At 46.0% G+C, this 576716-nt stretch overlaps 2 protein-coding genes across 16 annotated transcripts in view; one reads left to right on the forward strand and one right to left on the reverse strand.

The window, feature by feature from the left end:
• Nucleotides 1-59587: 59587 nt before the first annotated feature.
• On the reverse strand, nucleotides 59588-437913 carry LOC139281436 (chemokine-like protein TAFA-2). Of its 6 annotated transcripts, none has more exons than XR_011596873.1 (7): nucleotides 437837-437913; nucleotides 328571-328662; nucleotides 207720-207802; nucleotides 82243-82395; nucleotides 79727-79851; nucleotides 79465-79606; nucleotides 62641-62711 (listed from the first exon to the last, which is right to left on the reverse strand). XR_011596873.1 is itself a non-coding variant. In XM_070901600.1 (5 exons), the coding sequence occupies exons 2-5, from the start codon at nucleotides 207799-207801 to the stop codon at nucleotides 60986-60988; spliced, it is 372 nt and encodes a 123-aa protein (XP_070757701.1). In that variant the 5' UTR covers nucleotide 207802; nucleotides 301625-301728; the 3' UTR covers nucleotides 59588-60985. The 6 variants fall into 6 exon arrangements, 1 of the variants encoding a protein (XP_070757701.1); XR_011596874.1 differs by lacking the exon at nucleotides 437837-437913 and adding an exon at nucleotides 363738-363803; XR_011596875.1 differs by lacking the exon at nucleotides 437837-437913 and adding an exon at nucleotides 344559-344607.
• A 27805-nt stretch (nucleotides 437914-465718) lies between these two features.
• Nucleotides 465719-576716, forward strand: part of LOC139280663 (ubiquitin carboxyl-terminal hydrolase 15-like) — a 146391-nt gene continuing 35393 nt past the window's right edge. For 2 of the 10 annotated variants that reach the window (XM_070900258.1, XM_070900259.1), the window contains exons 1-14: nucleotides 465719-465851; nucleotides 493574-493701; nucleotides 498520-498650; nucleotides 513530-513656; nucleotides 516109-516254; nucleotides 522011-522072; nucleotides 548286-548430; nucleotides 558574-558747; nucleotides 564285-564443; nucleotides 565519-565743; nucleotides 568239-568322; nucleotides 568392-568510; nucleotides 574346-574537; nucleotides 576215-576330. In XM_070900258.1, coding sequence (XP_070756359.1) covers nucleotides 465763-465851; nucleotides 493574-493701; nucleotides 498520-498650; nucleotides 513530-513656; nucleotides 516109-516254; nucleotides 522011-522072; nucleotides 548286-548430; nucleotides 558574-558747; nucleotides 564285-564443; nucleotides 565519-565743; nucleotides 568239-568322; nucleotides 568392-568510; nucleotides 574346-574537; nucleotides 576215-576330 — 1897 coding nt within the window. In that variant the 5' untranslated portion in view covers nucleotides 465719-465762. Of the gene's footprint in view, nucleotides 465852-492587; nucleotides 492737-493573; nucleotides 493702-495656; nucleotides 495707-498519; nucleotides 498651-504216; nucleotides 504265-513529; nucleotides 513657-516108; nucleotides 516255-517543; nucleotides 517606-522010; nucleotides 522073-548285; nucleotides 548431-558573; nucleotides 558748-564284; nucleotides 564444-565518; nucleotides 565744-566419; nucleotides 566652-568238; nucleotides 568323-568391; nucleotides 568511-574345; nucleotides 574538-576214; nucleotides 576331-576716 lie in introns of those variants that run through there. The other 8 variants (XM_070900260.1, XM_070900261.1, XM_070900262.1 and 5 more) reach the window with 7 other exon arrangements.

Here is a 576716-nt window from a genome sequence, read left to right on the forward strand (position 1 = left end):
CCGACCAGGAGTGAGCACTGATTACCGACCAGGAGTGAGCACTGATTATCGACCAGGAGTGTGCGCTGATTACCAACCAGGAGTGTGCACTGATTCCCGACCAGGAGTGAGCACTGATTACCGACCAGGAGTGTGCACTGATTACCGACCAGGAGAGCGCACTGATTACCGACCAGGAGTGAGCACTGATTACCGACCAGGAGTGCGCACTGATTACTGACCAGGAGTGCGCACTGATTACCGACCAGGAGAGCGCACTGATTACCGACCAGGAGTGAGCACTGATTACCGACCAGGAGTGCGCACTGATTACCGACCAGGAGTGCGCACTGATTACCGACCAGGAGTGAGCACTGATTACCGACCAGGATTGAGCACTGATTACCGACCAGGAGTGTGCACTGATTACCGACCAGGAGTGAGCACTGATTACTGACCAGGAATGCGCACTGATTACCGACCAGGAGATCGTACTGATTACCGACCAGGAGTGAGCACTGATTACCGACCAGGAGTGAGCACTGATTACCGACCAGGAGTGTGCATTGATTACCGACCAGGAGTGAGCACTGATTACCGACCAGGATTGAGCACTGATTACCGACCAGGAGTGCGCACTGATTACCGACCAGGAGTGCGATACTGATTACCGACCAGGAGTGAGCACTGATTACTGACCAGGAATGCGCACTGATTACCGACCAGGAGAGCGTACTGATTACCGACCAGGAGTGAGCACTGATTACCGACCAGGAGTGAGCACTGTTCACCAACCAGGAGAGCGCACTGATTACCGACCAAGAGTGTGCACTGATTACCGTCCAGGAGTGAGCACTGATTACCGACCAGTAGTGAGCACTGATTACCGACCAGGAGTGAGCACTGATTACCGACCAGGAGTGAGCACTGATTACCGACCAGGAGAGCGCACTGATTACCGACCAGGAGTGTGCACTGATTACCGACCAGGAGTGTGCACTGATTCCCGACCAGGAGTGAGCACTGATTACCGACCAGGAGTGAGCACTGATTACCGACCAGGAGTGCGCACTGATTACCGACCAGGAGTGTGCACTGATTACCGACCAGGAGTGAGCACTGATTATCGACCAGGAGTGTGCACTGATAACCGACCAGGAGTGAGCACTGATTACCGACCAGGAGTGAGCACTGATTACCGACCAGGAGAGCGCACTGATTACCGACCAGGAGTGAGCACTGATTACCGACCAGGAGTGAGCACTGATTACCGACCAGGAGTGAGCACTGATTGCCGACCAGGTGTGTGCACTGATTGCCGACCAGGAGTGTGCACTGATTACCGACCAGGGGTGAGCACTGATTACCGACCAGGAGTGAGCACTGATTACCGGCCAGGACTGTGCACTGATTACCGACCAGGAGTGTGCACTGATTACCGACCAGGAGTGAGCACTGATTACCGACCAGGAGTGAGCACTGATTACCGACCAGGAGTGTGCACTGATTACCGACCAGGAGTGAGCACTGATTACCGACCAGGAGAGCGCACTGATTACCGACCAGGAGAGAGCACTGATTACCGACCAGGAGTGAGCACTGATTACCGACCAGGAGTGAGCACTGATCACCGACCAGGAGTGAGCACTGATCACCGACCAGGAGAGCGCAAGGATTACCGACCAGGAGTGTGCACTGATTCCCGACCAGGAGTGAGCACTGATTACCGACCAGGAGTGAGCACTGATTACCGACCAGGAGTGCGCACTGATTACCGACCAGGAGTGTGCACAGATTACCGACCAGGAGTGAGCACTGATTACCGACCAGGAGTGTGCACTGATTACCGACCAGGAGTGTGCACTGATTACCGACCAGGAGTGAGCACTGATTACCGACCAGGAGTGTGCACTGCTCACCGACCAGGAGTGAGCACTGATCACCGACCAGGAGAGCGCACTGATTACCGACCAGGAGTGAGCACTGATTACCGACCAGGAGTGAGCACTGATTACCGACCAGGAGTGTGCACTGATCACCGACCAGTAGTGAGCACTGATCACCGACCAGGAGAGCGCACTGATTACCGACCAGGAGTGTGCACTGATTACCGACCAGTAGTGAGCACTGATTACCGACCAGGAGTGAGCACTGATTACCGACCAGGAGTGCGCACTGATTACCGACCAGGAGAGCGCACTGATTACCGACCAGGAGTGAGCACTGATTACTGACCAGGAATGCGCACTGATTACCGACCAGGAGAGCGTACTGATTACCGACCAGGAGTGAGCACTGATTACCAACCAGGAATGAGCACTGATTACCGACCAGGAGTGTGCACAGATTACCGACCAGGAGTGAGCACTGATTACGGACCAGGAGTGAGCACTGATTACCGACCAGGAGTGAGCACTGATTACCGACCAGGAGTGAGCACTGATTACCGACCAGGAGTGTGCACTGATTCCCGACCAGGAGTGAGCACTGATGACCGACCAGGAGTGCGCACTGATTACCGACCAGGAGTGTGCACTGATGACCGACCAGGAGTGAGCACTGATTACCGACCAGGAGTGTGCACTGATGACCGACCAGGAGTGAGCACTGATTACCGACCAGGAGTGTGCACTGATTACCGACTAGGAATAAGCACTGATTACCGACCAGGAGTGCGCACTGATTACCGACCAGGCGTGAGCACTGATTACCGACCAGGAGTGAGCACTGATTACCGACCAGGAGTGCGCACTGATTACTGACCAGGAGTGCGCACTGATTTCCGACCAGGAGTGAGCACTGATTACCGACCAGGAGTGTGCACTGATTACCGACCAGGAGTGAGCACTGATTACCGACCAGGAGTGAGCACTGATTACCGACCAGGAGTGCGATACTGATTACAGACCAGGAGTGAGCACTGATTACTGACCAGGAATGCGCACTGATTACCGACCAGGAGATCGTACTGATTACCGACCAGGAGTGAGCACTGATTGCCGACCAGGAGTGAGCACTGATTACCGACCAGGAGTGTGCACTGATTCCCGACCAGGAGTGAGCACTGATTACTACCCAGGAGTGAGCACTGATTACTACCCAGGAGTGAGCACTGATTACCGACCAGGAGTGCGCACTGATTACCGACCAGGAGAGCGCACTGATTACCGACCAGGAGTGTGCACTGATTACCGACCAGGAGTGAGCACTGATTACCGACCAGGAGTGTGCACTGATTACCGACCAGGAGTGAGCACTGATTACCGACCAGGATTGAGCACTGATTACCGACCAGGAGTGCGCACTGATTACCGACCAGGAGTGCGATACTGATTACCGACCAGGAGTGAGCACTGATTACTGACCAGGAATGCGCACTGATTACCGACCAGGAGAGCGTACTGATTACCGACCAGGAGTGAGCACTGATTACCGACCAGGAGTGAGCACTGATTACCGACCAGGAGTGAGCACTGATTATCGACCAGGAGTGTGCGCTGATTACCAACCAGGAGTGTGCACTGATTCCCGACCAGGAGTGAGCACTGATTACCGACCAGGAGTGTGCACTGATTACCGACCAGGAGTGAGCACTGATTACCGACCAGGAGTGTGCACTGATTACCGACCAGGAGTGTGCACTGATTGCCGACCAGGAGTGAGCACTGATTGCCGACCAGGAGTGTGCACTGATTACCGACCAGGAGTGTGCACTGATTACCGACCAGGAGTGTGCACTGATTACCGACCAGGAGTGAGCACTGATTACCGACCAGGAGTGTGCACTGATTACCGACCAGGAGTGAGCACTGATTACCGACCAGGAGTGAGCACTGATCACCGACCAGGAGTGAGCACTGATCACCGACCAGGAGTGAGGACTGATTACTGACCAGGAGTGTGCACTGATGACCGACCAGGAGTGTGCACTGATGACCGACCAGGAGTGTGCACTGATGACCGACCAGGAGTGAGCACTGATTACCGACCAGGAGTGTGCACTGATGACCGACCAGGAGTGAGCACTGATTACCGACCAGGAGTGTGCACTGATTACCGACCAGGAATGAGTACTGATTACCGACCAGGAGTGCGCACTGAATACCGACCAGGAGTGCGCACTGATTACCGACCAGGAGTGTGCACTGATTACCGACCAGGAGTGCGCACTGATTACTGACCAGGAGTGCGCACTGATTACCGACCAGGAGAGCGCACTGATTACCGACCAGGAGTGAGCACTGATTACCGACCAGGAGTGAGCACTGATTACCGACCAGGAGTGAGCACTGATTACCGACCAGGAGTGAGCACTGATTACCGACCAGGAGTGAGCACTGATTACCGACCAGGAGTGTGCACTGATTACCGACCAGGAGTGAGCACTGATTACTGACCAGGAATGCGCACTGATTACCGACCAGGAGATCGTACTGATTACCGACCAGGAGTGAGCACTGATTACCGACCAGGAGTGAGCACTGATTACCGACCAGGAGTGTGCATTGATTACCGACCAGGAGTGAGCACTGATTACCGACCAGGATTGAGCACTGATTACCGACCAGGAGTGCGCACTGATTACCGACCAGGAGTGCGATACTGATTACCGACCAGGAGTGAGCACTGATTACTGACCAGGAATGCGCACTGATTACCGACCAGGAGAGCGTACTGATTACCGACCAGGAGTGAGCACTGATTACCGACCAGGAGTGAGCACTGTTCACCAACCAGGAGAGCGCACTGATTACCGACCAAGAGTGTGCACTGATTACCGTCCAGGAGTGAGCACTGATTACCGACCAGTAGTGAGCACTGATTACCGACCAGGAGTGAGCACTGATTACCGACCAGGAGTGAGCACTGATTACCGACCAGGAGTGTGCACTGATCACCGACCAGTAGTGAGCACTGATCACCGACCAGGAGAGCGCACTGATTACCGACCAGGAGTGTGCACTGATTACCGACCAGTAGTGAGCACTGATTACCGACCAGGAGTGAGCACTGATTACCGACCAGGAGTGCGCACTGATTACCGACCAGGAGAGCGCACTGATTACCGACCAGGAGTGAGCACTGATTACTGACCAGGAATGCGCACTGATTACCGACCAGGAGAGCGTACTGATTACCGACCAGGAGTGAGCACTGATTACCAACCAGGAATGAGCACTGATTACCGACCAGGAGTGTGCACAGATTACCGACCAGGAGTGAGCACTGATTACGGACCAGGAGTGAGCACTGATTACCGACCAGGAGTGAGCACTGATTACCGACCAGGAGTGAGCACTGATTACCGACCAGGAGTGTGCACTGATTCCCGACCAGGAGTGAGCACTGATGACCGACCAGGAGTGCGCACTGATTACCGACCAGGAGTGTGCACTGATGACCGACCAGGAGTGAGCACTGATTACCGACCAGGAGTGTGCACTGATGACCGACCAGGAGTGAGCACTGATTACCGACCAGGAGTGTGCACTGATTACCGACTAGGAATAAGCACTGATTACCGACCAGGAGTGCGCACTGATTACCGACCAGGCGTGAGCACTGATTACCGACCAGGAGTGAGCACTGATTACCGACCAGGAGTGCGCACTGATTACTGACCAGGAGTGCGCACTGATTTCCGACCAGGAGTGAGCACTGATTACCGACCAGGAGTGTGCACTGATTACCGACCAGGAGTGAGCACTGATTACCGACCAGGAGTGAGCACTGATTACCGACCAGGAGTGCGATACTGATTACAGACCAGGAGTGAGCACTGATTACTGACCAGGAATGCGCACTGATTACCGACCAGGAGATCGTACTGATTACCGACCAGGAGTGAGCACTGATTGCCGACCAGGAGTGAGCACTGATTACCGACCAGGAGTGTGCACTGATTCCCGACCAGGAGTGAGCACTGATTACTACCCAGGAGTGAGCACTGATTACTACCCAGGAGTGAGCACTGATTACCGACCAGGAGTGCGCACTGATTACCGACCAGGAGTGTGCACTGATGACCGACCAGGAGTGAGCACTGATTACCGACCAGGAGTGTGCACTGATGACCGACCAGGAGTGAGCACTGATTACCGACCAGGAGTGTGCACTGATTACCGACTAGGAATAAGCACTGATTACCGACCAGGAGTGCGCACTGATTACCGACCAGGCGTGAGCACTGATTACCGACCAGGAGTGAGCACTGATTACCGACCAGGAGTGCACACTGATTACTGACCAGGAGTGCGCACTGATTTCCGACCAGGAGTGAGCACTGATTACCGACCAGGAGTGTGCACTGATTACCGACCAGGAGTGAGCACTGATTACCGACCAGGAGTGAGCACTGATTACCGACCAGGAGTGCGATACTGATTACAGACCAGGAGTGAGCACTGATTACTGACCAGGAATGCGCACTGATTACCGACCAGGAGATCGTACTGATTACCGACCAGGAGTGAGCACTGATTGCCGACCAGGAGTGAGCACTGATTACCGACCAGGAGTGTGCACTGATTCCCGACCAGGAGTGAGCACTGATTACTACCCAGGAGTGAGCACTGATTACTACCCAGGAGTGAGCACTGATTACCGACCAGGAGTGCGCACTGATTACCGACCAGGAGAGCGCACTGATTACCGACCAGGAGTGTGCACTGATTACCGACCAGGAGTGAGCACTGATTACCGACCAGGAGTGTGCACTGATTACCGACCAGGAGTGAGCACTGATTACCGACCAGGATTGAGCACTGATTACCGACCAGGAGTGCGCACTGATTACCGACCAGGAGTGCGATACTGATTACCGACCAGGAGTGAGCACTGATTACTGACCAGGAATGCGCACTGATTACCGACCAGGAGAGCGTACTGATTACCGACCAGGAGTGAGCACTGATTACCGACCAGGAGTGAGCACTGATTACCGACCAGGAGTGTGCACTGATTATTGACCAGGAGTGTGCGCTGATTACCAACCAGGAGTGTGCACTGATTCCCGACCAGGAGTGAGCACTGATTACCGACCAGGAGTGTGCACTGATTACCGACCAGGAGTGAGCACTGATTACCGACCAGGAGTGTGCACTGATTACCGACCAGGAGTGAGCACTGATTACCGACCAGGAGTGTGCACTGATTGCCGACCAGGAGTGAGCACTGATTGCCGACCAGGAGTGTGCACTGATTACCGACCAGGAGTGTGCACTGATTACCGACCAGGAGTGTGCACTGATTACCGACCAGGAGTGAGCACTGATTACCGACCAGGAGTGTGCACTGATTACCGACCAGGAGTGAGCACTGATTACCGACCAGGAGTGAGCACTGATCACCGACCAGGAGTGAGCACTGATCACCGACCAGGAGTGAGCACTGATTACTGACCAGGAGTGTGCACTGATGACCGACCAGGAGTGTGCACTGATGACCGACCAGGAGTGTGCACTGATGACCGACCAGGAGTGAGCACTGATTACCGACCAGGAGTGTGCACTGATGACCGATCAGGAGTGAGCACTGATTACCGACCAGGAGTGTGCACTGATTACCGACCAGGAATGAGTACTGATTACCGACCAGGAGTGCGCACTGATTACCGACCAGGAGTGCGCACTGATTACCGACCAGGAGTGTGCACTGATTACCGACCAGGAGTGCGCACTGATTACTGACCAGGAGTGCGCACTGATTACCGACCAGGAGAGCGCACTGATTACCGACCAGGAGTGAGCACTGATTACCGACCAGGAGTGAGCACTGATTACCGACGAGGAGTGAGCACTGATTACCGACCAGGAGTGAGCACTGATTACCGACCAGGAGTGAGCACTGATTACCGACCAGGAGTGTGCACTGATTACCGACCAGGAGTGAGCACTGATTACTGACCAGGAATGCGCACTGATTACCGACCAGGAGATCGTACTGATTACCGACCAGGAGTGAGCACTGATTACCGACCAGGAGTGAGCACTGATTACCGACCAGGAGTGTGCATTGATTACCGACCAGGAGTGAGCACTGATTACCGACCAGGATTGAGCACTGATTACCGACCAGGAGTGCGCACTGATTACCGACCAGGAGTGCGATACTGATTACCGACCAGGAGTGAGCACTGATTACTGACCAGGAATGCGCACTGATTACCGACCAGGAGAGCGTACTGATTACCGACCAGGAGTGAGCACTGATTACCGACCAGGAGTGAGCACTGTTCACCAACCAGGAGAGCGCACTGATTACCGACCAAGAGTGTGCACTGATTACCGTCCAGGAGTGAGCACTGATTACCGACCAGTAGTGAGCACTGATTACCGACCAGGAGTGAGCACTGATTACCGACCAGGAGTGAGCACTGATTACCGACCAGGAGAGCGCACTGATTACCGACCAGGAGTGTGCACTGATTACCGACCAGGAGTGTGCACTGATTCCCGACCAGGAGTGAGCACTGATTACTGACCAGGAGTGAGCACTGATTACCGACCAGGAGTGCGCACTGATTACCGACCAGGAGAGCGCACTGATTACCGACCAGGAGTGAGCACTGATTACTGACCAGGAATGCGCACTGATTACCGACCAGGAGAGCGTACTGATTACCGACCAGGAGTGTGCACTGATTACCGACCAGGAGTGAGCACTGATTACCGACCAGGAGTGTGCACTGATGACCGACCAGGAGTGAGCACTGATCACCGACCAGGAGAGCGCACTGATTACCGACCAGGAGTGAGCACTGATTACCGACCAGGAGTGAGCACTGATTACCGACCAGGAGTGTGCACTGATCACCGACCAGTAGTGAGCACTGATCACCGACCAGGAGTGAGCACTGATTACCGACCAGGAGTGCGCACTGATTACCGACCAGGAGAGCGCACTGATTACCGACCAGGAGTGTGCACTGATTACCGACCAGGAGTGTGCACTGATTACCGACCAGGAGTGAGCACTGATTACCGACCAGGAGTGTGCACTGATTACCGACCAGGAGTGAGCACTGATTACCGACCAGGAGTGTGCACTGATGACCGACCAGGAGTGTGCACTGATGACTGACCAGGAGTGAGCACTGATTACCGACCAGGAGTGTGCACTGATGACCGACCAGGAGTGAGCACTGATTACCGACCAGGAGTGAGCACTGATTACCGACCAGGAGTGTGCACTGCTCACCGACCAGGAGTGAGCACTGATCACCGACCAGGAGAGCGCACTGATTACCGACCAGGAGTGAGCACTGATTACCGACCAGGAGTGAGCACTGATTACCGACCAGGAGTGTGCACTGATCACCGACCAGTAGTGAGCACTGATCACCGACCAGGAGAGCGCACTGATTACCGACCAGGAGTGTGCACTGATTACCGACCAGTAGTGAGCACTGATTACCGACCAGGAGTGAGCACTGATTACCGACCAGGAGTGCGCACTGATTACCGACCAGGAGAGCACACTGATTACCGACCAGGAGTGAGCACTGATTACTGACCAGGAATGCGCACTGATTACCGACCAGGAGAGCGTACTGATTACCGACCAGGAGTGAGCACTGATTACCAACCAGGAATGAGCACTGATTACCGACCAGGAGTGTGCACAGATTACCGACCAGGAGTGAGCACTGATTACTGACCAGGAGTGAGCACTGATTACCGACCAGGAGTGAGCACTGATTACCGACCAGGAGTGAGCACTGATTACCGACCAGGAGTGTGCACTGATTCCCGACCAGGAGTGAGCACTGATGACCGACCAGGAGTGCGCACTGATTACCGACCAGGAGTGTGCACTGATGACCGACCAGGAGTGAGCACTGATTACCGACCAGGAGTGTGCACTGATGACCGACCAGGAGTGAGCACTGATTACCGACCAGGAGTGTGCACTGATTACCGACTAGGAATAAGCACTGATTACCGACCAGGAGTGCGCACTGATTACCGACCAGGCGTGAGCACTGATTACCGACCAGGAGTGAGCACTGATTACCGACCAGGAGTGCGCACTGATTACTGACCAGGAGTGCGCACTGATTTCCGACCAGGAGTGAGCACTGATTACCGACCAGGAGTGTGCACTGATTACCGACCAGGAGTGAGCACTGATTACCGACCAGGAGTGAGCACTGATTACCGACCAGGAGTGCGATACTGATTACAGACCAGGAGTGAGCACTGATTACTGACCAGGAATGCGCACTGATTACCGACCAGGAGATCGTACTGATTACCGACCAGGAGTGAGCACTGATTGCCGACCAGGAGTGAGCACTGATTACCGACCAGGAGTGTGCACTGATTCCCGACCAGGAGTGAGCACTGATTACTACCCAGGAGTGAGCACTGATTACTACCCAGCAGTGAGCACTGATTACCGACCAGGAGTGCGCACTGATTACCGACCAGGAGAGCGCACTGATTACCGACCAGGAGTGTGCACTGATTACCGACCAGGAGTGAGCACTGATTACCGACCAGGAGTGTGCACTGATTACCGACCAGGAGTGAGCACTGATTACCGACCAGGATTGAGCACTGATTACCGACCAGGAGTGCGCACTGATTACCGACCAGGAGTGCGATACTGATTACCGACCAGGAGTGAGCACTGATTACTGACCAGGAATGCGCACTGATTACCGACCAGGAGAGCGTACTGATTACCGACCAGGAGTGAGCACTGATTACCGACCAGGAGTGAGCACTGATTACCGACCAGGAGTGAGCACTGATTATCGACCAGGAGTGTGCGCTGATTACCAACCAGGAGTGTGCACTGATTCCCGACCAGGAGTGAGCACTGATTACCGACCAGGAGTGTGCACTGATTACCGACCAGGAGTGAGCACTGATTACCGACCAGGAGTGTGCACTGATTACCGACCAGGAGTGAGCACTGATTACCGACCAGGAGTGTGCACTGATTGCCGACCAGGAGTGAGCACTGATTGCCGACCAGGAGTGTGCACTGATTACCGACCAGGAGTGTGCACTGATTACCGACCAGGAGTGTGCACTGATTACCGACCAGGAGTGAGCACTGATTACCGACCAGGAGTGTGCACTGATTACCGACCAGGAGTGAGCACTGATCACCGACCAGGAGTGAGCACTGATCACCGACCAGGAGTGAGCACTGATTACTGACCAGGAGTGTGCACTGATGACCGACCAGGAGTGTGCACTGATGACCGACCAGGAGTGTGCACTGATGACCGACCAGGAGTGAGCACTGATTACCGACCAGGAGTGTGCACTGATGACCGACCAGGAGTGAGCACTGATTACCGACCAGGAGTGTGCACTGATTACCGACCAGGAATGAGTACTGATTACCGACCAGGAGTGCGCACTGATTACCGACCAGGAGTGCGCACTGATTACCGACCAGGCGTGAGCACTGATTACCGACCAGGAGTGTGCACTGATTACCGACCAGGAGTGCGCACTGATTACCGACCAGGAGTGCGCACTGATTACCGACCAGGAGAGCGCACTGATTACCGACCAGGAGTGAGCACTGATTACCGACCAGGAGTGAGCACTGATTACCGACCAGGAGTGAGCACTGATTACCGACCAGGAGTGAGCACTGATTACCGACCAGGATTGAGCACTGATTACCGACCAGGAGTGTGCACTGATTACCGACCAGGAGTGAGCACTGATTACTGACCAGGAATGCGCACTGATTACCGACCAGGAGATCGTACTGATTACCGACCAGGAGTGAGCACTGATTACCGACCAGGAGTGAGCACTGATTACCGACCAGGAGTGTGCATTGATTACCGACCAGGAGTGAGCACTGATTACCGACCAGGATTGAGCACTGATTACCGACCAGGAGTGCGCACTGATTACCGACCAGGAGTGCGATACTGATTACCGACCAGGAGTGAGCACTGATTACTGACCAGGAATGCGCACTGATTACCGACCAGGAGAGCGTACTGATTACCGACCAGGAGTGAGCACTGATTACCGACCAGGAGTGAGCACTGTTCACCAACCAGGAGAGCGCACTGATTACCGACCAAGAGTGTGCACTGATTACCGTCCAGGAGTGAGCACTGATTACCGACCAGTAGTGAGCACTGATTACCGACCAGGAGTGAGCACTGATTACCGACCAGGAGTGAGCACTGATTACCGACCAGGAGAGCGCACTGATTACCGACCAGGAGTGTGCACTGATTACCGACCAGGAGTGTGCACTGATTACCGACCAGGAGTGAGCACTGATTACTGACCAGGAGTGAGCACTGATTACCGACCAGGAGTGCGCACTGATTACCGACCAGGAGAGCGCACTGATTACCGACCAGGAGTGAGCACTGATTACTGACCAGGAATGCGCACTGATTACCGACCAGGAGAGCGTACTGATTACCGACCAGGAGTGAGCACTGATTACCAACCAGGAATGAGCACTGATTACCGAGCAGGAGTGTGCACAGATTACCGACCAGGAGTGAGCACTGATTACTGACCAGGAGTGAGCACTGATTACCGACCAGGAGTGAGCACTGATTACCGACCAGGAGTGAGCACTGATTACCGACCAGGATTGAGCACTGATTACTGACCAGGAGTGAGCACTGATTACCGACCAGGAGTGAGCACTGATTACCGACCAGGAGTGAGCACTGATTACCGACCAGGAGTGTGCACTGATTCCCGACCAGGAGTGAGCACTGATGACCGACCAGGAGTGCGCACTGATTACCGACCAGGAGTGTGCACTGATGACCGACCAGGAGTGAGCACTGATTACCGACCAGGAGTGTGCACTGATGACCGACCAGGAGTGAGCACTGATTACCGACCAGGAGTGTGCACTGATTACCGACTAGGAATAAGCACTGATTACCGACCAGGAGTGCGCACTGATTACCGACCAGGCGTGAGCACTGATTACCGACCAGGAGTGAGCACTGATTACCGACCAGGAGTGCGCACTGATTACTGACCAGGAGTGCGCACTGATTTCCGACCAGGAGTGAGCACTGATTACCGACCAGGAGTGTGCACTGATTACCGACCAGGAGTGAGCACTGATTACCGACCAGGAGTGAGCACTGATTACCGACCAGGAGTGCGATACTGATTACAGACCAGGAGTGAGCACTGATTACTGACCAGGAATGCGCACTGATTACCGACCAGGAGATCGTACTGATTACCGACCAGGAGTGAGCACTGATTGCCGACCAGGAGTGAGCACTGATTACCGACCAGGAGTGTGCACTGATTCCCGACCAGGAGTGAGCACTGATTACTACCCAGGAGTGAGCACTGATTACTACCCAGCAGTGAGCACTGATTACCGACCAGGAGTGCGCACTGATTACCGACCAGGAGAGCGCACTGATTACCGACCAGGAGTGTGCACTGATTACCGACCAGGAGTGAGCACTGATTACCGACCAGGAGTGTGCACTGATTACCGACCAGGAGTGAGCACTGATTACCGACCAGGATTGAGCACTGATTACCGACCAGGAGTGCGCACTGATTACCGACCAGGAGTGCGATACTGATTACCGACCAGGAGTGAGCACTGATTACTGACCAGGAATGCGCACTGATTACCGACCAGGAGAGCGTACTGATTACCGACCAGGAGTGAGCACTGATTACCGACCAGGAGTGAGCACTGATTACCGACCAGGAGTGAGCACTGATTATCGACCAGGAGTGTGCGCTGATTACCAACCAGGAGTGTGCACTGATTCCCGACCAGGAGTGAGCACTGATTACCGACCAGGAGTGTGCACTGATTACCGACCAGGAGTGAGCACTGATTACCGACCAGGAGTGTGCACTGATTACCGACCAGGAGTGAGCACTGATTACCGACCAGGAGTGTGCACTGATTGCCGACCAGGAGTGAGCACTGATTGCCGACCAGGAGTGTGCACTGATTACCGACCAGGAGTGTGCACTGATTACCGACCAGGAGTGTGCACTGATTACCGACCAGGAGTGAGCACTGATTACCGACCAGGAGTGTGCACTGATTACCGACCAGGAGTGAGCACTGATCACCGACCAGGAGTGAGCACTGATCACCGACCAGGAGTGAGCACTGATTACTGACCAGGAGTGTGCACTGATGACCGACCAGGAGTGTGCACTGATGACCGACCAGGAGTGTGCACTGATGACCGACCAGGAGTGAGCACTGATTACCGACCAGGAGTGTGCACTGATGACCGACCAGGAGTGAGCACTGATTACCGACCAGGAGTGTGCACTGATAACCGACCAGGAATGAGTACTGATTACCGACCAGGAGTGCGCACTGATTACCGACCAGGAGTGCGCACTGATTACCGACCAGGCGTGAGCACTGATTACCGACCAGGAGTGCGCACTGATTACCGACCAGGAGTGCGCACTGATTACCGACCAGGAGTGCGCACTGATTACCGACCAGGAGAGCGCACTGATTACCGACCAGGAGTGAGCACTGATTACCGACCAGGAGTGAGCACTGATTACCGACCAGGAGTGAGCACTGATTACCGACCAGGATTGAGCACTGATTACCGACCAGGAGTGTGCACTGATTACCGACCAGGAGTGAGCACTGATTACTGACCAGGAATGCGCACTGATTACCGACCAGGAGATCGTACTGATTACCGACCAGGAGTGAGCACTGATTACCGACCAGGAGTGAGCACTGATTACCGACCAGGAGTGTGCATTGATTACCGACCAGGAGTGAGCACTGATTACCGACCAGGATTGAGCACTGATTACCGACCAGGAGTGCGCACTGATTACCGACCAGGAGTGCGATACTGATTACCGACCAGGAGTGAGCACTGATTACTGACCAGGAATGCGCACTGATTACCGACCAGGAGAGCGTACTGATTACCGACCAGGAGTGAGCACTGATTACCGACCAGGAGTGAGCACTGTTCACCAACCAGGAGAGCGCACTGATTACCGACCAAGAGTGTGCACTGATTACCGTCCAGGAGTGAGCACTGATTACCGACCAGTAGTGAGCACTGATTACCGACCAGGAGTGAGCACTGATTACCGACCAGGAGTGAGCACTGATTACCGACCAGGAGAGCGCACTGATTACCGACCAGGAGTGTGCACTGATTACCGACCAGGAGTGTGCACTGATTCCCGACCAGGAGTGAGCACTGATTACTGACCAGGAGTGAGCACTGATTACCGACCAGGAGTGCGCACTGATTACCGACCAGGAGAGCGCACTGATTACCGACCAGGAGTGAGCACTGATTACTGACCAGGAATGCGCACTGATTACCGACCAGGAGAGCGTACTGATTACCGACCAGGAGTGAGCACTGATTACCAACCAGGAATGAGCACTGATTACCGAGCAGGAGTGTGCACAGATTACCGACCAGGAGTGAGCACTGATTACTGACCAGGAGTGAGCACTGATTACCGACCAGGAGTGAGCACTGATTACCGACCAGGAGTGAGCACTGATTACCGACCAGGAGTGTGCACTGATTCCCGACCAGGAGTGAGCACTGATTACCGACCAGGAGTGCGCACTGATTACCGACCAGGAGAGCGCACTGATTACCGACCAGGAGTGTGCACTGATTACCGACCAGGAGTGTGCACTGATTACCGACCAGGAGTGAGCACTGATTACCGACCAGGAGTGAGCACTGATTACCGACCAGGAGTGTGCACTGATTACCGACCAGGAGTGAGCACTGATTACCGACCAGGAGTGAGCACTGATTACCGACCAGGAGTGTGCACTGATGACCGACCAGGAGTGTGCACTGATGACTGACCAGGAGTGAGCACTGATTACCGACCAGGAGTGTGCACTGATGACCGACCAGGAGTGAGCACTGATTACCGACCAGGAGTGAGCACTGATTACCGACCAGGAGTGTGCACTGATTACCGATCAGGAGTGAGCACTGATTACCGACCAGGAGAGCGCACTGATTACCGACCAGGAGTGTGCACTGATTACCGACCAGGAGTGTGCACTGATTACTGACCAGGAGTGAGCACTGATTACCGACCAGGAGTGCGCACTGATTACCGACCAGGAGAGCGCACTGATTACCGACCAGGAGTGAGCACTGATTACTGACCAGGAATGCGCACTGATTACCGACCAGGAGAGCGTACTGATTACCGACCAGGAGTGAGCACTGATTACCAACCAGGAATGAGCACTGATTACCGACCAGGAGTGTGCACAGATTACCGACCAGGAGTGAGCACTGATTACTGACCAGGAGTGAGCACTGATTACCGACCAGGAGTGAGCACTGATTACCGACCAGGAGTGAGCACTGATTACCGACCAGGAGTGTGCACTGATTCCCGACCAGGAGTGAGCACTGATGACCGACCAGGAGTGCGCACTGATTACCGACCAGGAGTGTGCACTGATGACCGACCAGGAGTGAGCACTGATTACCGACCAGGAGTGTGCACTGATGACCGACCAGGAGTGAGCACTGATTACCGACCAGGAGTGTGCTCTGATTACCGACTAGGAATAAGCACTGATTACCGACCAGGAGTGCGCACTGATTACCGACCAGGCGTGAGCACTGATTACCGACCAGGAGTGAGCACTGATTACCGACCAGGAGTGCGCACTGATTACTGACCAGGAGTGCGCACTGATTTCCGACCAGGAGTGAGCACTGATTACCGACCAGGAGTGAGCACTGATTACCGACCAGGAGTGCGCACTGATTTCCGACCAGGAGTGAGCACTGATTACCGACCAGGAGTGTGCACTGATTACCGACCAGGAGTGGGCACTGATTACCGACCAGGAGTGAGCACTGATTACCGACCAGGAGTGCGATACTGATTACAGACCAGGAGTGAGCACTGATTACTGACCAGGAATGCGCACTGATTACCGACCAGGAGATCGTACTGATTACCGACCAGGAGTGAGCACTGATTGCCGACCAGGAGTGAGCACTGATTACCGACCAGGAGTGTGCACTGATTCCCGACCAGGAGTGAGCACTGATTACTACCCAGGAGTGAGCACTGATTACTACCCAGGAGTGAGCACTGATTACCGACCAGGAGTGCGCACTGATTACCGACCAGGAGAGCGCACTGATTACCGACCAGGAGTGTGCACTGATTACCGACCAGGAGTGAGCACTGATTACCGACCAGGAGTGAGCACTGAATACCGACCAGGAGTGAGCACTGATTACCGACCAGGAGTGTGCACTGATTACCGACCAGGAGTGAGCACTGATTACCGACCAGGATTGAGCACTGATTACCGACCAGGAGTGCGCACTGATTACCGACCAGGAGTGCGATACTGATTACCGACCAGGAGTGAGCACTGATTACCGACCAGGAGAGCGTACTGATTACCGACCAGGAGTGTGCACTGATTACCGACCAGGAGTGAGCACTGATTACCGACCAGGAGTGTGCACTGATTACCGACCAGGAGTGAGCACTGATTACCAACCAGGAGTGAGCACTGATTACCGACCAGGAGTGTGCACTGATTACCGACCAGGAGTGAGCACTGATTGCCGACCAGGAGTGAGCACTGATTACCGACCAGGAGTGTGCACTGATTACCGACCAGCAGTGTGCACTGATTACCGACCAGGAGTGAGCACTGATTACCGACCAGGAGTGTGCACTGATTACCGACCAGGAGTGAGCACTGATTACCGACCAGGAGTGAGCACTGATCACCGACCAGGAGTGAGCACTGATCACCGACCAGGAGTGAGCACTGATTACCGACCAGGAGTGAGCACTGATTACCGACCAGGAGTGAGCACTGATTACCGACCAGGAGTGCGATACTGATTACAGACCAGGAGTGAGCACTGATTACTGACCAGGAATGCGCACTGATTACCGACCAGGAGTGTGCACTGATGACTGACCAGGATTGAGCACTGATTACCGACCAGGAGTGTGCACTGATTACCGACCAGGAGTGAGCACTGATTACTGACCAGGAATGCGCACTGATTACCGACCAGGAGATCGTACTGATTACCGACCAGGAGTGAGCACTGATTACCGACCAGGAGAGCGCACTGATTACCGACCAGGAGTGTGCACTGATTACCGACCAGGAGTGTGCACTGATTACTGACCAGGAGTGAGCACTGATTACCGACCAGGAGTGCGCACTGATTACCGACCAGGAGAGCGCACTGATTACCGACCAGGAGTGAGCACTGATTACTGACCAGGAATGCGCACTGATTACCGACCAGGAGAGCGTACTGATTACCGACCAGGAGTGAGCACTGATTACCAACCAGGAATGAGCACTGATTACCGACCAGGAGTGTGCACAGATTACCGACCAGGAGTGAGCACTGATTACTGACCAGGAGTGAGCACTGATTACCGACCGGGAGTGAGCACTGATTACCGACCAGGAGTGAGCACTGATTACCGACCAGGAGTGTGCACTGATTCCCGACCAGGAGTGAGCACTGATGACCGACCAGGAGTGCGCACTGATTACCGACCAGGAGTGTGCACTGATGACCGACCAGGAGTGAGCACTGATTACCGACCAGGAGTGTGCACTGATGACCGACCAGGAGTGAGCACTGATTACCGACCAGGAGTGTGCTCTGATTACCGACTAGGAATAAGCACTGATTACCGACCAGGAGTGCGCACTGATTACCGACCAGGCGTGAGCACTGATTACCGACCAGGAGTGAGCACTGATTACCGACCAGGAGTGCGCACTGATTACTGACCAGGAGTGCGCACTGATTTCCGACCAGGAGTGAGCACTGATTACCGACCAGGAGTGAGCACTGATTACCGACCAGGAGTGCGCACTGATTTCCGACCAGGAGTGAGCACTGATTACCGACCAGGAGTGTGCACTGATTACCGTCCAGGAGTGGGCACTGATTACCGACCAGGAGTGAGCACTGATTACCGACCAGGAGTGCGATACTGATTACAGACCAGGAGTGAGCACTGATTACTGACCAGGAATGCGCACTGATTACCGACCAGGAGATCGTACTGATTACCGACCAGGAGTGAGCACTGATTGCCGACCAGGAGTGAGCACTGATTACCGACCAGGAGTGTGCACTGATTCCCGACCAGGAGTGAGCACTGATTACTACCCAGGAGTGAGCACTGATTACTACCCAGGAGTGAGCACTGATTACCGACCAGGAGTGCGCACTGATTACCGACCAGGAGAGCGCACTGATTACCGACCAGGAGTGTGCACTGATTACCGACCAGGAGTGAGCACTGATTACCGACCAGGAGTGAGCACTGAATACCGACCAGGAGTGAGCACTGATTACCGACCAGGAGTGTGCACTGATTACCGACCAGGAGTGAGCACTGATTACCGACCAGGATTGAGCACTGATTACCGACCAGGAGTGCGCACTGATTACCGACCAGGAGTGCGATACTGATTACCGACCAGGAGTGAGCACTGATTACCGACCAGGAGAGCGTACTGATTACCGACCAGGAGTGTGCACTGATTACCGACCAGGAGTGAGCACTGATTACCGACCAGGAGTGTGCACTGATTACCGACCAGGAGTGAGCACTGATTACCAACCAGGAGTGAGCACTGATTACCGACCAGGAGTGTGCACTGATTACCGACCAGGAGTGAGCACTGATTGCCGACCAGGAGTGAGCACTGATTACCGACCAGGAGTGTGCACTGATTACCGACCAGCAGTGTGCACTGATTACCGACCAGGAGTGAGCACTGATTACCGACCAGGAGTGTGCACTGATTACCGACCAGGAGTGAGCACTGATTACCGACCAGGAGTGAGCACTGATCACCGACCAGGAGTGAGCACTGATCACCGACCAGGAGTGAGCACTGATTACCGACCAGGAGTGAGCACTGATTACCGACCAGGAGTGAGCACTGATTACCGACCAGGAGTGCGATACTGATTACAGACCAGGAGTGAGCACTGATTACTGACCAGGAATGCGCACTGATTACCGACCAGGAGATCGTACTGATTACCGACCAGGAGTGAGCACTGATTGCCGACCAGGAGTGAGCACTGATTACCGACCAGGAGTGTGCACTGATTCCCGACCAGGAGTGAGCACTGATTACTACCCAGGAGTGAGCACTGATTACTACCCAGGAGTGCGCACTGATTACCGACCAGGAGAGCGCACTGATTACCGACCAGGAGTGTGCACTGATTACCGACCAGGAGTGAGCACTGATTACCGACCAGGAGTGAGCACTGATTACCGACCAGGAGTGTGCACTGATTACCGACCAGGAGTGTGCACTAATTACCGACCAGGAGTGTGCACTGATTACCGACCAGGAGTGCGCACTGATTACCGACCAGGAGTGAGCACTGATTACCGACCAGGAGTGTGCACTGATGACCGACCAGGAGTGTGCACTGATGACTGACCAGGAGTGAGCACTGATTACCGACCAGGAGTGTGCACTGATGACCGACCAGGAGTGAGCACTGATTACCGACCAGGAGTGAGCACTGATTACCGACCAGGAGTGTGCACTGATTACCGATCAGGAGTGAGCACTGATTACCGACCAGGAGAGCGCACTGATTACCGACCAGGAGTGTGCACTGATTACCGACCAGGAGTGTGCACTGATTACTGACCAGGAGTGAGCACTGATTACCGACCAGGAGTGCGCACTGATTACCGACCAGGAGAGCGCACTGATTACCGACCAGGAGTGAGCACTGATTACTGACCAGGAATGCGCACTGATTACCGACCAGGAGAGCGTACTGATTACCGACCAGGAGTGAGCACTGATTACCAACCAGGAATGAGCACTGATTACCGACCAGGAGTGTGCACAGATTACCGACCAGGAGTGAGCACTGATTACTGACCAGGAGTGAGCACTGATTACCGACCAGGAGTGAGCACTGATTACCGACCAGGAGTGAGCACTGATTACCGACCAGGAGTGTGCACTGATTCCCGACCAGGAGTGAGCACTGATGACCGACCAGGAGTGCGCACTGATTACCGACCAGGAGTGTGCACTGATGACCGACCAGGAGTGAGCACTGATTACCGACCAGGAGTGTGCACTGATGACCGACCAGGAGTGAGCACTGATTACCGACCAGGAGTGTGCTCTGATTACCGACTAGGAATAAGCACTGATTACCGACCAGGAGTGCGCACTGATTACCGACCAGGCGTGAGCACTGATTACCGACCAGGAGTGAGCACTGATTACCGACCAGGAGTGCGCACTGATTACTGACCAGGAGTGCGCACTGATTTCCGACCAGGAGTGAGCACTGATTACCGACCAGGAGTGAGCACTGATTACCGACCAGGAGTGCGCACTGATTTCCGACCAGGAGTGAGCACTGATTACCGACCAGGAGTGTGCACTGATTACCGACCAGGAGTGGGCACTGATTACCGACCAGGAGTGAGCACTGATTACCGACCAGGAGTGCGATACTGATTACAGACCAGGAGTGAGCACTGATTACTGACCAGGAATGCGCACTGATTACCGACCAGGAGATCGTACTGATTACCGACCAGGAGTGAGCACTGATTGCCGACCAGGAGTGAGCACTGATTACCGACCAGGAGTGTGCACTGATTCCCGACCAGGAGTGAGCACTGATTACTACCCAGGAGTGAGCACTGATTACTACCCAGGAGTGAGCACTGATTACCGACCAGGAGTGCGCACTGATTACCGACCAGGAGAGCGCACTGATTACCGACCAGGAGTGTGCACTGATTACCGACCAGGAGTGAGCACTGATTACCGACCAGGAGTGAGCACTGAATACCGACCAGGAGTGAGCACTGATTACCGACCAGGAGTGTGCACTGATTACCGACCAGGAGTGAGCACTGATTACCGACCAGGATTGAGCACTGATTACCGACCAGGAGTGCGCACTGATTACCGACCAGGAGTGCGATACTGATTACCGACCAGGAGTGAGCACTGATTACCGACCAGGAGAGCGTACTGATTACCGACCAGGAGTGTGCACTGATTACCGACCAGGAGTGAGCACTGATTACCGACCAGGAGTGTGCACTGATTACCGACCAGGAGTGAGCACTGATTACCAACCAGGAGTGAGCACTGATTACCGACCAGGAGTGTGCACTGATTACCGACCAGGAGTGAGCACTGATTGCCGACCAGGAGTGAGCACTGATTACCGACCAGGAGTGTGCACTGATTACCGACCAGCAGTGTGCACTGATTACCGACCAGGAGTGAGCACTGATTACCGACCAGGAGTGTGCACTGATTACCGACCAGGAGTGAGCACTGATTACCGACCAGGAGTGAGCACTGATCACCGACCAGGAGTGAGCACTGATCACCGACCAGGAGTGAGCACTGATTACCGACCAGGAGTGAGCACTGATTACCGACCAGGAGTGAGCACTGATTACCGACCAGGAGTGCGATACTGATTACAGACCAGGAGTGAGCACTGATTACTGACCAGGAATGCGCACTGATTACCGACCAGGAGATCGTACTGATTACCGACCAGGAGTGAGCACTGATTGCCGACCAGGAGTGAGCACTGATTACCGACCAGGAGTGTGCACTGATTCCCGACCAGGAGTGAGCACTGATTACTACCCAGGAGTGAGCACTGATTACTACCCAGGAGTGCGCACTGATTACCGACCAGGAGAGCGCACTGATTACCGACCAGGAGTGTGCACTGATTACCGACCAGGAGTGAGCACTGATTACCGACCAGGAGTGAGCACTGATTACCGACCAGGAGTGTGCACTGATTACCGACCAGGAGTGAGCACTGATTACCGACCAGGATTGAGCACTGATTACCGACCAGGAGTGCGCACTGATTACCGACCAGGAGTGCGATACTGATTACCGACCAGGAGTGAGCACTGATTACTGACCAGGAATGCGCACTGATTACCGACCAGGAGAGCGTACTGATTACCGACCAGGAGTGCGCACTGATTACCGACCAGGAGTGAGCACTGATTACCGACCAGGAGTGTGCACTGATTACCGACCAGGAGTGAGCACTGATTACCAACCAGGAGTGAGCATTGATTACCGACCAGGAGTGTGCACTGATTACCGACCAGGAGTGAGCACTGATTGCCGACCAGGAGTGAGCACTGATTATCGACCAGGAGTGTGCACTGATTACCGACCAGGAGTGTGCACTGATTACCGACCAGGAGTGTGCACTGATTACCGACCAGGAGTGAGCACTGATTACCGACCAGGAGTGTGCACTGATTACCGACCAGGAGTGAGCACTGATCACCGACCAGGAGTGAGCACTGATCACCGACCAGGAGTGAGCACTGATCACCGACCAGGAGTGAGCACTGATCACCGACCAGGAGAGCGCACTGATTACCGACCAGGAGAGCGCACTGATTACCGACCAGGAGTGTGCACTGATTCCCGACCAGGAGTGTGCACTGATTCCCGACCAGGAGTGAGCACTGATTACTGACCAGGAGTGTGCACTGATGACCGACCAGGAGTGTGCACTGATGACCGACCAGGAGTGTGCACTGATGACCGACCAGGAGTGAGCACTGATTACCGACCAGGAGTGTGCACTGATGACCGACCAGGAGTGAGCACTGATTACCGACCAGGAGTGTGCACTGATTACCGACCAGGAATGAGCACTGATTACCGACCAGGAGTGCGCACTGATTACCGACCAGGAGTAAGCACTGATTACCGACCAGGAGTGTGCACTGATTACCGACCAGGAATGAGCACTGATTACCGACCAGGAGTGCGCACTGATTACCGACCAGGAGTGAGCACTGATTACCGACCAGGAGTGCGCACTGATTACCGACCAGGCGTGAGCACTGATTACCGACCAGGAGTGCGCACTGATTACCGACCAGGAGTGCGCACTGATTACTGACCAGGAGTGCGCACTGATTACCGACCAGGAGAGCGCACTGATTACCGACCAGGAGTGAGCACTGATTACCGACCAGGAGTGCGCACTGATTACCGACCAGGAGTGCGCACTGATTACCGACCAGGAGTGAGCACTGATTACCGACCAGGAGTGAGCACTGATTACCGACCAGGATTGAGCACTGATTACCGACCAGGAGTGTGCACTGATTACCGACCAGGAGTGAGCACTGATTACTGACCAGGAATGCGCACTGATTACCGACCAGGAGATCGTACTGATTACCGACCAGGAGTGAGCACTGATTACCGACCAGGAGTGAGCACTGATTACCGACCAGGAGTGTGCATTGATTACCGACCAGGAGTGAGCACTGATTACCGACCAGGATTGAGCACTGATTACCGACCAGGAGTGCGCACTGATTACCGACCAGGAGTGCGATACTGATTACCGACCAGGAGTGAGCACTGATTACTGACCAGGAATGCGCACTGATTACCGACCAGGAGAGCGTACTGATTACCGACCAGGAGTGAGCACTGATTACCGACCAGGAGTGAGCACTGTTGACCAACCAGGAGAGCGCACTGATTACCGACCAAGAGTGTGCACTGATTACCGTCCAGGAGTGAGCACTGATTACCGACCAGTAGTGAGCACTGATTACCGACCAGGAGTGAGCACTGATTACCGACCAGGAGTGAGCACTGATTACCGACCAGGAGAGCGCACTGATTACCGACCAGGAGTGTGCACTGATTCCCGACCAGGAGTGAGCACTGATTACCGACCAGGAGTGAGCACTGATTACCGACCAGGAGTGCGCACTGATTACCGACCAGGAGTGTGCACTGATTACCGACCAGGAGTGAGCACTGATTATCGACCAGGAGTGTGCACTGATAACCGACCAGGAGTGAGCACTGATTACCGACCAGGAGTGAGCACTGATTACCGACCAGGAGAGCGCACTGATTACCGACCAGGAGTGAGCACTGATTACCGACCAGGAGTGAGCACTGATTACCGACCAGGAGTGAGCACTGATTGCCGACCAGGTGTGTGCACTGATTGCCGACCAGGAGTGTGCACTGATTACCGACCAGGGGTGAGCACTGATTACCGACCAGGAGTGAGCACTGATTACCGGCCAGGACTGTGCACTGATTACCGACCAGGAGTGTGCACTGATTACCGACCAGGAGTGAGCACTGATTACCGACCAGGAGTGAGCACTGATTACCGACCAGGAGTGTGCACTGATTACCGACCAGGAGTGAGCACTGATTACCGACCAGGAGAGCGCACTGATTACCGACCAGGAGAGTGCACTGATTACCGACCAGGAGTGAGCACTGATTACCGACCAGGAGTGAGCACTGATCACCGACCAGGAGAGCGCACTGATTACCGACCAGGAGTGTGCACTGATTCCCGACCAGGAGTGAGCACTGATTACCGACCAGGAGTGAGCACTGATTACCGACCAGGAGTGCGCACTGATTACCGACCAGGAGTGTGCACAGATTACCGACCAGGAGTGAGCACTGATTACCGACCAGGAGTGTGCACTGATTACCGACCAGGAGTGTGCACTGATTACCGACCAGGAGTGAGCACTGATTACCGACCAGGAGTGTGCACTGCTCACCGACCAGGAGTGAGCACTGATCACCGACCAGGAGAGCGCACTGATTACCGACCAGGAGTGAGCACTGATTACCGACCAGGAGTGAGCACTGATTACCGACCAGGAGTGTGCACTGATCACCGACCAGCAGTGAGCACTGATCACCGACCAGGAGAGCGCACTGATTACCGACCAGGAGTGTGCACTGATTACCGACCAGTAGTGAGCACTGATTACCGACCAGGAGTTTGCACTGATTACCGACCAGGAGTGTGCACTGATTAACACCCAGGAGTGAGCACTGATTACCGACCAGGAGTGTGCACTGATTACCGACCAGGAGTGAGCACTGATTACCGACCAGGAGTGAGCACTGATTGCCGACCAGGAGAGCGCACTGATTACCGACCAGGAGTGTGCACTGATTACCGACCAGGAGTGTGCGCTGATTACCGACCAGGAATGTGCACTGATTACCGACCAGGAGTGTGCACTGATTACCGACCAGGAGTGTGCACTGATTACCGACCAGGAGTGAGCACTGATTAACGACCAGGAGTGTGCACAGATTACCGACCAGGAGTGAGCACTGATTACCGACCAGGAGTGTGCACTGATTACCGACCAGGAGTGTGCACTGATTACCGACCAGGAGTGAGCACTGATTACCGACCAGGAGTGTGCACTGCTCACCGACCAGGAGTGAGCACTGATCACCGACCAGGAGAGCGCACTGATTACCGACCAGGAGTGAGCACTGATTACCGACCAGGAGTGAGCACTGATTACCGACCAGGAGTGTGCACTGATCACCGACCAGTAGTGAGCACTGATCACCGACCAGGAGAGCGCACTGATTACCGACCAGGAGTGTGCACTGATTACCGACCAGTAGTGAGCACTGATTACCGACCAGGAGTTTGCACTGATTACCGACCAGGAGTGTGCACTGATTACCAACCAGGAGTGAGCACTGATTACCGACCAGGAGTGTGCACTGATTACCGACCAGGAGTGAGCACTGATTACCGACCAGGAGTGAGCACTGATTGCCGACCAGGAGAGCGCACTGATTACCGACCAGGAGTGTGCACTGATTACCGACCAGGAGTGTGCGCTGATTACCGACCAGGAATGTGCACTGATTACCGACCAGGAGTGTGCACTGATTACCGACCAGGAGTGTGCACTGATTACCGACCAGGAGTGAGCACTGATTAACGACCAGGAGAGTGCACTGATTACCGACCAGGAGTGAGCACTGATTACCGACCAGGAGTGCGCACTGATTACCGACCAGGAGTGTGCACTGATTACCGACCAGGAATGAGCACTGATTACCGACCATGAGTGTGCACTGATTACCGACCAGGAGTGTGCACTGATTACCGACCAGGAGAGCGCACTGATTACCGACAAGCAGAGTGCACTGATTATCGACCAGGAGTGAGCACTGATTACCGACCAGGAGTGTGCACTGATTACCAACCAGGAGTGAGGAGTGTTCACTGATTACCGACCAGTAGTGAGCACTGATTACCGACCAGGAGTGAGCACTGATTGCCGACCAGGAGTGTGCACTGATTACCGACCAGGAGTGAGCACTGATTACCGACCAGGAGTGAGCACTGATTACCGACCAGGAGTGTGCACTGATTACCGACCTGGAGTGTGCACTGATTACCGACCAGGAGTGTGCACTGATTCCCGACCATAGGTGTGCATGATTACCGACCAGTAGTGCGCATGATTACCGACCAGGAGTGTGCACTGATTACCGACCAGGAGTGTGCACTGATTACCGACCAGGAGTGAGCACTGATTACCGACCAGGAGTAAGCACTGATTACCGACCAGGAGTGTGCACTGATTACCGACCAGGAGTGAGCACTGATTACCGACCAGGAGTGTGCACTGATTACCGACCAGGAGTGTGCACTGATTACCGACCAGGAGTATGCACTGATTACCGACCAGGAGTGAGCACTGATTACCGACCAGTAGTGTGCACGGATTCCCGACCAGGAGTGTGCACTGATTACCGACCAGGAGTGTGCACTGATTACCGACCAGGAGTGAGCACTGATGACCGACCAGGAGAGCGCACTGATTACCGACCAGGAGTGAGCACTGATTACCGACCAGGAGTGTGCACTGATTACCGACCAGGAGTGAGCACTGATTACCGACCAGGAGTGAGCACTGATTACCGACCAGGAGTGTGCACTGATTACCCGCACTGATTACCGACCAGGAGTGTGCGCTGATTACCGACCATGAGTGTGCACTGATTGCCGACCAGGAGTGTGCACTGATTACCGACCAGGAGTGTGCACTGATTACCGACCAGGAGTGAGCACTGATTACCGACCAGGAGTGTGCACTGATTACCGACCAGGAGTGAGCACTGATTACCGACCATGAGTGTGCACTGATTACCGACCAGGAGTGTGCACTGATTACCGACCGGTAGAGCGCACTGATTACCGACAAGCAGAGTGCACTGATTATCGACCAGGAGTGTGCACTGATTACCGACCAGGAGTTTGCACTGATTACCGACCAGGAGTGAGGAGTGTGCACTGATTACCGACCAGGAGTGTGCACTGATTACCGACCAGGAGTGCGCACTGATTACCGACCAGGAGTGAGCACTGTTTACCGACCAGGAGTGCGCACTGATTACCGACCAGGTGTGTGCACTGATTACCGACCAGGAGTGAGCACTGATTACCGACCAGGAGTGAGCACTGATTACCGACCAGGAGTGTGCACTAATTACCGACCAGGAGTGTGCACTGATTACCGACCAGGAGTGAGCACTGATTACCGACCAGGAGTGTGCACTAATTACCGACCAGGAGTGTGCACTGATTACCGACCAGGAGTGAGCACTGATTACCGACCAGGAGTAAGCACTGATTAACGACCAGGAGTGTGTACTGATTACCGACCAGAGTGGGCACTGATTACCGACCAGGAGTGTGCACTGATTACCGACCAGGAGTGAGCGCTGATTACCGACCAGGAGTGAGCACTGATTACCGACCAGGAGTGAGCACTGATTACCGACCAGGAGTGAGCACTGATTACCGACCGGGAGTGTGCACTGATTACCGACCAGGAGTGCGCACTGATCACCGACCAGGAGTGCGCACTGATCACCGACCAGGCGTGAGCACTGATTACCGACCAGGAGTGAGCACTGATTACCGACCAGGAGTGAGCACTGATTACCGACCAGGAGTGCGCACTGCTTACCGACCAGGAGAGCGCACTGATTACCGACCAGGAGTGAGCACTGATTACCGACCAGCAGTGTGCACTGATTACCGACCAGGAGTGAGCTCTGATTACCGACCAGGAGTGAGCACTGATTACTGACCAGGAATGCGCACTGATTACCGAACAGGAGTGAGCACTGATTACCGACCAGGAGTGAGCACTGATTACCGACCAGGAGTGTGCACTGATTACCGACCAGGAGTGAGCACTGATTACCGACCAGGAGTGAGCAATGATTACTGACCAGGAGTGTGCACTGATTACCGACCAGGAGTGTGCACTGATTACCGACCAGGAGTGAGCACTGATTACCGACCAGGAGAGCGCACTGATTAGCGACCAAGAGTTTGCACTGATTACCGACCAGGAGTGAGCACTGATTACCGACCAGGAGTGTGCACTGTTTACTGACCAGGAGTGAGCACTGATTACCGACCAGGAGTGAGCACTGATTACCGACCAGGAGTGAGCACTGATTACCGACCAGGAGAGCGCACTGATTACCGACCAGGAGAGCGCACTGATTACTGCACAGGAGTGAGCATTGATTACCGACCAGGAGAGCGCACTGATTACCGACCAGGAGTGTGCACTGATTACCGACCAGGAGTGAGCACTGATTACCGACCAGGAGTGAGCACTGATTACCGACCAGGAGTGAGCACTGATTACCGACCAGGATTGAGCACTGATTTCCGACCAGGAGAGCGCACTGATTACTGCACAGGAGTGAGCATTGATTACCGACCAGGAGTGAGCACTGATTACCGACCAGGAGTGTGCACTGATTACCGACCAGGAGTGTGCACTGATTACCGACCAGGAGTGTGCACTGATTACCGACCAGGAGTGAGCACTGATTACCGACCAGGAGTGTGCACTGATTACCGACCAGGAGTGAGCACTGATTACCGACCAGGAGTGAGCACTGATCACCGACCAGGAGTGAGCACTGATCACCGACCAGGAGAGCGCACTGATTACCGACCAGGAGTGAGCACTGATTACCGACCAGGAGTGAGCACTGATTACCGACCAGGAGTGCGATACTGATTACCGACCAGGAGTGAGCACTGATTACTGACCAGGAATGCGCACTGATTACCGACCAGGAGTGCGCACTGATTACCGACCAGGAGAGCGCACTGATTACCGACCAGGAGTGTGCACTGATTACCGACCAGGAGTGAGCACTGATTACCGACCAGGAGTGAGCACTGATTACCGACCAGGAGTGTGCACTGATTACCGACCAGGAGTGAGCACTGATTAACGACCAGGAGTGAGCACTGATTACCGACCAGGAGAGCGCACTGATTACCGACCAGGAGAGAGCACTGATTACCGACCAGGAGTGAGCACTGATTACCGACCAGGAGTGAGCACTGATCACCGACCAGGAGTGAGCACTGATCACCGACCAGGAGAGCGCACTGATTACCGACCAGGAGTGTGCACTGATTCCCGACCAGGAGTGAGCACTGATTACCGACCAGGAGTGAGCACTGATTACCGACCAGGAGTGCGCACTGATTACCGACCAGGAGTGTGCACAGATTACCGACCAGGAGTGAGCACTGATTACCGACCAGGAGTGTGCACTTATTACCGACCAGGAGTGTGCACTGATTACCGACCAGGAGTGAGCACTGATTACCGACCAGGAGTGTGCACTGCTCACCGACCAGGAGTGAGCACTGATCATCGACCAGGAGAGCGCACTGATTACCGACCAGGAGTGAGCACTGATTACCGACCAGGAGTGAGCACTGATTACCGACCAGGAGTGTGCACTGATCACCGACCAGTAGTGAGCACTGATCACCGACCAGGAGAGCGCACTGATTACCGACCAGGAGTGTGCACTGATTACCGACCAGTAGTGAGCACTGATTACCGACCAGGAGTTTGCACTGATTACCGACCAGGAGTGTGCACTGATTACCAACCAGGAGTGAGCACTGATTACCGACCAGGAGTGTGCACTGATTACCGACCAGGAGTGAGCACTGATTACCGACCAGGAGTGAGCACTGATTGCCGACCAGGAGAGCGCACTGATTACCGACCAGGAGTGTGCACTGATTACCGACCAGGAGTGTGCGCTGATTACCGACCAGGAATGTGCACTGATTACCGACCAGGAGTGTGCACTGATTACCGACCAGGAGTGTGCACTGATTACCGACCAGGAGTGAGCACTGATTAACGACCAGGAGTGTGCACAGATTACCGACCAGGAGTGAGCACTGATTACCGACCAGGAGTGTGCACTGATTACCGACCAGGAGTGTGCACTGATTACCGACCAGGAGTGAGCACTGATTACCGACCAGGAGTGTGCACTGCTCACCGACCAGGAGTGAGCACTGATCACCGACCAGGAGAGCGCACTGATTACCGACCAGGAGTGAGCACTGATTACCGACCAGGAGTGAGCACTGATTACCGACCAGGAGTGTGCACTGATCACCGACCAGTAGTGAGCACTGATCACCGACCAGGAGAGCGCACTGATTACCGACCAGGAGTGTGCACTGATTACCGACCAGTAGTGAGCACTGATTACCGACCAGGAGTTTGCACTGATTACCGACCAGGAGTGTGCACTGATTACCAACCAGGAGTGAGCACTGATTACCGACCAGGAGTGTGCACTGATTACCGACCAGGAGTGAGCACTGATTACCGACCAGGAGTGAGCACTGATTGCCGACCAGGAGAGCGCACTGATTACCGACCAGGAGTGTGCACTGATTACCGACCAGGAGTGTGCGCTGATTACCGACCAGGAATGTGCACTGATTACCGACCAGGAGTGTGCACTGATTACCGACCAGGAGTGTGCACTGATTACCGACCAGGAGTGAGCACTGATTAACGACCAGGAGAGTGCACTGATTACCGACCAGGAGTGAGCACTGATTACCGACCAGGAGTGCGCACTGATTACCGACCAGGAGTGTGCACTGATTACCGACCAGGAATGAGCACTGATTACCGACCATGAGTGTGCACTGATTACCGACCAGGAGTGTGCACTGATTACCGACCAGGAGAGCGCACTGATTACCGACAAGCAGAGTGCACTGATTATCGACCAGGAGTGAGCACTGATTACCGACCAGGAGTGTGCACTGATTACCGACCAGGAGTGAGGAGTGTTCACTGATTACCGACCAGTAGTGAGCACTGATTACCGACCAGGAGTGAGCACTGATTACCGACCAGGAGTGTGCACTGATTACCGACCAGGAGTGAGCACTGATTACCGACCAGGAGTGAGCACTGATTACCGACCAGGAGTGTGCACTGATTACCGACCTGGAGTGTGCACTGATTACCGACCAGGAGTGTGCACTGATTCCCGACCATCGGTGTGCATGATTACCGACCAGTAGTGCGCATGATTACCGACCAGGAGTGTGCACTGATTACCGACCAGGAGTGAGCACTGATTACCGACCAGGAGTAAGCACTGATTACCGACCAGGAGTGTGCACTGATTACCGACCAGGAGTGAGCACTGATTACCGACCAGGAGTGTGCACTGATTACCGACCAGGAGTGTGCACTGATTACCGACCAGGAGTATGCACTGATTGCCGACCAGGAGTGAGCACTGATTACCGACCAGGAGTGAGCACTGATTACCGACCAGGAGTGTGCACTGATTCCCGACCAGGAGTGTGCACTGATTACCGACCAGGAGTGTGCACTGATTACCGACCAGGAGTGAGCACTGATTACCGACCAGGAGTGTGCGCTGATTACCGACCATGAGTGTGCACTGATTGCCGATCAGGAGTGTGCACTGATTACCGACCAGGAGTGTGCACTGATTACCGACCAGGAGTGAGCACTGATTACCGACCAGGAGTGTGCACTGATTACCGACCAGGAGTGAGCACTGATTACCGACCATGAGTGTGCACTGATTACCGACCAGGAGTGTGCACTGATTACCGACCGGTAGAGCGCACTGATTACCGACAAGCAGAGTGCACTGATTATCGACCAGGAGTGTGCACTGATTACCGACCAGGAGTTTGCACTGATTACCGACCAGGAGTGAGGAGTGTGCACTGATTACCGACCAGGAGTGTGCACTGATTACCGACCAGGAGTGCGCACTGATTACCGACCAGGAGTGAGCACTGTTTACCGACCAGGAGTGCGCACTGATTACCGACCAGGTGTGTGCACTGATTACCGACCAGGAGTGAGCACTGATTACCGACCAGGAGTGAGCACTGATTACCGACCAGGAGTGTGCACTGATTACCGACCAGGAGTGTGCACTAATTACCGACCAGGAGTGTGCACTGATTACCGACCAGGAGTGCGCACTGATTACCGACCAGGAGTGAGCACTGATTACCGACCAGGAGTGTGCACTGATTACCGACCAGGAGTGTGCACTAATTACCGACCAGGAGTGTGCACTGATTACCGACCAGGAGTGAGCACTGATTACCGACCAGGAGTAAGCACTGATTAACGACCAGGAGTGTGCACTGATTACCGACCAGAGTGGGCACTGATTACCGACCAGGAGTGTGCGCTGATTACCGACCATGAGTGTGCACTGATTGCCGATCAGGAGTGTGCACTGATTACCGACCAGGAGTGTGCACTGATTACCGACCAGGAGTGAGCACTGATTACCGACCAGGAGTGTGCACTGATTACCGACCAGGAGTGAGCACTGATTACCGACCATGAGTGTGCACTGATTACCGACCAGGAGTGTGCACTGATTACCGACCGGTAGAGCGCACTGATTACCGACAAGCAGAGTGCACTGATTATCGACCAGGAGTGTGCACTGATTACCGACCAGGAGTTTGCACTGATTACCGACCAGGAGTGAGGAGTGTGCACTGATTACCGACCAGGAGTGTGCACTGATTACCGACCAGGAGTGCGCACTGATTACCGACCAGGAGTGAGCACTGTTTACCGACCAGGAGTGCGCACTGATTACCGACCAGGTGTGTGCACTGATTACCGACCAGGAGTGAGCACTGATTACCGACCAGGAGTGAGCACTGATTACCGACCAGGAGTGTGCACTGATTACCGACCAGGAGTGTGCACTAATTACCGACCAGGAGTGTGCACTGATTACCGACCAGGAGTGCGCACTGATTACCGACCAGGAGTGAGCACTGATTACCGACCAGGAGTGTGCACTGATTACCGACCAGGAGTGTGCACTAATTACCGACCAGGAGTGTGCACTGATTACCGACCAGGAGTGAGCACTGATTACCGACCAGGAGTAAGCACTGATTAACGACCAGGAGTGTGCACTGATTACCGACCAGAGTGGGCACTGATTACCGACCAGGAGTGTGCACTGATTACCGACCAGGAGTGAGCGCTGATTACCGACCAGGAGTGAGCACTGATTACCGACCAGGAGTGAGCACTGATTACCGACCAGGAGTGAGCACTGATTACCGACCGGGAGTGTGCACTGATAACCGACCAGGAGTGCGCACTGATCACCGACCAGGAGTGCGCACTGATCACCGACCAGGCGTGAGCACTGATTACCGACCAGGAGTGAGCACTGATTACCGACCAGGAGTGAGCACTGATTACCGACCAGGAGTGCGCACTGCTTACCGACCAGGAGAGCGCACTGATTACCGACCAGGAGTGAGCACTGATTACCGACCAGCAGTGTGCAATGATTACCGACCAGGAGTGAGCTCTGATTACCGACCAGGAGTGAGCACTGATTACTGACCAGGAATGCGCACTGATTACCGACCAGGAGTGAGCACTGATTACCGACCAGGAGTGAGCACTGATTACCGACCAGGAGTGAGCACTGATTACCGACCAGGAGTGTGCACTGATTACCGACCAGGAGTGAGCACTGATTACCGACCAGGAGTGAGCAATGATTACTGACCAGGAGTGTGCACTGATTACCGACCAGGAGTGTGCACTGATTACCGACCAGGAGTGAGCACTGATTACCGACCAGGAGTGAGCACTGATTACCGACCAGGAGAGCGCACTGATTAGCGACCAAGAGTTTGCACTGATTACCGACCAGGAGTGAGCACTGATTACCGACCAGGAGTGTGCACTGTTTACTGACCAGGAGTGAGCACTGATTACCGACCAGGAGTGAGCACTGATTACCGACCAGGAGTGAGCACTGATTACCGACCAGGAGAGCGCACTGATTACCGACCAGGAGAGCGCACTGATTACTGCACAGGAGTGAGCATTGATTACCGACCAGGAGAGCGCACTGATTACCGACCAGGAGTGTGCACTGATTACCGACCAGGAGTGAGCACTGATTACCGACCAGGAGTGAGCACTGATTACCGACCAGGAGTGAGCACTGATTACCGACCAGGATTGAGCACTGATTTCCGACCAGGAGAGCGCACTGATTACTGCACAGGAGTGAGCATTGATTACCGACCAGGAGAGCGCACTGATTACCGACCAGGAGTGAGCACTGATTACCGACCAGGAGTGTGCACTGATTACCGACCAGGAGTGTGCACTGATTACCGACCAGGAGTGTGCACTGATTACCGACCAGGAGTGAGCACTGATTACCGACCAGGAGTGTGCACTGATTACCGACCAGGAGTGAGCACTGATTACCGACCAGGAGTGAGCACTGATCACCGACCAGGAGTGAGCACTGATCACCGACCAGGAGAGCGCACTGATTACCGACCAGGAGTGAGCACTGATTACCGACCAGGAGTGCGATACTGATTACAGACCAGGAGTGAGCACTGATTACTGACCAGGAATGCGCACTGATTACCGACCAGGAGATCGTACTGATTACCGACCAGGAGTGAGCACTGATTGCCGACCAGGAGTGAGCACTGATTACCGACCAGGAGTGTGCACTGATTCCCGACCAGGAGTGAGCACTGATTACTACCCAGGAGTGAGCACTGATTACCGACCAGGAGTGCGCACTGATTACCGACCAGGAGAGCGCACTGATTACCGACCAGGAGTGTGCACTGATTACCGACCAGGAGTGAGCACTGATTACCGACCAGGAGTGAGCACTGATTACCGACCAGGAGTGAGCACTGATTACCGACCAGGATTGAGCACTGATTACCGACCAGGTGTGCGCACTGATTACCGACCAGGAGTGCGATACTGATTACCGACCAGGAGTGAGCACTGATTACTGACCAGGAATGCGCACTGATTACCGACCAGGAGAGCGTACTGATTACCGACCAGGAGTGTGCACTGATTACCGACCAGGAGTGAGCACTGATTACCGACCAGTAGTGTGCACTGATTACCGACCAGGAGTGAGCACTGATTACCAACCAGGAGTGAGCACTGATTACCGACCAGGAGTGTGCACTGATTACCGACCAGGAGTGAGCACTGATTGCCGACCAGGAGTGAGCACTGATTATCGACCAGGAGTGTGCACTGATTACCGACCAGGAGTGTGCACTGATTACCGACCAGGAGTGTGCACTGATTACCGACCAGGAGTGAGCACTGATTACCGACCAGGAGTGTGCACTGATTACCGACCAGGAGTGAGCACTGATTACCGACCAGGAGTGAGCACTGATCACCGACCAGGAGTGAGCACTGATCACCGACCAGGAGTGAGCACTGATCACCGACCAGGAGAGCGCACTGATTACCGACCAGGAGAGCGCACTGATTACCGACCAGGAGTGTGCACTGATTCCCGATCAGGAGTGTGCACTGATTCCCGACCAGGAGTGAGCACTGATTACTGACCAGGAGTGAGCACTGATTAGCGACCAGGAGTGTGCACTGATTCCCGACCAGGAGTGTGCACTGATTCCCGACCAGGAGTGAGCACTGATTACTGACCAGGAGTGAGCACTGATTACCGACCAGGAGTGAGCACTGATGACCGACCAGGAGAGCGCACTGATTACCGACCAGGAGTGTGCACTGATGACCGACCAGGAGTGTGCACTGATGACCGACCAGGAGTGTGCACTGATGACCGACCAGGAGTGAGCACTGATTACCGACCAGGATTGTGCACTGATGACCGACCAGGAGTGAGCACTGATTACCGACCAGGAGTGTGCACTGATTACCGACCAGGAATGAGCACTGATTACCGACCAGGAGTGCGCACTGATTACCGACCAGGAGTGCGCACTGATTACCGACCAGGCGTGAGCACTGATTACCGACCAGGAGTGTGCACTGATTACCGACCAGGAGTGCGCACTGATTACTGACCAGGAGTGCGCACTGATTACCGACCAGGAGAGCGCACTGATTACCGACCAGGAGGGAGCACTGATTACCGACCAGGAGTGCGCACTGATTACCGACCAGGAGTGCGCACTGATTACCGACCAGGAGTGAGCACTGATTACCGACCAGGAGTGAGCACTGATTACCGACCAGGATTGAGCACTGATTACCGACCAGGAGTGTGCACTGATTACCGACCAGGAGTGAGCACTGATTACTGACCAGGAATGCGCACTGATTACCGACCAGGAGATCGTACTGATTACCGACCAGGAGTGAGCACTGATTACCGACCAGGAGTGAGCACTGATTACCGACCAGGAGTGTGCATTGATTACCGACCAGGAGTGAGCACTGATTACCGACCAGGATTGAGCACTGATTACCGACCAGGAGTACGCACTGATTACCGACCAGGAGTGCGATACTGATTACCGACCAGGAGTGAGCACTGATTACTGACCAGGAATGCGCACTGATTACCGACCAGGAGAGCGTACTGATTACCGACCAGGAGTGAGCACTGATTACCGACCAGGAGTGAGCACTGTTCACCAACCAGGAGAGCGCACTGATTACCGACCAAGAGTGTGCACTGATTACCGTCCAGGAGTGAGCACTGATTACCGACCAGGAGTGAGCACTGATTACCGACCAGGAGTGAGCACTGATTACCGACCAGGAGAGCGCACTGATTACCGACCAGGAGTGTGCACTGATTACCGACCAGGAGTGTGCACTGATTCCCGACCAGGAGTGAGCACTGATTACCGACCAGGAGTGAGCACTGATTACCGACCAGGAGTGCGCACTGATTACCGACCAGGAGTGTGCACTGATTACCGACCAGGAGTGAGCACTGATTATCGACCAGGAGTGTGCACTGATAACCGACCAGGAGTGAGCACTGATTACCGACCAGGAATGAGCACTGATTACCGACCAGGAGAGCGCACTGATTACCGACCAGGAGTGAGCACTGATTACCGACCAGGAGTGAGCACTGATTACCGACCAGGAGTGAGCACTGATTGCCGACCAGGAGTGTGCACTGATTACCGACCAGGGGTGAGCACTGATTACCGACCAGGAGTGAGCACTGATTACCGGCCAGGACTGTGCACTGATTACCGACCAGGAGTGTGCACTGATTACCGACCAGGAGTGAGCACTGATTACCGACCAGGAGTGAGCACTGATTACCGAACAGGAGTGTGCACTGATTACCGACCAGGAGTGAGCACTGATTACCGACCAGGAGAGCGCACTGATTACCGACCAGGAGAGAGCACTGATTACCGACCAGGAGTGAGCACTGATTACCGACCAGGAGTGAGCACTGATCACCGACCAGGAGTGAGCACTGATCGCCGAGCAGGAGAGCGCACTGATTACCGACCAGGAGTGTGCACTGATTACCGACCAGGAGTGTGCACTGATTCCCGACCAGGAGTGAGCACTGATTACCGACCAGGAGTGAGCACTGATTACCGACCAGGAGTGCGCACTGATTACCGACCAGGAGTGTGCACAGATTACCGACCAGGAGTGAGCACTGATTACCGACCAGGAGTGTGCACTTATTACCGACCAGGAGTGTGCACTGATTACCGACCAGGAGTGAGCACTGATTACCGACCAGGAGTGTGCACTGCTCACCGACCAGGAGTGAGCACTGATCACCGACCAGGAGAGCGCACTGATTACCGACCAGGAGTGAGCACTGATTACCGACCAGGAGTGTGCACTGATCACCGACCAGTAGTGAGCACTGATCACCGACCAGGAGAGCGCACTGATTACCGACCAGGAGTGTGCACTGATTACCGACCAGTAGTGAGCACTGATTACCGACCAGGAGTTTGCACTGATTACCGACCAGGAGTGTGCACTGATTACCAACCAGGAGTGAGCACTGATTACCGACCAGGAGTGTGCACTGATTACCGACCAGGAGTGAGCACTGATTACCGACCAGGAGTGAGCACTGATTGCCGACCAGGAGAGCGCACTGATTACCGACCAGGAGTGTGCACTGATTACCGACCAGGAGTGTGCGCTGATTACCGACCAGGAATGTGCACTGATTACCGACCAGGAGTGTGCACTGATTACCGACCAGGAGTGTGCACTGATTACCGACCAGGAGTGAGCACTGATTAACGACCAGGAGAGTGCACTGATTACCGACCAGGAGTGAGCACTGATTACCGACCAGGAGTGAGGAGTGTGCACTGATTACCGACCAGGAGTGTGCACTGATTACCGACCAGGAGTGTGCACTGATTACCGACCAGGAGTGCGCACTGATTACCGACCAGGAGTGAGCACTGTTTGCCGACCAGGAGTGCGCACTGATTACCGACCAGGTGTGTGCACTGATTACCGACCAGGAGTGTGCACTGATTACCGACCAGGAGTGAGCACTGATTACCGACCAGGAGTGAGCACTGATTACCGACCAGGAGTGTGCACTGATTACCGACCAGGAGTGAGCACTGATTACCGACCAGGAGTGAGCACTGATTACCGACTAGGAGTGTGCACTGATTACCGACCTGGAGTGTGCACTGATTACCGACCAGGAGTGTGCACTGATTACCGACCATAGGTGTGCATGATTACCGACCAGGAGTGCGCATGATTACCGACCAGGAGTGAGCACTGATTACCGACCAGGAGTGTGCACTGATTACCGACCAGGAGTGTGCACTGATTACCGACCTGGAGTGTGCACTGATTACCGACCAGGAGTGTGCACTGATTACCGACCAGGAGTGAGCACTGATTACCGACCATAGGTGTGCATGATTACCGACCAGGAGTGCGCATGATTACCGACCAGGAGTGAGCACTGATTACCGACCAGGAGTGTGCACTGATTACCGACCAGGAGTGTGCACTGATTACCGACCAGGAGTGAGCACTGATTACCGACCAGGAGTGTGCACTGATTACCGACCAGGAGTGGGCACTGATTACCGACCAGGAGTGTGCACTGATTACCGACCAGGAGTGAGCACTGATTACCGACCAGGAGTGAGCACTGATTACCGACCAGTAGTGAGCACTGATTACCGAACAGGAGAGTGCACTGATTACCGACCAGGAGTGAGCACTGATTACCGACCAGGAGTGAGCACTGATTACCGACCAGGAGTGTGCACTGATCACCGACCAGGAGTGAGCACTGATCACCGACCAGGAGAGCGCACTGATTACCGACCAGGAGTGTGCACTGATTACCGACCAGGAGTGAGCACTGATTACCGACCAGGAGTGAGCACTGATTGCCGACCAGGAGAGCGCACTGATTACCGACCAGGAGTGTGCACTGATTACCGACCAGGAGTGTGCACTGATTCCCGACCAGGAGTGTGCACTGATTATCGACCAGGAGTGTGCACTGATTACCGACCAGGAGTGAGCACTGATTCCCGACCAGGAGTGTGCGCTGATTACCGACCATGAGTGTGCACTGATTACCGACCAGGAGTGTGCACTGATTACCGACCAGGAGTGTGCACTGATTACCGACCAGGAGTGAGCACTGATTAACGACCAGGAGAGTGCACTGATTACCGACCAGGAGTGAGCACTGATTACCGACCAGGAGTGCGCACTGATTACTGACCAGGAGTGTGCACTGATTACCGACCAGGAGAGCGCACTGATTACCGACAAGCAGAGTGCACTGATTATCGACCAGGAGTGAGCACTGATTACCGACCAGGAGTGTGCACTGATTACCGACCAGGAGTGAGGAGTGTTCACTGATTACCGACCAGTAGTGAGCACTGATTACCGACCAGGAGTGAGCACTGATTACCGACCAGGAGTGTGCACTGATTACCGACCAGGAGTGAGCACTGATTACCGACCAGGAGTGAGCACTGATTACCGACCAGGAGTGTGCACTGATTACCGACCTGGAGTGTGCACTGATTACCGACCAGGTGTGTGCACTGATTCCCGACCATAGGTGTGCATGATTACCGACCAGTAGTGCGCATGATTACCGACCAGGAGTGTGCACTGATTACCGACCAGGAGTGAGCACTGATTACCGACCAGGAGTGTGCACTGATTACCGACCAGGAGTGAGCACTGATTACCGACCAGGAGTAAGCACTGATTACCGACCAGGAGTGTGCACTGATTACCGACCAGGAGTGAGCACTGATTACCGACCAGGAGTGTGCACTGATTACCGACCAGGAGTGTGCACTGATTACCGACCAGGAGTGAGCACTGATTACCGACCAGGAGTGAGCACTGATTACCGACCAGGAGTGTGCACTGATTCCCGACCAGGAGTGTGCACTGATTACCGAACAGGAGTGTGCACTGATTACCGACCAGGAGTGAGCACTGATTACCGACCAGGAGTGTGCGCTGATTACCGACCATGAGTGTGCACTGATTGCCGACCAGGAGTGTGCACTGATTACCGACCAGGAGTGTGCACTAATTACCGACCAGGAGTGTGCACTGATTACCGACCAGGAGTGAGCACTGATTACCGACCAGGAGTATGCACTGATTACCGACCAGGAGTGTGCACTGATTACCGACCAGGAGTATGCACTGATTACCGACCAGGAGTGAGCACTGATTACCGACCAGGAGTGAGCACTGATTACCGACCAGGAGTGTGCACTGATTCCCGACCAGGAGTGTGCACTGATTACCGACCAGGAGTGTGCACTGATTACCGACCAGGAGTGAGCACTGATTACCGACCAGGAGTGTGCGCTGATTACCGACCATGAGTGTGCACTGATTGCCGACCAGGAGTGTGCACTGATTACCGACCAGGAGTGTGCACTGATTACCGACCAGGAGTGAGCACTGATTACCGACCAGGAGTGTGCACTGATTACCGACCAGGAGTGAGCACTGATTACCGACCATGAGTGTGCACTGATTACCGACCAGGAGTGTGCACTGATTACCGACCGGTAGAGCGCACTGATTACCGACAAGCAGAGTGCACTGATTATCGACCAGGAGTGTGCACTGATTACCGACCAGGAGTTTGCACTGATTACCGACCAGGAGTGAGGAGTGTGCACTGATTACCGACCAGGAGTGTGCACTGATTACCGACCAGGAGTGCGCACTGATTACCGACCAGGAGTGAGCACTGTTTACCGACCAGGAGTGCGCACTGATTACCGACCAGGTGTGTGCCCTGATTACCGACCAGGAGTGTGCACTGATTACCGACCAGGAGTGAGCACTGATTACCGACCAGGAGTGTGCACTAATTACCGACCAGGAGTGTGCACTGATTACCGACCAGGAGTGAGCACTGATTACCGACCAGGAGTGTGCACTAATTACCGACCAGGAGTGTGCACTGATTACCGACCAGGAGTGAGCACTGATTACCGACCAGGAGTAAGCACTGATTAACGACCAGGAGTGTGCACTGATTACCGACCAGAGTGGGCACTGATTACCGACCAGGAGTGTGCACTGATTACCGACCAGGAGTGAGCGCTGATTACCGACCAGGAGTGAGCACTGATTACCGACCAGGAGTGAGCACTGATTACCGACCGGGAGTGTGCACTGATTACCGACCAGGAGTGCGCACTGATCACCGACCAGGAGTGCGCACTGATCACCGACCAGGCGTGAGCACTGATTACCGACCAGGAGTGAGCACTGATTACCGACCAGGAGTGAGCACTGATTACCGACCAGGAGTGCGCACTGCTTACCGACCAGGAGAGCGCACTGATTACCGACCAGGAGTGAGCACTGATTACCGACCAGCAGTGTGCACTGATTACCGACCAGGAGTGAGCTCTGATTACCGACCAGGAGTGAGCACTGATTACTGACCAGGAATGCGCACTGATTACCGACCAGGAGTGAGCACTGATTACCGACCAGGAGTGAGCACTGATTACCGACCAGGAGTGTGCACTGATTACCGACCAGGAGTGTGCACTGATTACCGACCAGGAGTGAGCAATGATTACTGACCAGGAGTGTGCACTGATTACCGACCAGGAGTGTGCACTGATTACCGACCAGGAGTGAGCACTGATTACCGACCAGGAGAGCGCACTGATTAGCGACCAAGAGTTTGCACTGATTACCGACCAGGAGTGAGCACTGATTACCGACCAGGAGTGTGCACTGTTTACTGACCAGGAGTGAGCACTGATTACCGACCAGGAGTGAGCACTGATTACCGACCAGGAGTGAGCACTGATTACCGACCAGGAGAGCGCACTGATTACCGACCAGGAGAGCGCACTGATTACCGACCAGGAGAGCGCACTGATTACTGCACAGGAGTGAGCATTGATTACCGACCAGGAGAGCGCACTGATTACCGACCAGGAGTGTGCACTGATTACCGACCAGGAGTGAGCACTGATTACCGACCAGGAGTGAGCACTGATTACCGACCAGGAGTGAGCACTGATTACCGACCAGGATTGAGCACTGATTTCCGACCAGGAGAGCGCACTAATTACTGCACAGGAGTGAGCATTGATTACCGACCAGGAGAGCGCACTGATTACCGACCAGGAGTGAGCACTGATTACCGACCAGGAGTGAGCACTGATTACCGACCAGGATTGAGCACTGATTTCCGACCAGGAGTGCGATACTGATTACCGACCAGGAGTGAGCACTGATTACTGACCAGGAGTGAGCACTGATTACCGACCAGGAATGCGCACTGATTACCGACCAGGAGAGCGTACTGATTACCGACCAGGAGTGAGCACTGATTACCGACCAGGAGTGAGCACTGATTACCGACCAGGAGTGTGCACAGATTACCGACCAGGAGTGTGCACTGATTACCGACCAGGAGTGTGCACTGATTACCGACCAGGAGTGAGCACTGATTACCGACCAGGAGTGAGCACTGATTACCGACCAGGAGTGTGCACTGATCACCGACCATAAGTGAGCACTGTTCACCGACCAGGAGAGCGCACTGATTACCGACCAAGAGTGTGCACTGATTACCGACCAGGAGTGAGCACTGATTACCGACCAGGAGTGAGCACTGATTACCGACCAGGAGTGTGCACTGATTCCCGACCAGGAGTGAGCACAGATTACCGACCAGGAGTGTGCACTGATTACCGACCAGGAGTGAGCACTGATTACCGACCAGGAGTGTGCACTGATTACCGACCAGGAGTGAGCACTGATTACCGACCAGGAGTGAGCACTGATTACCGACCAGGAGTGTGCACTGATCACCGACCAGGAGTGTGCACTGATTACCGACCAGGAGTGAGCACTGATTACCGACCAGGAGTGTGCACTGATTACCGACCAGAAGTGTGCACTGATTACCAACCAGGAGTGCGCACTGATTACCGACCAGGAGAGCGCACTGATTACCGACCAGGAGTGAGCACTGATTACCGACCAGGAGTGAGCACTGATTTCTGACCAGGAGTGTGCCCTGATTACCGACCAGGAGTGCGCACTGATTACCGACCAGGAGTGCGCTGATTACCAATCAGGAGTGCGCACTAATTGCCGACTAGGAGTGCGCACTGATTACCGACCAGGAGTGTGCACTGATTACCGACCTGGAGTGTGCACTGATTACCGACCAGGTGTGTGCACTGATTCCCGACCATAGGTGTGCATGATTACCGACCAGTAGTGCGCATGATTACCGACCAGGAGTGTGCACTGATTACCGACCAGGAGTGAGCACTGATTACCGACCAGGAGTGTGCACTGATTACCGACCAGGAGTGAGCACTGATTACCGACCAGGAGTAAGCACTGATTACCGACCAGGAGTGTGCACTGATTACCGACCAGGAGTGTGCACTGATTACCGACCAGGAGTGGGCACTGATTACCGACCAGGAGTGTGCACTGATTACCGACCAGGAGTGAGCACTGATTACCGACCAGGAGTGAGCACTGATTACCGACCAGTAGTGAGCACTGATTACCGAACAGGAGAGTGCACTGATTACCGACCAGGAGTGAGCACTGATTACCGACCAGGAGTGAGCACTGATTACCGACCAGGAGTGTGCACTGATCACCGACCAGGAGTGAGCACTGATCACCGACCAGGAGAGCGCACTGATTACCGACCAGGAGTGTGCACTGATTACCGACCAGGAGTGAGCACTGATTACCGACCAGGAGTGAGCACTGATTGCCGACCAGGAGAGCGCACTGATTACCGACCAGGAGTGTGCACTGATTACCGACCAGGAGTGTGCACTGATTCCCGACCAGGAGTGTGCACTGATTATCGACCAGGAGTGTGCACTGATTACCGACCAGGAGTGAGCACTGATTCCCGACCAGGAGTGTGCGCTGATTACCGACCATGAGTGTGCACTGATTACCGACCAGGAGTGTGCACTGATTACCGACCAACAGTGTGCACTGATTACCGACCAGGAGTGAGCACTGATTAACGACCAGGAGAGTGCACTGATTACCGACCAGGAGTGAGCACTGATTACCGACCAGGAGTGCGCACTGATTACCGACCAGGAGTGTGCACTGATTACCGACCATGAGTGTGCACTGATTACCGACCAGGAGTGTACACTGATTACCGACCAGGAGAGCGCACTGATTACCGACAAGCAGAGTGCACTGATTATCGACCAGGAGTGAGCACTGATTACCGACCAGGAGTGTGCACTGATTACCGACCAGGAGTGAGGAGTGTTCACTGATTACCGACCAGTAGTGAGCACTGATTACCGACCAGGAGTGAGCACTGATTACCGACCAGGAGTGTGCACTGATTACCGACCAGGAGTGAGCACTGATTACCGACCAGGAGTGAGCACTGATTACCGACCAGGAGTGTGCACTGATTACCGACCTGGAGTGTGCACTGATTACCGACCAGGTGTGTGCACTGATTCCCGACCATAGGTGTGCATGATTACCGACCAGTAGTGCGCATGATTACCGACCAGGAGTGTGCACTGATTACCGACCAGGAGTGAGCACTGATTACCGACCAGGAGTGTGCACTGATTACCGACCAGGAGTGAGCACTGATTACCGACCAGGAGTAAGCACTGATTACCGACCAGGAGTGTGCACTGATTACCGACCAGGAGTGAGCACTGATTACCGACCAGGAGTGTGCACTGATTACCGACCAGGAGTGTGCACTGATTACCGACCAGGAGTGAGCACTGATTACCGACCAGGAGTGAGCACTGATTACCGACCAGGAGTGTGCACTGATTCCCGACCAGGAGTGTGCACTGATTACCGAACAGGAGTGTGCACTGATTACCGACCAGGAGTGAGCACTGATTACCGACCAGGAGTGTGCGCTGATTACCGACCATGAGTGTGCACTGATTGCCGACCAGGAGTGTGCACTGATTACCGACCAGGAGTGTGCACTAATTACCGACCAGGAGTGTGCACTGATTACCGACCAGGAGTGAGCACTGATTACCGACCAGGAGTGTGCACTGATTACCGACCAGGAGTGTGCACTGATTACCGACCAGGAGTATGCACTGATTACCGACCAGGAGTGAGCACTGATTACCGACCAGGAGTGAGCACTGATTACCGACCAGGAGTGTGCACTGATTCCCGACCAGGAGTGTGCACTGATTACCGACCAGGAGTGTGCACTGATTACCGACCAGGAGTGAGCACTGATTACCGACCAGGAGTGTGCGCTGATTACCGACCATGAGTGTGCACTGATTGCCGACCAGGAGTGTGCACTGATTACCGACCAGGAGTGTGCACTGATTACCGACCAGGAGTGAGCACTGATTACCGACCAGGAGTGTGCACTGATTACCGACCAGGAGTGAGCACTGATTACCGACCATGAGTGTGCACTGATTACCGACCAGGAGTGTGCACTGATTACCGACCGGTAGAGCGCACTGATTACCGACAAGCAGAGTGCACTGATTATCGACCAGGAGTGTGCACTGATTACCGACCAGGAGTTTGCACTGATTACCGACCAGGAGTGAGGAGTGTGCACTGATTACCGACCAGGAGTGTGCACTGATTACCGACCAGGAGTGCGCACTGATTACCGACCAGGAGTGAGCACTGATTACCGACCAGGAGTGCGCACTGATTACCGACCAGGTGTGTGCCCTGATTACCGACCAGGAGTGTGCACTGATTACCGACCAGGAGTGAGCACTGATTACCGACCAGGAGTGTGCACTAATTACCGACCAGGAGTGTGCACTGATTACCGACCAGGAGTGAGCACTGATTACCGACCAGGAGTGTGCACTAATTACCGACCAGGAGTGTGCACTGATTACCGACCAGGAGTGAGCACTGATTACCGACCAGGAGTAAGCACTGATTAACGACCAGGAGTGTGCACTGATTACCGACCAGAGTGGGCACTGATTACCGACCAGGAGTGTGCACTGATTACCGACCAGGAGTGAGCGCTGATTACCGACCAGGAGTGAGCACTGATTACCGACCAGGAGTGAGCACTGATTACCGACCGGGAGTGTGCACTGATTACCGACCAGGAGTGCGCACTGATCACCGACCAGGAGTGCGCACTGATCACCGACCAGGCGTGAGCACTGATTACCGACCAGGAGTGAGCACTGATTACCGACCAGGAGTGAGCACTGATTACCGACCAGGAGTGCGCACTGCTTACCGACCAGGAGAGCGCACTGATTACCGACCAGGAGTGAGCACTGATTACCGACCAGCAGTGTGCACTGATTACCGACCAGGAGTGAGCTCTGATTACCGACCAGGAGTGAGCACTGATTACTGACCAGGAATGCGCACTGATTACCGACCAGGAGTGAGCACTGATTACCGACCAGGAGTGAGCACTGATTACCGACCAGGAGTGTGCACTGATTACCGACCAGGAGTGTGCACTGATTACCGACCAGGAGTGAGCAATGATTACTGACCAGGAGTGTGCACTGATTACCGACCAGGAGTGTGCACTGATTACCGACCAGGAGTGAGCACTGATTACCGACCAGGAGAGCGCACTGATTAGCGACCAAGAGTTTGCACTGATTACCGACCAGGAGTGAGCACTGATTACCGACCAGGAGTGTGCACTGTTTACTGACCAGGAGTGAGCACTGATTACCGACCAGGAGTGAGCACTGATTACCGACCAGGAGTGAGCACTGATTACCGACCAGGAGAGCGCACTGATTACCGACCAGGAGAGCGCACTGATTACCGACCAGGAGAGCGCACTGATTACTGCACAGGAGTGAGCATTGATTACCGACCAGGAGAGCGCACTGATTACCGACCAGGAGTGTGCACTGATTACCGACCAGGAGTGAGCACTGATTACCGACCAGGAGTGAGCACTGATTACCGACCAGGAGTGAGCACTGATTACCGACCAGGATTGAGCACTGATTTCCGACCAGGAGAGCGCACTAATTACTGCACAGGAGTGAGCATTGATTACCGACCAGGAGAGCGCACTGATTACCGACCAGGAGTGAGCACTGATTACCGACCAGGAGTGAGCACTGATTACCGACCAGGATTGAGCACTGATTTCCGACCAGGAGTGCGATACTGATTACCGACCAGGAGTGAGCACTGATTACTGACCAGGAGTGAGCACTGATTACCGACCAGGAATGCGCACTGATTACCGACCAGGAGAGCGTACTGATTACCGACCAGGAGTGAGCACTGATTACCGACCAGGAGTGAGCACTGATTACCGACCAGGAGTGTGCACAGATTACCGACCAGGAGTGTGCACTGATTACCGACCAGGAGTGTGCACTGATTACCGACCAGGAGTGAGCACTGATTACCGACCAGGAGTGAGCACTGATTACCGACCAGGAGTGTGCACTGATCACCGACCATAAGTGAGCACTGTTCACCGACCAGGAGAGCGCACTGATTACCGACCAAGAGTGTGCACTGATTACCGACCAGGAGTGAGCACTGATTACCGACCAGGAGTGAGCACTGATTACCGACCAGGAGTGTGCACTGATTCCCGACCAGGAGTGAGCACAGATTACCGACCAGGAGTGTGCACTGATTACCGACCAGGAGTGAGCACTGATTACCGACCAGGAGTGTGCACTGATTACCGACCAGGAGTGAGCACTGATTACCGACCAGGAGTGAGCACTGATTACCGACCAGGAGTGTGCACTGATCACCGACCAGGAGTGTGCACTGATTACCGACCAGGAGTGAGCACTGATTACCGACCAGGAGTGTGCACTGATTACCGACCAGAAGTGTGCACTGATTACCAACCAGGAGTGCGCACTGATTACCGACCAGGAGAGCGCACTGATTACCGACCAGGAGTGAGCACTGATTACCGACCAGGAGTGAGCACTGATTACTGACCAGGAGTGTGCCCTGATTACCGACCAGGAGTGCGCACTGATTACCGACCAGGAGTGCGCTGATTACCAATCAGGAGTGCGCACTGATTACCGACCAGGAGTGAGCACTGATTACCGACCAGGAGTGTGCACTGATCACCGACCAGGAGTGAGCACTGATTACCGACCAGGAGTGTGCCCTGATTACCGACCAGGAGTGCGCACTGATTACTGACCAGGAGTGCACTGATTACCAATCAGGAGTGCGCACTAATTGCCGACTAGGAGTGCGCACTGATTACCGACCAGGAGTGTGCACTCATTACCTACCAGGAGTGCACCACCTGCCATATTGGTGTAGGCAAAAAATAGGCGTCATGGCCTGTGCCTGAAACAGGCATTAGGTCCTTGGCATATGCAAATAAGGGGCGAAATGCCTTAAAGGGACCTCTGCAGGTGCTTCTGTCATCAAAAAGGTCAGTTTGTAGAAAGTACTTACTTGAACGTGAAGCTGGGAGGTGTAGGAGCGATCCTCCCGACACTATAGTAAAACCGTGGGCCGCTGCCGACCACTGCTTGCACCCCCTCCACTTGCCCTCCCTTCCCCTTTAAGCACTTACCTGAGCATTGGGTGCATTTCGAGCCTACCTGTTCAGGCACAGGGATTGTTCCCTGCAAGCAATTCGAGCTGACCTGCTGACGAATTTCTAGGCCTAGAATCACACGGTAACAGACCGAGTTATGATATTTTTTTAGAACTGGTTTATCTACACTCTACATTGTTATTGACATTTGTGTAATGTATGCATCTGTGAGTATGCTCACAGGATTGTAGAGCTGTTGACAACAAAATAGTTGTAGAGCTGTTGATGCCTCCTCCGGGAAATCTCCGTGCCTTTCAGTTCTTGCATGCTCTCCACATTGCCATCCTCGTCTACCATCCGGGCATGCCATTGCTCACCATCTTGCCATCCGGAGGAGGCGGGGGTCCCCAATTGAGTGCTCGCTACGTGAGAGTCCTCCCCTTATTTATTGGGGACTTGACCTGGAGGGTGTTGCACGGAGCAGTCCCGTGCAATAAGTTTTTAAGTCGGTTCATGGGCTCCTGTAATTTCTGCGGTCTAGAGGAGTCCGTGTTCCATGTTTATATTGAATGTGCGAGGTTGCAGCCCCTCTTCCAATATTTGAAGGGGCTGCTCCTCAAATTCTGGTTGCACTTCAGTCCCACACTCCTGATCTTTGGGCACCCTGTGCGGAGGAGAGCGGGCAGGTCGGAAGGCCTCCTCGTAGACTGCTCCTAGGCATGGCCAAGGGGGCCATCAGCCAGTCCAAGCAGCGGGCGGTCGAGGGGGGTCATAGAAACATAGAAACATAGAAAATAGGTGCAGGAGTAGGCCATTCGGCCCTTCGAGCCTGCACCGCCATTCAATGAGTTCATGGCTGAACATGCAACCTCAGTACCCCATTCTTGCTTTCTCGCCATACCCCTTGATCCCCCTAGTAGTAAGGACTATATCTAACTCCTTTTTGAATATATTTAGTGAATTGGCCTCAACAACTTTCTGTGGTAGAGAATTCCACAGGTTCACCACTCTCTGGGTGAAGAAGTTTCTCCTCATCTCGGTCCTAAATGGCTTACCCCTTATCCTTAGACTGTGACCCCTGGTTCTGGACTTCCCCAACATTGGGAACATTCTTCCTGCATCTAACCTATCTAAACCCGTCAGAATTTTAAACGTTTCTATTTTAAACGTTCAGCCCGACTGCCTGCCTCTCTTCCGCGGTTACATCCGAGCCAGGGTGTCCCAGGAGATGGAGCACGCGGTGTCCACCGGTACACTCGCGGCCTTCTGCGAGAGGTGGGCGCCGGAGGGACTGGAGTGCATCATCACCCCTGACAACCAAATTTTAATTTGAATCACATGGCCAAAGTTTAATTTGTTTAAGTTTGTCGGTTTTAGTGTCACCCCCAGCCCCCCCCCCCCCCCACCCCCGTTTAGCCAAGGAGCACTTGTATAATTTGTGTTTTGGTGCCCTCAAGGGAAAAAAAAATACAGGGGGTCACTTGAAAAGTTCTTTGGAGTGTGCCCCCCCCTTCCCCCTTTAATCAGGAGGCACTTGATTATTAGTTTACAACAAAATAGTTGTAGAGCTGTTGAGTTGGGAGTGGCTTAGCCAGTCAGGTGATGTTGACAAGACTCAATAAAACTCCAGCCAGTTGGGTTTGAGGGATCCACGATGAGGCAGGTGGTTGTGAGTCTGGTGGATGAACTGATAATGTGTAATGTGATTGTTAAACCTTTGCTAATAAACCAACTAGTTCTTAATGGCAATGTGTTGCTATGAATTATTAAGCAAAGAACCCATGAAGCAAATACATTACAATTTGTACTTCTAAGTTTCAGATATGTTTTTCTATCAAAGTCATTCATTATGAGGAGACCCACTAATATGTTTTAGAGTAGAGATACACTTTCTCATTGTGATCAGTGCTGTCAGCCATCCAACCTGATTATGATGTTAAAGATACCAGATACCGACTTAGCAATACAGGGTTTACAGACTGTCGAAAGCTTAATGGAATGTGACCAGAAGGAGCGATGTAGTGTCAGTGCGAGCATGGTCATTTTTTTCACATTCAATAGAACTGGCCAGTGACTCTGCAGTCTGTTAGCTTTGATTAGAGCTTCTTAATCTGTTCAAATAATACCTCATCCACGAACTGTTAACTTTGCAATAAATTCCTGCTCTATGCCTTTTTAATATTGAAACAATTGCATTATTCTTCAAGCAACTTAACTCAACCCTCCCTATCTCATCACAATCTGCTTGGATGTGACTGTTAGAGTAACTATCTTTGAATTATGGAAGATCTTTGGCACACAGCTGTGCTCGCACCTCGGTGCATTCAGTCAGGTTCAAAATAAAAGTATAAAAACTCCTGATTGGTAATTTGGAGACATATTTATCCATCACGCATGTATCATGTCGGCACATGTCAAGCTGTGATGCAGGATTGCACAATTACAGTGCATTGTCCAGGGATCTGTATGGATATGAACTGTATTATGTCAAAATCTCGACAAGTCATATCATCGATCTTTTTTCGCCTCAAGTGGGCTGTTTTATTGAATAGATACTTGTATAATTTTTCAATTCTGAATAATGTATGAGAGTGAAAATGTGAGTGTAGGTGTGAGCATGGGTGTGCGTGTGTACGCATGAGTGTGTGTGTGCGTCCATCTGTGGGTGTGAGCGGGTGTATGACTGTGTGCGGGTGCGCGCGAGTGTGCGTGTGAGTGTGTGTGTGCGGTGTGCGCGGGTGTGCACATTGTGCATATGAGTGTGTTTGCATGTGCAGGTGTGTGTGTGAGCATATGTCTGAGAGTGTGTGTGTGCATGTGCAGGTTTGTGTGTGTGCATGTGCAGGTGTGTGTGCATGCATGTGCAGGTGTGTGTGAGCACATGTGCAGGTGTGTGTGAGCATACGACTGAGAGTGTGTGCGCGCGTGCATTTGTGGGTGTAAACGTACGTGTGAGCTCACGGGTGTGCACATGAGCATACGTATGAGTGCATGCTTGTGTGCATGCGTCTTGGGGTGTGTGCATGAGTACATGTTAGCGTGTGTGTCCGTGACCATGAGCGTGTGTTCACATGCGAGTGAGCTCACGTGCGTGTGTGAGTGTTGCTGTGTTATCAGAGCTTTGGGTGTATGGACACTCCATCGGCTCTGCTTATTTGTTTTGCAGTTTTAATCTGCTTTTATATTGGTGTCAATGGCATCCTTGTCCCAATGAACCACAGGTCTTGCGAAGCCGGCAGCAACTCCAGTATAAGCTTTGGTAAAGAGAAGGACAAGTTAACGTTTTGGGCAGAGGCCTTTCGGCAGAGTTGTAAATTAAAAAATAAACACATTATTTGATGGGAGCTGAACAAAATGAAAGGTGGAGAGGGGAGGAAGTGAGGTAATGAGTGAATGCCCAAACAAGGTTTTATTGAAAAGATTGAAAGAGATGAGAAGTTTTATAAAGATAACAAGGATTAAAGGGGCCCGAAACAGCTTGAGAAAAGATGAAAAACTTGAAATGAAAATCAGGCAACAGGCCCTCCACCATCCAAAAAAGGAAAAGACATCCGGTGGGAAGTGAGGGCTCAGTTATGACCCTTCTATATTTTAGTAGACGGAAAATAGTCAAAATGGCTGCTGTTGCCCTTGGAAACATACACCAGCATGAGTCACCGCCTTCAGGAGGGGACGGGGGGAATTAATCTAGAAAACGTATTTGTTTTTTACACAGCACAGCAGTTGTGGACTAAACATGAGCAGGAAACATTAAAAGAAAGATTTGTTTAGTGCTGTTTGTGGGACTTTGCGGTGCGCCAATTGGCTGCTGCGCCGAATGCAGAATCAAGCCCACAGCTTTTGCCCGTGCAAAGCTGCTCGGTCTTTCCTTTTTACTGAGAATAGTTGAAGGCCCATCGGGCAGGGCATTGGCAGTACTGACCAGAGTCAGAGAGAGGCCGAGGTAAATGGGAAAGTAGTGACTGGATGATGCCGAGTCTGGGATTGGGGAACACTAAAAATATACGGCGCTGATAACAGACAGGTGCGTGTCTCTGGTGTAACCTGTCTGCACCAGTATTCGTCTTTGCAGACTGACCCGCTGTAATCCAACATTACAACAGTGACTACACTTTTTAAAAAGTACTTAATTGGCTGTAAAGCGCTATGGGGCCATTGAGAGGTTGTGAAATGCGCGACATAAATGCAAGTTCTTTCCTTATGTTAGTGATATAAATTGTAATTTAAGTTACACGTACTTATAAAATGATATTGGGAATTATGCCAAAAGTGATCTTAAATATATTGTGTATTTCAACCAGGGAACATTCAATTTTTTTTCCCCAGACAAATTAAATTCAAAATGCCTGAATGACAACACACTCACAAATTGGGTTAAATGTGGCTGACTTTTATATTTGACCAAATTAATGATTGATATTTGCTCATATGCGCAAGAAATACGATCCTATGGGATTCTAATTATACAATATAGGATCAAATTCCTTCAATATTTCATCAGCTACAAACGAATGAGTGAGAGAAAATCTTTAACTGGCTCTTGCCACCTGAGCAGGTTCCAAATATTTAATTCCTTTCAACTTCTCCCTATCATCTTCGAGTTTGTAATTCATATCTATTCCGTTAGTCAGACTGGTAAATTAAGTCTTGATTGCCTCCCCTACAGTGCTGAATATATATTTATTGGGATGTGGGTAACACGTTCCCCAGATGTCGTACATAAAAACATATAAAAAGTACCAGAGAATGACTTCAGGGTAGTTATCTAATCTTCAAGGTTGAGATGACATTAATGCACCATTTATATTTTGCAGTCCATGCTGAACACCACTTGGAAGAAGCAATGAGGGACACAGAATGTACTCTGGGTGGGGACTTCAATGTCCATCACCAAGAGTGGCTCAGTAGCACCACTACTGACCGAGCTGGCCAAGTCCTAAAGGACATAACTGCCAGACTGGGCCTGAGGCAGGTGGTGAGAGAACCAACACGAGAGAAAAACTAACTTGACCTCGTGCTCACCAATCTACATGTTGCAGATGCATCAGCCCATGACAGCATTGGTAACAGTACCCACCGCACAGTCATTATGGAGATGAAAAGTCCTGTCTTCACACTGAGGGAACCCTCCAAGTATTGTGTGGCACTACCACCATGCTAAATGGAATAGATTCAGAACACATCCATAAAGTGCTGTGGGCCATCAGCAGCAGTAAAATTGTATTCCACCACAACCTGTAACCTCATGGCCCAGCATATCCCTCACTCTACCATTAGCATCAAGCCAGGGGACCAACTCTGTTTCAATAAGGAGTGTAGAAGAGCATGCCAGGAGCAGCACCAGGAGTACCTAAGAATGAGGTGCCAACCTGGGGAAACTGCAGCACAGGACTACATGCATGCTAAACAGCGGAAGCAGCATGCTACAGACAGGGCTAAGCGATCCCACAATCAACGGATCAGATCAAAGCTCTGCAGTCCTGCTACGTCCAGTCGTGAATGGTGGTGGACAATTAAACAACTAACGAGAGGAGGAGGCTCCGTGAATGCCCCACCTCAATGATGGTGGAGCCCAGCACATGAGTGCAAGAGACAAGGCTGAAGCATTTGCAACCATCTTCAGCCAGAAGTGCAGAGTGGATGATCCATATCGGCCTCCTCCTGATGTCCCCACCTGCACAGAAGCCAATCTTCAGCCAATTAAATTCACTCCATGTGATACCAAGAAATGTCTTAGCTCACTGGATACAGCAAAGGTTATGGGCCCTGACAACATCCCGGCTGTTATACTGAAGACTTGTGCTGCAGAACTAGCTGCACCTCTAGCCAAGCTGTTCCAGTACAGCTACAACACTGGCATCTACCCGACAATGTGGAAAACTGCCCAGTTTTGTCCTGTTCACAAAAAGCAGGACAAATCCAATCTGGCCAATTACCGCCTATCAGTCTACACTCAATCATCAGCAAAGTGATGGGAGCTGTCGTCGACAGTGCTATCAAGCGGCACTTACTCACCAATAACCTGCTCACCGATGGCCAGTTTATGTTCTGCCTGAATCACTCGGCACCAGACTTGGTCCAAAGCACAAAGATGGTTGTGGTGGTTGGAGGTCAATCATCGCAGCCCCAGGACATCACTGCAGGAGTTCCTCAGGGCAGTGTCCTAGGCACATCCATTTTCAGCTGCTTTATCAATGACCTTCCCTCCATCATAAGGTCAGAAGTGGCGATGTTCACTGATGACTGCACAGTGTTCAGTGCCATTCACAACTCCTCAGAAAATGAATCAGTCCTTGCCCGCATGTAGCAAGACCTGGACAATATAGAGGCTTGGGTTGATAAGGAGCAAGTAACATTTGTGTCACACAAGTGCCAGGCAATGACTATCTCCAACAAGCGAGAGTCTAACCACCGCCCCTTGACATTCAATGGCATTACCATCGCCGAATCACCCACCAACAACATCCTAGGGGTCACCATTGACCAGAAATTTAATTGGACCAGCCACATAAATACTGTGGCAACAAGAGCAGGTCAGAGGCTGGGTATTCTGCAACGTTCGTTTTTTGGGGATGTCTTATGTTCAGTGTCAGCGTGGCTCAGAGATTTGAGCACAAAAATAGGCTGACACTCCAGTGCAGTAGTGAGGGAGTGCCGCATTGTTAGAGGTGCCGTCTTTTGGATGAGACCTTAAATCGAGGCCCCACCTGCTCTCTCAGGTGGATGTAAAAGATCCCATTCGAAGAAGAGCAGGGGAGTATCCTGGCCATTATTGATCTCTCAATCAAAATCCCGAAAACAGATTATCAGGTCATTATCACAGTGCTGTTTGTGGGAGCACGCTGTGCACAAATTGGCTGATGTGTTTCCTATGTTACAACAGTGACTACATTGGCTGTAAAGCACTTTGGGACAACTCAAGGTCGTGAAAGGTGTTCTATAAATGCAAGTATTTCTTTTCTTTTTAACGAAATAAGGAATGCCAGTGTGGGGAAATGGGGCAGATTTTCAACTGGCCACCGGGCATAAAACTGGCTTTGCATTACCGCTCAGCGAGCGTTTTTTATAACAGGTGGTCAACCTGAATCGCGAGTATTATGCCATGTGGCAAGTTGGACATCCACCCCGGGGTTTTTTTACAAGGATGATACTAGAATGGAGAGGTTACAACTATCGGGAAAGACTGTACAATCTGGAACTTGCTTCTCTAGAAAAGAGAAGGTTGAGAGGGGTAACTGATAGAGGTCTTCAAAATTTTGAAGAGGTTCAATCGCGTAGATGGAGTGAAGATGTTTCCACTTGTGGGGGAGTCCAAAACTAGTGGCCATAAATATAAGGTAGTCTCTAATAAATGCAGTAAGAAATTCAGGTGAAACTTCTATGCCCAGAGAGTGGTGAGAATATGGAACTCACAACCACAAGGAGTGGATGAGGCAAATAGCATAGATGCATTTAAGGGAAAGATAGATAGGCACATGAGGGGGAAAGGAATGGAAGGCTTTGCTGATGCAGTTAGATGAAGTAGAGTGGGAGGAAGCTCGTGTGGACCATAGACTGGCTGGGCCCAATGGCCTGTTTCTGTGCAGTAAATTCAATGTTATTTTTCACTGATCTTTATCACCAGTGTCATCATCAGAACATACAAAAACATCAGACAGAAGAGACCAATTGGTCATCAAACACTTCCAGTTCACACAAAGCAAAGCCAAATAAAAAAAGAATTAAACTTGCATTAATGTGGCGCCTTTCACATCATCAGGATGTCCCAAAGTGCTTCACAGCCAATTAAATACTTTTGAAGTGTAGTCACTGTTGTAATGTAAACAACCATAGCAGTTAATTTGCACACAGTAAGATCCCGCACACAGCAGTGAGATAGATGACCAGTAGTATCTATTTTAGGTGGTGTTGGTTGAGGGAGATCTCCTTTGCTCTTTTTCCAATAGTGTCAGGGAATCTTCCATATGCACCTGAGCAGGCAGAGTTTCAGTTTAATATCTCATCGTATGCTCACAGGTTTGTAGAGCTGTTGCATTGCAAGTGGCTTCGGCCGTTACATGATGTTCACAAGACTGAATAAAACCCCAGCCAGTTGGGTCTAGATCATCCATGATGAGGTAAGCAGTTGTGAGCCTAGTGTACAAACTGGTAATGTGCAGTTTGATTGTTAAACCTTTGTTAATAAACCAACTAGTTCTGAATAGCAATGTGTTGCTATGAATTCTTAAGCAAAGAATCCCTGAAGCAAATAAATACATTACAATCTGATAAACATTGCAGCACTCCTTCAGTACCACACTGAAGTGTGAGATGAGGTTATGTGCTGATGAGGCTTGAACTCTTCTGACTCAGAGATAAAATGTCCTATCACTGAGCCAAGGCTGACACTTTGATATGTTTTTGCAATATGCCGAGATCCTGAGAGCATTTCTTACCACCTTATTCCATTCCTCACACCAGCCATTATTGTAAGCCCTCCAGTTTAGTGCCAATCCATACCAAATAGTTGTTTGCTTTGTACTATGGCCCGGAGGAATTTCAATTACCATCGGAGAGAGGTCACTGTCATCCCAATAGTATGAAGTGGATTAAAATGGTGGATCTCTGGAACAGGCTGCCGTCTCGTGCAGTGAACGCCGATTTGCTGAATTCCCTCAAGCGAGAGCTCGACCTGTTTCTGGCTGGGGCGGAAATCATCTCTTGCAAAAGATAGGGAGTGCATGGAATTCAGGGTGACCTGGACTATTTTTGATCGCCTATATGTTTCGGAGAGGAATTTGCCAGATTATTTTCCCCCAATTTGGCCTGGGTTTTTAATCTGGTTTCTCACCTCTCCCAGGAGATCACATGGTTTCGGGTGGAGTGGGGAAGTGTATACATTGAGGTATACAAGGCATCGCAATTGTGTATATTGTGTAGGACATGCTGGATGGTCTTTACCTGCCCATCATTGTCCATATGTAAAACGCAGGTCCAAGTAAAAGAAAGATTTGCATTTATATAGCGCCTTTTACGACCAACGGACATCTCAAAGCGCCTTACAGCCAATGAAGTACTTTTTGAAGTGTAGTCACCGTTTTAATGTGGGAAACGCAGCAGCCAACTTGCGCACAGTAAGCTCCCACAAACAGCAATGTGATAATGACCAGGCAATCTTTTTTTTGTTATGTTGATCGAGGGATAAATATTGGCCAGGACACCGGGGATAACTCCCCTGCTCTTCTTCGAAATAGTCCATGGGATCTTTTACATCCACCTGAGAGGGCAGACGGGGCCTCGGTTTAACATCTTATCCGAAGGAGTAAACCTTCTGCACCACATAATCCTTTTATTAAGTCATTTGAACCCACAATTCGATAACTATCTGGTGATGACTCTTGCACATCCCGATGTAAATATACAACACTAATAAACACCAGCCTATCTACAAGGGGACTATTTAATGTAGAGAAGAGGTCTATAATTTCAAAAGGATGTTAATCTGCATGGTTACAAGTCTCTAGTCAGAGAAAGCTAGAGCGGACAATTAAAAACAACTCAAATGCAAGTGTAATTTAAAAAAAAAATAACAATTTTGGTGCCACATCTTTTTTTGAGAGGTAAATTGTTACGCATGATCAAAATTATCTACATCTTTGCTACTTGAATTTTATTTACCGTTTACATTAAAAACAAAGATTTACACAAGTCCAGAAACAAAACAAAAAAAAGGTTTCAGAAACTGTGCTACATTTTACAGTGTCACTGAGTTAAACATCTGCTCCACATCTTCTCCCGTTTGGGTACTGAATCCCTTGTTGCTTCGCGGAGCTCACAGAAATCTTTATCGTTAAATAATATCTGTAAGGGTTTTGTCACATCAAATCATAAACGCCAAATATTCCAAATAAAGATGAGGCTACAGTGATGAACGTAACTGCTAAGTAACTTGCATACAAGCAGAACTGATGTTACAATAAGCATGTTGTGGGTTATTAATATTATTTCGATAATGTAAAAAGGTTCTAACACTTTCAGACTTGTTTCCCCATAGAACAATTTAAACCAAATAAAAAGATGCTATTTTAGGTATTGTGATAGTGTGCACATTTCAGTGCACGGAAGTTATTCAAATAGTTTGGAACTGTACTTGTTCAATTGCCAAAGAACGCTGGCAGTACAGTTGCATCAGAGGTTCCTGCAATGCCTGTTTCGTGTGATTTATGTCTACAGATAAGCGTTTACTGTCAATAGCTGTTTATACACATTTACCATAATGTATTCATTTCTATAACAAAAGAAAAGTTCAAACTGTGAAAACCTAAAGCCTCTCCACGTTTTGAAATTTCGAATGTCGATGTGAACGCCTCGACCTGCAGCTAGCCAGAGGGTCGGGGCTGCGAGAGAGATCGCTGTAAGTGCCAAGAGCGCACAGTCTGGTAGTCAGGAACTTTAGGACATCTGCATTTCGCCTCGCCGGTCCGTGAAAGCCCCTCTCTTGCTCTTATACAAAAATATGAACCATCTGTTCAGATGCGCCGAAGACTGTGGCGGACACAGCAACGTCACCGAGAGAGAGACGGTTGGCGTTCCTCTTGTCGTGAGTAACATTTTGGGGCTCAGCCGCAAAGCTCAATGGGTACGGGTCAGTGAGTCCTCCTCCTATATACATCCTTATTAACAAAATGGCAGACTGGGAAAAATCCATGTATTGTCAAGATTCCAGAACCCGAGCGCCTTCTTAAACTCTTTGATTTTTGTTCTCACAGCGTTGCGCGCTCTGCGTTTCGTCTTGCCGGAGCTCAAGTGAAAGTGTCCCGGATTGGAGCAGCCATTTTGTCCGGGGTCCTGAAGCAGGCGATGGATGAAGGAAAGGACCCAACGTTCGAGCTAAGGTATCTGCGAAAAGCAGACTGTCCTTTCCCGTCAGCTATCGTGTCACCTGTGAAGAACAAACATAAACAGAAAGTCAGAGTCCTCTTGAGGAACCATTCAATCAAAAACCTGTAGAACCCCGAGACAGTTTTACAGCTAAAATCGAAAAAAAAAGTATATATTTGAAAAGGGAAGGTAGCTGTATCGGTAAGTTCTATCAGTAAACACACACTATCGGCAAATGAACTTGGGTTCGATTTTATTCACTAATTATAGTTGCAAAGCTCGTCTGTTGGGCCCTGTTTTTAACCATTTTTGTAGTGTGTTTTTTATTCATTCCGCGATGTGGGCATCGCTGGCAAGGCCGGCATTTACTGCCCATCCCTAATTGCCCTCAAGAAGGTGGTGGTGAGCCACCTTCTTGAACTGCTGCAGTCCGTGTGGTGAAGATACTCCCACAGTGCTGTTAGGGAGGGAGTTCCAGGATTTTGTCCCAGTGACGATGAAGGAACGGCGATAGACTTCCAAATCAGGATGGTGTTTAACTTAGAGGGGAACTTGCAGGTCATGGTGTTCCCATACGCCTACTGCCCTTGTCCTTCTACGTGGTAGAGGTCGCAGGTTTAGGAGATGCTGCCAAAGAAGCCTTGGCGAGTTGCTGCAGTGCATCTTGAAGATGGTACACACTGCAGCCACGTGCGCCGGTGTTGGAGGGAGTGAATGCTTAAGGTAGTGTATACAGGAGCAAGCCGACTCCTTAATAATGGTGGCTATGTATTTAGTCTCCATGGAGACTGATTGTGGGGCGGCTGTGTTGTTTTCAGTCTCCAGTGCATAATTCTGACAGACTGGGGGAGAAAGGCCAGCTGGCCATTATCAGGATGTAAAGGGACCTACAGTAAAGAGTGGATGCGTGCACGGAGGTAACATTAGCTGCATCTCATTGATAGCTCTTAGTTTAGTCTCTTTAGATGGGGATGTCCAAACTGTGGTCATAGATCAGATGATAACCCTGTGGGCCACAATAGAGTCTTGGGGACAGCATATAAAGTTCAATTATATATCCCTATCAATTAGCTGCTGATAATATATGTTGCATTTTTATCCAATTTTGGAATGGTCACCAATTAGGCTAAAGTGGAAAGAGCAATACTTTTCCAAAACTGCAGGCCCAATACATTCAAACAGGAAAAACCAGTGAATAAGAAATATAATAAGCAGAAATAGGACGCTGTTGCCTAAACTTGAAGGGCCGGGGGGGGTGGGGGGGGGGCGGACCTTCTTTATCATAGTAATTTTTTTTTTACAAGTGGGCACTTCACAGGGCATTAAACGACAACCGCTTAATGTGCGACTGGAGTCATGTGTAGGCCGGACCAGGTCAGAGTGGTTGCATCCCCTTCTGCGAAAGGACATTAGCGAACCAGTTGTGTTTTTTGTTCAGCAATTTGTCAGCCTCCATGATCATTTTTATTCTGGTATCAGGCCACAAAACGACTAGCTTTATCGAATTCAATTTCAGAACTCGCCACGGTGGGTTTTAAGCCCATGGCCTGTGGGTTGGCAGTCCATCATTAGTAACAGCTGGAGCATGGTGCTCCTTCAGTACAGCAAACATTCTTCCAATATTTTGTCCCTGGCTTCAACGCTTGCAAATTATTTTACCTGTACATGAAGGAAGTATTAAAGTGAATATTTTCCACTTACTGAGGACAGCCATTTACTGCTTTGGAGAGATCGACAGCTGACTTTATCACCAGATGAGGATGTCACACTGCTGGCTAAAATACATAGGGAAACTATAAATGTCAGCACAGGACAGCTTCTTGCTTTTAATTAGGAGATTGTATTTCTTTTTAAACAACTTTTTTTAACTACTGATTAAAAAATTTGCGTTAATACTTATTCTGCATTCTGGTGACAAACAACAAAACCCAATAATGAGTCTGCTACCCCATTTATATCAGGGTTTTTACCCACCGATGGCAGCAGTGACCCCTCCCCCACACCAGTGGTTGGGGTCACCAACTCTGGTTGGACGTATTCCTGGAGGTGTCATCACATGACCTCCTACCTCCAACCACCCCGCCCGCCCCACTCTGTCACCATTGGTCGTCCATCCACAAGACCCACCGCCTTCCCACGGTCAATTGGAAAGCAAACAGGCTCTTCATTACCCGACTGGGTGATTCTTTACTGTCAGTCAAAACAGCCCTTTTTTGTCTTCCACGTCCAAAAGTTGTATAACTAGATTTTAAAAAAGTGTTCAAAGAAAAAAAAACACAATTCTCTTTGAATTGCCCCTGCGACATTTCCCCCCAGGTTGCTCGTAGCAGGTGTCCTGGAGACTCTGGGGCATTCCTGGAAGGGTTGGTAACCCTACTGGCGGCAAGTACCTCCCGCGTACAATCTGTGCTACTCGTGGCTCCGCGGGCGAGGCACACACCACGCGGTCTCGGTGTAGCTCAGGCCTGGTCTCCAACTGCAGGGCCGCCTCAGATTCCAACGTCAACGTGGCTACTTGGAGCCAAGAGAGGCGAGATGCCAGGCCGCCTACACACTGGACCAGCCCAAATCCCACCTCGGTTTTGCCTGCACAGATGCTCACCAGCCATCCCACAAACAGCAACACGCTGCTGTTGAAACCACCCTGCAGTATAATCAGAACATGCCCAGTATGTGTGATGAAGGGTCCCGTCCCGACACATTAACTCATCTTTCCTCTTTTCAAATACTGGCGGACTGACGCAATGATCTGTCTTTGATTTCAGGATTCCAATATTCACAATCTTTATTTTGTTTTCCCCCTTTTTAATCTAACAAAACCAGGTTACTTTCAAACGCAGCAGGACTGGGAGCCGGCTTTAGAAGACTGCTTCAGGAAGCCATTCTCCACAGTAAACTCGCCGCACGATCTCCACGTGATTTCAGCCGACTGCATGCAGTGTGACATCATGATCTGGTGACAGAAGGCTGCTAATGATCTCTCCACGCCAATCACTGGCTGCTTTCAGTAAGTGGATGTGCGTTACTGGCAGTGTGTGGTGTGTGCACCCAGTAGTGGGGTACAGTGGCATAGTGGTTATGCTACTGGACTAGTAATCCCGAGACCTGGACTAATAATCCACAGACAGAAGATCAGATCCCACCACGGCAGCTGGGGAATTTAAATTCAGTTAATTAAATAAATCTGGAATTTAAAGAAAGACTTGCATTTATATAGCGCCTTTCATGGCCACTGGACGTCTCAAAGTGCTTTACAGCCAATGAGGTACTTTTGGAGTGTAGCCACTGTTGTAATATGGGAAACGCGGTGGCCAATTTGCGCACAGCAAGCTCCCACAAACAGCGATATGAAAATGACGAGATAATCTGTTTTTTGTTATGTTGATTGAGGGATAAATATTGGCCAGGACACCGGGGAGAACTCCCTTGCTCTTCTTTGAAATAATGTCATGGGATCTTTTACGTCCACCTGAGAGGACAAATGGGGCCTCATCCGAAAGAAAAAAACTAGTATCATTAAATCATGAAACTACTGGATTGTCGTAAAAACGCACCTGGTTCACTAATGTCCTTTAGGGAAGGAAATCTGCCGTCCTTATCCGGTCTGGCCAGACTCCAGACTCACTGAGCATTCATCTGCTCATAAAGCCAACAGCAGTTTCTAGGATTCTGAGCAATATATCATAGGCATCAACAGTGGACTGGAGCCTCGGTTAAACTTAAAGGGGCCGAAATTGCCCCTTTTAATAAGAGCCGTGGCTGCCTGGAAGTGGCGGCCACAGGTTGGTAAGCACTCACCGCTCGCTTGGCGCGGTGGGGCCGCCATTTTGAAAATTGCCCTCGTGGATTTTCCCGGCGGAGAACGTCTTCGCTCTGGCCATGTTGCCGCCCCATCGACCCGGTGTGGGAAATTGCCCCGCGGGAACTTGCCCCACCAGAGCGGATCGGCTGCCGGTCGGTGCCACTGACAGCTTTTCCGGGTGGGACCCTTCTTGTGGCTGGGCGGCGCACCCAGTGTTGGCCACTGAAGTGGCTACAGAGTTCGCAGTGGCGCCTCCCCTTTAACTGAAGGGGAGGGATGTTGTGATGCATCAGCGCTGATGACTCGGAGTGACAGCCGCTTTGACCCGCCCCCCCCCACTTCCGCCCCTCCGACCCCCCCCCCACCCCCCCGCTGATGACACCAACATCGTTCCAACCTGAAACAAGAAGCAAAGTGCTGAAAATCGCCAGATTGTCCACCCCATACATCGGGCCGGACGGAACACTTTAAAATCGGTAGGTGAGCTCTATTTTGAGCGGTGGGCAATTTCGGCCCCAAAACCTGGTGCCAGAAACGAAAGAGCAAAGGGGGCGAAATGTGCCTTGGGAGGTGGCACAACACCGACGGTAACGGATCACACAGCCCGATTACCATTCCCACTGATCTCAAAGGGCAAAAGAGACTCGGGTCGGGTGTGAAACGGGCTGCCGAGTCGCTATCGACTGCTCTATGATGCCAGCTAAGATCAATTTCAGCCCTAAAATCTCTTGTCTCTGAGTCAAAGCAGCTTTGATGCCATAAATGAAATCTGGGACAGTTTGTGCTGAGGCTTTAGGCTCACTGAGAACTGCACCAGCAGTTTAAGTTGCAATGATTTGAAAAACTAATATTTGTTCCTTTGCTCAGCAATTTGTAGCAGACTCTGAAAACTGTCTAACGTTATTATGTTGCCATATAGCTGTTAAAGATATCCAAAAAGTAATCTTTGATATTGATTATTATACCAATAATTAACAATTACGGTATAGGTCTGTAAATATTTGATACGATAAGGGGTTCTTTGCTGATAATATAAAGTGGCTACACACAGCCAATCACAACCCAAGAACTAAATCACATGACTGAAAGAAGTCATGGCTGGTACAAGTATGTCCACCTTTCAGGATAGAATAGAAATGTTGTCACTGATTGATGGGAAGAGAATGACACCACAAAGAGCAAATAAGCTCTTCAAAAGGTAACAATTCTAAAATATAAGTAAAAGGCTTGTGTTAAGAGCAATGGTCTGTTTTTTCTTCACGAAGTGCCATCATCGGCCAATAGATGTCACAGCTATTGTTCTGCCAATAGAGGCAGTTCGTGTGGTGACACACGGCCATGGAGCAGAAAGTCAGCCGATTGGGTTCCTTCCCCGAATCCCAAGACTATCAAGTTCCTGGTTTCACCTGAAGCCAACAGAGCACAGTGGCCAAAGGGGAAAATGGGATAAGGACCTTTAGTACAGTGAAAAAGGACAATGAGTAGCAATTCAAACCAGTTGCTCCCAGACACTTGTCGGGATCTCGATCGACTGAATCACAGGCAGCATAGATCTGGGAGCAGCGCTCAAACCCACACTCTTGGTTTGAAAGTGATATTCGGTGCAAGCTACCTAGAAAAAAATAAATCAAGCTGGGGATTGCATGGTCTCGTAGAATTTGAATCAAAGAATCATATTACATGTTGTTTTTCACATCTGAGGTCCAGGTTCATATCCAGCTTAGAATGATGCAGTTCAAAGTGCCGTCTCTCTTCGAACTGTCATACTGGTGCAATTAGAGGAGGCCGTGTAGATTGAGCTCAATTCTGTGTGTGTTCCATTCCACAGCATGTAAATCCCATTACCCCACCATTGAGCTACCTAAAAATGCATTAAGGTAAGAAATAGAAGTCCCTCTCTAGGAGGGTGCTACAAAAAGCATGTTTAGGCTCAACCCAGTCGTACTGGGTCATGGTTCCATAGCCTAAAGCTGGCTAAATTTGGCATCAATTACACCAACAAGGTGTTTCACAGGAGCATTATCAAGGCACATAAGGCGATATTAGGACAGATGGGATAGGTTTTAAGGAGCATCTTAAAGGAAGAGAGAGAGGTGGAGAGGTGGAGAGGTCTAGGGAGGAAATTCCAGAACTTAGGGTCGAGGCAGCTGAAGACACAGTAACCAATAGTGGAGTGATTAAAATCAGGGATACACAAGAGACCAGAATTGGAGGAGCAATGAAATCTAATAATTGTTCCTTTGCTCAGCAATTTGTAGCAGATTCTGAAAACTGCCGAATGTTATTACGTTGCAGTATAGCTGTTAAAGATATCCAAAGATAATCTTGAAGGCTTGTCGGGGGAAGTTACAGAGATACGGAGGGGCCATGGAGGGATTTAGTAACAAGGATGAGGATCTTAAAATTGAGGCATCGCTAGGCCAGGAGTCAATATAGGCCAGCAAGCACAGGGGTGATGGGTGAACAGGACTTGGTGTGAGTTAGGACATGGGCTGCAGAATTTTGGTGGTGCACTATAATTGTTGGTCTCACTCAAGAGGGCCAACTAAGATGGATGGCACAGCGAAAGAAATGCTGCATTAGTGTGACTGGATTTCTGTTCTGAGGTTGGAGTTAAGGCCGAGTTAAAGTTTTGTTAGGAGGTAGGGTGGTGGGTGTGCATTATGCAGAACCATGTTACACTTGGCCTGCAAATGCTTCATTCCTTCACTTGGGGGGTGGGAATGTTTTGAGCCCGGCACTGACGTCCATCACCTTGATAAACCCAAATAAATCTAAAAAGTTGATTTTTGTTTTGTTAAAGGTGAGAAATTAAAATAGGAGTTAAAACCTTATAAGTGCACTAGCAGCGCCTGTTGTAAGAAAAGGGTGCTGCCCAATTGGACTGTACGCGCACCAACCCATGGAGCACATATGGCATTGATATCTTGCACTCAGGCCATTTATTCCATTCAACTCGTGCATTATTACCTAATCAGCTTCCGAAACTTACTCTGTTGGGCACAAGGCTGAATGAGGATTATGTAGCAGATAAAACGTTAGTTATTATGCCTGCATTTAGCGGCTATAAAGGATCATTCCAAGTTTGTATAACAGCCTGATGAGCTGCCATCTGGGAACAAGACTTGTGGAAAGCTGAATTAAATCCATTTGAATGACTAAGCCCTCCTATAAATGGGAAGGGAGGCATCCCAACAGCAGAGCATGGTGTTATTAGTTTTATAGTAAATAGAATTCTGGAGGATAGAATTAAACACTTCGCCCGATTAGGAGATTTTTTTTTATTTGCAAAGCTATAATGAAAGATTAAAAGAACCGCAAAACACAAACGCAGTTTTATCTTAGTCAAAGGGGCTTGATGGCCTACAACCAACACACTAGCTTGTCTTCAGTTACATGACCATTGATGTCATTTATCTGAACTGTCATATAGATTATTGATTTTACATGGTGTTTTGAAAGGCAGACAGCGCAGAGAACAAAGTGCAAGTGAGGTTATAGCCCGACTTCTGGTCAATAATTTATTTGCACTACACTGTTAGAAGACAGGTTTTTATCTTTTTGACAAGAAAATAAATATGGTGAATCTTCTTGGCAGCTGACATCCCCACGGGCAGGGTTATCAAGCAGCTTCGTCAGAGAATCTGACCGGGAGCTGCTTAGGGTGCAACACCTGGTCTTCGGTGCCCTCTGCGTTAGAGAGGAAAAATAACTGACCTAAGGGTTTCTGTAGCTGATCACTATCTAAACATCTGTGCTAACCCTCCCCCTCCCCCCACTCCAACATCCCCGATCTAATAGCTGCTGATGTTCTACATAGGCGTACATAGGATATATGACACAGAAACAGGCCATTCGGCCCAACCAGTCCATGCCGGCGTTTATGCTCCACTCGAGCCTCCTCCCGTCTTTCCTCATCTAAATCTATTCCCTTCTCCCTCATATGCTTGTCTAGCCTCCCCTTAAATGCATCTATACTTTAACCACTTTAACCGCTTTAACCACTCACTGTGGCAGCGAGTTCCACATTCTCACCATTCTTTGGGTAAAGAAGCTTCTTCTGAATTCCCTATTGGATTTCTTGGTTATCTTATATTGATAGTCTCTAGTTATACTCTTCCCCACAAGTGGAAACATTCTCTCTGTATCCGTTCTATCAAAACCATCCATAATTTTAAAGACCTCTGTTACGTCACCCCACAGCCTTCTTTTTTCAAGAGAGAAGAGACTCAGCCAGTTCATCCTTTACTGATATGTATACCCTCGCATTTCTGGTATCATCCTTGTAAATCTTCTCTGCACCCTCTCCAGTGCCTCAATAGCCTTTTTATAATAGAACTTGAAACGTTTCAAGGACACCCTCAAAGCCTCGTTGATAAAATGGAACATCTCCACCGACACCTGGGAGTCCCTGGCCAAAGACCGCCCTAAGTGGAGGCATAGCATCCAGGAGGGCGCTGAGCACCTCGAGTCTCGTCGCCGAGTGCATGCAGAAAACAAGCGCAGGCAGCGGAAGGAGCGAGCGGCAAACCAGTCCCACCCACCCCTTCCCTCAACGACTATCTGTCCCACCTGTGACAGAGTCTGTAATTCCCATATTGGACTGTTCAGTCACTTAAGAACTCATTTTTAGAGTGGAAGCAAGTCTTCCTTGATTTCGAGGGACTGCCTATGATGATGATAATAGAACTGTGTGCACTACTCTAAGTGTGGTCTAACCAAGGTTCAATACAGGTTTAGCATAACTTCACTACTTTTCAATTCTCTGCCTCTAGAAATAAATCCTAGTGCTTGGTTTGCTTTTTTATGGCCTTGCTAATCTATGTCGCAACTTTTAGTGATTTATGTATTTGTACTCCGAGATCCCTTTGTTCCTCTACCCCACCTAGACTTGCACCCTCCAAGTTATAAGTGGCCTCCCTATTCTTTCTACCAAAATGTAATACCTCATATTTATCTGTGTTGAACTTCCTTTGCCAATTAATTGCCCATTCTGCAAGTTTATTAATATCCTCCTGTAATTTTTTGCAGTTATCCTCAATATTGACTGTCATCCCCAATTTGGTGTCTTCCACAAATTTAGAAATTGTGTTTTTGATTGCAAAGACTAAATCGTTAATAAAAATGATGAACAACAGTGGTCCCAGCACTGATCCTTGTGCAACTTCCACTACCCACCTTCTGCCACTGTGAATAGCTACCTTTTACCCCTCCTCTCTACTTTCTGTCTTGAAGCCAGCTAGCTATCCATTCTGCTACTTGTCCCCTGACTCCGCATTCTCTGACCATATTCATCAATCGATTATGGGGCACCTTATCGAAGGGCTTTTGAAAATATAGATAAATTACACCTATTGCATTACCATTGTCAACTCTCTCTGTTACCTCTTCAAAAAATTCAATGAGGTTGGTCAAGCAAGAATTTCCCTTTTGAAATCCATGCTGACGATTCACGTTTTATATCCCACATGAACAATGGCCAATTGGAAAATAATTGGAAGATTGCAGACAACAGTGGAGCCATACCCCAGCAACAATGAGCTTGCAGAATAAAGGAGAAAATGTCAGGAAAAGTGAAGAGAAGCAAAAAGTTTGCACAAAAATGGAAAAGCAAGTCATTAGAAAGCCAACACAGTGAAGATCGATTTGGAATGCCAATTCTTCAGTTCTGCAATTTGCGTAGATGTGTCTCTGAGTGTATTAGACTCTCTTTTATATCACTGGCATTATTCAAGTGTACATATTTCCATGCCGTATATTAATTCATTTTCTGATTCTTATACATGCACGTAAAGTCTGTGCATGGGCAAGAAGAGTTCAAAAAAGAACTCAACGGTCGGTGACAAAGGCTTGAGTGCCAAAATATTGATTAACATATTTCAAAATGCCACATAGCTTCATCACTTCACGCATGTGTGTAAGGTGTACATTTTTTGTACAATGATGAGACAGTGTACAGGACAAGATGACTTGTATAGTGGTCAGTGGTTGCCTGTATCCAGCTCCCTGTAGTGTACAAGATACCAGTTAGGTGAGGCAGTGCAGAATGGGGCATGAGCCAGTGCTAAATAGAATGTAGGGAAACCAAGCTTAAGGCTGCTGAACCCAAAAACTGTTCTTTACCATTCCCCGCCCTGCCATTTTTAATTTACTTTCTAAGAAAGTGTCTTTGTCACACCTCTCAGAATTCTCAAAGTACTTCACAGACAATGAATTACTTTGAAGTGCAGTCACTGTAATATAGGGGATGGTGGCCACCATTTTGTCAGATTTGGTGAAGAGTTCCCAGAGCATACTGGGGGTGGGGAGAGGGGTGAGTGCATGATCCAGCGTTCCCAGCTGTAGCAGCGTGCACAGGGGATGCATTTCGCAGCCTGTGATTTGTGAGTGCCACTCCGAGCGAGGAATACCAGATTGTGGAATCACCCATTTAACATTCCCATCTGCTCTTCGCTTCTGCACCAGATGTCCTTTGTTAAATTCCCTGTCAGCGGCGTTCCAATTTTATTTTGCCCCAGCATGAAAATAGCAGAACACCACATTCAGAACAGGTGTAAACAGGGGCTCAAGCCAGTAATGGAAAAGGAGCCTTGCATTCATCAAGCACTTCCCATGCCGAGTTACTTTTAGAGTTCTAGTCAGCAACAAGAACAACTTGCAGTTATAGGTAGTAAAATGTCCCAAAGTGCTTCACAGGAGCATTATCAAAAATAAATTGACACCGAGCCACGTAAGGAGATAACAGGACAGGTGACCAAAAACCTGCTCAAAGAGGTAGATTTTAAGGAGCGTCTTAAAGGAGGAGAATGAGGTAGAGAGGCTTAGGGAGGGAATTCCAGAGCTTAAGGCAGAGGCAGCTGAAGGCATGACCGCTAGTGGTGGAGCGATTTAAAATCTGTTTTCATGAGGGCAAAATATCCTTAGCACCAACCCAGGGGATAATTCAGGCCTTTGTGTGTTTACCAACACAGGGTGAGTATTCCTGCATCAAATGGCTAGTATGATCTCTAATAACGACCGCGGTGTCCTTATGATTACATCATTAAACTCAAGAGTCGTTTGTTCGAAAATGTAAAAGCTAATATTCATACTTCAACAATGCATGTAAAACATAATGGCCGGGAAATCCCTCGATGCTGCTCTTGCTCTGCCAGTGCTCCTTTGCCAGGAGTGCAGTGGAAACACTATCGCAGTCTGTTCCTCTGTTCTGTCTAGAAACGTATGCAGGCTGCTTACGATGAGGCCTATTTGTACATTCTGATTTAGTATGATCATCATATTTCATCAATGTTGTTACATAAAAGCTGCTGATTGCGATAGCCTGATCAACCATGTGTGCCCACTCTTCCGTATGATCAACTGAAGAACATTTACTTTTATAATGTTACCCTGACTAATTTATCTCGGCTTTTAAAGCGCGCGCAAGACTTCAACAATAATGGATATGCAGGAGTACAGTGGGCTGTAATTATGTGTCCTGTCCTCCAATCATGCTGCCTCTCCTCAGTTATAGTTGTGTGAATGACCAGGTATTTATTATTGCTATTCAATTATATTTCAACGAGGAGGAAGAAATTCAATGGGAACTGCGGAATAACAAGTGCATTTCACAGTTCTCTGCTGATTATTGTTTGGTATACCATGAATCTATAATACTGTTTTAGTGAAAGGTAAAAGGATAGAGGAAATGTGAATTTACCTCTTCAAAAAGGCTGTGGATGCTGGGACAATTGAAGCTATCAGGACTGAGATCGATAGATTTTTGTTGAGAAAGGCTATCGTGGGATATAAAGAAAGACTTGAAAGACTTGCATTTATATAGTACCTTTCACGACCACCAGATGTCTCAAAGTGCTTTACAGCCAATGAAGTACTTTTGGAGCATAGTCACTGTTGTAATGTGGGAAACGCGGCAACCAATTTGAACACAGCAAATTCTCACAAACAGCAATGTGATAATGACCAGATAATCTGCTTTTGTTCTGTTGATTGAGGGATAAATATTGGCCAGAACACCGGGGATAACTCCCCTGCTCTGCTTCGACATAGTGCCATGGGATCTTTTACCCTGAGAGAGCAGACAGGACCTCGGTTTAACATCTTAGCCGAAAGACGGATATGAAGCTAAGGCGGGTAAATAGAGTTGAGGTGCAGATCAGCCATGATCTAATTGAATGGTGGAGCAGGCCTGAGGGGCTGAATGGCCTGGGCCTGTTCCTATGATGAGTTCAGTTATTTTTGTTTTGCTTCAATGAGGACTACTATGGGTATTTATCCAATTCCCTTTTGAAGACTACTATTGAGTCTGCATCCACTGCCCTATCCCAACCACTCGTTGCATAAAAAATGCTTTGATGCTCCTCACGAGCTTATCTGAGGTGCCCTTCCTCATCCTGCAGAAAATCTGAGGGAAAGAAACACAACCCAAATTTTGGAATTAGTCAGGCATATAGAGGAATTTTGTGTATGGAAGAGAACTAAGTTTTGTTTCAGGGGCATTAATTTCTGGCCTGCCACCTAGCACAGTGAATGCAGAGTCAGCTGAAGGGGTTTAGATAGGGAGTAAATAAAGTGAAACTGTTTCCAGTGGCTGAAGGTTCGATAGCTAGGGGGCACAGATTCAAGGTGATTGGCAAAAGAACCAGAGGCGACATGAGGAAAAACATTTTTTTATGCAACGAGTGGTTAGGATTTGGAATGCACTGCCTGATAGGGCGGTGATTGCAGATTCAGTGGTAGTCTTCAAAAGGGAGTTGGATAAATACTTGAAGGAAAACAAAATGGCAGGGATATGGGGAAATAGTGGGGCAGTGGGACTAATGGGATTGCTTTTCGGAAGAGCAGGCACAGACTCGATAGGCCAAATGGCCTCCTTCTGTGCTGTACTTTTCTATGATTTTAACCTTGTGCCAAGGCAGACGGAGGTCAAAATGGTCTGAGCAGGTCATGTGCTAAATGGCTACACCTAATAGATGGACTGTTTAGTGAGTGATTACCATCTTGAAATGAATGAAATTAGTGAGCCCATTTCAGCTGAAAGTGGAATATATTGCCGTGTAGATATTTTTAAAATTTGGGCATCATTCAATGTAGGAAATGTAAATTTGTGATTACCAATTTGTGGAACTAAAATGGTATTGATGAGTTCTAACTATGTTCAGTGGATTAAATTTGTCAATTTAAAAAAGTATTTTATATTTATTACATGTTTATATTGAGCCACAGTACCTAAAACCTCACTTTGGCTCACTATTGAAGAGCAGCAATTCATGTTATTTAATGTTGAGATGTCCAAATGATTTTCATTCTTATTAAGAGAATTTTGAGAATGGGTGTCAAAGAGCCACAGTCGGAGGTAAAGAGCAGTGGTCCGATGGCAATATGCAAATGACGTAATGTGATATTCTGAAAATGTTTTGGATAATAAGGTCGCCTCACATGACATACAAATGTTTATCTATAATTTATTTTCCATTCAAGGTCTTGTGCACTGTTGCAAATCACTCGATAGGATGGAGGCAACAGTGTAAAATGACACATGACTCCAGTTTAATGCTATAATTTTGTTTTGGTATAATTATGTTTAGTTGAAAAGTGTTTTCAATTAGTTCTAGTTCTTACTCAGTAAAGACTCTGGGCCTGAAATTTCAGGAGGCATGAAATACCGCTGGAAGACAATCAGAGCGGTGGAACTTCTGGCTGCTAGCCATGTCCCAAATCCCAAGGATGAGTCACTTGCACAAAGGAGATCATTTCCAGGACTTCTAGTGTATCTGCTCCCTGTGATGGGGAGGTGCTGCTCCCGTCAAAGACCGCGGGACATTTTTGATTCAAAAATAGAATAGATTCCGCAATTGCCACTTTGTTAACGGCAATCAATCTTAGGATGTAGGCATTGTGGGCGCCACTTCTGCAGTGTCTCCTCTTCTGATGCCAACATTGGGTCAGAAAAGCGTAAAAGACCCAACTGAACCAGGTCAGGCCCTAAATTCCAGCACCACCCCCCCCTCCCCCCCACCCATTGCCATGGTACATTCCTGCAGCGCCCTCCCAGACCGAGGCATTTCAGCCACTCCATGTATAAAGCGCTGGGGGAAGAAGTCCAGCAGGTAGAAATGATGATGGCCAACTTTCTGATGGAAACCCCTTACAGCAGCTCAGAGAGGATATTAGCCCGAGCCTGTTGGTTGTTTTGTACAGGGACAGCAGAGACCAGAATTTCTACCCTGTAACATCTGCAATTTGGTCTTTAGTGGCTGGGTGTAAGGCACCACCGGGATGCATGTTGCAGAGAGGTGAAAGTGGCTGGGGACGATTTTATGCCTGTAAAGGACACCGCTCCCTACCCATCCCCCTCCCGCCCCGCTTCCCCGATTTCACATCCGTTACGGGCTCTGTTACAGGCATGTGATCCTTCCTCACCCGACTTCCCTCTTTGCCTTTTGCCCAGGCAATCCTCCGCCCCCGCACCCATCCCTTCCCCCGCACCCTCCTCTTCCCCTACTCCACTGCCCCCCCCCTGTTCTAAAGTCGAAAGCCTACCTCTTTTGTGGTTTCAGATGTGGCTCAGGGCAGTTGAAGATTAATTTGGTAAATGATGATGGCAGGTGACTATTTAGGAAAAAAAGTGACACATGGATCATAATAATCTTGAAAATATTTTTTAGGTTTTTGTTTTTTTTACTCTATATTTAAAGACAAAGCTCACTAGTACAGATAGTTGTCCTGCCATGTGTTTTGTGAATAAGGGATTATTCAGTGAGTCCTTCATTTGTCGAAGATATCACTGAGGATACCTGCTGACTGGTGAGAGTGCAGTCATTCCTGAGGTGGTGACTGTTGCTTACAGTGCATGTGGAAGCAGGGTCATTTGTCAAGAACCATGAAATTTAGTCTGTTTGACGGTTCCAATGCTGAGGTAAAGCATTTAGCCAAGCGAGAATAGCAGACAGTACACAAAAAGAAACTACTTCAGCTGCTCTATTTGGTCACTGATATTGTCTGTGGGAGACGGACACAGAGGTGATTGCATTGCTCATGCTTCTGTGAAAATTACACAAAGGGTATTGGAAGGTCTGGTCCAAAGATCACATCCACAGGTTAAACAGCCACTGTCGCGAGCAATTTATGGTTTAAAAGCCAGGCATGCCGAGTGAAAGCAGAAAGCTACTCCCGACAATGAAAGTGATTGTAATGTATTTGCGTCATGAGTTCTTTGCTTAGGAATTCATAGCAACACATTGCTATTAAGAACTGGTTGGTTTACTAACAAAGGTTTAACAATCGCACTACATATTACCAGTTCATCCACTAGGCTCACAACTGCATGCATCATTGTGGATGACCTAGACCCAACTGATTGGAGTTTTATTGAGTCTTGTGAACATCATGTGACTGGCTAAGCCATGCACAATACAACAGCTCTACAACTATTTTAATTGTAACATTAAACCAAGTGTCCCCTTTTGTAAGGACACCAAAACCCACAAACTTTCCAATTAAATATTAACAGGAACCTTGTCAAATCAAATTAAAATTCTGTCCCCTGCTGTAATGATGCACTCCAGTCCCTCCGGTGTCCACCTCTCATGGAAGGCCACGAGCGTACCGGTAGACACCGCGTGCTCCATCTCCAGGGACACCCTGGCGCGAAAGTAGTCATGGAAGAGAGACAGGCAGTCAGGCTGAACGACCCCCTCGACCGACCACTGCCTGGACCGGTTAATGGCCACCTTGGCCAGGCCCAGGAGCAGTCCCACAAAGAGGCCCTCCGACCTGCCCGCTCCGCTCCGCTCCGCATCGAGTGACAACAGCTCTACAAACCTGTGGGTATACTCACAGATGCATACATTACAGTGATAGCAACCATTGCATTGAAATCTGCACAGGCTCAACTTGCCTGAACCAGATTCATTGGGCGCATTTACATTACAGAGTAAATTCACCTATCCCACGCTCCCAGCACAGGACAGGGTTGGGACTACAGCACTGATTCTCTGACCAGTGAGCAGGTCCCCCCCACTCCCCCCCACCCCCACTGGAAGTGAGCGATTGGTGTATTTACTTTCATGGGTTACACCAAAGAGGTTTTTGCTTCACACTGACGCCAAGGTTGCAGTATTAATACAGAATTGGGGACTGACCTGACCTAACTTGACTGCAGAGAAGTAAAGACTGCTTGGAGGAATCAGCGCACATAAGTTTAGTTTGACACCACGTAGAATTTAGGGGGGATTGTCCTAAGAGGAGAGATTGAGTAGACAAGGCCTATTCTAGAGTTTATCGAGAGTTTAGAAGAATGAGCGGTGATCTCATTGAAATGTATAAAATTCTGAAGGTGCTTGACAGGGTAGATGCTGGAAGGATTTTTTCCTTGGCTGGAGAGTCTAGAACTAGGGGTCACAGTCTCAGAATAAGGGGTCGGCCATATAGGACTGAGATGAGGAGTGATATTTCTTCACTCATAGGGTTGTGAATCTTTGAAATTCTCTACCCCAGATGGCTGTGGATGCTCAGTCGTTGAGTATATTTGAGTATATTCAAGACTTAGTTTGATAGATTTTTGGAAAGTAAGGGAATCAAGGGATATGGGGATAGTGCAGGAAGGTGGAGTTGAAGTAAAAGATCAGCCATGATTTTATTGAATGGCAGAGCAGGCTCAAAGGGCCGAATGGCCTACTCCTGCTCCTATTTATTATGTTCTTAACTCCAGTGTGTAAACAAGTAGGGTCTCTTGGACTATATATTTTTTTAATTTTTGTGTTCTCTAAAGGATGTTAGTGCTGTGGAATGGAACTCTTCCCATCTCAGGTGCTCAATGTCAGGTATAGCACAGCCCAATGTAGAGTGAAATACCTTCCACTCTATCCAAACAACAGACATGAGCCCCAATTTCAGAGCAGCACCTTAACTATATTGTACCAGTGTGACATTTTTTCCACACAAGCTATCTTGTGGCCTATCTTGAGCAGGGTGGATAAGGGGCAACCAGTGGATGTCGTGTATTTGGATTTCCAGAAGGCATTCAATAAGGTGCCACATAAAAGGTTACTGCACAAGATAACAGTTCACGGGGTTGGGGGTAAAATATTAGCATGGATAGAGGACTGGCTAACTAACAGAAAACAGAGAGTAGGGATAAATGGGTCATTTTCCGGTTGACAAACGGTAACTAGTGGGTGCCGCAGGGATCGGTGCTGGGGCCTCAACTATTTACAATCTAAAGTAATGATTTGGATGAAGGGACCAAGCGTAATGTAGTCAAGTTTGCTAATGATACAAAGATTGTGGGAGAGCAAATTGTGAGGAGGATACAAGAAATCTGCAAAGGGATATAGACAGGCTAAGTGAGTGGCCACAAATTTGGCAGATGGAGTATAATGTGGGAAAATGTGAGGTTATCCACTTTGGCAGAAAAAATAGATAAGCAAATTATAATTTAAATGGAGAAAAATTGCAAAGTGCTGCAGTACAGAGGGACCTGGTGGTCCTTGTGCATGAAACACAAAAAGTTAGTATGCAGGTACAGCAAGAAATCAGGAAGGCAAATGGAATGTTGGCCTTTATTGCAAGGGGGATGGAGCATAAAAGCAGAGAAGTCCTGCTACAACTGTACAGGGTATTGGTGAGGCTATACCTGGTGTGCTGTGTACAGTTTTGATCTCCGTAATTAAGGAAGGATATACTTGCATTGGAGGCTGTTCAGAGAAGGTTCAGTAGGTTGATTCCAGAGATGAGAGGGTTGACTTATGAAGATAGGTTGAATAGGTTGGGCCTATACTCATTGGAGTTCAGAAGAATGAGAGGTGATCTTTAGAAACATATAAGATAATGAGGGGGCTCGACAAGGTGGATGCAGAGAAGATATTTTCACTCATAGGGGAAACTAAAACGTGGGGGCATAGTCTCAGAATAAGGGGCTGCCCATTTAAAACTGAGATGAGAAGGGATTTCTTCTCTGAGGGTTGTAAATCTGTGGCATTCTCTGCCCCAGAGAGCTGTGGAGGCTGGGTAATTGAATATATTTAAGGTGGAAATAGACAGATTTTTGAGCGATATAGGAATAAAGGGTTATGGAGAACGGTCAGAGAAGTGGAGCTGAGTCCGTGATCAGATCAGTCATGATCTTATTAAATGGTGGAACAGGCTCGAGGGGCCAAATGGCCTACTCCTGCTCCTATTTCTTATGTTCTTATGTTCTATCGAAGTGAGAAAGCCAAATTAAGGCATCTTTTTGATGTTGACCCATGTCCACCAAAAAGATGAAAGAAGTTATCTTTCTACATATTTGTATAACGTCTTTCACATGCTTGGCACATTCCAAAGTGCTTCACAATCAATGAGTTACTTTTGAAGGGTAATCACTGTTGCTGTGTTCGTAATGGGAGCAGCCAATTTGCGCACAGCAAAGTCCCACAAACAGCAATGAGATAACCGGCTCGTTAATCTGTTTTGGTGTTGTTGCTTGAGGGCGGAACGCTGGTCCCAATACCAGGAGAGCACCCCATTCATCTTCAAAAAATAAAAATAAATAAGCAGCAATCGATCTTTACATCCTCTCGGAACTGGATTCAAATTGCACAAGCTCGTCTCACATGGGTCCAATGGACGGAGGATACGTTTGTCGATCCATGCGGGCTGGCTTTGAATTCAGGTCACAGAGGTGAAAGGCCAACGGAAAACCCCAAGGCACCACCTAATTCAGCTCAGACACTTTGTAAACCTACCTGGAGTTCATTTAAATGTTCAGATAGTTGCCGGAACTGCCACCTGCGGAGGTCAATCCATGGCAGGAGAATTGGAGTTCCAGCGAGGTGGTTTGAATGGACTATTACCTGGCTGGAACCCCTACCAATCTCCGACCAGCAGCTGCAGTATAAATGCAGTTCAAGTTAAAGTCAATTGTATTGTGAAGCACGCAATCCAAAAATGTCACCTTCTGAAATTCAAATATTCTCTGGTTGGAAAGGTTGCAGATGGTTGACTTACCTTGGTTGTCTTTACTTTATTTCTGGAGGTACAGCTCCAACCAGTACGATCCGGCAGCACTTTACATTCTTCTCCTTCAAGACATGGCTGCATTTGACACCACCATTTCTGTAAAACTATTGAGGCTGATTCAACAGAAAACAGGTAAACAGTTTATTAACTTAATTTCCCTTAGAAAGGCAAACAAAAATCAATGTCATATTATTACCCTGATACAGTGGAGCCCATTTATATTTCCCTTCCAGTTTTCTCCCCTCTTCTCGTACAGTTTTTGTCTCCGTACCGAAGGAAGGATATACTTGCCTTAGAGAGAGTGCAACGAAGGTTCACAAGACTGATTCCTGGGCTGAGAGGGTTGTCCTATGAGGAGAGATTGAGTAGAAAGGGCCTATACTCGATGGAGTTCAGAAAAATGAGAAGTGATCTCATTGAAACATAAAATTCTTAGAGGGCTTGACAGGGTAGATGCTGAGAGGCTGTTTGCCCTGGCTGGAGAGTCCAGAACTAGGGGGCATAGCTTCAGAATAAGGGGTCAGCCATTTAGGAGAGAGATGAGGAGAAATTTCTTCACTCAGAGGGTTGTGAATCTTTGAAATTCTCTACTTCAGAGGGCTGTGGATGCTCAGTCGTTGAGTCTATTTAAGACTGAGATCGATAGATTTTTGGGCACCAAGGGAATCAAAGGATATTGCAAAATGGTGAAAAGTGGAGTTGATTTAGAAGATCAGCCATAATCTTATTGGATGGCGCAGCAGGCTTGAGGGGCCATATAGAGGCTTGAGGGGCCGTATAGCCCACTTCTGCTCCTATTTCTTATGTACTTGAGGTATCATTGCTTGCATAGGCTAGGCTTGTATTCCCTTGAGTATAGACGACTAATTAAGGTGTTTAAGATGATTAACGGAGTTGATAGGGTAGATAGAGATAAACTATTTCCTCTGGCAGGGGGAGTCCAGAACAAGGCGGCATAATATTAAAATTAGAGCTAGGCCATTCAGGGATGATATCAGGAAGCACTTCTTCACACAAAGGGTAGTGGAAATCTGGAACTCTCTTCCAGGGATCAATTGAAAATTTAAAAACTGAGATTGATAGATTTTTGTTAGATAAGGGTATTCATGGATACGGAACCAAGGTAGGTAAAGTGTAGTTGGGATACAGATCAGCCATGATCTAATTGAATGGCAGAACAGGCTAGAGGAACTGAATGGCTTCCTCCTGCTCCTATACACCTATTGTTCCACAACGACTGGCAGCTCTCCAGTACCTCCCCAATGTGGACATTCTTTGCAGGGATTCCATCAGGAGCCGCACTCTGAGAGCACGGGTTGAAGATGGGTCAGCAACACTCGAGCCCCAATTCTCCAACCTGTGCTTCCCATCGGGAATGCAGAATCATAGGGTCGTTAAACGTGAATCCAGATTCTGAGTGTTGGCTGGCTATTTTACTGTGGGGAAGCTTCGCAACTCCTCATCGGAGAAATACGCACACTTTTCCAACAGGGTTCACTGAAGAGCTAATTTTCCCCCTTAGCCCATGGGGCAATGAGGTTAACTGTATAGCCCATGCCCTCCCCAACTGAGATTAGCTGGCTAGGCTTCTTTTTCCTTTTGATCACACCATTCTACTTCTTTGATACCACCAATGTGTCTACTTAGTGGACTTCAAAGAGCTCAAAAAGTGCATCGTCGGTACAAGAAAGAGGTGGATGTCACTTGTTTTCTTTTGAGGGACATCACAATGACCTCAGGATTGGCAGACCCACATTGAGCAGCAGACAGAAAATGCGCAGTTGTTTTAAAGGAGCCGTTGTTACCTTCCCCATTTTTTTCAAAAAACAACCCTTTCAAAACAAAAAGCTCTGCTAACAATCAATGGAAGTGATAATCGGGCGGTTTTGATGACAGGTGGCCAACCCGCAACGCCACGTTTACACTTGGGCAGCCCGTTGGAAAATCAGGAGCCAAATTGGACAGTATGTTGAGCTGGAGCAGTGAGCAGCCAATTTAAGTACCCGGCCAGAGATTGGCTATGGCATTGGCTTTTGGCACCACAATAAGTTGTGCAAATAAAACCTAGACCGCAGCCTGTGTCCCAGTGGTAGCTGCTGCCCACCAGGTCAATATGCTGCCCTTCCAGTGCATATCGTTCCTGCCTATGTTAGGAACCCAGAACCACCACAAGATTAATGATGAGTGAAGAGTCCCTTGAAATATTATTCAGCGAACATTCTATCTGAAAATTGCAATTGGATTCATTTCAATTTTTTTGTTGCATTGCAGAACTAATTACCTTGGCAAGTGCTATTGGTTGCAATCCAACTAATTGTGCAGGAATACAATGTTAAAAATGAGATAGAATACAGTTTGACGTTCAATCTGATAATTATCTGAGAGGACCCTAGAAACTAAAAAAGACATACTGTCAAACTTGAGAGGGTTTGGGATTGACTGTTTTTCTACTCTCGCATTCAAGAACTCACAAGTGCTTGATGTTAAAAAAAAGGCAAACCTACCATCAACACAAGAAGGAGCCGCACGTGTTGTTCCTGCTACTTGTCCTGGAAAACAGGAGCACTTCACCGTCTGGGATCGTTCTTCAATTTTGTTCTTATTGCAACATCTGTGCAGAGCAACTACCTCGCAGGTGCCAGTCTTAACATGGTGAGCTGTGCAACAATAAACAAGCAGGTCAGTGGAAAGTCACTACATACTCTGAAATGTCTGCCATAGCGTTGGGGTGAACTCCAGCTCATAGCATTGACAGTGCAGCTTGTCTAAGGGAGCAATGTCTTCCCTTCGGGCTTCATCGCCTCAGTCTGGTCAAGGCCCCCAATAAAATGGTCTCAGATAGAATAACACTATCCAATACTGGTTCACAGAATAAAGTAATGAAACTGCCCCTCCCCCACCCCCTCCCCTCTCTTCCCCCCATCTGAGCCATCCCTTCTCCCCAACCAATCAATTTCTTGGGGGGAGCACACTCGTCTCTCAGTCAGCAGGTTGTGGGTTCAAGTCCCACACCAGGAACATGAGCACATAAATCTAGGCTGACAGTACCAGCACAGTGCTGAGGGAGTGCTACAGTGTCGGAGGTGCTGTCTCTTGGATGAGACGTTAAACCGAGGCCCCGTCTGCTCTCTCAGGTGGACGTAAAAGATCCCATAGCACTATTTTGAAGAAGAGCAGAGGAGTTATTCCCGGTGACCTGGTCAATATTTATCCCTCAATCAACATAACAAAAACAGATTATCTGGTCATTATCTGTGGGAGCTTGCTGTGCGCAAGTTGCCTGCCACGTTTCCTACATTACAACAGTGACTACACTCCAAAAGTACTTCATTGGTTGTAAAGCACTCTGAGACGTCCGGTGGTCATGCAAGGTTCTATATAAGTGATAGTCTTTCTTCTTTCTTTCCTTCCTGCATCCCACTTCGCAATCTGACTAAAAAGTCCACCAATGCATAAAGGCAACATTTGATGTGACACTGAGCCACACAAGCCAAGTAAGTTCATTCCTTGGTCTGTGCTGAGTCGATTCATAAAATGATACAGCACAGAAGGAGGCCATATGGCCCATCGTGCTGGCTCTTTGGTAGAGCTATCCAATTAGTCCCACTCTCCTGCTCTATCCCCATAGCCCTGTAATTATTTTTCCCTTCAAGTATTTATCCAATTCTCTTTTGAATGTTACTATTGAATCTGCTTCCACCATCCTTTCAGGCAGCACCTTCCAGATCACAACAACTCGCTGTGTAAAAAAAAATTTTTCCTCATGTCGCCTCTGGTTCTTTTGCCAATCCCCTTAAATCTGTGTCCACTAGTTACTGACCCTTCTGAAAACAGTTTCTCCTTATTAACTCTATCAAATCCATTCATGATTTTGAACACCTCTATCAAATCCCCTCTTTATCTGCTCTGCTTTAAAGTCTTCTCCAGTCTCTCCACATAACTGAAGTCCCTCATCCCTGAAACCATTCCAGTAAATCTCTTCTGCGCCCTCTCTAAGGCCTTGACATCCTTCCTAAAGTGTGGTGCCCAGAATTGGCCACAATACCCCAGCTGAGGTCTAACCAACATTTTATAAAGGTTCAGCATAACTTCCTTGCTTTTGTACGCTATTCCTCCATTAACAAAGCCAAAGATCCCATATGATTTTTTAACAGCCTTCTCAACTTGGCCATTTCACTTTCAAAGATTTGTGTACATACATCCCCAGGACTTTCTGTTCCTGCACGCCCTTTAAAATTGTCCCATTTAGTTCATATTGCCTCTCCTCATTCTTCTTACCAAAATGTATAATTTCACACTTCTCTGTATTAAATTTCATCTTCCATGAGTCTGCCATTTCACCGGTCTGACTATGGTCCTGAACTCTGTTACTATCTTCCTCATTGTTTTCAATATTTCCGATTTTTGAATCATCTTAAACAAAGTGCTGATGGGAACACAACATTATTCGTAGGTCAATGAGGAAAGGTCACCCTAAGGAACTGATTCTGGGTCACAAGCTGCACATCTAATCCAATGGAGTCTCTTCTAAAACCAGTCAGCACAGCCCATATAGATCAATTTCTCACTGGTTACAATCACTGTGCCTCTGTTATTTAGTTACATCCAGTTATGCTAATAGAGAGAGGGGCAGATTTCTGCTGTTTGTTATTTAAGGCAAAATCGTAAAAAGGTGGATAAACAATGATTTATTGTTGGAAATATTGAACAATGTTTATCAGGGATCATTAAAGATTGGAGATGCTGGGTCTGTTTCCTTTGGAACAGAGGAGGCTGAGGGGAGACCTGATTGAGGTGTATAAATTATGAGGGCCCTGGATAGAGTGGATAGAAAGGACCTGTTTCCCTTGGCAGAGGGGTCAACAACCAGGGGGCATAGATTTAAAGTAATTGGGGGGAGGTTTAGAGGAGATATGAGGGGAAATTTCTTCACCCAGAGGGGGTGGGGGTCTAGAACTCACTGCCTGAAAGGGTGGTAGAGGCAGGAACCCTCACCACATTTAAAAAATACTTGGATGTGCACTTAAAGTGTCGTAACCTACAGAGCTAGGGACCTAGAGCTGGAAAGTGGGATTAGGCTGGATAGCACTTGGTCGGCCGGCACGGATACGATGGGCTGAAATGGCTTCCTTCCGTGCTGTAAATTTCTAGGATTCAATGATAACATGTATACTGAACAGGAAAAAACCCTGATAGCTAAGCTCATTTTCCAAATACTTGTCATTTTGTGTAGGTTAATCTGTGGGCATCACGTTTCAGTTTCTTTATTTTATTTTAACATTGTTTATCAAAATAATTCTCCCCAGAATCATGTTGTCAGTAATCTCTTTTTACTCTATAGTGAAATCTGTGATCTCTGTAATCAGACTTGAATTGTCTGTATGTACAATCAGTCTTTAACCAGGGAATGTTTGCCAAATGCATAGGAAAAAGAACGATTATTAATATAGCTCCTTTCACGACCACCGGGTGTCTCAAAGCACTTTACAGCCAATGAAGTACTTTTGGAGTATAGTCACCGTTGTAATGTGGAAACGCGGCAGCCAACTTGCGCACAGTAAACTCCCACAAACAGCAATGTAATAATGACCAGATAAACTGTTTTTGTTATGCTGACTGAGGGATAAATACAGGCCAGGACACGGGGGATAACTCCTCTGCTCTTCTTCAAAATAATGCCTTGGTGGGATCTTTAGCGTCCACCTGAGAGGGCAGAAGGGGGTCTTGATTTAAAGTCTCATCCAAAAGAGAGCACCTCTGACAGTGCAGCACTCCCTCAGCACTGCGCTGAAGTGTCAGCCTAGATTTTTGTGCTCAAGTCTCAGAGTGGAACTTGAACCCACAACCATTCAACTCAGAGGCAAGTGTGCTACCCACTGAGCCATAGCTGACGCAGGAAACAAATGGAGACAACTGGTTTGGTATTTATGTCAAAAACTCACTCAAGAAGATGAACGTCATTTACAGGGAGATTAAATTGTGAAACAAAACATTCTTAACCTTTTAATATCACAAATATGCAATAGTTCCGTAATAGGATTCATGAAATAAATTTGAGCAAAACCAAAACCATGCCAAGAAGAAACTCAATCCAACAGAATCCACAACATTTTAATAAGGTCATATTTTAATTTTGACCAATGTTCGCCCAATTCATATCTTTTACTTCAACCCCAGTCAGTTACAATTGGTATTCAAGAACACCGTTTTTAATGAACAAAAAACAGCAAATGTAAACTCATTCTGACATATTTATGTTTTAAGTAAAATATACTTCTACCTCGGAATTTTTATGAACTTGACTTCTGAAATTTGCAATGGATTCTGGGATTTATAGCGCGACTATAAATTTTAATTATGGAGGCATCTGATCTGACTACGGGGATAAATTCTCGGACCAGTACAGTTATGGTAAGAATGTTTACAGCACTCATTCTACATTCCTCTGTGGGTTATTTTTAAGCAGGCATTAACCACTTTGAAATATACAGAGGAATGCAAACCGAATGTGTTAAGCATTTGTACGTGAGCTTTGCTTATCGGGAAATGAATCCCCTATAATTCTCAGTAGGCCCTCGAACCAGCCCAAGAGAAACATGACCAGGCCTAATAATTTCCTGTTTCTATGGTAACAGGCAGCTGCTATTAGCTCAAAGCTAGAAGAGCAGTGTGTAAGGCTTTCATAATAGGTTAAAACAGCAAATTGCAGCAATTTAAGTTTTAGGAGGATAAAATTCTCCTGTGTTTTCTATTTGTACCAAAATTGTACATGTAAGGAGAAATAACCAGTTTATGATTGCACAAGTAGTAACGAGGTGAAATCTTTTCTCTAAATTGGCTCCAAAAGAGACCTTATAGTACCTAATGCCTATGAGAGGCTTCATTACCTTAGTATGCTCTATTTACCCAATAATTTTTGTACTACACACGTCTAGCATACTATTTCAGGAGCATTTTTTAGAAAAGCATAGCTAAAAATATAAATGCCGTATTATATATATGTATATAGTTGGAAGGCTGTTTGTAATGGAGTATTTAAAATGAACACTCGACACCAGGTCTGTGTTCAAAGATTCAAGCAGTCTTTATTCGCACCGGTGGGTAGGTGACCTGCTATGGGTCTAGCCAGGTCACTGTCCAACGATACGTAGTTTCAAACAACCTTTTATACACTTAAACTTACATGCTCAACCTCATGCACGATCCTTTGGTACAATTTGATTAGTTTAAAGCCTGCGTGCACAGTGATTGGTCAATTTCCTTCTGCGTCACATAATCACTCGCCTCTGTTTTCTGCCTAGCCCATGTGACATTAAGGTAGCGCCTTCATAAGCGAAGAAACAAGTGCATGACTGGTGTGGCCACAATCTGTTGTCGTTAGCCTGACCTTTGCTCAGGCCAAGTGGTATCCTGTTAACAGTTCTCTTCTGTCCCATTGTTCTGCTTTCCTACCCTCATAGGTCCCTTGTGGTTCCATTTCTAGGTCATGCAGCTTACCTCGGTTAGTTATTGCAAAGTCAACATGTTATTCAACTGCCTTTTAAGCAATCTAAAAGCTGACCACTGCAAACAGCCCGTTAGTTCATTTGAGCCCTGCGACCCCTTCTTAACGCTATAATTATAGCAGAGCTCGAAATCCCCACTTCACTGCTCTACAATCTCAGGATTCATGCAATGTTAATAAACTAGTCTTATGATGTCATATGTACCCCTCAATTCCAAAAGAAGAACTTCCATTTATATAGCGCCTTTCACGACCACCAGACATCTCAAAGTGCTTTACAGCCACTGAGGTACTTTTGGAGTGTAGTCACTGTTGTAATGTGGGAAACGCAGCAGCCAATTTGCGCACAGCAAGCTCCCACAAACAGCAATGTGATAATGACTCGATAATCTGTTTTTGTTATGTTTGATTGAGGGATAAATATTGGCCAGGGCACCGGGGATAACTGCCCTGCTCTTATTCGCTTATGTCCACCTGAAAGAGCAGACAGGGCCTGGTAATGTAGGAAACACCAGCACCATAAAGCATCCCTACAATGCCCAAGCCATTCCTTTTACACTCACCATTGCGGGAGGGGTACCGTTATGTCTCACCATTCACTGCAATTCACTAAGCCACTTCCAAAGGTGCACACAGATCTGTCCAAGAACGGAAGGTGTTGAAAAGAAAGATTTCAATGTTTGGCACCACAGCAACAGAAATTTACATGAACATTGGCGAAAACACCCAAGTGCCTACCCTTGTGTGTTGTTAGTTGGTATGCTTGGACAAGGATGAGGGTGAGTGTGAGGGATGGCTAGTGAGATGGAGATGTGATGAAGTAGGTAGAAAGAGAGGGATGGGTGGAGGTGCAAAGTAAGTTGGTGTGAGTAATGATGTGTAGGAGTAGGGTAGGGAGGCAGAGTGATGGGGGTGTGATGAGTGAAGTTGAGGTTGAGTGTGGCTCTGCAGTAATGTTTCATAATGAATCAAATGTTTGTATCACTGCAGCCAGCTTGAGCTCTCCTGTGCAATGTGCAACCAGGCTGCATTGGTCTCTTCCGCCCATTGGAAGGGAAGAGAACCTCCCTCCATAAGCATATGAAGGGAGTCATGGGAGAGCCTGAGTACAGCGGTGCACCTCTGTGTAGTGTTTGTCAGTGTTTGCAGCAGCTCAATGCTGCAGAACACTGACAGCACAACTGTCAAAATGAATGTAGATGTGGTCCCTTTAAGGAAACTGGCTAATGACATGTCAGCAAATGTCGTCATCAGACCCGCTTCTTTCAATTGGCCGGGAGCCTCACAGGGTGGGCTTAACAAGCCCCATAAGTGGAAAATCCTTCTCACAGAGCGGGCTGGAGCCAGGAGCGGGGTTGCAACTCGCCACTGACCCTGGCCGCAAGTCACGGCCTTGTGGTGGGGACTGAGTGCTTTTTGAAGGTTGGGTGTGAAACATATTATTGGATAGGGCAGGATTTACTCTGTAGCTTTTCCCTGGGCTTGCTTTGTCCTGACATTGGGCTTAAAATTGGCCCAAGAGATGCGCCAACTTTCTGTGTTGAAAACTGCTCCGAAAAAATCGCTCACCACTTTGGACGCTGTCCGGCCTCTCTTCGGTCGTCGCGCAGCATGGCCAGTGGAGTGGGGGGGCGGAGCCAGCGTCCTGTACTGAAAACAGTGCCGGGACGTCTGCACATGCGTATTGGAGTTGAGTCGCGATATCTGCGCATGCGCAGTAGCGCAGAACTTTGGCAAACGGCCATCTTTAAAGGGATACGAAGCTCTTGTCTTTTGCCCTTGCTGCAGCCTGTTGCAGCCTGTCCGGTTGGTGAGCTTGCTTCATGCAGCCTGTGTGTTCTCCGATGGCACTTCAATCGCTCCTGCACCTATCCCTGGCCGAGTGTTCTCCCGGTGCGTTGTCATCCCGCACCTATCCCCAGCCGAGTGGCCTCCCGCACCAGCCGGTCACTGACTTCCCGGGCTGAGTTTTGAGATGAAGGTAGGACTTAGTTTTATTTTTTATTTCTTCTTGAATGTTTTTATGTCTTCTTGAATGCTTATTACTTGTTGTGCTTTGTTTAGTGCTTTGTAAGTCTTGGTGCAAGGTCCTCTCCGCTTCCCTTCCCACCTCTCTCTCAGGCCGACTGGTCTCCGATGTACCTACCTGCGCTGATTTCTTAACTTTCCGCAAGGGTTTTCACAAGCGGCTACAAGTGGCCACATACGCTGGCCTGAGTTAGTTTGGAGTAACTATTAGCTGTCCAAAGTGGCCTAAATGGTAAAAATGGGCATAGGTGGCTAGTAATGCCCCCTTTTGAAAAAAAAACTAAACTAAAAAAATCCTAATTAACTCACTTACACTGCCGCAAATTGAATGTGTAAAATGGGGATTTTTAAGATACTCCATAAAAATCAAGTTGCTCCAAAAAAAACGGAGCAACTCCTGGTCAATTTTGAGCCCATTGTGTGTAGCAAAAGGGTGGCGGGGTGGGTGGGGGAGGGGGGGATCTTTCCATTCCTCACCACTGACATCACAATGTTGAAGCAGCTCCTGTCCTCTTATAAAAACCTTCCTCACACAATGATGATAATCAAAGCATGGGAAAATTTATATACATGTGCTATTCTAAATATATTTTCTCCCCTGACCTCCCCCTCCCCTTTTTAAAGCATTTTGTGACTTTTCCTATATTAAAGAATTCTACAAAATTCTTACAGGGCTTGACAGGGTAGATGCAGGGAGGATGTTTCCCTTGGCTGGGGACTCTCGAACAAGGGGTTACAGTCTCAGAATAAGGGGTGGGCCATTTAGGACTGAGATGATAAGAAACTTCTTCATTCAGAGAGTTGTGAATCTTTAGAATTCTCTACCCTAGAAGGCTGTGGAGGCTCTGTCGTTGAGTATAAACAACAAAGATCGATAGATTTTTGGATATTAAGGGAATGAAAGTTTGTGGGGATAGTGCAGACAAGTGGAGTTAAGGTAGAAGATCAGCCATGATCTCACTGAATGGCGGAGCAGGCTCGAGGGGCCGAATGGCCGACTCCTGCTCCTATTTCTTATGGTCTTATATAAAGATGCTATAAAGATGTAAATAGTTGTTGTAATATTTGATGTATTGATGTTTGAGTGCTTAATATACCAGTATGAAATGTTGAAGAAAAAACAACTAGACTTATGACGGTGAAAACAAACTCACATATAGCGACCTACTAATTCCATCCTTCAGACTGACTGGCATGTTCAATCTGGATCTAACCAGTTGCCTAATTGATACAGCACTTCCTGGTGTTGAAGTAACATCTTCAAACTCTCAAACTGATCTATCGTTACGTTACATGATAATTACGAAGACCGGCAACATTAGCAAGGAGGAAGTAATGCCACTTTTATTTCCCAAGACGAACATTTAAAGCACTTGAGTTCTGTAGAGGGCCATTTTAGTACCAGTTATGACGTGCTTGGATCATATACAGTAGACACCTCAAATCGCTGGAGAAATACCACCAACGGTGTCTCCGCAAGATCCTGCAAATCCCCTGGGAGGACAAACGCACCAAAGTTGGTGTTCTCAATCAGGCCAACATCCCCAGCATCGAAGCAGTGACCACACTCGACCAGCTCTGTTGGGCAGGCTACACTGTTCACATGCCCGATACAAGACACCCAAAGCAAGCGCTCTACTCGGAACTCCTACACGGCAAGCGAGCCCCAGGTGGGCAGAGGAAACGTTTCAAGGACACGCTCAAAGTCTCCCTGATAAAGTGCAACATCCCCACCGAACACCTGGGAATCCCTGGTCAAAGACTGCCCTAAGTTGGAAGTAGAACATCTGGGAGGGCACTGAGCACCTTGAGTCTCGTTGCCGAGAGCATGCAGAAAACAAGCGCAGGCAGCAGAAGGAGCGTGCGGCAAACCAGGCTCCCCACCCACCCTTTCCTTCAACGACTGTCTGTCCCACCTGTGACAGAGACTGTAATTCCCGTATTGGACTGTTCAGTCACCTGAGAACTCACTTTTGGAATGGAAGCAAGTCTTCCTCGATTTTGAAGGACTGCCTATGATGATGGTATTGGTTGCATGCAGCAGCAAAATTCCAGCTTTTCACAAAACAGTAAAACACTCTTTGCCTTGATAATACCGAGGAGAGAATATATGTATATTTTTACTCCTGCAGTAGCACTCAGCTTTTGATTACATCAGGTCAAATAATTTGTTTCAACACATAGATTGTCACTGTTGGGGAACTGAACCATTTTCCAATTTTTGTGCACTATGCACTCGCAGGTCATATTTCTTTCTTTCTTAAGCAGTGCTCCAATATAAATGTCATGACACTAGTGCCTGTGGTGGCATGGTTTCTGCCTGAGATACTGCAACTGGTTGTCATAGCCTGAAATGTTGTTCAGGCTACAGAGGGACTAGGCTCTTGGCCTACATTGATACTAGGGCTAAAAGGGTGAAATTATGAGGACAGGTTGCATAGACTAGGCTTGTATTCCTTTGAGAAAGCAGTTAAAAAATTTACAGGATCCTGGACTTCGTGAATAGAGGTATAGAGTATAAAAGCGTGGAAATGATAATGAAACTGTATAAAACACTAGTTCGGCCTCAACTGGAGTATTGTGTCCAATTCTGGGCACCGCACTTTAGGAAGGATGTGAAGGCCTTAGAGAGAATGCAGAAAAGATTTACGACAATGATTCCAGGGATGAGGAACTTAGGTTACGGTGATAGACTGGAGAAGCTGGGGTTGTTCTCCTTAGAGCAGAGAAGGTTGAGAGGAGATTTGATAGAGGTGTTCAAAATCATGCGGGGTCTGGACAGAATAGATAGAGAGAAACTGCTCCCATTGGTGGAAGGGTCGAGAACCAGAGGACACAGATTTAAGGTGATTGGCAAAAGAAACAAAGGCGACATGATGGAAAACTTTTTTATGCAGCGAGTGATGAGGAACTGGAATGCACGGCCTGAAAGGGTGGTGGAGATAGACTTAATCACTGCTTTCAAAAGGGAATTGGATAAGTACCTGAAGGAACAATTGCAGGTCTATGGTGAAAGGGCGGGAGAGTGGGACTAGCTGAAGTGCTCTTGCAGAGAGCCGGCACGGGCTCAACAGGCCAAATGGCCTCCTTCCGTGCTATAACCATCTATGATTCCATGAATATAGAGATTAATGGGTGATCTAATTGAAGTGTTTAAGATGATTAGAGGATTTGATAGGGTCGATAGCGAGAAACGATTTCCTCTGCTGGGGGAGTCCAAAACAGTGGGGAATAACCTTAACACTAGAGCTGGGCTGTTCTGGGGTGATGTGGGGAAACACTTAATCGCACAAAGGATAATGGAAATCTGAAATTCTCTCACTCAAAGAGCTGTTGAGGCTAGGCCAATTGAAAATTTCAAAATTGAGATTGATATCTTTTTGTTAGGCAAAGGTAATAGGAGTTATGGAACCAAGGCAGGTAAATGGAGTTGATACAGATCAGCCATGATCTAATTGAATGGCGGAACAGGCCTGAGGGGTTGAATGTAGACCTACTCCTGTTCCTATGTGCCTAACCATGTCCAACGCCGCCTTCAGTGTGCCAGTGCAGTCTTCAGCCACCTGAGGAAAAGAGTGTTCGAAGACCAGGATCTCAAACGCGGCACCAAGCTCATGGTCTACAGAGCAGTATTGATACCCGCCCTCCTATATGCTTCAGAGACATGGATTATGTACAGTAGGCACTCAAAGCACTGGAGAAGTACCACCAACGCTGCTTCTGCAAAATCCTGCAAATTCATTGGTAGGATAGGCGCACCAACGTCAGCGTTCTCTCTCAGGCCAACATTCCCAGCATCGAAGCATTGACCACGCTCGACATTGTCCACATGCCTAGACTCCAAGCTCCATCATGATAGGTGAGCCCCAGGAAGGCAGCGAAAACACTTTAAGGACACCCTCAAAGCCTCCTTGACAAAATGTAACATCCCCATTGACTCTTGGGAATCCCTGGCCCAAGACCGCTCAAAGTGGAGGAGAAGCATCTGAGAAGGCGTCGAACACTTCGAGTCTCTTCGCCGGGAGCATACGGAAGCCAAGCACAAACAGCGGAAGGAGCGTACGACAAATCAAGCACCCCACCCACCCGTCCCTCCAGCCACCATCTGCCCCACCTGTGACAGAGACTGTAGGTCCCACATTGGTCTCATCAGTCAGCTTAGAACTCATTTTAATGTGGAAGCAAGTCATCCTCGACTCCGAGGGACTGCCTAAGAAGAAGAGAAAAGGAACCATACAGGCCAGCAATGTGGTTGTTACATCAGAGAATATCCAGAGCCACAAACATAAAAATCACTTGGAAGCCACTACTCATGTGGAATGTTGGACATTCACACTTGCTTCAAAAAGAAAAGGAAAGACTTGCATTTATATATCACCTTTCATAACCTCTGGACATCCCAAAGCAGTTTACAACCAATGAAGCACTTTTGAAGTGCAGTCATTGTTATAATTTAGGAAACACAACAGTCAAATTTGCGCACAGCCAGCTCCCACAAAAGAACAATGCAATAATGACCAGATAATCTGTTTTTTAGTGATGTTGATTGAGGGTAAATATTGGGCAGGACACCAGGAATAACTTCCCCACTCCTCTTCGAGATAATTACCATGGGATCTTTTATGTCCACATGAGAGAGCAGACAGGGCCTCGGTTTAACGTCTCATAGGAACATAGGAACAGGAGTAGGCCATTCAGCCCCTCAAGCCTGCTCCACCATTCAATGAGATCACGGCTGATCTGCAACCTAACACCACATACCTGCCTTTGGCCCATATCCCTTAACACCTTTGGTTAACAGAAAGTTATCAATCTCCGATTTTAAATTAACAATTGATCTAACACCAATTGCCGTTTGCGGAAGAGAGTTTCAAACTTCTACCACCCTTTGTGTGTAGAAGTGTTTCTGAACTTCACTTCTGAAAGATCTGGCTCTAATTTTTAGACTGTGCCCCCTAGTCCTAGAATCCCCAACCAGCGGAAATAGTTTCTCTCTATCTACCCTATCTGTTCCCCTTAATATCTTGAAAACTTCGATCAGATCATCCCTTAACCTTCTAATTTCCAGGGAACATAACCCTAATTTGTGTAATCTTTCCTTTTAACTTAACTCTTGGAGTCTGGGTACCATTCTGGTAAACCTACACTACACTCCCTCCAAGGCCAATATACCCTTCCTCTTCTGAATGATGGCACCTCCGACAGTGCAGCACTCGCTCAGTACTGCACTGAGAGTGTCAGCCTAGAGTTTATTCTCAATTCTCTGGAGTGGACAGGAACCTAGACCCTTCTGACTCAGAGGCACAAGTGCTACCCACTGAGACACTGGCTGACCCAAGAGTGTGAATTCCACCCGGCAACATTAATGGGGCAAATGAAAGAGCCAGTAGGCTGCAGACATTGTGGCCCCCTCAATATACATAACCGTCAGCGGACCACATGCATTAAAAATTCTGCCAGATGCTTAAAATTCAGCACGGTTTGCTGCATAAATATTCCCTGCTTACTGACAAAGATATGTCTTTCGTAACTCCAGGTCTGTTTCTGTGTGGAAATGTTTTACGAAGTTCCCACCTTTAAATAACGTGGGCGGAGATATGGTGCAGAAAGATCGGCCACTGTTTGGAATTTCTTTATTTATTGACTTTTTTTATAAAGCAAATTGTCATGTGATCAATCACTTGTCAAGGATATGGAATAATACAGAGCATAATATTGAATTTAACAATCAAACATAAGTCAACTCAAATCTTGTTTACTCTGGGAGGAGTATAACACTATAAAGTTGTGCCAACACACTACTCTAGAGTAAATAATGCAGACTTGTTAATGTCATTCTGAATTGTTCTCTGTAATGCTGCTTCCTTACTCCGAACAATACAAGAGGCATTGGTGCTGTGTGATTTATGCGTATTAAACAGGACTGCCTCACTTTTGCCAAGGGGGTTATACATGCCACTGGTATGTGCAACTCATGAAGTGCCTGAACAAGAGGCACTGGAGAGGGTGCAGAGAAGATTTACAAGGATGATACCAGAAATGCGAGAGTATACAAATCAGGAAATGATGGACAGGCTGGGTCTCTTTTCTCTTGAAAAAAGGCTGAATATAAGAGCATAAGAAATAGGAACAGGAGTAGGCCATACGGCCCCTCGAGCCTGCTCCGCCATTCAATAAGATCATGGCTGATCTGATCATGGACTCAGCTCCATTTCCCTGCCCGCTCCCCATAACGCCCTTTCCTCTTATTGTTTAAGAAACTGTCTATTTCTGTCAAATTTATTCAATGTCCCAGCTTTCACAGCTCTCTGAGGCAGCGAATTACACAGATTTACAACCCTCTGAGAGAAGAAATTTCTCCTCATCTCTGTTTTAAATGGGCGGCCCCTTATTCTAAAATCATGCCCCCTAGTTCTAATCCCCCCCCATCAATGGAAACACCACTCTGCATCCACCTTGTCACGCCGCCTCATAATCTTATACGTTTCGATAAGATCACCTCTCATTCTTCTGAATTCCAATGAGTAGAGGCCCAACCTACTCAACCTTTCCTCATAAGTCAACCCCCTCATCTCCAGAATCAACCTAGTGAACCTTCTCTGAACTGCCTCCAAAGCAATATATCTGTTCGTAAATATGGAAACCAAAACTGCACGCAGTATTCCAGGTGTGGCCTCACCAATACCTCGTATAGCTGTAGCAAGACTTCCCTGATTTTATGCTCCATCCCATTTGCAATAAAGGCCAAGATTCCATTGGCCTTCCTGATCACTTGCTATACCTGCATACTATCCTTTTGTGTCTCATGCACAAGTATCCCCAGGTCCTGCTGTACTGCGATACTTTGCAATCTTTCTCCATTTAAATAATAACTTGCTCTTTGATGTTTTTTCTGCCAAGCGCATGACCTCACACTTTCCACCATAATACTCCATCTGCCAAATTTTTGCCCATTCATTTAGCCTGTCTCTGTCCTTTTACAGATTTTTTGTGTCCTCCTCACACATTGCTTTTCCTCCCATCTTTGTATCGTCAGCAAACTTCGCTACATTACACTCAGTCCCTTCTTCCAAGTCGTTAATATAGATTGTAAATAGTTGGGGTCCCAGCACTGATTCCTGCGGCACCCCACTAGTTGCCAACCAGAGAATGAACCATTTATCCTGACTCACTGTTCTCCGTTAGTTAGCCAATCCTCTATCCATGCTAATATATTACCCCCAACCCCATGAACTTTTATCTTGTGCAGTAACCTTTTATGTGGCACCTTGTCAAATACCTTCTGGAAGTCCAAATACACCACATCCACTGGTTCCCCTTTATCCATCCTGTTCGTTACATCCTCAAAGAACACCAGCAAATTTGTCAAACATGACTTGCCCTTCATAAATCCATAAAACCAAATTTCACTATTTCAAATGTGCTACTGCTTCTTTAATAATGGACTCCAACATTTTTCCAATCCTAGATGTTAGGCTAACTGGTCTATAGTTTCCTGCTTTCTGCCTCATTTTTTTAAATAGGGTCGTACATTTGCAGTTTTCCAATCTGCTGGGACCTCCCCAGAATCCAGGGAATTTTGGTAAATTACAACCAATGCATCCACAATCCCTGCTGTTACTTCTCTTAAGACCCTAGGATGCAAGCCATCAGGTCCAGGGGATTTATTTGCCTTTAGTCCCATTATCTTACTGAGTACCACCTCCTTAGTGATTGTGATTGTGTTAAGTTCCTCCCCTCCCAAAGCCCCTTGACTATCCACGGTTGGAATATTATTAGTGTCCTCTACCGCAAAGACTGATACAAAATATTTGTTCAGAGGTTCTGCCATCTCCATGTTCCCCATTACTAATTCCACCTGAGGGGTGACCTAATAGAGGTCTTTAAAATTATGGAAGGTTATCATAGAATGGATACAGAGAGAATGTTTCCATTTGTGGGAAAGAGTATAAATAGAGGCCATCAATATAAGATAGTCACCAAGAAATCCAGTAGGGAATTCAGAAGAAAATACTTTACCCAGAGAGCGGTGAGAATGTGGAACTCGCTGCCACAGGGAGTGGTTGAAGCGAATAGTATAGAAACATTTAAGGGGAGGCTAGACAAGCATATGAGGGAGAAGGGAATAGAGGGTTGTGTGGATAGATTTAGATAAGGAAAGACGGGAGGAGGCTTGAGTGGAGCATAAACGGCGGCATGGACTGGCTAGGTTGAATGGCCTGTTTCTGTGCCGTATAATCCTATGTAATCTTATGTAATCCTCTGGGCTGAGCGGCCCCCGGCCTGCGAGCACCATCGGAGCAGGCCGGGGAGCGGAAGGAGCAGCATGGCGGCGTACCACTCGAGGGAGCAGCATGTGCTGGAGCAGGAGAGCAACGGCAGTGAAGAGGGATGTCACTATGATCCAGGTCGGTGATTGGAGCGTGGGCAGGTCCTGCAGGAGCGGCGAGGTCGGGGCGAAGGAGTGGCGAGAGATCGCAGAGGGATGTGATCAGGGCCCAGGAGAGGCGCGAGTTCGGGGCCCAGGAGAGGCGAGGGCCCAGGGGCAGCATGGGCCAGACCACACTGCGATATGTGTGCACACTAGGTCCGTGCAGCAGAGCTTGTCTCCAGTCGTCTTGGTTAATCCTTGCTACTGGACCAAGACCTAGCTCTGTCAAACCCATGTGGTGGCTGGTGTGCAACAGTCACCACACATTAAAAAAATCCACGCACAGGCATTTTCCACTCTTCAAGATTTAGTTCGGGATTTGGAATTTTAGGTCCTTCATTGAAACACCTGTGAACTTTTTGACGTGGAAGCAAGTCATCCTCGATTCGAGGGACTGCCTATGATGATGATGTAATCCTATGTAATCCTATGTAACAAGGGTACTTGCCATGTCTGTGAATGTGGAGTGGCCCTCCCGGGTTTCAAAGGAAACCGGAAAAGGCAGTGCGCATGTGGCCTCCTTCACCCAAATGCACACACCAGTGAGTCAACTGGCCCAAGTTGGGCTTGCATCAGTTAAGTACGTTGACTTTGTGACAACTTGGCAGGCATCAGTTCTTAGGCATTGGGTCCGTTCCAGCATTTAGACTGCAGCAAACACAGTGCAGGCAGATGGCCAGCACAACAGTTTTTAGAGGCAATGACTCGAGGTGGCACAGGGACACCAAATTCAAAAGGAAGCACTTCACTGACGTTTAATGCTATCAATTTAAAGTATGATTGATGCCCGTACTTGTGTAAGTCTGGCCTTGAACTGGTGGAAGACAACACCTCAAAACTTCCAGCTGAGCTGGAGAGATCGGCACAGTTTCAAGCTGGTGTTGCGAAACTGCACAAGTGCCCAATCAATCACAAAGAAAACGGCCATCAGAGTGTACAGAGGTCACCGATAACCGACCTCATCATTTCCGGGGCTGCCCAACCAGCCCAGTTCAACACTGATATACAAAATAATGGCAGCTCAGTTGTGTCACCTGTCAAAACGTTAAACAGACTGAGCGGCATGGAATGAGGTCGTGTTCTTTAAGATTGACACATATAGATATATAAAGATGCAAGTGCAACAGCGCTGTGCATTCGTCAAACCACTGCTGAGAACTACCCTGCTGCTTGTGGTACAAGGGGGGGCAGCTCTCGACTTTGCAAGAGGACGCCTGCACTTTCATGTTCAGCTGAGCTTGGAGGAGCGCGCTGTAAATGGGGCAGTGCTTCAGCGCACTCCACTAGCTGCTTATTGTATTGTCAGTCAGGGAAGTGGCAGGGAAAAAGGGGAGATGCAAGGGTGTTGCTGGTGAGAAGATGGCAGCAGTGTTTTGGGGCTCGAGGAATTGGGAGGAAGCCAGGAGGGGTGCCTTGGGAGGCAAGAGAGGAAAGGCCAGGAATATACTTAAGGGGGACACAAACAGATATTTGAACAATAAGGGAGCGAGGAGTTATGGAGAACGGGCAGGAAAGTGGAGCTGAGCCCAAGATCAGATCAGTCATGATTTTATTGAATGGTGGAGCAGGCTCGAGGGGCCAAATGGCTTACTCCTGCTCCTATTTCTTATGTTCTTATGAGCGGTTCTGTGGTGTGGGGAGGAAGGGGAGTGCCAACGGGAACTCAGGGGATGGGGCAGGGGCGTGACCCCTTGAATTAAGAAAATAATTCTTGTATCTTCAACACTTGTATCTGTTCTTTATGCTTTCCTGTACTTATATTTTTTCCTCGTCTAATACAAATGCAAGAGAAGGAACAAAGAAACAAGAGTAGGCCATTCAGCCCCTCGAGACTGTTCCGCCATTCAATTAGATCGTGGTTGATCTGCCCTTTAACTCCATTTACCTGCCTTTTCTCCACGTCCCTTGATACAAAAATCTAATAATCCTGAAAATTTCAATGACCCAGCAACCACAGCAACAGGGAGTTCCTAATCTCTGCTATCCTGATTTCATTCTTAACTGGGTGAGTGATAATTTCATTCCTAACTGGGTGAGCGATAATTTCAAGATTATTTGCTTTGGTTTCTCCAGCACAAGAAATCATGTCTCTGTATCTATCCAATCGAATCTCTTCATCAACACCTTGATTAGATCATCCATCAAACTCCTCAACTCAAGGGGGTACAAAGGAAGTTTATGCAAACCTGTCCTCATCATTTAACCCCATATGCCCTGGTATCATTCCAGTGAAACTGTGCTGCACCCGCTCCAAGGGCTAATATATATTTCCCGAGGTTCTGTGCCCAAAACTGAATGCAAAACTGCAAGATGGGGTCTGACCAGGGCCCTGTACAACTGAAGCATCACTTCCTCGCCTTTGTATTCGAAGCCCCTTGAGATCAAGGCCAACATGCCATTCGCCTTTTTGATTGCTTTCCGTGCCTGTAGACTAGCTGTTTGTGATTTGTGTACATGGACACCTAAATCCCTATGCTCCTCCACAGCTCCTAGTCTCTCACAATGAAGAAAATATTCCGATTTGTCTTTCTCAACTCCAAAGTGGATGACCTCCGATTTTCCCACATTTTACTCCATCTGTCCACTCACATAATCTGTCTATATCCCCCTGGAACCTCTCGGACACATGTACACAACTAACTATGCACTCCGAATTTAGTGATATCTGCAAACTTATACAGCTCTCTGTTTCCTCATCCAAGCCATTAATGTATACAGTGAAAAGCCGAGGCCCCCATACAGATCACTGGAGAACACTCCTTGTCACATCCTGCCAATCAGAGAACACTCCCTTTATCCCCACTCTCTGTCTCCTATCTCCCAACCAATTACCAAGCCATGTTACAGGGTTACCTCCAATTTTGTGCTTTCAATTTTGATAAGGATCCCTTGGTGCAAGATCTTATCCTCAAAAAATCAACTTGATTAGCCAGTCATGACCTACCTTTCACATGTTCAAGCTCTCCTTGATCAGCTCATGGTTGTCCAAGTGCTCAGTCACTGTGTCCCTAATGGCAGATTGCAACATCGCCCCCACAACTAATGCTAAAATGCCAGGCACACTACAGCTTGAATTACAACTTCTCGGAACTAACGTGTGTTCACATGTGATAGACTTATAATTAGTGCCATTCTTGAGTTATCGGGGCCGAAATTCAGCCTCCCGAAAAGGCCTCTTACCGCCAGAATGCAGCGGCCAAGTGGTGGAATCGAGTGACCACCTTGGTGCATTTTCCAGCGGTTCTCCTTCCACCCCGCTGCTGCTGACCCCTCCTAAGTGTGTCATCAAAGAGCGCACTGCCAATCTCCCGCACCGCCATCAAAATTCAGCTCCAAGAATCTTTGGGCCACCAAGCGGTGCTCCCGACAGCTTTTTCTGCCGGTGCACTGTGCGACATGGCGGTGCAGCAACCATTCAAAGGGGAGGGCGCACTGCCGCGGCCGCCATTTTATTTTTTTTGTCGGCCGACTGCCAGGTTGGCCCAACATTATGCCCCAGGTTCTGCCGGGCCGCCAACAGGCAGCCTGGCATCTCCTCTTGGCTGCCAGGCCACTTGCCCAGCCGAAACCCTCCTTGGTGGCCCAGTGGACCTAACTAAAGAATCACAGAGCTCGCAATGGCTCTCCCCTTTAAGTGAAGGGGAGAGACGTGGTGACGCACATGTGTCATGACGTCATCAGCGCCAGGCTGATGACTGACAGCGGCGGAGACTCGGTCCCGCCTCCTCTTCCGCCTTTCTAGAGTGCTCACCGCTGCACTACCGCCCCCATTATGACCGACTTCCAGTCCGCTCGAAAAAAAGACAAAGAGCTGAATTTCACGCAAGAGGCCACCTCATCCAACGCGGCGGACAAAACACATTAACAGCGGTAGGTGCGACCCGTTTAGAGCGGACCTGAATTTCGGCCCCATCGTTTTTTTAGGGATTGGGCCAGTTTTGTTTTTATAAAGATGTAGCCACCTTTTGCTCATTTTCTACATTGACATGTATGCAATTCAATTATGGCCTGTTAGTTTCCAGGTATCACCCACTCCCTGATCCAGCAATGCAGGCAAGATCATATCCATTTCAGGTTCAGACCAGATTTTGCTGAACTTGCTAAATTCAGATTAGCTTGGAGTGCTGGCCCATCACTGTTTTTTTATTTGTTCCTGGGATGTGGGCATCGCAGGCAAGGCCAGCATTTGTTGCCCATCCTAATTGCCCTCGAGAAGGTGGTGGTGAGCCATCTTCTGGAGCTGCGGCAATCCGTGTGGTGAAGGTTCTCCCACAGTGCTGACTTTGCCATTGTGGTTTGGTACAACTGAGTGGCTTGCTGGGCCATTTCATTGCTATGGGACTGGAGTCATATATAGGCCAGACTGGGTAAGGACAGCAGATTTCAAGGACATTAGTGAACCAGATGAGTTTTTGCAACAATCATGGTCACTTTTTAAATTCCAAATTTATTTAATAAACTGAATTTAAATTCCCCAGCTGCCGTGGTGGGATTTGATTTCATGTCTTTGGATTATTAGTCCAGGCCTCTGGATTATTAGTCCAGTAACATAACCATTATGCTACAATCCCCCTGTTGCTGCTTATAGGCTGAATTTGAATCTAATATTGCGTCAAGAATCTAATTAACAATTACCCCTATTATGAATGTGCAGTCGGCAATTCGGGTCTGTGCTCATGCTAGTCATGTGGTGGCTGAAATGTTTGTGATTTTCCAGATTTCGTGTTGCATCTCTTCTGCGCACATGCTGAACTTTCCACATATGTGGCAGAGCCTAGTTAGAGTCGAGTAGCACTATCTTCTGAGCAGGTGACTATTAACAAGTACAAAGCTGCTTTTGCTCAATGCTACCAATGATTCCATCTGCTGAAAATTGCAGCAGCACTTAGGCTTCTCAATGTACGTGTCAATTATAGAATCAATCATAGAATGGTTACAGCACGGAAGAAGGTCATGACTCTCAGCTAGTCCCATCCCCCCACCCTTTCCCCATAGCCCTGCAATTTATTTTCTTTCAGATACTTATCCAACTCCCCTTTGAAAGCAGTGATTGAGTCTGCCTCCACCATCCTTTCGGGCAATGCGTTCCAGATCCTAACCACTCGCTGTGTAAAAATGTTTTTCCTCATGTCGTCTTTGGTTCTTTTGCCAATCGCCTTAAATCTGTGTCCTCTGGTTCTCGACCCTTCGATCAATGGGAACAATTTCTCTCTCTCTACTCTGTCTAGACCCCTCATGATTTTGAACATCTCTATCAAATCTCCTCTCAATCTTCTCTGCTCCAAGGAGAGCAATCCCAACCTCTCCAGTCTATCAACGTATCTGATGTCCCTCATTCCAGGAATCAATCTCGTAAATCTTTTCTGCACCTTTTCTAAGGCCTTCATATCCTTCTTAAGGTGTGGTGCCTGGAATTGGGCACAGTACTCCAGTTGGAGCCGAACCAGTGTTTTATACAAGTTCATCATAAGTTACACACTTTTGTACTCTACACCTCTATTTATGAAGCCCAGGATCCCGTAAGCCTTTTTAACTACCTTCTCAACCTGCCCTGCTACATTCAACGATTTGTGCTGAATACTGACATTATGGGAGTCGGGTTTCATGTGGGAAATGGTTGTATGGATGATCAAATGTATGCCCAGGCTATTTTTTTTTAATTAGTTCCTGGGATGTGACTGTCGCTGGCAAGGCCAGCATTTATTGACATCCCTAATTGCCCTTGAGAAGGTGGTGGTGAGCCACCTTCTTGAACCGCTGTAGAAGGCCGCTCACCACCACCTTCTCAAGGGCATTTAGGGATGGGCAATAAATTCTGACCTTGCCAGCAATGCTCACATCCCAGGAACTAATAAAAACAAAAGGTGTCAGAGCAATGTTTCAAATCGCACTTGCGTGATATTAGTGCGGCTTTCTCTCGTTTAGAATGTCAAGCTCAAATTTGAAGAGTTTTCACCTGTTATCAATGCGGTGTCAGACAAATATTTCCCCATTGATTCTGGGGCTCGAGTGGTTTCTGGGTTGGTTGGTTATATGTGACATGCGTGAGAGCATCATTGCTAAAAAGCAATGGTGCGGGGTGAAATCATGGGTGGGAACACAAAACAGGCAAAATCGCTCTTGCCGCCCATTATACGACTCGCCGATATTCAAGTCAATGGATGAAAATCGGGTGGGCGTATAATGACCGACCGATACCAAACCACCTGTTTTGCACCCCCGACCCCATGTCAAATTTCACCCCCAGCTCGTCAATGATTATAGTAGTTCAAATGATAAAGACAATGTAAAAAATGATTCGCTCCTCATATTATGTAAACAATGGGCCGAAAATTCCGGCCTCTCCAGGTGCGTACAGAGTGCGCATGGACTCGGCGAGGCCTTGCAAAATCTGGTTTTCGGGGCGCGATGCGGACGCGCCAAACACTGGCTTTTCCAATCTGTCAAGATTTCTCATGGGAGAGATTGGGCTATTTGCCCAACTCATGCCCAGTGAGTCCTTCAAACTTTTACGTCTAGTAAAGCACACGCATAGCTTACTTTTTACCAGCGTAAGAGTTTTAAAACATATAAAAGTTAAATTTAAACACTCATTTTTATATTAAAAACCCTGTCCATTAAGGTAAGTTTATTTTTAGCACTATTAAAACACATTTTTAAAAAAATCCCCCAAATATTTTTTTTCTCTAAACATTTAATTATATTTAATTTCAATTAATTTTAAATATGTGAGCTGTTTTATTTATTTATTATGCTGTGTTTCGGTATTTTAGGGGTTTTTCTCACTGACAGTAATGGGAGTCCGTACAAACAGAGCTCCCATTTTTATCAATGAGAATACTGAACAGTGATTGGTGACCCAGGCCCACGTGACCCCAGCATGTATGTACGTGCCTGAAAGACATCTCTCCATGCGCTGCGCAGCGAATCTAGGCTCCATCTGGAATCTTACATTCCTCCGGGACCTCCGGGTACTTTCGTAGATTTTTTTCGGGTCGGAAGCGTTCTACCGCAATTTTCCCCCCAACATAGTTTTTTTAGGGTCCTGTAGTAGCTGGTAATGGCACTGACCTTACTGAATGGCACCTATCACCACTTTGTACTAAACCGAACAATCTCCATCTCACAGCAGCTAGTTTGTGGAGCATTTCGAGTTCATGCGGATATTGGAGTTAAGTCTGTAACTCCCACGTTCCTTTAGATCTGTCCTGTTTTTCTGTATAATTCGTTCTTGAAACTAAATAACAGATATTTCTAGAACTTTTCAATCAAAGATCCGTGCAATTACCATAGTTACCACATTTATATTTGGTTCCTACCCCTAGGTCTCTCCTCCGCGATGCACAATTACAGCTCAAAAGTGTCAAATGTCACAACATTTCCCAGATTGCCATAAAAAATGAATCAAGCGTTCATGTCCCCTATAATGTATTTGCTTCATGGGCTCTTTGCTTAAGAATTCATAGCGACACATTGTTATTAAGAACTAGTTGGTTTATTAACAAAGGTTTAACAATCACACTACATATTACCAGTTCATCTACTAGGCTCACAGCAGCATGCCTCATCGTGGATGACCTAGACCCAACTGACTGGGGTTTTACTGAGTCTTGTGAATATCACGTGACTGGCTAAGCCACTCACAATGCAACAGCTGTATAACTATTTTTGTAAATCGATAAAGGGGCACTAAAACCGACAAATTAAACAAATTAAACTTTTTCAAATATAGTCAAATTAAAATTTGCTTGTCGGGTGTGATGATGCACTCCAGTCCCTCCGTGGCTCACCTCTCGTGGAAGGCCACGAGCGTACCGGTGGACACCGTGTGCTCCAGCTCCAGTGACACCCTAGCTCGAACGTAACCGCGGGGAAGAGAGGCAGGCAGTCGGGCTGAGCGACCCCCTTGACTGTTGCAACAGCTCTACAAACCTGTGAGCATACTCACAGGTGCGTACATTACCTTCAAAAATTTCCAAAAACTATCACATTCCCCTTTAATATAACTGATGGAATATTGGGGATTGTTGCAGCTAAAGATGTGACAAGTTCACATCCCAATGCCCTCCCATTGTATCTACTTTTCGTAGGTCATCTCTGAAACCTTTTTGATTGTCCATACGACCATTTCCCACTTGAAACCCTACTCCCAGAATGTCAATATTCAGCTCTTGCAAAAAAATGAACTGAATCGTGGAATGTGATCCCAAGACATTAATAAAGACACTTAAATTCGATGCAATAGAAAGGAATTTAACTGATTCATTCATCATGAAGCAATGGCCTTGGTCATTCAGTTGTATGGTATTTTGCAAGTTGTCATTTTTTTTGACGCTCTTTGTCAGCTTTTACAAGGTTTATAGGGTGCATCTGTGTGCAAACTAATAGCTGAAGGATGACCATTCATTGGTGCCGTTTAATAGTCTGACAGTAACAGCTACACCAGAACAACTTGATATATTACAACAGACTGTTAGTATAGCGAAGGAACTATATTAAGAAACATTCTTTGATTTTCTGTATGTTTTTAGTACATAACAGGCCTGTCAGAGAGAACCAATTAGTACCAATTTATTCTGAATCATGAGCTGAATTATAGGAACATAGGAACAGGAGCAGGCCATTCAGCCCCTCGAGCCTGTTCTGTCATTCAACGAGATCATGGCTGATCTGCATCTTATCTCCACCACCTTCCTTGCCTCCATATCCTTTTATACTCCCGTCCATCAAACACAGATTTCTTTATTATTTGAGCTAGCAGCTATTGTTTTTTGTGTCCTTTGCGTAAAGAAGTGTTTCTTAACTTTGCTCCTGAATGGCTTGGCTCTAATGTTAAAGTGTCCACGACTTCCCCACCAGTGGAAAGAGTTTCTCTTTATTGACCTATCAATTCCCTTCAAAATCCAAATCCAATCAAGAACAACAACTTGTATTTATATAGTCCATTTCCATTTATGGATGCATCTATTTGTACTGCCAAAATGGCCACCTTGTCTCTGATTGGCTCTCCAATATCACTGGACGTATTGTGATTGATCCCCTTGGAGGATAAGCCACACACTGAAGTTTCTCTGGAGTGTGTAATTGGAACCGCCCAGCCCAAGTTCTGACTGACTTCACAAATTGTAACTCGATCCATTTTGACTTCAGAAGCCACAGAGGATAGATGGGGCATTGTGTGCGGATTGTTAACAGGTTTATTGGGTATGAAGTGAATAGTGACTGTGTCGTGAATTCGGGATTGGAAAAAACTAACTCCCCTCCGATTACCAACCCCGACCCTCCCCCCCTCCGTGTCTCTCTATTCAACCCCCACATATGTCTCTCTACCCACCCTCTGCCCCAGCTCTCTCTCCCCCCGCCCTCCCCCAAGGCTTTCTCTCCCCCACCCCACCCCCCCAGGCTCTCTCCCCTCCCCCCCCCCCCCACCCAAGGCTCTCTCTCTCTCTCCTCACCACCCCCTCCATCCCCCAGGCTCTCTCTCTCTCCCTCCACCCCCCAAGGCTCACTCTCTCTCTCCTCACCCTCTCCCCACCACCGCCCCAGACTCTCTCTCTCCCCCCGCCAAGAATCTTTCTCTCTCCTCACCCCCACCACCCCCTCCCCTTCACGGCTCTCCCCGCCCCACATGCTCTCTCTCTCTCTCTCTCTCCCTTTCCCGCCCCCCGAGGCTCTTTCTCTCCTCCCCCACAGGCTCTCTCTCTCTCTCTCCGTGCCCACCCCCCCCCCCCCCTCACCCCAGGCTCTCTATCCCTCTCCTCCCCCCCTCCCCCCGGCTCTTCCTCTCTTCCCCCCCTTCCCAAGCTTTCTCTCTCCCACCCCCCCTCCTCCAGGCTCTCTCTTGCCTCCCCCCCCCCCAGGCTCTCTCTCTCTCCCCCCCTCACCCCCTCCCCAGGTTCTCTCTCTCTCACCCCCTGCTGCCCGCCGCCGTGGCTCAGCGGGAGGCTCGGGGCCCGATCGAAGGCTGTGGCTCAGCTCTCTCTTTCTCTCTCTCCCCACCCTGCCGCTTCTCTCTCCATCGCTTCAATAACATGGTCAGATGGATGCAGTCTCGCGGAGGATCAGCAGTTACAACACGGGATTGTGGCGGGATCAATAACGTGGTCAGATTCATTTCAGGCCTCACTTCTGGTTCCAGTTTCGGGCGGGAGGCATCAGGGACAAAATCTCGAGGGGACACAGGTGCAGAAAAACTGAAAAAGGGCAGTACAATAGTCAGTTCCATTTGTATAGTGCCTTTAGCGCAGTAAAATGCCCCAAGGAGTATTGTAAGACAAAAAATTTGACACAGAACCACCTAAGAAAAAATGAGACTTGGTCAAAGAGGTAGGTTTTAATGAATGTCTTAAAGGAGGAAAGACATGTAGAGAGGCGGCGAGATTTAGAGCTTGGGGCCTAGGCAATGATTGAGCAATTATAATCAGGGATGCTCAAGAGGGTAGAATTAGAGGAGCGCTGATATTTCAGGGGAGTTGTGGGGCTGGAGGAGATTACAGAGATAGGGATAAATCACCCCTTAACCTTCAATATTCCAGAGAATACAAGCCTAGTTCATGTAATCGCAGCTCATAATACAACTCTTGGAGCCCTGGTAACATTTTGGTGAATCTGCGCAGCATTCCTTGCAAGGCCAATATACCCAAACACCTATTGCTACAGCTTGAGAGAGACAGAGAGAGTGTGTGTTTTTATTTCGGAACTAGTTTTTGGGTGAAATTGATGCTGATTTTTACAATGTGATCATCTATCTGTTGGCAAACTTAATCCATATCAAATATTTTTAAAAGTGATCAAATATATTAGATCATTTTTGTATCCTAGATTTTATGAATGAAGAGTTCAATCTTTGAACAAAATTTAAGTTTTGGGTGAAAGACAAATCACAAAATCAGTGAGGTATTTTGGGCCTGACCTGCAACTTGAGGCACTTTACAAGTGTTTTTGCACTTGGTAGATTCTTCCATCACACTAGCTTTCTGTAAATTATAGTATGTGCAATAGAGTTGTTTTCCATAACTTCTTATAAAGTGTTACAAGACAAAAAGTTGAGGCTGGCTAAAGTTGCCTTGGGAACCTCTTAATTTTATGCACACTTTTTTTTAGAAGTTTGTATAAACATGCATCATTGACATTTATCTCTGATGTTTAAATTTACTGTTATCTGTGACTAATTTATAGGTTCACGTGAATTTTTTTATTTCACTTTTTAAAGCTTGGAGCCATAGTGACTGATAGAGTTTCAAGATCAAATGGGTACGGTCATCCTTTGTGTAATTCTGGATTAAGTGATTTATTTTTCATCCTGTCTATCAAACATTTTCTTAAATTTGAATAATCAAGTTGTTGATGTTTAAAAGCGTTGTCAGCAGTCGTGAGTCTTGTTACTGTAGATGTCTTTTTATAAGGTGCAAATAATTGAACATTATACAACCCATGTACCATAACCAACTCAGAAGGGAGCTATAATGAGATAGGTATTTTTAAAAAATTAACTAAATTCTATAAATTAGATTCCACCAAAGTGTAAAAGAAATCTTGTCCTTTAACTAAAGATAATTAAAATTCTTGTTTGGTAATTAAACTGTTTGATTTTTAGATTTTTAAGCCCACTCCTGTAACTTTCCTGGTAATGCATTTAACACAACTACTGTTGCCACCATTGTTTGTTTTGACTGACTGCTGGACCAGCATGTAATAACTTGCATATGTTTGTTCCTCTACCCCATTTAATGTTTGCCGCCATAGACTGGGTGTTAACACAAAATATTTACCTATATTGATGATTGCAGAATGTATCCAGGATAATATGATGGATGTACACTACTTTGGAGCTCATTATTTGTTCATTCTGAGCTGGCTCACTTTTTTAAAAATATATATATTTTTGTATTTCTACATTACCCCATGGATACATTGATTCAAAATTGACCCATTTAAATGTGTTTGCGAAATGTAATCTGGAATTATAAATCAATGGTTCTTGCATTCTAAAATGTGTATAATATTCTGCCGGTCTCAAAGTACAATTTTATTCATTCCCCCACCCCACTCCACCAAATAATTTTCTCTCTTCCTCTCCAGTAGGCACAGTCTTTGGTTGGACTATGATTCCATCAATGCACTTTGGTACTTCATCCAAATGCCTCATGGTATTGTTAGAACCCAGAGAGGGTTAACTAGTTATAAAATCATTACAGCCAAGCCTGATCCTGGTTCATCAGATGTTCATACGCAAGCATGCCTTCCAGTAAGGGTCAATGGATATGATGAAGAGCAGAAACCCTAGCTGATTTCCTCTCTCCCACCCCTAGCCACTAATTGCCTAGCCGAGAGAGGTTGAAGTCAATTGTAGTGTCGCTATAAGAACTACTATTCATCACAGACTAGAGGAAATCGGTGCAATTCCGGCCTGCAAGACCATCAACAGGGCCGGGACCATTGGAGGGAGCAGTATGCGGCGGCCTGGCCTGGAAATCGGCACGGTCCCAGCCTGTAAAACCATCAGCAGGCCGGGGCCATTGGAGGGAGCAGCATGCGGCCAAATGCCACTGCAGGGAGCAGCGCGTGTTGCTGCAAGAGAGCAACGGCTGCAAAGCCAGGTCGCTGATTGCAGAGCGGGCAGGCGCAGCAGGAGGGGCGAAGGAACGGCAAGAGTTTGTAGAGGGAAGTGACCGAGGCCCAGGAGAGGCGTGAGTTTGGGGCCCAGAAGAGGCGAGGGCCCAGGGGCAGCACGGGCCAGGCCACACTACGATATGTGTCGTCTTGGGTAATCCTTGCCACTGGACCAAGACCTATCTCTGTCAAGCCTGTGTGATGGCTGATGTGCAACGGCCACCACACGTTAAAAAAAAAATCCACGCACAGGCATCTTCCACCATTCAAGACGTAGTTCGGGATCTGGAGTATTCGGTCTTTCATTGAAACACCTGTGAACTCATCCCTTTTTGGCGTGGAAGCAAGTCATCCTCACTTCGAGGGACTGCATATGATGATGATGATGATGATGATGAATATATCCTTTCTAAGTTGTGGTGCCAGAACTGCACACAGTACTCCAGATGTGGTAACCAGGGCTTTGTATAGCTGTAGCTAAACCTCCTCCCCTTCATATTCTTGCCCTCTAGTTATAAAGGCTAACATTCCATGAATCGTTTTGTTTATTTAATTGTGTTGTGGGATAGTTTCCTTACAGATACAGATGGAGAAGGCTTTTATCCCATTATTCTGGTTTGAATTTCAAACAAGGTCCTGAGGTATTATAAAGTATTATGAAGTATTTACAGCACAGAAGCAGGCCATTTGGCCCAACTGGTCAGTGCCAGTGCTTGTGCACCACTCGAGCCTCCTCCCACCTCCCTTCACCTCACCCCATCAACATATTCTTCAATCCCTTTCTCCCTCATGTGTTTATCTAGCTTCCCCTTGAATGCAACTATGCTACTCACCTCAACTACTCCCTGTGGTAATGAGTTCCACATTCTAACCACTCTCTCTGGATACTGAATTCGCTATTGGATTGATTCGTAGTTATGGCCCCTAGTTCTGGTCTCGCCTGCAAGTGGAAATATCGTATCTATGGTTACCCTATTGAACTCTTTCATAATCTTGAAGACCTCCATCGGATTACCCCTCAGTCTTTTCATTTCTAGAGAAAAGAGCCCCAGCCTGTTCAACCTTTCCTGATAGGTCAAGGAGCAGTACTCTAAGCCTCTGCAGCACACAGACTTTGCAGTGGAAGATTGCTGGTGTTTCTATTCTGCAATATTGTCCTGTTATGAGACCCAACTTAGTCATTTGTAACAATCATGGTATAATTCCACCATGATCTGGGAAGCACTGCCTGAAAGGGTAGTGGAAGCAGCTTCAACAGTAACTTCCAAAGGGGGGGTTAGGTATATACTTGAAACAGAACTTTTTTCAGGGCTATGGGGAAGGAGCAGGGGAGTAGGACTAACTGGATAGCTCTTTCAAAGAGCCGGCACGATGGGCCGAATGGCCTCCTTCTGCGCTGTAAATTCTGTGAAATCTAAGCTTGGGAAAGGGGTTGAGAATTGATTAAACGCAAAAGAATTTTTTTGGATTCACACTTAATCAGTGCATCCCTCTACATATGAAAGAAGCAAAGCCACTCTTTAAATGGCATTAGCAATTTTTATTGAAAGTAACTGTTTAGATTCTATACCATTCAGACCCAAGCAAGTACTACTAAAGTTCATGTACATAAGAACAGAAGAAATAGGAACAGGAGTAGGCCCTATGACCCCTCGAGCCTACTCCACCATTCAATAAGATTATGGCTGATCATAGAAACATAGAAACATAGAAATTTACAGCGCAGAAGGAGGCCATTTCGGCCCATCATGTCCGCGCCAGCCGACAAAGAGCCGTATGGCCCTTGGTCAACAGCCCAAAAGGTTACATATAAACCTATGAACAATGACGGAAAGACAAAGAGCACCCAGCCCAACCAGTCCACCTCACACCACTGCGACACCCCTTATACTGAAAACATCTACACTCCACCCCAACTGGAGCCATGTGATCTCCTGGGAGAGGCAAAAACCAGATAAAAACCCAGGCCATTTTAGGGAGAAAAAATCTGGGAAAATTCCTCTCCGACCCACCCAGGCGATTGACACTAGTCCAGGAGATCACCCTGGCCATATTCTATTCCCTGCAGTACTTACCATTATATCTGTGTCGTCCAACAAAAGGTCATCCAGTCTAATCCCAGTTACCAGCTCTAGGTCCGTAACCCTGCAGGTTACTGCACTTTAAGTGCCCATCCAACCATCTCTTAAAAGTGGTGAGGTTTCTGCATCCACCACTCATCCAGGCAGCAAGTTCCAGATCCCCACAACCCTCTGCGTAAAGAAGCCCCCCCTCAAATCCCCTCTAAACCTTCCACCAACCACCTTAAAACTATGCCCCCTCGTAATGGACCCCTCCACCAATGGAAATAGTCCCTTACTATCCAATATGTCCTCAATATTTTGTATACCTCGATGAGGTCTCCTCTCAACCTCCTCAGTTCCAATGAGAACAAACCCAGCCTATCCAATCTGTCCTCATAACTAAGATTCTCCATTCCAGGCAGCATCCTAGTAAATCTCCTTTGCACCCTCTCTAGTGCAATCATGTCCTTCCTATAATACGGCGACCAGAACTGCACGCAGTACTCCTGCTGTGGCCTAACCAAAGTATTAAACAATTTAAGCATAACCTCCCTGCTCTTATATTTTATGCCTCGGCCAATAAATGCAAGCATTCCGTATGCCTTCTTAACCACCTTATCCACCTGACCTGCTACTTTCAGGGATCTGTGGACAAGCACTCCAAGGTCCCTTTGTTCATCTACACTATTAAGTGGCCTACCGCTTAATGTGTATACCTTTTCCTTATTAGTCCTCCCAAAGTGCATCACCTCTGAATTAAATTCCATTTGCTACTGCTCTGCCCACCTGACCAGTAGATTGATATCTTCCTGCAGCCCACAACGTTCCTCTTCATTTTCAACCACACAGCCAATTTGTCGTCTGCATCCATCTTAATCATACTCCCTATATACAAATCTAAATCTTTGATATATACCACAAAAAGCAAGGGATCCAGTACTGAGCCCTGTGGAACCCCACTGGAAACATCCTTCCAATCACAAAAACATCCATCAATCATTACCCTTTGCTTCCTACCTACAAGCCAATTTTGGATCCAACTTACCACTTTGCCCTATATCCCATGGGCTTTGACCTTCATGACCAGCCTACCATGTGGGACCTTATCAAAAGCCTTGCTAAAGTCCATATATACTACATCATACACACTACCCTCATTGACCCTCTTAGTTACCTCCTCAAAAAATTCAATCAGGTTAGTCTAACACGATCTTCCCTTAACAAATCTGTGCTGACTATCCCTAATTAATCCTTGCCTTTCCAAATGCAGATTTATCCTGTCTTTCAGGATTTTTTTCCAATAATTTTCCCAACACTGAGGTTAGACTGACAGGCCTGTAATTACTCGGCCTATCCCTTTCTCCCTTCTTAAACAAGGGTACTACATTAGCAGACCTCCAATCCTCCGGCATCATGCCCAGACCCAAAGAGGACTGGAAAATGATGGTCAAGGGCTCTGCTATTTCCTCCTTTACTTCACTCAACAGCCTGGGATGCATTTCATCCGGGCCTGGGGACATCTACTTTCAAAGCTGCTAAACCCTTTAATACTTCCTCTCTCACTATATTTATTTCATCCAGAATATCACACTCCTCCTCGATAGCAATATCTGCATTACACCTTTCCTTTGTGAAAACAGATGCAAAGTATTTGTTAAGAATCCTACCAACATCTCCCGCCTCCACACAAAGATTACCCTCATGGTCTCTAATAGGCCCTACCCTTTTTTTATTTACCTTCTTACTCTTAATATATTTATGGAACATCTTCGGGTTTTCCTTAATTTTACTGGCCAAGAATTTCTCGTGCTCTCTCTTAGCATTCCTAATATCCTTTTTAATTTTACCTCTTAACTTTCTATATTCCTCTAAAGATTCTAAAGTATTTAGCCTTTGATATATGACATAAGCGTCCCTTTTTTTCTTAATCCTCCCCTGTAAGTCTCGAGACATCCAGGGGGCTCTCGAATTATTTTTGCCAGTCTTTTTCTTTAAGGGCACATGTTTGGCCTGAGGCTTCCGGATCTCCTCCTTGAATGCCTCCCACTGTTCCAACACTGATTTACCACAAGTAGCTGTTTCCAGTCCACTATGGCCAAATCACTCCTTAACTTAGCAAAATTAGCTTTTCCCCCAATTCGAAACTTTTATTCTAGGCCTATACTTGTCCTTATCCATAACCAACTTGAATCTGACTGAATTACGGTCACTGGCACCCAGGTGCTATCTCACGAATACCTCTTCAACCTGCCCAGCTTCATTCCCCGAAACTAAATCCAAAATCGCCCCTTCTTATGTTGGGTTTACTACATACTGACTAAAAAAGTTCTCTTGAATGTATTTCAAGAATTCCGCAATACCTCAATACCTTTCACACTATATTTGTCCCAATCAATATTTGGATAGTTAAAATCCCCGACTATTACTACCCGATGGTTTTTGGACTTCACAGCAATTTGCCTCCATATTTACTCCTCTATCTCCCTCCCACTATTTGGGGGTCTATAATACATGCCCAGCTGTGTGATTGCCCCTTTTTTATTTTTCAATTCAACCCTCATGGCCTCATTTGATGATCCCTCTAACATATCATCCCTCCTCACCGCTGTAATAGTTTCTTTAATCAGGACCACAACCGCCCCCGCCCCCCCACTCCCGCTTTTTACCCCCCTCTCTATCTTGTCTAAAAATCCTGTAGCCAGGAATATTGATCTGCCAAACCTGCCCCTCTTTCAGCCATTTTTCTGTAATGGCTATAATGCCATACTCCGAAGTATCTACCTGTGCTCTTAGCTGATCCGCCTTATTCGCTATACTCCTTGCATTAAAATATATACCATTCAGCACAGGAAGACCTTGCTTACTACTTACTAAACCCTGTTTCCTCTGTCTTACAGATTCGCTTTCTAGATCCTTGCTATCCAATTTCTGCTTTACTTCCTTCCCTTTTTGATTCGTTCTCAGGTTCCCATCCCACTGCCAAGCTAGTTTAACTCTCCCCAAGAGCACTAGCAAAATTTCCTGCGACGATATTGGTCCCGGCGCTGTTGAAGTGCAATCTGTCCGGTTTGTAGAGGTCCCATCTACCCCAGAAGCGATCCCAATTCCTTAAGAATTTAAAGGCCTCTCTCCTACACCAACTTTCCAGCCATGTGTTCATCCTCTCTATCCTTCTATTCTTATACTCATTGGCACGTGACACTGGTAGTAACCTGGAGATTACTACCTTTGAGATCCTACCCTTTAATTTTCTTCCTAGCTCCCTGAATTCTTCCTGTAGGACCTCATCCCTCATTTTACCTATGTCATTGGTCCCGATATGGACCACGACCTCTAGCTGTTTACCTTCCCCCCCTCCCCGCTGTCCACTCGCCCGCAGGATGCCCTGCGTCCGCTCTGTGACATCCTTGACCCTGGCACCAGGGAGGCACAAAACCATAAAACCATTTGGGAGTCATGTCTACGGCCACAGAAACGCCTGTCTGTTCCGCAAACTATAGACTCCCCTATCACTAGGGGTCTTTTGTTCTTCGTCCCTCCCCCTGTGCAGCTGAGCCACCCGTGGTGCCTTGGAATTGGCTCTGGCTGCACTCCTCAGACGCACCATCGTCCTTACCGATACTTAGAAGTGAATATAGGTTTGAAAGCGAGATGGACTCACGGGGAGGACTCCTGCGCTACCTGCTTAGCACACTTACTACGTCTAATGGTCACCCACTTCTCCTCTACCTACACGCCTTCAACCTGCGGGTGACCACCTCCTGAAACGTGCTATCCACATAGCTCTCAGCCTCTCGGATGCATCGTATTAACTCCACCTGCTGCTCCAGCTCCAAAACGCGGAGCTCGAGTAGTTGAAGCTGGAGACACCTCCGGCACACATGGTTGTCAAGGCTGTGCGAAGCATCCAGGACTTCCCATATGCCGCAGGATGTGCACTGCACGGGACTGAGCTGCACTGCCATCCCTCTAGTTAGCCTTATCTAGTTTAAAATCTACTTAAAAAGAAATAGAGAAAAGAGAGCTACTCACCAACTCACCTCACCAACCCCTGTGGCCACCCGAACTCACCGACCTCTGTGGCCTCTCGACCTCTCGGCCTCTGAACTCCCGACCTATTTAAAAAGAAATAGAGAAAAGAGGGCTACTTACCAACTCACCTCATCGACCTCCGAGGCCTCCGAACTCCCAGCCTCCGAACTCCCGACTCGCCAACCTCTGGGCCTACCGACTCGCCAACCTCTGGGCCTACCTACTCGCCAACCTCAGGGCCAACCGACTCGCAGACCTCACAGGGCCTACCTACTCGCCGACCTCAGGGCCTACCGACTCGCAGACCTCACAGGGCCTACTGACTCGCAGACCTCACAGGGCCTACCTACTCGCCGACCTCACAAGGCCAACCTACTCGCCGACCTCACAAGGCCTACCTACTCGCAGACCTCACAGGGCCTACTGACTCGCCGACCTCACAGGGCCTACCTACTCGCCGACCTCAGGGCCTACCGACTCGCAGACCTCACAGGGCCTACTGACTCGCAGACCTCACAGAGCCTACCTACTCGTCGACCTCAGGGCCTACCTACTCGCCAACCTCAGGGCCTACCGACTCGCCGACCTCACAGGGCCTACCTACTTGCCAACCTCAGGGCCTACCGACTTGCCGACCTCACAGGGCCTACCTACTTGCCAACCTCAGGGCCTACCGACTTGCCGACCTCACAGGGCCTACCTACTTGCCAACCTCAGGGCCTACCGACTTGCCGACCTCACAGGGCCTACCTACTTGCCAACCTCGGGGCCTACCGACTTGCCGACCTCAGGGCCTACCGACTCGCAGACCTCACAGGGCCTACCTACTCGCCGACCTCAGGGCCTACCGACTCGCAGACCTCACAGGGCCTACCTACTCACCGACCTCAGGGCCTACCGACTCGCAGACCTCACAGGGCCTACTGACTCGCAGACCTCACAGGGCCTACTGACTCGCCGACCTCACAGGGCCTACCTACTCGCCGACCTCACAGGGCCTACATACTCGCTGACATCACAGGGCCTACTGACTCGCAGACCTCACAGGGCCTACTGACTCGCAGACCTCACAGGGCCTACTGACTCGCCGACCTCAGGGCCTACCTACTCGTCGACCTCAGGGCCTACTGACTCGCAGACCTCACAGGGCCCACCTACTCGCCAACCTCAGGGCCTACCGACTCGCCGACCTCACAGGGCCTACCTACTTGCCAACCTCAGGGCCTACCGACTTGCCGACCTCAGGGCCTACCGACTCGCAGACCTCACAGGGCCTACCTACTCGCCGACCTCAGGGCCTACCGACTCGCAGACCTCACAGGGCCTATTGACTCGCAGACCTCACAGGGCCTACCGACTCACAGACCTCACAGGGCCTACCGACTCGCAGACCTCACAGGGCCTACCTACTCGCTGACCTCACAGGGCCTACCTACTCGCCGACCTCAGGGCCTACCGACTCGCAGACCTCACAGGGCCTACTGACTCGCAGACCTCACAGGGCCTACCTACTCGCCAACCTCACAAGGCCTACCTACTCGCCGACCTCACAAGGCCTACCTACTCGCAGACCTCACAGGGCCTACTGACTCGCCGACCTCACAGGGCCTACCGACTCGCAGACCTCACAGAGCCTACCTACTCGTCGACCTCAGGGCCTACCTACTCGCCAACCTCAGGGCCTACCGACTTGCCGACCTCACAGGGCCTACCTACTTGCCAACCTCAGGGCCTACCGACTTGCCGACCTCACAGGGCCTACCTACTTGCCAACCTCAGGGCCTACCGACTTGCCGACCTCGGGGCCTACCGACTCGCAGACCTCACAGGGCCTACCTACTCGCCGACCTCAGGGCCTACCGACTCACAGACCTCACAGGGCCTACTGACTCGCCGACCTCACAGGGCCTACCTACTCGCCGACCTCACAGGGCCTACATACTCGCTGACCTCACAGGGCCTACCTACTCGCCGACCTCAGGGCCTACCGACTCGCAGACCTCACAGGGCCTACTGACTCGCCGACCTCACAGGGCCTACCTACTCGCTGACCTCAGGGCCTACTGACTCGCAGACCTCACAGGGCCTACTGACTCGCAGACCTCACAGGGCCTACCTACTCGCCAACCTCAGGGCCTACCGACTCGCCAACCTCACAGGGCCTACCTACTTGCCAACCTCAGGGCCTACCGACTCGCCGACCTCACAGGGCCTACCTACTTGCCAACCTCAGGGCCTACCGACTTGCCGACCTCAGGGCCTACCGACTCGCAGACCTCACAGGGCCTACCTACTCGCCGACCTCAGGGCCTACCGACTCGCAGACCTCACAGGGCCTACCTACTCGCCGACCTCACAGGGCCTACCTACTCGCAGACCTCACAGGGCCTACTGACTCGCAGACCTCACAGGGCCTACCTACTCACCGACCTCACAGGGCCTACCTACTCGCAGACCTCACAGGGCCTACTGACTCGCAGACCTCACAGGGCCTACTGACTCGCCGACCTCACAGGGCCTACCTACTCGCAGACCTCACAGGGCCTACTGACTCGCAGACCTCACAGGGCCTACATACTCACCGACCTCAGGGCCTACCTACTCGCCGACCTCACAGGGCCTACTGACTCGCAGACCTCACAGGGCCTCCATACTCGCCGACCTCACAGGGCCTACCTACTCGCCGACCTCACAGGGCCTACATACTCGCTGACCTCACAGGGCCTACTGACTCGCAGACCTCACAGGGCCTACATACTCGCCGACCTCAGGGCCTACCGACTCGCCAACCTCAGGGCCTACCGACTCGCCAACCTCAGGGCCTACCAACTTGCCAACCTCAGGGCCTACCAACTTGCCAACCTCAGGGCCTACCGACTCGCCAACCTCAGGGCCTACCGACTTGCCGACCTCAGGACCTACTGACTCGCCGACCTCTGTGGCCTCCCGAAGTCACCGACCTCTGTGGCCTCCTGAATCACCGACCTCTGCGGCCTACCAAACACACTGACCCCCCCTGTAACTCGGACTCCCCCGGAACTCGGACTCTCCCGAACTCGGACTCCCCCGGAACTCCCGACCTCTCGGAACTCACGAACTCACGACCTCAACTCCATTTTCCTGCCTGATCTCCATATCTCTTGATACCCCTAGACTCCAAAAATCTATCTGTCTCAGCCTTGAATATATTCAGAAACTCAGCATCCACAGCCCTCTGGGGCAGAGAATTCCAAAGATTCACATTGCTCTGAGTTAAGAAATTCCTCCTCATCTCTGTGTTAAATGGCCTACCCTTTATCCTGAGACTGTGCCCCTCAGTTCTAGGCACTCCAGCCAGGGGAAACAACCTCCCAGCATCTACGCTGTCAGAATCTTGTACGTTTCTTGTATGTAGGCACTTCCTCAGTGCAAGAAACTTCAATTAGAAGTTGACTCAGTTGGTAGTATCCTCGTCTCTGAGTAAGGTAGCTGAAGAAGCAGAGGGAGTTCTCCTGGTTTCCTGGGCAATAATTCTTCTTCAACCAAAAAAACAGACCAGGTCATTTATATCATTAATGTTTATGAGATCTTGCTGTGCACAAATCGTTGGCTGCTGTGCCTTTCTACATGGCAACGGTCACTGGCTTTAATTTTTAAAAAATTGGTTTTATACGAAACGTTTTGGGACATTCTGAAAGCCTGATATAAAAGAATAAATAAATGACATAAATCATTGAGTAGATCATGTGGCAGAAGTAAAAAATAAGTCTGCTTTGCTTGCTTGTTAAGTTAATGAAACTCTAAAACAATAAATGAAGACAGTCAATTCGACCTTATTCATTATTGTCTAATTGTGCTGCTTTGTAACAGACTGGGTAATTGTGTTACAACTAGCACACTTTTGGGAAGGCAAGGGGAGCATGCTTGACATACACTCTGCAGTGACAAATTTAAAGCCCAGTAAAAACGAGGTCAGGTCAAAAAACACGATCTCAAGTGTGGTGAATTTTCAGAGTCCTTGGCTTGACTGATGCCCTGGTATTTTTAAACTGACAACCTTGCCTCAGCAGCCTTAGGGTCCAGAGTCGTCTGTACCTTGTGAAAGCCAAAAAAGGCAATCAGCGCCCCTCCTGGTTGTCATAGCAACTGCATCATCAGCTCTCTGTGAAAGGAGCAGCTCCCATGTAACTGGGGAACTGGGCCTTAAATGACCTCTGCCACAACAGAAAACAATTTGTATGGGCGGTAATATCCGTGGGCCTTTCTTTATTTTTAACTTGTGCTTCGCAGATTGGGTTTCAGAAAGAAAGCATTCAAATTTTAAAAATGCCAGAACTACAAAACCAATAAATTGCACTGCACTTCTTTTGGGGCCATGTTGAAGCTCTCATAAAACCAGCATAAAAGAACAAGAAATTGTTTTTAATTACGTGCTGATATCCACTAATAGGCCCAGGCCAAGAGATTTGCAGCGGTTGCATTTCCACAGCGGTGATTATAACCTTGATAATATTACAAAGCTGACATTGAAAAGTATTTGTGAGTGAGCCTTAATTGCCTAACTCCTCCACACTTATAATTGACTAATGGAACAGACACACTACCTGGTGCAGTGAGATGATGGAGCTAAAGCTTTAGAAAGGGAATTGAAGAAATTCAACAGGTGATGGAAAGTAAAGGTCTATCACAGCCAAGTTGCATTATTCGTCAGACCATGGGAACAGGAGGAGGCCATTCAGTGATATCATGGCAGATCTATAGCTCAATTGTTCTTGCCCGTCTTTTCTCCACATCCCTTGAAACCCTTACATAACAATATATCGATCCCAGTCTTGAAACTCTCAATTGACCCAGCATTCACAGCCTTTTGGGGAGAAGAATACCAGATTTCCACTATCCTTTGTGTATGTGATGTATTTGCTTCCTGGGTTCTTTGCTTAAGAATTCATAGCAACACATTGTTATTAAGAACTAGTTGGTTTATTAACAAAGGTTTAACAATCACACTACACATTACCAGCTCATCCACTAGGCTTGCAACTGCATACCTCGTCATGGATGACCAGGTACCCAACTGACTGGAGTTTTATTGAGTCTTGTGAACATCACGTGACTGGCTAAGCCACTCACAATGCAACAGCTCTACAAAATCAAAGCATTCTCACAGGTGCATAAATTACAATAGAAAATAGGTGGATCCTGATTTCACTTCTTGTTCTGGATTCCCCACCAGAGGAAATAGTTTCTCTGTCTTTTCCATTTACAGTGTCAGCTGTGGCTCAATGGGTAGCACACTCAACTCTGAGTCAGAAGCCCCACTCCAGGGACTTGAGCACAAAACAATCTAGGCTGACACTCCAGTGCACTGTCGGAGTTGCTGCCTTTCGGATGAGTCATTAAACTGAAGCCCCGTCTGCTTTCTCAAGTAGACATAAAAGATCCCAAGACACTATTTTGAAGAAGAGCAGGGGAGTTACCCCCTGGTGTACTGGCCAATATTCATCCCTCAATCAACATAACAAATAAACAGATTATCTGGTCATTATCACATTGCTGTTTGTGGGAGCTTACTTGTGCGCAAGTTGGTTGCCGCGTTTCCTATATTACAACAGTGACTACGCTCCAAAAAGTACTTCATTGGCTGTAAAGCGCTTTGAGACGTCCGGTGGTCGTGAAAGGCGCTATAAAATTCAAGTCTTTCTTTCTTCTTTCTTTCTATTTACCCTATCGAAACCCTTCATCATTTTAAACACCTCGATTAGATCAGCCCTCAGCCTTCTAAATTCAAGGGATTACAAACTAAGTTTATAATTTAACCCATTAAGCCCTGGTATCATTCTGGTGAATTTGCACTGTACCCGCTCCAAGGCCAATGTTTCTTTACTGAATGCAATACTCCAGATAGGATCTGACCAAGCCTTTATACAACGCAAGCTTTACTTCCTCCTCTTTGTATTCTAAGACCCTTGAGATAATGGCCAACAGTCCATTAGCCTTTTTGATTACTCTTTTTACCTGTGCACTAGCTTTGGATACCCAAAGGACTCTGCTCCTCACAGCTCCGAGTCTCTCACCCTCAAGAAAATATTCCGATTTGTCTTTCGGGAATCCAAAGTGGATGCTTCCACACTTACCGACATCCAATGCCTTGTGCCATAGTTTGGCCCGCTCACTTAGTCACCCTGTGACAGCAAGACGGTTGCAACTCTTGGGTGTGTGATCACAAACTGTACCACATTTTTCTGTAGGAGCAACCACCTGCAATTTCAAAACGTGCCCAGCATGCTAAAAGTAAGATTTTCTATCAAATTGAATAATCTGCCTGTGAACAGTTAGATTTCAAGTAAATAATCGGATCTCAAAATGCTATCTAAGTGTTTGTGCGTCTGTGTATCTGGGTGCAAAATTCCCACTTCCAGTGTCGTTGAAGCATGAATACTGATGAGTATCATCGACTTCAGTTGGCACTGGTACTTACATATGAATGTGGCTCCAGGGTATTTATTTGTATGCTAAAGATTCTCCCTGATTCAAAAGAACATTGTTCACCATCTTTGACCTTGTTTGCTGCAATACTCCTCAATGTATAAGCTTAGTGCAGTTTAATGATCTGCAGTATTTTCTATTCAACAATGCTGAAACAAAAACACTTGAAAAAGTGCAATCGTATATGAATTTATGTATGTGTCTGTGTTGAGGAAGAACATTGGATTACTTTCAGACTTCAGGTTCAGATACAGCAAGGGATGGGCTGAAATTGAGACCAGATAAATACAAAATCTGAGGCCTCACGCCTAAGTGTGCAAGTCAAAGTTATAGATGTTATGAATAATGTAGATGAAATGCTTTATCAGCAGTTTCTATCACAGTAGTTTCACCTACAAGACTATTCCAACGCACACCTGGCTGGCCTATCGCATCCTATCCGATGTGAACATGAGGTCATCCAAAACTCGCACCAAGTCCCGCTCACCCATCCACCCCTGTGCTCGCTGACCTACATTGGCATCCAGTTAAGCAATGCCTCGATTTTAAAATTCTCATCTTGTTTTCAAATCCTTCCATTGCCTCCCCCCTCCCTATCCCTGTAATCTCTAGCCCCACAACCCCCCCCGAGATGACTGCGTTCCTCCAGTTCTGCCCTCTTGAGTATCCCTGATTATAATCGCTCAACCATTGCCTTCTGTTGTCTAGGCCAAAAGTTCTGGAATTCTCTGCCTAAACCTCTCCGCCTCTCCTCCTTCAAGACACTCCTTAAAACCTACCTCTATTGACCAAGCTTTTGGTCACCTGCCCTAATTTCACCTTATGTGGCTCGGTGACAATTTCTTTTGGCTTGTAATACTCCTGTGAAGCACCTTGGGACGTTTTACTACATTAAAGGCACTATATAAATACAAGTTGTTGTTGTTGTAGTACAGGAAAACAAACTAGACAAAGGATCGGGTACGCACACTGTGTTCGTGGCAGCACCCTAAGATTTTAGGACCTTAAACTGTATCTGAAGGAAGAAGATATTGTTTGGAATTCCAGTCCTCAGCTTCTATTTTTAGATCTTAAAAAACCTATTGGGTTATTTCCTATAATCTCTTTTCTCTGCATGACGAAAGAAATAGACACTGAACTTACAGATCATTTATATGGATCTTTAGAATGTGACTGCTCTCAGATAGAAAATTCTATTTTTGCCCAAATTGGATATAAATGGTGTGTGCGCGCCAAAAAGTAAGGAAAGGCCTTTTCGCCTGCATTCCATGTACACTGTGCACATTCAACATCACGTTAAATGGGACTTATCTTTTTTTTTAACCATTCTTTTTGCCAGTTTCCAGTAGAGAGCAAAATCTGACGGGTGTAAAAGCAGTGTTGCACCGATCCTGCCAGTTTCACGATGGGCGGGTTAAGATAAAATTGTCCCCAATATGTCAGAAGGAAATAGAAAATACTCTTGGGTTGTTGGGTGGGGGGGAGGGGGGGAAGAGAAATTGGCCTCCTTTGCGCCTCGCATTTGCACCTGCGGTGAAATCATCGATGCCCGCGGACTTCCATCGTGGGCTAGCGCTGCCGCTAAAACTTAACGCCTCGATCTCTTGTGCTCCATAGATCAGCCCAGATGTAAAATTCACTTCTTCCCCCTGCAGCATCGCCAGGCGTCAACAGCGGCAACTGCAAGAGGTGTTCTCACCTCGGCTGCCCACTTGGGGAGTACTATTTAAAGGCAGTGGTGGTCAGCTAGGCCGAAATGTAATTCTGTCTGCAGTGTGGTGGGTTTTGCTTTTTTTGGACCCCGCCATTGCTGAGCCCTGCACTCCCTCAGCGTGCTTGGGGCTGCTATGCGCACAGTGCAGCTGCTGTCGCCCAACATCCACAGCGTTAGGCTTCAATCAATGCAGCATTGGCCCTTCCCTTTAAGGAAGGGAAGGAGCCTGAATAACCGACAGTGCTGCACTGAACATTGTGCAGCGCTCTGCCGCTCCCACCCTCTCACTCCCTTTAGCGCTCTAAGGGAAGTGGTAGCGTTTGATTTAGTGCTCCACTTCCCTCATGGAGCACGAAACCGGAAGTTCCCGTCAGAATCAATTGTTTGCCTGGTGATACTTTTGTGCTCCCGCAAGAGTTATCGCCCCAAACGGGGTGCTATGCAATTTCTAGCCCATGGTGTTCGTTCTGGATTTGGCCAGAAAATAGTGCTGTAGTTCTTAGTAGAAAGTTGGGGGATGGGGTGGGGGGGGGGGTGCGGGGGGTGAAGCTAATAATGCAGTGAGAACTGTTTGTAAAAAGGATCACATAATATTGGCAGCATTTGGGAAAGATTTGGGAAAATTATACAAGAGAGGTACAAAAGTTTTTGAGATGTTCTAAAAGAGGCAGAGGGAGTGTAACAGGGAGAGGGAGAGAGACAAACAGAGCAAGAAGAGCAATAACAGAGAAAGTTGGAGAATAAGAGAGAGAAAGAAACACAGAATAAGTAGGGAGAGTGTAATGGGAAGAAAAACTGGGCAAGGGAAAGAGTAGGGTCAGGGTATGATTTCCTCAAGACTAGGATTGAGATAGGATCAAATGGTGGTAAAATCAACGAATGAAGTAACTCATGTGAATCTAATTGGAAATCTCTGTCCAAGGCTCATGTGTAAAGAATGAGCACTTGGCTAAGGTACCACAGAGTGGTTTGAGCCCATGAAACACACTGTACATCAGCACCTCTGGGAGAGGGAAAAATTGGAAGGTAAAAAGAATAACATAAGACACGTCCTTTAAGGTGGGTTGGATCTTAACTGTAAAATAACTTTTCCGTAAGCACAAATACACTTCAATGCCTACAACGTACAAAGTGTAAAGATATTGGTCGAGACAGAGTGGATAGAAAAGACCTATTTTCCTCAGTAGAGAAGTCAATAACCAGGAGGCATAGATGTAAAGTAATTGGTAGAAGGATTAGAGGGGAGTTGGGAGGAACCTTTTTCAGCCAGAGGGTGGTGGGGGTCTGGATCTCACTGCCTGAAAGGATGGTAGATGCAGAAACCCACATCGCATTTAAAAAGTACTTGGATATGAATTCAAAGTGTCGAAACCTACAGGGCTATGGACCAAGAGTTGGAAAGTGGGATCAGGCTGCATAGCTCTTTTTCAGCCAGCACGGACACGATGGCCAAATGGCTTCCTTTTGTTCTGTAAGTTTCTATGATTCTCTGATTTCCTCAAACCTTATTGTCATATACCATTGCCGATGCACCTCTACAGTCCTGAATTGGTTAAGACTTTAAGGAGAGCGCAGCTCCGTTTTAAATTTTTTCATTGTTCTCGCGGGAATCAAATATATTCCATCAACTCACTGAATCCAGTTCTTCCAATGATGTTGGCCTTGCAACAAAACCCCTGAAATTCAGTTTCATTCCTTACCCCATGTGAAAAGTTTTGACAGACTCATTCTGAAAGAATCATCACCGCACTGTCTGCCAAATTCTAATTTATCTTCCTCAACCAACGATATATCTGTCACTAAACTGCAGCCTTCCTTCATATTTCAGCTTCCTGTCACTCTCTGAAACAGGGCTATCATAAATTTTGAAAATTCATTTGTCTAGCTATATTGTACAAGTTGATGTTTGCACTCAGAATCCCAGGCTCTCCAGAGAGGTCAATGTTACACTTCAGGGACGGTCATCCCTTGCACCAGTGACCTCAGTCTCCACCGCACGGCACAGACCAATTCCAAAGGGATTGCAGGAAAGAATTGAATTACAGTACAGGGATATAAAACATTGATTTTTTTTCTAAGTTTGATTTGTTATGTACATCGTATTTTGACTTTCAGCACGAATTGTATTTTATTTGTTATAAACGCCAGTATCACCGAACCTTTGAAAAGGGCTGGATTTTCGGTCTTCTGCCTGCCCCTGTTAGCGCCTCGGAGGGGCGGCAATGGCGGCGGTAAGCACTTCCGGGCGGGTGGCCAGCTTCCAGCGCCCCGCCGGGACATTCGGTGCCCGGTTTGTGGAGACGCGGAGCATTACCGCCCGGAAGTTTTTTGGATCGCGCCCGACCCTTAGCGCCCCTCAGCGTGCCGTGCTGGGACCGCCTGGGGAAGTGGGCAGTCCGAGCTGTAGCGGCCACAGTGAGCGAAGTAATGCTGACCTGAGGTAAGTGTGATTGGTTTTTTTGTTGCGATTTATGTTGTGGTGCCACGAGTTATTTATTGGGAATGTTTTTGGAGATTTTTTTTCAGGTTCTCTTTTGCCCCCCCCCCACTCCCCCCCACCCCCGACGCCTCTCTTATGGCGCTCCGAGGCCGGCTGTTTAGCTCGGGATTTTCACTTGCGCAGCTGGCCTAGCGCCCTGAAAGAGGTGTGCAACGCCTCCCTTAGCGCTCCGCTCCAAACTCAGGGCCCAGCTGATGAATTTTACGGCGGCAGGCGCAAGCCATTTGCCGGCGCAGAATTTACCAATCCGCCTGGATTAACGCCGCAACAGAAGCACAACCGAATTTCCAGCCCTTTGTGTTTTAAACCTGAGACAGCAGCTAAAGGTTATTTTGAAAAAAAGGATGTCAAAGCAGAAAGGGGCAACTTTTTAAAAATGTACTGGTTCACTGGATGTGAGCGTTGCCAGCAAGGCCAGCATTTATTGCCCATCCCTCGTTGCCCTTGAGAAGAACCATTGTTCTTTTGGCAGCGGTTTGTTACAACTGAACGGCTCGCTAGGCCATTTCAGAGGGCAGTGAAGAGTCAACCACTTTGCTGTGGATCTAGAGTCACATAAAGGCCAGACTGGGTAAGGACGGCAGATTTCCTTCCCTAACGGGCATTAGTGAACCAGATGGGTTTTACAATCCGGTGGTTTCAAGGTCACCATTACTGATACTAGCTTTTTTATCCCAGATTTATTTAATGAACTGAATTTAAATCCCTCCAGCTGCCGTGGTGGGATTTGAACTCGTGTCTCTGGATCATTAGTCCAGGCCTCTGGATTACTCGTCCATAAGAACATAAGAATTAGGAACAGGAGTAGGCCATCTAGCCCCTCGAGCCTGCTCCGCCACTCAACAAGATCATGGCTGATCTGGCCGTGGACTCAGCTCCACTTACCCGCCCACTCCCCGTAACCCTTAATTCCCTTATTGGTTAAAAATCTATCTACCTGTGATTTGAATACATTCAATGAGCTAGCCTCAACTGCTTCCTTGGGCAGAGAATTCCACAGATTCACAACCCTCTGGGAGAAGAAATTCCTTCTCAACTCAGTTTTAAATTGGCTCCCCCGTATTTTCAGGCTGTGTCCCCTAGTTCTAACCTCTCTGCCTCTATCTTGTCTATCCCTTTCATTATTTTAAATGTTTCTGTAAGATCACCCCTCATCCTTCTGAACTCCAATGAGTAAAGACCCAGTCTACTCAATCTATCATCATAAGGTAATCCCCTCATCTCCGGAATCAGCCTAGTGAATCGTCTCTGTACCCCCTCCAAAGCCAGTATATCCTTCCTTAAGTAAGGTGACCAAAACTGCACACAGTACTCCAGGTGCGGCTTCACCAATACCCTGTACAGTTGCAGCAGGACCTCCCTGCTTTTGTACTCCATCCCTCTCGCAATGAAGGCCAACATTCCATTCGCCTTCCTGATTACCTGCTGCACCTGCAAACTAACTTTTTGGGATTCATGCACAAGGACCCCCCAGGTCCCTCTGCACCGCAGCATCTTGTAATTTCTCCCCATTCAAATAATATTCCCTTTTACATAATCACTATGCTACTGTTCCCGATGTAGATGCATTGGTCTTACTTCAAAATTATGTAAAGTAATGGAATTGGTTATCGGGAGTAATTATGAGAATTGAAACTTTTAAAAAATCTGGGGATATGGACATCGTTAGTAAGGCCGGCATTTATTGCCATTTATTGGTGCAGGTGCCCCTGCAATGCTGTTAGGGAAGGAGTTCCAGGATTTTGACCCAGCGATGATGAAGGACCGTCGATATACGTCCAAGTCAGGATGGTGTGTGACTTGGAGGGGGACTTGGAGGTGATGGTGCTCCCATGCACCCGTTTCCCTTGTCTTACTGGATGGTGGAGGTCACGGGTTTGGGTTGTGCTGTAGAAGAATCCTTATTATCTGTACAGTAAGGATAAGCTATACAGTAAAAACCTAGTTAGCCGCATTCAACATTGACTGAGAATGGATCCTGCCCAACGAACCGCGCTGATTTTTTGAGGAAATGGCAGATCAGGTGGACTGTGGAATGACCTATGACGCAGTGTACTCATGATAATTCAAAATCATTTTTTGCACGAAAGAAAATGGAATTATCCAGTATGAATTAAGCAATGTAAATAATTGCAAAGTAGGAATTTAGTGCTTAAAAATGGAATTATCAGATGATTTAAAATAAGAAACTTTAAATTAAAAGTAGATTATACCTCGACTTCCAAAAGGCAATTAACAAAGTTCCACAAGAAAGGCTGCTAGTTACGCTGAAAGCTGTGGGCATTCGGAATAAACCTTGGGAACGAATATGAAATTGGCTCAAGGGTAAAAGACAACACATACTTATTAAAGGAGTTATGTCGGGTGGGGAGAAGAATTGATTGGGGTTCCCCCAGTGATCATCATTGGGAGCAGTACTGGTTCTAACTGGCATCAATTACACGGATTCAGAAATTCCATACAAATTGGTCAGACTTGCAGATGATAACAAAGGCAGTTTGAGCAGTGGATTTACACAAGGCAGCACAAAAATTATAAAATGACCTGATCTGCCATTTCCTCAAAAAATCAGCGCGGTTCGTTGGGCAGGATCCATTCTCAGTCAATGTTGAATGCGGCTAACTAGGTTTTTACTGTATAGCTTATCCTTACTGTACAGATAATAAGGATTCTTCTACAGCACAACCCAAAAATTATAAAGTGGGCATTGCACTGGCAAATGAAAGGCAAGGGCCCAGAAACTGTGATCGGAGGCTTCCCGTGGGCGGATGCCTCCGAACTGAAACATTTCTACAAACTTACCTGGTGGACCGGGAGGTTCGGAGACTTGTGGTCCCGGGCCTCTACCCGAAGGCCTGCATAGGGGCCCACGTGTCCCAGGGACATTGGCACTTTGCAAGCGGTCCTGGGGTCACGAGCGCCGGCCCAGCCAATCCAAGTAGGGGCATTCCCATTTACACTTTTGGTAAGTTCCGAATATACGGAATCACTATAAGTATGAATGGGAATACCCCCAAAAACACACAAACACTCCAAATAAAAAAAATTTTTAATCACATATTTAAAATTAATCAAAATGGAATTTAATTAATAATTTAAAACAAAAATTTTATTTTTATGAAAAATAAATGTACATATTTAAAGGGTTTAAAAATAAATTATTTAACAGGATTTTAAATGATTAAATTATTGAAAAAAATTTATTTTTCCATCCTTTCAAAGTCTGATGCTGATAAAAGCAGCCTTACGCCTGCTTTTATCAATCATAACAATTTCACGGGAATTCACTGGGCAGGAGTTGGGCAAATAGCCCAAACTCTCTGCCCGCCGAGGCCCTTTACCTTCAGATGCGTATGATCTGTCAGGTGAATTCTTGACAGATCGCAAGTTCTGGGTTTAGGCGCACGCGCTTCACATGCATACCTAAATCCAGGACTGGTGGGGCCCCTACAGGCACATGCGTACGTCGTACACACCCGTAGGGCCTGCGAATTCAGGGCCACTGTGGGGAAGTGTATGGTACTCTACGTAGAAAGGAAAAAATGGGCAAAGCATATAGTCCATGAATCGTCTTAAAATTGCTGTGGTTGCAGTTGAAAGAGATCTAGGAGTCGAAGTAAAATTCACACTTGATGGGCCAAAAATTGCGGTCGGAGGCTTCCCCCGACTGAAACATTTTTTACGAAAGTATCTGGTGTCCCGGAGGAACGAACACTTACACTTTGAGACCTAGATGCGCAGCCCAGTGCAGAAGCCCACACATCCCAGGAACGTAAGTGCCTGGGCCACCAATCACTATGTAATATTCTCATTGATAGTAATGGGAGCTCCGAGCTCCGAGCTCCCATTACTATCAATGAGAATACCCCTAACAACAAAAAAAATGCACACATAAATAAAAAGGACACTTCACTTTTTTTAAAGTGATAAAAATTAAATTCAATTCAATGTTTTACAAAACAATTAATTTTTTGGAATTAAAAAAAATGTTTGAATAGCGTTAAATATAAACTTACCTTCATGGACAGGTTTTAATATAAAAATAAGTAATGAAATTTATTTTATCTCTCAAAAGAAATGTTGTCAGATCGCAAGTGCTGTGTTTAAGCACATATGCTTCATGCGCCTAAATCCGGAACTTGCAGGGCTCTTCAGGCGCTTGTGCACAAAGTCGTGAGTTCAACTCTCACTACAGGATTTAGGGCTCAATTTTCCCCAATGCCATTTGTTTGCATATTGGCTTCAGGGGGGTGGAGCCTAATGTCTGCGCCAAAAAAAGGATGCCCCCTTCTGCGCATGCGCAAAAAAAAATGACATTTTTTACGTGATTGCTATGGGCTCTGCCCTTCTGACTGCTGCTGAAACATGGCTGATATAGCGCTGTCGCATAGGATGAACGCATCATTGGTGCTCCCAGGATATCTTGCATCAACTGCCATGATGCGATGCATGTCATCACAGACGAGCTGAACATTCATGGAGTGGAAGCCTTTTCTGTTCCAGTACATCTCGGAATTCTCCAAAAGCGTTCACAAGGCGATGTGGATACAATCAAGGCAGCCCTGTACCTTTGGGAAGCCAGCAATCGTGGAGAAGCCCACAGCCCTGTCATGCATTGCCTGGGGAACTTTATCTAGTCATTCCTCCGGGCATATAGTGCAGCAGTCACCTGTTAAATGCAGACATGCGTTGCATGTTGAGAAATGGCACACACATCCCCAGTTGTGGCCTGGAATGATCCAGATGCATTAAATGAAAGTGCAGCTGTAACCTTCACTTCAACTGACAAAGCAGTCCTCCTGATGCTTTGAGGGTGAAGGGTTGCTTTTATTAACACAGATCGTGGAAGAAGTCTAATGCAATTGCTTAATTTTTGATGTTTTTCAAAGTACCACCCCACCACCGAACATTTCCTCACCGGGTTCGAGGGTCGGAGCGTCAGCCGACAGAATCGCTCCCTCGCCCAGATACGGTCTCGGCTTCCACCCCCCCGCTGCCCCCCATCCCCCCAGGGCTTTTTTGAAGCTGCCGTATAGCTTAAGGGTTCTCATGCCTTATATAAGTGGCTGGCAGTTCAGTTCGGATTCCACCCCACCCCACCAGCCCCTGACTTGTTTTGAAGCTGAGCCTTGAGCCCGTGTCCAGGTGAGGGAGCGATTTTGCCAGCCGACGTTCCGACCCTCGAGCCCAGTGAGGAGATATTCGGTGGTGGCGTGGTACTTTGATGTTGGCCTCATCGAGAACACTGACATTGGTGCATCTGTCCTCCCAGTGGATTTGCAGGATCTTGTGGAGGCAGCGCTGGTGGTACTTCTCCAGCGCTTTGAAGTATCTACTGTATATGTTCCACGTCTTTGAGCCATATAGGAGGGTGGATATCATTACAGCCCTGTAGACCATAAGTTTGGTGCCAGATTTGAGGTCCTGGTCTTCAAACATTCTCTTCCTCAGGTGACTGAAGGCTGCGCTGGCACACTGGAGGCGGTGTTGGACCTCGTCGTCGATGTCTGCCCTTGCTGATAATAGGTTCCTGAGGTATGGAAAATGGTTCACATTGTCCAAGGCCGTGCCGTGGATTTTGATGACCGGGGGGAAGTGCTGTGTGGCAGGGTTAGGTTGGTGGAGGACCTTTGTCTTACGAATGAACATAAGAACATAAGAACATAAGAATTAGGAACAGGAGTAGGCCATCTAGCCCCTCGAGCCTGCCCCGCCATTCAATAAGATCATGGCTGATCTGGTCGTGGACTCAGCTCCACTTACCCGCCCTCTCCCCGTAACCCTTAATTCCCTTATTGGTTAAAAATCTATCTATCTTTGACTTGAAAACATTCAATGAGCTAGCCTCAACTGCTTCCTTGGGCAGAGAATTCCACAGATTCAAACCCTCTGGGAGAAGAAATTTTTTCTCAACTCGGTTTTAAATTGGCTCCTCCGTATTTTGAGGCTGTGCCCCCTAGTTCTAGTCTCCCCCATCAATGGAAACAACCTCTCTGCCTTTATCTTGTCTATCCCTTTCATGATTTTAAATGTTTCTATAAGATCACCCCTCATCCTTCTGAACTCCAAGGAGTAAAGACCCAGTCTACTCAATCTATCATCATAAGGTAACCCCCTCATTTCTGGAATCAGCCTAGTGAATCGTCTCTGTACCCCTTCCAAAGCTAGTATATCCTTCCTTAAGTAAGGTGACCAAAACTGCACGCAGTACTCCAGGTGCGGCCTTACCAATACCTTATACAGTTGCAGCAAGACCTCCCTGCTTTTGTACTCCATCCCTTTCGCAATGAAGGCCAATATTCCATTTGCCTTCCTGATTACCTGCTGCACCTGCAAACTAACCTTTTGGGATTCATGCACAAGGACCCCCAGGTCCCTTTGCACCACAGCATGTTGTAATTTCTCCCCATTCAAATAATATTCCCTTTTACTGTTTTTTTTCCCAAGGTGGATGACCTCACACTTTCCGACATTGTATTCCATCTGCCAAACCTTAGCCCATTCGCTTAACCTATCCAAATCTCCTTGCAGTCTCTCTGAGTCCTCTGCACAACCCGCTTTCCCACTAATCTTAGTGTCATCTGCAAATGTTGTTGCACTACACTCTGTCCCCTCTTCTAGGTCATCTATGTATATTGTAAACAGTTGTGGTCCCAGCACTGATCCCTGTGGCACACCACTAACCACTGATTTCCAACCGGAAAAGGACCCATTTATCCCGACTCTCTGCTTTCTGTTCACCAGCCAATTCTCTATCCATGCTAATACGTTTCCTCTGACTCCGCGTACCTTTATCTTCTGTAGTAACCTTTTGTGTGGCACCTTATCGAATGCCTTTTGGAAATCTAAATACACCACATCCATCGGTACACCTCTATCCACCATGCTCGTTATATCCTCAAAGAATTCCAGTAAGTTAGTTAAACATGATTTCCCTTTCATGAATCCATGCTGCGTCTGCTTGATTGCACTATTCCTATCCAGATGTCCCGCTATTTCTTCCTTAATGATAGTTTCAAGCATTTTCCCCACTACAGATGTTAAACTAACCGGCCTATAGTTACCTGCCTTTTGCCTGCCCCCTTTTTTAAACAGAGGCGTTACATTAGCTGCTCTCCAATCCGCTGGTACCTCCCCAGAGTCCAGAGAAGTTTGGTAGATTATAACGAGTGCATCTGCTATAACTTCAGCCATCTCTTTTAATACCCTGGGATGTATTTCATCAGGACCAGGGGACTTGTCTACCTTCAGTCCCATTAGCCTGTCCAGCACTACCTCCCTAGTGATAGTGATTGTCTCAAGGTCCTCCCTTCCCACATTCCTGTGGCCTGCAAATTTTGGCATTGTTTTTGTGTCTTCCACTGTGAAGACGGAAGCAAAATAATTGTTTAAGGTCTCAGCCATTTCCACATTTCCCATTATTAAATCTCCCTTCTCATCTTCTAAGGGACCAACATTTACTTTAGTCACTCTCTTCCGTTTTATATATCAGTAAAAGCTTTTACTATCTGTTTTTATGTTTTGCGCCAGTTTACTTTCGTAATCTATCTTTCCTTTCTTTATTGCTTTCTTAGTCATTCTTTGCTGTCGTTTAAAATTTTCCCAATCTTCTAGTTTCCCACTAACCTTGGCCACCTTATACGCATTGGTTTTTAATTTGATACTCTCCTTTATTTCCTTGGTTATCCGCGGCTGGTTATCACTTCTCTTGCCGCCCTTCTTTTTCACTGGAATATATTTTTTTTGCGCACTATGAAAGAGTGAAGGTGTTGATGATGGCTTGGAGTTCGGCCTCTGAATGTGCGCAGACGCAAGCGTCGTTCGATGACAGAGGATGGGACGACCTTGGATCTAGCCTGGAGGCGACGAATGTTGAACAGGTTCCCATTGGCTCTGTAGTTTAGTTCCACTCCACAGGGATGCTTGTTGAGGATGAGATGGAGCATTGCAGAAAGGAAGATCGAGAAGAGCTTCGACGCGATGAAGCAGCCCTGGTTGACACCGGTCCAGACGTGAATTGGGTCTGTGGTGAATCTGTTGGTCACTTAAGTGGGGCTTTCGAGCTCTGCTATAATTAAAGGGTTAAGAATGGATCTCGGAACAAAAACGAGCTGAAATCGGCTTTTGTAGTGGTCAACTTTCTAAAGGTGTTTAAAGGGAAATAACATGTCGGAATGATTAATTGTTACAAGCTGTGTAACCTTAGGACAATTACAAATAGCCAAACTGTTGAACCACAGGAGGCCCAGAGGGGCAGTTAAATGGGGCAAGGGGTCAAAAGTGACATGTTGGAGAAACTCCATTTGGTATGAGACATAGGCGAATGATTGTGTGACACCAAAGGAAATTAGTTAAGCAGCAATTGTGCACGCGGGCTTTGGGCCAATTAAACGGCATAGGGGGTCCGTGCACGAGACTGACATGCATCATTAAGTGTATAAAAGGTTGCTTGGAACTTTGTATCATTGGAGAGGCCTGACAACCAGCAGGCAGGCTCCCCACTGGCGCAAAATAAAGACTATTTGAATCTTCGAACCTAGGTGTTGAGTGTTTATTTTGAATACTCCTCTACAGTCAGAATCACGGCTTGCATGTTGTCGTGGAGCAGACGGAGGCAGCCAACATCCCCAGCATTGAAGCACTGACCACACCCGACCAGCTCCGTTGGGCGAACCACATCGTCCGCAGGCCTGACACGAGACTCCCAAAGCAAGGGCTCTACTCACAACTCCCACACGGCACAAGCCCCAGGTGGGCAGAGGAAATGTTTCAAGGACACCCTCAAAGTCACCTTGATAAAGTGCAACATCCCCACTGACACCTGGGAATTCCTGGCCCAAGATCGCCCTAAGTGGAGGAAGGGCATCCGAGAGGGCGTTGAGCAAAAATTAAAGAATTGCTTTAGACTTCCATTCTCTCCCCTTTGACTTTGAAAAAAATTAAGCTTCATGATGCATATTGTTTGCCTTCTTGACTCCCTCCAAAACTTCACCTAAAAACAATGGCATTTTTCTGCGCGGTTTTTTTAATGTGCGCTGCTTTTTCTTAAGTGCCCAGAAAGTTTTTTGGGAGTGGCCACATACGCCGTCGAAGGAAAAATGTAAATTGGCCAAACTTGCTTAAATGTGAAAAACTGGCGCAGACATCAGGTTACGCCCCCTATGACGCAAACAAATGGTAACCTAAAAAAGTCGTAACTAGCTGAGTTACGCTGGCGCAGAAACTTTGGGGAAATTTGGAGATTTTTATTTATTCCAAATAAAACGGCGCACATCAAAAAAGCGGCACAGATTATTGGGGAAAATTTAACCCTTAAGCACATAATCTCAGCTGACATTCCAGTGCAGTACTGAGGGAATTCTGCACTGTCTGAGGTGTCATCTTTCAGATAGGATGTTAAACTGCCCTCTCGGCTGGATGTAACAGATTCAATCGCACCATTTGTAGAAGAGCAGGAAACTCCTCGCAGTATCCTGGTCAATATCTATCTCTCAACCAGTTTCCCACCAAAACAGTTTAATTGGACATTTATCTCATTGTAGTTTGTGTGGGAGTTTGCTGTGCGCAAATTGGTTGCTGCGTTTTCCTACATTACAACAGCGACTGCACTACAAAAGTACTTCATTGGCTGTAGAGCGCTTTGGGACATCTTGAGGTTGTGAAGGGTGCTTTAAAAATCCAATGTCTTTGGAGGAGGGGGTCCAGATAGACAGGGATCTGTTTGCATTTGGCCATATCAGAATGTCATCTGAACAGTTATGTACCCACAACTGTTTCCATTCGGATAAATATTTCATTCCTCAACTTACTGCGTTGTGCACAGTGAAGTACAACCTCAACGACACCTTTAACATGGAAATACATTCCAATGCACTTCGCAGGGGGTGAGAAAAAACCTGAAGGACGCATATGAAAGTGAAGTTCGCGTATTAGTAACATCACAAGGCAACTAAAAGTACATCTATTTCAGTATTAAGCTGCCTGAAGCAAAGACTAATATGTCACAGTCATCATCACTGTAAAATTGTGGTATAGGCTAAAATGCATTACCACATGCTTTAAAACCAGCTTCTACAGTCCAATCATGTGAGAAGTTTTTCAATTATTATAGATAATCAAGCGGTACATACAGCTTACATGCAAGCAATGTAAGCAATTTAAACTTTATATTGTGTACATATTATATGACAACTTTGGAGGTCCTTTTGGTCTTTATACTCCTGTGAAGCACCTTGGGACGTTTCACTATGTTAAAGGCACTATATAAATACAAGTTGTTGCTGTTATATATATCAACACCAGAGACTATTCAAGTGAGCAGAGGTCAGAAAAAGTAACATTCTCAGGGCTAGAAATTCAGTTCTCGGGGATAACTTAATTTTTTCACCGAAATTACCGTTATCGCAACGCTATCACTATGAGGCTGTAAATGTAAGGTTTAATTTATGCAGCGATAAAAATCGGGCTTGCACGAGGATTCGCGGTGCAAACTGCGATCCTCGCCAACTTTAGTCTGAGGCCGCTACCGCTACGAGTTGGGCCTAGGGAGGGCGGAAAAACACCTGAAAATAAATTAGAAAAAAGAAAAAAAAACTCACAAAACATTTACAAGACACTTATCTAGCGAATCGCTGCAAAAGAATTTAAAAATAAAAACTTTAACGCACCTTTTTTGCAGGTCTTCATACTTACCGCTGCTCCAAGGGCTGCAGCGCAGCTTTTTCCCTGGCGGTCCTTTTCGCGCTAAATACGGGTGCGCTCAGAGCCAAATTTTTGGTGAAAGCAATATTTCGAGTCTTGCACGAGTCTGTCCAACGGTATTTGAAAAGCGGCGATGCAAAACGTCTCCGAATTTTCCACCAACTTGGTTTTCGCCAAAAAAGGTGAAATAGAACCAAAATCCCGGTCACAAAATCGTCGCATTTCCAGCCCCAACTGTCTTTCATGTCAGGTGAGTGCTTTTAGTTTAAAAGGTACTATTGGCTGAGCATTGCAACATGCTTGCTGGCCAACTTCACACAAGGGTTTCCCGTATCTATACGGTCGCTTGCACGAGGAATTTAAGTCACAGTAGAAAAAGGGGTAGATTACAGTAAATCTTTCATTATATAGTTTAAAAATACCTCATGTAAGAACATTGTGATCGATATCCTGATCACAACAATTTGCATTTATATGCCACCTTTAACTTGGTAAAACATCCCAAGGTGCTTCACAGGAGGGTTATCAGCCAGAATTTGACACCGAGCCACAGAAGGAGATAGTAGGGCAGGTGACCAAAGCTTGATGAAAGAGGTTGGTTTTAAGGAGCTTCTTAAAGGGGAGAGAGGTGGAGAGGCAGAGAGTTGGAGGGAGAGAATTCCAGAGCGATAGGGCTCTGGCAGCTGCAGGCACGGCCGCCGATGGTGGAGTGATTAAAATCGGGGATGCACAAGAGCCAAGAATTGGAGGAACGCAGAGGTCCAGGAGGGTTGTTGGGCTGGGGGAGGGTTACAGAGATAGGGAGGGGCGAGGCCATGGAGGGCTTTGAAAACAAGGATGAGAATTTTAAAATTGAGGCGTTGCCAGACCCAGAACCAATTATAGGTCAGTGAGCATAAACGTGGTGGGTGAACGGGACTTGGTGTGAGATGGATATGGGCAGCAGAGTTTTGGACGAGCTCAAGTTTACGGAGGGTGTGAGGTGAGAGGCCAGCCAGGAGAGCATTGGAATAGTCAAGTATAGAGGTAACAAAGGCACGAGTGAGGGTTTTAGTAGCAGATGAGCTGAGGCAATGGCAGAGTTGGGCGATGTTATGGAAGTAGGCAGAGGATACTGGGTTGGAAACTCAGCTCAGGATCAAATAGGACACCAAGGTTGAAAACGGTCTACTTCAGCCTCAGACAGTGGCCAGGGAGAGGGATGGAATCGGTGACCAGGGAACGGAGTTTGTGGCGGGGACTGAAGACAGTGTCTTCGATATTCCAATACAAGAATATTTGTCAAGGCAAATCCTTAACCCTTCTCTTCAACGAACTATCTGGGGCTTACTAACCAGTCTATGGCTCTGGGTTAGCAATGCCAAACTCTCTTATATGAGCTAGTTTGCGTTACATTATCATTCACACTACCAACCTCCCATCAGGAGCCGCACAAGCTCCTGAATGAATGAATTAGCCTTTCCTTACCAATTATCAAAGTGGTATGCAAATGATTAGTAGATAGGATTAATTGGCAAAATAAATCACAGGGGCTACAAAGGTATCTCAGTTATGTCACAGCAATTCAACTGTAAGTGCTTGCTGATTGTAAATTTACTGTTGAGATCAGTGTCTGAGATTGATATAAATTGGCAAGATTAATTTAGGATTAGGCTCTTTAGATAGCTGACAAGTTAACAACATTAATAGGTGATCCATTAAATAGATTAAAGTCTATGGGGTAGAAATTGGTTTGCGATGCGCTTGTTGTTAGGGTTGACAGCCCGCACCCAACCACGTGTGTTCAGCCAAATTCGTCAAGCCTGTTTTTTAGGCGTCCCAAGCGGCCACCTAAAATAGGCGTTAGGCCCCTTGCATAAAAGAAAGACTTGCGATGATATAGCGCCTCTCATGACCACCGAACGTCACAAGGCATTTTACAGCCAATGAAGTACTTTTGGAGCGTAGTCACGGTTGTAATGTGGGAATATGTTAATTGGGGCCTAATATCTGTGGAAAATTTGTTTCTGATGAACGGAGCAGATGGTGGGCCTGCTGCTCTCAGAATTCTTCAGCTGTCTCTGCGGCGAGCAACGATAGGTAAGTATTTTTTAATTTAAAAGAAAACATCTTGTGGAGCCAGGAGGAGCAGGAATTCTGCCCCTCCACAAGGGCCTCATCTTTGGGCTGTTGCCAACGAGCCAAGCGGCCCGACTTTTGACATCTTCAATGAGCTAGCTGCCGCGCCTTCCCTGCCTCCACAGGCAGCACACACTTAAAACTTTAATGAGGCCTGAGGCCCACTTTCAGGCCAGGCCCCGGTCTCCAGATTGGGGAGTGCACTGACTGTGCAGTGCCGAGATGCGGGGCCAGAATACGGGCCAAGACAAATTTCAACCCCTATGTGCTTATAGTTAGCAATGTTTCCAGAACTTGTGTGACCTTGTCCTTGTGAGCTGTGTAATGTATGCACCTGTGAGTATGCTCACAGGTTTGTAGCGCTGTTGAGTAGACCTCGTGGTGCAATGGTAGTGAGTCTGACTCCAGATCAGAAGATTGTGTGTTTAAATCATGTTGGGATTATTGTTATTCGCGGCCTTCTGCGAGAGGTGGGCGCCGGAGGGACTGGAGTGTATTGTCACCCCCGGCAACCAAATTTTAATTTGATTTTACATGTTTTAAAGTTGAATTTGTTTTAATTGCGGGGTTTTAGTGTCCTCCTCCCCTTTTATAGGGGGCACTTGTAAAATATGTAATTTTAATGCCCCAAAAAATAAAAAAAAAACACAAAAACAAACCCCAAAAAAACAAAAAAAAATGAAAAAAGAGGGCAGTTAAAAGTGACTGGAGTGTCCCCCAGATCGGGGGGGGCACTTGATCTAATGTTTATTTTGTTCCCCCCCCCAAAAGAGTTGTAGCACTGTTGACAAGAGATGGGCGCCGGAGGGACTGGAGTGCATCATCACCACCGGCAACCAAATTTTAATTTGATTTAAGTTTTGTTAAAGTTTAAATTGGTAATTTGTGGGTTCTAGTGCCCTTGCCAAAAGGGGGTACTTGATTTTAGGTTCTCACCAAAATAGTGTAGAGTGTTGAATTGGGAGTGGCTTAGCCAGTCACATGATGTTCCCAAGACTCAATAAAACCCCAGCCAGTTCTGTTCAGGGGATCCACGATGAGGCAGGTGGTTGTCAGCCTGGTGGATGAGCTGGTAACGTGTAGTGTGATTGTTAAACCTGTGCTAATAAACCAACTAGTTCTTAATTGCAATGTGTTGTTATGAATTCTTAAGCAAAGAACCCGTGAAGCAAATACATGACAAGCTGGTGTGCATGAATTTGCTGCCTCACCTTCATCTGGGATCGTGCTAATGGGTGCTAGCTTCCTGAGACATCAGTGAGATGAGCTCCTATCTGCAAAGGTGCTATCCATTCTTTCTAGATCCTGTGCTCTGGGGTAAATTCACCTTTTATGCTGGTAGCTGTAACTGGACTAGCTAGCTTAAATCTGCTCTTCCTTGATGTCAGGGAAAATTGCACATCTCAGTGACACTTGTATATCTGGCTGATATAGCCATACAATCTTAACTTCTGTATTCGTTCTCTCTCTGTTACAGATGCCCTTTCTAATTTTACGGAGACTCCCTTCTAAATATACCAGACAAAGGGCTGCTACATATTCTGCTACAAGAACTGCACAAACAACCAGCACTCAGCAATGGCTCAGAATCTGCGGTCAACATTGTAGCTCCGGAGTACGCAGCGAGCCTGCGAAAATAACACGCACCTTCTTGATGGGGGCGCTCCTGCGTAAACCTGCGCTCTGACTCTGTGAGGTGGCGGGCAGTGTAATGGCCCACGGATCCCAGGGGCGTGGCCTGCGGGGAAGCGTACCTGGGATCATGTGGGCCTGGTCCTCCAATCAGGAAACAGATTGGCTTTCATTCATTTAAATTACGACATTACTTCATTACTACAGCCTTTAAAATACATTTACAGATTGAGCTTTTATCGTGGGAATCCAATTCATTGCTCATAATTCCCCTATTCTAAACGAATGCTCTGTGCTGTGCAGAAAGTTATGAAATGTAAATGCTATTTTTTTTAAACCTGCCGCTTTAACGTACACTGTACTAGGATTGCCTTGAAGTAAAGCTTTTAATGTTCCTGGATGCCATTTTATTTTTTTTTCATTTTTTTAAAATTTCGGGTATCCCCTTACACTGTGGAAACAGGCCTGTCTCCACCAGCCATAACATTTTCGTAAGAATGACTTGCATTTATATAGCGCCTTTCACGACCACTGGATCCCTCAAAGCGCTTTACAGCCAATGAAGTACTTTTAGAGTACAATCACTGTTGTAATATAGGAAACGCGGCAGCCAATTTGCGCACAGCAAGTTCCCACAAACAGCAATGTGATAATGACCAGATAATCTGTTTTGTTATGTTGACTGAGGGTGTTATGTATGTAACTATGTAATACTTGCCACCAGAGGGCACGACTTTTTGAATCCTAATGGTCACATGCACACACGTGCGGGGCCAGTATAAAAGGTTGGCTGCCATGTTGTTTAGGCACTTGGAATTGTAATAAAAACTAAGGTCACACTAAGTTTAGCTCACAGTACTCAGCCTCGTGGAGTTCTTGTATACTTAACAGAGGGATAAATATTGGTCACGACACCGGGGATAACTCCGCTGCTCTTCTTCGAAATACTGCCATGGGATCCTTTATGCCCACCTGAGAGAGCAGACGGGGACCTCGGTTTAACGTCTCATCCGAAAGACGGCACCTCCGACAGTGCAGCACTCCACTGGAGTGTCAGCCTAGATTTTGTACGTGCTCAAGTTCCTGGAATGGGACTTAAACCCACAATCTTCTGACTCAGAGGCGAGTGTGCTACCCACTGAGCCACAGCTGGCATTGCTGGGCAGTTGGTGGGCATTTAGCCCAACTCTGCGCCAGCACTTAGGTGTCCGTGGGCAATGCGGATGGCCTGTCACATCACACGTTGACAGACCACAAGTTCGGGATTTAGCACACCCAGAAAAATTTGCATCTTCTAACACAATAATCATAATCACAAGAAGCAGTATGGCTGCAATAATAAAGACTGGATATGTACTTGAAAGGAAACGTGCAGAATTATGGGGGAAAGAACAGGTGAGCGGGATTAATTGGACAGCTCTTTCAGAGAGCCAGCACAGGCACGACGGGTCGAATGGCCTCCTTCTATGCTCTGATGATTTCTAACGGACAACAAATCTTCCCTTGGTGACCTTTATTGAGGGAGACAGATTAGCCATGGCTTCTTAGCAACTTGTGGCTTTGTTTCACTCTGTCTTGGTCCTGAAGTGTCACATATTACAAAGAAATATGTTCCTTTCAGTTGAAAATTAGAGCCAAGTCATGTCGGTATAATTTTGTGGCAATGAGCAAATTAGCTCCTGTCAAAGATCTTGTATTTTTCCACTTGACAATAAAGGTGCTCCCATTAGCACTGAGGAAATGGTTTGTTATAGTTAGGGGATTTGTGATGAGAGATGCTTGTGCAAATGAGATTCCATAGGAAGCAGCCATGAAATATTTTTTAACTGGTGATTGAACGACAAGGTCATCTGTCGCTCAATTTTCAGTTTTTCACCCCTTCCCATCAATCCTCCCTCCCCCCCTCACTCGATGCTGGTGGCTTGAGCTAGGGTTCAGTCCCACAGGTCCCAATAGGCCCTTAGGTACCTCATCCCAGTGATTCTGCTTCAGATTTCCTCTCTTCATTCATAGAGATATCATAAACGTAAGTCTGAAGAATGCATTTGTGATTTCGCCACAATTAGCAAACCAAGGTAATTGTCTCCCGATCAATGTCAGCAGGCTATTCAACTATGGGTACCATCGCACTTGAGCCCCAAGTGTTTCCCGTCATCCACACATCCACAAAATCCTGCAAAGCATAGGTGCACCAACGTCAGCGTTCTCTCTCAGGCCAACATCCCCAGCATCGAGGCATTGACCACGCTCGACCAGCTCTGATGCCCGATAGTAGACTCCCGAAATAAGCGCTCTACTCCAAGCTACGTCACGGCAGGCGAGCCCCGGGAGGGCAGAGAAAATGCTTCAAGGACACCCTTGAAAACTGTATTATCCCCACCGCCACTTGGGAATCTCTGGCCCCAAGACCTCTCAAAGTGGAGGAGAAACATTCGAGAAGGCACCGAACACTTTGAGTCTCTTCGTCGGGAGCACGTGGAAGCCAAGTACAAACAGCGGAAGGAGTGTACGACAACCCAAGCACCCACCCACCCGTCCCTCGAACCACTGTCTTCCCCACCTGTGACAGAGACTGTAGGTCCCACATTGGACTCATCAGTCACCTTAGCACTCATTTTTGGTGTGGAAGCAAGTCATCCTCCACTCCGGGGAACTGCCTAAGAAGAGAAGAGATTTCCCAGCATAGATCACCGTACAGTCAACAAGCCAATGTTCCCCCTAATTCTTTTTCGGGTGTGCTGGTCCTTTAAGGCGCTCGCGCGGCCCATTCACAGATTTGCGCATGTGTGAAATTTAACATTGAAAAAGCCAGTCCCGGGCTACACGGGATCAGCAGAGAGCGGCACAACTGTGTGAGTACGCAACTTAGAGGGAATGTTGGCAGGAATCCCAGCTACCTCCCTCCCTCTTCAGCCCAGCAACAAGAACACTTTTCTATAATAATATTCTGACAAACCGCCCCGTTAACACCAACATTGCGGCCAGCTCCATTTTAAATGGGGCTTACCGATGGGTCTCTAAACCACCCACCTGATTCAGGCGAGAGGCCCCTTTTAATACGGAAATAGCAGTCCCATGGTGTAAATAGGACCCCGATTGCCACTTCAGATTAGAACTCGATCGGAGCTTGCGCAGTGCAGGCTGTGACCAACTCGATGGGCTAATGCTACGTCTTCAATTACTTTTGTGGGCCACAGAGGAGTGGGAGTGCATCTCCGGAGCCCACAAAAATAACACAGGCTTCTGGCACCCCGGGACCCCCACTCTCCGGGATCGCGACCCACATCCACCGCAACTTATCTTGCTGCCGGCAGTTCTGGCCCAATTTTCAGGCTTCAGTCTGGTGAGCTGTGTCGGGAGGCCTGTTTAGCACCCCAGGTGAATTCAAATGTGGCCAGAGCTTCAAAAAGACGGGGGATGGGGGAGCAATTCAAAATCGACCCCATTATGCAGGCAATCACAAATAGAAGACGACATGTTAGTGTTTGATGGGTCAGCGAATCAGAGCTCCAGTACGCTAACTGTGATATATTCACAGAACACAGCACACACAGCTTCTAACATGGCTGGCAGCTCTCTCAGAAGCCTCCGGAATCTGCCTGGTTCTATTTATTATTAACTCTGCAGTTGCAGTACACAATACGTCCACATCCACAGTGTGGAGCTACACACATTACAAGCTTACAGACATTACACTTCTCCCTCCTTAATGAAGAAGTTATTATAACAAACATCGGACATAACTTTCATTTTTCTACATAACACAGGATATAGACTTGTTTTTTTTTCCATATTTACAAATTTAACTTTACCACTTGTTTTCTGTTTCAAAGAAACATAGACACATAGAAACATAGAAAATAGGTGCAGGAGTAGGCCATTCGGCCCTTCTAGCCTGCACTGCCATTCAATGAGTTCATGGTTGAACATGCACTTCAGTACCCCATTCCTGCTTTCTCGCCATAACCCTTGATCCCCCTAGTAGTAAGGACTTCATCTAACTCCTTTTTGAATATATTTAGTGAATTGGCCTCAACAACTTTCTGTGGTAGAGAATTCCACAGGTTCACCACTCTCTGGGTGAAGAAGTTTCTCCTCATCTCGGTCCTAAATGGCTTACCCCTTATCCTTAGACTGTGACCCCTGGTTCTGGACTTCCCCAACATTGGGAACATTCTTCCTGCATCTAACCTGTCTAAACCCGTCAGAATTTTAAATGTTTCTATGAGGTCCCCTCTCATTCTTCTGAACTCCAGTGAATACAAGCCCAGTTGATCCAGTCTTTCTTGATAGGTCAGTCCCGCCATCCCGGGAATCAGTCTGGTGAACCTTCGCTGCACTCCCTCAATAGCAAGAATGTCCTTCCTCAAGTTAGGAGACCAAAACTGTACACAATACTCCAGGTGTGGCCTCATCAAGGCCCTGTACAACTGTAGCAACACCTCCCTACCCCTGTACTCAAATCCCCTGGCTATGAAGGCCAACATGCCATTTGCTTTCTTAACCGCCTGCTGTACCTGCATGCCAACCTTCAATGACTGATGTACCATGACACCCAGGTCTCGTTGCACCTTCCCTTTTCCTAATCTGTCACCATTCAGATAATAGTCTGTCTCTCTGTTTTTACCACCAAAGTGGATAACCTCACATTTATCCACATTATACTTCATCTGCCATGCATTTGAAGAGGATACCTTCGCTCTCGAACAAAACCTTCCAAACATGGCGTCGAATCTAAACTCATTCGAGGCTCATCCTAGGAACCTTTTTCTCCACAGAATTTCCTTGATTTTCATTTGAACTCACTCTAACTTCAGGCTCTTTGTTTTCCTGACTCGGACTCAGACTTTCATTCTGATTCTCTCCTGGATTTGTTTCCAGTAAATTGGATTTAGGATTTGCTACTGGTGTATCAAAACTATCTGATGAGTCAGAAATAATTGAATCATTGCCACCTTCAACTACTTCCATGTCTGCAGGTAAAATATGATCAATATGAACAAACCTAATCTGTCCATTATCAAACATCTTTACCAAATATGTGCGAGGGCCACATATCTTCACCACTCTTCCTGGTAACCACTTTAACCATTTATGGTGATGGTTCTTCACTCTCACCTTCTGATTTAATTTCACACTTCTCTCTTTTATTCTACCTCTATCATGATTCTCTTTCTGTCTTAATTGTGTCTCTTCTACGGACTGTGCCAAATTGGCTTTAACAACGAGAATCTGGTTCGTGGCTGTCATTTGAGAAACAACTCTGCTGGTGTTTTACCAATAGTTGTATGAGGAGTATTTCGATATGTAATCAAAAAATTAGCCAATTTGTGATCCAATGACAACTGTCATTTCCTTGGATTTGGATCTAACATTTGTTTTATGAGGGCACGTTTTACAATTTGTACAATCTGCTGCACCATTCGAAGCAGGATGGTATGGTGGAACCTTGGTATGTTTCACACCATTTTTGCTCGTGAATTGTGCAAATTCTTCTGAATGAAATTGCAGATTTACAAAGGTTTCGTACAATGCCGGACCCGCCTCCGATAAGAAGATCGCTTTCTTACGTTCCAACGCAGCCCGGTTCTGGACTGCATTGTCTGGAACTTCGATTATGTTATTTGCAGTGAAATACATTTCTAGCCGATCCACATACGCTTTAAAACATTCCCGGTCGTGTCTATATTCCCCCAAATGTCCGATTACACCTGCCATTTTAATCTCTAGCTGTTCACACCGTGTGCTATATTTTACCTCGGATTTTGTAGCTGTTTTCCAAAGACAGAAACTTCCAAATCTCTCTGTCAGCTGGCTGAATCCTTCCCAACAAAATGTAAGCTTTAAATCATCTGAAAAATCCCCATCTCATTGCCAAATGTGATATATTCACAGAGCATAGCACACACAGCTCCTAACATGGCAGGAAGCTCTCTCGGAAGCCTCCGGAATCGGCCTGGTCCTGTTTATTAATAACTCTGCAGTTGCAGTACATAATACGTCCACATCCACAGTGTGGAGCTACAAACATTACAAGCTTACAGACATTACACTAACCAAATTCCTGTGGCTATAAGAAAGATAAACTTGCATTTATATAGCGCCTTTCACGACCACCGGACGTCTCAAACTGCTTTACAGCCAATGAAATACTTTTGGAAGTGTAATCACTGTTGTAATATGCGAAACATGGCAGCCAATTTGCACACAGCCAGTTTCCACAAACAGCAATGCAATAATAACCCGATGATCTATTTCTGTTTGCGGGATAAATATTGGCCAGGACACCGAGGATAACTCCCCTACTCTTCTTCGAAATAGTGCCATAGGATCTTTTACGTCCACCTGAGAGAGCAGAGGAGCCTCGGTTTAACATCTCAGTCGAAAGACGGGTACATTTCTAACTCCTAACTGAAGTAGGGTTAAATACCACTATCCAGGCATTCAATGACCTTACCCCGCTCCTGGGTTCAGACACACCTCAGATGAATGAAATCTTTTACGTCCACCAGAGAGGGCAGATGGGGCCTCGGTTTAGCATCTCATCCGAAAGACAGCACCTCCAACTGTGCAGCATTCCTCAGCACTGCACTGCAGTGTCAGCCTAGATTTTTGTGCTCAAGTCTCTGGAGAGGGACTTGAACCCACAACCTTCTGACCCAGAGGCGAGAATGCTACCCTCTGATCCACAGCTGACACTAAAACATGAAGTTGTTCCCACCTTGTTCGAGAACCTGTGTCAACAATATTAAAGACTCTGTATCCTCTTGTAAAACAAGTGACTTGAAAGACAAAAGCTACACAGGCCAGTCAAGAGTATTCAACGTGATGGTAGCTTATATTTATAACAGTTTCACAGATACAATAAAATTCTGATTCTATCACCACCGTCACATTCAATTGACCTGATGTGGTTTCCATCTTGCAAGATTCCATTATGTGTCAATCCAGCTCCTTTAAATCAACTTTTCTCCACCACCTGGGCTAATTTCTTCTTTAAAAAAATAAGAGTTTGACATGCTATCTAATAATGGGAGATATTTCACTTCCTATGCTGAAAACATACATAGAATCATAGACACATAGAATGGTTACAGCACAGAAGAAGGCCATTCGGCCCCTCGATCCATGCCAACTCTATATTCATTCCAAGATGTGGGCATCACTGTGAAGGCCAGCATTTATTGCCCATCCCTAATTACCTTTGAGAAGGTGGTGGTGAGCCGTCTTCTTGAATCACTGCAGTCCCGTGTGGTGAAGCTACTCCCACAGTGCTGTTAGGGAGGGAGTTCCAGGATTTAGACCCAGCGATGATGAAGGAACGGCCGATATATTTCCAAGTCAGGATGGTGTGTAATTTGGAGGGGAACGTGAAGGTGGTGGTGCTCCCATGCGTCTGCTGCCCTTGTCCTTCGAGGTGGTAGAGGTCGCGGGTTTGGGAGGTACTGCCAAAGAAGCCTTGGCGAGTTGCAGCAGTACATCTTGTAGATGGTACACACTGCAGCCACGGTGCGCCGGTGGTGAAGGGAGTGAATGTTGAAGGTGGTGGATGGGGTGCCAATCAAGCGGGCTGCTTTATCCTGGATGGTGTTGAGCTTCTTGAGTGTTGTTGGAGATGTACTCAGCCAGGCAAGTGGAGAGCATTCCATCACACTCCTGACTTGTGCCTTGTAGATGGTGGAAAGGCTTTGGGGAGTCTGGAGGTGAGTCAGTCGCCGCAGAATACCCAGCCTCTGAGCTGCTCTTGTTGCCACGGTATTCATGTGGCATGTGTACATATGTTGTGCAAAACCTTCAAGGAGATAGTATAGACTAGAAGGGTATCATTGACAAAAAAAATCACAGAGTAACTGCTAAAATGATGCTACATATGTTGTAGGTTTAATTATGCTGCACTTGTCCATGTTGTCGCACTTGTGATTATTCATGCCAGGGTTCTCAATTTGTGATTCTCAAACAGAGGACATTGTGACAGGGCTAGGCGTTACAGGACGTAGGGGAGTTCGAGACAACAATGTGGATTGATAAGTTTATTAATGCTGCCAGCCTGTTCAGAATCCAAGTGGGAGAGTCTCGGGCAGCATTGTTGGAAGCTGCTTTCTCGCTTGTCTTCTCCATAACCCTTCCCCACTGAGCTGCCTCAGAATCACTGTCCCCACAGAGCCCACCGACATCAGGGCAAAGTATGTTTTTATTAACGTACTACAATATATTTAAATTGTCCTTAAAAAGTAGAGCATGCTCAAATCACAATAATGCATTCACGGTCATACACTAGGTTATTATTGAGGACAGGTAGCGTGATTGATGGGCTCGATCTGCAATCTCATCCATCAATCAAACTTGCTGTCTTCGGTTACGCTGCAATGTTCCTCCACATATCTGTGATTCTCTAATGTAATAAATAGCCGGGATATGGTTAGAACTGCCACACCATCTCAGGGTTATTAAACAGCCAGCGAGGGTTTATTAACATCAAGTGAATTCCCCTGCTGCAGTTTTCAAATACATGTCCAGATACAGTTTAAAATTATGTATCTTATTCCCTCTCTTCTCCTGAGTGTACTGACTACAGGCCTCAATGGCCCTTGATTATCACACCCAAGAGAACATTCTTCTTGCTTGAGCCTGGACACTTGAGTGCCATCAGGCTATTTAACCATGGAGGGACATCTCATCCAAGTCTAATACAGTCATCACTTGAAGTGCGCAGACAGGTATTTTCTAGGAGGGGGGGGGTCACTCAATAGTAATCAGGAGTGGGCACACTGTCTAATATCTTCCCTCCTTAGCCTTAAGGCACTGAGCCCTCAACCATAGTGCAGCTCATGAAAAAGGAAAGACTTGCATTTATATAAACCCTTTCACGACCACCAGACTTCTCAAAGTGCTTTACAGCCAATGAAGTACTTTTGGAGTGTAGTCACTGTTGTAATGTGGGAAACGCAGCAGCCAACTTGAACACAGCAAGCTCCCACAAACAGCAATGTGATAATCACCCAGATAATCTGTTTTTGTGATGTTGATTGAGGGATAAATATTGGCCAGCACACTGGGGATAACTCCCCTGCTCTTCTTCAAAATAGTGCCGTGGGATCTTTTACGTCCACCTGAGACGGGGCCTCGGTTTAATATTTCATCTGAAAGACAGCACCTTTGGCACTACAGCACTCCCTCAGCACTGCACTGGAGTATCAGCCTAGATTTTGTGCTCAAGTCTTGGGAGTGGGACTTGAACCCACAACCTTCTGACTCAGAGGCGAGAGTGCTATCCACTGAGTCACGGCTGACATGAATCAAACCTGTGACCATCCTGGTCTCTATGGCTCATTACCAGACTATGAAATGCACTTCGGGAAGCCACTTAAAGATCTTGTATCTTCTTCCACTTAGTTAGGTTTTCCTGCAGTACGCATACATCCTCCATCCGGGGAAGGTAATCCAGACCCAGGCCTCCAGATATACCACTCTGGAGCACTGAGTTGGCCCAGAGAGACTTGTCCTCTGCTGTTTACCCTCTCTCTGTAGGAATGCATCTCCCTTCTGTATCTGCTCTGCTCACACAGTAGTGATTTTGAATCGATGTAATCAATCAAGAACATAATCTTGCATCTTTATTTTCAAATCTCTCCATGGCCTCGCCCCTCCCTATCTCTGCATCTCCTCCAGCCCCACAACCCCCCCGAGATGTCTGCGCTCCTCTAATTCTACCCTCTTGAGCATTCCTGATTATAATCGCTCAACCATTGGTGGCTGTGCCTTCTGTTGCCTGGGCCCCAAGCTCTGGAACTCCCTGCCTAAACCTCTCCGCCTCTCTACCTCTCTTTTCTCCTTCAAGACATTCCTTAAAACCTATCTCTTTGAACAAGCTTTTGGTCACCTGCCCTAATTTCTACTTATGCGGCTCGGTGTCAAATTGTTTGGCGCATAATACTCCTGTGAAGCACCTTGGGACGTTTCAGTAAGTTAAGGGCGCTATATAAATACAAGTTGCTGTTGTTGTTGTTCTACCATGCAGCCACCATTTAAAAAAAAAATATATGCAATTTAATTATTCTTTCAAATATAATAAACGATCAGTGGCCTATTATTTCCTTCCCTTGAGACTGTTAAATCATGTGACAGGAAGAAGGGTGTTACAAGCATTGCAATGGAAGCAGTCACAATATATCATGTGACAGGAAGGAAAATAATGCTATTTTTCTCGCAATCCCTAGCCTGACCACATGACATGATTGACTTATTAATATGTTTGAACAGTTAACGTGCGGAGATCATTCCCATTTTACTTTGAATTATTTCAGCATTGTGCACTTTCTTATAATGGTTTATAAAATCAATATTTGTATCCAGTCAGGCGTTTGTGTTTCTCACTCATTATTTGAGATCATAGAATCATAGAATGGTTACGGCACAGAAAGAGGCCATTGGGCCTGTCGAGCCTGTGCCGGCTCTCTGCATGAGTACTTCAGCTAGTCCCACTCCCCGCCCTTTCCCCGTAGCCGTGCAAATTTTTATCCTTCGGGTACTTAGCCAGTTCTCTTTTGAAAGCCACGAATGAATCTGCCTCCAGCTCCCTTTCAGGCAGTGCATTCCAGATCCTAACCATTCACTGCTTCCCTCATGTCGCCTTCGGTGCTTCTGCCAATCACCTTAAATCTGTGTCCTCTGGTTCTCGACCCTTCCGCCAATGGGAACAGTTTCTCTCTATCTACTTTGCCTCGACTCCTCATGATTTTGAACACCTCGATCAAATCTCCTCTCAACCTTCTCTGCTCTAAGGAGAACAACCCCAGCTTCTCCAGTCTATCCACGTAACTGAAATCCCTCATCCCTGGAATCATTCTCGTATAAATCTTTCCTGCACCTTCACATCCTTCCTAAAGTGTGTATATTTAGGGTGTGTCCTGGGCGTGTACTCAATAACCTGTCCTCTACTCTAACAGCTGTAACGTTGTGTCTTTCCTTTAGGTCCAATTATGTATTCACTTTTTAAAAGCTGTTATCAATCTTTCCCTTGTCCTTACCCAGATGTTGTTTGCTTTCCTGTCTCCTCCATTGTTCTGTGTTCCAGCTGTGAACATTACATTTCCATCTGGTTTTTGGCAGTGGTTTACAGCTGTCACAGTTGGGAGAATATTCCCCCTTCATTAAAACAGAGTTGGCCAGGTAATTGAGATTGGGCATCTTACAGGGTTACGGACAAATGGCGGGAATGTGGGACTAAGCACAACTGTTCTTTCAAAGAGACAACACAGGCACAGCGGGCCAAATGGCCTCCTGTGCTGTAAGTTTCTATGGGGACGAAATTGAGTACCATGGGGGCAGTAACAACTGTGAGGCGCGACTTCCTGTGCCAGGCACTGAAGTCCCGCCCCGGCAGCTAAATTGGGCTTACCGCCTCCGAAAGGAAGTGGAGTGCACAGTTTCACGCTCCACTTCCTCTCAGGATCGGGACCCTTCTGGAATTTTCCAGCGCTATGCGGAGAGTCGCGTAGTGTTGGCGGGAACGCAGGGACCTACATTAAAGGGGCAGGCACGCTGCGGACTCTGCATTAGGGAGAAGGGGTCATCGCTACACCACGAGGGAGTGTGAACAGCAGAAGGCCGCAACCAGTGAGTCGTCCATTATTAACATTTCGCACGCCGTACCTCCCCTTTAATTTTCACCCCGCGAGCGGCCAAAGCCCAGTACATGTCACGTGAAGCTGTCGCGGGCGGGGCGCTACCAAATATTTCCTCCGGGGCAAAAACAGGTCACTGCGCATGGTGGTGACGTTGCCATCGCCGGCACAGCGGCCCGGGGCACTACCGGTTAGCGACGTTGTTAAACTCCCACCGAATTTCACGGGAGTCAGTAGCGGTGCCACATAAGAATATAAGAAATAGGAGCAGGAGTCGGCCATACAGCCCCTCAAACCTGCTACGCCATTTAATACGATCATGGACTCAGGTCCACTTCCCCGCCCGCTCCCCTTAACCCCTTGTTCCCTTATCGGTTAAGAAACTGTCTATCTCCGTCTTAAATTTATTCAATGGCCCAACTTCCGTAGCTCACTGAGGCAGCGAATTCCACAGATTTACAACCCTCTGAGAGAAGAAATTCCTCCTCATCTCAGTTTTAAGTGGGCGGCCCCTTATTCTCAGATTATGTCCCCTAATTCTAGTCTCCTCTATCAGTGGAAACATCCTCTCTGCATCCACCTTGACAAGCCCCCTCAAAATAGTATACGTTTCGATAAGATAACCTCTCGCTCTTCTGACATCCGGGTGAAATGTCGTTTGTGCCCCGTTAGCATCCCCGGGGACACTAATGGGAGGCGCAAACGACTTGACTTACTCCCCCAGTTGATCTATAATTCACCTAATTTTCCTTTCAGTTCCCTCACTTTTCTTCTACTTTATGTGCCGTTTGGTTCAGTTATATCCTAACCTAATCTTGACTGTTACAAAGGGAGGTTTGCATAGAGCCATAAGCATCACAGCATTTATATTGGTACCATGCCACCCCTTTCTGTTTCTGACTGATGAAAACTGAATTGACCTCCTCACCTGCAACCACCATTCCGAGTCATGATATCGCTGGGGCAGCTTTTGATTATCCCATTAAAGTTTTCCACAAAATATCTGTTCCCAGACTGTCTCCAAAGTTCAAGCATAAAACAAGGTTAAAATGGGAGGGTTGGAGATATTTATAACTGTGTGGATATTTCCGTTCATGTCACTTGGGATCAGTTTACAGTTCAACAGGATATCTTTTCCCTATAAGCAAGAATTTATGCTTTATCATTATCTTCGTAACCTAAATGAATCCTTCAAGAAGTTCAAAACGTTTACCTAGGTGGCTAAGTGTGACATATTTCATCGCTCTTTGGACTTGATATAAAGACACATTGCAATTCTTAGGCGACTTAGGTACAAGAACTGATTAAGTTTTCTTGTCTACATTTCACGGGTACATTTTTTTTTGCATTTTAAAAACTCTTTCCTTATTTAATATTAGATGGTGCTCTCCATTGAGATTGAGTTTATTTCCAACAAAGTAATTGTACCGAGTGGACCTTTGCTGCAACGCCATCATTTTCATTCAAGGCATCAATGCACCCCAATAGTAGTTTCAACAGCATGCAAAGCCATAACGTGTACACTCATGTACAGACAATGTCCTTGCCAAACTACACTCCTAGTTAAAGACTATGGGGCCGAAATTGCCCCCCTCTTCAAGATCCATTACCACCTCTGGAGCGGAGAGCCCTTATCGCCTGGGGGCAGACAGATGGGCCGACCCATTCTAAATTGCCCCAGGTTGGGAGCGGGGGAACGGGTTTCCACGTCGCCCATGCTGCTGCCCGTTGGACATGCGCCGCACCCCACTGTCCCCCTTTTTGATCCCCGCGGGAAATTTCTCTGCAGGAGCGGCAACACCGCCAGTCGGTGCCACTGACAGCTTTCCCCTGCGGGAGGCTGCATGTGCCTGGGCAGCACGTCAGCCCTTAAAGGGGAGGGCGCACGCCTGGCGCCTCCATTTTATTTTAATTGTCGGCCGACTCCGAAGTCGGCCTGACAATGGTGGCCACGGGTTTGGCCGGGCCGCCAACAGGCAGCCCGGCACCTCTTCTTGGGTACCAGTGGCCACCAGCCCGGCTGAAGCCCTCTCTTGTAGGCCAGTGGGCCCAACTAAACTTATTGCAGCGTTCACAGCAGCCCTCCCCTTTAACTGAAGGGGACGGACGTAGTGACACGTCATCGCGATGTGCAGCCATCATCAGCGAGGCGCTGACAACTCGGAGCGACGGCCGCTCCAATCCAAGGGCACTTCTGCCCCGCTGATGACAGCAACACTACGCCGACCGAAAAAAAATAACCAAACATTAATTGGGGCGGAGAAAAAACGACAAAACTGGTGAGTGCACCACTTTTGGGGGGGGTCGGTGGGCAACTTGAGCCCCTATACATCCATAGGATGCAGGTAATGTTACCTTAAAGTAGTCTTAACAGCTCATCAGAGAGTTTGTGGCCTGTTTGGTTCTTGGGAAATGGTGCCACCATGTTGGTCATTGGAGAAATTTAGCACTGCAGCAGGTGATTCACACCCTGTAGTGGGGACTTCTGCATTGTGGCTTTTGGGGGTTTTTTACTGCTAGTTTTAACATAAGAACATAAGAATATAAGAAATAGGAACAGGAGTAGGCCGTATGGCCCCTCGAGCCTGCCCCGTCATTCAATAAGGTCATGGCTGATCTGATCATGGACTCATTTCCACTTCCCCACCTGCTCCCCATAACCCCTTATTCCCTTATCGCTTAAGAAATTGTCTATTTCTGTCTTAAATTTATTCAATGTCCCAGCTTCCACAGCTCTCTGAGGCAGCAAATTCCACAGATTTACAACCCTCTGAGAGAAGAAATTTCACCGCACCTCTGTTTTAAATGGGCGGCCCTTTATTCTAAGATCATGTCCTCTAGTTCTAGTCTCCCCCATCAGTGGAAACATCCTCTCTGCATCCACCTTGTCAAGCCTCCTTATAATCTTATACGTTTCAATAAGATCACCTCATTCTCCTGAATTCCAATGAGTAGAGGCCCAACTTACTCAACCTTTCCTCATAAGTCAACCCCCTCATCCCTGGTATCAATCTAGTGAACCTTCTCTGAACTGCTTGCAAAGCAAGTATATCCTTTCGTAAATATGGAAACCAAAACTGTATTCCAGGTGTGGCCTCACCAATGCCTTATATAACTGTAGCACGACTTCCCTGCTTTTATACTCCATCCCCTTTGCAATAAAGGCCAAGATACCATTGGCCTTCCTGATCACTTGCTGTACCTGCACACTATCCTTTTGCATTTCATGCACAAGTACCCCCAGGTCCCAATGTACTGCGACACTTTGCAATCTTTCTCCATTTAAATAATAACTTGCTCTTTGGTTTTTTCTGCCAAAGTGCATGACCTCACACTTTCCAACTTATACTCCATCTGCCAATTTTTTGCCCACTCACTTAGCCTGTCTTTGTCCTTTTGCAGATTTTTTGTGTCCTCCTCACACATTGCTTTTCCTCCCATCTTTGTATCGTCAGCAAACTTGGCTACGTTACATTCAATCCCTTCTTCCAAGTCGTTAATCTAGATTGTAAATAGTTTAATTTGAGTGTAGGGGAGCGGGGCACGAGGGGGAATTACATAAGAACATAAGAAATAGGAGCAGGGGTAGGCCATTTGGCCCCTCAAATTTGCTCTGCCATTCAATAAGATCATGGCTGATCTGATCAGCTCCACTTCCCTGCCCGCTCCCCATAACCTTTTACTCCCTTATCGCTCAAAAATTTGTCTATCTCCGCCTTAAATATATTCAATGACCCAGCCACCACAGTTCTCTGGGGCAGAGAATTCCATAGACTTACACTCCTCTGAGAGAAGAAATTTCTCCTCATCTCAGTTTTAAATGGGAGGCCCCTTATTCTAAGACTATGTCCCCTAGTTTTAGTTTCCCCTATGAGTGGAAATATCCTCTCTGCATCCACCTTGTCGAGCCCCCTCATTATCTTATAAGTTTCAATAAGATCACCTCTCATTCTTCTAAACTCCAATGAGTATAAGCCTAACCTACTCAACCTATCTTCATAAATCAATCCCTTCATCTCCGGAATCAGCCGAGTGAACCTTCTCTGAACAGCCTCCAATGCAAGTATATCCTTCCTTAAATGCGGAGACCAAAACTGCAGTACTCCAGGTGTGGCCTCACCAATACCCTGTACAGCTGTAGCAGGACTTGTCTGCTTTTATACTCTATCCTGCTTGCAATAAAGACCAACATCCCATTTGCCCTGATTACTTGCTGTACCTGTATACTAACTTGTTGTGTTTCATGCACAAGGATCCCCAGGGTCCCTCTGTACTGCAGCACTTTGCAATTTTTCTCCATTTAAATTATAATTTGCTTTTCTATTATTTCTGCCAAAGTGGATAACCTCGCATTTTCCCACATTATACTCCATCTGCCAAATTGATGCCCACTCACTTAGAATTGAATAAACTTAGCATCAAATCACATATTTGCTCTCATCCTCCTGGCCTATTGTGAATGAGGCAAAACAACCATCTCAAGAACATGAGTCACAATATGTTAAGCTAACATTTTACAACACAATAGCATGGCTTACAGTTTGGGTCACCCCCTCTCCCCCACCACCTCAAAAGGGTTACAGAGGCATTAAAAAGGGTAGAGACCAGGATGTCAATAGACCTTAAGGGGTCCAAGTTATGAAGAAAGGCTCAATAGATCAAGCTTATTTTTGCTGAAGAAAAGACTGAGGGGAGACACAGATCAAAATAATAAAAAGAATGATGCAGAAGTAAGCAAGCTGTTTAAACCTTTAAATGTATGTAGGCCTAGAGGGTACAAGTACACCATTCACAAGCCTTGAACAAGGTTAGGGCTTAGAACAATAGTTTTTGTCCCCATAGGATAATGCAATTTTACAAGAGACTTGTAGAAAAAATAATTACGTACAAGTCAATTGACTCTTTTACAAAGGAGCTGGATTAATTTGTGTTAAGAATGCGGATTGAGAATTATCGAGATATTAATAGCAACCCTTGACTTTTTTTTTATAGGGGGATGTTGAAGAAGATCAATGGGACACAAAGTCCATGATCCAATCAACATACAGCAACGCTGAATGGGGTGGGCTAAGTAACCTTTTCTCAATTGTGACATTCTGATGTCCTCAGGGCTGACTCAATAGGTTTGGGTGGGGGGGGGGGGTCCCACAGGAGACACATTCTACCCCCATCCTCTTTCTACCCCAGTGGGAGCATGCTTCCCACGTGAGACTGGTGCATATGTCTCTTGGAAAATTTAGAAAGTTACACATGTAATGGTGCAATTCTATATATTCTATTTATTCATTTTTGTTCCAGAGCATAACACATAAGGCAGGGATTCCCAATTATATGGGGACAAGGTCCACCTATCACCCTCATCTATCTTAGGGTGGGGCCGATTAGGGACCAAAAAGGAGATCTTCTTGTGGAGGCAGAGGTACTAAATGGGTGCTTTGTGCCTGTCTTTACTAGATACGAGAATGCCCCAATGTAGCAGTAAAGGAGGAGGTGGTAGTGATATTGGATAGGATAAAAATAGATAAAGAGGAGGTACTTCAAAGGTTGGCAGTACTCAAAGTACTAAAGTTACCCAGACCAAGTGGAATGCAGCCTAGGTTACTGAGGGAAGTAAGTGTGGCAATTGCAGAGGCTCTGGCCACAATCTTCCAATCCTCCTTGGGGGTGGTGCCAGAGGACTGGAGGGTTGCAAATGTTACACCCCTGTTTAAAAAAACAGAGGGGGATAAACCCGACAACTACAGGCTAGTCAGTCTAATGTCGATGGTGGGGAAAGTTTTTGGGACAATAATTTGGGACAAAATTCATTGGCATTTGGGAAAGTATGGGCTAATAAATGATAGCACGCATTTGTTAAAGGCAAATCATGTTTAAATAACTTGATTGAGTAATTTGATGAAATAATGGAAAGCGTTGATGAGGGTGGGGCGGTTGATGTGTACATGATACTATCTGTAATGTCTTGGATAAAGAGTCAGACTAGATACTGCAAGCTCAAAGTAAGTGTGACCATAGTCCTTTATTACAGATCTCAGAGTACCTCTCCAGGCCTCCTTATATAAAGGTGCTTCCAAGGGATGGTTGGATCCCTTGGTACTCCAGGGGATAAGGTGGTTAGACATGGTAATTACAGGTTTACATACATAACACTATCAAAGGGGGTTTGACAAAGTACCACATAGTAGGTTTGTTAGCAAAATTAAAGCCATGGGATTAATGGAGCAATGGCACCGTGGATATGAAATTGACGAGAGAATAGAAAACAGAGAGTGTTAATGAATGGTTGTTTTTCAGACTATAGAGAAGTATATACTGGTGTTCCACAGGGATCAGTATAGGATCTCTGTTCTTTGATATATATTATTAACCTGGACTTGGGAATACAGGGGATAATTTCAAAGTTTGCAGATGACACGAAACGTGGAAATGTAGTAAACAATGAGGAGGATAGCAATAGACTTCGAGAGGACATTGTCAGACAAATGGCAGGTGAAACTTAATGCAGAGAAGTGTGAAGTGATACATTTTAGTAGGAAGAGTGAGAAGAGTCAATGTAAACTAAATGGTACAATTTTAAAGGGGGTGCAGGAACAGAGAGACTTGGGAGTGTATGTACGCAAATCTTTGAGAATGGCAGGACGAGTTAAGAAGGCTGTTAAAAAGACATAGCGGGGCCAAAATTCAGCCTCCCAAAAAGACCTCTTATCGCTGGAAAGCAGCGGCCACGCAGCGGAGTCGAATGGCCGACGCTCGCGAAATTCTCCTCGGTGCCTTTTCCGGCGGACACCACATCCGCCCCACTACTGCCAACCCCTCCTAAGTGCATCATCAAAGTGCACACCGCCGATCTCCCGCACCGTAACCTAAATTCAGGGAAAAAATCTTCGGGACGCCAAGCGTGTCCCCAACAGCTTTTTCTGTCGGTGCACTGTGTTCGCTGTGTGTGTGACATGGCTGCGCAGCAGTCGTTCAAGGGGAGGGTAGCACTGCCGCGGCCGCCATTTTATTGTTTTTTTGGCCGACTGCCAGGTCAGCCCAACATTATGCCCCCGGGTCCGGCCGGGCCGCCAACAGGCAACCGGGCATCTCCTCTTGGGTGCCAGGCCACTGGCCCGACTGAAACCCTCCCTGGTGGCCCAGTGGACCTAACTAAAAGAGTCACAGAGCACACAGCGGCCCTCCCCTTTAAGTGAAGGGGAGACACGAGGTGGCGCACACGCGTCATGACGTCACCAGCACGGCGCTGATGACACACAGCGGGGGAGACTCCGTCACGCCTCCACTTCCACCCCTCTAGTGTGCTCACCGCCACATTTCCGCCCCCATTATGACCAACTTCCGGTCCGCGCGAAAAAAAATGACAAAGAGCTGAATTTCGCGCAAGAGGCCACCTCATCCACCGCGGCTCTGAAAACACATCAACAGCGGTAGGTGCGACCTGTTTTGTGTGGCAATAAATTTCTACCGCCCCCCCCCCCCCCCCGTGGAGTCCTTAGCGAGGCCTAGAGTACAAAAGCAAGGAAGTTATGCTAAACACTTATAAAACACTGGTTAGGCCCCAGTTGGAGTACTGTGTTCAATTCTGAACACCATGCTTTAGGAAGGATGGCCAGGCCTTGGAGAGGGTACAGAGGAGATTTATTAGAATGGCACCAGTGCTGAGGGGTTGCAGTTATGTGGAGAGACTGGAGAAGCTGGGGTTGTTCCCTTTAGAGCAGAGCAGGTTAAGAGGAGATTTGATAGCGGTGTTAAAATCATCACCTGTCTTGATAGAGTAAATAAGGAGAAACAGTTTCCTGTGGCAGAAGGGTCAATAATCAGTGGACACAGATGTAAGGGGATTGGCAAAAGAACCAGAGGCACATGAGTAAACATTTTTCTACACAGTGAGTTGTTGTGATCTGGAATGCACTGCCCCACAAGGCGGTGGAAGCAGATTCAATAATTAATTGCAAAAGGAATCTGTATAAATACTTGAAGGTAAATAATTTACAGGGTTGTTGAGAAAGTGCAGAGGAGTGGGACTAATAGGATTGCTCTACCAAAGAGCCAGTACAGATGTAAAGGGTCAAATGGCCCCCTTCTGTGCTGTAAGATTATATGATTCTATGAACCTGAGGTCTGAATCGGCAGTTACCTCAATCACAACTGTTATAGGGCCAAGAGAAGGATCCCTGTTTTTTTCTCCCAGTATCTCTGGTGTGGTGTGTGCGCGCGTGTACGCACCCGTGTGCCCACGTGTGTGTACGTGCCCGTGTGCCCGCATGTGTAAGCACCAGTGTGCCTGCGTGTGTGCGTGTGTGTGTGCATACCCATGTGTGCATGCCCATGTGTGTGCATACCTGTATGTGTGCGTACCTGTGTGCCCGTGTGCATGCCCATGTGTGTGCTTATGTGTGTGCACATGTGTGTGCACGCGTGTGCCTGTGTGTGTGTGTGTGCATGCGAGTGTATGCTCGTGTGTACTGCTGTCCTTCCTTAGTGCTGAAATCCTCATTTTTACTCATTTTAATAGGGTATGAATTGATCTTTCCTCTGGCAAAGGCTGGGAATCATAGTGCTCCTTCTATGTCCCTGTTGCTCTCTCCCAGTGTCTCCCTTGTGTGTGTCTCTATCCCAGTGTCTGTTACTATTTCACTTCTCCCAGTGCATACTCTGTAACTCCTCAGCTGTTGCTGTTTCCTCCAGTGATCTCCCCAACAGCCCATCCTTGAACAGCTAATCAATTTACTGCTTAAGATGCTTTTCAAACCTTGGAGCACTTCAACAGCTGGCCAGTGTACATGTAGGAATTTATTAAGCAGGCAAAGATAAATCAAAACTCTGTAAGACATATGTAGCTCCAGATCAGGGCTCCCCTTATGATTATAGGTTTTAAAGATGTCTTCACCTGGCCCTGTATGTCTTGGCGCAAGTAACCAGTTGAAATAGTGACAACGCAGTTTTAAGACTGAGCAAAACATTCCAGAGTAATATTGTTGTTGTCAAAAGAAATGTCTGAGTCATTGCTGAGTGCTAGTTCTTTGTGTAGTTCTTGTAATAGAAAGAAAGGAAGAATTGCATTTATATAGCGCCTTTTACGACCACCAGACAGCCCAAAGTGCTTTACAGCCAATGAAGTGGAGTGGAGGAAATGCAGCAGCCAAATGTGCACAACAATCTCCCACAAACAGTAATGTGATAATGACCAGATAATCTGTTTTTCTTATGTTGATTGAGGGATAAATATTGGCCAGGACACCAGGGAGTACTCCCCTGCTCTTCTTCGAAATAGTGCCATGGGATCTTTTACGTCCACCTGAGAGGGCAGGCGGGGCCTCGGTTTAACGTTTCATGCAAAAGACAAAACCTCCAACAGCGCAGCACTCCCTCGGCACTGCACTGGAGTGTCAGCCTAGATTTCTGTCATGAATAAAGGGAATAGGTCAGTATTTTGTAACTCATAGATATTACAAACATGGTATTACATAATATTTACAGCACAGAAACAGGCTATTCGGTCTTTGCCGTTCTTTAAGCTCCACATGAGCCTCCTCACACCCTATTTCATCTCACACCATCAGCATATCCTTCTATTCCTTTCTCCCTTATGTCTTTATCTAGTTTCCCCTTAAAGGCATCTATGCTATTCACCTCAACTATTCCCTGTGGTAGCGAGTTCCACATTCTCACCACTTTCTGGGTAAAGAAGTTTCTCCTCAATTCTTTCTTATATTTATGTCTTATGTCTTATATTTATGACCCCTAGTTTTGGACTCGCCACAAGTGGAAACATCTTCTCTATGTCGACCCTGCCGAACTCCGTCAGCATTTTAAAGACCTCTATGAGGTCACCTCTCTGCCTGCTCTATTCTTTAATTCATTACACCATATTTCTATTAAAATCATATAGCTGAGGCCCCAGGACTGATCCTTGTGACACCCCACTCGTTACACTCTGCCAACCTGAAAAAGACCCGTTTAGCCCTACTCTCTGTTTTCTGTCCATTAACCAATCCTCTATCCATGCTAATACATTACCTCCAATCCCATGAGACTTAATCTTGTATAATCACGTTTTATGTGGCACCTTATTGAATGCTTTTGGAAATCCAAATATACTACAATATATTACGATTTATATGGAATGGAAAAGACAAAAGCTAATGGAATGGTTGTGCCTGCCACAGACGTTTCCTATATTCCTATGTTCCTAAACCACGTAGTGGAATACATCTGACTACAGATACTGGGAATATTCAATTAGTTCAGTGGGAGCTCAGAAATGCACACCAAACACGGGGGTGAGGAGGAAGCCGGTCATTTTTCTTCAGCGGCAGTGTAAAACAGGCAACAGGGAGTCGGCCGCCACTTACTCACCCGATTGGAGTCAATGGGAAAGAAAATCAGGTGGGTTGGATAAACAGACTGCCGATTCATTGTCACCCAACGAGCGCTACTTCCGAAGGCCAATTACTCCCTCACAATATATTTTTAGTAAGACTAGTATGACGATGAATCGTCTTTACCCAAATCAAAGAGCGTTTAAGAAATTTATGGTGTACAAAATGACAGGGACGATCTACTATAAGATCAGAAAATAATGGAAACACTCAGCAGGTCAGGCAGCATCTGTGGAGAGAGAAACAGAGTTAATGTTTCAGGTTGATGTGCTTTCATCACCAGTTTTTATAACAGGTAATCGACCTGAAACGTTAACTCTGTTTCTCTCTATTCGCTTCAATCACTCCCTATGGCAGCGAGTTCCACATTCTCATCACTCTTTGGGTGAAGAGGTTTCTTTTGAATTCTCTATTGGATTTCTTGGTGACTATCTTATATTGAAGGCCGCTACTTATGCTCTTCCCCACAAGTGGAAACATTCTCACTGTATCCACTCTATCAAAACCTTTCATAATTTTAAAGACCTCGATTAGGTCACCACTCAGCCTTCTTTGTGATTTGACAGATTATCTACTCTTTGCTTCTTTTAACAGGTGTTGAAAAATTCAAAATTAGCGTGTAATTGTATCTCACTTTATAAATCTCAAAATTGAAATCTTAAAAGTTACACAAATTAAGAAAGTAAGAAGGGATTTACTATCAATCATCCGGTTAAATTGAAGTCATTAAACCATTAATAAAATTGTCGATGAAAAACAGCATGGTCCTATTAATCACTAAAATGGACTATTACAAAGTACAAAATGGGAAAAAATTAAAGGTAATAGAAACAGCGACCATGAAATTACAATTTCCTCTTCATTTATCCCTTTCATTTCCCCCGGTGTAATCATCATGAAATCATTTTTTGGTCAGTGCAGAATCTTTAAAAATAGAAAAAGCAAATGTGAAAGAAGTAGCCCAGAGTGGGGAGGTTTAAAGGAAGCAGCGTGCTGGCTGTGGAATCTCTTGCTATTACCTACATATTGTCTCTCGATAAACCTGCAGTAATGGCATCATAGCCTTTTCAGGGTGGATGCCATCACACAGCAGTGAAATCAAGCATGCCGATGATTGATATCTGCACTGAAAGCTGTCGCTGGCATAAAAACGGACCCCGTGTAGAATGTAAACACTGATACAATTGCAGATAAGCGACTGATTCTTCAGGCTGCAGACTAATCCCAGGGATCAGGTGAAGGTAACACACCCAACGATACCTTCTTCTGATGTTACAGTAACATTTCTCAGTTAGAAGGCTAGCTTGTAACACAGCGCTGTTTGTTTAATTTTCGGGCAATTATACGCAAATTATTTCTTTGCCATGATAAAACAGCACAATTATTAATCCTGAAGGGAATGTAACTGGCCATCAATAAATTGGCAAGCTTCTGACAGCGACAGCCTGCACAAGGATATTGACCCCAAAACTGCTCATGATATGAACCGTATTAAAAATTGAAATACCCGTGAGTAATTTTTGACAACTAGTTACAAGTAATCTGGCAGTGTGGCTCTTTCCTGTGCTATACACTTGTTTCTCACAATTCCTCACACAAGGAAGGAGAGGTGTAATGTATTTGCTACATGGGTTCTTTGCTTAAGAATTCATAGCAACAAAAAAGAAAGATTTATATAGCGCCTTTCATGACCACCGGATGTCTCAAAGCACTTTGCAGTCAATTTTTGGAGTGTAGTCACTGTTGTAATGTGGGAAATGTGACAGCCAATTTGCGCAGAGCAAGCTCCCACAAACAGCAATGTGATAATGACCAGATAATCAGTTTTTTTGTTATGTTGATTGAGGGTAAGTATTGGCCAGGACACCAGGGCTAACTCGCCTGCTCTTCTTCGAAATAGTGCCATGGGATCTTTTACATCCATTTAAGAGAGCACACAGGACCTCGGTTTAACGTCTCATCCGAAAGACGGCACCTCCAACAGTGCAGCGATCCCTCAGCACTGAACTGGAGTGTCAGCTTGGATTTTCTGTGCCGCAAGTTCCTGGAGTGGGACTTCAACCCACAACCTTCTGACTCAGAGGCAAGAGTGCTACCCACTGAGCCACAGCTGACGCTTTGTTATTGAAAACTAGTTGGTTTATTAACAAAGTTTTAACAATCACACGACACATTAGCAGTTCATTCACTAGGCTCACAACTGCATACTTCATCGTGCATGACCTAGACCCAACTGACTGGGGTTTTATTGAGTCTTGTGAACATCACGTGACTGGCTAAGCCACTCTCAGTGCAACAACTCCACAAACCTGTGAGCATACTCACAGGTGCATACATTACAAGAGGGTAAAGAATTGCTGTACAATAACTTGCGTTTATATAGTGCCTTTAGCACAGGTGTACTTCCCAAGGTGCTTCACAGATGCATGAGAAAAATGGACGCCAGATCAAAGAAAGACAATAGGAAGGGTGACCAGAAGCCTGGTCAGAGAGGTGGCGTTTCAGGAAGGTCTTAAAGGAGGAGAGGGAGGGGGCAAGGTGGGAGCATAAGGGAGGGTAATCCAGAGAGTGGGACCAGGGCAGCTGAAGTAATGACCACCAACATGGGGAAAAGGAGACGGGGAATACACAAGCAGTCAGAATTAGACAGATGCAGAGTTCGAGGAGGGGTTGGAGGAGTGACAGACAAAAGGGAACTTTGTTGGGAGACTGGAAGCCACTTGTGACAGAGACTGTAGGTCCCGCATTGGACTCGTCAATCGCCTGAGAACTCGTTTTTAGTGTGGAAGGGACTGCCTCAGAAGAAGATTCCATGATTCTAACTCTACAAAGGAAGTTTTTTTTCTTGTAAAACCTAATTGAATACTCACTACCAGTCTAGTGATCGATGATGTTGCAGGACATACTGGTCGGAACTACAACACATTAGAAACGGTTCCAGGTAAAATTAAGAAAGTCCTATTTCGTCACTACCATGTACCAACTGAATCATTGTGATGTATTATTCTTTCTGATAAGAGAAATAATTCCCTGTGGTATAAGGTTGGTTCATGGGACAGCATAATGATTCCATATGGTGTAATGATTTCATACGGTCTAAGTGTGGTGGATGTGAAAATAAAATTATAGAACTCAGAAGGAGGTCATTCAGCCCATTCTACTTGTGTGATGCTACACAGGAGCTATCTATTCGATGGGCTAGAACCTCCACTTTTGTAGTTATTTCCGGCGTGGGCGGTAAAAAAGGGTTTTCAGATCGCCGGCTTCTCGCCCATTCTCAAACCACCTCGTCTCCACTTTTGAAAATGGGTGTTACCGCGAGCGATATAAAATGGGCGGTAGCATTAACTTCTTTTGACCTTCTGCCGTAAAGTCTGGCCGTCCTTAGCGACGGCATGGCAACGCTCGATTCCCACGATTTTGGAGGTCAAGGGTCACCATGACATGTGCAGAAGAGGAGACAGAGAGAGAGGGAGCTCAGAGGGACTGAAGGCGTGGCTGGGTGTGGTGTGGCTGCTTTGGGAGGAAGGAGGGAGACTTTAGAGCTTCACAGCAAATAGGCAAACAAAAAGTAGATGTTACCAGCCACATATTTGACCGAATTTGGCCTATAATGGAGAGAGGAAGAGGCATCACAGCACGCTGTGGAGACTGATGCTGGAGAGAGCAGCGAGGTGGGAAAGGAGCACATTGGAGGCCGCAAAAGAGCAGGAGGTTCTCGGGTGAGGTAAGTGCCTCTCTCCTGCATGAGGTCGAGTTACGCTGGGGTGACTTGACACAGGGAGGGCATGGGAAGCCCACCCCAGAGGCCTACCAGAGGATACAGACCGAGATAGCAAAGGTGGTCTCGTTGGCGACCAACGAAGTGCATGAGGGCAATCAATGCCGCAAACGATGGAACGACCTTGTGGGATCTGCAAGATTAAGTATTACATTGATTTACATGTACTTATGTATTTATATAATTTGATTTGTAACAGTCATGAGTGACTATCAGCAGATGTGAGGTCTTTCACTTTTACCGGGAATGTTTCACTCAAAGCCTGCAGTTACGGTGTACGTCTTTCGGTAAAGAATGATAATAATCATAATAATCATGATCACATCTGTCGATTATTGTTGTATCAGTCTCTGTGACAGTACCTAGCAATGATATCACGCAATGATCTCATGCCATGTCGTCCTGTCACCTTTTACAGAAGAAGCTATCAACGATGAGGTCCGTGCAGAGGCGAACGGGTAGGGGGGGCCACCAATCCCCAGCGACCTCACAGAGATGGAGGAGCAAGTGCTCGCACTCATGGGGAAGCACCCCTGGACAGCCACGGATGCATCTGCAAACCCTGAAGTGATGCCACGTGAGTAAAGCTTACACCATTGCGTCATGTAAAGTCTATAGATGCCACACCCACTCATATCCGAACAATCATATATGATAGATGATTTCTAAAAGTGTCATAGAAATAATGCTGGCCTAATGAAAATCATTGCAATGCACAATGTGTTGATGGTCATGAAATGTGATGTCTGTGATGATTTTGAGAGCGGTGGTGTTTTTTGTCGTGCATATGCTGTGTGTAGCGCTGGACTCACCTTGTCACCCTAGCACCCCCTTCTCCTCTAATTACCTCATTTGTGTTTTGCAGCTCAGCCAGCAGCGCGGCCCCAGGCAAGACCACCGAGGCCAGAAGGTGGGGGCGCGGGGCACGAGTTGGCGGACAATTCTACTAAATCTGATGCTGAGGAGCTCCGATTCTTGCCCATCAATCTGCTGGGTCTGTTCTCGATGGATGAGAGCGCGGACTTCGAAGAACCTGCATCGCCATGCTCCAGATGGCCATTCCACCCCAAGGCCATCTAGTGGTCCTCCAGTCATTCCCGCCTCCACTCTGGAGGTACCGGCCCCAAGCACCTCTCCACAGGGCACCCCATTTGTCCACAGGATGGCACCGACCCCGCGGAAGCCTCGTGGATGCGGCAGATCTGTTCCACGAGCGCGACTTGACAGCGGAGAGATGGTACAGTTGTTCAGGAGAACTGTAGACATTGGTGACCAGCTCATCGAAGCATTGGATGGCATATCCTGACAGCTGGCCACCATGACCGAGTACATTCCACGCATAGTGGAGTCCCTGGATGCGATAGCCAGGAACACTGCTGCCACAGGCCTCCCAATGGTCCCCGAGCACGTCACTCCACCCCTAGGTTCCGCACCACCACTGCGAACGACAGATGAGAGCAAGGACCAAGATTCTGCTTCTGCATCAGAGAATGTTGCCCCCTCGGCACACCCCCACTCCCATACCCGTGCAACGACTGCATCTGCTTTCATCCCCCCTCAATGAGGCACCACCTGAGGAGCTCCTCGGCCAGGCGCCATGGATCGAGGTGGGGAAGGGGTAGAGGTGGGGAGAAGAAGGGGAGGGGGGAAGGAAAGTGAGGTGCATGTGCGCAGGTGATGACTGTGTTATATCTCCATCTGGGTGTATGCAATTTGTTGCAGTGTATGGGGGCTGGGGACCACGCTCCTGCTTTGCCTTTGTATTCTGTGTTGCTGGACATGTTGAACATGTGATTTATGTCAATGGTGGAAAAAGTGGGGTGTGGGCGGGGGTTGGGTGTTATTGGCTGTGATACTTATGATTTCAGACCAATGTTGGTAATAAGTGTTTGCTATTGAACATAACCTTGTTGCGCATTGTCTCAGATAGCTGGGCCGTTACACACTGGTGATTCCTTACCGTGAAAGGGTTAAATACAACTTAACATCAATCAACTTAAACTTTAACTGACACCAAGGTGATGGGCACCATTGATGTCTGAGCTGCACACACAGCAGTGTTTCAGTGTTGCCACTCACAGCAGCGCTCTTTATGGAAATCTTTCAGATATCAACTCCTCACATAAGAGTGGGATTTAACAAATGCCAGCCACATCGCTGGCCTTCGTTCTGATTAGTTCCACCTTTTTTTGGGCAGTTTTTTGAGCGAGCTATATTTTGGGCGATGTGTGCGAGATGGTGAAATTGACAATGGGCGATCTCCATGGCCGCTAGTTTGGGTAAATATGCTCTTTACAACAAAAAACAGTGGGCAGACGTTCATATTGAATCTCGGCGTTAATTCCATGCAGAAAGAAACGCTGGGTGATATTATGGCCGTTGATTTTGCCCATTCTGCTGATTCCACCCAATATCATTTCCCGGCGTTAAGCACATGGGGAAAATAATGCTCGGCGATAAGTTTCCTAAAAATGCTCGTCAGTTTCCATTTTATGCCAAAATGGGCGATATATGGGCATTATACGTCATTTCAGCAGTTAAGTAGGCGTTAAGCATGCAAATAAAGTGGAGGTTCTAGCCCCAGATCCCTGATCTTTCCCAGTATCCATTTAATTCTTCTTTTTCAAATATTGATCCAATTACTTTCTAAGTGACATTACAATGTCTGTCCCTGTTGTAGTAGCCCACTGTGCGGAAATATTTCTTCGAACTTCCCCATTTGCTCTTCACGTGATTTTAAGGTAATTGACAAACGGACCAGAAGGGAGATAAGGAGAATAATTTTTTGCGCAGCGAGTTGTCATACTCTGGAACGCACTGGCTGAAAGGATGGTGGAAACAGATTCAGTAGTAACTTCCAAAAAGGAAATTGGACAAATACTTGAAGGGGAGGACATTTTCAGGACAATGAGGAAAGGGCAGGGGAGTGAGACTAATTGGACAGCTCATTTCAAAGAGTCAGCACAGGCTCTATGGGCTGAATGTGCTGTTTCATTCTATGACTCCATGATGATCATACATCTCTGCTCCCTTGCTACTCGAGGAGGATGATAAATGTATGGCTGATGTTGGAAAATTCAGCTTCTCCCCCCCTTTGGACTATGCAAGGTGAAGTTTCTGACTTGCAGTATATTCGGATTAGCACAGGAATAGACACCCATTAAAAAAATAGTGGCTGTAAGTAGCTTCTTTGGTAAAGTCAGTCTTAGAATAAAACTCCTCCGCCGTTGGTAATTTTATCGGTAAAGTCACAATGAGTGTAAAATGGGAACTATTGGTGCAGGCTTTTTAGCCAAAGCTATCGACAAAAGATCTATCATCCCGTCAGTTTTGAAGAGCATAGAATTTCACCCCATTGGTTTTTAAGTGCACAAGTACAAATCTAATTCATCCGTTCCGGACCACACATATTAAAACAGCAATATTGCATTATGTTTCACATTTAATGGGTAGTAAATGATCATTCTCTTAATTGCCTCTAAATACCAGCACTTTCATTTTTAAAGCTAGTAGATGATGATTGAAGAGCAGGAATAACTAGCTTGGTCTTTTATGAATGAGATCTGTGGCATCCATTCTCTTTTGAGGAGTCTCATGCATTAAAAACGTGACACCTATGCAATCTCATAATGGTGCATCTACCATCATCAGAAAATAAGCTTAATTTAAACCTTAGTCATGGAAATAACATTCGGTAAGCCAAAAGTAAAATCACTTCTGAGTAGTAATAATCACTACTGGCAAACAGCTATCACAACTAGACTTTTGACAGCATCACCACAAATGAAAGAAATATATTTTTTTATTCCAAAGAAGGGTGTTCATATATTAATGATGACACTGAGCAATATTTAGAGTTGAACTGGTTTTATCGAACATGGTATTACTGCGACACTACCCTCTTGTGATATATCCGGAGAGCCTCTTCAAAGGATATAAACAAATGGTTGTTAAGAATAGATGACTTGTTATCGCAGCACCAAGAGCAAAGAAGATTAAGAGGAGATTTAATAGAGGCGTTCAATATCATGAAGGGTTTTGACAGAGTAAATTAGGAGAAACTGTTTCCAGAAGGGTCTGTAACAATTGGAAACAGATTTAAGGTAATTGCTAAAAGAACCAGAGGCGAGATGAGGAGAGGTTTTTTTTATACACAGCTAGTTGTTATGATCCGAAATGTTCTGCCTGAAAAGTGGTGGAAGCAGATTCAAAAAGACTTGCATTGATATAGGTCTTTCATGACCTCAGGACGTCGTAAAGTGCTTTACAGCCAATGAAGTACTTTTGGAGTGTAGTCACTGTTGTAATGTGGGAAACGCGGGAGCCAATTTGCGCTCAGCAAACTCCCACAAACAGCAATGCGATAATCACCAGATAATCTTTTTTTTTTTGTGATGTTCAATAGTAACTTTCAAAAGAGAATTGGATAACTACTTGAAGGGGAGACAATTGCAGGTCTAGGGAGAAAGAGCAGGGGGGGAGTGGGACTAATTGGATAGCTCTTTCAAAGAGCCGGCAGCGACACAATGGGCCAAATGGCTGTGTCTTGTGCTATAAAATTCTATGGATTTGCACCACTTTGCTCCATGCCTTCATCAATGATTTGCTGGACATAACAAAAAATGTTCTTTTTGCTGATGGGCCACAAGAAGCAGACAGAAACAGACCTGCACAGTGGATGGACAAATGGTCTGTTATCTTTAGTGTTGAGAACACCAAGTCAGTAACTCTGTCAAGGAAGCTTGACTGGGAACATTGGTCACCCAAATTTCCTTCATAAGGACCCCAGGTTCTTTTCAGTTTCACCCCAGCAAACAAGGGATGAAGATAGCTAAAGAGGTGGTAGAGGAGATGGGAATTCTCAATGGAGCTTGGCATAATTGTCTTATTGAGCAAAACCCAAGTAAGATACAATACCAAAAGCTTTACTTAACACCTTCCATACCTACGCAACTCTCTTCCAGATACTCTAATAGCCTAGAGCGCAAAATTTGAACTTTGGCATAAAAGGATCAAAGCTGATCACTTGCTGAACCAAGGTTGCCAGGCCATATATTTGGGTATGATAAAACCATAGCTTGCCCATTGAAGCCTAGTTCAAATGATCTCTGTCTGTCAATGCTTTTGTCAGTTAAAGAAAGAAAGAGCAATTAAATAGCACTTTTCAGAATTGAGAATTCCCAAAGCGATTTACACCCAATGAAGTACTTTTGAAGTGTAGTCACTGTTGTAATGTCAGAAACACGGCAGTCAATTTGCGCACAGCAAATCCAACAAACAGCAATGTGATAATGACCAGATAATCTGTTTTAGCGATGTTAGGTTGAGAGATAAATATTGGCCAGGACACCAGGTAGAACCCCCCCTGCTCTTCTTCGAATAGTGTCATGCAATCTTTTACATACACCTGAGGGGTCTCGGTTTAACATCTCATCTGAAAGACGACACCTGGACAATGCAGCACTCCCTCAGTACTGCACTGGAGTGCCAGCCCAGATTTTGTACTCCACTATCTGGGGTGGGACTTGAACTCACAACCTACTGACTCAGAGGTGAGAGTGCTACTGACAGAGCCACATGTGACACTCAGTAGCATTCGCCCTTGTAAATTAGGAGTTTGTCAATTTAAGGATAAATGTAAGCTAGGCTGACATTTCAGTTCAGTATTAAGGAAGTAATGTATTAGCGGAGGTGCCGTTCCTGCAGGTGCGATGTTAAACCAGCTCCTGCCTGGCTGTTCAGATGGATGTTAAGATCCTAAAGCTCTAATCAAAGAAAACCAGGGAGTCCTCCTGGTCTCCTGCTCAACAATACACCCTTGACCAACACCAACACTGTTGATGAACTGGTCATTCATCTAATTACTGTTTGTGAAATTTTCTTGAGTGCAAAACAGCCACTGCATTTGCCTACCTAACAGGCAAGCAATTAAAAGTAAATAATTTGAGGTGTTTGAGAGATGTGACAGGGCACTATGCAAATGCACATCTTCTTCAATCTCTCTTTCTTTCCATTAGCAGAGCTGTCAACAACCAGGGCGCATCGATTTAAAGTAATTGGTGGGAGGTTTGGAGGGGATTTGAGGGGCAATTTCTTCACCCAGAAAGTGGTGGGGGTCTGGAACTCACTGCCTGAAAAGGTGGTAGAGGCAGAAACACTCACCCCATTTAAAAAGTACTTGGATGTGCACTTGAAGTGCCGTAACCTACAGGGCTACGGACCAAGAGCTGGAAAGTAGCTGGATAGCTCTATGTCGGCTGGCGCAGACATGATGGGCTGAAATGGCCTCCTTCCGTGCTGTAAATTTCTATGATTCTATTCTTTCCCTTGTCATTTCTGTGAGTTATTTGTCTCCATTACAGCTATTCCAAGCTGCACCTGTTGTTATATTAACAATTACAATACAAATCAAATAGCATTAATGCTTGACGACAAAGATTCAACATGAATGTGCAGCAAAGGCTACAGCTGAAATACCGGAGGCTATTTTACCTGGTTTATTATGCATTACCATCAGTAACACAGCAAGCTGTTCAAGATGGGATTGGTGAACAGAAGCTCAATGACCATGGGGAGCAGGTAAAGTACACACCTAGAAGTGACATTTAATTAACAAAATCACGTCACTCGGTGCTTGAACACACAGCTTTAATAAGAGAGCCATTCGTTGTCAGAATTTTAAGAGTGCAGCTGGCTTGCTGTAGTAGGTGTTTCATATTTTTATCCTTCAAGTGAAAAATATAGTTAAACCTTTTAACATTTTGCATAAATGTTTCAACATATTTTTGAACAGCTCCCTTGAGATGGCAAATTTTATGCAATATCAGGATTTATATTCACAACCGATAGCCTCCAGAAATTAGCAATAGTTTCCTGACTCTCTATTCTCGGAAGTGTTTGCAATTAAGGTCTCTTCTTCTTCTTTGTAGGCAGTCGCTCAGAGTTTCCACACTAAAATGAGTTCTAAGGTGATTGATGAGACCAATACAGGATCTACCGTCTCTGTCACAGGTGGGGCAGATGGTGGTTGGAGGGACGGGTGGGTAGGGTGCTTGGGTTGTTGTACGCTCCTTCCGCTGTTTGTACTTGGCTTCCGTATGCTCCCAGCGAAGAGACTCGAATTATTCGTCGCCATCTTGGATGCTTCACCTCCACTTTGAGCGGTCTTGGGTCAGGGATTCCCAAGAGTCAGTGGGGGGATGTTACATTTTTTCAAGGAGGCTTTGAGGGTGTCCTTGAAGCGTTTTCTCTGCCCTGGGACACGCTTGCCATGACGTAGCTCGGAGTAGAGTGCTTGTTTCTGGAGTCTAGTATCAGGCATGCGAACAATATGGCCCGTCCATCAGAGCTGATTGAGAGTGGTCAATGCCTCGATGCTGGGGATGTTGCCCTGAGAGAGAACGCTGAGGTTAGTGCACCTATCCTGCCAATGAATTTCCAGGATTTTGCAGAGGCAGCCTTGCTGGTACTTCTCCAATGCTTTGAGGTGCCTACTGTACATAATCCATGTCTCTGAAGCATATAGGAGGGCAGGTATCATTACTGCTCTGTAGACCATGAGCTTGGTGCCAAGTTTGAGATCCTGGTCTTCGAACACTCTTTAAGGCAATTAAGGTAACTCCACACTAACAGACCAAACAATGTAGCATTCATTGAAACATAAACCTCCTACCAGTCAAACCTCTGAAGATTTTTAATTTTGTGCCATGAAAATGGCCAACTAATGATACCATACCTTGTAGGGTTACCAGAAACTTAACAAGGTCCCAACAGGAGAGAGATACAGAAGTAGATACCAATGCATGAAATTGTACATTTTTTATTGCTCAAATTAAACTGAAAGCACGACGTTATTTTTCAGTGCTTTCATGGTATCATGGTATAAATGGTATAAGCCCCTAAAACTGGTACAATTTTTAACATAAGAATTAGGTTCAGGCATAGGCCATTCAGCCCCTCGAGCCTGCTCTGCCATTCAATAAAGATCATGGTTGATCTTCTGCGGTCAACTCCACTTTCCTGCACTATCCCCATAACCCTTGATTTCCTTAATATTCAAAAATCTGTCGAACTCTGTATTGAATATACTCAACGACTGAGCATCCACAACCCTCTGGGGTAGAGAATGCCAAAGATTCACCACCCTCTGAGTGAAGAAATTTCTCCTCATCTCAGTCCTAAATGCCCTTATTCTGAAACTGTGACCCCTGGTTCTAGACTCCCCAGCCAGGGGAAATATCCTCCCTGCATCTACCGTGTCAAGCCCTGTAAGAATTTTGTATGTTTCAATGAGATCAACTCTCATTCTTCTAAACTTTAGAGAATATAGGCCGAGTCTACTCAATCTCTCCTCATAGGACAATCCCCCGCATCCCAGGAGTCAGTCTGGTGAACATTCATTACACTCCCTCCATGGCAAGTAGATCCTTCCTTAGGTAAGGAGACCAAAACTGTACACAATACTCCAGGGCCCAATATAATTGCGGTGAGACACCTTGGGGCCGAAATTGCCCCTCTCCTTCAGACCTGTTACCACTGCAACTTGATGGCCACGCTGCGGAGTGGAGTGGCCGCCGACTCTTGGTGAATTGGCCGCTAATAGCCTAATTGCCCTCCCGAGGTTTCCCGGCGATGCCCCGATCCCTCCCTTACCGCTCCTCTGCTGCTGATCAGTGTTAAGCACGTCATCACTGTGCGCACCGCTGATCGACCCCCCGAAGGCGACATTCGCCTTGGAAAATCTTCGACCCGCCCGGCAGTAACAAAACAAGCGTTTTCCAGGTGGTCCAATGCCTTCTGCAACGACGGTGTGGCTTCCCTTAAAGGGGAGGGCACACTGTCGCTGCCACCATGTTTTTGTTTGTTGGCCGACTGCCATGTCAGCCCCACAATTATGCCCCCAGGTTCGACCAGGCTGCCTTGGTGCCATGATGAGGTCATTGTGGCGGTGATTCCGCTCCGTCCCCAAACCTCCGCCCCTCAGTTGCCGTTACCGCCGCGTCTTTGCCCCTCAGGTGTAGTCACCGTCCCGATTTACACCGACTTCCAGGTCAAAACAAACAAAAAAAAACGTAAACAATACATGAAAATTACGGTTTTCGCTGCATTATCGATTAAGGCCGAACCTTCGGCCTTTGGGGTCTGTGCCATCGCAAAGCGAGGCGTTGCACAATTATTTGCGGCGCAAAACGCAATCCTCGCCCACTTTAGTGTGGGCCGGGAGTGCTGCAAGAGAGGCCTTGGTGGGCGGGGGGGGGGAATTCAAAAAAACATTAAAACAACATTACCAAGACCCTTAGCTAACAAATCGCTGCAAAAAAATTTAAAAATTAAAACTTTCACACCTTTTTTTGCAGGTTTTCCAACTTACCGCTGTTGGCAGGACTGCATGGACAGGCTTTACCTGTCGGTGTTCGGGGCATGGCGTACGGGTCGGGAGAGAGCCAAAACATGGACGGTAACACAATCCACGTCGTTACACATCCAGCGCACCTTTCCCCGGTGGTACTTCCCATCACCACTGCAAACAAGGAACCGAAGATCCCACCCGGACTTTGCAACCAGATTTTCGCTGCGGAGGGTCAAAATGCGGCGAAAACCCAGTCGCAAAGCACCCAAAAACCCAGTCCTACCATAGAGCGGAATTTCATGCGGTAAAAACCATCGAAATGGGGTGGGAGCACCTCGTTTCGGGCAGGTGGCCATCTCTTTCCACTTTGATCTTATACTCAAATCCTCTTGTAATAAAAGCCAACATACAATTTGCTTTCTTAATTGCTTGCTGTACCTGCATGTTAACTTTCAGTGATTTGTGTACAAGGAATAACAATAATATATAAGCATTCACACAATGCACACAGAACTTGGTTGTGTGATAGGTAGACAATAAATTGTACCACAGCAATCCTCAATGACCGTGTATATATGGGCGGGAGGAATTTATATCAAAGGCACTGGTCTAAAGCATGACTGTTTGAAACTTGTATCGGAAATGAAGAGATGGTGAAGAGAAATGGTTTTATGATTTATTCTTCCCAACTCCTTGTGATTCATCAATTATTTCATCTTTTCTTTACTGCCTTATTTTTCCTTTGGTACTTCCTCCTTTTTTGTTTTTTTCCCTAATTTGCACTTATTTTTTTGGGAGGGTGCTTTTTTTTGCATTTTCAGTGTAAAATGGCTGCCGCGTTCGTTTACATAACATGCACAGCACTCGGAGAAATGTACTAAGGTGCTACATAAACACAGAGGCAAGTATATCTGTCCTTCATTCCTTCCTTTCTTACTCAGCAACTACTAAAGTGAATTCCAGGAGAAATTGCTCTCCTTATGGTCATTTAGGACTGAGATGAAGAGAAATTTCTTCACTGGATTGTGAATCTTTGAAATTATCTACCCAAAAGGGCTGTGGATGCTCTGTCATTGAATATAGCTAGATTCGTGGCCACTAAGGAAATCAAGCGATATGGGGTTGGGCAGGAAAATAGAGTTGAGGTAGAAGATCAGCCATGATCTTATTAAATGGCGGAGTGGGCTCGAGGGGCCAAATGGCCTACTCCTGCTCCTATTTCTTATGTTTTTATAGTTGTCTCTAGCGGTGCCTGTTCTTATATCACTCATTATTATGCAACATAAATCAAACTGCAGAAGTTTGGGGGAAAGTGGAGACATCAGGGTGATTTAATTGACATTTTCAAGACTGTGTAGGGAATTCACAAAATTGATCAAGGAAAATTGTTCACAAAGGCGGAGGATTCAAGTTAAAAAAGAAATTAGAAAGTTAACGGTAAGAAGGGAAGTCAGCCAGAACCTTTCCATGCAGAGGGCAATGGAATTGTGGAATAAGCTACCGAGCAAGAGCAGCGAAGCATAAAAGATATTACGAAAGAATGAAGAAATTGCACTGAGGTGTTCCCTCAGGAGTTTCCAAAGCACTTCACAACCAGTATTTCTAAAGATGGAAGCAATATGGTGAGAAGACCAGTGAGTGGATTGACTTATAAAACGCAAATAGACTTGTTGGGCCGAATGACTTACCTTCCTAAAATTCTCTCTTGTTCTTAGTTCCTTTATTGTCTTTTCCTTAAGTTTTTTCCCCCCAATTCTTTCTTACATGTCTTTCTTTCGATTCCTTTCTCTTTCCCTTTCCCTCCCTATCTCTGTAATCTTTTTCAGCCTCACAACCCCACAAGATGTCTGCGCTCCTCAAATTCTGCCCTCTTGAACATCCCATATTATAACTGCTCAACCATCGGTGGCCGTGCCTTCAGCTGTTTGGGCCCTAAGCTCTGAAACTCCCTCCCTAAACCTCTCCTCCTCTCTACCTCTCTTTCCTCTTTTAAGATGCTCCTTAAAACCTATCTCTTTGACCAAGCTTTTGATCATCTGCCTTAATTTCTTCTTTTGGGGCTTTGTGTCAAATGTAACTGTTTTATCTTGTTACACTCCTGTGAAGCGGCTTGGGACGTTTTATTACGTTAAAGGCGCTATATAAATATGCTTTCATTGTTGAATATACTGGCCTATGTTTTCATACTCAGAATCAGAATCATATACGTCATGTAATGAACATGAACAAACATAACTATCGGCCCATTTGGATCAGTTTGCCCCAGGCCCATCAGGCCCTTAATCCGGCCCTGCTGACAATGCAGCACTCCCTCAGTACTGAACAGAAGTAGCAACCTTGATTATGCGCTTAAATCCTGGACTGGGGCTTGAACCAACAACCTTCTGACTCAGAGACAAGAATGCTACAGCAGAGCTCAGATGACACTTGTAAGGCAATGATGGAAAGGTCAAGCAATGATGATGTAGTCTGAAGTATTTGAGATAATAACCATTTTCAATGTATTATTGTGTTCCCGGCATAGAATAGATTTATTTATTCTCAATGCTCGAACTTGTCAAAAGAAATACAAAGTTAATAAAAAAAGGTTACCAAAATCAGGTTGGGGAAAGGAACGTAATATTGAATCTGTCATTTTGGTAGATTTACGATAAGAATGTTATTGTTTCACACATGCAGTGCTTTGACATGTAGAGCGATTATATTTTTGGTCTTTATTTACATGTCTCCATCGTAGTTCATTTTATGGAACTTGCCTTCCATCAAAATGACTAATGTATAAATAAGATAGGTTTGTACCGGGGAGGGGAGGGGGGGGTAACACACAAAACTTAAGTTGTAGCTTAGGTGATAAATTATCGCATTTAACTAAATGCCAACAAGGAAACAGAGCCACCAAAGATGTTCATCAATCAGACGTTTCTGGAAAATTGGCACAGAGTCATGATTGTACGCTGAAAAAGCGCTACAAGCTGTCAAACACTGGCCCAGTCCACTGGCATATCAGTAACAAAAATCCCAGGCTAGCAAAGTCTGAAAATCAATCTATCAATGGATCTGGCACAACACCTAATTAAGATATAATGTGGGGGGTGGGGGAATGGGAAGGAGAAACTTTCTTGTGCCAGGAAAATGAAATTTTCCATTAAGTAATAGGAGGCATGGATTTGAATAGAATCCATAATGAATATTTGTTTTTTTTACAGGTACAAATGTGTTCCTAAATATAAAGAGACATGTTTCCAGCTGGTACATTTGTTGTGAAGGTACATTTTACTCTGTAAAATGATGTCATTTCTAAAGTGCCGAAGATTCCGGCCTCGCTGGGTGCTTACAGAGTGCGCACGGACCCAGTGAGGCCTCGCAAAAGGCGGTTTTCGGTTCACGATGCGCCAACAACCGACTTTTCCGATCTGTCAAGGTAGATCCTCCACATCGTCACGAGAAGGACATCCGTGCGGGAGAGATTGGGCTATTTGCCCAACTCATGCCCAGCGAATGTCCTTCAAACCATTACGCCTGGTAAAAGCAGGCGCGTAGCTTACTTTTACCAGTGTAAGAGTTTTATAACATATAAAAATTAAATTTAATCATACATTTTTATGTTAATTTTTATGTTAATTAAAAAACCTGTCCATTAAGGTAAGTTTATTTCAAATCCGATTAAAACACATTTAAAAAAATTCCCCAAAATATTTTTTTTTCTAAAACATTTAATTAACTTTAATTTCAATTAATTTTAAATATTTGAGGTGCTTTTTTATTTATTATGCTGTGTTTCTTATTTTAGGAGTGTTTTCTTATGGATAGTAATGGGAACTCATACAAACGGAGCTCCCATTTTTATCAATGAGAATACAAGACAGTGATTGGTGGACAAGGCCCACGTGACGCCAGCATTTTCATACGTATGTAGAATGACGGCCTCCGACCAGAATCGTAGACTCCTCCGTGACCACCAGGTACTTTTGCAAAAATTTTCCGGGTCGGAGACTTTTGTCCGAAGGAAGCCTCCGACTGAAATTTTCCCCCAAAATCTTCATTAATCCAACTTTCTCTAAAAATTGAATAAATTAGAAAATGGATGGCAATGTGCTTAAGATATTCCCCTTTGTGGTTACTGTAAACTTCGGAGGGGTTTAAAATCCAGTGAATATGTTAGTTCAAACCCACTGGATAACTCGCGGGTGTAAAAACACGCAGCATTCTCTATTAAAGAGGATCTTCACTTGTTAATGTTGGGTTAACAACTTTGTTAAAAGTTACACATGCAGAAATTTTAACCAGTGTACTAACAATAGCGCTCTGCGGAATTCCGAACCCTGGGTATATTTACGCCGTGTGCACAATTTATGAAAGCCAGGAAAATATAAGTTTAGAAAAATTAATTTTTTACAACTTTACACTCAGAGCAAAATACAACTCCAGGTTATTATTTTCTTTCTTTTGTTTCCATAACGAGCACAATACACTCGATGTGAAGGCGACTTGTTCCCAGTTCTCCAGCAATACTGCACTCGGACAGGGGCGAGTTTAATCCTCCTCGCCCAGCAGGAACCTGGTGGGTGGCCAGTTAAAATCGCCCCGGTTCTTACCTGTCTGAAAATCAGCCTGTTCGCAACATCTGCAATTTTAACCTGCCCTCCTGAGCAGGCAGCAAGGACATTATTCGGGATCACGTTGAGATCGCTGATTTTTAACGTTCAAAATTCTTACAGGACTTGACAGGGCTCACAGTCCCAGAATAAGGTGTCGGCCATTTAGGACTGAAATGAGAAGAAATCTCTTCACTCAGAGGGTGGTGAATCTTTTGAATTGTCGACCCCAGAAGGCCGTGAAGGCTCAGTCTTTGAGTATATTCAAGACAGAGATCATTAGATTTTTGGATATTAAGGGAATCAATGGGGATAGTGCAGGAAAGTGGAGTTGAGGTAGAAGATCAGCCATGATGGTATTGAATGGTGAAGCAGGCTCGAGGGGTCGAATGGCCTACTCCTGCTCCTAATTCTTATGGCCTTATGTTCTTATGACATGCGTCCAGAGCCAACAGGGTCTTTCTTTACACAGGCATGTTGCGGCCCGATGACATCACTGAGACCCGAGTGTAATTTTAACTTGGGCCTGAGCGGGGACTCCATCTGGAGTTAAAATCAGGGCCTCGTGTCCAACAGGAGGTACACGGGATTAGTGTCAAGTAACTCTCCCTCAAAATTTAACTTCAATACTTGTGGAGAAGGTCGTAATCTCTGCGGTCTATGCTACGATGGCTGAGATCAGAAACTCCTCATCTGGGGGGCAATTGTAGGCACAAGCCCACATTCCACCACTCCATGATATTGAGGATTGCCCTTGGCCTCCAATACAGTGTGTAGCAGCAGTACCTCTTAAATTAATGTCCTTTTTAAACACTTGCCATGTGTGCCAAAATATAGAATGATACTTCTACAAGCTATAACTCCCGGCATTCAATGAAATCGTTCACACACACTCAGAATCAGTAAACGTTCCTCAACCTGGACAGGTTGTTGAGTCAAAACTAAAGCATCTGCACAATCACCACAAAGTTCGTAGTGAAAGTGTCACGAGCTAATATTTGCTGAGAGAGGGACCATAGCCAAAATTTTCCTTCCCTTGGCGGGTCCGATGTGGCTGGGGTCGGTGGCGGGTTGTGGGCCCACTGCTAGCTCCATCCCGTTCTGGAAAGTGAATTTCCTTTGATAAGGCTTGTTAAGCCCGCCCAGCACATATCCCCGTCCAATTAGAGGAAGCGGGTCTGGTGACATAATTCATGACGCATCATCAGCCGGTTTCTTTAAACGGACCATGGCCAACTTTCTTTTGATATTTTGCTGTCAGTGTTCTACTGCATTGAGGTGCTGCAAACACTGCCAATCACTGCTCAGACGTGCAGGGCTGCAACCAGATTCTCCCATGACTCCCTCTGGATGGAGTCAGAGCATGCAGGGTCCTCTTCTCTTGCGATGGGCAGAAGAGACCTCCCCAGGAAATCAACAATGCCTGGTTGCACAGGAGGACACAAGAGGGATGTCGTCAGGAGGACTTGGTTGCAGTGGCGCAAACCTTTCCATGATAGATCATGAAATGTTAGTACAAAGCCACACTCAACCTCATCCTGCTGTGCCTCTCAGCACATGCCCATCCCTCTGCCTTCCCTACCCTACTCCTGCACATCCTTACTCACACCAACTGACCTTGCACCAACACCCATCCCTCTCTATCTACATTATCACATCCCCATCTCATTAGCCACCCCTCAAACTCACCCTCATCCTAATGCAATGATACCAACTAACACACAAGGGTAGCCACTTTTGTGTTTTATCCAATGTTCATGTAAAGTTTCTGTTAATGTGGTGTCAAACAATCAAACCTTTATTTTTAAGACTTTCCGTTCTTGGATAGATTTGTGAGCACCTTTGGAAGTGGCATTAGTGAGTTGTAGTGAATGATAATACATAATGGTACCCCCCACAATGGTGATGAGTGTGAAAGGAATGACTTGGGCATTGTCGGGATGCTTTATGGTGTTGGTGTGGGGTGGTGCTAACCTGGTGCATCGTGTGGCAGCCAGGATGTGCAAAGCCAAGTGAAGTAAATCTGGCCATGGTGAGGCCATCGCTGGTGTCCCTGCCAGCAATGTGGGCGGGTGCTGATGCCCTGTGTCCTGTGCAGGATCAGGTGATTGTGGAGAAAGTTGTTGTTGGTGCTGCTGATGTGCCTGGTGATGCTGGTGTTGGGGCTGATCATGATCAGATTCTGAGGACCAAGATGAGACAGTAAAAAGGGCACCCATGTTGATAGAATAGATGGCAGGTGATTAAGATGACCGAATCATAATGTCAAAGGTGAGAGAGTTCTTCCAGATAGGTGAAAGTGGATGGAGAGTGGAAAGTAGAAAATCTGCAGAGTCTGTGCTGGAAATGGACTGAGAAACAGCTTGTGGCTGAGGAAAGTGATGATCTGTCAGGTGGGAGCTTTTACTGTACATGTGAAGCTGTCAAGTAATCAGCTGGAGCAATAGCCATTCAACTCCCACCTCAGGTTCACAGATGTGATCCCCGAGCGGCGCAGACCCCATGGGCAAGCAATTAAAGTTAAAAGCTAAGGTTAAAACCATTATTAAGGATCTGTGAACAATTGATTTAATTGGGTCACCCACCTCTGCGGGCCATTGGAAAAGGCGCGTTGCAGCGGCTTGACAGCGGGGTCCTGACACGCTGTAAAAAAAAAACAACTTCCCACCCGACCCACCACCAATCCCGCCCGCTGACCCCTAGAAAATTCCAAGCCCAGATCTCCATTCTTAACTTCTCTTGGATACTCTAAGCAAGCTCAAAACACGTATAAGGATAGTTTAACACCGCGTTAATTTTCTTCCTAGGAATGGGAGACGAATGTTACTTGGCGCATGGGTGCATTTCAAGAAACATAGGGAGTGCACATAGGACTTGAAAAAGTGCCAACAAAGAAGTTGCCTTTACATTGCACCTTGTCATTATCTCCCAGGAACACCCAAAGCACTTTCAGGCAAGATCCCATATACATCTAAGAGAGGAATGACCAGTTTATTTTCTTTGGGGGTGGTGCTTGAGGAATTATGCTGGCCAGAACATCAGGAGACCTCCCTGTTTCTCTTCAAATAGTACCATGGAATCTAACATTCAGCTGAACAAGCAGAAGGGGCCTCTGCTTAATACCCCATCCTGAAGCACGCCACCTCCAGCAACGCAGCACTCCTTCACTAACACACGAAAATATCGGATTAGATTCGGGGCTCATGTCCTGGAGGGGGCTTGGGGTCACAGAGGTTGACTCAGAGTATGCTATCAATTGAAGCACGCTGTCAATGAAACTAGTCATTCTGACAACGGAGGACACAGCTTCAGTCGACAAAAGACTCCAAAATTCTTTTAAGAATTGAAACCAAATTTTAACAATTAACCTGCCTGTGTCAAATAAGTCGTTCTATTTAACAACGGGCTTAGGGAAGAGCAAGCAATTGACTACCTCCTAACATTGGTGTTAATAAAGTTTTACAGTACTTTGGTGATAATAATCCAATTGTAATCAGAAGCATTCAATGAATGAGGCCAATTGAAGAAATCCTTTGATATGAGCACTTTCACTTTGTAAGGACATAAAAGATGGATCATAACCTTTTAAGCACCATGTAGTGCTGACTTGGTTACCGTTGCTTTCTTTATTCTTGCCTTGCCAGGATTTGCTATTTAAATGTCACTCTAGTTAGTTTATATGCAGTATGACTATTTAACAGCGATCTCCAAGGCTACGTAATATTTCTGATCCACACCAACTGGAAGAGACAGAAGTTTCAGCCGAACCACAAAAAGAATGAAGCTTCAAAATATATTCTATCAATTAAGCGAGTGCCCTTGAAACCCATGCTGTTGCACAGTGTCAGTCAGTGGCAGTTTCAAAGAGAATATTTCAGGGAGGAAGGTTTATCATTGGTGATGATGACTGACACACAAAGAAAGTGTGGTGTGCCAGCTCCTCATATGTCGGGAGAGAAGAGGGGGTGGTGGTGCGGGTGGGGGGGGTGCAGGGGCGAGGGTTGTGCCCCCGTGTGTATCTTTGCACCACACAATGGCACCTCGAGGCGATGGAATATTCTGTGGTTGCCACGGAAGCACGGTGCCAGTTACAAGCGCACTGCAAAATCTCATTGAAACATACAAAAAATTCTTACAGGGTTTTGACAGGGTAGATGCAGGGAAGATGTTTCCCCCGGCTAGGGAGCCTAGAAACATGCGGTCACAGTCTCAAAATAAGGGGCCGGCCAATTAGGACTGAGATGAGGAGTAATTTCTTCACACAGAGGCTAGTGAATCTTTGCAATTCTCTACCCCAGAAGTCTGTGGATGTTCAGTCATTGAGTATATTCAAGACAGAGATCGATATATTTTTGGACTCTGGGGGAATCAAGAGATATGGGGATAGTGCAAGAAAGTGGAGTTGAGGTTGAAGATCAGCCATGATCTTATTGAATGGCGGAGCAGGCTCGAAGGGCCGAATGGCCTATCCTGCTCCTAATCCTTATGTTCTGGTGTTCTTAAAATTACATCGGCAACAGCTGCTAATTGTCACGTATTTGCTGATGTTGAGAAACATGAGTCCTTGCTGTAGGTTAGCAGTCTGCTTACAGAAGTAATTAATACTTCTGTTTTTTTCTCCTGTTGTTCATTTTAAGAACCTTCACGCACAGACATATGGTTATTAACTTGAAATGTTGCTTCTCAGCCGCAAATGGAACCAGACGAGCTGTCCCTGTCCATACCTGTTACTGACCTCTCTGGATAAAAAGGCCTCCTGTGGTGCAACTAATTGGAACACTTAGTCAATCTTCAATTGCTGAGGTTTCCAGATGTGTTTAAAAGATAACTGGAAATGCTGGGCACAGCCGTGCAAATTTTAAGAGCCTCTGAACACCCGAGAAAGCTTGAAAAATGGTTTATTTGTGTTAGAATGAATAATGAATAAATATTTGCACAGTGAGGTACGAAAAAAATAGCTTTGGATTTGAAACAGATCATGCATCAATATTTGCCCCCAAATTGTTTTCTGAAGCTATGTAACAGCTTTGTATTCTGATGTACTTCACTGTATTTACAGTGTTATATATGAATGTGCGTCTTGTAATATATGAATGTGCGTTTTGTTATATGTGTCAGCCGTGGTTCAGTGGGTAGCACACTCTCCTCTGAGTCAGCAGGTTGTGGGTTCAAGTCTCACTCCAGGGACTTGAGCACAAACATCCAGGCCGACAGTCCCAGTGCAGTGCTGAGGGAGCGCTGCACTGTTGGAGCTGATGTCTTTCAGATGAGACATTAAACCAAACCCCCTTCTGCTCTCTCAGGTGGACGTAAAAGATCCCATGGCGCTACTTTGAAGAAGAGCAGGGGAGTTATCCCCGGTATCCTGGACAATATTTATCTCTCAATCAACACAAAAAAAAGATGATCTGGTCGTTATCACATCGCTGTTTGTGGGAGCTTGCTGTGCGCAAATTGACTGCCGCCTTTCCTTCATTACAACAGCAACTATACTCCAAAAAGTACTTCATTGGCTGTAAAGCACTTTGAGACATCCGGTGGTTGTGAAAGGTGTCATATAAATGCAAGACTTTCTTCTTTCTTTCTATATATGAATGCGTGTCTTGTTGTATGTGTGTTGCATTCATACAAATTGCAATTTTCTTATATTATGAATTATCTTCTTCCAGTTCCAAAACAGGTGAAAGGCAAATTGGAGACAAATATTGCACGTATTTTCAGACCTGTGCATGTGCAGGCCCCAAAACAAATAAACGAGCGCATAATTGAAGAGCAAGGAAAATCCTGTGCCTGAAAAGAAGCTCCACAAAAACCAGGCCTGTAGCTGGTCGGATGAGAGCTGAATCTATCCCAATTAATCAGTGATCTCGACTCTGGCCTGCAATCTCCAAGCCCCAAACCCCAAAGTTAACCATACACGGGACATGTGTAACGCTGCATAGCGCTTATTATTATACCAAAGGTCGCTTCTAAAAACCCAGGGCCATTGGTTCTATCAAAATGCAGAGCTCTTCCCAAAATAACCTTAAATTGGAGAAGAAGAAAAAAGTTAGGTGAATTCTCAGTAATGGTGCGTGTCCTAACTCGCATCAAGTCCCGCTCACCCATCACCCCTTGTGCTCGCTGACCTACATTGGCTCCCGGTTAAGCAATGATTTGATTTCAAAATTCTCATCCTTGTTTTCAGATCCCTCCATGGGCTCGCCCCTCCCTATCTCTGTAATCTCCTCCAGCCCCACAACCCCCCGAGATGTCTGCGCTCCTCTAATTCTGCCCTCTTGAGCATCCCTGATTATAATCGCTCAACCATCGGCGGCCGTGCCTTCTGCTGCCATGACCCCAAGCTCGGGAATTCCCTGCCTAAACCTCTCCGCCTCTCTACCTCTCTTTCCTCCTTCAAGACGCTCCTTAAAACCTACCTCTTTGACCAAGCCTGCCCTAATTTCTCTTTATGTGGCTTGGTGTCAAATCTTTTGTCTTGTAATACTCCTGTGAAGCGCCTTGGGACATTTCACGACGTTAAAGGCGCTATATAAATACAAGTTGTTGTTGTGTTACTGAATACCTTCCCATTAGTGCTATCTACTTTTAGCACCGTTAGTCAATCGTGTTAGCCTGACTTGGGCCACAGGCTGTAGTCTTGGCAGCACCTTGTGACACCAATGATATTTGTCAATGAGGATTACAGAAACCTATTGTGCGCTGGGCACCAAGTCTCTAGATGCCTTACTGCTCAGTAATTGCTAACTGCAGCTGCAAATGTCCCAGTGTGAGCATCTCCGTGCTGTAAGGACAGGGACTGAACGAAAGACTGCTGTTCATGCTGACACCAGTACCGGCACAAGAGTTGATCAATGGGTTGAAATTCTTCTTTTAATGAAAAGTGGGAGATTGCCTCCATTCCCCCCCCCCCGCCCTTGTAATTAATGATCCGCCGCTGAGATTGTGGCAATAAGCAGTTTTAAAAACGTGCAGTTTCCAAGAATGCAGTTTCATTAGTGCCTCATTATTTATGAAGGTGATGGGAATGCTCTGATTTTTCAATTGAAGAGGAATCTCATCTCGAAGCCTCAGCATTACGTTTAAACTATATATACATATAAAACCGGTTATTGCTGAGTAGGTCATTTAGGCTGTAATGAAGTCTTGTGTGCCCATGGTATCTGAGCCTCATCAATAGGTGATTGCCTGGTTCTCACTCCCAATTTCCTCATTTGCTGTATAACATTTGGCATATATTGCAGAACTGAAAATGGTCCGACTGCCACCTATTTAGTTACACAGCGTAATGTCATAACTATCTGTAATGCCATGGGTTCTTTGCTTAAGAATTCAGAGCAACAAATTGCCATTAAGAACTAGTTGGTTTATTAACAAAGGTTTAACAACGACACTACATATTACCAGTTCATCCACTAAGCTCGCAACTGCATACCTCATCGTGGATGACCTGGACTCAATTGACTGGGATTTTATTGAGACTTGTGAACGCCATGTGACTGGCTAAGCCACTCACAATGCAACAGCTCTACAACTCTTTTGGTTGCAACAGCTCTACAACTCTTTTGGTTGCAACAGCTCTACAACTCTTTTTGTAGAAAACAATAAATAAACGTTAAATCAAATGCCCCCTTATTAAAGGGGGGGGGGACTACAAACAGTTTTCAAGTGCCTTTTTTTGTGTGTTTTTTTGTGGGGGATTTTTGTATTTTTTTTCTCTTTTTTTTTTGGCACTGAAATCACAAATATATATACAAGTGCCCCCTATAAAAGGGGAGGGGGACAACAGCTCTACAAACCTGTGAGCATACTCACAGGTGCACACATTACACTATCAGAAAAGACTGAAGAGGGTGATACTCTTTGCTCTAGAAAAGTGAATGCTGAGGGGCGACCTGATAGAAACATAGAAACATAGAAAATAGGTGCAGGAGTAGGCCGTTCGGCCCTTCTAGCCTGCACCGCCATTCAATGAGTTCATGGCTGAACATGCAACTTCAGTACCCCATTCCTGCTTTCTCACCATACCCCTTGATCCCCCTAGTAGTAAGGACTTCATCTAACTCCTTTTTGAATATATTTAGTGAATTGGCCTCAACTACTTTCTGTGGTAGAGAATTCCACAGGTTCACCACTCTCTGGGTGAAGAAATTCCTCCTCATCTCAGTCCTAAATGGCTTCCCCCTTATCCTTAGACTGTGACCCCTGGTTCTGGACTTCCCCAACATTGGGAACATTCTTCCTGCATCTAACCTGTCTAACCCCGTCAGAATTTTAAACGTTTCTATGAGGTCCCCTCTCATTCTTCTGAACTCCAGTGAATACAAGCCCAGTTGATCCAGTCTTTCTTGATAGGTCAGTCCCGCCATCCCGGGAATCAGTCTGGTGAACCTTCGCTGCACTCCCTCAATAGCAAGAATGTCCTTCCTCAGGTTAGGAGACCAAAACTGTACACAATACTCCAGGTGTGGCCTCACCAAGGCCCTGTACAATTGTAGCAACACCTCCCTGCCCTTGTACTCAAATCCCCTCGCTATGAAGGCCAACATGCCATTTGCTTTCTTAACCGCCTGCTGTACCTGCATGCCAACCTTCAATGACTGATGTACCATGACACCCAGGTCTCTTTGCACCTGCCCTTTTCCTAATCTGTCACCATTCAGATAATAGTCTGTCTCTCTGTTTTTACCACCAAAGTGGATAACCTCACATTTATCCACATTATACTTCATCTGCCATGCATTTGCCCACTCACCTAACCTATCCAAGTCGCTCTGCAGCCTCGTAGAATCCTCCTTGCAGCTCACACTGCCACCCAACTTAGTGTCATCCGCAAATTTGGAGATACTACATTTAATCCCCTCGTCTAAATCATTAATGTACAGTGTAAACAGCTGGGGCCCCAGCACAGAACCTTGCGGTACCCCACTAGTCACTGCCTGCCATTCTGAAAAGTCCCCATTTACTCCTACTCTTTGCTTCCTGTCTGACAACCAGTTCTCAATCCATGTCAGCACACTACCCCCAATCCCATGTGCTTTAACTTTGCACATTAATCTCTTGTGTGGGACCTTGTCGAAAGCCTTCTGAAAGTCCAAATATACCACATCAACTGGTTCTCCCTTGTCCACTCTACTGGAAACATCCTCAAAAAATTCCAGAAGATTTGTCAAGCATGATTTCCCTTTCACAAATCCATGCTGACTTGGACCTATCATATTACCTCTTTCCAAATGCACTGCGATGACATCCTTAATAATTGATTCCATCATTTTACCCACTACCGATGTCAGGCTGACCGGTCTGTAATTCCCTGTTTTCTCTCTCCCTCCTTTTTTAAAAAGTGGGGTTACATTGGCTACCCTCCACTCCATAGGAACTGATCCAGAGTCAATGGAACGTTGGAAAATGACTGTCAATGCATCCACTATTTCCAAGGCCACCTCCTTAAGTACTCTGGGATGCAGTCCATCAGGCCCTGGGGATTTATCGGCCTTCAATCCCATCAATTTCCCCAACACAATTTCCCGACTAATAAGGATTTCCCTCAGTTCCTCCTCCTTACTAGACCCTCCGACCCCTTTTATATCCGGGGATTTTATATAGAGGATTCGAAAGAGTAGACATAGAGAAGATGTTTCCACTTGTGGGGGAGACCAAAGCTAGTGGCCATAAATATAACACAGTCTCTAATAAATACAACAAGAAATTCAGGAGAAACCTCTTTACCCAGAAAGAGTGGTTAGAAGTTGGAACTTGCTACCACAGGGAGTAGTTGAGACAAATAGCATAGATGCTTTTAAGGGGAAGCTAGATAAGTACATGAGGGAGAAAGGAATAGAAGGATGTACAGATAGTGTGAGATGAAGTAGGGTGGAAGGAGGCTCGTGTGGAGCGTAAACATCGGCATAGACCTGTTGGCCAAATGGCTTCTATATTAGAAATTCTATGTAAATCTATGTCATGAATGATAATTCCACAGGTATAAATATGATACTCATCACATTAATAGATCCCTACAACTAAGGAGCATTAGAGGGACATTTTTTTGTCAGATATTTCAGAACTGTTTCATTTCTTGTGCATTACGGCTTTAAATGGTGGTCAAGTACTATTGCATTAGTCAGCAACTGGCGGTGAGATTTTGCTACTCAATGCAGGATTAAAATTCCGTGCATGACGGTGCAGGTGGAGGGCACGGATATTGATCTGAGTTTGGGTAAAATGAGCAATGCCCACTCCGCAACAGATTTATTTAATCTCTTTATTTTCAGTCAGAGCTGAGTGACCCATGTATGTCGTTTCATCGCTGATCAAGTTCTTATCAACTTGCAAATAGCCACGACAATGCGTTTCGGTTTGTGACTCTTGGCCCACAGATTTTCTGATCCCATGTCCAGCACGCTATGAGCTTCAGAAAAGAAAGACTTGCCAGCCACAACCTCAGGACGTCCCAAGGTGCTTTGCAGCCAATGAAGTACTTTCAAAGTGTCGTCACTGTTGTAACGTAGGAAACGCGGCAAGCAATTTGTGCACAGCAAGCTCCCACAAATAGCAATGAGATAAAGACCAGATAATCTGTTTTTTTCAGTAATGTTAGGTGAGGGACAAATATTGACCAGGACACCAGAAAGATATCCCCTGCTCTTCTTTGAATAGCGCCCTGGGATCTTTTAGACCAAGAACACAGAACAAGCCTCGGTTTAACGTCTCATTCAAAAGACGGCACCTCCAACTGCACTGGAGTGCTAGCCTAGAATTTGTGCTCAAGTCTTTGGAGTAGGGCTTGAACACACAACTCTCTGACTCAAGACGTATGGAATCAAGGGGAATCGAGATCAGGGGCTGTCAGAAGCAGGCCTGATCGAGCCCGCGCAATGTTTGGTCCATCCCAATGTCACATCGGTAACATGTGGCACTCTTCCACAAGCCGAACTGGTGCGTGAGTCGCGCATGGATGCTCAGTAAAGGCACAGCTACTACAGCGCTGGGCGTCTCTCAGTGCTTCATGCTACGGGGGGAGCTGGGGCTGGGGTTAACCAGGCGGCAGGAGGGATCTGCCAGGGTTGGGCCCTGTCTGTCACGGTGGTCTTTTGGCACTGGACCGTACGCTGGGCTGGCAGGGGGGGGAGGGGAGAAGCACAGCCCTCCCCCGGCACCGGCACCCCTCAGCTCCCCTCCATGACTAATGATATGTTTTTATTTGCTCCATTTACTATACTGGTGGTGATGATGAATCTAAGAATTCAATGACTGAATGTAATCTCCTCCAGCCCCACAACCCCCCGAGATGTCTGCGCTCCTTTAATTCTGTCCTCTTGAGCATCCCCAATTATAATCGCTCCACCATTGGTGGCCGTGCCTTCTGTTGCCTAGGCCCCAAGCTCTGGAACTTCCTGCCTAAACCTCTCTGCCTCGCTACCTCTCTTTCCTCCTTCAAGACGTTTTTTAAAACCTACCTCTTTGACCAAGCATTTGGTCGCCTGCCCTAATTTCTCCTTATGTGGCTTGGTGTAAAAAATGTTGTCTCATAATACTCCTGTGAAGTGCCTTGGGGCGTTTTACTACTTTAAAGGTGCTATATAAATACCAGTTGTTGTTGTTGAATTTGACAGTCCTTATCCAGACACTGGTCTTATATGTTCCTCAGAAAACATTAAGCAGTCAAACCGCACAGTGGACACTGTAGCCTAAATTCTCTAAACATGCACTGACAGTGGACGAGTTCCCTTTCTCCAGCACCATGTCATCGGAAAGTTAACTCGCCGACCAATATTTATTCACTAGATGTGAACATGTACTCCTGATTTTTCATTTGCTGGTTTATCCACCTGTGTGAAAACTTGATACCTTCTTCCTAATTCTATCACCTTGGATTTGGGGGACGAGTCCTGGATTAAATTTTTCTCTGGCCCTAAGTAACCGCGACGATGTTTATAAAATATTTCTCAGCTCAATGTCAATAAAGCTAGCAACAGCACCCCCTGTGGGTGATCCCATCAAACAGCACCATCACATAAACCCAATCGGAATTTCCCTTTAGTTGACGTGTCTGTCACAAGTGTTGTCCGTGTGCGTCGCCAACACCTTCAACACCTTTCTCTTTTTTGAATCAACAAATAAGGTAACATGCTTTGCAGAAACTTCAATAAAGATAACAGATACATTGACGCCTTTATGTGTCGATTAACATCCATTGTTACACATGCAAGGCTCTCTTGAAGAATAAGTTTAAACACGTATCATTATCATACCTCAGCTTAGGAACATAGACACAGGATCAGGCCATTCAGCCCCTCGAGCCTGTTCCACCAGTCATTGAGATCAAGGCTGATCTGTATCCTAACTCCATCTACTCACCTTGGCTCCATTTCCCTTACTACCCTTGACTAGAAAAAAATAATCTATCGATCTCAGATTTAAAATTATTAATTGAACTTTTACTTTTTGTGGGAGAGAGTGCCACACTTCTACCATCCTTTGTGTGAGGAAGTATTTTCTAACTTCTCTCCTGAATGGTCCGGTTCTGATTTTAAGTTTATGTCGCCCTCGTCCTAGATTCTCCCACCAGTAGAAAAAGTTCCTATCTATCTACCCTAACAATTCCTTCCAAAATCCTAAGAATCTCAATCAATCACCCCTTGACCTTTTATATTCCTCACTGCCTGAAAGGGTGGTAGAGGCAGAAACCCTCACCACATTTAAAAAGTACTCGGATAGGCACTTGAAGTTTCGTAACCTATAGGGCTACAGATTAAGAGCTGGAAAGTGGGATTAGGCTGGATAGCTCTTTGTTGGCCAGCAAGGAAACGATGGACCAAAATAGCCTCCTTTCATGCTGTAAATTTATAAGATTCTATGTGGAATCTATCCTCATACTCTAACCCTTGGAGCACTGGTGTCAGTCTGGTGAACCCAGGCCAAATTCTCTTTCTGCCTTGTTTATCAGAAAAATATGAAAGTTACGGAAAAAAAATATTTATAATGTCGCTTTGAAAAGGCTTTATCACAGTATTTACAAATTTTCAGGAGGCTTCTGGAACAAATACCTTAAAAATGGTGCTGCAGAGTTGCTGTACTTCCCATTAAGGAATGCTTGCGTTGCTATTCAGTGACTTTTCCAAATGCAGTTTTTGTATTTTTAGCTGAGTTTTGAAATTAAAACTTGCGACAAAATAATAGATTTATTCCACCGCTTACAATTGGAAATGCAATGACAGTGTAATGTATGTACAACAGGTGACACTACCGTCGGAAGTCTTAGGGTCATAGGTACAGTCGTGCTGGGCCCGGTATATATCCTGAACTTCACCTTTGTATCTTCACTTCTGGAAACCATTAAAGACTGACCAGGTTACACCTGGTAACTGGCTCACAGTACGGAGTTCATTGTATCATTTCATACACCACAACTGGCGACGAGACAAATACAAACCCACGCAAAAGTATGGCGAGCACAGCACAATTGAGTACTGTTGGAATTCTCGAGAGATTCAATGAGGGAGAGGATTGGGGAAATTTCACAGATCATCTTGACTAGTATTTCATGACAAACGACCTAAGCAAAGACAAGGATGCAGAGAAGTGCAGGGCAGTTCTTCTCATCATCTGTGCTCCCACGATCTATGCACTCATCAAGAATCTTCTCTCACTCACTCTTCCTACAGAAAAGGATTACAAAGAACTGTGTGCTCTAGTTCGGGAACACATTAAACCCTCGGAAGGAATCCTCATATCCAGATATCGCTTCGATACGCACATTCGTCCAGAAGGCCAGGATGTAGCGGTATTTGTCGCCGACCTGAGACGTCTTGCAGGGCCTTGCAAATTTGGACCTGCTTTGGAAGACGTGCTGCGTGACTTTTTCGTGATCGGGGTCAACCATGAGGCGATCTTAAGTAAGCTTCTGGCTGCGGAGATGCCGGACCTCAGCAAGGTCATCACCATCGCCCAGGCTTGCATGTCCATGCAGAAAAGCACGAAGCAGATATTGCGACAAAACAGGAACTCCACGGCAAGTACTGTGTATAAAATTGTATCAACGGCCGGCAGAGCTGCACATGGCAGGGCCCATTCGACTGTGTCTGCAAGACCGGGAGCCGCTCAAAGTTCGCCATCGAGGGCCTACTCGACTGCGTATGTGAGAACGGAAGCCGCTCATAGCCCGCCATCGGGCGCAAATCCGAGCTCAACGTGTTGGCGTTGCAGGGGCAATCACCGACCCTATCAGTGCCACTTCAGGCAGTATGTATGCAGAGGGTGTGCGAAGACAGGGCATCCTCAGCGGACGTGTCCACAGCAGAGCAAGCGAGCTGCGACACACCAGTTGGATGATGATCAATTCAGCGTGGATCTGGCGATGCAGCCCAAGGCATTTAATAGCTCCGAGGAGGAAGTGTAAAGCGTACATACGTTCCTAACAAAGAGCCAACCGATAATGATGGAGGTAAAATTAAACGGCGTGCCAGTATCCATGGAATTAGACACGGGTGTGAGTCAATCGATAATGAGCCAGAGGATTTTCGAAAAGCTGTGGGAGGCCAAGGCAGAGAGACCCAAGCTGAGTCCGATAAATGCGAAATTGCGTACCTACACCAAAGAGCTCATACCAGTGATCGGTAGTGCAGCAGTAAGAGTGTGGTACGAGGGAGCGGTTCATGATCTACCGTTATGGATTATTCCAGTCAACAGCCCATCATTATTTGGCAGGAGTTGGCTCGAGAAAATAAAATGGAAATGGTACGTGTTATGTAATGATGTGTGTATCGTCCTGGTACCTTAAATGTAATGTAATCACTATGCCACACCACAGAGGGCGCTGTGGTGGGAAACCTGGAAGTACCCAGAACAGGCACTATATAAGGCTGACCACCACACCTGAGAGGCACTCTGGAACTGAACAATAAAGGACGAAGCTCACAGCAGTTAGATTTACACCAGACCGTGTGGAGTCAGTGATTTGTGTGCTACATACACCACATTGGCAACGAGGAAGCGGACAAACTCCACGCAACCATGGCTACTCTGTGCTCGCTAAAGGATTTTACCGTGGGCAATGATTGGGAGGCCTTCACGGAAAGGCTCAAGTTCTACTTCACAGCGGAGGACACGGACGCAATGAGAGATAAGCGTAAGGCGATATTGCTCTCCAGTTGTGGAGGTGAAGTTTACTGTCTCGTCAGGGATTTGCTGACACCCAGGAGTGCCAGGGACAAGTCATACGAGGAGCTGACTGAACTCATTCATGACCAGTTGAAACCGAAGGAGAGCATCCTCACGGCCAGATACAAATTTTACCATCACTGCAGACCTGAGGGCCAGGATATCACCAAATATGCTTCGGACCTCAGGAGACTCACGGCACCGTGTGATTTTGGGACACCACAGTACGATATCAAAGCTTTGTCATCAACGGATGATGATTTGTGTGCTCAAGTGCTGAGCAAATTTCCCTCACTGTTTGAACCGGGAATTAGCAGCTTCAAGTGAGCCAAGGTGCAGATTCACCTAGGCCCAGATGCAAGGCCCATCCATCACAAAACCAGGGCAGTCCCGCACTTGTTGAGAGAAAAGGTCAAGCTCGAATTGGACAGGCTGCAACGCGAGGGGGTCATCTCACCGGTTGAATTTAATGTATGGGCCAGGCCCATTGTTCTGGTGTTAAAGAGCGACGGCATGGTCAGGATTTGTGGAGACTACAAGGTCATGATCAACCGAGTTTCAAAACAAGATCAGTACCCGCTACTGAAAGCTGATGACCTGTTTGCAATGCTAGCCGTCGGAAAATCGTTCACAAAATTGGATCTAACATCGGCCTACATGACACAGAAACTTACGTGCATCAGCACGCAAAAAGGACTGCTTATTTACATCAGGTGCCTTTTGGCATTCGTTCGGCGGCAGCCATATTTCAAAGAAATATGGAGAGCCTATTAAAATCTATCCCCAGGATCTTGGTATTCCAAGACGACATCCTAGTCACAGGTCGTGACACCGCCGAGCACCTGCACAATCTGGAAGAGGTTCTGCGTCATCTGGACAAAGTGGGACTCAGACAGAAACGTTCGAAGTGCGTTTTCATGGCACCAGAGGTCGAATTCCTTGGACGAAAGAATTCTGCAGATGGAATCAGGCATACAGACGCGAAAACAGAGGCCATCAAAAATGTTTCCAGGCCCCAGAATGTGACAGAGCTGTGTTCGTTCCTGGATCTTCTCAACTACTTCGGTAACTTCTTACCCAAATTGAGCACAGTATTACAGCCTTTGCACAAGCTGCTCAGGAAAGGAGAAGACTGGGTGTGAGTTGAACTTCAAGACAGAACCTTTGAGAAGGCTAGAAATCTGTTGTGTTCCCACAAGCTACTGGTACTGTATGACCCATGCAAGCGTCTAGTTTTGACCTGTGATGCGTCGTCCTATGGGGTTGGCTGCGTACTCCAGCAAGCCAATGAGTCAGGCAAACTACAACCAGTTGCATACACATCTCAAAGCCTGTCCAAGGCGGATAGAGCCTATGGCATGGTAGAGAAAGAGGCTTTAGCATGTGTTAATGGGGGAAATAAAAATGCACCAATACCTGTTTGGGCTTCGCTTCGAGCTGGAAACCGATAATAAGCCGCTTATATCGTTGTTCTCGGAACATAAAGGTATCAATACCAATGCGTCATCCCGCATCCAGAGGTGGGCGCTGACATTATCTGCCTATGATTATGTCATTCGCCATAGATCAGGCACCGACAACTGCGCTGATACATTGAGCTGGTTACCGTTGCCCACACTGGAGGTGGAAACGCCAATGCCCGCAGAGCTACTCATGGTCATGGATGCCTTTGAGAGTGAAGGGCCGCCTGCCACTGCTCAACAAGTTCAGACCTGGACCAGCCAGGATCCGACCCTATCGGTTGTAAAACGTTCTGTTCTTAACGGGGACTGGTCGACCATCCCCAAACCGTACAGCCGTCGCAAAGGTGAGCTTTCCATCCAATCCGACTGTTTACTGTGGGGTAATCGTGTTGTAATGCCCAAGGAAAGACAGGGCGAGATTTGTACGGGAGTTACATAGTATGCATCACGGTATGGTCATGATGAAGGCCAATGCCAGGTCCCATGTTTGGTGGCTTGGCATTGACTCGGACTTAGAGTCATGCGTGCATCAGTGCGACACTTGCATGCAGTTAAGCAATGCCCAAAGCAACCTCTGCTCAGTTTGTGGTCATGGCCATCCAAACCGTGGTCTAGAATCCACATCGACTTTGCGGGCCCCTGCCTGGGTAAAATGTTTTTTGTGGTGGTGGATGCATACTCCAAATGAATAGAATGTGTGATCATGTCATCCAGCACTTCCACTGCCACCATTGAGAACCTGAGAGCCATGTTTGCTACACATGGTCTGCCAGACATCGTTGTCAGCGACAACGGACCGTGTTTCACGAGCCTGGAGTTTCAAGAGTTCATGAAATGCAACGGCATAAAACACATGAGGTCAGCCCCGTTCAAACCCGCATCCAATGCTCAAGCAGAGCGGGCAGTTCAAACCATCAAACAGAGCCTGAAAGGCGTAACTCACGGTTCCTTGCAGACACGCCTGTCACGCATACTGCTCAGTTACAGGACAAAGCCACACATGCTCACCGGGGTCCCACCTGCAGAACTATTGATGAAGAGAGGCCTCAAAACCAGGCTCTCTCTAGTCCATCCTGACCTTACCGATCATGTCGAAACCTGACGTCAACACCAGCAGTGGTATCACAACCGCGCCGCAGTGTCACGCGACATATCTGTAAATGACCCAGTGTATGTACTTAACCATGGTCAAGGGCCCAAGTGGCTCCCGGGCAATGTTACGGATAAGGAGGGTAACCAGGTGTATATGGTTAAGCTCAAGAATGGGCAGATGTGCAGGAAACACATTGATCAAATCAAGCTAAGACACACTGATGAATCGGAACAATTGTAAGAAGACACCGCGAGCTTAGACGACCAACCAACTCATGTCCACCCATCAGAAGAACCCACTGTGGTCAACACACAGCCCCAAGTTGTGAGAGACTCGGAAAGCACTGGGATTGTACTGAGACGATCAACCAGGGAGTGAAGGGCTCTGGACTGTCTGAACTTGTAATATGGACTTGTGCCAAGAACTGGGGGAGGAATGATGTAATGTATGTACATAAGGTCTGCCCACCAACAGGGGGCACTACCATCGGAGGTCTTAGGGTCATAGGTATCCTCTTGCTGGGCCCGGAATATAACCTGAACTTCACCTTTGTATCTTCACTTCTGGAAGCCATTAAAGACTGACCAGGTTACACCTGGTAACTGGCTCACAGTAAGGAGTTCATTGTATCATTTCATACACCACAGACAGTGTCTGGAACAATTGACGCTATCATTAGGCCTTCTATGGTTGATAAACCTAGCAAAGTGACCTTTCTAGATTAGGATAAGAACATAAGAAATAGGAGCAGGGGTAGGCCATTTTGCCCCTTGAGCCTGCTCCGCCATTCAATAAGGAGACCTATCATTTATCACTTAACCCTCAGAAAAAATCTCTCAGCAAATCTATAGCCACACACATACCGTATATACTCGCGTATCATGCGACTTTTGAAGACCTAAATTGTAACCTAAATTTGGGGGGGTCGCATGATACGCGAGATACAAAATTTGCGGGTGTGAAGTGCTGGCCAAGATTAGGCTGTTAGGCTGTTAAGCAGACCGTATCCACGCTGAATCTCGGCAGGTATCTCCTGGGCTGGATTGCAGCCTCTATTGTCGCTTGTACTGTATCTTCGGTGTGGTCTAGAGATCGCCACCCACAACTCCCTCTGAAGTTTGCTGCATTATTAGAGGCTCCATCTATCTCAGCCCATGCTCCTTTTACCCGCAAACACAGTAGAGGCTGTGGCTGAACGCCGCTAGTCAAGCCAGCTGGAACGATTGCTGTATCGGTGTTCGATTCGCGAACAGCTTTCACAGCAGAATCCACTCGATGTTTCATGTTAAGGTCTGTATTCGATCTCAAAAAAGTGACTCGCATGATACATGAGATATACGGTAAAATCATGTGTTGGGGACGAAAATTTAGGGGTCGCATGATACGCGAGATCGCAGGATACGCGAGTATATACGGGTATATATATATAAATAATTAAAAACAGAAAATGCTGTAAATACTTAGCTCTCCACAGATGCTGCTGAGTATTTGCAGCATTTTCTGTTTTTATTTCAGATTCCAGCATCCGCAGTATTTTGCCAATGTATTTAAAAATAAGGGCTAGAATTTCCGGTGCTTCACCGCTTGGTTTCTCGGCGGTACTGGCCATTTTGGGCGAGAACCGGGTCGCCGAAAAATTCCCCAGCTGAGTTCCGCCGACGGTTTCGAAGTACCGCTGGGGAGCGGACTGCCGGCGTGCACCGCCCATAGATCGCCATGGCGAGATTTTTGGCTCAGCAGTGACCCGTAGATAAGTTGAAAAAAAACGCCCACGAGAATCAGCGGAGCTGGGCGGTAGGTGAGTAGCCCCGTAAGAAAGTAATTGGTTTTTTACTAATTATTTTAAAATTCTCTTGAGGTGATTTAAGTGAAAAGGGTCCTGAGAATGCTTTTATGGTTTTCTATTTTATGTTTTTTGAAAAAATATTTTGGTGTTTTTCTCCTCCTCGGCCCAACCCGCAGCCTCGGTGTAAATTTTCAGTAATTTAAGTAATTATCGCCCATTTTTATTAAGAACAGCCCAATCGGCCCAAGATTCAATTTTTTCGCCGAGAATCGGGGTGCAACACCAATTTTTTTCGCTGGCCGGATTTTTTTCTTTTTTGGGGGGGGGGATTTTTCGCTGGCGATAATTTTGGGAATCTTAGCGGTGTTTTGGGCGGCAATCGGGCGCTGGCGGCTTGTTTGGAAATTCTAGCCCAATGTGTCTGTATGATATAAACACTTGGAAGGCCGATATGACCAAAGTTAATTCCTTGGTCATGGACTTTCACTGGTTAGTTTTGTGACATTTACTTTATTTCCTCCCACCACACACCACTTGTTGTTTCTCTGTGGTTTATGACTTCTCGCGGGAAGCCATCAGCGTCAGTCATTGGTTAATGTTCCATGAGATGTGCTTGATCAATCCAGGAAGGTATCTCTCCCAAACAAGTTTCTTTTCTTCTGTCAAAACAAACCAGAAGATGTGACAACTTCGTCCCCTCAGGAAAACCCAAAGATATGGGGGAGATACGGGGGCGCCTCCCATTAGCGTCCCCGGGGCGCAAAGGACTTTTAGCCTGGGCGTGGCACCGCTACCGACTCTCACAAAATTCCGCAGGGGTTTACCGGCGGCAACAACCGGTAGCGCCCCGGGCCGCTGCGCCGGCAGTGACGACATCATCACCGTGCGCAGCGACCCGTTTTCGTCCCTGGGCGAAAAATCGGTCGTGCCCCGCAAGGCTGCCACGATGGCTTCGCGGAGAGTATACTGGGCTTTAGACCGTTCGCGGGCCGAAAATTAAAGGGGAGGTGCGGTGCACGCAATGTTAAAAGTGGCTGACTTCTGATGTTCATATCGCGGGGTCCGCGCCGCGATGGTGCAGCCCGCCACTCCGCTTGGATGCCGGGCTGCTGCCACGGCACCACGCTCCCTCGTGGTGTAGCGGTGACCCCTTCGCCCTAAGGCTTAGTCCTCAGCCTTTAATGGAAGGGAAGGGCCCTGCGTTCCCGCCAGCGCTACGCGCCTCGCCGCGTGGCGCCGGAACGTTCCCGAAGGTTAGCGCCCCGGTCCCGCTCCCAAGAGGAAGTGGAGCGTGCGACATTGCGCTCCTCTTCATCTCGGGGGGGGGGCGGGCGGTAAGCCCAATTTAGCTGCCGGGGCGGAACTTCTGCGGACTTGCCGCCTCACAGCTGTTACCGCCCCCAAATGTTGTCACCCTACTCCTCCCAGTTTCAGTTCAATTGCAACACATATTCCATAACCAAGAGTATAGGACGATGACCATAATCCTTGTCAATGCAACACTTAATCCAAACACAAGAAGCTAATCAGCAGTGGCCTGAGCTGACTTTTCCACCAGTTCTTCCCAATTCCTTGTGGGGAACCAGTTTATAGCAATAAAGAAATAGAACAAAACTCTTAAGAATGTCAAACGTGAAGTCCAGAAGACCATTACTTTTCCGAGACTAAACTATTAGATGCATCTATAAACTTTCTTTTTAGTATCTAATACTAACAGCTGTTATTTTTGCTCTGATCTCATTCAGAAACTTTCTTAAACAGCCAGTCAAGTCCCATATACCATAGTGAAGTAGCATACCCAACTGAGTAAATTAAATTTAAGTTGGTCAGCACGAATTGACATAGCCTGTTCAAGACGCCCAATAAAGGAAATTACGCAGTCACCTATCTTCAGTTCTTTTCCCTGATTGTACTGTTCAATGTGATCTGGTCCACTGCATCAGAAAGCTGAGTATCGAGGAGGTCATTTGTAACCTGTGGGCCCAAAGCCTATTTTGTTAATTTACTTGACTGTTTTTTCACATTTGTCTGATCACTAAATGTATCAATATTCAACTTCAAGCTTGTCGGGTCTCTTTAGCTTCTTCCCTTCAAAGATACTTTGCCTTCAGGACATTCTGTCAACACTTCTAGGTAACGGTGTGAGAATAGAGATTACAATGTTTCAGGGAGATTATCTAGATTAAGGTGATCAACAACATCTCATCTCACAAAAACACGAAGCAGAGGTCAAACTAAAGAGAAAATGCTGGAAACACTGAGCAGGCCAGGCAGCATCTGTGGAGAGAGAAAAACAGAGTTAACGTTTCAGGTCGATGACCCTTCGTCAGAACTGGAAGAAGTTAGAGATGTAACAGATTTTTAAGCAAGTATAGGGATAGGGGAGGGGGGGAGGGGAGGAAAGAATAAAAGGGAAGGTCTGTGATAGGGTGGAAGGCTGAAGAGATTAAGAAACAACAGGGATGATGGTGCAAGGCAAAAGGAGATGGTAATGGGGCAAGTTAAGAAACAAAAGACGAGTCTAGATAGGGTGTAAATGGAGAGAATTATCAACAGCTGCTGTGGGGGGTGGGGAAATAGGATCAGAGGTTATGGTTTGAAATTGTTGAACTCGATGTTGAATCCAGAAGGCTGTAAAGTGCCTAAACGAAAGATGAGGTGCTGTTCCTCGAGTTTACGTTGAGCGTCACTGGAACAGTATAAGAGGCCGAGGACGGAGAGGTCAGAGTGGGAGTGGAGCGGAGATTTAAAGTGCCAGACGACCGGAAGTTCCAACCAGCTCAATGCAAACTCGAGGAACAGCACCAACAGATCATAACCTCTGACCCTAGTTTTTATTCCCCCCAGCAGCTGTTGATGATTCTGCCATCTCCATTTACACCCTATCTAGACTCATCTTTTGTTTCTTTACTTGACCTGTTGCCATCTCCTTTTGCCTTGGACCATCATCCCTTTTGTCTCTTAATCTCTCCTGCCTTCCACCCTATCACAGACCTTCCCTTTTGGTCTTTCCTCCCCTCCCCACTTTCCCTGCCCCGACACTTGTTCAAAAACCTGTTACATCTCTAACTTGTTCCAGTTCTGACGAAAGGGTCATCGACCTGATGCGTTAACTGTTTCTCTCTCCGCTGCTGACCTGTGGAGTATTTCCAGAATGTTTTGTTTTTATTACGGATTCCCAGCATCCGCAGTATTTTGCTTTTGTCAAACTAAAGAGAAACGGTAAGATCCCGAGTGTTCAGCTCTCTCTAACGCCATTCATTCACGGGCAAGCAAGTTGACCATCAGGAGGATTCAGCAATGCGATCCTTTTCCTTGATCAACAGACCCTTTCAAAATGTTCAACACCGCTCGTGGTAAATAAACAGGCTGAAGGTTCCTCAAGCAAAGCTCTCACTGGGTTCCAGCATCCAAAATGGCTCATTTAGAGATTGGAGGGCCAGTCTGCCCTAGGCCTTGTGCACGATTAAACACTGTTCCTCCAAACAAAATGTCCTTTTCGGTGAAAAGTGTGAAAGTGTGTGATCACTCAACACTGCTGTTATGCTGATCCACACAAAGGCAGCTGGGGAATTTGAATTCAGTTAATTAAATAAATCTGGAATAAAAAGCTAGTATCAATAATGGTAACCATGTAACTACCGGATTGTCGTAAAAACCCACCTGGTTCACTGAAGCCCTTTAGGGAAGGGAATCTGTTGCCCTTAACCAGTCTGGCCTATATGTGACTCCAGACCCCACAGCAATCTGGTTGACTCTTAATTGCCCTCTGAAATGGCCCAGCAAGCAAGTTGTCAGTGTCTCACCACCACCTTCTCCAGGGCAATTTTGGACGGGCAATAAATGCTGGCCTTGCCAGCGATACCCACATCCCAGGAACGAATAAAGGGTATTTGGTTAACACCAATGCAAGCAGTTGTTACTGCTATTCGGAAATGATCTGTGGTGCTGCCAGAGAATGAATGTACTGAAAGCCTCAAACACAAAAGATGATGGAATATGGCAACTACTCCATTTAAACATTTTTATTGACCTGTGAACCTCACAGTAAATGGAAATCGGGGGAAACCGCCTAATTACCACTGGTTCTGTAACAGGAGAAAGTCCCTAAAATGCAATAGCGGGGGGTGGAATTTTAACCTCCCACCTGACGGAATCCAGTTGTGGGGGAAGTTAAAATGGAATGGTTTAAATTGCAACCAGCAAGGACACTCACCTAAAGCCTGTGGGGGGCCTTCTTTAACGAAAGCGGATTGGGATCCGATGGCGATATCAGGGCTCGACTGCAAAATTAACCTGAGGCCTGAGTGGGGAAGCTGGACCAATAGCCAGACAAAGTCCAGGTGCATTTATTTTTTATGAAAAGGTTCCCTTGTGGGCCAGGAGGAGCCCCCAAGGAAAGCCTGGGCCTTCCCTACCACAGCCTTCTCCCTCACCCACGACCGAAATCATAAGAACATAAGAATTAGGAGTAGGAGTAGGCTCTGTGGCCCCTCGAGCCTGCTCCGCCATTCAATAAGATCATGGCTGATCTTTGACCTCAACTCCACTTTCCTGCCCGATCTCCATATCCCTTGATTCCCAAAGAGTCCAAAAACCTATCTGTCTCCGCCTTGAATATATTCAATGACTCAGCCCTCCAGGGCAGAGAATTCCAAAGATTCACAACCCTCTGAGTGAAGAAATGCCTCTTCCTCTCAGTGGTTGTAGGTTTGAGTCCCACTCTAGGGACTTGAGCACATATATCTAAGCTGACATTCCAGTGCTGCAGTGTCGGAGGTGCCGACTTTCAAATGAGACGTTAAACCGAGGCCCCGTCTGCTCTCTCAGGTGGACCTAAAAGATCCTATGACACTATTTCGAAGAAGAGCAGTCGAATTATCCCTGGTATCCTGGCCAATAGTTATCCCTCAATCAATATAACAAAAAAACAGATCACCTGGTCATGATCACATTGCTGTTTGTGGGAGCTTGCTGTGTGCAAATTGGCTGCCGCGTTTTCCACATTACAACAGTGACTACATTCCAAAAAAGTATTTCATTAGCTGTAATGTGCTTTAAGACATCCAGTGGACGTGAAAGATGCTGTATAAATGCAAGTCTTTCTTTCTCTCTTTAAAAGGCCGACCCCTTATCCTGAGACTGTGACCCCAATCACTGCAAGGCCCCTCCAATCCACTTCGCTGGCTGCCAGGAACTGTTCCCTCAGGTCCCAACACGGCGTGCTCCTGCCGCCCGAATTCTACGTCATGGAAGTGGGGCCCAGCAGCCAAAATAAGAAAACCTCTTTCGGGCCTCAAGTGTGGCAGGCATGCTGGTTTTGCCATTTGCCCTGGCCCCACCCCTCCTTCCAGTGACACTGAAGCAGCAGGTTAGAATGAAGGAGATTTGATCTCAAGCGCAAAGCTCAAAGGAACACTTTAGGCAGACATTTAAGATCGGGCTAATTGAGCAACTGGACGCAGAGAACATTTGGTGCGAAACCAGAGTGACATAGCTAAAGGGCATGTTTGTAAACTACATTTGAGGAATAATTTCTCCAAGCTTAGAGTCTGTGGAATACACTGCCACTTGGGACTCCCGACTAGATTCCGACGATAGCGAACTACAAAGAAGGATCACACTTGTTCTTTGAATCGAGTTCTATTTCAATCACTAATGATGATATTTATTCCCTTTGCAGCCTTGTCTGGATCTTCAGCGCAATCTTTGAAAACAGATTTTCCGACTGTGCTTCTGGTCAAGTGAATAGTAGCAATTTTTTAAAAATTTGATCAATCCAAAAATGTGAATAACAAACTGGCCAGAGTTGAAGACTTGGGGCTGGGATTTGCAGTTTCGGTGCTCACCAGCACCGCAACGTTCTCGCCCATTAAAGAAAGAAAGCCTTGCATTTATATAGCGCCTTTTGCCACTGGATGTTCCAAAGTGTTTTACAGCCAATGAAGTACTTTGTTGAAGTGCAGGCACTGTTGTAATGTGGGAAACACAGCAAGCTCCCACAAACAGCAATGTGAGAATGACCAGATAATCTGTCTTTTTAGTGACGTTGATTGAGGGATAAATATTGGCCAGGACATCAGGGATAACTGATCTTCTTCGAAATAGTGCCATAGGATCTTTTACATCCACCTGAGAGAGCAGATGGAAGCCTCGGTTTAACAGCTCATCAGAAAGACGGCAACTCCGACAGTGCTGCACTCCCTCTGCACTGCACTGGAGTGTCAGCCTAGATTTATGTGCTCAAGTTCCTGGAGTGGTATTTGAATCCACAACCTTCTGACTCAGAGGCAAGAGTGCTACTCACTGAGCCACAGCTCAGAGTGAAGGGGTGAAAGTTCTTGGTCTGTGGAGCACGTAGCAGAAAACTCCAGCCTGGGTGGGGTTTTTTTGCTTATCTAACGACATTCCTGAAAGTGGCATTTTGCCTGGTGCTTCAGATCAAACCTCCTTCATTCTAACCTGCATTTCCTCTTGTCTCTTTCTATTGGGAAAATGGGACAATGGATGAGCTTTTATCGCTAAAATTAATCAAAGTGTTTCTGTAGTTTAGCAGCCATAACTGCCGTTTAAAATATCAACTTGCAATATAAGTGGCAGAGTTTGAGTCAATATTTATCGTTTGCTTACTCGCTCCAGATTCCCAACACCTCGGCTGGAGATGATGGAGGGAAACAAACTAATTAGTTTGATTGAGATAGATTCACTTTGGTCAACGCAATCAAGATTTTATTGGGCTTCAGTGGCGATCGTTAAATTTCTAAGAAACTTCTACCTTATTAAAATAAATTGAGCCTTTTATTTTGCTTACAGCTGGGCGAGTTATCTGTTTGTGTACTTGACATTTTTATGAATACAGTCCCGCATATAATTAGACCGTTGAGTACAATGTGCCAGAATAACACCATGAAAACATAGCAAGTTGGCAGTGTGAAAGATTCCATACCTTTATGATGGTTCGCAGTTGATACCAATTTTCCCCAAAGGGTTATCACACATATGATAAGTAGCAGTGTCCCTTTAACCATCCTTTAGAAAAGAAGAGAAAGAGCGAGATCAGTGTCTACAGTTCATTGTACCTTTTAGGACATAATATAACAATGAATCAATTAGTAATAAATTAAAAGTTATTCAGTGGTGGGCAATAATGAAATGAAGTGCTTCATGTGTGTTCAGCTTATAATTCACCAACAGTTCACAATTTTAGTTTGATAATAATGCAATAAACTGTCAGTCGTCAGCTTGTGAAGTAAAGTATTGCTAAAGTAACTATCGCTCTATTCATTTGCAACTGTCAGACAGACACAATTGAGGAAAATGCGGCATTTTTCATTAAACACATCTTGTTTGCGGCTGAGGAATAAGTTGGCATCCTTCAGCGAAGAAACTTAGCGCATGCAGTGCCAAGTGATTTCAATCTTCCCTAAAAACATAACACCTACAGTGACAGAGGAACTCATTAATCAGCCCTTTGTTATCTGAAATGAAACTCCAGTCAGTTATTCTACTCAGATTAATTATGTACAAAAAAAAATGATCCTGTAGCCAGATCTCCCATGTTGAAGCAGCTTACAAATGAAAATGTCTCATATTCCTAAGCCAATATCACTATAAAGACATAAATTAAAATATGAGCCCTCTTTAATGTCTGGAGCTTCAGACACTTGAAGTCGTTGAATGCTTAATTTCCTTCGTGCTTTGCATCACTTTGAATGAAAATTGAATTATGAGGTACAGTCAACAACCTTCTTTTGTACCCCACAGCTTTTGGATATATTAGAGAAACTTGAGTATATAATCCAGGCTGACACTTTGCTGCAGTGCTGAGGGAGCGCTGCACTGTCGGAGGTGCCGTCTTTCGGATTGAAACGTTAAACCAAGGCCCCCGTTTGCTCTCTCAGGTGGTTGTAAAAGATCCCATGGCGCTATTCAAAGAAGAGCTGGGGAGTTCTCCCCTGTGTCCTGGCCAAAATTTATCCCTCAATCAACATCACTAAAAAAACAGATTACTTGGTCATTTATCTCATTTCTGCTTGTGGGACCTTGTTGTTCGTAAATTGGCTGCAGTGTTTCTTACAACAGTGACTACACTTCAAAAGTACTCCATTGGCTGTGAAGCACTTTGGAACATTGTGAGGTTGTGAAAGGTGATGCACAAATGCAAATTTTCTCTCTCTGTCTACCTTATGTTAGACTGGTATTGCAAAATAACCCTTAGCAAAAAGGGTTCCCATTTTCCCTGTGTTGTAGACCCAAGAGAGCATCACTTCATCTATCCGACGTGAAGCAGATATAGCCCAATGACATCAGCTGGGAGGACATGCCCCAAAGCATGCAGAAACCAAAAGTACCTGCTGTGTGGTTGGTCCAGGCCATTGTTTCTTAGCAGAGATGTTGCCAAGTTCATCAGGAATAGCAGAGGAGTAATAAAATTGGAGGTGATTTTCACCTTCAGTGTCAAGATGGTAATCTGGCGGAGCGTATCGTCCGCCCATTGTAAACCATTTGCCCACAGTGAAATCAATGGTGTGAAGATTGGACAGGTTCTGTAACTGGTGGTTCATCTGCTCTGCCTCATCCCAGTCAGCGAAAGTGAAAATCGCCCTCAGTGTCTCTGAAATAAAACACATCCACGGAATTGCAGCCTTTGTGCACGGTAATCAGGTCCATGAAGACCAGGCAACTTGCTCCTATTTCTGCTCATGTTTCCTTTTTGCCGGTTTGACCCATAGAATCATGGAATCATAGAGATTTACATCACGGAAGGAGGCCATTTCGGCCCATCGTGTCTGCGTTGGCTGACAAAGAGATATCCAGCCTAATCCCACTTTCCAGCTCTAGATCCATAGCCCTGTAGGTTACGGCACTTCAAGTCCACATCCAAGTACTTTTTAAATGTAGTGAGCGTTTCTGCCTCTACCAATCTTTCAGACAGTGAGTTCCAGACCCCCACCACCCTCTGGGTGAAAACATTTCCCCTCAAAGCCCCTCTAATCCGTCTACCAAGTACTTTAAATCTATGCCACCTGATTGTAGACTCCTCTGCTAAGGATCCTTCCTATCCACTCTATCTAGGCCCCTCATAATTTTATGTACCTCAATTAGGTCTCCCCTCAGCCTCCTCTGTTCCAAAGAAAACAACCCCAGCCTATCCAATCTTTCCTGTTTGAACTCGGTAGGCCTTGAGGATTGGATGGGACCTTCTTAGTGCTATTGTCCCATTTGATGGGCAGATCCTAAATCAGAACGCTTGATGGTATTTGCAACTCCAAATAGATGGAAATTATTGGGTGCATGTATGTAACCTTTGTACGTGGGCCCATGAGACGCAACAGTGCATATTACTTGGCCCTTGAAAAGGTTTGGGCACAACTCAACGACATCAATCTGTGCTCCAAGTTTGACTGTTTAAAGTTGTGCAACATAGGAGTTTGCAATTAAATGATAATTTGTCCACTTGCATTTCAGCGCCAAATAAGAAGATCCCTGCAAGTTTTCAATATAAAAGTAACATAATAGCACTGCGGCATTTGTGCTCATGTGTGATACAACGCACTAATGCACTGAAAATATTGACTTTATGCACTGGGGAAAAGGCAGCCCAATTAGCAAAACACAGTTGATGCAATTGGCTTTTTATAAATATCCTCCCACTTTTGGTGCAATTTCCGATTATAAGGAACCAAACACTCAGACCCTTTGGGGGTCAGGAAGTGTTGTCGCTTCTCAGAGAAACACAAACAGAATCTACCAAAAACCTATTGTGTTCCTAACGCAGATGAGACTGCACACAGGGAGGTTAAAGTAACAGTGACCTCAGTATTTATTAAGACACTCCAGAGTGAGGAACAGGCCTTAGGGGCCGGCTTATATACAGTGCTCTCAAGGGATGCTGGGATCCCTTGGGACTTCAGGGGATGCACTCCCTGGTGGCGGAACATGGGGCTGCATGCTTTACAGATACACAACATCACTCCCCCGCAAAGTCAAAGTGAAAACTATTTACAAGGTGAGGAGGTCGGGAGCCTTTCTTTTCCTGGTGGACCGCCTCGGTACAAATGTCTGTTCTGGTGTGTTGGCTGTGCCCTCGCTGGGCTGGCGTGTTGTTGGCCCTGCAGGGCTGCTGGGTGAGCCTGGCCTTGCTGGGCTGTTGGGCGTGATGGGTTCGATTTCCTGGTCCAGCGTGGTGTTGTTGATCCTTTGGGTGTGTGTTGTGGGCTTGAAAAAGGTGGTGTCTGTTGTGGGTTGTTCAGGGCAGTCTGTGAACCGCAACCTCGTTTGGTCCAGGTGCTTTCTGAAAATTTGTCCATTGTCTAGTTTGACTACAAACACCCTACTCCCTTCTTTAGCTACCACCGTGCCCGCGATCTACTTGGGACCATGTTCATAGTTTAGCACATACACAGGATCATTCAGATCAATTTCCCGTGACACAGTGGCGCGACCATCGTTTACATTTTGTTGCTGCCGCCTGCTCTCTACCTGATCATACAGGTTGGGGTGACCCAGCGAGAGTCTGGTTTTAATTGTCTTTTTCATGAGTAGCTCAGCCGGGGGCACCCCTGTGACCGAGTGGGGTCTCGTGCGGTAGCTGAGTAGTACTCGAGACAGGCGGGTTTGGAGTGAGACTTCTGTGACTTGTTTAAGGCTATGTTTGATTGTTTGTACTGCCCACTCTGCCTGCCCATTGGAGGCTGGTTTAAATGGGGCCGCAGTGACATGTTTGATCCCATTGCGGGTCATGAGTTCTTTAAATTTGGCACTGGTGAAACATGGCCCCTTGTCACTGACCAGTGTGTCAGGCAGGCCATGGGTGGCAAACATGGCCCTCAGGCTTTCAATGGTGGCGGTGGCAGTGCTTCCCGACATTATTTCACATTCAATCTATTTTGAAAAAGCATCCACCACTACCAGGAACATTTTACCGAGAAATGGGCGCACATAGTCGACATGGATCCTTGACCATGGTCTGGAGGGCCAGGACCACAAGCTTAATGGTGCCTCTCTGGGCACGTTGCTCAACTGAGCACACACGCTGCATTGCCGTACACAGGACTCTAAGTCAGAGTCGATACCGGGCCACCGGATCTGGCTATCGCTTTCATCATTACTATACCCGGGTGGAGAGCCGAGATGAACGTCTCCCTGCCCTTTTTGGGTAGCACTACGCGGTTACCCCACAACAGGCAGTCTGCCTGAATGGACAGCTCGTCCTTTCGCCGCTGGAATGGCTTGATTAGCTCTTGCATTTCAACAGGGATGCTGGCCCAGCTCCCATGCAGTACTCAGTTTTTTACTAGGGACAGCAGAGGATCGTGGCTGGTCCAAGTCCAAATCTGGCGGGCCGTGACAGGTGATTTATCATTTTCAAATGCTTCCATGACCATCAACAAGTCTGCGGGCTGCGCCACCATCAACAAGTTTGCAGGCTGCGCCATTTCCACTCCCGTGGTGGGCAGTGGTAGCCGACTGAGAGCATCCGCACAGTTCTCGGTGCCTTGCCTCTGACAGATGGTATAGTTATACGCTGATAGCGCAAGTGCCCACCTTTGTATGCGGGCTGAGGCATTAGTATTTATCCCCTTGTTTTCAGCGAACAGGGATATGAGGGGCTTGTGATCGGTTTCCAGCTCAAATTTGAGGCCAAACAGGTACTGATGCATTTTCTTTACCCCGAACACACACGCTAATGCCTCTTTTTCAATCATGCTGTAGGCTCTCTCGGCCTTAGACAAGCTCCTGGAAGCATAGGCGACAGGTTGCAACTTCCCCGCAATGTTAGCTTGTTGTAATACACACCCGACTCCGTACGACGACGTATCACATGCTAGCACAAGTCTTTTACACGGGTTATACAATACAAGCAGCTTGTTGGAACATAAAATGTTTCTGGCTTTCTCAAAAGCAATTACTTGTTTTTTTTCCCCATACCCAGTTCTCACCTATATGCAATAACACATGTAGGGGCTCTAAGAGGGTGATTAACCCTGGTAGGAAGTTACCAAAATAGTTGAGGAGTCCCAGGAATGACCGCAGCTCTGTGACATTCTGTGGCCTGGGCGCATTCCTGATAGCGTCTGTCTTGGCGTCTGTGGGCCGAATGCCGTCAGCCGCGATCTTTCTTCCCAAAAACTCCACTTCTGTTGCCATGAAGACGCATTTCGACCTCTTCAGCCGCAGCCCTACGCAATCCAGTCGCTGGAGGACCTCCTGCAGGTTTTGTAGGTGCTCGACGGTGTCCCGAACCGTGACCAATATGTCGTCCTGAAAAGCCACCGTGCATGGTACCAACTTGAGTAGGCTCTCCATGTTCCTCTGGAAGATCGCTGCAGCCGACTGAATTCCAAACGGGCATCTGTTATAGATGAACAGTCCCTTGTGCGTGTTGATGCAGGTGAGGCCCTTCGAAGACTCCTCCAGCTCCTGCGTCATGTAGGCCGAAGTCAGGTCGAGCTTGGTGAACGTCTTGCCTCCTGCCAGCGTCACAAATAGGTCGTCTGCTTTAGGTAGCAGGTATTGGTACTGTAGCGAGAAACAATTAATAGTTACTTTATAATCGCCGCAAATCCTGACCGTGCCATCTCTTTTGAGTACTGAAACAATCGGGCTGGCCCACTCGCTGAATTCCACTGGGGAGATGATGCCCTCGCGTTGTAGCCTGTCCAGCTCAATTTCCACTCTCTCCCTCATCATGTGAGGTACCGCTCGCGCCTTGTGGTGAATGGGTCATGTCTCTGGGACCAAGTGGATCCGCACCTTCGCCCCGGAAAAGTTTCCAATGCCTGGCTCAAAAAGGGAAGGAAATTTGTTGAGAACCTGCGTACATGAGGCCTCATCGACATGTGATAGCGCTCGGATGTCATCCCAGTTCCAGTGGATTTTGCCCAGCCAGCTCCTTCCAAGCAGTGTGGGGCCATCGTCCAGGACAATCCAGAGTGGCAGTTCATGCACCGTGCCCTCGTAGGTGACCTTGATCAGGGCACTGCCCAGGACAGTGATAAGCTCTTTAGTGTACGTTCTCAGTTTCATGTGGATGGGGCTCAGGGCTGGTCTGAGTGCCTTGTTGCATCACAGTCTCTCAAACATCTTTTTACTCATGGTGCCAGTGTCCAGTTCCTTGGTTACGGGTAAGCCATTCAATTTTACATTTAGCATTATAGGTGGACATTTCATCGAAAATGTATGCACCCCGTGTACTTCAGCATCTGCCTTCTCTCTCTGAGGCTCGAAATTGCTTTGATCCACCATGGACCGATCTTCCTCTGACACGTGGTGGTTAGCAGGTTTTGCAGAGCTTGCAGCTCTGTGCCCCATTGTTCCACAGCTCTTGCAAACATACCCTTTGAAGCGGAATGAATAGGCTGAATGGAAGCCCCCACAATTCCAACAAGGTGTGAACTGCTTGCATTCATCCTTTGTTGCAGACTCTGAGTTATCTGGGTCGCCTGAGGCCTGCTGGCAGTTACAGACTCGTGGTTTCTGACCTGTACATTTCTGCTCGCAAACACAGTTCCAGTTAATTTATGAACATTGCTAGCACTTGTGTGCTGAGAGATTTGTTTGGTGTTATCACTGGTGGACATAAACGCCTGTGCTATCACAATGGCCTTACTGAGGGTCGGTGTCTCTACAGTCAAAAGTTTTCGTAGGATGGTCTCGTGGCCAATGCCCAGTACAAAAAAGTCTCTGAGCATTTGCTCCAGGTAGCCATCAAACTCGCATTGTCTGCAAGTCGCCTTAGATCGGCGACGTAGCTCACCACTTCCTGACCTTCAGATCGCTGGCACGTGTAGAACCGATACCTCGCCATCAGCACGCTCTCCCTCAGGTTAAGATGCTCCCGAACCAGTGTACACAGCTCCTCATACGACATATCTGTGGGTTTCACCGGAGCCAGAAGATTCTTCATGAGGCTGTAGGTCGGTGCCCCGCAGACCGTAAGGAGGATCACTCTCCTTTTTGCAGCGCTTCCTTCTCCATCCAGCTCGTTGGCTACAACGTACTGGTCTAACCGTTCGACATAGGCTTCCCAGTCCTCACCCTCCGAGAACTTCTCCAGGATGCCCACAGTTTGCTGCATCTTTGCGTTGGATTTGTATACTCGTCACCAGTTATTGTGTTCCTAATACAGATGAGACTGCACACAGGGAGGTTAAAGTAACAGTGACCTCAGTCTTTATTAAGACACCCCAGAGTGAGTAACAGGCCTTAGGGGCCGGCTTATATACAGTGCTCCCGAGGGATGCTGGGACTTCAGGGGATGCACTCCCTGGTGGCGGAGCATGGGAGTGCATGTTTTACAGATACACAACAAAACCATAGGCCTGTCATGGGAAAAAAATCCAGCACACATCATTAAACACACCAGTAGCCAGGGGGAGAGCACTGCAAGTAGTGAAGGCAAGATATTGTTACTGCTATATCTGAAAGACTGAACAGGCTGGGTCTCTTTTCTCTCGAAAAGGGACGGCTGAGGGGTGAGCTAATAAAGCTCTTTGAAAGTATGAAGGGTTTGCAGTACATCCGTGGCTTAGTTGGTAGCACACTCGCCTCTGAGTCAGAAGGTTGTAGGTTCAAGCACAAAAACTCTAGGCTGACATTCCAGTGCAGTGCTGAGGAAGTGCGGCACTGTCAGAGGTGCCGTCTTTCAGATGAGATGTTAAACTGAGGCCCCCTCTGTTCTCTCAGGTGGACGTAAACTATCCCATTGCACTATTTGGAAGAAGAGCAGGGGAGTTCTCGCTGGTGCCCTGTCTAATATTTATCCCTCAATCAGCATCACTGAAACAGATTATCTGATCATTATCACATTGCTGTTTGTGGGACCTTGCTGTATGCAGATTCGCTTTCGTGTTTTCCAAATTACAACGGTGACTACACTTCAAAAAGTACTTCATCGGGTGTAAAGCACTTTGGAATGTCTGGTGGTCATGAAATATAAAAGCAAGTCTTCCTTTCTTTAATAGGTTAGATGTAGAGAATATGTTTCCACATGGTGAGTCCAAAACTATAAATATAAGACAGTCACCAATAAATCCAATAAGGAATTCAGGAGAAACTGCTTTACCCAGAGAGTGGTGAGAATGTGGAGCTTGCTACCACGTGTAGGCGTTGAGGTGAATAGCATAAATGCGTTTAAGGAGAAGTTAGATAAGCGCATAAGAGAGAAAATAGAGGTGTATGTATGCATCTGGGAGCATGCTCACAGGTTTGTTGAGCTGTCGCATTGTGAGTGGCTTAGCCAGTCACGTGATGTTCACAAGACTCAATAAAACCCCAGTCAGTTGAGTCGAGGTCATCCACGATGAGGCTTGTGAGCCTAGTGGATGAACTGGTAATGTGTAGTGTGATTGTTAAACCTTTGTTAATAAACCAACTAGCTCTTAAACGAAGTGTTACTATGAATGTTTAAGCTGAGAACCCATGAAGCAAATCCATTACAGGAGGCCCAGCTGGAGCACAAACACTGGCATAGACCAGTAAAGCCGAATGACCTGTTCCTGTACTACAAATTCGATGTAATTCTTCCTGTAATTCTATGTCTTTGTCAATATTGATTCTTCGCACCAAAATACAAATTGAGAATTATGTGCCATCGGACGAATGTTTAAAATAATTTCAAAACTCTTCTGTAGCGTGTTTGTTCAGCTGCTAATATTGTCGTCCCGTTCACACCAGAGTGAAATGGCTAGACAAGTGTCGGGTTAAAAGGGACCCCGCAGTCCTTCCATGCTCCCTGGTGAAACGTATGGATGGCAATGAATTGAATGTCAAGCCTTGCCCAGCTGTGACCACTGCTACATTGCCACCAATGTCACCTTACTGCTGACAAACATCCAAGATTCAGTCTGTGCGATCCTAGAATAAACGACAAAAGCTTCTAAGTACCATTGTTAGCAGTTGTCTCAGTCCCCTAAAGTGATGCTGCCCGTCCCAAGCGGCTGCGTAGTGATGCAATAGAAAAATCATGCATTATTATTGCAACGTATGCACCTGTGAGTATGCCCACAGGTTTGTAAGGCTGTTCAGTTGGGAGTGGCTTAACCAGTCACGTGATATTCACAAGACTCAATAAAACCCCAGCCAGTTGGGTTCAGGGAATCCACGATGAGGCAGGTGGTTGTGAGTATGGGGGATGAACTGGTGGTAATATGTTGTGTGATTGTTAAACCTTTGCTAATAAACTAACTAGTTCTTAATAGCAATGTGTTGCTATGAACTCTTAAGCAAAGAACCCATGAAGCAAATACATTACAATTATTAATGGACAGAAAGAACTATCTTCCTTGTGTGTCAGCTGTGGCTCAGTGGGTAGCACACTCATCTCTGATTCCAAAGGTCGTAGGTTCAAGTCCCACTCCGGGGACTTGAGTACATAAAAAAAAATCTAGGCTGACACACAAGGGAAGCACTGCACTGCTGGAGGTGCCATCTTTCGGATGAGATGTTAAACCGAGGCCCTACCTACTCTCTCAGGTGGAGTAAAAGATCCTAAGGCACTATTTCGAAGAAGAGCAGTGAAGTTAAGCCCAGTGTCCTGGCCCAATATTTAACAGAAGAAGCTGGTGGAATTCTTCTGGAACAACAGGAAGCACTGGGTCTCTGCTGCAGTTCTGAGGATGGTCAGTCGTTGGTGTGCATCAGCACCCAGGCTGCGACTTTCTGTTTTCAGACCCTGCAGAGATACTTCTACGTCGAGCCCCCTCCTAGATGGTGTGCACTGGCAACGTATTTCTTCCACCAGCAATACTGCCTCAATTATGACACGCAGCTCCTGTTTGTGAGCCTGGGGCGGGGGGCGTCAGCACTGCTATGCAGGGGCTGCCTGTCTTTTACCAGGAACTCATCAGGGTCTGGACAGAGTCACCACCAAACGCAGTTCTCCCCCGTCTGGAGTGGCAGCTGTCCTTCGGGAGCCGCTGCTCAGGAATCCGTACCTCCACAACTGCAATTTTAGGTGGCAGTCGGACGAGAGGGCTGTGGCTGGTAAGGTGACCAGGGTCAGGGACCTGCTCGATGGTGGAGGAGCGGGCTGGATGGTGCCAGACGTGCTGGCACGGCGCCTATCCTGGGCCGACGTCCGGCGCGCGGCCAATGCCATCGAGTCGCTAAAAACAGCTCTGGGCCCTGACTTCGTTAAGTGTGTCGAGGAGGCCCAAGCACATGGGGAGATCCTGTCCAAACTGACCCCCGTCCGGACAGAATTCCTCATTGGCGCCAAGCCCCGAAACCTCCCTCGGGAGCCGGCGTCTCACAATTTGAGCCTCCGTGCCTTTCAGCTCTGCGTGGAGGGGATTCCTGTACGGGCCGCTCTTGCACACTCTCCACCTTGCCATCCTCGTCTGCCGTCCGGACACACCATGGCGCACCATCCTGCTGTCTGGAGGAGGCAGGGGTCCCCAATGGAGTGCTCACTACGTGGGAGCCCTCCCCTTATTTATTGGGGACTTGGCCTGGAGGGTGTTGCACAGAGCAGTCCCGTGCAATAAGTTTTGAAGTTGGTTCACGGGCTCCCAGGCCGCCTGTAATTTCTGCGGTCTAGAAGAGTCTGTGTTCCATGTTTTTATTTATTGTGCGAGGTTGCAGCCCCTATTCCAATATCTGAAGCAGCTGCTCCTCAGATTCTGGTTGCACTTCAGTCCCACACTCCTGATCTTTGGGCTCCCTGTGCGGAGGGGAGCAGGTAGGTCCGAGGGCCTCCTCGTAGGACTGCTCCTGGGCACGGCCAAGGGTGCCATCAGCCGGTCCAGGCAGCGGGCGGTCGAGGGGGTCGTTCAGCCCGGCTGCCTGCCTCTCTTCCGCGCGTAGATCCGAGCCAGGGTGGCCCTAGAGATGGAGTATGTGGTGTCCACCGGTACGCTTGCGGCCTTCCGCGAGAGGTGGGCGCTGGAGGGACTGGAGTGCATCATCACCCCCGGCAACCAAATTTTAATTTGAACCATGTCCAAAGTTTAATTTGTTTATGTTTGTCAGTTTTAGTGCCCCCCCCCCCCCTGCCCCCACTTTTAGCCGGGGGCACTTGTAAAATTTGTGTTTTTAGTGCCCTCAAAAAAAAACAAGGGGGCACTTGCTTGTAAGTTGTTGGAGTGTGCTCCCCCCCCCCCTTAACCAGGGGGCACTTGTATTAAAGTTTGCAACAAAATAGTTGCAGAGCTGTTCAGTTGGGAGTGGCTTAACCAGTCACGTGATATTCACAAGACTCAATAAAACCCCAGCCAGTTGGGTTCAGGGAATCCACGATGAGGTAGGTGGTTGTGAGCCTGGGGGGATGAACAGGTAATGTGCAGTGTGATTGTTAAACCTCTGCTAATAAACCAACTAGTTCTTGATAGCAATGTGTTGCTATGAATTCTTAAGCAAAGAATCCATGAAGCAAATACATTACAATTATTAATGGACAGAAATAACTATCTTCCTTGTGTGTCAGCTGTGGCTCAGTAACTCATCTCAGAGTCAGAAGGTTGTGGGTTCAAAGCCCCAGTCCAGAGACTTGAGCAGAAAAATCTCGGCTGACACTCCGATGAGGGAGTGCTGCACTGTCGGAGGTGCCATTTTTGGGATGAGACATTAAACCGCAGCCCCGTCTGCTCTCTCAGGTGGATGTAAAAGATCCCATGGCACTATTTCAAAGAAGAGCTGGGGGGTGTCCTGACCAATATTTATCCCTTAATCAGTATCTAAAAAAACAGATTATCTGGTTACTATCACATTTGTGGGAGTTTGCTGTGTGTAAATTGGCTGCCGCATTTCCTACATTACAACAGTGACTACACTTCATTGGCTGTAAAGCGCTTTGGGACGTCCGGTGGTCGTAAAAGATACCATAGAAATGCAATCCTTCTTTCTTTCTTTCTGGCTTGCTTTGAAATAGTATTTGTGCCATGCATTCTGGTGCTGCAGTATTTAGAGGAGAGCTAATGAGAACAAAATCTTGCCTTAAGAGTTTTATTTCTTCTGCACCTCGTTATTTAATTTATATATATATGAATTTATCATTGCTGTGACATGGAGTAAATTACGCAGAAATGTATGAATATATTGCCAAAACAATGGAATGGGCTCCTCAGCAATTGTAGATCCCTTATGTTGCTGTTCTAACATTCCTCCATCTCAGTTTTAAGATTTCAGTGATGCTTTACTCAAATAGTTGTCCAGTTTTTAAAATCATGGTAGTGCACTGTTCTTTTAATCAACAACACCTTGCATTTATATAGCAACTTTAACGTAGCAAAACGTCCCAAGGCGCTTTGCAGGTGCGTAATCAGACAGAACTTGACACCAAGCCAATGAAGGAGACATTGGGACAGATGACCAAACGCTCAGTCAAAGAGGTAGATTTTGAGGAGTGCCTTAAAGGAGGAGAGAGAGGTAGAGAGGAGGAGAGGTTTAGGGAGGGAGTTCCAGAGCTTAGGGCCGAGGCATCTGAAGGCACGGCCACAAATGGTGGGGTAGAGATAATAGATTTTCGTCTTCAGTGCCTGAGTGGTAATCTGGGGGAGTTGATCGCCCGCCCATCGTAGAACCCGCCCGATTCTCATTACATTCAAATGAATGAGATGAAAATCGGGCGGGTTCTATAACGGGCAAGTGATCCGCTCTGACAGATCATCGCCCATGCAGTGAAGACCAAAAGTTACCCCAATCTATCATAAAGTGATGTGGTCACAGATTACAACTACCCTACGCATTGCAAAACTATTTCTGACAATTGTTTTGCCTCTTTCCCTGCCATCACCCGCCGCCCCACCCCCCGACCCATCAAGCACCCCCACCCCAACCCAAATTATTTTCCTTTCTGATAGTGGTGCCTCAAGTTGGAGCATAGTGTCTTGAGCCAAGTATCCATTTTTGTATACAAGGCGAGACACTGAGGATCGGCAGCCCAATTCTTTTCCCACCTAACATCCCCATGTACACAACAATACAACAGAAACTGCCATTTAATGGGGCTGAATTGGAGGCCGCTATGGGCGGATATGAGCTGCACTCATGCCCGTGGTGGCCTCACAGGTTCCGGATTTAGGCAGGCACTGCACATGCGCCACAACTCGGAACTTGCGATCTATCAAGAATCCTCTTGATGGATCGTACGAGACTGAAGTAAATGGGCACACGCTGCGGAGAGTAGGGCTGTTTGCTCAACTTCTGCCCATGAAATTCTTATGCCTGATAAAAGCAAGGCCAGCTTTTATTAGTGGAGGACTTTTAAAGGACAGAAAAATAGATTTTTTTTCAATAATTTAAGCATTTAAAAACCGTGAAATTAGGTCAGTTTATTTTTAAACCCTTTAAATTATGTAAACTTATGTTTCAAAAAAATTAAATTTTTGTTTTAAATAATTAATTAAATTCCACTTTTGCTCAATTTTAAATATGTGAATTTTTTTTGTCCTTTATTTTAAGTGTTCGGGTATTTTGGGGGTAGTCCCATTCATACTTATAGTGATTCCTTACATACGGAACTCACCAAAAGTATGAATGGGGATCGCCCTACTTGGATTGGTTGGGCCAGCCCATGTGATCCCAGGGACGCCTGTGAATGGTCTATGCTCCTGAGATACAGGACCGCAAGTCTCCGAACCTCCCGGATCACCAGGTAAGTTCGCAGATTTTTTTGAGGTCGGAGGCATCCTCCCCGTGGGAAGCCTCCGCCCACAATTTCTGCACCAATAATTATGGGAAGCCTGGTTGATATTTCCTCTCCCTAGGCTGATGGCCACTAAGGCCTCGATTTTAACCCCCCTCGCCCAGCGAGAATGGTGTGTCGGACAGGCTTAAGATTAGGCCTCATCCACTTACCAGCCTGAGGTCACTCCATTTCTGCCAGCTGCCATTTTATCTTTGCCGTCGTGAAAGTCGGCCGTGGCTCCCACTACAGGGGGGGCCTGCTTTAAATTCAACGGTCATAGCCCGATGACATCATCAGTGCCGCGATGGATCATAATGATGGGTCAATGGTGTGGAGGATGGTGGGGGGGAGGGCCTGTCCGGTCAACAATCCGACAGCGGGAGTGCCCACTGGCCAGTAGAGGCCAAGGTAGGCCAGGAGGAGCAAGAATTCCCCCAACGCCCCCCCCTTGTCCCCACCAAATCCCCACCCACCCTTTCCTTCCCCCAGGCCGTGCAAGGAGTCCTTGAGCCTCCCCAGCCCCCGCCATTGTTTCTTCTCCTCTGCATGCTGGCGTAATATCAAGGACTGTTCCTTTGGGCCCCGCAGCATCCTAAGCCTCCTGAGCCATTTGCCCGCTCTCGCCGTTCCGGCTCTGACATCAACCCTGCCGGTTTGGGGAGCGAGACTGTCCTGCATTATTTAAATGAGGCCCGGGAGTTAAAATGGCCCTGACCTCACGCTGAGATCAACGAGGGGGCGGGGGTGTGTGCCCCACACACCTTGCCCTCCCAAATGCGCCCCCTGGGTAAAACATTGAGGTCTGAGACTCTCTTGGTGACCTGGCTTAAATCAGCTACCTCAGTACAGAGTGGGGGTTGGGGGTGGGTGGGGGAAGGCTGGACCCCCTGATCTAGATAGTTCTGCACCATACCACACTGTGAGGGAGAAATTCAACTCAAACAGGGAGCGCCAAATGGCTGGTATGGCATCTACGCCTCTCCCCTCACCCGCACCCCTTCACCCTCAATATCCTGCTCCATTGAAGTAATGGAATGGTATATCAGACGCATGGTAGATGTGATACCGCCCATTTTGTGCAGCTCGCTCAAGTCGAATTTCACCCCCTGTGCAATTAACCAATAAACCATGTTTTTATTTTATAGCGCATGTGTTATTGTGCTTACAGGAGCTTGCCTCGCTGAATCAGCTCAATTATAGTCTGAGCAAACAAATTAGTGTACTAATGGATCAGTTGCCACGACTGCAAGATCATTAATAATCCTATATAATTATTTAGTCAAAAGTGTCTAGACTTGATAACCAGTTACTATTAATTTACTTCACTTGTTCCTCACCTGAAGACAGAATACGAGAGGTGGTTCTGCAATCTGTCACTACTTGCCCGGAGTGCGTCCCGGGTGATGTTCTGAGCAGCACGCTGCCAGCCCCAGATTGCAGAAATACCTCTGCGGCCCAATTTGCACAACTGTCAAGGAAAGTCCTCCAATGCATCAGTCCAGCCCTGCTGATGTGGGCTGCTGTGATATCTCCCAGCACTAGTCTGCAGAGAAAGTGTTCAAAGTTTATGCGCAAAGTTATTTCCGATGTCTGCAGAAACAAATGCGCAGCGGCTAAGAGGTGTACTGCTGATACACTGGACTTGAAATGGTAATGATATCCTGATACTAAAGTCTATGGGGCCAAGTTTCGGCCTGAGTTGCTCCTGTTTTTTTGGAGCAACTGGTTTAGAATGGAGTGTCTTAGAAATTTGAATTCTCGGCATTTAGTTTGTTCCAGTTCTGGTCAGTTAGAACAGTTTCACTTTGGAACAGAATTTTTTTTTTCAAAAGAGTGGGTGTCCGGCCACTTACGCCTGTTTTCAAAGTTTAGGTAGTGAAAACTTACTCCAAACTAACTTAGAATGGAGTAAGTGAAGATTTTTGTCCGTTCGAAAATACCTTGTCTACACTTTAGAAAATCAGGCATAGGTTACAAATCAGGCGTAGGGAATGGGGGGTGTGTGTTTAAAGGGAAGTTTACAAACATTAAACACTTCAGTTTTACAAATAAAGAGCCATCATCAATAATAAATGATAAATACATCAATAAATCAACCAATAAATCAATCAAAAAAAATTTATAAAAAATAAAAAAAAATTTTAAAATCAATAAATAAAACTTTCTACTTACCGACTGCAGCACCGGGAGTCCTCCAACAGCGTGTTGGGACGCCCCCCCCACCCCCACAGTGTGTCTCTGTCAGTGTCTCTATCTCTGTCTGTCTGTGTGAGTGTCTCTCACTCTCTGTGTGTCAGTGTCTGTGACAGTGAGGGGAGGGGGAGATGGGGAGGGTAGAAGTGGGTGGGGGAGAAGGGGAGGAAGGTAGAGGGAGGGGTGTGGGGTGGGGAGGAGGAGGAGGAGAGGAGGAGGAAGGGAGTGAGAGTGAGGAGGGAGGAGGAAGAGAGAGGAGAGAGGGAGGCTGAACGGCCGGGCCCAAGACTTCGGGCTGGATTTACAGGTGGGTGGCATCGGGTCTCGGGGGTGGGGGGTTGCGGAGGGGTGGTGGAGTCGCAGAGGTCCGGGGGGGGGGGGGGGGCAAAGAGTCGCGGAGGTCCGGGCAGGAGAGATAGTCGGGGAGGTCCGGTCGGGGCGGGGGGAGGGTCAGGTCGGGTCCGAGGAGCCTTATCGACGCAGCCCCAGTGAGGCCATTCGGCCAGGGCTAGGGGCTGCGTGCTTCGGGCCCCTCCCACAGTTTTGGGCGCCTGGAGCTACTGCACATGTGCACCCACGCAGAGGTCCTGGCACTGTTTTCAGTGCAGGGACCTGGCTCCGCCCCCAGCTCCAGGGGACCTGCAGGGAGCCGGAGAATAGGTGAGGTTTTTTTTTTAGGCGCACAAAACGGGCGTCCAGGTCCGGGCCGAAACTTGGGCCCATTGTGTGGTTTGATGTGCTTTCAACTATATTAGGTTTATATCTGCTTACATAACACAATTTGGCACAATCAAGCAGTCATGCCTTTGTTAAGTTATATAGCACCTTTCATTACCTCTGGATGTCCCAAAGCACTTTACAGCCAACGAAGCACTTTTTTGGAATCTATTCACTGTTGTAATGTAGGAAACGCAACAGCCAATTTGCACACAAGCAAGCTCCCACAAACAGCAATGAGATGATGACCAGATAATCTGTTTCTTTTGCAATGTTGGCTGAAGGATGAATATTGGCCAGGACTCCCCTGCTCCTCTTTCGAAATCGTGCCATGGGATCTTTTACATTCACCTGAGAGAGCAGATGGGGCTTTGGTTTAACATCTCATCCTAAAGACAACACCTCAGCACTGCACTGGCAGCTTAGATTTCTGTACTCAAGCCCCTGGAGTGGGACTTGAAACCACAACCTTCAGACTCTCAGGCGAGTGTGCTACCCACTGAGCCACAGCTGACACTAACTGTGTCCCAGCAATCTGTGTCACAGCAATCTGTTAGCTACAGGCCATAGATTGCGTATAGTAGAGATTGCCCAGTCGATAGCAAGGATGTGAAACTATAGTCATGAAGAGAGACTTCAAATCCTGAAATTAATTCCACTGGAGCAGAGAGGAGATTTAATCAAGGATTCAAAAAAAAATTATGCAGGAATTTGAAGGGGTAAACAAGGAAAGACTGTTTCCTCTAATTGGAAAGTCAGTGACAAGGGGTCATCAAACCAAAATTGTCACTGAGAGAGCAAGAAGCGAGATTAGGAGAAACTTCCGAAGGCAGAGATTTGTCAGAGCACAGAATGCTTGGCTACTGCGAGTAGCTGAGGCAGAGACCATTACATCTGTTACGGGGAAAGTGGAATAATATTTGCAGTACAGCAAGATACAAGGCTATGAGCAGAAGGCCGCAGGATTCGATATGACTTGCTCCAGCACAGAGCTGGCACGGGCAAAATGGGTCGAATGGCCACCTGTGCAGTAAAATTCTATAGAATTCAGCAACCGGCAATCAAACATAGGTGTTGACTATCCTCAGAACAGTAGCTTTCGTTGTTAGCAAGCCAATAACAACAACAACCTACAATTTCTATAGCGAAATACAACCGCTACACCACAAAGACATGCCGATCTAGGCCGACATGAACAACCTACCACCAACCCGTCTCAAATCTAGGTGGCCATTTTGGACCGTCGCCGAAGCCCTTCAGCGATCTCCCCTCGGCCTTGATGACCGACTGCGAAATGCTTGGAAGAACTACGACATACGTAATGGATTCCTTATAGAGGACCCCACAGTACTACCTGAGGGATCAAACCTTCCTCACAAACAGTGGACAACCATCAACCGCCTCAGAACCGGTCATGGTAGATGCTGCCACCTTCTCCATAGGTGGAAGATTAAAGCAGCCCCATCATGTGACTGTGGAGCTCCTAATCAGACCCTGGAGCACATCATCGAGCACTGCCCTCGGAGGAAATTCCCAGGCAGCCTACAAGATATCCAAGTTGTTACACCGGAAGCTTTGGCCTGGATATCTGACTTAGATATTGACATTTGATTTGCTTTGCTGCTACCATACAGAAGAAAAAGAAGAGAAGATAGGGCCATTAATGTACAAAACATGCAAAGCCACCTTACAGAGCTGTGGTAAAATAAATGGAACAAGGGTGAGAGTTTAGATGGGGCGATTGAAGGCTTGGGTAAAAAGGTGGGTTTTGAGAAGGTTTTTGAAGGTAGAGAGTGAAGCATAGAGAAGGGCAACTTCATCCAGGTGCTAACAGTATATATATATCTTTATGGGCTAAATGCACACTGTGCATTATGCTGTATGATGCTGGTGCAGCAAATTACATGCAAGTCAACCATTTTCTTTCAAATTTGACTATGTTTTAATGAGCTGGTGATGTTAGTGAGGACACAAAGGTCCTTTTTTCAAATATCTCCCTATTGTCGACAGCAATTCATCTTGCAAGGATTCTTGTCCACTTATTCGGCCATTTGATTGATGAAGTGATACGGGAAAATGTTCTGCAGGTTAGATGGCTATTCCCAGTACAAGGAAAGTCTGAAGGCGGAAAGCTGCCATGTCAGTAATGTAATCGCTAGGCAACAACAAGGCCCAATAATGATGACCTGAGTGAACTAAATTCAGTTTCTGGTACGCAGCCAGGCAAAAACAGCCTTAATCATGAGGGGCCACTCAGCTTAACTACGCAGAGAGTACAGGCGCTTGACAACCTTTAAAAACTGAGCTAAATATGTACCACAGGCGCTGGGCTGAAAACCTGAAATAATAAAAAGTCACATCACCTGACTGTTCATGTTAAATGGTTATCCTAATAGCCCTATTTTTTTTTTTTGCTCAACTAAAGATTTCCTTCCTTCTCTCTCCTTTGAATCATCTGACAACCTTTATAGGCCAACACTTCAATGGGGTACCGAGGGAATGCTACATTGCCAGAGTCTGACATTAAATTGAGGTAATCTCTTCGCGCTTCTTGGAGTCCTGAGTACATTGAAGAACCCTGATGTCCTGGCCAATATTTATCCCTCGATCAATATCACTACAAAACAGATTATCTGGTTATTATCACGTTGCTGTTTGTGAGAGCTTGCTGTGCACAAATTGGCTGCCATGTTTCCCACATTACAACAGTGACTGCAGATGCACTGCAGCAACTCGCCAAGGCTTCTTCTGTAGCACCTCCCAAATTTGCGACCTCTACCACCTAGAAGGACAAGGGCAGCAGGCACATGGGAATGCCACCATCTCCAAGTTACACACCATCCTGAGCTGGAAATATATCGCCGTTCCTTCATCGTCGCTGGGTCAAAATGCTGGAACTCCCTCCCTAACAGCACTGTGGGAGTACCTTCACCTCATGGACTGCAGCGGTTCAAGGTGGTGGCTCACCACCACATTCTCAAGGGGCAATTAGGGATGAGCCATAAATGCCAGCCTCACCAGCAATGCCCACATCCTAGAACAAACAAAAACCCAACAGTGACTACACTTCAAAAAGTACTTCATTGGCTGTAAAGCACTTTGGGGCATCCAGTGGTCGTAAAAGACACTATATAAATGCAAGTCTTTCTTCTTTCTTTCATTTGAAGGAGAGCAAGGAGTTTTCCCAATGCCCTGACCAAAATTATTTTCCAGGATGGTTGCTACTTGTGAGACGTCCAATCCAGTCACCCTTCTCCAAGTCGTCGCCCTCCTGCACCAGCTCGCACTGCTCCCTGAAGTGGCCTGCCTCCACACTGCTCCCAGGCCGCCGCACCTCCGCTCCTTTTATGGCCTCGACCTGCCATTCCAGGTCCTTCATTGAAACACCTGTGAACTCATCTCTTTTTGGTGAGGAAGCAGTTCATCCTTGATACTAGGGACCGCCTAAGAAGACGACTTGTGAGACCTCTGTACAAAGTGGCTGCCGCATGAGGTGCACAAAAAGCACTGAACTTTCACTTTATGCAAAGCAGTTTGTAACATATCTGAGATCCATGATAAAGCACTATCTAAATGCGAGTTCACTTGTTTTTTCTTACAATGGCATCGCGATAGCATTACAAAGCAGTGATTTGGTATAATTACTTTTAAATATCACCAGTATAATTTTCATTTTATTTAAAGTATGATATGCATTTCACATGATCGATCTGGGATGAACTCCAAAATGGCAGATGGCTTAGGGTAAGTAATGGACTATCATTTTTATTTCCAGTTGTCCACAAACTAGTTCTTCACCTTCACAGATTTTTGAATGATAAGGGAGTCAAGGGTTATGGGGAGCGAGCAGGGAAGTGGAGTTGAGACCAAGATCAGATCTGCCATGATCTCATTGAATGGTGGAGCAGGCTCGAGGGGCCAATTGGCCTAGTGATGCTCCTATTTCCTATGTTCTTACTCCTACGGTACATTCAACTGACGGAACATTTCCCTTCATTAAACTAAATTGCAACCTTGTTATTTACTTCCTTAGAATTCCTATTATAAATTCAATCTTGCAGGTTACCAATTGAATTCTAAAGTACGTATAGTGAGAAAATATTCTATTGACTCTTGAGCCACACTACTTTCCTGCTGACGTTGTAAAACTGGTTTAACAGCCTCCAGTGTTCACACTTCTGGCCCCGATTTTAACTCCAGGCGGATTCCCCGCTCAGGCCTGAGTTAAAATTACAGTCGGCTCTCAATTATGTCATCGACCCACAACATGCACAAGTAAAGAAGGACCCTGTTGGCTCCAGGTGCCTGTCCTTGTTGCCTGTTCAAGAGAGCAGGTTAAAATGGCAGATGCTGAGATCATGGCAGCTTCCGGCCAGGTAAGAGCCGGGATCGATTTTAACTGTTCACCCGCCTCGTTTCTGGTGAGCGAGTAGAGTTAAAATCGCCCTATTAAATTTTTGACAAATATTTGCATACACAGTGTTGGGATCCCCAATTGCATCGCTGAACTTCTTTATTGTTGTGATCGGGAATGCGCTGCTTGAAAGAGTGGTGGAAGCTAGTAGCTTTCAAAAGGGAATTGGATTATATATGTGAAAAGGAAAATTTTGCAGGGCTTTGGGGAAAGAGCAGGGACTAATTGGATCGCTCTGTCAAAGAGCCGGCACAATGGGTCGAATAGCTTCCTGCATGGCTGTATGAGTTTAGAATTCTATGATTGCTACTTACATCTGAAAATGTTGTTTAAAACTTTCTATGCATAGAGGCAGTTCTCTCTTCCTCCACAGTTCCTGTTGGTGTCCTGAGTAATCCAGTCTGAGATCAATGGGTTGTAGGTTGTCCCAAAGGGTAGTGTATTTTTTGCATAAATTTGCTGGATAATATCTCGCTGTGAACCGTGCAGTGTTTGTTTATCATTCCTTAAAACAGCCCCAGAATTGCACGGTTTCTTAGACAATGTTTAATGTCGAGAGGCAAAATACACAAGAAGGTGCTGAGAATGGGTAAGTGCAGCAAACGGTGCAGTAATGAGTCATAAGAGGCCAGGAGGAACCTCGGCTCAGTCCTGACTCCGCGCTGAGTTAACTGAACTTGGATGAGGCACTGGTAAGAATCTTATAATTATCCTCAATGCACCCAAGCTGGAAGGAGAGGAAAAGAACAGTCAGGGCTCCTGCTTCTGATCATTATCCAATTATTCTTGCTGCGATGTCTGCATGAGGGGACAGAGGGGGGCAAGAACAACATTGGGCTTAGCTGTAAAACCCTCCATGGTTGATAAGCAAACCAATAGTTTTATTGTATTGACTTGCACACAAGGGTTATTTTAAGTCCCTCCACCTGACGGAAACTAGGCGGATCAGGGTTAAAATCAAGTGTCGCTTTTTGCCGCTGAGACTGCCAATGTACAACCATGAGTTCTGCGTGCAGTTCTGGTCACCACATTACAGGTAGGATGTGATTGTATTAGAGAGGGTCCAGAGGAGAATTATGTGGATGTTACCAGAACTGGATAGACTGGGGTTATTTTCCTTGGAACAAAGGAGGCGAAGGGGAGATTTAATTGAGGTGTATAAAATTATGTAGGGGCCTAAATAGAGTGCATAGGGAGGACCTATTTCCCTTAGCAGAGGGGTCAATAACGAGGGGGCATAGATTTAAAGTAGTTGGTGGAAGGGTTAGAGGGGAGATGAGGAAACATTGCTTCACCCAATGGGTGGTGGGGGTCTGGAACTCACTGTCTGAAAGGGTGGTAGAGGCAGAAACTATTTAAAAAGTACTTGGATGTGCACTTAAAGAGCCGTAATCTACAGGACCTAATGTTTGAAGATGGGATTAGACCGGGTAGTTCTTTTTCAACCGGCACGGACACGATGGGCCAAATGGCCTCCTTCTTATGATTCTATGATTTTAAGAACTGGACAACTATTTGAGTCAGGTGAGTGCCTCATTAACATGTGCTAACTGGAGTCCTATCGCCCAGAGGCGATTTTGCTGAGCGGATTGACTGCCATGGACCAATAAAAGTAGGCGAGCACCCAGCAGAGGCCTTAACAGGTCCTTTTGCAGGGCTCAGAGGAGCAGGAATGCCCACCCGGGTGCCACAAGGAAAGTCGGCACCTCTGCCAACTCAGGCTCCTCCCCCTTCCTGCCTCGTGGATGGCTGACCCCCCCTCCCCTCCGCCCAAGTTACCCGAGTGCTGGTGGGGCAGCCCAATCGACCCCTGCCAGCAGCCGGTCAGCTGACCCTTTGCGCCCGTTTTGATAGGACAACTGGCCGGCAGGATGTTAATGAGGGTGGACATCCCCCGGGCGGTTTGCTCAAAAGCTCCACCCAGGAATTAAAACCCATACCATGAAGAACGGCCACTTGGACATGGTACAAGAAAGGTTCTTGGGCACCTGAGCAACAGTCTCCGACATGAGCCACTGTGTTCAGGACAGAGGAAGAGTATTTATTTGTTGGGTTTTTTTTGATAGAAAGATTTGCATTTATATAACGACTTTCACGACCACCAGACATTTCAAAGCAGTTTACAGCCAATGAAGTACTTTTGGAGTGTAGGTACTGTTGTAATATGGGAAAGGCGATAGCCAACTTGCACACAGCAAGCTTCCACAAACAGCAATGTGATAATGAACAAATAAATTGTTTTTGTTATGTTGATTGAGGGATAAATATTGGCCAGGATATCAGGGATAACTCCCTTGCTCTTCATCGAAATAGTGCCCTGGGATCTTTTACATCCAGCTGAGAGGGCAGACAGGACCCCAGTTTAAAGTCTTATCCAAAGGAGAGCACACCTCTGACAGTGCAGCACTCCATCAGCACTGCACTGGTGTATCAGCCTAGATTTGTATACTGAAGTTCCTGGAGTGGGATTTGAACCCACAACCTTCTGACTCAGAGGCAAGTGTGCTGCCCACTGAGCCACAGCTTGACACATATTAGGGGCAATTATTGCTGGTTCACTCACATGGCTAGGCACCACTTCTGGTCTAATCGTCCGATTTAATCAAAAGCACTTAACTGAAAACAGAATGAAAGCCGTTTAACTCCATCTGCATATATGATCAGGACAAACGTCATCTGGAGTGAATTTGAAGGCAGAATCATACCTCAGGCTTTGAGCTGACACTGATAAACTACTGAAGCTTTATCATCTGAATCCTTGATGTGCCTGTATGTACACAAATAACTTGGCACTCTGTTGCTAAAACAGCTCAAATACTACAGTAGCTGTCTGTTATTCGATGCCATGCGACGTTTGATGGAAGAGCACAGTCAGCTTGATTACCCTTTAATGTGTATCACAGGCAACGCACTTTGTGCTCACGCTCAGCAGCAACCGTGTGTCCACGTATTGAAGGGTGAACTTCTGATGTGTTCAATTAAGACTCATGTTGAGAGGTGAGTGGGAATGGATGGGCCACATCACTTTCCCTGTGTCCCCGTGGGGAAGTAACTGGCTTCTGCTGTCAGCTTTTCCAGATTGAAAGAACAGCCAAGTTCAGCAACCCACCTGTGGGAAATCACATGCTCCAAGCCACCTCCCATTATTCCACGGGAAAACCAATTGAAGTCATCCTTCAGTCATTTTGTAACTTTTTCACTCCACATTTTATAATTCTTAGTTCTCACCCTCTTTCTGCATTTCTCCCTTTTCCCTGCAATTTCACTCTTCAACCTCAATGTGTTTCCCTTGCAGCGATTCCCACTGCTCGGGAAAGGTTTCTGCGCATCCTGGTTCGACCACTTAAACATTGTGTTTTGTAATAATTGAGCCTGTTATCTTTTGAATGGGGTCCACATCAGAGACTCTTGCTTTCAAGATTGAACCCATAGGTTTACCTGAGCTGTGCTGTGTGAGCTTTATCACACAAACTGTTTCAGTGTGAGCAATACACAATTGTGATAAAAGTCAAAAGCAAACTATTTTGATGAGCTAATCAGTGCGTATTTTATGCATTCAAAAGTAGATGTCAGTGAATTTGAGCTTAACTCCTGTGGTTCAAGGGCATCATTAGATCCCCTTCACATGGCCATTAGAATGTGCATAGAATTACCTAGAAGCTACAGCACAAAAATAGGTCGTTCTATGCCGATATTTACTGGCCTCCTCCCACTCGAATTACCACTTCCCACACTGCCCCCATATCTTTTAAATGCCTTCCCTTAAATGCATGAATGCATCAACTGTTGCATGTGGCAGTGAGTTCCACATTCTCACCACCCTCTGTGTAAAGAAAGTCCTCCTAAATTCTTTATTTGATATCTTATATTTATGTCCCCATGTTCCAGACTCACCCACAAGTGGAAATAGTTTTTTCTGCATCCACCCTATCAAAACCCTTCATAATTTTAAAGACCTCTATCAGGCCCGCTCTTAGTCTTCTCTTTTCCAGGAAAAAGAGCCCCAGCTGGCTCAATCTTTCCGAATAATTGCATCCTCTCAATTCTGGTAACATTCTTGTAAATCGTTTCTGCACTTTCTCCAGTGCACCAACATGCCTTTTGTAATGTGGAGACCAGAACTGCATATAGTACTCCAAGTGTGGGCTAACCAAGGTTCTACATAAATGTAACCCACCCAATATCCAAATTTGCCGATGACACAAAGATGGATGGACTTGTAGACAGTGTAGATGGAAGCATAAAATTAGAAAGGGATATTGGCAGATTAAGTGAATGGGCACAACTGTGGCAAATGGATTTCAATGTAAACAAAGGTGAGGTCATCCACTTTGGACCTAATAAAATAGAACAGGATACTTTCTAAATGGCAAAAGGCTAAAAATACTGGCGGTCCAAAGAGACTTAGGGGGTGGGGGAGGGGTTCCAGCTACAGAAATCATTAAAATGTCATGAACAGGTACAGAAAATATTCAAAAAGGCTAATGGAATGCTGGCCTTTATATCTAGCGGACTAGAATACAAGGGGGTAGAAGTTATGCTGCAACTCTACAAAACCCTGTTTAGACCAACCTGGAGTACTGTGAGCAATTCTGGGCACCATACCTTGGGAAGGATATATTGGCCTTGGAGGGTTTACCAGAATGATACCTGGATTTCAAGGGTTAAGTTACGAGGAGAGATTACACAAATTAGAGTTGTATTCCCTAAAATTTAGAAGGTTAAGGGTGATCTGATTGAATTTATCAAGATATTAAGGGGAACAGATAGGGTAGATAGAGAGAAACTATTTCTGCTGGTTGAGGAGTCTAGGACTAGGGAGCATAATCTAAAAATTAGAGCCAGACCTTTCAGGAATGAAATTAGGAAATACTTCTGCACTCTCTTCCGCAAATGGCAATTGACGCTAGATCAATCGTTAATTTTAAGTGTGAGATTGATAGCTTTCTGTTAACCAAAGGTATTCAGGGATATGGGGCATGCAGTTTGGTGGCAGATCAGCCTTGATCTCATTGAATGGTGGAACAGGCTCAAGGGGCTGAATGGCCAACTCCTGTTCCTATGTTGCTATGTATAATGTCTGTAAGCTAGTAATGTTTGTAGCTCCACACTGTGGATGCGGACGTGTTATGTACTGCAAATACAGAGTTAATCATTAAACAGAACCAGTCAATTCTGGAGACTTCCGAGAGAGCAGCCTGCCATGTTAGGAAGCTGTGTGTGCTGTGCTCTGTGAATATATCACATTTGGCGACGAGGATGGGATTTTTCAGATGATTTAAAGCTTAATTTTTGTTGGTGAAGGATTCAGCCAGCCGATTGAGAAACTTTGGAAGTTTCTGTCTTTGGAAAAAGGCTACAAAATCTGAGGCAAAATACAACACACGGTGTGAACAGCTAGAGATTAAAATGACAGGTCTAATCGGACATTTGGTGGAATATAGACACGACCGGGAACGTTTTAAAGCATGTGTGGATCGGCTAGAAATGTATTTCATTGCAAATAACATAATTGAAGTTCCAGACAATGCAGTCCAGAAACGGGCTGTGTTGGAACGTAAGAAAGCGATCTTCGTATTAGAGGCAAGACTGGCATTATATGACACCCTTATAAATCTGCTTGTGCCTGACGAGCCAAAGGACACAACGCTTAAAGAGATTTTAATGAAGCTGCAGCAGCACTATAACCCCAAACCGTTAGAGATTGCTGAAAGCTATCGTTTCGGGATTCGGAATCAAAAGCCTGATGAAAGTATCAGTGATTACATCATAGCTTTAAAAAAGCTATCGATGCACTGTAATTTTGGAAACTTTCAAAACCGAGCATTACGGGATCGTTTTGTTTGTGGGGTGAAAAATGATGCGATCAGAAGGAAGTTATTGATGACGGATGACTTGACTTTTGAGATTGCTTGTCAGCCAGCGAGGTCGATGAGCATGGCCGAACAATATTCCCGAGAATGAAATAATGATTACGGTCATCAGTCAACCGAGGTAAATCACCTGCAGGTTCAAAGTAAAAGACGGGCATGGCCGAACGTTTCAGAAATTGGAAATTCTACCAGAGCATCGAAGTCGTGCTATAGGTGCTTGGGACAACACATTGCTCAAAGTTGTCCATACGTGAAGGCAGAGTGTTTCTTCTGCAGAAAGATTGGGCATCTTGCGAAGGCATGCCGTCTGAAGGGTAAATCAGCGTTCAAAGCTATGAATCCAGCGTTCAAAGCTATGAGTAGAAATCCAAAGAGACCACATAGCATGGAACAACAACAGCAGGACGAGGAGATGTTAGAGTTACACGTCATCAGTAGCATGAGGTTAACAGACAGCGATTCGGAAAGCATCAAAATCCACATAGATGTTGCGGGATTCAAGATACCAATGGAAATTGACACGGGTGCATCCGTGAGTGCAGTACCAGAGTCACTGTACCGTGACAAATTGCGAGATTTTCAACTGGAGAAATCCAAGATAGAGCTGCGAGGCTACTCGGGAGAGAAAATTCCTGTGGTAGGTCGTATCACCGAACCAGTGAAGTATAAAGATCAATTTCAGAACTTGCCTCTAATAGTAGTGAAAGGAGACAAGTCTGCCTTACTAGGAAGAAATTGGTTGAGCTCACTGAAGCTGGATTGGAGAAAGATTTTCTGTGTGGAAGCGAGATTTTCATCAACGGATGAGGTTATCAAGAAATATCCGAAAGTGTTCTGTGAAATGGGCAGTCCGATCCAAGGCTTCAAGGCGAGTGTCAGGGTACAGAAGGACGCTAGATTGGTTTACTACAAGCCACGTTCCGTACCATATGCACTCAATGAGAAAGTTGAGCAAGAACTCAAAAGACTAGAGACTGAGAACATTATTTGTAAGATAGATTGATGTAATTGGGCTACACCCATTGTTGTTGTGCCTAAGTCCGATGGTAAGGTAAGATTGTGTGGTGATTATAAAGTAACCGTAAACCAGGTTCTAGAGGGTAATGTCCCCAATACATTGCCAAATATAGAAGATTTGTTCACAACACTGACAGGTGGTCAGATCTTCTCAAAACTGGATCTTACGAATGCCGACTTACAGCTTGAACTAGATGAGGAGTCCAAGTCATGCTTGACTATAAATACTCATCTAGGCCCATATCAATTTAATAGGCTACCGTTTGGAGTGTCTTCCGCACCTGCCATATTCCAAGGGGTGATGAACCAGATTTTGCAAGGTATTGAAGGGGTAGTATGTTATTTGGATGACATACTAATTTCAGCACCAAATAGGCAAATTCATCATAACATTTTGAATGAAGTCCTCAAACGACTAGAGAAGCACAGAGTACGAGTGTCTGCTCATAAATGTGACTTATTTAAAAACTCAGTGGAGTACTCAGGGTACAGAGTAGACAAAGATGGTTTACATCCAACTATCGAAAAATTGAATGCAATTAGAAATACACCCACTCCCAGGAATGTCACTGAACTTCATTCATTCTTGGGTCTTTTGAACTATTATGGGAAGTTCCTACCAAATTTGGCAACAGTATTACATCCACTGAATTAACTTTTGAAAAAAACAGGTCATTTGGAAGTGGTCAAAAGAATGCGATACAGCATTCAGAAGTGTAAAAGCAAATTGGTAGAGAGCACCATGTTAGTTCACTATGACAAATCTAAGGAGATTAAGCTAGCATGTGATGCCTCTCCGTATGGAGTTGGGGCAGTAATCTCTCATGTATTAAGTAGTGGGGAGGAGAGACCAATTACTTTTGCTTCACGCACTCTCAGTGCCGGTGAGAGTAATTATGCGCAAATTGAAAGGGAAGCTTTGGCATTAATTTTTGGGGTCAAGAAGTTTCACAAATACTTGTATGGTCGTAAGTTTACCATCGTTACGGACCATAAGCCCCGAACAGCAATCCTCCATCCAAAGCCCCCAGTTCCAACATTAGCTGCAGCCCGAATGCAGAGATGGGCTTTGATTTTGTCAGCATATACATATCATATTGAATACAGACGATCAGCTGATCACAGTAATGCTGATGCAATGTCTAGATTGCCTTCCCCATCACAAGTTACACCCGATAGGGAAGAAGTGTTTTATTTTTCATACAGTCACAGCTGAAGAGATTGGTAGAGCAACCAAACGTGAACCAGTGATGTCAAAGATGTATGAGTATATTGCAAATGGATGGCCAAACCATGTAACAGACAAAGATACACATCCATTCTTCATTCGTAGGAATGAATTACCAGTCGATAAAGATTGTATCATGTGGGGTGCAAGAGTGGTTATACCAAATAAATTCAGGTCCGAATTATTAGGAGACCTCCATGACCAGCACCTGGGAATGTGCTTGACCAAGAGTTTTGCACGCAGTTATTTATGGTGGCCAGGTCTTGATAAATATATCGAGTACATCGTGAGTCAGTGTACAACATGTCAATCGGTAAGCAAGCAACCACAACCAGTACCATTACAGCCATAGAAATGGCCTCCCAGGGTGTGGCAAAGGCTACATATTGATTTTGCTGAGTTAGAAGGACAACAATTGTTCATTGTGATTGATAGCCATTCAAAGTGGGTTGAGGTGTTTCCAATGTGGAAAATAACAAGTAAAACATTGGACATTTTACGAAAATTATTTTCTGCATTTGGCCTCCCTGAAGAAGTTGTTTTGGATAATGGACCACAATTTCGTTCAGAAGAATTTGCACAATTCATGAGCAAAAATGGTGTGAAACATACCAAGATTCCACCATATCATCCTGCTTCGAATGGTGCAGCAGAGCACACTCTGCAAATGATAAAACTTGCCCTCATAAAACAAATGTTCGATCCAAATCCAAGGAAACGACAGTTGTCATTAGATCACAAATTGGCTAATTTTTTGATTACATATCGAAATAGTCCTCAAACAACTACTGGTAGATCACCAGCAGAGTTGTTTCTCAAACGACAGCCACGAACCAGATTCTTGTTGTGAAAGCCAAATTTGGCACAGTCCGTAGAAGAGACACAATTAAGACAGAGAGAGAATCATGATAGAGGTAGAGTTAAAGAGAGAAGAGTGAAATTAAACCAGAAACATTAAACATATAAGATTCTGACTGGACTGGACAGGTTAGATGCGGGAAGAATGTTTCCGATGCTGGGGAAGTCCAGAACCAGGGGACACAGTCTTAGGATAAGGGGCACGCCCTTTAGGACTGAGATAAGGAGAAACTTCTTCACTCAGAGAGTCGTTAACCCATGGAATTCCCTGCCGCAGAGAGTTGTTGATGCCAGTTCATTGGATATATTGAAGAGGGAGTTAGATATGGCCCTTGCGGCTAAAGGGATCAAGGGGTATGGAGAGAAAGCAGGAAAGGGATACTGAAGGAATATAAGAACATAAGAACATAAGAATTAGGAACAGGAGTAGGCCATCTAGCCCCTCGAGCCTGCTCTACCATTCAACAAGATCATGGCTGATCTGGCCGTGGACTCAGCTCCACTCACCCGCCTGCTCCCCATAATCATTAATTTCCCTTATTGGTTAAAAATCTATCTATCTGTGATTTGAATACATTCAATGAGCTAGCCTCAACTGCTTCCTTGGGCAGAGAATTCCACAGATTTACAACCCTCTGGTAGAAGAAATTCCTTCTCAACTCAGTTTTAAATTGGCTCCCCCGTATTTTGAAGCTGTGCCCCCTAGTTCTAGTCTCCCCGATCAGTGGAAACAACCTCTCTGCCTCTATCTTGTCTATCCCTTTCATCATTTTAAATGTTTCTATAAGTTCACCCCTCATCCTTCTGAACTCCAACGAGTAAAGACCCAGTCTACTCAATCTATCATCATAAGGTAACCCCCTCATCTCTGGAATCAGCCTAGTGAATCGTCTCTGTACCCCCTCCAAAGCTAGTATATCCTTCCTTAAGTAAGGTGATCAAAACTGCACGCAGTACTCCAGGTGCGGCCTCACCAATACCCTGTACAGTTGCAGCAGGACCTCCCTGCTTTTGTACTCCATCCCTCTCGCAATGAAGGCCAACATTCCATTCGCCTTCCTGATTACCTGCTGCACCTGCAAACTAACCTTTTGAGATTCATGCACAAGGAGCGCGGCGCCTAAATTCTGCCAACGTCCGCCACGCGGCCGATGCCATCGAGTCGCTAAAAACAGCTCTGGGCCCTGACTCCGTTAGGTGCATCGAGGAGGCTCAAGCACGTGGGGAGATCCCGTCCGAACTGACCCCCGTCCGGACGGAATTCCTCATCGGCGCCAAACCCCGGAACCTCCCTCGGGGGCCGGCGCCTCACAACTTGAGCCGCCTCGGGGAAATCCCCTCCGTGCCTTTCAGTTCCGCGCGGAGGGGTTTCTTGTACGGGCTGCTCCTGCACACTCTCAACTTTGCCATCCTCGCCTGCCGTCCGGACACGCCATGGCGTACCATCTTGCCGTCCGGAGGAGGCGGGGGTCCCCGATGGAGGGCACTCTACGCAGGGGTCCTCCCACTATTCATCGGGGACTTGGCCTGGAGGGTGGTGCACGGAGCAGTGGCGTGCAACAAATTTTTAAGCCGGTTTACGGACTCCCAGGCCGCCTGCAATTTCTGCGGTCTGGAGAAGTCCGTGTTCCATGTTTTTATTGAGTGCACGAGGTTGCAGCCCCTGTTCCATTACTTGAAGAGGCTGCTCCTGAAATTCTGGCTGCACTTCAGTCCCACTCTCCTGATCTTCGGGCACCCTGTGCGGAGGGGAGCGGGTAGGTCCGAGGGCCTCCTCGTAGGACTGCTCCTGGGCACGGCCAAGGGTGCCATCAGCCGGTCCAGGCAGCGGGCGGTCGAGGGGGTCGTTCAACCTGACTGCCTGCCTCTCTTCCGCTCTTACATCCGGTCCAGGGTGTCCTTGGAGATGGAGCACGCGGTGTCCACCGGTACACTCGCGGCCTTCCACGAGAGGTGGGCACCGGAGGGACTGGAGTGCATCATCACGCCCGGCAACCAAATTTTAATTTGATTTTACGTTTTAAAGTTTAATTTGTTTTAATTGCCGGTGTTTTTAGTGTCCCCTTCCCTTTTATAGGGGGCACTGGGGAAAAAAGGTGATTTTAGTGCCCAAAAAAAAACCCCAAAAAAAAGAAAAACACAAAAAAAAAGAAGAAAAAAAGGGCCTTGTAAATGTCTGGTGTGTCATCCAGGTCGGGTGGCACGGTTTAATGTTTTATGTTTTATAGGTAGACTCTAAAAGAGTTTCATGCACAAGGACTCCCAGGTCCCTCTGCACCACAGCATGTTGTAATTTCTCCCCATTCAAATAATATTCCCTTTTACTGTTTTTTTTTCCAAGGTGGATGACCTCACATTTTCCGACATTGTATTCCATCTCCAAACCTTAGCCCATTCGCTTAACCTATCTAAATCTCTTTGCAGTCTCTCTGTGTCCTCTACACAACCCGCTTTCCCACTAATCTTTGTGTCATCTGCAAATTTTGTTACACTACACTCTGTCCCCTCTTCCAGGTCATCTATGTATATTGTAAACAGTTGTGGTCCCAGCACCGATCCCTGTGGCACACCACTAACCACTGATTTCCAACCCAAAAAGGACCCATTTATCCCGACTCTCTGCTTTCTGTTAGCCAGCCAATTCTCGATCCATGCTAATACATTTCCTCTGACTCCACGTACGTTTATCTTCTGCAGTAACCTTTTGTGTGGCACCTTATCGAATGCCTTTTGGAAATCTAAATACACTACATCCATCGGTACACCTCAATCCACCATGCTCGTTATATCCTCAAAGAATTTCAGTAAATTAGTTACACATGATTTCCCCTTCATGAATCCATGTTGCGTCTGCTTGATTGCACTATTCCTATCTAGATGTCCCGCTATTTCTTCCTTAATGATAGCTTCAAGCATTTTCCCCACTACAGATGTTAAACTAACCGGCCTATAGTTACCTGCCTTTTATCTGCACCCTATTTTAAACAGAGGCGTTACATTAGCTGCTTTCCAATCCGCTGGTACCTCCCCAGAGTCCAGAGAATTTTGGTAGATTATAACGAATGCATCTGCTGTAACTTCCGCCATCTCTTTTAATACCCTGGGATGCATTTCATCAGTACCAGGGGACTTGTCTACCTTGAGTCCTGTTAGCCTGTCCAGCACTACCTCCCTCGTGATAGTGATTGTCTCAAGGTCCTCCCTTCCCACATTCCCGTGACCAGCAATTTTTGGCATGGTTTTTGTGTTTTCCACTGTGAAGACCGAAGCAAAATAATTGTTTAAGGTCTCAGCCATTTCCACATTTCCCATTATTAAATCCCCCTTCTCATCTTCTAAGGGAACAACATTTACTTTAGTCACTCTTTTCCGTTTTATATATCGGTAAAAGCTTTTACTATCTGTTTTTATGTTTTGCGAAAGTTTACTTTCGTAATCTATCTTTCCTTTCTTTATTGCTTTCTTAGTCATTCTTTGCTGTCGTTTAAAATTTTCCCAATCTTCTAGTTTCCCACTAACCTTGGCCACCTTATACGCATTGGTTTTTAATTTGATACTCTCCTTTATTTCCTTGGTTATCCACGGCTGCTTATCCCTTCTCTTGCCGCCCTTCTTTTTCACTGGAATATATTTTTGTTGAGCACGATGAAAGAGCTCCTTAAAAGTCCTCCACTGTTCCTCAATTGTGCCACTGTTTAGTCTATGTTCCCAGTCTACTTTAGCCAACTCTGCCCTCATCCCACTGTAGTCCCCTTTGTTTAAGCATAGTACGCTCGTTTGAGACACTACTTCCTCACCCTCAATCTGTATTACAAATTCAACCATACTGTGATCACTCATTCCGAGAGGATCTTTTATTAGGAGATTGTTTATTATTCCTGTCTCATTACACAGGACCAGATCTAAGATAGCATCTCCCTTGTAGGTTTTGTAACATACTGTTCTAAGAAACAATCCCATATGCATTCTATGAATTCCTCCTCAAGGCTACCCCATGCGATTTGATTTGACCGATCGATATGTAGGTTAAAATCCCCAATGATTACTGCCGTTCCTTTTTCACATGCCTCCATTATTCCCTTAATTATTGTCCGCCCCACTGTGAAGTTATTATTTGGGGGCCTATAAACTAGGCCCACCAGTGACTTGTTCCCCTTTTTATCTCTAATCTCCACCCACAATGATTCAACATTTTGTTCATTAGAGCCAATATCGTCTCTCACAACTGCCCTGATATCATCCTTTATTAACAGCCATGATCTTATTGAATGGTAGTGCAGGCTCGAAGGGCAGGATGGCCTACTCCTGCACCTATTTTCTATGTTTCTATGTTTCTAAGGTGAGAGTGAAGAACCATCACTATAAATGGTTAAAGTGGTTACCAGGATGAGTGGTGAAGATATGTGGTCCTCGCACATATTTAGTCAAGATGTTTGATAATGGACAGGTTAGGTTTGTTCATATTGATCATATTTTACCTACAGACATGGAAGGAGTTGAAGGTGGGAATGATTCAATTATTTCTGACTCATCAGATAGTTTTGATACACCAGTAGCAAATCCTAAATCCAATGTACTGGAAACAAATCCAGGAGAGAATCAGAATGAAAGTCTGAGTCAGAGTCAGGAAAACAAAGAGCCTGAAGTTAGAGTGATTGCAAATGAAAATCAAGGAAATTCCATGGAGGAAAACGTTCCTCAGGATGAGCCTCGAATGAGTGTGAAATCGACACCAGGTTTGGAAGGTTCTGTTCGAGAGCAAAGGTATCCTCTTTGAAACAGAAAATAAGTGGTAAAGTTAAATTTGTAAATATGGAAAAAAAATAAGTCTATATCCTGTGTTATGTATAAACATGAAAGTTATGTATGATGTTTGTCATGATGGATTCTTCATTAAGGAGGGAGAAATGTAATGTCTGTAAGCTTGTAATGTTTGCAGCCCCACACTGTGGATGTGGATGTATTGTGTACTGCAGTTACAGAGTTAATCATTAAACAGAACCAGGCAATTTTGGAAACTTACATAAGAACATAAGAACATCAGAATTAGGAACAGGAGTAGGCCATCTAGCCCCTCGAGCCTGCTCCGCCACTCAACAAGATCATGGCTGATCTGGCCGTGGACTCAGCTCCACTTACACGCTCGCTCCCCATAACCCTTAATTCCCTTATTGGTTAAAAATCTATCTATCTGTGATTTCCGAGAGAGCTGCCTGCCATGTTAGGAAGCTGTGTGTGCTGTGCTCTGTGAATGTATCACACTATGCTCCAAACATTACGTCCCTGCTTTTGTATTCTACTCCTCTAGAAATGAACTCCAGGGGCTAGAAATTTGATTTTTGGTGATGGCAGTATTTTTTGGGAAATACCGCTAATCACTCCGCTATTTTTTTAAAGGCCTCATTTTCGTTAGAAAATGCGGCCAGCGGTAAAAATCGGCATTGCACAAGGATTCGCGGTGGAAGCCGCGGTCCTCACCAATTTTAGTCCAAAGCCGATTACCGCTGTTTGGAGGGGGGGGGGGAACACAAAAATAAATTGCAAAAAATAAAAAATTCAAAATTACAAAACATTTGCAAGACACGTAACTATTGAATCGCTGAAAAATAATTTAAAAAATAAAAACTTTAACTTACCTTTTTTGCAGGTCTTCATACCTACCGCTGTTCTTGGGGCTATTGCACAGGCTTCTCTTGGAGGTTTTTTTCACCCAGAATATGTATGCGCCAAAAGTCAAAACTACGGTGAAAGCGCTATTTCCAGCCTTGCACAACGGCGGTCCGTTTTTCAGCTGTATTTAAAAACCGCAAGACTTCGGCGAAATTAGCGGATCACCGTTTTTCACCAAAAACGGCGAAATATCGCCGAAAAACAGGCATAAGGTTGGTGAATTTCTAGCCTCAGTACTTTGTTGGACTCTTTCTGCCCTTTTCAACTTGCATTGCGATTTTTAGCCATGTATCTGTATTCCCAGGTCTCTCTTCTCCTCTACCCCCATTTAGTTTCTTACCTTTCAAGGAATAAGTGACCTCCATATTCTTCCTACGAAAATGAACCGCCTCACACTTCGATATATTGAATTTTACTCTGCAAGCCTGTTTATGTCTTCCTGGATTTTATTAGCTACATCCCCAAATTTGGTATCATCTGCAAATTTCGAAACCAATTCCTGTTATTCCCAAATGACTGTTTTAGATCGCAGATCATTACGACTGCAGCATTGTCACAATACAGGTATATCAAGAGTTTTGTACATCTTTTTAAATTAATTTTACAGCGTCCTGTAACCGCTATTTTTAACCATAGCCATCTCGTAGGCTGCGCAAAATGCATTCTGTTTCTCTGTAGGACTGTGGATCATATTACCACGCAGGCAATAACATATAAAGATCATAGCGTCCTTTAAAATAAAAAGTTATAACATTGTAAGAAATTTGTTCACGGAGCATTATTTCATAACTTCCTGAAGAAAACAAAATGAAGAAGAATCTTATTATTTCAGCTACTGTTTGTTTGAAAAAAAGTTATCTTTCTTTAATATAAACTTTATTGTATTTTCTTATGCTGTGCGTGTGCCTGATTATATGAAGCTTTCTTTATTATTATTCACCTACATCTTTTGGAGCCAATTTCATCTGCCTGAACAGCTTAAGCAGCTCAATTCTAATCAACCAATATTATACAGTATGTTCTTTATTGTGCTTGTAATGAGATTGTTTGGAACAATGCCTTCTGTCTGCTTAACAAAGTCTAAGGGTGAGAAATTGGCCTGGTTTGCGCCACCCGTTAGCACTTACGGGTGGCGCGGTATCAAGGCGCTAAGGTGTTACCGACCGGGCACGGCAAAATCACCAATGCCCGCGTACTTGACTGGCGGTTTTGCGCTGGCGCTAACACTTACCGCCTCACTCTCTTGTGCCCCGTAGATCATGATGTAATCTGGGGCACAGCGCCCCATTACCGCCCCAGATGGGAAATTCTCTCCCACTCCCTGGAGCATTACCAGGCATCAACAACGGCAGCTGCAGGAGGCATTGTCACCTCGGCTGGCTGCTTGGGGAGCGATATTTAAAGGCAGTGGTGGTCAGGTAAGGTAAACTTCATTACTGACCCCAGTATCGTGCCTGCTGATTGATTTTGGCCGATGCTTTCTGCGCGATTCCTCAGCCCTCCACCCTCTCAGAGTGCTTGGGGCTGTTATGCACATAGTGCAGGTCTCTTGGCCCCCACAGAGACATCATGAAGATTGATTCAAACCAACATTGGCCCTTCCCTATCAGCAAGGAAAGGAGCCGCTAAAGACGGCAGTGCTGCACGGAACATTGTTCAGCGTTCTGCTGCGATCATCCCTCTCTCTAAGGGAAGTGGCAGCACTTGATTTAGCGCTCCACTTCTGTCTTGGAGCGCTAAAGCTGAATAAGCTGAAGTTCCTAGGATCAAAACAGGATTAGCGTCCGGCGATACATTTGTGCTCCCTGAAAAGTTATCGCCCCAAACGGGGCGCTACGCAATTTCTAGCCCTAGGTATGTATTTATAGAGTTCTAAAAATAAAACTAGGGACTTGCTTTATTTTGTACAAAAATTCATTTATTAAAGAAATACATATCCTCCTTCTGTGCCGTAAACGTCTGATTCTATCAGATGTTGATTTTCAAAATGTGAGGAAAAGGTTGGATGAAGGACAATGTGCAGGAGGAGGCTTTTCATTTCCAATAATCATTTTCAGTCAGTTGCTCTCTACCCTAAATGTGTAGCATCTTATCTCTTCTCTGTGTAACAAACAAAATTAGATTGGTGTGGCAACAATACCAGCACTGAGACTGGCTATCACAGCATTGGAGACCTCAAGGCACTTAGGGTGGATTTACATTACAGCTTTGCCTTAGCTTCACACTGAAGCTGCAGTTATAGGTTCAATGCAAGTTAAACTCAGAGCCAGGACCAGACCAGGCTCTGGTACAAAATGGAATGGCAATCCCTGAGAGAGTTAGCTTGAGCCTTTTGAATCTGGGTTTCCACCACGCAAGTTCGACTTGGGTGCAAAATCACTTTGTGCCAATGTGACACTTGGTTGTGTAAATGCACTTCTACTCACAGTGTTCGCTGTAGAATATTGCAGCCTCCAATGGCCTCTGCATGAGATGCTGGGGTAGAAATTAGACCGGGTGGAAAATGAAGGCACAAAGGGAGCAGCTCTGCAGGGTTATGTCCCGAGCCCCAAATTCAACTCGAATACGTCTGACCTTCGATTGGGTCGGGCGATTTTTCAAGGCATCTCTGGCAGTAGGCTTGCCAACCCTAGATTGGATGGAGGGTTCACCACATGACCTCCTGCCTCCTGCCTCCACCCTCTCCCCCCCCCCCCCCCAATGCATGCAGCCCAGCCAGACGGTCATTTTGTTTTCACTCTCCAATATTTTAACAATGAATAAATGAAAGTGTTCAAAGAAAATGCAAAAAAAAACCACACAATTTCTTCTCTTTTAACGCCACCTATGATTTCTCTCCCGGATGTATCTTTAATCCCTGGAGACTCCAGAACAATCCAAGCAGCCAACTAAAACAAGCATTAGGCCTCTTGCATATGTTAATGAGGGCCCTGATGCCTAATTTAGGACCCCCTTCCCAAAAATGGGCTGCCCTGGGCAGAGCTGATGCAGGGCCTGCTCTATTCACGTTTTCCTGGCATGGATGAGGCTCAACATGTGTGCCAGCTGTGGTTCAGTGGGTGGCATTCTCGCCTTTGAGTCATAAGGTTGTGGGTTCAAGTTCCACTCCAGGGACTTGAGCGCATAAATCTAGGCTGACACTCCCAGTGCAGTGCTGAGGGGGTGCTGCTCTGTCGGAGGTGCCATCTTTCAGATAAATGGCAGCCCCGTCTGCCCTCACAGGTGGATGTAAAAGATCCCATGGCACTATTTCGAGGAAGAGCAGGGGCGTTATCTCCGGTGCCCTGGCCAATATTTATCCCTCAATCAACATAACAAAAAAATCCAGATTATCTGGGCGTTATCACACTGCTGTTTGTGCAAACTGGCTGCTGCCTTTCCCACATTACAACAGTGACTGATACTAGACTTACAAAACAAGCTCTACTTGGAGCTCCGACACAGCAAGCAAGTCCCAGGTGGGCAGAGGAAACTCTTCAAGGAAAGCCTCCTTGAAAAAGTGCAACATCCCCACCGACACCTGGGAATCCCTGGCCCAAGACTGCTCAAAGTGGAGGAGAAGCATCCGGGAAGGCGCCGAACACCTCGAGTCTCTTCACCGGGAGCACACGGAAGCCAAGCGCCAACAGCGGGAGGAGCGTATGACAAATCAAGCACCCCTCCAACCATCGTCTGCCCCACCTGTGACAGAGTCTGTAGGTCCCGCATTGGACTCATCAGTCACCTGAGAACTCATATTAGTGTGGAAGCAAGTTATCCTCGACTCTGAAGAACTGCTTAAGAAGAAGAAGAAGAAGACGACAACAGTGACTACACTCCAAAAGTACTTCATTGGCTGTAAAGCACTTTGAGATGTCCGGTGCTCATGAAAGATGCTATGTAACAAGCGGTTTATTAAAAATAAGCTTTCCCACATGGAGCCAGGAGAAGCAAGAGCGGTGCTGAGGAGCCCAACCTTTCAAGGCATCAAGGGATATGAGGATAGGGCAGCAGAGCGGAGTTGATGTGAAAGATCAGCCATGATCTTATTGAATATAGCAGCATAGGAACAGGAGTAGACCACAGCCCCTTGAGTCTGTTCTGCCATTCAATGAGATCATGGCTGATCTGTGGCCTAACTCCATATATCCACTTTTGGCCCATATCTCTTAGTACCTTTGATGGCTGATCCCTGTGGTACCCCACTAGTCACTGCCCGCCACCCCGAAAAAGACCCGTTTATTCCTACTCTCTGTTTCATGTCAGTGAACCAATTTTCAATCCATGCCAATACATTACCCCCAATCCTATGTGCTTTAATTTTGCACACAAACCTCTTTTGTGGGACTTTATCAAAGGCCTTCTGAAAATCCAAATACACGACATTCACGAGAGTTTAGAAGAATGAGAGGGGATCTCATTGAAACGTATAAAATTCTGACTAGGTTGGATAGGCTGGATGCGGGGAGGATGTTTCCCTGGCTGGGAAGTCTAGAAATAAGGGGTCACAGTCTTAGGACTGAGATGAGGAGAAATTTTTTCACTCAGAGGGCAGTGAACCTGTGGAATTTTCTACCACAGAAGGCTGTGGAGACCAAGGCACTGAATATACTTAAGAGGGAGGTAGGTAGATTTCTAGAAACAAAGGGCATCAAAGGGTATGGGGGAAAAGCGGAAATATGGTGTTGACATAGAGGATCAGCCATGATCATATTGAATGGCGGTGCAGACTCGAAGAGCCGAATGGCCTACTGCTGCTTCTATTTTCTATGTTTCTATAAACACAAATCTATCAATCTCAGATTTAAAATTAGCAATTGAGCCAGCATCAATTGAGGTTTGCGGAAGAGAATTTCAAATTTCTACCACCCTCTGTGTGTAGAAGTGGTTGCTAACTTCACTCCTGAAAGGTCTGGCTCTAATTTTTAGACTATGATCCCTAGTCCTAGAATCTCCAACCAGCAGAAATAGTTTCTCTCTATCTACCCTATCAGTTCTCCATTAATACCTTGAATGGCGGAGCTGGCTCGAGGGGGCATATGGCCTACTCCTGCTCCTATTCCTTATGCTCTTATGTTCTTATACCGGCTGTGAATGCTCCCTCCCCGCTCTCCTCCACCCACCCCCCTAGACTTACCTGGGGCTGCTGCTGACATAGCAGGCGACCCAACTTGAATGGATGGAAATGGAAGAGCTGCTTCTGAAGGTGCAACAGCTCATCCCAATTATTACCACGAGGAACGAACCTCAATTTCAGACGAACCTTGGGCCTCCTGGTTTGGGCGTCAGCAGGAAGCACACAGTCAGTTAAGCGCCCAAAAAAGGGGCACAACAAATTGCTACCTTGCTACCATTTCTTTAATGTAATGGGCCAAAAATTGTAGTCGGGCAGATGCCTCCAAATGAAATTTTTTTTACGAAAGTATTTGGTGGTCCCTGAGGAACGAACACTTGCACTCCGAGGCCAAGCTGCACTGCCCAGCGCAGAGGCCCACGCATCCCAGGAGTGTAAGCGCATCCTGGGATCATGGGGGCCTGGGCCACCAATCACAATGTAGTATTCTCATTCACAGTAATGAGAGCTCCGAGCTCCGAGCTCCCATTACTAGCAATGAGAATACCTAAAAACTAAAAAAAAACGCACACATAAATAAAAAGAATACTTCACTTTTTTTTAAAGTAATATAAATTAAATTAAATTCAATGTTTTATTTTTTTTTAATGTTTCATTGTGTAAAACATAAATTTACTTCATGGGCAGGGTTTTTAATATAAAAATAAGTAATAAAATGTATTTTTTCTATCTTTTAAAACTCTTATGTTGGTAAAAGCAGGCCTTACATCTGCTTTAACCAGGCGTAAGGGTTTGGAGGCATTCGCTGGGCAGGAGTTGCGCAAATAGCTCAAATCTCCGCCCGCCAAGAAATTTTGACAGATCATAAGTGCTGTGCTTAAGCACATGCGCATCGCCGCCTAAACTCGGAACATGCGGGGCCTCTTCGGGCGTGTGCTCACGTACGCACCCAGAGAGGCTGTACTTTATGGACCATTCAAATTTAGGATGTGGGCGTCACTGCCAAGGGCAGCATTTATTTCCATCCTTAACTGCCCTTGAGAAGGTAATGGTTAGTCTTCTTCTAGAACCATTGCACTCAGTGTTAGCTCCCACAATGCTCTTAGGCAGGGATTCCAGGAATTTGCCCAACGATGACGAAGGAACAGCGATATATTTCCAAATCGGGATGGTGAGTGACTTGGTGGGGAACTTGGAGGTGATGGTGCTCCCACGAACCTACTGCCTCTCTTCTTCGAGATGATGGAGGTCACGGGTTTGGGAGATGCTGCCAAAGAAAACTTGGCAACTTCCTGCAGTGTATCCTGTAGATGGTACACACTGCAGCCACAGTGCGCCGGTGGTGGGGGTGTGCATGTTCGGCTCGTGGATGAGATATCAATCAAGCGGGCTGCTTTGTCCTAGGTGGTGTCGAGCTTCTTGAGTGTTGTTGGAGCCGCACTCATCCAGGCAAGTGGAGAGCATTCCATAACACTCCTGACTTGTGCCTTGTAGGTGGTGGGGAGGCTTTGGGGAGTCAGGAGGTAAGACACTCGCCGCAGAATACCCAGCCTCTGAGCTGCTCTAGTATCCACGACGTTATGTGATTGGTCCAGTTGAGTTTCTGGTAAATGGTGGCCCCCCTTCCCACTCCAGGATGTTGATGGTGGGGGACTCGGCGATAGTAATGCCACTGAATGGCAAAGGGAGGTGCTTTGGCTCCCTCGTGTTGGAGATATTGGCTATTTAGCTATTTGCCCAACTTCTGCCCAGCAAATGCCCGTGAAATTCTTACGCCTGGTAAAAGCAGATATAAGGCCTTCTTTTACCAGCGTAAGAGTTTTAAAGAACTTGATTTTTAAAAGCTTTTATACAACTTAAACATTTAAAAAAAACTGTACAATAAGTTATTTTTAGCCCCTTTAAAACATTTAAATTTATTTTCAAAAAATTTTATTTTTGTTTTCAATATTTAATTAAAACATTTTAATTAATTTTAAATATGTAAAGGTTTCTTTTTAATTTATGTGATGTGTAGATGTATTTTTGGGGGTATTCCCATTCATGCTAATAGGGATTCCATGCACGCTCCCGAGATACGTGGGCCTCTACCCACAGAGAGTGGAGAGCACCAGTTCACACTGTCACATGTCAGAGAGTGGAGAGCACCAGTTCACACTGTCACATGTCAGAGAGTGGAGAGCACCAGTTCCCACTGTCACATGTCAGAAAGTGGAGAGCACCAGTTCACACTGTCACAGGACAGAGATGGAGAGCACCAGTTCACACTGTCACATGTCAGAGAGTGGAGAGCACCAGTTCCCACTGTCACATGTCAGAAAGTGGAGAGCACCAGTTCACACTGTCACAGGACAGAGAGTGGAGAGCACCAGTTCACACTGTCACATGTCAGAGAGTGGAGAGCACCAGTTCCCACTGTCACATGTCAGAAAGTGGAGAGCACCAGTTCACACTGTCACATGTCAGAGAGTGGAGAGCACCAGTTCCCACTGTCACAGGACAGAGAATGGAGAGCACCAGTTCACACTGTCACAGGACAGAGAGTGGAGAGCACCAGTTCACACTGTCACAGGACGGGAGAGTGGAGAGCACCAGTTCACACTGTCACAGGACAGAGAGTGGAGAGCACCAGTTCACACTGTCACAGGACAGAGAGTGGAGAGCACCAGTTCACACTGTCACATGTCAGAGAGTGGAGAGCACCAGTTCACACTGTCACAGGACAGAGAGTGGAGAGCACCAGTTCACACTGTCACAGGACAGAGAGTGGAGAGCACCAGTTCATACTGTCACAGGACAGAGAGTGGAGAGCACCAGTTCACACTGTCACAGGAGCATCCAGTCATGCCCCGGTAATTGCCCCCAAAGGAAGTGGAGTGTGGGAAATTGCACTCCGCTTCCATTGAGGGGGGCTAAGGCCAATTCTGCGGCGGGAGCAGGACTTCCATGCTGGGGGCTAAAATTCCCTGCCCCAGAAGGTTACCGCCCCCAAGATGGGAGCCTGTGCGGGGAGGCAGAGGGACGATGAGGGGAGAGGGGGCGGGGGATGGAGGGGAGAGTGGTGGAGGTGGGGGGCGGAGAAACCCAGGGCGGGGTATGGGAGGGGCCACATTGCAGCGGAGGTCTGGGGGGGTGAAGTGTGTTGGAGGGGCGGGCCTGGGGGCTCTGTGCCTCGGTGAGGGGAGTGTTCAGAGTGGGGTGGACGGGTTGACTGCGCAGATGGCGGTTGGTGGATGTGGTGTGGTTGGCGTCGCGGGGGCGTGGCTCCGGGGTGGCCGGGGCTGGGGGCTCGACATCCGGGGGTGTTCGGCATTTGGGAAGGATTCTGACGGGATGGGGCGGACTGGGTGCGGGGGGAGTGTTCCCGGTGTTGGGTGGGTCCAGAGCCGGGGTGGTGGCATGCTTTTGGGATAGGGGGTGGGCTGTTTGGGGCTGGGATTGGGAGAGAGCTCTTCACTCAGGGAGTTGTTGGCCTGTGGGTTCCCTGCCACAGAGAGTTGTTGATGCCAGTTCGTTGGATGTGTTCGAGAGGGAGTTGGATGTGGGTCCTTGCGGCTGGGGGGGGGGGGGTCGGGGGGGTGTGGAGGGGGCGTGGGGGGGAGGTGATGGGGTGGGTGATCAGCCATGATCTTGTTGAATGGCGGTGCAGGCTCGAAGGGCCAAATGGCCTACTCCTGCACCTATTTTCCATGTTTCTATGTTTCTATGTACCAAGGACCACAAGGCTCCATACCTCTCGGACCACCGGGTATGCGGGCACTTTATTTGTGGACCGGATGCATTTCCCCGCAGGATGCCTCTAACCGTAAATTTAGGGTCAACTATTTCACATTTTGTTATGTATTGATGCTTGGGATCACCAGACACCAGGGAGCGTCATTGTCAGAGGTCATTGGGCACAGTCACTGGTATATAAGCACGGGTACAATGTCCCACAGGTACTTTGGGCGCGAATAAAGTTGGATCAGGTTTACACCTGAGACCGTTTACAGTAACAAGACTCTTGAGTCATTACACATTTCGACTGTGACTGAGAAAGGTGGGCATGGGATATCGTCCAAGAACTCGGCTCTGAAGGTGCTACTGCGAGATACACAGGAGCAACCTGTGAGGGCCTCCCATGGGGGATTTGCTTCTTGTCTGTTTGGTGTTACTCTACAGCCATGTGGCTAAGATCAACAACTCTTTATGTGGGGGTGGGGGGGGGAGGGGCCCGGGGGTGGGGTGGGGGGGGCAGGTTCCAACCATGAGCTTGAAATCCTCTACCCAAGAGAGCTCCATTGTTGAGTATATTCAAGACAGAGAGCGATAGATTTTTGGATACTAAGGGAATGGGGGAATATTATGTTACAGTTCTGGTCACCACATTACAGGAAAGATGTGATTGCACTGGAAATGGTGCGGAGGAGATTTACAAGAATGTTGCTTGGATTGGAGAATTTTGGCTATGAGGAAAGGTTGGAGATGCTGGGTCTGTTTTCTTTAAAACAGAGGAAACTGCGAGGAGACCTGATTGAGGTGTATAAAATTATGAGGGGCCTGGATAGAGTGGAAGAACCTGTTTCCCTTGGCAGAGGGGTCAACAACCAGGGGGCATAGAGGTAATTAGGGGGAGGTTTAGAGGAGCTATGAGGGGACATTTCTTCACCCACAGGGTGGTGGGGGTCTGGAACTCACTGCCTGAAAGGGTGGTAGAGGCAGAAACCCTCACCACATTTAAAAAATACTTAATGTGCACCTGAAATGCCATAACCTACAAGGCTAGGGACCAAGAGCTGGAAAGTGGGGTTAGGCTGGATAGCTCTTGGTCGGCCGGCGCGGACACGATGGGCCGAAATGGCCTCCTTCCGTGCTGTAAATTTCTAGGATTCTATGATACTCTGATATGGGGATAGGGTGGGAAGGTGGAGTTGAGGTAAAAGATCAGCCATGATCTTATTAAATGGCAGAGCAAGCTCGAAGGGCCGAATGGCCTACTACTGCTTCCATTTATGTTCTTATGAGCCCACATTCTGCCATTCCCTGCTGGAGCAAACTGGCACCAACATGGCTCCTGGCTCACTTTACTGCCTTTGTTAAAAAGTTTGTTTTTAGAAACATAGAAACATAGAAAATAGGTGCAGGAGCAGGCCATTCAGCCCTTCTAGCCTGCACCGCCATTCAATGAGTTCATGGCTGAACATGAAACTTCAGTACCCCATTCCTGCTTTCTCGCCATACCCCTTGATCCCCCGAGTAGTAAGGACTTCATCTAACTCCCTTTTGAATATATTTAGTGAATTGGCCTCAACTACTTACTGTGGTAGAGAATTCCACAGGTTCACCACTCTCTGGGTGAAGAAGTTTCTCCTCATCTCGGTCCTAAATGGCTTACCCCTTATCCTTAGACTGTGACCCCTGGTTCTGGACTTCCCCAACATTGGGAACATTCTTCCTGCATCTAACCTGTCTAAACCCGTCAGAATTTTAAACGTTTCTATGAGGTCCCCTCTCATTCTTCTGAACTCCAGAGAATACAAGCCCAGTTGATCCAGTCTTTCTTGATAGGTCAGTCCCACCATCCCGGGAATCAGTCTGGTGAATCTTCGCTGCACTCCCTCAATAGCAAGAATGTCCTTCCTCAAATTAGGAGATCAAAACTGTACACAATACTCCAGGTGTGGCCTCACCAAGGCCCTGTACAACTGTAGCAACACCTCCCTGCCCCTGTACTCAAATCCCCTCGCTATCAAGGCCAACATGCCATTTGCTTTCTTAACCGCCTGCTGTACCTGCATGCCAACCTTCAATGACTGATGTACCATGACACCCAGGTCTCGTTGCACCTTCCCTTTTCCTAATCTGTCACCATTCAGATAATAGTCTGTCTCTCTGTTTTTACCACCAAAGTGGATAACCTCACATTTATCCACATTATACTTCATCTGCCATTCATTTGCCCACTCACCTAACCTATCCAAGTCACTCTGCAGCCTAATAGCATCCTCCTCGCAGCTCACACTGCCACCCAACTTAGTGTCATCCGCAAATTTGGAGATACTACATTTAATCCCCTCGTCTAAATCATTAATGTACAATGTAAACAGCTGGGGCCCCAGCAAAGAACCTTGCGGTACCCCACTAGTCACTGCCTGCCATTCTGAAAAGTACCCATTTACTCCTACTCTTTGCTTCCTGTCTGACAACCAATTCTCAATCCACGTCAGCACACTGCCCCCAATCCCATGTGCTTTAACTTTGCACATTAATCTCTTGTGTGGGACCTTGTCGAAAGCCTTCTGAAAGTCTAAATATACCACATCAACTGGTTCTCCTTTGTCCACTTTACTGGAAACATCCTCAAAAAATTCCAGAAGATTTGTCAAGCATGATTTCCCTTTCACAAATCCATGCTGACTTGGACCTATCATGTCACCATTTTCCAAATGCGCTGCTATGACATCCTTAATAATTGATTCCATCATTTTACCCACTACTGAGGTCAGGCTGACCGGTCTATAATTCCCTGTTTTCTCTCTCCCTCCTTTTTTAAAAAGTGGGGTTACATTGGCTACCCTCCACTCGATAGGAACTGATCCAGAGTCAATGGAATGTCGGAAAATGTTGGAAAATGACTGTCAATGCATCCGTTATTTTTGCTTAACTCTTCTGCGTGGCAAATAAGGCAAATATTACATTTATAAGTGATGCACTGCCCTGCCTGTGGTCTTGGCTTTTCACCTGAAGAATTAATTTTTTGTCTCTTAACAAACACCCACACAATACAATGTGCAGCCCATTTGCCTATTAAGAAGCGGGCTGCCTTCTGGCAGTTAGCCTGCAGTTGCGAACTTGACTCTATCCTGTCAGGGCTGAGTCCTCCATTGCTCAGCATTTCAAAATCCAGCCCAAAACATCATTATGTGTTTTCTTCATAAATTTTGAATGTCAGCTGTAAAATCATGCTAATATATTATATATGGCTAGAGCTGGGCATAAAATGTGTCAGTTCAAAAATATGGGAAATATTCATGGTTCATGTAACTCTTAGCTGTAGGACATGAAATAATTGCACTTTTGCACTTTCACCATAGCGCAAGTTAACTTATGCAGAATGCACATGACCTGCAGATATAAAGAGTTATGCAATTAAATATTTATTATATTTGTTACATGGACTGGAAACTGCAAGCATTTTGCTTCATTTCCATACTTGTTGCAGCATCAAGATTTGGTGATTTACAAAAGTTCTCGCTATTTTCTCCAATTTTCAAAAAACGGAACAAAAACCTTAGGTCAAATGTTGAAGCTCCATTAGCCTCAGCAATTGTACTAAACTCAATACTCTGTTGTAGCGTTAATCCAGGCGGAGCAGTATATTTTGCACCGGGAAGCGGTTTGCGTCTCCAGCCATATAATTCACCAGCTGGGCTCTGAGTGTGGAGCGCAGCGCTTGGGGAGGTGTTCCACACTTCTCTTAGGGCGCTAGGCCGGTTGATCAAGCTAAACAGCCGGCCTCGGAGCGCCCGAAGAGTGGCTTCCCCGGGAAAAAAAATCTGGGAAAAACCCACCATACATTACTCACGCCACCGCAATATAAATCGCAAAAACAAAAACCACAGGTCCTCAGGCCGACATTACTTACCTCACTGTGGCCGCTACAGCTCAGAACACCAGCTTCCACACGGTACGCTACGGATCGGGCACCGACCAAATATCGAGCCGGTGTCACAACCAGGGGCGTTGCACACCGGCTCGCCTCTTCCAGGCAGTAATGCTCCCCGCCCCCTCGAAAGCGACACCAAATGTCCCAGTGGAGCACTGGGAGCTGGGCACCCACCCGGAAGTGCTTACCGCCGCCATTGCCGCCCTTCCGAGGCGTTAACAGGGGCTGGCAGAAGACCGAAAATCCAGCCCATTGTGTCTTCATGAAAGTCAATCTTTATTTCTACCACCAGGCTGACTGGAACTCACTTGTGGCTTTTTCTCTCATGAATTACTTCGTCAGTGTCAACCAGTTTGCCCAACTCATGGAACTAAAAGTGTGAGGTATATAATAGATTCGGTCATTGGTCAGACCAACCTTGGGTCTAATTGGTGCTTAGCACTCCATTTGGAAATGATAGTAAGCATAAGTAAGGTGTCAGCCGTGGCTCAGAGGGTAGCACTCTCGCCTCCGAGTCAGAAGGTTGCGGATTCGAGTCGCACTCCAAAACTTGAGCACATAATCTAGGCCAATCCTTCAGTGCAGTGCTGAGGGAGTGCAGCTCTGTCGGAGTTGCCGTCTTTCGGATGAGATGTTAAACCGAGGCCCTATTTTGCATCTCAAAACCGAAAATCCATGTGGTGCTGTATAACCCCAAAGTCTCCCAAAGCTCCCCACGTGATCAATTGGATTGCATAGGATATACGGCGCAGAAACAGGCCATTCGGCCCAACCAGTCCATGCCGGTGTTTATGCTCCACTCGAGCCTCCTTCTGTCTTTCCACATCTAAATCTATCAGTATAACCCTCTATTCCCTTCCCCCTCATATGCTTGTCCAGCCTCCCCTTAAATGCATCTATATTATTTACTTCAACCACTCCCTGTGGCAGCAAGTTCCACATTCTCACCATTCTTTGGGTAAAGAAGTTTCTTCTGAATTCCCTATTAGATTTCTTGGTGACTATCTTATATTGATGGCCTCTAGTTACGCTCTTCCTCACAAGTGGAAACATTCTCTCTGTATCCACTCTATCAAAACCTTTCATAATTTTAAAGACCTCTATTAGGTCACCCCTCAGCCTTCTTTTTTCAAGAGAAAAGAGACCCAGCCTGTTCATCCTTTCCTGATACAACTGGTGAGGAGTATACCATAGTCTGCATCCCATCGGGTACAGAATGAGAGTAAAGAACTAACAGAGAGGGAACAGGATACCTGTCCCAGAACTGATGAATCATCAAGATGGCTGGAAAGTCCAAAAGGGTGATTAAAAAAAACATTTTCAGCTAAGAGCGTCTAGCGTATTTCACTCGAGGTCAGTATTTACAAAAGAACATAAGAACATTAGAAATAGGAACAGGTGTAGGCCATACAGCCCCTCAAGCCTGCTCCACCATTCAATAAGATCATGGCTGATCCAATCATGGACTCAGCTCCACTCCCCCACCCGGTCCTCATAACCCCTTATCCCCTTATCGTTTAAGAAACTGTCTATTTCTGTCTTAAATTTATTCAATGTCCCAGCTTCCACAGCTCTCTGAGGCAGTGAATTCCACAGATTTACAACCCTCTGAGAGAAGAAATGTCTCCTCATCTCAGTTTTAAATGGGCGGCCCCTTATTCTAAGATTATGCCCTCTAGTTCTAGTCTCCCCCACCAGTGGAAACATCCTCTCTGCATCCACCTTATCAAGCCCCCTCATAGTCTCATACATTTCAATAAGATCACCTCTCACTCTTCTGAATTACAATGAGTAGAGGCCCAACCTACTTAACCTTTCCTCATAAGTCAACCCCCTCATCCCCGGAATCAACCTAGTGAACCTTCTCTGAATTGCCTCCAAAGCAAGTAGACAAGTCCCCTGGTCCTGATGAAATGCATCCCAGGGTATTAAAAGAGATGGCGGAAGTTATAGCAGATGCATTCGTTATAATCTGCCAAAATTCTCTGGACTCTGGGGAGGTGCCATCGGATTGGAAAGCAGCTAATGTAACGCCTCTGTTTAAAAAGGGGGGAAGACAAAAGGCAGGTAACTATAGGCCGGTTAGTTTAACATCTGTAGTGGGGAAAATGCTTGAAGCTATCATTAAGGAAGAAATAGCGGGACATCTAGATAGGAATAATGCAATCAAGCAGACACAACATGGATTCATGAAGGGGAAATCATGTGTAACTAATTTACTGAAATTCTTTGAGGATATAACGAGCATGGTGGATAGAGGTGTACCGATGGATGTGGTGTATTTAGATTTCCAAAAGGCATTCGATAAGGTGCCACACAAAAGGTTACTGCAGAAGATAAAGGTACGCAGAGTCAGAGGAAATGTATTAGCATGGATAGAGAATTGGCTGGCTAACAGAAAGCAGAGAGTTGGGATAAATGGGTCCTTTTCAGGTTGGAAATCGGTGGTTAGTGGTGTGCCACAGGGATTGGTGCTGGGACCACAACTGTTTACAATATACATAGATGACCTGGAAGAGGGGACAGAGTGTAGTGTAACAAAATTTGCAGATGACACAAAGATTAGTGGGAAAGCGGGTTGTGTAGAGGACACAGAGAGACTGCAAAGAGATTTAGATAGGTTAAGCGAATGGGCTAAGGTTTGGAGATGGAATACAATGTCGGAAAATGTGAGGTCATCCACCTTGGAAAAAAAAAACAGCAAAAGGGAATATTATTTGAATGGGGAGAAATTACAACATGCTACGGTGCAGAGGGACCTGGGAGTCCTTATGCATGAATCCCAAAAGGTTAGTTTGCAGGTGCAGCAGGTAATCAGGAAGGCGAATGGAATGTTGGCCTTCATTGCGAAAGGGATGGAGTACAAAAGCAGGGAGGTCCTGCTGCAACTGTATAGGGTATTGGTGAGGCCGCACCTGGAGTACTGCGTGCAGTTTTGGTCACCTTACTTAAGGAAGGATATACTAGCTTTGGAAGGGGTACAGAGACGATTCACTTGGCTGATTCCGGAGATGAGGGGGTTACCTTATGATGATAGATTGAGTAGACTGGGTCTTTACTCGTTGGAGTTCAGAAGGATGAGGGGTGATCTTATAGAAACATTTAAAATAATGAAAGGGATAGACAGGATAGAGGCAGAGAGGTTGTTTCCACTGATCGGGGAGACTAGAACTAGGGGCCACAGCCTCAAAATCCGGGGAGCCAATTTAAAACCGAGTTGAGAAGGAATTTCTTTTCCCAGAGGGTTGTGGATCTGTGGAATTCTCTGCCCAAGAAAGCAGTTGAGGCTAGCTCATTGAATATATTCAAATCACAAATAGATAGATTTTTAACCAATAAGGGAATTAAGGGTTATGGGGAGCGGGCGGGTAAGTGGAGCTGAGTCCACGGCCAGATCAGCCATGGTCTTGTTGGGTGGCGGAGCAGGCTCGAGGGGCTAGATGGCCTACTCCTGTTCCTAATTCTTATATTCTTATGTTCTTATGTTCTTATTAATGTTGAGGAAGTCCAGAATCAGGGGTCACAGTCTAAGGATAAGGGGTAAGTCATTTAGGACAGAGATGAGGAGAAACTTCTTCACCCAGAGAGTGGAATTCTCTACCACAGAAAGTTGTTGAGGCCAATTCACTAAATATATTCAAAAGGAGTTAGATGTAGTCCTTACTACTAGGGCAATCAAGGGGTATGGCGAGAAAGCAGGAATGGGGTACTGAAGTTGCATGTTCAGCCATGAACTCATTGAATGGCCGTGCAGGCTCAAGGGCCGAATGGCCTACTCCTGCACCTATTTTCTATGTTTCTATCCTTTCGTAAATATGGAAACCAAAACTGCACGCAGTATTCCAGGTGTGGCCTCACTAATACCTTATATAGCTTAGCAAGAATTCCCTGCTTTTATACTCCATCCTCTTTGCAATAAAGACCAAGATAACATTAGCCTTCCTGATCACTTGCTGTACCTGCATATTATCCTTTTGCATTTCATGCACAAGTAGGATTTTGGCCTAGTCATGTCTAACTTTTATAAAGAGCAATGGCTAATTCAAATAAAAAAACAAAATAGGAAGAGTGTCACAAGATGAATTGCTAAGCTGAAGCGGCTGACAGCTTGCTTAAATATAGATTCCTTCATCAGCACCATCTGGTGTACCGAATGGGCAATTACCCAGTACCTTTATCGAGATTATGCTGGTCAATGTGAGTTTCGGGCGTAGTGCCGAAGTCAGCAAAGGCTCTTGTAAAGATTTGGAAATACAGCCTCTGACTTCTCCTTGGTATAAACAACAAGGGAGATAAATCAACAGCTTTTTTGGTGCACTATTTTATACAAAGGATGTTTTATAGCATTTCTCTGTGAAACAGGAAGCATGAAAAGAGTACGTTGCACCATATTTATACATATTACAGGTGCAAGGTGCAGAATCTGGAACTCCAAAAACCGGAATTGTCCGAAAACCTGACATTTCGGCAATCGGCGCGGAGCAGAGGATCGGCGGGCGGTGAGGTCCGAAATCCGGCAAAATCCAAAATCCGGCACAGATTCAGTCGAGCCCAGGTCCGAAATCCGGCAAAACCCAAAATCCGGCTATTCGGTCCCGAGGATTGCGGATTTCAGACTATTGATTTTCTTGTCTCAAATTCGGAAAAACCCAAAAACCGGCACGCACTCAGCCCCAAGCATTCCGGATTTCAGACATTGTACCTACACCATATACGTTGCAATTATTTCAAAATTCTCGTCCTTGTTTACAAATCCCTTCATGGCCTCGCCCATCCCTATCTCTGTAATCTCCTTCAGCCTCACAACCCCCCGAGATGTCTGCGCTCCTCAAATTCTGCCCTCTCGAGCATCCCTGATTATAAGCGCTCAGCCATTGGTGGCCGTGCTTTCAGCGGCTTGGGCCCCAATCTCTGGAATTCCCTCCCTAAACCTCTCCGCCTCTCTAGCTCTCTTTCCTCCTTTAAAACACTCCTTCAAACCTATCTTTTTGACCAAACTTTTGGTCATCTGCCATAATTTCTTCTTATGTGGCTCAGTGTCAAATTTACTTGTTTTGTCTTATCACACTCCTGTGAAATGCCTTGGGACGTTTTACTACATTAAAGGCGCTATATAAATACAAATTGTTGTTATATTGTTATAGTGAGGTTACTGTATATGCAAGGTTATGAATTGTTTATGAATCTAGTAAAATATATTTTAATATCCCCTTCCAATCACTTAATCAATATACCTGCATTTGGGTGCACCAAACTGCTTACTTATAATTGACATTCAAAAACATGAATTACTTACTCCACCTCCGTATCATTCATTGCTAGTGTAAACGACAGGGGACACAGAACAGATCCCTTGTGGAACCTACCTCTTCACTGCTTCCCCCTGACAGAGCCTTATCTATTTAGCATTATCTTCTGCTTTCTATTTCCGAGCCGGTTTTCAATCCAGGCAGCTAACCCATTAATTCCATGAGCCTTAATCTTGTTTGAAAGTCTTATGTGGAAAACTTTTATCAAAGTCCTGCTGAAAATTGAAATCAATTATATACACTGGATAGCCTAGACCACTAATTCCATTGCCTCCTCCAAGAGTTCTAGTAGATTTGAGACAAAATGTATTGCTTCTGATTCAATTCTGACTATCCTGACGTTTTTGTTATTCATTCCTGGGATGTGGGTGTCGCTGACAAAGCCAGCATTCATTGCCCATCTCTAACTGCCCTTGAGAAGGTGGTGGTGGGCCAACTTCATGAACTGCTGTAGTCTGTGTCATGAACGGTGCTGTTAAGGAGGGAGTTCCAGGATTTTGACCCAGTGACGATGAAGGAACAGCGATATATTTCCAAGTCAGGACAGTGTGTGACTTGGAGGAGAACATGAAGGTGATGGTATTCCCATGCGTCTGTTGCCCTTGCCCTCCCAGGTGGTAGAGGTCGCGGGTTTTGGAGGTGCTGTCGAAGAGATCTTGGTGAGTTGCTGCAGTGCATCTTGTAGATGGTACACACTGCAGCCAGGGGGCGCCTCTGGTGCAGGGAATAAATGGTTAAGGTGGTGGATAGGCTGCCAATCAAGCAGGATGCTTTGTCCTGGATCGTGTAAAGCTTCTTGAGTGTTGTTGGAGCTGCACTCATCCAAGCAAGTGGAGAGTATCCCATCACATACCTGACTTGTGCCTTGTAGATGGTGGAAAGGCTTTGGGAAGTCAGGAGGTGAGACACTCGCCGCACATTACTCAGCCTCTGACCTGCTCTTGTTGCCACAGTATTAATATGGCTGGTCCTGTTAAGTTTCTAGTCAACTGTGTCCCCAGAATGTTGATGGTGGGGGATTCGGCAATGGTAATGCCGTTGAATGTCAAGGGCCGGTGATTAGACTCTCGCTTGGAGATGGTCATTGCCTGGTACTTGTGTGGCGCGAATGTTACTTGCCACTTATCCGCCCAAGTCTGAATGCATCCAGGTCTTGTTGCATTCGGGCATGGACTGCTTCATTATCTGAGGAGTTGTGAATAGAAATGAATACTATGCAGTCATCAGCGAACATCCCCACTTCTGACCTTATTATGGAGGGAAGGTCATTGATGAAGCAGTTGAAGATAGTTGGGCCTAGGACACTGCCCTGAGGAACTCCTGCAGCAATGTCCTGGGGCTGAGATGATTGACCTCCAACCACCACAATCATCTTCCTTTGTGCTCGGAATGACTCCAGCCAGACGAGAGTTTTCACCCTGATTCCCAATGTCTTCAATTTTACTAAGGCTCCTTGATGCCACACTCGGTCAAATGCTGCCTTGATGTCAAGGGCAGTCACTCTCAGCTCACTTTGATGTTCTTAAAATGGCCACTGGTTGCATCCCATGAAATACTTTTGGCCATTTTTAATACAATTTGTATAATTCCCTGATCCATGTCTTAATTCTCATTTAAATAGCAGGATAACTTTTGCTGTAGTCCAAGTTCTCAGAAGCAGTTCCTGCATTAATGAAGCTTTTAAAAATATTAACAAGAGCTTCAGCTATTTCCTCATTCATTTTCTCGAGGGTTTGAGTGTGTGCCACAGCTGCTGCATGTGTCCTGCACACTTTTCTTGGGTAATCCTGGGATCCTGGGTTAGATCTTGACTTTGTGTGATGGTGTAAAATGGGTGATAGCGAATCGGCAGCCCATTTTACATCTCTCCCCATTTTTATTTCTGTTGACGTCAAAGTCAAATTGCACAAAGTCAAAATCTAACCGCCCCTGTTCCCGGTGCGCAAAGGGAAAGAAGGCCATAGAATGGGTTACAGCAATGTATCTCCCAACTCTCTGAACCATACTCCCTGACAAAATGCCATTACCCCTTTCATTCCTTATTAAAGGTAACACACTCTCCTCTGAGTCAGAAGGTTGTGGGTTCAAGTCCAGGGACTTGAGCACATAAATCTAGGCTGACACGCCCTGTGCAGTGCTGAGGGAGCGCTGCACTGGTAGAGGTGCCGTCTTTTGGATGAGACATTAAACCAAGGCCCCATCTGCCTTCTCAGTTGGACCATGGCATTATTTCGAAGAAGAACACGGGAGTTATCCTGGCCAATATTTATCACTCAATCAACATGAAAAAACTGTTTATCTTGTCATTATCACATTGTTGTTTGTGGGAGCTTGTCTGTTGTGCATCTGTGAAGCATCCCTTGGGAGAAAGTGCAAAAATGCCGGCCCCTAAGGCCTGTTCCACACTCTGGAGTGTCTTATTAAAGACTGAGGTCACTGTTACTTTAACCTCCCTGTGTGCAGCCTCATCTGTGTTAGGAACACAATAACTGGCGACGAGAATACGAATCCAACGCAAAGATGCAGCAAACTGTGGGCATCCTGGAGAAGTTCTCGGAGGGTGCGGACTGGGAAGCCTATGTCGAATGGCTAGACCAGTACTTTGTAGCCAACGAGCTGGACGGAGAAGGAAGCACTACAAAAAGGAGAGCGGTCCTCCTCACAGTCTGTGGGGCACCGACCTACAGCCTCATGAAGAATCTTCTGGCTCCAGTGAAACCCACAGATAAGTCGTATGAGGAGCTGTGTACACTGGTCCGAGCATCTTAACCCGAGGGAGAGCATGCTGATGGCGAGGTATCGGTTCTACACCTGCCATTGATCTGAAGGTCTGGAAGTGTCGAGTTACGTCGCCGAGCTAAGGCGACTTGCAGGACAATGTGAGTTTGATGGCTACCTGGAGCAAATGCTCAGAGACTTTTTTGTACTGGGCATTGGCCAAAAGACTATCCTATGAAAACTTTTGACTGTAGAGACACCGAACCTCAGTAGGGCCATTGCGATAGCACAGACATTTATGTCCACCAGTGATAACACCAAACAAATCTCTCAGCACACAAATGCTAGCAATGTTCATAAATTAACTTGAACTGTGTTTGCGAGCAGAAATGTACAGAGCAAAACCTACGAGTCTGTAACTGCCAGCAGGCCTCAGGTGACCCAGATGACTCAGAGTACGCAACAAAGGATGAATGCAAGGCAATTCAGACCTTTTTGGTGTTGTGGAGGCTTCCATTCAGCCTATTCATGCCGCTTCAAAGGGTATGTTTGCAAGAGCTGTGGAACAATGGGGCACCTCCAACGAGCTTACAAACGAGCTGCAAGCTCTGCAAAACCTACTAACCACCACGTGTCAGAGGAAGATCGGTCCATGGTGGATCAAAGCAATTTGAGCCTCAGAGAGAGGAGGCAGATGCTGAAGTACACGGGGTGCACACATTTTCGACGAAATGTCCACCTATAATGCTAAATGTAAAATTGAATGGCTTACCCGTAGCCATGGAACTGGACACTGGCGCTAGCCAATCCATCATGAGTAAAAAGATGTTTGAGAGACTGTGGTGCAACAAGGCATTCAGACCAGCCCTGAGCCCCATCCACATGAAACTGAGAATGTATACAAAGAGCTTATCATTGTCCTGGGCAGCGCCATGGTCAAGGTCACCTACGAGGGCACGGTGCACGAACTGCCACTCTGGATTGTCCCAGGCGATGGCCGCACACTGCTTGGAAGGAGCTGGCTGGGCAAAATCCGCTGGAACTGGGATGACATCCGAGTGCTATCATATGTCGATGAGGCCTCATGTACCCAGGTTCTTAACAAATTTCCTTCCTTTTTTGAGCCAGGCATTGGAAACTTTTCTGGGGCGAAGGTGCAGATCCACTTGGCCCCAGAGGCACGGCCCATTCACCACAGACGTGAGCGGTACCTCACATGATGAGGGAGAGAGTGGAAATCGAGCTGGACAGGCTGCAATACGAGGGCATCATCTCCCCAGTGGAATTCAGCAAGTGGGCCAGCCCGATTGTTCCAGTACTCAAAAGTGATAGCACGGTCAGGATTTGCGGCAATTATAAAGTAACTATTAATTGTTTCTCGCTACAGGACCAATACCCACTACCTAAGGCAGACGACCTATTTGCGACGCTGGCAGGAGACAAGATGTTCATCAAGCTCGACCTGACTTCGGCTGACATGATGCAGGAGCTGGAGGAGTCTTCGAAGGGCCTCACCTGCATCAACACGCACAAGGGACTGTTCATCTACAACAGATGCCCGTTTGGAATTCAGTCGGCTGCAGCGATCTTCCACAGAAACATGGAGAGCCTACTCAAGTCGGTACCGCACACAGTGGTCTTTCAGGACGACATATTGGTCACGGGTCGGGACACTGCCGATCACTTACAAAACCTGGAGGAGGTCCTCCAGCAACTGGATTGCATAGGGCTGCGGCTGAAGAGGTCGAAATGCGTCTTCATGGCAACAGAAGTGGAGTTTTTGAGGAGAAAGATCGCAGCAGATGGCATTCGGCCCACAGACGCCAAGACAGAGGCTATCAGGAACGCGCCCAGGCCACAGAACGTCACGGAGCTGCGGTCGTTCCTGGGACTCTTCAACTATTTTGGTAACTTCCTACTGGGGTTAAGTACCCTTTTAGAGCCCCTACATGTGCGGGAAGTGTGTCCACCTCAAGCTCCTGACGGTCCGCGTTACGGAATTGGAGCTGAGGGTGGATTCACTCTGGAGCATCCACGATGCTGAGAATGACGTGAGTATCACCATAGTGATTTGGTCTTACCGCAGGGAAAGGGTCCACAGCCAGATAGGGAATGGAAGACCAGTAGGAAGAGTAGTGCAAGGAAGGTAGTGCAGGGGTCCCCTGCGGTCATCCCCCTGCAAAACAGATACACCGTTTTGAGTACTGTTGAGGAGAATGACTCATCAGGGGAGGGCAGCAGCAGCCATGTTCATGGCACCGTGGCTGGCTCTGCTGCACAGGAGGGCAAGAAAAAGAGTGGGACAGCAATAGTGATAGGGAATTCAATGGTGAGGGGAATAGATAGGCGTTTCTGCGGCCGCGACCGAGACTCCAGGATGGTATGTTGCCTCCCTGGTGCAAGGGTCAAGGATGTCTCGGAGCGGGTGCAGGACATTCTGAAATGGGAGGGAGAACAGCCAGTTGTCGTGATGCACATTGGTACCAATGACATAGGTAAAAAAAGGGATGAGGTCCTATGAAATGAATTTAAGGAGCTAGGAGCTAAATTAAAAAGTAGGACCTCAAAAGTAGTAATCTCGGGATTGCTACCAGTGCCATGTGATAGTCAGAGTAGGAATCGCAGGATAGCGCAGATGAATACGTGGCTTGAGCAGTGGTGCAGCAGGGAGGGATTCAAATTCCTGGGGCATTGGGACCGGTTCTGGGGGAGGTGGGACCAGTACAAACCGGACGGTCTGCACCTGGGCAGGACAGGAACCAATGTCCTAGGGGGAGTGTTTGCTAGTGCTGTTGGGGAGGATTTAAACTAATATGGCAGGGGGATGGGAACCAAGTCAGGGAGACAGAGGGAAACAAAAAGGAGGCAAAAGCAAAAGTCAGAAAGGAGATGAGGAAAAGTGGAGGGCAGAGAAACCCAAGGCAAAGAACAAAAAGGGCCACTGTACAGCAAAATTCTAAAAGGACAAAGGGTGTTAAAAAAACAAGCCTGAAGGCTTTGTGTCTTAATGCAAGGAGTATCCACAATAAGGTGGATGAATTAATTGTGCAAATAGATGTTAACAAATATGATGTGATTGGGATTCTGGAGACGTGGCTCGAGGATGATCAGGGCTGGGAACTCAACATTCAGGGGTATTCAACATTCAGGAAGGATAGAATAAAAGGAAAAGGAGGTGGGGTAGCATTGCTGGTTAAAGAGGAGATTAATGCAATAGTTAGGAAAGACATTAGCTTGGATGATGTGGAATCTATATAGGTAGAGCTGCAGAACATCAAAGGGCAAAAAACGTTAGTAGGAGTTGTGTACAGACCTCCAAACAGTAATCGGGATGTTGGGGAGGGCATCAACCAGGAAATTAGGGGTGCATGCAATAAAGGTATAGCAGTTATAATGGGTGACTTTAATATGCACATAGATTGGGCTAGCCAAACTGGAAGCAATACGGTGGAGGAGGATTTCCTGGAGTGCATAAGGGATGGTTTTCTAGACCAATATGTTGAGGAACAAACTAGGGGGGAGGCCATCTTATACTGGGTGTTGTGTAATGAGAGAGGATTAATTAGCAATCTCATTGTGCGAGGCCCCTTGGGGAAGAATGACCATAATATGGTGGAATTCTGCATTAGGATGGAGAATGAAACAGTTAATTCAGAGAGCATGGTCCAGAACTTAAAGAAGGGTAACTTTGAAGGTATGAGGCATGAATTGGCTAGGATAGATTGGCGAATGATACTTAGGGGGTTGACTGTGGATGGGCAATGGCAGACATTTAGAGACCGCATGGATGAATTACAACAATTGTACATTCCTGTCTGGCATAAAAATAAAAAAGGGAAGGTGGCTCAACCGTGGCTATCTAGGGAAATCAGGGATAGTATTAAAGTCAAGGAAGTGGCATACAAATTGGCCAGAAATAGCAGCGAACCTGGGGACTGGGAGAAATTTAGAACTCAGCAGAGGAGGACAAAGGGTTTGATTAGGGCAGGGAAAATGGAGTACGAGAAGAAGCTTGCAGGGAACATTAAGGCGGATTGCAAAAGTTTCTATAGGTATGTAAAGAGAAAAAGGTTAGTAAAGACAAACGTAGGTCCCCTGCAGTCAGAATCAGGGGAAGTCATAACGGGGAACAAAGAAATGGCAGACCAATTGAACAAGTACTTTGGTTCGGTATTCACTAAGGAGGATACAAACAACCTTCCGGATATAAAAGGGGTCAGAGGGTCTAGTAAGGAGGGGGAACTAAGGGAAATCTTTATTAGTCGGGAAATTGTGTTGGGGAAATTGATGGGATTGAAGGCCGATAAATCCCCAGGGTACTTAAGGAGGTGGCCTTGGAAATAGCGGATGCATTGACAGTCATTTTCCAACATTCCATTGACTCTGGATCAGTTCCTATGGAGTGGAGGGTAGCCAATGTAACCCCACTTTTTAAAAAAGGAGGGAGAGAGAAAACAGGGAATTATAGACCGGTCAGCCTGACCTCAGTAGTGGGTAAAATGATGAAATCAATTATTAAGGATGTCATAGCAGTGCATCTGGCAAATGGTGACATGATAGGTCCAAGTCAGCATGGATTTGTGAAAGGGAAATCATGCTTGACAAATCTTCTGGAATTTTTTGAGGATGCTTCCAGTAAAGTGGACAAAGGAGAACCAGTTGATGTGGTATATTTGGACTTTCAGAAGGCTTTCGACAAGGTCCCACACAAGAGATTAATGTGCAAAGTTAAAACACATGGGATTGGGGGTAGTGTGCTGACGTGGATTGAGAACTGGTTGTCAGACAGGAAGCAAAGAGTAGGAGTAAACGGGTACTTTTCAGAATGGCAGGCAGTGACTAGTGGGGTGCCGCAAGGTTCTGTGCTGGGGCCCCAGCTGTTTACATTGTACATTAATGATTTAGACGAGGGGATTAAATGCAGTATCTCCAAATTTGCGGATGACACTAAGTTGGGTGGCAGTGTGAGCTGCGAGGAGGATGCTATTAGGCTGCAGAGTGACTTGGATAGGTTAGGTGAGTGGGCAAATGCATGGCAGATGAAGTATAATGTGGATAAATGTGAGGTTATCCACTTTGGTGGTAAAAACAGAGAGACAGACTATTATCTGAATGGTGACAGATTAGGAAAAGGGAAGGTGCAACGAGACCTGGGTGTCATGGTACATCAGTCATTGAAGGTTAGCATGCAGGTACAGCAGGCGGTTAAGAAAGCAAATGGCATGTTGGCCTTCATAGCGAGGGGATTTGAATACAGGGGCAGGGAGGTGTTGCTACCGTTGTACAGGGCCTTGGTGAGGCCACACCTGGAGTATTGTGTACAGTTTTGGTCTCCTAACTTGAGGAAGGACATTCTTGCTATTGAGGGAGTGCAGCGAAGATTCACCAGACTGATTCCCAGGATGGCGGGACTGACCTATCAAGAAAGACTGGATCAACTGGGCTTGTATTCACTGGAGTTCAGAAGAATGAGAGGGGACCTCATGGAAACGTTTAAAATTCTGACGGGTTTAGACAGGTTAGATGCAGAAAGAATGTTCCCAATGTTGGGGAAGTCCAGAACCAGGGGTCACAGTCTGAGGATAAGGGGTAAGCCATTTAGGACCGAGATGAGGAGAAACTTCTTCACCCAGAGAGTGGTGAACCTGTGGAATTCTCTACCACAGAAAGTAGTTGAGGCCAATTCACTAAATATATTCAAAAGGGAGTTAGATGAAGTCCTTACTACTCGGGGGATCAAGGGTTATGGCGAGAAAGCAGGAAGGGGGTACTGAAGTTTCATGTTCAGCCATGAACTCATTGAATGGCAGTGCAGGCTAGAAGGGCTGAATGGCCTGCTCCTGCACCTATTTTCTATGTTTCTATGTCTATTGCGCAAAGGTGAGAACTGGGTATGGAGAAAAAACCAAGTCATTGCTTTTGAGAAAGCCAGAAACATTTTATGCTCCAACAAGCTTCTTGTCTTGTATAACCCCTGTAAAAGACTCGTGCTAGCATGTGACGCATCGTCGTACGGAGTCGGGTGTGTATTACAACAAGCTAACGTTGCAGGGAAGTTGCAACCTGTCGCCTATGCTTCCCGGTGCTTGTCTAAGGCCGACAGGGCCGACAGCATGATTAAGAAAGAGGCATTAGTGTGTGTGTTCAGGGTAAAGAAAATGCATCAGTACCTGTTTGGCCTCAAATTTGAGCTGGAAACCGATCACAAGCCCCTCATATCCCTGTTCACTGAAAACAAGGGGATAAATACTAATGCCTCAGCCTGCATACAAAGCTATCAGCGTATAACTATACCATCCGCCACAGGCCAGGCACCGAGAACCGTGCAGATGCTCTCAGTCAGCTACCATTGTCCACCACGGGGGTTGAAATGGCGCAACCTGCAAACTTGTTGATGGTGGCGCAGCCCGCAGACTTGTTGATGGTCATGGAAGCGTTTGAAAATGATAAATCACCTGTCACGGCCCGCCAGATTAGGACTTGGACCGGCCAAGATCCTCTGCTGTCCCTAGTAAAAAACTGTGTACTGCATGGGAGCTGGGCCAGCAACCCCATTGAAATGCAAGAGCCAATCAAGCCGTTCCAGTGGCGAAAGGATGAGCTGTCCATTCAGGCAGACTGCCTGTTGTAGGGTAACCGCGTAGTGCTACCAAAAAAGGGCAGGGAGAAGTTCATCTCGGATCTCTACAAAACACACCCGGGTATAGTAATGATGAAAGCGATAGCCAGATCCCACGTGTGGTGGCCCGGTATCGACTCTGACTTAGAGTCCTGTGTACAGCAATGCAGCGTATGTGCTCAGTTGAGCAACGCACCCAGAGAGGCACCACTAAGTTTGTGGTCCTGGCCCTCCAGACCATGGTCGAGGATCCATGTCGACTATGCGGGCCCGTTTCTCGGTAAAACGTTCCTGATGGTGGTGGATGCTTTTTCAACATGGATTAAATGTGAAATAATGTCGGGAAGCACCGCCACCACCACCATTGAAAGCCTGAGTGCTATGTTTGCCACCCATGGCCTGCCTAACATACTGGTCAGTGACAAGGGGCCATGTTTCACCAGTGCCGAATTTAAACAATTCATGACCTGCAATGGGATCAAACATGTCACCTCGGCTCCGTTTAAACCAGCCTCCAATGGGCAGGCAGAGTGAGCAGTGCAAACAATCAAACAGAGCCTTAAACGAGTCACAGAAGGCTCACTCCAAACCCGCCTGTCTCGAGTACTGCTCAGCTACCGCACGAGACTCCACTCGCTCACAGGGGTGCCCCCGGCTGAGCTACTCATGAAAAGGACACTTAAACCAGACTCTCGCTGGTTCATCCCCAACCTGCATGATCAGGTAGAGAGCAGGCAGCAGCAACAAAATGTAAACGATGGTCACGCCACTGTGTCACGGGAAATTGATCTGAACGACCCTTTGTGCTAAACTATGGACATGGTCCCAAGTGGATCGCGGGCACGGTGATAGCTAAAGAAGGGAGTAGGGTGTTTGTAGTCAAACTAGACAATGGACAAATTTGCAGAAAGCACCTGGACCAAACGAGGCTGCGGTTCACAGACTGCCCTGAACAACCCACAGCAGACACCACCTTTTTCAAGCCCACAACACACACCCAAAGGATCAACGACACCACGCCGGACCAGGAAATCGAACCCATCACGCCCAACAGCCCAGCAAGGCCAGGCTCACCCAGCAGCCCTGCAGGGCCAACAACATGTCAGCCCAGCGAGGGCACAGCCAACACACCAGAACAGACATTTGTACCGAGGCGGTCCACCAGGGAAAGAAAGGCTCCCGACCGCTTCACCTTGTAAATAGTTTTCACTTTAACTTTGGTGGTAGGTGTGATGTTGTGTATCTGTAAAGCATGCACTCCCATGTTCCGCCACCAGGGAGCTCATCCCTTGAAGTCCCAAGGGATTCCAGCATCCCTCGGGAGCACTGTATATAAGCCGGCTCCTGAGGCCTGTTCCTCACTCTGGAGTGTCTTATTAAAGACTGAGGTCACTGTTACTTTAACCTCCCTGTGTGCAGCCTCATCTGTGTTCGGAACACAATATTGCCTGTGTGCAAATTAGCTGCTGCATTTCCCACATTACAACAGTGACTACACTTCAAAAGTACTTCATTGGCTGTAATGCACTTTGAGATGTCCGGTGGTCGTGAAAGATGTACATAAATGCAAATCTTTCTTTCTTTCTTTGTTATGGTTCATCATAACATCTACTTTACTGACCTCTGCATATGTTACAGATTCCTGAATTAAAATGACTGAAGCTACAATCTTCATAAGTGAAAAGTCATTTGAAGAATTAATTTAACACTTACATTAGGTTTGCCAGTAATTTCCAGTTTAAAAGTTGGACACAGCTGGCTCTTAATATGCAATTAGTTTTCCAAACAAGTTGATGGTTAGACCCGGATCTCTTTTCAGTTAAGTTTTTTCAAGATCTTCCATGCAGATGCATGTTTTCTGGAGTCATTGTGCCTGATGACTGCACAGTGTTTGTGGGAGGACACATTCGTCCCTCCCATTAAACTAAATATGCAACAAGCTATAGAGATGGAGCAATCCGTCCCTATCACTGTGAGGCAGAGCAAGCACATTAAAGATGAATATCTTCCTTCACTTATTCCAGGTCGTGCTGGTCAAGGTCCTCAATCAGCAATTAGTTGACTTGGACAGATCAGTCTACAAATGCCATGACAGCAAGATTTTTACGGCCGTCAGTTAGGAATATTTGGACTTCAGCTCCTTCAATCACTTGTGTGTCAGCTGTATATCAGTGGGTAGCACCCTTGCCTCTGAGTCAGAAGGTTGTGGGTCCAAGTCCCACTCCAGAGACTTGAGCACAAAAATCTAGACTGACCAGTGCAGTACAGAGGGAGCACTGCACTGTCGCAGGTGTCGTCTTTCAGATGAAACATTCAATCAAAGCCACGTCTGCTCTCTCAGGTGGACGTAAAAGATCGCATGGCATTATTTTGAAGAAGAGCAGGGGAGTTATCCCCAGTATCCTGGCCAATATTTATCCCTCAACCAACACCTAAAATCAGATTATCTGGTCATTATCCCATTGATGTTTTTGTGAGTTTGCTGTGCGCAAATTAGCTGCCGCGTTTCCTGCATTACAACAGTGATTGCACATCAAAAAAATACTTACTTGGCTGTAAAGCGCTTTGGGACGTCCGGAGGTCGTGAAAGGCGCTATATAAATGCAAGTTCATTCTTTCTTTCTTTAAATGGTAATGACTTCTTCTGTACTTCCACTTTTATTTTGTTGTTTTTGAGCAATTTATTTTCTAATATTTCTTTTGACTGGGCTCTCTCACTGGTGTTGTTTCAGATATAACCAGTACAGTGGATGTGCTTTGGCTAGTTAGACTGATGTGATCATTTTTGAAGATGTATAGTGATGGTCATGTGGTTAATCAGTTTGCAATTCAATCACAGGCTGTATTTTCCTCCTCCATTGTATTCATAATCACCAGGCTTTAGCAAATGCTTAGTGGAGATGGAAGCAATTATTTAAAAAATTATTGAAGAAAGGAAGATGTTACAGTGTATGTAGGCACTATTACACATAAATAAAAATTTGTTAGAGAAAGGAATAGTGCCAGAGGACTGGTGATCTAATGTGATTCCCATATATAAAAAGAGAAGATGGAACAAGTCCAGGGAACTATAGACCAATTAGCTTAATGTCGGTGATAGGAAAGATAATGAAATCCTTACTCAAAGATGGAGTAGAAACTGAAAATATAATAAAGCATAGTCGCACAGATTCCAAAAGGGAAGACATGCCTGCCCAACCTTATTGAATTCTTTGAAGAAATACCAAAAGGGTAGTTAAGAGTAATGCAGTGGATGTAATATATTTGGATTTCTAAAATACCTTCGGTAAGATACCACATAGTAGACCCATGACTAAGCTCTACATGACTGTGGAGTCAGGGGACAAATAGCAGAATGTATAGTAAGCTGGCTACAAAACAGAAAACAGAAAACAGAGAACAGGAGTTAAAGGTAGGTACTCAGATTGGCAAATGGTGTGAAGTGGTGTTCCACAAGGATCAGTGCTGGGACTGTTCACTATTTACATAGAAACATAGAAAATAGGTGCAGGAGTAGGCCATTCAGCCCTTCGAGCCTGCACCGCCATTCAATAAGATCATGGCTGATCATTCCTTCAATACCCCTTTCCTGCTTTCTCTCCATACCCCTTGATCCCCTTAACCGTAAGGGCGATATCTAACTCCCTCTTGAATATACTCAGTGAACTGGCATCAACAACTCTCTGCGGCAGGGAATTCCACAGGTTAACAACTCTCTGAATGAAGAAGTTTCTCCTCATCTCAGTCCTAAATGGCCTACCCCTTCCCTCTCATCCTGCTAAACTCCAGTGAATAAAGGCCCAGTTGATCCAGTCTCTCCTCATATGACAGCCCAGCCATCCCTGGAATTAGTTTGGTGAACCTTTGCTGCACTCCCTCAATAGCAAGAACGTCCTTCCTCAGACTAGGAGACCAAAACTGAACACAATATTCCAGGTGAGGCCTCACCAAGGCCCTGTACAGCTGCATTAAGACCTCCCTGCTTCTATATTCAAATCCCCTAGCTATGAAGGCCAACATACGATTTGCTTTCTTTACCGCCTGCTGTACCTGCGTGCCCACTTTCAGTGACTGATGAACTATGACACCCAGGTCTCGTTGCACCTCCCCTTTTCCTAGTCTGCCACCATTCAGATAATATTCTGCCTTCGTGTTTTTGCCCCCAAAATGGATAACCTCACATTTATCCACATTATACTGCATCTGCCCTGTATTTGCCCACTCACCTAACCTGTCCAAGTCACCCTGCAGCCTCTTAGCGTCCTCCTCACAACTCACACCGCCACCCAGTTTCGTGTCATCCGCAAACTTGGAGATATTACACTCTATTCCTTCATCTAAATCGTTAATGTACATTGTAAAGAGCTGGCGTCCCAGCACTCAGCGCTGTGGCACTCCACTAGTCACTGCCTGCCATTCTGAAAAGGACACGTTTATCCCGACTCTCTGCTTCCTGTCTGCCAACCAGTTCCCTATCCACGTCAGTATATTACCCCCAATACCATGTGCTTTGATTTTGCACACCAATCTCTTATGCGGGACCTTGTCAAAAGCCTTTTGAAAGTCCAAATACGCCACATCCACTGGTTCTCCCTTGTCCACTCTGCTAGTTACATCCTCAAAAAATTCCAGAAGATTCGTCAAGCATGATTTCCCTTTCATAAATCCATGCTGACTTGGTCCGATCCTGTCACTGCTTTCCAAATGGGCTGCTATTTCATCCTTAATGATTGATTCCAACATTTTCCCCACTACTGATGTCAGGCTGATCATGCAACTTCAGTACCGCATTCCTGCTTTCTCTCCATACCCCTTGATCCCTTTAACTGTAAGGACCACATCTAAGTCCCTTTTGAATATATCTAACGAACTGGCCTCAACAACTTTCTGTGGTCGAGAATTCCACAGTTCACAATTCTCTGAGTGAAGAAGTTTTTCCGCATCTCAGTCCTAAATGGCTTACCCCTTATCCTTAGATTGTGACCCCTGGTTCTGGGCTTCCGTAAACAATTTGCAGATAACATGAAGTTGGGGGTGTAGTTAATACAGAGGAGGACTGTGACGAAATATAGGGAGACATTAATAAACTTGCAGAATGACGTGTAATTGCCAAATGAACTTCACTATAGGTAAGTGGGAGGTGGTACGTTTTGGGAGGAAGAATAAGGAGGTCACATACTCTGTGGAAAATAATGTCAAAATGGGGACGAGGAACACAGGGGATCTGGGAGTACAGAAACACAAATCACTAAAAGTAGCAATGTAGGTTAATAAGGTTGTAATAAAGCAAACAAAACATTAGGGTTCATTTACAGAGGGATAGAATTGAAAAGTTATGTTAAACTTGTTTAGATCATGCTTGGAATACTGTGAACAGTTCTGGTTTCCATATTGTAAAAAAGACATAGAAGCACTGGAGGAGGTACAAAAGGGATTTACTAGAATGATACCAGAACTGAGCGGTTATACCCATCAGGAAGGATTGAACAAGCTTGGGCTCTTTTCTCTAGAAAAGAGAAGATTGAGATGTGACCTGATCGAGGTCTTTAAGATTATGAAAGGGTTTGATAGGGTAGGCGTAGAGAAGATGTTTCCATTTGCGGGTGAGACCAGAACTCGGGGCCATAAATATAAGATAGTCACTGATAAATCCAATTCAGGAGAAACTTCTTCACCCAGAGAGTGGTGAGAATGTGGAACTCACTATCACAAGGAGTAGTTAAATCGAATAGCATAGATGCATTTAAGGGGTAGCTAGATCAGCACATGAGGGGCAAGGAATAGAAGGATATATTGATAGGGTTAGATGAAGAGGGGTGGGAGGAGGCTCGTGTGGAACATAAATATCGGCATGGATTAGTTGGGCTGAATGGCTTGTTTCTGTGCTGTAAATACTATGTAATAGCTGTACTTTATAATAGACATATTTGGTTATGCAACACAACGAACTAACATTCAAAGTAATTTAGTTTAATGTCTCATAGTCTTGAGTTTTGACTCTAACCAGTAATCTAAAAGTAAAGGTGGAGGGCAGAGAAACCTAAGGCAAAAAGCAAAAAGGGCCACATTACACCAAAATTCTAAAAGGGCAAAGTGTGTTAGAAAAACAAGCTGAAGGCTCTGTGCCTCAATGCGAGGAGTATTCGGATTAAGGTGGACGAATTAACTGCGCAGATAGCAGTTAATGGGTATGAGGTAATTGGCATCACGGAGACATGGCTCCAGGGTGACCAAGGCTGGGAAATCAACATCCAGGGGTATTCAACACTTAGGATGGATAGACAGAAAGGAAAAGGCGGGGTGGCATTGCTGGTTAAAAAGGAAATTAATGCAATAGTAAGAAAGGACATTAGCTTGGATGATGTGGAATCGGTATGGGTGGAGCTACGGAATAACAAGGGGCAGAAAACGCTAGTGGGAGTTGTCTACAGACCGCCAAACAGTAGTAGTAAGGTTGGGGACAGCATCAAACAAGAAATTAGGGATGCATGCAATAAAGGTACAGCAGTTATCATGGGTGACTTTAATCTACATATTGATTGGGCTAACCAAACTGGTAGCAATGCGGTGGAGAAAGATTTCCTGAAGTGTATTAGGGATGGTTTTCTTGACCAATATGTCGAGGAACCAACTCGGGAGCTGGCCATCCTAGAGTGGGTAATGTGTAATGAGAAAGGACTAATTAGCAATCTTGTTGTGCGAGGCCCCTTGGGGAAGAGTGACCATAACATGGTAGAATTCTTTATAAAGATTGAGAGTGACACAGTTCATTCAGAAACTAGGGTTCTGAACTTAAGGAAAGGTAACTTCGATGGTTTGAGATGTGAATTGGCTAGAATAGACTGGCAAATGATACTTAAAGGGTTGACGGTGGATAGGCAATGGCAAACATTTAAAGATCACATGGATAAACTTCAGCAATTGTACGCCCTGTCTGGAGTAAAAATAAAACGGGGAAGGTGGCTCAACCGTAGCTAACAAGGGAAATTAAGGATAGTGTTAAATCCAAGGAAGAGGCATATAAATTGGCCAGAAAGAGCAACAAACCTGAGGACTGGGAGAAATTTAGAATTCAGCAGAGGACAAAGGGTTTAATTAAGAGGGGGAAAATAGAGTACGAGAAGAAGCTTGCCAGGAACATAAAAACTGACTGCAAAAACTTCTATAGCTATGTGAAGAGAAAAAGATTAGTGAAGACAAACGTAGGTCCCTTACAGTCAGATTCAGGTGAATTTATAATGGAGAACAAAGAAATGGCAGACCAATTGAACAAATACTTTGATTCTGTCTTCACGAAGGAAGACATAAATAACCTTGCGGACCGAGGGTCTAATGAGAGGGAGGAACTGAAGGATATCCTTATTAGATGGGAAATTGTGTTGGGAAATTGATGGGATTGAAGGTCGATAAATCCTTGGGGCCTGATAGTCTGCATCCCAGAGTACTTAAGGAAGTGGCCCTAGAAATAGTGGATGCATTAGTCATCATTTTCCAACAGTCTATCGACTCTGGATCAGTTCCTATGGACTGGAGGGTAGCTAATGTAACACTGCTTTTTAAAAAGGGAGGAAGAGAGAAAGTGGGTAATTATAGACCAGTTAGCCTGACATCAGTACTGGGGATAATGTTGGAATCAATTATTAAGGATGAAATAGCAGCACATTTGGAAAGCAGTGACAGGATCGATTCAAGTCAGCATGGATTTATGAAAGGGAAATCATGCTTGACAAATCTTCTAGAATTTTTTGAGGATGTAACTAGTAGAGTGGATAAGGGAGAAACAGTGGATGTGGTGTATTTGGACTTTCAAAAAGCTTTTGACAAGGTCCCACACAAGAGATTGGTGTGCAAAATCAAAGCACATGGTATTGGGGGTAATATACTGACGTGGATAGAGAACTGGTTGGCAGACAGGAAGCAGAGAGTCGGGATAAACGTGTCCTTTTCAGAATGGCAGTGACTGGTGGAGTGCCACAGGGCTCAGTGCTGGGACCCCAGCTCTTTACAATGTACATCAATGATTTGGATGAAGGAATTGAGTGTAATATCTCCAAGTTTGCAGATGACACTAAACTGGATGGCGGTGTGAGCTGTGAGGGGACGCTAGGAGGCTGCAGGGTGACTTGGACAGGTTAGGTGAGTGGGCAAGTGCATGGCAGATGCAGTATAATGTGGATAAATGTGAGGTTATCCACTTTGGGGGCAAAAACGCGAAGACAGAATATTATCTGAATGGCGGCAGATTAGGAAAAGGGGAGGTGCAACGAGACCTGGGTGTCATGGTTCATCAGTCATTGAAAGTTGTCATACAGGTACAGCAGGCAATGAAGAAGGCAAATGGTATGTTGACCTTCATAGCTAGGGGATTTGAGTATAGAAGCAGGGAGGTCTTACTGTAGTTGTATAGGGCCTTGGTGAGGCCTCACCTGGAATATTGTGTTCAGTTTTGGTCTCCTAATCTGAGGAGGGACGTTCTTACTATTGAGGGAGTGCAGCAAAGGTTCACCAGATTGATTCCCGGGATGGCAGGACTGACATATGAGGAGAGACTGGATCAACTGGGCCTTTATACAGTGGAGTTCAGAAGGATGAGAGGGGATCTCATAGAAACATAAGATTCTGACGGGACAGGACAGGTTAGATGTAGGTAGAATGTTCCCGATGTTGAGGAAGTCCAGAACCGGGGACACAATCTTAGGATAAGGGGTAGGCTATTTAAGACTGAGATGAGGAGAAACTTCTTCACTCAGAGAGTTGTTAACCTGTGGAATTCTCTGCCGCAGAGAGTTGCTGATGCCAGTTCATTGGATATATTCAAGAGGGAGTTAGATATGGCCCCTACGGCTAAGGGGATCAAGGAGTATGGAGAGAAAGCAGGAAAAGGATACTGAGGGAATGATCAGCCATGATCTTATTGAATGATGGTGCAGGTTCGAAGGGCCTAATGGCTTACTCCTGCACCTATTTTCTATGTTTCTATGTTTCTATCTATTGATTTTTTTTGTTTAAAGGCCTCTTTTATCTCGTTTCATGCTGCTCGTCCCTGAGCCAGGGTCCTTTTCATACTTGCCTTCTAATTGCCTCTTTTCTCGTGGCAACCCACTGTTCTTCTGTCTTTTTGTTGCTCCCTTGGCTTCGAAAATAATATATTTGTCAGCTGTGATAGCTAACATTTCTCATGTTCACCCATTCGGTGTAGGGGGTCTGTGCCTTCCGAACAGACCCATTCCCTCTCTATCAATAAGTTAATTACTGATCACAGAAATGAATAGAGATGAGGGAGGACATGAAGCACATCCTTCCACAGAAAACGATGGTCTCCCATCACAGCATCCAACTGCTTATTGAATGATTCCAGAGTTGTTGCCTTCACTACATTATACTTTCTTCGCATGAAGAAATTTAAGATCAGCCATGATCTCATTGAATGGCCAAGAATGATGAGCCAGCAGTAAGAAGGTAATTGATTCCTCTAAATTACCTTTGCCCCTTTACATCTTTGAGGCCTTTGATCTGCCTATAATGGAACTAGTCAGGGTGAGGACTATTGGGCCTTATAGGCAAGCTAAGAAGAATTCCTGGGGTACTTGAGGAATCTGTCCAAACTACATCAAACTGGGATATGATGGGAGTGGGGTTGGTGGGCAGGTAGAAGATATGCCTGCCACTCCCCACCCACCTCAGCCAAGTCACAGATTGCATATTTACCTAAATGGGTTTACCATGCCAAATTGTGATTCTCCCCTAACCGCAACCCGACTAGAGATCCATGCCTCGGGGATCAGAATTTCCAGCCTCATATCTGTAGATTAGAGGTTGTAGATGCCCCACTCAACTCAATAGACTTTCTCAGTCCCACATCACTCCCCTAATTAGTACCCATTGTCTCCTCTCCTTCAGGTAATTCTTTATCCACCTCCCTGGTTGTACCTGCGCTGTCTGCAGCCTTAAACTTGTCTCGCAGCCTTTCATGTGGAACTTTGTCAAAAGCCTTCTGGAAGTCCATTACACTACATTAGTGTCCAAATAGGATATCACCTCTTCATAAAGGTCCAGGAGGCTGGTCAGGCATAATCTCCCACTTCTGAAATAATGTTGGCCAACATTTGCTAAGCTTAATGAAATAGTTAATCCTCAAATTTGATCCGAATGATTGATTGCATTATATTGTCAGTAACTGGTGTCAGAATAATGGATCTGTAATTATTTGGGTTTGTTTTGTCATCAGTTTTGAAAACAAATACCAGGTTGACTCAATCCCAATCCAGAGGAATCGCCCTTCTATTCACTGATTTCCTCATGATGGCCAACATTACTTTTTAAGTTATTAACCCTCGCTATAAGCAATAATTTGCACCCTCAGGTATATATCATCCGTTCCTTGGGATTTCTTGGTTTGGAGCCCTTTGACCCTGTCTGGGACATTGATGTAAATGTCAAGGGGTCGGGGGGGGTGGGGGTGTTAATTTATTTCAATATTTGATCAGCATCCCATTATACCCCTCGGCCCTATTTCCTTTTCCATTCAATAACGCCCATTTCATACTGTCGACAAAAATTTAAATTGCCCCATTAAGCTTAGTTATAGCACCTCCAACAATGGATCGCTTATGAATGTACGAAAAGGGCAGGGGAAGGCCATTCGCTCCATCAAGCCCTGCCCTATTCAGACATGGTGCAGCAATGTGCACTGCTAGCTCACCCCTAGTCAGGTAGTCTTCCGCGACAGGCAACAATAAAGACATTTAGGGAAAGATCCAGGAGATGGCAATAACCCAACTCAGCTCCTAAAGCTGGAAGTTCCTCTCTCTCAGGAACTTGTCCAAATCCCTCTTCAATGATGCAGGAAATCCGTACTCACTACACTGTTCTGTAATCTGTTCTAAACATCTAACCTAACTCAATGCCTAAGGATTTTATGCTCATTCCCTTAGTACTATCATTGCTGACCATCTGAAATATTCAATCCAAATGGACAGATCTAATCCCTTTATAGGGCCCAAGTTTCGGGCCGTGCCTAGAACGGCGCAGCCCCGACCTGGACGCCCGTTTTTCGCGCCACAAAGTGCGCCTAAAAAAAACTTACAGATTCTCCGGCTCCCTGCTGGTCCTCTGGAGTCGGGCACGGTGCAGCAGCTACAGTGGGTGCGCATGTGCAGTAGCTCCAGGCGCCCAAAACTGTGTGGGAGGGGCCCGAAGCACGCATCCCCTAGCCCTGGCCGAATGGCCTCACTGGGGCTGCGTGCATAAGGCTGCCTCCCACACCCAGCTCCTGCTTCCTCCTGATCTGACTCAACTCCCACTTTCCTCCCCCCCCCACCGCTCCCGGACCGGACCTGACCCCGACACCGACCCGACTCCCGCTCCCCGCCGCCCCCCCCCAGCGCCTGGACCGGACCCGACCCGACCCCCCCGGACTGGATCCGATCCGCACTTCCCCCCCCCCCACCACCCACGACCCGAACCGAACCGACCCGACCCGCGCTCCCTCCCTACCCGAACCAACCCAACCTCCCTCCTCCCCCCCTGACCCGACCCGACCTCCCTCCGCCCCCCCGACCCGACCCGCACTCCCGACCCCAACCCGCGTTCCCCCCGACCCGACCCGCGCTCCCCCCGACCTGACCCGCGCTCCTGACCCCGGACCCCGGACCCGACCTGATCCAACGCCACCTACCTGTAAATCTGGTTCTGGGGACGGGCCCTGCCTGAAGTCTTGGGCCCGGCCGGGCCTGGCCCGTTCAGCTTCCTCCTCCCTTCTCCTTCCGCCCCCCCTTCTCCTTCCGACCCCCCTTCTCCTTTCCCCCCTTCTCCTTCTCCTTTCCCCCACTTCTCCTTTCCCCACCTACTCCTTTCCCCCTTCTCCTTTCCTTTCCCCCCCTCTCCTTTCATTTCCCCCCCTCTCCCCCCTCTCCTTTCCTTTCCCCCCTCTCCTTCCCCTTCTCCCCCCTTCTCCCCCCATCTCTTTCACCTTCTCCTCTCCCCCCTTTCCCCTTCTCCCCTCCCCCCTTTCCCCTTCTCCCCTCCCCCCTTTCCCCTTCTCTTCTCCTCCCCCTTCCCCTTCTCCTCCCCCCCTTCCCCTTCCCCTGCTCCCCCTTCCCCTGCTCCCCCTTTCCCCTTCTCCTCCCACCCCTTCCCCTTCTCCTCCCCTCCCCCCTCCTCCCCCCTTCTCTCCCCCATTCCCCCTTCTCCCCCATCCCTCCCCTTACCCCCTCCTCCCCCTCCCCTCACTGTCAGAAACACAGATACTGACAGACAGAGAGTGAGAGACACACACAGACAGAGAGATAGAGACACTGACAGAGACACACTGTGGGGGGGGGGGGGCATCCCAGCACGTTGTTGGAGGGCTCTCGGTGCTGCAGTCGGTAAGTAGAAAATGTTTTATTTATTGATTTTTTTAAAAATTATTTCTTATTAATTTTTTTTGTTTGATTTATTGGTTGATTTAATGATGTTTTTATCATTTATTATTGATGATGGCTCTTTATTTGTAAAACTGAAGTGTTTAATGTTTGTAAACTTCCTTTTAAACCCCCCCCCCCTCCATTCCCTACGCCTGATTTGTAACCTACGCCTGATTTTCTAAAGTGTAGACAAGGTTTTTTCGAGCGTACAAAAATTTTCACTTACTCCATTCTAAGTTAGTTTGGAGTAAGTTTTCACTGCCGAAACTTTGAAAACAGGCGTAAGTGGCCGGACACGCCCCCTTTTGAAAAAAAAATTCTGTTCCAAAGTGAAACTGTTCTAACTGACGAGAACTGGAGCAAACTAAATGCTGAGAATTTGAATTTCTAAGATACTCCGTTCTACACCAGTTGCTCCAAAAAATCAGGAGCAACTGAGGCCGAAACTTGGGCCCAATTATATCCATTGTTATCCTTTGTTTCTCCAACAAAAATAGCCCCAATTTCTTTGAGCTAATCATGATAACTAACAGCCCGAACATCAGTCAACATTTTGATTACCTGCTCAGTGTCTTCTCCTGGTCTTCACTATCACCCACCATGTGTGGGGATCAGAAGTGGACACAACACTCCAAGTGCGGTCATACCAAAGCTTTCCACAGCCCAGTTTGTTCTTGATTTTATACTGTATTGTCCTGGTAATATAATCCAAAACCTTGTTTGTCTTCCCAAAGCTCTTGTTACATTGCTTATGGACCATTATCAGTGGTGAACTACAGGGGAGTCAAGGATTATGGGGAACAGGCAGGAAAGTGGAGTTGAGGCCAAGAGTAGATCAGCCATGATCTAATCCTGCTCCTCTTTCTTATGTTCTGATTAACCCCTGGTCCATCTGTGATCTATATTCTCTACGGGGTACTGCTGTGTAATATACACATGCCTGGAGTTGCTCAAGTCCAAATGTGAAGCACTGTATTTATCCACATTGAAAGACATCTGCTACACATGGGTCTATTCTCCAAACTTATCTAAATCAGCTTGCAACCTATCGATTTGATCTAAATCCTAACCCTGTTTACATTTTTGTGTCACCTGCAAACTCGTGAATGGTTCCAATAATGCTCTCATCCAAATCATTAATGAAGATGATGAATTAAAAATGGCCCCTGTGGGACTCCACTCATGATCTGGCCCCATCTAGTTCCATCTGCCTACAAAATTGCAATCAGTTACCTTCCCAGCATAAGACGTGGCTGCCTATTCCCATATGATGTAATCTTTTCCAATAGCTGTCTGTGCACAATTTATGGAAGGCTTTCTGGAAAGCAAGGTATGCGGCAACTACTGGACTGCCATTATACTCTAATTTCATAGCTCCTCAAAGAACTCAATTAGATTTGTGAGGCAGGATTTCCATTTCTTGAAGCCACAGTGGAATTCTCCAAAAACTGCCAAATTTCCAGGTGAACATAAAGCACATTGGCCCAGATTTTGCAGTCAGTGACAAAGGATCGGCACTCACCATTCATTATGCTTACAGCTGCCCACAAACCTTTTATGGGCTTTTGAGCAGCAACTTACAGTTATTATAGATCTTTTTTCAGTGCGGCGCCCTCTACAGGGAACCTGGAGCCTGTGTGAGCAGGTGAAGCAACAGCATGTCTCCTCAACCAATCAGATTGAAGAATCCTCAATGAGACACGCAGAGTTTAAAGCAGGAAGTATAAACTAGAATATTTAATTCAATGTAAAATCATGTACAGGAAGCGAAATAAAGAGAGGGAAAGAAAGATGGGTTAAGAGAGAGTGCAATAAAAGAGACAGGAAAAATAAGTTTTTTAAAAGTTTTAATTTTTTTTTAATCTCCAACAATAATTAAGTTCTGAAGGAATGACATTCCATACTGGTGAAAGACCATGTTCTGTTGTGTTTAATGGGTATCTAGTGGGTATGTACCATAACTTATCGTCCTTCATGTATTTTAATGCCGAATCTATTGGCAAGTTGTAGCAAAGCATATGGACGAGCAGGGCAACTTAGACAGCAACTTGCTGATTTCCGCGTTTAACTGCGCATGTGTGAACGCCGGATGTTGCTATCCAATTTACTCCTTAATAACAGTGAGTGCTGTTAGCCTCACCGATATTCCTACTGCAAAATCCGGTTAATGCCTTCCAGTGTCATCCCTGCAGACAAAGACAAATTAACAGGCCTATAATTTCCAGGGTTCGAATTCTTCCCCTTCTTTATAAGCATTGTTTCTGCATGAACCTTCCTCCTATCCGCTGGAACTAGTCCAGACCTCAAAGGGCCATCGAACATATATGAGCCGGTGGTTTATACAATAAATCTCCCATTTCCTTCAGTACTCTGAGATAAATGGTATCAGGTCCTGCAAAGCAATCAACCTTGAGTATCTTAATCCAAAGCTAAGACCATATCTACAGTCATTTCTACTGAATCAATTTAGCTTCATGCCTATCATGCACTACTGGCAAATTAGGATAATCTTCAACAGCAGAAAACCAATGCAAAGTATCCATCTACTTCAGCCATGTCCTTATTCCCTCATATCTAGCCCTTCTAAATCGCTCAAAGGAGATCTGTTCCTTGTTGTCTGCCTTCTGTCATAAGTGAAAAAAAGCGTTACTATTGTAATGTTTTTGCTTCATGGGTTCTTTGCTTAAGAATTCATAGCAACACATTGCTATTAAGAACTAGTTGGTTTGTTAACAAAGGTTTAACAATCACGCCACACATTAACAGTTCATCCACTAGGCTCACAACTGCATACCTCATCGTGGATGACCTAGATCCAACTGACTGGGGTTTTATTGAGTCTTGTGAACATCAGGTGACTGACTAAGCCACTCACAATGCAACAGCTCTACAAACCTGTGAGCATACTCACAGGTGCGTACATTACAACTATCACTACTGCATTATTCTTTTTTTTTAATATCTTTTTAGCTTTTCTAATAATGGCTTCAGTTATCTTGAGCCAGTTCTTATACCTTTCCCTATTTGTTTGACAGTTATAACAAATGATTTTTTTTTTTAGTTTGGAACTTCCCTAATTGGGCTTCACCTCACCATGCATCTTATCTCATTAGTGTTCCTACTAGTGAAGAAGGTCCCCTCCATTCATTCAGAAAAGGGAGAGGAGCATCTTTCCATTCGAGTTATCTTAACAAGGTGCAACTCAAGACAATGATGCCAGTGATAACACTATAAGTGTCTCACAACTTTGATGGCGGTGAATACTAAAAGCACAGAGGTTGGGGAAATATTACAGGCTACCAATGGCAAAGTTCACAACAACAACTTGTATTTATATAGTGCCTTTAACATAGTAAAACGTCCCAAGGTGCTTCACAGGAGTATTATAAGACATACAAATTTGACACCAAGTCACATAAGGAGAAGTTAGGGCAGAGGATATAAGAAATAGAGCAGGACTAGGCCATTTGGCCCCTTGAGCCTACTCCGCCATTCAATGAGATCATACCTGACCTTCTAACTCAACTCCACTTTCCTGCACTCTCCCCATATCCCTTGATTCCCTTAATATCCAAAAATCTATTGATCTCTGTCTTGAAAATACTCCACAACTGAGTTTCTACAGCTCTCTGGGGTACAGAATTCCAAAGATTCACCACCCGTTGAGTGAAGAAATTTCTCCTCATCTCAGTCCTAAATGGGCGACCCCTTATTCTGAGACTGTGACCCCTGGTTCCAGAATTCCCAGCCAGGGGAAGCATCCTCCCTGCATCTACCCTGTCAAGCCCTGTAAGAATTTTGTACGTATCCTGCTACAACTGTATAGGTGAGGCCACACCAGGAGTACTGCGTGCAGTTTTGGTCTCCGTATTTAAGAAAGGATATACTTGCATTGGAGGCTGTTCAGAGAAGGTTCACTAGGTTGATTCCGGAAATGAGGGGGTTGACTTATGAAGATAGATTGAGTAGGTTGGGCCTATATTCATTGGAGTTCAGAAGAATGAGAGTGATCTTATCGAAACATATAAGATAATGAGAGGGCTGGACAAGATGGATGCAGAGAATATATTTACACTTATGGGGGAAACTAAAACTAGGGGGCATAGTCTCAGAATAAAGGGCCGCCCATTTAAAACTAAGATGAGGAGGTATTTCTTCTCTCAGATGGTTGTAAATCTATGGAATTCACTGCCCCAGAGAGCTGTGGAGGCTGGGTCTTTGAATATATTTAAGGCGGAGATAGACAGATTTTTGTGCAATAAGGGAATAAAGGGCTATGCGGAGCGGGCAGGGAAGCAGAACTGAGTCCATGATCAGGTCAGCCATAATCTTATTGAGTGGCAAAGCAGGCTCAAGGGGTCAAATGGCCCACTCCTGCTCCTATTTTTTGTGTTCTTGTGTACTTGTATCAATGAGATCACCTCTCATTCTTCTAAAGTCAAGAGAATATAGGCCTTGTCTACTCAATCTCTCCTCATAAGACAATCCCCCCGAAAGCTTGGTCAAAGAGATAGGTTTTAAAGAGCGTCTTAAAGGAGGAAATAGAGGCGGAGAGGTTTAGGCAGGGAACTCCAATGTTCAGGGCCTAAGCAACAGAAGGCACAGCCACCAATGGTTGAGTGCTTTAAATCAGGGATGCTCAAGAGGGTAACGACAACAACAACTTGTATTTATATTGCGCCTTTAATGTAGTGACACGTCCCAAGGTGCTTCACAGGCGTATTATGAGACAAAAATCTGACACCGAGCCACATAAAGAGAAATTAGGGCAGGAGAGGTTTAGGCAGGGAGTTCCAGAGCTTGGAAGCAGAAGGCACGGCCACCAATGATTGAGCAATTATAATCAGGGATGCTCAAGAGGGTAGAATTAGAGGAGCGTGGATATCTCGGGGGGGTGGCCAGGGGGGGGGGAGCGGGTTGTAGGGCTGCAGGTGGTTACAGAAATAGGAAAGGTCAAGTCCATGGAGGGCTTTGAAAACAAGAATGAGACTTTTGAAATCGAGGCGTTGCTTAACTGGGAACTAATGGGAACAACGAGCACAGGGTTAATGAGTGAATAGGACTTGGTGCGAGTTAGGACAAGGGCAGCTGAGTCTTGGACAACTTCAAGTTTACGTAGGGTAGAATGTGGGAGGCCAGCCAGGAGTCATGACCGCCGGACATCCCAAAATGCTTTACAGCTAATGAAGCACTTTTGAAGCATAATAACTGTTGTAATGTAGGAAATGTAGCAGCTAATTTGCGCCCAGCAAGCTCCCATAAACAGCAATATGATAATAACCAGATCATCTGTTTTAGTGATGTTGATTGCAGGATAAATATTGGCCAGGACACAGGGGGTAACTCCTCTGCTCTTCTTGGAAAGAGTGCCATGGGATCTTTTACATCCACCTGAGAGGGGAGAAGGGGCCTCGGTTTAACGTCTCATCTAAAAGACTGCACCTCCGACACTGCAGCACTCCCTCAGCACTGCACTGGAGTGTCAGCCTAGATTTTTGTGCTCAAGACTCTGGAGTGGGGCTATGAATCCACAACCTTCTGCCTCAGAGGTGAGGGTGCTACCCACTGAGCCACAGCTGACATGGGTTCCTGCATTACTCCATTACTAACCCGGGTCAGCAATTAATAGCTAACTCTGAAGATGAACTTCTGCATACAAGGCACGGACTGCAGGCAAAAATCCAAATGAAATACTGCGTATGCTGGAAATTTGAAATGAAAACAGAAAATGCTGCCAAACGCTCAGCAAGTCAGGCGACATCTGTGGGGAGAGAAGCAGTGTTAACGCTTCAGGTCGATGAGGGTCAATGAGAGCTGAAACGTTAACCCTTGTTCTCTCTCCACGGATGGTGCCTAAGCTGCTGAGTGGCAGCATTTGCTGTTTCTAATACAGATTGCAGGCAATGCCACTGGAAGAGAGTTCCACAGGTGCGGGGCAATAGTGTGACACTTCACTCATGGTTTTCTGACATCCCCAGCATCGAAGCACTGACCACACTCGACCAGATCCGTTGGGCAGGCCACATTGTCCGCATGCCCGATGCGAGACTCCCAAAGCAAGCACTCTACTCGGAACTCCTACACGGCACGCGAGCCCCAGGTGGGCAGAGGAAACGTTTTAAGGACACCCTCAAAGCCTCCTTGATAAAGTGCAACATCCCCACCGGCACCTGGGAATGCCTGGCTCAAGACCGCTCAAGTGGAGGAAGAGCATCCGGGAGGGCGCTGAGCACCTCGAGTCTCGTCACAGAGAGCATGCAGAAAACGAGCGCAGACAGCGAAAGGAGGGTGTGGCAAACCAGGCTCCCCACCCACCCTTTCCCTCAACCACTGTCTGTCCCACCTGTGACAGAGACTGTCATTCCCGTATTGGACTGTACAGTCACCTGAGAACTCATTTTTGGAGTGGAAGCAAGTCTTCCTCAATTTCGAGGGACTGCCTATGATGATGATGATGGTTTTCTGAGAGGATTTCTTTGATTTCCACTGAATGTTGAGGTGTAGCTCCAGCAGCACTTGTGTTACTGGCACAAAATAAATGATTTGTTTAGCATCAGCAGCAGCATTTGCTCAGTCATATCTTATTGAGGACAAAATGCTCAGCTGCATCTCTGCAGGGTTATACAGCGTATACTCTGCCACAGGGCTTCCTTGTCAAGTCAGCTGTACTGAATGCAGATCCAAGAGATGGGTTTCTGTGCTTCTTGCTAAAGAAGGCTCGAATACTCCATCACTTGTTGGTATATGGGTGTTCTTTACAATATACATTAAAGATTTAGATGAAGAAATTAAGTGTAATATCTCCAAGTTTGCAGATGACACTAAACTGGGTGGCGGTGCGAGCTGTGAGGAGGATGCTAAGAGGCTGCACAGTGACTTGGAAAGGTTAGGTGAGTGGGCAAATGCATGACAGATGCAGTATAATGTGGATAAATGTGAGGTTATCCACTTTGGGGGCAAAAACATGAAGGCAGAATATTATCTGAATGGCAGCAGATTAGGAAATGGGGAGGTGCAATGAGACCTGGGTGTCATGGTTCATCAGTCATTGAAAGTTGGCATACAGGTACAGCAGGCGGTGAAGAAGGCAAATGGTATGTTGGCCTTCATAGCTAGGGGATTTGAGTATAGGAGCAGGGAGGTCTTACTGCAGTTGTACAGGGCCTTAGTGAGACCTCACCTGGAATATTGTGTTCAGTTTTGGTCTCCTAATCTGAGGAAGGACGTTCTTGCTATTGAGGGAGTGCAGCGAAGGTTCACCAGACTGATTCCCAGGATGGCGGGATTGACATATGAGGAGAGACTGGGTCAACTGGGCCTTTATACACTGGAGTTTAGAAGGATGAGAGGGGATCTCATAGAAACATATAAGATTCTGATGGGACTGGACAGGTTAGATGCGGGAAGAATGTTCTTGATGTTGGGGAAGTCCGGAACCAGGGGATACAGTCTTAGGATAAGGGGTAGGCCATTTAGGACTGAGATGAGGAGAAACTTCTTCACTCAGAGAGTTGTTAACCTGTGGAATTCCCTACCGCAGAGATTTGTTGATGCCAGTTCATTGGATTTATTCAAGAGAGAGTTAGATATGGCCCTTACGGCTAAAGGGATCAAGGGGTATGGAGAGAAAGCAGGAAAGGAGTACTGAGGGAATGATCAGCCATGATCTTATTGAATGGCGGTGCAGGCTCGAAGGGCCGAATGGCCTACTCCTGCACCTATTTTTTATGTTTCTTTGTTGCAGAATAGAGATGTCGCCTATTACAGTGTCAGCTGTGGCTCAGTGGGTCGCACACTCGCCTCTGATGTCAGAAGGTCCAGGGACTTGAGCACAAAGCAATCTAGGCTGACACCCCAGTGCAGTGCTGAGCGAGTGCTGTACTGTCAGAGAATGCTGTCTTTCGGATGAGACATTAAACTGTCTGCTCTCTCAGGTGGACGTAAAAGATCCTATGACACTATTTTGAAGAAGAGCAGGGGAGTTATCCCCGGTGTCCTGGGCAATATTTGTCCCTCAATCAGCATAACTAAAACAGATTATCTGGTCATTATCACGTTGCTATTTGTGGGAGCTTTCTGTGCACAAATTGGCTGCTGCGTTTCCCACAGTACAACAATGACTGCACTCCAAAAGTATTTTATTGGCTGCAAGGTGCTTTGAGATGTCCGGTAGTCTTAAAAGGCGCTACATAAATGCAAGTCTTTTTTTTCTTTTCATTGTGACTAGTAACAAGACTTCTTGAGGGCAGGGGGTTTTTGCAACTTGTTTAGCCCAGCGTAGGTCAGATGTGATTACCAAGTAAATCAATGCAGTGTTTACAGCTGCAGTAGGAAGTGATAACACTGTGATCAATTCTTCTCAACAAATCACTCAATTGTTTTTTTCAATGCTAAGGATTGAAGGGAAAAAAATGTTGCGGGGCTACAGGGAAAGGGCGGGAGAAGTGGAACTGGCTGAGGTGCTCTTGCTGAGAGCCGGCACGGGATCAATGGGCCAAATGGCCTTCTTCCGTGCTGTAACCATTCTACGATTCCCATTGAGCTGCCCATTGTGCAATCCCGCCTACATTTATCCGTAGTTGTTTAACTGTCACTCGTCTCTCCGATGGGAGTTAACCACTCTGATGAGCAAGCTGGAGGCAAAGATTACAGTTCGCTCTCTGAGCATTTTACAGGCATTCGATCGGATTGAATCTGTCTCTGAATCCAGGTCTACACCCCAAAGCATCTTGGACATGTTTGGTTCATTACAGAGTGGGAGAACGTTGTTAATTTCATTCACGTAGTATTTCCCCAGGAAGCATTCTACCTTCAGCACTGTGTGCCTGTTTTCCCATTGTTTTCATTGTAATTGCTCTGATCCGTGAATATTTTCTTTAAGTTCTTTTTCTGACCGCATTTATTTCTGAGCTTATAAAAGATGAAGCTCCCTTCCCCGGGGTAACGTTTTTCATGCACTTTACGTTCATATTACTCAAGGCAAACCATGCTATTGGGATGACACCACTTTAAAGCTCTGTATCACGAAATTCATGGCTTCTCCAGGGAGATTTTGTGGGTTGCTCAGAAGTCTATGTACCACCTCAAACCCTTTCCAAACCATCCTCTTTGAATTAAGCAATATGCCCAGAGCAATTGCACTATCCAGGGTCCTCTCTCTCTCTCTCTCTCTCTCTATATTTGCCAGAAAGCTTTCTCCTTATACTCGTATCCTTTCTCTGCTGCCCCGTGTACTAACTCGCACCAAGTCCCGCTCACCCATCACCTCTGTGCTCGCTGACCTACATTGGCTCCCGATCCGGCACCGCCTCAAATTTTAAATTCTCATCCTTGTTTTCAAATCCTTCCATAGCCTCGCCTCCTCGCTACCTTTGTAACCTCCTCCGGCCTGCCAACTACCAACAACAACAACAACTTATATTTATGCAGCGCTTTTAACGTAGTAAAACGTCTCAAGGCGCTTCACAGGAGCGCTTTAAAACAAAATTTGACACCAAGGCACATAAGGCGATATTAGGGCAGATGACCAAAAGCTTAGTCCAAGAGGTAGGTTTTAAGGAGTAGCTTAAAGAAGGAAAGAGAGGTAGAGAGGCGGAGAGGTTTAGGGAGGGAGTTCCAGAGCTTAGAGCCCGGGCAACAGAAGGCGCGGCCACTAATGGTGCAATGACGTTAATCAGGGATGTTCAAGAGGGCCGAATTAGAGCAGCTCACATATCTCGGGGGTTGTGGGGTTGAAGGAGATTACAGCGATAGGTAAGGGCGTGGCCATGGAGAGATTTGAAAACAAGGATGAGAATGAAAATTGAGGCACTGTTCAACCGGAAGACAATGAAGGTCAACGAGCACAGGGGTGATGGATGAGCGGGACTTGATGCGAGTTAGGACGCGGGCAGCCGAGTTTTGGATCCCCTCAAGTATACAGAGGGTCGAATGCGGGAGGCCAGCCAGGAGTGCATTGGAATAGTCAAGTGTAGAGGTAACAAAGGCATGGATGAGGGTTTCAGCAGCGGATGATCTGAAGCAGGGACGGAGTTGAGCAATGTTCCGGAGATGGAACTAGGCAGCCTTAGTGATGGTGCGGATATGACTCTCCGAGATCTCTGCACTCCTCTAATTCTGGCCTCTTGAGCATTCCCGATTTTAATCACTCTACCACTGACCATCATGCCTTCAGCCACCTAGGCCCTAAGCTCTGGAATTCCCTTCCTAAACCTCTCTGCCTCTCAATCTCTCTCTCCTCCTTTAAGATGCTCGTTAAAACCTATCGAATTCTGTTCTAATATCTCCTTGTGCCAGTGTCAAATTTTGTTTGATAACTCTCCTGTGAAGCACTTTGGGATGTTTTATAACGTTACAGGTGCTATATAAATGCAAGTTGTTGTTGTTGTTGTTGTGCTCCTCTCCCCCACAATTGAATCTATTTCAGGAAAGGCCTGACATGACATGCACGATAACAACACCTAGCCGAAGAGAGGAGAGACTTCAACTGCTGTCTGGAGTACACACAAAGAAAGGTCATTCTGCAGCCTCAGTCCTCTGTCTTTTCCCTCCCTTCCCTGACCCTCCCCTTCTCTGGACTGCCTTAAATAGCCTGTCTTTTTTTGTGAAGGTGCAAGGGAATACATAATTTACAGGGTACGGTAGCAGAGTGGTTATGTTACTGGACTAGTAATTCAGCGGGCTGGACTAATGATTTGGAGATGTGAATTCAAATCCCACCACGACAGCTGGGGAATTTAAATTCAGTTAATTAAACAACTAAATCTGGAATAAAAAGCTCGAGTCAATAATGGTTACCATGTAACTACCAGATTATCATAAAAACCCATCTGGTTCACCAATGTATTTCAGGGAAGGAAATCCTCTGTCCTTACCCGGTCTGGCCTATAAGTGACTCCAGACCCACAGCAATGTGGTTGACTCTTAACTGCCCTCTGAAATGGCCTAGCAAGCCGCTCAATTGTATCAAACTGCTACATCAGTGGTTCAAGAAGGTGGTTTACCACCACCTTCTCAAGGGCAATTAGGGATTGGCAATAAATGCTGATCTTGCCAGCGACGCCCAGATCCCAGGAATGAATTTTTTTAATTTGGGCTCATTTTTGTATCCCGTGACACAAATAACCTTCCGGAAATATTAGGGGTTCGAGGGTCTCGCGAAAAGGAGGAACTGAAAGAAATCCTTATTAATCAGGAAATTGTGTTAGGGAAATTGATGGGATTGAAGGCCAATAAATCACCAGGGCCTGATAAGCTGCATCCCAGAGTAGTTAAAGAAGTGGCCCTAGAAATAGTGGATGCATTGGTCATCATTTTTCAACATTCTATTGACTCTGGATCAGTTCCTATGGACTGGAGGATAGCTAATGTAACACCACTTTTTAAAAAGAGAGGGAGAGAGAAAGCGGGTAATTATAGACCAGTTAGCCTGACATCGGTGGTGGGGAAAATGGTGGAATCAATTATTAAAGATGAAATAGCAGCGCATTTGGAAAGCAGTGACAGCATCGGTCCAAGTCAGCATGGATTTATGAAAGGCAAATCATGCTTGATGAATTTTCTGGAATCTTTTGAGGATGTAACTAGTAGAGTGGACAAGAGAGAACCAGTGGATGTAGTGTATTTGGACTTTCAAAAGGCTTTTGACAAAGTCCCACACAAGAGATGAGTGTGCAAAATTAAAGCACATGGTATTGGGGGTAATGTATTGCCGTGGATAGAAAACTGGTTGGCAGATAGGAAGCAGAGAGTCGGAATAAATGGCAGGCAGTGACCAGTGGGGTGCCGCAGGGTTCAGTGCTGGGACCCCAGCTATTTACAATATACATCAATGATTTAGGTGAAGGAATTGAAGGTAATATCTCCAAGTTTACAGATGACACTAAGCTGGGTGGCAGTGTGAGCTGTGAGGAGGATGCTTAGAGGCTGCAGGGTGACTTGGACAGGTTAGGTGAGTGGGCAAATGCATGGCAGATGCAGTATAATGTGGATAAATGTGAGGTTATCCACTTTGGTGGCAAAAATAGGAAGACAGAATATTATCTGAATGGTGACAGATTAGGAAAAGGGGAGGTGCAACGAGACCTGGGTGTCATGGTACATCAGTCATTGAAGGTTGGCATGCAGGTACAGCAGGCGGTGAAGAAGGCAAATGGCATGTTGGCCTTCACAGCTAGAGGATTTGAGTATAGGAGCAGGGAGTTCTTACTGCAGTTGTACAGAGCCTTGGTGAGGCCACACCTAGAATATTGTGTTCAGTTTTGGTCTCCTAATCTGAGGAAGGACGTTCTTGCTATTAAGCGAGTCCAGCGAAGGTTCACCAGACTGATTCCCGGGATGGCAGGACTGACATATGAGGAGAGATTGGATCGACTGGACTTGTATCCACTGGAGTTTAGAAGAATGAGAGGGGATCTCATAGAAACATATAAAATTTTGATAGGATTGGACAGCTTGGAGGCAGGAAGAATGTTTCCGTTGCTGGTGAGTTCCAGAACCAGGGGTCACAGTCTAAGAATAAAGGGTAAGGCATTTAAGACCAAGATGAGGAGAAACTTCTGTCATGTATTCAACTGTCATTGTAACCCATGTATAAACTGACCTAAGTTGTACACCGTGAGAACACTGACCACTAGGTGGTGAACTTGTGGGAGACACTCCTAACCTGGACTTTCAGGTATAAAAGGGGAAGCTCCAAGCACCTTCTTCACTTCAGTGCTGGCTAATAAAGGCAACTGGCCACAGTGTGACCTTCTCTCAAGTATGGGCCTCGTGTACATTTGTACTGTATAGTAAGAACATATTATTGGCGACGAGAAACTGGGATTTAAACCACGCGAGCATGGCCACTAGCAGCACAGACGAGAGGTACTTTGTTGGTGATGATTGGGATGACTTTATTGAGAGACTACAGCAATGTTTCGTCACTAAGGAATGACTGGGACAGGATTCGGCCGACAAACGCAGGGCTCATCTCTTGACGGTTTGTGGATCCAGGACGTACTCCCTGATGAAGGACTTTCTAGCACCAGAGAAGCTGGCGGACAAGACTTTTGAACAGCTCAGTAAGTTGATCAGGGAACACTTTAAACCGGCGAGCAGCATGCACATGGCGAGACACCGGCTTTACATGCACCGGCGGCGAGAAGGGCAAAGCGTTCCAGACTTCGTGGCAGACCTCCGGTGACTGGCGAGTCTATGTAAGTTTCCAGATGCATGCAGAGCCGAGATGCTGCGAGACTTTTTTATTGAGGGCATCGGGCACGCTGGGGTTTTCAGGAAATTGATTGAGACCAAAGACTTGACCTTGGAAACGGCTGCTTTGATGGCCCAGACATTTATCTCAGGGGAGGAAGTGACCAGAATGATGTTTGACAAAAATCTTGGTTTTAATGCAGCAAATGGACAGGGAGTCAACATTGTTAATGCAGCACACAGTTCTCCAGGCAGACAGGGGCAATCGGACATGCCCGAACATGTAGTCGAACCCAAAGAGGGAATTCAACAGAGACAATGGCTAGCTGAACGGGCGATTCATGCCATCGCAAGGGACAATGCGGCCAGTAATGGGGCCATCAACACCTGTCAATGGTGCGTTTAAGGACAGTTAAAGAGACAGTCAGAGACGATCGACTGGCAATGGACCTTTTGTTTCCAACAACGGCCCATGTTGGAGGTGTGGAGGCAAACACACAGCCAGAACTTGCAGGTATCAGCAATATACCTGCAGAAACTGCAACATCAGCGGTCACTTGGCACGTATGTGCAGGAATCCTGCAACCAGGTTGATGTACAAGGAGGACAGGCCCGATGTAAGCCCTACGAGGCCAAATGGACACTGGGAGAAACTGCTGGAAGCTGAAGTTCAGCGAGTTCAGGTGGAGCACATATACAGTTCATATACCAGGACGCCACCGATAATGATGAAAGTGCTCCTCAATGGCATCCCAGTATCAATGGAGCTATTCACCGGGGCCAGCCAGTCCCTGATGAGTGTCAAACAGTTCGACAAGTTGTGGGCGTCCAAAGCCAAGAGGCCAAAAATTATTGCCGATTGAGGCACAGCTATAGACATATACAAAGGAGATCATTCCGGTGCTAGGCAGCGCCACAGTAGTCGTGACCTACAAAGATTCGGAGAACAGGTTGCCATTCTGGATTGTCCCGGGGGATGGTCCCGCACTGAAGGGGAGGAGTTGGCTTGCTGTCATGAACTGGAAATGGGGCGATGTCAATGCAATTTCTTCTGTGGAGCGAATATCATGCTCACAGGTCCTGGACAAATTTGACTCACTATTTCAACCCGGCATTGGCACTTTCATGGGGACCAAGGTAGTGATTCACATAAATCCGGACACCAGGCCAATACACCACAAGGCCAGAGCGGTGCCATACGTGATGCGGGAAAAGATAGAAGGCGAATTGGACCGCCTGTTGAGGGAAGGCATCATCTCGCCAGTCGAATTCAGTGACTGGGCAAGCCCAATTGTGCCGGTGCTCAAGGCGGATGGGTCAGTCAGGATATGCGGTGATTACAAGGCCACCATCAATCGGGTGTCACTCCAAGACCAGTACCCGCTACCGAGAGCGGAGGACCTCTTTGCGATGTTATCCGGTGGCAAACTTTTTTCAAAATTGGACCTGACCTCAGCTTACATGACCCAGGAGCAGGTGAGTGAGTCGAAGAAGCTGACCACCATCACGACACACAAAGGATTGTTTGAGTACAACAGATGTCCGTTCGGGATTCGCTCAGCCACCGCGATCTTTCAATGAAATATGGAAAGCCTCCTCAAGTCGATTCCAAGGACGGTGGTTTTTCAAGACGACATCCTAAGCACGGGTTGCGATACTGATGAACACCTCCACAACCTGGAGGAAATGCTACGCAGACTGGAACGGGTAGGTCTGCGATTGAAAAAGGCGAAGTGCGTCTTCCTAGCTCCAGAGGTAGAATTCCTGGGGATGAGGGTAGCAACAGATGGGATCAGACCTACTGCGTCCAAAATGGAAGTGATTCAGAGAGCACCCAGACCCCGTAACACGACAGAGCTGCATTCGTTCCTGGGGTTCCTGAACGATTTTGATAACTTTCTTCCCAAATTGAGCAGCTGTTAGAGCCGCTACATGTGCTTCTACGCAAAGGTCGCGAGTGGGTCTGGGGGGACAGCCAGGAAAGGGCTTTTGATAGAGCATGCAATTTGTTATGCTCCAACAATCTGTTAACGCTATATGACCCATGTAAGAAACTTGTTTTAACGTGCGATGCTTCGTCCTATGGGGTCGGGTGTGTGTTGCAGCATGTTAATGCCAAGGGTCAGTTACAGCCGGTAGCTTATGCCTCCAGAAGTCTGTCCCAGGCAGAAAGGGGCTACGAAATGGTAGAAAAGGAAGCGCTTGCGTGCGTATATCCAGTAAAAAAAATGCACCAGTACCTGTTTGGCAGGAAATTTGAGCTGGAGACAGATCACAAACCCCTAACGTCCCTTTTGGCCGACAACAAGGCCATAAATGCAAATGCGTCGGCCCGCAAACAGAGGTGGGCACTCACGTTAGCCGCCTATGAGTATACAATTTGGCACTGACCGGGCACTGAAAACTGCGCCGATGCACTCAGCAGGCTCCCACTAGCCACTACCGAGGGGGCAACCGAGCATGCTACTGAGATGGTCATAGCTGTTGAAGCTTTCGAAAGCGAAGGCTCACCCGTGACAGCCCGTCAGATCAAAGTCTGGACAAATAGAGACCCGCTACTGTCTTTAATCAAGAAATAAGAACATAAGAACATAAGAATTAGGAACAGGAGTTGACCATCTAGCCCCTCGAGCCTGTTCCGCCATTCAACACGATCATGGCTGATCTGGTCGTGGACTCAGCTCCACTTACCCGCCCGCTCCCCGTAACCCTTAATTCCCTTATTGGGTAAAAATCTATCTACCTGTGATTTGAATACATTCAATGAGCTTGCCTCAACTGCTTCCTTGGGCAGAGAATTCCACAGATTCACAAACCTCTGGGAGAAAAAATTCCTTCTCAACTCGGTTTTAAATTGGCTCCCCCGTATTTTGAGGCTGTGCCCTCTAGTTTTAGTCTCCCCGACCAGTGGAAACAACCTCTCTGCCTCTATCTTGTCTATCCCTTTCATTTTGTGTCATGAATGGGGACTGGGCAGCCACGTACGGGGCATGCCCTGGGGAATTTAAACCATTTCACAGGCGCAAGGGTGAACTCTCGATTCAGGCCGATTGCCTTCTGTGAGGAAACCGAGAAGTCATGCATCAGATGGGCAGAGAGGTGTTCATCAGAGAACTCCATAATGAGCACTCGGGCATTGTCATGATGAAGGCAATTGCCAGGTCACACATTTGGTGGCCAGGGATAGATGCAGATCTGGAACTTTGTGTTCGCAGATGCAACACGTGTGCCGAGCTGGGCAATGCGCCCAGGGAAGCCCTCCTTAGCCCCTGGTCCTGGCCCGCCAAGCCATGGTCACGCATCCATGTGGACTACGCAGGTCCTTTCATGGGAAAAATGTTTTTGGTTGTATTAGACGCCTACTCCAAATGGATCGAGTGTGACATTCTCAATTCAAGCACATCCTCTGCCACGGTAGAAAGTCTACGGGCAATGTTCGCCGCTCGTGGTCTACTGGACGTCTTGGTCAGCGACAATGGCCCGTGCTTTACAAGCATTGAATTCCAGGACTTCATGACAGGAAATGGTATCAACCATGTCAGAACGGCACTGTTCAAGCCGGCCTCAAACGGCCAGGCGGAACGAGCAGTGCAGATAATCGAACAGGGGATGCTCAGACTCCAAGGGGGTTCCCTACAAAGCCGCTTATCATGCCTCCTGTTGGCCAATCGATCCCAACCACCCGCAGAGCTGCTAATGAAAAGGACGCTCAAAACCAGGTTATCCCTTATACACCCCACCATGAAAGAAATTGTTGAGAGCAGGCGCCAGTCACAATGTGACTACCATGACGGGAATGCGAGGGCGCGATGCATTGATGTCAATGACCCTGTCTTTGTCCTCAACTACGCTGCAGGGCCCAAATGGCTCGCAGGCACTGTGATTGCCAAAGAGGGGAAGGGGATTCTGGTAGCTAAACTTACCAATGGACAAATCTGCCGCAAATACGTGGATCAAACAAAAAGGAGGTTCAGCAACCCCATAGAAGAAGCAGAGGAAGAACACAATGTAGAGTTCACTCCACCACAGGTGACCGAACACCAGAACCAAGTGGAGGAGAGCCCAGTCACTGTGGGCAGTCCGGACAGGCCTGAGGCACCGCAAACAGCAGACACTCAGGCCAGCGCCCAACAACCGGAGCCCCAACTCAGGCGCTCTACAAGGGAGCATAAACTACCAGAGAGACTTAACCTGTGATCCCAATAAGACTTTGGGGGGGAGGTGATGTCATGTATTTAATTGTCATTGTAACCCATGTATAAACTGACCTAAGTTGTACACCGTGAGAACACTGACCACTAGGTGGTGAACTTGTGGGAGACACTCCTAACCTGGACTTTCAGGTATAAAAGGGGAAGCTCCACCCACCTTCTTCACTTCAGTGCTGGCTAATAAATGTTACTAGTCACATAGTGACCTTCTCTCAAGTATGGGCCTCGTGTGCATTTATACTGCATAGTAAGGACATATTAACTTCTTCACTCAGAGAGTGATTAACCTGTGGAATTCTCTACCGCAGAAAGTTGTTGAGGCCAGTTTGTTAGATATTTTGAAAAGGGAGTTAGATATGGCCATAACGGCCAAAGGGATCAAAGGGTATGGAGAGAAAGCAGGAAAGGGGTACTCAGGTTGAATGATCAGCCATGATTTTATTGAATGGCGGTGCAGGCTCTAAGGGCCGAATGGCCTACTCCTGCACCTGATTTCTATGTTTCTATGTTTCGTGATGACTTTGGCAGGAGGCCCAGTCAATTTTCGTGGTCAATTTGAACAGAGGAGCTTCCAGCTGCGTAGAAGCAGCTCACCCTTTGGGAGAATGGGAAATCGGTGGAGCATAAACTGATGTGGGTCTACATCAGCACCTTAAAGGGCTGAAAAGATCCTACTTCAATGCAGCTGCATATTTAAACAGCAGGGAATTATAAATGGCATACCAAGCAACAAGGAGGTTAAACTTAAATTCGGCTTAATGGGCTGGATTTTCGGCTTTGCTGATTTCGGGGCGGTAATGGCGGCAGGGCGGTAAAGTTTGCGCCTCAGTCATCAAAATTGGGCAGCTAGGCCCTGAGTGTGGGACGGAGCGCTAAGGGAGGCATTGTACACCTCTCTTCGGGCGCTAGGCCGGCTGAGCATGCGAAAATCCCGAGCTAAAGAGCCGGCCCAGAAGCGCTCTGAGAGAGGCCTGGGGAGAGAAAAAAACTTGAAAAAAACCCACCTGAAATATTCCCAAAACATAGCCCTCGCCACCACAACATAAATCGGAAAAGTAAAAAACAATCGCACTCACCTGAGGTGGACATTACTTACCTCACTGTTTCCACAGACGGTCCCAGGACGGCGCGCTGCGGAGTGTACGGGTCGGGCGGGAATCAAACAGCGAGCTGGTGACTCAACCAGGGGCGTTGCACACCGGCTCAACTCTACCGGGCAGCAATGCTCCACGCCCTGCCGACACTGGCCCCAAAACCCCCTGCGGGGCGCTGGAAGCTCGCCACCTGCCCAGAAGAGTTCACCGCCGCCATTGCCGTCCCTGCAGGGTGAAAACTGAGGTGGAGAGGAACGGAAAGTGTTTAAACCCCCCCGCAAAAAACGAATGAAGCAAAATGTAATGCCAGGCATGCTTCCAGCTTTAATCAATGGCAGCTTATGATCCCTTTCAGTCGTGCTGCAAATGGCCACCTCCTGTCTTGCAGCGCCCGTGGGGTTGTGGGTGGGCACAGCCAGCACTAACTGACACTATAATTACATCGCAGTCCTAACTGCATCATATGAGCCCTATTTAAATATATTAATGTGGCCCCCATCGGCAAGAGCGCTGACCACCTAAATCAAGGTCGGCCCAAAAATCGAAAAAGGTAGACCTCCAACAGTACGGCGCCATTAAAAAAAGATTGTCCCACTACCACCCGTTTAATACCTAAAAATGGGGCAGTAATGAGATGATCTTTGGCCCCACCAGGGGAGGTGTCTATCTTGAGGGAATTGGTCCTCCCCACAGTGAAGCTGGAGGATACCTCCATCTTATTAGTACTGCAATCATTGGCTGACTCAGAAAGTGCACCTTTATTTTCATTTTGTTCAGCTCATTTAGTATCCCAAAGTGACACATCCCTTCCTAAGACTCTCAGAACAACAACAACAACTTGTATTTATATAGCGCCTTTAACATAATGAAACGTCCCAAGGTGCTTCATAGGAGTGCTATGCGATAAAAATTTGACACCAAACCGCTTAAGTGGAAATTAATGCAAGTGACCAAAAGCTTGGTCAAAGAGGTATGTTTTAAGGAGCGTCTTGAAAGAGGAAAGAGAGGAGGAGAGGTTTAAGCAAAAGACACGGCCACCAATGATTGAGTGATTATAATCAGGGATGCTCAGGAGGGCAGAATTAGAGGAGCGCAAATATCTCGGGGGGTTGTGGGGCGAGGCCTTGGAGGGATTTGTAAACAAGGATGAGAATTTTGAAATCGAGGCATTCCTTAACCGGGAGCCAATGTAGGTCAGCGAGTGCAGGGGTGATGGATGAGTAGGATTTGATACGAGTTAGGACACGGGCAGTTGAGTCTTGGATCACCTCTAGTTTACGTGGGGTAGAATATGAGGCCAGCCAGGAGTGCGTCGGAATAGTCACAAATAGAGGTAACAAAGGCACGAATGAGGGAGGATGAGCTGAGGCAAGGACGGAGACAGGCGATGTTACGGAGGTGGAAATAGGCGCTCTTAGTTATGCTGTGGATATGTGGTCGAAAGCTCATGTCAGGGTCAAATATGACACCAAAGTTGCGAACAGTCTGGCTCAGCCTCAGACAGAAGTTGGGGAGAGGGATGGAGTCAGTGGTCGGGGAACGGAGTTTGTGGCCGGGACCGAAAACAAGAAGAGAAAGAACACCTGAGCATTGCTTACTCCAGAGTAATTTGCTTCCGACTTCTTGTTTGCAGGCCTCCCAGCCTCCACGGTGCCTCAGGGACTGAGTATAGAGCTTGGATTCATCCTCGGAATGTGACCGAGATCCAGAATCAAGGGCAGTGTAGCAGATCGTAATTCTCAACCTGCTCGCAGGCCTTTGCAGCATGAAGTGAGTTTGCGATGGTTGGGTTGACAAGTTGCGCATCTCCCGCTTACAGGATATGCCTGGTTCACTTTCAGGCAGGTAGCTTAGCACACCTTCCAAGTGGGAGGCAAACATTTCTGACAATATCTTGCATTCCCTATGGCCATGAACATAGCCAAGCTCAATTTTGGCAGGAATCTATGAGGTAGATTTTCATCTGGTGGACCAGTCGTCTACCCTTTACCAATGGAATGAATATCGGGCAGGTTATATGATGGGCAGGCGATCCACTCTGCTAGATTACCACCCAGGCGGTGAAGGTAAATCTCTACTCCAATTCATCGCTAATTCTGAGGAATGTCGGGCTTCAAAGAATTTCCTGAATTCTTCAATTGTCTTTGGGGGATCTACAGTCACACACCTGTTCATGGCCAGGTTTCATTCCTTTATTTTCTCCCTCCTGACACTAAAAGTTAATGAGCTGGGTTTTCTGGTTCGTTGCGCTCGGGGTTGAACCCGGGAGCGGTATGAAAGGTAGCGGTGTTCAGGTCTCCTGTGCCCCGCTGCGATCCTCCGGTCGTGTTTTGCAGCGGCGCTAAGCAGCACCGCTGGGTGTACAATGCCTCTAATTGCAACACCGGTGCAAGATTGAGCTTCTGCCTGATCCGCCCGCCCAGCGGTGCGCCTCGCAATGACCGCCTGGGGAAATCAGAGGGTCCTGCCATGCCGGCGGTGGAGAGGAAGATAAAGTACTCCGAAGGTAAGTGCGAGTGTTTTTTGTTTTAATTTTTTGTACGATTTGTGTTACGGTGGTGTGGGCAATGTTTTAGGAATGTTTTTGTGTGTTTTTTTTTAAAGTTTCCTCCTGCCCCGCCCGCTCCACCCCCGGCCCCCCCCCCCCCCCCCCGACTCCCCCCGACTCCCCCCCCACGCCCACCCATCCAGGCCTCGCTCGGGGCAAACACGGCCTGGCAATTTAATTCACGAGTTTCCCAACCTTGCGCTACGAAAAGTGTACAACGCCCCCTGACACAGGGCCCTGATGCCCAAACTTACATACTAAAGCGCAGACTATTTCCGGCCAACTCTCCCGCCCCGCCGCCATTATCTCCCTGAAAACAAAAAAGACAAAAATTCGGCCCTATAGCTTTCCAGCTCATTCTCTTCAGTCACATTGCTTTTCGTGAAGACATCTTTGTCTACATAGTCCAGTTCATTTTTTTCCCCTTTTCAGCTTTACCTGCACTTTTCTCTTAGCATTGCCTACAAACTGCTGCTCAAATGTTTTTGATTAGTTCTCCAGACCTACAAGTCTCTGCTTCCTCGTCACTGTTCTTGTAGGACTCATTAACGGTGGTGTTTCCTCCTCTACATGGCTTTGCTGACTATAGTTTACATCTCATTGATAGCATGACATTCAAGTAACTCCCTTGTTAGTGCTTTGCTTATTCCCTGCCCTTTGAGAGGTCAGCATTGAATTATCCCTGTTAAACTGCAAACCTAGTTTTAGTTTTACTTAAAGACTGTATCGTCAAAACATTATAACAATTACCGTCTAATTGGACATTAATTGAAAACTTCGAATTAGGAATGCAATAAGGAGACATGAGTTCAGTATTATTAATTGATGTAGGGGAACGGTAGCATAGTGGCTATGTTACTGAACTAGTAATCCAGAGACGTGAGTTCAGAATCCCATCATGACAGCTGGGAAATAAAATTCCGCTAATTAAATTGATCTGGAATTAAATAACTATTATCAGTAACGGTGACGATGAAACTACCAGATTGTCATAAAAACCCATCTGGTTTATTTAGGGAAGGAAATCTGCTATTTTTATCCGGTCTGGGCCTATAATGTGGCTTCAGGCCCTCTGAAATGGCCAAGCAAGCCACTCAGTTGTACGAAACCAAACTGCCTATGACAAAGTCAGCACTGTGGGAGGACCTTCACCACACGGACTGCAGCGGTTCGAGAAGGCGGCTCAAGGGCAATTAGGGATGGGCAATAAATGCTGGCCTTGCCAGCGACGCACGCATCCCGTGAATGAATACTTTAAAAAAAAATCTACTCGATTATCATCTCTTAACATAAAGCTCGACGACATCCTGCAAGATTTGGGAAAATCTGAATGACATTTAAAACATGAATCAAATTTCGCCATTAATGGCTACATTTTTCTCTATATATGAAGTAGATGTGGCCAATCAATATGGCAGTGCAAAGTAGTAATGGATTTTCTTCTATTTTTACCATTACTTGGAATTTTAGTCCCATGATAAGATATATTTATGAAGGTTAGCCCTTTATAAAAAGAAAATTGTTTTGTAAAGGCCAATCATGATAAACTCCAGCAGAATTGTTTGGAAGGATGGAAATTCATATTCAGACCTGTGAGTTAGTTTTAACACATAAGGACAAGACTTGGAAGTATCAGTGCGACTAGAAGTTAATGTTTAAAATAATCTAAACATATTTGGCTGCCCGTGTCTTAACTCACACCAAGTCCCGCTCACCCATCACCCCAGCACTCGCTGACCTACATTGGCTCCCGGTTAATCAACGCTTCGATTTCAAAATTCTCAGCCTTGTTTTCAAATCCCTCCATGGCCTCGCCCTTCCCTATCTCTGTAATCTCCTTCAGCCACAACATCCCCCACCCCTCCCCCCCACTGCCGAGATACCTGTGCTCCTCTAATTCTGCCCTCTTGAGCATCCCTGATTATAATTGCTCAACCATTGGTGGCCGTGCCTTCTGTTGCCTAGGCCCTAAGCTCTGGAATTCCCTGTCTAAACCTCTCCGCCTCTCTATCTCCATTTCCTCCTTTAAGATGCTCCTTAAATCCTACATCTGCTCTAATTTCTCCTATGTGGCTCGGTGTCAAATTTTTTGTCTTATTATATTCCTGTGAAGAGTCTTGGGATGTTTTATTATGTTAAAGGCGCTATGTAACTACAAGTTGTTGTTGTTGTGTAACACTTTCCCATGTCAGCACAAATAAAAATTATCAATAAATATGTCATTTTAAAAAAGGGCACAGATTTCATGTTCACAAACATTACTTGTTGTTGTCACAATTTCTGACCGCGCTTGTATCAACATTTGCCATTGTAAATTAACTTATCTACATTTCCTATTCAATTTTGCTATGTCAACAGTCACGATGTAGTTGTGGGCTCTGGCCACAAGGTGGCATTGTGGAGCAGGTTTGTGAACTATCACTCCTAACTGCAGCACCATCTTGTATATCATAGAATCACGGAATGGTTACAACACTCTAGGAGGCCATTGGGCCCGTCAAGCCCCTGTCGGCTTTCTGCAAGAGCACTTCAGCTAATCCTATTCCCCACCCTTTCACCATAGCCCTGCAATTTGTTTTCCTTCAGGTACTTATTCAATTCCCTTTTGAAAGCCATGAATGAGTCTGCCTCCACCACCCTTTCAGGCAATGCATTCCAGATCCTAACCACTCTCTGCGTAAAACAGTTTTTTCTTATGTCGCCTTTGGTTCTTTTGCCAGTCACCTTAAATCTGTGTCCTCTGGTTCATGACACTTCCGCCAATGGGAACAGTTTCTTTCTATCTACTCTGTCTAGACCCCTCATGATTTTGAACACCTCTATAAAACCTCCTCTCAATCTTCTCTGCTCTAAGGAGAACAACCCCAGCTTCTCTAGTCTATCCACGTAATTGATGTCCCTCAACCCTGGAATAATTCTCATAAATCTTTTCTGCTCCCTCTCTAAGGCTTCACATCCTTCCTAAAGTGCGGTGACCAGAATTGAACACAATACTCCAGTTGAGGCCGAGCCAGTGTTTTATAAAGGTTCATCCTAACTTCCTTGCTTTTGTACTCTATGCCTCTATTTATAAAGCCCAGGATCACATATACTTTTTAAACCGCCTTCTCAACCTGCCCTGCCAATTCAATGATTTGTACACATATACCCCCAGGTCTCCTAGTTCATGCTCCACTTTAGGATTATAACCTTCAGCTTACATTTATCAATGGACTGAGAATAAGAGTATGGCCAATTTACTCATTCTCTTAGAACATGCTGAATGTCAAATGATTCATAATTATATAAATTCAGTTTGTATAAAAATATAATCTTTGTATGGGGTTAAACAAGGCCTGGAAAATATACAAATGTGTTGATATTCCCAACAGATATTCCAGCACAAACCCATTTAGAAGAAGAAGATGGAACACTTTTCTAAGGTCCCTGAAAGTTAATGTTAATCTATTTACTGTCAGGGATCTACAGCGTTCTTCTTGTAGTTAATTAATCTGGATGCATTAATTATTCACCTGCCTGCTTTAGAGTGTGCATTGGGCCAGAATTTGCTGTGATAGTAACGCCAAGGCTAATGGAGCTCATCGTTATTTCTGGGTAAATGAGGAGGAGACGAGGAGCAGGTGCGCGATTAAATGTAAATATCCAAAAGTTGCTGTCCCATTTGCACCGCTCCGCCGTCAGTTTCCTCGCGCCCTCAACCTCCCCGTTTCTTTAGGAACCTGTTGTATTCGCCCATTAATTGCCCATTAATCTCACCATAGAAATGTAAGTCTTACAAACTTAAGTAACCTGATGTCAGCTGTGGCTCAGTGGATAGCACCCTCGCCTCTGAGTCAGAATGTTGTGGCTTCAAGTTCCACTCCAGGGACTTGAGTGCATAAATCTAGGCTGGCACTCCAGCATAGTGCTGAGGGAGCGCTGCACTGCCAGAGGTGCCATCTTTCGGATGAGACGTTAAACCGAGGCCCTGTCTGCTTTCCCAGGTGGATGTAAAAGATCCCATGGCACTATTTCGAAGAAGAGCAGTGGAGGTATCCCTTGTATCCTGGCCAATATTTATCCCTCAATCAACATAACAAAAACACATTATCTGGTCATTATCACATTGCTGTTTGTGGGAGCTTGCTGTGTGCAAATTGCCTGCCGCGTTTACCACATTACAACAGTGACTGCATTCCAAAGGTACTTCATTGGCTGTAAAGCACTTTGAGATGGTCAGTGGTCGTGAAAGGCGCTACATAAATGAAAGTCTTTCTTTATGGGGAAAGGGCAGGGGAGTGGGATTAATTGGATAGCTCGTTCAATGAGCAGGCACAGGTACGATGTGCCAAATGGCCTCTTTCTGTTCTGTATAATGCTATGCCAATTTTTTTTAAATCTTGCTTTTCCTTTATGTCTCTTTTTTCTGTCACTCTTAATTCAATCTTTCATTCCCTCTCTTTATTTTTCTTTCTGTACCTGATTTGATAATAAATTCACCCCCTTTAATTCGCCATCCTTCTCAGTCCTTCCTGTGTTTATTTCCCAATCCTTAAATCTCATTGGTTAAGGAGATGCCCTGTTGGTTGCCCCGTTCACTCAAGTCCCACATACCCTGTTTTCCTCGCCACAGCACTTTTCACTTTGAGCTGAAGAGGGCAGGGGCAAATCTAACTAACAGCAAATGCCATTTCATGTCCTGTTACAGAGAATTCTGTCCCATTATCCCTGTATTAATCTACAATGACAACACCCATTTATATAGTTGTAATGTAGTAAAATATCCCAATGTGCTTCATGGGAGTGTTATCAGACATAACTTGGTAGATAAGGTGGTTAAGATGGCATCCGGGATACTTTCCTTTATTAGCCGAGGCATAGAATATAAAAGCAGGGAGGTTATGCTAGAACTGGATAAAACACAAGTTAGGCCACAGCTCGAGTACCGCATGCAGTTCTGGTCACCACATTACAGGAAAAATGTGATTGCACTAGAGAGGGTACAGAGGAGATTTACGAGGATGTTGCCAGGACTGGAGAATTTTAGCTATGACGAAAGATTGGATAGGCTGGGGTTGTTTTCTTTGGAACAGAGGAGGCTGAGGGGAGATTTAATTGACTATAAAATAATGAAGGGCCTCAATAGAGTAGATAGGAAGGACATATTTCCCTTAGCAGAGGGGTCAACAACCAGGGGGCATAGATTTAACGTAATTGGTAGAAGGATTAGAGGAGGGCAGTTGAGGAGAATTCTTTTCACCCAAAGGGTGGTGGGGGTCTGGAACTCACTGCCTGAAAGGGTGGTAGAGGCAGAAACTCTCATCGCATTTAACAAGAACTTGGATGCGCACTTAAAGTGCTGTAACCTGCAGGGCTACGCACCAAGAGTTGGAAAGTGGGACTAGGCTGGATAGCTCTTTTTCAGCTGGCATGGAGTCAATGGGCCGAATGGGTTCCTTCTCTGCCGTAAAAATTCTGTGATTATGGAGCATTCCAATCTATTTTGTTTGAGGTTATGTGTTGCAATAGTTCCTCATTAATTTCTAAAATCTCCTTAGTTCCTTTACAGAAGTATGACTGCTTCATAAGAGATATACAAGTGTAGAAATTCATTTACATTTAGTTCTTGAGCCATTTTTCCAGGAGGCTTGTGTTTTGATTTTATGATGTATGTTGATATGTTGTGTATAGACTGAAAGAAAAAAGAAAAAAACAGTAATGTGTATAACCCTCAAAAATGTGATATGAGTTCTCTGTGGCTCAGTGGGTAGCACACTTGCTTCTGAGTCCGGAGATTGTGGGTTCAAGTCCCACTCCAGGGACTTGAACACATAAATCTAGGCTGACACTCCAGGGAGTGCTGCACTGTTGGAAGTGCCATCATTTGGATGAGATGTTAAACCAAGGCCCTGTTTTCCCTCTTTAGTGGACGTAAAAGATCCCATGGCACTACTTTGAAGAAGAGCAAGGGAGTTACCCCCGGTCTCCTGGCCAATATTTATAGAAAACATAGAAACATAGAAAATAGGTGCAGGAGCAGGCCATTCAGCCCTTCTAGCCTGCACCGCCATTCAATGAGTTCATGGCTGAACATGAAACTTCAGTACCCCCTTCCTGCTTTCTCGCCATAACCCTTGATCCCCCGAGTAGTAAGGACTTCATCTAACTCCATTTTGAATATATTTAGTGAATTGGCCTCAACAACTTTCTGTGGTAGAGAATTCCACAGGTTCACCACTCTCTGGGTGAAGAAGTTTCTCCTCATCTCGGTCCTAAATGGCTTACCCCTTATCCTTAGACTGTGACCCCTGGTTCTGGACTTCCCCAACATTGGGAACATTCTTCCTGCATCTAACCTGTCTAAACCCGTCAGAATTTTAAACGTTTCTATGAGGTCCCCTCTCATTCTTCTGAACTCCAGTGAATACAAGCCCAGTTGATCCAGTCTTTCTTGATAGGTCAGTCCCACCATCCCGGGAATCAGTCTGGTGAATCTTCGCTGCACTCCCTCAATAGCAAGAATGTCCTTCCTCAAGTTAGGAGACCAAAACTGTACACAATACTCCAGGTGTGGCCTCACCAAGGCCCTGTACAACTGTAGCAACACCTCCTTGTTTCTGTACTCAAATCCCCTCACTATGAAGGCCAACATGCCATTTGCTTTCTTAACCGCCTGCTGTACCTGCATGCCAACCTTCAATGACTGATGTACCATGACACCCAGGTCTCGTTGCACCTTCCCTTTTCCTAATCTGTCACCATTCAGATAATAGTCTGTCTCTCTGTTTTTACCACCAAAGTGGATAACCTCACATTTATCCACATTATACTTCATCTGCCATTCATTTGCCCACTCACCTAACCTATCCAAGTCACTCTGCAGCCTCATAGCATCCTCCTCGCAGCTCACACTGCCACCCAACTTAGTGTCATCCGCAAATTTGAAGATACTACATTTAATCCCCTTGTCTAAATCATTAATGTATAATGTAAACAGCTGGGGCCCCAGCACAGAACCTTGCGGTACCCCACCAGTCACTGCCTGCCATTCTGAAAAGTACCCATTTACTCCTACTCTTTGCTTCCTGTCTGACAACCAGTTCTCAATCCACGTCAGCACACTACCCCCAATCCCATGTGCTTTAACTTTGCACATTAATCTCTTGTGTGGGACCTTGTCGAAAGCCTTCTGAAAGTCCAAATATACCACATCAACTGGTTCTCCTTTGTCCACTTTACTGGAAACATCCTCAAAAAATTCCAGAAGATTTGTCAAGCATGAGTTCCCTTTCACAAATCCATGCTGACTTGGACCTATCATGTCACCATTTTCCAAATGCGCTGCTATGACATCCTTAATAATTGATTCCATCATTTTACCCACTACTGAGGTCAGGCTGACCGGTCTATAATTCCCTGTTTTCTCTCCCTCCTTTTTTAAAAAGTGGGGTTACATTGGCTACCCTCCACTCCATAGGAACTGATCCAGAGTCAATGGAATGTTGGAAAATGACTGTCAATGCATCCACTATTTCCAAGGCCACCTCCTTAAGTACTCTGGGATGCAGTCCATCAGGCCCTGGGGATTTATCGGCCTTCAATCCCATCAATTTCCCCAACACAATTTCCCGACTAATAAAGATTTCCCTCAGTTCCTCCTCCTTACTAGACCCTCTGACCCCTTTTATATCTGGAAGGTTGTTGGTGTCCTCCTTAGTGAATACCGAACCAAAGTACTTGTTCAATTGGTCTGCCATTTCTTTGTTCCCCATTATGACTTCCCCTGATTCTGACTGCAGGGGACCTACGTTTGTCTTTACTAACCTTTTTCTCTTTACATACCTATAGAAACTTTTGCAATCCGCCTTAATATTCCCTGCAAGCTTCTTCTCGTACTCCATTTTCCCTGCCCTAATCAAACCCTTTGTCCTCCTCTGCTGAGTTCTAAATTTCTCCCAGTCCCCGGGTTCGCTGCTATTTCTGGCCAATTTGTATGCCACTTCCTTGGCTTTAATACTATCCCTGATTTCCCTAGATAGCCACGGTTGAGCCACCTTCCCTTTTTTATTTTTACGCCAGACAGGAATGTACAATTGTTGTAATTCATCCATGCGGTCTCTAAATGTCTGCCATTGCCCATCCACAGTCAACCCCTTAAGTATCATTCGCCAATCCAACCTAGCCAATTCACGCCTCATACCTTCAAAGTTACCCTTCTTTAAGTTCTGGACCATGGTCTCTGAATTAACTGTTTCATTTTCCATCCTAATGCAGAATTCCACCATATTATGGTCACTCTTCCCCAAGGGGCCTCGCACAATGAGATTGCTAATTAATCCTCTCTCATTACACAATACCCAGTCTAAGATGGCCTCCCCCCTCGTTGGTTCCTCGACATATTGGTCTAGAAAACCATCCCTTATGCACTCCAGGAAATCCTCCTCCACCGTATTGCTTCCAGTTTGGCTCGCCCAATCTATGTGCATAATTAAAGTCACCCATTATAACTGCTGCACCTTTATTGCATGCACCCCTAATTTCCTGTTTGATGCCCTCCCCATCATCACTACTACTGTTTGGAGGTCTGTACACAACTCCCACTAACGTTTTTTGCCCTTTGGTGTTCTGCAGCTCTACCCATATAGATTCCACATCATCCAAGCTAATGTCTTTCCTAACTATTGCATTAATCTCCTCTTTAACCAGCAATGCTACCCCACCTCCTTTTCCTTTTATTCTATCCTTCCTGAATGTTGAATACCCCTGGATGTTGAGTTCCCAGCCCTGATCATCCTGGAGCCACGTCTCCATAATCCCAATCACATCATATTTGTTAACATCTATTTGCACAGTTAATTCATCCACCTTATTGCGGATACTCCTTACATTAAAACACAAAGCCTTCAGGCTTGTTTTTTAACACCCTTTGTCCTTTTAGAATTTTGCTGTACAGTGGCCCTTTTTGTTCTTTGCCTTGGGTTTCTCTGCCCTCTACTTTTCCTCATCTCCTTTCTGACTTTTGCTTTTGCCTCCTTTTTGTCTCCCTCTGTCTCCCTGCATTGGTTCCCATCCCCCTGCCATATTAGTTTAACTCCTCCCCAACAGCACTAGCAAACACTCCCCCTAGGACATTGTTTCCAGTCCTGCCCAGGTGCAGACCGTCCGGTTTGTACTGGTCCCACCTCCCCCAGAACCGGTTCCAATGCCCCAGGAATTTGAATCCCTCCCTGCTGCACCACTGCTCAAGCCACGTATTCCTGCGATTCCTACTCTGACTAGCATGTGGCACTGGTAGCAATCCCGAGATTACTACTTTTGAGGTCCTACTTTTTAATTTAGCTCCTAGCTCCTTAAATTCGTTTCGTAGGACCTCATCCCTTTTTTTACCTATGTCGTTGGTACCAATGTGCACCACGACAACTGGCTGTTCTCTCTCCCATTTCAGAATTATCCCTCAATCAACAAAACAAAAACAGCTTATCTGGTCATTATCACATTGCAGTTTGTGGGAGCTTGCTGGGTGAAAATTGGCTGCCACGTTTCTCACATTACAACAGTGACTACACTCCAAAAAGTACTTCATTGGCTGTAAAGCGCTTTGAGATGTCCGGTGGTCGTGAAAGGCGCTACATAAATGTAAGTCTTTCTGAATGACACTTAAATAATCAGATACTTTTTAATGTTCAAACAGTTATAGTTCAAAAGAAATGAGCATAGAGGGAAAAATACCGTCACAGATTGAAAGTACAGATATTTCTATCTTTAAAACTGAAAAAATAGAATTATTTCAAAAGCTGAGATTTGCTTTCTAAATGACATCGTATTTATAGTTAGTCTGGTGGATCAGTCTATCCCAGTTTTTCGTAAAATACAAATACTATTTGCGTATATATTTCTGAAAATGAAAGCTTAGTGGCATGCTGATAAATACTGTAATCTCTTAACTTAATTTTACGACACAACAGGTAGCACTCTATCCAATCAACAACGTAACTTGCAACAGATATTATAATAAAGCCTGGTGAGCAGGAAGAAACACACAGCATAATCACTATCAATGACTTCCAGGGAATACTTGTTCCCTTTTTTTCCACAGACGCCACCAAACTTCAGTAAGGAATGAATAGCATAAGGAATGAGCTGACTGCGACAGAAATTAAGCATTTTTGTCTAAGACTTAAATAAATTAATAGAATTTTACAGCACAGAAGGTGGCCCATTATGGCTGTGCAGGCTCTCTAAAAGAGCTATCCACTTAGTCCTACACCAGAACAGCAACATGCATTTATATAGCGCCTGTAACAAAGTAAAAACGTCCCAAGGCACTTCACAGGAGCATTAGCAGACAAAATTTGACACTGAGCCACATAAGAAAGAAAGGAAGACTTGGATTTATATAGCGCCTTTCAAGACCACCAGACGTCTCAAAGCGCTTTACAGTCAATGGCGTACTTTTGGAGTGTAGTCACTGTTATAATGTGGGGAAACATAAAGAGATATTAGGACAGGTTGGTCAAAAAGTTACTGCCTTATCCTTTGAGATTCTTTTTTCAAATATTTATCCACTTCCCTTTTTAAAAGTTATTATGGATTCTGCTTGCACTACTATTTCTGGAAGAATATTCCATGTCCTAAACGTAACCTTCCGCTCCTTCTTTCGGTGATTATCTTAAATGTAACACCTGTTGTTACTGACACACCAACCAGTGAAAACAGTTCATGCCTCGTCATTTTGAACATCTCTGTCAGATTTCCTCTTAACCCCAGCTTCCTGACTTTCTCCTCACTGCCAAAATGTCACATTTCATATAACATCTGATTGAATTTATTCTGCACCATCCTCATGGCCTTGACGTGCTTTCTAAAGTAAAGGTGTTCAAAACTGAACACAATATTCTCACTGCAATCCAACTAATATATATGATAGATTGACTATTACCTCCTTCTTTTGTACATGACGCTCCTATTTACAGAATTTTTTATTCATTTATGGAATGTGGGCTTTACTGGCAAGGCGAGCATTTATTGCCCATCCCTAATTACCCTTGAGAAGGTGGTGGTGAGCCAAACTGGTTGGGTAATCAGTGATTGGAGGTCATCAATTTAAAATTGTCGCAGAGAGTGAGGATGTAACAAACAGGGTGGATAAAGGGGAACCAGTGGATGTGGTGCATTTGGATTTCCAGAAGGGATTTGACAAGGTGCCACATAAAAGTTTACTGCACAAGATAAAAGTTCACGGGGTTGGGGGTAGTATATTGGCATGGGTGGAGGATTGGCTGACTGGCAGAGAACAGAGAGTCAGGATATATTGGTTCATTCTCGGGTTGGCAACCAGTAACTAGTGGGGTGCCGCAGGGATCAGTGCTGGGACCCCAACTATTTACAATCTATATTAACGACTTGGATTAAGGGTCTGAGTGTAACGTAGCCAAGTTTGCTGACGATACAAAGATGGGAGGAAAAGCAATGTGTGAGGAGGACACACAAAACCTGCAAAAGGACATATACAGGCTGAGTGAGTGGGCAAAAATTTGGCAGATGGAGTATAATGTTGGAAAATGTGAGGTTATGCACTTTGGCAGAAAAAATGAAAGAGCAAGTTATTATTTAAATGGAAAAAAAATTGCACCGTGCTGCAGTACAGTGGGACCTGGGGGTCCTGGTGCATGAAACATAAAAGGTTAGTATGCAGGTACAGCAAGTGATCAGGAAGGCCAATGGAATCTTGGCCTTTATTGCAAAGGGGATGGAGTATAAAAGCAGGGCAGTCTTGCTACAGTTATATAGGGTATTGGTGAGGCCACACCCTGGAATACTGCGTACAATTTTGGTTTCCATATTTAAGAAAGGATATACTTGCTTTGGAGGCAGTTCAAAGAAAGTTCACTAGGTTGATTCCGGAGATGAGGGGGTTGACTTATGAGGAAAGATTGAATATGTTGGGCCTCTACTCATTGGAATTCAGAAGAATGAGAGGTGATCTTATCGAAATGTAGAAGATTATGAGGGGGCTTGACAAGGTGGATGCAGAGAGGATGTTTCCATTGATAGGGGAGACTAGAACTAGGGGGCATAATCTTAGAATAAGGGGCCACCCATTTAAAACTGAGATGAGGAGGAATTTCTTCTCTCAGAGGGTTGTAAATCTGTGGAATTCGCTGCCTCAGAGAGCTGGGAAGCTGGGTCATTGAATAAATTTAAGACATAGACAATTTCTTAACCGATAAGGGAATAAGGGGTTATGGGGAGCGGGCAGGGAAGTGGAGCTGAGTCCATGATCGGATCAGCCATGATCTTATTGAATGGCGGAGCAGGCTTGAGGGGCCGTATGGCCTACTCCTGCTCTTATTTCTTATGTTCTTATGTTCTTAGGGAGAAATAGTCTTTGTGCAGTGGATTGTTGGAGCAGACAATGTTTGCGACAGAGACGTTTTGAGGAAAGAATGAAATAATGAAGCAGAGGAAAATACAAGATTACGAGGGGAGAGTGGGAAAGTGGGATTCGTTTTTTGACTGCTCCAGCAAAGAGCCAGCCCAGACACGATGGGCCGAATGGACTCTTTCTGTGCTTTTCTTGATAAACCTTTGTTAGGTTTAAATTCATACCTTTTATTTATTTGCACAGTTAGTGTACACCAGCTCAAGTACAAGGGAACAGCATGAATTGTTTCTCGACCTATACTTGACTGCTGGACATGTATTGTACTGTGCTTCAGGAACTCATTAACAGGAACCCTTAACCTCTGCCCATATTTTGCTCGGGATTGACTATTACTGTACTTTTTCTGCCCTTCTGCGCATGCGTCCTGAGGAGACTCCGCCCCCGATGCCTCCCACCCGAACCGGACGTGCCGGAACCAGAAGTGCGGCCCCGAACCAGAAGCAGGACCTTGCAATCAGTCCGACTACGAGTCCCAGCAGTTCCGCGAGTTTCCGAGCGACTGGGCGAGGGAGAGAAATCCTCGGGGTGAGAGAGCCGGACGGGTGGGCGGGGAGAGAGAGAGAAAGTGAACTTGGGGGGGGGGGAGAGAAAATGGGGTAGAGAGAGAGATCCTTGGGAGGAGAGAGGTGGCCATGCGGGCGGGGAGAGAGAGAGCTGAGCCACCACGGCAGTGGTTGGCAGGGTGGGTGGGTGGGGGGGGGTAGGAGAGAGACTGAGGGGAGAGAGAGAGATCCTCGGGGGGAGAGAGGTGGCCGGACGGGCGGGAAGAGAGAGAAAGAGAGAGAGAGAATTTGGGGGGTAGAGAGAGAGATCCTCGGGGGGAGAGAGGCGGCCGGGCAGGCGGGGACAGAGAGAGCGTGGGGGAGAGAGAGAGCTTGGGGCCGGGAGGGGCGGGGCAGAGAGAGAGATAGCCTGGAGAGAGAGAGAGGGCTTGGGGAGGAGAGAGAGCTTGAAGTGGGGGCAGGGTGGGCAGGGGGGGTGGGGAGAGAGCGTGCTTGGAAGGGGGGGTGGAGAGAGAGAGAACCTGGGGGGAGAGAGAGAGAGGCTGGGGGGAGAGAGAGAGACACCGGAGAGATCGAAGGGGAAAGAGGATGTTCCAATCCAGAAGTCACGACACTGTCACTATTCACTTCATATCCAATAAACCTGTTAACAATCCACACACAATGCCCCATCTATGCGGGGGAAGGGGGGCATGCACTTGCGCTGGGGTAAGGGGCTTTGGCTGGCACTTGGTGGCTTCTGGAAGTCAAAGTGGATTGAGTTACAATTTGCGAAGACAGTGAGAACTTGGGCTGCGCGGTTCCAGTTACACATTCCAGAGAAACTTCAGGGTGTGGCTTATCCTCCAAGGGGACCAATCAGAGACAAGGGCATCCATTTTTACAGTACAATAAACGTGTCTGTTTTGCTCTTATGTATTTTTTCTCTCGCTTTGTTTCCCATGGCAGCTGGTAACTATCCTGCGGTTCACACTATCTAAACTAATCTTTCTCTAACTATTGCCATTAACATCTCAGTCGGCCCATTATCCCTTTTGTCTCTCAAATATCTCCTGTCTTCCATCCTAACACAGACCTTCCCTTTTGTTCTTTCTTCCCCTCCCCCTTTCAGTGCTCCTTAAGAGTCCATTCATTTCGAACCTTTGTCAGTTCTGACGAAGGGTCATCGACTCAAAACGTTATCTCTGTTTCTCTCCACAGATGCTGCCTGACCCGCTGAGATTTCCAGCACTTTCTGTTTTTATTTCAGATTCCAGCATCTGCAGTATTTAGCTGTTGACTCATTAACAGATGCTGCCACAAAGCTGTACCACAGAATGACCAAAGACATCAGCTGGGCTGAGTCACTGACTCTCCTTGATCCAGGAAAATTATGCAGCCTCAGTCAGGGAGACGAGAACTAGGGAGCACAGCCTCAAAATACGGGGGAGCCAATTTAAAACCGAGTTGAGAAGGAATTTCTTCTCCCAGAGGGTTGTGAATCTGTGGAATTCTCTGCCCAAGGAAGCAGTTGAGGCTAGCTCATTGAATGTATTCAAATCACAGATAGATAGATTTTTAACCAATAAGGGAATTAAGGGTTATGGGGAGCGGGCGGGTAAGTGGAGCTGAGTCGACAGCCAGATCAGCCATGATCTTGTTGAATGGCGGAGCAGGCTCGAAGGGCTAGATGGCCTACTCCTGTTCCTAATTCTTATGTTCTTATGTTCTTATCTCACAATTGTGCAGTTGCGTGTCAATTCCTCTTCCATTTCCATTATTCATTATGAAATCTGCTTTATTTTCTGGTCTAGAATTTATAAAATACTGTGTATTCCATTACAAAGCATAGCGGGATTTTAATTTTTAATTTTTAATTTTCCGTGCAGTGAAGGTGCTCCCACAGTGCTGTGACAATGAAGGAAGGGCGACATATGTCTAAGTCGGGATGGTGTGCAACTTGAAGAGGAACTTGGAGGTGGGGGTATTCCCATGCAGCTGCTGCCCTTGTCCTTCAAGGTGTGTCCTTCACAGGGTCAGCTGTGCCTCAGTGGGTAGCACTCTTGCCTTTGAGTCAGAAGGTTGTTGGTTCAAGTCCCACTCCAGAGCACAAAAAATTTAGGTTGACGCTCCCAGTGTAGTGCTGAGGGAGCACTGCATTGTCGGAGATGCCGTCTTTCGGATGATACATTTAACCGAGATCCCGTCTGCTCTCAAGTGGACGTAAAATATCCTATGGCACTATTTTGAGGAAGAGCAGGGAGGTTATCCCTGCTGTCCTGGCCAATATTTATTCCTCAATCAACATAACAGAAACCGATTATCACATTGCTGTTTTTGGGAGCTTGCTGTGTGCAAATTGGCTGCCGCATTTCCCACACTACCACAGTGACTACACTTCAAAAGTATTTCATTAGCTGTAAAGTGCTTTGAGACATCCAGTGGTTGTGAAAGGCACTATATAAATGCAAGTCTTTCTTTTTTTTCAAGTTGGTGGAGGTTGTGGATTTGGAAGGTGCTGTCGAAGAAGTAAAATTACCTCAGGGTTATGCGTTTGAGCGGTAAAATAACTTCCTATTGCATTCTCCTGTATGGCTATATTATTCTGCAGCAATGATATAACAGCTTTGTGCAGTGTGAGCTCATCTCTTCCTTTCAATTCCATTAGTTATTTTAATTTTATTAATGCTTCAGTGTACATTATAAAACTGATATATGTTGGTGATAAGTATTAAATTGTAATTTCATCTTGGGAACATATATGCTATATTTATTTATTACCTGGCTTTAAATCAATTTTATTTACCCAAAATTATATTTATCTGTTGCCTTTTTGCATCACACACACTTTAAATAGCCTTCATTTTAAGTGAACTATTCAGCGATTATTCAAGTTTTAGAGTGCCATTATACCAAATGAGAGTTATTTTACAATACCTCATTCAAGAAGAGCTTTCCCTCTGCTAATAAAGTGTGTGTACTTGAGTTAATGCACAGATTTCAAGTGTGATGCTGTTGTGCGTTTCCATGAGGACTCCAGCATTGACAACATTGACTATTATTTGCAAGAGCAAATGGTAGATTTTCCTCTTTTTCATCGAAAGGGTTAATAACTCTCACTTTTGTAGTGTTACCGATTGCCAATCAAAATGGTGTTTGGCAGGGTTCCTTGCAATTAGCTTCATGCACTATGGTTTTTGAAAGAGGGAACGACACAGCTGTAATAATGTAGCTTTCATACTTCTCAAGTGGCTAAAAAAAGCCAATTACCTGCTAAAAATGATGAAAAGTTCTCTCTGTCAGTGGTTTAATGTGCCAAACTTTCGAATCATGTCTCAGCATCCAATTTGGAATGCCCAATTTACTGATCTGACCAAGGATGCTCTTATCAGTGGAATCATCAAGAAACAGGATGATATTTGTGGCACATCACAAACGGGCAATGGAGACAAAAAGCCTGCAGCCTACTGAGAGAAAGTGGATGAAGATTTGGAAGACAATCCACAATTTGGAAAAAGACCAATATGATAAAGAACGAATATCAGTGTTCAGTAGCAAAGGATACAGCGATGAAGGGTCACCATTAGGAATGCTAGTTATTAACACGCAGTGAGAAATGAATGAATTTCAGCGCGGCCTATCCCTCTGACTAAATATGAAAATGAAAGACACAATAGGAGGTATAGAGAACAAAAATATGGAAGTTATAATAAGAACATAAGAAATAAGAAATAGGGGCAGGAGCAGGCCATATGGCCCCTCGAGCCTGCTCCGCCATTCAATAAGATCATGGCTGATCCGATCATGGACTCAGCTCCACTTCCCTGCCCGCTCCCCATAACCCCTTATTCCCTTATCGTTTAAAAAACTGTCTATTTCTGTTTTAAATTTATTCAATGTTCCAGCTTCCACAGCTCTCTAAGGCAGCGAATTCCACAGATTTACAACCCTCTGAGAGAAGAAATTCCTCCTCATCTCAGTTTTAAATGGGTGGCCCCTTATTCTAAGATTATGCCCCCTAGTTCTAGTCTCCCCCATCAGTGGAAACATCCTCTCTGCATCCACCTTGTCAAGCCCCCTCATAATTTTATATGTTTCGATAAGATCACCTCTCATTCTTCTGAATTCCAATGAGTAGAGGCCCAACCTACTCAACCTTTCCTCATAAGTCAACTCCCTCATCCCCGGAACCAACCTAGTGAACCTTCTCTGAACTGCCTCCAAAGCAAGTATATCCTTTCTTAAATATGGAAACCAAAACTGCACGCAGTATTCCAGGTGTGGCCTCACCAATACCTTATATAGCTGTAGCAAGACTTCCCTGCTTTTATACTCCATCCTCTTTGCAATATAGGCCAAGATGCCATTGGCCTTCCTGATCATTTGCTGTACCTGCATAATAGGAGCAGGAGTAGGCTATACAGCCCCTCGAGCCTGCTCCACCATTTAATATGACCATGAACCTGTATAAAACACTGGTTCGGCCTCAATTCTGGGCACCGCACTTTAGGAAGGATATGAAGGCCTTAGAGAGGGTGCAGGGATGAGGGACTTCAGTTATGTGGATAGACTGGAGAAGCTGGGATTGTTCTCCTTAGAGCAAAGAAGGTTGAGAGGAGACTTGATAGAGCTGTTCAAAATCATGAGGGGTATGGACAGAGTAGATGGAGTGAAACTGTTCCCATTGGCAGAAGGGTCAAGAACCAGAGCACACAGATTTAAGGTGATTGGCAGAAGAACCAAAGGCGACATAAGAAAAAACTTTTTTACGCAGCAAGCGGTTAGGATCTGGAATGCACTGCCTGAAAGGGTGGTGGAGGCTTTCAAATGGGATTTGGATAAATACCTGAAAGAAAAAAATTTGCAGGGCTACGGGGAAAAGGCAGGGGAGTGGGACTGGCTGAGGTGCTCTTGCAGAGAGCCAGCACGGGCTCAACAGGTCGAATGGCCTCCTTCCGTGCTGTAACCATTCTATGATTCGATGATAACGACTAATTTTTCAAGGCCAAGCTCCTGGTGCGAAATTTCACTAGTTAGAACGTAGGTTGCAGAATCCGTCTTATACATGCGTATCAGAGGAAATCACAGATTCAGAGTAGGCCTTCTGTATCCCATGCAACTCGCTAGTTGGTTGAGCAGCAAAGCACTAATGATATTCCTTCAGGTTTTGGGGGACACTTAGAAGTCAGCCATTTACGTCAGGTCACACAGACGTCCTGACTCAAAAGGGGTAAGAGCATCGGAAAAACACTGTGCACTGAGAGTGGAGCCTTGCAAAATGATTCCTGTATGTAAATGTAGCTAAAAGTGCTCATTCTTATCCAGAGAAATGAATCAATTTCAATTTGCCAAATCGCCCTTTCTATATTCCTACATTACAACAGTGACTACACTTCAAACTTCATTGGGATATGCTCAAAATTGATGGTAGATATACAAATAAGAACATAAGAATTAGGAGCAAGAGTAGATCATGCGGCCCCTCAATCTTGTTCAATAAGATCATGACTGATCTTCGACCTCAACTCCACTTGCCCGCCCATTCCCTATAACCCTTAATTCTTCGAGAGACCACAAATCTATCAATCTCAGCCTTGAATATACTCAACGACTGAGATCTACAGCACTTTGGGGCACAGAATTGCAAAGATTCACCACCCTCTGAATGAAGAAATTCCTCTTCATCTCAGTCTTAAAAGGCTGGCCCCTTATCCTGAGACCATGACTCCTAGTTCTAGACTCTCCAGCCAGGGGAAACATCCTCTCAGCATCTAACCTGTCAATCCCCCTCAGAGTCTTATATGTTTCAATGAGATCACCTCTCATTCTTCTAAACTCCAGAGAGTATTGGCCTAATCTACTCAATCTCTCCTCATAGGACAACCCTCTCATCCCAGGGATCAATCTAGTCAACCTTCGTTGCATCACCTCTAAGGCAAGTATATATAAGGGTCATCGACCCGAAACGTTAACTCTGTTTCTCTCTCCACAGATGCTGCCTGACCTGTTGAGATTTCCAGCATATTCTGTATATATAACTACAAATGTAGAAAAGCTGTTGCTGCTTCTGCTGCTGTTGCTGGTTATTGCTGAAGTATCTCTAAGTAATTGCTTGGTAGAAGCAGGCCTTGAATTACCTTCCTAATGCAGTACTGGATAGTATATCATCCGATTACTGTGATAACACCTGTGTCTCACTGAAGAGCCCTTGAGCATAAAAATGAGGGCAATGTAGGTGTTCACCATGCCTGACAACTGGTGTTAGGACCCTGATTTGCGTATGCATGCCTAACACCTGTTTCAGCTTCGAATTTGGCACACTTCCAGGGCTGATTAGGCATGGGTGATCACAATCTGAGATAAGGAAGAAAGGAAGAAAATCAAACATCCAAAGCACTTTACAGCCACTGAAGTACCTTTGGAGTGTAGTCACTGTTGTAATGTGGGAAACGCAGCAGCCAATTTATACACAGCAAGCTCCCACAAACAGCAATGTGATAATGACCAGATAATGTGTTTTTGTCATGTTAATTAAGGGATAAATATTGATCAGGACACCGGGGATAGCTTCCCTGCTCTTCTTCGCAATAGTGCCATGGGATTTTTTACATCCACCTGAGAGAGTAGACGGGACCTCGGTTTAACATCTCATCTGAAAGACGGCACCTCTGACAGTGCATCACTCCCTCAGCCCTGCACTGGAGTATCAGCCTAGATTTTTTGTGCCCAAGTCCCTGTAATGGGACTAGAACCCACAAACTTCTAACCCAAAGCAAGCGGTGCTATCCACTAAGCCACAAATGACAACAGGCACAGCAATATCAAATTTCTTCCCCAAGGTTTCGACCCTGAACTTTAACCTGCTCTTTCTCTTTTCAGTTGATGGCAAACCCGCTGTGTATTTTCTGTTTGTATTAAAGATATATCAACAGAGCTGGCTGCAGAGATACATGCACAGATCAATAAAAATAGAGTTAGCGATAGAGACAGAGTTAGCAACAATAATAGTACGTCCTAAATGCTCGTTACCGCCCAATATTATCGTCCCAAAAGGTGGCTTAACTGCATTCCTTTCTCTTTCATTTATGTCTAGCCCGGCAGCTGAAACGAATACTATACTCCAAGGTTGCCTCTGCAATACATTCAACAAGACACACTGCCAATAAAGAATGATAGATTTGGGTAAATTGTTTGGATAAATGGATTGATGAAGGTCACATTCTAGTTGTCTGTCTTAATCTGAAGACCGTAAGTTGCACAGCTCGAATTGTTTGATATCGTAACCTGCATGGCGCCTACCTTTTAAAGTGCTGCTGGCAACAGAGGTCAACCCGTTGTTCATTTTTTAAAAACAGGGGAATTTGGGCCTGCATTGAAAGCAAAAAAGGGCCACTGCAGTGAATAACAATATATTTAATCAGCAGCAGCAACACTGAAATGTTCTTCAAATAAGGGTTTAAAGAGCATAATTTAAAAAGCATTTTGTTAAGTGTAATTGGATGTTCTTTCAAATATGATGGCAAATTAAAAGCACAATTCACACTGTAATAGTGGAATTGCCACTGAGGAGCAAGCAGACTCTCCGACAATACATGTAACAGAATGCATTTAAAGCTCTGTGGGACACATGATTATTAGACCCGCTTGGTGACTGGGATTTAAATTATTCATAAACTCTAATTCCTTTTGCAGACAAATTGCTTGGTGCACAGAGGCAACAAAAAGACTGTTAATTCAGAATATTAAAGGGGACCGCATTCTATTGAAATAATAACCACGGTTTCTGTGGCTAAGAGGCACAGTGCAGGACCTCGCTGAGTTCGAGAAGATTAAAACAGAAGATGATGTCAGCCAAAGAGTGGTGAGTAAATTATGTCAAACTTGGGGTTTTTAAAAGACGGAAAGATTGTAAAAGGAAGGAGGGAGGTAAGCAGCATGTCAGTTTTGAGGGCCAGGGAGGGATAGGAGTAGGAGACTGCGTGATGAATCTTTGATTTCAACACAATGAGGAATTCTTTGGAATTCTCTACCCCAGAGAGCTGTGGATGCTCAGTCGTTGAGTATATTCAAGGCTGAGATTGATTGATTTTTGGACTCTAGGGGAATCAAGGGATATGGAGATCGAGTGGGAAAGTAGAGTTGAGGTCGAAGAACAGTCATGAACTACCTTCGAGGGCCCATAACTCCTGTTCCTAATTTTTACATTTCTTATGTAGAGAGGAGGAATATAGGGGAGATCATATATGGAGCTCAGAAGGAACAAGGGAAGAAATTTCAGAGACACAATTGCCACAGTACTTTTGATGAAGTAGCAAAAGTTAAGGAATAGTGTAATGGAGAGCCAGGCATTGAAGCTAACAGACTGAGTATCTGTTGGAACAAGCTTTTTCCTGTATCCACTCCAGGGGGTTGATTTTGACTTTATGCAACGATGCAAAACCGGTGATAGTGAGTCGGTAGCCTGTTTCACACCTCTCCCGTTGACTTTAATGGAAATGAAAATGGGGAGAGATGTAAAGCGGGCTGCCAATTTGCTATCGCCCATTTTATACTCTGTCAGAATCCACTCTTGGGAGTGTGAGAGATGCTGGAAGAGCATTGCCAGAAATGGGGGCAGTACTCGAGTCTTGGATGGACTTGGTCTTCCTTTAAGGAGCATGCCATCATTGGATCTTACTTACTCACCAAGATATTTGCTGGGAATTTTCTCAGAGCTTTTCCCACTCTCTGTAACTTCAGAAACCCATTTCAAGTGCTTGAATTTTGTTGATCGTGACGCCGCTCTACAATATTCAGCAACATTGCTACTACTGAAAAGGAAATTCAATCACCCGCACTTCTGCCAGCAGAACAGGCCACAAGCCAAAGATGAACAAACATAGAAACATAGAAACATAGAAAATAGGTGCAGGAGTAGGCCATTCGGCCCTTCTAGCCTGCACCGCCATTCAATGAGTTCATGGCTGAACATTCAACTTCAGTACCCCATTCCTGCTTTCTCGCCATACCCCTTGATCCCCCTAGTAGTAAGGATAGAAAAAATTGGTACACTTTGCCCAAAAATGTCTACCTCATTGTGTATATCTTGAACAGTTTATTCTTGTTCATAGACATCTTGTCTTAACATTGTGTTTTTCTTTATGTAGCCAAGTGTTTCAAGTAATTTTCATGTGCATATTCTTTTTTCTATCTGCTTTCACAGGATGTGCATTCCTGGCAAGGCCAGCATTTATTGCCCGTCTCTAATTGCCCTTGGGAAACTGGTGGTGAACCACCGTTTCAGAGGGAAGTTAAGAATCAGCCACGTAAGGTAAGGGCAGCAGATTTTCCTTTCCTAAAGGACATTAGTGAACCAGATGGGTTTTTACAACAATCCCATAGTTCCATGGTCACAATTACTAATTAATTTTATTGAAGATTTATTTAATTAACCAAATTTAAATTTCCCAGCTGCTGTGGTGGGATTTGAACTCACCAGGCCTCCTGGATTACTTGTCTGGTAACATAACCACGATGCTACAAAGATGTCGACCTTGCCCCAGATTATAGGGATGAAGAAAGAGGAAAGAACGACCCAGTTATACAGCACCTTTCATGACCTCAGGATGTTCCAAAGCGCTTTACAGCCAATGAAGTACTTTTGAAGTGTAGTCACTGTTGTAATGTAACAAGCGCTGCAGCCAATTTGCGCACAGCAAGCTCCCACAAACAGCAATGTAACAATGAGCAGATAATCTGTTTAAGTGATGTTGATTGATGGATAAATATTGGCCAGGACACCGGGGAGAACTCCCCTGTTATTCTTCGAAATAGTGGCGTGAGAATTTTGTTAAGTCCACCTAAGAGAGCAGACAGGGCCTCGGTTTAATGCCTCATCTGAAAGACGACACCTCCAACAGCGCAGTCGTTAGCATAGTCAGACTGGGCCACCAGTGCCAGCAATGGTGCTGTAGGGGCGCCCACACCCATGCGCACTTATAAAGCCGGAAGGTCCATGGGCACTCTGCCAAAGATGGACCGAGGCCTTTCCCAACCGAAGACAAAGCTGAGTTAAAACACCATGAGCTCCTAAAGGATTGATCATCTTTGACTGTGTCTTCCGAAGAACTCTTCCAGCTTTCAGCTCACATCTGGCAGGAGTCCAACGGAGTCCCACCAAGGGCAGAAATGGGTATAATTCCTGGAAAGGCCCAGGAACTTCCTTAGCCACAACCCCATTGGCGCAATGAGGAGTGAATTCCAGCAAAACTGGGCCCGCCCTATTTTCCGGGCGCCATTTATGCAACGGCCCTGAAGAGAATTTCAGGGCCTCAGTGTGAATTAATTCCTGAATCCCATTTCGTGCCAGCTGTGGCTCAGTAGGTAGCGCACTCACCTCTGATTCAGAAGGTTGTGTTCGAGTCCCATGCCAGGAACATGAGCACATAAATCTAGTCTGATACTCCCAGTGCAGTGTTGAGGGAGCGCTGCACTATCAGAGATGCCGTCTTTCAGATGAGATGTTAAACCGAGGCCCCGTCTGACCTCTCAGGTGGATGTAAAAGATCCCATGGCACTATTTCGAAGAAGAGCAGGGGTATTATCCCCGGTGTCCTGGCCAATATTTAGCCCTCAATCAACATAACAAAAACAGATTATCTGATCATTATCACATTGCTGTTTGTGGGAGCTTGCTGTGTGCACATTGGCTGCCACATTTCCCACTTTACAACAGTGACTACATTCCAAAAGTACTTCATTGTGTGTAAAGTGTTTTGAGATGTCTGATGGTATTGAAAGGCACTATATAAATGCAAGTCTTATTTATTTATTTTTGAAGTGTTGTTCGACCACACATTCAGTACTTCCCCTGTTCACAACACCTCTACTTAATGATTTCTAGATGAACAGATTGCATTTGATTTTCAAGATTTTTCTCAGCTTTGTAATATTAAAAAGGCTGTTATTATGTACGCAACTCAAAAGCAGGCATTTAACACTGCCGTATTTAATACTGCCTCGTTTGAAACTGCAGTATCCCAATCAGGTGTCCCCCGCATACTCCCGCTCTGCCGGAACCATTCAATATTTTAACATTTGCACAGTATACCTACAACAATCATTATTTTCTCCCTCAGAAAGACATAAAATATTGGCTTTTCCTCAGCTGAAAGATTGCTCCAACTCCCAATGGTGCATAAGTGAGGATGCCTTTTCACCACAAAATGCACTGAAATGTTGATTGAGCCTGTAGGAGTTTATTTAGAAGGCAGAGACTACAAAAATCCACCATCCATTTTATTTTCCTCAACTGAATAAATATTGTTTTTTACTGTAGAGTAAATTCTGCTCCGAGAATATATTGTAATTAAACACCAGCAGTACTTTACGGTCAGCAGCATTTGCAACAATCTGCTATGCTCAGCGATTCCCTAACTTCTTGTGCCAAGTCAAGTGATGAACAGCTCCATTATATTTATTTGGCAGCTATAAAATACGAGAGAATTTACGTTACCTCTTCTTCAGGTTTCTGTAGGATTCTTATGTTCATTAGCCGCTCTCCATAGAATTCTCTCCCGGACAGAAGGTGGAAGCACCGTGGTGCATCTGCGGGGAGAATAAAAATAAATTCAGAGCGTGTTCAATTCCGGCCCACTTTTGTTTTCCCCGGGTAATCCGGAGAATACGGAAAATGCAAGCGATTTGAGTCCTTGAGGCGAATAGTACAGCTGCATTTAAGGGGAGGCTGGATAAGCATATGAGGGAGAAGGGAATAGAGGGAAATGCTGATAGAGTTCATAGAGTCAAAGAAATTTACAGCATAGAAGTAGGCCATTTCAACCCATGGTGTCCGCACTGGCCGACCAAGAGCTATCCAGCCTAATCCCACTTCCAGCTCTTGGTCCGGAAAGATGAGCAGTTAGATGAGGAAGGATGGGAGGAGGCTCAAGTGGGGCATAAATGCCAGCATGGACTGGTGGGGCCGAATGGCCTGTTTCTGTGCTGTATATCCCATATCATTCTGTGTAACTCTAGATTGAACTCAGCTCTTTCTTTGGCCTGCTTGAAATGTTCTACTTTCTAGTCTTTACAAAACCTCCATAGGTGTGAATGAGTAAATAATGTCTCCTTACTATCAGTGGAAGATATGATGTCTATCCAGACTGCTAGGTTTTACTGTTTAGTCTCTGCTGGATGTTGTGTTAAAGATGTTTCCACGTGTGAGGGAGTTGAGACCAAAACTAGGGGCCATAAAGGTAAGATAGTCACTAATAAATCCAATAGGCAATTCAGGAGAAACTTCTTTAGCCAGAGAGTGGTGAGAATGTGGAACTCGCTAGCACAGGGAGTAGTTGAGGTGAATATAGCATGGAGACATTCAAGGGGAAAGCGAGATAAACACATGAGGGAGAAAGGAATAGAAGCATATGCTGATAGGGTGAGATGAAGTCGGGTGGGAGGAGGCTCACGTGGAGCATAAACATCGGTATGGACCCGTTGGGCCAAATGGTCTGTTTCTATGCTGTACATTCTATGTAATACTATGTAATTACATTACACCACAAGGTAAAAATTTAGTTACTGACTGCTTTGTAAAGAGACCAGATATCTGCTGGTATTTTTCTCTTGCCATTTGATTCAGTTCCTCTATGAACTTTTGAAAGTATTGATTTTTCCACGATCTGGGAGTCAATTTTTGATTTTGATCAATTTCGTAAGTCCAAAAATCAACCAACCATCAATTTCTGTGCACATGAGCAGCAGAAGAACTGTTAGTGACAGCACAGGTGAGTATCTACCGGGCAAAGTGATCAAGACAGAGATTCAAATAATATACTACTGATAATTCAGGGTTGCTTTTTGCATGAACACTTTTTGAATTATCCAATCATTTGAATTATGCAACATAAATAACAAAGCATGTTCATGCTTTTGAAAACAGAATTCTGGAGGATGAGCAGTTACGTATGATTTACATTTTAGTGCTTAAAATGTCGGCCAGTCGCTCAGTGGGTAGCATCCTCGCCTCTGAGTCAGAAGGTTGGGGGTTCAAGTCCCACTCCAGAGACTTGAGCACTAACAAAAATCTAGGCTGACACACCAGTGCAGTGCTGAGGGAGTGCTGCAAGTTGGAGGTGCCGTCTTTCAGATGAGACGTTATACCTAGGTCCCGTCTGCCCTCTCAGGTGGATGTAAAAGATCCCACGGCAATATTTCGAAGAAGAGCAGCGGAGTTATCCCCGTGTCCTGGCCAATATTTATCCCTCAATCAACATAACAGAAACAGATTATCTGGTCATTATCACATTGCTGTTTGTGGGAGCTAGCTGTGTGCAAATTGGCTGCCGCATTTCCCACATTATAACAGTGACCACACTCCAAAAGTACTTCATTTGCTGTAAAGCACTTTGGGACATCCAGTGGTCGTGAAAGGTGCTATATAAATGCAAGTCTTATTTTATTATTTATTTTTAATTTGAATTAAGCAACTTTGAATTAAGAGAAGTAGACATGACACATAACCTGGTCGGAAGAAATGAATACAGCAAATATCATCTTGTTCCATTCACCAACTCTGTGACTGAATATCCTTGGTGACTTTCAAAATGCACTCACATTTGCCAACTGTTTCTGTGATCATTGTTTTAGCTAGAAGTTTATCGTCTTGAATTAGAGAGACTATTGCTTCAGCCTTGTTATTTATACAAGTACGGAAGGCCAAAAGTACAATGTGGTCTGAAATGCTATTCAATCATTTAGTCAAGAGGTAAAAAAGTTCATGATTGTGAAAACAGAATGCTGGAGGATGAGCAGTTGCGTATGATTTACATAACACTCATGGAAATGACCCACTTAACTCACTCGTGATTCAGCAACTGTTGCTCATATATCCTATGTAAGTTAAAATTGTAAAGATTTTGCTCTTTAACCTTCCCAAAATATTGCCACCAGATAATTGCCCACTATCTGGGGTTTTTTTAACGTGGAGTTTTGTTTCATTATTAATTCTGAGAATATGGGCCATCGCTACCAAGGTCGGCATTTTACTGGCCAGCCCCTAGTTGCCTTTGAGAAGATGGTGGTGAGCATCGTTCCTTATAGGCTGAGCAGCCACTCGGGACTCGGCTCAGGGCCAGCTTTTCAAATGTGAAATTTCACACATGCACGAAACCTTGAATGGCCCGTCAAAGGGGCCACGCACCCGATAAAAAATGAGGAGGAGCTTGGTGGTGAGCCTTCTTCTTGAACTACTGCAGTCCATATGGTGACGGAACTCCCACAGTAGACCTCCGTGGAGCCTAAAAAAAAGGCTTGAAATGGTTGGTTGTTCTAACCCGATCTGGAATTTTATAGCTCACTAAGGTTTTGGACATCCTGAGGTAAAATGGTTTGACAACACTAAAAAGATATGAGAAACCTTTAGACAAAGATAGATATTCTGTATACCCCAAAAAACTACATATGGCACTATATTTTATATATACATTAGCCAGTATAAAACTGCAAGTGTAGATAAAGCAAAATTCACAAGATCATTCATTGTGTTGCATTAGTCAACCCCCAGATGTATAGATCATAAAAGTTGCATCAGATTTTATGTTTATCTATCTATATTACACAAAGGTGTATACATATATTGAAGAAGGTTTTCTTGGTGCACTGAGAATTGCACATGCTAACCTGAATTTCTATCTAAACAGAACAGTGAAAGCAAGTACTAGGCAGAGAACCAATTTGTGAAAGACTTATATATAGATTTATAAATTAAATTAGGCACATGGAGAGAGGAATCGGGTATATAGGCAGAGAGGTAAGGATATATATAGTTAGAAATAGATACATAGAGGCAAGGACAGAGATAAATAGGTGCTTACAGATAGGAATATAGATAGATTGGGAACTAGATAATGCAATAGAGGTGGTCCGAGATACACATGATAGATAGTTTTGACAGAATGATGTAGAGAAGCAACGATATATATAGATAAATATCTGTTGATAAAGATAGACAAATAGATTCATAACTGGGCAGATCAGCTATATAGATAGATAGAATTATATGAGAAAATAAAGATATAGAGATGGAGCGATGGAGATATAGATCGACAGATATAGAAAAATGCTAGTATAAATTGGTCAATAAATAGGTAAATAATGTAGAGATAAAGATATAGAGACAATTTGGGCACCGATATAAACACTTAAATAGAAATAAGTCGAGAGATGGTTAATCAATCAGGGATCAAACTGATTTGTTAACTGCATTGAGCTAGTTTTGATTTATTTTGCAAATACCTGAATTTGGCCCCAAAAACCCAGTTACATATCCTCAACTAAGAATAGCCTTCTCACAGTTCATTGCACTGCTCCAAGATCTGGGTATTGTAATGAGGTACTTCGATAATTGAGAGACTATATTTTTTTAACATGGTAAAGTGTCTGTTTTTTTTGTGTGTGGAAGAGAAATTTTAGAAAAATTTTAGAATTCCTTTAGCTCTATAATGCAATAGTTCCGCCAATTTTTGCTAACCTAAAGATTATATTTTAATATGTTACTCACTTATTTAAATTACATCAAAGCCTGCAAAATTGAAAATGGAACCAGGGGCACAACAATGAACAGTTTCTATACTACACAGTTTCAAAGGTATTGTTAGCCGTACAGTTACTGACAAAAGGCCTTCGGGTCAAACTTTCCACTTGAAAGATCAGAAGCAAGTGACTGCGTTACCCTTGTTACAGTGAATAAGTCTATGCTCACTCTACGATGTTACTTCTTATCCTTCACCAGTCAACCACTGCAAAATGGTCTACATGGCAACATCGAGTTCCAAGGTGCCTATCCCTTTTTCCAAAATTGGTGGCAAATATGTGGAAAGAAATAACACATCCCTGCAGGCAGGTGGCACCATTCATTTTCCACCATCCTGGTGATCAAAATTGTCATCAGTTTCAAGGACAGTTGTCTTTTCTTGTTCTGATTGGGAGTGGGCAAGATCAGATGTTAAATACGTGTACATAATAAAATATGATTTGTATCCCTGATGGGCTAATAAAGTGAACCCCAGCAGTTTAGTCAGGGGTTTGCACTTCCTAATTGGCGTTATTTGAATACATTTATTTTGAATCTGTTACTGGCAACATTAAAATGACGTTGATTTGAAAATCCAAGCCAGGGTTGTTACGTCTTGAATAAAGAATTTGTGAGCTCAACGTAATGTTTGACCATAGTCCTTTATTGCAGGTCTCCAGAGTGCCTCTCCAGCCTGTGAGGCCTCCTTATGTACAGGTGCTCCTAAGGGATTGTGGGATCCCTTGGGACTTGAGGAGATGAGCCCTTTGGTTAAAAAAGGTATTTACAGGTTTACATATATAACACTCCCCCACCCCCCAAAGTCAATAGTGTAACTATTTACAATGTGAGTCAATCTGGGGCCTTCCTTTCCCTGGTTGATCGTCTCAGTGCAAATGCTGGTTTTGGTGAGTCGTTTGTTGGGCCCTCGCTGGGCTGCTGCGCAGCTGGCCTTGCAGGACTGCTGGGGGTGGTGAGTCCTGCTGGGCTGCTGCGGGTAATGGGTTTTGCTTCGTGGTCAACCGTTGGGTCGGTTGCCACTTGTGTGTGTGTTGGGGGGGGTCAAAAAAGGTAAAGTCTATTGTGGGTTGTTCTGGATAGTCCGTGAATCTGAGTTTGGGTTTGGTCCAAGTGTTTTCTGTAGTTGAATCCATTTGAAAGTTTGACCAGAAACACCCTACTCCCCTCTTTGGCCACGACAGTGCCAGGAAGCTACTTGGGGCCTTGTCCATAATTCAACACAAATACAGGATCATTAATCTCGATTTCGCGTGACACATTTGTGCGATCATGATATGTATTCTGTTGAAGCCGCCTGCTCTCTACCTGATCCTGTAGATCAGGGTGGACTAACGAGAGCCTTGTCTTAAGTGCCCTCCTCATGAGCAGTTCAGCTGGGGAAACCCCAGTGAGCGAGTGCAGTCTTGTGCGGTAACTAAGCAGGACTCGGGATAGGCGAGTCTGCAGTGAGCCTTCAGTTACTCTCGTCAAGCCCTGCTTGATTGTTTGCACTGCTCGCTCTGCCTGACGATTGGACACTGGTTTAAACGGGGCACGTGTGACATGTTTGATCCCATTGCAGGCCATGAACTCTTTGAACTCGGCACTGGTGAAGCACGGCCCATTGCCACTCACAAGGACGTCAGGCAAGCCGTGCATGGCAAACATGGCCCGCAGGCTTTCAATGGTGGCAGCAGACATGCTTGCCGACATTACCTCACATTCAATCCATTTGGAGTACGCATCTACAACCACAAGGAACATTTTTTCCAAGAATGGGCCTGCATAGTCGACATGGACCCTGGACCATGGTTTGGAGGGCCAGGACCATAAACTTAGTGGCGCCTCCCTGGGTGCATTGCTTAACTGTGAACATGTGTTACATTTGTGCACACAGGACTCTAAGTCTACATCGATACCGGGACACCACGCGTGGGATCTGGCTATCGCTTTCATCATTACAATGCCTGGGTCAGTACTGTGGAGGTCACTAATGAAAGTGTCTCTGCCCTTTTTTAACACCACTACCCGATTACTCCATAGGAGGCAGTCTGCCTGTATGGACATTTCATCTCTGCGCTGCTGGTACGGCTTTATTTCTTCCTGCATCTCTAACAAGACACTAGACCAACTCCCATGGAGCACACAGTTTTTTACTAAGGACAGTAAGGGGTCCTGGCTCGTCCAGGTTCTAATCTGTCGGGCAGTAACAGGTGATTGCTCACTCTCGAATGCTTCCATTACCATAACTAAATCTGCAGGCTGTGCCGTCTTTGCCCCTGTGGTGGACAATGGCAACCTACTGAGAGCATCGGCACAGTTTTCTGTGCCTGACCTATGGCGGATGGTGTAGTTGTATGTGGACAATGTGAGCACCCATCCCTGGATGCGGACCGATGCATTCGTATTTATCCCCTTACTTTCAGAAAAGAGATATATCAGTGGCTTTTGGTCAGTTTCCAATTCAAATTTGAGCCCAAACAAATATTGATGCATTTTCTTTACCCCATTAACACACGCTAATGCTTCTTTTTCGATCATGCTGTAGGCCCTCTCAGCCTTAGACAGACTTCTGGATGCATAAGCAACCGGTTGCAATTTCCCAGATTCATTGGCTTGTTGCAATACACACCCGACACCGTATGACGACGCATCACATGCTTGTACCAAACGCTTACATGGATCATACAACACAAGCAATTTGTTTGAGCATAACAGTTTCCTAGCTTTCGCAAAGGCATTTTCTTGGCTTTTACCCCATACCCATTCATCTCCTTATGCAGTAAAGTGTACAGTGGTTCTAACAGTGTGCTAAGACCCGGTAAGAAGTTACCAAAGTAGTTCAGGAGTCCTAGAAACGAGCACAGCTCCGTCACGTTCTGTGATCTCGGTGCATTCTTGATTGCCTCCATCTTCGAATCAGTGGGCCTGATGCCGTCCGCCACGATTCTTCTCCCCAGGAACTCCACTTCAGGCACCAGGAAAATGCACTTCGAGCATTTTAACCTGAGCCCCACATGATTAAGCCGATTAAGAACCTCCTCCAGGTTCTGCAGATGCTCGACGGTGTCCCGACCTGTAACCAAGATGTCGTCCTGGAAGACCACGGAGCGCGGGACTGACTTCAGCAAGCTTTCCATGTTCCTCTGGAATATTGTCGCGGCTGATCGAATCCCAAACGGGCATCTGTTGTAAATGAAGAGACCTTTGTGCGTGTTGATGCAGGTGAGGTCCTTCGATGATTCCTCCAGCTCCTGCGTCATGTAGGCCGAGGTCAAGTCCAGCTTCGTGAACGTTTTTCTTCCCGCCAGCGTCGCAAATAGGTCATCTGCCTTTGGTTGCAGGTATTGATCCTGCAGGGAGAAACGATTGATAATTACTTTGTAATCACCACAGATTCTGACAGTACTGTCTTCCTTGAGGACTGGAACAATCGGACTGGCCCACTCGTTGAATTCAATCGGTGAAATGATGCCCTCTTGTTGCAGCCGGTCCAGCTCGATCTCCACCCTCTCTCTCATCATGTACAGTACCGCTCTCGCCTTGTGATGGATGTGTCGCACCCCCGGAATCAAGTGGATCTGCACTTTTGCTCCTTGGAGCTTCCCGATACCCGGTTCGAACAGCGAGGGGAACTTGAAATGTCGTCGACGGACGAGAGTGCTCGGACGTTGTCCCAGTTCCAGCATATCTTCCCCAGCCAGCTCCTGCTGAACAGCATGGGGCCATTGCCCGGTACCACTCAGAATGGTAAATTGTGCACCGTTCCATCGTAGGAGACCTTTATGGTAACACTGCCAATTAAGGGAATCAGTTCCTTTGTATACGTTCTCAGTTTAGTACGAATGGGAGTCAGGACTGGCCTTGAGGCCTTGCTGCACCACAATTTATCGAAAGTCGTTTTGCTCATTATGGACTGGCTCGCACCCGTGCCCAGCTCCATTGACACGGTGAGTCCATTTAATTAAACCTTCAGCTTTATCGGGGGGACACTTTGTGGTAAATGCGTGCACCCCATATACCTCAGCTCCCTCAGTCTGAGGCTCTGGTTCATCGTGATCTACCATGGATCTGTCCTCCTCTGCAACATGGTGGTTTGCAGGATTAGCAGGGTTTGCAGCTCGCCTGCACATACGTTGGAGGTGTCCCATTGTTCCACAGCCCTTGCAGATGTATCCTTTGAAGCGGCATGAATAGAAACGATGATCACCTCCGCAGCGACAACAAGGTGTTAATGGCCTTGCATTCAGCACCCTTGATGGTGGACTCTGAGACATCTGCGAATGTGCAGCTGCAGGCATGTGAGTCCTGCCCTGTACATTACAATTCGAGAACAACCTTACTTTGTTCACAGTACTTGCAGCAGCACTCGTATGCTGAGAAATTTGTTTGGTATTGTCACTGATAGTGATGAATGCCTGGGCTATCACTATGGCTTTACTCAAGGTTGGGGTCTTTACAGTCAAAAGTTTGTGAAGTATTACTTCATGGCCAATGCCAAGTACAAAGAAATCCCTGAGCATGTGCTCCAAGTGTCTTTCAAAGTTGCAATGTCCTGCAAGGCGCCTTAGTTCAGCGAAGTAGCTCGCCACTTCCTGGTCTTCAGACCTCTTGTATGTGCAGAACCAGTAGCTCGCCATCAGAACGCTTTCCTTCGGGTTTAGATGCTCCCGGACCAGTGTGCACAAATCATCGTACGACTTCTCTGTGGGTTTCGCTGGAGCGAGCAGATTTTTCATGAGGCCATACGTTGGTGCCCCACAGACGGTGAGAAGGATCGCCCTTCTTTTGGCAGCGTTCGTTTCTCCTTCCAGCTCGTTGGCCACGAAGTATTGGTTGAGTCACTCCACGAAGGTTTCCCAATCATCTCCCTCCCAAAATTTCTCCAGGATGCCCACAGTTTTCTGCATTGTTGCGGTGGGGTTAGTCATCTGTACCTCATCGGCAGTTGTTACGACTTGCATAAAGAATTTGACCAGATACTGTAAGCTCAAAGTAATGTGTGACCGTAGTCCTTTATTGCAGGTCTCCAGAGTGCCTCTCGAGCCTGTGAGGCCTCCTTATATACAGGTGCTCCCAAGGGATTGTGGGATCCCTTGGGACTCAAGGGGATGAGCCCTCTGGTGGTTAAACAAGGTATTTACAGGTTTAAATATATAACACAGGTGTCCAATCATTGTTCATTAACTAATGGGAGTGCCACATATACTTGTGGATAAGATGACCCTGCTCCTACTTTCCAGCTAAAACTAAAAAATATCTGTGAACTACCTACAAGAACCCCACCTTGGTTCACTATAGATCCATAGAACGTGGGGAAATTTACATTTTAATGCTGGCTCGTATGTCTGCACATCAACGGCAAACCAGGGGCCTGAAAGAGGGGAGCAAGATGTAATGTATTTATTTCATGGGTTCGTTACTTAAGAATTCATAGCAACACATTGCTATTAAGAACTAGTTGGTTCATTAGTAAAGGTTTAACAATCACACCACACATTACCAGTTCATCCAACAGGCTCACAACCACCTGCCTCATCATGGATCTCCTGAACACAACTGGCTGGGGTTTTATTGAGCCTTGTGAACAGCACGTGACTGGCTAAGCCACTTCCAACTCAACAGCTCTACAGCTATTTTAAATTAACAGATAAAGCGGTGTGCCCCCTTATTAAGGGGACACGAGAACCCACAAATGAACAATTAAACTTTAAGGGAACTTAGCAGATCAAAAAATTTGGTTGCCGGGGGTAATGATGCAGTCCAGTTGCTCCAGTCACGCCTCTCATGGAAGGCCGCGAGCGTACCGGTAGACACCGCGTGCTCCATCTCCAGGAACATCCTGGCGCACAACAGCTCTACCGCTATTTTAACCTAAGCTTTAAACCTAGTGCCCCCTTTTTGTAAGGGCACTAGCACCCTAAAATTAACAAATTAACTGGGAACTTTGCCAAATTAAATTAAAATTCTGTTCCCGGGGGTGATGATGCACTCCAGTCCCTCCGGTGCCCACCTCTCGCGGAAGGCCGCAAGCGTACCAGTGGACACCGCGTGCTCCATTTCCAGGGGCACCCTGGTGTGAACGTAACCGCGGAAGAGCAGCAGATCAACAGCTCTACAACTCTTTTGGTTGTGAACAAATAAAACAATTAAATCAAGTGCCCCCTTATTAAAGGGGGGGACACTCCAAACATTTTTCAATGCCATGTTTTTGGGTTTTTTTGGGGGTGGTTTTGTAAGGTTTTTTTGTGGGTTTTTTTGGGCACCAAGAGGCAAATTATACAAGTGCCCCATGACTGGGGGGGACATTAAAACCCGGCAATAAAACAAATTAAACTATAAAACATGTAAAATCAAATAAAGATTTGTTTGCCGGGGGTAACGATGCACTCCAGTCTCTCCGGCGCCCACCTCTCGCGGAAGGCTGCGAGCGTACCAATGGATACCGTGTGCTCCATCTCCAGGGGCACCCTGGTGCGAACGTAACCGCGGAAGAGCAGCAGATCAACAGCTCTCCAAACCTGTGAGCATACTCACAGGTGCATACATTTCACAAGAGACCAAAAGAGGCAAGTGGCAGTGGAGAAGTAGGAATAGATGGGGGAATGAAAGTTGGCCAGGAGCAAGCGATCGCACTCCCCTAAGGCAGCTACAGTTACCATTTTCCTCAATGATTCACATATAAGATGCACTTTCAACATGCAAACAGTGACTTAAGCGACTACTACAATATATGAATATGCACAGTGTGGCAGGAAAATCATGGGTACATGCAGCAAACCCTGCCGGTAATGTCTGCAGCAATGTATTCCTTTATGAATTTTGAAACTGTTGGCACTGGCACTCTATTAATGAGTAGCCAAGTCCTCACTAACTGCATTAATATTTTAGTACAATCTATTCTAAATTATAATATTTCACCAGTCTTGTTCGAGGCTGTGCTTGCTGACTTACATTGACTCCCGGTCTGGCCACGTCTCAATTTTAAAATTCTCATCCTGGTGTTCAAACCCCTCTATGGCCTCACCCCTCCCTATCTCTGTAACCTCCTCCAATCTTACAACCCTCCGAGAACCTCTGCGCTCCTCCAATCCTGACCTCTTGTGCATCCCCAATTTCCTTCGCTCCACCATTGGGGGCCTTGCTTTCAGATTTCTAGGCCCTATGCTATGGAATTCTCTCCCTTTACCTCTCTCTCCTCCTTTAAGTCGCTTCTTAAAAACTACCTCTTTGACCAAGGTTTTGGTCACCTGTCCTAATATCTCTTTATGCAGCTCAGTGTCAAATTTTGTCTGATTACGCTCATGTGAAGCACCTTGGGATATTTTACTGGGAGCATCTTAAAGGAGGAAAGAGAAGTAGAGAGTCGGTGAAGGATTATGGCGGGAGTTCCAGAGCTTAGGGGCATGGCAGCTGAAGGAACAGCCAGCAATGGTGCAGCGATTAAAATCGGGGGTGTGCAAGAGGCCAGAATTGGAGAAGTTCAGATATCTTGGAGGAGGTTACAAAGATAGGGAGAGGTGAGGCCATGGAGGAATTTGAAAACAAAGATGAAAATCTTAAAATCGAGACATTGCTCAACCGGAAGCCAATGTAGGTCAGCGAGCACAGGAGTGATGGGTGAGCAGAACTTGGTGCGAGTTAGGACACGGGGCAGCCGAGTTTTGGATGAGCTCAAGTTTACAGATGGTGGAAAATGGGAAGTCGGCCAGGATAGTCAAGTCCAGAGGTAACAAAGGCTTGGATGAGGGTTTCAACAGCAGATGAGCTGAGGCAGGGCGGAGTCGGGTGATGTTGCAGAGGTGGAAATAGGCGGTCTGAGTGAGGGTGGGACACGTGGTCGGAAGCTCACCTCGGGGTCAAATATGACACCAAGTTTGCGAACAGTCTGATTCAGCCTCAGGCAGTTGCCAGGCGATGGCAAGGGAATGGAATTTGTGGCGGGGGCCAAAGACAATGGCTTTGTTCTTCCCCATATTTCGTTGGAGGAGATTTCTGCTCATCCAGTAGTGGATGTCGGAAAAGCAGTCTCACAATGGAGGCATGGAGAGGTCTCCCCTCAATTATTTTCTAAACTAGAACATGCATTATATAGCACAAGTCACTCAGTACGTCCCACGTTAATGACTGTTTGAAGTGCACTGACCATCACTATGCGGGCGGACGCAACAACGGTTTCACAGCAAGATCCCATAAGCAGCAATGAGAAGTTAAACACCGAATATAACAGGCCTGAAACTGTACTTCTGGCAGGGAATCGTACCTGTTGGGAAATAGCAACATGCTTCCCGTGATGTTCCAAGGTGGAAATCATGGGGGGGTTTACCTGCGATTCCCGATGTGCTCGCCGGATGAGTGAAGCTCTGCACCAAATGTACGTATTCGGAAAACTCAGCCCTTTAATCTATTTTTCATGGAAGAGTATTGCCTCGGGCACCGGGAGAGGACACTGGGAGAACTCCTTGCTGTTCTTCAAATGGTGCCATGGGCTCTTTAACATCCAGTCGAACAGACAGACAGGGGCCTCGGCTTGACAAGTCAATTGAGGTATGGCTACAACAGCGAAGAGGTCCACTTTGTGGCAGGAGGAGAGGTCAGAGTGACCACAGCCATTGTGCACACCACATGCTCGCCAGGGGCTCCGCAACTGAATGGGAACAGCAGCTGGGGGGGAGGCCAAGACATCGTCGGAGGGAGGAAGGCCCGATCGTCGCTGGTGAAGTACAGGCCTGCCACCATCTCAGCAAAACCCCAGCCCTGCACGAGGTCAAAAAGGTCATCCGTCAGCTCAAGAATACAAGGCATCAGGAACAGATGGAATCCCCACTGAGGCACTAAAGTATGGTGGAGAAGCACTATTGGCACGAATGCATGACCTCATCTCTCTTATCTGGAAGGAGGAAAGCATGCCGGGAGATCTCAGAGATGCCATAATCGTGACCATCTTTAAAAAAGGGGAAAAGTCCGACTGCGGCAACTACAGAAGAATTTCCCTGCTGTTGGCCACTGGGAATGTCATCGCTAGAATCCTCCTCAACCGTCTTCTTCCTGTGGCTGAAGAGCTCCTCCCAGAGTCACAATGTGGATTCTGTCCACTGAGGGGTACAACGGACATGATCTTCGCCGCGCGACAACTACAAAAGAAATGCAGGGAACAGCACCAACCCTTGTACATGGCCTTCTTTGACCTCACAAAGGCCTTTGACACTGTTAACCACGAGGGACTATGGAGCGTCCTCCTCCGTTTTGGCTGTCCCCAAAAGTTTCTCACCATCCTCCGCCTGCTCCACGAATACATGCAAGCCGTAATCCTGACCGACGGATCTACCACACACCCAATCCACGTCCGGACCAGGGTCAAGCAGGGCAGCGTCATCTCGCTAATGCGCTTCTCGATCTTCACTGCAATGCTCCATCTCACACTCAACAAGCTCCCCACTGGACTGGAACTAAACTATAGAACCAATGGGAACCTGTTCAACCTTCGTCGCCTCCAGGCTAGATCCAAGTTCATCCCATCTTCTGTCATCGAACTACAGTACGCGGATGACGCTTGCGTCTGCGCACATTTAGAGGCTGAACTCCAAGCCATCGTCAACACCTTCACCGAGATGTACGAAAGCATGGGCCTTACACTAAACATCCGTAAGACAAAGGTCCTCCACTAACCTGACACTGCCACACAGCACTGCCCCCCCCAGTCATCAAAATCCATGGCACGGCCTTGGACAACATGGACCATTTTACATGCTTCAGGAGTCTACTGTCAGCAAGGGCAGACATCGACGACGAGGTCCAACACTGCCTCCAGTGTGCCAGCACAGCTTTCGGTCACCTGAGGAAGAGAGTGTTTGAAGACCAGGATCTCAAATCTGACACCAAGCATATGGTCTACAGGGCTGTAGTGATACCCACCCTCCTGTATGGCTTAGAGATGTGGATCATGTACAGTAGACACCTCAAAACACTGGAGAAATACCACCAGCGCTGCCTCCGCAAGATTCTGCAAATCCCCTGGGAGGACAGACGCACCAACGTCAGTGTTCTCGATCAGGCCAAAATTCCCAGCATCGAAGCACTGACCACACTCGACCAGCTCCGTTGGGCGGGCCACATCGTCTGCATGCCTAACACGAGACTCCCAAAGCAAGCACACTACTCGGAACTCCTACATGGCAAGCGAGCCCCAGGTGGGCAGAGGAAACATTTCAAGGACACCCTCAAAGCCTCCTTGATAAAGTGTAACATCCCCACTGGCACTTGGGAATCCCTGGCCAAAGACCGCCCTAACTGGAGGAAGAGCATCCGGGAGAGCACTGAGCACCTCAAGTCTCGTCGCCGAGACAATGGAGAAAACAAGCGCAGACAGCAGAAGTAGCGTGTGGCAAACCAGACTCCCCACCCACCCTTTCCTTTAACCACTGTCTGTCCCACCTGTGACAGAAACTGTAATTCCTGTATTGGACTGTACAGTCACCTGAAAACTCACTGTTAGAGTGGAAGCAAATCTTCCTTGACTTCGAGGGACTACCTATGATGATGGCAACAGCTAAACCGACTTGAACACATAAATTAAGTGCTCTGGATCATCAAGTAAGATTGTTAACGGAAAGGTTGTTTCTGGTAAGGCTGAGGGGTCACAGCCTGAAACTGCATTCAGTCAATATAATCTATTAATAAGTGCACAAAGACATACACGTACATGCTCCTGTCTCGTCTCTTTGAACAATCATGACTCATAATCGCATCAAAGGACTGTATATTTTCATAAAGGAAAAGGCAACTGCAGGTGAATGAAAGACAAATGATGTACCCTTTCTGTAGCTCCATCGTGCTCATATTAAAAGGTTTCTGTTGATATTTTTTCAGGAGACTTTCTCATTCTACGCCCACTCCCACTGCCACAAACTAAATCCTCGTTTCCCATTTATCTCCCACCCCCCACCTCCTGCAGCTCCTCGCACATTTGACTCTCAGTTCTTTTTAGACGAGCGCAATTATGTTAACCATTCTTTCAAACAGGGTGACTGATTCTCAAACAAACATGCTCTTAATTGAAATTGCTTCTACAAAGATCGCACCTTTCTAAACTTGCAATTCAGTTGGAGAAGAAGTAATATCCAGACTAGCAATTTTTTTTTTAAAACAAGCAATCTTCAGCTGCATCTCAATATCTGTCAGTTTTTTTCTAGATGTGTCACCGTTGTCTGCTACAATCATCCTGCATTAGCTTTTTTTTATCAGAAATTGGGATACATATCATCAGATGTTTTACAGCATTAACTTGCCAGCGTTACTGGAATTTACTTTTGACAATCTAGAAAAGGAATAACAACAATAACAACTTGTATTTATATAGCGCCTTTAACGTAGTGAAACATCCCAAGGCGCTTCACAGGATAAAAATTGACACCGAGCCGCGTAAGTAGAAATTAGCGCAGGTGGCCAAAAGCTTGGTCAAAGAGATAGGTTTTAAGGAGTATCTTGAAGGAGGAAAGAGAGGTAGAGAGACGGAGAGATTTAGGCAGGGAGTTGTAATACTTCTGAAGATAACTACAAAGCTTGCATTTATATACGTCTCAAATCCAGCAACCTCGGGACCGAGACCGCGCCGATTTTCAGATTTGTTCAGATTTCGGACAAAAAAATCAAGAGCGCGCATATGCTACCGAGACAGACAAATACTAATGGTGGGGTGGGTCAGGTCGGGTCGGGCCGGGTCGAGCCGGGTCGAGGGTCATTCAGCAAGGCTCGGACCGATCGCACGGCATTTAAAAGATAGCAGCGAAGCCGATGGCTAGTCCGGCTCGCTGGTTTTTGGACAATAATTCCAGATTTTATTTTACTGATCATCAAATGGGATTTTCTCAAAAACGTCCGGTTTTCGGACAATTCCGATTTTTGGACAGACGGATTTGAGATGTTGTACCTGCAGCACCTTTAACACAGTGAAATGTTCCAAGGAGCTTCACAAGAGCAGTAAACACACAGCACCTACAAAGAGAACAGAGAGGTTAACTATTCAAAGATCTATACACGAAGCATTAACCTGTCTTTTCTCTTTTCTTTTGAATGCCGGCAGACCCGCTGGACATTTCCAGCACTCTGTTTAATTTGATCCCCTGTGACAAACTCCCTTAATTTAAAAAAAAAGGGCAAAGCTTTTGACCCAGTTTGAGCGTCCATTAGGATTCAAAAAATCTTTACACAAATATTTTTTTTTGTAGCAAGCCGATAATCTGAAGCTTCTGTGAATATTTGTGCTTGTTGTTAAGATGCTGCCGTGAGGAATTCATTCCACTAGCAATGTGTTGGTATGTCTTATGTTCACAGATGAATACACAGCCTCCAACCACTGCTCTCGGTGCTGTGATGCTGACTCTGAAATTTTAACTCACGATTAAATGATGTAAAAACACACAAAACCGCGCACGAACCCATCCCAGTTCCATAACAGCAATCCAGTGCCATTCTTTGCAACTCTCTGCCACAATTATTACCACCTAAAACCAATTAGCACAATGTTCATCTCACTTCGACATTCACTCCCTCCACCACTGGCACACTGTGTCTGCAGTGTGTACCATCTACAAGATGCACTGCGGCAACTTGCCAAGGCTTCTTCTTCAGCAGCTCCCAAATCCACGACCTCTACCACCTAGAAGGTCACAGGAAGCAGGCACATGGGAGCACCATCACCTCCACATTACCCTCCAAGTCACACACCAGCCTGATTTGGACATATGTCGTCCTTCCTTCACTGTAACAGCACTGTGGGCGTACCTTAACCACACCACACTTGACCACAACACTCAAGAAGCTCGACAGCATCCAGGACAAAGCAGCCTGCTGATTGGCATCCCATTCATCGTCTTCAACATTCACTCCCTCCACCACCGGAGCACCGTGGCTGCAGTGTGCACCATCTACAAGATGCACTGCAGTAACTAATCAAGGCTTCTTCAACAGCACCTCCCAAACCCGCGATCTCTACCACCCTGAAGCCCTTGGCTGCAGGCGCATGGGAACACCACTACCTCCACGTTCCCTCCAAGTCACACCCAGCCTGACTTGGAAATATATCGGCCGTTCCTTCATCGTCACTGGGTAAAAATCCTGGAACTCCCTCCCTAACAGCACTGTGGGAGTACCTTCACCACAAGGACTACAGCGGTTCAGGAAGGTGGCTCACCACCACTTTCTCAAAGACAATTAGGGATGGGCAATAAATGCTGGCCTTGCCAGCGAAGCCCACATCCCGGTATGAATAAAAAATAAAAAAGAACCTTGCCGTTTGTTGGACCTAGCTATGTGTAATTGGCACCCGTGTTTGTTTGCAACAGTGATTGTACCTCAAAAGCACTTCTTTAGCTGTGATCTTCTGAGGATGTGACAGGCACTATAGAAATTACCCATGGAGTCTTACAGAACAGAAGGAGGCCATTTGGTTCATCGTGGCTGTGCCGGCTGTGCAACTGTTTTCTTATCAAGTCAACAACAACAACTTGCATTTATATAGCGCCTATAATGTAGTAAAATGTCCCAAGGTGCTTTATAGGGACGTCATCAAACTAAATTTGACATTTAGTTTGATGATGCCCCTATAAAGTCACATAAGGACATATTAGGAAGATGTCCAAAAGTTTGGTCAAAGAGATAGGTTTTAAGGAACATCGTAAAGGAGGTGAGCGAGGTAGAGAGGCGGAGAGGCTTAAGGAGGGAATTCCAGAGATTAGGGCCTAGGCAGATGGAAGCACAGCCGCCAATGGTGGAGCGATTAAAATTGGGGATGCACAAGAGACCACAATTGCAGGAGCATAGAGATCATTGATGGTTGAAGCGCTGGAGGAGGTTACAGATATAGGGAGGGTCAAGGCCATGGAGGGCTTTGAACACAAGGATGCGAATTTTAAAATTGAGGCTTTGCCGGTCTGGGAGCCAATGTAGTTCAGCGAGCACAGGGGAGATGATTCCATTGGTCCAATCCCTCCACAGGAAGCAGCAAGTCCCACAGCCGCTGGAGATCCTCAACCCCAAATGCAGTATCATAGAACATCACTGCAATGAAACAGGCCTTTTGGCCCGTGAAGTCAGCATTGGCATTTTGCTCCATTTAAGTCCTCTAGTCCGAACCCACTCTCCTGCGCACTCCCCATATCTTTTGATATTCCTCTTTTACAAGCAACTATCAAACACCCATTTAAATGAATTTATGGGTATAATGTATTTGCATCAAGGGTTCTTTGCTTAAGAATTCATAGCAACACATTGCTATTGAGAACTAGTTGGTTTATTCGCTAAAGGTTTAACAAATCACACCACACATTAGCAGTTCATCCACCAGGCTCACAACCACTTGCCTCATCGTGGATCCCCCGAACCCATCTGGCTGGGGTTTTATTGAGTCTTATGAACATCACGTGACTGGCTAAGCCACTCCCAACTCAACAGCTCTACACTATTTTTGTTAAACCATAATTCAAATGCCCCCTTATTAAAGGGGCGCTGAAACCGACAAATTAAACAAATTAAACTTTTAACATTAATGGATCAAATTAAAATTTGGTTGATGGGGGTGATGATGCACTCCAGTTCCTCCGGTGCCCACCTCTCGCGGAAGACCACGAGCGTACTGGTGGACACCGCGTGCTCTATCTCCAGGGACACTCTGGCTCGAACGTAACCGCAGAAGAGAGGCAGGCAGTCGGGCTGAGTGACCCCTTCGACCACCTTGGCCATGCCCAGGAGCAGTCCTACGAGGAGGCCCTCCGACCTGCCCGCTCCCCTCCACACAGGGTGCCCAAAGATCAGGAGTGTGGGACTGAAGTGCAACCAGAAATTGAGGAGCAACTCAACAGCACTACAAACCTGTGAGCATACATTATAATGGGCCCTGTTTCAACACGATAGCAAAAGTCAACTCCAGAGCACCTTCTTTAAGTCGTCTTACCTTCCAAGTCAGTAATTCACTGATCTTAACCATAAAACCCAGTTTAAATAGGTTACCATATAAATTTGGTTTTACAGTTAGGGCCTGCCTCGTAGGCACTACAGAAATGGCAAGGTTACTGATATTACAAAGCCCTGAACAGTGCTACAGTATTTATAGCATAAGTTATGAGTGAGGTGATTTTTTTAGTATAATAATCTTTGATGTATTGGAACATTACATTGTGACCACAGCTTCTAGTGTCAGATCAAAGAGAGCATTGAGCATGAAAGCCAATCAGTAAAGGAGATTGAAAAGAGCAATTTTAGAATTTATTGACCAGTTTTTTTGTAATTGGTAGCAACCTGTGCATTCTTAAGAGCCACTCAGCTGTATCCAGCTTGCCAAATCACTGTTAAACTCCAGCTAGAAGGTCTAATCCCCTGACTAGGAACAGAAGGATTACTCCTCACCCGTAACCACTGACTGTGTAACCAGGGAATTCAGCAAGGTGCAAATCAATGTGAGTCAGTTCGAGTGGCCATACAATAAAAAGCTAGATGATTGCCTATTGCTTACAACATGTTTGACGACTTTACTTCATATACGTCTGTAAAACGCAGAATGTTGCAGACCTGTTTTCTTACTTCTCAACATTTAATTCAAGCCCAAATTCTGAATCTTTTCAAATAAAACAGCATAACAAAAGATGCTAAATTTGACCTTTTTTTTAATCTGCCTACTGCGGTGATAATCGGGTTTTAATTTCTTCCCTGCGTTTAATGTTAGTAATGTCAATGTTAGTAATGTTAGTTTGGAGGGTAGGACCCTCGCATCTGAATCAGAAAGTCGTGAGTTCAAGTCCCACTCTAGAGACCTGAGCACAAAAATCTAGGCTAACACTCCCAGTGCAGTACTGAGAGAGTCCTGCACTGTCAGAGGCGCCATCTGTTGGATCAGCCGTTAAACCGAGGCCCCGTCTGCCCTCTCAGGTGGACGTAAAAGATCTCACGGCACTATTACGAGATTAAGCAGGGAAGTTATCCCCGGTGTCCTGGCCAATATTTATCCCTCAACCAACATCACTAAAACAGATTATCAGGTCATTATCAAATTGCTGTTCGTGGGAGCTTGCTGTGCACAAATTGGCTGCCGCATTTTCTGCATTACAACAGCGACTACAGTTCAAAAAGTACTCCATTGGCTGTAAAGCATTTTGGAACATCTGATGGTCCATCTGATAAAGCAAGTCATTCTTTAATAAGGAAATATAGCTAAAGAAACTTCTATTTCCATCAGCATAGGAGGAAGAATAACAACCACAGGCAGAACTAGATTTCCTACCAGTAGAAACCTTGCTATTGCCCACAAAACATATTCCGGGTCCTAAATGTTAAGCTATTTTAGATGTTAAGAGAATTCAATTTTTCAGACAGGATACATTGCAAATAAAATTCAATATAGAGAAGTGTAAAGTGGTTAATTTTGGTTGGAGAAATAAGGAGGTCACTTATTCCTTGGAAGCTAAAAAACTAAATGGTAGTAGAGGAGCAAAGAGATATGGGAATACAAAAATATAAATTGCTAAAAGTGGCAATGCAAGTTGATAAGGCAATTAAAAAATGCAAATAAAGTACTGGGGTTCACTTATAGAGGAATAGAATACAAAATCAGGGACGTAATGTTAAATTTATAGAGAACCTTGTTTAGACCACACTTGGAAACTTGTCTGCAATTCTGGTCTCCATATTACAAAAAGGATGTTGGTGCACTGGAGAAAGTGCAGAAAAGATTAACAAGGATGTTACCAGAATGGAGTGGTTGCAACCAGTAGGAAAGGTTGAGCCAGCTGGGACTCTTTTCCCTGGAAACAGAAGGTAAGAGGAGACCTAAAACATAATCGATAGGGTGGATCTGGGGAGAGTTATGTGACTCTGGGTTTAAAGTGGCTTTGAAATAATAAAACAATAAATATTGATGAAGTCCACTTATGGGTGAGCAAGAAAAAGGGGGCATAAATATAAGAGAGCCGTTGAAAGATCAAATAAAGAATTTAGAAGGAATTTATTTACACAGAGGGTGGTGAGAATGTGGGATTCAATGGCACATGGAGTATTTGAAGCTGATAGCATTGATGCAGTTAAGGGACGGCATGATGTATACATGAGAGAAAAGAGGGCTATGGGGGCAGCGTGGGAAGAGGTAGTTAGAGTAGGAACAGGCTTGTGCAGAGTATAAACTCTGGCGTAGACCAGTTGGGCCAAATGGCCTGTTTCTATGATGTAGATTTTATGTAACTCTGGGTTCAAAGTGGCTTTGAAATAATAAAACAATAAATATTGATGAAGTCAAATCAAAACCTGACATCTGCCACAATTTTGAATCCTGTTCCATTGATCAACCACTACCGCAGTGCACCAAATACTGAGCATGCTCTAACTGAGTCTACTAGGAACCCTACAGATACACCAGCACCACAAAGCCACCTACCACCTTCCCCACTAGACTACCAGGGGACCTACAAGCACACCACTATCTCAATGCCAAGTTCTCCCTACCCCCACCCCCATCCCGTAGATTCTCAAGAATGGTATAAATATACTTCCACCTGGATACCTTCTATCATTTGCTGTACTAGATAGACCACTAAGGATTTGGCATCAACATCATCACCACAAGACCACCGACCATCCTCCGCACCATATCACCAATGGTCCAACGTGTACACACTGCAAAGCTGCATCTATACAATAGTCCATCAGAAACTGAGTGGACTATCTCATACCATGAAGTCACATCCTCACCCACAAGGGACTGGGCACATACCATGCTCCCAATCAGATGTTTGCGGGAGAGTGTTTGCTCTATCAAAGCTACAATGAAAGCTCTCTACTTGATGCTTTGGTTTCAGCTGCAGGGGGTGGCAATATCTTATCGATTAATCAGTAGGATATACAAAATGGTGCTTTGTACTTATGGAGATCATGTTTATGTTTCTACATATGTACCGCACTACTTTTATTACAAGACCGCCTCTTCCCCTTTCACAACCCACTATTGTCAGAATGTGGCATAATTGAGCCATTAACAAAGAAACCCATAATGGCCCAATTTGGGATGCATAAATGTGTTGATTTGGTTTATTATTCCCAATAAATTATTTTAGATGACATTTTGTTATGGAATCAAGTGGATGTATCAATGCACTCCTCCTGTGAGCATTATGTCACACGATGTATAATAGCTTCATTAAATATATTATGTGAATAGACTTGTTTGAGAGTTCAATTTTTTTTTAAACTATGATAATGGCAAACGATCAAGTGTTGATGCTGGTTACATTGACCTGGCATGTGCTGTCATTATGTACTGTGTTGGCCTAAATTAATTTTTAGTCTAACCATTTGGTGTCAACTTTCAAATAGTGAGTGTTTTCCTTTTGTACAACAAACCATTATTTTCTATAATTGTCTTATTATAAATATTGATAAGTAGAATTACATAACTAATTTTATTCAATAGTTCTTAACTTACAGTCATTAAAAAAATCTAAAAAAAATGTTATAAATTTTTGGGTTCAAGAATGCTCCTCAATAATTAAGCAATATTACCTAGTCTTGTTTACAGGTGAAATGGTGCGTGCAATTTTCTGAAAGCGGTGGTTAAGTAGTCAACCTTTGGTGGCAGTGGTAATGTTTAAAGAATTGTATTTCCTTCAGTTTTCAGTACTACAGGTTGAACCTCCCTTATCCGGAACCCTCGGGACCTGGCCTGTTCTGGATAAAGGATTTTTCCAGGCAAGGGGTGGTCACGTTAAATTGGATGGTACAGGTACTGAGCAAGGGGATATCGGGGCTGGCTGGCTTGGGGCTGGTTGTGCGGCAGAGAGATCATGGGGGCGGGAGGGGGGGTGGTTGCGGTGAATCACGGGGTCAGGCCAGCGATTGCGGCAGTCGGCAGCGAGGAAGGACTTCAATTTGTTCATGTCGGAGTTCTGCGCATGCGTCACCCGGTGTCCGGGAATGGTTCCAGACAAGGGGTGGTTCCGGATAAAGAAGATCTGGATAAGGGAGGTTCAACCTGTATTACACATTATTATGATTAATAAGTACAAAAATGACATTTTGAAAGGGAAAAATCCAGTTAATAAAGTCATAAATATATTTTACTTGTATGAACACTTTGCAGTGCTGAGCGTGAAATAAAAATCAGCTGATGTTTCAAAAGCAGGGGTATCCTATTCCCATCTCCACACAGCAATCTCTGTCCTGTACCAGCGATTGTTGTAACTCATTAGAATATGATTAAATTAGAAATTACATCATTAAATTACATGAAATAGAAGTCTTACCATCTTATACACATAAAACATTATTCCTCAAAACTATTTTTGGTACGTCTGTCTCCCACTTACACACACACGCACTTACACAGTCATATATACATACGCATTTACATTTATATGCACACAAAATAAAGATAGCAAGCCAGATAATTCACGTCATCAGCCTACAAGGCACGCTGATAACTAAGTACATAGCTCTTTCAGAGAGCCTGTACAGGCCGTTCTGTAAGATTCTGTAATTCGAAACATTTGCCGTAGCAGATTTCTCTCTGGCTGTGAATGATCCTCCAGGTGAAACACACAGAAGAAATTTGTGCAGGGAGGATTGCAGGCCCATAATGGAGTCTGCTCAAATTTCTATCCATTTAAATCAAAATATCAAGCTTTGTCTGAGAACGTTCCTGTGAAGCACCTTGGGACATTTTACTACGTTAAAAAAAGGTGCTTTACAAATGCAAGTTGTTGTTGCTACAGGTATGACAACCTATCCATCTGCTTTTCCTCTATGCACTCCACCCACACGATTATTTGCACCCAAGCGCAGAAGAGGAGAATGTGCCTCTGAAGATTTTCCCACATCATTTTTACAACTTATACTTTACATACCACTATAATGAGAGGTTGGAACATAAGAACATAAGAAATAGGAGCAAGAGTAGGCCATACGGCCCCTCAAGTCTGCTCCGCCATTCAATAAGATCATGGCTGATTTGATCTTGGGCTCAGCTCCACTTCCCTGCCCGCTCCCCATAACCCTTCACTCCCTTATTGTTCAAAACCTCAAATCTACTTTCCCACCCTATCCACATAGCTCTTGATTCCTCTAAAGTTCAAAAATCCATCGATCTCAGCCTTGAATATACTCTCAACGACTGAGCCTCCACAGACCTTCGGGGTAGAGAATTCCAAAGATTCACAACCCTCTGAGTGAAGAAATTCCTCCTTATCACAGTCCTAGATGGCTGACCCCTTATCCTGAGACTACGCCCCCTAGTTCTAGACTCTCCAGCCAGGGGAAACAACCTCTCAGCATCTACCCTGTCAGGCCCTCTTGAACATGGAAATCAATCAGATATGTTATTTTAACATAGTGAAGTTCACCTTTCATTGCCATTTCTCTTAAAGCATTGGAGTCAACATTTAGTTTAAAAAAAACTTCTGAGGTACAAGTAGGAGCTTAAAAAAGCTTACATTTAATTATTCAGTTCCTAATTATCTACAATGAAATATCTAGATAGCTGCAGTAAAAGTGTGTTTTAGAAATACACTGACATCAACTCTTCAGCCATTGGTGCCTGCTGATCACAGTCATAACTTGCATGAAGAGTGAATACCAGTTACACAAGCATATAATAGGCCGAGAACTTTAATAAACTCTTAATAGTAACGATTAGAATATTTGTTTCAATGGATAGATTTCTTATACGGGTACATTGGAAATGTTTAATTTTTGGAGCACTGCATAGCATAGAACTATATTATATAGAAATTACAGCACAGACACAGGCCATTCGGCCCAACTGGTCTATGCGGACATTTATGCTCCACACGAGTCTCCTCCCACTTTACTTCATAAGACCATAAGAATTAGGAGCAGGAGTCGGCCATTCGGCCCCTCGAGCCTGCTCCGCCATTCAATAAGATCATGGCTGATCTTCTACCTCAACTCCATTTTCTCAGTCATGATCTCATTGAATGGCGGAGTAGGCTCGAGGAGCCAAATGGCCAACTCCTGCTCCTAATTCTTATGTTCTTATGAAGTAGAGTGGGAGGAGGCTCATGTGGAGCATAAATGTTTGTGCTGTAATTTCTATATAATGCAATTCTATGTTATGCAGTGCTCTAAAAATTACACATGTCCAATCTACCCATATAAGAAATCTATCCATTGAAAAAAATATTCTGATCTATCCTCATTCCCTTTGATTCCCTTCGTATCCAAAAATCTATCGATCTCTGTCTTGAATATACTCAAAGACTGCATCTCCACAGCCCTCTGGGGTAGAGAATTCCAAAGATTCATCACCCTCTATGTGAAGAAGTTTCTCCTCATCTCAGTCCTAAATGGCCGACCCCTTATTCTGAGACTGTGAACCCTGGTTCTAGACTCCCCAGCCAGGGGAAACATCCTTCCTGCATCTACCTTGTCAAGACCTGTAAAAATTGTGTTTGTTTCAACTTACCCTATCCACATATCATACAATCATAGAATGGTTACAGCACGGACAAAGGCCATTCTCTCATGTACTTACTCTGCCTTCTATGCCTTCGTCTCAGCCACACCCTGTGGAAGCACGTTCAACATTCTCCCCACTCTCTGAGTTTGCAGATTTAACTACAAATGTTATTTATAACAATGCATAAAGCTGAGTCCCACGAGCTTGCAAAATTCATTATAAGTCTATACTTTGGGTTCGAATCCATAACACCCTTCATAATCAGGCACCCGACCTGAGCTACATAATTCAATCAGCATTACTTGCTCTGTGTTATGTCATTATTGTATTAACAAGGAACACTTGCCATCATTGGTTTACTATTTTCATTTATGGATGGACAGCTCCTTTCAAATTTAAAGTACATCCTTACCTATCAGCGTTGCATTTGAAACCTCAAGCACCATTTGAAGCTCATGTACAGTAATCAGAATTCATATGTTTTGTAAATGAAATTAAAATTGCTGCAAAAGAAATCAATGTACATCAACGAAAGTGAAGGTTGATTTTTGTGAGCCTTCATCTTTCAACAGAGCAGATTTTTATGATGTGGAAACTACAAACTAGACGTAGGAGCTATCATTCTATCTCAACAACAACAACAACAACAACTGGTATTTATATAGCACCTTTAACGTAGTAAAATGTACCAAGGCGCATCACTGTTATAAAACAACACTTTTGACACCGAAGGAAAGAGAGGTAGAGAGGCAGAGAGGTTTAGGCAGGGAGTTCCAGAGCTTAGGGCCTAGGCAACAGAAGGCACGGCCACTAATGGTTGAGTGATTATAATCAGGGATGCTCAAGAGGGCAGAATTTGAGGAGCGCAGACAGCTCGGGGGGTGTTGTGGGGCTGGAGGAGATTACAGAGATAGGGAGGGTCGAGGTCATGGAGGAATTTGTAAACAAGATGAGAATTTTGAAATCGAAGCATTGCTTAACCGGAGCCAATATAGATCAGCGAGTACAGGGGTGATGGGTGAGCGGGACATGGTGCGAGTTAGGTCACGGGCTGCCGAGTTTTGGATCACCTATAGTTTACATCTCAAACATGTTTCAACAATCCAAGATTTCAGACTCTTGATACACACTTGCTGACACATGGACATTGGCGAAAAACTGATACAAGCTTCACCTTTGAGCAGCATCCAGATTGTAATGAACCATTAATTCCAACATCTGGTTCATCTGGGTGAGAAACAAATCTATTTCTATGGACCTTCTTACAATTCCATTTGCAACAACAACTTGCATTTATATAGTGCCTTTAATGTGGTAAAACGTCTCAAATGCTTCACAGCAGCGTTATAAAATAAAATTTGACATTGAGCCACATAAGGACATGATGGGCCGAAATGGCTTCCTTCTGTGCTGTCAATTTTTATGATAAGGAGAAATTAAGCAGATCATAGAATCATAGAATCATAGAAAAATTACAACACAGAAGGAGGCCATTCGGCCCATCGTGTCCGTGCCGGTAGCAGAAGAGTTACCCAGCCTCATCCCACCTTCCAGTACTAGGTCCATAGCCCTGTAGGTTACGGCTCTTTAAGTGCACATCCAAGTACTTTTTAAATGTGATGAGGGTTTCTGCTTCTACCACCCTTTCAGGCAATGAGCTGACCATTAGTTTGGTCAAAGAGGTAGGTTTAAAGGAGCATCTTAAAGGAGGAAAGAGAGGTATAAAGGTTTTGGGAGGGAATTCCAGAGCTTAGCAGAGACTGGCAGCTAATTGCACCACCGCCAATGGTGGAGCGATTAAAATCAGGGGTGTTCAAGAGACCAAAATTAGAGCAGTGCAGGCATCTTAGGGAATTGTGGGGCTGGAGGAGATTACAGAGATAGGGAGGGGCGAGGCCATTGAGGGATTTGAAAAATTAGTGTTTATTATGCATCAAAAATTGAACGTGTAAATTACACGTATAAGAGTTGCCTAGAAATAGTTTGAGATATGCATAGTATGTGAGTCTTCCTCTCCCTTACCACCAATTTTAAGTGGAGGTTCTGGGTGTGTTTACACTAAAGTGTGGAAGCAAAGTGGTTTCCACTTCATAAGAACATAAGAAATAGAAGCAGAAGTAGGCCATTTGGCCCCTCGAGCCTGCTCCGCCATTCAATAAGATCATGGCTGATCTGATCTTGGCCTCAACTCCACTTCCCTGACCGTTCCCCATAACCCTTGACTTCCTAACAACGCTGAAGTTATCGGGCAAACCTGGAGTCAGGGCCCTGCCTGCGAAGTGGAGTGAGACTCCCGGGAGAGGCTCATCTCTCACTGCTTTGGTTCAACATTCATGAAGTATAAATCCAGGACAGTGCCAACCCGGGTGTGAAAAATGCCTTTGGATCTCCTGGATACTTCTTACATCTACCTGCAATAAATGTCAAGGTTCAGAAAATAGGGAGGTCTCGCCCCCACTGACGAAACATGGATCTGCTGGGGAGAGGAGTTGCCCTGAGAGTTGAGATCTGCTCTGCAATGTATGCACCTGTGGGGATGCTCACAAGTTTCATCATCATCATAGGCAGACTTGTTTCCACTCTAAAAATGATTCCTTAGGTGACTGAACAGTCCAATACGAGAACCACAGTCCCTGGTACAGGTGGGATATATAGCCATTGAGGGAAAGGGTGGGACTGGTTTGCCGCACGCTCTTTCCGCTGCCTGCGCTTGATTTCTGCATGCTCTTGACTGTTGAGTTGTGAGTGGCTTAGCCTGTCATGTGATGTTCACAAGACTCAATAAAACCCCAGCCAGTTGGGTTTAGGTGATCCACTATAAGGCAGGTGGTTGAGAGCCTGGTGGATGAACTGGTAATTTGTAGTGTGATTGTTAAACCTTTTGCTAATAAAGCAACTAGTTCTTAATGGCAATGTGTTGCTATGAATTCTTAAGCAAAGAACCCATGAAGCAAATACATTACATGCTCCTTTGTGCTTTTCTCTGTCTCTCCAGCAACGTAATTGAACCTCCAGCCAAGCCAGATAGTGTAAAGTGGGACGAACGCCCCCCCAGTCGCATTTACCGGTAGCCGCAGACTAAACGTGCCTACCCTGTGAAGTCTTGACAGTGGTCGTTCGTCATGACCTCAGAAGACTCCAGCTTAAAGGCTGGCGACAGCACACCAGAGTTAAGTGACGGGCAAAGGGGAATGATAACGCGTTGGCGAAAAGGATCGCTACATTGCTTGCCTGTTCTGTCAAAAAGCATAACGCCTTAATGTGTCAGCTCAGACTCGAATTCCAAGCCATTTTTTTTCCCTCACACAATCAGAAAATGTGCAGACACTGGGAGAGCTTTGCTGCACACATTTTTCTGTACGTGGAATTAAACCAGAATTATCTATATGGGCCAAATGAACCCAATAATCCGTCCGGATAATGCCGTATGTACATTGGACCTGATCCCAAGCATACTTCGCGAGGCAAGCCACTATAGCATGAAGGTGATCTATAAACAGTCCTTAATCATCAATCGCCAATCAGTCACAGCAGCCATGCCGACCTTTGGGGCTGGAACAGGCGGCGCGGCGAATGGGAAACATGTCAGTCACATATCCTGACTGGCGTGCAAATGAGGAATGTTTCAGCAAGAAAATACTTTTGGAAAAATAACCAAATGATGCTGGGATGGTGCAGATGTGTGTTATTCAAATGGCACTACCGCGCAGAGAGTTGGCATTAGCCTGGTGTCTATTACATTTTATTAGTAATTAAATAAATGACAATTGGTTCTAAAATTAAAAGGTTTCGTTGCATTTATATTGAAGGCGCAGGGGCGCTCTGTGAAATCATTTGGCACAGCGGGGTGTTTTTTTTTGCACAGACTCTTAACTCCTGTTCCGTTTAACAAAGGGCTGTGTTATCATTCTACAGACATTGTTCGTTCCAAAGTTGTCCAGTATGCGAGAGGGGGTAACGCCAGACAGAAGCTGAGTGGCCCTGGGAGGGGTCTGGCAGCAAAGAATGAGGGGGAGGGGGGAATACTGAAATGGACATGATCGATTCCTGTCTGGTTGGATATAAATTACCAGGTGGGGTCCCGACGTGATATGCCGCCGAGCGGGGGTGAGGGTTTATCGAAAGGTGCCAGTGTCCCGTTTTAAAGCTCGGCTAGCTGGCTTTACGTGCTTGCTGCTTTAGAGTCTGGGCTGGTCGTTTAAAGTGGGACAGCGCAACATAACAGAAACTGGGATACAATCGCGTTTTTCCTCCTGATGTGAATGGGCTGGCAGCAAAGAAAGCCTGCGACCTCCACCGCACATTTTGCTGTGGAATGAGATCGGCGCTAATACAAAAGAGGACACCGCACAATTTTCCAATATGGGCATTCACTCTTCGCCCGATCCGAACCCCTGACTCTACATGTTGGCTGCTCCCGTTTGAGGGAGACCGCCTCAAACATAAGAGTCTAAATTCTACTATACTTAAAAAAAATCACAATTCTTGACAACAACAAATTGAGCCAGTTACCGTGCAAGAAAGAAAGAGGGGGAAAGAACTCACGTATGTTTCTGTATTTTCTAGTGCTCCTATAGTCAAAAGCTGTTAACTAAATTTTGCAGAACTTCGTTCCTGTATAGGACGTTCAAATCATCGTGGTATTCGGTTCGATCACGCGTTACCTTAAAAGGGACCCAACTTTTCGGAGATTTCAAAATGCTTTCTGAAATGTTCGGTTGCAATCAATTTTCAACTTTCTCATCTTTGGGTCGCAGCCTGCCTATTTCAATGGTGTTGATGGTTATAATCTATGCCAAAATACAGTTTAACATGAAACAAACAGAACGCAACCAATTTGCCCAGTGCATCGAGTGAACTGGCACCCCACACATCATTGTTATACACCATCGCATCACTGCCAGAGATTTCTTAACCTTGTTTTCAAACCTTCCATGCCCTCGCTCCTCTCTATCTCTGTAACCTCCTCCAGCCCCACAACCTTCTGAGATGTCCGCGCTCCAATAATTCTGGCCTCTTGAGCATCCCTGACTATAATCGCACAACCATTGGTGGCCGTGCCTTCTGTTGCCTCTGGCCTAAGCTCTGGAACTCACTGCCTAAACTGCTCCACCTCTCTACCTCTCTTTCCTCCTTTAAGATGCTCCTTAAAACCTACCTCTTTGACCAAGCACCTGCCCTAATTTCTTCTAATGTGACTCAGTGTCACAATTTTTTTGATAACACTACTGTGAAGCACCTTGGGAAGTTTTACTGCATTAAAGGCGCTATATTAATACAAGTTGTTGTTACTTGTTTCAACAACAAGTTGTGTTTATATAGCGCCTTTAATGTAGTAAGAGTCCCAAGGCGCTTCACAGGAGTGTTATAAGACAAAAAAAAAATGCCACGGAGCCACATTAGAAGAAATTAGGGCAGGTGACCAAAAGCTTGGTCACAGAGGTAGGTTTTAAAGAACATCTTAAAGGAGGAGAAAGCGGTAGAGACGCGGAGAGGTTTAGGCAGGGAGTTCCAGAGCTTGAGGCCTAAGCAACAGAAGGCACAGCCAGCAATGGTGGAGCGATTAGAATCAGGGATGCTCAAGAGGGCAGAATTAGAGGAGCGCGGATAGCTCGGTGGGTCGAAGGAGATTACAGAGATAGCTTCTTCCATTAGTTCTAAAGTTAGTTGTAAATTGAATACAGAAGTTTACTTTTAAGCAACAATCTAATAGGATGGAGTCTCTCGGATTGGCTTCTCTTGGAGAAAACAATGGTACAAGTCTCTCCTCCCCGCCCCTCACCAATACAGTTCGGTTTCTTGCCTTCAATTCGATTTGAGCAATCTTGTTTTATACTTTGCTGGCAATTCTTTAGCTGGAATAACTCGCTTGCTTTTCAAGGTGTGTGGTTAGGCATACAGTTGACCGGCAGGAGACAACAACAAAAAAAACCTTGAATGTGAATGTCGAAAATAATCTGGCTTGGCGGGACGAAAATAGATAAGCATTATCTCTCAGTCGATAGTCATTTGCCAGACACGCGGGGTTTGAGGTCCGGAGCTATCAGAACTTGCTCGCCAACTGTCTGCCTCTGAAAGACTCCCCGTCGCTGCAAACATGATACCCATGTGCCAAGTCATAACTCCCAACCCCCCACCCCCATCAAAACAAAACAGAAAGAAAAGGGAGGGGGTAATGAGAAAGATAAGTTGGGGGGGAAATCCGAGATTTTCACATATAACAAAAAAAAATCCAATTTGTCTTTTGCAAAGAGATGTGGAAAAAATATAACTGGGTGAGTGGGGGCAGAGTTGGGGTAAGGAAAAACAGAAAAAAGCTGGTTCAAGCAAAATAATTGTTTAAGAGACTGGAGAAAACGAGGTGGCGTAGCAGCAGACTGAGAAATAACAACTGGACAGCAATTTATAAAATAAATTAAAAAGGTCTGGGCGAGTCAGTGTTCTGTGAGAGACATATTTGCGAGGGTGCCCTGCTGGTACTGGGGTGCAGTAGATTGCAGGTGTGTCGAACTGTTTCAGGAATTGTTAAATCTGCCGAAAGCACAAAGAACCGAAGGTCCTTAGAAAAGGTCGGCGTGTGTGGGAGGCGCCCGTTAAATCCGAACATTTTGTCCATTGCTGTTTGACCCTTGCATTTCGAACGAGACCCAGAGTGAGATTGGAGACAACCCGGATACATCAAGGCGGGGAGCATTACAGGACTCTGGGGAAAGGATGGGAGTAATTGGATAGCTCGACCAAAGAGCCAACATAGGCACGATGGGCCGCATGGCCTCCTTCTGTATTATAAGATTCTATGATTCTATGACATAAACAGCCAAATGAGAAGGGAGAAGACTGGGTTGATAAGGAATGACCTAGAATGGGGATGGGTACACGCCGGTTGTGTGGTAACGAGCAACACGGTTGTTAGCAAAGGTTCATCTTTTTGGGGCTCGCTGCTTCCTTTTTCCAAATATCTGCATCTTATTGGCACTTCTTGCACTCACATATGCACAAGGACCCCTGAGCTTTAGCTGTTTATTGATACTGAATGAGTGCAGCATTCTACTTCACTCTCTATCAGAAAGCTGGAGTCCGAGGATCTCATTCACAACTGGTCATTCTGCTGCCGGAATTCTAATACAGGAAGACCACGGCGCGATGGTGGACTACCTGGTACAGACTTGTATCGCTCGGACACTCTCAGACACACACATGGCTTCACACACACACGCACTCGCACACTCACACAGCCTTACACACTCGCACACACTCACACAGCCTTACACACTCACACAGCCTTATACACTCGCACACACACACAGCCTTACACACACACTCACACAGCCTTACATACACACACTCTCGCTCACACACACAGCCTTACACACTCACACAGCCTCATACACACATGGTCTCACACACACGCTCGCACTCACACGCAGCCTTACACACTCATACACACTCACACAGCCTCACACACACATGGTCTCTCACACACACACACACACTCGCGCGCACACACACACAGCCTTCCACACTCATACATACACACACGCAGCCTCACACTCACACACGCTCTCATACACACAGCCTTGCACAATCTCATGTTAGACCTGGCCTCACATGCTCCCACACATAATCTCACACACACACACTCCTAAATACACACACACATACATACAGTCATACACACAGTCTCTCACACATATACACAACCACACATACTCATGATCATAAACACTCGCACACAACTACGCACATTGCTACAGATATCCATATACATGAACACACAGACACATAAAAGCTCCCACACACAGCTAGAGCCTCAGATACTCATAACTGCACACAGCCACACTCATACACACACAACCCCGTACACACACTCCTGCACACACTCATACACGCACACTCATACATACACAACCACAAAAGGACTCTTGCACTTTCGCATACTCTTACGCAAACACACCTTTCACGGACGCACACTTGTGCACTTTCGCACACTCACAAAACTCGCTCCCATGCAATTTCACGTGCACACTCATTCACACTTTCCCACACGTGTGCACTCACAGTCATCCTACACGAACGCACTCGCACAAATGAAAGCCCACACGGGACGCTGCCTGCCGGCTGTGCAGAACCAGTTAACCACAATGATCCCAGTAATCCGAGAGAGAGAGAGAGAAAGAAGATACATCTTGTTGGAGATGGGAAACGCAACAAAACACATCCCAGGATTTTTTAAAAAAGCAATGCCAAACGATGACAATCTTCACACTGTCACGTTGCAATTCCTCTTAAAACTTCATTTGATGTCGATTTCAATCCTGTGTTTTTTGATCGGTTTCACTGATCCAAGCAGTTATCCCAATGCGATCCCAATGCCTTAAAATGTTTTCCGATTTGCTAACTATGGTTACGTTGCAGGCACCTGTCGTGACGGCTGGGTGAAGTGTATTGTTAAAAAAAACATGGCATAACAATCCTCTTAATGCAACATCGTTTCACTTATATCACCTACCTGCAGCCCCTCCTTGCTGGAGAGATACCTTTCCTCCACCTTCACGTTAAGGGACACCAAGTCTGAGTTTCATTCTGGAAAGAAGGGAGGGAAAAAAAACCCTTCTCCGGAGTAAAGTGTTTCCAAACGCCCCAATCTAACGCTGTCTTCTTCGTCTCAATCCTCTCTTTCTCTTTCTAATTCTCTCTCTCTCTCTCTCTGCCTCTGTAGTCAGCTCTGAGCAACACACACACACACACACACACAAAAAGGACAAGTCTGGTCGCCCCCTCCCAACAACTAAATCTTACTGAGATCGCAGCAGTCACGGTGGAGGGGGTCTTAGCGCCAGCAGCGAATGGCAAAACGCTTTCTTACACCAGTTACCTATTTCATTCCATCTCTGGTCTGCTCGCTCTCCTCCTGTAGTTTTCCCCCCCGCTCTCTCTCTCTCTCTCTTGGGAAAGCCGATTGGACAGATCGATTTACCTCCAGGACATCTGTATCCATGTAGATCTCCAACAAACAATTTTTTTTTAGAGACAGTCTTCCAGAAATATCATGTCCTCTTTCCCGCCACACCTCCCCTTTTCCAGTTGTCCAGCCAGAGCGAGGTGGAAGAGCTTTTGCCAAGTGTGGCACGGTGACTCCAATATCCTCTCCCGTGTGTGTGTGTGTGTGTGTATAGGCTAGTCAGTAAATGTAGCTGATCGGGCTGCTTGTCAGATCTCTCTGTTCGTTATCTAGAGCACTCCAATTAATAGGTGAGATATTTCTGTTACACTGGGGACTTCATGGGTGTCACTCGCCCCTCCACCCCCGCCCCAAGCTGTCAAGGATGGAATGGGGGCGGGGGGGGGGGGTGAGGGGGTAGGAAGGATTCAGCTCTCACTCAAAACATGGACTGAATCGTAAATCTGTGAAACAAAACACATCCTGCACAAACTATGCCACAACCAGGGGACCACAACCCAGTAGTCAGACGGTAAAGACACCTGTAAGTTGCATTGGCTGTGATAAATACCCTTGAGATATTAGTCCATTGTTGGAAACCAGAGGCTTTTCAATAAGGGGGTGTTTCCTGATTTTATTTTCTGGATTTCTCAAATTGATCATAAATAATAATCTGATCAAATTCCATAAGTATATATATATATATAAATCCAAACCTTGCTTCGGGCACTCCGATCTTCTGAAACACCGTCACAAAACAAGAATGATGCTGAAGAATGCCATTAAAATGATTTTATCACCGTTGAATATTTTCTGCAGTGTTAACATCGACATGTCAAGGTTAGAAGGTGGGTGAAAGGGGTTTCAACTTGATTTTTTTAAGGACTAGTTGATGTTAAAACCTAAGTCTCTGTCTCCCTCAAGAGTATGTGTGAGGTTTTACAGCGCGGTTTCTCTTTTTATTTCCAAATGGGCGCCGATGGAAGGACTGCAATCCAGTTAGTTCCCACTCTTGTTCTTGGAGATCCTCCTTTCTCCCGGCGGTGCTCACTCCCCACCTCTTATCTCAGAAATAACAAACAAAACGTGCCAGAAAAATCACCAAGTTTAATTGATCCATAGGATCTGGTAGCTGCTTGTGATAATTTATTATTTCAGAAACACTAAACCTGGTCTTATTATTCAAGTATTCCTGGGTACCTGTTGAGCACGAGGAATGTCACATGTTTTCCAAATTGCTCCCCACAGCTGAGGAGATTCATGAAGCCCTCCGATTTCTGTATTTGTTGACACACATAGGTTGTTTGTGTACATGTATTTTATTTACATATTTCATTACTACCTATATTATAAAATGCATGTCATACTTAAAGCATCATAAGAACATAAGAGATACGAGCAGAAGTAGGCCCTACGACCCCTCGAGCCTGCTCCCCCATTCAGTAAGATCATGGCTGATCATTGACCTCAATCACTTTCCCGTCCGATCTCCATATTCCTTGATTCCCCTAGACTCCAGTCTCTGCTGTGCGATGATGTCACACACACACACACAGTCTTAGGTCATATTAACAATATATTCCACCTCAATTAAATTCCTTCTACCTGAGTAGTTCACATGTAAAAAAGAAAATTTTATTCAGATTCAGTTTTAAAATCCTTTCCATTCCATTGGCCGAAATAAAAATGTGTTAATTCTGATTTGAATTTATTGATAGTGTTTGGCTGCAATTCAAGCATTTGCAAATTGCTGAGTGAGAAAAAAGTGAGCATTGTACATAATATTTTTTTAAAGGATTTAATGCGTCATTTGTTTTACTGCTACCAGCTTATTTAGTGTAGGCTAAAAATTAGGTTTCTAACCAAATTAAAACATTCGAAGTAGTACATTTTCAAATGGCATAATTAAACTTAGTTTTTGTGCCTTTGTGTAAATCAGTAACTCCATTAATGTTTCTTTATTTGCCTTAGTATGTTTTGAAAGAAAGACTTGCATTTATATAGCGCCTTTCACAGACATCAGATGTCTCAAAGCACTTTACTGCCAATGAAGTACTTTTGGCATCTAATCATAGAAACATAGAAACATAGAAAATAGGTGCAGGAGTAGGCCATTCGGCCCTTCGAGCCTGCACCGCCATTCAATAAGATCATGGCTGATCATTCACGTCATGTTTGTAATTACAGCCAAGGGGGCAAGTGATTGGCTGGTGATTGGTGAGTAGTTTTTCTTTTTCTTTTCTTTATCAGTAAGTAACCTTTAACATTATTGTTGCCAAATTAAGTTAATCTAGGGGTTAAGTCATGGCAGGAGAGCTTGGACACATGTTGTGCTCCTCCTGTACTATGTGGGAAGTCAGGAAAGTTTCCAGTGTCCCTGACGACGACATATGCGGGAAGTGTATCCAGCTGCAGCTCCTGACAGACCGCATTGTGGCACTGGAGCTGTGGGTAGATTCACTCTGGAGCATCCACGATGCTGAGAATGACGTGAATAGTACGTTTAGTGAGTTGGTCTTACCGCAAGTAAAGGTTACACAGCCAGATAGGGGATGGGTGACCAACAGGAAGATCAGTGGAAGGAAGGTAGTGCAGGGGTCCCCTGTGGTCATCCCCCTGCAAAACAGATACACCGCCTTGGGTACTGTTGAGGGGGATGACACATCAGGGGAGGGCAGCAGCAGCCAAGTCCATAACACCAGGAGGGCAGGAAAAAGAGTGGGAGAGCTATAGTGATATGGGGTTTCTATTGTAAGGGGAATAGATAGATGTTTCTGCGGCCACAACCGAAACTCCAGGATGGTATGTTGCCTCTCTGGTGCAAGGGGCAAGGATGTCTCAGAGCTGATGCAGGATATTTTGAAGGGGGAGGGTAAACTGCCAGTTGCCGTGGTGCAAATAGGTACCAATGATATAGGTAAAAAAACAGGATGAGGTCCTACAAGACAAATTTAGGGAGCTAGGAGCTAAATTAAAAAGTAGAACCTTAAAAGTAGTAATCTCAGGATTGCTACCAGTGCCACGTGCTAGTCAGAGTAGGAATTGTAGGATAGCTCAGATGAATATGTGGCTTGAGGAATGGTGCACAAGGGAAGGATTCAAATTCCTGGGATATTGGAACCGGTTCTGGGGGAGGTGGGACCAGTACAAACCAGACAGTCTGCACCTGGGCAGGACTGGAACCAATGTCGTAGGGGGAGTGTTTGCTAGTGCTGTTGGGGAGGGGTTAAACTAATATGGCAGGGGGATGGGAACCGATGCAGGGAGACAAAGGGAAGTAGAATGGGGGCAGAAGCAAAAGATAGAAAGAAGAAAATTAACAGTGGAGGGCAGAGAAACCCAAGGCAAAAAGCAAAAAGGGCCACTGTACAGCAAAATCCTAAAGGGGCAAAGGGTGTAAAAAAGATCTGTGCCTCAATGCAAGGAGTGTTCGGAATAAGGTGGACAAATTAACTGCGCAGATAGCAGTTAAGGGATATGATGTAATTAGCATCATGGAGACATGGCTCCAGGGTGACCAAGGCTGGGAACTCAACATCCAGGGGTATTCAACATTTAGGAAGGATAGACAGAAAGGAAAAGGAGGCGGGGTGGCGTTGCTGGTTAAAGAGCAAATTAATGCAATAGTAAGGAAGGACATTAGCTTGGATGATGTGGATCTGTATGGGTAGAGCTAGGGAATACCAAAGGGCAGAAAAAGCTAGTGGGAGTTATGTACAGACAACCAAACAGTAGTAATGAGGATGGGGACAGCATTAAACAAGAAATTAGGGATGCGTGCAATAAAGGTACAGCAGTTATCATGAGCGACATTAATCTACATATTGACTGGGCTAACCAAACTGGCAGCAATGTGGTGGAGGAGGATTTCCTGGAGTGTATTTGGGATGGTTTTCCAAAACATTATGTCGAGGAACCAACTAGAGGGCTAGCTATCCTAGACTGGGTGATGTGTAATGAGAAAGAACTAATTAACAATCTTGTTGTGCGAGGCCCTTTGGGGAAGAGTGACCATAATATGGTAGAATTCTTTATTAAGATGAAGAATGACACAGTTAATTCAGAGACTAGGGTCCTGAACTTAGGGAAAGGAAACTTTGACGGTATGAGACATGAATTGGCTAGAATAGACTGGCAAGTGATACTTAAAGGGTTGATGGTGGATAGGCAATGGCAAACATTTAAAGATCACATGGATGAACTTCAACAATTGTACATCCCTGTCTGGAGTAAAAAATAAAATGGGTAAGGTGGCTCAACCGTGGCTAACTAAGGGAAATTAAGGATAGTGTTAAATCCAAGGAAGAGGCATATAAATTGTCCAGAAAAAGGAGCAAATCTGAGGACTGGGGGAATTTTGTAATACAGCAGAGGAGGACAAAGGTTTTAATTAGGAGGGGGAAATAGAGTATGAGAGGAAGCTTGCTGGGAACATAAAAACTGACTGCAAAAGCTTCCATAGATATGTGAAGAGAAAAAGATTAGTGAAAACAAATGTAGGTCCCTTGCAGTCAGATTCAGGTGAATTTATAATGGGGATCAAAGAAATGGCGGACCAGTTAAACAAATACTTTGGTTCTATTTTCACAAATAACCTTCTGGAAATACTAGGGGACTGAGGGTCTAGTGAGAAGGAGGAGTTGAAGGATATCCTTATAAAGTGGGAAATTGTGTTAGGAAAATTGATGAGATTGAAGGCCGATAAATCCCCGGGGTCTGATAGTCTGCATCCCAAAGTACTTAAGGAAGTGGCCACAGAAATAGTGGATGCATTGGTGATCATTTTCCAACAATCTATCGAATCTGGATCAGTTCCTATGGACTGGAGGGTAACTAATGTAACACCACTTTTTAAAAAAGGAGGGAGAGAGAAAACAGGTAATTATAGACCGGTTAGCCTCACATCAGTAGTGGGGAAAATGTTGGAATCAATTATTAAAGATGAAATAGCAGCGCATTTGGAAAGCAGTGACAGGATCGGTCCAAGTCAGCATCGATTTATGAAAGGGAAATCATGCTTGACAAATCTTCTGGAATTTTTTGAGGATGTAACTAGTAGAGTGGACAAGCGAGAACTAGTAGATGTGGTATATTTTGACTTTCAAAAGGCTTTTGACAAGGTCCCACACAAGAGATTGGTGTGCAAAATCAAAACACATGGTATTGGGGGTAATGTACTGATGTGGATAGAGAACTGGTTGGCAGCCAGGAAGCAGAGAGTCGGGATAAACGGGTCCTTTTCAGAATGGCAGGCAGTGACTAGTGGAATGCCGCAGGGCTCAGTGCTGGGACCCCAGCCCTTTACAATATACATTAATGATTTAGATGAAGGAATTGAGTGTGATATCTCCAAGTTTTCAGATGACACTAAACTGGGTGGCGGTGTGAGCTGTGAGGAGGTCGCTAAAAGGCTGCAGGGTGACTTGGACAGGTTAGGTGAGTGGGCAAACAAGTGGCAGATGCAGTATAATGTGAATAAATGTGAGGTTATCCACTTTGGGGGTAAAAACACGAAGGCAGAATATTATCTGAATGGCGGCAGATTAGGAAAAGGGGAGATGCAATGAGACCTGGGTGTCATGGTTCATCAGTCATTGAAAGTTAGCATGCAGGTACAGCAGGCGGTGAAAAAGGCAAATGGTATGTTGACCTTCATAGCTAGGGGATTTGAGTATAGGAGCAGGGAGGTCTTACTGCAGTTGTACAGGGCCTTGGTGAGGCCTCACCTGGAATACTGTGTTCAGTTTTGGTCTTCTAATCTGAGGTAGGATGTTCTTGCTATTGAGAGAGTGCAGCGAAGGTTCACCAGACTGATTCCGGGGATGGCGGGACTGACATATAAGGCGAGACTGGATCAACTGGGCCTTTATACACTGGAGTTTAGAAGGATGAGAGGGGATCTCATAGAAACTTATAAGATTATGACGGGACTGGACAGGTTAGATGCGGGAAGAATATTCCCGATGATGGGGAAGTCCAGAACCAGGGGACACAGTCTTAGGATAAAGGATAGGCCATTTAGGACTGAGATAAGGAGAAACTTCTTCACTCAGAGAGTTGTTAACCTGTGGAATTCCCTACCGCAGAGAGTTGTTGATGCCAGTTCATTGGATATATTCAAGAGGGAGTTAGATATGGCCCTTACGGCTAAAGGGATCAAGGGGTATGGAGAGAAAGCAGGAAAGGGGCACTGAGGGAATGATCAGCCATGATCTTATTGAATGGTGGTGCAGGCTCGAAGGGCTGAATGGCCTACTCCTGCACCTATTTTCTATGTTTCTATATTTCTAATGTGTGAACCCCAGCAGCCAATTTGCATACAGCAAGCTCCCACAAACAGCTACATGATAATGACCAGATAAACTGTTTTTGTTATGTTGATTGAATGATAAATATTAGCCAGGATACCGGGGATAACTTCCCTGTTCTTCTTCCAAATAGTGCCATGGGATCTTTTACATCCACCTGAGTGAGCAGACAGGGCCTCGGTTTAACAGCTCATCCAAAATACAGCATCGCTGACAGTGCAGCACTCCCTCAGCAGTGTCAGCCTAGTGCTCAAGTCCCTGGAGTGTGTCTTGAACCCACAACCTTCTGACTCAGGCAAGTGTGCTACCCACTGAGCCACAGCTGACACAGTTGTGTCAGTTTAAATCCCTTAAGGCCAGCTTGAAGTTGATGTTTTGACCCAGAGCTGTCACTCAGTGAAGGTAATTTTGACTTTGTGCCAGGATGTAAAATGGGCGTAAATTACATCTCTCCCGATTTCTATTTCAATTGACGTCAATGCACAACCATGAATCTTGGCACTTTTCTCTGAGGTAACGTTTAGGTATTTTTTATGATTAACAGCTAGATTGGTTATAAACAAAGGACTTCAACTCGAGAAAGTCTAACCACCTCTCCTTGACATTCAATGGTATTACCATCATCAGATCCATCACCATCAACAGCCTGGAAACTTTACTGGACCCGCCACATAAATACGAGAGCAATCAGAGGCTGGGTATTTTGCCACGTGTGACTCACCTCCTGACTCTCCATAGCCTTTCCAACATCTACAAGGGACAAGTCAGGAGTGTGATGGAATATTCTCCACTCGGTTACCTGAGGAAGAGAGTGTTCGAAGACCAGGACCTCAAATCTGGCACCAAGCTTATGGTTTATAGGGCTGTAGCGATACCCGCCCTCCTGTATGGCTCAGAGACGTGGACCATATACAGTAGACACCTCAAAGCGCTGGAGAAGTACCACCAGCGATGCCTCCACAAGATCCTGCAAATCCCCTGGGAGGATAGACACACCAACATCAGTGTTCTCGATCAGGCCAACACCCGCAGCATCGAAGCACTGACCACACTCGACCAGCTCCGATGGGCCACATCGTCCGCATGCCCGACACGAGACACCCAAAACAAGCACTCTATTCGGAACTCCTATATGGCAAGCGATCCTCAGGTGGGCAGAGGAAATGTTTCAAGGACACCCTCAAAGCCTCATTGATAAAGTGCAACATCCCCACCGGCACCTGGGAATCCCTGCCCCAAGACCGCCCTAAGTGGAGGAAGAGCATCTGGGAGGGCGCTGGGCACCTCGTGTCTCATCGCCGAGAGCATGCAGAAAACAAGCACAGGCAGCGGAAAGTATGTGTGGCAAACCAGACTCCCCACCCACCCTTTCCTTCAACGACTGTCTGTCCCACCCACCTGTGACAGAGACTGTAATTCCCGTATTGAGAACTCACTTTTAGAGTGGAAGCAAATCTTCCTCGATTTTGAGGGACTGCCTATGATGATGACTCTCCACTTGTCTGGCTGAGTGGAGCTCAAACAACACTCACGAAGCTTGACACCATCCAGGACAAAGAAGCCCGCTTGATTGGCACCCCAATCACCACCTTAAACATTCACTCCTTCCATCACAGGCGCACCGTGTCTGCAGTGTGCACCATCTACAAGATGCACTGCAGTAACTAATCAAGTCTTCTTCAACAGCACCTCCCAAACCCATGACTTCTACCACATAGAAGGACAAGGGCAGCAGCCGCATGGGAACACCATCACCTCCAAGTTCCCTCGAAGTTACACATCATCCTGACTTGGAAACATATGGTCAAAATCCTGGAGCTCCCTCCCTAACAGCACTGTGGTAGTGCTTTCACCACATGGACGGCAGCGGTTCAAGAAGGCAGCTCACCACCACTTTCTCAAGGGCAATTAGGGATGGGCAGTAAATGCTGGCCTTGCCAGCGATGCCCACACCCATGAATGAATTTTTTTTAAACTTGATTCTTATAGTCCCTACCGCTCAGTCATTGACCTTGATGTGAAGCAAAAACGTTTCAACTTTTTGTGAAGTAATTTTAGCTAACAATTTACAAAGATTTATTTTGCAGAGAGGTAAAAGGCAGAGACAAATCTGGTATATGAGAGGGAAAGGGAGGGGGTGTCTATGTTTGTGCAAGGGAGAGACGGTGTCCATCTGCATCTGTATGTGAAGCAGAGATAATTCTGTGATGAGTGTTGTGGAAGGGAAGAACATGCTCTCTGCCAGCATAATTTGAATGATAATTGAAGTGCAGAACTGGACCTTGATGGCAAATGAAGGGGAAGATTTGAAAACAGAAAACGAATTTTTATGTAGCGAGGGTACAAGTTTCTGACCCAAGCTGTGCCACAGGGGAGTTTTCACATCAGCATTCCTGCCGATGCAGAGATTCTTGAGTAATATCTCCCTTTCCACGGGCATTAGATTTTGGGATGCATCCCAGAGCAAACAGCAACGGTGTGACTTCAAACCAGACTGAGGGTCACTCTTGAGCCACCACACCCTGGACAGCAGGCTGGTAAATTTGAGGTCCTTTCACCTTGATGGAGCGCTGTTAGCTGTGGATATGCCATTCTTGCACAATTAACAATGACACTCAAGAATATGAAAGACAATGCAAAGGAGATGCAAGAAAAAATCTTTTTATGCAGTGGGTGGTTGCATTTTGGAATGCACTGCCTGAAAGGGTGGTGGAGGCAGACTAAATCTTACCTTTCAAAAGGGAGTTGGTTAAGTATCTGAAGGAAAAACATTTGCATGGCTACAGGGAAAGGGCAAAGGGGAATGGAATTAGTGGGGCTCGATGGGATGAATGGCCTTTTTCGGTGCTGTAACCATTCTATGCTTCTTCTATGATTCTATGAAAGACTTGGGTGCCGAATTTCATCACCTCACTGCTCACTGCTGCCGACATAGCTTTTGCAGATCCGCCCAGTGCCACTTTGGAGGTGGCCTGGAGCAGGCGGGAGGGGAGAACCGCTGGGAATGGCTCGCCACCATCCCGCCCGCCCAGTTCCCGTAATGATGCGGGCAGGAGTCAACAGCAGAACGGGGGTGGACCGCTGCGAGGAGGCTGGTCTGTCCCCGACGGTAAGTATGAAGAACCTGAAAAAAAGGTTAGTGAACATTTTATATATTTTTTTCCACAGCGACTTACCTGCATGGGGTCCCCTGAAGGTCTTCCGATAGTTTTTTTATTTTTTACTGATGATTTTTTTTTTCAGGTCTTTGACCCTCCGTGGGCCGAACTCCATCCTCGGCGGCAAGTGCCTCTGCCACTGAGAATGAGACCACCCGCCCGCTGCCACCCAGATTGGCGACGTACGTCGTCCATTTGCTGCCCGCTGACCTTCGAGGGCCCTCGGCGATGAATATCCTGCCCAAAGTACTTTCCAGTACCTCGGCGGCCATTGGCGGCACTTTGGGTGGGCGGAGGCCTGGATCAAAATCAGCCCCTTGATAGAGACTATCATGTATGTAACCACAATGTAACACCACTGTATTACTGTATGCACTCAACCTAGATGCACACCTTGACCACAAGGGGTAAAGTTGTGGGAGATACTCCTTACCTGATCACACAGGTATAAAAAGGGAGGTCCCACGCAGGGTCATCGTCTTTGGAGTCCTGTGAATAAAATGTTAAGGTCACAGAGTGACCTTGTCCCCAGAATGTGCCTCGTGTGGTTTCACGCTGTAGAGTAAGGACTTTACATTAGCGACGAGGATGGGATCTATAGGCCAGCAGGAGACGTGATAGGCGGCATTGTAGGGAGGGTCTTTGAATCCTGAGCCTACCTTGCTTGATGATTTGGACCGCACGTTCCGCCTGGCCATTGGAGGCCGGCTTGAACGACGCAGTCCTGACGTGGTTGATGCCATTGCCCGACATAAACGCTCGGAATTCGTAGCTTGTGAAACATGGGCCATTATCACTAACCAGGATGCCCGGCAAGCCACGGGGTGCAAAAATCCATGTAGGCTTTCCACGGTGGTGGATGACGTGCATGAATTCTGAATGATGCATTCGATCCATTTCGAGTACGTATCTACCACAATAAGGAATATCTTACCCATGAACGGGCCCGCATAGTCAACATGAATGCGTGACCATGGCCTGGTGGGCCAGGGCCACGGGCTGAACGGGGCCTCCCTGGGGGCATTACCCAGCTGGGCACACGTCGTGCACCTGCGAACACAGTGTTCCAGGTCTGAATCAATTCCAGACCACCAAATGTGTGACCAGGCAATGGCCTTCATCAGCACAGTGCCTGGGTGCTCGCGTGGAGTTCCCTGATGAATGCCTCCCTGCCCTTCTGGGGCATAACTACACGGCTGCCCCATAGTAGGCAGTCGGCTTGGATGGAGAGCTCATCCATCCATCTGTGGAACGGTCTGACCTCCTCAGGACAGGCTCCGTGTGCGGGCGCCCAATCCCCAGTCAGGACACATTTCTTAATCAGGGATAGGAGGGGATCTCTGTTTGTCCAGATTTTGATCTGGCGGGCTGTGATGGGGGAGCCTGTGCTGTCAAAGGCATCGACAGCCATGACCATCTCAGCGCTTTGCTCCGCTGCCCCCTCAGTGGTGGCCAGTGGAAGCCTGCTGAGTGCGTCAGCGCAATTTTCAGTGCCGGGCCGGTGCTGGATGGAGTGGTCATAAGCAGCCAGCGTGAGAGCCCATCGTTGTATGCGAGCTGATGCATTGGCATTGATAGCCTTGCTGTCTGACAACAAGGATGTTAATGGCTTGTGGTCCGTCTCTAATTCAAACTTCCTACCAAATAGGTACTGATGCATTTTTTTTACACCATAGACACATATAAGCGCTTCCTTCTCGACCATCTCATATCCCCGTTCTGCTTGAGAGAGGTTGTAGTTGACCTCAGCATTGCCCTGCTGCAACACGCACCCAACCCCATAGGATGATGCATCACATGTCAGAACCAATTTTTTACAGGGGTCGTACAGGGTCAACAACTTGTTTGAACAAAGTAGGTTTCGCGCCCGATCAAAAGCCCGTTCCTGACAGTCCCCCCAAAGCAAATCACAACCCTTATGCAGGAGCAAGTGTAGCGGCTCCAACAACGTGTTCACGTTCGGCAGAAAGTTCCCAAAATAGTTGACCAGTCCCAGGAATGATGGGTGCTAGTAAGTCCTTCATGAGCGGGTAAGTCTTTGGTCCGCAGCTGGTCAAAAGATGAGCCCTTCGCTTGTCGGCCGCTGCATTCCCCAGCCATTCTTTCGTAACGAAGCTTTGCTGAAGCCTCTCGACAAAATCATCCCAGTCCTCCCCAACACAGTACCGTTCCTCTATGCTACTGGTGGGCATTCTCGGGGCCGTTAATTCCCGTTTCTCGTCGCCAATGTAAAGTCCTTACTCTACAGCATGAAACCACATGAGGCACATTCTGGGGACAAGGTCACTCTGTGATCTTAACTCTTTATTCACAGGACTCCAAAGACGATGACCCTGCGTGGGACCTCCCTTTTTATACCTGTGTGATCAGGTGTGCATCTAGGTTGAGTGTATACAGTATTACAGTGGTGTTACATTGTGGTTACATACATGACAGAGACCACAGCAGTGGATTTACGTCAGATGCAGTTTCTTTCTTTGGCTCTTCAACTTCGAAGGGTTGGCCACCCCTGGTCCGGCTCCTCTCCTTTGGGACTACCGCTGAAGTTCTCTTTTTCCTGTGTGTGTACCATTCCTGTACTGTCATCTACCACTTCAAGAACAACATGTGACCTATTTTTAAACTCATAAAGTAGAAGTGTAATCATAATTACCATCATAGGCAGTCCCTCGGAATTAAGGCAGACTTGCTTCCACTCTTAGCATGAGTTCTTAGGTGGCTGTACAGTCGAATACGAGAACCACAGTCTCTGTCACAGGTGGGACAGACAGTGGTTGAAGGAAAGTGTGGGCAGGAAGTCTGGTTTGCCGCACGCTCCTTCCGCTGCCTGCGCTTGATTTCTGCATGCTCTCGGCGACGAGACTCGAAGAGCTCAGCGCCCTCCCGGATGCATTTCTTCCACTTAGGGCCAGGTGTCAGTGGGGATGTCGCATTTTATCAGGGAGGCTTTGAGGGTGTCCTTGTAACGTTTACGCTGCCCGTCTTTGGCTCGTTTGCCGTGGATGAGTTCCGAGTAGAGCTATTGCTTTGGGAGTCTCGTGTCTAGCATGCGAACTATGTGGTCTGCCCAGCGGAGCTGATCAAGTGTGGTCAGTGCTTCAATGCTGGGGATGTTGGCCTGGACGAGGACGCTAATGTTGGTGCGTCTGTCCTCCCAGGGAATTTGCAGGATCTTGTGGAGACATCGTTGGTAGTATTTCTCCAGCGACTTGAGGTGTCTACTGTACATGGTCCACTTCCCTGAGCCATACAGGAGGGCGGGTATCACTATGGTCCTGTAGAACATGAGCTGGTGACAGTTTTGAGGGCCTGGTCTTCAAACACTCTTTTCCTCAGGCGGCCGAAGGCTGTACTGGCACACTGGAGGCGGCAGAGTAGTGTAGTAGAAGCTTAGTGCGGTTGAGAATAGAATGTTTAGGTGTTGAGTACTAATTAGCAGTTCTTATTATTGGAGACAGCTTCACTTTTGTTCTGAGCGATCCTTTTATTGACGACGGAACAATAGACCGGCTGAATATGCAAAAACCCACATGCCGAGTGAATCAGAGTTCTCTGTCCATCTTTCCTTCTAATACTTCAAAGGACTGAGTATTCATACCATGTGGTAGTCTATTCCCCAAAGTATACGTGGAAAGACAGAAAATGACAATTTCTTGGTGAAAAGATAAAACACTTCTGATGTGCAAATGCAGACAGAGCCAAAGTGCAACTGGACTGACTTGAGATGATTACAACCAAAAGGCAATCAGCTAGATTTATATCAATTCATCTGCATTGGATCAATCAATGGGCTTGTTTAATGGGGTAATGTTAAATACAATTCTGTTGCAGAGTGCAATCTTGTATGATCCAAATTAGAAGATGTTTTGGATATTCTGGAGTCCAACTTTAAAAAAAAGAATGGCTTAAATTGCCACTTGTTTCCCCCAAAATACAGACAGCCATTGGGGGTGAAATTGGTCAATGCTGATAGCGCAAAGTGGCCCGATAGTGAATCGCCCGCCTGTGTTACACCGTGCCCTGAATTTCTTTTCCATTGATGACCAATTTCACACCCCACAGGCTCAATTTTCCCCAATGCCGTTTTTTGGCGTATTGCCGGAGTTACGCCCGTTTTTTCTGGCCACAACTACTCCAAAAAAATAAGTACAAGTTTCCCCGTTCTATTTTTTTAAATTGGCACCGTGCAGCCTGGCCTGTAGCTTCGGTGGGTGGAGCCTAATGTCTGCGCCGAAAAAAACAATGCCCCCCCGCCCCTTTCTGCGCATGCGCGGGGAAAAAAAGACGTTTTTGACGTGATTGCTATGAATGCGCATGCCCAGTACAGCTCCCGGCCTGCATTCAGCCATTTTTTAAGAGCCAGTCGTGTGTGAGAACTTTAATTCTTAGTGGAAAAATCGGAGCTGCAATACAAGATGCAACGTGGCTCAAGGACCAAGAAATTCTTAGAGGATGAAGTAGAGGCACTGGTTACTGTAATTGAGGATAGATGGCACGAGCTGGACACCAGCAGAAGTCACATAAAAGTTTCATCAAAAGAAATGAAGAAACGCTGAACCAACTTGCAGAAGATTACTGTGCAATGGTGACCACCCCGAGGTCTGGAGGCCAGTGCAAAAAGAAATGGCAGAATCTTGGTCAAGTAGTTAGTGTAAGTAATATTTTCATTTATTCAATGGAATTGCAATTGTAAATGTGACCAGCTGTATATGTCCCACCCAACAGAAAGACACCCTCTCTAAAAAGTTATATTTTTTATCTTTGCAGAGGAAGGTGGCACACAACAAACAGGAAATAACTTAAACAGGAGGAGGCCCGGCAAATCTGCAGCCACTGACACCCTTGGAAGACAGGGTCGCCGCTTTGATGGGTCCTGCCTGGAGAAAAGCAACCACCACTGCACAAGCTGGGCCCACACTCGAGGGAGAGGGTAAGTCCTGCAAATTCCACAGTCTGGCTTTCCTAAATATTAAGTACTGCGCGGACTAGCTATGCTTCGGTTCCTGGGGATGTCTCCGTCAGCTACGCTTCGGTTGATGCAATGTGCTATCATTCATCGTGATCCTTCAAATGAGCCTGGTGCCTGCACTGTGTGAGCCCACTCATTCCACCCACCCTGCCCCCTTCTCTGCTGCTCACCATTTGCCTGTTCTGTTATATTTTGCAGAACTTGAGGCCAACCCTGACAATGCAGAAGAAGATTCAGACGCGGACGAGCTTGAAGAGGAGAACATCTTCCAGTCCCACCTCCAGACCAAGAGCATGGGGGTGAGGGGGAGGGGGAGTGGGAGGGGATGGATGAAGCCCCCACTGTTATATTCATTTTGGAGGAGGTGCAGGTGCCGCCCATTGAATGGTGCCAACCCCTTTCCTGAGTGGTACATGTTGCTGAGACATTCCATGGTTTCCCACAGTCCCAGGCTGGGGATTCCAGTGGGGTGCAGCAAGGCACACCCAGGGCCCCACCGTCTGAAGCTGTGAGTCCCAGTGGGATGCAGTGAGACACACCCAGGGTGAGGAGGGGAAGGAGAGCTTGACAGTGCTCTCCTGAGGTGCAGGATCTAACAGATGTGGTTCAGATGATGGCAATGAGTGTGGAGAGCATTGACCTTATGTGATCACTCTTGGACACCATCAGTGGGGTGGGTGATGAGGTATCAGGACTGTCAGGAGAAGTTACAACACTCTTACAAAGCGTTCACTGATGAACTGCTGGCGCAAGGCTTGAACAATCGTTAAAGGGTCATGACGGCCCGCCCTCCTCCACTGTCGTGCTCCCAATTCAGGTAGTTGCATGACTTCCTTGCCCTCATCCTCCTCCTCCTCCTCCTCATCTGCATCTTCCTCCTCATCATCAGCCACTCTCACCTCAGGTGGGTCTTCTACTACCAGCTGCTGTTGCCTCATGATGGTTAAGTTATGCAGCATGCAGCACACAACAGTGAACTGACCGACAACCTCAGGAGAGTATTGCAAGTAGCCTCCGGAATGGTTCAGGCAATGGTCCTCTCTATTATGCTTCGTGTTGCAATGTGCAACATGTTGTATTCCCGGTCAGCTTCCGTTCGGGTTACGCGAAGGGGCATCATGAGCTTGGTGGCGAGGCCGTACCCTTTGTCTCCCAGTAGCCAGCTCTGCCCTTCTGACTGCTGCTGAAACATGGCAGATATAACGCTTTTGCGTAGGATGAACGCTTCATGGGTACTCCCGGGGTATCTTGCATCAACTGACATGATGCGATACATGTCATCACACACAAGTTGCACATTAATGGAGTGGAAGCCTTTTCTGTTCTTGTACATCTCGGAATCCTCCAATGGTGTTCGCAAGGCAATGTGGGTACAATCAATGCAGCCCTGTACCTTTGGGAAGCCAGCAATCCTGGAGAATTCCACAGCCCTGTCATGCATTGCCTGGGTAGTCATGGAGAAACTTTATGTAATCATTCCTCTGGGCATATAGTGCAGCAGTCACCTGCCGAATGCAGACATATGTTTCATGTTGAGAAATGGCGCGCACATTCCCAGTTATGGCCTGGAATGATCCAAATGCATAGACTGAAAGTGCAGCTGTAACCTTCACCAACTGATAAAGCAATCCTCCTGATGCTTCTAGGTTGCAGGTCTGCTTTTACTAACTCAGTTACAACTTCTTTGTTGAAACGCAGCCTTCTCACAGTCTGCATCACTCAGGTGCGGGTATGAATGCCCGTCTCAATATATCCAACATGGGTAAAGGCCTCCTGCCCATCATACTATGTGCTCTAAGGTTCCTCATGCGATGACATCAAATCAATTGTCTCCTCCACAGCACCATCTTGCAGAAGGCTTGCATGAGATATGGCATTGTCAGTATTGCCCCCATGATTAAATTGTACCTATGCAAGAAGCTCAAAACGGCAGGTAGGACAAGCTTCTTTGATGTCTCTCTCCCCGAGGTCGATGCCCTAGTATGGACCACACCCAGGTCTAAGCATGTGCAATGGGCTTGCTTCGTTCGGGGAACATCCCCTCCCCCCCTGGCTTTATTTGATGCTGCTTGCTGCATAGTGGCATAGTGTAAGGGTTCTCAACCCTTCAGTTTGGCTTCCACACAAGCCCCCTCCCCCAACACACATAACCCCCCCCCCCCCCCGGGCTTCTTTTCGAGCCGAGCCCCGAGCCCCTCTGTCCAGGCGAGGGACAGATTCTGCCGGCCGATGCTCCGACTCTCAAGCCTGGTTTGGAAACGTTCGGTGGTGGCATGGCACTTTAAAAAAATCCAAACTTAAAGAATTACATGGAACTTCTATTCTCTGTGCTTTCAGTTGGAAAAATTTAAGCTTGATGATGCATATTTATGTGTTCTTGACTCCCTCCAAAACTTCGCCTAAAAACAATGGTGTCTTTCTGCACCAATTTTTTGATGTGCGCTGGTTTTTCTTAAGTTCCCAGAAGGTTTTTTCGGAAGTGGTCACATACGCCGTCCTAGGAGAATTGTAAGTTGGCCAAACTTGCATAATTGTGAAAAACTGGCGCAGACATCAGGTTATGACCCTATGACGCAAAAATAAAATAACATTAAAAAATCGTAACTAACTGAGTTACGCTGGCGCTCAGTCTTTGGGGAAACTTGGATTTTAAAATTTAGGCCAAAAAAAGCAGCGTGCGGCAAAAAACGGCGCGAATCACTGGGGAAAATTGAGCCCCTTGTACCTCGCACCATGACACACTCTACATTTTCTGTGGAGGGTGTCTGTGCTCAATTTAATCCTGGAAATGTAAAATATACCACCTCCAAATAAAGGCATGCATAAAAGCAATCCCTCCACCTTCTTAGCAGCAAATCGTGGACCTTCGGCGAATTATATGGAAAAGAATTCTACTTGATGTCGCAGAAGTGTCAGCTGTGGCTCAGTGGGTAGCAAGCACACACTTGCCTCTGAGTCAGAAGGTTGTTCCTCAACGGCTTTCTTTATTTTGGGGAAAACAAGTCCCAATCCAGGGACTTGAGCACAAAAAATCTAGGCTGACACTCCAGTGCAGCGCTGAGGCAATGCTTCACTGTCGGAGGTGCCATCTTTCGGATGAGACGTTAAACTGAGGCCCTGTCTGATCTCTCAAGAGGACGTAAAAGATCCCATGACACTATTTCGAAGAAGAGCAGGGGAGTTATCCCTGGTGTCCTGGCCAATATTTATCCCTCAATCAACATAACAAAAACAGATTATCTGGTCATTATCACATTGTTGTTTGTGGGAACTTGCTTGTGCGCAAATTGTCTGCTACATTTCCTACATTACAACAGTGACTACATTCCAAAAGTACTTCATTGGTTGTAAAGCACTTTGGGATGTCCAGTGGTTGTGAACGGCGCTATATAAATGCAAGTCTTTCTTTTTTCTTTCAGATTTATAAATCTGTTCAGGATCATGATCAATAATGCTTCCAAGCCCACACTTAGACCTGTACAGCTGACTTGTAGATTAACACTTCAATCAGATAAGTCTGACCTTGGCCAATTCTCATTGGAGATACATGTAGGTTTCAATATTGTAAGCATTCTGCCATTTCCCAGTCAGGTTGTTCAATGGATGCTCGATAGATGCATGCTGATGTTGTTAAGGGGCCAAGGGCACATCTCAATTATGCTGAGGTGAAATATTTCTAAGCGAGTAGTCACATTTTTGGTAAATATACTTAGATGATTCTCCAATTTCACTTTTCTTTCTTATATCCACAAGTGCTAATATCTTATGGAAATAATATTTTCAAATGGGCACTAAAGTGATTAGGCCACAGTCGGAGTGTTTTTCATGACTGTTCCAACTGCATCTACAAAGGCCTGCACTCCAATGGCCAAATTGCAGCTATCTTCTCCAGTCTCCACATGTTGGGCGGTTAGATGGAGATAACCATCGTCATCATCATCATAACAGGTCCTCGAAATCGAGGAAGAATTGCTTCCACTCTAAAAGTGAGTTCTCAGGTGACTGTACAGTCCAATATGGGAATTAGAGTCTCTGTCACAGGTGGGACAGACAGTGGTTGAAGGAAAAGGTGGGCGGGGAGTCTGGTTTGCCGCACACTCCTTCCGCTGCCTGCGTTTGTTTTCTGCATGCTCTCGGCAAAGAGACTCGAGGTGGTCAGTGCCCTGCCGGATGCTCTTCCTCCTCTTAGGGCAGTCTTTGGCCAGGGACTCCCAGGTGTCGGTGGGGATGTTGCACTTTATCAAGGAGTCTTTGAAGGTGTCTTTGAAATGTTTCCTCTGCCCACCTGGGGCTCGCTTGCCGTGTAGGAGTTCTGAGTAGAGCGCTTGGCTTTGGGAGTCTTGTGTCGGGCATGTGGATGATGTGGCCCGCCCAGCAGAGCTGGTCGAGTGTGGCCAGTGCTTCGATGCTGGGGATGTTGGACTGAGCGAGAACACTGACGTTGGTGCGTCTATCCTCCCAGTGGATTTGCAGGATCTTGCGGAGACATCGTTGGTGGTATTTCTCCAGCGATTTGAGGTGTTCTTCTGTATATGGTCCACGTCTCTGAGCCATACAGGAGGGCAGGTATCACACAGCCCTGTAGACCATAAGCTTGGTGCCAATGAAGTACTTGGTGACGAGGTCCAACACCGCCTCCAGTGTGCAAGCGCAGCTTTCGGTCGCCTGAGGAAGAGAGTGTTCAAAGATCAGGCCCTCAAATCTGGCATCAAGCTCATGGCCCTCATTGCCACCCAGAGGTCTGTTCCCATCCAGATCATTGATCAGCCTTTTGGGACTGCCATGCAGCAAAGGACATGGATGAGGCTGTTGCCTCTTAGGGCAACACCACAGCTGCTCCCCTCCTACCCTCCTCAAATGACAGAAGATATGGCAGGAAGCAGATAGGAACAGATAGTGGTTGCAGACCAGGTCAGCACAAGAAAACAGGGACCACCTCAGTACTACACTTTCAGATGAAGCGTTAAACCAAGGCTCCGTCTGCTCTCTCAGGTGGACGTAAAAGATCCCTTGGCACTATTACGAAAAAGAGCAGGGGAGTTATCCCCGGTGTCCTGGCCAATATTTATCCCTCAATCAACATAACAAAAACAGATTGGATATATTCAAGAGTGAGTTAGATATGGCCGTTACGGCTAAGGGGATCAAGGGGTATGGAGAGAAAGGGGTACTGAGGGAATGATCAGCCATGATCTTATTGAATGGTGGTGCAGGCTCGAAGGGCTGAATGGCCTACTCCTGCACCTATTTTCTATGTTTCTATATTTCTATTATTTGGTCATTACCACATTGCTGTTTGTGGGAGCTTGCTGTGTGCAAGTTGGTTGCTGTATTTCCCACATTATAATAGTGACTACACTCCAAAAGTTCTTCATTGGTTGTAAAGCATTTTGAGACATCTGGTGGTCTTGAAAGGCTTTCTTTCTTACACTTCAAAATTACTTCATTGGCTGTTAAGCGCTTTGGGACATTTTGAGATCGTGAAAGGCGCTATATAAATGCAAGTTTTATTTTACCAAGAGGCTCTCACTGACTCCGAGCAGCCAGCCAGTGACTTACTCCTGCCACCGGAGAAGCAAGTAGAAGGAATACTAGCATAAGTTGTAGAACACACCAAGCATGCACTGTCATCCATGGTTTAATGTTAGTCTATGAAATATGTTGCCACTTTATTTCAGCTGTGTCCAGCTTCCAGCGACTCTTTCTGGGGTTTCATTTCATCTGCTCCAAAGGCACTCTGTTGTGAGATCACTTGGGTCAATCCCTGTTTAAATACCAACATTGGTGTCCACATTTCGGCAACACTAAAGGTGATGGGGTAGAATTTCCATGGGATTCTCTGGATTTTTTGATGATCTGCTGACAAAATTACTGGGGGAGATTAGGAAAACCCCCATGGAAATTTCACCCCAGTGTGTAAATTAACTCTAAAAATATTTAATCCACCTTGGCAGGGCATGAAAGCCTGTTTCTTCCCTCATTTTTAGTATTGGACATTATGAAGGTTAAATACTTGTATTGGTTGTGAACTCTTGGCTGGATTTTTTGGTCTTCTGCCGCCCTTGTTAGTGCCCCAGAGGAGCGGCAATGGCGGCGGTAAGCATTTCCGGGTGGGAGGCCAGCTTCCAGCGCTCCACCGGGACATTCAGTGCCGGTTTCGACGGGGCGCAGAGCATTACTGCCCGGAAGAGGCGAGTCGGTGTACAACGCCCCTGGTTGCGACACCGGCTCGATTTTTGGCTGCCGCCCGATCCATAACGCTCCATACAGCGCCGTGCTGGGACTGCCTGTTAAAGTGGGCGGTCCGAGCTGTAGCGGCTGCAGTGAGGTAAATAATGTCCACCTCAGATAAGTGTGATTGCTCTTTATTTTTATGTTTTTCCGATTTATGTTGTGCTAATGTGAGTTATTTATTGGGAATGTTTTTTGGTGTATTTTTTCCGGGTTTTTTTCCCCACGGGCCTCCGTTGCAGCGCTCCAAGGCCGGCTGTTTAGCTCGGGATTTTTGCATGCTCAGCCAGCCAAGCGCCCCTAAGAGAGGTGTGTAACGCCTCTGACACAATCTGTGTTCCCTCTTCAAACTCACTAAAACCCTTGTGTCTGTGTCTCAGCTCCTACCTACTTCAAGTGATGGGGAGGTGACATAGAATGGTCGGGTGAGCACTTCAGTCCCACAGTAGTGTCAGTGTCAGCTGTGGTTCAGTGGGCGGCACTCTCGCCTCTGAGTCAGAAGGTTCAAGTCCCAATCCAGAGAGTTGAGCACAAAAATCTAGGCTGACACTCCAGTACAGTGCAGAGGGAGTGCTGCAATGATGAAGCATGGATGGAGTCATTCGGATGAGACGTTAAACCAAGGCCCCTTCTGCCCTCTCAGGTGGATGTAAAAGATCCTAAGGCACTATTTCGAAGAAGAGCAGGGGAGTTCTCCCCGGTGCCCTGGCCAATATTTATCCCTCAATCAACATTACCAAAACAGATTATCGGGTCATTATCACATTGCTGTTTGTGGTAGCTTGCTGTGTGCAAATTGGCTGCCGCATTTCCCACATTACAACAGTGACCACATTTCAACAAGCACTTCATTGGCTGTAAAGCACTTTGGGATGGTCAGTGGTCATGAAGAGCGCTATATAAATGCAAGTCTTTCTTTCAGTAGTCACCTTCGCCTCCTGTGTTTGTTGACTTCCTACAGAAAAAAAAGAAGCTGCCACACGAAGGATCATTTTCCAGTTTTGCGCTCCCAGCAGGAAGCCTTGCCTGCTGAGAAAACACTAACAGGAATTCTGATGTGTTCTACACACAATTTTAAGTGTCAGAAAATTACCCCTGTGATGATCGCATTGTGGACGTTTTACTACGTTAAAGGTGCTATATAAATACAAGTTGTTGTTATTGTTGTTATGTATATTGAGTTTGCAATGACAATGCATGATAGATTTTTGTAGTGTAGCACAAACACTGCTTTTTATCCGATGGAAGTCAAAATTATTGTCGCAGTGAATGCTTGCAATTATTGCATAAACCAGGTGCATTTTTCTTCAACAATACTCAGGAACTGTACGCTCTCCCAGCTCATGATCTCCAAGATGGACTCACAGCAGGAAAGGTGTTTGGTTTGCTGAGTGCCGTCGCCCATTTCTGTATGCTGGCACCTGTTGGTGGCAGTTTCTTCTGGATAGAAAAGTGTGTGTTACATGGGAGGGGACGTTGCTGAGAGAAGGGAATATTGCTGACTACTGAGATGTTGTTAGGCGTAATAGAATGTTAATCTTAAATATCTTGTTAAAAAGAAAGACTTGAATTTATATAGCGCCTTTCATGACCCCAAAGCATTTCACAGCCAATGAAGAATTTTTGAAGTGTAATCACTGTTGTAATGTAGAAAACTCGGCAGTCAATTTGCGCACAGCAAGCTCCCACAAACAGCAACGTGATAATGACCAAATAATCTGGTTTAATGATGTTGAATGAGGGATCCATATTGACCAGAATACTGTAGCTAACTCCCCTGCTCTTCTTCAAAATAGAATCCACGGGATCTTTTAATGTCATGTGAAGTTAACACCAGCACAGGCAGAGTGAGCCAAATGACCTCCTTCTGTGCTATATGATTCTATGAAGTTCAAAGAGCAGAGTAAATACTTCCGTATCATCAGTTCTGGGTGTTTATTCAGCAGTCGTTCTCAGCTCCCACTTTGCATCTTTCCCTGTTCTAATACTTTGGAAGTATCCTCAATACGTCTCTTCGTGTTCTACTTTGAACACTTCAGGGGAGAAATTTGGATGAATAATACTGTTTTGTGGCACTTGTTAGATAAATTTGTCCGACTCCTGCAACCTTCTTGGGTAGGCAGTGCTGTAATTGGCAGTCATATCCATATATAACAACGTAAGGTAGCTGACAATCATCTTCATTGCTTAGCTTGGCATCTTTCAAATTGACATTTTCTGCCACGCAGCCATCCAAGTGTAGCATGTCGATGACACTGTATTCACCCTCCCCCACATGGTGTCTGCTAGACCCTCAGTTCATTAGAGAGTTGCTCTTCTGACCAGATAGAGCATTTCACCATTGCCTCACACCATCCATAATAATCAGAAGATTCTCTTCACAGAAGCAGGCATTTTAGGGTCCGCTTGCTCCCTCTTTTAACACTCAAAAACTCTGTAGCTGGATTGATGCATCTTGCATTAGATGTAATGTTCACATGTCTATGGTGATGGTTAATGAATGCTTCAGCAGTACAATTAAGACATAAGAACATAAAAATTAGGAGCAGCAGTAGGCCGGAGATGAGGGGGTTACCTTATGATGATAGATTGAGTAGACTGGGTCTTTACTCGTTGGAGTTCAGAAGGATGAGGGGTGATCTTATAGAAACATTTAAAATAATGAAATGGACAGACAGGATAGAGGCAGAGAGATTGTTTCCACTGGTTGGGGAGACTAGAACTAGGGGGCACAGCCTCAAAATACGGGGGAGCCAATTTAAAACCGAGTTGAGAAGGAATTTCTTCTCCCAGAGGGTTGTGAATCTGTGGAATTCTCTGCCCAAGGAAGCAGTTGAGGCAAGCTCATTGAATGTATTCAAGTCACAGATAGATAGATTTTTAACCAATAAGGGAATTAAGGGTTATGGGGAGCGGGCGGGTAAGTGGAGCTGAGTCCACGGCCAGATCAGCCATGATCTTGTTGAATGGCTGAGCAGGCTCGAGGGGCTAGATGGCCTACTCCTGTTCCTAATTCTTATGTTCTTATGTAGGCCATATGATCCCTCAAGCCTGCTCCACCATTCAATAAGATCATGACTGATCTTCAACCTCAACTCCACATTCCCGCCCGATCCCCATATTCCTTGATTCCGCTAGAGTCCAAAAATCTATCAATCTCAACTTTAAATATACTCAATAACTGAGCATCCACAGCCCTTTGGGGTAGAGAATTCCAAAGATTCACAATCGTCTGAGTGAATAATTTCTCCTCAAACTCATCCTGGTCACGTCATTACAGGAAGGATGTGATTTCACCGGAGAGGGTACAGAAGAGATTTGTGAGGATGTTGCCGGGAGTGGAGAATCTTAGTTGTGAGGACAGATTGGATAGGCAAGGTTTGTTTTCCTTGGAACAGAGGAGGCTGAGGAGAGGCCTCATTGAGGTGTATAAAATTATGAGGTGCCTAGATATAGTGGATAGACAGGACCTATTTCCCTTAGCAGAGGGGTCAACAACAAGGAGGCATAAATCTAAAGTAATTGGTAGAAGGTTTAGAGGGGATTTGAGGGGAAATGTCTTCACCCAGAGGGTTGTGGAAGTCTGGAACTCACTGCCTGAAAGGGTGGTAGAGGCAGAACCCTCTCCACATTTAAAAAGCACTTGGATGTGCATTTAAAGTGCTGTAACCTGCAGGGCTACGGACCTAGAGCTGGAAAGTGGAATTAGGCTTGATAGCCTCTTGTTGGCCGGCACGGACACGATGGGCCGAAATGACCTCCTTCCGTGCTGTAAAATTTCTATGATTCTATGATTCTATGAACAGCCGACCCATTATCCCAAGACTATGGCCCCTAGTTTCAGACTCTCCAGCCAGGGGAAACAACCTCTCAGCATCTACCCTGACTATCCCCCTCAGAATCCAATGAGATCACCTCTCATTCTTCTATACTCCAGAAAATATAGGCCCAATCTACTCAGTCTCTCCTCATAGGACAACCCTCTCATCCCAGGGATCACTCTAGTCAACCTTCGTTGCACCGCCTTCAGTTTCAGGCAAGCATTTTCCTTTCTCAGAGAAGCGGACCAAAAGATGCATTCTGATTAGATTCAATTCCAATATATCGCCCAATGCCACAAAGCAACAGCCAATTCCTAACAAGCGTCCCCAAGGGGAACATCACTAATATAACTGATGCAAACAAACTAAGATTGTTTGCGTTGAGTTAGAATGTGACCTTATTCTGATTGTCAATAAAAGACGGTGCACTATAACACATAGACTTGTTCTTCATGCAAATTTGGGGAACTATTACTTGTTAACGAAAGCTGTAAAAATCATTGTCATCGTGCATTGCACATGCAATCTGCTAATCTCATCAACGTGTGAAACGATGTTCGAGCTCAGACAGAATGTCACAGTTCAGGCAATTGCAGCAGCATCAATCCGATTTTGCTGTATATACTTGCCATTGAGAGAGTGCAACAAATGATCACCAAACTGATTCCTAGGACTGGGGGGATTGTCCTATGAAGAGAGATTGAGTAGACTAGGCCTATATTCTCTCGAGTTTAGAAGAATGAGAGGTGATCTAATTGAAACATACAAAATTCTTATCAGGCTTGACAGGGTAGATGTAGGGAGGACATTTCCTCTGGTCAAGTAGTCTAGAACCAGGGGTCACAGTCTCAGAATAAGGGTTCGGCCATTTAGCACTGAGATGAGGAGAAATTTCTTCACTCAGAGGTTGGTGAATCTTTGGAATATATTCAAGACATAGATTGATAGATTTTGGGATATTAAGGGAATCAAGGGATATGGGGAGATGCAGGAAAGTGGGGTTGAGGTAGAAGATCAGCCATGATCTCACTGAATGGCGGAGCAGGCTCCAGGGGCCGAAAACCTACTCTTCCTCCTAGTTCTTATGTTCTTATGTTCTTATTATCACATTGCTGTTTGTGGGAGCTTGTTGTGTACAGATTGGCTGCCACGTATCCTACATTACAACAGTGACTACACTTCAAAAATACTTTGTTGGTTGTTCAGTGCTTTGGGATATCGGGTGGTCATGAAAGGCGCTATACCAACGCAAGTATTTCTTTCTTTTTACAGAGCTGTGCCATATGCTTCAGGAGGACCTGCAGCCAACGTTGGAGATAGGGAGTAGCGTTGACTGTCAAGATTTGCCATTTTATGCCTTCCAGGCTGGTGCAGGAGCCATCAGTCGTATCAGTTACTTTGCTGTCCAAAGATATATCAATCAAGTCACTGATGCTTTATTCAATATGGCCAACATGACCTTTCTCACTGACCTGCAACACCAGCATGAGGGGGCTGTCCAATTGTACCAAACTGCTGGATTTCAGAGGTGGTGGGGGCGAATTTCTACCACCATGGGGCCCAATGGGACAATAGAATGAACAGAAAGAGGTCTACACCATCACTGCGCAGGTGGTTAGTGACCACCAACACTATATTGTGTAGTTCAATGCACTAATCATCTGTGCCAGTTTTATTACATGATTTTAAAAAAATTAAGGAACGGCACCCTTGCGACTGTAATGTATTTGCTTCATGGGTTCTTTGCTTAAGAATTCATAGCAATACATTGCTATTAAGAATGTGAGGTTTTACAATCACACTGCACATTACCCAGTTCATCCACTAGACTCACAACTGCATATCTCATCGTGGATGACCTAGATCCAACTGACTGGGGTTTTATTGAGTCTTGTGAACATCACATGACTGGCTAAGCCATTCCCAACTCAACAGCTCTCCAACTATTTTGTGTTGTAACAGTAATCAAGTGCCTGATTAAAAGGGGGGTCACACTTCAAAAATGTTTCAAGTGCCCCCTTGTTTTTTGGTACACCTGAGTGGCTCGCTGGGCCATTTCAGAGGGCAGTTAAGAGTCAACCACATTGCTGTGGGTCTGGAGTCACATGTAGCCCAGACCAGGTAAGGACAGCAGATTTCCTTCACTGAAGGATATTTGTCAACCAGTTATGTTTTTACAATAATCCAGTAGTTTCATAGTCAGCTTTTTAATTTCAGATTCATTTAATTAACTAGCGTGGCGGGATTTGAACTCACGTCACCAGATTGTTAGTCCAGGCCTCTGGATTACTAGCCCAGTAACATAACCACTATGCTACCATTCCCTACAGTAATCAACCCTGGACATAGGACTTCGAAGATCATTGTCATCCGCTGCATGCTCCACAACTTTGCAATACAAACAGACCTCACCAAAGATGAGGATGTGAAGGGTATGAGACTAAACTCGTATCCCAGTGGTTGTGAGTTCAAATTCCTTCATGTGAAATTGAATTCGATAAATCTGGGAATTTGTGGGCTGGATTATTGTGTTCAAAAGAGCCCATAGGGGTATGGGAACCTGCCACCCATAGCCAATTGGATATTAAGGGAATCAAGGGATATGGGGATAGTGCAGGAAAGTGGAGTTGAGGTCGAAGATCAGCCATTATCTCATTGAATGGCGGAGCAGGCTCGAGGGGCCGAATGGCCTTCTCCTGCTCCTAATTCTTATGTTCTTATGTCTGGATTACGAATGACTCCAGTTTCCCACTTAACAAGCAAGCTAATCATTTGTACACAGCAAAGTAGAAGGCCCACCACAACCTTTTCCTGAGAGAGCCACTAGGGATGCTCAATAAATGCATCCTTGCCAGAGTCACCATGTCCTAAGAACAAAAGGTAATGAAAAAATGATAGCATCCATCACTGCCCTTTACATTACCAATGTCCATTGTATGCTGTGTTGCTGCTTTAGTCCACACAATTTGAAACAAGGTTCAAATACTTGGCAACTAATTCATTGTCTTACTTTGTGTTAATTGTGAGTGATGTCAATCAATTCCCTATAATGCTGCTGTGTGATGTGAGCCATCTAATCCCTAATTTATGACTCCATCTAAGCAATTCCCTGGTGGAAAGAATAAGCGAGGTGACTGGCTACAAGGATTCATTTGGGATTTAAATGATGTTGTAATTCTTTGCTGTTGCTGAGGTGGCAACTGTGGATGATTCAGCTATGTCGACTGTGGCTGCTGTCGCTGGCTGGTCCTGCTCACTTTCTGTCACATCTACTGTCACTCACATGAAGGGTGCAGGATTGCATCTCCCTGAGAAAGGGTAGCCTCATCTTGTCTACACCAGGCATGCCTTTAATGCTGGGCATACCTTCAGCACATCAACTGATTTGCATGGAAGTGGACCTGAATCATAGAATCATAGAATTATAGAATGGTTATAGCACGGAAGGAGGCCATTGAGTCCATTGAGCCCGTGCCGGCACTCTGCAAGAGCATTTAGCTAGTCCCACTCCCCGCCCTTTCCCCGTAGCCCTGCAAATCATTTTCCTCAGGTACTTATCCAACTCCCTTTTGAAAACCACGATTGAATCGACCTCCACCACCTTTTCAGGCAGTGCATTCCAGATCATAACCACTCACTGTGTAAAAAGGTTTTTCCTCAAGTCGCCTTTAGTTCTTTTGCCAATCACCTTAAATCTGTGTCCTCCGATTATCGACCCTTCTGCCAATGGGAACAGTTTCTCTCTATCTACTCTGTCCACACCTCTCATGATTTTCAACACCTCTATCAAATTTCCTCTTAATCTCCTCTGCTCTAAGGAAACCAATCCCAGCTTCTCTAGTCTATCCACGTAACTGAAGTCCCTCATCCCTGGAATCATTCTCGTAAATCTTTTCTGCACCCTCTCTAAGGCCTTCACATCCTTCCTAAAGTGAGGTGCCCAGAATTGGACACAATACTCCAGTTGAGGCCGAACCAGTGTTTTATGCAGGTTCATCATAACTTCCATGCTTTTGTACTCTTTACCTCTATTCATGACCTATAGGTCGCAGTGAGATATGATTCCCTGCCTAAAGGTTCTCTCAATCCAATCCCCCAGCATGTTGAATTCAGGCAAGAGAGCATATATAAGAACATAAGAAATAGGAGCAGGTGCAGGCCATTGGGCCCCTCGAGCCTGCTCCGCCATTCAATAAGATGATGACTGATCTGATCTTGGCCTCAGCTCCAATTCCCCATAACCCTTGACTCCCCTGTCGTTCAAAAAGAGCCTCTTGTAGATTAGAACCCAAGATCCCTTAAACTGCAATCTGAGCATTCACAAGAGATCATCTGGCTAGATTCTGGACCTGGGCCAACCAGAGCACTGCTGCAGATACCCTCGAAGTTACCATGTGGTCAGTGGTAGACTGCAATGCAGACAACCATTCATCCAGAATTGCACGAATGCCTCTGGTGGGCTTCTCCTAACCCCTACTCAGACCTCACAGGGTATTTTTTTGCATGAACTGTGAGCATCACTCACTTGCTTTGCAGCAAAATTTTAAAAGGGCTGCTTAAGCTATTTAATCACTGCTCATTTGCCTAATTGGCACTGACACTCCATTGGCCAGCCTATTGTACAAGCAGGAAGTACATGGATTTTACATGCTTCTCAAAATAACGATATCAGAGGTTTAAGGCAGACGAGCATCCTCTCAAAAATCTTCAGTCACGCTCCGTATACCTCTGAATAGCATGTAGCAATTTTCAGGCTGATATATTGTGCAATAAAAATAAATATTGAGCTTTATAGACGCTTTATACACATAAAAATATATTAAACTCTATATCATTCTAAATCTGTTTACCCCTGGGCAGCCAGGGTGCTGGATCCTTCACTAGGATACTAACATTTTCAAAAGAGAAACTTAACAGAGAGGCTCAGGAAATGAGAGACATTTGCAGAAATTAACAAATGATAGGAGCCAAAATAAAGGGAGGGAGATTAGCGAATATAGAAGACTTGCATTTATATAGCGCCTTTCACGACCTCAGGAGGTCCCAAAGCACTTTACAGCTAATTAAGTACTATTTGAATTGTAGTCAATGTTGTACGGTATGAAACACGGCAGCCAATTGCACACAGCAAGCTCATACAAACAGCAATGTGATAATGACCAGATAATCTGTTTTTTGTTATATTGATTGAGGGATAAATATCGGCCAGGATATCAGGAATAGCTCTGCTGTTCTTCTTTGAAATAGTACCATGGGATCGCTTATGTCCATCTTAGAGAGCAGACTTGGTTTAACATCTCATCCGAAAGACGTACCTTCGACAGTGCAGAACTCCCTCAGCAGTCTTCTTCCTATGTATGGTAGTAGAAAAGCAAATCAAATGTCAATATCTAAGTCAGATAGCCATGCCAAAGCTTCCAGTGTAACAGCGTGGATATTGTGTAGGCTGCCTGCGAATTTCATCCGAGGGCAGTGCTCAATGATGTGCTCCAGGGTCTGATTAGGAGCTCCACAGTCACATGATGGGGATGCTTTAATCTTCCATCTATGGAGAAGGTGGCAGCATCGACCATGACCGGTTCTGAGGCGGTTGATGGTTGTCCACTGATTGTGAGGAAGGTTTGATCCCTCAGGTTGTACTGTAGGGGCCTCTATAAGGAATCCATTCCGTATGTCACAGTTCTTTCAATCATTTCGCCATCGATCATCAAGGCTGAGGGGAGATCGCTGAAGGGCTTCGGCGACGGTCCAAAATGGCCACCTAGATTTGAGACGGGTTGGTGATGGGTTGTTCAAGTTGGCCTGGATCAGCATGTCTTTGCTGGTGCAGTGGTTGTGTTCTCCGAGACTATTATCGCGACGTAGGTGTGGTGGTGCGATGTTTGCAAGCACGGGCAGCTAAGGTGTTGGTGTCGATAAAAGTGTACAGCTGATAATTCTCACAGTAGAATTCAACTGGACATCAACAGTGCACTGGAGTGTTACCCTAGATTTTTGTATTCTAGTATCGCGAGTAGGGATTTGAACCCACAACCTTCTAACTCAGAGGTGAGACAGTGCTACGCGCTGAGCCACGGCTGACACGGTACAAAGGAAAGAAATGTGCCACGTGACAGACTCTGGAAGGGAAATAATTGCACAGAAAATAAGATAGCAGTGCATTACAAAAACAAAGAGAGACTGTTGCTGAAACATGGAGAAACACCAAATGAGTAATAGAGGAGCCGCTGTGATTGTTTCATCTCATGCAACCCTTTGTACTCGTGACTTAAAGAACAGAAAGCATCCATGTAAAATCTTGTAATCCTCACAGATTCAGTAAAACCAATATAACTCAAAGCCCTGAACAGCATGTAACTTCTGGTCAGAATCTTTAAAGGCAAGCTGGCTTGGCTATAGCTCAACTGGCCGTGTCAGTTTCAAACATAAAGCTTATAGGGCTAGAACCTCCACTTTTGTGCTTATTGCCCAAAAATGGGCATTATTTCCGGCGTGGGTGGTAAAAAAGGGTTTTGAGATCGCCGGCTTCTCGTCCATTCTCAAAACACCTAGTTTACATTTTTGAAAATGAGCGTTACCATGAGCGATATCAAATGGGCTGCAGAGTTAAATTTTTTTGACCTTCTGCCGTAAAGTGTGGCCGTCCTTAGCAACAGCATGGCAACTCTCTATTCCTGTGATTCAGGAGGTCAAGGGTCATCATGACATGCGCAGAAGAGGAGACAGAGAGAGAGGGAGCTCAGAGGGACTGAAGGCGTGTCTGGGTGTGGTGTGGCTGCTTTGGGAGGAAGGAGGGAGACTTTGGAGCTTCACAGCAAGTAGGCAAACAAAAAATAGCTGTTACCAGCCACACATTTGACCGAATTTGCCCTATAATAGAAGGAGAGGAGGAGGCATCACAGCGCGCTGTGGAGACTGACGCTGGAGAAAGCAGTAAGGTGGGAGAGGAGCACATTGGAGGCCGCAAAAGAGCCAGGAGGTTCTCGGATGAGGCAAATGCCTCTCCCCTGCAGGAGGTCGAGTCACACTGGGGTGATTTGACACAGGGAGGGCGTGGGAAGCCCACCCCAAAGGCCTACCAGAGGATATGGACCAAGATAGCAGAGGTGGTCTCGTCGGCGACCAACGAGGTGCGTGAGGGCAACCAATGCCGCAAACGATGGAACGACCTTGTAAGAGTAAGTATTACATTGATTTACATGTACTTATGTACTTATATAATTTGATTGTAACAGTTATGAGTGACTATCAGCAGATGTGAGGTCTTGTACTTTTACCGGGAATGTTTTACTCAAAGTCTGCGGTCACGGTGTACGTCTTTAGGTAAAGAATGATAATAATCACAATAATCATGATTACATCTGTCGGTTATGTGTTATCAGTCTCTGTGACAGTACCTAGAAATGATATCACGCAATGATCTCATGCCATGTTGTCCTGTCACCTTTTACAGAAGAAGCTATCGACGATGAGGTCCGTGCAGAGGCGAACGAGTGGGGGGACCATCAGTCCCCAGCGACATCACTGACATGGAGGAGCAAGTGCTCGCACTCGTGGGAAGCACCCCCGGTCAGCCACGGATGCATCTGCAGACCCTGTAGTGATGCCACGTGAGTAAAGCTTACACTATTGCGTGATGTAAAGTCAATAGATGCCACACCAACTCATATCCGACCAATCATATATGATAAATGATTTCTAAATATGTCATAGAAATAATGCTGGCCTAAGGAAAATGTGATGTCTGCGATGATTTTGAGAGCGGTGGTGCTTTTGTCGTGCATGTGCTGTGTGTAGCGCTGTACTCACCTTGTCACCCTAGCACCTCCTTCTCCTCTAACAACCTCATTTGTGTCTTGAAGCATAGCCAGCAACGCGGCCCCAGGCAAGGCCACAGAGGCCAGATTGTGGGGAGGAGTCGGCAGACAATCCTACTACACCTGCTGCTGAGGAGCTCCGATTGTCGCCCGTCAATCCGCTGGGCCTGTTCTTGACAGATGAGAGCGCGGACTTCGAAGAACCTGCATCGCCACGCTCCAGAATCCATTCCACCCCAAGGCCATCTATTGGTCCTCTGGTCATTCCCGCCTCCACTCTGGAGGTACCGGCCCCAAGCACCTCTCCACAGGGCACCCCATTTGTCCCCAGGACGGCGCCGACCCCGCGGAGGCCTCATGGATGCAGCAGGTCTGTTCCACAAGCGCGACATGACAGCGGAGAGATAATTCAGTTGTCCAGCAGGACTGTAGACATTGGTGACCAGCTCATCGAAGCATTGGGGGGCATATCCCGACACCTGGCCACCATGTCTGAGTACATTCCGCGCATGGCGGAGTCCCTGGATGTGATAGCCAGGAACACTGCTGCCACAGCCCTCTCAGTGGTCCCCGAGTGCGGCACTTCATCCTTAGGTTCTGCATCACCACTGTGAATGACAGATGAGAGCAAGGACCAAGATCCTGCTTCTGCATCAAAGAATGTTGCCCCCTCGGCAACCCCCCCGCTCCCGTACCCGTCCAACTAACGCATCTGCCTTCATTCCCCCCCCCAATGAGGCACCGCCTGAGGAGCTCCTCGGCCAGGCGCCGTGGAGCGAAGAGAGGAAGGGATAGAGTTGGGGAGAAGAAAGAGAGGGGGGAAGGAAAGTGAGGTGCATGTGTGCAGGTGATGGCTGTGTTCTATCTCCATCTGGATATATGCAAATTTTTGCAATGTATAGAGGCTGGGGATCACGCTCCTGCTTTGCCTTTGTATTCTGTGTTGCTGGGCATGTTGACCATGTGATTTATGTCAATGGTGGAAAAAGTGGAATGTGGGCGGGGGTTGGATGTTATTGGCTGAGTTGCTTATGATTTCAGACCAATGTTGGTATTAAACTTTTGTTATTGAACATAACCTTGTTGAGCATTGTCTCAATAGCTGGACCATTACACACTGGTGATTCCTTACCGTGAAAGGGTTAAATACAACTTAACATCAATCAACGTATACTTTAACTGGCACCAAGTTGATGGGCACCATTGATGTCTGAGCTGCACACACACAGCAGGGTGTCAGCGTTGTCACTCACATCAGCGGTCTTTCAGGCAAATCTTTCCGATATCAGCTCCTCACATAAGAGTGGGATTTAACAAATGCCAGCCCCACCGCTGGCATCCGTCCCGGTTAGTTCCACTTTTTGTGGGCGGTTTTTTGAGCGAGCGATATTCTGGGTGATATGTGTGCGAGGTGGTGAAATTGACGATGGGCGATCTCCATGGCCACTAGTTTGGGTAAATTGCCCATCCTGCTGATTCCGTCCAAAAAACGTGGATGGTCGGTAATATTATTTCTCGCCGTTAAGCACATGGGGAAAATAACACTCGGCGATAAGTCTCCTAAAAAAAAACGTCAGTTTCCATTTTGTGCCAAAATGGGCGATATCTGGGCGTTATATGGCATTAAGTGAGCGTTAAGCCGGCAAAAAAAGTGGAGGTTCTAGTCCATAGAAATTAGTTACATTATTATTTTAGTAAATCTTCATCGCGTGTTTGGGAGCCATCAAAACTCTTTGTTATAAAAGAGAATGTGTTACAACCAAGCGATCATAAAATCCCAGCAAGCTGAATTGCTGTCTTTAACTCAAAGTTCAGCTTCAGTGAGACATGGATGATGGGTAGCCAAAGCAAGTTCCGATTGCTTGCCCATACAGTACATTAACAATTTCAAACTGTAACCTCTGCCCCTAATTTATTTTCTGTTTTTGTCTCTTTCCCATGGCAGCTGTTGATGATTCTGCCAGTTCCACCCTATCTAGACTCATCTTTTCTTTCTTAAATCGGTTGTGTGGAGAGACCGGAGAGGCTGGGGTTGTTCTCCTTGGAGCAAAGAAGGTTAAGGGGAGATTCAATATAGGTGTTCAAAATTAAGAGGGGGTTTGGATCGGATAAATAGAGAGAAACTGTTTCTACTTGGAGGCGGGTCGTTAACCAGAGGATACGGATTTATGATAATCAGCAAAAGAATTAGGTGGAATGATGTTGGGGTAAAAAGGAAGCTTCTCTCCTTCAAGGTGGACTAACTGATATAGTTAATCGACACCTGCCCATCTGTTGGGGTGAAAGGAGGCTTCACTACCTCAAGGTGAACTAACTGATATAGTTCATCGACACCTCACCCAGCTCCCACTGTATAACGACCACGGAAGTAAAGAAACAAAAGCTCAGGTTTACCGGTTTTATTACGAGCAATGCACGGGAAGATTCAGCCTAAAACCTGCGAAATACAAGAGGTTTCAAGTACAATTTATATAGGTTTTGGAGAGGAGCACCCTCCTACAAAATCCTCGATAGGTCTAATTCTATCAGCAAAGTTACATTGATTTGTCGACTCTTACCAAACTGTCTCTGAGTGATATATGCAATTGCCCATCTTCTATGGTGTTGTTCCATGACTTGCACTTTGCCACAGTATAATAGACGCCTAAACTGTCTTCCTTATCTCTTCCTCAGAGACTTCTGATCAACAACTGCTGATTTTGCTGTTTAAATATCACAGAGGTTATAGATTCAGTTTAATGCATTATCATCATAGGCAGTCCCTCGGAACTGAGGAAGACTTGCTTCCACTCCTGAAGTGAGTTCTTTGGTGGCTGAACAATCCAATGAATTATACATTCGTGCTATACCTACATAAGCAAGTGTTACATACATAGGCAATTATACAGACCCTCCTAATACTGATAAGCTCACTGCCTTCAGCATAATTTTGACCAGCTATTTGCAACTCTTACAATTTATCCCTTATAATTGAGAATATTTTATGCAGCAATTTATGATTTGGGGTGCACTGCCTGAATGAGTGGTGAAAGCAGATTCAATCGTAACTTTGAACAGGAAATTGGATATACTTAAAAAGAAAAAGAAAATGCAGGGCTGCAGGGAAAGAGTAGGGGTATGGTACTAATTGGATAGCTCCTAAAAAGAGCCGGCACAGGCAGGGTGGGCTGAATGGCCTCTTTCTGTGCTGTATGATTCTATGAACTTGTCCCATTACCATCTCGTTTGGCCTTGCATGATCATCCCGTTTGTCTTTATGGGATAGAATTTGCAAACAGCCCGCCAGCGCCCAATTGCCGGCCAAAATACCGCTAGGATTCCCAACGTTATCACCGGTGAAAAATTCCCCCTAAAAAAGAAAAAAATCCGCCCAGCGAAAAAAGTGGGTGTTGCACCTTGATTCTCGGCGAAAAAGTGGAATCTTGGACCGATTGGACGATTCCACCAACAATGTCGCCACAAGATCCTTCAAATCCTCTGGGAGGTTAGACGCACCAACATTAGCGTCCTCGATCAGGCCAACATCGCCAGCATCAAAGCACTGACCACACTCGACCAGCTCCGTTGGGCGGGCCACATTGTTCGCATGCCTAACACAAGACTCCCAAAGCAAGCGCTCTACTCGGAACTCCAACACGGCAAGCAAGCCCAGGTGGGAGGAGGAAATGTTTCAAGGACACCCTCAAAGACTCCTTGATAAAGTGCAACATCCTCACCGACACCTGGGAGTCCCTGGCCAAAGGCCGCCCTAAGTGGAGGAAGTGCATCTGGGAGGGTGCTGAGCGCCTTGAGTCTCGTCACCGAGAACATACAGAAAACAAGCGCAGGCAGCGGAAGGAGCGTGCGGCAAACCAGACTCCCCACCCACCCTTTCCTCCAACGACTAACTGTCCCACCTGTGACAGAGACTGTAATTCCCGTATTTGACTGTTCAGTCATCTAAGAATTCGCTTTTAGAATGGAAACAAGTCTTCCTCGATTTCGAGCGACTGCCTATGATAATGTGCAGTACAAATAACATATCGAATTTGCTTCCTACTTCTTCAAACAGATTATATCACCATTTAACCCAACTTGCACACCCAGATGATGTCGCAAACTTTTAAATTCTTTCTCATCAGTTGAAAGGGAACTGAAATTTAAGGGTCGGTAGAAAAAATGGTTTGTACAATCCTGGATAATTAGTTCACTGTCCCACACAGTTTTTCTCCAACAATCCCAGCTGTGGGAATCTTCCACTGAGCTTTCTGTACAGTTACCATGTCAGCTGTGGCTCAGTGGGTAGCACACTCACCTCTGAGTCAGAAGGTCGTGGGTTCAAGTTCCCACTCCAGGGACTTGAACACAAAAATCTAGGCTGACACTCCAGTGCAGCGCTGCACTGGAGTGTCAGCCTAAATTTTTGTGTTCAAGTCCCTGGAGTGGGACTTGAACCCACAACCTTCTGAGGAGGTGCCGTCTTTTGGATGAGACGTAAAATCGAGGCCATGTCTGCTCAATCTCGCGTGCTTCACTTCCTGTACTGGTGGATCCAGTGGTGCTAACGGGGCGCGATCGGCAGCCCAATGCAAATGCTCCGCCTAGCGCTGATGCGTTTCAACACCCCTCTCCACTTAAAGGGGAGGGCCGCTGCACACTCTGCAAGGCCTCTGATGGCCTCACTAGGCCACCTGGGCAGCGTGGTACCGAGGCTGCAGCCTGGCATCCAAAATGGAGTGTCCGGACAATGGTAGGGTACAAGTATTGGAGCCGACCAGACAGTTGGCAAAATTGCCAAGGTGGGCACTGGTGACCTCCCCTTTATCTTCTACCTCGCAAGCGGATGTCGGCCCGCTTCGTGACCCGCAAGGCTGGCGCTGACACCCACTCGCACCAGCCTCGCGTGTTGTGGGGCAATATCCGCCGTGGGGTGGAAAGGGGTTGGCGTGCGGCGCTCGAGGGTCACCTCGCACGGTGGTGATGTCATCACTGGTTACGCGGTGGCCTAGGGCGCTACCCTCGGAAGGACATACTTGCCTTAGCGGCGGTGCAACGGAGGTTAATTAGATTGATTCCTGGGATGAGAGGGTTGTCTTATGAGGTGAGATTGAATAGATTTGGCCTATATACTGTGGAGTTTAGAACAATGAGAGGTGATCTCATTGAAACATATACAATTCTGAGGGGGGTTGACAGAGTAGATGCTGAGAGGTTCTTTTCCCTAGCTGGAGAATCTAGAACTAGGGTGCATGGTCTCAGGATGAGGGGTTGGCCATTTAAGACTGAGATAAGTAATTTCTTCACTCAGAGGGTTGTGAATCTTTGGAATTCTCTACCCCAAAGAGCTGTGGATGTTCAGTCGTTGAGTATATTCAAGGCTGAGATTGATAGATTTTTGGACAGTAGGGGAATCAAGGGATATGAGAATCGGGGGGGGAGGTCAAAGATCAGCCATAATCTTACTGAAAGGCGGAACAGGCTCGAGGGACCGTATGGCCTACTCCTGCTCCTAATTCTTATGTTCTTATTTCTGAACCAATATGAAATAAAGATACAACCATGAACACAGGACTTGTTTTAAAACAGAGATTATTATATCTACATATAAAAAGCCGCACTTTACACTTGACTTCAGTTGCTAATTACATAAGAACATAAGAACATAAGAAATAGGAGCAGGAGTAGGCCATACGGCCCCTCGAGTCTGCTCCGCCATTCAATACGATCATGGCTGATCCGATCATGGACTCAGGTCCACTTCCTGCCCGGTCTCCATAACCCTTTATTCCCTTATCGTTTAAGAAACTGTCTATCTCTGTCTATTTCTGACACAATTGTCTTTAATTCTTTACTCATCATGGCTATGTGCTTTTTTAAGTGATCTAAGAAATTGAGAGGAAATCTTAATTTATTTATAGATACAGTTTTCAAATAAGTGGAGATTCCAACACTTCCTCTTTGACTCCCTCAGCTGAAGAAGCCTTAGTAATAACGTTCGTCTTTAATTCCAATTTTCTTCCCTTATCTCCTCTCTCCAACAGGACATAAATGGAGTTAGATAACCATTCGACAGTTGCAGGCAGCTCTCCCCCCAACCTTGGTTAACTGGTCATTCTTCATGTGCCAGTCTACAGTGCGCGTGTTGGCAAGAACTGTCGCCATGTTGATAATCACAGTTTAGTCCGACCCTTTCCTCACCAGGCCTCCATACACACACTCCTAGTAGTGGTCATTAAATAACAGCCAGGATGATTGATTTTATTTCCTTTTCCTAACCTGGGAATGCTGAAATGAATTGTAAGATCCCACTGACACCTTCCTAGTATGTGTGGCTCACTATTGCACCACTCCTACATGGCAAGCAATCCCCAGGTAGGCAGTGGAAATGTTTTAACGTTTCACCCTGAAAGCCTCCCTGATAAAGTGCAACATTCCCACCGACACCTGTGAATCGCCCTAAGTGGAGGAAGAGCATCTGGGAGGGCGCTGAGCACCTCAAGTCTCGTCGCTGAGAACATGCAGAAAGCAAGCACAGCCAGGGGAAGGAGCGTGCGGCAAACCAGATTCCCCACCCACCCTTTCCTCCAACGACTGTCTGTCCCACCTGTGACAGAGACTGCAATTCCTGTATTGGACTGTTCAGTCACCTGAGAACTCACTTTTAGAGTGAAAGCAAGTCTTCCTCGATTTCAAGGGACTGCCTATGATGATATGATGATGTGGTGTATTTACCACTGTGCCGCTGAAAGAGCTGAGTTCTCATAACTAATACTCTAGAGCTTAGAAAATGTGTATCAACTCGTTTGGGGGTGGTAACACACGGGAGGCACAAGAGTTTGCGCCAGGCCAAACTCATTAAATTCCCTCTAATGAAGTCCCTCTCATTAAATTCGGGTTACCACCCCCGGAAGGAAGTGGAGCACTAAATCAAGTGCTCCACTTCCTTCCTGGGACAGTAACGGGGCGGACGCCTCTGCAGTGCTATACGCTTGGCCACTTAGCGCTGCCACATCCGAGGGCTCGTCCCTCAATTAAAGGGAAGGGCCCACACTGCCAACTCTGCAAAAGAAAAAGGTACCTACCTGGACCACCTGGGAGTGAGCGTGCCGCACGATCAGCACTCAAGCAGAGTGCCGGGCTGAGCAATCGCGGCCCCGACCCCTGACCCCGCGAAACAACCGCACCCCGAGCGACAATGAAAAGATATGGGGTTTTTTTTAGCAGTCGGCCACCTCACATTGAATTTTTGCCCCGGTAGCGGCCAGCCGCGAGCTCTTAATTAATAACGGGAATAAGGAGTTATAGAGACCGGGCGGGGAAGTGGAGCTGAGTCCATGATCAGATCAGCCATGATCTTATTAAATGGCGGAGCAGGCTCGAGGGGCCGTATGGCCTACTCCTGCTCCTATTTCTTAAGTTCTTATGTGCCCTACAGCTGTCGTTGTTATCGCCCTGTGCTGCTTCAGGGGCCGAAACCCAATTTAGGGGCCGGGGCATTAATGGGGCAATGCGCATGGCGATGAGGGCACGATCTCCGGGCGCAGGAGATCGGGGCGCAATGCCCTAGTGCCGCCGCTATACGCCCATCCCTGGGGGGGGGGGGTGCTAGCAGGAGGCGCAAAGAAGCCCAATTTCTTCCCCTAGACATCTAGACGAAGATTTAGTGTGAAGCAGTTCAGTTTTACACCAATACGAAGGTTGTAGTGTAAATCTGGAATTAAGGCTTTGAGAGGAGGGAACCTACCTCCACTTCACTTGGGAGTCAGATTCGGCTCTGATTTCATATTCACAATGTATGCACCTGTGAGTATGCTCACAGGTTTGTAGAGCTGTTGCATTGTGAGTGTCATCCACGATGAGGTATGCAATTGTGAGCATAGTGGATGAAGTGGTAATGTGTAGTGTGATTGTTAAACCTTTGCTAATAAACCGACTAGTTCTTAATAGCAATGTGTTGCTATGAATTCTTAAGCAAAGAACCCATGTAACAAATACATTACAACTACAACTTCTTAGCGTTATTACGAAGTAAAGCTGTTTCTCACCACGCATTTGGACCATACTTGGAGTACTGTCCACAGTTCTGATCTCCATACTATAAAAAGGATAAAAAAGCACTGGAGAAGGTGCTTTAAAAGATTCACAAGGATGATACCATAACGAAGAAGATCTACTTATCACGAACGTTTGAACAGGCTGGGGCTCTTTTCTCTAGAAAAGAGAAGGCTGATAGAGGTCTTTGGAGTTTGATAGGGTATAAATAGAGAAAAGTTTTCCACTTGTGGAGAGTCCAAGACTTGGTCATAAATATAAGAGAGTCACTAATAAATCCGATAGAGAATTTAGGAGAGACTTATTTCCCCAAAAAGTGGGAAGAGTGTGGAATGCGCTATCACAAGGAATAGTTGAGGCAAATAGCATAGAAACATAGAAACATAGAAAATAGGTGCAGAAGTAGGCCATTCAGCCCTTCTAGCCTACACCGCCATTCAATGAGTTCATGGCTGAACATGAAACTTCAGTACCCCCTTCCTGCTTTCTCGCCATACCCCTTGATCCCCCGAGTAGTAAGGACTTCATCTAACTCCCTTTTGAATATATTTAGTGAATTGGCCTCAACAACTTTCTGTGGTAGAGAATTCCACAGGTTCACCACTCTCTGGGTGAAGAAGTTTCTCCTCATCTCGGTCCTAAATGGCTCACCCCTTATCCTTAGACTGTGACCCCTGGTTCTGGACTTCCCCAACATTGGGAACGTTCTTCCTGCATCTAACCTGTCTAAACCCGTCAGAATTTTAAACGTTTCTATGAGGTCCCCTCTCATTCTTCTGAACTCCAGTGAATACAAGCCCAGTTGATCCAGTCTTTCTTGATAGGTCAGTCCCACCATCCCGGGAATCAGTCTGGTGAATCTTCACTGCACTCCCTCAATAGCAAGAATGTCCTTCCTCAAGTTAGGAGACCAAAACTGTACACAATACTCCAGGTGTGGCCTCACCAAGGCCCTGTACAACTGTAGCAACACCTCCCTGCCCCTGTACTCAAATCCCCTCGCTATGAAGGCCAACATGCCATTTTCTTTCTTAACCGCCTGCTGAACCTGCATGCCAACCTTCAATGACTGATGTACCATGACACCCAGGTCTCGTTGCACCTCCCCTTTTCCAATCTGTCACCATTCAGATAATAGTCTGTCTCTCTGTTTTTACCACCAAAGTGGATAACCTCACATTTATCCACATTATACTTCATCTGCCATGCATTTTCCCACTCACCTAACCTATCCAAGTCACTCTGCAGCCTCATAGCATCCTCCTCGCAACTCACACGGCCACCCAACTTAGTGTCATCCGCAAATTTGGAGATACTACATTTAATCCCCTTGTCTAAATCATTAATGTTGGATGCTTTTAAGGGGAAGCTAGATAAGAACATGAGGCAGAAAGGAATAGAAGGATATTCTGATAGGGTTAGATGAAATAGAGTGGGAGGAGGCTCTTGTGGTGCATAAGCGCCGGCATAGACCAGTTGGGCCAAATGGCCTGTTTCTGTGCTGTACACTCGGTGCAACTCAACGTAATACTGGCCATTGCAGTGTAAATGCTAGCCTTAAGTATCCATCTTGGCAATCGAAACATAGCACCTCGCAAATGGACTGAGATGAGCTCCAATTTCGAAGTAGTCTCTCCATGAAGAAAGTACTCATCATACTCTTGATCTTAAAAACAGAGCTTTTGAGTTATGATGAAATGACATAAAATGCTTCCCACTAAATCGTGCACGTGATGTCAAAATGTAATAGAAATGTGAGGACATATTTGTTAACATTGCATCTATTCCGGTGATTAGATAGAGGATATTTTAATCAATAAAAAGGAAGATTGGTTCAAGACCTCCGAGAAGTGGAATCAGTGATTTCGGGCAATCGGACTGCCAGGTCTGTCGCATTCTCAGTCTTTTTGCTGATGGCATATGACATCATCATTAATAGCTCTTGGACTCTGATGTGCAGTAAATTGCAGTTCAGAATTTAATCCCGGCAACGTCCAATTTTTGGCAGTCACCACAGGGTATCTGACCCGCCTGCCAAGAATGTGTCCTGATGCACAGAACCTGTCCTGTGATGTATGATTATTTTTTCTTTCGATCGAATGCTAGGAACTTTTAAATGTTGGTGTTCAGAGAGATTTGGGTGTCCTTTTGCAAGAAACACAGAAAGCTAGCGTGCAGGTACAGCAAGCAATAAGGAAGGCAAATGGCATGTTGTCCTTTATTGCAACGGGTTGGGGTATAAGAGTAAGGAAGTCTTGCTACAATTGTACAGGGCCTTGGTGAGACCACACCTGGGTACTGTGCGTAGTTTTGGTCTCCTTATCTAAGGAAGGATACTTGCCTTGGAGACGGTACAATGGAGGTTCACTAGATTGATTCCTGGGATGAGAGAGCTGTCTTAAGAGAGTAAAGGGTTATGGAAAGCAGGCAGGGAAGTGGAGCTGAGTCCATAATCAAATCATGATCTTATTGAATGGCCGAGCAGGCTCGAGGGGCCAAATGGCCTACTCCTGCTCCTATTTCTTATGTTATATTGTTATAATGAGAGATTGTGTAGAATGGAGTTTAGAAGAATGAGAGGTGATCTCATTGAAACATACAAGATTCAGAAGGGGATTTGACAGGGTAGATGCTGAGAGGTTTTTTCCCCTGGCTGGAGTGTCTAGAACTAGGGGGCACAGTCTCAGGATAAGGGATAGGCCATTTAAGACAGAGATGAGGAGGAATTTCTTCATTCAGAGGGTTGTGAATCTTTGGAATTCTCTGCCCCAGAGGGCTGTGGATGCTGAGTCTCTGAATATCTTCAAGGCTGAGATCGATAGATATTTGGAGTCATGGGGAATCAAGGGATATGGAGATCCGGCGGGAAAGTGGAGTTGAGGTCGATGATCAGCCATGATATTATTGAAATGGAGGAGCAGGTTCGAAGGGCTGTATGGCCTACTCCTGCTCCTAATTCTTATGTTCTTATATTCTATTCTTGTCAGTAATTGAGAGATTTCTGGGACGATGTGCTATTCAGAGTACTATGTGTGGACGGTGCCATCGCAACTGAAAGCCTCATAAACTTCAGGTCTGATCAGGTTTTCAACAATCCAGATGTGCTCCTGTATCTTTGCCCGTTGACATGTCAAGAGGCAAATGGGGAAGGCCGTCCCACATTGTGCAACAGTGGCAGTGTCCTCAGGGCTCTGGAAATCTCAGCAGGTAAATGGGGGGACATTTCAATTAAAGACTGGTTGTATTTAGGAATTGAAGTTGTAGAGAGAGTATTAGTCGTCCATACTGCGCCGAAAACTCAATTATCCTAAAGAGAATTGTGAACAAAGGGGACCCTGACTAAACAATTCAATCACTCGCAAGATTACTGAACTCTCTGTTCCTGTAGCGAAGATATAATGTATAATTAGATCACTCATTCCAGTCATTTGGGTAAAGTGGGTATTTAGCACATCAAGGTGATAGTAGATACTGAATAGCAGCTGCATATAAATGCATGTTTTATATATCCCATGCCGCTACTGGTGATGAGTCAAAGGATACGCTGTTCTATAACAATCGACACTCAGACTGTTATGTCATGTCTTGCAAAATGTATTATCAGGGCCACTGATTTACAATAACTGAATAAGCCAAATTTAATTGTTATTACATGGTATTCTAAGGTTTCTAACAGCACTTTGAGGATTGAATTGCGACATACAGTCAAATAACATGAATTCTAATAACAGTCTGTTATTTAGTGAAATGTATAAATGAGTACTTTTTTATTACAATCTATGTATCAGAATTTCTCTGCCCCCACATTTAATTATTCGCCCCTTCCCCTTGTTGTAAATCCAAGGACATGCAAGGCGGTATGCAGGGCGTTGCAGGTTAGAGTTGTGCACCTGGGCTTTTGACAGTACTGGGGAGAGGGGTTTTGGATTTAGCAGCACAGGGGCGTGGTTTTAGCATGGACTTTGGTGGCACTGGAGAGTGGAGGGGCCAGGGGCTGGCAGCATCGAGGGGGAGTGGGGTGGCAGGGGGTGGGAGGGATCTGTGGTTCGACAGGACTGTGGAGGAGGAACTGAAGTTCAGCAGTACTGAGTTTTTAAGGTGGGGTTTAGTTGATTCCTGCGATCTGTCAGTAGTGGTGGGGAGAGGTGGGGGGATTTGGGGGGAGGACAAGTCTTGACAGGATTTACGAGGAGAGGGACTCAGGTTTGGCAGCACTGATTTGTACGTTTCTAAATGATGTCGGCCATGGCTGAGTTGGTGGCACCCTCGCCTCTGAGTCAGTAGGTTGTGGGTTCAAGTCCCACTCCAGAGACTTGAGCGCATAAATCTAGGCTGGCACTTTCGTGCAATGTTGTGGGGCTGCTGCACTGTCGGAGGTATCGTCTTTCGGATGAAACACTAAACCGAGGCCCCATCTGTTCACTCATGTGGATGTAAAAGATCCCATGGCACTATTTTGAAGACGAGCAGGGGAGTTATCCCCAGTGTCCTGGCCAATATTTATCCCTCAATCAACATCACTGAAACAGATTATCTGGTCATTGTCACATCGCTGTTTGTGGGCGCTTGCTGTGCTCAAATTGGCGACCATGCTTCCCACATTACAACAGTGACTACACTTCAAAAAATACTTCACTGGCTGTAAAGCTCTTTGGGACGTCCAGTTGTCGTGAAAGACGTTATAGAAATGCAAGTCTTTCTTTTCTATCAATATTGAATTTGTGATTGGAACTAAGTAAATATCGTTTCCTATAGATAAATCTAGATAAATAGATATACATTTCTGTAATAATTATATAGGTTCAGCTCACTAAGTCTCTGCCTAACAATAAGTATATGGCTGCTTTAATAACATTTATTTTTACTATCAAACTGTTACAACTGCTTCCTGATCTCAGCAGTTTAGAAGTGACTATAATTACCTATAATTTGCCTATGTATAGCAATGGCCTGAGTCATAAGGTTGTGGTTTCAAGTCCCACACTTGAGCACAAAAATCTACTGAGAAGATAAAAATTACTGGGGGAGCACTGCGGTGTTGGAGGTGCCGCCATTCGGATGCGACGTTAAACCAAGGCCCCATCTCTCCTCACTAGCGAACATAAAAGATGTGACTTACTATTTTTACTGTGCTTTTTCTGTCGAGTCCCCGCCCCCGATGCCTCCTGCTGGAACCGGAAGTGTGACACCGGACCGGAAGTTGGGCCCTGCAATCAGTCTGACCATGTTCCTCGAGTCTCCGAGCGACCAGGGGAGAGAGAGAGAACCTGGGGGGGGGGGGGAGCGGGGGGGTGAAGAGAGAGAGAGCTTGGGCGGGCGGGGGTGGAGGAGACTGGGGGAGAGAGGAGAGAGCGAGCTTGGGGGGGGGGTGAGGGAAGAGACTGGGGGAGAGAGAGAGAGATACAACTTGGTGGGGAGAGAGAGAGAGCCTGGAGGGGAGAAAGAAAGCTAGTGGGGGAGAGAGAGAGAGAGAGACTGGGTGAGAGAGAGAGCTTGGGGGGGGCAGAGAGAGCTTGGGGGGGGAGTCTGGGGGGGTGAGAGAACTTGGGGGAGGGAGAGAAAGAGCTTGAGGGGAGGGAGAGAGAGAGAGAGTTTGGTGGGTGGAGAGAGAGAGACTGGATGTGAGAGAGCTTGGGGGGGGGGGGTGGCAGAGAGAGCTGTGGGGGAGGGAGAGAGATAGAGAGAGCCTGGAGGGGAGAGAAAGCTTGGGGAAGTGAGAGACCCTGGAAGTGAGAGAGACTGGGGGAGAGAGAGAGCTTGGCGGGGGTGGGGGGGGAACAGAGAGAGCTTGGGGCGGAGAGAGAGAGCATGCGGGGGGTTTGAGAGAGAGAGTGAAGGAGAGAAGGAGAGAGACAGAGAGCTTGGCGGAGAGAGTGAGAGCTTGCGGGGGGGGGGGGGGGAGAGAGAGAGAGCCTGGAGGGAGGGAGAGAGAGAGAGCTTGGCGGGGGGGGGAGTGAGAGATGGAGGTGGGGGTGGGATAGAGAGAGACAAGGTGAGGGGGAAGAGAGAGACCGGGAGGGGGAATGGAGGGGAGAGAGGTTCCTCCAATCCAGAAGTCATGACACTGTCACTATTCACTTCATACCCAATAAACCTGTTTTATTATTTGTTAAACAATCCACACACAATGCCCTATCTATGGACTTTGGCTGTGGGAGGCAGCACTTGCACTGGGGGTCAAGGGACTTTGGCTGGGGGAGGGACGCACTTGCGCTGGGGTAAGGGACTTTGGCTGACACTTGTTGGCTTCTGGGGCGATCTATCCTCTGTGGCTTCTGGAAGTCAAAGTGGATCGAGTTACAATTTGCGAAGTCAGTGAGAACTTGGGCTGGGCGGTTCCAGTTACACATTCTAGAGAAACTTCAGGGTGTGGCTTATGCTCCAAGAGCACCAATCAGAGACAAGGGGTGGCCATTTTTACAGTACAAATAAACGCTGTTCTTTCAAAGGAGAGTCGGGGAGTTCTCCCCTGTGTCCTGGCCAATGCTTATCCCTCAACCAACATCACTAAAACAAATGATCTGGTCATTATCTGATTGCTGTTTGTGGGACCTTGCTGTGCGCAAATTGGCTTGCACGTTTCTACACCTCATTGGCTGTGAAGCGCTTTGAGGTTAAGAGCCAAACATTGCAACTGGGCTCCAGAACTATGACTATCTGCGAGCAATGCCACAGGAAATATGATTTACAGTCCCCAGCACTTATAGTGGAAGTGTTCACGCAAACGCCATTTGCCCACTATACGCAATGGGTGGTATAACGGGTTAGTGCTATTACAGTATTCTACTATATAACAGGAATGTTGTCGAGCAAGACTGCATGCCATGCAACTAGCTTTATTTAAAGTGCATACTGTAATTCAATGACAGAGGTTGAGACAACCTTGGATCTGGACTGGAGGCGACGGAGGTTGAACAATTTCCCGTTTGTTCTGTAGATTAGCTCCACTCCAGCAGAGAGCTTGTTGAGGGTGAGATGGAGCATTGCAGCGAGGAAGATTGAGAAGAGCGTTGGTGCGATAACATAGCCTTGCTTGACACTGGTCTGCACGTGTATTGGGTCTATGTTCGATTCGTTGGCGAGGATCATAGCTTGCACGTCATCGTGAAGCAATGATGACCAATTTTTGAGGGCAGACGAATTTGAGAAGGACACTCCATAATCTCTCGCGGTTGACAGAGTCAAAGGTCTTTGTGAGGTCAAAGAAGGCCATGTACAGAGGTTGATGCTGCTCCCTACATTTTTCTTAGATTTGATGCGCGGTGAATATCATTTCCATTGTACCCCTTAGTGGGCGGAATCCACATTGTAACTCTGGGAGGAGCTCTTCAGCCACTGGGAGAAGATGGTTGAGGAGGATTCTTGTGCTGCCACCGCAAAATCCTGCAAATCCATTAGCAGGATAGGCGCACCAACGTTAGTATTGTCGCACAGGCCAACATCCCCATTATCGAAGCTCCGATGGATGGGCTACATCGCCCGCATGCCCGACACTCATCATCATAGGCAGTCCCTCAAAACGAGAATGACTTGCTTCCATGCCAAAAAAGGATGAGTTCACAGGTGTTTCAATGAAGGACCTAATATTCCAGATCCCGAGCTACATCCTGAAGGGTGGAAGATGCCTGTGCTTGGATTTTTTTAATGTGTAGTGACCGTTGCACACCAGCCACCACACGGGCTTGACAGAGCTCGGTCTTGGTCCATTGGCAAGGGTTATCCAAGACAACTGCTCTGCTGCACGGGCCTAGTGCGCACACATATCATCATCATCATAGGCAGTCCCTCGGAATCGAGGATGACTTGCTTCCACTCCTGAAGTGAGTTCTTTGGTGGCTGAACAGTCCAATACGAGAGCCATAGACTCTGTCACAGGTAGGACAGATAGTTGTTGAGGGAAGGAGTGGGTGGGACTGGTTTGTCGCACGCTCTTTCCGCTGTCTGCGCTTGATTTCTGCATGCTTTCGGCATTGAGATTCGAGGTGCTCAGCGCCCTCTCGGATGCACTTCCTCCGCTGCCCACCTTTGGCTCATGAAGGAGCTCCGAGTAGAGCACTTGCTTTGGGAGTCTTGTGTCTGGCATGCACACATATCGTAGTGTGGGCTGGCCCGTGCTACCCGCTATCACTAGACTCCCGAAATAAGTGCTCTACTCCGAGCTCCGACATGGCAAGTGAGCTGTAGGAGGGCAGAGAAAACGTTTCAAGGACACCCTCAAATCTTCCTTGAAAAAGTGCAACATCCCCACTGGCACTTGGGAATCCCTGGCCCAAGTCCGCTCAAAGTGGAGGAGAAGCATCCGGGAAAGCGCCGAACATTTCGAGTCTATTTGCCGGGAGCACGCGGAGGCCAAGCACAAACAGCGGAAGGAGCACACGATAAACCAAGCACCACACCCACCCGGCCCTGCAACCACCACCTGCCCCACCTGTGACAGAGACTGTAGATCCCGCATTGGTCTCATCAGTCACCTTAGAACTCATATTAGTGTGGAAGCAAGTCTCCAGGGATTGCCTAAGAAGAGAAGATTAAAGTTGCAGTAAGTGCTTAGTACAAACAGTAAACCCACACCACTTACTGGGGATTAGATGAGTTTAAGTACATAGAAGGTAACTGAACTTTAACGAGGTGCTATTTACTTATGTTTGTTCTTGCATTCAGCGCACCCCAAGCAGGTACAAACTACAACAAAAACTTGCTTTCATACAGCACCTTTAACTTAGTAAACACCTCAAGGCTCTTCACAGGAGCATTATCATACAAAATTTGACACCGAGCCACATAAAGAGATATTAGGACAGGTGACAAAAAGCTTGGTCAAAGAGCTAGGCTTTTAAAGAGCTAGGCTTTTAAAGAGCGTCTTAAAGAAGGAAAGAGAGCTAGAGGGGCAGAGAGGTTTAGGGAGGGAATTTCAGAGCTTAGAGCCTAGGCAGTTGAAGGCACGGCGATGGTGGAGCGATTAAAATCATGGATGCTCAAGAGGCCAGAATTGGAGGAGTGCAGAGATCGCGGAGGGTTGTAGGGCTGGAGAAGATTACAGAGATAGGGAACTAGTGAGTAAGCACAGCTGTTTCTTCCTGAAATAAATGGAGCACTTAAGAAGTTATAACTGGCAACTTTGAAATTAATGCAAATGGATAATGGATGTTGCTTTTCCGCTGATATAAGCGACTGCCTATTTTAAACGTGGATGTTTTAAGTGGCGGGGACTGTAGTAAAATAATAATTAGAACAGTGCTGTGAGCTGTATTGCTAATGGAAGCTGTGCTCGAATATTTTAGTGGGATATAATTGGGGGAGCAATTAAAATGTGTCTCCATATAAATATAAATATTTCTAAGACCTGTATATGTACGAATAATCCTAAGTAATTTTAACAATAAATTGAGACCGAAGGGTTACATAGGAATTCACGGGACTGGAGTAGACCCCTGCAGTCCATTCGGCTGGCCCTAATGTCTTGGAACAATCATATCCGAATACCTCTCATTTCCCTCTATCAAAGTTTTCACCAGGTACTTAACCAACATTCTGTTGAGTTTACTGATAATCAACCTTCACTGTGGCCCGTAGCAGTCCATTCCACACCCGCTAGCAGATGATAGTTAAATCACTGTCTTATCACCAATGCCCCCCCACCCTTCCTTCCTAACTTGATATTATCCTCTTGTAGAATCTGTGATCACGTTAAACCACATTCATATTTCTCTTGTCTACACCCTATAGTGGCAACTGTGGCTCAGTGGGTAGTACTCCCGCCTCTGAGTCGTAAGATTGTGGGTTTAAGTCCCACTCCTGACAGTTGAGCACATAAATCTCGGCTGACACCCCAGTGCAATGCTGAGGGAGTGCCGCACTGTTGGAGGTGCCGTCTTTCAGATGAGATGTTAAACCGAGAACCTGTCTGCTCCCTCAAGTAAAAGGCACTATTTCAAAGAAGAGCAGGGGAGTTATCCCCGGTGTCGTGGTCAATATTTATCCCTCAACCAACGCCACTAAAACAAATGATCTGGTCATTATTTGATTGCTGTTTGTGGGACCTTGCTGTGCACAAATTGGCTGCCACATTTCTACACTTCAAAAGTACCTCAATGACCGTGATGCACTTTGGGACATGCTGAGATAATGAAAGGCGCTATATAAATGCAAGTCTTTCTCTATAGTTCAGCGGTACTGCAAGGGGGTATCACAGCTGCAGTACCCAATACAGTAGCGAGGGATGTTAAAGGACAAAAGAGACTCGAAGAAGATGAGGAGGTGCAGTTTATCTGAGCCTGATGTGAAGACACTTTGATATGTTTTACTATGCTGAAGGTACTACCTAGAATCATAGAATGGTTACAGCACAGAAGGAGGCCATTCGGCCAGTCGAGCCCGTGCCGGCTCTCTGCAAGAGCATTTCAGCCAGTCTCATCCCCTGCCCTTTCCCCATAGCCCTGCAATTTTTTTTCCTTCAGGTACTTATTCAATTCCCTTTTGAAAGCCACGATTGCGTCTGTCTCCACCACCCTTTCAGGCAGTGCATTCCAGATCCTAACCATTATCTGCATAAAAATGATTTTCCTTATGTCGTCTATGGTCCTTTTGCCAATCACCTTAAATCTGTGTCCTCTGGTTCTCGACCTTTCTGCCAATCTACTCTGATTATAACTGCTCAACGATTGGTGGATGTGCCTTCAGCTGCCTAGACCCCAAGCTCTGGAACTCCCTCCCTACACCTCCCTGCCTCTCTACCTCTCTTTCCTCCTTTAAGACGTTTCTTAAAACCTATCTCTGTGACTAAACTGGTCATCTGCCGTCATTTCTTCTTATGTGGCTCGGTGTCAAATTTATTTGTTTTGTCTTATAACACACCTGTGAAGCGCCTTGGAATGTTTTACAACGTTAAAGGCGCTATATAAATACAAGTTGTTGTTGTTGTTGTTTTCTAGACTCATGATTTTGAACACCTCTATCAAATCTCCTCTCAAACTTCTCTGCTCTAAGGAGAACAACCCTAGCTTCTCCAGTCTATCCACGTAACTGGAGTCCCTCATCCCTGGAACCATTCTTGTAAATCCTTTTCCGCACCCTTGCTAAAGCCTTCACATTCCTTCCAAAAGTGCGGCGCCCAGCGTTGGACATAACACCTAAATGTAAGGTGATTGTCAGCCACATGCTAATATTGCTCACCGTAGATTCACTGCGCGTGAGGGCAACTGTCTGGGAGGAAGCGCTGAGCCTGAAAGTGTGAAGGAGCTGCATCAATGTGCAAAGTCGAAATGCCAATATCACCGAGGACATCTGGATTAATGACAATATCTGCTGGCATTAATTCAGGTTTCTTACGCTGTCAGACTCAGTAACTCCTCCAAGTCAATTCTTCTGCTTTTGTCATCACTGCTCACCATCAAAAGTAATATATTCCAAAAAAAAATCAATTTTAATACAGGGGGAAAAAGAAAATTGAACCAGTGGTAATTTTTGAATTGTTTAGTTTTTGAATGAAGCAACGTCAATAAATCCCATTTTTAAGGACACAGAAATTTCTCTTTATAGAACGTACGATTAGGTGGTCGTTCACCTGGAACCAGCGCTCTTTCAAGTAGTGCGGGCCTGAAGCAATGAGACATGTTTGCAGTAAAGTTTTGCAAACCACTGTTCGCATTTGTGACGGCCTGCCGTTAGCGACCTGTTTGCACAAGATTGAGATGTGTGAGTTCCATCTACTTTTTAAGATATAGTATTGCCAATCGAAAATTACGAAAATGAAAGAAATAATCAGCGAAAACAGAATGTTTGACCTTTTCTGTTCAGGACCTCTGTTTGCAAGCGAATTCCAATTTGGTTCCCATGGGGAGTATTTAGCAGGGTTATCCTTAGTCGAACGTGGAGGAAGGCATTGATTGGCTTCAACACTATGTACATCACTTTAAGTTCGAATCAGCAGATTGCTTAACTTAGGACATGCCAGATATAGAGGATGGAGTATTATACTATATGGTTGCAATTGTTCACTGAGTCGCTGTGGGAGCGGCTATTCTTACTTTTGCACAATGTTTATTAGCAATCTAAAATAATCGGCTATGATAAGATAGTCACCAAGAAATCAAATAGGGAATTCAGAAGAAGCTTCTTTACCCAGAGAGTGGTGAGGAGGTGGACCTCGCTACCACAGGGAGTAGTTCTTGCTATTGAAGGAGTGCAGCGAAGGTTCACCAGACTGATTCCCGGGATGGCAGGACTGACATATGAAGAAAGACTGGATTGACTAGGCTTTACTCACTGGAATTTAGAAGAATGAGAGGGGATCTCATAGAAACATATAAAATTCTGACAGGATTAGACAGGTTAGATGCAGGAAGAATGTTCCCGATGTTGGGAAGTCCAGAACCAGGGGTCACAGTTTAAGAATAAGTGGTAAGCCATTTAGGACCAAGATGAGGAGAAACTTCTTCACTCAGAGAGTGGTGAACCTGTGGAATTCTCTACCACAGAAAGTTGTTGAGGCCAGTTCGTTAGATATATTCAAAAGGGAGTTAGATGTGGCCCTTACGGCTAAAGGGATCAAGGGGTATGGAGAGAAAGTAGGAATGGGGTACTGAAGTTGCGTGATCAGCCATGATCATATTGAATGGTGATGCAGGCTCAAAGGGCCGAAAGGCCTACCCCTGCACCTATTTTCTATGGGCCCAAGTTTCAGCCTCAGTTGCTCCTCAAATTCTGGTTGTGCTTCAGTCCCACGCTCTTGACCTTTGGACATCCTGTGCAGAGGGGAGCGAGCAGGTCGGAAGGCCTCCTCGTAGGACTGCTCCTGGGCATGGCCAAGGTGGCCATTAACCAGTCCAGGCAGCGGGCGGTCAAGGGGATCGCTCAGCCCGACTGCCTTCCTCTCTTCCGCAGTTACGTTCGAGCCAGGGTGTCCCTGGAGATGGAGCACGCGGTGTCCACCGGTACGCTCGCGGCCTTCTGCGAGAGGTGGGTGCCAGAGGGACTGGAATGCATCATCACCCCCCCGGCAACCAAATTTTAATTTGATTTAAGTTTTGTTAAAGTTTAAATTGGTAATTTATGGGTTCTAGTGCCATGCCAAAAGGGGGTATTTGAGTTTAGGTACTCACCAAAATAGTGTAGAGCTGTTGAGTTGGGAGTGGCTTAGCCAGTCACGTGATGTTCACAAGACTCCATAAAACCTTAGGCAGTTGGGTTTAGGGGACCCACGATGAGGCAGGTGGTTGTGAGCCTGATGGATGAACTGATAATGTGTAGCTTTGATTGTTAAACCTTTTGCTAATAAACCAACTAGTTTTTAATAGTAATGTGTTGCTATGAATTCTTAAGCAAAGGACCCTTGAAGCAAATACATTACACCATCCAATTCTACTTTCTAAAGACTGCAATGGAAATCCGGTTACAATTAAGTTAATTTATAAATACAAATGAAGGCTGACTGCTTTCATCTGTTATGCAAATATCACTTATACCACTGCAAATTTAGTTAAAAGATTGCAAATGTCCTCCAGTTTGAGTTGCTGAGGACATTTCAAATTGCAGTTCAGCTCATTTGCATCAGCGCATTCGAGGAGCGTGGTCTGATTTGCATTGAAATGTTTATTTTATTTCTGCAGAAATATAGCTTTTAAATTTAACAAACACACATAATACAACATGTAGAGAGAACCGACTTTGAGCACTTTGCTGGGCAGTAGATAACAAGTGGACACTGAGTAGCAGGGAGAAAAGGGTTAAAGGAGAGTAGGAAAAGGTGAGAGCGGGGCTGGATACAGGGCCTGATGGGCCTGAGGCAAACTGATCCAAATGAGCCTATAGTTATGTTTGTTTATGTTCATTACATTACATTGAATTGCAAAGTGCTGCAGTACAGCGGGGCCTGGGGGTCCTGATGCATGAAACACAAAAGGTTCGTATGCAGGTACAGCAATTGATCAGGAAGGCCAATGGAATCTTGGCCTTCATTGCAAAGGGGATGGAGTATAAAAGCAGGGAAGTCTTGCTACAGTTATACAGGGTATTGGTGAGGTCACACCTGGAATACTGTGTGCAGTTTTGGTTTCCATATTTAAGAAAGGATATGCTTGCTTTGGAGGCAGTTCAGAGAAGGTTCACTAGATTGATTCCGGAGATGAGGGGGTCGGCTTATGAGGAAGCGTTGAGTAGGTTGGGCCTCTACTCATTGGAATTCAGAAGAATGAGAGGTGATCTTATCGAAATGGATAAGATTATGAGGGGGCTTAACAAGGTGGATGCAGAGAGGTTGTTTCCACTGATGGGGGAGACTAGAACTAGAGGGCATAATCTTAGAATAAGGGGCCGCCCATTTAAATCTGAGATGAGGAAGAATTTCTTCTCTCAGAGGTTTGTAAATCTGTGGAATTCGCTGCCTCAGAGAGTTGTGGAAGCTGGGACATTGAATAAATTTAAGACAGAGATAGACAGTTTCTTAAACAATAAGAGGTTATGGGGATCAGACCAGCCATGATCGAATTAAATGGCGGAGCAGGCTTGAGTGGCCGCGTGGCCGACTCCTGCTCCTATTTCTTATCTTCTTATCTTATTGCGTATAAATATAATAACAAATTACTACGATGGTCGTACTATAATATATTAATATAATATATTTTATATATTAAATATACTATATAATAACATAGCTAAATAATAAACACAGATAAATACAGGTCGTAAAGATCTTGGCCCCGAACTTGGTGGGAGCTGCGGCCCGCCCGTTTCTTGGCGGTCCCCGGGCGGAACGTGAGTTTTTACAACCCGCGACCGCTGGGGCCAGTCGGGCGGGAGTTTAATCGCGCTTCTGTTGGCGGCAGCGGGAGCGACAGGCAGCGGTTGCCGATGGGCGGGAGCGGGCGGGAGCAGGCGGCAGCAGCAGTGGGCGGTAGGTGCAGGCCTCTCAACTCGGCAAATATCGGAAGGCGTGCACCGCTCATGTGCGAGATTTCAGGGGAAAAAATGGCATTTCTTGTGGCCGCTGACATCACTTTTACCGTGATTGGGGCTGAGGGCTCTGCTGCGCATGCGCATATAACCTTGTTACTCACTTGCACCTGCTAGTTGTAGAGTGGTCTAATTTAGAGAGAGAGAATCAACATTATCATCAGCCATCCATCTTACAAAGCTCTCATGAGTGAAAGAAAAGCTGCCAAGAAGTCTAATGGAGGGAGGACCAGATCTCCCTAGATTACTGAGGATGAGCTGGAGGCCCTTGTCTCAGAGGTGGAGCGCCGGTATAAAGACCTCACCCGGGTTGGTCGTAGCAAGCCTGCACCACCCCAATATAGACGCATTTGGCAGGAGATTGGGGAGGCCGTGTCTGCAGTGGGCACCATGGTTCGGGATGGAGACCAGTGCAGGAAAAGATGGAACGATGTGGTAACGTCAGCAAGAGTAAGCAAACATCTTATTGATGCACTCCCGTACCTCTCAAAAAGTATATGTAGCCGTTGTGTGTGTGTGTGTATGTGTGTGTTGCACGTGCAAACTGGTTAAAGCTTGCAACTTTTATTTCTGCAGAAGTAAACAACAGCCAATGCATCAAAGCAGAGTGGCACGGGAGGGGGCCCACCAGAGGTCATCGAGGTGACTGACAGAGAGGAGCGTGCCGTGGTTATGGTGGGTGACCACCCCCATGCCACCACACATGGTGGTGCCAGTCCCGTGCGAGAAGATGGTAAGTTTAAACAACTCACCGGTCTGTGTGACGCTCATGTCGTGTAAGGTCACGTAATGTGTGGTCAAATGCTTTTTAATGCACAGTCTGTCGTCCATTCATGGTGTGGTGATGTATCGATGGTAGTACTTGAAGTAAGAATGTGAAATGTGACGGTTCTCATGTCAGCATGACCAACCCCACCCCCCGCTAAATACTTCAATGTTGTCCTGTACTTGCAGATGATGAATCGGACAGCTCCGACCTATGACCCCATCCACCTCTGGCACACACAACGGCAGTGTCGAACACCAATACTGTCCACCGTGACATCATCAGGAGCCTGTCACTGCAGCTCCTTCCAGCCTCCCCCCCTCCCCCCCCGCCCCGCAAGATCCCCCATAGCCACCGCATCCACCTCCGCCACCCAGAGGGACAAAGACCAGGAGGAAGAGGAGGGAGAAGACCCAGTGTTTGTCCCACTTGAGGTCGAGGAGGTGAAGAGGACTGCAGCCTCCTGATATGTGTGCCACCTGCACGCCAAGCGTCGGTCTCGGGGTCCAAGTTTTTAGGCTTCGAGTTGGAGGAAGCGGGATCAAGTGTTGTGAGGCACAGCAGCCGTGCCGGTGAAGCCACCAAGCCGCCTCCACCCAGGATGATGCAGCAAGGAGGTGAGGATGCAGAACGGGTGGCAGCAATGCAGGATATGGTGCAGCTGTCCAGGACAAGCGTTGACCTAGGTCGCGATCTGCTCCAGGCCATGGCTGGGATAGCTGCCAGCATCTCTGTCATATATTCTACTGTCATTGTAACCCATGTATAAACTGACCTAAGTTGTACACCGTGAGAACACTGACCACTAGGTGGTGAACTTGTGGGAGACACTCTTAACCTGGAATTTCAGGTATAAAAGGGGAAGCTCCACCCATCTTCTCCACTTCAGTGCTGGCTAATAAAGGTTACTGGTCACAGAGTGACCTTCTCTCTTTTATGGGCCTCGTGTGCATTTGTACTGTATAGTAAGGACATATCATTGGCGACGAGAAATTGGGATTTAAACCACGCGAGCATGGCCACTAGCAGCACAGACGAGAGGTACTGTGTTGGTGATGATTGAGACGATTTTATTGAGAGACTAGAGCAAAGTTTCGTCACTAAGGAATGGCTCGAACAGGATTCGGCCGACAAACGCAGGGCTCATCTGACGGTTTGTGGATCCAGGACGTACTCCCTGATGAAGGACTTTCTAGCGCCAGAGAAGCCGGCAGACAAGACTTTTGAAGAGCTCAGTAAGTTGATCGGGGAACACTTTAAACCGGCAAGCAGCATGCACATGGTGAGACACCGGTTTTACATGCACCGACGGCGAGAAGGGCAAAGCGTTCCAGACTTCGTGGCAGACCTCCGGCGACTATGTAAGTTCCCAGATGCATGCAGAGCGGAGATGCTGCGAGACTTTTTTATTGAGGGTATCGGGCACACTGGGGTTTTCAGGAAACTGATTGAGACCAAAGACTTGACACTGGAAACGGCGGCTTTGATGGCCCAGACATTTATTTCAGGGGAGGAAAAGACCAGAATGATGCTTGACAAAAATCTTGGTTCAAATGCAGCAAATGTACAGGGAGTCAACATTGTTAACGTGGCACACAGTTCTCCAGGCAGACAGGGGCAATCGGACATGCCCGAGCATGTAGTCGGACCCAAAGGGGGAATTCAACAGAGACAATGGCTAGCTGAACGGCGATTCATGCCATCGCAAGGGACAATGCGGCCAGTAAGGGGGCCATCAACACCTGTCAATGGTGCGTTTAAGGACAGTTACAGAGACAGTCAGAGACGATCAACTGGTAATGGACCTTTTGTTTCCAACAACGGCTCATGTTGGAGGTGTGGAGGCAAACACACAGCCAGAGCTTGCAGGTATCAGCAATATACCTGCAGAAATTGCAACGTCAGCGATCACTTGGTGCATATGTGCAGGAAGCTTGCAGCCAGGTTGATGTACGAGGAGGACAGGCCCAATGTAAGCCCTACGAGGCCAAATGGACACTGGGGGAAATCGCTGGAAGCTGAAGTTCAGCAAGTTCTTGTGGAGCACATATACAGTTCATATACCAGGAAGCCACCGATAATGATGTAAGTGCTCCTCAATGGCATCCCAGTATCAATGGAGCCAGACACGGGGGCCAGCCAGTCCCTGATGAGTATCAAACAGTTCGACAAGTTGTGGGCGTCCAAGGCCAGGAGGCCAAAATTATTGCCGATTGATGCACAGCTACGGACATATACGAAGGAGAAGATGGGTGGAGCTTCCCCTTTTATACCTGAAAGTCCAGGTTAGGAGTGTCTCCCACAAGTTCACCACCTAGTGGTCAGTGTTCTCACAGTGTACAACTTGGGTCAGTTTATACATGGATTACAATGACAGTAGAATACATGACATCAACGAAACATGGAAAGTCTCTTCAAGTCGATTCCAAGGACGGTGGTTTATCAAGACGACATCCTCATCACGGATTGCGATACTGAAGAACACCTCCACAACCTGGAGGAGGTGCTATGCAGACTAGACCGGGTAGGTCCGCGACTGAAAAAGGTGAAGTGAGTCTTCCTAGCTCCAGAGGTAGAATTCCTGGGGATGAGGGTAGCAGCAGACGGGATCAGACCTACTGCATCCAAAACGGAAGCGATCCAGAGAGCACCCAGACCCCGTAATACGATGGAGCTACGTTCGTTCCTGGGGCTCCTGAACTATTTTGGTAACTTTCTTCCCAAATTGAGCACGCTGTTAGAGCCGCTACATGTGCTCCTACGCGAATGGGTCTGGGGGGACAGCCAGGAAAGGGCTTTTGAAAGAGCACGCAATTTGTTATGCTCCAACAATCTGTTTACGCTATATGACCCATGTAAGAAACTTGTTTTAACGTGCGATGCGTCGTCCTATGGGGTTGGGTGTGTGTTGCAGCATGTTAATGCCAAAGGTCATTTACAGCCGGTAGCTTATGCCTCCAGAAGTCTGTCCCAGGCAGAAAGAGGCTACAGGATGATAGAAAAGGAAGTGCTTGCATGTGTATAAGCAGTAAAAAAAAATGCACCAGTACCTGTTTGGCAGAAAATTTGAGCTGGAGACAGATCACAAACCCTTAACGTCCCTTTTGGCTGACAACAAGGCCATAAATGCAAATGCGTCAGCCCACATACAGAGGTGGGCACTCACATTAGCCGCCTATGACTATACAATTCAGCACAGACCGGGCACTGAAAACTGCGCCTATGCACTCAGCAGGCTCCCACTAGCCACCACTGAGGGGGCAGCTGAGCATGCTGCTGAGATGGTCATGGCTGTTGAAGCTTTCGAAAGCAAAGGCTCATCTGTGACAGCCCGTCAGATCAAAGTCTGGACAAATAGAGACCCGCTGCTGTCTTTAGTCAATAAATGTGTCCTGAATGGGGACTGGGCAGCCACATACGGGGCATGCCCTGAGGAATTTAAAACATTTCACAGGCACAAGGATGAACTCTCAATTCAGGCCAATTGCCTACTATGGGGAAATGGAGTAGTCATGCCCCAGATGGGCAGAGAGGCGTTCATCCGAGAACTCCACAATGAGCACCCGGGCATTGTCATGATGAAGGCAATTGCCAGGTCACACGTTTGGTGGCCAGGGATAGATGCAGACCTGGAACTTTGTGTTCGCAGGTGCAACACGTGTGCCCAGCTGGGCAATGCGCCCAGGGAAGCCCCCCTTAGCCCCTGGTCCTGGCCCGCCAAACCATGGTCACGCATCCATGTGGACTACACAGGTCCTTTCATGGGAAAAATGTTTTTGGCTGTAGTAGACGCCTACTCCAAATGGATCGAGTGTGACAGGCGGAATGAGCAGTGCAGATAATCAAACAGGGGATGCTCAGAATCCAAGGGGGTTCCCTAACAAACCGCTTATCACGCCTCCTGTTGGCCAATAGATCCCGACCACACTCGCTCACAGGGGTTTCTCCTGCAGAGCTGCTAATGAAAAGGATGCTCAAAACCAGGTTATCCCTTATACACCCCACCATGAAATAAATTGTTGAGAGTAGGCGCCGGTCACAATGTGACTACCATGACGGGAATGCGAGGGCATGATGTATTGATGTCAATGACCCTGTCTTTGTCCTCAACTACGCTGCAGGGCCCAAATGGCTCGCAGGCAACGTGATTGCCAAAGAGGGGAATAGGATTCTGGTAGTTAAACTTACCAATGGACAAATCTGCCGCAAACACGTGGATCAAACAAAAAGAAGGTTCAGCAACCCCATAGAAGAAGCAGAAGAAGAACATGATGTAGAGTTCACTCCACCACAGGTGACCGAACACCGGAACCAAGTGGAGGAGAGCCCAGTCACTGTGGGCAGTCCAGACAGGCCTGAGGCAGCGCAAACAGCAGACACTCAGGCCAGCGCCCAACAACCGGAGCCCCAACTCAGGCGCTCTACAAGGGAGCGTAAACCACCAGAGAGACTTAACCTGTGATCCCAATAAGACATTGTGAGGGAGGTGATGTCATGTATTCTACTGTCATTGTAATCCGTGTATAAACTGACCTAAGTTGTACACTGTGAGAACACTGACCACTAGGTGGTGAACTTGTGGGACTAACCCGGACTTTCAGGTATAAAAGGGGAAGCTCCACCCATCTTCTCCACTTCAGTGTTGGCTAATAAAGGTCATTGGTCACAGAGTGACCTTCTCTCTAGTATGGGCCTCGTGTGCATTTGTACTGTATAGTAAGGACATATCAATCTCCACCTTTGCGGAGGAGCATTCTGCCAGTATGTCGCGGCTCATCAGTGCGGTGGAGCGAAACACCGACTCTGTAGAGGCCATGCGCCAATTGATGCTTTCGGGCCATGTCATGAAACCCCCCCCCCCCCCCGATGACACACCAGCGAGGCCGACAGACCCCGAGGAGCCGGAGAGGCCAGCAGCTTCCATCTCACTGCCTACATTCTCTCCAAGCTGAACACAGCAACGCTCCAGCTCCCCTCCTGCACAACATCATGGTGCAGAGGCGGTGAGGGACAGGGGTGGGCTCGCCGGGGTGAAGGCGGATCCATGAAGAGGACAATGGGCCTCACATCGAGGGGTGGGGGGGAGAGGTGGTGGTAGTGGGCAGAGATTTGGGTGTTGGTGCTGGTAATGTTGTTAACTCTTGTTAATGTTGTTGGTCTTGTTTCGCCTGGCTCCTTTTGATTGTCACTGTAATGGTTTTTAAAATAATGTAAAAGATTTGGCTTCACGTGTTTGCATGTTCTGTCACTTTGGAATGCTGTACAACTCAATACAGACACATTTTTTACAAACCCTTGTTCAGTGTTTCACTTTTAGATAATCTGGGGTACTTGATGCGAAACAGACAAATCTCCCTCAAATGAACTGGTCTCTGAGCAATATCTGGCCATCCATATACGATGCAACTCTTTAATGGGTCCTGCCATCAGGCAATTTAGCAACGATAAGCAAGGGTCACCAATGCAGGAAGACTACCAGTGAATCACAGATAGTTGTAGAACTTGGAGGGCAGACATTAAGGCTGGCATTTGAGTCCACATTCTCGTAGGTGCAACATCGCCGAGCCTCTCCCCTGACATGACATCGCAGTCACATCGCAGTCCATTGTCGATAGTTTTCCGTCTTCTGTACTTGAGCTCATGTTGTTCTCAGGATCACATCCTGCCACCGAAGAGAACTTTAGAAGATTTCTGATAAAGTGCAACATCCCCACTGACACCTGGGAGTCCCTGGCCAAAGACCGCCCTAAGTGGAGAAGTGCATCCGAGAGGGCGCTGAGCACCTCGAGTCTCAACGCTGAGAGCATGCAGAAATCAAGCGCAGGCAGCGGAAAGAGCATGCGGAAAACCAGTCCCACCCACCCCTTCCCTCAACGACTATCTGTCTCACCTGTGACAAAGTCTGTGGCTCTCGTATTGAACTGTTCAGCCACCAAAGAACTCACTTCAGGAGTGGAAGCAAGTCTTCCTCGATTCCTATGGGATGATGATGATGATGAGAGGATTTAGTTGTTGCCTACTTTTTTACATTAACTCATACCATCTGTACACTCACATTGTCTCACTAACTCTGTTCTGTCTGCAATGCTTTCAATACAGCACACCTCCATGGTGTCTTTACTGTCTTTCGCACTTTATTTCCGCTTCCTATCCTACACCTGCCCTTCAACGGGGCACTTTTCATTTCCATGTGTAAAGTGTCTCTGAGCAGTGTAATTTCCACCGGTGAATTAATTCTGAGGGTGTAATACGGGTCCAGCATGTGTATGTGAGCCGGGAGCACTCTGCGCGATTGTCCCTCCCTTCCGATTTACAGCCAGCTCAGACCAGCTTTTTCCCAGCAGTCATTCTGGCAGGAGCAGCAGCTTAGCCACAAAAACCGTGTTTTTTCAGACCCCAGCATGGGCGAGCAGTAGGAAGTTACGCCAGCGGTACTTCCCCTGATTAAACTCCCGCTGGGCGGGACCTGGGCAACACATTGGTGGTACCTGAGGATTTTCCTCAAAAATTGTTGTTTTGGGCGGTACCTCGGCGGTTGTGGGTGGTAGTGGGCGCTACATTGACCAGGTTCAGGGGCCACGGTCTCTGCAAAAATAGGTATGTACACGTTAGGCCAATAAACAATATTTTCATTGGTCTTGTTTTTGCTCTCTTATTGTCTATTCTATTCAGCCTATTTGGAAGGCCTTATATTTTTTTTCCTACATTTATTTGTTGGGCAGTTGTTCTTTGGTGGGCCTGGGGCTGCAGCCCCCTCCACCCCCTGGTTAACCCGCCCCATGATTAATCCGCCCCGTGGTTAATCCACCCCGTGGTTAATCCGCCCCTGGGTGAAAGCATGGTCAAAAGAGGGGTCTATAAGGCTCTTTTGAAAGCAGGGAATGTGGTGGCAAGGTACAGAAAGTTTAAATACTCATACAAAAATCACCAAAGGTAAAAAATGATGCAGCAAGACTAATATAAGGATGGCTAAAAATCACAGGACATGATTATAACCCTCAGTGATATCATAGAATTGTAGAATGATAGAATGATAGAGAGAATGACTTACATTTATATAGCGCCTTTCACAACCACCAGACATCTCAAAGCGCTTTACCGCCAATGAAGGACTTTTTGGAGTGCAAACAAAAAACAAATTTTAAAAACTCTTTATCTGAATGCACGCAGCATTCGTAACAAAATAGATAAGTTGAAGGCACAAATAGATACAAATGGGTTTGATCTGATAGCCATTACAGAGACGTGGTTGCAAGGTGACCAAGGCTGGGAACTAAATATTCAGGGATATTTGACAATTCGGAAGAACAGACAGAAAGGAAATGGAGGTGGGGTAGCACTGTTAATAAAGGATGAGATCAGTGCATTAGTGAGAAATGATATTGGCTCAGAAGATCAAGATGTTGAATCAGTTTGAGTGGAGATAAGGCATAATAAGGGGAAAAAGTCGCTGGTGGGCATTATCTATAGGCCCCCTAACAGTAGCTACACTGTTAGACGGAGTATAAATCAAGAAATAATGGAGGCTTGTAAAAAAGAAACGGCAAAAATCATGGGCGATTTTAACCTTCATATTGATTGGACAAAGCAAATTGGCCAGGGTAGCCTTGAGGAAGAGTTTATAGAGTGTATCCGGGATAGTTTCCTTGAACAGTACATTGCAGAACCAACCAAGGAGCAGGTTATCTTAGATCTGGTACTGTGTAATGAGACAGGATTTGTCATGTATGTAACCACAATGTAACACCACTGTATTACTGTATACACTCAACCTAGATGCACACCTTGACCACAAGGGGTGAACTTGTGGGAGACACTCCTTACCTGATCACTCAGGTATAAAAAGGGAGGTCCCACACAGGGTCACTGTCTTTGGAGTCCTGTGAATAAAGTGTTCAGGTCACAGAGTGACGTTGTCCACAGAAGGTGCCTCGTGTGATTTCATACTGTAGAGTAAGGACTTTACATTGGCGATGAGAAACGGGAATTCACGACCCATGAGAATGGCCACCGGTAGCACAGAGGAATGGTACTGTGTTGGGGAAGACTGGGACAATTTTGTCGAGAGACTTCAGCAAAGCTTCGTTATGAAAGAATGACTGGGGGATGCAGCGGCCGACAAGCGAAGGGCTCATCTCTTGACCAGCTGCGGACCAAAGCCTTACCCGCTCATGAAGGACTTACTAGCACCTGAAAAGCCGGCGGACGAAACCTTTGAAGAACTTAGCAAATTGATCGGGGTGCACCTCAAACCGGCGAGTAGCATACATATGGCCCGACACAGATTCTACACCCACCGACGTCATGAAGGACAGAGCATACCGGACTTCGTAGCGGACCTCCGGCGTTTGGCTAGCCTCTCTAAGTTCACAGATGCCTGCAGGGGGGGAGATGCTAGGGACTTCTTTATCGAGGGCATTGGTCATGCGGGAATTTTCCGCAAATTAATTGAGACCAAGGATTTGAACTTGGAAGCGGCGGCGTTGATGGCTCAAACTTTCATGGCGGGGGAAGAAGAGACGAAAATAATATACGTGTGCAATTCTGCCTCTAACACGGCGATGGATCAGGGAGTCAACATCATTAATGCGACTCAGAGCCCCGCAGGCAGGCAGGAGCAGTCCGAAGCAATAGACCCCAGAGCAGGACTTTAACAGAGACAATGGCAGGCTGAACGGACATTCACGCCATCACAGTGGACAATGCGGGCCGTTGACACCCACTAATAGGGTACTTAAGAGCAGTCAAAGGGACAGTCAGTGCGGAATGCCTGGCCACAGCCCTTTTGTTCCCAACAATGGAAACTTTAACTCATGTTGGAAGTGTGGGGGAAAACACTCAGCGAGATCTTGCAGATTTCAACAGTTTGTCTGCAGGAACTGCAATCTCAGTGGCCACTTAGCTCGAATGTGCAGGAAGCCTGCAACCAGACTAATATATGAGGTGGATGGACTAGAAGAGGGTTCTTTGAGGCAGGATGACCTTTGGGGCAAATCGATGGACGCCGAGGTGCAGCGGGTCCATGTGGCGAATACTCACAGTTCATACACCAGAACACCACCAATGATGATGAGGGTTTTCTTAAACGGTATCCCTGTATGCATGGAGCTGGACACTGGGGCCAGCTAGTCACTCATGGGAGTTCAGCAATTTGAGAAGCTATGGCCACTTAAAGCCAGTAGACCCAAATTAGCATGTGTTGACATACAATTACGGACTTACACGAAAGAAATCATTCCGGTGCTAGGCAGTGCAATGTTGGCTGTCACACACAATGGGTTAGTGAATCGGCTGCCGCTCTGGATTGTCCCGGGCAATGGTCCCGCACTGTTGGGGAGGAGCTGGTTAGCCGAGATGAACTGGAAATGGGGGGATGTTCACACAATATCACCTGTGGAGCGAAGTTCGTGCTCACAAGTCCTACAACAATTCGATTTACTATTCCAACCTGGGGTCGGGACTTTCAAAGGCACTAAAATAGTGATACACATCACCCCGGATGCCAGGCCAGTGCACCACAAAGCCAGAGCGGTGCCGTATGTGATGCGGGAAATGATCGAGAGCGATCTAGACCGGCTGTTGAGAGAGGGCATCATCTCGCCTGTTGAATTCAGTGGCTGGGCGAGCCCCATCGTTCCCGTACTAAAAGCGGATGGCTCTGTCAGGATCTGTGGTGACTACAAGGCCACCATCAATCGGGTGTCCCTACAAGATCAATACCCGCTCCCGAGAGTGGAGGACCTCTTCGCCACGCTGGCAGGCGGCAAGCTGTTCACCAAGTTGGACCTCACTTCAGCCTATATGACCCAGGAACTGGCCGACGAATCTAAACTACTGACCACCATCATCACGCACAAGGGACTGTTCGTTTATAACAGGTGCCCATTTGGCATTCGATCAGCAGCCACGATTTTTTAACGAAACATGGAAAGCCTGCTTAAATCCATTCCTGGAATGAATGCATGTTCTTAGCTCCTGAGGTTGAGTTTCTGGGCAGGAGGGTTGCTGCAGATGGGATTCGGCCCACCGAATCCAAAACAGAGGCGATTCGATGAGTACCCAGGTCCTGCAACACATCGGAGTTGCGTTCATTCCTGGGACTGTTGAACTATTTCGGGAACTTTCTGCTGAACTTGAGCACGTTGTTGGAGCCGTTACACGTGCTCCTGCATAAGGGTTGCGATTGGTTTTGGGGGAACTGTCAGGAACGGACTTTTGATCAGGCGTGAAACCTACTTTGTTCAAACAAGTTGTTGACCCTGTACGACCCCTGTAAAAACTTGGTTCTGACATGTGATGCATCGTCCTATGGGGTTGGGTGCGTGTTGCAGCAGGGCAATGCTGAGGGTCAACTACAACCTGTGGCTTATGCCTACAGGTCGCTCTCTCAAGCAGAATGGGGATATGGGATGGTCGAGAAGGAAGCGCTTGCATGTGTCTATGGTGTAAAAAAAATGCATCAGTACCTATTTGGTAGGAAGTTTGAATTAGAGACGGACCACAAGCCATTAAAATCCCTGTTGTCAGACATCAAGGCTGTCACTGCCAACGCATCAGCTCGCATTCAGCGATGGGCTCTCACGCTGGCTGCTTATGACTACTCTATCCGGCACCGACCCGGCACTGAAAATTGCGCTGACGCGCACAGCAGGCTTCCACTGGCCACCACTGAGGGGGCAGCGGAGCAAAGCGCCGAGATGGTCATGGCTGTCGATGCCTTTGACAGCGCAGGCTCCCCCATCACAGCCCGCCAGATCAAAATCTGGACAAACAGGGATCCCCTCCTATCCCTGATTAAGAAATTTGTCCTGACTGGGGATTGGGCGCCCGTACACGGAGCCTGCCCTGAGGAGGTCAGACCGTTCCACAGACGGATGGATGAGCTCTCCATCCAAGCCGACTGCCTACTATGGGGCAGCCGGGTAGTTATGTCCCAGAAGGGCAGGGAGGCATTCATCAGGGAACTCCACAGCGAGCACCCAGGCATTGTGCTGATGAAGGCCATTGCCCGGTCACACATTTGGTGACCAGGCCATGGTCACGCATTCATGTTGACTACGTGGGCCCGTTCATGGGTAAGATGTTCCTTATTGTGGTAGATGCGTACTCGAAATGGATCGAGTGCATCATTCTGAATTCATGCATGTCATCCACCACCGTGGAAAGCCTACGTGCAATCTTTGCAACCCATGGCTTGCCAGACATCCTGGTTAGTGTTAATGGCCCATGTTTCACAAGCTATGAATTCCGAGAGTTTATGTCGGGCAATGGCATCAACCACGTCAGGACTGCGCCGTTCAAGCCGGCCTCCAATGGCCAGGCGGAACGTGCGGTTCAAATCATTAAGCAAGGTATGCTCAGGATTCAAGGACCCTCCCTACAATGCCGCCTATCGCGTCTCCTGCTGGCCTATAGATCCCAACTGCACTCGCTCACGGGGATCCCGCCCGCAGAGCTACTAATGAAACGGACACTCAAAACTCGGTTGTCCCTCATTCATCCAGTCCTGACCGACATAGTTGAGGGCAAGCGCAAGTCACAAAACGAGTACCATGACCGTAATTCGAGGGGGAGATGTATAGAAATAAATGATCCTGTATTTGTCCTTAATCACGCCATGGGGGCCAAATGGCTTGAGGGCACTGTAATTGACAAAGAGGGGAATAGGGTCATAGGGTAAAACTCAACAATGGTCAGATATGCCGTAAGCATCTGGACCAAGTAAAAAAAAAGGTTCAGCATCGACACGGAGGAACCTGAAGAAGACCATGAGATGGAGCTCACAACACTGCCAGTGAACGAGCAACAAGAGCAATCAGAAGAATGCACAGTCCCTGCGGTCAGCCCGGACAGGCCAGAATCACCACAGGTGACAGACGCTCATGTCAGTGTCCAACAACCAGAGCCCCAACTGCGGCGCTCCACGAAGGAGCGTAGACCACCTGAAAGACTAAACCTATGATTCCAATAAGACTTTCTGGGGGGGGTAGAGATAATGTCATGTATGTAACCACAATGTAACACCACTGTATTACTGTATACACTCAACCTAGATGCACACCTTGACCACAAGGGGTGAACTTGTGGGAGACACTCCTTACCTGATCACTCAGGTATAAAAAGGAAGGTCCCACACAGGGTCACTGTCTTTGGAGTCCAGTGAATAAAGACTTCTGGGGAAGTCTCAGCAGATTGGAAAACTGCAGATGTATTTAAAAAAAGGAGGCAGACAGAAAGTAGGAAACTATAGACCGGTTAGTCTAACATCTGTCATTGGGAAAATGTTGGAGTCCATTATTAAGGAAGCAGTAGCAGGACATTTGGAAATTCAATCAAGCAGAGTCAGCATGGTTTTATGAAAGGGAATCGTGTTTGACAAATTTGCTGGAGTTCTTTGAGGATGTAACAAGTAGGGTGGATAAGGGGGAACCAGTGAATGTGGTGTATTTGGATTTCCAGAAGGAATTTGATATGGTGATATATAAAAGGTTACTGCACAAGATAAAAGTTCACGAGGTTGAGAGTAATATATTAGCATTGATAGAGGATTGGTTAACTAACAGAAAACAGATAGTCGGGATAAATGGGTCACACTCCGGTTGGCAATATTAACTAGTGGGGTGCCGCAGGGATCAGTGCTGGGGCCTCAACTATTTACAATCTATATTAATGACTTGGATGAAGGGACTGAGTGTATTGTAGCCAACTTTGCTGATGATACAAAAATGGGTGGGAAAGCAACTTCTGAGGAGAACACAAAAAATCTGCAAAAAGATATAGACAGGCTAAGTGAGTGGGCAAAAATTTGTCAGATGGAGTACAATGTGGAAAAATGTGAAGTTATCCACTTTGGCAAAAAAAATAGAAAAGCAAACTATAATTTAAATGGAGAAGAATTGCAAAGTGCTGTAGTACAGAGAGACCTGGGGGTCCTTGTGCATGAAACACAAAAAGTTAGTATGCAGGTACAGCAAGTAATCAGGAAGGCAAATGGAATGTTGGCCTTTATTGCAAGGGGAATAAAGTATAAAAGCAGAGAAGTCCTGCTACAACTATACAGGGTATTGGTGAGGCCACACCTAGAGCACTGTGTACAGTTTTAGTCTCCATATTTAAGGAAGGATATTCTTGCATTGGAGGCAGTTCAGAGAAGGTTCACTAGATTGATTCCAGAGATGAGGGGGTTGACTTATGAAGATAGGTTGAGTAGGCTGGGCCCATAATCATTGGAGTTCAGAAGAATGAGAGGTGATCTTATCGAAACATATAAGATAATGGGCTCGACAAGGTGGATGCAGAGTGGATATTTCCACTCATAGAGGAAACTAAAACTAGGGGACATAGTCTCAGAATAAGGGGCTGCCCATTTAAAACTAACACAAGGAGGAATTTCTTCTCTCAGAGGGTTGTAAATCTGTGGAATTCTCTGCCCCAGAGGGCTGTGGAGGCTGGGTCACGGAATATATTTAAGGCGGAGATAGACAGATTTTTGAGCGATAAGGGAATAAAGGGTTATGGGGAGCGGGCAGGGAAGTGAAACTGAGTCCATGATCAGATCAGTCATGATTTTATTAAATGGCGGAGCAGGCTTGAGGGGTCAAATGGCCTACTCCTGCTCCTATTTCTTATGTTGTTATGTAATGTAGGAAACGCGGCAGCCAATTTGCGCACAGGCAAGCTCCCACAGCAATGTGATAATAACCAGATAATCTGTTTTTGTTATGTTGGTTAATGGATAAATATTGGTCAGGACACTGGGGGTAACTGCTTGACAAATCTTCTGGAATTTTTTGAGGATGTTTCCAGTAGAGTGGATAAGGGAGAACCAGTTGATGTGGTATATTTGGACTTTCAGAAGGCGTTCGACAAGGTCCCACACAAGAGATTGATGTGCAAAGTTAGAGCACATGGGATTGGGGGTAGTGTACTGACATGGATTGAGAACTGGTTGTCAGACAGGAAGCAAAGAGTAGGAGTAAATGGGTACTTTTCAGAATGGCAGGCAGTGACTAGTGGGGTACCGCAAGGTTCTGTGCTGGGGCCCCAGCTGTTTACACTGTACATTAATGATTTAGATGAGGGGATTAAATGTAGTATCTCCAAATTTGCGGATGACACTAAGTTGGGTGGCAGTGTGAGCTGCGAGGAGGATGCTGTGAGGCTGCAGAGCGACTTGGATAGGTTAGGTGAGTGGGCAAATGCATGGCAGATGAAGTATAATGTGGATAAATGTGAGGTTATCCACTTTGGTGGTAAAAACAGAGAGACAGACTATTATCTGAATGGTGACAGATTAGGAAAAGGGGAGGTGCAAAGAGACCTGGGTGTCATGGTACATCAGTCATTGAAGGTTGGCATGCAGGTACAGCAGGCGGTTAAGAAAGCAAATGGCATGTTGGCCTTCATAGCAAGGGGATTTGAGTACAGGGGCAGGGAGGTGTTGCTACAGTTGTACAGGGCATTGGTGAGGCCACACCTGGAGTATTGTGTACAGTTTTGGTCTCCTAACCTGAGGAAGGACATTCTTGCTATTGAGGGAGTGCAGCGAAGGTTCACCAGACTGATTCCCGGGATGGCGGGACTGACCTATCAAGAAAGACTGGATCAACTGGGCTTGTATTCACTGGAGTTCAGAAGAATGAGAGGAGACCTCATAGAAACATATAAAATTCTGACGGGGTTAGACAGGTTAGATGCAGGAAGAATGTTCCCAATGTTGGGGAAGTCCAGAACCAGGGGTCACAGTCTAAGGATAAGGGGTAAGCCATTTAGGACCGAGATGCGGAGGAACTTCTTCACCCAGAGAGTGGTGAACCTGTGGAATTCTCTACCACAGAAAGTTGTTGAGGCCAATTCACTAAATATATTCAAAAAGGAGTTAGATGAGGTCCTTACTGCTAGGGGGATCAAGGGGTATGGCGAGAAAGCAGGAATGGGGTACTGAAGTTGCATGTTCAGCCATGAACTCATTGAATGGCGGTGCAGGCTAGAAGGGCCGAATGGCCTACTCCTGCACCTATTTTCTATGTTTCTATGTTTCTAACTCCCCTGCTCTTTTTCAAAATAATGCCATGAGATCTTTTATGTCCACTTTGGAGAAACAGACAGGACCTCGGTTTAACATCGGAAAGGCAGCACCTCCGACACTGCTGCACTCCCTCAGCACTGCACTGTACTGTCAGCCTAGATTTATGTGCTCAAGTCCCACTCCAGGGACCGGCAACCTTCAGACTCAGAGGTGAGAGTGCTATCCACTGAGCCACAGCTGACATACAGCACAGAAGGAGACCATTTGGCCCATCGTGTCTGTGTCAGCTCCTTGAAAGTGTTAGTCCCATTCCCATCCCCTTTCCAATAGCCCCACAAATTGTTCCCTTTCAAGTATGTATCCAATTCCCTTTTGAAAGTTATTATTGAATCCGCTTCCACCACCCTTTGAAGCAGTGCAATCCAGATCACGACAACTCGGTGTGTAAAAACATTTCTCCTCATCTTTTGCCAATTGCCTTATGAAAGAGTGGCCATAATAAGAAAGGAAATTCTCATGGAGCATATAACATGAATAAGTGATTCCGTTATTTAAAGATGGGTGTTTGGTGTAACGCAGGGTAACTTTAGCAATGTAACTGCTTTCGTTGTGCGCCTGTTCCATATATGAACTCATGTGTGAGTCAAAACATTCTTTTCATCTCAAACTTTGCTCAAGGCTTGTTCAAATTGTACTTCCGTCCTTTAGCTTTGTGCTTACCAAGTAAAATTGCCTGCTCCTCCGCATTCTAAAAACCTGTCTATCAGTCTTCCCACTAATTGGAAACAAGTCCAGTTCTTTGCAGCTGCTTTAATAACACGGAGCGGTAGATCCCAGAATCATCCTTTAAATACCCATTGATGTATCAATATCCTTTTGAAAGTAACTTGCTGACAATTAGACACAATGGCACGGATTTTCCGGGGCCTATGACCGCGTCCGCACAGCATGCGCCATCGTAAGAGCCCCGCAAGTTCCGGGTTTCCACATGCGGAAAATCCAAAACTGCCAATCTGTCTAGTTTCAGCTTGACCGATTGTATGCGTCACAGGAAATGGACATTCGCTGGCGCAGGGTTTGGCTATTTGCCCAACTACGGCCCACAGAATACCCACGAAACCTTTACGCCTGGTAAAAGCATAAAGGTTTAAATAAATATTTTAAAACATTTTTTAATGATTTAACCATACAAAAACCTGTAAAATTAGCTTTGTTTATTTTTGAATGTTTACATTTATTTTTCAAAAATTAAATTTTTGTTTCAAATGTTTAATTAAATTGTATTTTGATTTATTTTGACCATGCGTTGATTTTTTTTAAATTTCAGTGTTGTGAAAGTGTATTTTTTAGGAGATTCCCATTCTGCTTGTGGATGTAATGTATTTGCTTCATGGGTTCTTTTCTCAAGAATTCATTGCTTTTAAGAACTAGTTGGTTTTTTAACAAAGGTTTAACAATCACACTACACATTACCAGTTCATCCACTAGGCTCACAACTGCATACCTCATCGTGGATAACCGAGACCCAACTAACTGGGGTTTTATTGAGTCTTATGGACATCACGTGACTGGCTAAGCCACTCACAATGCAACAGCTCTACAAACCTGTGAGCATATTCACAGTTGCATACGTTACAGTGGGGATTCCATACGTAAATGGAATCCCTATAAGCATAATGAGAATCCCCCTTTGTGATTGGTTGGCCTGGCCCGCATGATCCCAGGAACACTGGTGAACCGCAAGCACCACTGGGATGCATGGGCCTTTACGCGGGCGGACGCCTGCGGGTCCAGGAGCGCAAGTCTACGAAGGTCCGGAGGCACTGGGTAGGTGCAGAGTTTATTTGGGGTTGAGAGGCATTTGTCCACGGGAAGCCTCCGACCACAATTTCCAGCCCATTAATGTTGTTCCAAACGTGATTTCACCAGTGATCCATGCAAGTTTAGAATGGCTCATGATGACTCATAATCAAATAGCCTTGAGAAGCTTTCCGGGACATGATTACATTGTAAACATAAGCACACATAACACTGACACATACTCTGTGGAACACAAAGATTGCTGAGCTGTTGAAGCTGTGGCAATATCGTGGAATGGAATGAATTTACGTACGTGATAAGTACGTGATGGGTGTACTGTATTGCGCTCAATTATATTTGAAGCAAGGTGAAAATTTTCTCCGGATAGTAAACAAGTTGGGCAGAATCCTTTTCTCATGTCATGCACTTTTAAGCTGCATTTGTTTAAAGTTGCAGTTCCATTATGTCACTGCTGGTGGAGCTGCTGAGAGCACAATTCTGACAACTCATCAGTGCCACTTTGTGGCAAAATGTTGTTCTTCTCTGTAATTTATGATGTGAAATACCTCACTAAAAGCTGCAACTATAGCGCCTTTCACTCAGGAAGTTCCAAAGTGTTTTACAGTTTATTAAGTATTTTTGAAGTGTTGTAATGTGGGAAACGCGGCAGCCATTTTTGCGCACAGCAAGCTCCCACAAACAGCAATGTGATAATGACCAGATAATCTGTTTTAGTAATGTTGATTGAGGAATACATATTGGCCAGGCGCCGGTGGAAACTTCCCTGTTTTTCTTCAAAATAGTGCCGTGGGATCTTTTACGTCCACCTGAGAAGAGGGTGGTTGTGGGGGGAGGGGGGGTGGGGGGGGGTGGGCACTCAGTTTGACGTCTCATCCGAAAGACGGTATAATGTATGCGTAGAGCTGTTGATGCTTTCAGTTCTGCGCGGAGGGGTTTCCTGTACGGACTGCTCCTGCACACTCTCCATCTTGCCATCCTCGTCTGCCATCCGGACACGCCATAGCACACCATCTTGCCATCCGGAGGAGGCGGGGGTCCCCAATGGAGTGCTCTTTATGCGGGAGTCCTCCCTCTATTTATCGGGGACTTGCCCTGGAGGATGGTGCATGGAGCAGTCCCGTGCAATAAGTTTTTAAGTCGGTTCACGGGCTCCCAGGCTGCCTGCAATTTCTGCAGTCTGGAGGAATCCGTGTTCCATGTTTTTATTGAATGTGCGAGGTTGCAGCCCCTATTCCATTATTTGAAGGGGGCTGGTCCTCAAATTCTGGTTGCACTTCAGTCCCACACTCCTGATCTTTGGGCACCCTGTACGGAGAGGAGCAGGTAGGTCCAAAGGCCTCCTTGTAGGACTACTCCTGGGCTCGGCCAAGGGTGCCATCAGCCGGTCCAGGCAGCGGGCGGTCGAGGGGGTCGTTCAGCCCGACTGCCTGCCTCTCTTCCGCGGTTACATCTGAGCCAGGGTGTCCCTGGAGATGGAGCACGTGGTGTCCACTGGTAGCTCGCGGTTTTCCGCGAGAGGTGGGCGCCGGAGGGACTGGAGTGCTTCACCACTCCTGGCAACCAAATTTTAATTTGATTTGAAATCTAAATGTTAATTTGTTTAATTTGACGGTTTTAGTGTCCCCCCACCCCCTTTTAGCCAGGGGGCACTTGTATAATTTGTGTTTTTTGTGCCCTCAAAAGAACCCCCTCCAAAAAAAAACAAGGGGGCACTTGTTTGAAAGTGCTTTGAGTGTCCCCCCCCCCTCTTAAGGGGGGCACTTGATTTCATTGTTTAACTGTTTTTCTACAAAATAGTTGTAGAGCTGTTGAGTTGTGAGTGGCTTAGCCAGTCATGTGATGTTCACAAGACTTAATGGCCTAAAATTCCGGTTTGGCCTTCCCGCAGGCATGTTAGAGAAAAAATATGTACCTACCTTAAGCTGGTGCCCACATTGGACCTTCCGAATCTGTGGCCTCCTTCGACTGCGATTCGCAGCGGGTGCACGTCGATGCGTGCACAGGCCTCGAGCTGAAGTCACATGGCTCTGGGCAGCCAATCAGGTAAGGTATCATGGTAATAGGAGTTCCGCAGGGTCCTAAACTCCTATTACTATGCTTGTGATAGAGCCCGAAACACCCAAAACACAGCCCCAAACATCCAAAATACTAATAAAAAATAGAAAATAATTACACTACATTCATTTAAATTAAAGTTATTAATGTCTTAAAAAAAATAATTTCCCGATTTTTAAAAGAGTTTTTTTAAATAAACTTACCGTTGGGAGGGTTTTTAATAATAAAATATATTTTAATAACTTTATTTTTATATGTTTTTGTGTTTTTAAAACACTTGTGCCTGTAAAAGTAGGCTGTGCGCCTGCTTTTTGAGGACATTTGTAAGCGTAAATATCAGAAATTTTCACTTACAAGTGTCCTCGCTCCCAAGATGCAGTCATCTGTCAAGCCAGAAATTTGACAGATCGTAAAAGCACGCTGGAAACTGGCATTTCCGATGCCTTCCCAGGTCCGTAGGAACTCTGTACAGACCCGGGGAGGCCGGGTTCGGGGGATCTACGATAAGGCAGGTGGATGTGAGCCTGGTGGATGAACTGGTAATGTGTAGTGTGATTGTTAAACCTTTGCTAATAAACCAACAAGTTCTTAATAGCAATGTGTTGCTGTGAATTTCTAAGCAAAGAACCCATGAAGCAAATACATTGCAGACGGCACCTCCGACAGTGCAGCGCTCCCTCAGTGATTCACTGGAGTGTCAGCCTGGATTTTGTGCTCAAGTCCCTGGAGTGATGCCGCAAGCTTCTGACTCAGGCGAGAGTGCCACTGAGCCATGGATGACACCTTGAGCAGTTTGTAAAAAGTACAGGAATGCAGCATTCACATTGCAACCGTACCATCAGTTCGCATGCACACAGAAGGTGTGCTGTGAGGTGTAGTGTAAATCCAGGGTCAGGGCCCAACTTGACTGCGGAGTGAAGAGAGTGAAGCTCCCTGGAGGCGTTTGCCTCATATGCTTCAGGTGGGGTCAGGTAAGGCTCTGGCTTCAGTTTTACCCGACAGATTATGTGTCAGTGCAAAGCCATTTTGCATTGCACCAGCACTATAGTTGTAGTGTAAATTATAGGGAGGCTGTGAGATTATGAGGCTCACATTGCAGACTATGAATTCCACGTAGAGAGAGGTCCTGTAGAAAGAAGGAAGGAGGACAGTAGGAGTATGTTTGAGTTTGTGTGTATGTATTGTCACATGCAGCGGAGCTTGGTCTCCAGTCGTCTTGCCACTGGACCAAGACCTTGCCCTGTCAAGCCCGTGTGGTGGCTGTTGTGCAATGGCCACCCCACGTTAAAAGAATTCACGCACAGGCATCTTCCAGCATTTAAAATGAGTTCATCAGTCACCTGAGTACTCATTTTTAGTGTGGAAGCAAATCCTCCTTGACCCCGAGGGACTGCCTATGATGATGATGTAAATGCACACTCATGACATGGAACAGCGGTTAATTTAATTTATAAAACATGAATTTAATTTTAATTTATAAAACAATTGATAGAATAGTGGTATATTTTAGCTCTGTCTGTAAGCTCATAGTTTTAGAATAAGGGGTCGCCCATTTAAGACGGAGTTGAGGAGGAATTTCTTCTCTCAGAGGGTAGTGAATCTTTGGAATTCTCTACCCCAGAGAGCTATGGAGGCTGAGTCATTGAATATATTCAAGGCTGAGATAGACAGCTTCTGGATCTATCAGGGTGTCAAAGGTTATCATCTTATTGAATGGCGGAGCAGGACCGAGGGGCCATATGGCCTACTCCTGCTCCTATTTCTTATGTTCTAATGTAAGTTTATGCGACCTTAAAGTGCAGAGCACATTGTCCAACTCCCAGCAAATGTTTGTTCTGTGTTTTAACCTGCGCTCTTTGGGACTCTGCTTATGTTTGATTTGCTGGACTCGCCTCCTCTGCTATCAGAACCGCGTTGCTCTGTTGCATTGCACTGTATACCTTAGCTGCTGTCACTCCACGTGGCCTCTCAGTTTAAGGTAACCTGTTCCAGCCATCGATGCCCATCCCTCACTTATACATAAAATATTCCATGGCCAATATTATTCCCTCAAACAACATAGCTACCAAAACAGATGATCTGGTCATTATTTCCTCGCTGTTTGTGGGACCGTGCTGTGCGCAAATCACCTGCCGCATTTCCTACACTTCAAAAAGTATTTCCTTGGCTGCAAAGCTCTTTGGGACGTTCTGAGGTCGTGAAGGTGCTTATAAAAATGCAAGTTCTTCTTTCTTTCCTTTGTTGCGATGTCCATTTTCTTCCACATGTCTCTGTGAAACATTTTGAGGCATTCTTTTATGATAAAGGCTGATATAAATGCACGTTATTAAAGCCGGCGAAAAATATCGGACTTAAAACGAGAAAAGTTTCCATAAACAGTATTAGATTTCCTTGGATTTATGGTTTTCAGCTAAAGAGAGAACTAAAGTCTGGGCAACTTCTTAGGCAGTCCCTCAGAGTCGAGGATTTCTTGCTTCCACACTAATATGAGTTCTCAGGTGGCTGATGAGTCTGATGACTCTGTCTATAGATCCCGCACAGTCTAAGGATAAGGGGTAAGCCATTTAGGACCGAGATGAGGAGAAATTTCTTCACCCAGAGAGTGGTGAACCTGTGGAATTCTCTACCACAGAAAGTTGTTGAGGCCAATTCACTAAATATATTCAAAAAGGAGTTAGATGTAGTCCTTACTAATAGGGGGACCAAGGGGTATGGTGAGAAAGCAGGAATGGGGTACTGAAGTTGCATGTTTAGCTATGAACTTTTTGAATGGTGGTGCAGGCTCGAAGGGCCGAATGGCCTACTCCTGCACCTATTTTCTATGTTTCTATGTTTCTATGTCACAGATGGGGCAGACAGTGGTTGAAGGGACGGGTGGGTGGGGTGCTTGGGTTGTCGTGCGCTCCTTCTGCTGTTTGTGCTTGGCCTCCGTGTGCTCCCGGCAAAGAGACTCAAATTGTTCGACGTCTTCCCGAATGCTTCTCCTCCACTTTGAGCTGTCATGGGCCAGGGATTCCCAAGAGTCGATGGGTTACTGCTTGCACTATTACAAGGTTGGAGACTTGCAGGTTACCTGTACAGGTGTGCCTGGCCTAGTATAAAAGCCAGGCCACCATGTGTAATCCTCACTCTGGAGTTATCAATAAAGGACTACGGTCACTATAGTTCAAGTACAACACTTTGCCTCGTGGAGTCATTATCAGAGTACCTAAAGACATAACAATTGGCGACGAGATTACGGACCTTCACGCGAAAATGGCTAACCTTGGTATGTTGCAGCAGTTAACGATGGTGATGATTGGGACACCTTTGTGGAGAGGCTCGACCATTTCTTCACAGCAAACGACCTGGCAGGCGACAATCCGGCCAAACTGGCTGATAAGCGCAGAGCTGTCCTGCTAATCAGTTGTGGGCTCACTGTCTATGGCCTCGTCAGAGACTTGCTGGCACCAGCGAAGACAATGACCAAGGAGCTTGTAACGCTGATCCAAGAGCAACTCAAGCCCAAAGAGAGTATCCTCACAGCCAGACACCGGTTTTACACCCACCAACAGCCCGAAGGCCAGGAAATCGCAAAATATGCTGCAGACCTCAGGAGGCTGACGGCACCGTGTGATTTCAACAACCACCTCACCGAAGCACTGCAGGACATCTTTGTCATTGGAATCGGCCATGAGGGCCTTCTTCATAAGTTACTGTCTGCGGATACCACAGTCACACTGCAGAAGGCCAAATCCGTGAGCCAGGCATTCATGACCTCGACCTGTGGCTCTAGGCAGATGATTCATCCTCAGGACTCAAACCCGGCAAGTACTGTGCACAGAGTGGCGCCTTTTAGAGGCTGGACTGCAGAACGTGAACCTTCTCAGGGAAGAGAGAACAGGCCCCCAAGTCCCTTAATTCAGAGTCTGCCAAGGGGGGCTAATCAAGTAGCTCCATGCTGGGCTCACCAGTGCCATTTTAAAGACTATGGGCCCAAGTTTCCACATGATTTGCGCCTGATTTTTAGGAGCAACTGGTGGAGAACAGACTATCTTAGAAATCGCAATTCTCCACATTTTATTTTCTGCAGTTCTAGTCAGGTAGAACAGTTCTACTTTAGAACAGAATTTTTTCTTCAAAAAGGGGCGTGTCCGGCCACTGACGCCTGATTTGAAAGTTTCCACAGTGAAAATGTACTCCAAACTAAAGTAGAATGGAGCAAGTGAAGATTTTTGTAGAACTGAAAAAACCTGTTCTACACATTAAAAAATCAGGCGCAGGTTACAAATCAGGCGTCCAGAACGAGGTGGGGAGGGGGAAGGGAACTCATTAAATTCTACAATCAATCCTTATTTATACTTCTACAAATATTATACAAATAAATCCAACCTGAATAAACATTTATAAGCAAAGAAAAGATTAAATAAACCATCTTCCTACCTGTGTGAAAGTGCTTCAGCCAGGGAGAATTCTGCAGGAAGCCTCACAAAACGAGGAAGCCGTTACCGAACGCGGGGGGGGGGGGGGGGGGGGGAATGGGAGCCAACTGAACGCGGGCGGGAGGGAGCCGACCAAACGCGGCCGGGAGGGAGGGAGGGAATGGGAGCCGACCGAACACGGGCGGGCGGGAGGGAGCCAGCCAGCCGACCGATCGTGGGGGGGGAAGGGAAGGGAGCCGACCGAACGCGGGGGGGGAAGGGAAGGGAGCCGACCGAACGCGGGGGGGGAAGGGAAGGTAGCCGACCGATCGCGGGGGGGGAAGGGAAGGGAGCCGACCGAACGCGGGGGGGGGGGGGGGAAGGGAGCCGACCGATCGCGGGGGAGGAAGGGAAGGTAGCCGACCGAACGCGGGGGGGGAGGGAAGGGAGCCGACCGATCGCGGGGGGGGAAGGGAAGGGAGCCGACCGAACGCGGGGGGGGAAGGGAAGGTAGCCGACCGAACGCGGGGGGGGAGGGAAGGGAGCCGACCGATCGCGGGGGGGGAAGGGAAGGGAGCCGACCGAACGCGGGGGGGGGAAGGGAAGGGAGCCGACCGATCGCGGGGGGGGAAGGGAAGGGAGCCGACCGAACGCGGGGGGGGAAGGGAAGGTAGCCGACCGAACGCGGGGGGGGAAGGGAAGGTAGCCGACCGAACGCGGGGGGGGAAGGGAAGGGAGAGGGAAGGGAGCCGACCGAACGCGGGGGGGGGAGGGAAGGGAGCCGACCGAACGCGGGGGGGGGAGGGAAGGTAGCCGACCGAACGCGGGGGGGGAAGGGAAGGGAGAGGGAAGGGAGCCGACCGAACGCGGGGGGGGGAGGGAAGGGAGAGGGAAGGGAGCCGACCGAACGCGGGGGGGGGAGGGAAGGGAGCCGACCGAACGCGGGGGGGGGAGGGAAGGTAGCCGACCGAACGCGGGGGGGGAAGGGAAGGGAGAGGGAAGGGAGCCGACCGAACGCGGGGGGGGGAGGGAAGGGAGAGGGAAGGGAGCCGACCGAACGCGGGGGGGGGAGGGAAGGGAGAGGGAAGGGAGCCGACCGAACGCGGGGGGGGAAGGGAAGGTAGCCGACCGAACGCGGGGGGGGAAGGGAAGGGAGAGGGAAGGGAGCCGACCGAACGCGGGTGGGCGGGAGGGAGCCAGCCAGCTGACCGAACACGGGGGGGGAGGGAAGGGAGAGGGAAGGGAGCCGACCGAACGCGGGCGGGAGGGAGGGAGCCAGCCGATCGAACGCGGGGGGGGGTGGGAAGGGAGAGGGAAGGGAGCCGACCGAACGCGGGTGGGCGGGAGGGAGCCAGCCAGCTGACCGAACGCGGGGGGGGAGGGAATGGAGAGGGAAGGGAGCCGACCGAACGCGGGCGGGAGGGAAGGGAGCCGACTGAACGCGGGGCTGGGGGAGGGAAGGGAGCCATTCCAGATGGCTGGCGGGAAAGAGAGAAGGCTGCAGAAAGCCTCAGAAATTGAGGAGCCATTTCCCGACGGCAAAAGGGGGAGGTCGTCGGGAAACGGCTGCTTCAACTTCCTGAGGCTTCTCACTGCTACAAGAAGCCTCAGTGCTGATGGCAATGTACTTTTATTAAAAAATGTTCAAAAACTAAACAGCTACAAAGAACTACAAAAATGGCCGAGTGCCAATGTTTTTTTTCACACTGAGCATGCGCGAACGCTCCAACGCGCACGCGCAGCGTTGCCGGCAAGAAAAAAACTAATTTAAATGGTACCCGCCAAAATCGGCACGAGTGTAGGCTCCGCCCCCCTGGGCGCCGCGCCAAGCAGACAAGGAGCTGCAAAGCGCTCCAGAATCGCTCGTTTTTTTTCCGGCGCTGTTTTAGGCGCGAAAAACGGGCGCCCAGCTCGGAGGTGCGCCCGTTTTGTATCATGTGGAAACTTGGGCCCTATGTGTGTAAAGGCTGCAGCACAAAGGGCCACCTGCAGCAAATGTGTAAAAGAAATATGACTCACTGTGTTGATGAAAAGTCTGCAGATGGCCATGAGTCCAGCGCGGATTATGAAACGATAGACAAAGAGGCAGCTCAGCCCCACGATGAGGTATATAGCATATTTACCTGCACCACCGAGTGTTCCCTGTTGAGGATGGAAGTCGAGATAAATGACGTTCCAGTCTTCATGAAAGTGGACACGAGGGCGAGTCAGTCAGTAATGAATTAAGAAGCCTTTGAGAGGCTATGGGACAATCAAGCTGAACGACCCAAGTTGGTCCCGGTTCAGGCAAAGCTGCGCACCTACACCAATGAACTTATCCCAATCATTGGCAATGCGGATGTAAAGGAATTCCATGATGGCACGGTGCAATCCAGGCTGTGGATTGTTGCAGTTGATGGACCAACGCTACTCGGAAGAAGGTGGATGGAGAAGATCCATTGGAGCTGGGAAGACTTCACCCCTCCAGTGATCGACGTCCCCCATGTTCAGAGGCAATGCAAGCCCTCACCTGAGGGTGGACCCGGCACCAGAGAGCAGACCAGCACAGCACCCGACGCACAGACCACTCAGCACGACTGCGTGGATATGATCCAGCTGAGACAACCCAAACGCACCTTCCAGGCTCCAGAGGCAGGACTCCGCAGAAAGAAAATCGGATCCAGAGGCGACTTCCCAGCTTCGGTGGCAGAACCCGGGGAGAAGAGGATCACAACAGTTGACTTCGTGGCTGGAGGAGAGATGGCGCCCAAACCACGAGGTGATGCGCTGAAATAAAAGATGGTGGCGGCCAGACCACGAGGTGCAGCGCTGATGGAGCAACACGTGGCACCAAACGGAGAAGAGGATTGGGGTAAAGATAGCAAGGCTCTCTTAAAAGAGGCCTGCAACCCACCATACTTAAAGGGACAGTTCCACATTTTCAATCAATGTAAGAGCAACTGTGAGTTAGATGTAATATGTGCAATTGATGATTAGAATTGTGTACATGCAATAAGCAAAGAAAGGCGCGCGATCGCGATTGAAGCTAGAGGTTATTTACCATGTGTAATGAAACGTTGTATGATGTAGGATTTCAACTGCATTCAGTCAATGCAGCAGGCAGACACCCATCGGGAGCACATAGGTCCAGCGAGCTACCCAATGCTGTAGCCTGCGTCCCTGGGACCAGAGTTATGCACCATGGAGTGTGGCCACAAGCAGCCAATACATACGAGCTGCAGAGCAAGCGATCTCAGGAGAGCAACGGCACTGGTATCGATACCCTGCCCCCGATCGGCTCCACCTCTCAGGTACCCGATGGCACCAACCGCCACGAGCCTGAAAGAGCAAACTGTGCTAAGTCGCAGCCCCCAGAACCTACCACCACCAAGGCCATACCCGGGAACGAAGCGTCACTCGCAACAGTTCTCCCAAATGGGACTGGGACCAGCCAGGATCCCAAACCAAACAATGCCCAGGCAAGCGAGTCAGCAGTTCCCTGTGCACTGCTAGACGACAGTTCCTCAGGGAGCAGCAGCGACCCAGGATGCAAAGAAAGGACAGAGAGGTCACAGGCATCTGTGAACCTGCCCGACGCTAGGAGCAACGGCAAAAGCCCCGAGAACAGGCAATTTGAGCCTACCGGGTTCCCACTGCCAGCACTGGGCACCGCGCCCCCACCATCCAGCAGTTCTGGAACTAGCTTGTCCTTACACACCGGTGCTGACACCTGCACCGATTCCTAGTGTAAAGTCCTTACATAATACCACAAATCCACACGAGGCACATTCTATGGACAAGGTCACTCCATGACCTGAACCTTTATTCACAGGACCAAGAAGTGATGACCCTGCGTGGGACCTCCCTTTATATATCTGGATGACCAGGTGAGGAGTGTCTTCCACAAGTTCACCCCCTGTGGTCAAGGTGTGCATTTCTTACGTATATACAGTATTGCAGTGTTGTTACATAAGGTTACATACATGACATCACCTCCCCCTCAACATCTTATTGGGATCATAGGTTAAGTCTCTCGGGTGGTCTGCGCTCTCTTGTGGAGCGCCGCAGTTGGGGCTCTGGTTGTTGAGCTTTGGTATGCGTGTCAGTCACCTGTGGTGATTCTGGCCTGTCCGGGCTGACCGCAGGGACTGTGCATGCTGCTGAATGTTCTTGTTGCTCATTCACCGGCGGTGGTGTGAATACCATCTCATGATCTTCCTCAGGTTCCTCAGTGTCCATGCTGAACCTTTTTTTTACTTGGTCCAGATGCTTGCGGCATATCTGCCCATTGTTAAGTTTAACCACTATGACCCTATTCCCCTCTTTGTCTATTACAGTACCCTCAAGCCATTTGGGCCCCAAAGCGTGATTGAGAACAAATACGGGGTCATCAATTTCTATACATCTCCCCCTTGAATTTCGGTCATGGTACTCATTTTGGGACTGGCGCTTGCCCTCAACAATGTCGGACAGGACTGGATGAATGAGGGACAGCCGAGTTTTGAGTATTCGTTTCATGAGTAGCTCCACGGGCGGGAGCCCCGTGAGCGAGTGCGGTCAGGACCTATAGGCCAGCAGGAGGCACGATAGGCGGCATTGAAGGGAGAGTCCTTGAATCCGGAGCATGCCTTGTTTTATGATTTGGACCGCACGTTCTGCCTGGCCATTGGAAGCCGGCTTGAACGGTGCTGTCCTTAAATGTTTGATGCCATTACCCGACATGAACTCCCAGAATTCATAGCTTGTAAAACATGGGCCATTATCGCTAACAAAGATGTCCGACAAGCCGTGGGTCGCAAAGACCACGCGCAGACTCTCCACTGTGGTGGATGTCGTGCACAAATTTAAAATGATGCACTCGATCCATTTCGAGTACGCTTCAACCACGATGAGAAACATTTTTCCCATGAACGGGCCCGCGTAGTCTACGTGAATACGTGACCATAGCCTGGTGGGCAGGGCAACAGGCTGAGCGGGGCCTCCCTGGGGGCATTACTTAGCTGGGCACACGTCGTGCACCTGCGAACACAGTGTTCCAGGTCTGAATCAATTCCCGGCCACCACACATGTGACCGGGCAATGGCCTTCATCAGCACGATGCCTGGGTGCTTGCTGTGGAGTTCCCTGATGAATGCTTCCCTGTCCCTCTGGGGCATGACTACCTGGCTGCCCAATAGTAGGCAGTCGGCTTAGATGGAGAGCTCATCCATCCGTCTGTGAAACAGTCTGACCTCCTCAGGGCATGCTCTGTGTGCGGGCGCCCAATCCCCAGTCAGGACACATTTCTTAATCAAGGATAGGAGGGGATCTCTGTTGGTCCAGATTTTGATCTGGCGGGTTGTGATGGGGGAGCCTGCGCTGTCAAAGGCATCGACAGCCATGACCATCTCGGCGCTTTGCTCCGCTGCCCCCTCGGTGGTGGCCAGTGGAAGCCTGCTGAGTGCGTCTGCACAATTTTTGGTGCCGGGCCGGTGCCTGATGGTGTAGTCATACGCAGCGTGAGAGCCCATCGCTGTATGCGAGCTGACGCATTGGCATTGACAGCCTTGCTGTCTGACAGCAGGAATGTTAGCGGCTTGTGGTCCGTTTCTAATTCGAACCTCCTGCCAAAAAGGTACTGATGCATCTTTTTCACCCCATAGACACATGCGAGTGCCTCCTTCTCAACCATCCCATATCCCCGTTTAGCTTGAGAGAGCGACCTGGAGGCATAAGCCACAGGTTGTAGTTGGCCCTCAGCGTTATCCTACTGCAACACGCACCCAACCCCATAGGACGATGCATCACATGTCAGAACCAATTTCTCACAGGGGTCGTACAGGGTCAACAACTTATTTGAACAAAGTAGGTTCCGCGCCCGATTGAAAGCCCGTTCCTGACAGTCCCCCCAAAACCAATCACAACCCTTACGCAGGAGCACGTGTAGCAGCTCCAACAATGTGCTTAAGTTCGGCAGAAAGTTCCCAAAGTAGTTCAAGAGTCCCAGAAATGAATACAACTCCGATGTGTTGCAGGGCCTGGGCGCACGATGAATCGCCTCTGTTTTGGATTCGGTGGGCCGAATCCCGTCTGCAGCAACCCTCCTGCCCAGAAACTCGACCTCGGGAGCCAAAAACACACACTTAGACTTTTTGAGTCACAGGCCTACCCGGTCCAGTCGGCGTAGCACCTCCTCCAGGTTGTGGAGGTGCTCCTCAGTGTCACGACCGGTGATGAGGATGTCATCCTGAAATACGATTCATCCAGGAATGGATTTGAGCAGGCTTTCCATGATTCTTTGAAAAATCGCGGCCGCTGATCGAATGCCAAACAGATACCTGTTATAAACAAACAGTCCCTTGTGCGTGGTAATGGTGGTCAATAGTTTAGATTCGTCGGCCAGTTCTTGGGTCATATAGGCTGAAGTGAGGTCTAACTTGGTGAACTGCTTACTGCCTGCCAGCATGGCAAAAAGGTCCTCCGCTCTCGGGAGCAGGTATTGGTCTTGTAGGGACACCCGGTTGATAGTGGCCTTGTAGTCACCACAGATCTTGACCGAGCCATCTGCTTTTAGGAAGGGAATGATGGGGCTTGCCCAATCGCTGAATTCAACGGGCGAGATGATGCCCTCTCTCAGCAACCGGTCCAAATGGCTCTCAATTTTCTCCCGCATCACATACGGCACAGCTCTGGTTTTGTGGTGCTCTAATTTGGCGTCCGGGGTGATGCGAATCACTACTTTGATACCTTTGAACGTCCCGACGCCAGGTTGAAATAGTGACTCAAATTGCTGTAGGATCTGTGAGAAGAGCTTTGCTCCACAGATGACATAGCGTGCACATCCCCCCATTTCCAGTTCATCTCAGCTAACCAGCTCCTTCCCAACAGTGCGAGACCATTGCCCGGGACAACCCAGAGCGGCAGCCGGTTCACCGGTCCATTGTGTGTGACCGCCAACATTGCACTGCCTAGCACTGGAATGATTTCTTTGGTGTACGTCCGTAATTGCGGCTCAATGCGTTCTAGTTTGGGTCTGCTGGCTTTGAGTTGCCACAGCTTTTCGAATTGTTGAACACTCATGAGTGACTGGCTGGCCCCCATGTCCAGCTCCATGCATACAGGGATGCCGTTTAATAGGACTTTCATCATCATAGGTGGGGTTTTGGTATATGAGCTATGAATGTTTGCCACATGAACCCGCTGAACTTCAGCATCCATTGATTTGCCCCAAGCGCCATCCTGCCTCGCAGACCCCTCAGCTGGTTCATCTGCCTCGTATATTAGCCTGGTTACAGGCTTTCTGCACATTCTGGCTAAATGGCCACTGAGGTTACAATTTCTGCAGACAAACTTTTGAAACCTGCAAGTCCTGGCAGCATGTCTGCCCCCACACCTCCAGCATGAACTGAGATTCCCATTGTTGTGAACAAAAGAGCGGTTGCAAGGCATTCCTCGCTGATTGTCCCTTTAACTGCCCTTGAGCACCCTGTTAGTGGGTGTCAATGGCCCCATCCCAGGCCGCATTGTCCACCGGGGGGGTGTAAATGTCCGTTCAGCCTGCCATTGTCTCTGTTGGAGACTTACTCTTGGGTCTATTGCTGCCTGGGGTGTCTCGAACTGCCCTTGCCTGCCTGCGGGGCTCTGTGTCACATGTATGGTATTGACTCCCTGATCCATCGCCATGTTGGAGGCAGAATTGCGCGCGTATATTATCTTGGTTTCCTCCTCCCCCGCCATTAAAGTCTGAGCCATCAACGCCGTTGCTTCCAAGGTCAAGTCCTTGGTCTCAATTAGCTTTCTGAAAATCCCAGCATGACCGATGCCCTCAATAAAGAAATCCCTTCGCATCTCCCCCCTGCAGGCATCTATGAATTTACAGAGGCTGGCCAAGCGCCGGAGGTCCGCAACGAAATCCAGTATGCTCTGTCCTTCCCGACGTCGGTGTGTATAGAATCTGTGTTGGGCCATGTGTACGCTGCTCACTGGTTTGAGGTGCTCACCAATTAGTTTGCTGAGCTCTTCAAAGGTTTTGTCCGCCGGCTTCTCGGGTGCTTCATGAGTGCGTAAGTCTTAGGTCCACAGCTGGTCAGCAGATGAGCCCTTCGCTTGTCGGCCGCTGCGTCTCCCAGCCAGTCCTTCGCGACAAAACTCTGCTGGAGCCTCTCAATGAAACGTCCCAGTCCTCACCAACACATTACCGTTCATCTGTGCTGCCGGTGGCCATTTTCGTGGGTCGTTGATTCCCGTTTCTCGGCGCCAATGTAAAGTCCTTACATAATACCACAAATCCACACGAGGCGCATTCTATGGACAAGGTCACTCCATGACCTGAACCTTTATTCACAGGACCAAGAAGTGATGACCCTGCGTGGGACCTCCCTTTATATACCTGGATGAACAGGTGAGGAGTGTGTCCCACAAGTTCACCCCCTGTGGTCAAGGTGTGCATTTCTAATGGATATACAGTATTGCAGTGTTGTTACATAAAGGTTACATACATGACACTTAGTACATATCAAGAATGTATCTCACCAATCGAATGTACTTGCCTCACAACTGAACCACAAATGTAATGATGTTAATGCAATTTTTTTTTCTGGACTTGAATGTATATGAATGTAATCAGCCTCCAGCATAATCTATATGTCAGGGGGGAGAGAATGGAATGGTCATGAACACACAAGCAGAAACCAGCAGCACTCTACTGCCAACGAAACACCAACCACTCACCCAAGATAGAAACCACCCGCCAGGGATCAACCAGATAGAGCTAAGCCCAGAGCACAGTCAATGCAGAGGCGATTTGCACTAAAGGCTTGGGGGAGATTGATGTCATGTGTCCTACATGATTACTATATGTACTATTACAAGGTGTGCCACAAGAGGGCACCGCAATGGGAGACTTGCAGGTTACCTGTACAGGTGTACCTGGCCTAGTATAAAAGTGTGATCCTCACTCTGGAGTCATCAATAAAGGAGTAAGGTCACTACAGTTCAAGTACAACACATTGCCTCATGGAGTCATTATCAAAGCATCTAAAGACATAACAATGGGGATGTTGCATTTTTTCAGGGAGGCTTTGAGGGTGTCGTTGAAGCATTTTCTCTGCCCTCCTGGGGCTCACTTGTCGTGATGGAACTTAGAGTAGAGTGTCTGTTTCGGGAGTCTTCTATCGGGCATGCAGACTAGGTGCCCCGCCCAATGGAGCTGATCTAGCGCGGTCAATGCTTCGATGCTGGGGATGTTGGCCTAAGCGAGAACACTGATGTTGGTACGCCTATCCTGCCAATGGATTTGCAGAATTTTGCGGAGGCAACATTGGTGGTACTTCTCCAGTGCTTTGAAGTGCCAACTGTACATTGTCCATGTTTCTGAAGCATATATCTGGGCAACATATTGGGCCCAAGTTTCCACACGCGCCTAGAACGGCGCAGTCCTGACCTGGACGCCCGTTTTTCGTGCCACAAAGTGCGCCTAAAAAATCCTCGGTATTCTCCACCTACTTGCAGGTCCTCTGGCCCTCGGCGCAGCCAGCACAAGCTGTGGGGGAGGCGGAGCCAGGTCCCTGCGCTGAAAACAGTGCCGGGACCTCTGCACATGCGCTACAATGGGCACGCAAGTGCAGTAGCTCCAGGCGCCGAACTGTGTGGGAGGGGCCCGAAGCACGCAGCCCCTAGCCCTGGCTGAATGGCCTCACTGGGGCTGCGTGAATAAGGCTCCTCCCACGGCCAGCTCCTGCTCCCCCCCTGACCAGACCCGACACTCGCTCCCTGCACCCCCGCCTCCGGACCAGACCCGACACCCGCTCCCCCCCCCCCCCCCCCCCCGCCTCCGGACCAGACCCGACACCCGCTCCCCGCGCCCCCCCCTGCCTCCGGACCAGACCCGACACCCGCTCCCCCCCCCCCCCGACTGACCCGACCCGACCCGCGCTCCTGTTCCCACTCCCCGCCTCCCCGACTCGACCCGACCCGCGCTCCTGTTCCCGCTCCCCGCCCCCCCGACTGGACCCAACCCGACTCCCGCTCCCGGACTGGATCCGACCTGACCTCCCCCCCTCTCTCTCTCTCTCTCTCTCTCTCCCCCCCTCTCCCCCCTCTCTCCCCCCTCTCCCTCTCTCTCTCTCTCCCTCTCTCTCTCTCTCTGCTCCCCTCTCTCTCCCTCTCTCTCCCCCCCTCTCTCTCCCTTCCCCTTCCCCCCCCACGACCCGACCCAACCCAACGCCACCTACCTGTAAATCTGGTGCTGGGGACGGGCCGGCAGCATTCGGTGCCGAAAGGCCTGCCTGAAGCACTTTCACACAGGTAGAAGATAGTTTATTTAATCTTTTCTTTGCTTATAAATGTTTATTCAGGTTGGATTTATTTGTATAATATTTGTATAAGTATAAATAAGGATTTATTATAGAATTTAATGAGTTCCCTTCCCCCCCCCACCTCGTTCTGGACGCCTAATTTGTAACCTGCGCCTGATTTTTTAATGTGTAGAACAGGTTTTTTCAGTTCTACAAAAATCTTCACTTGCTCCATTCTACTTTAGTTTGGAATACGTTTTCACTGTGGAAACTTTCAAATCAGGCGTCAGTGGCCGGACACGCCCCCTTTTGAAGAAAAAATTCTGTTCCAAAGTAGAACTGTTCTACCTGACTAGAACTGCAGAAAAAAAAATGTGGAGAATTGCGATTTCTAAGATAGTCCGTTCTCCACCAGTTGTTCCTAAAAATCAGGCGCAAATCATGTGGAAACTTGGGCCCATTGTTATGTATGGAGAAAGAGTCAGACTGAACACTGTGAGCTCAAGGTAAAGTGTGCCCTTAGTCTTTTAGTGCAGGTCTCCAGAGTGCCTCTCCAACCTGTGAGGCCTCCTTAAATACCTGTGCTCCCAAGGGATTATGGGATCCCTTGGGACTCCAGGGGATGAGCCCTCTGGTGGCTGGCAGAGTATATACAAGTTTACATATGTAACAACACTCCGCCCCCCCCCCCCCCCTAAAAGTCAATAGTGTAACTATCTACAATGTGAGTCGATCTGGGCCCCTTCTTGCGGTGGTTGATCATCTCGGTGTGAAAGCTGGAATTGGTGAATCAATTGTTGGGCCCTCGCTGGATTGCTGTGCAGCTGGCCTTGCTGGGCTGCCTGGTGTGGTGAGTCCTGCTGGGCTGCTGTGGACGATGGGTTCTGCTTCGTGGCCAACCGTGGTGCCGGTTGCCACTGGTGTGTATGTTGGGGGGACAAAGAAGGTAGGGTCCAAGGTGGGTTGCTCAGGATAGTCCGTGAATCTGAGTTTGATTTGGGTACCAAGTATTTCCGGTGAATGAGTCCATTTGAAAGTTTGACCCGAAACACCCTGCTCCCCTCTTTGGCCACGACAGTGCCGGGAAGCCACTTGGGACCTTGTCCATAATTCAATACAAATACAGGATAATTGATTTAAATCTCACGTGACACATTTGCGCTATCATGGTATGTACTTTGTTGAAGCCACCTGCTCTCTACCTGTTCATGTAGATCAGGGTGAACTAACGAGAGCCTTGTCTTAAGTGCTCTTTTCATGAGCAGTTCAGTGGGTGGAATCCCAGTGAGTGAGTGGGGTCTCGTGCGGTAGCTTAGCAGGACTCGGGATGGGCAAGTCTACAATGAGCCTTCCGTTACCCTCTTCAAGCCCTGCTCTCTCTGCCTGACTATTGGATGCTGGTTTAAATGGGGCAGATGTGACATGTTTGATTCCGTTGCAGGTCATGAATTCTTTGAACTCAGCGCTGGTAAAACATGGCCCGTTGTCGCTCACCAGGACATCGGGTCGGCCATGTGTGGCAAACATGGCCCGCAGGCTTTCAGTGGTGGTAGCGGACATGCTAGCTGACATTATATCACATTCAATCCACTTGGAGTACGCATCTACAACCACAAGGAACATTTTACCCAAGAATGGGCCTGCGTAGTCGACATGTACCCTAGGCCACGGTTTGGAGGGCCAAGACCATAAACTTAGCGGCGCCTCCCTGGGTACATTGCTTAACTGCGAGCATGTATTTCATCTGTGCATGCAAGACTCTAAGACTGCATCGATACCGGGCCACCACACGTGGGATCTGGCTATCGCTTTCATCATTACGATGCCTGGGTGGGTACTGTGGAGGTCATTGATGAAGGTGTTTCTGCCCTTCTTGGGAACCACTACATGATTGCCCCACAGAAGGCAGTCTGCTTGTATAGACATTTCATCTTTGCGCCGCTGGAACGGCTTTATCTCTTCCTGCATTTCCACTGGGACACTGGACCAGTTCCCGTGAAGCACACAGTTTTTGACTAGGGACAACAAGGGGTCCTGGCTCATCCAGGTTTTGATCAGCCGGGCAGTGACGGGTGATTGCTCTCTCAAATGCTCCCATGATCATGACTAAATCTGCGGGCTGCGCCATTTCCATCCCCGTGGTGGGCAATGGCAGCCTACTGAGCGCATCGGCGCAGTTTTCTGTGCCTGGCCTGTGGCAGATTGCATAGTTGTATGCAGACAACGTGAGCGCTCTCTTTGGTTGCGGGCCGATGCATTGGTATTTATCCCTTTACTCTCGGAAAACAGGGATATGAGTGGCTTATGGTCAGTTTCCAATTCGAATTTTAGCCCAAACAAATATTGATGCATTTTCTTTACCCCATAGACACACGCTAACGCTTCTTTTTCGATCATACTGTAGGCTCTCTCAGCCTTAGACAGACTCCTGGATGCGCAAGCAACTGGTTGCAATTTCCCAAAATCATTATCTTAGTGCAATACACACCCGACGCCATATGATGACGCATCACATGCTAGTACCAAACACTTACATGGATCATACAACGCAAGTAATTTGTTTGAGCTTAACAATTTTCTAGCTTTTACAAAGGCATTTTCTTGGCTTTTACCCCATGCCCATTCATCCCCTTGACACAGTAAGATGTGCAGTGGTTCTAACAGTGTGCTGAGACCTAGTAAGAAGTTAACAAAGTAGTTCAGGAGTCCTAGAAACGACCGCAGCTCCGTCACGTTCTGTGGCCTCGGTTCGTTCTCGATTGCCTCCGTCTTCGAATCGGTGGGCCTGATGCCGTCCGCCGCAATCCTCCTCCCCAAGAACTCCACTTCAGGCACCAGGAAAACGCATTTTGAGCATTTTAACCTGAGTCCCACGCAGTTGAGTTGACTAAGAATCTCCTCCAGGTTCTGCAGATGCTCGACTGTGTCCCGACCTGTGACCAAGATGTCGTCCTGGAAGACCATGGTGCGCGGGACCGACTTCAGTAAGCTTTCCATGTTTTTCTGGAATATCGTCACCGCTGATTGAATTCCAAATGGGCACCTGTTATAAATGAAAAGACCTTTGCGCAGGTTGCTGCAGGTGAGGCCCTTCGATGATTCCTCCAGTTCCTGTGTCATGCAGGTTGAAGTCAAATCCAGCTTCGTGAACATCTTTCCTCCTGCCAGCGTTGTAAAGAGGTCGTCGGCCTTTGGTAGTTGGTATTCGTCTTGCAGGCAGAAACAATTGATAGTTACTTTGTAATCGCCACAGATTCTGACGGTGCCATCTCCCTTGAAGATTGGGACAATAGGACTGGCCCACTCGTTGAACTCGATCAATGAAATGATGCCCTCTCATTGCAGCCGGTCTAGCTCGATCTCTACCTTTTCTCTCATCATGTACGGTACTGCTCTTGCCTTGTGATGGATGAGTCGCACCCCCGGAATTAGGTGGATCTGCACTTTTGCTCCTTGGAATTTCCCGATGCCTGGATCAAACAGCGAAGGGAACTTGTTTAAGACCTGGGCACATGAAGTGTCATCAGCGGGCAATAGCGCTCGGACGTCGTTCAAGTTCCAGCGTATCGTTCCCAGCCAACTCCTGCCGAGCAGCGTGGGACCATCGCCCGGTACCACCCAGAGTGGTAGCTTGTGCACCACTCCATTGTAGACCTTTACCATAGCACTGCCAATTACGGGAATCAGTTCTTTTGTGTAAGTTCTTAATTTCGTGCAAACTGGAGTTAAGACTGGTCTTGAGGCCTTGCTGCACCACAATCTTTCGAAAGTCTTTTTGCCTATGGTGGACTGGCTCACGCCCGTGTCCAGCTCCATTGACACCGGGAGTCCATTTAGTTTAACATTCAGCATTATCAGGGGACACTTTATGGTGAATGTGTGCACCCCATGTACCTCTGCCTCCTTGGTCTGAGGCTCTGGTTCATCGTGATCCTCCATGGATCTGTCCTCCTCTGCAACATGGTGGTTTATAGGGTTAACAGGATTTGCAGCTCGCCTGCACATACATTGGAGGTGTCACATTGTTCCACAGCCCTTGCAAACGTACCCTTTGAAGCGGCATGAATGGAAACGATGATCATCCCCACAGTGCCAACAAGGTGTTTATGGCCTTGCATTCATCATCCTTGATGGTGGACTCTGAGACATCTGCGGACGTGCAGCTGCAGGTATGTGTGACCTGTCCTGTATGTTGCGATTTGAAAACAACATTACTTTGTTCACAGTACTTGCAGCAGCACTTCTGTGCTGAGAGATTTGCTTAGTATTGTCACTGGTGGCAATGAATGCCTAGGCTATCACTATGGCCTTACTCAAGGTTGGGATCTCTACAGTCAGAAGTTTGCGAAGTATGGTTTCGTGGCCAATGCCAAGTACGAAAAAGTCTGTGAACATGTGCTCCAAATGTCCTTCAAATTCACAATGTCCTGCAAGGCATCTTAGCTCGGCGACATAACTCACCACTTCCTGGCCTTCAGACCTTTTGTAGGTGTAGAACCGGTACCTTGTCATCAGAACGCTTTCCTTCGGGTTCAAATGCTCCTGGACCAGTGTGCACAAATCATCGTATGATCGCTCCGTGGGTTTCGCTGTAGTAAGCAGATTTTTCATGAGGCCATACGTTGGTGCCCCGCAGACGGTGATTAGAATCGCCCTTCGTTTGGCAGCGTTCTCTTCTCCATCCAGCTCGTTGGCTGCGAAATATTGGTCGAGTCGCTCCACAAAGGTTTCCCAATCATCTCCCTCCGAGAATTTCTCCAGGATGCCCACTGTTCTCTGCATCTTCGATTCGTTATCTGTATCTCATCGCCAGTTGTTATGTATGGTGAAAGAGTCAAACTAAACATTGTGAGCTCAAAGTAAAGTGTGACCTTAGTCTTTTAGTGCAGGTCTCCAGAGTGCCTCGCCAACCTGTGAGGTCTCCTTAAATATCCATGCTCCCAAGGAATTATGGGATCCCTTGGGACTCCAGGGGATGAGCCCTCTGGTGGCTGTGCAGAGTATATACAAGTTTACATATGTAACACATATATTTGCTATAGTTACAAGGAAAGAAAAGTCAACCAAAATTCTGACCACAAAAATGAATAGGCCCTCTAGCTCATTCCTCCATAACAACCAACATATCTTCTATGTCCCCATCACACAGTTTCCTGTCTCTAATGGCGTTTTGAATGACTGCATAGTCTTTGCCTCCACTACCCTACCAGAAGATACTGATCATTATTTGTGTGAAGAAGTACTTCCTGTCTTGGCACTGGACTTGCCAGTTTTTACTCACACCGCCCCAGTTCTGCAGTTGTGGTTTTTACTTGAAACTGTATTCCGGAGTAGACTGAATCTATATTCAAATTGGACTTTTCCATTTCGCCTAGTATATTCCTGAGTCAATTATTTTCTCATTTAAAATGGAGGAGTACTCTGAACAAAAGGTAATCCCCTAAATTTCCTTTCCTTAGCCTTGGCTCAGTGGGTAGCACTCTCACCTCTGCATGAGAAGCTTGTGGGTTCAAGTCCTGCTCCAGAGACTTGAGTACACAATCTAGGCCAACACTCCAGTGCAGTACTGAGGGAGTGCTACACTGTCAGAGGTGCCATTTTTCAAATGAGATATTAAACCGTGGCCCATCTGCCCTCTTGGGTGGATGTAAAAGATCCCATTGGCACCAGTTTGAAGACGAGCAGGGAAGTTATCCCCGGTGTCCTGAGGCCAATATTTATCCCTCAATCAACATAACAAAAACAGATTATCTAGTCATTATCACATTGCTGTTTGTGGGAGCTTGCTGTGCACAAATTGACTGCCACGTTCCCCCCATTATAACAGTGACTACACTCCAAAAGTACTTCATTGGCTGTAAAGCAATTTGGGACATCCGGTGGTCGTGAAAGGCGGGACTTTACAATATACATAGATGACCTGGAAGAGGGGACAGAGTGTAGTGTAACAAAATTTGCAGATGACACAAAGATTAGTGGGAAAGCGAGTTGTGTAGAGGACACAGAGAGGCTGCAAAGAGATTTGGATAGGTTAAGCGAATGGGCTAAGGTTTGGCAGATGGAATACAATGTCGGAAAGTGTGAGGTCATCCACCTTGGGAAAAAAAACAGTAAAAGGGAATATTATTTGAATGGGGAGAAATTACAACATGCTGAGGTGCAGAGGGACCTGGGGGTCCTTGTGCATGAAACTCTTTTTGGGAGTTTCATGCACAAGGACCCCCAGGTCCCTCTGCACCTCAGCATGAATCCCAAAAAGTTAGTTTGCAGGTGCAGCAGGTAATCAGGAAGGCGAATGGAATGTTGGCCTTCATTGCGAGAGGGATGGAGTACAAAAGCAGGGAGGTTCTGCTGCAACTGTACAGGGTATTGGTGAGGCCGCACCTGGAGTATTGCGTGCAGTTTTGGTCACCTTACTTAAGGAAGGATATACTGGCTTTGGAAGGGGTACAGAGACAATTCACTAGGCTGATTCCGGAGATGAGGGGGTTACCTTATGATGATAGATTGAGTAGACTGGGTCTTTACTCGTTGGAGTTCAGAAGGATGAGGGGTGATCTTATAGAAACATTTTAAATAATGAAAGGGATAGACAAGATAGAGGCGGAGAGGTTGTTTCCACTGGTCGGGGAGACTAGAACTCTGGGGCACAGCCTCAAAATATGGGGGAGCCAATTTAAAATCGAGTTGAGAAGGAATTTCTTCTCCCAGAGGGTTGTGAATCTGTGGAATTCTCTGCCCAAGGAAGCAGTTGAGGCTAGCTCATTGAATGTATTCAAGTCACAGGTAGATAGATTTTTAACCAATAATGGAATTAAGGGTTAAGGGGAGCGGGCGGGTAAGTGGAGCTGAGTCCACGGCCAGATCAGCCATGATCTTATTGAATGGCGGAGCAGGCTCGAGGGGCTAGATGGCCTACTCCTGTTCCTAATTCTTATGTTCTTATGTTCTTATGACTGACATATGAGGAGAGACTGGATCAACTGGGCCTTTATACACTGGCGTTAGAAGGATGAGAAGGGATCTCATAGAAACTTACAAGATTCTGACGGGATTGGACAGGTTAGATGCGGGAAGAATGTTCCCGATGTTGGGGAAGTCCAGAACCAGGGAACACAGTCTTAGGATAAAGGGTAAGCCATTTAGGACTGAGATGAGGAGAAACTTCTTCACTCAGAGAGGTGTTAACCTGTGGAATTCCCTACCGCAGAGAGCTGTTGATGCCAGTTCTTTGGATATATTCAAGAGGGAGTTAGATGTGGCCCTTACGGCTAAAGGGATCAAGGGGTATGGAGGGAAAGCAGGAAAGGGGTACTGAGGCAATGATCAGCCATGATCTTATTGAATGGTGGTGCAGGTTCGAAGGGCCGAATGGCCTACTCCAGCACCTATTTTCTATGTTTCTATACAAATGCAAGTCTTTCTTTTTTCTTTTAATTCTCTCAAACTGAAGAAAACAAAGTTTGTTTAAAAAAAATTACTTTTAAAAGTTTATAATGTTTCCTCAAGTATAACTATAAAGTCCTTCCCAAGAACTTGAACCTAAAATTAGAGCATTGCAGGCGACACATTATTTTTGTCAAAATAAGTAACATTTCTCGCAGAAGCTAAATGCACAGCAAACATGGAAAGGGCGAAACAAAAAAGCAAAATACTGCAGACTGCCAGAAATTGTAAAGCAGGAAGCTAAAACATTATGTAAATACTCAGCGGGTCAAGCAACATCTGTGGAGAAACAGAAATCAGTCATGTAATAGAATGGATTGCTGCTGTACTGCAACTACAGATTTATTAATAAAGGCTCCTGTGGCAATGTCACATGATGACAGTTTCTGAGTAGAGCCATCTTGTGTGTGTATGTTTGTTAGTGATGTCATAAGAATATATCACAAGTCAGTCGATGCTTTGGTCCATCCTTGGGTCTGGGAGGAAGCTTCTTCTTGACCCGTTGAGTAGTTCCAGCATCTTCTGTTTTTGTTTTCAAACTTGCAAAGCTGTTCTTCACTTAAAGAATGTAAGTGCAAGGATCCTCCAATTCTGGCCTCTTGCACATCCCCCGATTTTCATCGCTCCACCATTGGTGGCTGTGCCTTTGGCTGCCTCAGGCCCAAGCTCTGGAATTCCCTCCCTAAACCTCTCCGCCTCTCTACCTCGCTCTCCTCCTTTAAAACGCTCCTTAAAACCTACCTCTTTGACCATGTTTTTGGTTGCCTATCCTTTACATCTCTTTATGCGGCTCAGTATCAAATTTTGTTTGATAATGCTCCTGTGATGTGCCTTGGGACGTTTTGCTACATTAAAGGCGCTATATAAATGCAAGTTGTTTGAATACATTTCTGTAACAAGTGACCAAAATGTACAGAGCTTGCATCGTGATAAAGGTTGCCAACTCTGGTTGGACGTATTCCTCGAGGTTTTGTCACCTGACCTCCTGCCTCCAACCACCCCGCCCAGTCGACAACCTTTCCACACAACCCCACCCCATCTAAAAAACAAAAGTCTTCAAAGAAAATGAAAAAAAAGCACACTATTTTTTTTAATAGCTCACCAATCCTTCTCCAGCTATGCTTGAAACAGTAATCTTTAATTCCTGGAGACTCCAGGTCAATCCTGGAGGGTTGGCAACTGTAATGATGATGTTAGTACTGCTGCGGCTGTTTGTACACCATGTTGACTGGGACCAGATAGACTGACGGCAGCAGAAAAGGTCCACTAATGGGTTACCGGGCCATTGGCCCAGGCTAATCCACTGAGTTTACATTACGTTTCCTGCAAGCTGCACAAGACCAATAGAATCATAGAATGACACAATGCAGAAGGAGGCCATTCGGCCCATCATGCCCGTGCTGGCTCTTTGGTGGAACTATCCCAATAATCTCACACCCCTGCTCTTTCCCCATAAGCCTGGAATAATTTTTTTCCCTTCAAGCATTTATCCAATTCTCTTTTGAATGTTACTATTGTATTTGCTTCCTCCACCCTTTCGGGCAGCGTATTCCAGATCATGACAACTCGCTGCATTCAAAAGATTTCCTCATGTCTTTTGCCAATCTGTGTCCTCTGGTTACCGACCGTGTTGCCACTGGAAACAGTTTCTCCTTATTTACTCTATCAAAACCCATGTAACAAGAATCGTCAACAAACGAACAACTATTTACAATCTATATTAACGACTTGGAGGAAGGGACTGAGTGTAATGTAGCCAAATTTGCAGACAATAGAAAGATGGGAGGAAAAGCAATGTGTGAGGAGGACACAAAAAATCTGCAAAAGGACATAGACAGGCTAAGTGAGTGGGCAAAAATTTGGTAGATGGAGTATAATGTTGGAAAGTGTGAGGTCATGCACTTTGGCAGAAAAAAAATCAAAGAGCAAGTTATTATTTAAATGGAGAAAGATTGCAAAGTGCTGCAGTACAGCCGGACCTGGGGGTACTTGTGCATGAAACACAAAAGGTTAGTATGCAGGTACAGCAAGTGATCAGGAAGGCCAATGGAATCTTGGCTTTTATTGCAAAGGGGATGGAGTATAAAAGCAGGGAAGTCTTGCTACAGCTATACAGGGTATTGGTGAGGCCACACCTGGAATACTGCATGCAGTTTTGGTTTCCATATTTATGAAAGGATATACTTGGTTTGGAGGCAGTTCAGAGAAGGTTCACAAGGTCGATTCCAGAGATGAGGGGGTTGACTTATGAGGAAAGGTTAAGTAGGTTGGGCCTCTACTCATTGGAATCCAGAAGAATGAGAGGTGATCTTATCGAAAAGTATAAGATTATGAGGGGGCTTGACAAGGTGGATGCAGAGAGGATGTTTCCGCTGATAGGGGAGACTAGAACTAGAGGGCATAATCTTAGAATAAGGGCACGCCCATTTAAAACTGAGATGAGGAGAAATTTCTTCTCTCAGAAGGTTGTGGACCTGTGGAATTCGCTGCTCAGAGAGCTGTGGAAGCTGGGACATTGAATAAATTTAAGACAGAAATAGACAGTTTCTTAAACGATAAGGGAATAAGGGGTTATGGAGAGCGGGCAGGGAAGTGGACCTGAGTCCATGATCGGATCAGTCATGATCTTATTAAATGGTGGAGCAGGCTTGAGGGGCTGTATGGCTTACTCCTGCTACTATTTCTAATGTTCTTATGTAACACAGAAAGAGCTTTAAAAGTTAAAGCAAATTCTGAAAATAGTGCACAGGGGAAGAGTTGCAGCAGCTCGGCAGTGAATTACCCCCCAGATTTTGTCAGGTTTATTTGATTCACTTAAGACTTAAGACCATTCAGCTATCTCTGACCGAATATTAACCTCTCCTCATTCCCCATCCACCCACTCCCCTCTCCTACCTGTCCCTTCCCCTTCCCTCCCCTCCTCTCTCATCCCCCTCCCCTCTACTGCCTCCCTACTCCCCTCCTCCCCTGACCCTAGTTATCCACCATTGTCCTCTTCTCCTCCCCTCCCCTTTCCATCATCACTCTCCCTCTCTCCTCCATCATCTCCTCTCTGTCCCATCTGCCTCCCATTTGCTTTCTTTCCCTACTCCGCTTTGGTCCACTGAGCTCCATGCCATCTAACGTTGCTTAACCTTGGCCTTGATTCTCGCTGTGCAATGCCATGGGAGACTGCCTAATGGCCCAGATTTTGCGGTCAGCGGCGATCATGGTTCACTACGGTAACAGCTGCTCAAAGATCTTTTGAGCGGCAATTTTATGTCATCAGGCATTCGATCCAGCATGGTGCCCTCTATAGTGTCAGCCTGTGGCTTAGTTGGTAGCATCCTCACCTCTGAGTCAAACTCCAGAGTCTTGAACACAAAAATCCAGGCTGACACTGCAGTGCTGAGGGAGAGCTGCACTGTTGGAGCTGTTTTCTTTTGGATGAGACTTTAAACTTGCCTAATATTTATCCCTCAATCAATATCACTAAAACAGATTATCTGGTTAATATTGCATTGCTGTTTGTGCGAGCTTGCTGTGCAACGTTTCCTACATTACAACAGTGAATACATTTCAAAAGTACTTCATTGGCTGTAAAGCGCTTTGGGACATCTGGTGGTCATGAAAGATGCTATTTAAATGCAAGTCTTTCTTCTTTCTTTCTACATGGGATCTGTGGTGTGTGTGAACCAATCCGATTGAAGAATCCTCCTGAGACACGCAGAGCCTAAACCAGGAAGTGTAAATTAGAATATTTAATTCAATGTTAGATCATGTACAGAAAGCAAAATAAGGAGAAGGAAAGAAAGATGGGATTAAGAGAGAGAGATAAAAGGGACAGATAGAAAAAGTAAAAATAATAATTTTTATTTTTTTGTAAATCTCCAACAATATTAAAATTCTGAAACATTTTCAGGCCAGATTGTTTGGCAGTAATTAAGACTTATCACATTGTTAAAAATTAATTTACACCTGAATGCCCCAGTCCTAACTTTCTCTGGCGTGTTTAATGGATAGCTAGTGGGTAAATACAGCAACATCACGTCCTTCGTGTGTTTTAATGCCAAATCTCTTGGTGAGGCACCAGCATCGTGCAACTTGTGGAGGGGCAGGGCAAATTGGACAGCAACTTCCTGATTTCCGCGTTTAACTGCGCACGTGCAGTTGCCAGAAGTTGCTATCTGATTTACTCCATACTAACGGTGAATGCTGATAGCCTCACCATTATCCTTATTGCAAAATCCAGGCCAGTATATCTCATTTGCACTCTTTTGGGTACTTTGGGCTGGATTTTCCGCATGTTGCTGCCTCTGTTTTTGCCCTGGAGGGACAGCAATGGCGGCGGTGAGCTCTTCTGGGTGGACGGCCAGCTTTCAGCACCCTGCTGGGGTTTTTGGGGCCCGTTTCGGCGGGGCACGGAACATTACCGCCCAGAAGTGGCGAGCCGGTGTGCAACGCCCCTGGTTGTGACACCTGCCCGATTTTTGGCTCTCGCCCAATCCGTAGCACCAAGCAAGGCACCCTGCTGGGACCGCCTGTGAAAATGGGTGGTCTGATCTATACCGGCTGCAGTGAGGTAAGTAACATCCACCTCAGGTAAGTGTGATTGCTTTTCCTTTTTTTTTGCAATTTATGTTGTAGTGCCGTGGGCTATGGATTTGGAATGTTTTTGTTGGTTTTTTTTCAGGGTTTTTTTTCCCCTTACCTCGCAAGCGTTCAGGATTTTCGCATGCTCAGCCAGCCTAGCATCCAAAGAGAGGTGTGCAACACCTTCTTTAGCGCTCCACCCCACACTCAGGGCACAGCTGCCGAATTTTGTTGTCTGAGGCGCAAACTATTCATGGGCTCAAACTTTACCTCCCTTCCGCCATTACTGCCCCGAAATGAGCAAACCCGAAAATCCAGTCCATTGTCTATACACATTTAATTTTTGTTCACTCTCTTCCTCCCCCCATATTATTTTAAATGACCTTGCCCCCTTGATCCTTATTGACTTAAAGTCATCTCTGCTACCATCTGGTCACGCACTGTATTACTCAGTGTCATGAAGTTAAATGTAACACGATATTGGAGTGCTCAACAACCATTATGTTTTCTATTGCAAGCTTACTACTAAATTAATTCTGCCTTCCGTATTGAAAGATTCCCATTGCTATATTGAATTTCAGAGATATTAAAATTACTATTATCTTGCCTCTTCTTTTTTGAAGATTACTCAGTTTTGTCATGCAAAGGAACATTGATAGATGAAAGGAACACTGAGTGTTTAATCTGCTGGGACCCCAGAATCCAGGGAATTTTGGTAAATTACAACCAATGCATCCACTATCCCTGCCTCTACTTCTCTTAAGACCCCAGGATGCAAGCCATCGGGTCCAATTTTGTTTCAAAGTTCAAATCTCACTTCTTATTCTCAGAGAAACTTCCAGGTGATGCACAAACAAGAATCTGCCTTTAACTATGGTCTGTGAAACCCAACTGTGTTCGATGCCTTGAGGCTGTGCCGAGTCCAGCTGGCCCCTGGGCTCAAGGTGCCGCAGTCGAGCGCTGGGAGGTCCGCTGGTCCTCCGGCGCCGAGGCGGGGAGAGCTCTGGGTTCCACAGGGGCGGGAGGAGGGCTCCTCCTGTCCTCCGCGGCGCGCTCGTTGGCGCGGGCCGCAGCCTCCCGGCATGCCCCCCGCGCCGCGGACGGTTGCGGCCCAAGATGGCGGAGGGCGGAGCGGCCGAGCTGGAGACGCAGCGCGCCGACACGGCGGCCCTGATGAAGACCCCGCTGAAGAAAGGCGACACCTGGTGAGGACAGAGCGGGATTGGGAAGAGAGAGAGGGCCGGGCTGGGGGCCGCAGGGCCTCGTCTCCTGAGGGCAGAGGTGTCGGCTGAGGGAGTAGGCCGGGGAGCGGTTCGTCAGCGCCGGCTCCACACTCACAGAGACAACAACTTGTACTTATGGAGCGCCTGTCGCCTCCCAAAGCGCTTCACAGGAGTGTTATGAGACTAAACATTTGACACCCAGCCACACATAGGGGCAGATGCTTGGTCAAAGAGCTAGCTTTTAAGGAGCGTCTTAAAGGAGGAAAGAGAGATTTGGGGAGGGAGTTCCAGAGCTTGGGGCCCAGGCAGCTGAAGGCACGGCCACCAATATAATCAGGGATGCTCAAGAGGGCAGAATTAGAGGAGTGCAGACATTCTGGGGGAGTTGTGGGGCTGGAGGAGATTACAGAGTTAGGGAGGGGTGAGGCCCTGGAGGGATTTGAAAACAAGGATGAGAATTTTGAAACGCTTAAACGGGATCCGAGGCAGAGAACGCACGCACCCTTCTCTCGAAAGGCCCGCCGCTGTCAGTGGCCCAGTCGACGCGCCGATACCAGGAGGCCACCCGCACTTGGGCCAAGGCCAGGGGAAGATCTGTGGGGAGAACATAAGAAATAGGAGCAGGAGTGGGCCATACGGCCCCTCGAGCCTGCTCCGCCATTTAATACGATTATGGCTGATCCGATCATGGACTCAAGTCCACTTCCCTGCCCGCTCCCCATAACACCTTGCTCCCTTATCATTTAAGAAACTGTCTATCTCTGTCTTAAATTTATTCAACGTCCTGGCTTCCACAGCTCTCTGAGGCAGCAAATTCCACAGATTTATAACCCTCAGGGAAGAAATTCCTCCTCATCTCAGTTTTAAATGGGCAGCCCCTTCTAAGATTATGCCCCCTAGTTCTAGTCTCTCCTACCAGTGGAAACATCCTCTCTGCATCCACCTTGTCAAGCCCCCTCATAATCTTATACGTTTCGATAAGATCACCTCTCATTCTTCTGAATTCCAATGAGTAGAGGCCCAACCTCCTCAATCTTTCCTGATAAGTCATCCCCCTCATCTGCGGAATCAACCTAGTGAACCTTCTCTGAATTGTCTCCAAAGCAAGTATATCCTTTCGTAAATATGGAAACCAAAACTGCACGCTGTATTCCAGGTGTGGCCTCACCAATACCCTGTATAACTGTAGCAAGACTTCCCTGCTTTTATACTCCATCCCCTTTGCAATAAAGGCCAAGATTCCATTGGCCTTCCTGATCACTTGCTGTACCTGTATACTAACCTTTTGTGTTTCATGCACAAGTACCCCCAGATCCTGTTGTACTGCAGCACTTTGCAATCTTTCTCTACTTAAATAATAACTTTGCTCTTTGATTTTTTTTCTGCCAAAGTGCATGAGCTCATATTTTCCAACATTATACTCCATCTGCTAAATTTTTGCCCACTCACTTAGTCTGTCTGTCCTTTTGCAGATTTGTTGTGTCCTCCTCACACATTGCTTTTTCTCCCATCTTTGTATCGTCAGCAAAATTGGCTAAGTTACACTCAGCCCTTTCTCAGTCTGTTAATATAAGAAGTGTCGCCTTCTCCCTGGGGCTCAAACTCCAGCAGAGAAGGGGGCGCAGTTTTAACCCTATCGCTCAGCAGAAACTTGATGGGTGGGCAGTTAAAATTGCCCTGGTTCTTACTTGTCCAACAGCAGCCATGATTGCAATATCTGCAATTTTAACCTGCGCTCCTGAGCAGGGAGCAAGGACATGTGCCTGGAGTATTTACATTTGTCTGTTGCAGCCCGATGCCATCATTGAGATGCGACTGTAATTTTACCTCAGGCCTGAGCGGAGAATCCACCTGGAGTTAAAATTAGGGCTGTTACTTCTTCATAGAGTTCAGGTGGTGGGTTCTCAGGTCTGCACTTTCAAGGTGATGAGATTTAAAAGATTTAATTTAGTGTTTGGGCAGCATTACGGAGGTGACTTTGAGAAGCGCCATTGGTTATAAATATAACCAATTCTATATTTGCAAACGAGTAAAGAAAATAACTTGTATTTATATCTTGCCTTTAACACCATCCCAAAGTGTTTTAGTGTATTGTTGTAGTGTAGTCACTTGTAATGTAGGCAGGCAGCTAATTTGTATACAGTAAGGTCATACACACACACACTGTAATAAATGACCAGTTATTCTGTTATTGGTGATGTTGGTTGAGAGATGAATGCTGGTCAGGACATCAGGAGAACTCCCTGCTCTTTACATAGTTGCAGAGGATCTTTTAGCTCCACCTGAGAGGGCAGTCATGGCCTAATTTTAATGTCACACCCAAAAGGTGGCACCTCCGACTGTCCAGCATTCTCTCTGTCATCCTAGATTGCATTCAAGTCTCCAGAATGTGGCTTGAACCTTTGACCCTCTGATTCCATAGATGAGAATGCTACCACTGAGCCAAGGCTGATCCTTTCAATTCGAGCAGTTTGATGTGATACATGTGAGACTAATTAACTCAGAGTCACACGTGTATTTTCGAGATAGTTTGTTGTTGTATTTATCATATATACTACAACACTGGCCATGACCTGTCTCTTTAGTATTTCTACAATGTCCCAGCAGTAGTGTGATCAGATTATTTAGCAAAAGAACTGATGTAGTCAGTTCCAGTGTTCTAAATAAGCGGGAAGAAAAAGTCACACTGAAGCCAAAGTTTTTTAATGTTGAGTAATATGCTTCTTGTGCAGCAGTTTTCACATCAAATTGTATTTACCAGCACCAGGATTATAAAGCTAATAATACTTTCTTCAGAAACAGTCCCAGTCCAGAAGGATAGAATCTGTAATCCTATTGTTGGAGAAGGGAAGGGGGAAATCAGAGTAAAAGTGGACAAATGAAAATTTGATATGCCGACGAAAACAGTTTTCATTGCCACCCATGTATAGGAAGTTGTGCAAAGTGCTTTTGCAGCGAGGGAAAAAAGTCTTAAAATACTGAGCAGGAAAGAAAAAGGGAAAGCTGAGCGGGTTGGGGCTGAAGTCATGGTCGAAGAAAAGGGTTTTAAGTTTTCTGAATCTTTTGAAAAAGATCCTTGGAGAGATCTAGGGAGGGTGCTGCAGAAACAGCAGCACAGCGGCTGAAAATGCTGTCACCAGTGGTGGAGTGGGTGGGGAGCATGAAGCAACCCAGTGTCAGGTAGTTAAGAGGAGATCATTTGTGTAGAGTTGGAGGATGGAAGTGTGGAGCATTTTGCGACCGAGGACGCCAGCTGAGAAGCTTTGATTGAGCTGTAATTTGTGAAGTGTTGAGGTGTGCGGCTGTCACGAAAGCGATGGAAAATTTGAATCTTGACGTGGAACTCTGGCAAAGGGGGAACAATAGGGGTGGATCTGTGGGAATTTGATATGCCCACCGTTACATGTTACTGAAATTCCAATGACAACACTAAATAAACTTCAATTCTTTTCTAGATAAATGTGTAACTCTATAAAGTTTTTTTTGCTTGTGGAGGAAAAAAGGTGAATGTTGAAATTAAGCAATTTTTAATAAGACTGCACAGAAGGTGTTCATCAACCTGGAATGAAATAGACTGTAATTGTATTGCATTCATTAAGCCTTTTTCCAATAAACATTGTCATGCTGCAGTAATGTAGTGTAGGGTGATTGTGTTGGCATTAGAGAAAACACCATCTGGAAAGGCAAACCAGAAGCAGAACACCGCCTCCATGGAGTTGGTTTTACCATCCAGAATGAGCTGGTCGGCCGCCTCAGAGACTCCCCCTGCGGGATACGCGAACGTCTCATGACTCTCCGGTTCACCCTATCCCGGAACCAGTGCGCCACAGTTATCAGTGTGTATGCCCCAACACTTGACACAACAGATGAGGCCAAAGAGGAATTCTACTCCAGTCTCGAACAATCCCTGTCCCGAGTCCCTACGACAAACTGATCCTCCTCGACGACTTCAACGCCAGAGTCGGTAAGGACACAGACCTCTGGGGAGGCATGATCGGCAGAGAGGGGGTAGGGAAAACCAACTCCAGCGGTACCCTGCTCCTAATAAAATGCCTAGAACACGACCTTGTCATCACCAACACCATGTTCTGCTAGAGGGACAAGTACAAGGCATCGTGGCAACACCCTCGCTCTAAGCAGTGGCACCCGCTCGACTACGTCATTGTCCAAGCGAGGGACCTTGTCATCACCCACGCCATGACAGGAACTGACGACTGTTGGACGGACCACCATCTAATCCATTCCATCATCAACATTAATATAGCCCCAAAGCGGCGATGGCAACAGAAGCAATGCTGCAGAAAAATCACGCAGGGCGCTCAAAGACCCAGTTAAGAGTTAAGAGAGTCCTATACAGCCAGCGCCTCACTGCCAACCTGGCGACCTTCGATGACCCTGAGACGCAGTGTGCCCACAGTGCCTGGTCTGCCCTCCAGGCCACCATAACCAGCACCTGCGAAGAGACGCTAGGTCACTCAACCAGGAAACACCAAGACTGGTTTGACGAGAATGACCAGGAGATAATAAACCGCAAGCGCAGGGCATTTCTGAACTTAAAGCTGCAACCCATTTCGGGAGCAGCATAGTAGCCCTGCAGACGGCTGAAGGCCGAGGTCCAATAAAAAACCTGTGACCTAAAGAATAGATGGTGAGTGGAGAAAGCATAGGAGATCCAGCAGCTGGCAAGCAGTCATGACGTGCGAGGATTCTTCACCAGAGTTAAGTCCACCTACGGCCCCAGGCCCACACCACGGCTGGCCAAGAATGGGGAGACACTCATTAAGGACACAGAGGCAGTCAGGGCCTGCTGGAAGGAGCATTTTGAAGATCTCCTCAATCGAGACTCTGCCTTTGACACAAGTGTCCTTGACTCCACCCTGCAGCATGCTACCCGCCACCATCTCAGCAAAACCCCAGCCTTAACGAGGTAGAAAAGGCCATTCATCAGCTCACGAACAGCAAGGCATCAGGAGCAGATGGAATCCCCGCTGAGGCACTAAAGTATGGCGGAGAAGCACTATTGGCACGAATGCATGACCTCATCTATTTTATCTGAAAGGAGGAGAGCATGCCGGGAGATCTCAGTGATGCCGTAATCGTGACCATCTTTAAAAAAGGGGTACAAGTCCGACTGCAGCAACTGCAGAGGAATCTCCATGCTGTCAGCCACTGGGTAAGTCATTGCTAGAATCCTCCTCAACCATCTTCTCCCTGTGGCTGAAGAGCACCTCCCAGGGTCACAATACGCAATCTGTCCACTAAGGGGTACAACGGGCATGATCTTCACCGCGTGACAACTGCAAGAGAAATGCAGGGAACAGCACCAACTCTTATACATGGCCTTCGTTAACCTCACAAAGGCCTTTGAAACTGTTAACTGTGAGGGACTATGGAGCGTCCTCCTCCGTTTCGGCTGCCCCCGAAAGTTTGTCACCAACCTCCGCCTGCTCCACGACGATATGTAAGCCGTGATCCTGACCAACAGATCCACCACAGACCCAATCCACGTCCGGGGTCAAGCAGGGCTGCGTCATCATGCCAACGCTCTTCTCGATCTTCCTTGCTGCAATGCTCCATCTCACTCTCAACAAGCTCCCCGCTAGAGTGGAACTAAACTATAGAACCAGTGGGAGCCTCTTCAACCTTCGTCGCCTCTAGGCTAGATCCAAGGTCGTCCCATCCTCTGTCACCAAACTACAGTACGCGGACGACGCTTGCGTCTGCGCACATTGCGACTGAACTCCAAGCCATCGTCAACATCTTCACCGAGGCGTACGAAAGCGTGGGACTTATATTGAACATCCGTAACACACAGATCCTCCACCAACCTAACCTTGCCACACAGCACTGTCCCACCAGTCATCAAAATCCACGGCGCGGCCTTGGACAATGTAGACCATTTTTCATATTTCAGGAGCCTACTGTCAGCAAGGGCAAACATCGACGACGAGGTCCAACACCGCCTCTAGTGTGCCAGTGCAGCCTTCGGTTGCCTGAGGAAGAGAGTGTTTGAAGACCAGGACCTCAAATCTGGCTCCAAGCTTATGGTCTACAGTGCAGTAGTGATACCCACCCTCCTATATGGCTGAGACGTGGACCATATACAGTAAATACCTCAAAACGCTGGAGAAATGCCACCAGCGCTGCCTCCGCAAGATCCTGCAAATCCACTGGGAGGACAGACGCACCAACATCAGTGTTCTCGATCAGGCCAACATCCCCAGCATCGAAGCACTGACCGCACTCGACCAGCTTCATTGGGTGGGCCACATCATCCGCATGCCCGACACAAGATTCCCAAAGCAAGCGCTCTATTCAGAACTCCTACACGGCAAGCGAGCCCCAGGTGGGCAGAGGAAATGTTTCAAGGACACCCTCAAAGCCTCCTTGATAAAGTGCAACATCCCCACCCACACTTGGGAATCCCTGGCCAAAGACTGTCCTAAGTGGAGGAAGAGCATCCGGGAGAGCGCTGAGCACCTCGAGTCTCGTCGCCAAGAGCATGCAGAAACCAAGCGGAAGGGGCGTGCAGCAAACCAGACTCCCCATCCACCCTTTCCTTCAACCACTGTCTGTCCCACCTGTGACAGAGACTGTAATTCCCGTATTGGACTGTACAGTCACCTGAGAACTCACTTTTAGAGTGGAAGCCAGTCTTCCTCGATTTCGAGGGACTGCGTATGATGATGATAGAAAAAAAAGCCTGAATAATGCAGAATTGTAAAGTTTGCAGTATGAACACCACCTAATATAAAGAACTCTAATTCTATTTACTGATTTGAAGTCATAAAGACATAAGAAATAGGAACAGGAGTAGGCCATACGGCCCCTCGAGCCTGCTCCGCCATTCAATAAGATCATGGCTGATCTCCACTTTCCTGCCCGCTCCCCATAACCCCTTATCCCCTTATTGTTTAAGAAACTCTCTATTTCTGTCAAATTTATTCAATGTCCCAGCTTCCACAGCTCTCTGAGGCAGCAAATTCCACAGATTTACAACCCTTTGAGAGAAGAAATTTCTCCTCATCTCTGTTTTAAATGGGCGGCCCCTTATTCTAAGATCATGCCCTCTAGTTCTAGCCTCCCCCATCAGTGGAAACATTCTCTCTGCATCCACATTGTCAAGCCCCCTCATGATCTTATACGTTTCGATAAAATCACCTCTCATTCTCCTGAATTCCAATGAGCCGAGGCCCAACCTACTCAACCTTTCCTCATGTCAACCCCCTCATCCCTGGAATCAACCTAGTGAACCTTCTCTGAACTGCCTCCAAAGCAAGTATATCCTTTCATAAATATGGAAACCAAAACTGCATGCAGTATTCCAGGTGTGGCCTCACTAATACCTTGTATAACTGTAGCAAGACTTCCCTGCTTTTATACTCCATCCCCTTTGCAATAAAGGCCAAGATTCCATTGGCCTTCCTGATCACTTGCTGTACTTGCAGACTATCCTTTTGTGTTTCATGCACAAGTACCCACAGGTCCCGCTGTACTGCAGCACTTTGCAATCTGAAGTCATCTGAACATCTTGCTTGGTTTCTTTCTTTGCAAGATTCTCAGGCTTCAAGTGCCTTCTCCAATCTCTTAATTCTCTATATAAATCTACTTTATAACTTCAAAAATCCATTTTTATATCCTCCTCTGACCATATTCGACAATAATACAGCCTTCCAGTCTTGGTTCAATATTATTTCAGCACCAACAACATTTGACATGGTTTTACTTTTGAAACAAGTGTATGTGTGTATTAGAAGGCTGAGTACCGAGGCTATAATTTAATATTGGGAGTTCAGATGATACTTGTAGATCAGTTAAGCTTTGAGAATCTAATTAAAAGTCTCAGTGCACCGAGCTGTCAATATTGTATTCTTTTACAATGGGAAATGTCAGTGGAGTAGAGCACATTTCCAGACGGACATTCCTTATTTAAACCAGTAGTATTTAAAGAGTGCCATGGCCAACTAGCTCAGATGTTCCCAAACTTTACATTTTGCCTACTCCTTTCCAGATCTACTAGCTGCCCACTCACCCCTACCAGCATACAGGTTTAACATTTTAACCCCTTTAATGCCCAAGGATTGTTCAAAGTGTATGGTGATTGGAGGTGAGGGCTTACATCATCGTCTCTGTTTCTGTGTTCTCATTGATACATAGAATCACAAAATGATTACAGCATGGTAGAAGGCCATTCGGCCCGTCAAATCCGTGCCGACTCAGTTAGTCCCACTCCCCTGCCCTTTCCCTGTAGCCCTACAAATTCCTTTCCTTAATGTACTTATCCAATTGACTACTTTATATAACAAAATCCAGAGTTTCAAAGCTTTGAGAAAACTATTGCAAAAATGTAATAAGTAAATGAGAACATAAGAAATAGGAGCCGGATTAGGCCATTTGGTCCCTTGAGCCTGCTCCACCTTTTAATAAGATCATGGCTGATCTGATCACGGACTCAGCTCCACTTCCCTGCCTGCTCCCCATAACCCTTTATTCCCTTATCGCTCAAAGATCTGTCTATCTCCACCTTAAATATATTCAATGACCCAGCCTCCACAGCTCTCTAGGGCAGAGAATTCCACAGATTTACAACCCTCGAGAAGAAATTCCTCCTCATTTCAGTTTTAAATGGGCGGCCCTTTATACTGAGACTATGTCGCCTAGTTTTAGTTTCCCCTATGAGTGGAAATATCCTCTCTGCATCCATCTTGTAGAGCCCCCTCATTATCTTATGTTTCGATAAGTTCACCCTCATCCTTCTGAACTCCAATGAGTATAAGCCCAATCTACTCAACCTATCTTCATAAGTCAACTCCCTCATCTCCAGAATCAATCTTGTGAACCTTCTCTGAACTGCCTCCAATGCAAGTATATCCTTCCTTAAATACAGAGACTAAAACTGAATGCAGTACTCTAGCTGTGGCCTCACCAATACCCTGTACAGTTGTAGCAGGACTTCTGTGCTTTTATACTCCATTCCCCTTGCAATAAATGCCAACATTCCATTTATCTTCCTGTTTACTTGCTGTACCTGCATACTCACTTTTTGTGTTTCATGCACAAGTACCCCCAGGTCCCTCTTTAGTGCAGCATTTTGCAATTTTTCTCCATTTAAATAGTAATTTGCTTTTCTATTTTTTTCTGCCAAAGTGGATAACCTCACATTTTCCCACATCTGCCACATTTTTTCCCACTCACTTAGCCTGTCTATATCCCTTTGCAGATTTTTTGTGTCCTCCTCACAATTTGCTTTCCTCCCCATCTTTGTATTATCAGCAATCTTGGCTACATTACACTCGGTCCCTTCATCCAAGTCATTAATATATTAATATAGATTGTAAGTAGTTGAGGCCCCAGCACCGATCCCTGAGGCATCCCCCTAGTCACTGTTTGCCAACCGGAAAAAGACCCATTTATCCCGACACTCTGTTTTCTGTGAGTTAGCTAATCCTCTATCCACGCTAATATATTTTGCCCCAACCCTGTGAATTTTTATCTTGTGCAGAAACCTTTTATGTGGTATCTTATCGAATGCCTTCTGGAAATCCAAATATACCACATCCACGGGTTCTCCCTTATCCACCCTGCTCATTACATCCTCAAAGAACTCCAGCAAATTTCTCAAACATGATTTCCCTTTCATAAAACCATGTTGACTCTGCTTGATTGAATTATGCTTTTCCAAATCTCCTGCTACTGCTTCCTCAATAATGAACTCCAGCATTAACAATGACAGATGTTAGGCTAACTAGTCTATAGTTTCCTGCTTTTTGTTGCCTCCATTTTTAAATAGGAGCGTTACATTTGTAGTTTTCCAATCCACTGGGACCTCCCCAGAATCCAGGGAATTTTGGTAGATTGCAACCAATGCATCCACTATCTCTGCAGCCACTTCTTTTAAGACTCTCAGGGCCAGGGAACTTGGAGGGGGCGGGCGGGGCGGGCAGAGAGAGGTGTGATTGGAAGGCTTGGAGCCCGGGAAGTCACAAACAATTAGTAAAGGCTGGAGAGAGAGAGAGACTATTGCAAATAGAGATGTGTACTCTTTGGAGCTGTTTCGTAATGTGTTGTGTTAATGGACATGGTTTAATGTAAAATATATTTTATTCAAAAGTTTACAATAACTTAACTTTAATAAGATTATTCTTGTATCAAACTTCACTTCAAGATCACTCTTTAAGATCATTTAAAAACTTTCAAGATCACTTATAAATGTGTAAATTTACATAACTTACAAAAAACTTTTAATTTGAGAACAGTTACAACAGTAACAATAATAATAACAACAACAGCAGCAGCAGAAAGGCGGCACCCATCTCTCATCACCCTTATTCTAAGACTGCCCGCTGTGCTTAGTCTTGGACACACCTCCATCCCTGCCCGCAGGGTGGCACAGTGTTTCTGGGCTTGATACCAAGCTTATTCTTTCTAACATCTTGGGGTACTACGCACCTCTTGAGGGTGGGGAGCGTCAGCGTCAGGCAGCAAATTGGAGGGCCCGGCTTTGGGATCTTCAGAGGCTGGTGTGGGGATTGGAGTGGGAGTGACAGTTGATTCTGTCAATGGGCGTGGGGTCTGGGTGTGTTCCCTTATTGCAGCAGCTAACTCCAACATGCCGTCCCTCATGCACCCCAACAGTGTCTCAACGGCCTGCAACATTCTCTCCCTCATGGCCAGTGACATGATTTGCATTACCTCTGACATTCCCTCCCTCATGGCCACTATTCCCTCACTGATGGTCCCGGATATCGTTCCTGTTTCTCGTGAGAGTGTTGTTACTTCTCCCGACAGTCCTGCTACTTCATCACTCACCCCACTGATGGTGTCCAGGAGTGATCGCATAAGGTCAATGCTCTCCGCACTCAATGACATCATCTGAATCACATCTATTCGATCCTGCATCTCAGGAGAGCGCGGTCAAGCTCTCCCTCCCCTCCTCCCCATGGGTGTGGCTCACACCACACCACTGGAACCCGCAACCTGGGATGTTGGGGCCCTGGGTGTGCCTCGCTGCACCACACCACTGGGACCTGCAATCTTGGAAGGTGTGAAACCATGGAATGTCCCACCAACACTCAAACCACTAGTCACGGAAGGGGATGTCATCTCCATGAGCAGTGCCTCCTCCAAAGTCAGTACAACAGTAGGAGCTTCATCCAGCTCCATCCCCTCCCCCTCACCCCCAGGGATGGATTGGAAGATGTTCTCCTCTTCTGGCTCGTCCGCGTCTGAATCATCATCTGCATCGTCAGGGTTGGTCTCAAATTCTGCAAAATATAACTGCACAGTCAAATGGTTACCAGCAGAGGAGGGGGCAGGGAGGGTAGCATGAGTAGGCTCACATATCACAGGCCAGGCAGCAGGTTGATTTGAAGGACCACAATGAATTTGCAGGACTTACCCTCTCATTCACGTGTGGGCCCAGCTTGTGCAGTACTGATTGTTTTTCTCCAGGCAGGACCCATCAAAGCAGCGACCCTCTCTTCTAAGGATTTCTTTATACACTGGCTTCCAGATCTTGTGGTGGTCACCATTGCGCAGTAATCTTCTGCAACTTGGTTCCAGCGTTTTTTCATTTCTTTTGGTGGAACTTTTATGTGACCTCTGCTGGTGTCCAGCTCCTGCCATCTGTTCTCAATCACAGTAACTAGTCCACTTCTTCCTGTAAGAAATTCTTGGTCATTGCACTGCGTTGTATCTTGTATAGCTACAGCTGCGATTTTTCCAATGCTCTTACGCAGCACTTGTAACGTACACAACTGGCTCTTAAATGGCCGATTGCCAAATCCGAGCTGTACTGAGCACGTGTATCCATTGGAACGACGTCAAAAACGTAACTTTTTTCCCCCGTGCATACGCAAAAGCTGCGGCATTGTTTTTTGGCGCAGACAGCAGACTCCATCCCCCGAGGCGACTGGACACGCTGTGCGACGCCAAATTCGAATTATACATCGGGAAAAGTTTGGCAAAATATTTCTGGCGCATTTCTGGCCTAGAAAAACTGGCGTAACTCTGGACAATATGCCAGAAAATGGGCTTGGGGAAAATTGAGCCCTCTGATTTGGAATTCAGCTCTGAAGAAGTAATTGAATGCAAAAAAAAAATCAGGCAAAGCAAATGTTGCCATGACAGCACTTGTGCACCAATGAACACGCTGTACAATATGGCATGATATCATGACATGGTGCGTGATGAATTTATACATAGCTGATCAGTTACCAGTAATGTAGCCATTATAACATTTTCAGGTTGTATAAACAGAAGGCGTGACAGGCATCCTGTGTTATATGTGCAGTGATGAGCCTGGTTTCACAGGACACTTGTAACAATTGCCTAAGTGATGGCTCGGCTCAGGTTGGTAGCACCTGTGCATCTGAGTCGAAGCTGTTTAGTTCAAGCTCCTTCAGCGCAAAATTTAGGCTGATATTTCAGTGTAGTTAGAGTGATCCACTGTCTGATGTGCCATCCTTTGGAAGGGATGTTAAATTGAGGCCCTGTCTCTCTGGTCCCATGATTCAGATGAACATTAAAGATTCCATGGCATTGTTTGGAGAAGAGCAAGGAGTTAGCTTAGTGTCCGAGTCAACAGTCTCATCTCGCTCAACGCTACCAAAGAAGGATTAACTGGTCACTTGTTTAATTCCTGGGATCTTTGTGCAATAAAAGTTGCCATGCTCGCCTTTAAAATAGTTACCTTACTTCAAAGTAATTCATTGGTCTGTGACACATTTGGGAAGCTTTTGAGAGATGTGATAAAGTGCTATATAAATGCAAGTTTAAAAAAAAATCCCATTCAGTCCCCCCATCAATATAATAGTCGCTATAAGTAACAGTTGAAACGTAATTGATAGAATGAAAAGTTTATCATGTTATTTAAGATGCCACAGTTAATGGAATTATGAGCTTCTCTGCAGCATTCTGGTTATGCCCAGTAACATGGTTAAACACTGAATTGGAAATGGTGGTCTTATTGTTAAATACTTGTGTATTGACAAGCATTTGACTGTCGGGGTAGTTTAATTTCTAATGTGAGAAGTGGAAAGCTGTGTACAGCATGTTTTGTTAGATTTCTCTATGACTAGATATATTTATTTCAGAAAGTGACAGGATATAAACCGAATGATTCCTGATCTGTTCACACCCAGCCTTTATATTGGCCTAGAATTCCCGGTCGGCTGCTTCCCGCGGGTGATCGAGTGAAAAAGTTTTTTAAAAAGATGCGGACTTACCTTTTCCTGCTGCGCCCACTAGAGATCCTGGTCCTGAGGCCTTCACTCATTGCGCATCAGAGTGCGTGCACGTCAGGACGTCCGTAAGTTGGAGCTGCAGTCTCACGGCTCCAGACAGCCAATCAAGGTACAGTATTTTCTCATTCATAATAATGGGAACTCCTTAAGTTGGAGTTCCCATTATTATGATTGAGAAACAGCTCCAAAATACCCAAAACATTAATAAAAAATACACCACCTATTTTACATTAATTTAAATTAAAGTTATTTATGTCATAAAAATATATTTTCCCATTTTTTTTTAAACGTTTTTTGAATTATACTTGAAAATAAACTTACCTTAGTGGGCAGGGTTTTTAACAATAAAATGTATTTTAAAAATTTTATTTCATTATGTTTTTGTGTGTTTTAAAACTCATGCTTCTATCAGCCACAAGAGTTTTCAGGACATCGGCTGGGCAAGATATGGGTAAATACCGCAATTTTGCCCATGCGAATGTCCTGGCTGCCGAGATGCGGAGGATCTGTCAAGCTGGAGCTTGACAGATCGGAAAAGCCGGATTTCAGTGCATGCGCATTGTGCGCTGAAAACCGGCTTTTGCAATGCCGACCCGGGTCCCGACACATGGGGAGGCCGGGATTTCCAAGCCATTCTGTGACCTGTGGTTTAACTGCTCTGCACTGAAGTTTAAGGGTGGGGAGACATTCACTCAACCAACATTGTTTATAAGATCTTCACTGATTCCAGTGTTGCTTGTTTATGTCACAGTATTATTTGCTTCTCAAGTGCTCTCTCACAATGTTTGTATAGTTATTCATCCATGTTTGACTTTCAGGTGAACATGTGAACTGAAGTTATTGTATTACTGCTGAGGTGGTATGAGAAAGTATTAGTGGGTGGGAAGGATGTTCAACTTATTGCAATTCTCAATGTTGAGTTCTAGGACTTCATACGTCGCAATTATCGTAGAATCATAGGGCTCAATTTTCCCCAGTACTTGCGCTTTTTTTTTTGGAGTAGGCTGCTTTTTCTGGCCTAACTTAAAAATCCCCAGTTTCTCCAATCATTTGCATCAGCGTAACTCAGTTACGTTTTTTTTTAGGTAAGTTTTTTTTTCCCTCAAAAGGGGGCGTTACCAGCCACCTATGCCAATTCTGGCCATTTAGGCAACTTTGGCCAGCTAATAGTTACGCCATTTCTACTTAGGCCAGCGTATGTGGCCTCTGGAGAAAACCCTTGCGGAGAGTTAAAAAAATCGGCGCAGGTAAGTACATCGGAGGCCATTCGGTCCGGGCTAGGGGCAGGAAGCGGAGCGGACCTGGACTGGCACAAAATCGGGGGCCACAGAGCGGCGGGAAGACACCGGAGAGGCTCGGCAGGGGAGGGTACTCACCGCAGCTGACCAGGAAGGCACCTCACTCGGAGCTCTACTGCGCATGCGCGGCCATTTCAGCGACATCAAGAACATCAGTTTTTTCCCCCACGCATGCGCAATAGGCCCGGTTCCTTTGTCCAGCACAGACTGCAGGCTCCACTCCCCGATGCGACTGGCCACGCTGCGCGGCTGCAGTTTAGAGGCCAAACATTGGAGAAACTTCGGAGATTATTTTCTGCCGCATTTTTTTACCTAATTAAGTGGCTCAACTCTAGCAATACGCCAGAAAACGGGCTCAGGGGAAATTGAGCCCATAGAATAGTTACAGCACAGGAAGAGGCCATTCGGCCTGTTGAGCCCATGCCAGCTGTCTGTGAGAGCACTTCAGCTAGCTCCACTCCCTATCCTTCCCCCGTAGCCCTGAAAATTTATTTTCATTCAGGTACCTAGTCAATTCCCTATTGAAAGCCATGATTGAATCTGCTTTTGCCACCCTCACAGGCAGTGCATTCCAGGTCATACCACTAGCTGCATAAAAAAGTTTTCCCTCGTGTCGCCTTTGGTTATTCTGCCAATCACCTACATCTGTGTCATCTGGTTCTCGACTCTTCTGCCAATAGGAGCAGTTTCTCTCTCTCTACTCTGTCTAGACCCCTTCATGATGTTGAACACCTCTATCGAAACAAATTCTAACTGAGCTTGTGCATTGTCAGGGTAATGCTCCTCATCTTGCTCTTAATAATACTGTATTTCGCAAGATATCTTAACTGTGGGCTTTGCGAATAAGGTCAGTGGGTCTGAAGGTATTCCGAGAAGCATTGCTATTAATAAGTACAAACTGGGTAGGGTTGAGAGTAGCCACTGTATTGTATGTGATCTGACCTCAGAATGTGCGCAGACGTAGGCGTCGTCCACGTACTGTAGCTCGACGACGGAGGTTGGGGTGGTCTTGGACCTGGCCTGGAGACGGAAAAGTTTAAGCAGCTTCCCACTGGTTCTGTAGTTTAGTTCCACTCCAGCGGGGAGCTTGTTGACTGTGAGGTGGAGCATGGCAGCAAGGAAGATTGAGAAGAGGGTTGGAGCGATGACACAGCCTTGTTTTGCCCCGGTCCGGACGTGGATTGGGTCTGTAATCGATCCGTTGGTAAGGATCACAGCCTGCATGTCGACATAGAGCAGGCGAAGGATGTTGACAAACTTTTGGGGGCATCCGAAACGAAGGAGGACGCTCCATAGACCCTCACGGTTGACAGTGTCAAAGGCCTTTGTAACGTCTGCACACATTCTGAAGCTGAACTCCAGGATAGAGTCGACGTATTTACTGAGGCATACGAAAGCATAGGCCTTACGCTAAATATCCATATGTCAAAGGTCCTCCACCAGCACAGCACTGCCCCCACCGCCCCCCCCCCCCCCCCAGTCATCAAGATCCACGGCGCGGCCCTCGACAATGTGGACCATTTCCTATACCTTGGGAGCCTCTTATCAACAAAAGCAGACATTGATGAGGAAATTCAACAGCGCCTCCAGTGCAGCCTTCGGCCGCCTGAGGAAAAGAGCGTTCGAAGACAAGGCCCTCAAATCTACCACCACGCTCATGGTCTACGGGGCTGTAGTAATACCCGCCCTCCTGTATGGCTCAGAGGCATGGACCACATACAGTAGACACCTCAAGTCGCTGGAGATATATCACCAACGATGTCTCCACAAGATCCTACAAATCCCCTGGGAGGACAGGTGCACCAACATCAGCGTCCTCGTTCAGGCTAACATCCCCAGCATTGAAGCACTGACCACAATCTATCAGCTCCGCTGGGCAGGCCATGTAGTTCGCATGCCAGACACACGACTCCCAAAGCAAGTGCTCAATGCGGAGCTCCTTCATGGCAAACGAGCCAAAGGTGGGCAGCGGAAACGTTACAAGGACACCCTCAAAGCCTCCCTGGTAAAGTGCAACATTACCACTGACACCTGGGAGTCCCTGGCCAAAGACCGCCTCAGGTGGAGAAAGTGCATCCGGGAGGGCGCTGAGCACTTCGAGTCTCAGCGCCGAGAGTGTGCAGAAATCAAGCGCAGGCAGCGGAAAGAGCGTGCGGCAAACCAGTCCCGCCCACTCCTTCCTTCAACGACTATCTGTCTGGCTCTCGTATTGGACTGTTCAGCCACCAAAGAACTCACTTCAGGAGTGGAAGCAAATCTTCCTCGATTCCGAGTGACTGCCTATAATGATGATGATGATGTGATCTGGGCTGACACTCCAGTGCAGTACTGAGGAAGTGCTGCGTTATCGGAGATGTCTTCTTTCAGATGCGGCATTAAACCGAGGCCTCATCTGCCCTTTTAGGTGGTCGTAAAAGATCCCATAACACTAGTTCAAAGAAGAGTAGGGGAGTTGTCCTGGCCAATATTTATCCCTCAATCATTAACTGGTCATTATCACATTGCTGTTTGTGCGAGCTTGTTGTGCACTAATTGGCTGCCATGTTTCTTACATTGCAACAGGAACTAGGCTTCAAAAGTACTTAATTGGCCATAAAGCGCTTTAGGACGTTCTAATGTTGTGAAAGGCGCTATACAAATGCATGTCTCTCTTTGTTTCCATCTTTCTATTATAAATAGAGGAATTGAGAACAAAAGCAGGGAAGTTATGCTGAACCTTTATAAAGCTCTGGTTAGGCCACAACTAGACTATTACGTCCAGTTCTGGTCACCACACTTTAGGAAGGATGTGAAGGTCCTTGAGAAGATGCAGAGGAGATTTATCAGAATGGTTCCAGGGATGAGGGATTTTAGCTACAAGGTTAGGTTGGAGAAGCAGGGGTTGTTCTCCTTGGAGCAAAGCAGGTTGAGGGGAGATATGATAGAGGTGTACAAGATTATGACGGGTTTGGAGAGGCTGTTCCCATTAGTTGATGGTACAAGGACTAGGGGGACATAGATTTAAGGCTTTGGGTAAGAGATACAGGTGGGATGTGAGGAAGAACTTTTTTACGCAGCGAGTGGTAATGACCTGGAACTCGCTGCCGATGAGGGTGGTGGAAGCGGAGATGATCAATGATCAATGAACTCAAAAGGAAATTGGATAAGCACTTGAGGGAAATAAACTTGCAGGGCTATGGGGATAGAGCGGTGGAATGGGACTGACTGGATTGCTCTACAGAGAGCCGGCATGGGCCGAATGGCCTCCACAGTGTCAGCCGTGGCTCAGTGGGTAGCACACCCGCCTTTGAGTCAGAAGATTGTGGGTTCAAATCCCACTCCAGGGACTTGAGCACAAAAATCTAGGCTGATACTCCAGTGTAGTACTGAGGGAGCGCTGCTCTGTCGGAGATGCCATCCTTCAGATGAGATGTTAAACCGAGGCCCTGTCTGCTCTCTCTCAAGTGGATGTAAAAGATCCCACGGCACTATTTCGGGGAGTTATCCCCGGTTTCCTGGCCAATATGTATCCCTCAATCAATATAACAAAAAGCAGATTATCTGGTCATTATCACATTGCTGTTTGTGGGAGCTTGCTGTGTGCAAATTGGCTGTCGCGTTTCCCGCATTACAACAGTGACCACACTCCAAAAAGTACTTCATTGGCTGTAAAGCACTTTGAGACGTCTGGTGGTCGTGAAAGGCGCTATATAAATCTATCTTTCTGTGCCGTAATGACTCTTATGACTCCATGACTTAATGCTCACTATGTCTTATTTGTCAATATGAGATTGCTAGATGGTATGCTATTGAATTTTATTTGGAATCTGTTTCACCGTGATCTCACAACAGATTAGAGTTGAAGACATTTGCTTCTTTGGCCAGAAGTAGATTATACCTATGATTCTCAGAGTTACTGTTGGCCACAACAACAGCAGCAGCAGCAAGGCAAATGTAGAGAAGGATGCAGAGGGAAATAGATGGATGTTACAGTATTTGCAGTGTAGAGAAGAAATAAGCCAAGTTTACCCCACCAATCAAACTGTGTTTTAACTTGTTACAAGGAGTTGTGCTTCCAGATTAAGTAGTGAAGTATGAAAGTTGTGTACCGAGGCCATGAGTTGCAGTGGAAGTGATTGATTTGTGCTGGTAGGTTACTGGCATCATCATCATTAAAGAATCAGATGTTCTATCTGAGATTGTGCTGTCACTTTTGTGCAGACCTCTTGCTTTTGTATTTGATATTTATGCAGTCGTGCAGATTTGATTGCAAAAAGAGCTGAATTGGGCAGTAAATTCTTCGTGCAAAGCGAGGAACTCGGAGACAGTCATTGAACAGCTAAGTCATCAGCCAGAAATTGAACCAGTCCCATCAATCAGAATAAATCTGGGTTACGAGTACATTTTATTGGACATGGTGGCAAAACACTCTATCTGATCATAAGTCCAAATCTACAAAAGTTTCATGTTCATATTATATGTTTTGCATTAATCCTACTTTATGACCACTCATTTTCCTGTGCTTCTGTTGTCAGCACTCTCGCCTGAGTCAGAAGGTGTGGGTTCAAGTCCGACTCCAGAGACTTGGGCACAAAAATCTAGGCTGACACTCCAGTGCAGTGCTGATGGAGTGTTGCACTTTTGAGGTGCTATTTTCTGGATGAGACGTTAAACCGAGGCCCCTGTCTGCTCTCTCAGCTGAATCTAAAAAAATTCCATTACACTATTTCGAAAAAGAGCAAGGAAGTTCTCCCCGGTCCTGGCCAATATTTATCCTCGATCAACATCACCAAAAAATGGATTATCGAGTCATTACCGCATTTGCTGTTTGTGAGACCTTGCTGTGTATCAAATTGGTTGTTGCGTTTCTTACAACAGTAACTGTACTTCAAAAGTACTTCATTAGGCCATCCTGAGGTTGTGAAAGATGCTATATAAATGCAAGTATTCCACCCCCCCCTCCTTTGCCATTTCTAGAATCTCCCTGTGCATCTGGAAATGAGAGGACGGACAGATAACCATCCCTCAGGCCTCCACCACCGTTACTCTATAGCCGGGTTTAATTGTGAAAGGGTGACTAACCCTCTATGTTTTCTTCATTGCTTGTGGTTAATCTTCTGACTTCTACTTGGTGCCTCCCTATACATACAAATGAGGTAAGGAATTTGCATGCTGCAGTATGCTGTGCAGCCTGGCACCATTCCCATTAATATCCTTTTCAAGTCAATGGCCTGGATTTTGCGGTAAAAATAACATTGAGGCTATCAGCGTTTATTGAAGAGTTAATCGGACAGCAGCTTCCAGTGACTGCACATGCGCAGTCAACACGGAAATCACAAAGTTGCTGTCTGAGTTGCCCTGCTCCATTACAAGCTTTGCTGTAAAACTATCTTGCCGAGAGACTCTGCTTTGAAATCCATGGAACAGCGTGAATTTGGGATATTTGTGTGATTATATACCCAATAAACATGCCAGAAAACATTGGGGCTTGTCCAAGTCCAGTGTAAGTGAATTTTTAATGACTGCCAATCAGCCTCTCTGGCATTGAAAATTAACTTTTGCAAGTGTTGATATTTGCTTATGTCTAGTCTTTCAAATAATCAAGTTCGAGTGCAAACCAATATGGTGGGTATATTGTGTTTAATTGGAATTTAGGAGTTATACAGCAAAAACATATGACTTTGACAAGTAGCTGGTACCGGACCCGATCGGACAGACGGCTGGTATGCGGGAACAACTCTTATTCGTTCTCCTTCTTTTGTCATGTGTATGTATGTGTGTGTGTGAGTCTCTTTTCTTGAACTACCCAAAAAGTGTTAGACTAGGGTCAGCATGGGTCCACTCTCGGAAAAGTGTTGGAACACCTGATCTACTCTTGGGAATTCCATTGTCTGCCTAAGGGTTCTTTTGCGCATTTTATTCTCTTTTTAGGGGTGGGCCTGAGGTACGATAATGAACAAGACCATTTAACCTATAGAAGTTCCCATTAAAACACAGTGCCCAATGGCACGTCGAGTTCTTTGTCTAAACTTACCAATGAAGACTCTCCCTCAAGGAGGGGTCTTCACAACTATTACACGTCTTTTCTTGTTTATATATTTTGAAAGCCAATCCATCCATCTGACCCTCTTGTCTCATCCGGCCTGGTCCCCCCAAAGCTTATAGTCTCTTATCTCATCCTGTCTTGTCCTCCCTGGTCCAGCCGGTGCATGTCTCGGGCACAACCTTGGGCCATTAAATCAAATGCCCCAGGTTGGAGCTGTCTGCCTTACTAGCCACTATCCAAACTATTTCCCCTTAATCTAACTGTGGAGTTTCATTCCTTCAGATTTTAATTATTGGAGATTAAAAAATGTTTTTTTAACTTTTTCTTTCTGTCTCTTTTATCTCTCTCTCAATCCCATCGTTCTTTCACTTTCTGTACATGATTTAGCATTGAATTAACTATTCTAACTTGCACTTTCTGGTTTAGACTCTGCGTGTCTCAGTAAGGATTCTTCAATGTGATTGGTTAAGGAGAGACAATGTTGCTTGACCTGTTCGCACAGGTCCCAGATCCCCAGTAAAGGAAGCCGCTCTATTTTGGATTTCTAATCACTGCAAGTCACCGTGCAAAAACCCATAAAAAGTCTGTGGGTAAATGTAATGAGCGGCGTTCATTGACTGCTGACCGCAAAATCCGGGCCAATGGATTATGATTGACTTCATTATTTTTTGTTCTCTTTTGAATATTTTATTTAAGTGGCGAGTGTTGATGTCCTTATTGACCTAATAATCTAATCGTGTTAAATAAATAGTGTATATAGGTCATTAGCTCTGGGCTCACTAGATCCCAAGGTAAATGAGGATGGCCAATTCTAGTTCATCCTTTCAGAAATACTCTGCCATCCCCCATTGCAGCATCCAGTTGTTCTGGGAATAATTCCAGGGATTTCACCTCCACTGCTCTACCTGGAAATCTGTTCCATGTATTGATCACTCGTTGTGTGACGGCGCACTTCCTGATGTCAGTGCTAAATTTGCCTTTACCTAGTCTTGAATCTAAGTTCACTTGTCTTGCTCTGACAATTTACTTTGATGTAATTTTCTGGCTCCACCTTTTCCATATCATTGGCTGTTTTATCTACCTCTACAAGGTCACCTCCTTTCGAAGCTGAACACTTGTTCTCTATACCGCCACCCATGCTTAAATGTCTCCCATGTGTTTAGGTGACTAGAAACGGACAATGTATTTAAGATTTGGTCTGATCAGAGCACTGTATAGTTTGAGAATGAGTTCCTCTACTTGTTTTCTGTAGCATTGCTTGATTTAGTTCTGGGAAATGAAGTGGATGAGAAGAAAACAGTGGATGAGAAGAAAAAACAAACTTACACTTGTATACAATCTACTCCTGATAATTCAAAGGCTATTTTGCACAAAAAGTTTTAAAATTTGAATTAAGCAACCTAAATAACCCGGCAAAATGGAAATTTAGTGCTTAAAAGGTCAGACTTGTGTTGTTTTCGGGATTTCTCCATTCTTCCACTGAAGTCTAGGTGCGAGTGGCAGAACCTCTGCAGAAATTCACCCCCTGCCAAGCAATCTTGCATTAACAGGAGAAGACTTAAGGCGTCTTTTACATTCTCTGATCTGAAGCACTTCATAGCCAATGTAGGGAAATGCAGTAGCCAATGTGTGCACAGCAAGATCCCACGAACAGTAAATGTGACAGTTGAACAATTAATCTGTTTTAACGACGTTGGTTAAGGGATAAACACTGACCTTGATATTGGTAGAACTTGCATGCCCTTCAGGTAGTGCCTATTTTTTTCCATCTAGACCGGCAGAAAGGGTACAGCTCGTCCAAATGACAGCACCTCTGACAATGCAGCATTCCGTTAGTACTACACTGAAATATCAGCTGCGATTATGTGCTCAAGTACATCACCTCCTGAGATGAAGTGAGATAGATGAGACCGATTCGGAGAAAATTGGGAACTAGTGACTACAGTCTAGTTTTGGTGTAGAACCTGAACAAAGATGTCAAAGTAACAAGGCGAATTCAGTAAGGTGAGAAGAATTCTGGCCCAAGTTAACTGGGCTGAAACCTGAGCAAGCAGGACAACTGATTAGTGGGGAGTCTTCAAATACAAGAAGGATAGAGTATCTGAGAGGGAAAAGTAGATGCATCGAACAATGGAATTTTGTGGATAAATCGAGATATCAAAACTCAAACTTAAAAGGGCTGCTGATAGACAGACTTGGATTTATATAGCACCTTTCATGACCACCATATGTCTCAAAAGAGCTTTACAGCCAATGAAGTACTTTTACATAGAAATATAGAAAATAGGTGCAGGAGTAGGCCATTCGGCCCTTCGAGCCTGCACCACCATTCAATAAGATCATGGCTGATCATTCACATCAGTACCCTTTTCCTGCTTTCTCTCCATACCCCTTGATCCCTTTAGTTGTAAGGGCCATATCTAACTCCCTTTTGAAAATATCCAACAAACTGGCATCAACAACTCCCTGCGATAGGGAATTCCACAGGTTAACAACTCTCTGAGTGAAGAAGTTTCTCCTCATCTCAGTCCTAAATGGCTTACCCCTTATCCTAAGACTATGTCCCCTGGTTCTGGACTTCCCCAACATCGGGAATATTCTTCCTGCATCTAACCTGTCCAGTCCCGTCAGAATTTTATATATTTCTATGAGATCCCCTTTCATCCTTCTAAACTCCAGTGAATAAAGGCCCAGTCGATCCAGTCTCTCCTCATATGTCAATCCAGCCATCCTTGGAATCAGTCTGGTGAACCTTCGCTGCACTCCCTCAATAGCAAGAACTTCCATTCTCAGATTAGGAGACCAAAACTGAACACAATATTCCAGGTGAGGTCTCACCAAGGCCCTGTACAACTGCAGTAAGACCTCCCTGCTCCTATACTCAAAACCCCTAGCTATGAAGGCCAACATACCATTTGCCGCCCTCACCGCCTGCTGTACCTACATGCTAACTTCAATGGCTGATGTACCATGACACCCAAGTCTCGTTGCACCTCCCCTTTTCCTAATCTGTCGCCATTCATATAATCTGCCTTCGTGTTTTTGCCCCCAAAGTGGATAATCTCACATTTATCCACATTATACTGCATCTGCCATGCATTTGCCCACTCACCTAACCTGTCCAAATCACCCTGCAGCCTCTTAGCATCCTCCTCACAGCTCACACTGCCACCCAGTTTAGTGTCATCTGCAAACTTGGCGATATTACACTTAATTCCTTCATCTAAATCATTAATGTATATTGTAAATGTGGAAAATGCAGCAGCTAATTTGAACACAGCAACTCCCACAAACAGCAATGTGAAAAAGACCAGATAATGTGTTCTAGTGATGTTGATTCAGGTATAAATATTCGCCAGTACACCGGGGATAACTCCCCTGCTCTTCTTCGAAATAGTGCCATGGGATATTTTACATCCACCTGAGAGGGAAGACGGGGCTTCGGTTTAATATCTCACCTGAAAGACGGCACCTCCGACAGTGCAGCACTCCCTCAGCCTTGCACTGGAGTGTCAGCCTAGATTGTTTGTGCTCAAGTCACTGGAGTGGAACTTGAACCCGCAACCTTCTGACTCAGAGTGGGTTAACAATATCAAACAAAATCAGGAGGAATATCGAAAGTGGGGAAGTGAAAAAGGAGTTTGGAAGGGCCAAAAGGGAATGTTGAAAAGGCCAGCTATTTGTATAAAAGGGAACAGTAAGGACTTAAGGGAATAATTGAAGAGAGGATAAGGACACTCTGATGAAGATGGTAATCTAGTTGTGAAAAATGATGTGGCAGAGATACTGCATAAATATTTTGCAACAGTTTTTACAAATGCTGGTAGAATTATGTAATTCGGTGCATTGGAGAAGGCAATGGAGCAACTACCTGTATTAGAAATTACTTTAGAAAAGGAAGGTGGAAAGATAAATTGGGTAACTATAGAAAAGTTAGTATAACAGTTTGTCAGTTTGTGGGCAAACTTTTAGAATTTGTTTATCCAAGATAAAGTTGATGAACATTTTGATAACGGGTTAATCAAGGCCAGCCAGAACAGACTTATTAAAAGACAAATCGTGTTTGACAAATTAAGGTTTTTTTATTTGAACAAATTACTATTTAGATAAAGGAAGGCATTAGCGGTAATGTATATGATGTTTAAAAGGCATTCAATAAGGTGTTTCACAGGAGGCTTCTTACAAATGTTCAGGGGTGTCGTATAAGTGGAAATGTAGCAGCATCAATACAAGTGGTTAACAGACAGGAAACAGAGTTAGGGTAAACGAGTGCTTGAATTAGAGAAGGGTTGGAAGTGCTGTACTCCAGGGGCCAGTGCTAGGTGCACTTCTGTTTTCAGTATCTGTTTATATCGAAGATGAATATGATTTACGCTTGGGCATGGTGAGCACCAGCTCGAAGTTTGCTAACGACGCAAATGTAAGGGTTTTGGCAAACCGAGATCTGTAAAAGAGTTGCAGGCTGGTAGCAGATGGAATGTAATGTGGATAGGTGCGAAGCAATTCATTTTGGAAGGAAAAATGAGGAATGGGAATACACATTCAATGAAAAGATGCTGAAAGATGTGGGTAAATAGAGACTCCTGTACAATTGCACAATTCCCAGTAAATGTGAGTGCAGGCAAAAGCTGGTTTATAAATGAGGCATAGAATGCAAGAGCAAAGAGGTAATGGAAAATTTGTACAAGGTAATGGTAAATTTGTACAAGACAATGGTTAGGACACAATTTGAGTACTGTGTGCAGCTTAGGCACCCCATTTTAGAATACATTAAAGCCTTAGAAGACAAACAGCAGAGAGTAGGACAGTGGAATTAATTTTGGATTGCTCCAGTAAGGAACCGTGCTGACACCATGGGCCGATTGGCCTGCTATGGTTTTGATTTTGACTGTGTACGTTAGCTCGGGCCTCTGATATTCTCAGTGCTTGTAGTTTTAAATACATTTAACAGTGATTTTAACTTTATAACTGATTTTTTAACAATCTTGGTGGCTTTTGGAATTTGTAAGCTGAGGCTGCACTTTCCTGTCAATTGGAAGTTGTATGCAGAATAATTTGTGTTGGCAGTTTATAAAAGTTTTTTAAATTGTTGCAACTCTAAAATACCTTTTGATATATTCATGCCTCTGGGGTACTGGGAGTTTCTTAGTATTGAATCTTGGCTGCAGAAATGGTTGTACTGGATAAGATGCTTGTTTGCATTGGTTTAATTATTGTTTGGATGTGCTTGAATATACAAATCATTTAATTATCGAAGGTAATCTGGTATAAACTGTTGCACTGTAACTTCTTTTAACATGTTAAATGATTTCTCTTGAAGTCCAATTGCAGTTATGTTCCCACGTCTTGCAATGTGCAAGAATTCATTTTCCTAATACTGATTTTTTTAAAACACTTGCTGTTCTTGCCCAACTCTAAACTTTGAGCACTTTTGTTTAGATATCTGTTCATTTCAAATTGCCTACCAACACCAAATGTCTTCATGTTCAAATACACCTTTTATTTCTTGAGTCTGTGGAGTTGGAGCCAATCTGACCCGAACTGTACCTGGCCTTTTTAACAGGTACAGGTTCAGCATTGGTGTGACAATCAAGCAGATATAAAGGAATTGAGAGAAAGGAAACCAGAGCAGGCAAATTAAACAGATTAAAAGGAGAATGAGACCAATATTGAGAGGTAAACTGATTCAAACATGGCCAAGAGAATCTGCTGTGCTGCACATCCATTATAGATCGGTAGATGGGCTTTCAGAACATGCGCTTTCTGCCTTTTCTTGGTTCGGCTGAATCTAGGCTGTGAGATGATGGAGGGATTGCAGTGTTGAGGAGACTTTGTTCTACTTTATTGCTCTGGATAATCAAAAGCATTGTAATTGTGTCCAGCTCAGGAGAGCTACATTTCCTGGACGTTGTATGTAGCTTACTCAGGTGTTTGGACAAAGGTGGGCTGGGAAGCGGAATTGAGGAGATGACATTTTTTGCCTTTCTTGTTCAGAGCTGTGCCCAGGAACTCCCTTTACCTCACTTCTTATAGGTCCGTTGCAACTATTTATTCCTACTTTTCTAAGGAAACTTTGTTCAGTTGTACGTGAATTTAAACAAAGTTAGAATTCAGTAAATTCCATAGCTTTTTTTGGTTGTTCCCAAAACAGGAAGTGATGCAAAAGAACTTCCTGGGCACATCTGCGAAGAAGAAAGGCAAAATGGCATCTCCTTGTGTTCATAGCCTAAGTGAACTATCTACAATTTCTGATACCAGCAAATTTTGTCAATTGAACACGAACATAAATGAAATGTAACGGTAAGTAGCTTTTCAGCATGCCCTAATGGAACTTGTTTCCTCCTTTTGCATCGAATGAAAGTGTCAAATATTCAAAGAACAGGTCCAGTATGTCATCTATTGGACATACAAAGAAAAGGCATACTTTGCTCTAACAGTATATCAACTGAAGAGCTAATGCTTCAGCTTACCATCCTATGGTAATACAATAGTAGTAAGATTTAAAAAAAATCTTCACTGCTCTGAAGCATCTGCCTGATTTGAACTTTTCCAGAGGTAAAATTATATACTTTTTCACTACTTTTCCTCTTCGCCTGAAGCTGACTTATGCTGGCAATAGGGTCCACAGAGGTCAGTGGCTCTCTGCCTCGTCCAACTCACCATATGAGTTGATTGTAGCCAGGCTGTTTTACCGTCGGTCATCTTAACTAAGCCCATTATGTGCGCTTTTTTTTCTTGTCACTCGTGCATACTTTTTAGCGTTAGGGGAGCATGCACTTGGCTAATTTCCTCTCCCCACCCCCTTAGTCAAGGCCACTGAGACCAGCTAACTTTACACCGATCACAACTTGAGTTTGGAACCTATCTATAATCTGTATGGCTCGTTGCCACACTGTTTGGTGCATTTACACACGGTCATCTGGGGATCCCAAGTTATAGGTTTCTATTGCACCCTGCTGGGGTGTCTCTGCTGGTATTGTTTTTTTAAATTTGTTTAATGGATATTTGATGATTGAAGTGAGCAGTTTTATTCTCTTACAGTCCATTTTATGAAAAACTTTTAAAATTTAAATTTTCTGGTCAATTACATTAAATAAATCTTGTCATTTTTAACGTGATTCTCATTTGCCATCACAGGTACCTGGTGGATAGCCGCTGGTTTAAGCAGTGGAAGAAATATGTTGGTTTTGATAGCTGGGACAAATACCAAATGGGAGACCAAAATGTATATCCTGGCCCTGTTGACAACTCTGGGCTCCTGAAAGGTTTGACCACTTGTTTTTATGTTTTTAGATGCAAAACATTCTGGCAATATTATTTTTCTGATGATCATGTTCTGTAACTTAGCACAGTAAAAGACTGCTTGAAGTAGTTATGTTAACCATTCTGTCATCTTGGCACAAGGAGATATTCAGATGGACTACATCCACTTCTTATGTACAAATTCTGAGCAATTAATCCGTCAAAATCATTTAAAGTCTTCACAAATGTAATTTGCCTTTAATCCATTTTAAACGTGGAAAATAAAATATTACTTAATCAAGCTGACCCCTATAAACTGATCTACTGATCATCCATGATTGTACAAATCATAGCCTGCACAGAGCACCTCCTTGAACCGTATGTCCCGTCCTTATACGGACTGTACCACATGAACAGGATTGTTCTGTTTTTGCCAATCTTTCGTGCATCAATTTCCAGATTTCAAAATGATTCCTATTATATTTTTATCTCAAATTTGCAAACTTAACCTATATGATTTCCTGAAATCTCCGAGTCAAATGAGATATGGTTCTGTTTGACTTCAGCTAGAGATGGTGTTTGGTTTGATCTGTAGCATTTTGACTCAAGTACACTTAAAAAGAAATCGGGTCCTTGGCTCGTATTCTCCAAATAGTATTCTGCACTGGTTAAAATACAAGAATGTTTAGTTATGAATATGGAATGTCCTGTTTCACTGTTAAAGGTGCAACACTAAAAGCATGTTAACCCAAATCATGTGAAGCAGACCACCTTAATGAAAGTCACATTGAATCAATCATAGAAGCTGACCGTTTGTCACTCTTCATGATACCTGCTCCTGTCTAGAAAAAGTACTAAAACTGAATTGGCTTCCACTCCCCAAACTCTACCGCTGAGACAATGCTACACAGCCAGAGTGAAGCTTCAGTGGTTACTAATATTGTCTCAACCCATGTTACTGCCATGTAATGCTCCAGCCTGTTAGTTGCTTTCTGGCTCTGCTACAATTGAAGCTGTAATTTTGATACGTTAGACCAAATACAGATGATTTCCTGCTTCATATGAAATTGTTTACATTTTTGAGAGGAAAGACTGTGTAGCGTGATACAATGAATTGCCACGCAAAATTCATGCTCGAAGAAGTAACTCATGAGGATAAAAATATTTACAGATCGATCATGTATTGCATAAACCAGTTGTATAATGTATAATTTTGTTTAATTTTCTGCTTTAAGGCTGTGCTGCACTTTAATGTTTAACTCTTTTTAAAACAAAAAAACCCAAAATATCTTGCCTAACAGTGTTTATTAACATTTTTGCTCATTGCAGGAGGAATTCCTCAGATTGTTGTATTGGCCCTTTTGGGAGGTTAGCAACCACACCCTGCGGGAATTTCTCACCCATGTTGCAAAGTTTAGAGTTGTATAGGTTGACCTGTCATCATAGCAACTTCAAGAATACATTTGCAATGAACAACTGTGCTTGATGAGCTGGGAGCTTCACCTAAGATGAGAAAATGATCTTGTTTTAAATGCGCAAAATTAATGTGGTCACGCACTACGAAATATATTTTTGCTTAAAAAGGTGACCTAGCCCCTAGTTTATTAGTCGTTCTAGGGAAATTCTCATGCACCAGTGGTCAATCATTGTTTTTGTTGGGTTGCATTTGCATTGCAGCTCAGGATTGGAGACTGTAAAACTGTGGTTCAGGGTTTCAGCCAGGAAGTTCAGTACTCGGGAAAGTACTCTGTGCATGCATGGCTATGGGCAAGTACAGCGCTTCTCTTTCACTAGCTAAATGTTAAACATTTCGACAGTGTGGGCCGCACATCTACATGTATATCTAAAATACCATATTCTAATCTTTCGTTCTGGCAGAAAACCATTTAAGAACTACTTTTCTTGCCTGATTTCCTTTGCTTCCTGGGGACTTTGCGATGGTAGAAGCAGCATTGGAAAATATTGGGCTGAAGATTAACCAAATCAATTTTTGATGCAATTTTCGTGTATCGAGTGGAAATTTGCTAGGTAAATGATCTTGTATGCCGCACAGTTGTGATGTTGGTGCTGAGCTGCTCATTCTGGGAACAGCTGAGAAGTGAAATAATGATTCCTTCATACTTTTCAAATGCCATTGTGCAATCGAGTGTGCAGCAGTGCTAAACGTTCACCAATTTATGAGGGAGTTCAGGGCACAGATGGTTGGCTTACTGACCACGTTTCTTTTTAAACCTGCTCCCCAACATTTCTCTACATATTAAAATATGCTAGACAGACTCCCATGACATTGTACACGGGGATCAGCTCCAATGGACGGGCCACATTGTCCACATGCCTGATGCTAGATTCCCAAAACAAGCACTCTACTCTGAGCACCGTCATGGCAAGCGAGTCCCAGGAGGACAGAGAAAATGCTTCAAGGACACCCTCAAAGCCTCCTTGAGAAAATGTAACATTCCCACCGACTCTATGGAATCCTTGGTCCAAGACCGCTCAAAATGGAGGAGAATCATCCCAGAAGGCGCCATACACTTCGAGTCTCTTCGCCGGGAGCACACAGAAGCCAAGTACAAACAGCAGAAGGAGCATACGACAAACCAAGCACCCCACTCACCCATCCCTTCAACCACAGGTTGCCCCACCTATGACGGAGACTGTAGATCCCGCATTGGTCTCATCGGTCACCGTAGAACTCATATTAGTGTGAAAGCAAGTCATCCTCAACTCCGAGGGACTGCCTAAGAGAAGAGAGTACACGGGGAGTTGACAGTGTAGCCTCCAGGTGAAGTGGGGTCAGAGGAGCAGGGCATGCAGATGTAACTCAGGCCCCATTTTAAAGGCATGCATTCTGTCCCAATTTTTGTAATTTCACTATAAATTCTTCTGTCCACATTTATAATGGAACTGCTGATGTAAACTTGTCATTTGTGACTTCTCAGGTGTTGCTCATAGCAAGTGTGAAATTATGTTGATGGTACGGGAGATGGAGGTAATATGAGGAATTACGATCTGGGAGGACTTCAAAAGGTTTGAAATTAAGAGCACTTTAAGAACTGGGGTTAGGTGCACTGAGAGAGAGCAATGGGGAGTAGGTGGTCGGGGTCTAATGTACTTAAAACTATGAGAGAATCACACTGAAAATCAGGAAGTACCTGCATTTCATTTCGACTAAAATGATTCCAAATATATTTTGGTGGCAGCATTTTATTCCATATGAGATTATGAAAAGCTATTCAATTTTATGTATTTAGGTATCAGAGCAGGAAAAATGGTCTGAGTATTAATTTGTAAAAGAAAAATGCAGTATACTGTACATTTTGACTGGAATGAGACAATTGGAGAGTGAAGTAAACAAAAGCAGAGCTGCTGCACAAAATGTAATCCTATGCGTAAATCCAGAGGTTATTGGGGCAGAGGGGGGAGAAAGTCAACTTATTTTGATGGCCAGCAGTTGTGGTTGATGGTGGATTGATTGGGAGGAATGTTTCAGAAAAGGTAAGTAGGATTTGGATTGAAATTCCACCTTTACTGGGAGCTCCCATCCTAGTGAGGCCACGGGTAGCTGGAGGAATTATGATGAAGAATTGGGGGAGAGGACTGGTGTGATGTATTGATGCAGACACAAAATGGCGTTGAAGGGAAGTGATGGTGTAGATGCACAAAACCCCCAAAAATGGCACTGAGGAGAAATCCTCGTGCATGTACGGAAGGCTGCAAACCATCATGGAGCATGGCCCAGTTAAATAATTGGAGCTTAGGAAATGGAGTATGGATCTGAGAGATGGGTAGACCCAGGGAGGGTGGATGGTTAGAGACATTTTTAAGATAGTATGAGTGAGTTTAGAATCATAGAAATTTATGGCACAGAAGGAGGCCATTCTGCCCATCGTGTCTCTGCCGGCTGAAAAAGTACCATCCAGTCTAATCCGACTTGGTCCTTCGCCCTGCAGGTTACGGCACTTCAAGTGCATGTCCTATGTCCAAGTACTTTTTAAATATGATGAGGGTGGGTCACTGAATATATTTAAGGCGGAGATAGACAGATTTTTGAGCGTTAAGGGAATAAAGGGTTATGGGGAGCGGGCAGGGAAGTGGAACTGAGTCCATGATCAGATCATCCATGATCTTATTAAATGGCGGAGCAGGTTCGAGGGGCCAAATGGCCTACTCCTGCTCCTATTTCTTGTGTTCTTGTTTCTGCCTCTCCCACCCTTTCAGGCAGTGAATTCCGGACCCTCACTACCCTTTGGGTGAAAAGAAGTTCTCCTCAACTCCCCTCTAATCCTTCTACCAATTACTTCAATTCTATGCCCCCCTGGTTATTGACCTCACTGCTGAGGGAAATGGGTCCTTCCTATCCATTTTACCTAGGCCCCTCAATTTTATACACCTCAATTAAGTCTCCCCTCAGCCGCCTGTATTCCAATGAAAATTGCCCCAATTTATCCAATCTCTCATCATAGCTAAAATGACTTGCTTCACACATGTTTAATTTGATCAATTGTATTTAGAGGAAGAATTTGGTAAGGTTGTGAAATAGCTACATTATTGATGAAAGGGAATTGCAAAACTTGCACGGTCTGCTTAGAGACATTTGTGTTTTTGATTGAATCAAATTTAACAGGATACAAAGAATGGTTTACATCTTAGATGCATCAAAAATTGTTCCACCAGGTGCATAACCTTATGTTATAAACATTATAAAGTAGCAGCCAATTCTAAAGGGTTTTTTGTTGGAAATTTTGCTACATTGGAATTCCACAGTTGGACCAGGTTTGAATTTATCTGATGTCAACTTTATTTGTTTGCTGAAATTTGTCTTTTGCGTTTGTCCCACACAGATGGTGACTCACAATCACTAAAGGAGCACCTCATAGATGAGCTGGATTACATCCTGGTACCCACGGAAGGCTGGAATAAGCTGGTCAGCTGGTATGGATTGACAGAGAGCCAAGAACCAATTGCACGGAAGGTACCCAGTCTATTGCAGTACAGATGTGTGCGCACGAGAGAGAAAGGAATAGGAGGATGTTCTGAGAGGTTTAAATGGAGAGGGGTGGGACATGGCTCATGTGGAACATAAACACCGGCATGGACCTGTTGAGCCGAATGGCCTGTTTCTGTGCTGCAGACTCTATGCAACTATGTAAAATATCAGCTCAAATCTGTAATAAGCTTAAATGTAGCAGTATTTAAATGACAATATACGTGTGGTCACGTAGGTAAATGAACATTGGGGTCGACAATGTAGTTTTTCAGATGAATTGGACTAAAATATTGCGTTCGGTTTAGTAGGTAGTAATTGCATTCATTTTATAATTTAGAATCCTTCAATATTTGTAAACCTTAAACCACTGTAGAAAAGTTTTCTTGTAGATGCTGCTGGGCTCCTAAGTCTGTTAATGAGTGTACATATATGCATGGTTTTATTGCTAATTTCCTTGGAGTTTATGAGCACCAGCTGTCTTATAAGTCTTGTCCTCTGATACTTCTGATCACAAAATACATCGCCAGTTCTGTGAATTACACAGTTACTTGCATGCAATGTCAGTATTATACTTTGCATTTTGGCATGTCTTCCATTTGTATTGACTTTGTTGAAAGAAGAAATAACCTTGCATTTACAAAGCTCCTTTCACATCAAGGCATCCCAAATTGCTTTACAACCAATGAATTACTTTTACAGTGTAGTTATGCCATTTTGTAGACATACACAGCAGTCAGTTGTCAGCATCCAGATGACTGTCGAGTTAATAACTTTTTGATTGTGTTGGTACAGGGCAAATGCTGGCCAGGACACTGGGATAACTTCCCTGCTCCTCTTCAAATAGTGCCATGGGATATTTTACATCCACCTGAGGGGACAGACAAGGCCTTGGTTTGATGCAGCATCAGAAAGACAACACCTCTGATAGGTTGGCACTCCCTTAGTACTGCACTAAAGTGTCACCCTACATTGTGTTCAAGTCCCTGGAGCAGGTCTTGAATCAGACAAGAATGCTGTCACTTAGCCCGAGCTGACACATCCATTTATGTAGTTGTACTTGAAAGAGGAAGCGGTGTTGAGTGAGTGCTATCCTTACATAAAAGAAACACTTGCATTTATATAGCACCTTTCACGACCTCAGGTCGTCCAAAGCACTTTACAGCCAATTAAGTACTTTTGAAGTGTAGTCAAAATACAAAATTAGATATGCATATGAAAAGTGGTGTGGGGGAAAAGCCTATCTGACTCATCACACATGCCTCTTCCAGACGTTGTGGAAGCACGCACACCATTAACCCATCCCCTAACTGCACAAAATACTCCAGAGCCCCATCCCTCTCGTTAAAAGAAAACATAGTGTTTTCTACATACTATGAAATATACTCTTCTGTGTTCTGTATAGGTCTCTGTCCCTGCCCTAAGTTTCTCCATTAGAACTGGATTGGCTTCATTAGTTTTAATGGGCGTGGATGCTTTAAACTGAGCTGGAAAAAGCGCAGCTGGACGGTTACTACTTCATATTTTTTTTTGCAATGGATAAGTCGATCACTTGCATCATAGCTCCAGTACCTCAACAGCAGGCACTGCCAGGAGTGGGGCTAGTTCAGCAGTTCAGAGAAAGTTCACGAGGTTAATTCCTGAGATGAAGGGGTTGTCTTATGAGGAAAGGTTGGACCTATACTCATTGGAGTTTAGAAGAATGAGAGGTGATCTTATTGAAACCTATAAGATTCTGAGGGGGCTTGACAGGGTAGATGCAGAGGATGTTTCCCCTCGTGGGGGAATCTAGAACTAGGGGGCATACTTTCCAAATAAGGGGTCACCCATTTAAAACAGAGATGAGGAGGAATTTCTTCTCTGAGGGTTATGAACCTTTGGAATTCTCTACCCCAGAGAGCTGTGGAGGCTGGGTCATTGAATATATTTAAGGTGGAGATTGACAAATTTTTGAACGATAAAAAGTCGAGGGTTATGGGGAGCGGGCAGGGAAGTGGAGTTGAGGCCAAGATCAAATCAGCCGTGATCTTATTGCATGGTGGAGCAGGGGCCAAATGGCCTAGGCTTTTCCTATTTCTTATGTTTTTATGTTCTTAGTGCCTGGTGTCAATGATTTGAGATTAATATCAATCACCTTAGGTATGTCATAACTTTGGGCTTGGCTTTGATCATTCGTGAACCTGGAGTCAATTTTCAAATTTGGTTCCTTGGGTCCATTTTCAGAACCTGCAGTGATCATGAGTTGCAATAGTTGAGATTGTAGACAATAGCCAAAGAAGAAAGAAATGGTGAGCTTTCTTTTGAGACGCTTCTTAAAACCAACTCTTTGACAAAGCCTTTTGCCATCTGCCCAAATATTTCCTTATGTGGCTTGATGTCAAATTTTGTTTGATAGCGCTCCTGTGAAGCACCTAGGGGCATTTTACTGTGTTAAAGGCGCTATATAAATGCAAGTTGTTGTTTCAGTGAGTTCTTCCTGAGATATGTCTCTACTAAATTGAGCGCTCTGCGTCATTGTGATGAGCTTTGCCTTCTCTTTTCCCTCAATCGCAATTGTTGAGGATTAGTTAGGCATAGCTGGAAACAAACTCCTTCAATAACTCCATGCAAATGATCAGAAATTGACCAGAGTTGTTAGCTCAGCTGAGAATCAGAAAAGGAACATCTGATTCTGGGATTTCCTATTCTTGTAGTCTACCATCGAAGATTTTTGAACGGCCTTTTTTTTTTGTTACACCAGCCAATTAATAGACACCGTTTCCTTCCAGAACATTACCATTGTCTACATATTGTAAGTGTCTGATTCTGAATTGGTCTAACAAGTTGAATAGAAGCGTGAGAAGTTAACTCCTGTAGGGAAACAACTTTGGCATCCAAACAATTTGAGGCAGGAGAGACTTCTCAAATAATATCCTTCAAATGAACGTCATAAGTCATCAAATTTATTGGAGAGGATTTGTCACAGATCTTTGATTTGTTGTCCTGACCTCTTCAATAAGTTAACATCCATTCCACTGGTGGAGAACCTACTTCATAATGGCTATGTGGGAGTAGCAGTGAAACTTGGAAACTCTAGACTCAGGAACGGCATCTTCTAACCAAAATAAGATAAACTGTTTCTAATAGCTGAAGGGTCGATAACCAGAGGGTACAGAATCAAGGTGATTGGCTAAAAAAACAGAGGCGACATGAGGAAAAACCTTTTTTTAACACAATGAGTGGTTGGGATTTGGAACACACTGCTTGGTGGATTCAGATTCAATAGTAGCCTTCAAAAGGGAAATGGATAAATACTTGAAGGAGAACAAATTGCAGGGACATGGAGAACGAGAGAGGGATTGGGACTAACTGGATGGCTCTTCAAAAGAGCCGGTGCAGACTCGATGGGCCGAATAGCTGCCTCCTGTGCTATACTATTCTATGATTCTTTAATCTTGGTTTATTTCATGCTCCGTTGCAATATTTGCATCCTTCTGCAGATACACAAAAAAATATCCCTATGCATTGGGAAGCAGGTGGAAATGAACCTCGGGCTCTGTTTGGCATGGCTCCTGATGGCCCAAAGGATAAAGTTAATATTGGTGGTGAAGAAAGAAAGAACGTACATTTATATGAAACCTTTCATGAACTCAGGACGTTCTAAAGCCCTTCACAGCCAATGAAGTATTTTTGAAGTGTAGTCACTGTTGTTATGTGGGAAACACAGCAGTCAATCTGCGCACAGCAAGCTCCCACAAATAGCAATGAGATAATGACCACATAATCTGTTTTTACTGATGTTGGTGGAGGGGTAAATATTGGCCATGACACCAGGAGAACTACCTTGCTCCTCAAATAATGACGTGACCTTTTACGACCACCTGAGGGGGCAGACAGGACCTCCGTTTAATGTCTCACTGAAAGATGGCATCTCTGACAGTGCAACATTCCTTGTGTATTGCATTGAAATGTCAGCCTAGATTATGTGCTCAAGTCTCTCAAGTGGGAGTTGAAGCCAGATCCTCGTGACTCCGAGACAAGAGTGCTACCACTGAGCCAAGACTGATGCCTTTAATAGAGTTCTGTGAGGTATCATGCCCAGATGGTCAAATGCCCTTAGGCCAAAAATCAACAGCAAAAGAGCAGGAAGTAGTTGAAGTATAAACCACCCATCCAACAGTGGCATCACCCTTGTAACTTTCTTCCTGTAGAAGAGAGAAAAAAAGTCTTGCATTTTTATAGTGCCTTTCACGACCACCGCACGACCCAAAATCACTTTACAGCCAATGAAGTTCTTTTTGAAGAGTTGAAATGTTGTAATGTGAGCGGAGGAACGATTATTCACAACATTGTTTAAACAATGGAAGTGCATCACCTCCCATTTTTATACATGAGTCTAGGTGGCATTTCGGTAGCATTGCAACACCATTACAGGTCGAACCTCCCTCATTTGGGACCCCCTATCCAGCAGCACTCCTCGTCCAGCACCATTCCAGGCCACAGGGTGGCACATGTGCAGAACTCCGACATGAATAAATTGAAGTCCTTCGTCACTGCCGACTCTCGCAATCGCTGGCCTGACCCCGCCATCCACCGACCGCCCCCACCACGATCTCTCTGATGCACTCCCAGCCCCGAGCCAGACAGCTCTGATATCCCCTTGCTCAGTACCTGTACCATCCATTTTAACGTGACCTCCCCTCGTCCGGCAAAATCCCTTATCCTGCACAGGCCAGGTCGAGAGATTCGACCTGTACTAAAAGTAATTCAGTGTCCTTTGGACACATACCAGCAAACTAGCCAAGCTCAAAGTAGCAAGGGGGCATTCCGCCCTGACCCCTTTGGTTAGATGTGCTTCAGATTTGCCTTTGGTACTGGAGCCTTTTCAGAAGTGAATAATTTTAGTGCTTGATGTTTGAAGAAGAAGCTACCAGATATTTGCCACAGGGACGACTGTGCAGGCACTGGTGTCTTCTTGTCCATCATTCCCACACGCACCCAAAATTCTTCAAAAGATTCCAGTAGAGGAGGCTCAAGCTATTCTCATAATGCTCTATTGACTTTGGAACTCAGAGTATCCCAACATCTGACCAAAGCTCCTCCAGTGTTTTACTTTAGACTGAATTTCCTATCACCAATTCTTTGGAACAGGTTCTCCTGTAAACAGTAAACTCTCACCCATTTTACCCAATGCATACATAGAAACATAGAAAATAGGTGCAGGAGTAGGCCATTTGCCCCTTTGAGCCTGCACCACCATTCAATATGATCATGGTTGATCATTTTTGCAACTTCAGTACCCTATTCCTGCTTTCTCTCCATACCCCTTGATCCCTTTAGCTGTAAGGGCCACATCTAACTCCCTTTTGAATATATCTAAAGAACTGGCCTTAACAACTTTCTGTGGTGGAGAATTCCACAGGTTCACAATTTTCTGAGTGGTCCTCTATTGGTTCCACTTGCTCATCTGGTCAAAAGGTAAGCCCACAGGAAAGGGAGAGTTCAACAGAAATATGTGTATGTTAAAACATCAAAAGGTCAGCACCCTTTGATTGCTATCTTCCTTCTTCACTAGTTCTTAATGCTGAAGTATGATGTGAATTGATCTCAAAATGAAAAGGATTCAACTGATAGGTAATTGCTGCTTTGAAATTAATTTGATTATCCGATAGACTTTTAAATGATTCAAACAGCTAATTTTATTTTTAGAAATGTAAAGAATTTATGTTACCATACTCATATGTATCACTTATAAATAAATTAGATCAATGGTAAACTCACTCTTATAGAGCTGCCCAAAGTCTTAATCGTGACTGTTCGCGCCATTGGGTTATGGTAGGAGGGAAGTGGCTCTTTAAACTACTGCAAGCAAATTATGAATGGGTTAACGGAACTATACATGTTTCTGATCATAGGACTAAATCTGGGTGGTTAAACATTTAAAACATCCTTGCTTTAAATTGGGGATTCTAATGGTGGACAAGTGAATGATCTTCAGTTTACCAATAGATCCTTTTGTGCAGAAGGACTGGTTACGTCAGTGATGCAGTTGCTTTCAAATAGAATTTTTTTTTCGATGTCTGTTGAGGATAAAGGATGCCATTGATGGAAAGTTGATCATTCTTTTGCACTGAAATCAAAATGTCAAGTACTTCAAGATTATTTACAGCAGAAGTCAGATACAAGGTGAAGCCCACCTAGCAATGCATTCCCATTCCCCTCCGTCAATGCATGTAATTGTGCATCTGTGAGTGTCTGCCAACACATAAAATGTACACCCTGAGCAGTGCTTTTTTGCTTATGGATTCTCATTTCAGTTGGAGAAGAGAACTGGATTCTAACGTAGCCAGTTATATTGAAACCATCCTAACTAGTTCCATTCCTGCCATGGTTGTGAGCACCGTGACTGTTAACTCCGTCTTAAGGCTTTAATGCCACTTATAAACTGCTCTTATTGTTTGGGTCAGAAATGTGTGAATTATTATTCCCTTAAACTCAACATGGGACATTGTTCTATATCATTTGATACATTTATGTGGCATCAACAAATACCGGGAAGATGTGGTATGTAATTAACCACATGGAAGGAAGGGTAGTGAGCAATGTTTCCTGTAATTTTGTTTTGGGTGTGCGGGCCCTTTAACTGGCTGCGCCGCCCATTCAATTTTTCGCGCACAGGTGGTTATTTGCACTGAAAAGCCCGTGAGCAGCCTGCGCCGGTTCTCCAGACTGCTGCACAGTCGTGCAGCATAGCGGGAACGTTGGTAGTGAGTACACTTCAGACTTGCTCTTTCTACACCTTAAGGAAAATGAGGTAGAACTGTGTAGTGTAAGCAAACTGAGCTTCCAGAAATTCCCTTAGAAATTCCAACAGTGGAATTAATTTTTCTAGAATTATTGTAGCATTGAAAACATTTAAAATTTATTTTGCAAAAAGCACTTGTATGAGAATAGCTTTTCTCTGATACGGCTAATCGTAATTAAATGCTCTGCTGGGTACACCGCAAAAAGGCCAAGGACAGTTATCGTTTTGAGTGGCGCATCGAATGACCTCTTCTGTTTTATTAGCAGAAACTGCTTACTAGGCTTGCAAAATTACCTTTTTGCAAGTAAAATGTTACATGTGCATGTCATGTTTCCTGCAAACTTAAGCAATTCTATGCTCCAGAAATATATATTTTGAAACATACTGTTACTGAGGCATTTTTCTACATTAGCACAAATATATATGTATGTGTACAGGGTATGACATTTCCAAATAATCAATTACAAGTTATCACATCAGAGATTAAGTTACTTTGTGAAGGCCATTTTGCTCAATCCTCCTTTTAAAGAAGTTAAAGAACTTTGACCAAAACAACAAAATGTACAGTTTTAAAATTCCACTTTATACATGGCATTTCAATAAAAGTAATTGATCTCTCTCCCAAGGCGCTGTAGACGGAGAGTCGAGACCTAGTGTACTCTTCAGGTGAAGCAGCATTAGAGGATGGGGTTAAATTCAACCAGAGCACAGTGATCTAATTCAATCCCCATTATAAAGTCATACATTCTGTCCCTATTTTTATATTTACTTTATAAACAACCTATGTAAACTTGGCATGCTAACATTACACCAGTGGTGGTGCTGCACTGTGACAAGTTTGCTTCAGCAGTTTCCAAGGTCGTAGGTGGATGGTAGATACTGATTTCAAGTCTGTTACCTAATCTTAGTTTGTATAACATTTAAACTTGTTTCACTGGCATTGTACAAGTTCATATGACTTTGTAATTTACTCCTTGCTATCTTATCTAAATATATATGAAAAAGCAGATTAATGTTGCGGAAAGGAAACTGAAATGTCCTTCAAGAAAAGTACTGTTGAGCTCAAAAAACTGTAATAATGTACTAGTTTTGCATATTATAATTGTGGCATGAAGACTTTGGTGCTTGTGTGTCAGCTTTCTATGGCTAGCTCATGCTGCAGAACTTGTAAGTCAGTAGCTTTCACAGCTCTGCTATCAAGCTGGTGCCAATCTCTTTTTCATAATTTGCCTCATCCAAGATTCAGGACTGCCCTTTGGTCTTCTGAGGATGCTCTCTCTGGTCATCGCTTGCTCACAATCTCAGATTAAGTAGTAACATTTAAAAGAGAATAGGATAAATAGTTGAAGGGAACATTTTTTTATAGGGCTGTGGGGAAAGAGCAGGAGAGTGGGATTAATTGGATAGCTCTTCCAAAGAGCTGGCACTGGCACGATGACCCAAATGGCCTCCTTTTGTGCTATATCATTCTATGATTCTATCTCCTATTGGAGCAAGTTTAATGTCCCCTTAATGATTCCACAAGAATCCTCAGAACAGAGGCTGCTGTGAAGTGACGCAAGACAGTTGGCATCTGTAGGGCTTGTGGAAGTATTATGGGGACATGCCCGGTTGGCAGGCTGCAACTAATGGAACACCACAAGAATCAGTGCTTGGGCCTCCGCTATTTACAATCAATATTGTAAGGGGTATAGAAGAATTGTAAGGGGATAAAATACGGTCACTAAAGTGGAAGTAGACAGACAGATAGATGGTCACTAAAGTGGATACTGAAGGTAGTCACTTGATCTGACATGTGGTCCAGATTGTAGGGCTTATCAATATTAGGAGGTTCTGAGGCATCGGGAGTTCCTCTACCTTACGGTAGGGATTATAATATATTGTAAATTGACAGATTGTATGTAAAAATCACATGTATGTAAAGCACGCTTATAACACTTGCTTACAATGGGTTTTAAGAAGGGGAAGCAGCAAAGCTTGCTATGCACCAAATCAATGGTTAATGAACCATCCATTGTGCTAACCTTAGCATAGACGGATGGAAACTTACATTTAGTACAGAACAACATCCACCAAGGACAGGAGGGAATCAACAGTCTAGAAACATAGATTGTAGCAGCATCTGAATCTCATGAGAACGAGAACATTTTGACTGGCGTTCTCTTGGGAAAAGGATAAGAAAGCAGGTGTTTGGGAACAAGAAAGCAAACCCTGGGAAACAAGGTTAATTCACACGTCATGAGGAACTGAGGCAAAGTTGACACCACTGAACAACACGTTCCGGGTGTGTGATGGGCGATGGACAGGTGGGGGGAACCACTCAGAGCCAGTCTGATAAGGGTCAATAAATCAATGTAACTTCGCTGATAGCAGTAGGCCAATTGGTGGTTTTGTCGGAGGATCCCACACCTCGGAAAATGTATAACCGTAGATGTAAAACCTCTGTTCTTAGAAGGTTCATCCGTGAACTCTTCCCCTGCATGCTTGAATAAAAACCGGTTGAACTGAGGTTTCGTCTGAATGATTCTGTGGTCGTGATACGGGTGGGTGTCAATTCCTTGGCCCCAAGTTTCCACATGATTTGCTCCTGATTTTTAGGAGCAACTGGTGTAGAACGGAGTATCTTAGAAATCAGAATTCTCCACATTTAGTTTTCTGCAGTTCTAGTCAGGTAGAACAGTTTCACTTTGGAATTGAATTTTTTTTTCAAAAGGGGGCATGTCCGGCCACTGACGCCTGATTTGAGTTTCCACGGTGAAAACGTACTCCAAACTAACTTAGAATGGAGTAAGTGAAGATTTTTGTACGCTTGAAAAAACCTTGTCTACACTTTTAAAAAATCAGGCGCAGGTTACAAATTAGGCGTCGGGAACGAGGAGGGGGGGGAAGGGAAGTCATTAAATTCTTCAATCAATCCTTAGTTATACTTATACAAATATTATACAAATAAATCCAACCTGAATAAAAATTTATAAGCAAAGAAAAGATTAAATAAACCATGTTCCTACCTGTGTGAAAGTGCTTCAGGCAGGCCTTTCAGGCAGGGGTGTGGCGTCAGTGTCTCGACGGCAGGCAGCAAGCAGCCTTCGAGCTGAGCTGCGGTGCTTGAGGCAGGCCTTCATTCCCCACGAAGATGCAGCACCCGGACGGACTTGAGGCCATTTGGCCATGGGATTGCAGCAGCGTCAGTGGCTGGCCGGCAGCCGAGGACACACGCAGCTCATTAAGGTTCTTGAGGCCATTCGGCCACGCTTTAGGGGTGGCGTCAGTGGCTGGCCGGCAGCCAAAGATACAGCAGCAGCCTTCGAGCTGTGAGGGGGACTGAGGCCATTTGGACAGGGAGAGGCAGCCACATCGACATCTTTATATTTAAATTTACAGAATGGGTGCACCACATATTATGCAATGGTTTGCTTCCTCATGCAAGAAATTCTTTGTTCTTGGTGGAAGTTGATCCATTGCAAAGTTGAATTGGCACTTTTATTTCTCCAAACACACAGTCCTTAATTTGCAGGCACCTGTTCTGCAAGTTTAGCAGTGAAAAGCTGAACTCACTGATTTCAGCAGGTGATTTATTCAGCAGTGCTGCTAAAAGCATTCCCTCACACACAGAAATATCAAGAAAATTAAAATACAAGCCTTTGCAGGGGTCCAAGAAACAAATCTTCACTTTTTCTGCAGCACTTTTAAAAATGGCCAAGTGCCAATGTTTACTTCAGACTGCGCGTGCGCGAACGCTCCAACGCGCATGCGCAGGGTTGCCGGCACCAAGAAGCCTCATTTCAATTGTACCCGCCCCCTCCTACTTACAAAATCGGCGCGAGTGGTAGGCCCCGCCCCCTGTGCACTGCGCCAAGCAGACATCGAGTTCCAAGGAGCTCGAGAATACCGCAGTTTTTTTCCGGCGCCGTTTTCGCCGCGAAAAACAGGCGCCCAGCTCTGAGGTGCGCCTTTTTCGCCACATGTGGAAACTTGGGGCCCTTATATCAGGGAATCCACCTTGAAGAAGCGAAGTCGTCTTTTTACCCCAACAATATTAATGATTTAGATGAAATGACCGAGTGCAATGTATCCAAGTTTGCTGTCGATACAAAGCTTGGTGGGGAGAGAGAGCTGTGAGGAGGACACAAAGAGTATGCAAAGGGATATAGACAGATTAAATGAGTGGGCAATAAGGTGGCAGATGGAGTATAATATGGGGAAATGTGAGATTATTCACTTAGGTAGGAAGAATAGAAAAACAGAATATTTTTGTAATTTTAATGTTCGGAGAGATTTAGGTGTCCTCATACAGGAAACCGAGTTAGCCTGCAGGTACAGCAAGCAATTAGGAAGGCATATGGCATGTTAGTCTTTATTGCAAGGGGTTTGGAGTACAAGAGTAAGAAAGTCTTGCTGCAATTGTGCAGAGTTTTAGTGAGACCACACCTAGAGTATTGTGCACAGTTTTGGTCTCCTTATCTGAGGAAGGATATACAGGTCGAACCTCTCCAGTCTGAGACTCTTTGGTCCGGCAACCTCCCTGGTGCGGCATCATTCCTGACGGGGGGGTGGGCGTCGCGATCCATGCTGTGTCCTGGGGCTGGCTGCTCCTCTTTCCCTCGCCCCCGGTTGGGTCGGTGTGGAGAAGGAGCTCGGCGGCCGACCGAGGCGCCGAAGCTGAGCCCGAAATGCTATGCAGTAGGCTTCTGCGCAGCGCATGCGCAGAACACGTCCCATTCATTGCACACAATTTCGGGCCCAGCTTCGGCGCCTCAGTTGGCTGCCGTGCCTCGCTCCCTTTCCGCGCTGACCCGACCGAGGAGGGGGCGCCGGGGGCAGCGAGGAGGGGGGGAGCGGCCGACCCCAGGACACAGTGTCCCGGCTTGACCTGGGGGGGGAACCACCTGAGGCGACGGGAGAAAAGGAGCAGCCAACCCCAGGTCAACAGTACCTGGTAAGTCTGGGGGTCGGCGTGACCTCCCGTGGTCAGGAAAATTCTATGGTTCAGCACCGGTCAGGTCCCAAGGGTGCCGGACCGGAAAGGTTCAACCTGTACTTGCATTAGAGGCGGTGCAACGAAGGTTCACCAGATTGATTTCTGGGGTGAAAGGATTGTCCTATGAGTAGAGATTGAGCCGATACTCTCTGGAATTTAGCAGAATGAGAGGTGATCTCATTGAAACATACACGATTCTGAGGGGGATTGACAAGGTAGATGCTGAAAGGTTGTTTCCCCTGGCTGGAGAGTTTAGAACTAAGGAGCATTGTCTCAGTAAGTGGTCAGTCATTTTAGACTGAGATGAGGAGGATTTTCTTCACTCAGAGGGTTGTGAATCTTTGGAATTCTCTACCACAAAGGGGTGTGGATGCTGAATTGCTGAGCATTTTCAAAGATGAGATAGATAGATTTTTTGGACTTGAATCGAGGGATATGGAGATTGGACCGGAAAGTAGAGTTGAGGTTGAAGACCAGCTTATTGAATGACAGAGCAGGCTCGAGGGACTGTATGGCCTACTCCAGCTCCGAATTCTTATGTTCTTATGATAACCTGAGCACTTCTGCCCTGACTCCCAATTTCAAGGTGGTGAATTAAATTGAAACGAAAAGGTAAATCCGGTAATAAAATAACCCAGATAGTTTTGTATGAATGCAGTATTAAAAGAAGAAATTGGATCTGTCTCTGTGGTTAAGAGCTTTGTACTGTCTCCAGGTTTTACAGAATCCAGTTTCGTAAATTCTATTTTTCTTTTTTGCTTGTTTTTGATGTGCTTGGGTTAACCTTGAACAGTAAAGAACTGTGGGGCCAAGTTGAAAGAGTGTCCATGTGCCTGCAAACAGGAGATAAATGCATTTGCTGACTGAGTGCAATAGAATATTCTGGTTTTACTTCTAATGACTTCTAACAATGTAGACTCTCTTTAAAATTCCCTTAATAGCTCTTAAACTTCCAGGTCTCTCTCAGCTTTGAAACATTGCAGCAGTTGCTTTGTTATTTTGTGTACTTTCATACGAAAGTAAATGATAAGGTAGAACATGAACAATGTAATTCTCTGCATTCTCACTTCCTGATTTCAGCTGTGCCATTGTGGATAGGTGCCGGTGCCCATGAAAGTCAGCCAGAGAAATACCCCGGGGAGCTCTTAAATCGCCCAACTATCTCCCTTGAGTGTATGAAGACCAAGATAAGGAAAGGGATGACTGGTTTCGAGGGCGTCACTCATTTAACATAAAGGTTATGTCTGTATGGGTAGGGAACTTGAATTTAAACTGCTGAAGGTAGAATGCTTAGCGTGCAAGATAAATATATACCAAAAACCAAGAAACGCAGACTAAACAAATGTGATCCAAAGTGGATAAACATGCAAATTAAAATTGATACATAGAGGAACTTGACCTTTACAAGTCCTGCATAGAGGAAGGGCAGTAGTTCATAGGATTGAATATAATAAAATGTGAAAACAAGCTGGAAAGATGATATGAGGGACAAAGAGACCCAAGTAAAACCACAGCAGCGGAGGTTAGACATAATAGTAACAGAGCAAAGCTTTCAGTAAGAGGCCCATCAGAGAGGATGCGCAATCCATGAAAGATATAATTGGTACAAATATTGAAGATGAGTACAAGATAGTTGCTCTGATTGCTTCCTACAGTATTCACAAGGGAAGACGTGAATGACATGACCTGCCAAACACATAACCAAAGTAAAATGAGTGATTTTGATATAAATGAGATGGAAGTCCAAATAGGCTAAAGGGGCTCAAAACAAAACACTGGGGATAGATGGAATTTATCTGTGTGTGTGCTGAAGAGATAAGGGAGGAGATTTGTGATGTAGTGACAACCATTATGAAGGAATTACTGACTCCTGGGGAGGTACCAGTAGATCGGAAACAACCAATGTGATGCCCATATTCAAAAAGGTGATAGAACAGACATGGGCAACTACAGTCCATTCCACGTAATATTTTGGAATTGATCAGGAATAAACAAGAGTATCTGTACCATAATAACCCAGTATGGATTCAGATGGGGGAAGATCTTGTCTGAGCCATCTCCTAAATTTCTTTGAGGAAGTAACATCCGAAGTGGACTATAGAAGGCCCTACAACATCCTGTACTTAGTCACTCCTATTTCTGATCAACTACTAAATGTACTTGTCCTCATCGTAATCTTTGAGGCCTATTGATTTTCAGTGTCTTCCTCTTGAGATTTACAAACTCACTGTAGGATACAGACCTATGTCCTACTACTTTGTAGCTAGCACGAATGCACCACCATATTGAGGAGGGAATGTTTTGTTAGTTTTTCTGTCATCCGTAATTTATGTGATGAATATGTAAGAATGTCGGACATGCACAACTATTGGGGCTGTAGGATTTATTTATTTACATAGTTCAGCGTATACCTGTGCTGTCGTATAATCTGAGGTGGAAGTGTTTAGATGTAGGAGTCTTAATTTTAAAAATGCAAAAGAATTTTGCACTACGCTGTATAGAAGAATGAGACTGAATGACTGTGGCCTTCTCCACAGGGCCTCATCAATATTAATCTATGATCAGTCAGTGAGTACTTTTTAATCTTAAGCAGACTTATAAATAAGGCATAGTAGTCACTTTTTTGTTGCTGGTCTATACATTTTTGAAAATTGCAGAAAAATGAAAATTTGGATGTTGTTGACTTAATTCATAAAGTAACTTGTGCCGTCAATATTTTAACACTCCTCTTTCGGCATTACTTTTAGTAGTTTAGTGCTCTGAGACAAAGTTATTAATGAGTTACTTTAAAAGTTTGTGCTCGGTATATTCTACGTAGAATTTAACCAGAACAAATACATGACCAATACAGATATTGTTTCTGGAGATGGAAATGGACTAGTTCTGTTCTCCTGTTCTCCCAGTGATCAGTGCAACAGTTGCAGCTTATTGGAGCAGTTGAGGAGGAGGGGGAGATGGGATGTTAGGTTAATATACAGAGAAGCGTTCGGATAAGTTTATAAAAAAATAATTCCCACTTTGTTTGCACTAAACTGTATTTGCATGAAACCCAAAGGGAATCTTCTGTTCATGGCTATTATTACTATAGTGATATCTTCTTCTCAGGTTGTGGAGCAGGGCATGTTTGTGAAGCACTGCAAAGTGGAGGTGTACCTAACCGAATTAAAGTTATGTGAAAATGGAAACATGAACAGTGTCATAACAAGGCGATTTAGCAAAGCTGACATCATAGGTAAGTGATTATTTTTGACCATGACTAACTTTTTTTTGCCACTTTTCACTTCCTTCGTTCCTGGTAGCGTTGTTTTCTGCTGCTTGCAATTGTACAGATGTCCTCACAAGAGCCTAGAGGGTGACTACTGGTGTAGGCTGTTTGATCATCTGGGGCATAATGACCAAACCCAGTATCGACTCGCGCAGTTTCAAGCAGGGATTATTCTCCAGCAATCGAGCATGGGAAAGCGGGCTGATAATATTGTTTCTCTCTCTGCCTGGCTCAGTTGTGGAACTCCTACTGTCATCCAAGCTGAGCCTGCTCAGTCCAAACTGGGAATAAAACCTGGTCTGCGTGGCTCAACCAAGTCATTGAGGGGAGCGTAACTTTTTCTTACGTTGAATGGACTCTCTGCTCTTATATAATCAAATTTCTCTGCTATAAATATCACTCTCTAAGATACCTTACCCTCGTTACAAGGTCTTCAAAAAATATGAAGTGGAATAACACAGGAGGCGCCTATTTAGTAGGGAGGATCTCATTAAAAAGTGCCCAGATCATTGCTTGGAGAACAGGAAAGCTTGGCAAAATTCTGCTGGGTTTCCCATAGTTTGACGTATGCTTTAATAATCCTGAATCAGCCAATGATACTCCATTCTAGTATCTGAAGTTCTGCATGCACAAGAGAGTTCCATAATGACACCATCTGGAAGACCAAGCCTCGCAATTGGTTTTCATTGCAGAGAACCAAATCTGTAGCAGGTCTTGTTTTTGGTGTAAATGCAGTGGTCTGATATGAGCACTAGGAACTTTTGTGCTGTACCAGTCATCATCTTTGAACATAAGAATTATGAGCAAGATAATTATTTTAAGTGGGAACCTTAGCTGATTCTTCTTTCGCACCATCCCTAGTCCAGAGATCCTGAGACCAAGTGTTAGGCCCCAACTGCTTGGTCCACACCAACCAGAGTTTGAACCTGGTCCTTCCTTATTGCAGCTCAGTACTGAACCAGGCAGTTCTTTCATCTGCTCAGCTGTTGGGGAGTTTGCAAGTTTTTGATCTCTAAATCTCTCGCATACATATAGAGCATTGTGAATGGCCATTACAATCTTGTTACACAAAGGATTGCACAGTTGTGTGATAATGTTTGTTATGATATGTTTCTGGGTAAACACCTCAGTTGTCAATATAAAAACCAAACATGTATTTAGATGCATACATGGTACTTCGTTGGTTCAAAGCCAGTTTATGCAAAAATAATGCTGTTGTATGCATACAAAGCCTGAAAGAGGCAGTCTTGACATCTGTTCATTCTAAAAGTCTTCTGTATATTTTAATATATCTATTGAATTTTGGTGATCAGCCCCAGCAAAGTAACTGGAAGGAGTTGAATTACATAAATAGCTACTGCCATCAATCCAGCAGCATTTTGGCTTTAACTCTGTTAATTGTGCCACGGTAATGTTGACCTCGTAACTTCTCCAAGCCATTTCCTTTGTGCCATCAAGACTTTCTGTTGGCAAAGAAAAATGCTCAAACTGAAAAGGGCCTGAGAGATGCAGTGGGGTCAATATTCTGACAGGCTCTGGGAACTAAGCTCCAATTTAGTCCAGACTGATGGGATAAAAGTCGTTTCTCTGCCGCCTAAGGGTCCTTTGGTAATCTCAACCCAGACCGCAGTGAAAATATCGACCACAATTGCTGATGTGCTTGGGTCCCAATGATGGCTGCTGTGGAAAATTTTAGAAATTACACTGCAAAAGAAGTTGGCTTTATGGCACTTCATTAAGGCAGATGGACCCTTAACCAACATCTGGCTTGGCTCGACCTTGAGGAACAGTGAAATGGTCACTTTTATCAGCACACAAATCTGCCAGATAAAGGAAATCATTTAATTAAAGCTAATGTTTCTCTCTCCATAGATACTACCTGACGACCTGAATGTTTCCAACATTTTCTGTTTTAATTTAATTAATTTAAGCTGTTTGTCTAAAATGTAACTTGCTCTTACTGAATCTCATACAGCGCCCTCTAATTCACCCACTAACCATTTTTTTTCATGTTCCTTTAACTTTCATTCTTAGAAAACTGCCTGGGGCAGGCATCTGACATTCCAGGTGCAAAACTATAAGAATGTGTCTGAATCATCTGACGAGATATGAACATTTAAAGGGTTACTGTCCCAGTGATGTTCTTTGGATGGAAACTGTGTACAGATTGTATGTGAAGTTTGAACATAATTCAGAGTTTTGAGGAGGCCTCCAAAATATATCATTTTATAAGACAAATATTCACAGACGCACATAACTAGTGCAGACTAATAATGAAAAAGCAAAATACTGCAGATGCTGGAGTCTAATAATGATGTCTCCTTCATACCACTGAATAAACAAAACTGATTGCTGTTATCAAACTTTGAAAATATGTTCTATACGCATGCCTCATTACTGTTTTTGTTTTAAATCTCAGATACAATTGAAAAGGAGATGCGGAAACTGTTTAGTATCCCAGATGAAAAAGAGATTAGATTGTGGAATAAGTATATGAGCAACACATTTGAACCCCTGAATAAACCCGATAGCACGATACAAGATGCGGGACTATATCAAGGGCAGGTATAGTAGTTTAAAATATGGTGTTCTCTCTTTGACTTATTTTTGCAATGAAGGTGAGGGGGGGTAGGGTGTAGGTTCCTGAAATGAGTAGCAATTTCTGATTTCAAATCTCATAATCTTTATAGATAGTTTATAGCCACCTTAGTAACAAATCCTGTAAATCTTTCATAGCACATGCACTTACTGCCCATAAACCTTACTTCCTGATTTCATTATTTTTGATTACGCTTTTGTGGCCATGTTTGCTCTGTCAACAATTCCCATTAAACTTTGCTTTCTCAACCACTAGGTTGTTCTGTGGAGCAAGTCTCTGCGATCTCTCAATTTAGTCATGGATTTGTGTACATACTTATCATCTGACTGAGCAGCCACATGCCATTTACTAGTATACGTTCTAAACACAGACTTCCTTACCTGTCTTTTACATGGCTGCTTAAAAATAGTATACGTTCTAAACACAGACTTCCTTACCTGTCTTTTACATGGCTGCTTAAAAGATAGCCATAAAGCAGAACGATTACTGTATTTGAATTCCTTAGCTTGGGTATCTTTCGTCACAAAAGTTTTTTTTACTTTGTTTTCTCCAGTTTCTCCTAGCGTCTCAGTTCAATATTCTTTAATTGAGAAAGTAATGGGAGTAAAACATTGACACTTCTACAACTGCCAATCCCCTTGCTGCAGCTTGAGATGGCTTATGGTGACATTTTAAAAAAACTTCCCAGAGGTGAGCCACTTCTCTTAACTTGGGATGTCAAATGTAGCAGCCATGCCAAGAAGGGAGTGGAATTTATCACTGTGGTCGGCAGATATTGAAGTGCCAAACAGGGGCTTGAACCTGTGACCACAGGACTGAAGTGCCTTAAATTTAAGATTCTTATCCTTGTATTTAAATGTCCAGGATCTCACCCCTCTTTATTTCTAACCTTCTCCAAACTCACAACCCAACCCCGACCTCCTAGCCCTTCTGTTCGCTTGGCATCTTCTTTATCTTTCTCTCCCTTTCCCCCACCATTGGTAGCTGTGTTTTGCCTTCTCCATCTCTTGATTGAAACCACCTCTTTTGACCAAGCTTTTGATGAACCCACCTAATCTCTCTCCCTTTGGTTTGATGTCCTTTCCTTGCATCTCAGTGAAGTGCCATGTGATATTTTTCTATGTTCCACACCTGCAAGTTAAGGGAAGAAGTGGTCATGCCAGCAAAAGTTACTCAAAAAAAGCATAATTCTCAACCGACTGTCAATAATTGGTCATGAATGATTATGATTCATTGATCTTTGATTTATCTTTAGATATGAACAACCACTTATCGACTGAGGAAAGGGGTAGGACTATCTCAAACAAATGCGGTGCAAAGTAAATTTCTATTAAGTTTCAGTCATATGACCACACCAATCATAAACAATTGCTCCTGATCGAGAAACTATCCCATTAATAAATTGCAAATGAATTTGTTATATCTATTACTGCAAATGTCAAATCCTGTTTTTTTCTGATTAAATATATTAATCAGTTCCATGTGTACAGAAACAGAGAGTGAAAAGTGCATCTTTGACATCGAGGGCCCTAACATGGATACTGATTCTTAAATAATGCAGGCAATTATTTTCAAGCATTCAAGTTTTAATAAAACAAAGTGGATATTGTCAGGCTATAAGTTGCCAAATTTACTCAAAATAGTTGGAGCTGTGCCCTCCTCGTTAGCCTGCCGCACTCAGTTGTGGTAAAATTGTTCCCAATTAAGGATAACATTGGAATTTTATATGTCGCAAGAAAAAGCTCCTCCCACTTATGATGCCGATTCTGTGTTCGAATCAAACCTGTGTGCCTCTCCAGTGCCTTTGTGTTGCTTTTTCCCCTCAAAAATAACCTTGAATGCAGCAATTTGGAAGGATGCCCTACATTTATTTGGGGTTGACCCTCATTCACTCCACTCTGGATTCTGAATCCAATGTTGAGACTATCAACACAGTTCAAAGTGGCAAGCTGTAACTGTCACCAAAACCACCTGAAGAAAGTGATCTTGTACCTGGAAAAATGGTAGTATTTTTTTAAAATTAAGCTTTGATATAATGAAGCTTACCTTATCGGTTACAGTTTAATGATTGCGAAGAATTATCTCAACCAATTTTAATTGCATAATAAAAGAAATGTGCTGCGAGCAGTGCTGCTTGCAAGTGTTTTGAGTACCACCAATTTCACAGTGGTATGAACAGCAGTGACTGCTGCCTGCATTATATAATCAACATAAATCAAATGCCACTTCCTTCAGTGCAGTATAAATGTGGTATAATAATTCCTTGCCTCTTTCTGTCTCCGTTCCTCTTTTTCTCTGACTTCATTTTATTTCATATCAAGCACCCGGTAAAGCCTTGAGAGACAATGGCAGTTGATTGAGAATCTGTTCCCTGCCATCCTTACTCCCTCCATCCACTCTATAGGATATATGACTTGAGATCAACCAAAACTCTTGTGCCTATGTCTTAACTCTCACTAAGTTCCATTCGCCAATTTACTTCATCTCCTCCACCCCGCTCCCCAAACCTCCAAATTGTTTCCCTGATGGAGTATGTTTCGACAGGTGCCAGCCAGTTACTTTCCATTGCCTTGCTTGACTGGCCATTCTTTGTTGCGAGTTCCTGGATGGGATGCTGTTTAATTGTGGGAAGCATCATTGCCCACGCTGCTGATGTCCTCATCTAGCATCTGCAATCATTTTTAGTACTCTTACTGCTGCTCCAACTGTGACTAGCCAACTCAGAACAGGGATTGCACCCGGTTGTATATCTCCGATACTCACTCTTATTCACCCAAGTCCTGAGATCATGGGGATGGGAGGGAAGAGATCCTTGCACAACAAAATTATATAGGAAATATAATGTTAAAATAAGTGTTACTGCTTTGTCTGAAAATATTTAAATCTTATCTGAATTCTCCAAGTTATTTGCATATCATTGTACCATTAATAGTGATTAATGCGCGGTATTCTTTCAATAGTGCCTTCACAGCTGAGTTACAGATAGGTTTTCCTAGCCAGACTTCTTCCATGGTAGTTGATATGTGGACAAATGCCTATACAGCTACAGAAAATGCTGGGGATCCACAGCAGGGCAGACAGCATTTGTAAAGAGAAAAGACCGTTTGATATTTTGGGTGATTTCACTTCAGAGTGAACTCGGTAAATTGGGTTGACTGGGCAAGGAACAACTGTCAGGAGAAAACAGAGACATTTCAGAAGCTTTGGTGTGCAAAATAGATTCTTCAGAGCAAATATGATGGAGATGGAAAAACTGGGAGGAATGAGTGGCAGGAGGCAGGGTGGGATGAAGCACATTCAAGATAGTTGTGGGAGTCAGTTGGCTTGTAATAGATGTCATTGGAAAGCTTGTTGCCAGAGATGAAGAGAGAGAGAGAAATCCGGGAAGGAAAGATCAGAGGTGGTGATAAATAGGTGGAAGTTGGAACAGTAGTTAATAACATTCTCCTGTGAGAGCAGGAAAAATGGTCATCAGTCAGTCTGATGAAGGGGTACACCCACAAAACATCATAACCTGTCTTTTCTTTATACCACTGCCGGCTGACTTGCAGTGTTCTTTCAGCACTTAATGATTTTATTTCAGATTTGCAGCTTTTTCCTTTTTGTTTTTTTCTGTATAACTAGTTGCACCCAGGGAGTCACAAGCAAGTGTAGTCTTCAGATGAAAGGGGGTAATTGGACCAGGATGTGGAATATAATTTCAGAGATGCCATAATCGTGACCATCTTCAAAAAAGGGGACAAGCCAACTGCAGCAACTACAGAGGAATCTCCCTGCTGTCGGCCACTGGGAAAGTCATCACTAGAATCCTCCTTAACCGTCTTCTCCCTGTGGCTGAAGAGCTTCTCCCAGAGTCACAATGCGGATTCCGTCCACTAAGGGTTACAACGGACGTGATCTTCATCGCACGACAACTACAAGAGAAATGCAGGGAACAGCACCAATCCTTGTACATGGCCGCCTTTGACCTCACAAAGCTCTTTGACACTGTCAACCGTGAGAGGCTATGGAACTTCCTCCTCCGTTTCGGCTGCCCCAAAAAGTTTGTCACCATCCTCCGCCTGCTCCACGACGACATGCAAGCCATGATCCTGAACAAAGGATCCACCACAGACCCAATCCACGTCCGGACCGGGGTCAAGCAGGGTTGCCTCATCACGCCAATGCTCTTCTCGATCTTCCTCGCTGCAATGTTCTATCTCACTCTCAACAAGCTCCCTGCTGGAGTGGAACTAAACTTTGGAGCCAATGGGAACCTGTTCAACCTTCATCGCATCCAGGCTAGATCCAAGGCCGTCCCATCCTCTGTCATTGAACTGCAGTACGTGGACAATGCTTGCGTCTGCGCACATTCAGAGCCTGAACTCCAAGTCATAGTCAACATCTTCAACGAGACATACAAAAGCATGGACCATACACTAAACATCCATAAGACAAAGGTCCTCCGCCAACCAGATTCCACCTCGCAGCTCCACCCCCCACCCCCGGTCATCAAAATCCACGGCGTGGCCTTGGACAACGTGGACGATTTTCCATACCTCGGGAGTCTACTATCAGCAAGGGCAGACATCGATGACGAGGTCCAACACTGCCTCCAGTGTGCCAGCGCAGCCTTCGGTCGCCTGAGGAAGAAAATGTTTGAAGACCAGGACCTCAAATCTGGCACCAAGCTTATGGTCTACAGGGCAGTAGTGATACCCACCCTCCTATATGGCTCAGAGACGTGGACCTTATACAGTAGACACCTCAAAGCGCTGGAAAAGTACTGCAGCACTGCCTCCGCAAGATTCTGCAAATCCACTCGGAGGATAGATGCACCAATGTCCGTGTTCTCGATCAGGCCAACATCCCCAGCATTGAAGCACTATCCACACTCGACCAGCTCCATTGGGCGGGCCACATCGTCCTCATGCCAGCCATGAGACTCCCAAAGCAAGCGCTCTACTCAGAACTCCTACACGGCAAGCGAGCCCCAGGTGGGCAGAGGAAACGTTTCAAGGACACCCTCAAAGCCTCCTTGATAAAGTGCAACATCCCCACCGGCACCTGGGAATCTCTGGCCCAAGACCGCCCTAAGTGGAGGAAGAGCATCCGGGAGGGCACTGAGCACCTCGGTCTCATCGCCGAGAGCATGCAGAAACCAAACGCAGACAGCGGAAGGACCGTGTGGCAAACCGGACTCCCCACCCACTCTTTCCTTCAACCACTGTCTGTCCCACCTGTGACAGAGACTGGAATTCCTGTATTGGACTGTTCAGTCACCTGAGAACTCACTTTTAGAGTGGAAGCAAGTCTTCCTCGATTTCGAAGGACTGCCTGTAATGATGATGGAACATAATTCAGTTCCCATTCTAATGACGTGCATATTGTCCTAATTTTTCTATTCCCGTTATAAGTTGTTATGTCCACATTTATAATTGAAACTAGCTTTGTAGATTTTTCATACTGTAGTTATACACTTCTGCTCATGGTGCTTGAGGGGGAGGGTGTAATTACAGTGGCAGTTTCCATTATAAAAGTACACCTAGCAGCTTATATGGGAAAAGGTTCAATTGCATGTAGATGTAAGATTCTTAATATATAGATGTCCTTTGTGAAGATTAGTTAGTATATGATATAGATGCCAGCTTTTCTATTGGCACACTTAATTGTGAATTTATTTTCAGTGTAATTGTGCAGCATTATTGCCTATTTTAACTCTTCTGTGTAATTTAATTGAAAGGTACTGGTAATCGAGCAGAAAAATGAAGATGGAACATGGCCAAGAGGTCCTTCTACTAATAAGTGAGTTTGTTATTGTCACATTTAGTTGTCACATTTAGTTATCACATTTTGCACCCAAAAAAAACCCCTAAAAGCACAGGTTTCTGAAATGTCCCATCTGTCTCAATGTATAAAAGCAATTAAATTCTAGTATCTAACCACTCAATGAATCTATGGTATCAGATTAAAGCAAAATAGTGCAAATTTCAGAAACATTTCTAAGAGCAGCCGAAGTAAAGCTCACTGCTTTTTGTACTTAAGGAAGGATATATTGGCTTTGGAGGGGGTACAGAGACGATTCACTAGGCTGATTCCAGCGATGAGGGGGTTACCTTATGATGATAGATTGAGTAGACTGGGTCTTTACTCGTTGGAGTTCAGAAGGATGAGGGGTGATCTTACAGAAACATTTAAAATAATGAAAGGGATAGACAAGATAGAGGCAGAGAGGTTGTTTCCACTGGTAGGGGAGACTAGAACTAGGGGGCACAGCCTCAAAATACAGGGGAGCCAATTTAAAACCGAGTTGAGAAGGAATTTCTTCTCCCAGAGGGTTGTGAATCTGTGGAATTCTCTGCCCAAGGAAGCAGTTGAGGCTAGCTCATTGAATGTATTCAAGTCATAGATAGATAGATTTTTAACCAATAAGGGAATTAAGGGTTATGGGGAGCGGGCGGGTAAGTGGAGCTGAGTCCACGGCCAGATCAGCCATGATCTTGTTGAATGGCGGAGCAGGCTCGAGGGGCTAGATGGCCTACTCCTGTTCCTAATTCTTATGTTCTTATGTTCTTATGTACAGATTTCTGTTTGATAAGTCAGGACAGCCAAGTTTAACAATAGAGCACTTAGTTTATTTTAATTTGTTCTCCGTATCTGCGAATTGCTGCCATAGTTGCATTTATTGCCCATCCCAAGTTGCCCCAAGAAGGTGCTGAGGTGGGGCCGTCTTTTTGAAGTAACTATTGCTCTTACCACCAAGAAACGTGCTTGCGTGCTTCATTGGATATTCGTACTGAAGAGAGTAGTGTGGGATTGAAGTCACCTCAATGCCATACTGTATATGGACAGATTCTCATCCCTGAAGAACCCAGTGGCTTTCATTGGTATCTTCTGCCCCCTACCCCCACCTCTAGTGCCAGGCCACAAACTGATCTGCTTTCTTGGCTGAAAAAGGCCAATATGTAGCTTAAAAGAAAGCTATGTAACTTTAAAGGAGATAACTGAGCGAAGGGAAAATGGACCTGAAAGTTTGTCGACATAAAAGTATGTTGGTGACGATTCCAATGCCTTTATTCTAGGCTTCCTCTCTCACTCTGGTCATGGCATCTGGAGGGAGGATAATCAGAAGCTCATGGCAAATTGAAACTAAATTAGCGTTGTTTGTGCTTTCCCTCGTGTCAAGAGACTAAGCGCAAACTCAAGTTGATGTTCACCCAGGAGAAAATGGGCAGCAGAGTTCCAAAAAACAGTACTGCATCTATTCCTATAGACATGTAAAATGTTACATATTACACTTTTATCTTTTTATGAATGAACATGTTCTTTGTAATATGGTAATATTTTTCAGGGATTGTATTTACGTAAGGTCGTTAAAGTAGCTAAACGCAATCATGGCATTATCTTTATAATGTGCTACATCTTCTCCAACTGATAAATGCTGCTTCTCTCTGCGGTGCTCTTATGCAGTTCTATAGTCCCTGCAATGGAACATTAGATATATCCCATGAATAATCATTCATTCATTTTGTTTGGCTTACAAAATGAAATAAGTTGCTTGTGAATATTTTTTGTTCTGGAATGTTTCATCTATTCAGTCTAAAGTGCAATCTCTCAAATTCCTCTTGCATTGAAATGTGTGGTTGGTTCATTTCTCTTAATCATCACGGGACCACTCGGGGATTTTGTAAAGCCGTAAAACATGCTATTGACCATGGGGAAAGTTACAATTGTGTTATTTTTAAATAGCTGCAACATATTTATGTGCCCTTCAGATTCTGTTCTATATGCTAAAGCTGTGATTATGACTTTTTTTTTTAATGTTCCAAAACTTGGTTCCTATGCCAATGCTGTGAACACCTACCTTTTGGCCCATTAGCGAAACATATAGAAGATGAAACAATTGAAACTGGAGCCCGAGTAACACGGATTAAATCCGGGTGAATGAGGAAGAAAGATTGTCACTGAAATACAGACCTAGAAGGGATAGGTTAGGATCTGAGTAAGGAAGGGCAGGGAGTTAAAATTACAACAAAAACTAACTTTGTTACAATCCTAAGCAATAACATTTATTAGAATTTAGTAATTTCTTGTAAAATGGTGCATTTTGACATGAATTGTGATGTGAAATCTTTATCTATATTCATTTTTTTTTAATTCATCCATGGGATGTGGGCATCGCTGGCTAAGTCAGCATTTATTGCACATCCCTAATTGCCCTTGAAAAGGAGGTGGTGAGCTGCCTTCTTGAACCGCTGTAGTCCATGTGGTGAAGTTACTCCCCATAATCGTATCTTCTCTGCACAGCAGTTCCAAGGCGCTTCACATAGGTGTAATCAAACAAAAATGGACATCGAGCCGATGACCAAAAGCTTGGCCAAAGAGGTGAGTTTTAAGATGGCTCTTGGAGGAGGAGAGGGAAGAGCGCGATGGCTGATGGTCCAGCTGCCAGTGGTGGTGGAGTGAAGGGAGGAGGGGATGCACAAGAGGCCAGCCTGGGAGGAGTGGAGAGTTTTAGGCTTGGAGGAAGTTACAGAGACCGGCACAAGTGTGTCCTCATGACAAAGCTTTTCAAGTAGCTGTGACTTGCAGTAAAGATAATTGACATCTAGCATGTACCTCTTTCCTATCAGTGCCATATCACATTGTGAATAATGCTAGCATTTTAAGCTTTATCTCCTTCCTATTGCATCAGTATTCTGATGCACCTCCTCTTACCCATGCCTTCAGATTTTGGGCATGCACTTTGCAAGTACTGTACCCGAACATTTTTCCACTAGAAAACAATAATATATTTCTCAATTCAGTTCTAAATTCTGAATTCTGATGACACAAATGGTTCAAGCAAAATTGTAGCACCTGGCGTTATACATAACCACAGGAATAGTTGAGAATTATGAATATGCTACTAATAAATAAATAAAAGGCGTTTTGATTGGGGTGGGGGAGAGATCAACTGATTTATTGTTTATATCTATACATTTGATAGTTTCAATTGAAAAATCATGTGTAAGGTGATCAACCTGTAAGGTAAAATGGAGTGCAAAGATTTTTTTTTAAATAGATGAAGTTAAAACTCATCAGTAATTTGACTGAAGGAAACAGCAATTACACAAACAAAGGTCAGAATGCTCACATCCATTATCTTTAATTTATGTTCATTGTGATTAAAGGAAATGAGTTGTAATCAGAAGTAAGGGAAATGAGATAAATCCAATTCATAATCATTAAAAGTGAATCCCCAAAAATATTTAAATAAAAATTACAAGTTTTTAGAAAATTGATTGTAACTGATCGAAATGAATGCCTACAGCTAAACACTAACTTTGGAGCGTGAGCATTTATACTCAATTATCTTGTCTATTATCTACCAATGTACATCATAACAAACAAATAATCTGGAGAAACATAAATCTTAATCAGTAAAAGTAAATACAAAAAATGATAAAACTTTTTTAATCAGACTACATTACAACAGCGACTACACTTCAGAAAAGGAAAGAAAGACTTGCATTTATATAGCACCTTTCACGACCTCAAGACGTCCCAAATGCTTGACAGCCAATGAAGTACTTTTGAAGTGTAGCCACTTGTAATGTTGGAAACGCGGCAGCCAATTTGTGCACAGCAAGCTCCCACAAACAGCAATGTGATAATGACCAGATAGTCTGTTCTTGTGATGTTGATTGAGATATAAATAATTGGCCAGGACACCAGGGATAACTCCCCTGCTCTTCAAAATAGTGCCTGGAGATCTTTTACATCCACCTGAGAGAGCAGGCGTGGCCTCGGTTTAACGTCTCGTCTGAAAGACGGCTCCTCCAACAGTGCAGCGCTCCCTCAGTACTGCACTGGAATGTCAGCCAAAATTTTTGCGCTCAAGTCCCTAGAGTGGGACTTGAACCCACACCTTCTGACTTGGGTGAGAGTGCTATCCACTGAGCCACAGCTGATGCACGATATTTAATTGGCTATATAATTGGCTTAATTTGGGGTGGTTTGAGGACATGAAAGGTGCTGTACAAATTTAAGTCTTTGTTTACCTCTCCTTGGACTCTTGGTGTAAATAGGGATCAGCACCACTCCTACTGGACAATCATGTCCAATGGAGACTGACTTCTATTGTCCCTCCCAATCTCAGGTGATGAGCAGAACTGGTGAAAATGAATTAGTACCGCTGAATACTACAACTGTTATTCAGCCCTATTAGCAGTCATTTGCCAGTATACATGAGCATAACTATACAATTTACTGACCATGAAATTATAGTCAAAATCTGTAAATGTTGAGATGCAAATTTTCCATCTTATGATTGGAGGTGGCAGAAACAAAAGCAAAAGGCTGGAAATCTGAAATAAAATCTGGCTAAATCTGATGCCTGGCTAAACATCACTTCAGTTCCAGGAGAACATCCTTTATATAGGCTGCTGCTCCTGTGTTGAATGTAAATTTGCTGCTGCTGTTTGTTGGTATTCACGCTGCAAGCTCTGTAGTATTCACACTTTGTGCTCAGAAGACCTCTATTGGCAGTGGAAAGATACTGCACTAACTTCACTAGATTGCAGTGAAGGTGAAGCATGCCGCTGCTCCCAAACTTGGTTATACGTTGAGCTGTCAGGTGCTTCCACGTTTTTAATTTAATCCTTAATTTTTTTCTGTAAATAGTTATTTTTTTTTAAATAACGATCCAGTAGTTTGGTTGTGTTATGTGTAAAAAAAATGTAAATGACTGGTTCATAAGCTTGCGTAGACGTTGAATCTTTGAACCAAGGACTGCTCTCCTTAATTGGTCAATATTGGACCACTAATGTAATTGCCTTTGCTGCATAATGGTACATAACTGGTTCCGAGCCTTGTTGCAAAAGCACAGCTATGCTGACATTTAATTTTAATTTTTCATTGCATTTAATCATCAACTATATTATTAAACTCATTAGATATGATTTGTTTAATGCATATGCAGTTGGGGACTTCTGAGTTTTAAGGATTAACTTACTGTATTTGCAGTTTCAGGAGAGCACTTTGAAAATAAGGTGAAATGCAAATTTTGCACGTGCACAGCACGTTACATTAACATACGTATGGATTTACGATTCTGAATGTGGCAAACCATATTGAGAGAGTATAAAAATAGTTAATTGATTTATTTTCTGCTTGATTTTCTTCCGGATTGATTAAGATGTCTAAAAGAAGAGCAGATGGGTTACATTTGCATGTTCTCAGTTTGGAATGTGGCCATCTTTTCCATATTTCTGAGATGTGAACCCTAAAGCAAATGCACAAAAGTTGGTGACGTTGGCAACTTAGAATGTTTTATGGGCTCCAATCCAATCTATTGCTTTGCTGAGAGACGGGATAAGATGTGGGCAGCAGAGTTTTGGATGAGCTGAATAGGCAGCAAAACTGATGAGGTGCTAGCTTTTCTTGGAGAAAAGGCCTACCCAGCAGTCAGGCTGCAAACTGATGATATCTCACCCTTATTTTGAAATGGCCTCCCCCTCCCGATCTCTCTAATCTCCCCCAGCCTCATAACCCTCTGGGATCACTGCGCTCTTCCAATTCTGGCCTCTTGAGCATCACCGATTTTACTCGTTCCACCATTGGCAGCTGTGCCATGGCCCTAAGCTCTAGAACTCTCTCTCCCTAATCCTCTCTGCCTCGCTACCTCATTTGCCTCCTTTAAGACGCTCCTTAAAACCTACCTCTTTGACCAACCTGGCCTAATTTCTCCTTATGTGGCTCGGTGTCAAATTTTGTTTAACGGTCCTGTAAAGTGCATTGGGACATTTTACTGCATTAAAGGTGCTATATAAATGCAAGTTGTTGACATTATATATATATATATCTTACTGTATGTATTAGTGACGGTAAGAGAGAGCATCTGGGGCTTGAATGAGAAGTTTCATTTGATGGGAATCCCTTGCATGTTAGCTAGCCATTAACTTAATTGTTTGATACTGCTTGTGACTGCCAACTATTCAATCGGAATTTACATGTATTTCCCAAATTGTCTCTCTTTCTCTTCCTCTCTCTCCCGCACCCCTAAAAAAAACCATTCAGGCAAGAGACTTCTCATGGGGTTTACTGACCGCTTGGAGCGATGTAAAAGAATGTTAACTTGTCTGTTATTAACACACTTTCTTTAGTGAGCAATCTCTTGCCTCTGCTCCACATGATAGCCCAGATTGGGTGTCATTCCTTAGGATGTTAGCCGGCGCAAATCTGCATCCTTCCACTCCACGCCACAATGTATTTTATACCCGGTGACTGCCATATCATATATTTTACACATTAAAAATGAAAACAAAATGACACTCTGTTGAATTGGACAGTGAAAATTTTTGGTCCCATGGTTAGCAAGCTACAAGTGTCACCCTTCCCTGAATCTCAAACCTGCAACTTGGAGACATAAAAACTGTGTTCTAGAGTTTCTGTTTGTGCTGGGTTTTTTTGGGCATAATTCACCCGATATCAGCATAACCGGTGCAAAAGATTGTGGAATTTTAAGCGCAAGTTGTGTTCATCGCAACTTTAATTTCCGCAATCTTTTGCACTTGTTTTAAAAACATCGTGCTAGAAGCAGGCCCCACCCATGAAACTGGCCACACCCCCCAGGGTGAATTAATCATTGTTGAGAGTTTCTGCTAATTGCGCTCATTTGCAGGCCTTCGAAGAGGCTCGAATCTTTTGGGTGCAAAGACACTGATGAGTAGGTTTTGAAAATTTTTGAATGTATTTCTTTTTAAAATTTACTAAGGAATTGACTACTGTATCCCAATCTAACAAGGAAATCGTTTTCTATATTAAATCTTTTTCAGTCATTTAACATCAGGTTACTCACAGGTGGTGGATTGACACTGATTTAAAATGCATTTTCAGCTGTATTGATCAAACTTTATGAAGTTACCAGTCTTAAATATATTTTTAAAGCAAATTTTTAACAATTACTTACTAAAGGGCTGCCCGAGTGCGTTGGTTTATGGTAGATTTTGCGTTCGACGATAAGCAAATGAATTTGAGCGGAAACTGGGGGGGAAACAAATTTAAAAATGGACGCAATTTGCATCAGAATTGCCGATTGCGTTCAAAGCGAAAACTCTACCCCTATATCTGTAACAGTTGTTCTTCTAAATATTGTGATTTCTCCATCCTCTTTCCTCATTGCTTGTCCATCAGAAAACATGTATTGAAAGTTTTCTTTTCAAGACTGAGGCTATCGGAACTCTGAGATGTAGTAAAAATTGGCTCCTTTTGCTGTCTATCTGAAATCCCAAAACATTGTGTTGCAGTCATTTTAAAAGAAAGACTTGCATTTATATAGCGCCTTTTACAACCTCCGGGCGTCTCAAAGCGCTTTACAACCAATGAAGTACTTTTTTGGAGTGTAGTCACTGTTGTAACGTGGGAAACATTTTTGGCACATCCTGTTCATTTTATAATTCAAGTCTGAAAGTAGTGTACTCCCAACTAAATACATATTTTACCTGTTAACAAGCAGGTGCTCGTTAATCCATTCACTAAGTTTCTCCTCACTGAAAATATTGAGCACAAGTGCATATGAAGCTTACACTGTGTCGTAAAAGGTTTACTTAAAAGTCTTCTGTGCATGGCTGTGATACGGCTGGGAACTGTGTTCGGTATTATAACGCCCTCCATTGGAAATTAAGTAAGTTTTGTTTTATGAGAATCTGCAAGAGTGGAACTATGGTAACACTGTTTATAACTATGTTTAGCACATTCATATGCCAACAAACAAAATATTCCCTGCACAGCTTTGATGCTTGATCGAGTTTAATGATTAGTTGGAGTTATAGAGAGAAAGGTTTAACATAAAATCAGAAAATGTTGGAAACACTCAGCAAGTCGGGCAGCATCTGTGGAGAGAGAAAGAGATTTACTTTTCAGGTCGGTGACCTTTCGTCAGAACTTGAAGATCCATGATCCGTGCTGTTACCTGACCTCAGCTGTAGTATCAGGCATGGTAAGTTTGGCTTTGCTGTCCTTGGGTTTACAAGGGGAAGTGTTGGCCAAGGTTCCTGCTGGCTGCCATTCACCGACTTACTAGAAGTACGGATGTGTGCAGTGTTGGAAGGACCAGATTGGGTTTGGTTTTTGTTGTCATTTGGGGTCAGATTAGCTGCTGACCCTCACTGTGGATTTATGCACGAATGAATGGCCACTTGGACAAGTGAGTAGAGAGTGACTAGTACCCATTGACCTGTTGCAGAGTTAGCATCAGGAGTGCAGGATGGGAGACATCTGATGAGGAAAAAGAATGAAGTAAGTGGTATCTAATGTACGGGTGGATAAAAAAGGATGGTACAGGTACAACGTCGGAAATCCGGAATCCTCGGGACCAAATCCGTGCTGGATTTCGGGTTTTGCCGGATTTTAGACCTCGCCTCCCGCCAATCCCCTGCTTCTCGCCACTCGCCGAAATGACCGGTTTTTGGACAATTCCGGTTTTCGGAGTTCTAGATTCGGGACGTTGCACCTGTAATATGAAACATTTAACAAACGTTTTTTCAAATGTGTTTTTAGATTGAGTGAAGCAGCTGACAGGTGAGCATTTAAAATTATGCCAGTAATTTTAAAACTGGACTTTTAGATAGCAGTATCTAGGTCTTGTGCAGATAGTTAATGTTAAACCCCAAGTATCTTGGTTATGAAGCTTTAACATCTCCTTACACTTATGGCCGTGCCACTGAAGAGCGAACATTTCGCATTTTATTTCTAATTTCCAAAAAAATGAGACACAAATAAGTAGAGGGAAGAAGTCATCTTATTTTTACAAAATCTGATGTACTGGGAAGAGAGATTTCTGTCAATTTGCTTTTGTTTGTGTGTCACCTCATTGCTGTTACATGATTTCAGGAACAGGCTGGGAGCAGGTGTTTAGTGCCAAGGTTTATCTCCGGTAATGCATATTGAATGTGCTTCTAGCAGTCTCTTGCTTTATGTCGCTGAACAGGAGTTTTCACACAAATGTTGAGTCCCGGGCTACATCTGATCTACGGCTTGAAAGTTCAAAATAGAATGCTAAGCTATTGTCTGGTATTTGGAGTTTGGTCACGGGTGGTATGAACTTGGAGTATGAAAATAAAGATAGAATGGTGTGTGGATAAAAAGCAAAGAGGAGGAAGTAAAATGAACAGGGGGGAAAAGACAAGATATTGGAGCCATGGTGCAGCAGAGATTCAAATAGAATATATCCAGAATGAAAGGCTACAATTGTGAAGAAAGGCTTGTACAATTGGGTCTTTTTTATTGATAAGAACAGATCTAATATAAGTTTTAAAAATTATGAAATGTTTTGAGAGAGTAAATAGTGAAAGATTTGTTTCCACTGGTTGGTAGATTGGTAACATTGGGGCATTGACTCAGGATCGTCGCTGGAAGAAACGGGGAAGTTAGAAATGTTTTCTTGCAGTGAGTTATTAGAAGATTACCACAAGCAGTATTGAGACAGCAATATTATTCAAAAATGAAATTAAATAGATATTTGCAAAGAAAGGATATAAGGAGAGAGTATGGGAGTGGGATTAGAGTAGATAGTTCCAGTTGAAACAAAAAATACGAAGTGCCGAAAGAAAAAAATTACACAGCAAAGCCAATCAATTAGAGAAGCAATGTAGGGATAAAACATAAATTACAAATGCAAGTTTTAAAAATCTTTAACAAGTGAGAAAACCATTGAATTGCTTTGAAATTTGGTGTATTCACACTTGAGCAGAAAGAACAGAACAAAAATGCAAATGTGGGGGAGATGGGGGTGGCGGCATATGATTAGGAATGGTCTCATCAACAATATTCCCTCTTTTTTGGGGGGGGCGAGGAGAAGGGGTGCGGTCCATTCAAATTTTCACAAATGCTCCCTCTTTTTGGGGGAAGATGCGCGGCCCATTCAAATAACCGCGCATGCGCAGTTTTTCCATTCGAAAGCCGGTGACAGGCCGACGCAGGACCTCCTGACCGTTGTACAGTTCTTAACAGCAACATTGCTCAACAGCATATGGGAGCTCTGAAGTCACAGTTCATAAAGGGGGTCATCAACTCTCAGACTACCAGTCTGCAGTCAAACTTTATTCAAAGGCTGTTTTTTTTTTAATAAAGGCTCGTGTACCATGTGACACCATGTACCGGGGCCAGAAATTATATTAACCTTCCACTTTCATATAATCAATTGGACAAAGTGAGCTGAAAGAAGCTACAGTGGTGGTAGCACTCCATTAAACTGTACCACTGAAAGAGAACAACTTCCTAATGATTTTACCTCTACTTACTAGCCAGGCTATTCCAACAGTAGCTAGCTTAGCGATCCATTCTACTGGATGGACTTTTTGTTTTGTGTTCGCAGCCTTAGAACAGTAGGATTCATCGCGCTCTGATTTAACTAAATTCAAGAAAGCATCACGGTAAAGTAACTGTCTAGATTTATCAGCTACCCGAACAAGTATTAAGGGCATTACCCAACACGCTGTCAATTATATTACACGTTGATGCTTTTAATACACAGCATCCATTTGTCAATCGGGTCATGAGCATTTGTGTAAAAATTGGATTCTCTTTCTTCCCCCCCCCCTCATGTCATCAAATGTTATCATTTCATTATTTTTCAAGGTCTCCAAGTGCTTCAAATTTTTCAACATTGCCAAAGGTTTCCCCTTCATCTCTGTCCAATAATTATAGAAGCTTCAAGCAGTACCTCTTCAGAACTGTGTGTAAATGTCTCTGCATGCACTGTTTTTGAATGCGTTTTGGTTTATGAATGAAGTGACACCACTTTTGGACATAGTTTTCCATCACAGACACAACAGTCGGGTAGTTGATGCTCTTGTATTTTAATATTTTGAGCGCTGTAAGAAAAGAAAATGGATTTTGTGAAAAGGGATTGTTTCAATTTTAAGAGGTCAGGGGTATAGAAATCCTAGAAGGTTGAATTGTTCTGATGTGGAAACAGAGTGTCATTAATGTACTGTTGAAATGTGGCAGGACAGAAATTTTGGAATGGCTTACGATTGGTAGGTTATCGTGCTTTAGTGAATGTGCTTGTGCAACTTTGTTTTTTATATCATGGCTTGGAAAGTTCTTCATATTGCAATCACTTCTTGATTGGAGATTGAGGAATTTTGTCGCTGCCACACCATTCAAAAAATCTGGAGTTGCAATTACTTGAACTTCCCAGTGTTGTGTGTGCAAGTGAATACTTCCTCTCGAGTTCCCTTTAAGCTGCAATACCTCATTGAGAAACAACCATTGCTCTTGAGCTCCTTTATGTGAGAATTTGTATAGGGAGTCACTACTTTCCTCTGGAGTGTAATATCGGGTAATATAAAGAGCTTCCATCGCTGCCTATTAGACAGTTGTATTCAGCAAAACCTAGAACTAAACTGGTTTCAAATGTAACTTATCAATGGCATTTAAATATTGATGTGTGTGTCAAGGTTGCAATCAGGGAGAGAAGAACCGTAAGCATTTGGGGGTAGGGGAATAAAATAATCTAAAGCGATAAGTTAGTCTAGTAATGGGCCTATCATAATCACAGGCGTTTGCAGCACAGAAGGAGGCCATTCGGCTCATCGTGTCTGTGCCAGACGAAAAAGAGCTATCCAGACTAAACCTGTTATGTCTATAGTGTGCTTATGAATGACCCCATGAGGCAATGTGTTGTTGAGCTGTAGTGACCTTGGTCGTTTATTCCAAACTCCAGAATGCTGTGCAAGCATGGTGTGCAGCCTTTTATACAGGGCCCTGCCACTAGGGCAGGAACCCCGCCCCCCGGTTGTCACCAGTTGCACCCTCTAGTGGTGCCAGCATGTATGTACATGGTGTGAACCTTATTGAAAGTACATCGGGTAAAAAAAAAGTCTCCATCTTATACAATCTCACAATGACTACACATAGAGTACATCCATAGTCAGCATATACAACAAATCTCACTTTCCAGCTCTTGGTCCATAGCCCTGCAGGCCATAGCACTTCAAGTGCATATCCAAGTACTTTTTAAATGCGCTGAGCATTTATGCCTCTACCACCCTTTCACCAGTGAGTTCCAGATCCTCACCACCCTCTGGGTGAAAAATGTTCTCCTTAACTCCCCTCTAATCCTTCTAGAAATTACTTCAAATCTAATGGTTAAAGACCTCTCTGCTAAGGGAAATAGGTCAACAACAACAACTTGCATAGGAAATAGGAGCAGGAGTAGGCCCCTCGAGCCTGCTCCGCCATTCTATAAGATCATGACTGATCTGATCTTGGGCTCAGCTCCACTTCCCTGCTCGCTCCCCATAACCCTTCACTCCTTTATCTTTCAAAAATCTGTCTATCTCCACCTTAAATATATTCAATGACCCAGCCTCCACAGCTCTCTGGGAAAAATAATTCCACAGATTTACGACCCTCAGAGAAGTAATTCCTCCTCATCTCAGTTCTAAATGGGTGACCCTTTGTTCTTAAAAACTATGCCCCCTAGTTCTAGATTCGCCCACGAGTGGAAATATCCTCTCTGCATCTACCTTATCGTGCCCCCTCTGTATCTTATATGTTTCAATATCCCCTCTCATTCTTCTAAACTCCAATGAGTATAGGCCCAACCTACTCAACCTTTCTTCATTTATTTATATTTTATATTTATTTATATTTTACTTGTATTTATATAGTGTCTTTAAAGTAGTGAAACATCCCAAGGCGCTTCACAGGAGCATTGAGACACAAAATTTGACGCAATGTCACAAAAGGAGAAATTAAGGCAGGTATCCAAAAGCTTGGTCAAAGAGGTAGATTTTAAGGAGTGCCTTAAAGGAGGGAAAAGAGGTAGAGCAGCCGAGAGGTGGAGAGGTTTAGGCAGGGAATTCCAGAGCTTGGAGCCTAATCAACAGAAAGCACGGCCACCAGTTGTTGAGCGATTATAATCAGGGATGCTCAAGAGGGCTAATTAGAGGAGCGCAGTTATCTCGGGTTTGAGGGGGTGAAGGAGATTACAGAGATGCGGAAGGGCGAGGTCATGGAGGAATTTCAAAACAAGTTTGCGAATTTTGAAATCGAGGCTTTGCTTAACTGGGAGCCAATGTAGGTCAGTGAGCACAGGGGTGATGGATGAACGGGACTTTGTGCGAGTTAGGTCACCGCCAGCCAAGTGTTGGATCACCTTAAGTTTATGTAGGGTAGAAAGTGGGAGGCAAGCCAGGAGTGCGTTGGAATAGTCAAGTCTAGAGGTAACAAAGGCATGGATGAGAATTTCAGCAATGGATGAGCTGAGGCCAGGGCGGAGAAGGGCGATGTTACAGAGATGGAAATAGGCGGTCTTAGTTATGGTCCGGATATATGGTCGAAAGCTAATTTCAGGGTCAAATATGACACCAAGGTTGCGAACAGTGTGGTTCAGCCTCAGATAGAAGAAGGGGAGAGGGATGGAGTCAGTAGCTAGGGAACGGAGTTTTTGGCGGGGACCAAAAACAATGGCTTCAGTCTTCCCAATATTCAATTGGAGAAAATTTCTGCTCATCCAGAACAGGATGTCGGACAAGCAGTCTGACAATTTAAGGGACCGAGGAGGGGCCGAGAGAAGTGGTAATGAGGTAGAGTTGGGTATCATGAGAGTACATGTGGAAACTGATGCTGTGTTTTCGGATGATATCGCCAAGTGGTAACATGTAGAAGAGAAATAAGAGGGGGCGAAGGATAGATCCTTGGGGGACATCAGAGTTAACGATGTGGGGTGGGACGGGAAGCCATTGCAGGTGATTCTCTGGCTGCGGTTAGATAGATAGGAGAGGAACCAGGCAAGTGCAGTCCCACCCAGCTGGAGATGGTGGCAAGACATTGGAGAAGGATAAAGTGGTCAACCGTGTCAAAGGCTGCAGGCAAGTCAGAAAGGAAGAGAATGGATACTTTGCCTTTGTCACAGTCACAAAGGATGTCACTTGTGACTTTGATAAGAGCTATCTCGGTACTGTGGCAGGCACGGAAACTGGATTGGAGGGGTTCAAATATGGTGTTGCGGGAAAGATGGGCATGGATTTGGGAGGCGACAGCATGTTCAAGGACTTTGGAGAGGAAAGGGAGATTGGAATTGGTGTGATAGTTTGCAAGGACAGTTTTTTTTTGAGGAGAGGGGTGATGACAGCAGATTTGAGGGAGAGAAGGACAGTGCCTGAGGCGAGAGAACCGTTTACAATGTCAGCCTACAAGGGAGCCAGAAAAGAAAATTGGGTGGTAGGTAGTTTGGTGAGAATAAGTTCAAGGGAGCAGGAAGTGGGTCTCATGGACAAGGTGAGCTCGCAGATGTCATGAGGGGAGTTTGGGGAGAAACTGGAGAAAGATGTGAGGTCAGGGCTAGGGGAGGAGGGATCCTTAGAGGAAGGGAAGAGGCAGAGGCGACTGAACAGATAATCTCAATCTTAGAGACAAAGAAGTCCATTAGTTCCTCACACTTATTGTCGGAAGTGAGGGTGGAGACTGGGGAGAGGGGTTTAAGAAGATGGTTACCAGTGAAAATAGAAGCTGGGGTTTATCTTTGCATTCCCCAGGATGATTCTGGAATAGTGAGCAATTTTGGCAAGCGAGAGCAGGACCCCGATGTGGCCCAACCAGATCTGACGGTGAATGGCTAAACAAGTTGTCCGCCATATCCATTCAAGTCTGCGTCCCTTGGGGAGACTTAAGGGAGCGAAGATGAGAGCTGTACTGGGGCAACGGCCAGGATGAGCATGAGTAATTGTTTTTATCGGGACTAGGGCATCAAAGGTGGTGAGGATGTGATTGAGCAGATCGGTAGCTACAAAAATGTCATGGTGAATGGAGGGCCAAAGGTCGGACTTTCGAGAGTTCATCAGTGCAGTTGGGAGTTGGGAGCAAGGTTTTCCAGGAGTGGACACAGAAGGAGGTAGTGGCCTTTCAATTCACTCTATCTAGGCCCCTCAAAATGTTATACACCACAATTAAATCTCCCCTCAGCCTCCTCTGTTCCAAAGAAAACAACCCCAGCCTATCCAATCTTTCCTCATAGCTAAAGTTTTCTAGTCCTGGCAACATCCTTGTAAATCTCCTCTGGATCCTTTCTAGTGCGATTACATCCTTCCTGTAATGTGATGACCAAAACTATATGCAGCACATTAGCTGTGGCCTAACTAGTGTTTCATTATACAGTTCTCGCATACCCTCTCTGCTCTTGTATTCTATGCCTCGGATAATAATGCAGCATAGCTGGTGTCCATTTGTCTTGGTTAATCCTTGCCACTGGACCAAGATCTAGCTCTGTCAAGCCCGTGTGGTGGCTGGTGTGCAACGGCCACCCCACATTAAAGAAATTCACACACAGGCATCTTCCACCATTCAAGATGTAGTTCGGGATCTGGAATATTATGTCCTTCATTGAAATACCTGTGAACTCGTCCCTTTTAGGCGTGGAAGCAAGTCATCCTCGTTTTGAGGGACTGCCTATGAAGATGATGAATAAAGGAACGTATCCTGTATACTTTTTTGACCACCTTATCTACCTGTCCTACTACCTGCACTCCAAGGCCTCTACATTTCTTAGTATCCCACTATTTATTGTTCATTCCATTGCCTAGTTAGCCTTCCCCAAATGCATTACCTCACACTTCTCCGGATTGAATTCCATTTGCCACTTTATTCTGCCCATCCGACCAGTCCATTGATACCTTCCTGCAGTCTACAGCTTTCTTCCTCACTATCAATCACGGCCAATTTTTGTATCACCTGGAAACGTCTTAAATATGCCCCCTACTTTGAAGTCTAAATCATTGATATATACCACAAGAAACAAGGGACCAAGTACTGAGTCCTGCAGAACCCCACTGGAAACAGCCTTTCAGCACAAAAACACCGATCGACCATTATCCTTTGCTTCCTGCCACTGAGCTAATTTTAGATCCAACATGCCATTTTCTATTGGATCCCATGGCTTTTACTTTTCTGACCAGTCTGCCATGTGGGTCCTTGTCAAAAGCCTTGCTAAAATCTACGTAGACTGTATCAAAAGCACAGATTTATTCTTTATTGGCTACTGTTAGCTCACCTTTGTGATCTAATTGAATCTTGATAGGTTTATGATAGCTGTATTTAATAACTAGGTTGATCCGGAGATGAGGGGGTTGACTTATGAAGATGGGTTGAGTAGGTTGGGCCTATACTCATTGGAGTTCAGAAGAATGAAAGGTGATCTTATTGAAACATGTAAGATAATGAGGGGGCTCGACAGGGTGGATGCAGAGAGGACATTTCCACTCATAGGGGAAACTAAAACGAGGGATCTCAGAATAAGGGGCCGCCCATTTAAAACTGAGATGAGGAGGAATTTCTTCTCTCAGGGTTGTAAATCTATTGAATGCTCTGCCCCAGAGGCTGGGTCTTTGAATATATTTAAGGCGGAGATGGACACATTTTTGAGTGATAAGGAAGTATTATGGGAAGCGGGCAGGGAAGTGGAGCTGAGTCCGTGATCAGATCAGCCATGATCTTATTGAATAGCGGAGCAGGCTCGATGGACCAAATGGCCTAATCCTGCTCCTATTTCTTATGTTCTTATATTTATACTCCAAATGTCCAGACCCTTCTGTGCTGTACTATTCTGTGATTCTATGAAATGTTTGGTATGAAAGAAGACACAAGTTTCTTGACCGCTTCAACAATATAGAAATGTGGCAGTTCCACTTGAATCAGAGGAGATGGTTAATAGATGAAGCGTGGAGCCATCAAAGAGACATGAAGAAATCTTGTCCTCAAGGACCAAAATAATGTTTCCATTATTCCCATTTAATAGCATGAAGGAAATCAAGATGTTGTCATTCAGCTATGATATGCAAGCTAAAGGAAGTAAATGAATGCAGAGTGAAGACGTCAGCAAAAGTAGATGGGGTTAGATATATGCAGCAGGCCGTTGATGCAAGAGAGGACAGCCCTCAATGTAAAAAGAATCTGAGGCATCAGCCACAGCACAGATAGAACAATTTGAGAGGAAGTTAGTCAACTGTGAACATTCATTTGATGGGAGGCCATATGCTGGTAAATTGTTTAGATGTGCACAGCATCAGACCCCTTGGAGGTGTCCAAGACCATGACACACTTCACCGAAGTGTTCAAGGTCAGAGTTGCAGAGATGTAACATCCATCGGCAGCATGATCACCAGTGCAAAGCCATGCCAAAAACCATCCTGCTGATCATGAATTTGGCCAGAACTCTCAAGGTAATGGATAATTTGTACATTAACCTTGGTTTCAATAAGTTTAGAAAGTACCAATATAAGGGTAATAGGGTGATGGAATGTCACAGTAAAGTAATGCACCTTTCAAATTGCAATTGTAAAATGCTGCTGGATTTTTCTTTAACAAGTAAAGTCAAAAATAGCATTTAAGTAAAGTTGTAAACGCAAAGCATGCCACCAGAATATTGTTTTCCACTGTCAGTTTTATGTTCAATCAGTTTTGAGAAAACTACAGCTGATTTACAAAATTAAACGGGTCTCGGACAAATGAGTTAACGTAGCAAAATTATTTGGGATTCATTTCAGTAAAGTGCTTTTTGATTATTCACAAATATGAAACGTGGAAAGATGTACACATCATCATCATAGGCAGTCCCTCGGAATCTAGGAAGACTTGCTTCAACTCCTAAAGTGAGTCCTTTGGTGGCTGAACAGTCCAATACAAGAGCCACAGACCCTGTCACAGGTGGGACAGATATTTGTCGGGGGAAGGGAGGGTGGCACTGATTTGCCGTACACTCCTTCCGCTGCCTGCGCCTGACCTCGTCACGCTCATGGCGTTGAGATTCAAAGAGCTCAACGTCCTCCCGGATGCACTTTCTCCACCTAGGGCGGTCTTCAGCCAGGGTCTCCCAGGTGTCAGTGGTGATGTCGCATTTTACCAGGGAGGCTTTGAGGGTGTCCTTGTAACGTTTCCGCTGCCCACCTTTGGCTCGTTTGCCATGAAGGAGCTCTGCATAGAGCAATTGCTTAGGGAGCCTCGTGTCTGGTATTCGAACTATGTGGCCTGCCAGCGAAGCTGATCGAGTGTGGTCAGTGCTTCAATGCTTGGGATGTTAGCCTGGGGAGGACACTGGTGTTGGTGCGCCTATCCTCCCAGGGGATTTGCAGGATCTTGCGGAGACATCGTTGGTGATGTATCTCCAGCAACTTAAACTCTATTATAAGAATATCCAGTTTGCAAAATGCGTGATCCTGTAAACAGGATATTCAGATAAGAGGTTTAGGTTAATGTGCAGGTAGGAGGCTTCATAAGCAGTCAAGTATGCTGTTGTATCAGTTCTCAGTTGGCCATATCCTTACTGCATATGTGTTGTGGGTATATCAGGTGTTGCAAAGTAATATTTGAGTGCCAGTGGAAAAAGGGCAAACATTGGGATAAAGTAAGGCAAGCAAAACTAGCGATTACATTTAAATTTGGCAAACCTGTTTTATTCTATGGGAGCAAAGAAAATCTGCCTACTTTTCATTATTATGGAACATCACTAGCGCGGTACAAGGGGGAAGTTTATAAAAAGAAACAATTATTTTGAAGTAAAGATATTGCACATTTTGGACAAACTTATTTTAACCAACATACTAGCTCTCAGTCGAGGACCAATATGTCTTTTAAACTAGCTGAAATGCTCTTGCAGAGAGCGGGCACGGGCTCGAAGGACCTCCTTCTGCTGTAACATTCTATGCCGTCTCCCTCTTGCATCAGCTCGTGCTGTACCTTGCAGTGGTAGGCCACCACGCTGCTCCAGGGACCACGCTGCTCCTTTTATGGCCCCGACCTGCTATAGATGGTCTCTCGCAGGTCGGAATTGGATTGGACATCATCAAGGTCCAGGTCAGTGATTGGAGCGTGGGCAAGTACAGCAGGAGCGGCGATGTTGGGGCGCAGGAGTGACGAGTGATCGTGGAGTGACACGATCGGGGTCCAGGAGAGGCGTGAGTTTGGGGCCAGAAGAGGCATGAGCCCAGGGGCAGCACGGGCCAGCCCACACTGCGACTGTGTGCTCACTAGGTCCGTCTTGCTTAACGAATTGTACCCAGAGCACTAATTGGGCAGTGCTGCAAAAGTGGCAGGGTTCATCCTGTGCAAGGGAAAATGCAAGTGGAGGCATACTACTTTAGGGAGCAGCGCGAGCTGGTGCAGGAGGATGACAGCAGCGAACAATGACGTCATCAAGGTCCAGGTCGGTGATTGGAGCGTGGGCAGATACAGCAGGAGTGGCGAGAGACTGTGGAGGGATGTGATCAGGGCCCAGGAGAGGTGCGAGTTCGGGGCCAGGGGCCCAGGGGCAGCACGGGCCAATCCACACTGTGATATGTGTGCGCACTAGGTCCGTGCAGCAGAGCAGGTCTCCAATCGTCTTGGTTAATCCTTGCCACTGGACCAAGAGCTAGGTCTGTCAAGCTCATGTGGTGACTGGGTGCAACGGCCACCACACGTTAAAAAAAATCCACGCACAAGGCATCTTCCACCCTTCAGGATGTAGTTTGGGACCTGGAATATTAAGTCCTTCATTGAAATACCTTTGAACTCATCTCTTTTTGGCGTGGAAGCAAGTCATCCTCGATGCGAAGGACCGCCTATGATGATGATGATGAACCATTCTATGATTCTATAACTCTCTGGTCAAATGGAACTGTGCACACACAATCTTTAAACTACCTGAATATTTGCAGCTGTAGCTCTGTAATTGGAGTTACTAGCTTTCCTATGGCATAAAAATAACAGTCTCTAGTTGAGTCATCAAATTACAGATGATGAGACTTCCACCAGGCTCAGGGTAAGACGTTTTTCCAGTAGATAGATCTAGCAACCATCCACTCTCTCTCTCGACATTTTTGATAGTCTGAATGTTCCACTCTTGAACCTTCTGAGTTGTAAATATATTGTCCTGCAAACTCTTCCTTCCTACGTTCTATATTGAAATCAAAACTTATCGCACAGACTTACAGGAACATGCAACAGGAGTAGAGGAACAGGAACATTCAGCCCTTCGAGCCAGTTCCGCCATTCAATGAGACCCTAGCTGACCTGTACCTCAACTCCATTTGATTAATATCCTTCGCGGGGGAACGCTTCTGCAAGCAATTTGCACATGGTGGTACCTTACTCAAGTAGCTCATGTCGTGAGGAATGATAGTTGGTGTTGTCAGTGAAGCATAACATGTTGCAGGCCCGTACATGGTGGTGGAAAGATGTAATGAGGTAAATGATGTAGTCCTGATAGCCAATCGACACTGTCAGTTCTACATGTTAAAGTCCTACTTCTCGAGGAAGTAGCAATAATAGATTTCTTATGTTAGAGTAAAGCAAGTTCCTTGATAGACGAGATCGCTGAGTTATCACAGCTGAGCCCAATTCTGTTCTCGCCCAACATCTAGTTCCTTATCCAAGTGACCGTTCTTCACACGAGTGGATAGTAAGCATCGATTGTTCTTGAATCTGTGTTGCAATAGATACGCTTCCAGCATGGGTTGCTAGCTAGTTCAGGATGGCTGCAGTCAAGATCAGCTAACCAAGCATGGACCAGACATCAAATCTGGGACCTTCATGGACTGTGTGGCTTGTCTACTCACTGAATAAACACCATAGGCCATCAGAGGACCTGGAGGGGAAAATATTCAAAGCTGCGGGGGCAAGCATTTTAAGAACAAAATCGACTATCTATTGGGAGTGACTACCATAAAAGTATAAGAATCGTGGATATTCAATTGGAATGGAGGGTTTTACTCACTATTTTATGAACAGTGCAATAATTCTAATAATTTGTGTAGTTGTAATCTATCTAAATTGGATTAATAAAGTATCAGTTGTCTGAAGGGAATTGAAAATGAAAAGCTGTCTGTGGTTTAAATTTATTCAAAGACCATTGTGTGAGTATAAGATAGTAAGCACTTTTATATCCACTTTTTCACTTAAGCCAAAAAGGACAAAACTAGCAACTTTAAGAAGCTGATTAAAACTTTGAATTAATTTTTAAATTGCTTAAAAAAATTTGAGTACGTGTTATCGTATGTGTTTTTTCAGGGCAATGGCCACTGCACGTTTCAGTGAATTAAAAGTGACTTTACAAAGACTTACTTTTAGAAAAATCATATCGTAGAAATTTACAGCACAGAAGGAGGCCATTTCGGCCCATCGTGTCCGCGCCGGCTGACCAAGAGCTATCCAGCCTAATCCCACTTTCCAGCTCTTGGTCTGTAGTCCTGTAGGTTACGGTACTTTCAGTGCACACCCAAGTACTTTTTTAAATGTGGTGAGGCTTTCTGCCTCTACCACCCTTTCAGGCAGTGAGTTCCAGATCCCTACCACCCTCTGGGTAAAGAAATTTACCCTCATATCTTCTCTAAACCTCCCCCCAATTACTTGAAATCTATGTTCCCTGGTTGTTGACCCCTCTGCCAAGGGAAATGGGTCCTTTCTATCCAGATCCCTCATAATTTTATACACCTCAATCAGGTCTCCCCTCAGCCTCCTCTGTTCCAAAGAAAACAGACCCAGCATCTCCAATCTTTCCTCATAGCCAAAATTCTCCAGTCCAAGCAACACTCTTGTAAATCTCCTCTGCATCCTTTCCAGTGCAATCGCATCTTTCCTGTAATGTGGTGACCAGAACTGCACACAATACTCCAGCTGCAGCCTAACCAGTGGTTTATACAGTTCAAGCATAACGTCCTTGCTCTCTAGTATTCCATGCCTCAGCTAATAAAGGCAAGTATTCCATATGCCTTCTTAACCACCTTATCTATGTGGCCTGCTACCTTCAGGGATCTGTGGACCTGCACTCCAAGGTCCCTGTGTTCCTCGACACTTTTCAGTGTCGTACCATTTAATGTGTATTCCCTTGTCTTGTTAGACTTCCCCAAATGCATTACTTCACACTTAACGAAATTGAATTCCATTTGCCACTGTTCCGCCCACCTGACCAGTACATTGATATCTTCCTGCAATCCACAGCTTTCTTCATTATCAACCGCACAGCCTATTTTAGTGTCATCTGCAAACAACGTAATCATACCCCCAACATTCAAATCCAAAAGTCATTGATATATAACACATTTATGTGAACATTTTATCATGCTTGTTATGAATTTAAATTTTAAGTAAAATTCTTACTGAACTAGGAGAACTTGGATGTCTATTTCCACCTCCGTAGCATCGCTTGTCTCCACCCTTGCCTCTGCTCATCTGCTGCTGAAACCTTCAACTGTGCCTTTGTTACCTCTAGACTTGACTATTCCAACACTCTCCTGGTCGGCTTCCCATTTTCCATCTTCCATCAACTTGAGCTCATCCAGATCTCTGCTGCCTGTATCCTAACTCACAAGTCCCGTTCACTCCTGTGCTTGCTGACCTACATTGGCTCCTTAAATGGACATGCCTCGATTTTAAATTTTTCATCCTTGTTTTCAAATCTCTCCATGGCCTCCCCTCCCTAACTCCGTAAACTCCTCCAGTCTTATAACTGTCTGAGATCTCTGTGCTTTTCCAATTTTGGCCCCTTGCACAATCCTAAGCTCAGGAATTCCTTCCCTAAACCTCTCCGCCTCTCTACCTCACTCTTCCTGTAAGATGCTACCTCTTTAGTCAAGCTTGTGGTCACCTGTCCTAATATCTCGTCGTGTCGTAATGATTTTGTATTTGTATATTGAGATTTTCAGAAAAATCTAGCATTCAGATAGATAGTTGCCCCTTCCAATGTTGATGCTCAGCCTCTTTCTGCCAATGGAAAATCATATGCAAGGTTTGTATAGAGGCAACCAATTAGAAAATGTACCTATGGACGCTTTTTAATTGAAAACTTGTATATTTAAGAAAAACCGATCAAGTTTTTGCCCCCAGTCTCAAGATTACTACTTCTATAAATTATGAATTATGCTGTGTTACAACATTCAATCTAAGCTGTGCAGCACTCTGCCGGTCCTGTGCAGCCCGGGACCGGCTTTTCAAATGTTAAATTCCTTAAAGGGGCCGCTTTACGAGTGATGTTCCTCATTTGCAGGTGTGGTGCTCAGGGTTTAAGATTAACAAGTGTATTTGCATGCGAGTACCTGGAATTGTCTAAACAAAGGGGGTTTGTTTATTTCTCCTGTGTGCTCTGGCTCCATGTGTTCCCCCTCCTGCCCCGTTGGTGTTTCTGTGTGCACTGTTCTGTTGCACACAACAAATGATTTTGGGAATGTAATTAAACTATTCCTAGCCTGCCTCTCATGGGGTTTTAAACACCACAAAGAATCAGCTGACCCCCCCCCCTGCTCAGTGCAAATCAAGGTGTGGACTGCTCACTGAGTATCTGTTTCTGCCAAAAATAGCCGGCATGTTTAACGTGCTGTAAGCAGTAACTTTGGAATTGACAATGTTAATGGTAAATGGTTTGTGTAATTTGCCCATTTTTAACGTGGGTGGTTTAAGTGGTGAGGACTGTACTGTTTGATGGGAAATGTAGTTCTCAAGGATTCCATCATGAGCAGTATTATCAACTGACATAGCAAGCAATTAGCTTGTGGGGCAGGTGGGTCAATAGTAAAGGTTCACCCCAAGTTTCTATTCCAGGTATTTTATAGTCTCCAAAAAGATGGAAGACTTCTGCCATACACTTAATTATTCCTTGATTCATAAGAGAATCAAGAGATATGGGGATCGGGCGTGAAAGTAGAGTTGAGATGGAAGATCAGCCATGATATTGATCTTATGGCGGAGCAGGCGCGAGGGGCCGAATGGCCTGCTCCTATTTCTTATGTTCTTAGTCCTAGAATAGGAGGTTTCCAAGATAGTAACATCTCCATAAATTATCCAAGCAGTGTGCCCAGACCACTGGTTAAGTAACATTAAAGGATCCATATTGCCACATTGGAACACCATTGGAAGTTTCTTGGGTTGTATTTCAAGGGCCAAAGTTGTTAGTTTAAAGTGACAACCTTCAGCCTCACCTTCTTACCCAGGATTTTCACATAGTGCTGGTCAGTAGCTGCTGCACATCCTATGTTGATCAACAATTTGATGATTATCTTGTACCGGAGAGTGCAGTGGGGATTTCCCCTCTTCCCCCCCCCCCCCCCCACAAAAAAAAACCTCCAGTATATAGTCAAAGAGATCTGATGCCCCCTTTACAGAAGAGCCGGGGATCCCAGTGAGATTTTATCTCAGTCATCCTCTTTCAAGCCTGGCTTTCTGTGCAATCAGCATCTGTAACTTTGCGAGCCAATGAGCGTGAACCAGCTCCTGGACACCACCTAGTGGTAGCTGGAGGGTAATATAAAAAAGAAAGTACACAAACATTTGCCCTTTATGAATGTAGTATCTATTTGCCATTATAGTGAGGTGTGACGAACAACACTGTTTTCAGTCTTACAATCCATTTGAGCAGTAAACAACATTTTAATATATTAAGCTTTGATTACCAACTTAATCTTGGCTCAGTTACATTCTGCAGACTGAGGTAATACATGTTTTTTAAGTGATCGAACATCAAGTATAAAGTGCCATCTATACTCTTGCTTAGGGTGAGTGGCTTAAGGAGGTACGTAAACAGATTTTACCAAAATGCACCATCAGATATCTCCCTTCACTTCTGTGCTGAGATTACACAAGGTCATACTGAATGTCAAGTATGGTTGACTTCAGGAATCTTTAGTATAACCTAGAGAAAGGCATTTAAAGTTGTGTTTAGTAATTTCTTCATTTGTCTCTTCACTTCCCCTCCTCCCCCCCCACCCCCAATCTCATTTTTAAAAGGATTGCCCTGCTGATGCAGTGTGAGTACTTGCAAAGTAATCGCACTTTCATTAATAAAAATCGACCTTGTGCACTAGAAATGGCGCCTGCTTAATTAACAAAAGTTAAGCGCATCTCAAAGGGTTAGTAATGTAATCAGAATCATTTGTCACTTTTTCTGTTTTTGTGGGGGCGGTGGGGTGGGGGGAGTACGTGGATTAAATTGTTTACTTGGAAAGAACTCTGAGTTTATTAATGTACGTCCAGCATGATTTTTAAACAATTATTTCACTTGCTTCATTTTGCCCCCCAGCCTTAAGAGAAGAATACAGATTTCAAACTGCTTCCTTTACCATGCTTTATTAAACAGGAGCGTCTTGGCATTGGTGCTGTTTGTAAGTCACCTTGAGAGACCTAATTGATTCCGTCCTTGGGTGCATTATTTAGCAAATACTTAAAAATTAATTTTAAAATTGCAGTGGTTGTGTTTATATATTCATAGTTTTTGCAACTTCTGTTGCAATGCAAATGCCCTAGAATCCCGGCTCAGGTGCTTTCAGATTGTAATGCTTACTCATTAGGAGGAATTAACTCGGTCTTCAGACCTTTGCAGTCTTTTTCTCAAACTAAAGCTTCCTTTTCGACATGACTGAAGAAAAAACGGTCTTTTTTTTTCCAGTATTGACCGAGTCGTAGCATTTCTGCACAGCTTGCTTGCCAAGATGCATTAGTCAGTTCGCGAGTTCCACCACAGGCTCCTCGCTGCATGTGAAACCTAGATTGTGCTGTCTTAGCAGAGTGCGCTATAAATAGAATCCCTAATGTATTGAACCAGTGATGTCATGGAGGCCTTTGGAATGTCCGCACCCTCACCTGTAACTGTGAAGCACTCTTTCCTCTCCTCCTAGATTCCTGTTAGCCTTGCCTCCATGATGGTTTCATGCTGTAAAAAGGAAGAAATGAGATGATTCTATGTTGCTGGTGTATAAAGTCAGACTGTTTAAAATTAGACGGAGAAGTGGAAAACAAAGTGAGCTGTGAAAGAGCTCCTGTAGATGAATGGTAGAGATCCTAGTACTTTTGTGGGAGGTCTGGTAACGCTACAGATTTATGCAGTGATACTGGCAACTATTTTTGGTGTCCTGAATTATTTTAAGTCTTAACAGTTTAATCTATAAGTTGCAAATACTCCAGATGTAAGCCCTGCTATTTCCTTATAAATAATTTTTTTAAGTAGATATACATGTGGTCCTGACATTTAATTTTTTTTTAAACTAAATACTCCATTTTCTTTCTTTCAGTGTGAAAAATTCAAACTACTGTATCCCCCCATATTCTGGCTATAACAGCTACGATTATCTAGAACCAGGAAGACACAGTGAGCAGACTGGCCTCTGTGGCCTCAGTAATTTGGGTAACACGTGTTTTATGAATTCAGCAGTTCAGGTAGGTCATTAATGAGAGACTGCAATGTTGTAAATATTTAATACTGAAATTAAGGGCTTCCGTGTCCTTCGTCTGAACACCAGTAATCTCTTGCGCAGGCTGTTTGGTGTGTGAGCAAAAGGACTACAGAAAGTATTCCTATCCGTGGAACATTTCATTTTAGTACTGGGGGGGGGGGGGTGGAGGGGAGCTGGAGTTTCCGTTTTGGACGCAATCGGGAAACTGCTCTAAATTGCGCTGGTTAGGTTATGGTCGAAGTTCCCTTTAAGCCGCGCAGCGCTCAGCAGCTCCCGAGCAGCCGGCTCACCGGCTTTTAAATAGGAAAAACTGTGCACGTGCAGTATTTTGAATGGGGCACCCAGCCCCTTAAAGGGGCCGCGCATCAAAAAAAATTAAAGGAACATTGGTTATGGTTCAAGTTTTCGATTTATTTTAAAAAATCATTTGTATAATCACAACAACAACAACTTATTTATATAGCGCTCTTAACGTTCCAAGGCGCTACACAGGATAAAAATTTGACACTGAGCTGCACAAGTAGAAATTAGCGCAGGTTGGTCAAAGGTAAAATCCTGCATGACCCAACGCAATCGGGCAGCGTAATAGAACGCAATTGGTTTTTTTCCCTTTTAAAAGTATTCATTGATGTATTTAAGAGTGGTAACCTGGTCCACTTTTATTAATATATCTGAAAATATCACAAAAAGTAAACGTTTTTAAATAAGTGTCCAGTGCTCCACCTGAGTGTAACCTGATTTAAAATAAATTGAAAATTACTTTCAAAAAGAAACTATACTGAACCATTTACTACTTTCATTGGTGTACACAAGTCAGTTTCTTAGTAAATTAAATTTTTTTAATGCAAGAACTTAAATACATGCCTATGCGCCTAAGAAAATGAGCGAAATTTGAAGAACTTTCCCAAGCCAGCACAATTGGCGGAAACTCATTGATGACTTAGGGCGGGGCCTGATTTGGCTGAACTAATCTTGAACCTGCGTAAATGGATCCCTGAAACTCTGTTGTGAATGTTATAAGGCGTAACTCACTTATGTTTAAAATTCCGCAATCTTCTGCGCTGGTTCAGCCAATTCCGCCCGGACTGTCCGTACTGAAATATCTTCCTGCTGGCAGTTTTCTAATGTAATGTTAAATATGTTCACGTTTGGATTTTCCTCGCAGTACTGTTGTGAAAATAGGATCCCTGATGGGACTGCAGAAAATGAAATCAGCAGAAGTAACCATTTTAAATATAACTTGCTGAAACAGTGAAACTAGTCTTTAGCACTTAATTGAAAAGGTATTTTTGGGGGGAATAACTGCCGACCCAAGCAAAGTCATCCCTTAGACACTTTGTCAATATTCATGGAATTTTACGGGTACTGTCACACAGTGGTTCCTTGAAAATTGGCAAGAGATAATTGATGAGAGGGAGAGAGCACAGCCAGTATTTCACATACAGCCTTTGTGTGTGACTGGAAGATGAATTACCGTATTGCAGTCACTTGGTACAGTAATACTTAAAGGAATACGGTGTGCTCTTTTCTAACTGCTACACATTTCGCACGTGACTTTTAGCTGGTTTAGTTGGAGTTCTTACAGTTTTGCCAATGATTGTGTTCAAAATGTATTTAGGATAATTTCCTTTAACTGTAACTTATTCTATGTTGAAAGTCACAGTTTGTCTTCAGATAATATGCGATGAACTTGTAATTCTTTATGGATTTAGATGGTGAGAGGCTGCTTCCCCTGGCTGGAGAGTCTAGAACCAGGGGTCATAATCTCCAGATAAGAGGTCGGCCATTTAGGACTGATGAGAAATTTCTTCACTCGGAGGGTTGTGAATCTTCGGAATTCTAAACCCCACAGGGCTGTGGATTCTCAGTTGATGATTATATTCAAGACTCAGATCGATAGATTTTTGGACAACAAGGGTATTGTGTTCCTAACACAGATGAGACTGCACACAAGGAGGTTAAAGTAACAGTGACCTCAGTCTTTATTAAGACACTCCAGAGTGAGGAACAGGCCTTAGGGGCCGGCTTATATACAGTGCTCCCAAGGGATGCTGGGATCCCTTGGGACTTCAGGGGATGCGCTCCCTGGTGGCGGAACATGGGAGTGCATGCTTTACAGATACACAACATCACTTCCCCACCACCCCCCCACCCCCCCCCAAGTCAAAGTGAAAACTATTTACAAGGTGAGGCGGTCGGGGACCTTTCTTTCCCTGGTGGACCGTCTCGGTACAAATGTCTGTTCTGGTGCGTTGGCTGTGCCCTCGTTGGGCTGGGTGAGCCTGGCCTTGCTGGGCTGTTGGGCGTGATGAGTTAAATTTCCTGGTCTGGGGTGATGCTGTTGATCCTTTGGGTGTGTGTTGCGGACTCGAAAAAGGTGGTGTCTGCTGTGGGTTGTTCAGGGCAGTCTGTGAACCGCAGCCTCGTTTGGTCCTGGTGCTTTCTGCAAATTTGTCCATTGTCGAGTTTGACTACAAACGCCCTACTCCCTTCTTTAGCTATCACCGTGCCCGCGATCCACTTGGGACCATGTCCATAGTTTAGCACATACACAGAGTCATTCAGATCAATTTCCCGTGACACAGTGGCGCGACCATCGTTTACATTTTGTTGCTGCCGCCTGCTCTCTACCTGATCATGCAGGTTGGGGTGAACCAGCGAGAGTCTGGTTTTAATTGTCCTTTTCATGAATAGCTCAGCCGGGGGCATCCCTGTGAGCGAGTGGGGTCTCGTGCGGTAGCTGAGCAGTACTCGGGATAGGCGGGTTTGGAGTGAGCCTTCTGTGACTCGTTTAAGGCTCTGTTTGATTGCTTGTACTGCCCGCTCTGCCTACCCATTGGAGGCTGGTTTAAACGGGGCCGAGGTGACATGTTTGATCCCATTGCGGGTCATAAATTCTTTAAATTCGACACTGGTGAAACATGGACCGTTGTCACTGACCAGTATATCAGGCAGGCCGTGGGTGGCAAACATGGCCCACAGACTTTCAATGATGGCGGTGGCAGTGCTTCCCGACATTATTTCACATTCAATCCATTTTGAAAAAGCATCCATCACTACCAGGAATATTTTACCAAGAAACGGGCCCGCATAGTCAACATGGATCCTCGACCATTGTCTGGATGGCCAGGATCACAAACTTAGTGGTGCCTCTCTGGGCGTGTTGCTCAACTGAGCACACACGCTGCATTGCCGTACAAGGACTCTAAGTCAGAGTCGATACCGGGCCACCACACGTGGGATCTGGCTATTGCTTTCATCATTACTATACCCGGGTGTGTGCTGTGGAGATCCGAGATGAACGTCTCCCTGCCCTTTTTGGGTAGCACTAACGCAGTTACCCCACAACAGGCAGTCTGCCTGAATGGACAGCTCGTCCTTTCGCTGCTGGAACGGCTTGATTAGCTCTTGCATTTCAACGGGGATGCTGGCCCAGCTCCCATGCAGTACACAGTTTTTTACTAGGTACAGCAGAGGATCTTGGCTGGTCCAAGTCCTAATCTGGTGGGCTGTGATAGGTGATTTATCATTTTCAAACGCTTCCATGACAATCGACAAGTTTGCAGGCTGCGCCATTTCCATCCCTGTGGTGGGCAATGGTAGCCGACTGAGAGCATCCACACAATTCTCGGTGCCTGGCCTGTGGCGGATGGTATGGTTATACGCTGATAGTGCGAGTGCCCACCTTTGTATGCGGGCTGAGGCATTAGTATTTATCCCCTTGTTTTCAACGAACAGGGATATGAGGGGTTTGTGATTAGTTTCCAGCTCAAATTTGAGGCCAAACAGGTACTGATGCATTTTCTTTACCCCGAACACACACACGAATGCCTCTTTCTCAATCATGCTGTCGGCCCTCTCGGTCTTAGACAAGCTCCTGGAAGCATAGGCGACAGGTTGCAACTTCCCCGCAACGTTAGCTTGTTGTAATACACACCCGACTCCGTACGACGACGCATCACATGCTAGCACAAGTCTTTTACACGGGTTATACAATACAAGCAGCTTGTTGGAGCATAACATGATTCTGGCTTTCTCAAAAGCAATTACTTGGTTTTTTCCTCATACCCGGTTCTCACCTTTACCCAATAACACATGTAGGGGTTCTAAGAGGGTGCTTAACCCCGATAGGAAGTTACCAAAATAGTTGAGGAGTCCCAGGAATGACCGCAGCTCCGTGACGTTCTGTGGCCTGGGCGCGTTCCTGATAGCCTCTGTCTTGACATCTGTGGACCGAATGCCGTCCGCTGCGATCTTTCTCCCCAAAAGCTCCACTTCTGTTGCCATGCAGACGCATTTCGACCTCTTCAGCCGCAGCCCTACGTGATCCAGTCGCTGGAAGCCCTCCTCCAGGTTTTGTAGGTGCTCGACGGTATACCGAACCGTGACCAATATGTCGTCCTGAAAAACCACCGTGCGTGGTACCGACTTGAGTAGGCTCTCCATGTTTCTATGGAAGATCGCTGCAGCCGACCGCATTCCAAATGGGCATCATGTTGATGAACAGTCCCTTGTGCGTGTTGATGTAGGTGAGGCCCTTCGAAGACTCCTCCAGCTCCTGTGTCATGTAGGCTGAAGTCAGGTCGAGCTTGGTGAACGTCTTGTCTCCTGCCAGCGTCGCAAATAGGTCGTCTGCCTTGGGTAGCGGGTATTGGTCCTGTAGCGAGAAACGATTAATAGTTGCTTTATAATCGCCGCAAATCTTGACCGTGCCATCACTTTTGAGTACTGGAACAATCGGGCTGGCCCACTCACTGAATTCCACTGGGGAGATGATGCCCTCGCGTTGTGGCCTGTCCAGCTCGATTTCCACTCTCTCCCTCATCATGTGAGGTACCGCTCGCGCCTTGTGGTGAATGGGTCGTGCCTCTGGGACCAAGTGGATTCGCACCTTTGCCCCAGAAAAGTTTCCAATGCCTGGCTCAAAAAGGGAAGGAAATTTGTTAAGAACCTGGGTACATGAGGACTCATCAACATGTGATAGCGTTCGGATGTCATCCCAGTTCCAGCAGATTTTGCCCAGCCAGCTCCTTCTCCGCAATGTGGGGCCATCGCCCAGGACAATCCAGAGTGGCATTTCGTGCACCGTGCCCTCGTAGGTGACCTTGACCATGGCGCTGCCCAGGACAGTGATGAGCTCTTTGGTGTACGTTCTCAGTTTCGTGTGGATGGGGCTCAGAGTTGGTCTGAGTGCCTTGTTGCACCACAGTCTCTCAAACATCTTTTTACTCATGCAGGATTGGCTAGCGCCAGTGCCCAGTTCCATGGCTACAGGTAAGCCATTCAATTTTACATTTAGCATTATAGGTAGACATTTTGTCGAAAATGTGTGCACCCTGTGTACTTCAGCATCTGCCTCCTCTCTGAGGCTCGAAATTGCTTTGATCCACCATGGACCGATTTTCCTCTGCCACATGGTGGTTAGCAGGTTTTTGCAGAGCTTGCAGCTCGTCTGCAAGCTTGTTGGAGGTGCCCCAGTGTTCCACAGCTCTTGCAAACATATCATTCTGAAGCGCCATGAATAAGCTAAATGGAAGCCTCCACAACGCCAACAAGGTGTGAATTGCCTTGCATTCATCCTTTGTTGCGGACTCTGAGTCACCTGAGGCCTGCTGACAGTTGCAGACTCGTGGTTTCTGCCCTGTACATTTCTGCCCTGTACATTTCTGCTCGCAAACACAGTTCCAGTTAATTTATGAACATTGCTAGCACTTGTGTGCTGAGAGATTTGTTTGGTGTTATCACTGGTGGACATAAACACCTGAGCTATTGCAATGGCCTTACTGAGGGTCGGTGTCTCTACAGTCAAAAATTTTCGTAGGATGGTCTCGTGGCCAATGCCCAGTACAAAAAAGTCTGAGCATCTGCTCCAGGTAGCCATCAAACTCACATTGTCCTGCAAGTCGCCTTAGCTCGGCGATATAACTCGCCACTTCGTGACCTTCAGATCGCTGGCACGTGTAGAACTGATACCTCGCCATCAGCACACTCTTCCTCGCGTTAAGATGCTCCCGAATAAATGTACACAGCTCCTCATACGACTTATCTGTGGGTTTCACCGGAGCCAGAAGATTCTTCATGAGGCTGTAGGTCGGTGCCCCATAGACCGTGAGGAGGACTGCCCTCCTTTTTGCAGCGCTTCCTTCTCCATCCAGCTCGTTGGCTACAAAGTACTGGTCTAGCCGTTCGACATAGGCTTCCCAGTCCTCACCCTCTGAGAACTTCTCCAGGATGCCCACAATTTGCTGCATCTTAGCGTTGGATTCTTATACTCGTCGCCTGTTATTGTGTTCCTAACACACATGAGACTGCACACAGGGAGGTTAAAGTAACAGTGACCTCAGTCCTTATTAAGACACTCCAGAGTGAGGAACAGGCCTTAGGGGCCGGCTTATATACTGTGCTCCCAAGGGATGTTGGGATTTCAGGGGATGCGCTCCCTGGTGGCGGAACATGGGAGTGCATGCTTTACAAACACAACGGGAATAAAAGGATATGGGGATAGAGCGGCAATGTGGAAGATCAGCCATGTTTTTAATGAAGGGCGGAGCAGGCTCGAGGGGCCGTATGGGCTACTCCTGTTTTTATTTCTGATGTTATTTTGCTTAAAGCCCTTAATCCGTAGTGTTCATGTTTCATGTAGTCTTTTTCAATCAGACAAAAGCACATCCATTTTAGGAATGTGCACTTGGTTAATTTGCTGTGTCCGATTAGATTAGCTCTTTGTCCTCAGCGAATTGGAGTTGGACGTCATTTTACAGGTTCCTTGTATACATTGATATCTCCCATATTAAAATTTACACTTGCTGTTGTCGATGTTTAATTTGTCTCCTTTGTTTTTAAAATATAAAGTTTTTGCATTCCAGTGACATTTTCTTGTGCTCCATCCTGTTTGAACGCTACCACGTCTCTTTAAATGGGATTCTTTCCCGCCACTGGAAAATGTGCACATGCAGCCCTAAATGACTTGGCTACATTGTTCATCCACTGTATCCTCTCTAAACCCCACCCTCTCGCGGGAAAGCACCTACCCTCATTTTTACCTCCCCTTCATAATATACCCAAGAGCTTATTGTCTGAGGAAGTATGACCATTTACCCAGATCTTGGAGATCCCCTGCATTGTACTTTGGAGCAGCAATACGCTGCACATCCAGTGTTCCCGCTTAGGTAGACAAAGCCGCGCAGTAATCTGAAAGGACCCGCGCAGGCCGCTCATCAGCTGTTGCACTGTAAATGCCGTGCATGCGCAGAAATTTAACGAGACTGCTCATTAAAGGAAACGAGCTGTGCAGAACAAAGCGCAGCTCACGGGGAACATTGGTGCACACTGTACCATTTTTGTTTATGCTCATGTTTTTCTGTTATGTTTTCCGTTTAAAGTTTTCAAACTGGGAAGGGAATGGAAACTTGCTGTCTGGTCTATATGTGATTCCAGTCCCGCACTGATATGATTGACTCTTAACTGCCTCTGAAGTGGCCTAGCATGCCACTCAGTTGTTCCAAACCACTGGGAGAAAGCTGAGGTACAGTTTTGCTCTGATTGCTCCCCTGCACCAAAGCATCCAAAATGTTTTTTTTCCTCAGCCGAGGTTTTTTTTGACTGTGGTTGACTGTATCTGTCTCATTTCCTGTGCCTTTGCCCTCAACCCATTTACCGTCTTTTTCCTCAAAACAGTAACAGGATCTCCCTTATCCACACTTTCCATCATGGTAGTCACTGCACCTACCAGAGCATCTTCAGTCATTTTTGCCACCTACAATATGATGCTACCCTAAGGGATATCATCCCTTCTTCTCCCCCTCTCTCTGCTTTCCAAAGCAAATTTTCTCTGGAACACCCTTGCTCGTTATTCCACCTGGCTGCCCTTTTGCTGGCATCTTTCCATGCAATAATAACAGACAAAAAATATATTCATTCATCCCTTACACTCAGGTCCCAAATACTCTTTTCACACGAGACAGCAATTTGTGTGTACTTTCTGTAACCTAGTATTTTACATGCTCATGGTGTGAGCGCATCCACATTGAGAGGCCAATTGCTGATTGGATGACAGTTTTGTTCTGTCTTCGAGTGTGATTCCAACCTCGCCACGACTCATCAAATGATTTGTTTTCATTCTAACTTTGACCTTTCCATCTTTGCCCTCGCACTGTTTCATCAATCCCACCCAAGCTTCAGGGACAATCTTTTATCTTTCTCCTGTGCATTCTGCAGCTCTCTAGTCTGAACATTGATTTTTGCAACTTCAGACCTTTGCAAGCTCCTCTCTTGTCTTGCCTGTTTCTCCCGCTTACCTTCCACCTCCATTTTTTAAAATGTCAAAGTAATTACCTCACCGAGAAGACTTCTAACATCCAATAGTTTTCACCTCTTACCAGCTTTTCTCAAAAATACATAAACAAATTGCCGAATATTTAGCTTTCTCTTTGGCAGGCATGAACATGGCTAACTATATTTTACTGTTCTTTTCCCTTCCTATAAATGGCTTGCCTATCTTTCGAGTTTACAGTTCTCACGAAGGATCTACATTAATCCATCATTTCTCTTTACAGGTGTTGACTGACCTCTGATATTTCCCAACAATTTCTGTTTTTACTTCTGACTTCAACACTCGTGTGTTGTTAGCTTAGGTTGCCTGCTGGATTTTTCTATTCATGATAAATAAGTGTCGAGAGAATATTCTGTTCCTGCAAAGCCATGTTTTATTACAGATCACATGGACGACCTTGGCAGTTTGACTGAAATCTAATACATTGGTTGTTGCATCCAACTATTTCATTGTCTGTTGTGCCATTGGAAGGGGCTATTAAAGGGGAACTAGTCACAAGTGATGTCTTTGCTTTCCTCATCCTTCTATGAGTTCAAACTTTCCCCAAGTGTTTTACTGTATGTTCAGTTACTTAGACCATCTGGTTTGTCAAGAAACATCAGAGCTATATTTACAGTAATTAAATGGAGAACACCGATAAATGCAATAAGCAACTTCTCCAAGGATTTAGCTTCTCTTTAATCTGGTTGCTATGGCAACCATTTCCCACTGACTAGAATTATTGGTTGTGCATTTCATTTCCACTGTACACGTTGCATCTGTTGGCTTGTTAGTGTTGCCATTTGCTCCTACTTTGGAGAATCAGAATTACAATCAAGAAAAGGCAGCCCAGAGTCGTCAATATTTGTAAATTTTAAATTAAACTCTCGACTGAAAATCGTGACTCACCTGCCTTTATTGGCTTTGTTACAGTAGTTCCCAACTACAAGCCGAGAGAGAGCACTGCATGGTAGTGGAGCAGGTTGTCTGGGGGCGGGGGGGGAACTACCTAGTGCACTGTTGTTGTGCAATGCCATTATCTACATGCTGCCCCTTGGCAACTAAAACTCGAGCCAGCCCAAATTATCCGCTCGTCTATTGAGTATTCTTTTTTACCTGTGCACAAGTCATCGTTTTGCACCTCGACACAATTACTTACACACTGCTATTTTCACTCCTTATTAATCGTCTGATTCCTTACAATGATCATGGTAGAAGTGATTTCCTGCCATGTATTCCACAATTGTGTTGGGACAACTGTAGATAACTTGCAATTTGCAATGATCTATCTTGATTAGCACCCCATCCACCACTTTAAACATTCACTCCCTCCACCACCAGTGCACCATGGCTGCAGTGTGTGCCATCTACAAGATGCACTGCAGCAAACTCGTCAAAGCTTCTTCGGCAGCACCTCCCAAACCTGTGACCTCTACCACCTAGAAGGATGTCAGCAGGCACATGGGAGCACCACCACCTCCAAGTTCCCCTCCAAGTCACACACCATCCTGACTTGGAAATATATCATCATTCCTTCATCATCGCTGGGTAGAAATCCTGGAACTCCCTCCCTAACAGCACTGTGGGAGCACCTTCTCCACAAGGACTGCAGTGATTCAAAAGGGTGGCTCACCACCACCTTCTCGAAGGCAATTAGGGAATGGGCAATAAATGTTGGCTTTGCCAGCGACGCCCACATCCCAGGAACAAATTTTTAAAATCTTATTGTAGAAATTCAGAATAACTAATTGGTAAACCTGAAGAGATTAAGTTTATTTGTTACTTTATATAAGTTTACCTTTTGCTTTTTTTTAGTGTCTAAGTAATACCCCCCCACTGACAGAATACTTCCTGTCTGATGAGTATGTGGATGAATTAAATCATGACAACCTACTGGGAATGAAAGGAGAAATAGCTAACGCTTACGCAGATCTCATCAAGCAGATGTGGTCAGGAAAATACAGCTACGTTACACCAAGGGCATTTAAGGTACGTATTAAAAATATTGTAGATACAATAAAGACTTGGGTATAGCCATCTAAAATTAGCTCTTTTATATAATGGAGTTTCACACTGAATGGAAACTTTATTGCAATGTATTTTAAGAGGGTTAATTAAATAGGCCGTGAGTAGACACAGCCTTTTTTCATATAGGGTCCCAAAGAAAGTATATTTCTGTTTGGAGCATTCCTGTTTATCCTGGCAATCGTGGTGTGTCACAATAGTGGGGAAAAGCTTAATTTCATGTGTCAGTTGTTATTTTAACAGAAAAACTTACATTAAATCTATAGTTTAAAAAAATTCGAATCTGAATAGCACAGAAGGAGGCCATTTGGCCCATTGAGTCCGTGCCGGCTCTTTCGAAGAGCAATTCAGTTAGTCCCACTCCCCCACTCTTTACCCATATCCCTGCATTTTTATTCCGAGAATTTATCCACTTCCCTTTTGAAGGTTACTATTGAATCTGTATCCACCGCCCTATCAGGCAGTGCATTCCAAATCCTAAAAACTTGCTACGTAAAAAAGTTTTTCCTTATGTCGCCTCTGGTTCTTTTGCCAATCGCCTTAAATCTGTGTCCTCTGGTTATCGACCCTTCAGTCACTGGAAACCATTTCTCGTTATTTACTCTATCTAAATCTTTCATGATTTTAAAAACCTCTATCAAATCTCTCAGCCTTCTCTGCTCCAAACAGAACAACCAGACTTCTCCAATCTATCCACATAACTGTAATCCTTATCCCTGGAACCATTCTGGTAAGCATCTTCTGTACTTTCTCGAAAGTCTTCACGTCTTAAAGTGTGGTGCACAGAATCAGGCATAATACTCCAGCTGGGGCCGAACTAGTGTTTTATATAGATTTAGCATAACTTCCTGGTTTTTGTATTCTATGCCTCTATTTATAAAGCCCAGGATCCCATATGCTTTATCAACTGCTTTGTTGACTGGTTCTGCCACCTTCAAAGATTTGTGCACAAGCATCCCCAGGTCTCTCTGTTCTTGAACCCACTTTAAAATTGCACCATTTAGTGTGTATGATCTCTCCTCATTCTTTCTACCAAAATGTATCACCTCACACTTCTCTACATTGAATTTCATCTGCTCTGTGTCCGCCTATTCCACAGCCTGTCTCTGTCCTCTTGAAGTCTATCACTACCTTCCTCACTGTTCACTATACTTCCAAGTTCCGTGTCCTCTGCAAATTGTGACATTGTGCCCTGTACCCCTAAATCCAAATCATTAATGTATATCAAAAACAGCATTGGTCCTAGTACTGAACCTTGGGGAACACCAGTCTAAAAAACAGCCATTCACCACAGCTCTTTCTGTCCCGTAGCCAATTTTGTATCAATGCTGTTGCTGTTCCTTTTATCCAATGTACTTCAATTTTTCTAACAAACCTTCTATGTGTTACTTTATCACTTTTTAAAGTTCATTTCTTAAGAGAAGTAGTGGCAGGGATTGTAGATGCATTGGTTGTAATTTACCAAAATTCCCTGGATTCTGGGGAGGTCCCAGCAGATTGGAAAACTGCAAATGTAACACCCCTATTTAAAAAAAGGAGGCAGACAAAAAGCAGGAAACTATAAACCAGTTAGCCTAACATCTGTGGTTGGGAAAATGTTGGGGTCCATTATTAAAGAAGCAGTAGCAGGACATTTGGAAAAGCAAAATTTGGTCAGGCAGAGTCAGCATGGATTTGTGAAGGGGAAGTCATGTTTGACAAATTTGCTGGAGATCTTTGAGGATGTAACGAAGAGGGTAGATAAAGGTGAACCAGTGGATGTGGTATATTTGGACTTCCAGAAGGCATTTGACAAGGTGCCCTATAAAAGGTTACTGCACAAGATAAAAGTTCACGGGGTTGGGGGTAATATATTAGCATGGATAGAGGATTGGCTAACTAACAGAGAACAGAGCGTCGGGATAAATGGTTCATTCTCTGGTTGCCAACAAGTAACTAGTGGGGTGCCGCAGGGATCAGTGCTGGGACCCCAACTATTTACAATCTATATTATCGACTTGGACGAAGGGACTGAGTGTAATGTAGCCAAGTTTGCTGGTGATACAAAAATGGGAGGAAAAGCAATGTGTGAGGAGGACACACAAAAATCTGCAAAAGGACATAGACAGGCTAAGTGAGTGGGCAAAAATTTGGCAGATGGAGTATCATGTTGGAAAGTGTGTGGTCATGCACTTTGGCAGAAAAAAATCAAAGAGCAAGTTATTATTTAAATGGCGAAAGATTGCAAAGTGCTGCAGTACAGCGGGACCTGGGGGTACTTGTGCATGAAACGCAAAAGGATAGTATGCACTTACAGCAAGTGATCAGGAAGGCCAATGGAATCTTGGTCTTTATTGCAAAGGGGATGGAGTATAAAAGCAGGGAAGTCTTGCTACAGCTATACAGGGTATTGGTGAGGCCACACCTGGAATACTGCGTGCAGTTTTGGTTTCCATATTTATGAAAGGATATACTTGCTTTAGAGGCAGTTCAGAGAAGGTTCACTAGGTTGATTCCAGAGATGAAGGATTTGACTTATGAGGAAAGGTTGAGTAGGTTGGGCCTCTACTCAGTGGAATTCAGAAGAATGAGAGGTGATCTTATCGAAACGTATAAGATTTTGAGGGGGCTTGACAAGGTGGATGCAGAGAAGCTGTTTCCACTGATAGAGGAGACTAGAACTAGAGGGCATAATCTGAGAATAAGGTGCCGCCCATTTAAAACAGAAATGAGGAGAAATTTCTTTTCTGAGGGTTGTAAATCTGGAATTCGCTGCGTCAGAGAACTGTGGAAGCTGGAACATTGAATAAATTTAAAACAGAAATAGACAGTTTCTTAAACAATAAGTGTTATGGGGAGCAGGCAGGGAAGTGGAGCTGAGTCCATGATCAGATCAGTCATGATCTTAATGAATGGCGGAGCAGGCTCAAGGGGCCGTATGGCCTACTCCTGTTTCTATTTCTTATGTTCTTATGTACACAATGTCAACTGCACTGCCTCCACCCTCTCTGGTACCTCATCAAAAAACACTGATCTGACCTCGTATTTTCTTACAAATCTCTTCCTTACCGCATCCTTTACATGCCATGAGCGAATAGTCCAATGTGATGGGTTCTGCAGAAATCACATGCTAACAAAGCACATCAAAATATCAAGAGGCAAAAATTGTCCTTTACACACAATGTAGAGTGTAGGCTGCAGTCGGGTGCTGCACCCTTCGGAACACTACATCAAGACAAACCAGCACCCCTATAGTTGGCCACATCAATATTGACCAAAGACTTCGGACATTGCAAAATGCAGCAATCCATTCATAATTGTTCATGCTCACACACGCGTTTGCCTTGGGATTCAGAAAATACACCAGTACATGTGGAATGACTGCACCATGTCTCCTATGTTATTCACAAAGTATTTTCAGGAGTTGGGGGTCCTCCAAAGATAGATTGTTTGCCTCTTTGGACAACGTCAGCTCCTGTATTTCTGCCGAACAACAGAAGCCATATCAATGTAGTGAGAATGTCTCTCTTCCTGGACACTGATTTCTGTGTACATTTCTCCTGATCCAACGAGTACCTCGATACGAGCAGATTGAACAACGCTTATCTTTGTATCGCCTTATTGCCGCTGCAAATTGAGTTTCTTTTAATCATGGGATTGTCTCTCTCATTTGGGGTTCAAATATTGCATCTCAACCCAAAGGCATCCGTATTTATGGCCTGGTTGTTGAACGGCAATGTCAGATCAGGGTGTGTCTCCTTGATTAGTTCCAGTAGGGCATCCACCAATACAGCTTTAAACACAAAATGGCAAAAGTTTTCAGTGATGTTCTGTTTGTTAGTTCCTCCTGGTCGTGACCCCCATAAGAAAAGGAAATGAATAAAAGGATATCTTAAAAGAATATCACTTGGAGGGTCAGCTGTGGCTCTGTGGGTAGCACCCTCACCTCTGAGTCAGAAGATTATCTCACTCCATAGACTTGAGCACAAAAATCAAGGCTAACACTCCAATGCTGCACTGTCAGAGATGCTGTATTTTGGATGAGACGTTAAACCGAGGCCTCGTCTGCTCTCTCTCAGGTGGGTGTAAAAAGATCCCATGGCACTATTTCGAGCAGGAGCAGGGGAGTTATCCCCGGTGTCCTGGCCAATATTTATCCCTCACAATCAAAATCACAAAAAAAGACTAACTGGTCATTATCACATTGATGTTAGTGGGAGCTTGCTGTGCACAAATTGGCTGTCATGTTTCCTACAATACAACAGTGACTCAGTTCAAAAATACTTCATTGGCTGTAAAGAGCTTTGGAATATCCTGAGGTTGTGAAAGGCATTATATAAATGACAGTCTCTTTTTTTTTAAAGGGTAGGGAAATGGAATTGAAGTGGACAGCTTAAAGTCATGATGGGCTGGCTGACCCCCTTTGTTATTTCTGTCATTTCAGTATTCTGCCGTATCCCGGCATTGGAGTTCACGGTCCAGTTAGTTCAGCCTTCTATGATCCGTGTGAACTTGGTGTCTCATTTATGCCGAGTATATGGAAATTATGCTCACGCCATCCTTCCTTGTTTCCAGTTAAGCTCTTGCTGCAGTTCCTCAAGTTCGTGCGGCCACTGTAATTAGAATTTCATAGAATGATACAGCACGGGACCCGTGCCAGCTCTTTGAAAGAGCTATCCGATTAGTCCCACTCCCCTGCTCTTTTTCCCCATAGCCTTGCAAAATTGTTCCCCTTCAAGTATTTATCCAATTCCCTTTTGATTTGATTTTGAATTGCTGAGAATTTGTTTACTTAGAAGACATTCGTGTAGAATTTTATAAGAAGCTTTCTGAAAGTTAAAAAGACTATCATAGGTACCACCACCATCTACTACACAGCATCCTCAAAGTCAAGGTGGTTTCTCCGGCATAATTTCCATTTTCATTTTTAATTTATATTGCTATTTAAATCTACAGAAGACGACGACAAATAGATAAGAACTCAAAGGGACTTACGTGGATAGACTGGAGAGGCTGTGGTTCTCTTTAGAGCAGAGAAGATTGAGGGGAGATTTGACCAAGGTGTTCAAAATCATGAAGGGTCTGGACAGAGAGAAACTATTCCCATTAGTGAAGAACCAGAGGAGACAGATTTAAGGTGATTGGCAGAAGAGCCAAAGGCGACATGAGGATAAACTTTTTTATGTAGTGTGTCATTATGATCTGGAACGCACTGCCTGACAGGCTGGTGGAGGCAGATACAATCGTGGCTTTTAAAAGCGAATTGGATAAGTACCTGAAGGAAAAAAAAATTGTAGGGCTTGGGGAAAGGGTGGGGGGGAGGGGAGGGGGGGACTAGCTGAAGTGCTCTTGCAGAGAGCGGGCACAGGCTCGCCGGGCCAAATCACCTCCTTCTGTGATGTAACCATTCTATGAAATCAAATGGAAGTTTCTCTCACACTTTAGCAATATTCAACAGTTCAGTTTTAGTAAATACCTTAATAAAAAGTTATTCAACCGTTTATCTTCATTCTATGTTTTAGACACAAGTGGGTCGATTTGCTCCTCAGTTTTCTGGCTACCAACAACAGGACTCCCAAGAATTGCTTGCCTTTCTTCTTGATGGTTTACATGAAGACTTGAATAGGATTAGAAAAAAGCCATATATTCAGCTGAAAGATGCAGAAGGAAGACCCGATGAGGTACTACCAATTGTAATATTTTCCCCCATATTTTAGGGAGGAGCTGCGGTTAATGATATTGTGTTGAAGGTGAGCTGTATTCTCTGGAGGAGTATGTTGAATGTGAAATATTCTCCTTCCCCATCCACTTCATTGTTAAAATTGGTGTTTAGGGCTCCAAAGTGATGGTAAAGCACCAATGCCAACTCGGACTAGTTAGCCTCTGATCCCACAGAGAGAGCTTTTCGTTAACAGACCCAAAACGTGTGTCAGCAGAGTGGCTTTCTTTTGGCGAAGGGAACCCAAAATGGCAGGTTTCCAGCAAGATTCAGCAATTGTCAAATGTAGTACTGCAGTTAGGAGATTAAATAAGCTGTATGGAAAAAATAAAAGTACCTTATATCAATAGGTTGTTCAATACCCCCCACCCTCCAAGTGACCCCATTTGCAGCTTTAATCATTTTTATTCACAAGTCCTGAAAGGTTAATTGCATGAATTCTCATGAAACAACAGTGTGTTTTTTTTGGTTGCTCCTATCCTATTACTGTCAAAATTATACTCTGGTACAACCCAATGATTCTTGCTGTCTGGCATTTATCATTATGACAGCCAAAATTCTGCTACAATATGTTGAAATGTAGAGAGTAGGGATGGGACACCTACAATACATGCGGAGCCAGCACAGACACGATGGGCCGAATGGCCACCTCCTGTGCTGTACATTTCTACAATTCTAAAGCTGCGTCAGAGTAATTTTGAGTAATTCCACAGAATGGCAACTGTTCTCTTTCGTTGATGCATTTAAGGGGAAGCTGGATAAGTATGCAAGGTAGAAAGAAATGGCAAGATAGGGGTTAAATGAAGAAGGGTTGGGAGGAGACTCGTGTGAAGCATAAACACCGGCATTGACCAGTTGGGCCGAATGGCCTGTTTCTGTGCTGTAAATGAGTCACAGCTATGAACATTTTGTCATTTTATTCCCACAGGGAAACGGTCACTTGTCAAGTAGTCAATCATAGACGAGTAAGTGGAGCTGTGTCGCTTTGTTCTCTGAAACCTGTCTCCATTTGTTCTTTTTTTTTTCTTTCTTTTAAGGTGGTTGCTAAGGAGGCGTGGGAAAATCACCGGAAACGAAATGATTCTATCATTGTTGATATTTTTCATGGTCTTTTTAAATCTACACTTGTCTGCCCTGAATGTTCGAAGGTTTCTGTGACATTTGATCCATTTTGTTATTTAACACTTCCGTTACCCTTGAAAAAAGAACGCACTTTGGAGGTTTTCCTTGTCAGAATTGATCCGCTCACCAAACCTATGCAGGTACGAGAAGCATGGTTTAGCTCGCAAATTGAACTGGAAAATAAGCTATGCAGCCTTTTAGCCATGGTTGTGGTTGCATTTTTTTATATATAGAAAGTGGTCATCTATCCAAATAAAAGGTGCAATAACAGCTTACATTTATGTAGTATTTTTAATATTCAAAATGTCCTGAAGCCCTTTACAGAGAAATAAAGGGAGGAGAATGGACTTAAGCCCATGGGAGAGAAATTAGGAGGCAGAATTGACGTAAAGATCAAAAAGCTGGGGTTTGAGGGCAGAGAGGTACAGAGGCGGAGGAGTTTAGGGAGGGAGTTCCCCAGAGAGTGGCGACTGAAGGTTCTGCCATTCATGGTGGAGTGAACGGAGAGGTTGGGGCATGCACAGGAGGCCAGCATCAGAAGACTGGAAGGTGCTGAAGTGAGGAGCAAGACCATAGTGGGATTTAAGAGGCGAATGCAGATCGTCACATTGAGATCGTTTGACTGACCATCTAAGTATTGTGTTTTAAAGCATAATGTATTCACCATAGTTAGTTAAGATGCTAATGAGCTAGTTTTAATGAGGTTTTCTCATCGACATATCAATAATCAATTTGTTAGCTTGTCTCGGTAATCACTAAACACCTCAAACCCATTGTATTGGAAAGTCTTTAATCCCATTTTCTGGCTGTAAACAGCGAGAGACACCAAGACTAAAGCAAAACACTGCGGCTGGTGGAAATCTGAAATAAAAACAAAGCGCTGGAAGTACTCAGCAGGTCAGGCAGCATCCGTGGAGAGAGAAACAGAGTTAAGGTTTCAGGTCGATAACCTTTCGTCAGAGGCATAAGACTGATGGGCACAGAAGGCTGGCAGAACAGTTAGGTTTGTTAAAGAGGAAGCTGTGAGGGCTTTCATTAAGACCAAAAGGTGAGAAATACTGCAGGATATTTATAAGCCAACTTAAGTCACATAAGACGGCCCACTGTTGTGGGGTAGCATGACGTTCTTTTGCATTATGCCAAAATAAGTTGTACTGTTTTAATTACACGAGTCCAATCATTGCTGCCGCTCTGAGCATTCTCCTTGCTGTGAAATAAGCGGCGAAACAATCCGCTTCTGACTTCATCCCGCCAAATGTTTGCTCGGCCCACCGTCAGAGAGATTGAAGTAGTACAAGTGTGAAAGACACAAATATCCAGTTCAGGTCACGAGGAGGATGAAAGGCCAGCAAGTCTTGAGGTGACAGAAGCACGGACTATGTTTTGAGTGAAGGAGTGACTAGAGTTTGGCGGAGGCAAGGCAGTGTTGTTGTGGAGCTGGAAGTGAATGGGCTCGGTGATGGGGACTGAAGCTTCGCTCGGGATAGGGGGGGTCAAACGTGATTTTATTCAACGTGAGCGAATGGCTGGGAGGGAGCTGGAACCAGTGGCAAGGAAGCAGAATTTATAGTGGTGACCAAAAATAATTGTTTTGGTCATCCCCCATTGCCAGCTGAAGAAAGCTTGACTTACCCAAGCAGTCTGACGGCACTAGAGAAGTTATGGTGTTGACCAATGTTCCCGCTAAGCTGCGCAGCCACGCAGCAGTCTGAAGGTCCCGCGCAAGGCCGTTCACCAGTTTCTACAGGGAAGAAACAGAACGTGTGAAAATTTGAATGGGCTGCGCGACCAGTTAAAGGGACCACACTAAAAACAAATTCGGTTTGACATTGATGCCAACATGAGATACACTGATCCCATGCATGTGATAACGTTGCCAAGAGGCAGCATGTAGATGAGCAAGAGGAGGGGATCCTTTCGGGGCTCGTGATGTGGTCGTACAGGGGAGAAGAAAAGCCATTACATCATAAACCATAAGCAAGAGATGTAGCTGTATTTGGAGTAAGTTAGTTGAGGGTAGATATAACCTGGGCTATTTTATAATGACTGGAATTTGTTTCTGCACATTTGAACTAGAAAGAAAAGAAAGACTTGCATTTATATAGTGCCTTTCACGACCTCAGGACGTCTTAAAGCACCAGCCAGTGAAGTACATTTGAAGTCCCTGTTGTAATCTAGAAAATGCAGTAGCCAATTTGCGCACAGCAAGCTCCCACAAACAGTAATAAAATAATGACCAAATAATCTGTTTTAGTGATTTTGATTGAGGGAAAAATATTGGCCACGTCACCGAGGATAACTCCCCTGCTCTACTTCAAAGTAGTGCCATGGGATCTTTTACATCCACTTGAGAGAGCAGACGGGGCCTCGGTTTAACGTCTCATCTGAAAGATGGCACCTCCGATAGTGCAGCACTCCCTCCAGTACTACACTGGGAGTGTCGGCCTAGATTTTTGTGCTCAAGTCTCTGGAGTGGGACTTGAACCCACAACCTTGTGACTCCGAGGCAAGAGTGCTACTTGCTGAGCCACAGCTTGCCCATGAACTTCCACCTGCATGCATTTCACATGAGCATTTTTACCAATGCCTGTATATTAAAGATCTGTTTAACAGAAGTTCTTCTGTTTTCTTTCAGTATAAAGTAGTTGTTCCTAAAATCGGCATTATTTCAGATCTGTGTGCTGCACTGTCTACTCTATCAGATGTCCCTGCAGACAAAGTAAGAATCGGAGTCATTTCGATTTTGAATAATTCATATTTTTTTTTCTTTTGTCATAATTGTTGACAGCATTTTCTTGTGCTTTGTATTCAGATGGTTGTCACGGATATATACAACCACCGATTCCATCGAATATTTTCTTTGGATGAAAACCTGAGCAGCATCATGGAAAGAGATGATATCTTCATGTAAGTGATTGTGTAGCTGTTGTTTGTTCCCGTACTGAAATCCTATCTTTAACAAAGTGCTTAGTTGCAGTGAAAGAGAGAGGCCCTTAAATTACACTGCGAATATTAGTATCTTAACACATTTGTCTGCTGTTCATGTGTTTATTTTAAACATGGTTGAAGACCCAAATGTTGCACTGGATAATATAGACTTGAACTTTTCCCAGGCAAATTCCAGATGCAGTTATATACAAAAGAGAATCCATTTCATAATCGGAAACTGTGGTACAGATAACCACAGCACACAGGCTTTCACCTCTTCCTCTTCCTCTTCCTCTTCCTCTTCCTCTCCCTCTTTCTCCTTTTGGTTTTATTGTATGCCTCAACGCCTCGATTTCAAAATTCTCCTCCTTGTTTACAAATCCCTTCATGGCCTCGTCCTCCCTGTCTCTCTAATCTCTTTCAGCCTCATGACCTCACGTGATGTCTGCGCTCCTCAAATTCTGCCCGCTTGAGCATCCCTGATTATAACTGCTCAACCATCGGTGGCCGTGCCTTCAGCTGCTTGGGTCCTAAGCTCTGGAACTTCCTCCCTAAATCTCTCCGCCTCTTTACACCTCTTTCCTCCTTTAAGATGCTCCTTAAAACCTACCTCTTTCACCAAGCTTTTAGTCATCTGCAGTAATTTCATCTTACGTGGCTTGGTGTCAAATTTATCTGTTTTTGTCTTGTATCACTGCTGTAAAGCACCTTGGAACGTTTTACTACGTTAAAGGCACGATATAAATAAAAGTTGTTAATGCACCCACCATTCCTTTCCCCAGCCACAACTCCACTTGCCTACAGGCCAACTTTCAGGATTGTTATACACAGATTAGCACCTCCATTAAAACAATAGACACAGGAATTGATAACATTAACTTGCATTTATATAGCGCCGAAACGTCCCAAGGCACTTCAAACTCGTACACTAATATTTGAACTGGATAATTTGATGGCCAAACTACTCTTGGGTGATGAGCCGGTTTTATAATTGGTTGAGACTTGTCTTTACTATTCAGCTGAAGGGCAGATCTCATTATTACTTGTAACCACTCGTCCCAAACAACACACATACTCCCCCTCCATACCCATACCCATACCCATACCTATGACGTACTGAAATAATTGCATCATTGTCTCTACCTCTTAAAGGTGCTTTTTCCGTGCAGCCCTATACTCACGGCCCTTGAACACTTCAAAACAGACAAATGTAAATAATGCCTCATCCACAGCTACCTGTGCATATGAGACACTTGTGCAGGGGACTTTTATTGCACAGCCCTGGAAAGTGGCAAAAAAATGTTTGCATTTATATAGCGCTTTGCACGACCACTGTCCATCCCAAAGGTCTTTCCAGCCAATGAAGTACTTTTGAAGTGTAGTCACTGTTGCAAGCTACAATCAAGTCTAGATCTTGCCATTGTTGCATTGATTGCAGAATTAATTAATTTTAACAGTATCGCAGATACCGAATTACTGCTATCATTTTAAAATATTCACAAACCTACAAGAAATTCTTTACATTTCTTCACATCCGCTAACAGACAATGCCACGACTATTCCACCAGAGGGAGCTCTACAGCTCATAGTACCGATACAAGAAAGGCTTACCTTTATATTGCACCCTATCGTGTCACTCGGAGCTTTGCATACAATAGTAAGACAACAATTGCATGACAGCCTGTTGCGCACAGCCTCGTCCGAAATAAAGAAATAACATGAATGATCTGTTATTACGTTTTAGGAGGTGTTTGTTGAGGGGGGAAAGGGGTTGACCAGGCCACCATGAAAAGTGCCTCCTCCTCTTCAACAGTGCTATAGGATCTTTTAATGTGCACTTAAACCAGCAGAACAGGTAGACAGGACCTTGATTGTAACTTTTCATCTAAAAGGAAGCACCTCCAACAATGCAGCACTCCTTCAGTACTTCACTCGAGTGTCAGTTTCTAGAATGGAGCTTGAACCCCCAAATTTCTGATCCATAGCCCAAGGAAGGAAACACTTGTATTTATATAACGCCTTTTGCGACCACCAGACATCTTAAAGCCAATGAAGTACTTTTGGCATGTAGTCACCGTTGTGATGTGGGAAACGCAGCAATCAATTTGCGCACAGCAAGCTCCCACAAACAGCAATGTGATAATGACCAGATAATCTGTTTTTTTGTTACGTTGATTGAGAGATAAATATTGGCCAGGACACCAGAGATAACTCCCCTGCTCTTCTTCGAAATATTGCCATGGGATTTTTACATCCATCTGACACAGCAGACGGGGCCTCAGTGTAATGTCTCATCCGAAAGCATTACCAATTGAGCCGAACTGATATTCGCAGCCAAGCCACAAATGTCAATATTTGTTTTTGTTCAATATTTTCAAAATACCTCTGTAATAGATTATTTATAAGAACATAAGAAATAAGAACAGGAGTAGGCCCCTCGAGCCTGCTCTGCCATTCAATAAGATCATGGCTGATCTGATCGTGGACTTAGCTCCATTCCCCCGCCCGCTCTCCATAACCCCTTATCCCCTTATGGTTTAAGAAACTGTCTATTTCTGTCTTAAATTTATTCAATGTCCACAGCTTCCACAGATTTACAACCCTCTGAAAAATTAAATTTCTCCTCATCTCTCTTTTAAACGGGTGCCCCTTATTCTAAGATCATGCCCTCTAGTTCTAGTCTCCCCCATCAGTGGAAACAGCCTCTCTGCATCCACCTTGTCAAGCCCCCTCATAATCTTATATGTTTTGATAAGATCACCTCTCATTCTTCTGAATTCCAATGAGTAGAGGCCAAACCTACTCAACCTTTTCTCATAAGTCAACCCCCTTATCCCCGGAATCAACCTAGTGAACCTTCTCTGAACTGCCTCCAAAGCAAGTATATCCTTTCATAAATATGGAAACCAAAACTGCACGCAGTATTCCAGGTGTGGCCTCACCAAAACCTTGTATAGCTGTAGCAAGACTTCCCTGCTTTTATACTCCATCACCTTTGCAATAAGATACCATTGGCCTTCCTATCACTTGCTGTACCTGCATACAAACCTTTTGTGTTTCATGCACAAGTACCCCCAGATCCCGCTGTACTGCGGCACTTTGCAATCTTTCTCCATTTAAATAATAACTTGCTCTTTGATTTTTTTCTGCCAAAGTGCATGACCTCACACTTTCCAACATTATACTCCATCTGCCAACTTTTTGCCCACTCACTTAGCCTGTCTATGTCCTTTTGCAGATTTTTTGTGTCCTCACACATTGTTTTTCCTCCCATTTTTGTATCGTCAGCAAACTTGGCTACGTTACACTCAGTCCCTTCTTTCAAGTCGTTAATATAGATTGTAAATAGTTGGGGTCCCAGCACTGATCCCTGCGGCACCCCACTAGTTACTTGTTGCCAACCAGAGAATGAACCATTTATCCCGACTCTCTGTTCTCTGCTAATTAGCCAATCCTCTATCCATGCTAATATATTACCCCCAACCCCGTGAACTTTTATCTTGTGTAGTAACCTTTTATGTGGCACCTTGTCAAATTCCTTCTGGAAGTCCAAATACACCACATCCACTGGTTTCTCTTTATCCACCCTCTTCGTTACATCCTCAAAGAACTCCAGCAATATTGTCAAACATGACTTCCCCTTCATAAATCCATGCTGACTCTGCCTGACCAAATTTTGCTTTTCCAAATGTCCTGCTACTGCTTCTTTAATAGTGGACTCCAACATTTTCCCAACCACAGATGTTAGGCTAACTGGTCTATAGTTTCCTGCTTTTTGTCTGCCTCCTTTTTTAAATAGGGGCGTTACATTTGCAGTTTTCCAATCTGCTGGGACCTCCCCAGAATCCAGGGAATTTTGGTAAATTACAACCAATGCATCCACAATCCCTGCCACTACTTCTCTTAAGACCCTAGGATGCAAGCCATCAGGTCCAGGGGATTTATCTGCCTTTAGTCCCATTATATTACTGAGTACCATCTCCTTAGTGATTGTGATTGTGTTAAGATCCTCCCCCGCTATAGCTCCTTGACTATTCACTGTTGGAATATTGTTAGTGTCCTCTACCGTAAAGACTGATATTTGTTCAGAATTTCTGCCATCTCCATGTTCCCCATCACTAATTCCCCAGACTTGTCCTCCAAGGGACCAACATTTATTTTAGCCACTCTTTTCCTTTTTATATACCTATAGAAACTCTTGCCATCTGTTTTTATATTTTGTGCTAGTTTACTTTCGTAGTCATTTCCCGTTCTTGATCATTACTTATGTCGCTTCAAACATACTAATCAGAATCCGTGTTATCAACAGTTTTAAAGGATACTTCATGACACAATGCAGATGTCTAAAATCTGGTAGAAATCACAGAAATGTAGTAAAGTTGGTTCTAGTAATTTCGTGATTCATTCAAACGTTATTAAGTTAATAGGACAACTATTTACTGTGGAGAAGATGCCACGTGTTTCACTGTCCCCAGCTTATGTAATATTAGGGTGTTTTAATGGTGTAATTTTAGGGTATTTTAATGAGTTAACTAGCAGAGACCCACAAAACATTTGCAGTCAAATTAGTATCTTTATTGCAACAGTACTTGTTTATACTGTTATCATCATCTTCATCTATAGAATCAACGCTGATGTCCTCCCTCCCCTCTCCCACTCTCCCTCTAATCTTCCCTCTCCCTCCCTCTAACCTTCCCTCTCCCTCCCTCTAACCTTCCCTCTCCCTCCCTCTAACCTTCCCTCTCCCTCCCTCTAACCTTCCCTCTCCCTCCCTCTAACCTTCCCTCTCCCTCCCTCTAACCTTCCCTCTCCCTCTCTCTCCCTCTAACCTTCCCTCTCTCTCCTTCTAACCTTCCCTCTCTCTCCTTCTAACCTTCCCTCTCTCTCCCTCTAACCTTCCCTCTCTCTCCCTCTAACCTTCCCTCTCTCTCCCTCTAACCTTCCCTCTCTCTCCCTCTAACCTTCCCTCTCTCTCCCTCTAACCTTCCCTCTCTCTCCCTCTAACCTTCCCTCTCTCTCCCTCTAACCTTCCCTCTCTCTCCCTCTAACCTTCCCTCTCTCTCCCTCTAACCTTCCCTCTCTCTCCCTCTAACCTTCCCTCTCTCTCCCTCTAACCTTCCCTCTCTCTCCCTCTAACCTTCCCTCTCTCTCCCTCTAACCTTCCCTCTCTCTCCCTCTAACCTTCCCTCTCTCTCCCTCTAACCTTCCCTCTCTCTCCCTCTAACCTTCCCTCTCTCTCCCTCTAACCTTCCCTCTCTCTCCCTCTAACCTTCCCTCTCTCTCCCTCTAACCTTCCCTCTCTCTCCCTCTAACCTTCCCTCTCTCTCCCTCTAACCTTCCCTCTCTCTCCCTCTAACCTTCCCTCTCTCTCCCTCTAACCTTCCCTCTCTCTCTCTCTAACCTTCCCTCTCTCTCTCTCTCTCTAACCTTCCCTCTCTCTCTCTCTCTCTCTCTAACCTTCCCTCTCTCTCTCTCTCTCTAACCTTCCCTCTCTCTCTCTCTCTCTAACCTTCCCTCTCTCTCTCTCTCTCTAACCTTCCCTCTCTCTCTCTCTCTCTAACCTTCCCTCTCTCCCTGCCGCCACCCCCCTCTTTCCCTGCCGTCACCCCTCTCTCTCCATCCCCCCCTTTCCAGCTTTGTCGAGCAACAATCTATTGTTCATTTGTTTAACCACGTCATGATTGAGAATGATGTGGGCTATTTACATTCTTTACCTCCTCCAGCAATGATTAGTGCTTCGTTAAAACTAATAACGGATGTTTATTAAAAAAAGATGATGGGCATTGCAATGAAATGCTTCTTTTGTTGTTGTAGTTTTGAAGTAACTGGCAGTAGGACGGACGACACCGACACTGTAGTGATTCCGGTGTATCTACGTGAGAAGTATCGGCAGCCCAGCTATGGCCACCATAGCAACGCGTGCTTGTTTGGGCAACCCTTTATGATATCTGTGCCGAGAAACATTACTGAGGAGAAGCTCTATAACCTATTACTTATGAAAATGTGGTAAGTATCTGACAGTTTACTATTCTCATCGTTCTGAAATCTTTTATGCTCGTCCTGTCAAGACAGCACGCGATGTTCTATTAATAGTTTGGTTATTGTCTTCCAATTGATTAAAGATAAGGGCAGTGTGATGAAAATAATTTAGATCGAGCACTGATTATCTGGCTCATAGGTTGCTTTTGTTCATCTTTATCCTTTGCCAGAGAAATGTGGTAGCCTCGATTGAATCTGTAAATAAACATGGGTCCCTGACTGGAGGCAGGTTTCTGATATCCAAAGATAATGGTAATGCCCAAACTCTCAGCCCTGCACAGAAAGTTGTCCTCTTGCTTCCAGCTTACGTAATCATTTGCTTCGCTAGATAAGTCAACCAATCTATATAACTTCTAGGAAGAAGTTTCTAAAACGCCTTTCACCACCTCAGGACATTCCAAAGCGCTTTATAGCCAATGAAGTACTTTTGAATGTGTAGTTACTGTTGTAATGTAGGAAAACTTAAGTTTGCCAAACATCATTATACTTCCTCTGCCACCTCTACGTTTTGCAGTAGCTGGCTCTGCACTTGAGAGAACATCTTTCCCTTCCTGCCCCACCCTCCCATGATTATACAGATAAGCTGGCATAAGCAGGCGAATCTCTTGCTGTGGCAAAACAAACACAGCATAGAACATCTGTGGGCTGTTTGATGATCAGAATACATAGGAGCTTGTGATGATACCAAGGCTGTCGTACTTAGGAGTGGATTTGGACAGATTTTTAGTTTGCCTCTGGTAAATGGATGTTTTGTGAAATGAAAAATGCTGGAAACACTCAGCAGGTCAGTCAGCATGTGTGGATAAAGCAGTTAAATGTTCAAGTGTGGCCTCCTTCAGCAACAACAAACAACTTGCACTTATATAGCACCTTTAAAATAGTAAAACGTCCCCCCGGCTCTTCACAGGAGAGTAAACAGACAACATTTGACATTGAGCCACACAAAATATTAGGATCGGTGGTCACAAAGAGGTAGGTTTTAAAGAGCGTCTTAAAGGTGGAGAGTGAGGTAGTGAGGGTTAGGGAGGGAATTCCAGGCTTTGGGGCCTAGGCAGCTGAAGGCACGGCCACAGTGGCCAATGCAGCAGAACTCATGAAGGGTCCACGTCTGAAACGCTAACTTGCCCGTTCTCTCCACAGATGTTTCCTGTCCTGCTTGGCTTTTCCCACACTTTGTTTCTTTTTGTTTCAAATTTCCAGCATCTACTTTTTTGCTTTTCATGTATTATGTAAAATTAATTTGGGTCGTCTCAACCTTTTTCCCAGTGGGTGTTTAATCCGCACCTCAAAACTGCCACATCCTGCACAAATTAACCAAATGTATTAAGATTCTATCAGAATGACTGCTAGTAACATCAATGTGACATTTTATTTTTTTAATTTAAGACTGGTTTGTCCCAGCAATGCATAGGGGGATCTCTGAACTGCCCTAACTGGAAGCATTGAGGTTTCTATGGGATGTAAGGGTTTGGAGAGGGACTGAACCCTACAGATTAAAGGGCTCAAAACTCATGACAATTCTTACCTTCAAGCCTGAGATTTTTTTTCCAGCATCCTTTTGTTAGGTGCATATTAATCAGTAGTTTTTTTTTAAAGTTGAGTTTTCTGAACTACTTTTGTTTTGTTCCGTTTCTTTGATTCTAGCCGATATGTTAGAACCTGTAATGAAAATGAAGATGAAGAAGGAAGCCTTCATTTTTCCAAAGACCATGGTATCAATGGCAATGGGCAAAATGGTGTACATGAGGAGGGATCTCCAAGTAAGGCTCGAGTGTTTCTAACTTGGTAATGCCTTAAATCTTAATGAGGACTTTGTGGCTGTTCTTTAGCAAAATCTTCCCCTCCTATCTGCGGATCTATGTAAAATGAGTTTGGGTCGTCTCAATCTACTGATTGGTGTACTCACTAACCTGCTTTATACCAATCAGAATACATGGTGTTAAGAATTGGGATGTCATGTTTGTTTGAAGGATTGTGAATTTGACACGTCTACATTATTGTAGAATATTTAGCCATAGTATTTGCACACACATATATTTCTGGTTTGATAACAGCAACAACAACTTGCATTTATATAGCTGCTTTAACATAGTAAAATGTCCCAAGACATTTCACAGGAGCGTTATCAAACAAAATTTGACACCGA

Source organism: Pristiophorus japonicus, chromosome 15 (assembly GCF_044704955.1).
Source record: "Pristiophorus japonicus isolate sPriJap1 chromosome 15, sPriJap1.hap1, whole genome shotgun sequence".
NCBI classification, from domain to species: Eukaryota; Metazoa; Chordata; class Chondrichthyes; family Pristiophoridae; genus Pristiophorus; species Pristiophorus japonicus.

What these genes read in the sequence shown, in the direction of transcription:
- LOC139281436 (XM_070901600.1), bottom strand. Translation starts at nt 207,801, where the DNA reads ATGGTTAAAGGGACACTGCTACTTATCATATGTGTGATAACCCTTTGG. An exon ending in AACTGCGAACCATCATAAAG is followed by an intron (nt 82,396 to 207,719) that starts GTATGGAATCTT and finishes ATTGTTGCACAG; the next exon opens with CTCACCATGTTAAGACTGGC. An exon ending in GGCTCCTTCTTGTGTTGATG is followed by an intron (nt 79,852 to 82,242) that starts GTAGGTTTGCCT and finishes CTGTTGAATCAG; the next exon opens with CCTCAATAGTTTTACAGAAA.